Genomic DNA, 533,611 nt, shown 5'->3' on the forward strand with positions numbered 1-533,611 from the left:
CCAGGGGATGTCCAGGGAATCTTCAGTCCCAGGGATTGAACCTGAGTCTCCTGCATTGCAGGCATGTTCTTTACCACTGGGCCATCAGGGCTCCCATTATTATTCCATATGTGGACTAATTTCTGACTAAAATAACTTGGAACTTTGATTTTTTCCTTTTCTATTTATTAGCTGTGCAGCCTTGGGCAAGTTACTTAACCCCTGTGTGCTGATTTGTTTACACTGGAAATAACTGTACCTACCTTAAGCACTAACGGCTAAGTCCCTTAAATAGGAAGGGATTCAGTAAGTTACTATTATCCCTTTTCTAATGGCAAGGTTTTGTTCATCAGCCATCCCTTGATTGGACTGTGAGTACTCTGAAGGCGGGGACTAACAGAGACACAACTGGGATGCTCAAGTAGTGCTTGTTGAATCCTGATCCAGGCTTTCTCACCTTCCTGCCTTTTCTCTTCTCTCATCCTGTCTACCTTTTCTCTGTCTATCCATCTAAAGCCTAACCCTACATGGGGAATAGCCATTCTTTACAACACTTTCTTTGTACCACTCCAATGGTGATTGTTAGAGTGTTTTGAGAACTAGATGAATATTCTGTTTTTGTTTTATTTTTTAACAGCACTTAGGACATAATAGGGGCTTTCCGGTGTCTCAGATGGTAAAGAATCTGCCTGCAGTGCAAGAGACCTGAGTTTGATTCCTGGGTTGGGAAGATCCCCTGGATAAGGAAATGGCAACCCACTCCAGTATTCTTGCCCAGAGAATTCCATCGTCAGAGGAGCCTGGAAGGCTACAGTCCATGGGGTTGCAAAGAGTCTTCTCCAGCACCACGGTCTGAAGGCATCGATTCTCTGGCATTCTGCCTTCTTTACAGTCCAGTTCTCACAACTGTATGTGACCACTGGGAAGACCATAGCCTTGACTATACGGGCCTTTGTCGTCAGAGTAATGTCTCTGCTTTTCAAAACACTAAGTTTGTCATCCCTTTCCTGCTAAGAAGCAATGATTTCATGACTTCAGTCACTGTCCGCAGTGATTTTGGAGCCCAAGAACAGGAAATCTGTCACTGCTTCCACCTTTCCCCCTTCTATCTGCCATGCAGTTATGGGGCTGGATGTCATGATCTTAGTTTTTTAAAATATTTAGTTTTAAGTCAGGTCTTTCACTCTCCTCCTTCATCCTCATCAAGAGGCTCTTTAGTTCCTCTTTGCTTTCTGCCATTAGAGTGGTATCATCTGCATATTTGAGGCTGTTGATGTTTCTCCCGCCTATCTTGATTCCAGCTTGTAATCATCCAGCCTGGCATTTCTCACGATGTGCTCAGTATACACATTAAACAAACAGGGTGACAGCAGACAGCCCTGTCGTACTCCCTTCTTGATCTTGAACTGATCAGTTGTTCCATACAAGGTTTTAACTGTTGCTTCTTGACCTGCATACAGGTTTCTCAGGAGACAGGTAAAATGGTCTGGTATTTCCATCTAAGAGCTTTCCACAGTTTTTCATGATCCACACAGTCAAAGGCTTTAGCATAGTCGATGAAACAGAGATAAGACGTTTTTCTGAAATTCCTTTGCTTTCTCTATAATCCATCGAATGTTGGCAATTTGATCCCTAGTTCCTCTTCCTTGGACATCTGGAAGTTCTTAGTTCGCATGATGCTGAAGCTTAGCATGCAAGATTTTAAGCATGACCTTACTAGCATGGGAAATGAGTGCAACTGTCCCATCTTCAGCACATTCTTTGGTACTCTTCTTGGGAGTTAGGATGAGGATTGACCTTTTCCAGTCTTGTGGCCACTGCTGGGTCTTCCAGATTTGGTGACATAATGAATGCAAAACTTTGATGGCATCATCTTTTAGGGATTTGAATATTTCTGCTAGAATTTCATCGAATCCACTAGCTTTATTAAGAGCAGAGTTTCTTAAGGCCCACTTGACTTTGTTCTCCAGAATGTCTGGTTCTGGGTGACTAACCACAACATCATAGTAATCTAGTTCATTAAGATCTTTTTTATACAGTTCTTCCATGTATTCTGTCCATCTCTTCTTGATCTCTTTAGCATCTACTAGGTCTCTACCATTTTTATCCTTTATTCTGCACATCTTGGGCAGAATGCTCCCTTAATGTTTCCAGTTTTCCTGAAGAGATCTCTAGTCTTTTCCCTTTTGTTGTTTTCTTCTATTGAAAAGCACTGTTCATTGAATATTCACTGGAATTTTTACTGATGCTGAAGCTGATGCTCCAGTACTTGGTCATCTGATGCAAACAGATAACTCACTGGAAACGCCCCTGATTCTGGGAAAGATTGAGGGCAGTAGAAGAAGGCATTAGAGAATGAGATGGCTAGATGGCATCACCGATGCAATGAACATGAACTTGGACAAACTCCAGAAGATGGTGAGAGACAGGGAGGCCTGGCGTGCTGCAGTCCACGGGGTCTCAGAGTTGGACATGACTGAGTGAATGAACAAGAACAACAGGACACAATAACCGCTCAGTAAAACTTAACTATTGACGGAAGAAATTTTCACATACCGAGGTATGGGCATGCCAACTGAGCGATTAACTTTCACTACTTTCACTTATGCCAACTAGAACAACAGGTCTTGTACTCCATCAAACATGCATTGTTCAGTTCAGTTCAGTTCAGTTCAGTCGCTCAGTCGTGTCTGACTCTCCGCGACCCCATGAATCAGTACATCTGCTTTAATTACTGAAGAAAGGCTGCACTATCCAGAAGTAAAAAACGTCCCCTTTGCAGATAGAGATAAACGCCTCCCTTTCTGGGATATCAATTCTACTACTCCTTCAATGATAAGGCTTCTTTCCTAGGTGCCAGAGCCACACTGATTTGCTGTGTACAAGCTAATCTGTCTTTTCTCTCTTTTTTTGAACTCTGAGAGAATGTATTCCTACCAGGTTTGATGTTCTTTATTCTGAAAAGATACAAAACTGCTGAAAACCATGTTTTTCCGGATCAACTCCTCAGAGCTACTGAGAGGTTGACGAAGGTCCTCAGTTCTGCTCAAATAAAACTCTCTTCTATTCTTAATACAGATTGGTTATTGATTATTTCCTTTGACACTATTATAATCACGTCATAGGTTTTTCTGCAGTTTTCTTAAAGAGTCAGTCACGACTGAGAGACTGAACTGAACTGAACTGAAGCTCCTATAGAGCAGAATTATGCAGGGCATTTTCAGTTTCATTTCTCAGTGTCTGCCAAAGCACACTGGCAAAGGCTGAGCTGGGAAGAAGCATCCTACCAAGGGCCCTTGGGATGGGGTTCCGTAAACCTCTGACAGATGATGGTTATGAACGCGTGCAACGCAAGACATGGAGAGATTGGACTGAAGGCCCAATCTCCCAAATTCTCTTTCACTATTCAAGATAAAACCAACTCTCCAGCATCGGATGCAGGCATCCAAGGACCTTTTGGGACCTCTCGAGGCGGCTCAGACGGTTAAAAAAAAAAAGTCTGCCCGTAATGCGGGAGACCTGGGTTCGATCCCTGGGTTGGGAAGATCCCCTGGAGGAGGCATGGCAACCCACTCTAGTATTCTTGCCTGGAGAATCTCCATGGACAGAGGAGCTTGACGGGCTACTGTCCATCAGGTCGCAAAGAGTCGGACACGACTGAGCGACTAGGCACAGCACAGGGACACAAAACCTGGGGAGGCGGGCTCAGGCGGAACCTTCGTCCTCAGCTCCAAGTTTCCCAGGACTCCACTTCTACCGATACACTCTCAAATACACGGCCTCCTTCCCCGCCCCAGAAGGCCCAACCCGAGAATGGGTTCCGGTATTTTCAAGGAAACGGCTAACGGACACCTCAACGATTGAGGACAGTTTCTCCAAGCAGCGTTAGTCCAGCGCGGTCCCATAAGTCCCCCCACAGTTCTACGGCCCAGAGCGGAACTGACCGGAATCCGGAACCCAGGGCGCGCGCTCCGCGTGCAGGCAGCCCTGCGCTCGCCCCGCCCCCGCCAGCGCCCCGCCCCGCCCCGCCCCGCCCCCAAGCGCGTGTCGGCCGCCCCCCGCCGCCCTTGTTCCGGGACCCCTGGCCGTGCTGCTCCCGGACCCCCGCGCCGCGGGAGCCATCTGGGCTAGGCCGAACTCCCTGTTAGCCTGGGGAAGCCGGAAGAGACCGGGCAGCGGGGGAGAGCAGCAGACGGTGGCGGGGCCCTCCCTGCACGCCCAGGGAGAGCAGGGGTATAGAGGGAGCGAGGCTGAGTTAAGCGAGGGAGCGCGGGTTAGGGGAGCTTGGGTGCGACTAGAGCTCGGGACCGTGGGCCACCCGGTCCGAAGAAGACAGGCGGACTCATGGCCTCGTCACTCCTGCCCTCGGGGGCCACCACGGGCGACAGTGGCGGAGAGCTGAGCTCGGGGGACGACTCCGGGGATGTGGAATCCCTCCAGAGCCCGGAGATCGAGGCATCCAGGAGCCTGGCAGAGCTGTTTGAAAAGGCTGCAGCGCACCTCCAAGGCCTGGTGCAAGTGGCCAGCAGGGAGCAGCTCTTGTACTTGTATGCCAGGTACAAGCAGGTAAAGTAGCAGGGAAGGGCTGGGTGCGGGAGCGCGACCGTAAGCCTTCTCTTTCCTCCAAAAACAGATGGTGAAAGTGCTTGTTTGGTTAATGGTCAGGTGTAATGAAGTTTGTATGTGTTTTTCTTTATTATTTTTTTTAATCGTCTAAGGATTAGCTTCATTCTGGACAGGGAAAGGACCTGTCTGCTATCCTAGGAGCGATATTTAGCTGACACTGAGTGACAGTTTTTCTGGGTCTTTCCCGACTTGGTTAGTGACCTTGCCCTTATGCCCTTCATCAGTTTCAGAACACTTACAAAATGAGTAAACAGTCAGAACCAGAACTAGCTTGTAGCTCCTGACTCTAAGGCTTTGAAATTACCTGGAGGTATTGGAAATACAATAATGTCGTATGAGACACCTTTTATTTATCCTAAGAGAGTAATTGGGTTGGAAAAATTATTGCTTTATCATAATCAACAATACTTGTTTAGCATATTTTATAGCAAAACACTTGGGTGTTATGCCTGTGAGGGATTCAGAGAAGCAAAAATATCATGATACTTGCCATCAAGAGATTTACAAAAGTTACCTGAGGAGTTTAGATTTAAACATGTGAAAATTGCCGACAAGAGTTAAAAGTTGAGGAAGACTCCAGCTTTGGAACACTGGAAGCAATGGAGTTCTGAATAGTAGCCCATTTTATGCCTCTTGTTATCTATTTCCCCTTATATTCTTTAAAAAGAAATAGTTGTGGGGGTCCCTCTGTATCATAAACTGAATATACTGACTTGAGATGAAGATTCTTTTGAAGATCGATGAATATCAGTTAAAGTGACCTGAGAGATATAGTTGTAGGGACAAATGGTATAAATTATAGTGTTCAATGAAAACTGCCCCTGAATTGGCCTCAGAATTTTTTCTCTTGCAAAAGTTCTGGGTATCTATTTTCTCTTTGGTCATTAGTCCTGTCCTAATAACATTACAATGAGACTTTCAATTATTTAACAAGAATTTATTGAGCATTGTGTTTGGACCAGTAACATGGCTGACTGATGATTCTCTGGGCAGGATAAGAGTAATTTTCTCCACATTTCCCAGAAACATTGTTTTCCTCTCTGTGACATATCTTTATTGATATTAGCATCAGCATTGTTAATTATCTGATACCAAGTCGTCAGTGAACGATCATCACCTGCCAGCTGGTAACCATTCTGTCTCAGGTGTACTTCATCCAGATAGTCTGGAAGAGATGTACATGCCTCACCCTCTTGACATTGGAGTGTTTAGAGAGATTCTGTCTGAAAATAAAATTCCTCATTATGAGAGAATAATTACTAAAGAATTGGAGAATAAGATTATGCTTACTTAGGCAAGTTAGGACATACAGTGTTCATCAGTCTCTTCAAAATATTTTGTTTCTATCAGAATTTATTTTGTTTCTATCAATTCTGCGGTGGTATTAAAAATAGCAGTCTTTGATAGAATAACAGAGTTGAGAGTTCAATATAGTTCCTGCATGGTGGATCAAAATTTTTCGTACAATAATTACATTTCTCATAAAATCGACTTTTCTCATAAAATAATTTAACTTTCTATTCCAGATAGCACTCTTATTTTGTCAGAGGAAAAGGCTAAAAATAAACTGAGCTGTGAACCTTGTTTTCTCAGGCAGAGACCTAAACTTACCTAACATAATAGTTCTCTTAGTCTCAGATAAGCCAATGGCTCTACTAGCATCTTTTAGTGGTTTCAAAAAGATCACAGCAGTTAACATTCACCAGCCTGCACTGTGTCAACAAAAGGTAACTGACTGACACCTGTGAAAACCTGAGGACAATGAAAATTTCAAACTCCTATTGAGGAGCCTTCACCACCAGCACAAGTGGAGATACTCAACACATCTTCCTACTTTAACCTGGGTAGACTTGACTCACTGGCATTTACCATTGGCAGCCTTGGTTGAAACAGTCTGTTTCAGGGGCCCTGAAAATATCATGTATATATCAGAGAGAACAGAGTTTAGGTGATGCTCTGTTAAAGTGCTACATTTTATAACTCTGTTTCATAGCTTAGGATTCATTATCTAATGATTTGAAAAGTGTTACTAATGATGTCCTAGAATCCTGTAGTTTTATTTATCCAGTCTTTTCTGGATCCAGAACTGTTCTTTGAATTTGGGAATACAAACGCTTCTGTGTCAGCTGCTGAACTTTTATTTTCACCTCAGATAATGGGCTGGAGATGGGTGATCTAGGGCTGATAGGGTGCTCTGTCTGCTTCATGTAATCATCCAGGGGCTCAGTCTTTTTCTGTCTTGTAGTTTAGCCATTCTCAAACTGACCCCCCTTTACTGACCTCCCTGAGAATCCCTCAGACTTCAGAGAATATAAAGTCAAAACTATTTTCATAATAATACTAAGACACTACAGGCATACCTCAGAGATTTGAGGGTTTGGTTCTAGACCACTGCAATGAAGCAAATATCACAATAAAGTGAGTCACCTGAATTTTTTGGTTTCCCAATGCACATGAAAGTTGAAGTGTTCATCGCTGTCGTGTCTGACTCTTTGAGACCCCATGGACTGTAGCCCACAAGGCTCCTCTGTCCATGGAATTCTCCAGGCAAGAATGCTGGAGTGGGTTGCCATTTCCTTCTCCAGTATAAAGGTTATGTCTACACTATACTGTAGTCTATTAAGTGTGCAGTAGCATTATGTCTAAAAAAATGTGCATCCCTCAGTTAAAAAATACTTTATTGCTAAAAAGTGCTAACCATCGTCTGAGCCTTCAATGACTTGTAATCTTCTTGCTAGTGGAGGGTTTGATATAGTGGGAGAATTAGCAAAATGTGACCTAGAGACATGAAGTGAGCTAATGCTATTGGGAAAATGGTGCCAATAAACTTGCTTGATACAGGGTATGCACAGACCTTCACTTTGTGAAAAATGCGGTGTCTGCAAAGCACAATAAAGCAAAGTGCGATAAAACGAAGTATGTTTGTATTTGCTTTTTTTCTGTGCTGTCATGGTGGATAAAACTGCTGATGTGTTAGCATGAATCAAGGCAGTGGCAGCAGTAATATTTTTTAACTTTTTTTTTTTTTTTTTTACCACTGTGTACTCTGAATTTAAGTTGGATCATAAAGAAAGCCAAGCACAGAAGAACTGATGCTTTTGAACTGTGGTGTTGGAGGAGACTCTTGAGAGTCCTTTGGACTGCAAGGAGATCCAACCAGTCCATCCTAAAGGAAATCAGTCCTGGGTGTTCATTGGAAGGACTGATGCTAAAGCTGAAACTCCAATACTTTGGCCACCTGATGCGAAGAGCTGACTCATTTGAAAAGACCCTGATTTTGGGAAAGTTTGAGGGAAGGAGGAGAAGGGGACAACAGAGGATGAGATGGTTAGATGGCATCACCGACTCAATGGACATGAGTATGGGTAAACTCCAGGAGTTGGTGATGGACCCAAAGGCTTGGCGTGCTGCAGTTCATGGGGTTGCAAAGAGTCGGACACGATTGAGTGACTGAACTGAACTGAACTGACTGACTGAATTTAAAAAGAAAAAGGCCAGTTTCACTTTAAAATGCCTTTGATAAAGCAGTAAAAATTACGATTTTATTTAATTTTAACTCTTGAATACAAGTCTTTTTAATGTTCTGTGTGATGAAATAGGGGTACACACAAAATATGTCTCCTGCATACTGAATTATTGTTGGCTGTTTTGAAGAAAAACGCCTGTGTAAATTTTGAGTTGCAAGTTGAGCTACCCACTTTTCTCAACATGCATCAGTTCAGTTCAGTTGCTCAGTCGTGTCCGACTCTCCGCGACCCCATGAATCACAGCACGCCAGGCCTCCCTGTCCATCACCAACTCCCGGAGTACACTCAAACTCATGTCCACAGAGTCGGTGATGCCATCCAGCCATCTCATTCTCCGTCGTCCCCTTCTCCTCCCGCCCCCAACCTTTCCCAGCATCAGAGTCTTTTCCAGTGAGTCAACTCGTCGCATGAGGTGGCCAAAGTATTGCAGTTTCAGCTTTAGCATCAGTCCCTCCAATGAACATCCAGGATTGATCTCCTTTAGAATGGACTGGTTGGATCTCCTTGCAGTATAAGGGACTCTCAAGAGTCTTCTCCAACACCACAGTTCAAAAGCATCGATTCTTCGGCGATCAGCCTTCTTCACAGTCCAACTCTCACATCCATACATGACCATGGGAAAAACCATTGCCTTGACTAGACGGACCTTTGTTGGCAAAGTAATGTCTCTGCTTTTTAATATACTATCTAGGTTGGTCATAACTTTCCTTCCAAAGAGCAAGCGTCTTTTAATTTCATGGCTGCAATCAGCATCTGCAGTGATTTTGGAGCCCAAAAAAACAAAGTCTGACTGTTTCCACTGTTTTTCCATCTATTTCCCATGAAGTGATGGGGCCAGATGCCATTGGGGCCAGAAGTGATGGGGCCAGATCTTTGTTTTCTGAATGTTGAGCTTCAAACCAACCTTTTCACTCTCCTCTTTCACTTTCATCAAGAGGCTTTTGAGTTCCTCTTCACTTTCTGCCATAAGGGTAGTGTCATCTGCATATCTGAGGTTATTGATATTTCTCCCAGCAATCTTGATTCCAGCTTGTGCTTCTTCCAGCCCAACGTTCCTCATGATGTACTCTGCATATAAGTTAAATAAGCAAGGTGACAATATACAACCTTGACGTACACCTTTTCCTATTTGGAACCAGTCTGTTGTCAACATGCATACTTTTTACTTAATACAGCAACTTACAGATAAATATGCTTATTCAAGCTTGAGTATTTGGCATACAGTTTCTTGAAAATGAGAGAAGTCAGACTGTCACTTAAAGGAAAACAACTGCTGGTATTTGTGGCCAGTGACAACACTTGAGCCTTCAAGTGAAAATTAGGTTTGGAAAATCTGTATCTGCCACCTGATCTTGACAGGTTCCTAATACTGAAAAATGTTTTTGATAGATTAGTGCTGACTTTAGTGATTGTGAACTTTTACTGTTGTGTGTGTAATGAAATAGGTCAACATTTGGAAGATCTGCATAACTCAGTGAAGTATTTTCAGATGTTGCAGGGAATGAAGTTGCAAATTATGTGTGGATAGAAGATGCATTCAAAGTATGTGAGTCAGACCAATGGATTTTAATGTAACAGTATAAAAATTTTGTTTATATGGCTTCAGATTCCACATTGTGAAAGAAAGAAAAGAAAGTGAAGTTGCTCAGTCATGTCTGATCCTTTGTGACCCCATAGACTGTAGCCTGCCAGTCCCCTCCATCCATGGGATTTTCCAGGCAAGAATACTGGAGTGGGTTGCCATTCCCTTCTCTAGGGGTTCTTCGAGACCCAGGGATGGAACCCAGGTCTCCCGCATTGCAGGCAGATGCTTTACCATCTGAGCCACCAGGGAAGAATCTTTAAGAAGCCATCCTTGAAGAAACTGCCACTTGTTGAGATTTGGTGTGATATCAAAGAAGAATATCTACAGTTATCTCAAAATGCTACTAAAATACTTCTGTCCTTTCTAATAATGTATCTGTGTGAAGTTGTTTTCTTCATTCAAAACAGTGTATCACAATAGACTGAATGCAGAAGTAGAATACACCTGCCTTCTATTAAGGCAGATAGTAAAGAGATTTACAAAATGTAAAACTGTGTCACTTTTCTCACTAAATATTTTTTGCCTTAAAATATATAGTCATTTTTCATAAACTTTTGTTATTTATGTTAACATGTAACAAGTTTATTATTTTTAAAATTAATTAATTCACATTTTAAAATATCTTTTCATTTCTAATCTGCTAAATATTGATCAGTATAATCCACACAAACAAAAACTCTTTGGGGGGCTCAGTCTCTGAGAGTGTAAAGGGATTACAAGACCAAAAAGTTTTAGCACTGCTGCAATAAGATCTTTCCATGATCACTTCTAGCCTGGGCAGAGGGAAAGGGAAGAACAAGTCCCTCTTTCTTTTTAAGAAAAATATTTATATCACTTTTACACACATCCAATTCCCTGGACCGCTATTTTTATGACGCCTAATAGTTTATCTCATTTCATATTTCTAACAATCCTGTAGTTCAAGTGATTTTAGAGATGCCAGAATGGAAGCCTGGATTCTATGTAGCATACAAAACAGAGTGATGTCTAGGAGAGGAGTATTGGACTTTGGTGTCAGTCCTGGAGTCAAGTCTTGACTCCTGATTCAAGATTTATAAATGTATGAGCAGTGACAATCCTCCTCAGCTTCTCTGTACTAGTTTATAGAATGAGTATGTAACGACAAGCCTAACAGGATTGTTGTGTGGCTCCTTTGACTTATGTGAAGATTTTGGTTTATGGTGATTGTCTAAGAAATACAGCTCTTGCTCTTTCATCCTTTCTTCTCCCTGTCCCTTCCTCACTGGACTGCCCCTGTGTCACTGTACACTTTAATAATGGCCAGAGAGCCATGCGATTAATTACTAAGCAAATAATAGAGATGATAGTTATTAGGAAATCAGAGCTGAATGAGATAATTGTAGACTGAAAGGGTTCCTTAGAATCTGAACCTTGAGTGGTACTGAAAGGAGTGTAGCATTTTGAAAAGTGGAGGGAAGAAGGTGAGGGCTTTTCAGTTGAGGGAAATAACGTGAGAAAAATAGAATAAAAATGAAAATTCTTAAGGCAGTTGAGTAGACCAGTCGGGTTAATGAGTAGACCATCAGTTTGATTTTAGCAAAATGCGTATGTTAGGAGTATTAGGAGGTAGTGGGAAGGTCCCAGAGAAGTAGGTAGGGTTCAGATTGTGGTATTTAGCTTTAGGGAGATAGTGGGTAGCTATTTTGTTGAACACATGCCTAATGTGTATACATTCCATATGCAACAAACTTTTTTTTTTTAATTGCCTTCAATTAGACACGATGTTATGTGCAATTAGTGGGTTAAGAATAGTTTCTTAGAGACTTTATTCTTATAGAAAGATGAGACTACACAAACCTCGCTAACACAAGGGAAATGTGAAAAGTGCCATCGCAGAGAGGGAGAAAGTGTTGTGAGAGTTCATCAGAAAGGGAGGTTACTTGTGGCAGGGGAATCAAGGTGTGCAGTAAATTCTAACTTGTGTGAATTTCATTTATGCGTATTCATAATGCAAATAATCACTGTGTAGTTTAACTGCAGGTGTTTGAGGATTAAAAATAAGTATTGACCAGGAACAAGAGAAGATTATTGTGGAATAGATAGAATTTATGGAATTTGTCGTTGAGAACCTTGACATTTTTTCATGGCTTTTAGCATCTAAATTTATACTGACTAGTTTCGTAAACTTGAAAATAGTGTGTTTTATTCTGGAGTTTGAGAGAGAGAAAATGCTGATGGTGTTGAGAATCAGCATAAACAGACTGTATGATGAATTCTGATAAACTGTACTTTAAAGCTTGTTTATTGCATATTTAAAAATTCTTCTACATTATAAATGGTAGCATGATTACAAGATCTATAATTTGTTTTATATATATACATAATTTGTCTAATTTAGGAATGTAACTGTTTATCATTCATTTTTTAAATGTGTTATACTGTTAGTTAACAGTTGTTTTATGCAATAAGCCAAAGCAGCCTCTATTTAAAGTTTATTTTTTTGGTTTGCTTTTGCAAAGAATGTTACATTTTATTATTTTATATAGTTGTAGATATTTTCTAACCTATAGTTACAAAGTATACATAATAGATTTAAAAATTAAAAGTTTCTCAGGCAGTTTTTTGAAAAATAAATTCTTAATTTTATCTCTGCCCACCCTCTTCATTTAGGTCAAAGTTGGAAATTGCAATACACCTAAACCAAGCTTCTTTGACTTTGAAGGAAAGCAAAAATGGTAAGAAATTGTTGGGATCTCATGTGGTTGTTATAAAGGGTTTAGGTGTTCAGGAATTAGAAAGTAGTAAGCAGATTAAAGAATTATTTTTATATTAATCTCTTTCTGCTGTAGGCAGTGCTAATGACAGGCAGTTGGGAGAGAGATTAAAAGAAGCTGATTTTAGATAAGTCTCCTAAAGGATTCTTATGCTGTGATGTTGGTATATAAGTAGTTCACAACTGATATACATTCCTCACGTATGAATCACTTCTTAGAGAGTGACCAGTAGAGCTGTTGCTTGAAATTTTCCTTCCTTATCATACAGCCCCTAATGGCTCACCACTTCTCTCTGGAGGGATCTGGGAAGAAGGTCAGGAGGATGGCAAGGGAGCAGAGCAGGGTAAATCCCTGTATTTTACTCTGTTTTCCCCTCCCCAATTTCTTCTCCTCATCGCTAATGCTCTTCTGTTCCTTGCCTGCCGTGGTAAAGAAGTACTTCTAATAACCTCTTGAGCAGAGGGGGAAAGAAAAATAGATACTGAGCCTACTTCTTTCCTGAATACATAGAAAGATTATGCCCTCCTAGAATTTTTTTTTTTAATTCAGAGATTACATCCTGTCATATGAGGCCTTATATCCTCCTACCTTGTTTAAGTGAAAAGAGATAAATCATATACAATAGGGAAACTTACAGAAGAAAGGACTTTGGAGCATCCGCCCGAAATTAAAAGTAGAGAGGGAAGGGTTTAAAAAGAAAAGGTGAAATATGGTTGCAGAGAAAAGAAGCACTAAAACTGGATTCTCACCTTCTTTCCAGAGCAGTGCTGTTCAAAATGTGGTTCCCTGAACAAGTTACCTGAACTGTTCCTGAACTGTTCCCTGTCTGGGAACTGTTTGTCACCCAGCTGTGAGGAGATACACAGCTTGAACCTGAAATGCAAATCAGTAATGTCATTAAGCAAAATTATTTAGTTCAGCTGACTTCTTTTGTGTAGAACATTCTCAGTGAAGGAAGCTGTGCTTTGATTTTCTTTCTGGCTCAAGCTTCCTATGCTGTTGATAACAAATAGTTCTCTGACTGGCATCTTATTACTGTTATAAGACTACGTGATGTATATTTTGTGTTTTTAAATTTATGAATTATAACTTCACCATTACTTTCTCCCCTGTGTTTTCCTATTTTTTTCATTGTTTTTAGTAGTTTTTAAAAGTTTAGACTTTACGATTATAATTATTCAGGCAAGAATCATCAATAGATGCAAAAACCATTAGATGAAAAACAACTCGGGAACAGTATTCACACAATCTGAGTTCACACAACAAGAGTTTACTTATTAATTACAAGGAGAAAACCTGGAGATACTGCTTGTACTACATCCTGACTCTTATCACTAATGATGGGACAAACTCCTGTCATGTGCCCCCTGATGTGATGAATTGTAAATGACATTTCACCTATATGTTGTGCTTGCCAAATATTTCACCTGATTCTAATCATGATTAATCATTTTTGGCAAGAAAACTCTCTGGGTGAGGAAACAATCAGACAAATGCAAATTGAAAGATATTTTATAAAACACCTGGTTTGAACTGTTAAAAAAAATCAGTATCATGGAAGACAAAAATACTTGAAACTCAGTGTTATGTGTGAGTCTTGATTGGCTCCCCGTCTGGAAAAAGAAAGCTATAAAGAACCTTTTGGGGAAATCTAAATACGGTTCATATACATTTATTTAATAGTATTAAATAATGAAATTTCTTTACTTTGAAGAATGTATATTTGGGGTAAAGTGTTAGGATGTATACAAGTAAATTTCAAGAGATTAAAAATAAATTTAGGAAACCCCAGAAAGACGGGTAATGGAAAAACTCTGAGACTGACTTATCTTTTACAGTGGATCAGTGACTATACCTCCCAGCTGGAGGCAGAAAGAATTGGCAGGGAAAAGCCAAGAAGGAGGCCAGGTCTAGCAGCTGGCAGAAAAGAAGAGAAGGAAAGTGCAGAAGGGGGCTTAGGACTGAAGTATTGCTCTTGGTTATTAAACTGCAGGAGGTCCCTGCCTTCTCATTCATTAGTACTCTTTTCTCTGTCTTTGCTGCCCCCTCACTTGTGAAGTCCCTGCCCAAGGCCTCGGGCTCTGCTACTGGCATGTTAGAGATGAGATAACAGCAGGAGGGGAAGGTGTATTTCTCACACCTTAAAATAAGAGCTTGAAGCATTTCCCACAGAGTATTGTTTTATGTGATGCATAGTGAACACATTATTGAAATGCCATAAACACAGTTAACTCATTAGGTGGGAACTATTCCTGTTGTCTGTAGACCATGTGTTCTCAGCAGGGGTGAAATTTGGGTTTGAGGGAGTTTTAAAATCTTAGATATTACAATAGTTTATGTCTTCTTATATTCAACAAATATGCAATATATATTTTAAAATTTCATGGGAAGGGTGATTAGGGGTAAAATGTGTCTAAAAGGGCTCCTTAGGTGGGCTGATAAGATCTGTATTGCTATGGACCAATGTAAAGGCAAAAATAGAAGGCTGTGCATCTATGGCTTATTACATCTTGTGACCATTAAAACGTGTGCCTTTTTCTTAATAATAACAAGAAATATACTGTTTGTGTTTCTTACATAATTAATGATAGGCCATTTTGGATATTACTACAGGGAAGCATGGAAAGCACTTGGTGATTCAAGCCCCAGCCAAGCAATGCAGGAATATATTGCTGTAGTTAAAAAATTAGATCCAAGTTGGAATCCTCAGGTAAGACTTAATGATTATAAATAACACTTTCCAAAAAAAATCATCTTTCTCTCAAATAAATGTTAAAACTAAGCTGTAGGCTTAAGTAATATCCTTTGAGTTTTATTTTCTCAAATAGAAATATTATAAAGTTATTGTAATATTTATCTATCTAAAAATACTATTGCTTATATGTTCATATAGCCAGCTATTGATACTGAGAACTCTGAATTGTGGAGAATTTTTAAAAGCATAATTGTAAATCATGCAAAATCTCAGTTCATTTTAGAATTTGAAAGAGTTTAACTTGCTATCATATTATTACCTTGAGAAATGGTAGGATTCTCTTCTTTTTTTTTCTTTTTTGTAAGCACCTTCTGTGCAAGTGCAAAATGCTTATTGATAGAGGTAAAATATGAATGATATACTTTCTGCTATTATGTAGTTTAAAGTACATGATAAGGCTTCCCTGATAGCTCAGCTGGTAAAGAATCTGCCTGCAATACAGGGGACCTGGGTTTGATCCCTGGGTTGGGAAGTCCCCTGGAGAAGGAAACAGCTATCCACTCCAGCATTCTGGCCTGGAGAATTCCATGAACTGTATAGGCCATGGGGTCGCAAAGAGTTGGACATGACTGAGCGACTTTCACTTTTACAAGGTATATTATAGAAGATAAAACATATGAAAAATAGAGTAATAGTATAAAATAATGAGGTGAGTCGGAGAAGGCAATGGCAAGCCACTCCAGTACTCTTGCCTAGAAAATCGCATGGACAGGGGAGCCTGGTGGGCTGCAGTCCATGGGGTCGCTACTAGTCGGACACGACTGAGCGACTTCACTTTCACTTTTCACTTTCACACATTGGAGAAGGAAATGGCAACCCACTCCAGTGTTCTTGCCTGGAGAATCCCAGGGACGGGGGAGCCTGGTTGGCTGCCGTCTATGGGGTCACACAGAGTCGGACACGACTGAAGTGACTTAGCAGCAGCAGTAGCAATGAGGTGAGTGCTAAGGTATCCAGTGGAAGAAGAGATTACTTTGGACTTTGGGGGAACTTGTTTCATTGTTACATATTTATTACTAGTATGAAGGATGGAATCAGTGATGGAATCTTAAAATGTCAGAGTTATAAGGAAACTTAAAGATGTAAATGTTATGACATATAAAATTATATCTTAATTATGAGTACAAAGTGGGAAAGATAGCCAGCTTAGGATATCTCTAATGATATGACTGCTATAAAACATCATTTGTGTACAGATATATACCATAAAAGTTGTGAAAGGACTTAAAAATCTGAAATTCAGTGGTAAGAACAAGTGCCTCTCTGAACTGAACTCAGCCTGAATTCAGATGGCACAAATATTTAAACAAAGAAAAACAAGACTTGAATTTGCGTGCCTTTAAGTGAGTCTTTACTCTTCAGGTCTAGCCACTGTGGTCTCAGTTCTTCCCTATTGACTTACACTTGACTGTTTCTGATTGCCTGGCTTTATGTAGGCATTTGAGTTTACAACTTTTGATAAATGACAGAATTTATGGCTTCTTATCTTCAATGCCTTAATTAGTAAGTAAAATTCCATTAACTATGACTATTACAAATGCTTGCACAGTCCATGTAGTTAAGTAGTTCTTCCTTATGGAAACCCAACTGGCCATTAAGGATGTTTTAAAAAATATCTGTAGCTTACCTATTTAATTTATGAAACTTGAGTAAACTAAACAGAACCAAAGATACATACTTTTCAAGTAAAAATGATTCTTTAATACATGATTCTAAAAATATGTTAACATCATAATCTAGTTGTAAAGAGAAATTTTATTTTTCATTGACATTTTAATTTTTAGTTTAAACACTCTGAGCTGGTACCTTTGACTCATAGCTTTTCCCCCCACATTTTTCTGATTGGTATGGGGCCAGACCCTAATCTCAATCTCAAGAGATTTGATATTTAGTTCATTATGTTTTAGGTTAAAAGAATCATTTTCTTTTGATATTTGCTTCTAAAGATGATGAAATAATAACAACTCTCAGGCTAAATGTTTTCTTTGCATATATTGCCCTTTGAAATCTTAAGAATTTTAAGACTTAGAAAGTGTTATTGTCTGCATTTTAAAAAAGAGGAAATTCAGGCAAGAGAGGCTTAGCAACTTGCCGAGATTAGGCAGCTAATAAATGATATTGCTGGGATCTGGACCTGTGCCTGTGTAAGCCCAGGTCCCCACTCTTATCCACTCTGCTCATTGTCCCATAGCTGTCATTATGTGTATTAGAAAAAAGCATGTGGGGAGGGTGTGATGGGGCAGTGGATGAATTGGGAGATTGGGATTGACATACAGCACTACTTTGTATGTAATTAAGGGGACCCTACTTTATAGCACAGGGAACTCTACTTGGTGCTCTGTGGTAATCTAAATGGGAAGAAAATCCCCAAAAGAGGGGATATATGCAGGGCTGATTCACTTTGCTGTACAGCAGAAACTGACATACTAGTATAAAGCAACTGTACTCCAATTAAAAAAAACAAACAAACCCTAAACCTTATGAGAGATCCTGAGCTAGAACCACCTTGCTAAACTTCTTATGTAGGCATTTGAGTTTATAACTTTTGATAAGTGGCAGAATTTATCATTTCTTACCTTCAATACCTTATTCATCGACTCCCATATTGATCATGTTTTTTTGTGTGTGTCTATGGTGAGAACACTTGAAATCTACTCTCTAAGCAAATTTCATGTATAGAATACATTGTTATTAATGAGTGTGTTTATTGGTAACTAATAATAGCACCTTATACTGTCTTGATATAACTTTTTTAAAGTTTGAAGAGTAGCACAGGAACTCTTGCATGGCGTTTGTCTAGTCATGCCAGTTGTTTCCATTTGTTTTATCATTTTCTGTCTACACGTGCATACATATAAGTAAGTTTCCTCTGAATTATTTTATTATTTTTGAACCATTTAAGAGAAGTTATAGACATCATGTCCCTTTACTGCTTAATACTTCAATACATTACTATACTACAATTATCAAAATTGGTCTTTTTTTTTTGGTGTTAGGAGTTCCTATAAGGCATGCATATGTGTGTGTGTATGTAGATATATGTTAAGATAAAAATTATAAATGTATATTTAAGGTGTACAACATGATTTATGTGTGTATACTTAGTGAAATGATTACTATAGCTGAACTAATTAATATATCATATCTCATAGTCACCTTTTCTCTCTCTGCATATGAGAAGAGCACCTGATATTTACTCTCTTAGCATACTTCCAATATTCAGTACAGTATTATTAACTGTTGTCATTATGCCTGTAGTAGACTTATTCATCCTACAGAATTGCAACTTTGTACCCTTTGACCAGTATCTCCCCATTTTCCCTAGCCACTGGTAAACACCATTCTATTTTCTGTGTCTATGAATTTGACTTTTTCATTTTTTTAGATTCTACGTATAAGTGAGATCATATAATATTTGTCTTTCTCTGTCTGGCTTATTTTACTTAGCATGATGCCCTCCCAGTTCATCTGTATGGTCATAAATGGCAGGATTTCCTTTTTTTCTCATGGCTAAATAATGTTCTATTGTTTGTGTGTATAGATACACACAACACATCTTGTTTATACATTCACCCATATATGGATACTCAGGTCTTTCCATATATTGGCTATTGTGAATAATGCTCAATAAACAATGAGAGGGCAGATGTCTGAGGTTCTGATTTCATTTCCTTTAGATGTATACCCAGAGGTGAGATTGCTGGATCATATGAGAGTTCTATTTTTAATTTTTTGAAGAACCCACAATGTTTCCATCATGGCTATACCAATTTACATTCCTACTGACAAATAACAATGATTCTCTTTTCTCAAAATCAGGAATTTTAACATTCATTCATTATTATTGTCAAATTTATAGTCCATATTCCAGTTTCTCATTTATCTAAAGTATCTTTCATAGTTATTTAAAAAATTCTGATCAGTCGTCCAATCTAGGATCATGCATTGCATCTAGTTGACATGTCTCTTTAGTCTCCTTTAATCTGAAGTGGTTTCTCAGCCTTTCTTTCTTGACTGTCATGTTTTTGAAGAGTATAGGCCAGTTAGTTTGTAGAGTGGCTCTCAATTTGCGTTTGTCTGATGTTTCCTCGTAATTAGATTTGGATCTTTACATTTTTGGAAGGAATACCACAGAATTGTGTTCTTCTCTATGCATTATACCAGAAGATACATGATGTCTGGTGTCCGTCAGATTTCTCTACTGTAACATTTCTTCCTGCCCCCTTTGAAATTAATGAGTAATTTGTGGGGTGATACTCTGTGTAAATATCCTTTTCCTAATCAGATTTCACCCACTAGTTTTAATATCCATTAACGGTATTCTAACTCCATCATTCCTTCTGCATTTATTATTTGGCATTCCACTGTGAGGATGGACTTTCCCTTCTCCCCTATTTATTTATTTACTCATTTCCAAAAACTGTGAAAGGATTCTACCCTACTTACAAGCTAATAAGATAGCCCATTACTGTTTCTTAGATACTGGCAGAGTTACAAGACTCCTGGGTCTGAGCCAAAGACTTTATTATTCATGGCATGGCAAACAACATGAGCTTTGTTGGATTTGCTCCACATTCTTGTGTCCCCTAAATCCCACAGGGATGACACAGGTGGGCCTAGATGGATTCCTGCGTACACAGTGGGCTGTGCCACAGGGAAGGAGCACTGAGTTTTGGGGATTCATCACTTTCATAGCAGGTAGAAACAAGCCTGTTGTTTTTCAGGGGTGTGGAAGAAATTACCTCATCCCTGAGGGTGGCTTACTGTACATACAACCCTGAGAAAAGGCCAAGATAGAAGTAATCAGAGCCTGGCATACTGAACATGAATGTGCAGGGCTGCTCAGGGCCCCTGGCTGGTTGCCTCACCCATTATAGTCAAGAATATACTCATAGATTTGTATTTTTTCAATAGTAATATCAACTACCATTGTTGTTTGGCCACTGAAAGCCATTCAAGATGGCTCCCATGTCCTTTTGGTATGTCCCCATCATTCTTTGAACACTTCTTTCTGGCATGTTTCAGGCTGTGTTAGTCTCCTAGGGTTGCCATAGCAAAGTGCCACAAACTAGTAGTTTGTAGTTTAAAACAGCAGAAATTCTCTTACAGTACAGGAGGCCTGAAATTATGTTGTTAGCAGAGCCATGCTCTCTGCGAAAGCTTCAGGGAAGAGTCCTTCCTTGCCTCTACCGGTATTTCTCTCAGAGAGTCCTTAGTTTGTGGCAGGATAGCTCCAGTTTCTGTCTCTGTTCACATGGCCTTTTCCCCCTGTGTCTCTATCTAGATTGCCCTTTCTCTTATTTAGACAACCAGTCATTGAATTTAGGGCTCGCCTTAAACCTCATCTTAACTTTTCCCCCTAGCTTTGTTGAGATGTAATTGACATATAACATTCTATAAATTTAAAGTATACACTACACACACGTGTTGATTTGACACATATGTATTGCAAAATGAGTACCACCATAGCTAACACCTCCACCATGTCACATAATTAATGTTTATATTTTGTGGTGAGAACATTGAAGATCTTCTCCTTTAGTAACTTTCAAGTATGTAATACAGTGTTATTAACTATAATCACCATGCTGTACATTAGATCCCCAGAACTTACTCATCTTATAACTTGAAGTTTGTACCTTTGACCAACATTTTCCCCATTTCTCCCCCACCTCCCAGGCCCTTGGTAAAAACCATTCTACTCTTTGTGACCCCATAAATCACAGCATGCCAGGCCTCCCTGTTCATCACCAACTCCCAGAGTTCACTCAAACTCATGTCCATCGAGTTGGTGATGCCATCCAGCCACCTCATTCTCTGTCGTCCCCTTCACCTCCCGCCCCCAATCCCTCCCAGCATCAGAGTCTTTTTCCAGTGAGTCAACTCGTCGCATGAGGTGGCCAAAGTATTGGAGTTTCAGCTTTAGCATCAGTCCTTCCAGTGAACACCCAGGATTGATCTCCTTTAGAATGGACTGGTTGGATCTCCTTGCAGTCCAAGGGACTCTCAAGAGTCTTCTCCAGCACCACAGTTCAAAAGCATCAATTCTTTGGCGATCAGCTTTCTTCACAGTCCAACTCTCACATCCATACATGACCACTGGAGAAACCATAGCCTTGACTAGACGGACCTTTGTTGGCAAAGTAATGTCTCTGCTTTTTAATATGCTATCTAGGTTGGTCATAACTTTCCTTCCAAGGAGTAAGTGTCTTTTAATTTCATGGCTGCAATCAGCATCCACAGTGATTTTGGAGCCCAAAAAAATAAAGTCTGATCACAATAAACTGTGGAAAATTCTGAAAGAGATGGGAATACCAGACCACCTGACCTACCTCTTGAGAAACCTGTATGCAGGTCAGGAAGCAACAGTTAGAACTGGACATGGAACAACAGACTGGTTCCAAATAGGAAAAGGAGTACGTTAATTTATATGCAGAGTACATCATGAGGAACACTGGGCTGGAAGAAGCACAAGCAGGAATCAAGATTGCCGGGAGAAATATCAATAACCTCAGATATGCAGATGACACCACCCTTATGGCAGAAAGTGAAGAGGAACTCAAAAGCCTCTTGATGAAAGTGAAAGAGGAGAGTGAAAAGGTTGGCTTGAAGCTCAACATTGAGAAAACAAAGATCTCTCTGTAGCTCTAACTTATTAAAAGACCATTCTCCTGTATTTTGCATATATAATTAAAATTTTACTCGAATCTGTTGTAGATTACTGTTTCATATTGAGCTATTTATGAAAGGACTTTTGTCCTTTTTTGTACATCTGTTAAGATATTATTGATAGTATTCATTCATTCAGCTCATTTATTGCACACTTCTGCTGTGCATGTTATAGGTCTCAGTGCTGGAGATAACAGTGAACAAGAGAGACCCATCCTTGCTCTTGGAGAGCTTACAGTTTGGCAGGCATAAGTAATAGAATAAATATAGTGTATGAGAAGGTGATTAACATTACGGAGAGAAAGCAGGAGAAGAATAGGGTGTACACGAGGTGGGGTTACAATTTTAAATGAGCTGATCAAGAAAGGCTCACTGAAGAGATGACACTGAGCAGAGACGTGAAAGAGTGAACCATGCAGGTATCTAGGGAAGAGCATTCTATCTGGAGGGACAGCCAGCGCAAATCCCTAAGGTAGGAGTGTGCCTGGTGTGCTCTAGAAATTATTAGGAGGACTGAATAGGTTTCAGGGAAGGGGGTGCAGGGCAGAGAAATAGGAAATGAGGTAGCGTGGGGCACATGTGATAATCTACTCTAAGGATTAAGGCTTTTACTCAAGTGATAAGGGATATACACTTAGAATATAAACTTGTGAAAATATATCAGTATTCTGTATTGTCCAGTAAATAATATTTTAATGAAAGTAATACAGGCATATGGAAATAAAAATTCAAACAGTATGAAAGGGTATTAAAATGAAACTTTATATATGAAGTTCCTTGTCCCACACATGATATACTCCTGTCATTTCCTATTAGAAATGACAGAACTTGTGGCTGTTTCTGTAATTCTGCATTGCTTCCTCCAAAGCACTAAATGCTAAGTTTCTTCTTTTAAAAAAGTGTTCTTTGTAACTATAATGTTTATTTGTCTGACAGACAGATGAAAGTTTATCTGGATAGTTCCTGCAGTTTCATTCCTCTTTGCCCATGTACCTGTTTCTCTTCACACCTAGTAAAGCTTCTTGTGACCACCAGAGGGAGCAAAAGTTCCTGATAAACAAGGCAATTTTGTTCTCAGGAATTTCTAAGGCTTTCTGTGTGTTTCAGTAGTATTGTTAAAACCTTGCTTCTCATTGGCCATCTAGTCTTTTGCTTTTTTAAGAGAAACTCCTTAGAAACTTTCATGTTTACTTGGGATATTACTAGTTTCTTTATTTTTGTTCATTATAACTTGTCTGATGACTCTTAGGTTAGCATTCATTGCATTATATTTGTGTATTGCTTATGAAGATAAGTAATATAGATGGGAGAACTGAGCTGTCTAGTACCCATCTGCTGCTGCTGCTAAGTCACTTCAGTCGTGTCCGACTCTGTGCAACCCTATAGATGTCAGCCCACCAGGCTCCTCCATCCCTGGGATTCTCCAGGCAAGAACACTGGAGTGGGCTGCCATTTCCTTCTCCAATGCATGAAAGTGAAAAGTGAAAGTGAAGTCTCTCAGTCGTGTCCGACCCTCAGTGACCCCATGGACTACAGCCTTCCAGGCTCCTCCATCCATGGGATTTTCCAGGCAAGAGTACTGGAGTGGGGTGCCTTCTCCGAGTACCCATCTAGGCTTTTGCAAAATGGCTACTATTCATCTGTGGTTTTTACAGCATCATTGACTTATCTTTTACCTATAAAAATTCACTGACTATCAGAATAGATAATGGAACTTGAAGAAACAACAGAGGAGCCAGAACAGGGTCCTGTCCTAACAGTCCTCTTTCTGTGCCTGGAAGAGGGCATGACACCCCACTCCACTATTCTTGCCTGGAGAATCCCATGGACAGAGGAGCCTGGTGGGCTACAGTCCATGGAGTCACAAAGAATCAGATACATCTGAGCGACTTAGCACAGCACAACAGTAGTGCCAAGGAGATTGAAATGTACATCAGTTCAGTTCAGTCGCTCAGTCGTGTTCGACTCTTTGCAACCCCATGAATCACAGCACTCCAGGCCTCCCTGTCCATCACCAACTCCCGGAGTTCACTCAAACTCATGTCCATAGAGTCGGTGATGCCATCCAGCCATCTCATTCTCTGTTGTCCCCTTCTCCTCCTACCCCCAATCCCTCCCAGCATCAGAGTCTTTTCCAGTGAGTCAACTCGTCGCATGAGGTGGCCAAAGTGATGCTTTTGAACTGTGGTGTTGGAGAAGACTCTTGAGAGTCCCTTGGACTGCAAGGAGATCCAACCAGTCCATTCTAAAGGAAATCAGTCCTGGGTGTTCATTGGAAGGACTGAAATATACATACATGAGGAAAATAAAATTTTAACTAAGATTTGAATGTGAGGGACTTCCTGGGAGTTTAGTGAATAAGACACTGTGCTTCTACTGAAAGGAGCACAGGTTTAATCCCTGGTCAGGGAACTAAGATCCCACATGCTTCAAAGTAGCCTAAATAAGTAAATAAATTGAGTGTTTTAAAGGCCACTTTTAAGCCAATAGGAATATCATAAAGCATAAAGTCTGCATGATTAAATGTTGTTTTGCCCAAGACTATATTGCTGTTTCTCCCTACTATCCTTGCAGTTTTAACTCTAGGCTGTGTTGATTCTAAATTCATTTTTTAGCCTTGATCTTTTCTGTGATCCTGATCAGAGTTCAGGGTTTTTACAGCAGGATAACAAAAACTATTTTTTTAAAAGTGAATAGCCAGCAGAGTCCAGGCCATTAACATAAATGAATGAAGTGGTTGGAATTTATACATAGTCGTGAGAATTGTAGTTTACAGGGGGTGAAAGTGAAGTTGCTCAGTCGTGTCTGACTCTCTGCGACCCCATGAAGCCTACCAGGCTTCTCCATCCATGGGATTTTCCAGGCAAGAGTACCAGCTGCTGCTGCTGCTAAGTCACTTCAGTCGTGTCCGACTCTGTGTGACCCCATAGACGGAAGCCCACCAGGCTCCCCCATCCCTGGGATTCTCTAGGCAAGAACAGTGGAGTGGGTTGCCATTTCCTTCTCCAGGGGATCTTCTGACCCAGGGCTAGAACCCGGGTTTCCTGCATTGCGGGCAGAGGCTTTACCCTCTGAGCCACCAGGGAAGCCCTTACAGGGGGAGTGCAAGCCTATATGAGCTAGGGAAATGGACCTTTGCTCCAGCCGGTTATTGCTGTAAGCGCCAGTAGTGCCAGACCAGATATAAAATCTTGGCGTTAGTGTGATATCTCTTGATTTTTGAATGAGGCTTTAAAACAGAAGTTAAAGTTGGCTAGGCAGTTACACTACAATGCGAGCGAAATTAAAAACACATCTGCAGGTGCAGTCAGTCTTAAGAGTTCTACTTTTTGACTTTGTTTTAGGTTCATGTATCAATACTTGCTGAGTATTTCTATTTTATTGTTGCAGGGGCATTTCTACATGTTATCCTTATTTTAAATCTGATCCCACTCATCTCTGTCCTCTATATTGCTTCCAGAATGGCTCATCTGAAATATATATCTGACCATGTTTTCCCAGTTTAAAAGTGATTCCCTTTTACTCATAGCCTAAATTAGTATGACATACAAACTCCACCACAATTTGATTCATATTTACACTTCAATCCCACCTCCTACCCCTCCTCAACCTTTAGTTAAAATTCCAGCACTATCAGACTTAAAGTATTGTTTCAGCAACCTGACTGTGCACCAGAGTCCCTTGCAGGGAGCTTTAAAATAGAGATGCATAATCTTTACTCCAGGTTTACTTAAAATTGACTGCCAGGATCCTGACCTCTCTGCTTTAGTTTCGTTTTAACGGCTCACGAGTCACTTTGGAGCAATCTGGGGTTGTTGGTATCTACTGCCCTACATCTTGCTGGTTTACATCTTCTCATTTTAGTTTTTTTTTTTTTTTTATCCTTCTATTTGGAGAGCTGTCTCTGTTTACTATTAATTTGTGCTCATCCTTGAAGACTAGGTTCAGGGTATTTTCACCTTCAGGAATCTTTTCCCTGTTCCTTGAACCAAACAGAAATAGACAAAGTGACTGCTCTCTGTGCTCCTCTGCTTTCATTGTTCTTACCATTTTGAATTGAAATTGTGTTTCTCTTCCTCTGTACTTTTCCAGAAATAAGATTATGTCTTATTAATATTTATAATTCCCTGTACCAGCTCAGTATGTGAAAGAGAAGATGACCAGTGACTGCTGGATTGGAGTGGTCTGGCAGTTGTGTTGTATGTAGAACAGGGGAGGGGCTGAAGAAGAATTTCAGTCCTTATAGCTAAAGTTTGCATAGGTTACTTGTGTGTGCTATACCTGCTGTGTTATTTCTGCTGCGTGTAGCTTTCCCAGTTATTATAGTACCAAGTTAATGGAAAATCAGGTTAAGACCTTGTGTAAGTTGAATTCTGAATTCAGTATCTTTATTCCTTTTTTATATGTGTTGTGTCCGTGTTTTCTTAGATTTGCTTTGTCCAGACTAATTTGGGTGAGATTAATTGGGTTAAATACTGTGTTCCTTATGCAAGAACATGAAAGCTAATGCCATATTTAACTGCAGATTGAGATTTGGGTGAGTCAGAAGGAGAGAAGTTGAAGAACATTTGACACAGACATTTCTCTAGAATAAATCTGAGTTTTTAAAAAAGCGTGGAAGAATTTTGCTTCAGTAACAAAGCAAAATCCATTGACTGGATTAAATTGTGATTTAGGTACACTGAATTGTTTTTCAGATCAGTGGACTGCAGAGGGCAGTGTTCTACAGGTTAAAGTGACTGATTTTCTGTGAAACATTTTACTGTATTATGCTTACTTTGTGTTTTTGTCTCTTTTATAGACACAAATTACAACTGCAAGGTTAGAAATTAAGAATTTCTATCTGTATGTAATAAATCAAAATATAATGTTTTAATGAAAGAATAAAATAGTTTAAATAAAGGACATATTTTATAATCTAAAAATGTTGATGCCTTGGAATAACGAGAACTAACAATGGGAAAAAGATTTTGTTCTGTTCAATTCATATAAATGAAAAAAATAAGCAACATAAATTTTATTTGGTAATTAAATTTATTAGACAATTTGGAGAAATTAGTATCCTGTGTAACTAAAATTTTCTTTCACTAAAGAATGCTCAAGACTTTATTTGTGCCGCAGAACAGGATATATTTCTTTGTAAATAAAGCAGTTACACATTTGAGTAGACTAACTGGATTATGATATTAAAGCTATAGCATGCATGCTTGCTCAGTTGTGTCTGACTCTTTGCGACTCTATGGACTCTAGCCCGCCCACCAGGCTCCTCTGTCCGTGGGATTCTCCAAGCAAGAGTACTGGAGTGGGTGGCCTTGCCCTCTTCCAGGGATCTTCCCCACCCAGTGACCAAACCCGTGTCTCCAATGTCTCCTGCATTGTTAGGCAGATTCTTAACCACTTTGCCACCTGGGAAGCCAAACAAAGCCATAGGCAGAAGAAATAACCCAGCAGTAGGTCTTGTGGAATGAATTGTTATTTCAGGTTTACTTTGATAAAAAAAACAATTTAAAAATATTAATTCAGAGTTAGTAATTGAAACTGCATTTTGTCTCGTTTCAAAATTATAAGGAGATAATTTTTTTCTACTGAAAAACCATTTGTTCTAATAGTAGAATTCTATTATAACATGTTTTGTTATTGGGAACAAATGTTAAATATATTGATATTTTGGGTCAAATTTGTTAGCCTCCATGAACTGCTAATTTCTGATACAGAAAAAGCATGTTGTGTTAGTAAAAATAAAATGGTTTACCTTACTGACTTCATAAAGGGTTGCACAATATTTAGGAACTATTGAATGTTTAATGCTTGTATGTGTTTGTGTGTGTTTGCCAGTTGAGTCCAGTGGCTCCTACTTGTGGTTAAAAAACATGTTTGGTTAGCTTTCAGTTCTGCTCGGTTGCTCATTTGTGTCCAACTCTTTGCAACCTGTGAACTGCAGGACGCCAGGCTTCCTGTCCATCACCAACTCCCAGAGCTTGCTCAAACTCATATCCATCAAGTCAGTGATGTCATCCAACCAACTCATCCTCTGTTGACCGCTTCTCCTCCTACCTTCAATCTTTCCCAGCATAAGGGTCTTTTCTAATGAGTCCTTTCTTCACATCAGGTGGCCAAAGTATTGGAGCTTCAGTATCCGTCCTTTCAATGCTTAACTTTAGAGGAGAATTAACAAACAGATACTCATCTGGCACACTATTTTAACATTCATTCCATACATTTACTTGTCTCTGAGTTTTTTAGTGTTTTTCCTGTTTATATTTGCTGATTGAGGAAAGGGAGCAGTATGAATCCCTGTGCACGTACGTGTATGTATGTAAAAAGTTTAACAAATCGTTCCTTATTGAAAATACAGTTTGGTGGCATAATTTTTTAAATTATTATTTATTTAGTTATGACCGTGCTGGATCCTTATTGCTGTGTGCAGGCTTCTTCCAGTTGCAGTTGCTTCTCTTGTTGCAGAGCTGACACTCCAGTGTGTGGTCTCAGTAGTGCACAGACTTTGTTGCCCCATGGCATGTGAGATCTTTGTGGATCAGGGGTCAAACCTGTTTCCCCTGCATTGGCAAGCAGGTTCTTAACCACTGAGCCACAAGGGAATTCCCTAGTGGTATAACTTAAAAGAAACTTTAAAGAAAATCATGTAAAATTACTTTGGGATAGATAAACTGCTAGGGTTTCATTGATATTGGTGGGGTAGGGTTGCCCTGGAACCAGATTCTGATTTTAGTATATGATGGGTGTTAGTTTTGATATTTCTTCTGGTAGCGTGTAGTCATAATAAATAAGTGTAGTCATATCACAGTTTTCCAGTTTCTTCTTAGGTCGAATATTTTATTTCCCCACCTGGGAAGCCATGAAAAAAATTTTAGTGAAACTCTTAGTAATCTATAATTTTAATTGAAGTTAAAGGGGAATATACTTAGGAAAGATAAGTCAATTTTCTTATTTAAATGTCCCACTTTTTTTAGCATGTAATTACATTTTAACGTAGCATTTTTCATCCTCTAGCAGTCATGACACTGGCTCATTTTAAAGGTAGGACCTGAAAATCTGTTAGTAGGATTTGAAATCCAGTGAAGGAAGATAGATTTTTATTCACTGTTTACTTAAGGGGAAAAAAAAACTGCTTGTACAATTTAGTATATCTCCTTTTTGAAAGTTTTTAAAATTCTTAACATTTTACGATATTAAAATTTAGTATTATAAACCTAAAGTGGACAAGTTTTGAGATTGATTTCCCTTCCTGTCTCTGCACATTTGGCTCTGTGAGAAAGCTTTATATATTGAGAGAGTGAATGTTTTAAATATCTAATATATTTGTACTATAGTTGACTGAATGACTTTTATTACTATTTTAATTTTAAAAATTTTTATAGTTTATGGGTCATTTCTCTTGTATATGTATTATTCTGTGGAATTAGTCTGTATTTTTGTTCATTACCCTAGGATTGTACTAGATTTCTCTATTTCCAAGTCTTTGTTTTCTTTTCAGATCTATTTGTGTTGTAAAACTAGGGATGTCTGTGTTAATTTGTCCTTTGAGATTTGGTTCAGCTAAGATTTATTGAGCTTTTTCAGGCTGCATTACTTAGCATAAACTAATGCTGTAATCCTGCTGAAATCTTATAATAATAATGATTAATTATATGTCATATTCTGAAATTTTTAAAGAATTGATGTACTTTGGAATGTGATTTTCCCAGTAAACTCATGATGCCAAATCACTTAGATTGTACCTCTTTCCTGTAGCATTTCTGCTGACTATTGTAAAAATCATGAAATCATGCAATTCAGTTACTATGTCATTAGGCTATGACTTAAAAAAAAATTAGAAGAGTTTATGATTTTTTTGCAACTATTGCTGATATATATATTATATACTTCTGTGTCTGTGGTATCTTCCAAGGAAATTTACATTGGGGACATTTCCTTTTTGACCAATAGCTAACCTCCTTTGGCTTTATCTAGAGTTTCTGCCTAACAGGTGCTTCAACTGAGTCTTCCTAAGTCATGATGCTGTTATCTTATGATAATTTCAATCATTCTTGCCTGTCAGTAAAATGTGTAGCAATTTTTCATAGTCTAGTTTTTTGCCACATGTCACCTAATCATATAAATCAACTCTGAGTAATGAAGTAATGGAGGAGTTAACATATTTGGTACCCAGATGACCCCAGAAGGGTTTGACACTGTAGTTGGAACTCCTCTGATTAGGCCCTGCCAGGTATATATATTGTTGTTGTTTAGTCGCTAAGTTGTGTCCAACTCTTTGTGACCCCAGGTACTGTGGCCTGCTAGGTCTGTCCATGGGATTTCCCAGGCAAGAATATTGGAGTGGGTTGCCATTTTCCTTCTCCAGGGGATCTTCCCAACCCAGGGATTGAACTTGCACCTCCTGCATTGAAGCAAATTCTTCTTTCAGCCACGTGGGAAACCATGTGTATATAAAAGTTCCTAAAATTTCAGAAATATCAGAATAACATCAGAAATAATATCATTAAATGCATACTGTGTGCTGTTCTTAGTCGCTCAGTCATGTCCGACTCTTTGCAATCCCATGGACCGTAGCCCACCAGTCTCCTCTGTCCTTGGGGATTCTTTAAGCAAGAATATTGAAGTGGGTTGCCATGCCCTCCTCCAGAGGATCTTCCCAACCCAGGGATCAAACCCAGGTCTCCCACATTGCAGGCGGATTCTTTACCATCTGAGTCACCTGGGGAGCCCATGAATACTGGAGTGGGAAGCCTATATCTTCTCCAGGGCATCTTCCCGACCCAGGAATCGAATCGTGGTCTCTGCATTGCAGGTGAATTCTTTACCAGCTGAGCTACTAGGGAAGCGCATTAAATGCTTAACTTTAGTAACTAGAGATGTAAATATTGTCTAGTGCTTACAACTGTGTATGTGTCTCTGTGTGTATGCATCGTGAGAGAGGTTTTTGAGAAAACAGATCAGTGTAAACCTGCTGAGACCAAGAACTATGCATCTTGAATAGTTTGTTGTATGAACCACACTTGATTTTTGTTTGATCATTTTTATGTTAGATAAAATCTGCAGTCTTTTGATTGCCTTATGCCTTCTGGAAGAGTGAAGTGTCCATTTTACCTTCTAAGATAACAGATTGAAGGCAAGAGGAGAAGGGGACAACAGAGGATAAGACGGTTGGATGGCATCACCGACTCAATGAACATGAGTTTGAGCAAGCTCTGAGAGTTGGTGATGGACAGGGAAGCTTGGCATGCTGCAGTCCATGGGGTCACAAAGAGTCAGACACAACTGAGCAACTAAACTGAAGATGACAGATTAGCTTTTAATTATTTGTATCATTTAGGAACAAGAAAATCCAGTTGCAAAACAAATAGGACAATTCTTAAATTAAAAATTTCCATTAGAGTTATTTTCACAGGTTAATTCAAAAACTGCTGAAATTTTGGAAAACTTAGAATGTACTTCTTTTCAAATAACACTATTACGAAATGAGTTTATTGTAACAAAAAATTAACAGTTAGTATTTTTACCAATCGCCACGATGATATTTAAGTGTTACTTCGATCTTGTATGTTACAAAGTCAGTTCGACTTAACTTTATGTATTCTTTTCAAAAAATTTTATTTCTTCACTTATTTTTGGCAGTACTTTGTGTTTGTTGTTGCACATGGGCTTTCTCTAGTTGTGTCCAGCAGAGGGGCGGGGATGCTAGTACTTCTGTTGTGGTATGCAGCTTTCTCACGGCAATGGCTTCTCTGATTGTGGAGCATGGGTGCACGCTCACGGGCTTCAGGAGTTGTGGTGCGCGGGCTTGGTTGCTCTGTGGCACGTGCGATCTTCCCAGATCAGTGATCGAACCTGTGTCCCCTGCATGAGCAGGCAGATTCTTATCCACTGCACCACCAGGAGAGTCTTAAATGTATTTTATAGGGAGCACAAGCAAAATGGTCTCTTAATGCCAAGATAATAAGTTGTGGATGTAGTATTTGTTTGTATGAAAATGTTAAAAGGTGTTGATGTCTTTACTAGGCCCTGTAAAAAATTTCTGTATACTGGAGTTTCTCATCAGCTGTGTAAATATAGAATCATGGGAGGCTTGAGATCTTTAGGTATTTGAAATGCTGTAATACATACACTAGTTTAAGTGTGTGCTGTTTTACAGATAGCTCTCATTTCATGCACAGTCCTGTATTTAAATAACTCAAATCATTGCTATTCTAAGCAGTGCTTTTGCAGTCAAACATCTGAAAGGTGATTGACTTTTTTTCCCATAGCTCCATAATTTATAAGAAAACATGAAATGAAAAGACTAGACCAAGATGATTTTGGTGCATGGTTATAATCTTAAAATCAGTACTGAGAATAAAGACTAAGTCTGTTCAGAATAGACTGGTTAACTAACTGATCAAGTTAAATTTCACATAGTAATTCCTTTTCATTGTTTAGTTCATGTGTTTTGCATTTAATTTGCAGGTGCAGGGGTGTTTTTGATTTTATGTCTTTTGAGAAATTTATGATCTGGTGCTTTATTTATGACATCGTAGTCTCAGCTTCGGCAATTGATTGAAATACAATATAGGGAAATTTAGTATGTAGTTTTTAAAAGCTTAAATTGGGAAAATGAACCAACAGTGCTAAAGCAGAGTTGTCTTGGAGCAAAGTAAGAAGGAATGGCTGGTTAATTTCTTTATACTTCTGTTGGTCTTTTATTGTTACAATCTTATTCACAATATTTGACATGATTTGCTTTTGGAGATTTGTAGTATATTTTCACATTTTAAAGTTGTGAAGGACAATTATAATTCATTGAGACTATATATGTATAATGGAAAAGAGTTTGTAAACTGTAGAGTGTAATGCAAATAAATTATTTTTATTGTTATACCAACTATATATTTAACAGAGGCAAGAATTTTATTAATATGCTAACAAAAAATGGGATGCAGTGTTAGTGTTGCTGGGAATATTAGTGAAGACATAGCACATGGTAACTTATGTTGAATAAATAACGAGGTTGAAATTATAGAAGAATTATTCAGAGGGAAAAGTTAATACATTTCCCCTTTGTGGCTGTGCCATAGCATGCCTCGAATTAGATAGGAATGATTTAATTAAGTCTAAGTCATATTCCTGTAATTTAGAGTTGGAAAATAGTTTTTCTCTACACATACTGAATCTGTCAGCTTCATGAATTAGATTTTGTTAGCCGAGTTGAAAATACATTGATTTAAAAAAATATAAAGACCTGCGTTTAAAGCACTATCTGAATACCACATTGTTTTCAGCCTAACTATAGAGTAACTCTCTTCTAGAGGCAGTATAGTTTTATTCATATTACACTGCACGTGAAGTAAGTCTTCCAGCTGTTGGACACAATTTTTAATTTGAGACCAAATATATTGCTAACTGTAGCTTTAGAGTCAATAGCTACTGTACGTTTGTTGGTCATCCAATTTTTAAAGTATCGCAAAGATGAAAAGGGTGAGAGAGGCGGGTGATGGATTGACCCTTGGGTACGATGCAGAAATTGAATCAAAAAACCAATCAGGGTAATTCTTAAAAGGAAAAAAAGCATAAGAGGAAAAAAGACATGTCAGAAATTTGGGTCTGAATTTCTTGGTGCCTGTCTTTGTATGAAAAAAGGTTTCACGTTGAAGGTGGTTATATTATGGTCAAAACTGACAGTGCTAAAAGAAAATCTGAATTGGATATTGGCAATGAAGCTTGACTGGCTTAGAGACAGAGATGATGGCAGGCCAGAGTCATTGTTCTGACTGGCATTCTGGCCAGAGCTTGCTGCTGCTGCTGGTGCTAAGTCAAGCTCCAGTCGTGTCCAACCCTGTGCAACCCCATAGACGGCAGCCCACCAGGCTCCCCTGTCCTTGGGATTCTCCAGGCAAGAACACTGGAGTGGGTTGCCATTTCCTTCTCCAATGCACGAAAGTGAAAATGAAAGTGAAGTCGCTCAGTCATGTCCAACTCCTAGTGACCCCATGGACTACAGCCTACCAGGCTCCTCTGTCCCTGGGATTTTCCAGACAGGAGTACTGGAGTGGGGTGCCATTGCCTTCTCTGGGCCAGAGCTTGAGGAAACATGAAAACTGGATGGAAATATATAACTTGTTTTAACATGCCGAAGTTTCCCTGACCAAGTGAAAAGTAATTATGGAAACTGGGATAAGGAAGTTGTCAGGTTCTTGCTTGGTCCTTTTTTGTTATTTAAGTGGTCAAAATAACCAGCAAATATTTTTATGTACTGTATGTAAGCTTATAGCCTTAAGTATCTGATTCATAGGTAACCCGAAGTAGTTTTAGGAAATAGGGCAGAGCTGAGAGTAACAGAATTCAGTAGTTTAATTATAGACTCCTAATGGAAGGGTGAGAAATTACACTTAAAATGTATAAAGACAGGCCATCCCCAGAAGGAATATGAATGCCAATCAATAGTGAAAGATGCTCTGTCTCACTAATAATCAAGAAATGTAAGTAAACTAAAGCAGCGTATACTACTTTTCATCTGAGAGATTGAATTAGAAGGCTTGTTGGCAGAGCATAAGGAAGTCAGCACAGGCATGCCTGTTTAGTGGAGCATGGGTTGGCAGCCATCTCCTAGGAGATGACTTCTTCACCTCCTAAGCCACCTGCCCACTTAGGTTTTGCTGTGAGGCTCAGCTGCAGCAGAACCTCCTACCCGACGAGAGTCTTGGAAACTGATTCCTTCTAGGCTCAGGGCGTGTGGCAGAAGCTCTGTCCCCAGCAGCTGCTTACGGGGGTTAGGTAGCAGGACCAGAAACTCAGGGGGCAGACTTTGACCAGGGAAAGGCAAGAGCTGGGAAGAAACTGGCAGTTCAATTGCCTTTCCTTTCTTTGTTTCCCATTCTGAGACATAATGGTCCATTTAGCTTAACTGGAAGACAGTCTGTGTGACCATGGTCAGTGACACCAGCTTGGTAACAGTATCACCTTTTATTTGCTTTTCCTCATTACCCGCCTCACCTGTCTTTCCCTCTTGTTCTTCAGGTGCTAGGATTTTATATCTCAAGAATTGCCTAGCTTAAAAGCTTTGTCTCAGCTTTATACTCTTCCTTAGGAAATCAGGCTTGAGAAGCTAACAGTTTCAATTCTGAAACTCTACTCCACAAAAATATCTGCAAGTTCTGGAAGACTTGTGCATATGGATATACACTGCAGTGTTGTTTGCTTTACTAAGAAGTTGGAAATAATCTTAATGGTCATCAATAGGGAAATGGCTTAATGATGACATAGAATACTGTCTAGCAATAAAAAGAATGATATGGAAAGTTTTCCATGATATATTGTGTGAGATAGAGGGCAGATCAGTATGTTTAGTTTGATCTCATTTTGGTAAATTAAGCCACCAAACAAATCAAATATATGGGCATAGGTACAATATTGAAAGAAATGATATTGAATTGGGAATGTTGTTGAAATTAGGAGAGGAATTTTTACATTTCACCTTATACATTTTTATAAAACTGAATTTTTCTACATTGAATATGCAATAAAACAGTGGGAAAATTGTGCTATTAATATTTAACTCATATAGACAATGGAATAATTATTAAACATGGAGAACAAATATGTTTAGGAGATAGAAAGCATATCAGAGTGCTTGCTTTATCCAGTATTAAGCTTGGGGGACCATGAAGAAAGTAACTTTTTAACTTTGTTTATTATATATGTCTGTGTGCGTGTATAGATAAATAGATATGCTTGATATAAGCTGGGGGATTCAAAGTGCTTTATATATATTATTTCAGTTCAGTTCAGTTCAGTTCAGTCGCTCAGTCGTGTCCGACTCTCCGCGACCCCATGAATCACAGCACGCCAGGCCTCCCTGTCCATCACCAACTCCCGGAGTACACTCAAACTCATGTCCACAGAGTCGGTGATGCCATCCAGCCATCTCATTCTCCGTCGTCCCCTTCTCCTCCCGCCCCCAACCTTTCCCAGCATCAGAGTCTTTTCCAGTGAGTCAACTCGTCGCATGAGGTGGCCAAAGTATTGGAGTTTCAGCTTTAGCATCAGTCCCTCCAATGAACATCCAGGATTGATCTCCTCTAGAATGGACTGGTTGGATCTCCTTGCAGTATAAGGGACTCTCAAGAGTCTTCTCCAACACCACAGTTCAAAAGCATCGATTCTTCGGCGATCAGCTTTCTTCACAGTCCAACTCTCACATCCATACATGACCACGGGAAAAACCATTGCCTTGACTAGACGGACCTTGGTCGGCAAAGTAATGTCTCTGCTTTTTAATATACTATCAAGGTTGGTCATAACTTTCCTTCCAAGGAGCAAGCGTCTTTTAATTTCATGGCTGCAATCAGCATCTGCAGTGATTTTGGAGCCCAAAAAAACAAAGTCTGACACTGTTTCCACTGTTTTTCCATCTATTTCCCATGAAGTGATGGGACCAGATGCCATGATCTTTGTTTTCTGAATGTTGAGCTTCAAGCCAACCTTTTCACTCTCCTCTTTCACTTTCATCAAGAGGCTTTTGAGTTCCTCTTCACTTTCTGCCATAAGGGTAGTGTCATCTGGTCCCAATAGCTCTATCAAGTAGGTGGTTTTATTTCCTGTTTTACAGATTAGGGACCCACAGCATAGAAAATTTTAAATAACACAAAAATAAAACTTTGTTTGGTGTCATATAGATTTAACAGTGGCAATCAGCAAATTAAACCTATTCTGCCTAACTCCTGAGGTTCTAATCACTGCCTGAGGTTGTAACCGCACTGTTTCTAATTCAGTCCTATAGCATTAGTTATCACAACCTGTACATGATCTGACTGTAAACTTCTTACATACTACTTAACATAGATAACCATGTCTTTGATGGGTGGGAACAGGTTTTTTAAAAACTCAAAGTGAAAATTACTTTTTTTTTCTTAATTTATAGAAACTTGCAGGAAACACAGAATAGTTTTTAGGTGAAAATAAGGACTGTCTTAAAAATAACCATTGTTAACATTTCAGTGTCTCATTTGAAAATTTTCTACATGTGTTCACTTACACGTATAGTTAGAATTTTAAAAAAGTTTTCTTCCAAATGGGATTATAATACTCATATGTTTTTTAAAAAATCTGCTTTACATGCCACTTATAGTTATCTTTCCATATGTGTATGTATAAATTTCTAATGACTGCATAGTATGCTGTTGCATGGGTAAATCCCATTTGATTTATCAAGCCAATATTCTATGTTCAGATATTCAACTTTTTTTTTCTTTTTATTATTATTTTTAAATTGAAATATAGTTAATTTACAAATGATTCAATACTTTTTAGATTATACTTCATTTAAACTTATTATAAAATATTGTCTGTATTGCTTGTGCTATACAGTATATTCTTATAGTTTATTTTATACATAGCAGTTTATACCTCTTAATCACCTGCCTCTATGTTGTCCCTCTCCAATTCTTTTTCACTTCTGGTAACCACTAATTTGTTTTCTTTATTTGTCAGATTGTTTCTATTTTGTTATATTCATTCATTTGTTTTATTTTATTTTATTTAGATTCCACATGTAAGTGATAACATGCAATGTTTGTCTGACTTATTTCATTAAGCATAATAGCCTCCAGGTCAATCCATACTGTTGCAAATGGCAAATTTTCATTTTTTAGAAAAGACTCTGATGCTGGGAGGGATTGGGGATAGGAGGAGATGGGGACGACAGAGAATGAGATGGCAGGATGGCATCACCGACTCTGTGGACATGAGTTTGAGTGAACTCCGGGAGTTGGTGATGGACAGGGAGGCCTGGTGTGCTGTGGTTCATGGGGTCACAAAGAGTCAGACACGACTAAGCGACTAAACTGAACTGAACTGAATATTCCTATATATTTATATTACCACATCGTCTTTATCCATTTGTCTGTTGATGGACACTAAGGTTACTTCCATATCTTGGATGTTGTAAAAAAGCTACTGTGGACATTGGGATGCTTGTATCTTTTTGAATTAGTGTTTTCATTTTTTTCTGATATATTCCCAAGAGTGAAACTGTTGTGTCATATGGTAATTCTATTTTTACTTCTTTGAAGAACCTCCATACTCTTTCTCATAGTGGCTACAACAATTTACTTTCCTACCAACAGTGTATTAGGGTTCCCTGTTCTCTACATCCTCATCAGTTCAGTTCATTTCAGTCGCTCAGTCATGTCCAACTCTTTGTGACTCCATGAACCACAGCACGCCAGGCCTCCTTGTCCAACACCATATACATGTCCATTGAGTTGGTGATGCCATCCAACCATCTCATCCTCTGTCATCCCCTTCTCCTCCTGCCCTCAATCTTTCCCAGCATCAGGGTCTTTTCCAATGAGTCAGCTCTTCCCATCAGGTGGCCAAGGTATTGGAGCTTCAGCATCAGTCCTTCCAATGAACACACAGGACTGATCTCCTTTAGGATAGACTGGTTTGAACCCCCTGCAGACCAAGGGACTCTCAAGAGTCTTCTCCAACACCACAGTTCAAAAGCATCAATTCTTCAGCACTCAGCTTTCTTTATAGTCCAACTCTCACATCCACACATAACTACTGGAAAAACCATAACCTTGACTAGACAGAATTTTGTTGGCAAAGTAATGTCTCTGCCTTTTAATATGCTGTCTAGGTTGGTCATAACTTTCCTTCCAGAGAGTAACAGTCTTTTAATTTCATGGCTGCAGTCACCATCTGCAGTGATTTTGGAGCCCAGAAAAATAGTCAGCCATTGTTTCCACTGTTTCCCCATGTATTTCCCATGAAGTGATGGGACCGGATGCCATGATCTTAGTTTTCTGAATGTTGAGCTTTAAGCCAACTTTTTCACTCTTTCACTTTCATCATGAGGCTTTTTAGTTTTTCTTCAATTTCTGCCATAAGGGTGTGTCATCTGCATATCTGAGGTTATTGATATTTCTCCCGGCAATCTTGATTCCAGCTTGTGCTTCCTCCAGCTCAGCATTTCTCACGATGTACTCTGCAGAGAAGTTAAATAAGCAGGGTGACAATATACAACCTTGACACACTCCTTTTCCTATTTGGAACCAGTCTGTTGTTCCATGTCCAGTTCTAACTGTTGCTTCCTGACCTGCATACAGGTTTCTCAAGAGGTAGCTCAGGTCATCTGGTATTTCCATCTCTTTCAGAATGTTCCACAGTTTATTGTGATCCACACAGTCAAAGGCTTTGGCATAGTCAATGAAGCAGAAATAGATGTTTCTCTGGAACTCTCTTGCTTTTTCCATGATCCAGTGGATGTTGGCAATTTGATCTCTGGTTCCTCTACTTTTTCTAAAACCTGCTTGTACATCTGGAACTTCACGTTTCACATATTGCTGAAGCCTGGCTTGGAGAATTTTGAGCATGACTTTACTAGCATGTGAGATGAGTGCAATTGTGCAGTAGTATGAGCATTCTTCGGCATTGCCTTTCTTTGGGATAGGAATGAAAACTGACCTTTTCCAGTCTTGTGGCCACTACTGAGTTTTCCAAATTTGCTGACATATTGAGTGCAGCACTTTCACAGCATCATCTTTTAGGATTTGAAATACCTCAACTGGAATTCCATCATCTCCTCTAGCTTTGTACGTAGTGATGCTTCCTTGAGTTAGACAGGGCTGTGGTCCATGTGATCAGATCAACTAGTTTTCTGTGATTATGATTTCAATGTGACTGCCCTCTGATGCCCCCTCGCAATACCTACTGTCTTATTTGGGTTTCTCTTACCTTTGTAGTGGAATATCTCTTCACAGCTGCTCCAGCAAAATGCAGCTGCTGTACCTTACCTTGGACGTGGGGTAGCTCCTCTCGGCCACGCTTCTGCGTGTGGTCGGTTGCACCGAGCCGGCGTCTCTCGCGTAGTTGATCTGATCACATGGACCACAGCCCTGTCTAACTCAATGAAACTAAGCCATGCCATGTGGGGCTACCCAAGGCGGACGGGTCATGGTGGAGAGGTCTGACAGAATGTGGTCCACTGGAGAAGGGAATGGCAAACCACTGCAGTATACTTGCCTTGAGAACCCCATGAATTGTATCAATAGGCAAAATACTAGGATACTGAATGAGGAATTCCCCAGGTTGGTAGGTGCCCAGTATGCTACTGGAGATCAGTGGAGAAATAACTCCAGAAAGAATGAAAGGATGGAGCCAAAGCAAAACAAATACCCAGTTGTGGATGTGACTGGTGATAGAAGCAAGGTCTGACCCTGTAAAGAGCAATATTGCATAGGAACCTGGAATGTTAGATCCATGAATCAAGGCAAATTAGAAGTGGTCAAACAGGAGATGGCAAGAGTGAACATAGACATTCTAGGAATCAGTGAACTAAATGGACTGGAATGGGTGAATTTAACTCAGATGACCATTATATCTACTACTGTGGGCAGGAATCCCTTAGAAGAAATGGAGTAGCCATCATGGTCAACAAAAGAGTCCGAAATGCAGTACTTGGATGCAATCTTAAAAACGACAGAATGATTTCTGTTCGTTTCCAAGGAAAACCATTCAATATTACAGTAGTCCAAGCCTGTGCCCCAACCAGTAATGCTGAAGAAGCCGAAGTTGAACAGTTCTATGAAGACCTACAAGACCTTTTAGAACTAACACCCAAAAAAGATGTCCTTTTTATTATAGGGGACTGAAAGTCAAGAAACTCCTGGAGTAACAGGCAAATTGGACCTTGGAGCACGAAATGAAGCAGGCCAAAAGCTAGTAGAGTTTTGCCAAGAGAACGCACTGGTCATAGCAAACACCCTCTTCCAACAACACAAGAGAAGACCCTACACATGGACATCACCAGATGGTCAACACCGAAATCAGATTGATTATATTCTTTGCAGCCAAAGATGGAGAAGCTCTATACAGTTAGCAAAAACAAGACCAGGAGCTGACTGTGGCTCAGATCATGAACTCCTTATTGCCAAATTCAGACTTAAATTGAAGAAAGTAGGGCAAACCACTAGACCATTCAGATATGACCTCAGTCAAATCCCTTATGATTATACAGTGGAAGTAAGAAATAGATTTAAGGGACCAGATCTGATAGCTAGAGTGCCTGATGAACTATGGATAGAGGTTCGTGACATTGTACATGAGACAGGGACCAAGACCATCCCCATGGAAAAGAAATGCAAAAAAGCAAAATGGCCATCTGAGGAGGCCTTACAAATAGCTGTGAAAAGAGAGAAGTGAAAAGCAAAGGAGAAAAGGAAAGATATAAGCATCTGAATGCAGAGTTCCAAAGAATAGCAAGGAGAGATAAGAAAGCCTTCCTCAGCCATCACTGCAAAGAAATAGAGGAAAACCACAGAATAGGAAAAAAAGAGATCTCTTCAAGCTATCAAGGGAACATTTCATGCAAAGATGAGCTCGATAAAGGACAGAAATGGTATGGACCTAACAGAAGCAGAAGATATTAAGAAGAGGTGGCAAGAATACACAGAAGAACTGTACAAAAAAGATCTTCAAGACAAAGATAATCACAATGGCGTGATCACTCACCTAGAGCCAGACATCTTGGAATGTGAAGTCCAGTGGGCCTTAGAGAGCATCACTACGAGCAAAGCTAGTGGAGGTGATAGAATTCCAGTTGAGGTATTTCAAATCCTGAAAGATGATGCTGTGAAAGTGCTGCACTCAATATGCCAGTAAATTTGGAAAACTCAGCAGTGGCCACAGGACTGGAAAAGGTCAGTCTTCATTCCAATCCCAAAAAAAGGCAATGCCAAAGAATGCTCAAACTACCACACAATTGCACTCATCTCACACGCTAGTAAAGTCATGCTCAAAATTCTCCAAGCCAGGCTTCAGCAATATGTGAACCATGAACTTCCAGATGTTCAAGCAGGTTTTAGAAAAGGCAGAGGCACCAGAGATCAAATTGCCAGCATCCACTGGATCATGGAGAAAGCAAGAGAGTTCCAGAAGAGCATCTATTTCTGCTTCATTGACTATGCCAAAGCCTTTGACTGTGTGGATCACAATAAACTGTGGAACATTCTGAAAGAGATGGAAATACCAGATGACCTGAGCTACCTCTTGAGAAACCTGTATGCAGGTCAGGGAGCAACAGTTAGAACTGGACACAGAACAACAGACTGGTTCCAAATAGGAAAAGGAGTATGTCAAGGTTGTATATTGTCACCCTGCTTATTTAACTTCTATGCAGAGTACATCATGAGGAACACTGGGCTGGAAGAAGCACAAGCTGGAATCAAGATTGCCGGGAGAAATATCAATAACCTCAGATGTGCAGATAACACCACCCTTATGGCAGAAAGTGAAGAGGAACTCAAAGGCCTCTTGATGAAAGTGAAAGAGGAGAGTGAAAAGGTTGGCTTGAAACTCAACATTCAGAAAACGAAGATCATGGTATCTGGTCCCATCACTTCATGGGAAATAGATGGGGAAATAGTGGACACAGTGTCAGACTTTATTTTTTGGGCTCGAAAATCACTGCAGATGGTGACTGCAGCCATGAAATGAAAAGACGCTTACTCCTTGGAAGGAAAGTTATGACCAACCTAGATAGCATATTAAAAAGCAGAGACATTACTTTGCCAACAAAGGTCCGTCTAGTCAAGACTATGGTTTTTCCCGTGGTCATGTATGGATGTGAGAGTTGGACTGTGAAGAAAGCTGAGTGCTTAAGAATTGATGCTTTTGAACTGTGGTTTGGAGAAGACTCTTGAGAGTCCTTTGGACTGCAGGGAGATCCAACCAGTCCATCCTAAAGGAGATCAGTCCTGAGTGTTCACTGGAAAGACTGCTGCTGAAGCTGAAACTCCAATACTTTGGCCACCTGATGGGAAGAGCTGACTCATTGGAAAAGACCCTGATACTGGGAAAGATTGAGGGCAGGAGGAGAAGGGGATGACAGAGGATGAGATGGTTGAATGGCATCACCGACTCAATGAACATGGGTTTGGGTAGACTCCAGGAGTTGGTGATGGACAGGGAGGCCTGGCTTGCTGTGATTAATGGGGTCGCAAAGAGTTGGACCGGAGAAGGCAATGGCAAGCCACTCCAGTACTCTTGCCTAGAAAATCCCATGGATGGAGGAGCTTGGTAGGCTGCAGTCTGTGGGGTTGCTAAGGGTCAGACGCGACTGACTGACCTCACTTTCACTTTTCACTTTCACACATTGGAGAAGGAAATGGCAACCCACTCCAGTGTTCTTGCCTGGAGAATCCCAGAGACGGGGGAGCCTGGTGGGCTTCCATCTATGGGGTCACACAGAGTCGGACACGACTGAAGTGACTTAGCAGCAGCAGCAAAGAGTCGGACACAACTGAGCGACTGAACTGAACTTGCATGAAATGTTCCCTTGGTATCTCTAATTTTCTTGAAGAGATCTCTAGTCTTTCCCATTCTATTGTTTTCCTCTATTTCTCTGCTGATCGCTTAGGAAGGCTTTCTTATCTCTCCTTGCTATTCTTTGGAACTCTGCATTCAGATGTGTATATCTCTGCTTTTCTCCTTTGCTTTTTGCTTCTCTTCTTCTCACAGCTATTTGTAAGGCCTCCTCAGACAGCCATTTTGCTTTTTTGCATTTCTTTTTCTTGGGGATGGTCATGATCCCTGTCTCCTGTACAGTGTCATGAACCTCCGTCTATAGTTCATCAGGCACTCTATCAGACCTAGTCCCTTAAATCTATTTCTCACTTCCACTGTATAATTATAAGGGATTTGATTTAGGTCATACCTTAACGGTCTAGTGGTTTTCCCCACTTTCTTCAATGTAAGTCTATATTTGGCAATAAGGAGTTCATAATCTGAGCCACTATCAGCTCCTGGTCTTGTTTTTGCTGACTGTATAGAGCTTCTCCATCTTTGGCTGCAAGAATATAATCAATCTGATTTTGGTATTGACCATCTGGTGATGTCCATGTGTAGAGTCTTCTCTTGTGTTGTTGGAAGAGGGTGTTTGCTATTACCAGTGCGTTCTCTTGGCAAAACTCTGCTAGCCTTTGCCCTGCTTCATTTTGTACTCCAAGGCCAAATGTGCCTATTAGTCCAGGTATCTCTTGACTCCCCACTTTAGCAGTCCTCTAGATGAAATGGACAGTTTTTTTTGGTGTTAATTCTAGAAGGTCATGTAGGTCTTCATAGAACCGTTCAATTTCAGCTTCTTCAGCATTAGTGATTGGGACATAGACTTGGATTACTGTGATACTGAATGGTTTGTCTTGGAAATGAACAGAGGTCATTCTGTCATTTTTGAGATTGCACCCAAATACTCATTTTGGACTCTTTTGTTGACTATGAGGGCCACTCCATTTCTTCTAAGGGATTCTTGCCCACAACAGTAGATATAATGGTCATTTGAATTATCAGCCATTCCAGTCAATTTTAGTTCACTGATTCCTAAAATGTCGGTGTTCACTCTTGCCATCTCCTGTTTGAGCACTTCCAATTTACCTTGATTCATGGACCTAACATTCCAGGTTCCTATGAAATATTGTTCTTTACAGCATCGGACTTTACTTCCATTGCCAGTCACATCCACAGCTGGACATTGTTTTTTTCTTTGGCTCAGCCTCTTCATTCTTTCTGGACCTGTTTCACCACTCTTCTCCAGTAGCATATTGGACACCTACTGACCTGGGGAGTTCATCTTTCAGTGTCATATCTTTTCACCTTTTTATACTGTTTGTGGAGTTCTCAAGGCAAGAATATTGAAGTGGTTTGCCATTCCCTTCTCCAGTGGACCACGTTTCGTCAGAACTCTCCACCGTGACCTGTCCATCTTGTTTGGCCCTACATGACATGGCTCATCGTTTCATTGAGTTAGACAAGGCTGTGATTCATGTAGGATCTTTTGTAGTTCCGTATAAATGTTAGGATTATTTGTTCTAGTTATTTGAAAAACATCATAGGTATTTTGATAGGAATCCTATTAGATCTGGAGATTGCTTTGGGCAGTATGGATATTTTAATAATATTCTTCCAATTCATGAACATGGTGTATCTTTCCATTTCTTTGTATCATCTTCAGTTTCCTTCATCTTTGCTTTATAGTTTTCCATCTATAGGTCTTTCATCTCCTTGGTTAAGTTTATTTCTAGGTATTTTATTCTTTTTAATGCCATTTTTTACTCTTACAGATAATGCTGCAATAAACATTTTTCTACTTATATTTTTACACACTTATGTAATCATTTCTTCATAATGAATTCCTAGAGATCAGTAGCCAAGCTTTTTAGTTTCAGATTTTTATTGGTGATTTAGACTCATCAAGCAATGCACTGTTTGTCTAAGAGGAAATAATACTGTCTTGTGTTTTAGTCACTTATGACTTTTCATTTTGGTTAATAATTATTAATAAATGGGACCTAATTAAATTTAAAAGTTTTGCACAGCAAAGGAAACCATAAACAAAAATATAGCCCATGGAATGGGAGAAAATATTTGCAGACAATGTGACTGACAAAGGATTAATCTCTGAAATAGACAGACATCTCATGCAGTTCAATATCAAAGATATGAACAACCCAATCAAAAAATGGACAGAAGATCTAAATAGACATTTCCAAGAAAGACATACAGATAGCCAAAAGCACATGAGAAGATGCTCAATGTCATTAGTTATTAGGGAAATACAAGTCAAAACCTCATTCTAGTCAGAACGGCCATCAGAAAGTCTACAGACAGTATAATGCTGGAGAAGGTAGGGAGGAAAATGAACCTACCTACAGTATTAGTGGAAATGTAAATTGGTACAGCCACTATGAAAAATAGTATGGAGGGTCCTTAAAAACCTAAAAATGGAGCTACCATATGATCCTGTAATCCCACTCCTGGGCATGTATCTGGAGGAAACCATAACTGGAAAGGATACATGCAACCCAATAGAGATTGACAGAGGAATGGATAAAGAAGATGTGCAGATACACAATGGAAGATTCAGTTCAGTTCAGTCGCTCAGTCGTGTCCGACTCTCCGCGACCCCATGAATCACAGCACGCCAGGCCTCCCTATCCATCACCAACTCCCGGAGTACACTCAAACTCATGTCCACAGAGTCAGTGATGCCATCCAGCCATCTCATTCTCCGTCGTCCCCTTCTCCTCCCGCCCCCAACCTTTCCCAGCATCAGAGTCTTTTCCAGTGAGTCAACTCGTCGCATGAGGTGGCCAAAGTATTGCAGTTTCAGCTTTAGCATCAGTCCCTCCAATGAACATCCAGGATTGATCTCCTCTAGAATGGACTGGTTGGATCTCCTTGCAGTATAAGGGACTCTAAAGAGTCTTCTCCAGCATCACAGTTCAAAAGCATCGATTCTTCGGCGATCAGCCTTCTTCACAGTCCAACTCTCACATCCATACATGACCACGGGAAAAACCATAGCCTTGACTAGACGGACCTTGGTTGGCAAAGTAATGTCTCTGCTTTTTAATATACTATCAAGGTTGGTCATTGGTCATAACTTTCCTTCCAAGGAGCAAGCGTCTTTTAATTTCATGGCTGCAATCAGCATCTGCAGTGATTTTGGAGCCCAAAAAAACAAAGTCTGACACTGTTTCCACTGTTTTTCCATCTATTTCCCATGAAGTGATGGGACCAGATGCCATGATCTTTGTTTTCTGAATGTTGAGCTTCAAGCCAACCTTTTCACTCTCCTCTTTCACTTTCATCAAGAGGCTTTTGAGTTCCTCTTCACTTTCTGCCATAAGGGTAGTGTCATCTGCATATCTGAGGTTATTGATATTTCTCCCAGCAATCTTGATTCCAGCTTGTGCTTCTTCCAGCCCAGCGTTCCTCATGATGTACTCTGCATATAAGTTAAATAAGCAAGGTGACAATATACAACCTTGACGTACACCTTTTCCTTTTACTCAGGTATAAAAATGAAAATTTGCTAGCAACACAAATGGACCTAGAGATTAACATAGTAAGTGAAGTTAAGTCAGATGGAAAAAGACAAATATCATATGATATCGCTTATATGTGGAATCTAAAAAAGAAATGATAGAAATGAATTTATTTACAAACTAGAAACAGACTCACAGACTTAGAAAGCAAACATACGGTTAACAAAGAAGAAAGGTGTGTGGGGGAAGAAAGGATAAATTAGGAGGTTGGGATTAACATATATACACTACTATGTATAAAAATAGATAATCGACAAAGACCTACTGTGTAGCACAAAGAACTCTACTCAATATTCTGTAATAAGCTAATAGAAAAGGAATCTGAAAAAAATAGATATATGTTAACTGAAGCACTTTGCTGTGCACTTGAAACTAACACAACATTGTAAATCAGAATACTCCAAAATAAAAAAAAATTAAGGACAAAAGGAAGAGAAAAAAAATTATTGAATATTCTCAGGGGCTATTATTGAGCACCCACTGTGAACATAGTACCATCTTACTAAGTGTTATTTTTAGAATTTTTCTCTGGAGCTACAGAGAAATCTGGGACTATAAATTGTGAGCCAGAGTTGCTTCATAGTAAAGGATGGAAACAGGGCTTCCCTGGTGGCTCAGATGGTAAAGAATCTGCCTGCTGTGTGGGAGACCTGGGTTCGATCCCTGAGTTGGGAAGAACCCCGGGAAGAGGGCATGGGAACCCACTCTAGTATTCTTGCCTGGAGAATCTCCATGGACAGAGGAGCCTGGTGGCTGCAATCTATGAGGTCGGAAAAGAGTCAAACACGACTGAGCGACTAAGCACAGCACACAGCAAACAGCACAAAGGATGGAAACAATATAGGAGCATAGTATTCCATAGGATTTGGAAGATAAAGAATGAAATATAACTTTAAAAAATTAGATTGTGCTTTTCCTTATGTGGTATTTGTTTATATTGTAAGTGACTTAATACTTTTTTCTTCCCTCATCTAAACTTTACGCTCCAAGAGGTCAAGAGAACATTATCTGTCTTGGTCACCATTGTACTCCCAGTTAGGAGGCAACTTAACTATAAATTGAATTAATGAATAGATGAGAAATAATATTTATACAGTGAAGTATGATAGCTATTTCTGAGGTTGTTTGTAGAACCACAGCTATTGAGTCTTTTGGAAATATGACATTGCTAAAACTAATGTTTTAAAGCTATGTAGATGAAACCAACATTCTCAGTTCATTTAATTAAACCATACCATTTTATATGTCCATACCATTTTATAAAGTAAGATAGTCAACCACCACATTCTGTTTCCACATTATGAACCCTAATTATAAGCTCAGAGTCAGATCTATACTGGGAGGTGGCAGACCAATAAATCAGTATTACAAATGATATGCCCCAAAGGAGTCTTTACCAGTTACTTTAGCCAACTTACAAATGAATAGCTTAACACCACAAGTTGTTAGACAGGATCCAGAGTAAAGAATAGGCTTTCCTGGTGGCCCAGATGGTAAAGAATCCCCCTGCAATGCAGGAGACCTGGGTTTGATCCCTGGGTCAGGAAGATCTCCCTGGAGAAGGGAGTGGCTACCCACTCCAGTATTCTTGCCTACAGAATCCCATGGACAGAGGAGCCTGGTGGGTTACAGTCCATGGGATTGCAGAGAGCTGGACACAACTGAGGGACTAACACTTTCACACTTTCAGAGTAAAGAATACCTATAAAATAGATGGCAAGTTTCTTGGTATTTGAGGGTTGTTACTTCTTTTATGTTGATTGTTATCCTAAGTTAGCATTGCTAATCTTTGAATAGGTGTTTCAAATTTCACTTTTCAGTAGTAAAAGCTAAATAGTCTTGGTTATAACTATGAAAAAATAGGAAAAAAAATTACAAGCAGCAAGTTTTCTGAACCATTTAGAAAGTATTTCTTAAGCTTTTATATATTTTTAAGCTATTTATATTAAAGGATATTTAGAATAATTAGTTTGATCTACTTGATATTTTTTGTTATTTTACAAAATATGGTCTCTCATCTTTGAAAATGGTTAAATGTAAAGACTTGGTTTAAACTTGTATATTGATCATTGTTTCACTATTATTTTTTTCTTACTCATTATGTTAATAGTTATTCTTTAATGTTCTTCCCAATTATGAGATTCTCTAATTCAGAATATGTTTGGGTAATATATAAAATATTCCTATAATTTGTATTATATTACTATATGGCTCAGGTGGTAAAGCATCTACCTGCAGTACGGGAGACCTGGGTTCAATCCCTGGGTTGGGAAGATCTCCTGGAGAAGGAAATGGCACCCCACTCCAGTACTCTTGCCTGGAAAATCCCATGGTTGGAGGAGCCTGGTAGGCTGCAGTCCATGGGGTTGCAAAGAGTCGGACACGACTGAGCGACTTCACTTTTCACTTTCACTTTCACTATACTGTAGCTACTCGGTTACAAAAAGATTTAATAATATACTAATTTGTTCATTTACTTAACCATTCAGTCAGATTCCCTGGCCATAGTGCTGAATTCGGGGATAAGAAGCAAGTAAGGGATAATCCTTTTTCTCAGAGAGATCAAAATCTAGTGAAGGAAAAAAAAAAATTAACTGATCATTGTGGTAGAGTTTGAAGAATACTAGTAACATTATGCAGAGAAGGAAATGGCAGCCCACGCCAGTACTCTTGCCTGGAAAATCCCATGGACGGAGGAGCCTGGTAGGCTACAGTCCATGGGGTCGCTAGGAGTCGGACATGACTGAGCGACTTCACTTTCATTTTTCATTTTCATGCATTGGAGAAGGAAATGCAACCCACTCCAGTGTTCTTGCCTGGAGAATCCCAGGGACAGAGGAGCCTGGTGGGCTGCCGTCTGTGGGGTTGCACAGAGTATGAACTGAACTGAACTGATGTAGGTCTAATATCCATAAAGAAAACTTACATTGTTTTTCAAACTCTGAATGCAGCAAGTTAATAACATTCTAAGCAGAGACATTACTTTGCCAACCAAGGTCCGTCTAGTCAAGGCAATGGTTTTTCCCGTGGTCATGTATGGATGTGAGAGTTGGACTGTGAAGAAGGCTGATCGCCGAAGAATCGATGCTTTTGAACTGTGGTGTTGGAGAAGACTATTGAGAGTCCCTTATACTGCAAGGAGATCCAACCAGTCCATTCTAGAGGAGATCAATCCTGGATGTTCATTGGAGGGACTGATGCTAAAGCTGAAACTGCAATACTTTGGCCACCTCATGCGACGAGTTGACTCACTGGAAAAGACTCTGATGCTGGGAAAGGTTGGGGGCGGGAGGAGAAGGGGACGACGGAGAATGAGATGGCTGGATGGCATCACCGACTCTGTGGACATGAGTTTGAGTGTACTCCGGGAGTTGGTGATGGACAGGGAGGCCTGGCGTGCTGTGATTCATGGGGTCGCGGAGAGTCGGACACGACTGAGCGACTGAACTGAACTGAACTGAACTGAATCTACACTCTTATAATAACAGTATAAATTAAAGTACGTGCTAAAATATTTAAAATGTTATTTTTTTCAATTGATTTTTATTATACTTATCAAGGTATAAAAATAGAAACAATATGTCCAGGATTTTTCTTTTTTAAACTTGTAATTTCAGTTGTGTTATGTCTGTTTCACCATTTTCTGAAGGATTCTGTCATAAACCGTTGGTGTTTAATACAGTCCACAGCTTCAAATCTGTTGTAAGATAGATCTTATTTACCAGATTCTGTCAGAACTCGTATTAGCCAGGATGAAATGTCAGAAGGGACAGCTATCACTCTAGTCTGTAAGAAAACAATTGTCAGCAAATTCAGGGAAAGGGAACAAACACCTAATTAGGTGAAGATATGCTGTGATTCATGGGGTCGCGGAGAGTCGGACACGACTGAGCGACTGAACTGAACTGATTCTGGAGAAGTTGACAGTTTAGGCTACCAGTTTTCTTACTGTTGAGTATTGACAATACTGGACAAAATTCTTTTAGATAAATGGGTTTTTCTCTTTTTAAAGGTTATAAAACTAACTTAGACATTATTTGATATATTCAGGAAGTATATCCTTCCTTTTGATGGTTTTGGAAGTGACAAAACAGACCCAGATTAGTCTGTGAGTTAATGATAACTTAAAAAAATAACTGTATGAGTTTCCTTTGTTATTATGATGTTTTGGCCAGTGTAGTTTAAAAATCACTCTTAATGCTTATCATCTGTATTTAAAGATATCATCTATGAAAGCTTATTTTAAATCACAAAATATTATGAGTAATTTGAAAATAAATGACTCCAAATTTATTAATTGCTATGGGGATTACAGGGCTTCCCTGGTGGCTTAGCAGTCAAGAATCCTCCTGCCAATGCAGGAGACACAGGTTTGATACCTGGGTTGGGAAGATCCCCTGGAGAAGGAAACAGCAAAGCATTCCAGGATTCTTGCCTGGGAAATCCCATGGACCGAAGGAACCTGGTAGGGTAGCAAAGAGTCAGACACAACTTAGCAACTACACAGCAGTAACAGCAAATGGAAATTACAACCTCATTGCAGAGAAACTATTTTCAAATCACATGTGTAGTAAATATTTTTATAAAAATATGGTCATAACTAGTCTCAGAAAATCCCTCTTGAATATACTGTATTTACATTTCAATTTTATGTTGTTGGTTTGTTGCTTCAAAATTGAATATAATTAGAATAAATAACATGCTAATAGCTTCATTTTACATTTTGAATCAAAGTTTACTAAATGAAACCTATACCCCCAAAACAGCATCTTGAGTAACCACGTGCAATTCACCAGGTTTAAATATTTGTGTGTGTTTGATTTTTCCTTTTGTAAAATTTATAAGAGTTGTATAAATACAGCTAGATACATAACAATCCTTTCTTTTGCAAATACCCCTCATTTCATAGAATTCTCAATAAGAGGAGTTTATGAATTAAATAAAAATTGACTTAAGTTTTTTCCTCTTCCCCTTGGAACTTGAGGATCTTGGCACTGCACATATCTTACCAGATGGTGTGCCAAACCTCTCTTACTCTGTGTGTTATAGTTAAACTAAAATGAATGTGTGAGAACACTTTTTAACATGTACTAACAGCTATTAGGGAGATCCCTAACAGAGCTTTCTATTGGGAATAGAATAGTCACAAAGGACCAGTCTTCTCATTTCCCTGTTGTCATCAGGCTTTCATTAGCTGTGAGTTCTAGCTCATTTGAGCTGGATCTCCTTAGCTAAACTAGGATTGAACATTTCAGTCTCTGGCTTTATAAATGATTTCCCTATTATCCAAGAATACTCTTAAAAACTGTATAGATAAAACTGGGGGAAATGTTAGGAAATAGAACAGTAAATTATAGTTATGGAGAAAGTGCAAAAAGTTAAGATTATTGACCATCATTCAAAATTAGAAGTATTAAGGTGCTCTGTAGCCGAATTATTAAAATATTAGAAATTTCTCTTGAATAACTGTAATATCTTAAGCTCTTTGTTATACTACTAGATTGCCTAATGAACTTTCACTCTCGGTGTATTAATGTTACAAATAATTTTTTAATTTTATAGTATGAATTACTTTTAGTGGTTATACTACAGAGATTCTGAAAACTATAATTACTTTTACTAGAGTGTTTGAAGCTATATGTTTTAAAATTTGGTACCTTCTAAATGTGATTGTATTACATATGAAGAACAATTTTATACATGTGTTTAAAACATTTTAAAACATGTTTCTCTTTATAATGAAGGGTAACAGGAAAAGGAGAAAAACTAATTTTATTCCAAACTTCTTAGAAACTATTAGCCCAAATAACTCGTTCTTAATTCTTACTAATCCTCTGTAACTTGTATGTCTATCCCCAACTTCTCCAGGTTTATCTCTGACTTTACCCACTATAAACTTGACTTCCATCTCACATGCCTCCTCATTGTCCCTCAAATATAGTGAAGTTATTATGCCTTTCTTTCCTTATTGCTGTTCTTAACATGCCTGCTTTTAACCATTTCTACCTCGTTTTTTTTTTTCAATCCTGACCAATTCCTATTTATTTCATGAAGTTCAGTCCTTATCTCCCTCTTTCTATAAATTTATCACATTTATGGTTTCTAGTGTACATTTTAATATTTGATCTTATTTGGTGTATATTGTTTCTTACCTTTTGTGTGGCAACAGAGCCTAAATCCTTAGTAATACTGTTTTGATAGCAGTTAATTAATATACCTTTCAGTGATAAGAGAGTAAGTACTTAAAAGTAGTTACTGTGTTGAGTTGAACTGAAGAAAGTTGGAGATATTTATTAACAAATTATGCCTCAGATTATGACATGTGTGCTTTTTGAAGGTGGTTCTAACAATTGGGTGTATTTTTTCATTGTGTTTTTGAAAACATTTCAGTTGTGGAGTCATGCTTATTCATTGAAGGGTTATTTTGAACCATGCGGCAGGAAAGATGTATTAAACTAGCATGTTAGTAGACTTTTATGAAATAATACCTTCATGTATGTCTGTGTCCTTATATTTTATTGTTTGAAAGCTCTCTTTTGTTCCTTCAATTAATTTTGCCTACCTCAAAAGAAGGCATTCATTCTGATTCATCTTAACTTCTCCCTCTCTTTAAATGCTTATAATTTTTCCCTGACCACTGATTTTGGGTTTCCTTAGCACTGATCTGATTATCGAGGTCTTTTGAGCAATAATAGACTGACAGGCAAAGCAGGTGTAATTTTTTTGCTAGTCTTAGTAGGCCAGTGAGCTCTGATCTTTCTACTAAGACAAGGTGAGATGGTATGAGTCTCCTTTCTTAGGAGACTTCTGGGAAATGGTAGGCCCCTGTCAAAGAGATATAGTCTACTAGGCTGGGTTAGGACTGCCAGAGTAAGCAGGATTCACCATGTATAGGACCATACAGCATGTGGTGGGTGTGATCCCTCTTTTCTTGCTAAGGGAATCTTTCTTTCATCTTTATCAGGTGGTTGGGCCCCTGAATGTTTAGTTTTACTGCCAGGGTAAATTTCTATCCCAACCTTTGGGCCTGTGGCTCTCTTGCCCTGAACCATCTAGCTTTAGGTGTACTATAATTTCTTCCAGATTTACTTTAGTTTTTTTCAGTTATGTTAAATGGAGGGAGAAGGAATCAAGGGTGTGTGTTTAGTCTACCAGTTTCCTAATACTGTTCTTAGGATAAGTTTGATATTTTTGCTGTCTCTCTGATGTTTCCAGAGTTTCCAGATTTTAAGGTTCTCTGTTTGATATAGTTTCCAATACGGAGTAAGCTTTTGTTATCATGTGATGTTATGAAAAATTTTATTTGGACTCTTGCTGAAGATCAACATTTAGTCATATCCATTGTGTGAGTCTTTCTAATATTCTTCATATTTAGTTGAAAGGTATGATTGGAAATGAGGCTTCCCTGGTGGTTCAGTGGTAAAGAATCTGCCTGGAGACGCGGATTCAATCCCTGGGTTGTGAAGATCCCGTGGAGAAGGAAATGGCAACCCACTCCAGTATTCTTGCCTGGGAAATCCCATGGACAGAGGAGCCTGGTGGGCTACAGTTCATGTGGTCAAAAAGAGTCAGACATGACTTGGTGACTAAACAACAACAACATAGGTGGAAATATCTTTTAGAATTACTTATTAGTTGTTCCTATATCATTCTTATCAGAAGAATGTTGTGCATGCCTATTGTGACTATAACCAGTGTGCTCACTATTCCCCTGCTTTCTTAGGGTGGAATTCCTGGATCAGATGCATCCAAGGTAAAGTTTACCATGTCTTCTCTTCAAGCTGACTCTCCATAGTAACAGAAAATACCAGAGCAATTATTGCATACGCATTAATGGTCTTCTAATCTCCAACCCTGCATGTAATTGCTGCTGTCAAATACAATTACTGTCTGCCCAGGTTTCTTTCCCTGCGGGCAGTCAGGTCGTGACTTGATGTAGAGTTAGAAAATGTGAAGAGTTTCTGAAACAGTTTGAAGGTTTTGCTTATATCTCCTTTGAAAATTTTAAACTATAAAATTACATTACCTTTTTATATTTTAGAAGACTGACCCGAGTAATTCTTGATGGTAATCAAGACAAAAGAATAATAAAAAGATTTGAAGTTTCATTGATTGTAATTATATTTCCAAACAATTAATTATGAATACATTTCCTTTATGCATTGGCACCATATTGGCCACAGTTCAGGAAATATAACCCTAAATTGGTGTTACCTTTATTGAGAGTATGTGTACCAGTTAAATCTAGAATTACTTTGATTTTTGTGATTGTAGTAATAGGTTGAAATCGTAATCTAGTGGTTTTAGATTGGAGATTGCCTGTTAGATATATAGTAACACCTCTTTGATTTCAGATCTGGGCATGAACTATTCTACATGGGTGAATTTTTCAGCTAACCAAATGTATTCTTTAAAGTAGCTAACCTTTAAACATTTTTAGGTAAAACTCTTTCTAATAAATCATGTTTCCTAGCCTCTTTAAACATAATGTACTCAACATTTTATCATTTTCCTCACCTCCCAAGATTATCATTATATTTAATCATTGTGATAATTAATGTGACGAATTTAGAGGTTGATTAGGGTATACAGTGTTTATGTCTTCTTACTATCTTGAAACTTTGTGCTCTCTTGGGTGCCTTTTTTTAAAAAGTTGACATACACCATAATTCATATATTATACAGTTCATCTATTTGAAGTGTTCAATGGTTTTTAGCATGTTTATGAAGCTGTAAAACCATTACCATGATCAATTTTAGAACATTTTCATCACCTCAGAAAGAAACTCTATACCCTTTAGCTACCAGTCTCAATTTCCTGATTTCCTTTGGCCCTAAGCAACCAGTAATCTACTTTATGTCCCTATAGATTTGCCTGTTCTGGACATTTCAAATAAATGGAAGCATATTATATGCGGTCTTTTGTGACTGGCTTTTTTCATTTAGTTTAGCACGGAAGACCAAAGATTCTTCCAAGTTGTAGCATGTATTAGCACTTCATTCCTTTTTTATGGCCAAATAATACTCAATTGTATGGATATACCACATTTTGTTTATCTTTTCATTTGTTGATGGACATCTGGGTTGTTTCTGCTTTTTGGCTATTGTGAATAAGGCTGCAAAGAACATTTGTGTGCAAGTTTTTGTGTGGACATATGCCTTCATTTCTCATGGGTATGAGGAATTGCCAGGCTTTTTTCCAAAGTGACTACAACATTTTGTATTCCCATCAGCAGTTTATGAGGGTTCTGGTTTCCTCTATATCCTTGTCAACACTTACCATTTTCTGTCTTTTTGATTACAGGCATCCTAATAAGTGTGAAGTTGTATCCCATTGTGGTTTTGATTTGCATTTCCCTGATGACTTATAATGTTGAGTGTCCTTTCATGTGCTTTTTGGCCATTTGTATATTGTCTTTTTTATTATCATATTTATCTTTCTTCTCTTATTTAAGAGCTGTAATCTTAGAAAGAATGTTAGTGGTTGTCTAGGCTAATTTTCTGTCTCCAAGTTATTCTAACACACAGTCTTTTAGATTCTTGGGCTTCCCTGTTAGCTAAATTGGTAAAGAATCTGCCTGCAGTGCAGGAGATCCCAGTTCAATTCCTGGGTCATGAAGATCCCCTGGAGAAGGGAAAGGCTACCCACTCCAGTATGCTTGGGCTTCCCTTGTGATTCAGCTGGTAAAGAATCTGCCTGCAGTGTGGGAGACCTGGGTTCGATCTCTAGGTTGGGAAGATCCCCTGGGGAAGGGAAAGGCTACCCACTCCAGTATTCTGGCCTGGAGAATTTAATGGACAATACAGGCCATGGGGTCGCAGAGAGTCGGACAAGACTGAGTGACTTTCACTTTCAGAAGACTACTAGTGATGGAAATATACTATTTGTAAAGAAGTTGGCCCAATTTTTTTTTTTTTAACAACTCTAATTATTAGAAGCTCCTTTCTGTATTGGGCCAAAATCTGTTTTTTGTTGTTGTTACTGTTATTGCTGTTTTCTAATCTGTTCTATTTTTGCTTTCTAGCCCTACATGTAATAAGTCCAAATCTTCACTACATAAGAGCCCTTCATTATTTTAAGACAATTTTCAAGGCTCCTCTTTGTTAGGCTAGATATTACTAATTTCTAAATTTGTTCTTCACTCCCATCACCATCAAGTTGCACCACAATCCCAGTCATTTCTTGTGTGAGCGAGTTTTAGTTTCTAATAACTTCCTTTTCAGTCTGGCTTTAGAATTGAACAGACTGTTTCTATATGACTTCTATAGAATAGAACTTTTCTCTTATTTGAATACTTGTCTTTTATGGATTTAACTTAAAATTATTTAAACATTTTTGGCAGCCACATTACAATGTAAATTTTGTAACTTTCAGGAAACTAAAATCCCAAATCTTTTTTTTCCCACACATTCTGTTAGGTAATATCTATTCTGTACTAAGTTTATTACCTTATGTGTACTTATATTCCATTTATTTGATTTATCATATTATTCCAACATTAAGATACTCTTTGGGTCATGAATGTGTCATCTAGGTTTGATGATCCTGTCATCAGGAAATTTGATTAGCATTCTTTTTTGTACCTTGAGTCAACTACTGATGAAGGGGTATATAATATGATAGAGTCAGAGACTGACTTTGCTGCTTTGGAGAGTATTGATCCATTTATATATGCCTTTTGGTTAGGATACTCAATAATAATGAAAATAATTATTAGCATAAATGCTGGAGAGATTGTGGAGAAAAGGAAACTCTCCTGTACTATTGATGGGAATGTAAATTGGTATGAATGTAAATTGGTGCAGCTACTATGGAAAATAGTATGGAAGTTCCTTAAAAAAATGAAAATAGAATTACCATATGATCCAGCAATACCTAGCTGGATCCTAGGCATATATCCAGAAAAGATGAAAACTCTTAATTTGAAAAGATATATTTGATCTTTAATTTGAAAAGTATTCATTACAGAACTATTTAAAATAGTCAAGACATGGAAGCAACCTAAATGTCCCTTGACAGAGGAATGGATAAAGAAGATATGGTAAATATATACAATGGAATACTACTCGTTCATGAAAAAGAATAAAATAATGCCATTTGTGCATCATAGATGGACCTAGTGATTATCATTCCAAGTTAAGTAAATCAGACAGAAAAAGATATGATGTCACTTATATATGGAATCTAAAAAAATTAATACAAATGAATTTATTTACAAAACAGAAGTAGACTCATAGAAAACAAGCCTTTCATTTCCAAAGAGGAGAGAAGGGGAGGGATAAATTTGGAGTATGAGATTATCAGATACACATTACCATGTATAAAATAGATAAACAACAAGGATTTACTGTGTAGCACAGGAAACTATATTCAGTATCTTATAATAACATATAATGGAGGAGAATCTGAAAAAATACATATGTAGATAACTGAAGCACTTTGCCATACACCTGAAACTAACACAGTGCTGTAAATTTTGTTTATTTAATTGAAGTAAGCTTAAGACAGGAAAAAAATTATTAGCTGTATTTCCTGAGCTTTTACTATGAGCCATGCACTATGCTAAGTGCTTTAGATACATTATTCTATTTAGTCCTCACTGCAACCCTAGGAGAAGGCAATGGCAAGCCACTCCAGTACTATTGCCTAGAAAGTCCCATGGATGGAGGAGCCTGGTGGGCTTCCGTCTATGGGGTCACACAGAGTCGGACACGACTGAAGTGACTTAGCAGCAGCAGCAACCTTATAAAGAAGACACTATTATTATCTGCATTTTCTAGACAAGAAAACTGAAGCTTAGGGAAATTAATAATCCATCCTGAAGTTACACAGCTAATAGTAGGATTTGAATAGCCTGTCATTCTAAAATTTACACTTAGCTAAAATTCACTCTCGTGAATATCTACCTTATTTGACTTCTTCTCAACCATTTATTCATGCATTCAACAAATAAGTGCCTTTTATGGTAGCTCCATTGGTAAAGAATCTGCCTGCAATGCAAGAGACCTGGGTTCAATCCCTAGGTCAGGAAGATCCTCTGGAAAAGGAAATGGCAACACATTCCCTTTCTTGCCTGGGAAATCCCATGGACAGAGGAGCCGGACAGGCTACAGTCCATGGGGTCGCAAAAAAGTCAAAACTTAGCAACTAAACAACAACCTGACAGGCACTATTCTAAGTTCCTAGAATGTATCAGCGAGCAAAAATAGACAAACACCTTTGCTCTTGTGGAGGTTAACTTCTACCACAGGGAGACAAGGATAGGCATACAGGATGAAGAGGAGATTGGGTTACAGTTTTAAATAGGGTAGTAGAAGTTTTGTGTATTGCGAAAGGAGGCATTTAGACTTTAAATTGGTAAAGGAGTGAATTGCTTTGTGTTTTTGTTCTTTTCCACTATGGTTTTTTATAGGGTACTGAATATAGTTCTCTGTGCTGTACAGTAGGACATTGTTGTTTGTCCATTCTCTGTATAGTTTGCTTCTGCTAAATCCTAAACTCTCAATCCAGTCCTCCCCCACTCCCTCCTCTTGGCAACCACACATTTGTTCTCTGTATCTGTGAGTCTGTTGTTAATGTATTTTTAAGAATTTTTTTCACCTATGTTAAATGAGAGCAGTTATCTTGTATTTTCCTTGTTTGTAGCACTCTTGCCAGGCTTAAGTGTCAAAGTTATTCTGGTTTTATAAAAAGAAATGGAAAGTGTTCTCTCTTTTTCTGATTTCCCGAAAAGTTTGTGTAATACGACTAGCATTATTTCTTATTTGAACGATTGAAAGAATGTAATAGTGAAGCTATCTGAGGTTTTCTTTGCAGTAAGATTTTTGATTAAAGATTCAATTTCTTTATTAGATACAGAACTATTCAGATGTTCTATCTCTTACTCAGCTTTGGTAAATTGTACTCATTTTATGAGAAATTGGTCTATTTTTTCCAAATAATTTATTTGGCTAAAGTTGTTCATAAGATTTACATGTTAATTTTTGATTCTTTAAGATATGTACTAATGTCCCTTTTTCATTCCTAACGTTGGTCTTTTGTCTTTTATCTTTTTTCATCATTCTTGCTAAAATTTTTCTAATCCTCTAAAAAAAACCTAGTGTTGGGCTTTATTAATTTTTCTCCATGAACATCTGTTTTCTATTACATTGACTTTTCCCCTTATTTTTATATTTCTTTAGATTTTCTTTAAATTTAATTTTCATTCTTTTTGTAGCTTCTTGAAATGGGAACTTATATTACTATGTCCCTTGGGAATTAAAAAATAATCACTCAAGAAGAAACTTATTAAGGATAAATATCCAGAAATATTCTTAACTTTTAGTGGATTCTTTGGCTTTACATTTGAGGGAAAAAAAAGAGGAATTTGTTCATGTTTTATCAAGCAGCATGTTGATGAATGAAAAGAAAGGCTCAAAATAAAAATTTCCTTGGCCTATATACCACTACTCTTCTTATTTAAGTAGAAGCTAAAAACAGGCAGACAGTTTATCTCTGGACTGCAATACATGGAGCATAGAAAAATAAAGAAGAGTTTCCTCAGAGAGTATATTTTAGATCCCCTATAATAATCACAAAGTATCTTAAGTAACAGTCTCTGACCCAAAATATATTGCAAAATAACATCAAGGAGGAATGAATAGGAATTTTTTCTTCCGGTTATCTGAGTTGTTCACTCCTTTACCATTTATAGAGGCCATATTCACTAAACTTGTCTTGCCTTATCAGTCTCTCTACCTCTCCTTCATGAAATCATCCATCTTATTAAGATGGTTGAATGGAGGCAAAAGTAATAGAAAAGAGAATGAAATGGAAATTCATTTAGTTTAGCCATACTAATCTATTCATTTGTATATTTCCATTCATACTTTCTGTCAAAAATCATTCAGGGTTATTGGAATTCTGGGAAGATGGCAGCCCATGTAGCATGGTTTCTGAATTTTCCCTAATCCTTAGAAGAATAACTAGGATAGCATAACCAAAAGCTCTTGGGTAACAAAACTAGTTGGTCAGAGACACTAGGGACAGACTATCAGTAGTTCCCTGATAGCTCAGCTGGTAAAGAATCCACCTGCAATGCAGGAGACCCCGGTTTGATTCCTGGGTTGGAAAGATCCCCTGGAGAAGGGATAGGCTACCCACTCCAGTATTCTTGGGCTTCCCTTGTGGCTCAGCTGGTAAAGAATCCACCTGCAATGCAGGAGACCTGGGTTCGATCCCTGGGTTGAGAAGATTCCCTGGGGAAGGGAAAGGCTACCCACTCCAGTATTCTGGCCTGGAGAATTTATTGGACTGTAGATAGAATTCATGGGGTTGCAGAGTTGGACACGACTGAACAACTTTCACTTTCTTCTTCTCTAAACAGCTCTAAGATTTGTGTAGCATTGGCATCTCTGTAGGAGGAAGCAGAAGGAAACACTAGTGAGTCTGTCTGACCTGAGAATGGCAGAAGCCTAAAATTGCCCCTAGGTGAAGAGTATAGGGGTTCATGGTAAGGTTCTCTAAGCTGGCTGGAGCTCGTGAGTTCCAGAATGAACCAGCCAAAATTCTCTTTCCAGTACAAAACCTCACACTGAGAGAAATCTGCAGAAAATTTGATCAAAGTCAAGCAGGACAAGGACAATGAAGACAAAAGGAAAGAGAAACCAGATAAGAGTGGAAGAGGGGACCAGAACCAAGTGATCTTGAAAGTATCCTAGGGCCAGATTTTTAATTCATGAAAATAACAGAAAAGGGAGTTATATACCCAAAATGCTATCCTGATTCACATTTCTGTCTAAAAATTCAAGAACATTAATTTCATGTAAAGATGAGTAACAGGAAGGATTATGGTTGAAACTTATACAAAATTACTATAATTTAGAATTTTATTTTTATCTTATGATATCCAGAAGCTATATTAATGTTTAAAATAATAAAATCATGCTAGTATTTTTATAGGTCTTGATAGGATTGCAATATTGCTTTCCAAAAGATTAATATCGTTTTACAAGAGCATTAGGGCCATTAACTTAGTACCTGTTTCACTACAATTTTACCAATTTTGATAATTTTGTTATCCCAAGGGAATTAGCTTAAAATCTTTTGCTCATTGTTAAGTTAATGTGCATTTTTATAAAATGATTATGAATGCTGAATTTTTTTTCAAGTAGTGATATGACATTACTAATATTTATGTGTATGTATGTAAATAAACTCCTGAACACCTGTGTTATTTCAAATACTAATTGTTGTCTGTGTATAACGGTGGTCTGTACATCCATTGAATCTTAATGTTTTTTAACCTATGACATCATAATAAAGAAAGTTATAATTTCTCTATAGTATGATAAATGCTCTATTCAGAGTAATTTTCCAAAGAACATTTAAATTTAAATCGTGACCATTGTTACATTTCTAGAAAGTTATAATATCCTGAAGGTAATTTTTTTCATCATTGTAAGAGTCATTATTTTCTGAATTGCTAAGACAGGAAACAGCCAATTATAGTACACCATCAATTTTAAAACCTATCCATAATTTTATATGTATTTATAATTTTAAGAGAAGCTAAGATGAAAAAACCTAGATTTATGGAGTTTATCTTTCTTGAGGAATTTTAAAGTATTACTGTTATGAAAAACAACCAGCAGTATTTTCATGGTGAAGTTTTTTTTAAGATGCTCTTAATGACAGGTAATAGCTAAGGTGAGATTAATATTCTTACTTTTGTATGTGAAAATGAATAACTTCCTGTTTCAGGGAAAAAATTACAGTGACTGCCTTAAAAGGATTATTAGGAAAGTGTTCTTTCTAAGGGCTTATAACTATCTTTTTGGTCTACTTGATTAAATTGCATGTAGTATACATAATAAATCAGCCTCAGTGTTAAAGAGTTGCATGTTTATTTAAATTTTAAAGTTTCCTTTTGAACTGAGAAAGTATTTAAGAATCTTTTAAATATACACTTGAGATAGAATGAAGTTGTAATTCAGAATATTTGGTAAGAGTTTCTAAAGTAGCTTAGAGAGGGAGTATAGTGTAATAGAAAGAGCATAGTCTTTGGATACCACAAGATCTTGGTTTGGAACTCAGTTCTACACTTACTATAGGCATTGGGTATTTCACCTCTCTTCAGTTTTCTGATCTGTAAATGGAGATATATTTTATCAAATTTAAAGCAGTCATTTATTGAGTTTTTAATTATAAATTATGGTTATGTTTTAAAATGGATGGTGTACTATAATTAGCTGTATTTTCTGTCTTAGCATTACAGAAAATGGTGGTTCTTATAATGATGTCTTAGATTAAATGAGGTCAGTAAAAATATCAGTTTTCTAGATTGTTTTGAAGTTGGAATTAGATAACATATGAAAGCGTGAAGCGCATGGAAGATACTCCTTAAGTCCTAGTTTCCTTTTTCCTTTTTCTTCACGACAGGGTTACTGCTTGGTTTGTTTGGGGATTTGTTGGTTTACAAGGAGAATCAGAATTTTAAAGCTCTTAGATAAAGATTTATGGTTCCATGTTGTTTGTCACCACATCAAAATATCTTATATCTGTGTTGCTGGGACATTTTCACTTTGGGGAAATGGCCATTTTGTGACTAATAATGATTATATCAGTTAACACTTATGTAGTGTCTGCTTTGTGCTGGACACTGTTCTGTTTTACACATATATTTTAAATCTTGAAAACACCCAAATGAGATAGATACTATTACTTTTATTTTTATAAATGAGGAAACTGTGGTAGAGAGATTAATACTCAAATTCCTATAGCTGGACTCATAAGCAAACTGATAGAAATGGAAACCAAGAAAGGTAGCATGTGGAATCAGGAGACCCCCTTCTTGTACAAATCAGCCGGATAATTTTTGAAACAGTTATTTTTCAGATAGCAAAGAGTTTCACAGGGTTTTAAATCTTTACCCAGCAACTGACTAAGGTAGAATCTGAACAAGTGATAAAGATTCGGCCTACAACTTATCCTTTCCCCTTTGAGTGAAGGAGCGTTTCAGTGTCTCAAATAATATAGTCTGAGGCAATAGAAGAATTGGCAAATTTTATCCTATTGGCTGCCAAATTGGAGTCTCTTTCTTTAACTGCTGATGCAACATAAAAATAACTTAATGGATTTTGAGTAGAGAGAAATGGAATAAACTTCTTAAGCCTCTATGAGAAGCATTTCATTGGAGTGGAAATTAAGAGGGTAAAGTAGCCAGAGTTTAGCCCATCTTATAGATGAAGTGGATGGAGAAGAAAACTAATGCTTCTTTGGCAGCTTTATTCTGAATTCAATCTGATAATGGCAGATTATTTTTAAAATATTATTTTTGCCTAAAATATAATTTTCCACCCCACCCTCCAAAAATTGTCACCAGCATTCTATGTGCTTTGTGCAGTTGCATCAGAAAAAAGAATTAATCCCAGGAATAAACATATTTAGAATGCACTATAGTCAAATTTATAGAATCAGTTTTTCCCCTAAAGATTTTAATTAAAATTATATTATGCTTTATGTACAAAGGTAATTATTATACCTTTGTTTATCAATGAAAAAGTGAAAATATCTAAATAGACAGTTGTCAGATAATGGTTAAGTAAATTATGGTACATTACTTCATGGAATATTATGCTTTTTTTAAAAAATATTTTAGGGACTTCTGCTCTTGGGCATGGTGGTGTAATAGGGACGAGATTTACCTTTTTGTCTAAAACAGGAAGAAAACAAGACACAGTAGTCGAAATAATGATTTTCAGACATTGCACTGAAAGTAGCGAAACTTAGGAGAGAAAGTAAGGCCTACAATTTCCTCACCTTATTGTTTGGGAGCAGTTTCATTGCAGGGAGGGGGGATCCAGAAGAGATTGGCCACCTTGCAAACTTGAGCAGGAATGAATATACAAGGCCAAAAACTAGAGAAGATGTTCTCACATGGAAAGGGAGAGTTCCAGAGATCTACAGAGCAGTCACTCTGGCTGAATACTAATCTGTGTATGTGTGAGAGGAAACTAACAGGCTGGAGAGTGAAGTACAAGAAAGCAGCAAGCTGAACAATTCCTGGAGTTGACATACAACTGAGACTATTCTGTTTCTTATTGGTCAGAGTAGAAAGAAAATGTAATATATGGGGCATATGATAGAGGTCTCTGAAAGATTTCATTTCAGTGCTGGGGCTAAATTAAGCTCTAGATTAAAGGCTGCTCTTCCCTTGCCTTAACGAAGCTTAAAAATGAGCCTTGAAAGGATCAAATTGATTCCATGTAACTGAATTAATGCCCACACAAAGTCTAACAGAATTTAAAGGAACACAACAGAATCTAGCAAACAAGAGTGAAGAATTTACAGTACCTATCTTATAGGAAAAGTCTTTCGAGCATGCAAAAGTAGAAAGAAAATATCCATAAGAAGGAGAAAAGCCTGTCAGTGAAAGCAGACACAGAAAAGATAGAGATGAAAAACAGCCATTATAAATATATTCTATATATTCAAGAAAATAGAGGAAACATGAACACAATGGAGAGAGATATGGAAGATACAAAAAGACCCAAATGAATTTTCTAGAGATGGGGATTAATATTTGAATGAAAATCACATTGGAAAGACTTAATAGCCAATTAGACATTGCATAAGAACAGATCAGTGAACATGAAGATGCAGCAAATGAAACATAAAAATGAAGAACAGAGCGTAAAAAGACTGAACAAATATAATTGGAATTCCATAAAGAAGAGAAAGAGTGAGAGAAGACAGAAAAAAAATGTAATAAGTAATGGTTGAAAATTTTAAACATTTGACGAAATCATAAACCAGAGCGTTTTAGCCTTCCTGACATTTGGGGCCAAGTAATTCTTTGCTATGGAGGGCTCAGCAATTCTGCTCCTATGTATGAACCCAAAAGAATTGAAAACGGATATTGAAATAGTTGTACACAAATGTTCATAGCACCATAATAGCCAAAAGGTACAAGTAATCCAAATGTCCATCAACTGATAAATGGATATAGAATATATACCTATACATTAGAGTATTACTCAGCCATAGAAAGGAATAAAATAAATAGAGGTGGTGTTATACAACATGGTGAATGTATTATACTAAATGCCACTGCTGCTGCTGCTGCTAAGTCACTTCAGTCGCGTCCGACTCTGTGTGACCCCACAGACGGAAGCCCACCAGGCTCCCCCATCCCTGGGATTCTCCAGGCAAGAACACTGGAGTGGGTTGCCATTTCCCTCTCCAATGTGTGAAAGTGAAAGTGAAGTCGCTCAGTCGTGTCCGACCCTTAGCGACCCCACGGACTGCAGCCTACCAGGCTCCTCCATCCATGGGATTTTCTAGGCAAGAGTACTGGGGTGGCTTGCCACTACATTGTATATATTTTAAAGATTGCATTTATTTTTGGCCACACTGGGTCCTTGTTGTTTTGTGTGGGCTTTCTCTCGTTGCATCAAGTAGGGGCTACCCTTAGTTGAGGTACATGGGCTTCACATTGTGGCGGCTTCTCGTTGCTCTCTAGTTGCTGAGCACAGGCTCTAGGCGCATGGGCTTCAGGAGTTGAGGCTCAGTAGTTGTGATGAACGGGTTTAGCTCTCCTGTGTCGTGTGGAATCTTCCCGGACCAGGGATTGAACCCATGTCCCCTGCATTGGCAGGCGGATTGTTATCCACTGTACCACCAGGGAAGTCCTCAATTGTATATTTTTAAATGGCTTATTTTATGTTTCGTGAATCTCATGTCAATACAAAAAAGAAGAAAAAATAAAGACTTTTGAGACAAACAAAAGCAGAGATAATTCATTGCTGATTGACATGCACTACACTAAAGGAACTTCCTCAGGCAAAAGGAAAAGCATATCAGAAACTTTTTTCATTTTAAAATTTCTTCAGAAGATAATTGAACTTCCAGTTTCAGCTTTGACATTTGAAGAGCTTGGAAATCATCTCTCCTGTCTTCAACAACAACAAAAATATGACCAAACTGCAAATCATGGACTTTGTTAGATTCATCTGAGATTTTAGCTCGCAGGGCAAAGTTCCACTCTCCAAATGTTGACAGGTGAATACATAGAATCACACGAGACCTACTTGTTAGGAACAAAAGCTGTTTGAACCATAAATTGGTATGAACCCTTAAATGGTAATTGATGAATTGCTGCAGGCTGAGTGTGGACTAGCTCAAAAGCTAAAAACTTCCAGGGCCTCAGGCTTAGGAGGTGCTAGCCCGCCCCCCTCCAGTTTATGTGGGTTTTTGACCCCCAGGGCCCACCACATTCTTTTGGTGAAGATTGGAGAACAATCTTGTGTTTTCACACAGAGGAGAATATAGTTAACACTGTTGAACTTTATACATAAAAATGGTTTAAAAGGTAACTTGTTTATTTTTATGTTTTGCAAAAACTAGAATTGTTTTAAGAAATGGGCTATCAAACCATGAAAAGACATGAAAGAACTTAAAATGCATATTGCCAGGTGAAAGAAAAGATTACATACTATATGATTGCAACTATATGATGTTCTAGAAAAGGTAAAACTATGAGGACAGTAAAAAGATCAGTAACTGCCAAGGCTTCAGAGGGGGAGAGGGATGAATAACTGGAGCATAGGAATTTTATGGCAGTGAAACTATTCTGAATGATATTGTAATGTAGATGCATGTCATTAGACATTTGCCAAACCCATACACAATAAAGAGTGAGCTCTAATGTAAACTATGGATTTTAACTAATGAAGTGAAAGTCGCTCAGTCGTGTCGACTCTTTGTGACCCCATGGACTATATACAATCCATGGAATTCTCCAGGCCAGAATACTGGAGTGAGTTGTCATTTCCTTCTCCAGGGGATCTTCCCAACCCAGGGATCAAACCCAGGTCTCCCGCACTGCAGGCAAATTCATTACCAGCTGAGCACAAGGGGAAGCCCCTTATTATTTTAACTTTTTATTTAACTAATTTTTTTATTTTAACTGATAACAATGTATTAAAATTGACCCATCTTTCATAACAGATGTACTACACTAATGTAAGATGTTAATAGTAGGGGAAAATTGGGGGAGAGAGGTATATGGGAAACCTCTGTACCTGCTGCTTATTTTTCTTTAAACCTAAAACTACTCTAAAAAATAAAGGCTATTAACTATGTAAAAAAGAAATATACTGATCTTTTTCCAGTACCATATAATCCCTAATTACTAGTATGTATTTTCACAGCAAATAATTGCCAAGCAAACCACAGGTATCTATTGTAATTTGCCTCATTAAGAGTTTCAGTGAATGACACAGATAAAAACTGTGATTGTATTGTGAGCAACTGTGTGTTTTTGCTTCTAGTCTTGCCCCCTAAAATACATTAATTACCTCTAGCAAAGGACATAAACACCTAAGTTCTCTAACATTTTAAGCATACCTTCACCATAGGGGCTTTGTAATAGCTGTTCCCTATTCCTGGAACAGTTTCCCCTAGATAACTGCAGGACTCACTTGTTTATTTCCTTTATGTCTTTATTGAAATGACTTTCTCAGTGAGGCCTTCCCAGACCATCTTATTTAAAATTCTAACTATCTTCCCCACACTAATTTTTTTTCTATAGCACTCATCACTTTTTTAGAAAACTTTTAAATTTTGTGTCTCACTCAGACATGATTTTGGTGTGTTTATTTTGTACCCTACAACTTTTCCGGATTCATTTATTACAACTAGCAGATTTTGGGGGGAGGGAGTATATGTTTAAGGTTTTCTGTATGTAAGATCATGAAAGAAATGGAAATACCAGACCACCTGAGGGGCCTCTTGAGAAACTTGTATGCAGATCAGGAAGCAACAGTTAGAACTGGACATGGAACAACAGACTGGTTCCAAATAGGAAAAGGAGTACGTCAAGGCTGTATATTGTCACCCTGCTTATTTAACTAATATGTAGAGTACATCATGAGAAATGCTGGGCTGGAGGAAGCCCAAGCTGGAATCAAGATTGCTGGGAGAAATATCAATAACCTCAGATATACAGGTGACACCACCCTTATGGCAGAAAGTGAAGAGGAACTAAAGAGCCTCTTAATGAGAGTGAAAATGTTGGCTTAAAGTTCAACATTCAGAAAACTAAGACCATGGCATCCGGTCCCATCACTTCACGGTAAATAGATGTGGAAACAGTGGCTGACTTTATTTTTCTGGGCTCCTAAATCACTGCAGATGGTGATTGCAGCCTTGAAATTAAAAGACACTTACTCCCTGGAAGGAAAGTTATGACCACCCTAGGTAGCATATTGAAAAGCAGAGACATTCCTTTGCCAACAAAGGTCCATCTAGTCAAGGCTATGGTTTTTCCAGTAGTCATGTATCGATGTGAGAGTTGGACTATAAAGAAAGCTGAGTGCCGAAGAATTGATGCTTTTGAACTGTGGTGTTGGAGAAGACTCTTGCGAGTCCCTTGGACTGCAGGGAGATCCAACCAGTCCATCCTAAAGGAGATCAGTCCTGGGTGTTCATTGGAGGGACTGATGCTGAAGCTGAAACTCCAATCCTTAGGCCACCTCATGCGAAGAGCTGACTCACTGGAAAAGACCCTGCTGCTGGGAAAGATTGAGGGAAGAAGGGGACGACAGTGGATGAGATGGTTGGATGGCATCACCGACTCGACGGACATGGGTTTGGGTGAACTCTGGGAGTTGGTGATGGACAGGGAGGCCTGGTGTGCTGCGGTTCATGGGGTCACAAAGAGTCAGACACGGCTGAGCGACTGAACTGAACAGTGTCTTTTACAGAACAAACATGTTAAATTATACTCTATACTTAGTTCTGTCTCTTTTTCCTTTGGTATCCAATTTTTTCATTTCTGATTCTGTTATTCATTTAGCAAGCATTTAAGTATGTTTCAACTTCATTCTTCTAATGGAGTATGTATTTAGAATATAATTGGATTAAATAAATTCTCCCTTTGGATTATTCTGTTTTAGTATAAGGGAAAACATTCTCCATCCTGAAAATTCTTTGCAGCATTTATTCTCCAAAAATGATCCTCAGAGAAGACAGGGAACTGGAATTTGCTTTGTGCTTCTTTTTTTTTTTGCCAGCATCAGGCTATTGTACTCTATATACTTTATTATTTAATCATGATGGTAGTTGTTGTTTATGATACTATACTTTTGTTTCTGTCCTAAGTTGATAACTGACACTTTCATCTCAACAGTTTCCACCATTTCTTAAAACTTTAGTTCCCTTAATGATGTTAAGAACTGACAGAATACACTGCCTTGAGGAGCTTTTTCTCAGTGCTGTGATTCACAGACCAAGAAAAACAGACACATAAAAAGTAACAGCAATGAAGCAAAACCCCTTCTTTAAAGTAACGGGCGAAAAAACATGTATAGGGTCACTGTCTGTATTTTTCAGAGGCAAAACAAAAGTATGTAATTTTAACTCTAAGATGATACTTTTGTTCAGATTTTTAATTTTTGTTAGGTGTCCTGCCTAAAAACTATAACTATTGCGAGAGACGTGGGCTTTTGAACAGGTTGTAGTTTGATCTTTAAGACAATAATATTACAACATCCAAGTTCACTGCTTCCACATACGTGTTTTCAGTTCAGTCGCTCAGTCGTGTCCGACTCTTTGCGACCCCATGAACCGCAGCACGCCAGGCCTCCCTGTCCATCACCAACTCCCGGAGTCACACAAACTCATGTCCATCGAGTCGGTGATACCGTCTAACCATCTCATCCTCTGTCGCCCCCTTCTCCTCCTTCCCTCAGTCTTTCCCAGAATCAGGGTCTTTTTCCAGTGAGTCAGCTCTTCGCATGAGGTGGCCAAAGGATTGGAGTTTCAGCTTTAGCATCAGTCCTTCCAATGAATATTCAGGACTGATCTCCTTTAGGATGGACTGGTTGGATCTCCTTGCAGTCCAAGGGACTCTCAAGTCTTTTCCAACACCACAGTTCAAAAACATCAATTCTTCTGCGCTCAGCTTTTTTTGTATATGTTTTGGAAGAATCTTATTTTTAAGTTTATCTTAACTCTCTGCTTTTTGAGAACACAGAGTAACAGAGCCTACTAAAACTTGATTTTGGAAAATGTTTCCGTATGTTTACTTTTTTTTTTTTTTAGATCTCAACCTCCGCTCTCCCTTCTTGCCACCTAAAAATATTTTATTTTTTATGGTTAAATTTTAACTTTTATTCCAGCTTAGTTTCTTATTTGGGAACTTTCTTTTTGTTAATTTAGATATGATTTTCCTGATCACATTCAGGTCTGGTATTTATATTTCATATTTGTTTCCATTTTCCACACTGAATGCCTGTGTTTTTTATAGTGGAAATAGCTAACGTAATCAGCTAGGGGAATGGCTTTTAGATGGCTCCAGAAGGCCGTAGTGGAATAACCTTAGCTTGCTAGAGAGTATTCGTTCTGCTGGTGTGATAACCTAAGCATCCTCTTGCCTTTCTGATGCCATCCTAAAATTGTTATTTAGGGACTTGGAGAAATGGTGGATCATCACATACTTAGTGTTCCTTAGCAGAGTATTATTTTGTAAGGCTGTAAATGTACACGGCTTTAATTCATGTGTCTTTTTTCCACCTCTCTTCCCCTTCTCCCCGCTACAGTCACCAGAGAAGAAAGGAAAAGAAGCAAATACAGGTTTTGGTGGGCCAGTTGTTAGTTCTCTCTATCACGAAGAAATCATCAGGTAAGTTCTCTTCTTGTCTTCAATAATAGGAGTATATACATATATGTGTATGTGTTCATTTAATCCTTAAAACTTTCATCTGAAGAACTTTTTCTTAACATGAAACTGATTTGGTGATATCTCTGGAAGGATAATAAATGGCAGGAAATAAATTTTTATGTGTATACTTTTCAAAATCTGTGTCTGAATCAGTGTCAAATAATAACCTTTCTCCCACATAAGTAGCTCATAGGGCAAGGTTTTGTGTCTCAAATCTAAAGCTATGGATTTTGGTTGTTGTTTTTATTAGTTTTCCTCAAACTATCATTATTTCTTTTGAATACTTTAATTTTTGTAGTTTATTTACTCCAGTTTTAAGTTAATCATTTTGGAGTGTAAAATGGCACACTGTGGAGGACAGTAGGGAGGTTCCTCAGAAAATTAAACAAAGAATTATCATATGATCCAGCAATTGTTTCTGGTTCTGTAGCCACAAGGATTGAAACTGAATTTCAGAGATATATTTGCATGCCCATGTTCATAGCAGCACTGTTCACAATAGCAAAAGGTAGAAGGCACCTAATTGTCCATTGATGATGAATGGATACACAAAATGTGGTATTACATATAAGGGCATATTACTCAGCCTTAAAGAGGAAGGAAAATCTGACACATGCTAGAACATGGATGAACCTTAAGGTCACTGTGCTAAGTGAAATAAGCCAGTCACAAAAGGATAAATACTGTATGATTCCACTATATGACGTATCAAGAGCGGTCAAATTCATAGAATCATGGTTGTCAGGAGCTGGAGGGTGTCAAAAATGTGGAGTTGTTTATTAAATGGGTGTAGAGTTTTAGTTTTACAAGATAAAAAACTTCTGGACACTGGTTGCACAACCATGTGAATACACTTAACACTACTAAGCTGTGCACTTAGAGACGGTAAAGATGATAAATTTATGCTATGTATTTTTTAACAAAATTTAAACGTTTTTAAAGGTCATTTTGTATTATTTAACAAAGGTTTCGACTTTTATACATTATGTATAAATTTCTTGGACAATCATTTTCTTTATTTTTGTGTGTGCTTATTTATTTTTTTTTCTTTTTTTTTTTTTATTGGAGGCTAATTATTTTACAATATTATATTGGTTGGTTTTGCCGTACATTGACATGAATCCACCCCGGGTGTACATGAGTTCCCCTTCCCTGAACCCCCCTCCCACTTCCCTCCTCCCCTTATCCTCCCTCTGGGTCATCCCCACATACCAGCCCCGAGCATCCTGTAACATGCATCGACCCTGAACTGGTGATTCGTTTTACATATGATAATATACATGTTTCAATGCCATTCTCCCAAATCATCCCACCCTCACCCTCTCCCACAGAGTCCCAAAGACTGTTCTATACATCTGTGTCTCTTTTGCTGTCTCATATACAGGGTTATCATTTGCATCTTTCTATATTCCATATATATGCATTAGTATACTGTATTGGTGTTTTTCTTTCTGGCTTACTTCACTCTGTGTAATAGGCTCCAGTTTCATCCACCTCATTAGAACTGATTCAAATGCATTCTTTTTAATGGCTGAGTAATACTCCATTGTGTATATGTACCACAGCTTTCTTATCCATTCGTCTGCAGATGGACATCTAGGTTGCTTCCATGTCCTGGCTATTATAAACAGTGCTGCAATGAACATTGGAGTACATGTGTCTCTTTCAATTCTGGTTTCCTTGGTGTGTATGCCCAGGAGTGCGATTGCTGGATCATATGGCAGTTCTGTTTCTCATTTTCTTTAAACACTGTGTAAATCAGGAAAAAAATTTGGTCCTGCCTTAAAGCAGGTGACACATTCTTCTAAGATTGTTGCTTTACAAGCAAAAACACGAAATTGGAACTTCTGATGCTCTTACCCTTTCTGCATTATCTGAACTTTACTTTTCTTACTTATTAGCATGAAATAAATGAGCTGTAATTTTCATGTGGAAATTGAATTTTTCTAAATTGAAAGGAAATATCTATCTTCAGAGAATGAAGAGGAAGTTGTACCAAAATTGTATGTTTCACTCTTTGAAAAGAGTTGTTGACATTATTTACCACATAAAGAAGTAATGATAAGAATTTCCAGGTAGCATTCTAGAAGGAAAGCTATTGATACCCCTATGAATCAAAAACTTTAAATGCTCATAGTTCTGGTTAATGACCAGATTCAAAACTAGGCGTCCTGTCTTGAATGTATTTGCATAACAAGCACATTGTTTTTACTTAGACTAAATGTTTGTTTGGGATGAGATAGTGGAAGCCTGATGGAGATTTGAGGGGGATAAAGATAGCCTTTTAAGAAAGCTACTGACCTGGAGTACATTTTGCCACCATGATTCTTTTGAGGTACTGTGAGGACACTGAGAAGCCTTTACAATTTTGAGGAAGCACAGTTGAAGAAAACATTTTCAGAGTTTAATTCCTTCTTTTCCTTTACCCTTATAGATTCAGAACATATTTTGGGGGTTCTTAGTTTGTATATTATGTACTTAGAGCTTCTGAAAAAATGGCATATTAGAACCTTAACCCTACTAGTCAAATTTATTAAATGTTCAGATTAAGTCAGTAAATCCTTAAGAGTCATTTTCTAGGAGGGATGGTTAGTCATGCTTTCTCTGTGTGAGCATAGTCTTGTTCACACCTTTGTTGTAGCATTTATGACATTATGCAGCATTGGATTATACTTTTAAAACATTTATCCTTTCTGCTGGACTTTTAGTCTTCGGAGAGCACACATAGCATTTTATCCATCTGGGTATTCTCAGTAACTGGGGAAGTTCCAAGAACTTAGTAGGTACAGAGTAGAAGTGTCCAGTGCTTGGGAAGTATCCACAGCTACTTCCCCCGCAGAGCTGAGAGTTTGGTGACTGTACTCACACCCATCATAAAGTGCAGAGCTGCTGGTTTGGTTTCCTGTGACATGCCCATCCTCACCTCTTCTTCTAAAGAAATGTACAGGCCACTTTCCTAGCTAGATAATAAAATGGATATTGTTTCTAAACTTTGTTTTTTTTTTAAATCACTATATTTAACTTTCTAATAATATCAATCACTTATCTATAAATAGTGATTTTTATTTTGTATACGGATTTCCTTAAGGGCTCATTTTTCAAAATGACACATTGAATACAGTTTCTTTTGGAATATATAGTGACATGACTGATCACAGTAGCTCTGCAGAACAGAAAGCAAATCAAATGTACTCCAATTGATGTGAGAGTAGATATGTGGGTAATTAGAATATTCCTAAGATACAGTTAAAATGAGCTGGAAAAGTTAACCTACCTGCCTATCCTCTACCTAATTCCTACAGAAGTGACTCTTAGGTTTAAGTCAGTGTTTAGAATTTTGATCATGAGAAGCAATGATAAAATAATGTAGCTTTATTTTCAAAAGGTAGAAATTTTAATTCAACTCGGCACACATCTATTATGAGTCTAAATGAGACAAAACATTGTGGGTATTTGTGCTGCTTCTTCATTTTTGAATAGTTTATTTTTGGCATCTATATGTGAGTATGTTTAATAAACCTTATTGATTAATTGAGTGAAATATGAACCTCTGTTATTGGCAAAACTTTTAGTCTGGCCTTATTTCATTGTTATCTAAGTATTAGTCTTTTTATGATAGGATTTAAATCTTTGTATTCTGGAACATATTGTTAAGATACGAAACAGTAAGGAATATGAGTGTGAGAGAGCCATTGAAAGCCTTCCTTTTAATTATAAACAGTAATTTTGTTACTACTACAGCAGATCAGAAATCACAGCAACTAGTCATATTCTTATTTTAGAGAATTTATCCTGTAATGTAACAGAATTCCAGTATAACAAAGTAGATTATGATAAAAACTACTATATACTAAAACATCGGGTTACTCCATTAAAGGACTAGAGTAGTCCCTATCGTTTCTTCAGTATAAGAATGCAGTTGCTTTCTTTGATTTCTTTCATCAGTGTTTTATAGTTTTCTATATGTAGGTCTTTTGTTTCTTTAGGTAGACTTATTCCTAAGTGTCTTATTCTTTTCGTGACAATGGTGAATGGAATTGTTTCCTTGATTTTCTTTCTGTTTTCTCATTGTTAGTGTATAGGAATGTAAGGGATTTCTGTGTATTAATTTTATATCCTGTAACTTTATTCATTGATTAGCTCTAGTAATTTTCTGGTAGTGTCGTCAGGGTTTTCTATGTAGAGGATCATGTCTTCTGCAAACAGTGAGGGTTTTACTTCTTTTCTAATCTGGATTCCATATCTTTCTTTTTCTTCTCTGATTGCTGTGGCTAAAACTTCCAAAACTATGTTGAATAGTAGTGGTGAGAGTGGGCACCCTCGTCTTGTTCCTGACTTTAGGGGTTATGCTTTCAATTTTTCACCATTGAGGATAATGTTTGCTGTGGGTTTATCATATATGGCTTTTATTATGTTGAGGTATGTTCCTTCTATGCCTGCTTTCTGGAGGGTTTTTATCATAAATGGATGTTGAATTTTGTCAAAGGCTTTCTCTGCATCCATTTAGGTAATCATATTATTTTTATCTTTCAATTTGTTAATGTGGTGTATCACACTGATTGATTTGTGGATATTGAAGAATCCTTGCATCCCTGGGATAAAGCCCACTTGGTCATGATGTATGATCTTTTTAATATGTTGTTGGATTCTGTTTGCTAGAATTTTGTTGAGGATTTTTGCATCTATGTTCACTAGTGATAAGGGCCTGTAGTTTTCTTTTTTTATGGCATCTTTGTCTTCCACTGTTGGTGGGAATGCAAACTAGTACAGTCACTATGGAGAGCAGTGTGGAGATTCCTTAAAAATTTGGAAACAGAACTGCCATACGACCCAGCAATCCCACTGCTGGGCATACACATCAAGGAAACCAGAATTGAAAGAGACATGTGTACCCCAATGTTCATCACAGCACTGTTTACAAAGGCTAGGCCATGGAAGCAACCTGGATGTCTATCAGCAGACGAATGGATAAGAAAGCTGTGGTACATATACACAATGGAATATTACTCAGCTATTAAAAAGAACACCTTTGAATCAGTTCTGAGGCGGTTGAAACTGGAGCCTATTATACAGAATGAAGTAAGCCAGAAAGAAAAACACCAATACAGTATATTAACGCATATGTATGGAATTTAGAAAGATGGTAACAATGACCCTATATGTGAGACAGCAAAAGAGATACAGACATAAAGAACAGACTTTTGGACTCTGTGGAGAAGGTGAGGGTGGGATGATTTGAGAGAATAGCACTGAAACATGTATATTACCATATTGAAGTAGATCACCAGTCCAAGTTTGATGCATGAAACAGGGCACTCAGAGCCCGTGCACAGAAACAACCCTGAGGGATGGGAGGGGGAGTAGGTAGGAGACGGGTTCAGGATGAAGGACACATGTACACCCATGGCTGATTCATGTCAATGTATGGCAGAAACCACCACAATATTGTGAAGTAACTAGCCTCTAATTAAAATAGAAAAAAAAAGAATGCAGTTGCAACAGTGAAAATAGGCTACTTGTTGAAGTTTATGGAGTCAAATTTTGCTTGTACTTTGGTGAAATTTATTATCTGGTGTTTCATTTTTCTAAGAGAAAATTGTTCTTTAATTGAGATTAATTGGTTTCTTGGCAGAATTATGTTCAACTGAGGTAAAAGTGACAGGAGGAGCCCTTTTATAGTTTTAGAAACATCAAATGATAAACTTGGATGAAAGGAAAAGCTTTCTTCTATAGAACCATTGTTTTTTTTTCTTTAGAACCACTGTTTTTTTAAAAGAACATAAAAATGTATTTTGAATGTGTTTTTGAGTACTTTAATATATAAACTTCTAATTTTTTCCCACATTTTTGAAGATTAGGAAAATTATTACCTAATGATCCCATTTACTAAGGCTTGGGCTCCAATGTTGTGGCAGTTTCCTGACTAAAATTCATTGTAGGTGATAAGTTAAGAGCCCATTTTAGTTTTATTGTAAATGTTTCTGAGCCAAGGGCCACTGGGGCCAGTTCTGAGCTTGTTCCCTGCCTGTTTTGGTTCTGACCTTTATTTCCACTCTGTCACAGAAAGTGACAATATAATGTCATAGGTACAGATCTCTGTGTTAATATTCCACAGCCCTGAAACCAATTTCTCATTCTGAAGCTAGTTCATTGTTCTATAGTATACTGGAGGGGATATAAGGTGAGGCTAATTAAGTACAAAAAATTATGGAACCAAATTGCTGGAATTCAAATGCTGGTTCCATCGCTTTTTAGCTCTGTGACCGTGGGCAAGTTATTTATCTCTAAAATGGGGATGATTATACTCCCTTTCTCATATGGCATTTTTGTGGAGTATATGAATCCTAGAAGAGCATGTGGCACAAAATAGGTTACTTTGTAACTATTAGTTTTATTAGTATTGTTATGAACAGAGTCCCCCCAGGAGAGATCCTGGGCACAGGACTGATGGCAGGAGCCAAAAACACATGTCAGGACCTAACTATGGAGTTAGGTACAGGTTGTTTGCTTTTGCAGAGGAAAACGACAAACCAGAAGGGAGAGATCTGTGTTTGGAACTATAGAAACAAGAGAGTAACAGGTCTTGTGACTCACGGTTACTCTAGTCTTGAGATCAGCTGTGTTTCATTTAAACTGCAGACTGACAGAAAAAGCTCTAAGTGTAAGGCTTTGCAAAGAGTGTAATGCTTCTGCAGTGCATATACTGACTCACTAACAAGTAATCACTTTCAGTGACTTGTATAATTGAGAGGGTTTTACCTAGACGTTGGCACATAAAGTGAGAAATTAGGGCATGATTTAAAAATACAACAAATGAAACATGTACAATATCCAACCCACCCTGCAATAAGATTTGATCTTCCTTGTTATATTCTGTAGTTTGATGCTACATAATCTGTCAGAATTTTATTAATCCCACTTACACAGACAGCCATCTGGACCTTCGCTAAGTAAGACCAGACCAGTATACAACTAAAATGATTGATGGGCTCTGAAATTGATTAGTTGTTCTGTGAGACAAATGAACTGTTTTGGCAGAAAATACCAGAGGTCACTGCAGTGGTCAGACACAAAAGCCTGTAGAATTATAAAGAGATGCTTTCATCATTGACTTATAAAGTTAAAATTTTTAAACTATAATAGATTCTGAAAATATTTTAGAAATAGTTTGTCATTAGTTGCTCTCTAGACCTGATTCTAAAGTGGTAGACTGTAAGTATATATATATATATATATATATATATATATATTTTTAACTAGAATAAAGGTGCAAATGCTTTCATTTTGTGTTTCTGGTGAAAATATGAACTGGAATAAAACTAATGTAAAAGCCAGTCACTTATTCATAAATTGTACTCTAAAATTTTCCTGAAAGAGATGTGATTGGAGAAAAAGCTACAGCATATATGGTTTTATTATAAGTGATTTGTAAAACCAAACAGTATGAAATTCCATGTAGTTATTTATTCAAAGCTTCACATTGTTATCAGCTTTTAACAAATCTGTTTAAGACTGTGAAGCATCCAGAGTGTGCATTGCACATATTTTGTACTTAAAAAGTTGAATATTTGAATTTTTATGCTTTCAGTAGGCTACGTCACTCTGGGTTAATACTGTCCCACTGATATCACTGCTGTTAGCACCAAAAAGATTCTCCTGGTAGTTAGTAGAGAAACTCTTCCCTATTTCACTGTGTTGCCTAGGATCAACATTGTGTTAACACTTTGGTGATAGGTGATAAATTGGATGACATATGTCTTGTTACATTCTGCTTATTCTTTGAAGACTACACAAGTGTGTATAGGCAAGTGGGCAACTCTCCCTTGAGAATGTGATTGCTCAGAATGAACTTGAGTTATGGATTTATTCAGCCTGTAAAACCTCAGCTGGCATAAATAATTGAGAAAGCAAAGGTTTGTCTGTGGTGCATACCTCAGGGACTCATGGCTCCCTTCCTCCTCTCTACCTCCCTTTCTTATGAAAATGAACCCAGTTGCACTCCTAGATAATAACACACCAAGCAATTAAAAGCCATGGGTGGCTGGAGAGAGGAGAAAAGGTTTAGTTAATGAGCTTTTCCTCTTCCAGTGCCCATGAGAGCCTCAGGAATGACAAGGCGATTAAAGCGAAGAGATAATTATAGATTATGTGAAAATGGGTCCCTTGGGACGAGCAGGTCTTGACATAAACAGTAACTGTTGTAAGAGTCTCCTGGCTCTCATATTCACCCTTTTCTTACATGCTGTATTTAGCTCCTGTGTGCTCAGTGTCATGATGCCAACCAAGCATATAGGCAAGTCCACCTGTTTGCAGATCAACAGCCCTTTCTGAACAAGAGGTCATTCATCAACTAAAACCATCATCTTCTCTTCCTCTCCGCCTCTCTTTCTTTTTCCTTCCCCTCATCCTTTCCCCCACTTTGTTCTTTTGCTGTCTCTCCCTTCTCCTAATCTTCTTCTCTCTTTCTTATATCCTTATCCATATGTAGTACCTTTGAAATGCTAGGCACTTAGTCTTAAGTCCAACAAAGTTTAGTGTGTGCGTGTTTTTGTGCATGCTCACAAGTATAAAGACACATTAGTTATGAATGTGCTATGTCTATTATAATAAAAGCTAGTCATATGTATTATAGATGATATAAATAAATGTTTTCTTCTGTTAAATGCATTACAGATATATTAAAGAAAGATATCTTTAAAGTGTTAGCAAAGATGTCAGTTTTGTGTGATAGACAAAGTCATCTTCTCATTGAATTGTTATCAGCTGTTCTCTCAATGCTGAAAGCAAGCAATTTTGGTTCATTTCGTTGCTTTGCAATTTATGAAGTCTTTGCTAATTGCATTGTATATATTAATAAATGCTGGTGTTTATTGAAGTTTGAATTCTGTATAAAAAAGACATTATTACATGATTTACATGGTTCTACTTTTTAATTTTTACCTAATACAAAATTTTATATATTCATTAGATAAATATTTTTAACAGTATATCATGTAAAGTATGCCATTCCTAGGCCTAGACATTGGTCTACCCTATCTCTTTCTCATCTTCTAACACATCAGAAATTCTGTTTCTTCATATGCAAAATAATTCAAATTCATGTGCCTCTCATTATCGCCGCTATCACACCTTTTGTATTAACATCACTATCCTACATCTCTTGGCCAGGACACTACAGAATGATTTCAAACTGGATTCCTCACTTCCCTTGCTGTCTCCTCCAGATTTATACATCAGATCTCCAATCACTTTCCTGCTTAAAACCCTTTAATGATTTCCCGTAACACTTGGGATAGAACTTTAAAGTCCTTAACCTGTCTTGCAGGGCCCCTCCTCATCTCATCTAATGCCCGTTTTCCCCTTCCCAGTTGCTCACTTTGCTCCAACCAGTTGGCCCATTTTATTTCCTTGAAGGTTCAATTAATATTTGTTGGGTGAATTGATTGAGAGTATTATATGAGAGTATAAAAAATGATTCCACCTTACAACATATGCTAAAATCTTAAGCTAGTAATAATGTCAGCTAACATATTTTGATCACTTATTGTATGTTAGTAACCATACCGCATGTGTTTTATATATATATTATTCCACTTAATCTTTAGAATGATCCTATGTCATGTAGGTATTGTAAATATCCCTGTTTTACAGATGAGGAAACTGAGGCTCAAAGAGGTTAGGTTACTTGCCCAAGGTCACAGGGTTAGTAATTCTGCTCTTAAGTGCTACACTGTATTGCCTTTGAGATGTTTGAGGAATCATTGTAATCTCCAATTACTGAAATTGAATTTGATAGTTGTTATTATATTAATATAGTGAGTATCTTCAGTTTACATTTTTTAATTAAATTTCTTTTCCATTTAGTGTTTTTAAAAATGTGCTTCACTGGTATAATTAGAGGCTGTAGTCTTTCATTTATCAATATACTGATGATGATGTTTCCCTTAGATTAATTGTTTTTATTGATTTTAGACTTACCTTAATGGTTGAGAATGTAACTCATCTCTGTAGCCAAGAGATTCTATAGATTTTTCTGATGTGGGCACTGGTTTTAGAGGGATTGATCAGAACTGAACTACATTTTTCTTATGGACACTTAAAGTATCAGAAATTTTCAATCAACTTTTTTAGAGTTAAGCAGATTTTAACAGGTGAAAATGCAATTTTAGTAACTAGTTTTTTTAAAAAAATATAATTTATACCTAAATAACCTTTCCAGTATAACAAGTTATCTACAAGAAGTACCTGGGGCATTGATCTCTTCTTTGTTATTGTTTGCTTGAAAAAATATGAGAAAAATATGTTAAAAATGTAAGTTGTTTCATTTGAAGGGACTCTTATTTATTTTATTTGAGACTTTTAATAATTTTCTGGTCCTAGAACTAAATACACGGCATATATAACCCAGTCAGAAAATAGTTACTACTTGGTGCAATGCAGGAGACCCAGGTTCGATCCCTGTATCAGGAAGATTCCCTGGAGAAGGAAATGGCAACCCATTCCAGTATTCTTGCCTGGAAAACCCCATGAGCGGAGGAGCCTGACAGGCTACAGTGGTCGCAAAGAGTCGGACATGACTGAGCGACCTCACTTTCTTTCTTTTCCTTTTATTCTGTTCTTCAGGATCCTTTAGTCACTTAGCTAGTTTGTCAGTATATTCTTCAAACCTAGGTTGTAATGTCAGCTCTTCTGTGATGCCTTCTTTGCTCATCTTTGGTTGAGTGGCCCACTCCTTGCTTTGGGCCTCTATAGAATATTGGGTTGGAGCAATGATATTTGAAAAACCTCTGCTGACGTAGTTCCTAGGAGAATTTTGGAAGACTGTTCCCTTTTATATTTTTATGATACCTTCTAAAGTGTTTTTTAATAATTTTTTTTAGCTGTGCTAGGTCTTCATTGCTGCATGTGGGCTTTCTCTAGTTGCAGCGAGCCTATTGCCTACTGCCTATTTGCGGTGTGTGGGCTTCTCATTGTGGTAGCTTCTCTTGTTGAGGAGCCTGGGCTCTAGGGTATGTGGGCTTCAGCGATTGCGGCTTGAGGGTTCAGTAGTTGTGGCACACAAACTTATTGCCCTGTGGCATGTGGGATCTTAGTTCCTGGACCAAGGATTGAACCCATGTCCCCTGCATTGGCTGGCGGATTCTTAACTGCTATACCACCAGGCAAGTCCCAGCATCTAAAATTTTTATTTAAAAGTTTAAATAATTGCAAAGGGCATAATTTTTGACATTTTGTAAATAATGGAATTTTAAAATAAGCATTCTTTTAGATGCATCCAACAGAATCTAAATACTATAACAACAATCCATTTTTTAAATGTATTTAATTGGAATATAATTGCTTTACAAAGTTGTGTCGGTTTTTGCTGTATAACAGTGTGAATCAACTATAAGTGTACATATATCCCCTCTCTCTTGAGCCTCCTTCCCATCTGTCTCCCCCCTCAGGTTATCACAGAGCACCAGGCTGAGCTCCCTGTGCTATACAGCAGCTTCCCACTAGCTATTTTATACATGACAGTGTATATATGTCAGTGCTAACTCCCTTCTTGCCCGCTGTGTCCACATGTCCATTCTCTATGTCTGCATCTCTATTCCTGCACTGCAGATAGGTTTGTCAGTACCATTTTTCTAGAAAAAATGGTGATAATCCATTTTTTTAAAAACATGAGCATGCTACCATTGAGGAAAATTGGGAAAACAGTAACAGCTCCCTGTATTATTTCTTACAGCTACATGTGAATCTTCAGTTGTCTTGAAATAGAAAGTTTACTTAAAAATAAAATTCTGATCTTGATTTTAAAGTATATATGTAAGGTCTTCTTTGTGTTTTCATTCATTCAATAAATTTTAATTATCTATTGGAATACTGTTTTAAAATCTGATTGCCAGTTACTTGATAAATACAATGAGCTGAAATATTTACTGAATGTGTCTATTAAATAGTTAGATATCTGAGTTTATCCCATAAATGTGTTTTTTAATTCTATAAGGTCAATGAAAAGTAAATGGACTTTAGATGGCTCGCAATGAAACCTAACTATCTGAAATAGTCTTTTATGTAGAAAGTGGTGCAGATAGCATTTTTAGGCGTGAGCAAGAATCTCGTCTTCCTGTGACTAATGAAAGACAACCATACTTAAACATCATCCCTCTTGTCCATGAGTATGTGCCCTTACATTTCAAAAGAATGTCAAAGAAAGTGTGTGTGTGTGTGTGTGTGTGTGTGTGTGTGTTTTCATTCAGATAAATGTATTTCCTGTTAATTTTAGGAAATTTGGAGTAATCTCAAGAGAGTCTTGCTGTCTTGTGCTATGGATAATGTGGGACATTCTTGGGGGTATTCATGAAAATAACTCATACTCATCTGTAGAGGATGGATATGATAATTTTATCACATTCAGCAGAGAAAAGGAGAAAGATAACTGGTAAGCATCAAAAGAGAAGATAAAGTGAGAAGATGTAGAAGGGCACTAACATTTTTTAAGGCTCTGCTATATTTGGTTTGCACATGTCTTTTCATGTAAGTACAGAGGAAAATGTCCTGTGGAAGAATGCATTAACTGGGAAATACAGAGGAAACAGAATTAGATTTGTATATTGTACATAATCTTGTTGGGGGCAAGATACAAGATACACAAAGATGTTGCTGCTGACGTTTCTCCATTGTGACCGCTAGGTGGTGACATTGTATAAAGACAGCTTGGTTGCTGGCAGCTAGTCAAACATGCATGGCTTGGTGTTAGATAACTCTATTTAAAAACTAAGCCCAAGAGTATCACTTAATTTTTTAAATTATTAGTCACTCAGCTTTGTAACACATTCATGGTGATTTTATTGACTTTCCCATTTTATATTTAATTTACATTGTGTAGTCTACCCTGAAGTATTTTATAAGTACTTCTATGTACCTAACGTACTTAGTAATAATAAACTATGGTTGATAAGCAGGTATACAGATGAAAAAAATGCCCTTACCTACAAAAAATTCACATACCAAAACAAAATAATTGATATAAAGGATACATATTAAGAAACACTGAGAATATATTAAGCAATAGAAACATGTTAAATAAGTTTGTGTTTTATTTACTTTCTTACTGCTTATGGCATAGGTGTACATGCCCATTTAGGATTAAGGAAGAAGGGCCGCCCAGAAGGTCCTCTCATTTCTGAATAACCCTCCAGTATTACTGGGTAAGGGTAACCTATATCCCAAGGATCCTCCATACTTTCCTTTCTGTGCCCCACCACCAGCTCCCCATTATTTTCAATTCAAAACAGTTGGTGAGAAGTGTATTTTTTATTATAACTTAAAATGGCACAGTACTTTATCTCACAGTTGAAGTTGCTGCCTATTGAATTAGAGGGGTCTCTGTTACTGTACTGAAGGAAACTAGGCCCCTCGTATCCCCAGGTCAGAATGCTGAATGCACTTTTTTCCTAGAAAGTATTTTTTGTGATAGTTAAATATAGCTAAAATAGTATTATATGAAGCCTTAAGTTAAAAAATCAGACTTATCCTTGTAGGGGTTTTGATCTCAGACTTGTCTATTCCCCCCCTCACCCAGAGTAAATAAATGATCTAGAAAAGCATTTTCTCTTCTGCAAATGAACATTTTCAAGATAAAAAAACATGATTTTTTTTCCTGGAGACTTAGCTCATTTTCTCTAGCTTGAGGTGGACTGTTTCTCCACTGTATTCTGATCCGTTCCGTTCCATCACTCAGTCGTGTCCGACTCTTTGCGACCCCATGGACTGTAGCCTACCAGGCTTCTCCGTCCATGGGATTCTCCAGGCAAGAATACTGGAGTGGGTTACCGTTTCCTTCTCCAGGGGATCTTCCCAACCCAGGGATCGAACCCAGGTCTCCCGCATTGGAGGCAGACGCTTTAACCTCTGAGCCACCAGGGAAGATCCAGCTTCACATTATGTTAATAGTGTGTAGATTTGGGGAACTTCTCTGGAGGTCAGGCAGCTAAGACTCTGTACTCCCAATGCAGGGGGCCCAGGTTCCGTCTCTGGAGGGGAAACTAGATCCCACATGCTGCAGCGAAGAGTTGGCTTGCTGCAGCTGGAAGATCCTGCATGCCACAACTAAAGATCAGAGATCACACGTACTGCAGCTAAGACCCAGCGCAGCCAGATAAGTAAATGAAAACAGATACAGTTTTAAACTGTATGGATTTTAATCATGTCAGCTATACTGTACATATACTGAGCACAGAGTTTCTTGCTTATCCTTGTTATCTGTCATAAACAGAACCTTGCCCAGTGCCTTGCATATAGTAAGTTCTCAGTTAAATACATCAAGCACGTAAGGAAATCTTAGATGGTAAATGCCATGGGACTGTGGTATGAGTTAACTACCACTGACTGGGAAGTAACTTTTTATAGTGTGAAAGTTACTGGCTTTTAAGATAGGAGACCTTCTATGGTCAGACGCTTTAATTTCTGATAAATGGAAGCTATGGCCTTACATTTATCAAAAATACTCATTATAATTCTTGAAACTCAAAATCCATTCTTTTATGCCTGTTTGGAACATTAAGCCCACATGTTGGACAGTTTCATTATTAATATTCCAAATTACCAATCCTTTGAGGACCTCATTAAAACTACCCACCCGCCTGTTCCCCCTGCCAGCACATTCATAATTATGCATTTGCACACATAATTCTGTATACTGTTTTAGAGGACTCATAGACCTCATGTCAAGAACTTCTGCTTTAGATTCTGCAGTAGATTACAGCTTACTAGTTGAAGATGTGGCTTGATATAATAGAAAAGTAGAAAAATGGACTGTCTACAAAATCAGTTGATCTGAGTGACTTCTAGCTCTTACTCTACCTTTGATAAATGTGACGCTATTTGACAGGTCATATAATGTCTCCATACCTGTTTCTTTATCTGTGCAGTGACGCTGTCGGATAAGAGTAAGTGAATTAGTACACTGACATACTTAGAGGAGTACTGGATGTATAGTATGCTTCCAAGTCTTTATTTGTATTATCTCATGAAAGATTTCTGAATTTTGTGATGCTGTAATTATCTTTCCCTTATGAAAATTACTTTGGTGTGCATGTATGTGTGTGTGTTGTGTGTGTATTTCTGTATAATTTTTCAAAAACTTGGATAGCAACCACCTTATTTTGTTTTTCTCTAATAGAAGTAGTAAGTTTGTTCCAATCCTTTGCTACCTCTGTGCTGGCAATGGAAAATGACCTTCTTGCTGCACTGCTACAATTGAACGTTCTGAGTCAGAGGATATATGTTCCTGTCAGTGGATAAAAGCAACTGGGAAGAAAAAGAGCTTTGAGAAAATCTACTCAAGATGTTCCACTATGTAACTTGTTAAAGCAGATGAAGCTTTTCTCTATAATTATAGTTGCTAAGAACCTTAGTCTTTCAGAGATTGGGTGTATTGTGTTACTGAAAATCCACTGTTGTTCATGGAAAATTCTTTATAAGAACAGATTCCATTAATGTTTACAGCAAACAGATTGTATTAAAAATATGTAACTTTTCTGTGTTACCTATTAAGACAAAAACTTTTTTTTTTAACTCCAATTAGGGAAGAAGACAAAAACATATTTGATTACTGCAGGGAAAACAACATTGACCGTGTAACCAGAGTCATCAAAACAAAAAACATGGATGTGAACATGAAAGATGAAGAGGTATGAAACAAGTATATTGTCCTTTATCCAGTAACTATATTTCTAGAAAACTGTCAAAATCTTGGTCAATCCAATTATTTCAATGCAGGTCCACTGTTTAAAGGGATCCTATACTAAATTATTTTGTAAAATATACTACATATCGATTTGTTTTGTGAATAAAACTGTTCACATATTGAGCTTAAACTGTCCCTGAATTATAGTTGTTAAAAAAAAAAGAAGCAAAATTTTCTAATCACTTTGAATCATTTTTCTTTTTTTGAATCATTTTTCTCATTCTGTGATAATGCGGTAAAGATGATTGAAATGATCATCTTCAATCAAAGGTGGCAAGTGTTGGGAAGAAGACATGCAGTGATCGTAGATAATGTGTAGAGTAGATAATTGACTTCTGTATTAATTGAGAGCTCTCTGTACAGGTTAGCCTTTAATATTATCTCACTTTTAGGCAACATCTTTCCTGTAATATGTTTTCAAAGATATATGGAACTGAAAATGTAAGACTGTAATTCTACAGTAAAGGAGGACCAGTGATACTGGGCCCATCTCCCTCTCCTCACTCTCTTAACAAAAGTTATTATCACAGGTTTTAGTTTCAGTTTTCTTCTTGAATCTCTATTGTATCAATGTTTTTATTATTGTTACAAATTATAATTTTATTATTGTTACAAATTATAATATAATTATATAATATAGTCAATTATAATATGGTTATAATGTAACTATATTATTATGACTATATAAATATTGTTTGCTGAGCTATGGACTGTACTATATGTATTAGTCAACTTTTTGCTATAGCAAAAAAAGAAAAATTTCAGTAGCTAGCTGCATTTATTTATTCACGTTTCAAAAGGCTTGGAACCAGTTGAGACTCTGCTGGGTTCTACTAGCCTTGTCTGTGCTCAGTTCATCTTGATTTCACCTTTTCTCATTTGAGATCTAATCCCAATGGACAGAACCAGATCCCACAAATACATTTAAAGCTTTCCTTGACTGTAGCGTGTGTCATATCTCCCTGTTTTCCTTTGTCTAAAACAAGATGCAAGGCCAAGACCCAGGTCAGTACAATAGAAAGTCCGCTCTGATTACCGGGAAGCAAGGCAAAGGTAAAAGGTGAATGAATGAAGTATGTAACCATGAATAATGCAGTCTACATTCCATGGTACAACATTTTGATTTTCTTAAAGTTAATAGTGGCCTCTATATTTGCTTTTATACTTTTCTTGGTCTTCTGTGTTCCTATTAACTCTTCCCTCAAGTTGCCCAATAGAGGTCTTCTCATGCAGTCATTCCCATGTTTTTCCTTTTTTTTTCTTTAGGAGTATCCCTCTGGAACCTTCCTTCCTTCCTCCTCCTTCTTCATCTCTAGTCTGGACTGGTTGCTCTCTTAGCCTCTCACACAGATGTCATTCTAGCATTACGTTTTACCACTGGCCTCAGAATTCGCTTCCCCTTTCTTCTAGATTTTTCTGTTTTCTGGATCCTAGGTCTTCACCTTTTATTGTTTACTTCTGTTTTGTTGGAGTGTCTCCTCCTGTAGCTTCCTCTTTTATTTATTTCCTGGTTTGAAGGAGCTTTTTCTTCAGTAGTTTCCTGGGAAAGGTAAACATTTTGAGAACTTCCTTGTTGAAAATGTTTCTGTCAGAGCTCTTGACATATCCCACATGCTCAATAAAGATTTGATGAATTGTGAATTAATGAATGACAGAATGAATGAGTAAGCAGAAGCAGTGTAGTATGATGGTGACAAGCTGGACTACTTGGGTTCAAGGGCTAGTCCTGTCACTTCCTAGCTATATGATTCTGTCTCAGTTTCTTAATGTGTAAAATGAGAATAGTACCTGTGTCAGAAATGTCAGATTAAATGAGTTAACGTATATAAAGGACTTAAACAGTACCTGAAACACATACACCAAACAGTACCTCAAACAGATACACCAAGACATCAATAAATGTCTTAATTGTCTTTAGTGAATAATATGAATGAAGGATGATGATATAATGAAGAAATCACTTAATTCTTTTTCCTAAGACTTAAAGTTTTTTTTTAAGAGCAGAGCAGTTTTAGGTTTTATAATAAACTTGAGAGGAAGGTAGATATGGTACATTTTTTTTAAAACCAAGGATGCGCATTAATATATCATAATCACCCAAAGTCCATAGTTTACTTTAGGGCTCACTCTTGGTGCTGAACATCCTATGTGTCTGGGCAGATGTATGATGACATATTCATCATTACAGTATCGTACAGAGTATTTTCATGACCCTAAAAATCCTATGTCTTGTCTATTTGTACCTCCTGCTCCCCTGGCAACTGCTGATCTTTTCTTGTCTCCATAGTTTTGCCTTTTCCAAAATGCCATATAGTTGGAATCATATGATATGTAGTCTTTTCAGATTGGCTTCTTTCACTTAGTAATAATTTGAGTTTCCTCCATATCTTTTGATGGTTTGATAGCTGATTTTCTTTTTTGTTGTTCAGTCGCTCAGTCGTATCCAACTCTTTGTGGCCTCATGGACTGCAGCACTCCAGGCTCCCCTGTCTTTCACTGTCTCCTGAGTTTTCTGAAACTCATGTCCATTGAGTCGATGATGCCATTCAACCATCTCAACCTCTGTTGCCCCCTTCTCCTGCCCTCCATCTTTCCCAGCATCAGAGTCTTTTCTAATGAGTCGGCTCTTAGCATCAGGTAGCCAGAGTATTGGGGCTTTAGCTTCAGCATCAGTCCTTCCAATGAATATTCAGGGTTGATTTCCTTTAGGATTGACTGGTTTGATCTCCTTGCAGTCCAAGGGACTTTCAAGAATCTTCTCCAGCACCACAGTTTGAAAGCATCAGTTCTTTGGTGCTCAGCCTTCTCTATGGTCCAACTCTCACATCCATACGTGACTACTGCAGAGACCATAGCTTTGACTATATGGACCTTTGTCAGCAAAGTGAGGTCTCTGCTTTTTAATACACTGTCTAGGTTTGTCATACCTTTTCTTCCAAGAAGCAGGCATCCTTTAATATCATGGTTTCAGTCACTGTCCGCAGAGATTTTGGAACCCAAGAAAATAAAGTTTTTTACTGTTTCCATTTTTCCCCATCTGTTTGCCATGAGGTGGATGCCCTGATCTTCGTCTTTTGAATGTTGACTTTTATTATTATTACTATTTTTTACTTTTATTTGCATTTATTTTTTGCGGCATTTATTCCCGGGCCATAAGTTTTTGTTTCTTCAGTTTCTTCTGGGATATCTTTTTCTTCTGTGCAACCTCCTCTTCTGGTTTAGGAACAATTTGTTCTTTTTCAGTAAGGATCATCTCAGTGTGGCAGAGAGAGCTCATGTAGGGGTTGATCCGACCGTGAGCTCTGTAAGTCCTGTGCCGCATCTTGGGGGCTTTGTTCACTTGGATGTGCTCAATGACCAGAGAATCTACATCTAAGCCCTTAAGTTCAGCATTACTCTGTATGTTTGAGCATGTGTAGTAAAAATTCAGCACTCTTTTTGGGCCACCGACCCTGTGTGCAGCGCCACTGTTTGGCCTGTGCACACCTACTAACTCCACCATTGTAACAACAGAATAGCACCCATTGCTTTTTTAAAGTGACATCCTTCAGATACTTGGTGGCTTTTCGGATATGCATACCCTTTATGGCCTGGGCAGTTTCACGAGTGTTCTCAGGCCGCTTACTGGAAAAGCAAATGTTGAGTTTTAAACCAGTTTTTTCACTCTCCTCTTCCACCTTCATTAAGAGGCTCTTGAGTTCTTCACTTTCTGCTATTAGAGTGGTGTCATCTGCATATCCGAGGTTATTGGTATGTCTCCTGGTAGTCTTGATTCCAGCTTGAGCTTCTTCCAGCCTAGCATTTCGCATGATATAGTCTGCATATAAGTTAAATAAACAGCAAGACAATATATAATTTTGATGTACTTCTTTCTCAATTTTGAACCTGTTCGTTGTTCCATCTCCGGTTCTTGACCAGCATACAGGTTTCTCAGGAGGAAGGTAGGTAAATTAAGGTAGGTAATTCTCTTTAAGAATTTTCTACAGTGTGTTGTGATCCACACAATCAAAGGCTTTAGCGTAGTCAGTGAAGCAGAAGGAGACATTTTCTGGAATTCCCTTGCTTCTTCTATGATCCAGTGGTTGTTGACAATTTGACCTCTGGTTCCTCTGCCTTTTCTAAATCCAGCTTGTTTATCTGGAAGTTTTCAATTCATCTACTTTTGAAGCCTAGCTTGAAGGATTTTGAGCAAGACCTTGCTAGCATGTGAAATAAGTGCAATTGTGCAGCAGTCTGAACATTCTTTGTCATTGCCTTTCTTTGGGATTGGAGTGAAAACTGACCTTTTCCAGTCCTGTGGCCACTGCTGAGTTTTCCAAATTTGCTGACATATTGAATGCAGCACTTTCACAGCATCATCTTTTAGAATTTGAAATAGCTCGGCTGGAATTCCATCACCTCCACTAATTTTGTCTGTAGTAATGCTTCCTAAGGCCCACTTGACTTCACACTCCACTGGCTCTAGGTGAGTGATCACACCATCGTGATTATCTGGGTCATTAAGACCTTCTTTATATAGTTCTTCTGTGTATTCTTGCCACCTCTTCTTAATATTTTCTGCCTCTGTTAGGTCAATACCATTTCTGTCCTTTATTGTGCCCATCTTTGCATGAAATGTTCCCTTGGTATCTCCAATTTTCTTGAAGGGGTCTCTAGTCTTTCCCATTCTATTGTTTTCCTCTATTTCCGTATATTGTTCACTTAAGAAGGCTTTCTTATCTCTCCTTCTTTGGAACTCTGCATTCAGATGGGTGTTCTTTCCTTTTCTCCTTTGCCTTCAGCTTCTCTTCTTTTCTCAGCTATTTGTAAGACCTCCTCAGACAATCATTTTGCCTTTTTGCATTTCTTTTTCTTGGGGATGGTCTTGATCATCGCCTCCTATAAAATGTTACTAACCTCTGTCCATAGTTCTTCAGACACTCTTATCAGGTCTAATCCCTTGAATCTACTTGTCACTTCCACCATATAATCCTAAGGGATTTGATCTAGGTCATATCTGAATGGTGTAGCGGTTTTCCCTACTTTCTTCAGTTTAAGTCTGAATTTTGCAATAAAGAGTTGTGATCTAAGCCATAGTCAGCTTCCAGTCTTTTTTTCGCTGACTGTATAGAGCTTCTCCATCTTCAGTTCCAAAGAATATAATCAATCTGATTTCTGTATTGACATTTCCTTTTAGCATCAAAGAATATTCCATTGTCTAGATGTTCCACAATTTATTTATCCATTCACTTCCTGAAGGACTATCCTTGGCTGCCTCTGAGTTTTGGTAGTTATGAATAAATCTGCTATAAACATCCATGTGCAGACTTTGTGTGGACATAAATTTTCAGTACCTTTGGGTAAATAAGAAGAAGTATGAATTCTAGATCATATTGTAAGAGTATGTTTAGTTTTATAAGAAACCCATCAAATTTTCTTCCAAAATGTCTGTACCATCTTGTATTCCTACCATCCATGAATAAGGCTCTTTTGTTAGGTACATAGAGTTTAGAATTTTTACATCTTGGAGAACTGACCTCTTTATCATTATCTAATGCCGTTCTTTGTCACATATAACTTTCTTTACTTTGAAGTTTGCTTTGACTAAAATTAATATAGCTACCCTGCTTTCTTGTGTGGTAGCATGGTAGTTTCTCTCTGAACATTTACTTTATATTTGTTTGCAAATTTAAAGTAGGTTTTTTTTTTTAATAGCATATTGTTGGGTTGGGTTTTTGATCCATTCTGACAATCTGTCTTTTAATTGATACATGTAGGCCACTGACATTCAAAGTGATTGCTGATATAGTTGGATTAATATTTACCACATTGGTTACTGTTTTTGTCTTTCTCTCTTTTCTTGATATTTGTGAGTGAGCATTTAATATGATTCCATTTTCTTTCCCCTCTTAGCATATCAGTTATGCTTTTTCTAACCTTTTATAGTGGCTGCCCTAGAGTTTGCAATATACATTTATAACTAACCCAAGTCCACTTTTAAATAACATGATACCATTTCATGGGTAATGTGACTGCCTTATAAAACCAAAATATTCCTAATTCCTCCCTTCTGTCTCTTGTATCACTGTTGTCACTCATTTTACTTATATAAAAGCATACATAGGTATATGTACATGCATACAGTATATGCCTGTGTATATATTTGTACGCATGTAAGATATGATATATAAGCTTATATAATCAAATATACTGTTGCTACTATTTTGAACAAACTGTTAAATCAATTAAGAATAAGTTTTTATTGTATCTTCACTATTCCTTCTCTGATGCTCTTTCTTTATGTAGATCCAGTTTCTAACCTGCCTTGCTTCCATTCTCTCTAATAAATTCCTCTCAATATTTCTGGCAAGGCAGGTCTACTGGCAACAGATTTCTTCAATATTTGTTTGAGACGGTCTTTATTTCTCCTTCACTTTTGAAGGATGATTTCTCAGGATACAGAATTTTAGTTTAGCAGGGGTTTTTCCTCAACACCTTAAATGTCACTCCACTCTTGCTTGCATGGTTTCAGAAGAGGAGTCTGATGTAATTCTTATCTTTGTTTTCTCTATAAGCAATGTATTTTTTTCCTTTGGCTTCCTTCAGGATTTTTCTTTATCTTTGATTTTCTGTAATTTGAAAATGATATGCGTAGTTTTTGAAGTATTTATCTTGCTTGGTGTTCTCTGAGCTTCCTTGATCTGTGGCTTGACATCTGGCATTAGTTTGAAGAAGTTCAGTTATTGTTTCAGGTATTTCTTGTTTCCTTTCTCTGTTTCTTCTCCTTCTGGCATCCCAGCTGTGCACACGTTACATCTTTTGCATTTGTCCCACAGCCCTTGGATATTCTGTTCTGTTTTTTGTTATTGCTGTTTCCTGTCTTTGTTCTCTTTGCTTTTATGTTTTCAAGGATTCTATTAATATATCTTCTAGCTCAGAGATTCTTTCTTCAGCCATTTCTGGTATACCAATAAGCCTGTCACAGGCATTTTTAATTTCTGTTGCAATGGGTTTATTTTTTTAATCTCTAGCATTTCTTTATGGTTCTTTATTCAGATTTCTTCCACTTCTCTGCTTACATTGTCCATCTGTTCTTTTTCTTTTTTTAGATTTTTATCTATTTGGTTGCCTTGGGTCGTAATTGTGGCACACAGGATCTTCACTGCATTATTCAGGATCTTTTGTTGCAGTGCACGGGCTCTTTAATTGTGGCACAGGGGCTTAGTTGCTCCGCAGCAAGTGGTATCTTACTTTCCTGGCCAGAGATCGGGAAGCCACGTTCCCTGAATTGCAAGGTGATTCTTAACCGCCGGACCACTGGGGAAGTCCCTGTCTGCCTTTTCTTGCATGCTGCCAGCTTTCTATATTAGAGCCCTTAGCATATTAATCATTGCTGTTTTAAATTCTCCACCTGATAATTGCAACATCTCTGCCCTGTTTCATTCTGATGCTTATTCTGTCTCTTCAAATGGATTTTTTGCCTTGTGGTTTGCTGTGTAATTTTTATTGATAGCTGGATGTGATATACCAGATAAAAGGAGCTGCTATAAATAGGCCCTTAGTTATGTATTCGTGCGAAAAACTGACTTACTTGAAGAGACCCTGATGCTGGGAAAGATTGAAGATGGGAGGAGAAGGGGACGACAGAGGATGAGATGGTTGGATGGCATCACCAACTCAATGGACATGAGTTTGAGTAAGCTACAGGAATTGGTGATGGACAGGGAAGCCTGGCGTGTGCAGTCCACGGGGTCACAAAGAGTCAGACATGACTGAGCTACTGAACTGACTGAATGTGTTGGTGAGGGGTTGAGGAGAGAAAGTGTTCTGTGGTCCTACCATTAGGTCTCAGTTCTGTAGTGAGCCTGTGTCTCTGAACTCGGACTCTCACAAATGTTTCTCTCTCTTCTTTTTTTCATCCCTCTTTGAATGGGACAGAATGGCTGGAGTGGACTGGAGGTGGCTATTTCCCTTCCCCCAGGTCAGTTAGACTCTGATAATACCCCAACAGGTTAGGTGCTGGTTAACCTTTTCCTCTAAAGGCAGGCCTTTTCAGGGCATATTTCAGAATGGATCATTTCCCTTTCCCCTACCCTAAGCATGAGGGGATGTTTTTCTGACATTTATTGTCAGAGAACCTGGTCATGCTCCTGGAGGTAAATCTCACATTATTGGGGGTGTGTGTTTGGAGGAGTTGAGTAGATGCCTTTGGAGTTTTAACCCTCAGAGTTGTCTGCACTGAGCTTCTAGCAGTTGATCAATCATAGCCATGTTTTCTTACCTGGAACTGGTTCGCCGGGTGGTTTCCACTTGTAAGGCTGTGCTCCAGGCTGTCAGGTTCACCTGTCTCTCTCTAGTCTCAGGGGCAGTGGTTTCCCCTGTGTACTCCCGTCTCTTATGGATCCAAGAAGAATCGGTGATTTTTCGGTCTCTTCAGCTTTGTGTTTGTTGTTAAGGTGGAGTGGCAGCTTCCTATGTGGAACTAGAAACCAGAAGCCCACTTAACTTTTCAAGGTCACTTTTTCACGGGAAATGATTGTGTGTGTACTATATGATCCCTATTAGAATTCTCCATCTTTCAAATAATACTGTTTTATTCAGCATGGGTTACAGTTTACAGAATACTTTCCACCTTCACAACTCTGTAAGATACTGCCACTTTTTTTACCATGTTGTCTTCACAACAGCTCTGAAAGTTTATCCTTATTTTCCAGACAAGAACTGCTTCCGATATGTACATGTTACTTGTTCAAATACATACAACTGCTGAGTCTAAAAGAGTGAAATGTAGTTCTGAGAGAGAGTTCTTTTCACCGCTGGATTTAAGAAGGATAATCAGTTTCCAGTCAGCCCTGCTGGTGTTATGCTCTGACTTGCAACGATTTCTTTTATAAAATAGTTAATTCACACGTGGCCTCTGCAGAGATCGTGGGTCAGCAGTAATAGGATAAAATAAATGTCTGGAACACAAATGGGTTACACTGAACAGCGCCGTTTTCTGTGTGTGCAGTGAGAGAAAGCCTTGTCAAATGCCGTTCTTCTCTCATTTGGTGACTTTGATACAGTCCAGTTTCCCGGGTCTTCCAGTTTGTTACCCATGCAGCTACCTTTACCCCCAGCCTGCCAGAACATTGTGTCTCCATGAACAGATGAAGTGCTTACACATTCATAGACTGAGACACCCTGAATTCAGTTGGGTTCTCTCGTTGCTCCAAGCAGATTTCTGCCCTTTCAGCCATGACAACTCAGGCTGGGCTGTGAATACTGATGGCAAGCCCTTTTATTATTAATCAGGGATTTGTATGAATTAATTTAAGAACATGAGGGAAATGGAAGCTTAAAATTAGAATCAAACTTAACATTCTAAATGAAATAAAGGGTATTGCTTCATGACATTTAAAGCTCTAGCAAATGAAACAACTTTGTAAGCTTTGATGGTGCATTAAAAGTATATAATCTCAAAGTTAACTTTCTGGCTAAATACTTTTAACCTCTTTATCAGAAAAAAGACATTTCCCTACTATAATAAGTTGGGTAACAATTAAAATTTTGAAAGGACATCTAGTTCTTCTGGTGTTTGTCTATCTAATATTTGAACTTGAGATATTTCACTACTGATTGCCTAAGATTCTGTGGGATGGTGTATGACTTTATATAAAATGTCCACCCAGCAGATTCACCCCAATTTCAGTCTTTCCCTAAGACGATTAAAAATTACATTTATTGCACTTAAAATGTTCTGTGAGCACATAAAGAAATTTAATAATAGTCATATTCTGATAAGCTATATTGCACCACATATATTGAAATAAATATTATTATTATATTGCCTAAAATGCTTACATTTGAATCTATAGCTATCGTAGCACATGAACATGTATATAAAATGCTCTTTAAGTAAAATATTCCTATTTTATAATGAAATTATTTTATTATGTTTAAGTATAGTTCCTGGTGTGTGTCATTTAGTTGTAATTGCTGCTAATATAGTAATAGTAAGTTATACATTTCTAATTTGAGAAAATTATTCAATACATAGTGTTTCCTACTGATACGGTAATTAGAACATTGTTTATATTTTAGGTAAAAGAAAAAGTTTTGTAGTTATACTTACTTTTCAGGACACTATCTATATATCAGATGTTTCACGTTCCAAGTTTAGAATCATGGTGTTATGTGTACTCATTTTTTATTTATATCACAACTTTAATAAAGTTTTTAATGATTTGCAGAAATGTTTGAAAACTGCAGTACAGGTAATATGAAGAGAAATGTAGGAGCTTTTAAATTTTTTAAATGGTGCTTCAATTTTTATTTTTGAGTCATATTAATTTAACTCTTCACACATGCCACATATTTACAGGTTTTTCAAGAAAATAGCTGATTTAAATAATTTGTGAAGTATACTTGTTATGAACAGAATATTTCTTATCGATCACCAGGCACATTTTATGTCTGTACTGTTCTTATCATACTCATTGTTTCTTAGATCAGTGCCATATCAGCAGATGCTAAATACATGCTTATTAGTGTGTATTTTAAACTTTTATATTAACTTAAATTTGTTAAATGTAGTGATGTAATAATATTTGGACAAGTTAGATGACCTCATTCCAATGTATCTATCATCAGTCCCCTCCCAAAGCATTTATACAATTTATTAGTTTCCCATAGATTCTTATCAAATGCGCTCCCCAAATTCCTCTTTTATTGAGCTGCTTCTTTGGTTCTTTCCTTTCTGTTGTTTTGAAGGTATAATTTTATACCATTTTCCATATACTTATTGATTCTTTCAAATACTTTGAAGAAGGTCACCTTTCTCTTGACTGTTCCTTTCTTTACTTGCTTTGTTTTAAATTTGTGGCTCATGTCAGAATACAATTTACTTGCTTTTGGCTTGAGAAACTGATGCAAAATCTGGCAAAACCTGACATTATTAACCTAACAAAGAAGCAAAAGTCTAAGAGGCAGAGTCAGTGAACTGAGGATAAATTTATGCTTTTATTTAAGAAAGGAAGTAAAAGTGTATCCTCTTAAATAACTTTCTACACTTGAGTATATGTTATTTTGGTTGTGTAGTTGATTAACATTAATTTGAAGGAACTCTGTTTATTCACGCTAGTAACTGAGCATTCTAAACTGTTAAATTAAGCATAATTAATACAGGCAGCACCATTTAAAAATCATGCCTATATTAATACTTCTTCAGAACTTTTTCATCTTCCCCAACTGAAACTCTATACTCATTAAACACTAACTCCCTATTCCTCCCCTTCCCCCAGCTCCCTGGCAGCCACCATTTGACTTTCTGTCTTCATGAATTTGACCACTCTAGATACGTCATGTAAATGGAATCATACAGTATGTGCTATCTTGTGACTGGCTTATTTTACTTAACATAATGTCTTTAAGACTCATCCATGTTAAAACATGTCAAAATTTTCTTCCTCTTAAAAAAATGAATGATATTTGTATGCATATACTGTATTTTGTGTATCTAAATATCTGTGAACAGTTGGGTTGCTTTCATATTTTGGCTGTTGTGAATAATGCTGCTGTGAATGTGGGTGTGCAAATTTTTGTTTGATTTTTTTTTCCCAACAATTTATTATGAAAAATTGTACACATACCAGAAAGTTGAAAGAATTTTACAGTGGACATATGTATTCCTATCACTAGATTCTACCACTGATATTTTACTATGTATGTTTGCTTTATCAGTATTTAGCAATATCTTTATCCATCTGTCAACCTATCTTACTTTTTTGGATGTGTTTCAGAGTATTTTATAGACAATACATTTTCTTCTAAATGCTTCAGCATATATATCATTAACCAGAGATCAGTATTAGTCTGGTTTTTCTCTTAATGTAAAATATATATACAATGATAGCTCAGCTGGTAAAGAATCTGCCTGCAGTGCAGGAGACCCTGGTTTGATTCCTGGTTGGGAAGATCCATTGGAGAAGGGATAGGCTACCCACTCCAGTATTCTTGAGCTTCCCTTGTGGCTCAGCTGGTAAAAAATCCGCCTGCAATGCAGGATACCTGGGTTCAAGCCTGTTTCAGTCATTTGCAAAAGTTAATCTTTATATGGTATTCCCTGATGGCTCGGAGGGCAAAGAGCCTGTCTGCAATGTGGGAGACCTGAATTTGATCCTTGGGTCAGGAAGATACCCTGGAGAAGAAAATGGCAACTCACTTCAGTATTCTTGACTGGAAAATCCCATGGACAGAGAAGGAGCCTAGCGGGCTATAGCCCATAGGGTTGCAAAGAGTCAGACGTGACTGAGAGAGTTCATTTTCACTTTTTTCAATTAATATTGACAAATGCATGTACCCGTGTAACCAAAATTCCTATCAAGATATAGAACATTACTGTCACCCTAGAAAATTCCCTCATGTCTCTTCTCGGCTGGTTCTTTCTCCTCATCCCACAAAGGTAATCACTGTTTTCTAATTCTTCTACCATATGTTGGTTTTGCCTGTTCTAGAACTTTATAGGTGAAATCATAAAATGTACTTTATTTTGGTATAAGGCTTCTTTCATTTAACAAAATTAAATTTTGGGTCATTAATATTATTGTATAGATCAGTATTTCCCTTTGTTTTTATTGCTGAGTAATATTCCATCATATGACCATGAATATATCATGTATTTATCCGTTGTCTTATGATGACACCTGGCTACCTTATTATTATCACTGGATTACTTATTACTTTATACAGGATGAAGTAATATCTCCATTGCTTACTCCTTGACCCTTTAGTTACTAACATTATGACTTAGTAAATGCTTATAAAGGGATCTTTTAAAGTAGTGTATTTAAAGTCCTTCTGAATTCCCTGATAGCTCAGCAACACCATTTCTTTTTACCTTAGGTCCTAGCCAGTGAACAAAATATTCATTTACTTTAAATGTGTATTAACTTCCATGCTAGTCACATCTTGAGACTGTAAACTGCCTCCGGATACTACTGCTGTCTGAGTTTTTGAAAGAACACTGTTGGTTTACACTTGAGAGGTGGGTGGCAGTAGGAGGCTTTGTGTAGTTTCTGGTGGTGGCAGGTGGGTGAGTAGTCACTGTAGCCAGATGCTTTACCAGCAGCAGCAAACGTTAGAAGATAGGGAGAGGAGAGAGGAGACATACATTACAGGTTATTGGTAGCTGAAGTCAATCAGTTGTAAATTGAAACCCAGTTTTTTTTGGAGAGAGAAATTCAGGTTGACCTGTTTACAGTATTTCACTAAGTAATTAGCCTGTATTAGCCTATACAATGGCTTCCCTCAGTAAAGAATCAGACTGCCAGGCAGGAGACCCAGGATCAATTCCTGGGTCAGGAAGATCCCCTGGAGAAGCAACTGGCAACCCAATCCAGTATTCTTGCCTGGAGAATCCAATGGACAGGGGAGCCTGGCAGGCTACAGTCCATGGGGTCGCAAAAGCCGGACTTGACTTAGTGACTAAACCACCACCACCATCCTATACAATCTTTGATAGAATGGCAGCTCTTACAAATTTAAATATACCATCTTTGCCATGTTTTCATCTACTGCACATATGGTGTACACGCTTTGTATCTATTCTTAAAATACCATAAGAACGTCGATTCACTTTATAATACTATCTCTTTTCATTTAATTTGTGATATCCAGGAGAAAATGTAATTTTAAAAACTCTCTTCATGGTTTAAGGACAAGTAACCAAGGATATCAAAGGAGCATTTAAAATATTAAGACCCACTCTGTATTTTCCAGAAGGTATGAAAGTAATACTACTTAATAGGTTAGCTGCCACCTTGCACTTTGAAAGCACTGTAGTCATTCATCTGTCTGAGGTAAGACGGTATTTGCACCCTTGGTTAATAGATGGGAACTCTCTCCCCCCAACCCCATGTTTTACTGTGTTTGAATTCCAGAATATATCCAGAGCTTTCCGAACAGTGCTTATTGTCTTCTGGTGGTCTAACAAAAATTCCTTTTAATAATAGCTTCCCCCACTTATATCCTAACTACTTCTGGGATATTTTGTCAGAAGTTCAAAGCAAAGAAACAGTTATCAGTTTTAGTGGTAACAGTAAAAATAAATTTTAACTTGAAAATTTGTAAGAGGTTATATCATTCATAGATGATAAAATAATTACATATAAAAGTAGGTAAAATAGCTCATAAGTTTGTGTAAAATCTTTAAACAAATATGATGTATACCTAGTTGATGGTCTTCCTTCTGGAAAAGAAATTATGGAATCCAGTATCTCAATTTAATAAATTTAAAAATTGTACTATTTGGTCCATGTATATTTGTGGTTAACAAAAAGAAAAAATAGAACCACAGGTGTTTATTTACTGATTTAATCAGTAGGGGTTATGAGGATAGCATCTCTGCAAATTCCTGGTTATGTATTACTTGAGCCAATAATCTTAGAGTACGTTTACAGGACCTCTGTAATGTGAAGACGTAAAGAGTTATCACATTCAGATACCTGGTTAGGCTGGTATCCTGGTAAGTGCAGGAACTTTTGAAGGCAAAAATTCCAAAGCCTGATTTATTTTATGTATGCTTATTTACAAGTATGTTTAATCCTGCTCTTGTTTTTGAGCTTAATACCGCATAAAAATATTAATCATTAGGTGGTCTTAATGTAGCTCTCTTCAGCACTTCTGTAGAAAGTCATTGTCAGAGAATTCATTCTAATTCAAGGTTAATTAGTGTACCATTAAAATAATGCGTTACAAAAATTAATTACATCGCAGGTCAAAAAACCTGTTAAAAAGCAGAATGTAAATGTCTGAGAGCACATTGTCCTCCTTAAAACATTGCTATACGAGTGCCACCCTTCTGGAAAATATCTCCAATGTGAAAATCACTACTGAGGTCCAGTCATAGGTGTTTCCCTAAAGTAAATTTTTGGCACCACACATGGAAAATTTTAAATATAACTCCCCATTAACAGTAAAGTGTTGCTTGTGTGCTTCCTCACCGAAACAGCTAAGGATTTATATTTTGGCATTAATCAATGGAGCCCTATTGGGTCAAACCTAAGGAGAAGTCAGGAATCTTGTTGAGAAATAGAAATTATCTGTACGTCTTACAGTAAAAATACTAGATATATTATGTTTTCTTACTTAACTATTAGGTAGTTCTGGTAGGTGCCCTATGTAAGTCTATCACACATCATTTGTAATATATGGTGATTCTTGTTAATTCGATAGCGGTAAATTGTACCCTTAAAATTAGAACTAAAAATAATACAGACTTAGACATTTTACCTGATTATTTTAATGTAAAAGCTGTGAAACAGTTATATTGAATTATAAAATACTTTACACATTGGTATTTGTTCTGAGAATCAAATTAGAATATCTAATTATTCATATGGAGGGTTTTAAAATGAGTGCCCTAGTAACAGTAAATCAGTACACATTAGAGCTGGGGAACACTTAACACAGGCAACGTTGTTCTCTATCAACAATACATTTTTTATTTGGCTTTTAGAATTGTCTCCATTTTAAAAAATTATTACTGGGCTCTGAACTAATAATTAACTAAGTGGTTTTGCTGTTACAATAAAGTGTAACTGATTTGCCCACATTTAAAAATTTTCTGCTTCCCTTCTCGTTTGCATTTTGCATACAAAACAGATATTCACAGGTAAGTAAAAATAAATTGAGCAAATGCAAGAAAAAGGAAAGGACAATTTTTAAGGAAGAAGTTGTCTTACTTTGGGTTTTTGTTCTTGTTTGTTTTTTTCAAGAATAGCTCCTGGTTAATTAGTTGAACGAATAGGTATGTGAAGAGAGTCTGAAAGACGAAGAATGTAAGCTTTCTTCAAAGGTGCTTTTTACTTTTAAGTCCTCTTTGTCCTAGCTTATATCTGTTTAAATCTTTTCTAAAATGACATAAAGCAGGGATTTCAACTTAATGTGAAAAAACATTCCATTCTTTTAAAAATGACAACATCACTACCACCCTCAAAAAGTGGTATTAAGCCATAATCACTCATTTCTTCAGAAAAGTCCTTAGCTTTGGGGGTTTTGTTTATTCTTTGGACCAATTAGGCTCCTTTTGTTAACTAAGCCAAGATTTTCTGACAGTAGAGAAAAGAATTAACACATCGATAGTAACTGATTGTCTTTGGTAGACAGTAGTTAAAATTGCTTACTATGTAGTATGCTGTCTCCTAACAGTTAATTGTCTATTCTGTTTTACAGGTGGCTTTCATGGTCAACATTTGAAGTTAAACATTTGTACTAGTAGTACACTGTTTCAGGGTGTAAATTTGGGCTATGAAGGGGAAGTACTTATGATTATATTTTCTTACATTTTATGGAATAAACTTGAGTAAATTTAGATATATTACATTATGATCTCTACCTCGACCTCGATCTAAGTACCATTATTTTTAATTCATAAGAGTTGTTTCACTAAAAATAAACATAATAACTTAAAATTAATCTCTTTCATTTCATCAAAGTACTTTAAAAGTTATTGTGTAGTTCATACATTCAATAAATGTTACTGGTATTATTGTTGTTAGTATTAAGCTTATCCCCACTCTGTGGATAAAGAAACTGATCAGGCTGAAGAAAGTCACTGGGCTAGTATCTAACAGATCCCCAAAGTACAACTCAGGAATTCCTGTTGTTTTCGTTTACTGCTTTTCCCATAGAACATTTTATAGTAGTCATTCTGAGAATAGTTAACCTATATTTTTATTTATTTCTGTATCTTTCTTAAGACCTTATGTCTTTTATATGGCCCATAACTGGATTAACAAATTCATTTGTCTTTTTCTGTGTTTTAGGGCAGAACTCTACTCCACTGGGCTTGTGATCGAGGACATAAGGAACTAGTCACAGTCTTGCTACAATATAGAGCTGATATTAACTGTCAGGTAAGAGTGATGAGTAAATTCACCCATTCCAGTCCATCTTAGTTCGCTGATTCCTAGCATGTCGATGTTCGCTCTTGTCATCTGTTTGACCACTGAACTGAACTGAAGAGTGATGAAAAGGGAACATTTTTTAAAAATGAGGTAAAATCTATATAAAGTAAAATTTACCATATTAATGGTTTTAAAGTGTACAAGCTAGTGGCATTAATATATTTAACAACGTGCAGCCATCGCTACTATCTTGTCCTGACATTTTCATCACCCCAGAAGGATGAGGACAGTTTGTACCCATTAAGTTGTCACTCCCTATTTCCCTTCCATTCCAGATCTTAGCAACAACTAATCTTTCTGTTTCAATGGATTTGCCTATTCTGGATATTTCATATAAATGGGATCATAAAATATGTGGCCTGTTTCTGGCTTCTTTCACTTGGCATGTTTTCAGAGATTATCCATGTTGTAGCAGGTAACTGCACTTCTTTCCTTTTTATGACTAAGTAATATTCTGTTGTATGTATAGAACACATTTTATCCTTCATCAACTGATGAGTAATTGAGTTGTTTTCACCTTTTAGCAATCGTGAATAATTGCTGTGAACAATTCGCATACATGTTTTTGTTCAAAACTTGTTTTCAGTTCTATTGGTTCTGTGCCTAGGAAGAGAATTTCCTATACGGTAATTTGATGTTTAATTTTTTGAGGAAACTCCGAATTGTTTTCTACAGGAGCCACACAATTTTAGATTCCTACCAGCAGTGCAATGCATGTGTTTCAGTATTTCCACATCTTCACCAATACTCATTATTTTCTTGTTTAGTAGCCATTCTAGTCGGGTGTAGTGATCTCATCATAGTATGATTTGGATTTGCATTTCCCTAGTGAGTATTTTTTCATGTACTTGTTAACAGCTTGTCTATCTTCTTTGGAAAAATGTCTATTCAAGTGTTTTGCCCTTTTTTAAACTGAGAGGTTTTTTTATATTTAAGAAGTAAAGTTCTTATATTCTGGACCTTAAAGCATTATCAGGTGTATGATTTGCAAATATCTTCTCCCTTTCTGGGGGTTGTCTTCTCACTTTCTCGATACTGTCCTGTGGTGCACAGAAAGTTTTCAGTTTTGATGAAGTTCAGCATATCTGTTTTCTTTGGTTGGTTGTGCCTTTGGTGTCATACCTAAACAACAATTGCCAAATTCATGATTATTAAGATTTACCATGCACCCCTAGAAATTCTGTACACATAGCTAACTCCCCATTCCCCTGCCCCCCCATAACCCTAGCAACCACCATTCTACTCTCTCTCTCCATGAATTTGACTACTCTAGATACATCATATAAGTAGAATCATACACTATTTGTCCTTTTGTGACTGGCTTATTTCATTTAGCATAATGTCTTCAAGGTTCATCCGTGTTGTACCATGACAGAATTTTTTTCCTTTTTAAAACTCAATAATGTTGCATTGTATGTATATACCATATTTTGTTTATCCTAATATCCATCTACAGACATTCAGATTACTTTCACCTTCTGGCTATTGTGATTAATACCTCTGTGAATATGAGTAGCAAATATTTGTTTTGAGTCCTTGCTTTCACTTCTTTTGAGTATATACCCAGAAGTAGAATTGCTGGATCATATGGTAATTCTTTAATGTTTTGAGGATCACTAAACCGTTTCCACAGTGGCTGCACCATTTTACCTTCCCATCAGCAATGCACAGATATTCCAGTTTCTCCACATCCTTACCAACACTTGTTATTTTCTGTATTTTTGATATTAGCCATCCTGGTGGATATGAAGTGATATCTCATTATGGTTTTGATTTGCATTTTCCTAATGATTCATGATGCCATCCAGGGCGTGCTGTGATTCATGGGGTCGCAAAGAGTCGGACACAACTGAGCGCCTGAACTGAACTAGACTGAATGATTAATGATGTTGAACATTATTAATGTTGACCAGTTAATATTGGCCATACATTCATCTTTTTTGGAGAAATGTCTGTTCATGTGCTTTCACACCCTTTAATTGGGTTGTTTAGGGTTTTTTATTGTTAAGTTGTAAGGTATGTTAGTCACTCAGTCGTGTCTGACTCTTTGTGACCCCATGGACTGTAGCCTACCAGGCTCCTCTGTCCATGGCATTTCCCAGACAAGAACACAGTAGTAGGTTGCCATTTCCTTCTCCCGGGGATCTTTCTGACTCAGATATTCTGAATATCAGTCCCTTATCGTATACACAGTTTACAAATATTTTTTCTCATTCTGTGGGTGGTCTTTCACGCTTCTGATAATAGTGTCCTTTGATACACAGCAGCTTAAAATTTTGAGGAAGTTCACCTTATCTATTTTTCCTTTTGTTTTTGGTGTCGTATTCAAGAAATCATTGCCAAATGCCATGTCATGAAGTTTTTTCCCCATATTTTCTTTAAGAGCTTTATAATTTTAGCTCTGTTTTTGATCCTTTTTGAGTCAAAGGTAACTCCAGCTTCATTTTTTTTTGCATGTGCACATTCAGTTTTCCCAGTGCCATTCATAGGTTGAAAAGACTGTCGTTTCTTCACTGAATGGCCCTGACACCCTTGTCAAAAACCATGTGACCATGTATGCAAGAGTTTGGGATCTCTATTCTGTTCCATGTGTCTATATGTTTGTCTTTATGCCAGCACTTCACTGGTTTAATTACTATATCTTTGTGGTAAATTTTGAAATTAGGAAATGTGAGACTTCCAACTTGTTTTTCTTTTTCAAGACTTTTGGCTGTTCTGAGTCCTTTGTGTTTCCATGTGAATTTTAGGATGGATTTTTCTCTTTTCACAAAAATGTCATTGGGATTTGATAGAGGTGGCATTGAATCTGTAGATCAATTTGGGAGTACAGTTTTCCCCTGTTCTCTGAAAGTAAAGTGAACAATGAAACCTTGTGTAAGCCAAAATGATGTAAAGCGAAGAAGCAGTTACCTTAGGGCACATCTTGCTAATGCATGCACAAAATAAACTGAGATAAAGCACTGATGCTGGCGCAGTTAAAAGTTAAGGTGGCTTCGTGCTGAGATGCAGAGTGTAGTTGCTGGAGAAGGAGAAGGAACACTGCTCTGCAATGCCCAGCTGCAAAATAGAGACTTGGTGCTCATTTTGATTTTTGCCTTTTTTTTTGTAAAAGCAAAAGTCCTCTAGATTTTTGTGTTTTTTCTGGTTAGCAAAACCAGGTACTGAAGTAGGTTTTTAGTAAAGTGAAGTGGCATAAAGCAGACTTTTAAAAGCAGGGATATTCATATTGTCATTTTAACAGTGGTTAAGTCTTCCAGTCCATGGAAGGACTTTTCTTTATTTGTGTCTCTAATTTATTTCAAAACTATTTTATAATTTTCAGTGTACAGTTCTTTTGCCTCCTTGGTTTGGTTTATTCCTAAGTGTTTCATTCTTTTTTGACACTACTGTAAATGAAACTGTTTTCTAAATTTCACTTTCTGATTATTCATTGTTAGTGTTTAGAAATGCAACCGATTTTTGTGTGTTGATTTTTATATTCTGCACCTTTGCTGAATTTCCCTAATAGTTCTAACAGTTTTTTGTGGAAGCTTAAAGATTTTCTGCATATAAGATATGTTGTCTATGAACAGAGATACTTTTACTTCTTCCTTTCCAGTTTTGATGTTTTTTATTTCATTTTCTTGCCTAATTGCTCTAGGTCTTCTAGTACTATGTTGAATAAAATAGTGAAAGTGGGCATCCATGTCTTATTCAGAAGTTTGCTTTTTAATTTAGTATGTCAGATATAAAATGCTTTTCCTTTTCATAATATTTGTTGTCATGTACATCCATTCCACTTTAGCCCATGACCTTACCCTGAACTTTTAATCAAGTCTTAAATGTTTGGTTCTAACTAAACTATACTCTCCAGTTCACTCTAAATCTTATTTGATCTTATGGAAATCCCTAGTCCCTTGACTGATTACTTCTTCCATTTAGCTCATTTGTCCACTCTCATGCTATTATTATGTTCAACTTCATTCCCATTCCCTATTTTTCAGCTATGGTAACCATCTGGCAAAACTTTAATTCTGGTTAATCCAGTTGCCTGCCTTCTATACATCTACATTTTGGCTCTAGGCAAAGTTAGGAAAACAAAATCACACATCCCTGATATTATAAAAAAATTATGGTATCAGTCTTTAATTTTGGCTGGCATGTCTTAATGGTCTTTCTTATTCTCACATTTTCTCCTATTTCACAGACAAAATAGAAGAAATCTTTATCAACACTGTATCTCAGCCAGTAGTTGCACCAACGTATATTTCTTCTTGTCATCTCAGACAGTTGAAACTTGCAATATCTAACATTGAACTTGCAGTACATGTTCAGTTGTGTCTGACTCTTTGCAACGCTATGGACTGTAGCCCACCAAGCTCCTCTGTCCATAAAATTTTCCAGGCAAGAATACTGGATTGGATTGCCATTTCCTCCTTTAGGGGATCTTCCCGACCCAGTGATCAAACCCATGTCTTGCGCATCTCCTGCACTGGCAGGCATTCTTTACCACTAGCACCACCACTGAACTTCCTCAACTACCACTGCCATCCTCACCCAGTAACTGGCACCAACATCCACCCAGTGTTCTAGGATTCAGCTTTGATTTTTCTCTCATTTTCACATCCACTGAAGTCCTCTAGGTTCTCTCTCCTAGTGAAGTGAAAGTGAAGTCGCTCAGTCATGTCCGACTCTTTGTGACCCCATGGACACCAGGCTCCTCCGTCCATGGGATTTTCTAGGCAAGAGTACTGGAGTGGGTTGCCATTGCTTTCTCCAGGGAATCTTCCTGACCCAGGGATCAAACCCAGGTCTCCCACATTGTAGACAGACGCTTTACTGTCTAAGCCACCAGGGAAGTATGTCTCAAATCTACCCGCTTCTCTGTTTCATCATTGCCAGCACCCACCATATCCTTGCTTCTAATCTTGATGTCCTTAGATGTTATTTCCCACTTTTCATCTGGAGAGACTTTTTAAGATGGTAATTTGCAAATATTTCTCTTGTTTTCTTTTATTGTTCTAAAATTAAATCTAAATGTGATTTGTCCTGTGAAGCCCTTCATGATCTGGGATTTGCTTACCTCTACACACACTCAACACACTCCTAGCTTACGCACCATCCCTGCTACAATAAGTTTCACTGATTCTGTAGAACTTGACATGTTGCTCACCTGTTGGGCTTTTTAGATATTGTTTTCTCTCTTCTTCATTCTCCCTCCTAGGCCTAATTTTACATATCATTTCCTCCAGGAAGCCTTCCTTCACTCTGACCAGATAGACACCTCCACTGTCTCTTATCGCTCCCTGTTCTTAAGCTCATCAAAGAGCTACCACAATGCAGTCACCATATATTGTAATTCATTGTGTACATGTCTATATCCTCAACACCACCATATACAAGTACTAGAATATGGTTGTCTCCAGTACCCTGGATGTCTGACATACAGATGTTTCTCAGTAAATATTGAACAAAGTAATATCAGCTTATAAAGAAGCTGACAGAATGTTAGAAAAATAAATCATGAGAACCAGAGAAGGCCTAAGCATTTACCAGAACCTTTGGGTTTCCTTGTTATTTTATTAGAATAAATGTTTTTTTCCCATTAGACTTGTGTGCATTCTTCTCGGGCTAGTTCCCTAGCTTTGAGTCATAGATCAAAGTCATAACTTTAGGCCATATATATTTCACTTTTTTTCTTTATAACTTGTTTATGTACAAAGGGGAAAACTCAAAAAATGCGAACAACTAATTTTTAAAAAATTCTCCTTTGTTTCAGAACTTCTATGTATTAAGGAAAATTAGCTCTTTCTTTGTGATATTATATTTGTTAAAATGTTTCTTTTAATACTTGTTATCACTTCATGATTTCTGTGATCCATCTAGAATTAGGATTACATGTATGTAATAGGAATTTTATTTTTGTCCAGATGATTAGCCAGTTCCAATAATGTTTACTGAATAATCTTTTCTCTGCTGATTTAAAGTGTCTTCTTTTTATATTCTCACTTATCTATGAATTTCACATTTCGAGCTGTTCTTCTGTTGCTCTCTTTTTCTGCTCACATACTTGTGCTATACTGCTTTAAATATTGTAGCTTCAAAATATGTTTTAATACCTGGCAGGATAGATTACTTAATTACTTATTCAGAATATTTCCTGTCATTTTTGCTTGTCTGTTTCTCTGTGTGAGCTTTGAAATTGTCTTTCTAACCCTTGCTTCCCCCAGTCACCACCAAAACAAAACTTATTGGTGCATTCATGTCTTTAATTTTGTTTGGATTGTCAGGGGTAGTATTTTGGGTGGAAGTGTCCCCAGTTTAGGCTTAGGCTGAGGTTTTTGCATGTGGGTTTCTTGTATTCTATTTGTTTGAGTATTGTAAGACAAACAATATAAAAAACTGCCGTATGTGGTTTTATAGAATACTCTTTACCTAACACTAAACTTCAGTGCAAAGTAAAAGTTCCATGTAGCTTTTTAGGGTGAATAAGTTAGGACTATATACCTTTCCTTGCCCTCTTTGTCATTGTATGACCACTTTGTGTTGTTCCTACCCTTGGTTTTCCTTTGTTATTGACAATCCTAATCCATATGATCTAGCTTCAGTTAAGGGACTGCTTTTGGCTTTGTCAGCTTGGGTTGCTAACATGCTTCCAAATCAGAGAGCTTTTGGAGATTTGCTCTCAAAATAGCTTTCCCCTTGTAATTTCTTCTTTGGTTTTCTTATTGAAAACTCTTTTCAAATATAGACAATACAAACATAGTAAATGGAAGGAAATGTTCATCTCCCTCATGACTCAATCTTTCTTAAACAACATTATTATTGACTGGTCTATTGGTTGCCAAAAAAGAAAATCAATTTTATTAGAAGTATTTGCTTGGCTACAGATCTTGGTACTAACCCAGCAGAGACAGGCTGATGTTATCAAGTATCTGAAGACTAATTTTTACCATTAGCCTGAAACGGAGTAGTAATTAAAGATATGTCAATGTCTACTCTCTGTTTGCCTGTCATTTTTACCTTTCAGTATATCTCATATATACTTTTATTGTACTGTAGTTTCTACATTCTATGACTCTGATGGAATTGAATCTTTTAATTTTATTTCTGAGAAAGATCCTTTATAGATTTCATTTGTTATCTGGCAGTATTATGTACACAGTTTTGTCTTTTCCACTGCTTGGTATTGATTTTTAGTTCAGCTCTGGAAGTTGGGTTCATAACCACATTTGAGATTAGGATATGGGTTAAATACAAACACACGTACCCCTCAGACCTCTTGAGTAAATTTGATCTTTAAGTCCTGAAGAAAGATTAAAACTACTCTAAAAGCACATTTGAAAGTATCTGAATGCTAAAGATTTATTGCTAGACTTCTCCGACTTATTGTAAAGTAAAATGAAAGAAATAAGTGGGGTTGGGAGAGGAGGAGCACCTGTGGTGTTGAATGTCTGCACTCTGTACTGGGTATAAAGGCGAATGTTTTGAGTGTTACTGAAATGTTTGAGGAGTTTGTGGTGTATAAATTACATGAACTTACGATTTATATAATGGCATGGAGCAACATGCCCTCCCACAGAATACCTTGCTGACTGTGTATTAAAGAAAATTTTGAAAATATGAGATTCAACTAAATTTATTGTGGTGACCATTTTGTAGTATATACAAAAATTGAATCATACCTAAAAGTTATATATCAATTATATCTCAATTTAAAAAAGAATACTTGTGAAATTAAAGAATGAGTAAACCTGAAAAAAAGAAATTCTATATGCCTATGTAGTTTTATGAAATAATGGGAAATATATACATATATATATATATATATATAAAAGAATGGGGATAATGCCCATTCTAGATTTATCCAGGTATTGTAGGGCTTAAAATGATGAAGTAGCCCCACTACCTCAGGGCTATCCTCCTGGTTCTTGGCCAAGTCTGCTCTTTCCCAAGTTCACCAAGCATATTGCTGCTAACACAGCCCTTCTAAGGCTACTATTTTATGTCGCTGACCTACTTAAAACCCTCTAATGACTGCATTGCTTATAGGATAAATTCCAAACACTATAGATTTGAATTCAGGAGGGGAGGGTGAGGGGGCACAAAAGTATATAAATAAAACCATCTGTGATTCTATTAGCTGTGTGGGGGGGAGGGTTAAGATATAAAACAGCTTTTTAGTATTTACTGTGTACCAGGCATTTTATGTATAGTCAGGAAAAGGCAATGGCAAGCCACTCCAGTACTCTTGCCTAGAAAATCCCATCGATGGAGGAGCCCGGTAGGCTACAGTCCGTGGGGTCGCTAAGCACGACTGAGCGACTTCACTTTCACTTTTCACTTTCACACATTGGAGAAGGAAATGGCAACCCACTCCAGTGTTCTTGCCTGGAGAATCCCAGGGACGGGGGAGCCTGGTGGGCTTCCATCTATGGGGTCACACAGAGTCGGACACGACTGAAGTGACTTAGCAGCAGCAGCAGCAGCTCTATGACTTCTGTTTCTTTATCACTAAAATGCAGATAATAATACTCCTACATTATAGGATTGATGTGATGCTGCTGCTGCTGCTAAGTCACTTCAGTCGTGTCCGACTGTGTGACCCCATAGACAGCAGCCCACCAGGCTCCCCCGTCCCTGGGATTCTCCAGGCAAGAACACTGGAATGGGTTGTCATAGAGCTAGTAAGTGATAAAGTCTAGGCTTGAAAATGTCATTTTGGTTCTAAAGCCCAAGCCCTTATCCTCTCCTATGTAAATTTTGAGTGCATTTTCTTCTCATCTTTATTTGTTCTACTTATGTAATATGTGTGTGTTTGTATTTTTAAAGACATTTAGTACATTATTGCACATAAATATTTCTTCCATTCAGTGAATTGTCATTCTACTTGCTTGATAATATCCTTTGAAAACACAAAATTTTTAATTTTGATGAAGCCTAATTTATCTATTTTTTATTTTTGTTGTTTTTTTGGTGTTGTTTCTAAGAAACGATTGACTTGTTAGAGATCATAGTGATTAAGCCTTTTCCTTCTAATAGTTTTATAGTGTTATCTCTTACATTTAGGTCTTTGATTCATTTTGAATTAACTGTATATGATGTAAGAGAGGAGGCTGACTTCATTCTTTTACATATGGATATCCAGATGTTTCATTTGACACCAGAAGATAAGCCCCACAGATCAGAAGGTGTCCAGTGTGCTACTGAGGAAGAGTGTGGGGGGCAATTACTAATTGCTCCAGAAAGAATGAAGCAGTTGGGCCACAGTGGAAAAACACACAGTTGTGGATATGTCTGCTAATGAAAGTAAAGTCCTATGCTGTAAAGAAAAATATTGCATAGGAACCTGGAATGTTAGGTCCATGAATTAAGGTAAATTGGATGTGGTCAAGCAGAAGACGGCAAGGGTGAACATTGACATCTTAGGAATCAGTGAACTAAAATGGACGGGAATGGGTGAATTTAATTAAGATGACCATTATATTTACTTCTGTGGAAAAGAATCCTTTAGAAGAAATGGAGTAGCCCTCCATTCATAGTCAACAAGAGTCCAAAATGCAGTACGTGGGTGCAGTCTCAAAAGTGACAGAATGATCTTGGTTCATTTCCAAGGCAAACCATTTGACATCTCAGTAACCCAGGTCCATGCCCCAACCACTAATGTCAAAGAAGCTGAAGTTGATGAGTTCTATGAAGACCTGTAAGATCTCTAGAATGACACCACAAACAGATGTCCTTTTCATCATAGGAGATTGGAATGCATAATAGGAAGTCATGAGATACCTGGAGGAACAAGCAAGTTTGGCCTTGGAGTACCAAATGAAGCAGGGCAAGGCTAACAGAGTTTTGCCAAGAGAACACACTGGTCATAGTAAACACCCTCTTCCTACAACACAAAAGAGGACTCTACACATAGGCATCACCAGATGGTCAATACTGAAATCAGATTGATTCTATCTTTGCAGCTGAAGATGGAGAAGCTCTGTACAGTCAGCAAAAACAAGACCGAGAGGTGACTGTGGCTCAGATCATGAGCTCCTCATTTCGAAATTCAGGCTTAAATTGAAGAAAGTAGGGAAAAACCACTAGACCATTCAGATATGACCTAAATCAAATCCCTTGTAACTATACAGTGGCAGTCACGAATAGATTCAAGGAATTGGATCTGGTAGACATAGTATGTGAACAACTATGGATGGAGGTTCATAACATTGTATGGGAGGCAGTGACCAAAACCATCCCAAAGAAAAAGAAATGCAAGAAGGCAAAGTGGTCGTCTGAGGACACTACAAATAGCTGAGGAAAGAAGAGAGGGATAAACAAGGGAGAAAGGGAAAGATATACCCATCTGAGTGCAGGTTCCAGAGAACAGCAGGAGAGGTAAGGTCTTCTTCAATGAACAGTGCAAAGAATTAATAAACAGAATGAGGAGGACTAGAGATCTTCTTCTGCTAGGCTTTTCAGTAGACTGTACAAAACTGAGGAAAGAATCAGTGAACCCGAAGATGTGTTAGTGAAAACTTACAAAACTGACATGCACAAAGAAAAACGAATGAAAGAAAAAAAGAGCATTTCTGAGACCTTTTGGACAATTTTATAAGGTGTAACATACATATAAGTAGAATATCAGAAGAAGAGCGAATAGAGCAGAAAAAATATTGGAATGACTGGCAATTGTCCGAATTAGCGATACACACCAAATCACAAATCTAGGTTTGCTCAGCAAACACCGAACAGGACGAATACTATTATAAAGGGAGGAAAGTAAAAGGAGTTAAATGGAATAAGGTTTCTACATTTCATCCAAGTGGTAAAATGTCAGTAGGTAATAAGTAAATTAAGTAGTAAAATAAATAGGGAAAGGAGTACAGCAGGGCTGTCTGCTGTCACCCTGTTTGTTTAATCTGTACACTGAGCACATCATGAGAAATGCCAGACTGGATGAGTTACCAGCTGGAATCAAGATAGGCGGGAAAAACATCAACAACCTCAGATACGTGGATGATACCACTCTAATAGCAGAAAGCAAAGAGGAGGAACTAAAGAGCCTCTTGATGAGGGTGAAGGAGGAGAGTGAAAGACCTGACTTAAAACTAAATATTAAAAAAACTAAGATCATGGCATCTGGCCCCATTATTTCATGGCAAATAGAGGGGGTAACGGTGGAAGTAGTGACAGATTTCCCCTTCTTGGGCTCTAAAATCATTGCGGATGGTGACTGCAGGCATGAAATCAGATGTTTGCTTTTTGGCAGGAAAGCTATGACAAACCTAAACAGCGTGTTGAAAAGCAGAGATATTACTCTGCCAGCAAAGGTCCATGTAGTCAAGGCTATAGTCTTCCCAGTGGTCACGTACAATGGTGAGAGCTGGACTGTAAAGAAGGCAGAACGCCAAAGAATTGATGCCTTCGAACTGTGATGCTGGGGAAGACTCCTGAAAGTCCCTTAGACCGCAAGGAGACCAAACCAGTCAATCTTAAGGGAGATCAACCCTGAATATTCACTGAAAGGACTGATGCTGAAGCTGAAACTCCAGTATTTTGGTCATCTGATGCGAACAGCTGACTCACTGAACAAGTCCCTGATGCTGTGCAAGATTGAGGGCAGAAGGAGAAGAGGGCATCAATGGATGAGATAGTTGGATGCCACCACCATGAACTTGGGCAAACTTTAGGAGATGGTGAGGGACAGAGAGGCCTAACATGCTACAGTCCATGGGGTCACAAAGAGTTGGACACAACTGGGCAACTGAACAACAACAATAAGTAAATAATAATAGGTTATGCATACACACACACATACATATACAGATACACACACACTACATCCAAGTGGTAAGATGTCAACACCAGTAAATAGTAATAAGTTATACAAACACACACAGGAAAAATAATAGATTTTAAAAACTATAAAATAATAACAAACACTCTAATTGATACATTGGTTAATTTTTTTTAATGAGGCCTTCTGAACCCAGAGGCTTTAAATTATAGGCTCAATTTCTTTTAGTGATCCAAAACTGTTCACATTTTATATAGATGTCAGTTTTAATAAGTCACAGTTTTTCATGGAATTTGTCTATTTCATCTTAAGTTATAAAAGACTGACCTAAAATTATTCATAATATCCTCTTGCTATCATTATAGTATCTCTAGAGTGTATAGTGATCTCTTTTTAAAAATTTTCTGATACTGATATTTATTTTTTTACTGATTATTCTTGCTAAGGATTTATCAACTTTATTGATGATATCAAAGAATGAACTTTTAGCTTTGTTGATTGTCTCCATTTTATATTTGGTGTCTGTATTGATTTTTGCTCTTTAGTCTTTCCTTCTACTTTCTTTGGATCTAATATGCTCTTCTTTTTCTGGCTTCTTGACATGGAAGCTTAGATAATTTATTTCCAACTATTCTAATAGGTGTACTTAAAAGTATAAATTTCTCTTATGCGTTATTTTAAATGCATGTAGCAAGTTGTTATGTTCTATTCAAAATATTTCTTTAATTTACACTGCAGTTTCTTCAAATACAGTCACATTGGTGGTTAGGGCCTAAATATATGCATGGTGGGGGGTGGACTGGTTTATACAATTCAATCTATTAATATTATGTCTTTATATTTTAAGTGTGTTTGTTATAAATAGCATGTAGTTGGGTCCTGGTTTTTATCCAGTGTGATCATCTCTACCTTTTAATATTTAATTTATTTACATTTAATGTAATTACTGATATAGTTCTGTTTAATTTTACCATTTTTTTTTTTTTTGGTTTGTCTCACCTACTTTTTGTCTTTATATTTTTCCTTTCCCAGCTTCTTTTGTATTTGTCAAGTTTTTTTTATTATATCATTTTACCTTTTTTATGTATTTGTTATTCTTTAATAGATTCACTTTTAGTGGTCATGATAGAAATTACAAAACAGTCCCTTAACTTATTATAGTCTACCTTAAATTAATACTTTTGCCATGCCCTGAACACTGTGAAAAATCTTAAAATGGTTTAATTCTGTTTATTTTTTTCTAGCTTGTGTTGCTATAATTGTATTACATTATTCATGATATATTTTTGCTTCTCTGTGTTCTACATTCCTAACAAGATACTGTTTTTACATTAGTCAGTAATCTTTTATCATTATTCACATATCTACCCTTTCTAATGCTCCTTCACTTCTTGCGATTTCCTGATTCTATCTGGTATCATTTTTCTTTTGCCTGGAGAACTTTAATATTTCTTGCAGTATTGACTTCTAGTGATGAATCATCTCAGCTTCAGTTGTCTGAGAATGTCTTTTCCACTTATAGTTTAGAAAGGTAATTTTGCTTGATAGAGAATTCTGTGTTGGCCAGTTTATTTTTTCTGCCCTTTAGAGCTGTCATTCTATTATCTTCTAGCTCACATTTTGATTTGAGAAGTTGGCTGGAGTTCTTTTTGTTGTTCCTCTGAAGATAGTGTCTTTTTTTCTCTGACTGCATTTAAGATTTTTTCCTATATTTCATTTTCCAGCAGTGGTTAAGTGTTTTTGTTTGATTGATATTTTAAATTCTGCTTGGGGCTCTACATTGAGTTCTTAATTACAGATATTATAATTTTCCAGGTCTAGAATGACCATTTGATTAATTTCACTTTTTCCCTTTTTCTGTTGAAAATTTCCACCTTTTCTTCTGTTTTCTTTCACATATTTATAATGATTATTGTGAAGTTCATATCTTTAAATTTATATACCTGAATCATCTTTGAGGCTACAGCTTTTGGCTATTTTTTGTTTATGAATCACAATTTCCTACTTGTTCACATTTATAGATTTTAAATTGTTTCATTTTGAAACAATTTCAAATTTATACAAACAATAAGAGTATGTATGAATCTTAAACCTTGAACTCAGAGAGTATTTTGGTGGTTATGCCCTACCACCCCTGTGCAAACAAGGACATTCTACTTTGTTGTTGTTCATTTGCCAAGTTTTGTCCTACTCTTTGTGACGCCATGGACTGCAGCCTGCCAGGCCTCTCTGTCCCTCACCATCTCTCAGTTTGCCCAAGTTCATGTCCATTGAATCAGTGATGCCATCCAACTATCTCATCCTCTGTCGCCCTCTTCTCCTTCTGCTTTTAATCTTTCCCAGCATCAGGGTATTTTCAATGAGTCAGCTGTTCGCATCAGGTGACCAGAGTCCTGGGGCTTCAGCTTCAGCATCATTCCTTCCAGTGAGTATTCAGGGTTGATCTCCTTTAGGATTGACTGGTTTGATCTCCGTGCTGTCCAAGGGACTCTCAGGAATCTTCTCTAGCACCACAGTTTGAAAGCATCAATTCTTTGGTGCTCTGCTTCTTTATGGTCCAACTCTCACATCCGTACATAACTCCTGGAAGGACCAAGGCCTTGACTATATGGACCTTTGTTGGCAAAGTGATATCTTTGCTTTTTGATACACTGTCTGGATTTGTCATAGCTTTCCTTCCAAGAAGCAATCGTCTTTTAATTTCATGGCTGCAGTCACCATCTGCAGTGATTTTAGAGTCCAAGAAGAGGAAATCTGCCACTACTGCCAGCTTTTCCCCTTCTATTTGCCATGAAGTGATGGAGCCAGATGCCAGAATCTTTGTTTCTGTAATATTGAGTTTTAAGCCAGCTTTTTCCCTCTACTCTTTCACCTTCATCAAGAGACTCTTTAGTTCCTCTTTGCTTTCTGCCATTAGAGTGGTATTATCTGCATATCTGAGGTTGTTGATATTTCTCCTGGCAATCTTGATTCTGGCTTGTAACTCATCCCATCCAGCTAAGGAATCTTCAAACTATCGGACATTCTATTATGTACTCATAATTCAGCCATCACAATCAAGATATCACCATTGATATATTACAGCTATCTAATCTTTATACCAGATGGTCAATACCAAAATCAGGTTGATTATATTCTTTGCAACCAAAGATGGAGAAGCTCTATACAGTCAGCAAAAACAAGACTGGGAGCTGACTGTGGCTTAGATCATGAACTCCTTATTGCCAAATTCAGACTTATATTGAAGAAAGTAGGGAAAACCACTAGACCATTCAGGTATGACTTAAATCATACCTGAATTATACAATGGAATAATTATACAATTATTTCCTTACAATTATACAATGGAAGTGACAAATAGATTCAAGGGATTAGATCTAATAGAGTGCCTGAAGAACAGAGGACAGAGGTTCATGACATTCTAGAGGAGGCAGTGATCAAGACCATCCCCAAGAAAAAGAAATGCACAGAGGCAAAACAGTTGTCTGAGGAGGCCTTACAAACAGCTGTGAAAAGAGAAGCAAAAGGCAAGGGAGAAAAGAGAAGATATACCCTTTTGAATGCAGAGTTCCAAAGAATAGCAAGGAGAGATAAAAAAGCCTTCCTCGGTGATCAGTGCAAAGAAATAGAGGAAAACAGTAGAATGGGAAAGACTAGAGATCTCTTCAAGAAAATTAGAGATACCAAGGGAACATTTCATGCAAAGATGGGCACAATAAAGGACAGAAATGGTATGGACCTAACAGAAGCAGAAGATATTAAAAAGAGGTGGCAAGAATACACAGAAGAACTGTACAAAAAAGATCTTCATGATATGCAGATGATACCACCCTTATGGCAGAAAGCAAAGATGAACTAAAGAGCCTCTTGATGAAAGTGAAAGAGGAGAGTGAAAAAGTTGACTTAAAACTCAACATTCAGAAAAGTATGATCATGGCATCTGGTCCCTTCTCTTCAAAAATAGATGGGGAAACAGTGGAAACAGTGACAGATTTTATTTTGGGGGGGCTCCAAAATCACTGCAGATGGTGACTGCAGCCATGAAATTAAAAGATGCTTGCTCCTTGGAAGAAAAGTTATGACCAACCTAGACAGCATATTAAAAAGCAGAGACATTACTTTGCTTACAAAGGTCCATCTAGTTAAAGCTATGGCTTTTCCAGTAGTCATGTATGGATGTGAGAGTTGGACTATAAAGAAAGCTGAGCACTGAAGAATTGATGCTTTTGAACTGTGGTGTTGGAGAAGACTCTTGAGAGTCCTTTGGACAGCAAGGAGATCCAACTACTCCATACTAAAGGAAATCAGTCGTGAATATTCATTGGAAGGACTGAGGCTGAAGCTGAAACTCTAATTCTTTGGCCACCTGATGAGAAGAACTGACTCATTGGAAAAGACTCTGATGCTGGAGAGATTGAAGGCGGGAGGAGAAGGGGACGACAGAGAATGAGATGGTTAGATGGCATCACCAACTCAGTGGACATGAGTTTGGGTAAACTCCGGGAGTTGGTGATGGACAGGGAGGCCTGGCGTGCTGCAGTCCATGGGGTCACAAAGAGTCAGACACAACTGAGTGACTGAACTGAGCTGAATCTTCATGTCATTCAGGTGTGGCCAGTTGGCCCTAGAATATGTTTTATAACAAAGGGATTCAGTTTAGACTCACACATTGCATTTACTTATTATGTCTAAAATAGCCTGAAGAAACTAAGGATTTCCTTCAATCTACAACAGTTACACAGCGTCTCCTTGACATTTATGACTTTGATACCTTTAAAGATTACAGACCAATTATTTTACAAAATGTTTCTTTTCTGGAGTTTGTCTAATGTTTCCTCCTGATCACATTGTGCATCTTTATCAGGGATATCGTAAAAGTGATACTGCATTCTCATTGGAACGTGTATCCAGTGGCACATACTTGCAATTTGCTTCATTACTGATGTTGTTTATTTTGATCACTTAGTTAAGATCATTCCTGGCCAGATTATTCATAGTAAAATTATTTTTGTCCCTTTGTAATTCATTTCTGTTTTGTGGGACGATATTTGGGAATATTTGTCCTCATCAAAATTTCAGTTTATTTACACTCTTATTTACATCAGTTTGGATTCGTTTCTTCCTTGTTATAATGTAACAAGGTCCAACTCTTTGCAACCCCATGGGCTATACAGTCCATGAAATTCTTCAGGCCAGAATACTGGAGTGGGTAGCTTTTCCCTTTTCCAAGGGATCTTCCCAACCCAGGAATCAAACCAGGATGTCCTGCATTGCAGGCGTATTCTTTACCAACTGAGCTATCAGTGAAGCTGTTATAATGCAGTGTTATTTAATTTTATGCTCCTGTGGCATCACTGACTCAGTGGACATGAATTTTGAGCAGACTCGGGGAGATAGTGAAGGAAGGGGAACCTTGGTGTGCTGCAGTTCATGGGGGTCACAAAGAGTCGGACACAACTTAGCGAACAACAACAATAATAATGCTCAGATTATTACAGATTTGGCCAGTGGAAGCCATTTCAGTCTGACCTTTGTGTTCTATTGATATGTGTGCAGAATTCTTTGATAATTTTTTCACTCTCTGGTATAATAAGAACTCCCAGGTTCATCTTGAACTTCCCCTTTTTCCAAGCCTGGAAATAGCCATTTCTCCAGAGAGCTCTGGCTCAGCTCAATAGAGAATGGTATTTAGAAACCACAAACTGAGCATTAGACGTGCTCATTCCTGTTGGTTATCATTCTTCCCAGATTAGCTCATTATTATACACAGACATTTAAAAATCTGTATTCATTTTTCCTGTGTCTGTAGTTTACACCAGTACCTCTTCTTTTAGTTCTGTGCCACAAGATTCATTGTTTTCTCTTTCTATATTTGTAACTCTCTTGTCTGACAATGAGAACCCTGGCTTCCATTATCATATCTGCTTATTTGATCAAGCTCTCATTCTGCTGCCACCCCCTCTCCTGCATGGATACACTCCTCATATGGAAGCTCTGACAATTTGCTGAGACCACTTTTCTATAGGATGCCCTCCTCATTCCTCTTGGTCTCTGACACCCTGAGCCAGGTCACACTCCTATGTGAGTGCCTTCCTTACTCAGCTTAGGCTTCAACATCCATGTCAACCTTCTGTGGGAGTATCTTCTTCACTCTTCTTGGTCTCTGAAACTTTGTACTGCACTGTCTTCCTATGTGGACCTCCTCCTCGAGCTTTGACACCGCACACTAGGCTGCTGCCACTCCAGTTGGACACCCTTCTCATCCCAGTTGGGCTCTGGTTCACTTTGCTCTGGACAACTACTGCCCCCCCCGACTTGCCTCTTTCCACTCCACAAAGACACCTACCTCACTCACTCTTAACTTATGGCTTCAAAACTGAACTGTTCAAGAAAGGAAAAGGAAGAGCTGTATCTCATGTTTTATGCTATATTACACATTATGTATAAAGAATTATGGAGACTGAAGTTGGTGGTGTTTTCCTCGAGAGGTCACTCTTTAGCCTTTATCAGATATATAATTTGAGGGGCTGATCATGTCACATCAATGAGGAACTGAGCTTTGTTGGGACTGGGTAGCAGCTTTGGTTGGACTTAGTCCAGTTTTCCTGCATATTTGGGGGTGTTTCTTTACGGATTTTGCTTATGAGCCTATGAGCGTCTGCCTCCCTGTCTTGAAAGACTGGTCAAGATTCAGTCTGATGTTTTTCCCTCTTTGAGCTTTCTTTTCCCGCTTCCTACCTCCCACTGCTTCCAAATTTTGGCATAAGGTTCAGGCTGAGATCTTTTGTGTGAGGCAGGCCCCCTTCTTCAAGCAGGACTTTGTCTCAAATATTGCAAAACAGCAGATTCGTGTGTGCTTCTTTAGAAACTCTGGCTTCCCACACATTCCCTGAATTTAGAAAATAGATCATGTGGGAGAACAGCATTTTGTGTTTGGGACTTCTAAAATTTTTGAATTGTTGAGCCAGCCCCACACAACCTCCGAAAGCTTTGCTGATTTTATTTTCTCGGGTGTCATTATTTCATTTGAGGTAGGCTATGGCAACCCACTCCAGTGTTCTTGCCTGGAGAATCCCAGGGACGGGGGAGCCTGGTGGGCTTCCGTCTATGGGGTCACACAGAGTCGGACACGACTGAAGTGACTTAGCAGCAGCAGCAGCAGCAGCATCCTCAGCTCAGCCTATGCAGAGTATCAGTAAATGCCCCCAGGTAAGAAAGCAGCAGGAGAGAGCCTATTCTCCTCTAAATAGCTTTCTAATTTATTTTACTCAGTCTTTTTTGCTTCCATGACTCTCAAATAGCTCCAGAAATATAATTTTCTCAGTTTACCCAATTTCTTTCTCTTCTTTTGGCTTTTGGGTAGAGAAAGTTACTTTACTGTATCTTCTTCTATCCTCCCTGGAACTGGAAAATGGATTTTGGTTTTTGTACTTCTTTTTCACTTAATGTTATATAGTGACCATTTTTATGTGTCATTCAGTATTTGTCAAATGTTTTTTATTGTTTTTTAATAGTTCATCAAATAGAGGGCTTTATATCCCTGGCAACAGTAGAGCACATGATATATGCAAGAATATATGAAAAACCGTAAGATAAGTGTGATGCATCTTTGCAGAGCATTCATCTTCAAAAACTTGGGGAATATAAACAATTTAACTTAGACATAGCTCCAAACATCATTTGATACAGAAACAAACACAGGTATATAATTGTGGAATAGGATATAAAATGCACAGAAATTATTTAGATAAAATTGGACCTTAAGGAAATTTCATGTTTTCACTTCTTTCTTCCTTTTTTTAATATTTAAGTATGTAAATATCACGAATTATTTCTATTTTCTAATTTTAGGAGACATGTACTGATCTTCCCTTCTTTTGTCTGCTTTTAAAAAAAATTGTCCTGAGGAAATAGAGGAGGTTTGCCTTCTTTTTACTATCTTTTCTTTATTGTGTACATAGACACTATTACTACTTGCAGAGTTGAACAAAATAATGAGGGTGAGAGTTTTTTATTGTAGAAAAAAGTTACAAATAAGAAAAGGGTAAACTAAACTTTGTAGTGTTGAATTATAGTTGAAGGTATCAGTAAATATGTATTATTCAATATACTCACAGATTGATACAGAAACATAATGTATTATTTCATTCTTTTTAATGCTGACTGAACTGAACTGAATATTCCATTGTGTATATATACACATCACATCTTTATCTGTTAATGTATTTAGGTTGTTCCCATGTCTTCGCTATTGTAAACAGTATTGCTATGAACATTAGGCTGCATGTGTCTTTTCAGATTAGTTTTCTTTGGATATATGCCCAGGAGTGGGATTGTTGGATCATATGGTAGTTCTATTTTTAGTTTTTTAAGGAGCCTTCATATTGTTCTCCATAGTGGCTGTATCAATTTACATTCCCACCAGTAGTGTAAGAGGACTCCCTTTTCTCTACACCCTCTCTAGCATTTATTATTTGTAGACTTTTTGATGTTGGCCATTCTGACTGGTGTGAGGTGATACCTTATTGTAGTTTTGATTTGCATTTCTCTAATAATCAGACACGACTGAGCGACTGAACTGAATAATTGGTAATGCTGAACATCTTTTCATGTACCTGTTGGTCATCTGTATGCCTTTAAAGAAATGTCTCCTTAGATCTTCTGCCCATTTTTCCATTGGGTTGTTTGCTGTTCATTGTTGAGTTATATGAGCTGTTTATATATTTTGAAAATTAAGCCTTTGTTGGTTGTCATCATTTACAAATATTTTCTCCCATTCTGTATGTTGTCTTTTCATTTTTTTGTTTGTTTTTAATGATTTCCTTTGCTATGCAAAAGCTTGTAAGTTTGTGACCCCATGGACTGTAGCCCACCAGGCTTTTCTGTTCATGGACTTCTCCATGAACCTGGAATGGGTAGCCATTCCCTTCTCCAGGAGATCTTCCTGACCCAGGGATCAAACCCTGCAATCTCTTACATTACAGGCAGATTTTTTTACTTCTGAGTCCCCAAGGAAGCCCCATAAGTTTGATTCGTTCCCATTTCTTTTTCTTTTTATTGCTTCAGGAGACTGACCTTAGTAGACATTGTTACAATTTATGTCAGAGAATGTTCTGTCTATGCTCTCTTCTAGGAGTTTTAGGGTACCATGTCTTATAAGTCTTTAAGCCATCTGAGTTTTTGTGCATTGTGTGAAGATGTATTCTAACTTCATTGATTTACATTCAGCTGTCCCACTTGCCTAGCACCATTTGCTGAAGAGACTGTCTTCCTATCTTGTATTCTTGCCTCCTTTGTCAAAGATGAATTGAGTATAGATGTGTGGGTTAATTTCTGGGCTATCCATTCTATTCTGTTGATTCATATCATCTGTTTTTGTGCCAATACCACACTGTTTTGATTATTGTAGCTTTGTAGTATTATCTGAAGTCTGGGAGGGTTATGCCTCCTGGTTTGTTCTCTTTTCTCAAGATTGCTTTGGCAATTCTGAGTCTTTTATGGTTCCATATAAATCTCTGGATTGTTTCTTCTAGTTTTGTGAAAAAAATGTCATGGATAATTTGATAGGGATCTCATTAAATCTGTTGATTGCTTTGGGTAGTATTGCCATTTTAACAATATTAATTCTTCCGATCCAAGAGCATGGACTATCTTTCCATTTCTTTGAATCCTCTTTAATTTCCTTTATTAATGTCTTATTGTTCTCAGCATAGGTCTTTCATTTCCAGTACTTTCTTATCCATTCTCTTATAGGTAACCAGTCTCTCTTGTTTCTGGCTTATCTTTCCCATATCTCTTTTGCCCTAATAGGCAAGTAAATGACCATTTCCATTTATCCTCTTCTAATTTACATAAGAGATAACATTCTATAGATAATCTTTTGTACTTCATTTCTTTCATTTAATAGTAGGTCCTGAAAGTTACTCCATATAATTTCATAAAGATCTTTATCCTTTTTTCACAGCTGCATAATACTCTTTGTGTGGATATATCATAGTTTATTCAACCACTCTTCTGTGTATGAGCATTTAGATAATTTCCAGTATTTTGCACTTCTAATGCTATAACTAATAGCACTGTGCCTATGTATTTTCATGTTGTTGGACATGTACCTTCAGGATAGAGTCCTCTAGGTTGAATTACTGGGTCAAAAGATAAGTGCATAAAAGATTCTTTGCTCCTTGAAAGAAAAGCTATGACCAACCTAGACAGCACATTAAAAAGCAGAGACATTACTTTGCTGACAAAGGTCTGTCTAGTCAAAGCTATGGTTTTTCCATTAATCATGTATGGATGTGAGAGTTGGACTATAAAGAAAGCTGTTCATTTCATTCAGTCATGTCCAACTCTTTGCAATTCCATGAACTGCAGCACGCCAGGCCTCCCTGTCCATCAGAGAAAGCTGAGTGCCAAACAATTGATGCTTTTGAACTGTGATGTTAGAGAAGATTCTTGGGAGTCCCTTGGACTGCAAGGAGATCAAACCAGTCAATCCTGAATATTCATTGGAAGGACTGATGCTGAAGCTGAAACTCCAATATTTTGGCCACCTGATGTAAAGAACTGACTCATTTGAAAAGACCCTAATGCAGGGAAAGATTGAAGGCAAAAGGAGAAGGGGACAACAAAGGATGAGATGGTTGAATGGCATCGCCGACTTGATGGACATGAGTTTGAATAAGCTCTGGGAGTTGGTGATGGACAGGGAGGCCTGGTGTGCTTCTGTCCATGGGGTCACAAAGAGACACAACTGAGTGACTAAAGTGAACTGATAGTATTTTTAGGTATTGCCAAATTTCTCTCCAGAACAGTTGTATCAGATTGCATTCACACTAGCAATTTATGTGAGTGCCTTTTTCCTTACAGTCTTGTCATACTGTATTCTTCATATTTTTACATTTTTGCCATCTTATAGAGAATTGGTATCTCAGTGTTGTCAGTGTTGTTCTAGTTTGTGTATGTGAGTTGTTATGTCTTTTCATATGTTAGAGGGCCATTTTTATGTCTTGTGTGTGCATTGTCTATTCACATTTTTCTATCAGGTTTTTGACCTAGTATACCTCAATTTTTAAGAATTCTTTATATATTAGTGGTATCAGCCCTTTGTGACATATGTTGGCAGATATTTCCCCCCAGGTTTTTCAGTTGTCTTTTGGCTTTATCTTTTGTCATATAAAAATATTTATTTTAATATAGTTTAGATTTACCAGCTTTTCTTTTTATTGCCTCTGGATTTTAAGTCATGGTTAAAATTTTCTTATACCAAGATTAAAGCTTAATTCATCCATGTTTTCTTTTAGTACTTGTACGCTTTCATAGCCTACATTTGGATCCCTAAATGTATGGTATGGGAAATGGACCTAATTTTGTCTCCTTCCAAATGGCTTCCTAGTTGCCCCAGCATCATTTATTTAGAAGTCAATTCCCCAGTGATCTGAGATGCCAGCTTTGTCATATACTGAATTGCCATATATATTTGGGTCTAATTCTGGATTTTCTACTGTATTAAACTGGTCTATTTGTCTAAAAGAATCAATACAACAATATTTAATAACAAGGCTTCATAGTAGGTATTAAAGTCTGGAATGGCTCTTTCTCCCTCATAGTTTTTCTTTTTAAATGTTTTCCTGGCCATTCTTGCATGTTTGTTTTATATGAACTTTAATTTCAATTTGTGTTAACTCCGTAAAATAGCTTATTGGTATTTTATTGGGATTGCATTGAATTTATAAATTAGGGAGAATTGACATAATCATGTTGATTCATCCTATCCAAATACAGGGGATGTCTTTCCATTTGATCAAGTCTACTTTTGCATCTTTCAGGAGTATTTAATTTTTTTCCTCTTAGAAGTTTTGCCCATTTCTAGTTAAATCTATTCTTAAATATTTATCTTCTTTGTTGCTATAAACTGTTTACTGTTAGTATAATGTTTGAGACTTTTAGCCCTCTAATTTGTTTACTTTAATGCAGTTTCCATATCATTTATATGGCATTAAGTCATTATCTACATTTCAGCATTTCAACTGTAAGTAAAGGCATGAGAATGCTAAATTTTCCTGTTTTCCCTCACATGAGTTGGCCCTAATTAATGGGTCATTTGAAAAGTCTGGGCTAATGTGTTAAATTGCCTGTATGATTTGCTAGAGAATTGCTTTTTAATTCCACTTAAGAATATGCTTTAACTTAATGAAAGTCAGGTGTGAAAACAGAAGCTGTTTGTCAAAACACATTTGTTCTTTGATCTTCTTTTCCTGCTACATAGATCTTTATGAAAATAGCCTTAGTCGTGAAATTTTTCTTTAATCCTTGCACACATTGTAAACAGTCTAGGTCTCATACCAGTTTAACTTTCTTCCTAGATTGCTAATATATTTTGGGTGCTGAGGAAGAAATATTTACTGGTAGTTGAACTTAGAACTTTTCTTTGGGAAAATATAACGTTCTTCTCTAAAATGAATGACGTTTTATATAGTCTACAGAAACCAAGTGAACATGGATGTGATGGGGGAAGAAGAGGATGGAAATTAAACCCAGTAGCTATGCTTTTCAAATATATAATTGATTTATTTTTCATTACAAGAATCATTTTCATGTGTCCCTATTTCTTTCCTGCAATATTATTTGATAAGAACATTTCCATTCTTAAAGGCTTGATAGATCACTGATTTATAGTGTTATGGCATAACCTTCTATGGGCTTCCCAGGTGGCTCAGTGGTAAAGAATCAGTGTCAAGCAGAAGACGTGAGTTTTTATCCCTGGGTTGGGAAGATCCCCTGGAAAAGGAAATAGCAACCTACTCCAGTAACCTTGTCAGGGAAATCCCATGGACAGAGGAGCCCGGCAGGCTGCAGTCCATGGTGGTCACAAAGAGTGACCACTAAGTCCCTAATGACTTAGGGACTAAGCACACACACATAATGTTTTATACTCAGAATGTATCTTTCAAATATGCATGGAATTCTTGGCATTTAGAGGACAGAGTTTGTGCTTTAATTTTGCATTGCTTTTAATGTTGAAGTCACTATCAAACTTAGCATTCTAATTAAATCTTTTTTTATGTACTCGAGTCAGTGAAAACTCAAAATTTCAATAATCAATAAGTAAAAGCATTTTTACTTGTCAGAACATCAGTGGATAATGTATATCATTTTCAGCATTCTCTTTATACTTTCTAAAAATCTTATAATTTCAGTATCAAATACTAAATACAACGTTCCAAAATACAAACATTTTTATATAATACTTTTTACATTTTTAAATAATCTTTTATGTTTAGGGGGTAAGTCATTAGCAAATCCTGATCCCACTGATTACTGAAATCAACATGGTTTAGAATTCTTAGTGGCCAATATATAATCTGTACCACGTCTGCCTCCAATGCGGGAGACCCAGGTTCGATCCCTGGGTCGGGAAGATCCCCTGGAGAAGGAAATGGTAACCCACTCCAGTATCCTTGCCTGGAGAATCCCGTGGACGGAGAAGCCTGGTAGGCTACAGTCCACGGGGTCGCAAAGAGTCGGACACGACTGAGTGACTGAACAGAACAGAACAGAACAAGAGTAGCTATTGCCTTCTCAGTGGCATTCTGATTTGTCTGCTTTTAATGCACTAATTAGCAATAGAGAAACTCTAGCTAAAAACTAGTATTTTTCATAGATGATAGTATGTTTTTCCCTCCATGTTCTGAGATTATTCACTGTTTTAAGTTACATTTTTTTAAGTTACACTTTTGCAAACAGTTGCTTTGATGAGTTACTGTCTAAAGAAACTCTAGAATAACAGTAAAGTGCTACAATGAAAGTACTTTTCCCTATGCAAAGAACATGTTTAGAAAGCTGAAATAAAAGGGGGAATTCTGAAGGATGAAAAGAAAAGTAAATGAGGGAATCAAAGTCAGAGAAATTGATATTGGCAGATTCTGAATGATGTTCCTAGATGAGCAATCTTTCAAAATACTTCTTGTACATTGCTGCTATTCCTTTATTTATTATTAAAATAACATGATCCATGAGGAGCTTGGGGTGACTCTCGGCCTAGCTAATTCTAATTAATCCAGTCAGGGAGAGCAGTAGGGTAAGTGGAGCAGTCTATCGGATTGAAATTCATAACTTAATTGAGGTCAAAGTCCCGGTCTGGGAGAACAAAAGTCTTTTGCTAGGACCAGGCAGATCAATAGCAATAAATATCTGGCTTGGATACAAGTAGCTTATAGTGACAGATTATCTGACACTGGCCAGAGTTCTTCTTCTGTTAAGGGCAAAGTCTTGAGTGTGTCAGAGTTCTTTCTGGTCAGTCCATACCCATGACACTTAGAAAGAAGTAAATAATACTCTCAAGAACTCTTGCATGTCTTGTGGAAGCACTGCATGCAATAAAAGTGACCTTTATCTGTGGCCATCAAAGGACACTCTCTAATGATACTTTTTATTAATGAGTGAGGGGTTGCTATCAGATTGCCAATAAGATCCAAACAATTTGCAAAGTTGGTTAATTGTGAGAACTAATTTTCCATTAATAATTCAAAAGGAGTATATATTAATAGGATTTCTTTGGGGGAAGAACATAATGCAAGCCTGTGTTGTCTTAATTTGTACATAACTGTGAAGAGGCCATGCTACATTAAGGAGGTAGCATTAACTCTTAAATGTGATCATGGCATTGTGGTTGTGTAGGAATTTTCCTTGTTATTAGGTACACAGTAAATATTTAGGGATAAGATGTCATATTGTTTATAATTTAACTGCTTCAACAAAAAAGAAAAACATGGTAAAATGTTAAGGATTATTAAGTAGTGAGTCTGTACTTTTCTATATATGCAAATATTTTCATAATAAAAAGCAATAAAGAAGAACCATGTGCAATAAAACCATTAGGCTAGTGTGTTACTAGCAAAGGTTTCCCTCTGTCGCATTCTACTCATATTTTCAGTTTCTTCTTAGTTGTCAAAAGCTGGGCAATTTTATGCATTATATTATTGTTTAACCATAATAATAATTACTTAATTAGCACAGAACTTTGTCATTTCATTCATCATTTAATAACATTATTGCCACTCAGGCTCAGCTACTATCTTAACTGTGAAAAAGAGACTCCTCTAAGATCTGCAAGTGCTGGCCATGTGAGGTAGGGAGAACTTCATAGTATATATTCCATTTCTACTGACACTTTTTCTAGTCCAAATTATCATTCTTTCATGTGTATGTTATTGTGGCAACTTATTAACAGGACTTTATCCTACATAATTATGACAGATTAGTCTTCTTTAAATGTCATTATCTAAATGTTACTTCAGTATCTTATTCTATGATTAAAAAAAAAAAAGCTTCTAGTGGTCTCTCATCCGTGAATCAATTCTCAACTTTTATGGTTACTTTCAAAGTCCCACCTCTTTGACCAAACTGTTTTTCTAGTGCTCCTTATTTTATGAAGTTGATGAGCTCACTTTTATATCTCAGAGGTTTCCAAACCTGGGTCATCACAATCAACTATATAGCTGTTAAAAAATAAGCTTCAGCTCTAGAAATTATGGTTACTCTATAAGTAAGTCAGGGATAAGGGGCGTTGGGAAGATAATTTCAAAATTATGAATATCTGCACCTAATTCTGTAGTTCTAAACCCTTTATTCACCTGCCAGTTCTTTGGTGTTTCCTAATCTTAAGTAGGAGTTAGGATAAAAACAATCAGATTAAACTAATTCATTCCTGTGATGAGTTATTAACAACTGGTTAGAATTCCCAGATATAGCTGCATTTTTAAAGGAGGGATGCAAATTTATATATCATCTTACTGGCTGAGCGGTTGCTGTTTTTCAAATAGTTGTGCATCAGATATGTCTACATATTTGGTCTCTTTTTTCATTTACTAATCCCTGGTCAGGAAACTAGATGCCACATGCCCCAACTAAAAATCCCACGTGCTGCAACTAAGACTCGGCTCAGCCATATAAAATTTTCTTTTTTTAAAAAAAGCAAGCATGGTGGGAAAATTCCTAACTTAAGGTGAAATTAAAAAGGAATCTCAGTTCTCAAGAAAGCTACACATATAAGTAGAATATTCTCCAACAGTTTTATCGAACTAGTGTTACTATATTAACCATGTTTACCATACTGTCCACCTTGTGTTGTCTCTTCAGTTGGTTGTGAGTTCTGTGAGCTCAGGAATCAGTTTTCTGTTTCTTGAATGTTCCTAGTGGTCTCTTGCATAATGTTTGACATATAGCATACATTCAGTAAATATAAAATATTGAAAAATGATTGTCTCTTTGTAGATACACTGTCCCAGCCTGAAACACATATACATATTTGTGAGTGTGCACAGACACACACATGCAAAATCCCTTTTTTTAACCTTTTTTCATCACAGCATACCTTTTTTGGGAAGACCCTGACCTAGCCCCACCTCCTTCTCCTCCCACCACAACCTCCCTTTAGACCCTCCTCTTTTGCACTTGTGTAATAAACTTTTTTTTTTACATCTGTCATAGACTATATCATTTTAATTATAATTATCTCCATTCATAAGACTCTAGGCTCTCTGACAGTAGGAACTTTGATATTTTTCAGTTCCCAACTCCTAACATAGTACCTGACATGTCACTTAGTGTGTTTTTGATAAGCCAAGAATAAAAATTTAGGATAGAAATAACAATGCCTCAAAGAAACAATGTCTTCTAGAAATTTATGGAAAGAATGAAAAAGAAAAAATTAGGGAAAATTCATTTTAACAAGGTTATATGCATACTTCATGATTTTCTCAACAAATCTGGCAAATGTGCTTTGTTCTGTGAGAATCATCTGTGTGTGGCAGGCTTAAACAAATATGCTGTAACACATGTCAGATGGACATTCTTGAGCGGAAAAAAGAGTTTGTTCTAAAGATAAGTAAGATTTACTCTGAAGTGCAGGTTATGCATCATGAAACCACAGTGCCCATGTTGAAGTCACTTGTTGCTCTTGACAGTCTTGGCAGTGGACCAGTTCACTGAGCTGTTATCTTTTTCAGACTGTTCACTTTTTACAAATGCAATTTCTTATTTCAACTAACCTTTTAATACCGAGTGGGTTGAAAGAAATATAGACAATCTCTTAAAACTGTGGTAGAAGGTATGTATGACTGCAGTAGTAAGAAAAAAAGAGTTGAGGTGTAACATACTCATGTCTCTCTTTTGTTTTCCTCTTGCACAATGTAAGATTTACACCTACTTTGTACTTTTAAACCACGTCTTCCACCAGCCATGCAACTGGCTTCTGTAGAGATCAGTCCAAATGGTCCAGTTTACTTCCAGGATTCAACTCAAGGGCAGATCTTGCTAGGCCTAAATGGTGGCCAAGGGGCAAATGAATGGAAGGTGGGGGAATGGACTGAGCTTGGACATGGGAGCTGTGTCTGTGCTTACCTCTGTGAGGCCCTTTGTGATATAGGATGGAACCAGGGTGAGGTAGGGAAAGGGGTTCTGGAGATCTCTGCTTGTACTCTTGCCCTGGGCACAAAATATTAGGGAGAGGCCTACCTACCAGTTTAGTGGTTTTCAGAATGCTCTGTGAATCTCCCCAGAGTTACCTTAACTAGAAATTTCTTTCCCCACTTTAACTTTTACCTATTTTACCTTAATATTTTAAGATTAGGCTCCTGAAAAAAGGTTTTGCTATAAAAAAGAGTTCCCCTATAACAGATTATGAAGGCAGAGACTAAGTCTAGTCAGTTCTCACTATGTACCAAGGCTGTAGTATTATTTAAGTCCCTGGAGCTTTGGAGGCATTTTGTGAATATTTTTTAACTAATAAAACAAGTGTATGTAAGCAGAGATTTCTGGGTTAACAGAGAGAGAATAAAGTCGATAGAAAAGAAATCTGAAAATTGTGAACAAGGATAATTAAACCTGTATTTAAAGGCCAACTTTTAAAAAATTATTCTACAAAATAATTTTATACATTTTAGGTCATTTTATCCTTACAGGAGTCCTGTGTGGCATTCTCCCCATTTCGCTAAACTGAAAGCTCAGAGAGGTTATGTGAATAACTTAAGGGCACAAAGCTAGTAAGTAGGACAGCCAGAGTTCACACTTAGGTATTTTGACTGCAGGTTCATTCATGCTATTCCCCTGCATTAAGCTGCTGTCATACTCTTATCACAGTAACTCAGTGCTTTACAATTCATAGGCATCTGGTGCATTTTATGAGGATTATAAGTTCTGTGTGTCTTTAATATTTTCTTATTTATAATGAAATTCTTTTATGTAGACATCGTCTCATTCAACAGGTTTTCTCTTTCAGTGTTTTTTTTTTTTTCAGTGTGATTTTTAATTGTGTTTTCTATGCTCACAGGTCACGATTTTCTTTAATAAACTATTTTTTTCTGTCATTTTTTATATCAAATAGTCACTTCTTTTGCTGAGTTTGTATCTGATAATGAACAACTGGCCCATAGTACAGTGTGAATCAAGTTCAAATTACTTTGAGTTGAGAGAACACCCAGTGTCATCTTATTTTTACATCTAACTGAATTATAGAACACTGTCAAAGTGTTATGACCTGGTAGAGTAAATTGCTCCTTCTTAATGGTCCCCTGGCTACAATCTCTCTTGTTATTGCTATAAACCAGAAATTGTTGACATCTTATGCTATCATAAGCTTGAAAACAAAAAAACTGTTGTTTTTTTTTTATCCCCAGGTCATCTACTTAATGATAAAGGTTTCTGAACACCTCAGCTACTACCTCCATCTGAGTCTTAACCTTTTGTACACATGTTGATTGTGCCCTCAGATATGGATTAATTCTGTAACTTTTTAAAGTCAGGCAGCTTCATTGAACTCAAGAGATGGATCTGTCATTTGCCTTAAAAGAACTAGTTCAAATGTTGAAATAGTGACTTATTGATGATTTCTGAGATTTACTGATGATTTCTGAAATTATTTAAATGTATACGTTTTATAAAATGCATTTATTTTTCTTAAAAAATATTCTACATTTTATTCTATTACTTTTTTAGTTTCATTTTATATTACATTTAAATCCCTGATCCATTTGGAGTTTATCTTGACCTATATTTAGGACAGATTCTAATTTGTCACAACGTCATTTAAATCTCAAATGCCATTTCACATGTTTCCCACAATTTTAAATGCCACCTTCTATCATAACTTAAGTATTTTATACATTAGTACCCATTGTGGACTTATATTAAACTGTAATCATTGGCCTATATATATATAACACACTTTTTAAATCAGTGAGTCTTTATAGTATATTTTTATCATATTGTTGCCCAAGTCTCTCCTTATTGCTATCCTATTTTTCTTTATGAGCCTCACTTTTTTACTCTTTCCTTTTTTTAATTTTTATTTTATATTGGGGTATAGCTGATTAACAGTATTATGCTAGTTTCAGGTGTACAGCAAAATGATTCAGTTATACATATATATTTATGTATTCTTTTTCACATTGTTTTCCCATTTAAGTTATTACAGAATATTAAGCAGAGTTCCCTGTGCTGTATTCAGTTCAGTTCAGTCGCTCAGTCGTATCCGACTCTTTGCGACCCCATGAATCACAGCACACCGGGCCTCCCTGTCCATCACCAAATCCCGGAGTTCACTCAAACTCATGTCCATCAAGTCGGTGATGCCATCCAGCCATCTCATTCTCTGTCGTCCCCTTCTCCTCCTGCCCCCAATCCTTCCCAGCATCAGACTCTTTTCCAGTGAGTCAACTCGTCGCATGAGGTGGCCAAAGTATTGGAGTTTCGGCTTTAGCATCAGTCCTTTCAATGAACACCCAGGATTGATCTCCTTTAGAATGGACTGGTTGGATCTCCTTGCAGTCCAAGGGACTCTCAAGAGTCTTCTCCAGCACCACAGTTCAAAAGCATCAGTTCTTCGGCAATCAGCTTTCTTCACAGTCCAACTCTCACATCCACACACGTGCTGTATAATAGGTCCTTGTTAGGGTCTTTTTGGTGTATATTGCCTATCTCCCCTTCACTTCACTAGTTGTTCTTCTGGGGTTTTATCTTGTTCCTTCATCTGGGACATATTCTGCTGTCTCATTTTTGTCAAACTTTCTATGATTGTGGTCTGTGTTCCATGGGCTGCAGGGCTGTAGTTCTTTCTTGCTTCTGCTGTCTGCCTCTAGGTGGATGATACTGTCTGAGAGACTTGTGCAGGCCTCCTGGTGGAAGGGAATAGGTCTTGTCCCTCTGGTGGGCAGTGCTTTGTAAAGGAGTGTGTTCAGCAGGCAGCTGTGTGCTCAGGAAGCCTTTAAGCAGTCTATCTGCTGATGGCAGGGCTGTTTTCCTGCCCTGTTGGTTGTTTGGCCTAAGGCGTCCCAGCACTGGAGCCTGCAAGCTGTTGGGTAGGGTCAGGTCTTGGTAAGAAAACAGCAGCCCCCAAGAGCGCTCACACCAATGTGTAGTCCCCAAAATTCCACTGCCAGTGTCTTTGTCCCTGCAATGAGCCACTGCCATCCTCTGTCTCCACGGGAGATCCATAAATACCAGCAGGTAGGTCTGGCCCAGGCTTTTACGAGGGTACTGCTTTTTCCCCTTATGTATACCCTCCAAGAGTGAAACTTCTCTTTTCCCAGTCCTGTGGAATTCCTGCAGCAAACCCCACTTGGCTTCAAATCCAAATTCTTTAGGGGCTCTTCTTCCCATTGCCAGACCCCCAGGCTGGGGAACCTGATGTGGATTCACAACTTCACTCCAATGGGAGAACTGCTGTGGTATAATTATTTTCCAGTTTGTGAGTGACCCACAAACTGGATTTGGGATTTGATTTTATCTTGATTGTGCCCCTTCTACCATCTTGTTGTGGCTTCTTCTCTGTCTCTGGATGTAGAATATCTTTTCTGGTAGGTTCCAGCATTTTTTGGTCAATTGTTCAGCAGTTAGTTGTGATTTTGATGTTTTCATAAGAGTTGATCTCACATCTGCTCCACCATCTTGTCTCTGTCTGTATAAAATACATCTCACTGTACTTAATGTTGCTGAGTCTAAAATATTCTTCTAAATGTCATATTATGAGGATGAATTAAGGATGAAGGTATTACACAAATTAAAATTCTTCCAAGCGAGTCAACAGAATAAGGTCTGGAAATGGTAATCTTGCTATTTTAAAGATCAAACTGATACACTCATGTTGTTGTTCGGTCGCTAAGTTGTGTCTGACTCTTTGCAACCCCATGGACTGCAGCATGCCAGGCTTCCCTATCCTTCACCATCTCCCAGAGTTTGTTCAAACTCATGTCCATTGTATCGGTGATACCATCCAACCATCTCATCCTCTGTCGTCCCCTTCTCCTCCTGCCTTCAATCTTTCCCAGCATCAGGGTCTTTTCCGATGAGTCAGCTCTTCGCATCAGGTGGCCAAAGTATTGGAGCTTCAGCCTCAGTCTTTCCAATGAATATTCAGGGTTGATTTCCTGTAAGATTAACTGGTTTGATCTCATAGAGTGGTTAATAATGCCTAAAAGATGGGAATAAGAATTCAGGGGGAAAAGTGACTCTTTAAAGGAAAGGTGATTTTTCTATAAATTAAGTGCTATATAATATTTATAGGCTCATTCATATGCTCAGGTTTAGAGATTGATTATACACAAATATTATCTGCAGAAAATTTGAGTTATTGTGGACAGCTGGTGAACAATGAGACAGCAATGTAGTGTTGATCTTAAAAAAGCCAACGTAACAACACCACTGTAGTAACCAGAGCAAAATATTATATCCATAGAGGACTGTAGTTAATATAAAACGTAAAATTTAGACATTTATTTTTCACAAAGGATGTTGATGAATTTGAAGAATGTAGAGAAGAGTTTACAAAATCAACAGTTTGGAAATGAAATTTTTGTGGAAAGTCTCATAGTCACAAACTGGTATGGGTCATATGCAGCCCAAATATTTGTTTTTTTTTTTTGCACCTACAGTGTTACAACAGTTTATAATTAACTGCCAATTAATTTCACATAAAAGTGTAGCTATTAGGATTCTCTTGAAAAATCTGAAAATATAGTGCGTGCATGCTCAGTCATGTCTGACTTTTTGCGACCCTTTGGACGGTAGCCCTCCAGGCTTCTTTGTACATGGAATTTTGGTAATGCTGGGCAAGTTCCCATAGGTCAGCAATCAGCTGGAGCTAAGTAGCTGCTGCCGTCTGTTGACAGGCCTTGAGCTCTCTGACTCCCATCAGTCCGCTACTGCTTGTATGAATGGCAGGCGGGTTATCACTGTGCCACCTGGGAAGCCCCCACTATTGCTGCTGCTGCTGCTGACTCACTTCAGTCGTGTCCGACTCTGTGTGACCCCATAGACGGAAGCCCACCAGGCTCCCCCATCCCTGGGATTCTCCAGGCAAGAACACCGGAGTGGGTTGCCATTTCCTTCTCCAATGTGTGAAAGTGAAAAGTGAAAATGAAGTCGCTCAGTCGTGTCCGACCCTTAGTGACCCCATGGACTGCAGCCTACCAGGCTCCTCCATCCATGGGATTTTCTAGGCAATAGTACTGGAGTGGCTTGCCATTGCCTTCTCCGCCACTATTGCTACCCTGACCCAATTCAGTTCAGTTCAGTTCAGTTGCTCAGTCGTGTCCGACTCTCCGCGACCCCATGAATCACAGCACACCAGGCCTCCCTGTCCATCACCAGCTCCCGGAGCTCACTCAAACCCATGTCCACAGAGTCGGTGATGCCATCCAGCCATCTCATTCTCGGTCGTCCCCAATTAACCTCACTCTGTTTACTCCCTGAGGACGTTTGAGGGAGTCTATAACCTTGTGTTTAGAAAAACTAGATTTGAGTCAAGTTACCTAGATTCCAGTTTCTATTCTGCCACTGATTTTGTTACCTTGAATAAACCATAATTGTAAAATCGTAAAGTTAGAAAGGAAATTTTAGGATCATCTGGTTCAACTTCCCACCTACTGCAGTAATTTTCTCTGTTCAATTTCCAGAAAGTAGTTAAGCCAGCTAGCCTTGGTTTGAACATTTCTGTTCACTTCACAAAGTAGTCTATTCCATTTTGGAAAGTTTTCATTATTAGAAATTTCTCCTACAGCTTGAGTCTGAGCCTGCCTACATGTAGTTCTAAAACTGTACATTGTATAAGATACTTTTTCATTGTACGAAACAGTAGAACTATAATAACAGATGTGATGGGAAAAACAAGGTAGTATCTACCTTCATATTTCCTTTTATTTAAAAGTATAGTTTCTGTTTAAAATTTACTAGGTCATCACATGGGTGAATAATTTTATAGCAAAGTATGATCAGAGGTAAATATTATAATCGTAATGACTATAACCAGACCAGTTATAGAATTTAATTGTAGATTTAGTAAGCAGTCTTTTTGGTATCACTTTAAATATTTGCCATATCTTTAAGAAAAAAAGAAAGAAGACTTAAAGATATCTTATTGATATAATGGCATTTGTCAGTGTGTTCATACCTTTTAATTTTCCAGGACTTGCAGACTTAATCCCATGAGCTCACTTCTAATATTAGTAAAGGGTATGAGCTCTCTCTGTGGTTCAAGCTGCCACTTGAGGATTTCTCCTTCCTGTGGAGCTTTCTAATGGAATTCAAGGTTCTCTCTAAGGGTGAGCATTACGAAGTCTTCCCAGGCTGCTTGAGAGGAGGCAGTGCACCATAGGTTCAAGGACACAGGCTAAGTTTAATGTGCGCAAACATGCTTCTACTCTTGCTTCCTCTGATTGGCAAGGTTAACTCTGAGAGGCTGCAGCTTTTCAAAGTGATTTGATTAAGCCCACCACTTTATTCCTTTCACTTTCCCCCCTCCTCTGCAAGCACCAGACCACCACCTCCTTTGTCTTTGCAACCTTTGCTTTACCAGTTACCCTTTCTCTCTCATTTGCTGTGATTTTGTGTCAAATTTTGACATTTTGTGAAACAGAATAATGATTTCAGAAGTAAAATAACTTGCATCATTGAAAGTTTTGCCATAAAAGATTTTCACTTATGTTTTATAAAACTCCAAATCCTTTACCTTCCTTTGACTTACTTTATGATGTAATCAAATTGAAAGTCACTCAATCTTGTCTGACTCTTTGCAACCCCAGGGACTACACAGTCCATGGAATTCTCCAGGGCAGAATACTGGAGTGGGTAGCCTTTCCCTTCTCCAGGGGATCTTCCCAACCCAGGGATAGAACCTAGGTATAAAGAAAGATAGAATTATCACTTATCTTCGTTGTTTGCTTAGATTTACCATAGCCCTTTATCAAGAACTGATTTGTATGCACAGTGAGTTTCTTTCACAGCAGTTTTTTTTTAATAATCACAAAAATTTAAAACGATGTGCAAAATTAGGTAGAATAGTATAACAAACTTCTGTATACTCATCCAGTTTCAGCAATTGCCAATTCATGGCCAGTCTTTTAATGTATACTGCTACCCTACAACAGTGGTCTTTAATTTTTATAGGAAGAATATGAGGAAAGCTATAAACACCAGAAAGCAAGGGTATGGATATAGAATTTTCGCTAACAATTTTAATAGGTTCATACACTTGCTGGAGAAGGAAATGGCAACCCACTCCAGTACTCTTGCCTGGAAAATCCCATGGATGGAGGAGCCTGATAGGCTACAGTCCATGGGGTCGCAAAGGGTCGGACACCACTGAGCGACTTCACTCACTCACACTTGCTGAAGCCCTTAGATGTTCTGGGACTCTAAGAATCAAGAATTAAGAATTCCTGTATTCTAGCAAAGAAAACAAAACTAAATTTTCTCAACTTTGCTATTCACATGAATGTCAGGGTTTGGGATTAGCAAAAGTCTTCCTATGAAAGCAACAGTAAAGTTAAACCAATGACAGGATCTTTTAATTATTAAATATTCATTATAGAATCTTAATATATTCCTTTACTGTCATTTTCAGTCCTTCAGTTGCTTGTTTAGTTTGTCTTTTGATAATTGATGGTTCTTTTATGAATGTTGACAGACTTGGGAGATTTTCAGTGACAACTTTCAAGGCCTAACAACACAGAATTTCATCTAAAGCTTCTGAGTTATTCCTAACACCTAAAAAAAGAAAAGCTGTATATAAAGGATAGAATAAGTAATAAGAAAATACATTAAGTTGTTAGGAACTTAAGTAATAAGGCTGGAGTTTCCATTAAAGAAGATACTAGGTTTTAAGTACAAATTTTAATGAATAGTTAAAGCATATTTATCAAAAGTGTAGAAATGGCTGATTAGACTTGACAAAAGGGTAATTTTTCTTTTTCCCAGCCGACTTCACATTCTTCTTTCATCAGCTGATACTTCACTAAGCCTCCCTCTGAAGTAGCTGTAGTCATAGGGTAGATTTGAAACACGAACAGTTAGTGAAGTAAAGCCTGCAGGATTCCCCTACAGAACTACTTTGTTGTTGGACCCCATGCCATCTGACCCTGATGTGAGCTAAAATTATTGTTTAAAAGCAGGTAATAAAAGAGGAATACTTGACATAATTTAATTATTAATTGCTCTATTTTGAAATATTAGATATCTTTTCTCTTTGGCATGATTTCTCCTCTTTTTCTTCTTCATCTGGGGGTTAGGGAACAGAGTAAGCTGTGTGATTCTTACTTGAATATGGTTAACAATATTTCTAATAAAGTGAGATTCAGAAAGGAACCACTCTTAACTTATAGATTAAGTGGGGGAGGAGGAGGTATCACTTAAAGTCCTCCATTCTGGCATTCCCTCTATATTATGATTGGAAGTACTTTTAATATTTTGTTGAAGATGGAAAAAAATCAACCAAAAAAATCTCAGTGTTTAATGGTGATATCTAATCAGCAAATACACCAAAATAAACCTAAGGTCATAGAAGGTATATTTTATATATCATAAATTTCTATAAATGTGTAATCTAGGCTACATAAGTCAACTTGTCTTTATTAATTGGTGTTCCTGTAGTATTTTGAAGTTGTATAACGGGGTTTTACCCTGTTTCAGATTGGGAATACAGTCTTTGCACTGCAGTACCTCTTTCTGAAAGGTTACATACCTGATCTCTGTGTTCTCCTTGGGCTTTGTTCAAAGCCAGATTCTTCAAGAAATTTTTCAAGAAGCTCAATACAAAAATGTCACATATAGAAAGATTAACCATCATTTTAAATACATATTGTCATTTTACAAGTGTTCTAAAAATTTGTCTCAGATTATACAGATTCCATTATGGTTCTTTTTTGTTGCTGTTATTTGGACTGAAGTTGAGTTCTCTGCTGTTTGAGGTAGTGTCCTAACCTCTCAATAGAGAGAAGCCTAAAGCATGTCTAAGCACCTGTTTAAAAAGAATAAAGTTGCCTGTTGCCTATAACAAAAACTATCCCCACCTACAATTTATTAAACCTTGACATACTGCATTACTTAAGAGTTCTCAGAGAAAATTAAAACCCTTTTGACTGGGTTTTGCCATGCAGGGAAATTTTTAGTGACGTTTAAAAGGTTTCTCTTGTGTTCCTCTAATGGGATAAATAAAAAAGGCTTGTTTTAGCCCAGCAAATGGGGGGACAATCCAATTTCCTTGATTCCATCAAGACACTTTTAAAGCATTAGCCTGTGCAGTAAAAAAAATTCAACTGACCCCCTTTGTCTGATGGCTTTGAAAAGTATCCTGATGTGTAGGTATTTGCCCAACACAGCACACTTGGTTATTGCTCTTCCAACACATCCGTTGATGGAAAAATCTTATGTGAAGCTCCAATAAATGTCAGTTTATGTTACAGAACTATAAAAACAGTGCACCAGATCATAATGGTCTCTCTGATGGGCAGCTTTTCCCTAGAAGATGAGAAGAAATCCTGCCAAGTATGTTTAAATTTAAAAATTAAGGAAAAGATAAATTGTTTAATAATTTAGTAAACTTTGTAACGTGTAATTTGTTCACTGCTGTCCAAAAGATGGTGCTCATTTAGAGAATAAAGGTGGCCCTAGTGGTAAAGAATCCGCCTGCCAATCCAGGAGCTATGAGAGATGCGGGTTTGATCCCTGGGTTGGGAAAATCCCCTGGAGAAGGAAATGGCAACCCACTCCAGTATTCTTGCCTGGAGAACTCCATGGAAGGTGGAGCCTGGCAGACTACAGTCCATAGGATTGCAGAGTCAGACAAGACTGAAGTGACCCAGCACAGCACAGCATACTAGCATAGGGAAGTGGTCCTCAATGTTAGCTAGCATTTGAATCACCTGCACTTGTTAAAACAAATTCCTGGGCCCAACTCCCAGAGTTAATGGTTCAAGAGGTCTAGGGTGGGGCCTAATTTGCATTTTTAACAAGTTCCTAGGTCAAACTGATAACCACTGTCCCAGGGCCCACACTGGGAGGACCACTGACCTAGGGTATCTGTGAAAAGATACCTCTGGATCAGTGGTTCAAAATTTGAATCTAATCATTTAGCCTGAAAGTTATTAACATCTGAGAGCACTCTGATGTGTGAAAAATGTATTGATGAACATCAGTAGTCTTGAGTGGACAGGCACATATTTGACATTTGGTCTTCACTTTGGCAGTCTTTAAAACACATTCCCAAGGGATAGAAAACATAAGATGAAGCTTTCATTATAAGACAGTGCAGGACATTAAAGAAGTGTGGGAGTTCTATATGGTTGAATAAAACTAGAAACTAAACATAAGTTTTCTATGTTCCATTGCATAATAGTAGAATGAAGCTTTGTTGATAGTATCCTGATACTTCACTTTCTTTTTAACAAGACTTTCTGCCCATTTTATGTAAAAATTCATAGCACCTTCTATTTTTTTAAGTAAATTACATTTGATATCCTCATGCCTTGAAACTTGATCATTTTTGTGTAAGAAATATGGTGATTGTGTTATCCAGAATATTCCATTCTAGCTGTGTCAGCAGTATTTCCTTTGAAATACTTAGAATTGATCTAATAGCCAGCTTTTACTTGAGTGTCTGAAGAGTTAGATACTATTTATTTGTCCTTAAAGTGTACCTGTGAAGTAAATAGGAGACAAAAAAAAAATCACCTTTTTGACAAGAAGAATTATAGCAGAGAGATTTGCTGGTGTCCGAAAATCACAGACACAAAACTGGAAAGAAAGACTTAAGAACCTCAAATAAACACTTTCAAAGAAGACAGTCCAGCACTCAGCCTCATTTTCTCCTGGTGGAGGAATATGTATGAAAATGCATACATGTATATCTTTTCTTACAGTGGTATATAACATTGATTTCATGTCATTCAAGAAGCTATTGTTTGGATTTTTTTAATAGTTTCCTTTTAAAATTATGGAAATACCACATAGCAGAAGTAGAGGACCCCCCCCCAATCTATCTGACTTGTTTAATTCATTGCACTGTCACCTTAAAATATTTGTTGAATTTGTGGCTAACTTTGAAGCAAAACAAATGCTACTGTTTTTAAAGAGTTATCAGCTGCTTTGTGCTTCCTTTGGGAGTAAGGGTACTATCTACATTACTTAAAACGCAGTTTGAAAATAATTAAAGGTGACTTTGAAATTTCCCTGGGTTAAATGAATGGAATCAGGTAATCAGCACTTTTCCGGAGCCCTCCTGCATTTCCCTAGAGGCCTCTGAGCCTACGTCTCATGACTCCTTTCCAGACCAACTTTCTTTTTGTGTTTTGGTTTTTCTCCTCAATCAAGTGGAATGAGAATGCTCCACATGGCAACCGGTATTACTTTGCTGGCCTTTTCCTGTGATGAAGGGAGCAATGAAGATGGGGTCCAGAGGAGACCACACAGAGGGGGCAGTGCAGAAGTGGGAGCAGTTCATCTCTGCCACTCTGATATTCGACAGCTGGTCTCACATGGGCCTGGTGCCAGCAGTGTCTTTACAGGCTTTGTGGCAGAGATTATTTAAAGGAGATTAATCCTGCTAAACCCCTTATATTTTAATTATTTCTGTATGTATTTATAAAACCTGCAGTCTGCTTGTTTCAGGGCACAACTGTCCAAGCCCTTGTCTTTAACCTGGTTTCCACAATCAGACAAGTCTCTCTCTGTTGCCACAAAGGATACACCATTGATTTGATTTTCCTTGTTATTAAAACTGTTGGGGGTTTTTTTGTTGTTGTTCATTTGTTTTTTGGTTGATTTTGGTTTCTGTTTGATATTACTAACATTACTGTTTGAGAGGAAAGTTAATATGACTTATTTTAAAATATCTGCTAAAATGCTGTTTTTATATTACAGGATAGGAACTTAAAGTTGTAGACTTGTAGAATGTGAAAACCTCTAGGTATTACTCACAGTAGACCTTTCAGAGTATTATACTTTAAAGATGGGTTAGTGGACATGCCTACCAGGACATCTAGAACAAAGGTTTCTGCCACAAATTTATGCTCTTGAGGACTATCAAAATTTCCTTTGAATTTAAGCGAGTGAGTAGAGTGAAAGTCTCTCAGTCATGTCTGACTCTTTGCAACCCCATGGACTTTATATAGGTCCATGGAATTCTCCAAGCCAGAATACTGGAGTGGGTGGCCTTTCCCATCTCCAGGAGATCCTCCCGACCCAGGAATCGAACTGGGGTCTCCTGCATTACATGCGGATTCTTTACCAGCTGAGCTACCAGGGAAGCCCTTGAATTTAAGAGTTCACACCATATGAAAGAAAAATATTCATCATTAAAAAAAAAGCTTATGAACTATCCTTTGTGGCACAGGAGCATCATGTCTCTAGGCACCATTGAAATGCTTCTGTCTCTAATATGCAAGGACGCATTTCTGCTTCTTCATGCTCTCTATTGCCCCTTCTTTCCCATACTGAAGAAAGGGATTTCTTGGGAATCATCCTCCTGAAGATCTTTCACCTTCTAGGGAATCTCTAAAAGGGCCTGTCTTGATTTAGAATGTGTTCATGATATTTGTATTAGTATCTTCTAGCTACTTGTTTCAGATTGTTTTATTTTAGTGTAAAGATACAGTTTTTAGTTAGGCTGTTCTTTTTTCCCAATTGAATTTTTGGATGCTTAAATCAGTGAACATTCAACATGTTCATGGATGGAGGCAGGATCTTTATACAGATGACTTAGTAGCTAATGTTTTATCCAAATTCAATGATAACTGTTGCTCTTGCTCTAGAAGTGAAAATTAGACATTAAAATTGCAAAACTTATTTCTGTATAAATGGACTACGTAAAGTCCTAATTCTGTTATTTGGCTTAATAGATCACTTTGGATAAGTCATTTTAACTCTACTGAGCTTGAATTTCCTTATGTATAAAATGGAACTGTGAATACCTCCTAATACCTTACCTCAGACTGTTTCAAATATTAATAAAGTTGGTATATATGAAAGTGTTCTGTAAAATTAAGTGTAAATTCATTTAAAATAAATGTTAAATTTTTATTTTCTATTCTTTACCATCTGAGCCACCAGGGATGCCCAAAAAGAAAAGCTTGTCTGAAATACATGTAGAAAAATAAGATCTGTGGGAGTAGCATAAAGATCTTTTACACTGCACATATTTTATGAATGAGTCTTAATTGGTGTTAGTTGAGCTTTTTCCTTGTCTCTTTTCAAAACATGTATTCTCTTTCCTTTAATTGTTGTTTCTCAATAATAAGTATTATGGAAACATATTACCATACAGAATCAGATTGTAATGTTATAGTATAATACTTAGATAAACAATCTATTCTGTATAATATGTTCTCATATTTGAACTGATCTAAACTTCCTTTCGGAGAAGGCAATGGCAAGCCACTCCAGTACTCTTGCCTAGAAAATCGCATGGACGGAGGAGCCTGGTGGGCTGCAGTCCATGGGGTCGCTACTAGTTGGACACGACTGAGCTGCTTCACTTTCACTTTCACTTTCACACATTGGAGAAGGAAATGGCAACCCACTCCAGTGTTCTTGCCTGGAGAATCCCAGGGACGGGGGAGCCTGATGGGCTGCCGTCTATGGGGTCGCACAGAGTCAGACACGACTGACGCGACTTAGCAGCAAACTTCCTTTATGTACAGTGTTAATGTTTAAAACCATAACAATATTAAAAGTTACAGAAATCCTCAGTTAGGAATACTTATCTGACTTGAAGACAATTAGAATATGCTTCAAAGTTTCAAGTAGAATGGCATGCTAAGGAAAATGCTTGCAAAAGAGATGGGAGACCAGATAAATTATTAGGGAGGCTCTTATAGGGATTAGTGGATTAGAAGGTTCGGACCTGGATAAGGTCCGTTACTGTAGAGAAGGAAAGAATCAGATACTGTATAGAAGAATTCAATCAACTTCACTTGATGAAAGACAGTATAAGAGGTAAAAAAAAAGGGACAGAAGTTGACTACGACTCCAAAGCCACAGGCAAAAGAAAAGTTTACTGGTTTTTGACATGGCTGATTTTAGGGGGCTATCGTGAAATTCATTTTAAAATGTCCTAAAGAAGAGCCAAAAGAGAACATTTGTACATGCAGAGGTGTTTTTACATGAGTAATAACAGATTTTAAGAGAAGGCCGAATCTTAATTTTAATACCTTGATGCTGAAAAATATAAATATTAATATGAAGAGAAACCCATAAAATCCCAGTAGTGTTTAAGAGCATAAGCTTTGCAGCCAGAAACCTCAATTCTGGCTCCACACCTTATAAATCCTGTGACCTCAAAGTTCCTTAACATAACTAAGCTTCAGTTTCTTCATTTGTGAAATGAGATAATACCTACTTCATAAGGTTGTTGGGCAGATTACATAAGAGGACATATGTAAATTGCCTAGACAAGCTTTGCCACTACCATCATTGTTTTTTTACTAACAACTGACTAAAATCATCTTTCTTACTATATTGGCAGGCTATAGGCAGGAAGATAAACAAAATGAACTGTCATTAAATTTGTCCATGTTTTGCTACTCATACAAGACATGTATATATTTATTATAGAATTCTAATTCATAGATGACTTGAATTGTCTTTTGGTCTTATTTTTAAACCTATACCACTGAAACCTTTTTATTTGACTCTTAGTTGTACAACCATACATAAAAGTTATTCATATAGATGGAAGGTGGAGGTGTAGTAGGGGAATAAAATAAAGCTAACATTTATTGAGACTCTATTCCCCTTAATACAGTCATGCATTCCCTTCAATGAAATCAGTTGTTTATGTGAGAAAAACAGCTCAAAATAGTTTTATATTTGAATGTATGGATTTTGCTTCCTTTTCTCCAAGAGGCTGTGTCCTATTTTATTGGGTTCCCCTGAGGAAACAGCTTATATAGTATTTCTTTAGGAAATTGGAAAAGAATTTAGGCAGCAGGACTAATGTGGATAGTAAAAACTAAAATAAAAAAATCTTTCCATGTTTTTAAAGATTTAAAGATTAAAAGAGGATGAAAACACGTGGATGGTGATAAAAAACCACCACTTCATTATATTTATCGGCAAATAGTTCTGAAGAAATTACAGTATGAAAAACTGAAATTCTAGCCTTAGGGTAAATAGAGGGTTAAATCTCTGAGCTGTAGAAGCAGATTGTGTTTTCCTTTTGTGATCTGGGCTGACAAGACATCAGTATTCTATTCATCTGTTGGGAATTAGGCTGTTAATCCAATCAATGACTCTTGAGTGAGCTGTGGCCTACGTCCCCCACTGGGGAACAATCGGATCAAACTGCAGATTGTTTAAGAGCACAGTGCTGTCCTCATGTCAGGTGGAATTCTCAAACGCTCCCTGGTGAATTGGGATAGGGAACGCTGTCTTGACCCATTTATCCTACTCCTTAAATAACCAGGTATCTGCCTCATCCATAGGAAAGCATTAGCAATAGTGACAACAGGAGTGCAATAGAAATCCATTAACTTAAACTCACAAAAGTGTGGCTGAAAGGAAGGAATGCTTTCAAACACCCCACAAAATAGCTTATATAAAAGTTTTTTCACTTTATTCACATTTTTCCCTACTCCTCAAACCCGAAATCTTTTTTCTGTTGGGTTCTTGTGTTTCTTTTTTTTTTTTTTTTGGTTGTTGTTAACTATACTGTTAAAGATATCACTGAATTTTGTTAACCACCGTGAGCTCTTTCTGTGTATTTATACTGCCCTGCCTATATTTTTGTAAGTCATCTGGGTACAAATAAATTTTAATATAGATTATGGGAACACTAATTAAATAAAATTTTAATTTTAAAATATCTTTCTCTGAGGAATGCTAATTAAATAAAATTTTAATTTTAAAATATCTTGGTCTGAGCATACATAATTTTGACATCTTTTGCAGCATAGCAAGATTTGATTTCTAATTACTGATTTAATAGTCCATTAAGTACATTTGGAAATTATTATTGAACTGATGAGATAGATGTTCAGGGTCGCAGTTTTCGTCTGTGAAATGTTATCTCAAATTTTTCCTTTTAAACAGTAAGATGAAATGAGATATCATAAAGCAAAATATCCAAAATGCAAAGAGACGTTCTCAAAGAAGGTACTTACTACCTCAATCTTAGTGAAGACAGTCTTAAAGGATGATTTTATTGCTATCTAGCTACAGCTTCCCAGGTGGCTCAGTGGTAAAGACTGACTGCCAGTACAGGAGATTCAGGTTCAGTCCCTGAGTCAGGAAGATCCCCTGGAGGAGATGGCAACCCACTCCAGTATTGTTGCCTGGGAAATCCCGCAGACAGAGGAATCTGGTGGGATACAGTCCATAGCGTCACAGAGTTGGGCACAACTTAGTAACTAAACAACAACAATAACCTACATTACATAAGAGTGTTCTAAAAAGAATTTCCTAAATATGTCAAATTGATCCACTCACCCTAAGTTATTCAGCACACACCTTTCATATACCGAAGATTCTTCCTAAGCATTGGAATTCCCACCATGAACAAGACAGACAAGGTTCAAACTCTTTGAGAGAATACATTCTAGTGAGGAAAACATACCAAGAACAAGTATATAAATAAGACTACCAGATAAGCACTAAGGAATAAGGAGAAAGATGATTGGTTACTTTGAACATAGTGATCAAGTAAGACTTTACTGAGGGGACGTAATAGTTAAACAGAGACTTCAGTGGAGAGAAGGTGCTAGAAGTCATGCCCTAAATCCCTGAAATAGGAATGAGCTTAACATACCAAGAGCAGACTACTTATATGTACGCTATTCCCCAAACCAGAGGCTTTCAGGAGCAGCAAAGCATCTGAATCTCCCTAGGAACTTTGTAAAGATAAAGATATCCGGGACTCACCTTGTGGCTCAGTGGTAAAGAATCCACCTGCCAGTGGATCTGGGACATGGGTTTGATCCCTACTCCAGGAAGATTCCACATGCCTCGCAGCTTCTAAGCCTGTGCACGGCTACTGAGCCCACACTCCCTAGAGCCTGTGCTCCACAACAAGAGAAGCCCATGCACTGCAACTGGAAAGTAGCCGCTACTCACCACAACTAGAGAAAGCCCATGGATAGCAACAAAGTAGTGCTAGCCAAAAGTAAGAATAAAATTATTTTTAAAAATATATATCTGAGCCTCAAGCCCTAGACATGCTGGTTTAGCAGGACTGGATGGGATGAAACCTGTACATCCAGTACTGTGAATGGAATGGAAGACCTACTCTAGCCAGTGTTGATGGATTCCTACCTTGAACACTTCACACTCTTACCTGCGTCCATCTGTGAGCACATGCTTTTCCTTTGCCTGTAATGTTCACCCTTATCCTCTTACACAGAAGTCCACCTCACCCTTTCAAGTATTAGTACCATGTGCTTTTCAAGACCCTGTCTCAGTAGGAAACACAGCACAATTTTTGAAGTATTCTTACAAAAAAAAAAAGTTGAACCCAAATTTAATAAAACCTGTTAAAAAAAATACATGTGATAATGATGTAAATGACATCAGAAGATAGTAAGCTGGCAAATCTGGACTATGGGACATTCTGCTGAAAAACTGACTCAATGATAAGTCAGTGGCATTTTTTTTTAAAGTGAGACAACATGAAACTCATTCTCCAAAAAGAACAATGAGGAGCCAGAATGTAATCAGGTGCCATAGTGAGATTCTGAAAACGTTTTGGGAGAGGGCATGGGGGAGAAAATGGAGAGACTGGTATGAGCCATGTAGTCAAAGACATCCTCAAGAGGGAACTGTGGCCAGGCAGGCCTGGACAGTAAAAGCTCAGGTGCTATTTGATGGCCACCGAGGGAGAATAGTGACAGGTAGCAGAAAGAGCTCAATCTAGATATGTGTTGGTCGCGAGGAATAATTGGATAAAGTGGCTCCAGACCATGGATGCTTTGATGCTTAGATTAAGGACTATTGTGTGTGTGCACACCTGTGTGTGTGTGTGTTTAAAAGGAGTCACATAATGGATTATTTTAGAGTAATTAATCTAGTGATGGTGTACTACTACTAGGGAGAAGGAATAGAGAGGAATAGCAGTGAAGACACCATCCTGTTCATTCAGATAGGAATAGATAAAGGACTTGTGTTTGAGGAACAACAGCAGAAGGTATTAACTAATTTCCCAGGTACCAAAAGGAAAATGCCTATTTCATAGCATCCTCTGTGGGTGGGGAACTATTTTGTGAACCTACCAGACTATGAAAATGTTCATTGTGACACCAGTCTGAATGGCCATCATTAAAAAGTCTATAAATAACAAATGCTGGAGACGGTGTGGAGAAAAGGGAACCCTCTTACACTATTGGTGTGATTGTAAGTTGGTGCATCCACTATGGAAAGCAGTATAGAGAGTCCTCAGAAAGCTGAAGACAGAATTACCATATGACCCAGCAATTCCACTCCTGGGCATATATCTGGACAAAACTGTTAATTCAAAAAGATAGATGCACCCATATAATCATAGAAATATTGTTCACAATAGCCAAGACAGGGAAACAACCTAAATGTCTGTTAACGCATGAGCTGATAAAAATAAAATACAGATATACAATGGAATACCACTCAGCCATAAAAAGGAATGAAATAATGCCATTTGCAGCAACATGGATGCAACTAGAGATTATCATACTAAGTAAATCAGAAAGAGAAAGACCATATCACTTACACGTGGAATCTGAAATATGACAGAAGTGAACCTACCTACAAAGCTGAAACAGATTCACAGACATAGAGAACAGACTTGTGATCGTCAAGGGGTGGGTGAGGGAAGGATACACTGGGAGTTTGGGATTAGTGGATGCAAAGTCTTACTTACAGAATGGCTGGACAACAAGGTTCTTACTGTATCAGTTCAGTTCAGTTCAGTCGCTCAGTCGTGTCCAACTCTCTGCGACCCCATGAATCACAGCACGCCAGGCCTCCCTGTCCATCACCAACTCCCAGAGTTCACTCAAACTCATGTCCATAGTGTTGGCGATGCCATCCAGCCATCTCATTCTCTGTTGTCCCCTTCTCCTCCCCCCCCCAATCCCTCCCAACATTAGAGTCTTTTCCAGTGAGTCAACTCATCACATGAGGTGGCCAAAGTATTGGAGTTTCAGCTTTAGCTTACTGTATAGCACAGGGAAATAGATTCAGTGCCCTGGGGTAGCCATAATGGAAAAATATGAAAAATAATGTACCTATACATGTGCAACTTAGTCACTTTGCTCTGTAGCAGAAATTAACAACATTGTAAATCAACTATACTTCAATTAAAATTGTTTTCATAGTGAAAGTGAAAGGTGAATGAGTAAGAAAGAATCATTTCTTAGATGTCTCCACTATACATCTGATTATTTACATAGGAAGCTATTTAGAATCAAGCAGATTGAAGTATATTGAGTTTTACTGTATAGTATTATAGAAACAGTAAGCAAAACACCCTTCAGAAGAGCAAATGGTTTGGCTGTGTTCTCTCATGTACCTAACTTTAGATGCTTGACCAGCTTGGTAAACTAATTTTTTAAAATATATAGACTAAGCGGCAGCTCTTCAAAATATGCATACTTGAAAAAATGCAGACGTCAAGGAGAAGTAAAAAATGAATATGTCGTCCTGAAGACTAAGGTTATTAACTCTGTGTTATGTCAGTTTTGAGATTATAATTAATAGGAATTACACAAACATACTAGATATGAGACTACAGTTTAGGCTACCTGTTGTCTTTAACTTGCAAAAAGAAAAATTTTCACTACATTTCTTTTGTGCATTGTATTTATTTGTGTTGACTCCCCTTGCTCCATCTCAGTAGCATGGTACAGTTGAAAAGACATGGACTTTGATGCTGAAGAGCCTGGGACCTTGGCCAAGTTATATATAATCTCTCTGAGCCTCACTTTACCCAGCTTGAAAATGGGACTCCTAATGTTTATGTAAGGGGTTGTTGTGAGGATTAAAAGAAATGATGTTCATAAAACTTCAAGTACACAAAAGGTATTCAGCCAACATTTGTTCCTTTTTCTTTCCTTAATGTCTTGAACAATGTAGCACACTCCACAAAGTTAAACCTTCTAGATCAGTGTTGGTTTCAAATAGTTGGTTTCAAAATGCTGCTTTTTAGTTGAACTGTTTTTCTATGAATTTTTTTTTCTTAAATAGTTTCTATGCTTCATTGCCTCCTTCTTAAATCACTGTGCTATATATACCACAGGTCTTTATAGATGGTGAAGCACAGGGCCAGCTCTTCTTTCCCTCTTGAGATTGCTAAAATCTGCTGGTCGGCGTGCAGCCAGCCAGCCCTCGTAATGACCGGCTGTTCTCTGTGGTCTCTGTCTGCAACTTGTCACCTGTGTCACAGCTTCTAATTTCTGCTGGCTGCTACTGTTCTCTCTTCCAGTCACCATTAGGCTCTGCTGGCCCTCTTATACCATCTCTGCTCCCTAATCCTTGTTTCCGTCACTTTCTGTGTTTCTTCTGCCTCCTGTTGCATCTCATATTTCGTAGGTAAAGGCTGGCCTCTCATTGCTTTCTCAAGCCAGCTATAAGAATCCTTCTATACGGGAGTCAGCTGGTCACAACGTGTTTAGAATGGTCCTTGGAGAAGGAAATGGCAACCCACTCCAGTATTCATGCCTGGAAAATCCCATGGACCGAAGATTCTGGTGGGCTACGGTCCATGGGGTCGTAAAGAGTCAGACACGACTGAGCGACTTCACTTCACTATCAGCATCTTCCCCTGGGCTGTGGGCCCTATTCCAAGTACTTGAGAATGCCATAAACCAAGCCCCTGGATTAGTGAGGTATAACTATTATTTGATTTTTCTGCAAGTAGTTTATGTTTGTCTCATTTAACTTTTATCTGATGCTAAGTTTTGTGCTAGATTGAAGGGATAAAAGAAATAGGGGTCTATAAAGTTCAACTACGCCAGAGGTCCTTACTTTCAAAAAAGCAGGAAGACACAGGCGTATTCATAGATAATAGGAGGTAAAAGATGAGGGAGCGGTGAGGGAAAGAAGGTTTTGAGCAAGGGTTGTGAAGGCTCAAGGTCCAACTTCAAGTTATAAAGAAGAGTGGCTGCTTATGAATGGAATCTGAGTAGTGGGTGATAGCTTAGAGTCTGGCAAGAGTCAGACACAGGACCCGGTCAGAGCAAGGGGAAGCTTTCATGATTCCCTACCATTTAAAGATAATGGCAGGGCTTCTGTGGTGGTCCAGTGGTTAGGAATTCACCTGCTGATGCAAGAGACACAGATTCAGTCCCTGATCTGGGAAGATCCCACATCCATGGAGCAACTAAGCCTGTGCACCACAACCACTGAGCCTGTGCTCTAGAGCCCAGAGGCCACAACTGCACGTGCCCTAGAGAGTAGCCCCCGTTCATCGCAGCTCGAGAATGCCGGCACACAGCAATGAAGACCCAGAGCAGCCAATAAATAAATAAGAAATGAAATATAATTATTTAAAAAATAGCATCCTTATGAAAAAAATAAAGATAATGGTCAAGAATCACTTAGGTAATGGTACGTTTTTTCTTTTCATATTTAGGAGTCTGGGTCTTTAAGTTCCCTGTAATATTTTGTCATTATTTTGTGTTTCTTATGAATTTTTATTTCTTTAGAAACAGTATTGAGAGTATAGTGAAGGGGTTAATACATTTCTAGGGGTTTCCCTAGTGGCTCAGTGGTAAGGAATCTACCTGCCAATGCAGGAGATGCAAGTTTAGTCCCTGGGTCAGGAAGATCCCCTAGAGGAGGAAATGGCAACCCACTCCAGTATTCTGGCCTGGGAAATCCACGGACAGAGGCGCCTGGTGGGCTACAGTCCATGGGGTTGCAAAGAGTCAGACACGACTGAGCATGCACTGAGCTGTACATTTCTACGCTTTTATAGTTAGAATTTTTCTACATTTTAAGTTTATTATGTGAATTTTTTAATTCACCTGAGTATTTTTATTTTATCCTAATATATAATCCCTTACAAAGATTTTCAATGTATGACCAATGTTAATTTATTAGAATTGTTTTTGCTCCTGTTTATAACAACTCCATATTTATTAAATTTGAACATTTCTCTTAAGCTAAAACAGAAAGGAAAAGCATAAATAACTATGACAAACAACCCTCTTCTAGTGTGGTCATTTGAAATGAAACAACCAAAAAATTTAATCAACTTAAATTTAGAAAAATTAGCTGATATAAGTTGTAAACCAGATGAGTAAAAGCTTTCACTTATTCATTCTTGACATTCAATTCCATTTATTCTTTGTAATATATTTTAAAACAGAAATGTTTATAAAGACCAAGGTTTGGGTTCCTATATCCTATTTTGAGCTTACAAAGAAAAAACTGGAGTCATATTCATGCTTTAATATAAACTCCACTTTAACACACACAGAGGAATAACAGAGATAAAGATTTTGCAGATACAAGATGACGGTGTTTTTTTTAAACAACATAATCATAATAGTAAGAATATTTTAAAATATAGTAGATTTAAAATTATTAATAATGATTAAAATCTGAACAGGTTATATTTGAGTCATAATCATCAAGTTTGATCAAATATTTCTTGAGTGCTTATTATGTGCAAGGCATACAAAAGATGAATGAAAGAAGTTACATTTGGCCTCCTAAAGACTACAATTTGGCTAGAGAGTAATTATAAATAATTATCTTTTGTTTCACCAAATATCTATTCTTTAAACATGTCACAGTACTTAGACATATAAACAATTCAGAGTTGAGGGAAACTCACATCTTTGTAAAGCCTGCTCCTTTTCTCTAGTACTCTTGGAAGACAGAAAAGTTAATAGAATTAGAAGACAGACTGGTTGTCCTCTGTCTTTCCATTCCCCAGTTACCAATCAATTCTGTGATTGCAGTCATGGCTCTCATATTTATTCCCCTGCTCTAATTGATTTCTAGGTGGACATGCTCTAAGTTGAAAGATCAAAAATCCCAATATTTCACATTAAACACAAGAACACTTCAGCCCACCGCATCTGAACTCAAAAGCCTCAAATTAGTCATGGTGATCTGAGGAGCACAGCAAACAAGAAATGGATTGGGGTGGGGGGCAGTAGGCAGGTAACCCTATCATGCTGTACCTGTAAATAAACATTTATACCTAACCATAAGGTTTTTTTTTCCTATTTTATTTTATTTTTTAAAATTTTATTCTTCTTTAATTAATAAATGGTACAAAGCACAATGCCATAAACATTAACAGTTAAAATATCAGCAAATGAAAAAAATACTATAGAATACACAGTTGCAAAAAGCTACATTAAGTTATTTTACAACTGCCTCAAGCTGCAAAAAGAAAAAAAAAAAAAAACCCAGTGCCTTACCTAAGTTATCCCTCTCTCAAAATAATGCCATTTATATTATAAACCACGAACTCCCCATCAAAAGATGGGAACTGCTTTTGTTAATTCATGTGTGTGTATATATATATATATATGACTGTATCACTTTGCTATACACCTGAAACAAACACAACACTATAAATAAAATATAGTACAATATAAAATAAAAATAAGTAACAGATCTTTGGGGCTTTACACTGAGTTAGAGTTCCTATCAGAGGGATAACAGCACCACAGCCTCACTGCATCCTCATAAAGGAGGCACACGAATGACTGGGTTACAAGAGTTACACATATGACAGTTGCTCATATACCTAACCATCATTTTAATTGTTTGATCAGTTTTTATTGGTATAGCCAAGTAATAATCACTGAAAAATGTTTGTAAATATATAGATGGTATTCAAATTCAAAGAATACAAATCAACAGTAACTTTTTCTTATGGTAAAAGTGATAACAATGTATTATTGAAATTTTTACAAAATATTTACAAGTAATAAGTATAAAGAAAAAGGTTTCAGTCATATGCAATCTTACCCCTGATATAATCCCTTTTATCCCTTTGGATGCTTTCCTTCTCTTTGATCTATAGATAGATAATACATTTTAAAAACAAAAATGAGATCATACTGTATATAGTTTTATATCCTGCTTTATTTATTTGTCACGAATGTCTTCTCATAGGCATATCAGATATTCTTCAACACACTTTCTAGAATGTTTGCCTAATATTCTGTCCTACAAGTATATTATGCTGTAGCCATTTCTCTGTTTAGGTTGCTCTATTTTACAGTACATAAACTAAATTGTAAACTCCACTAAGGCATAGACTGTAACTGGTTTATTTATCATTGTGTCCCTGATAGGCTTTCAGAAATAGATGTTTAAATTAATTCTTCTACTCTTCCATGTCTGTACCTATGCAGCTACACACGACAGGAGAAACGTCCATACTATGTCCACTTCAGGTTTATAACTACTGATCTCAAGTGGGCCCTCACTGCTGCCCAGCAGCGCCTCTACATTTCCCTACATGTTAGCTCTTCTCTCTCTTAGATAACTCTTTCATATGTTCTCTTCTCTGCTCAGAATTCAAACACCTCCTTCCTCATCCTCATTCTTTCCTAATGACCTTCATTCCCATTAAACTGAAGTGAAATAAGGGTCAGTGAAATAAGGGTCAGTGAAAAAAGAACTTCCACAAGGTCTACCATCACATCTGTCTACCTGCCTGCATCTGTACCTACATAGCCTGCTTTCCCCCCATTAGTGTGTATGAACCGTCTGTGCACCCAAGGCCAGCCCCTCTGCTAATGCACTAGGTGCCATCCCACTCAAGCTCTTACTACGTATACCCTTTTTTGCATTATCAGTTTTCCTTTTCTTCTATATAGATTGCAGCAGATATAAACATACTGCGATCTATTTACCCCACTTAACTGCCCAACTCCTGCCCCATTTCATCCTTCTCCAGAATTCCATGAGAGTTGTTTATACTCTAATGTCTCCTCCCATGTTATTTCTTGAAGCCACTTGAATTGGGTGTTGACTCCTGTCATTCTTTCTGTTTTTCATTTCAGTTCTGCTATATCCAGTGACCACTCTTTGGTTCCTACCGTTCTTGACCTATCAGCGGCATTTGAATGACTTTTTCTTTAAATGCTTTATTCTCTTGTGCTCCAGGGCAGTGATTTTGGTTACCCCCTTACTGATCTTGGTAAGGTCCCTTTTGCTCAGTCTTTTTCAGTAGCTCTTTCTCTATCCCTTTTGCTTGCTCCTTTTCCTGTCCTCAGGCTTCCCTGATGGCTCAGTGGTAAAGAACCCATCTGCCAGTGCAGGAGACACAGGTTTGATCTCTGGGTCAGGAAGATCCCCTGGAGAAGGAAATGGCGACAAACTCCAGTATTCTTGCCAGGAAAAATCCCATGGACAGAGGAGTCTAGTGGGCTACAGTCCATGAAGTTGCAAGAGTCGGACACTGTTAGTGATGAAGTTATTTCCTACCCTCTTTGTCTTGAAATGCCCCAGAGCTCAATTGTCTGATCTCTTTTCTCTATACCCATTCCTTTGGTGATCTCATCCAGTCTCTGGCTTTATATATCTGCCCTTCAAATCTCAAATTTATATCTCCAGTGACAGATGGTTTCAAGGGATTGGATCTGATAGACAGCGTGCCTGAAGAACCAGCGATGGAAGTTCATAACACTGTATAGGAGGAGATGACCAAAACCATCCCCAAGAAAAAGAAATACAACAAGGCAAAATGGTTGTCTGAGGAGGCCTTACAAATAGCTGAGAAAAGAAGAGAAGCAAAAGGCAAAGGAGAAAAGAAAAGATATACCCATCTAAATGCAGAGTTCCAAAGAATAGCAAAGAGAGATAAGAAAGCCTTCTCAAGTGAACAATGCAAAGAAATAGAGGAAAACAATATAAAGGGAAGGACTAGAAATCTCAAGAAAATTAGATACCAAGGGAACATTTCACGCAAAGATGGGCACAATAGAGAACAGAAATGGTATGGACCTAACAGAAGCAAAAGATGCTAAGAAGAGGTGGCAAGAATACACAGAAGACCTGTATAAAAAAGGTCTTAATGACCTGGATAACCATGATGGTGTGTTCACTCACCTAGAGCCGGACATCCTGGAAAAAGCTAGTGGAGGTGATGGAATTCCAGATGAGCTAATTCAAATCCTAAAAGATGATGCTGTTAAAGTAATGCACTCAGTTTGCCAGCAAATTTGGAAAACTGAGCAGTGGCCACAGGACTGGAAAAGGTCAGTGTTCATTCCAGTCCCAAAGAAAGGCAATGCCAAAGAATGTCCAATGTACTGTACAATTGCGCTCATTTTACATGCTAGCAAAGCATGTAAAAATCCTTCAAGCTAGGCTTTAACAGTATGTGAACTGAGAACTTCCAGATGTACAAGCTGGATTTAGAAAAGGCAGAGAACCAGAGATCAAATTGCCAACATCCCCTGGATCATAAAAAAAACAAGAGAATTAAAAAAAAAATCTGCTTCATTGACTATGCTAAAGCCTTTGCCTGTGTGGATCACAACAAACTGTAGAAAATTCTTCAAGAGATGGGAATCCCAGGCCACCTGACCTGCCTCCTGAGAAATCAGTATGCAGGTCAAGAAACAACAGAACCAGACATGGAACAACGGACTGGTTCAAAATTGTGAAAGGAGTATGTCAAGGTTGTATATTGTCACCCTGTTTATTTAACTTATATGCACAGTACATCATGCAAAATGCTGGGCTGAATAAATCACAAGCTGGAATCCAGACTGCCAGGAGAAATATCAGTAACCTCAGATATGCAGATGACACCACCCTAATGGCAGAAAGCAAAGAGGAACGAAAGAGCCTCTTGATGAGGGTGAAAGAGAAGACTGAATAAGCTGGCTTAAAACAACGTTCAAAAAACTAAGATCATGGCATCTGGTCCCATCGCTTCATAGCAAATACATGGGGAAACAATGGAAACAGTAACAGACTTTATTTTCTTGGGCTCCAAAATCACTAAGGATGGTGACTGCAGCCATGAAATTAAAAGACTCTTACTCCTTGGAAGAAAAGCTATGACAAATCTAAACAGCATATTGAAAAGCAGAAGCTATCACTTTGCTGACAAAGGTCCGTCTAGTCAAAGCTTTGGTTTTTCCAGTGGTCACAGACGGATGTGGGAGGTGGACCATAAAGAAGGCTGAGTGCCAAAGAACCGATGCTTTCAAACTGAGGTGCTGGAAAAGTCTCTTGAGAGTCCCTTGGACATCAGGGAGATCAAACCAGTCAATCCTAAAGGAAATCAGTCCTGAATATTCATTGGAAGGACTGAGGCTGAAGCTCAGTTTGAGGTTGGATGGCTGGACAAGCTGTCACGTGAATTACTGTAGAACTCTAGGCTGACACTGCCCTGATGGCAGCTTCTGAATTGTTTCTGTCTGAAATCCTCCTGAATAAACAGATGCCAGGTGAATTCAATGATAGTCTTATCAGTCACAATGATTAGATGAGCCGAAGACCACCACCTTGTGGGCATAGTACATACATTATTGATCCTTTAGTTCCAGCTGCTCACTTATTCTGGGCCTACTTTACCCCAATCCCTCTTGCCAGCAATTTTAGTAATATGTCAGTGCAGTCATCTTATCTTCAGTTCCCAAAGCAAACTTGTTCTTGGGAACATCTGTATAGAAGTGAATCTGCTTGGCTGCCTTAAAAGAGATGAATAATCAGTGGTGGTTTAGTCGCTAAGTCGTGTCCAACTTGTGCAACCCACCACGAAATAGGGAAACATGATTAAGAAAATAACTGAAAGGAAAACAGTCAAGGGCAGCACTCATAGCTCAGCTGGTAAAGAATCTGCCTGCAATGCAAGAGACCCGGGTTCGATCCCTGGATCAGGAAGATCCCTTGGAGAAGGAAAAGGCAACCCACTCCAGTATTCTTGCCTGGGGAATTCCATAGACAGAGGAGCCTGATGGGCTCCAGTCCATGGGGTCACAGGGTCAGACATCACTGAGTGACTAACACTGACGTAAAACAAATGATTTTTTGTTCACGTATATGCCCAGACATTTACTTAATGCAAGACACTGAGGGACATCATTAGTTTATGACAACTGAATCATCAGGAAAAGATTAAATAATCTCCCATGTTCTCCATCTTGAGTGATAAGGGGAAGTAAGATACCTGAGAAAGTTTATAAGGGTGGTTTTCAGTGTTTGCATGTTCAAAGAGTAATGTGCCAATTATTTTTAAAATGTGCTGACAGGTTTTTCACTCTCTAAAAGGTGCTTTGTTATTATTTAGTTGCTCAGTTGTGTCCCACTCTTTGTGACACCATGGACCATAGCCCACCAAGCTCCTCTAGCCATGGGATTCTCCTAACAGGTGCTATTAATAGTTACATGAGGTGTTACTGTACCTACCTTTTTCTCCCCAAGAAAGAAAGGAATGTGCCTATAACCAACTGAAGACTTAACTCATGTATCAGAAAAATTCTTAGACAAATAATTATAAAATACGTTTGCCAACACCTAACATATGGTAAATTGTCAGATTAGTTTAATCATATTCTGTAATAAAGTCACAGATCTCACAGGTTAGGAGAGGCAAAACATTCCAAGCTTAGAAATAATATTGAAAATTACCCAAACTTATAATTACTAACTCATAATTTTTATCACTACTTCTAATTCCTCACAACCAATTTTCTTGAGTGCTTCCCTTATCATCTATTCACTTGAAATACTAACACAGAATTTTTATTTCAGATGTCAAATTACTGGATAAGAACTAAATCTCTCATTAGCCACATGGGGAAATGCATCCCCTCTATGCAGCTCTCTTATTACTCTCTTAATGATTCATTAAAGATACTGTGTACAGTATCTTTAGAACTAACATTGGTAGAAATGGTAGATCAAATCTGAATTAGAGTATCAGTATCACTGTGGTCACCAAAAAAAGAAATCCAGTGACACTCAGGAGAATTTTCTGCTCACACAGAACATCTTGGAAGCATGTTATTTCCATGACTTAAACGTCACATGCTATTAAAGTAATGCTCAAAATTCTCCAAGCCAGGATTCAACAGTACGTGAACCATGAACTTCCAGATGTTCAAGCTGGGTTTAGAAAAGGCAGAGGAACCAGAGATCAAATTGCCAACATCCACTGGCTCATTGAAAAAGCAAGAGAGTTCCAGAAAAACATCTACTTCTGCTTTATTGACTATGCCAAAGCCTTTGACTGTGTGGATCATGACAAACTAGAAAATTCTGAAAGAAATGGGAATACCAGAACACCTGACCTGCCTCTTGAGAAGTCTGTATACAGGTCAGGAAGCAACAGTTAGAACTGGACATGGAACAACAGACTGGTTCCAAATTGGGAAATGAGTATGTCAAAGCTATATATTATCACCTTGCTTATTTAACTTATATGCAGAAATGCTGAGCTGGATGAAGCACAAGCTGGAATCAAGATTGCCGGGAGAAATATCAATAACCTCAGATATGCAGATGACACCACCCTTATGGCAGAAAGTGAAGAAGAACTAAAGAGCCTTTTGATGAACATGAAAGAGGAGAGTGAAAAAGTTGGCTTAAAGCTCAACATTCAGAAAACAAAGATCATGGCATCTGGTCCCATCACTTCATGGGAAATAGATGGCGAAACAGTGGAAACAGTGTCAGACTTTATTTTTGGGGCTCCAAAATCACTGCAGATGATGATTGCAGCCATGAAATTAAAAGACGTTTACTCCTTGGAAGGAAAGTTATGACCAATCTAGACAGCATATTAAAAAGCAGAGACATTACTTTGTCAACAAAGGTCCGTCTAGTCAAGGCTATGGTTTTTCCAGTGGTCATGTATGGATGTGAGAGTTGGACTATAAAGAAAGCTGAGCGCCGAAGAATTGATGCTTTTGAACTGTGGTGTTGGAGAAGACTCTTGAGAGTCTCTGGACTGCAAGGAGATCCAACCAGTCCATCCTAAAGGAGATCAGTCCTGGGTGTTCATTGGAAGGACTGATGCTGAAGCTGAAACTCCAATTCTTTGGCCACGTAATGCAAAGAGCTGACTCATTGGGAAAGATCCTGATGCTGGGAAAGATTGAGGGCAGGAGGAGAAAGGGACGACAGAGGATGAGATGGTTGGATGGCATCACCGATGTGATGGACATGAGTTTGAGTGAACTCAGGGAGTTGGTGATGGACAGGGAGGCCTGGTGTGCTGCGGTTCATGGGGTCACAAAGAGTCAGACATGACTGAGTGACTGAACTGAACTGATACATGACACAATTAAGTAAGCATTTTAAAGTGTAAAGTCAGTGGTATTATGGAGAAGGCACTGACAACCCATTCCAGTACTCTTGCCTGGAAAATCCCGTGGACAGAGCAACCTAGTAGGCTGCAGTCCATGGGGGTCGCTAAGAGTCGGACACGACTGAGCAACTTCACTTTCACTTTTCACTTTCATGCATTGGAGAAGGAAATGGCAACCCACTCCAGTGTTCTTGCCTGGAGAATCTCAGGGACGGGGTAGCCTGGTGGGCTGCCGTCTGTGGGGTCCCGCAGAGTTGGACATGACTTATGCGACTTAGCAGCAGCAGTGGTATTAAGAACATTCATGTTGTTGTGCAACTGTCACTACTATCCATCTGCAGAATGTTTTCATCATCCCATACTGAAACTGTACCCATTAGACAATAACTCCTCATTCCTCTCTCTCTGCAACCCCTGGCAACCACTGTTCTGTTGCTGTCTCTCTGAATTTCACTACTCCTAAATAGTTGATACAACTGGAATAATACAATATTTATCTTTTTGTATCTGTCTTTATTCACTATACCACTTTCTTTTGACCAGGAAGAAAAAGGCTTTCTCTGTACACATGCTTCTATCTCCTTGCTTTATTTTGAAAATCCTAAGAGAAGACTCTAATTGGTTTGGCTTGAGGGACATACTTACTTCCAGATCAGGAGGATGATGGGTGCTATGATGTGCTCAGCTCAGGAGGTTGCATGACCACCCTAGAATCTTCCCCAATTCTCTATGTGTACATACGTTCTCAAAGAGCCCTTCCTTGTTCTTTTGATCTAAAATAGCATCTCACATCATCTAGACATTGTATTATGCTTTTTTTTTTTTGGAGCACTTATTACTGTCTATCGCAAAAAAGATTTATTTGCTTATTACTTCCCCTACCACTAGAATGTAAGAGTTATAACATGAGGGACCTTCTCTCTCTTGCTCACCTCTGTGCTCCCAGGACCTGGAACACTGCCTGGACCATAGTAGGTGCTCAATAAACATTTTAAATTAATTCATTAGTTGGAGATTGAGGTGGAGATATAGATTTAGTACTCATTGGTAAAAGTGATTAAAAGAAATTAATTATGCTTCTACCTCTCTTGTGAAGATCAGTTCAGTTCAGTCGCTCAGTCGTGTCTGACTCTTTGCGACCCCATGAATCACAGCACGCCAGGCCTCCCTGTCCATCACCAACTCCCGGAGTTCACTCAGACTCATGTCCATTGAGTCGGTGATGCCATCCAGCCACCTCATTCTCTGTCGTCCCCTTCTCCTCCCGTCCCCAATCCTTCCCAGCATCAGAGTCTTTTCCAGTGAGTCAACTCGTCGCATGAGGTGGCCAAAGTATTGGAGTTTCAGCTTTAGCATCAGTCCTTCCAATGAACACCCAGGACTAATCTCCTTTAGAATGGACTGGTTGGATCTCCTTGCAGTCCAAGGGACTCTCAAGAGTCTTCTCCAGCACCACAGTTCAAAAGCATCAATTCTTCGGCGCTCAGCTTTCAGCATTACATATTGAATGAAATTGAACTCTGCATATATATTTATACGAACATAGTAATTAAACAAGGAACTTATGCACAAATAGCAAGAAAGTTACATTTTCTAAAAATGGATAATTGTATAAAACATAACCTTGCATGATGGATGCATAGGTTAGAGTCCTGAGGCTGCAATAGATTAAACCCTTACTGAAATTGTTTTCTGTTGCCAAGCATTTAAACTATAAATGTGAATGTATAAACCCATCAGGTGTGTGTACACATATACAAACACACACAGACATCCATTTTTACTGGTTAACTTTGGAAACTAGCAAAGCAGATACAAGTTTAAAGCCATAGTGGGCAATGCAGTTCTTTCCAAATTGCCCTTGGCTGTAGCCAGGTAAATCCAGATACTCAGGAACACAACTTCACACTGTCATCCCACCCCTCGTTATCATCTCTTGGATCTTGTTTACTGTAGCTGCCTCAGCTCTCTTCCCCTGTTCCGTTCCGTTTCGTCGCTCAGTCGTGTCTGATTCTTTGTGACCCCGTGGACCGTAGCCTACCAGGCTTCTCCGTCCATGGGATTCTCGAGGCAAGAATACTGAAGTGGGTTACCGTTTCCTTCTCCAGAGGATCTTCCCGACCCAGGGATCGAACCCGGGTCTCCCGCATTGGAGGCAGATGCTTTAACCTCTGAGCCACCAGGGAAGCCCTCTCTTCCCCTACCTGTCATTAATCTCAAGGGCAGGGCAAGGCAAAGAGGAACTAGGAACAAAGTAGGGACTGAATTGAAAAATACAAGAAACAAGTAGGCAAAAATAATCTCTTGTTTTTCTGACTTCTTGCTGCTCCTGTCTATCTTTTACTACCCTTAGAGTTTATTATTATCCTTATGATATATCATGAGCATCTCAAACGTAAGCAGTGCTGCACCTCAGCTGAATCTACCCTACTCACAAGGTTCCTCAAAATTACATCTTTCACATCTCCTCCAACCTATCCACCCACGTTACCGCCAAATCCAGTGAGAACTCCAGTTCCTGGTAAGAAAATAGTTTAATCAAACTTTATTGCCTCACAGTTGTCTTCTACCCATCGGCTGTTATCCCTGCTGAACTTCTCTAGGTGTTAAGGAATTACTTTTTTCTAACTACCTATCTGAACCAGAAAATAAGCTCTCTGTGGCAGCTTTTTGCCTTTCTTCTTAGATTAAATAGAACCACACCCAAAACCTTCTGGGAACCAACCCCCATATTCAGTCTTTAGGAAATGGGAAAGGTAGATATGATTTGTCTAAGAGTAGTTGATTTAAATCATAATACCACTCTGTCTCATTTACAATAATGGTTAATCATTTATTCCAGGAGCTCAAGAATGGCCATGCACATACTAAATGCATATCAAATTCATCTAAATTCTACTTTTCACCTATCCATCATCCTGATTATGTGTTGCTTAGGTAACATGATCATCTGCCTTCAGCTTAAGAAATAGCATTGCTCAGATGGAAAGATACACCATGTTCTTAGATTGGAAGAATCGATTTAGTCAAAATGATTATACTACTCAAGGCAATGTACAGATTCAATGCAATCTGTATCAAATTATCAATGGCATTTTTCACAAAATTTTTAGAAAAAAAAAAATTTTTTTTAATTTGCATGGAAACACAAAAGGCCCAGAATAGCTGAAGCAGTTTTGAGAAAGGAAAATGGAACTGGAGGAATAAGGCTCCCTGACTTTATGCTACAAAGCTACAGTCATCAAAACAGTATAGAACTGGCACAAAAACAGAAATGTAGATCAATGGAACAGGATACAAAGTTCAGAAGTAAATCCGCACACCTATGGTCAGTCTGTGACAGAAGAGGCAAGACTATACAATGGCAAAAACACAGTCTTTTCAATAAATGATGCTGGGGAAACTGGAAAGCTACATGTAGAACAATTAGAATATTCTCTAAAACCGTACACAATAATAAATTCAAAATGGATTAAAGACCTAAATATAAGACTGGATACTATAAAACTCTTAGAAGAAAACATAGGAAGAACACTATTTGACATAAATCACAGCAATACCTTTAAAGGTCCACCTCCCAGAGTAATGAAAATAAAAAGCAAAAATAAACAAATGGGACCTAATTAAACTCTAAAGCTTCTGCACAGCAGAGGAAACCATAAAGGAAACAAAAAGACAACCCACAGGATGGGAGAAAATATCTGCAAACGAAGCAACTTACAAGGGATTAATCTCCAAAATATGCAAGCAGTTCATACAACTCAATATCAAAAACAAAATGAAAAACAACCAATCAAAAAATGGGCAAATGATCTAAATAGACATTTCCCTAAGAAAGACATATGGATGGCCAAAAACACATGAAGAAATACTGAACGTTGCTAATTATTAGAGAAAATCAAAACTAAAGAGGTATCACCTCATACAGGTCAGAATATGTGTGTGCTCAATTATGTCCAACTCTGTGACTCGATGGATTGTAACCCACCAGGCTCGTCTGTTCATAGGATTCTCCAGGCAGGAGTACTGGAGTGAGTTGCCTTTTCCTCCTCCAAGGAATCTTCCTGACCAGGTATTGAACCTGTGTCTCCTTTGTCTCCTGAATTGGCAGGCTGATTCTTTACCACTGAGCCACCTGGGAAGCCCACCGGCCAGAATGGCCATCATCAAAAACTCTACAAATAATAAATCCTGGCGAGGATGCAGAGGAAGAGAGAACATTCCTACACTGTTGGTGAGAATGTAAATTGATACAACTACTACTTGGAGAACGGAGCTTCCTAGGTGGCCCCGGTGGTAAAGAGTCTGCCTGCCAATGCAGGAAACACAAGAGACATGGGTTCAATCCCTGGGTCAAAAAGATCCCCTGGAGTAAGAAGTGGTGGACAGAGGAGCCTGGCAGGCTACAACCATGGTGCCCCTAAGTCAGACGCAACTGAGCACACAATATAGAGAAGAGCATGGAGGTTCCTTTCAATACTAAAAAGGGAGCAACCATATGATCTAGCAGTTCCACTCCTGACCATATATCCAGAGAGAACCACAATTCAAAAAGATGCATGCACCCCAATGTTTATTGCAGCACTACTCACAATAGCTAAGACATGGAAGCAAATTAAATGTCAACGACAGAGGAGTGAATAAAGACAAGGTGGTTATATGTACAGTGGAATATTACTGAGACATAAAAAAGAATGAAATAATGCCGTTTGCAGCAGCATGGATGGACCTAGACATTATCATACTAAATGAAGTCAGACAGAGACAAAAATCATATGATATCACTTATATGTAGAATCTAGAAATGTAAATATGTCAAAATCTAGAATCACTTATACAAATGAGTTTATTTATTACACAGAACAGATTCAGACTTTGAAAACAAACTTAACGGTTACCAAAGAGGAGAGATTGGAGGAGGGATCAATTAGGAATTTGGGGATTAACATATACATCCCACTATACAGAAAACAGATAATCAACAAGGACCTATTGTATGTACAGAGAACTGCTCAATGTTCTATAATAACCTATGGGAAAAGAATCTGAAAAATAGATATATGTATAACTGAATCACTTTGCTGTACAGCTGAAACTAACATTGTAAATCAACTGTACTCCAATGTAAAATAAAAATTAAAAAGAAATAGCATTGTGAAAAAGTACTCATCAATAATTAGTTTATATAGTTAAAATATTTTGATTTTAAAGGAATAAAAATTGAACTGAACAGTTGGATTTTCCTGAGTATATGTGGGAAATTTTGACTTAACAACTTGTAGAGACTTTATGTGCCTTGAAATCACATTTCTGTATATTTCTGTATTTGATATGATTAGGAATCTTTGTGTTATAAGCCTGGAATCTGACTCTTTGAAAATGGGTTAAAAAGCTACTAATTCTTACTATAAATCATAGACTTCTTAGATAGATTTTGGAAATGTACTTTAAAAAAAACATTATAATACTGGCCATGATAAATGGCCATTTTTCTGCCACTAATTGGGTAATCAAACTGTCACATTTTAAAGGATTCCCTTTGGTTTAATATCTGCAGATCTAGTCATCATGTCCCTCTGTGGCTGCTGCAGTGCACAAGTTACCATTCAACCTTCTCCTTTTCTCCGAGATGGAGAGTTTGGTCAGAGGTTACTGTGAGGCTCAAAGAACTGGCTTCTTTTCTTGTAGCTGGTAAACCTGTGGAACTTCATCCGATATTTGCTGTAGCTTATATATTTTCAAGGCAATGGCAAGCCACTCCAGTACTCTTGCCTAGAAAATCCCATGGACAGAGGAGCCTGGTGGGCTACAGTCCATGGGGTCGCTACTAGTCGGACAAGACTGAGTGACTTCACTTTCACTTTTCACTTTCACACATTGGAGAAGGAAATGGCAACCCACTCCAGGGTTCTTGCCTGGAGAATCCCAGGGATGGCAGAGCCTGGTGGGCTGCCGTCTATGGGGTCGCACAGAGTCGGACACGACTGAAGAGACTTAGCAGCATATATTTTCATACTTTTGCAATAACTTAGATTCTTTGTTTCTTTTATAGGATAATGAAGGTCAAACAGCTCTACATTATGGTAAGATGTTTTTTAAATTATTACTAATTATATTTGACTTTATTTGCTTATCTCAGCTTTGTCCAACACTACATAGCGCTTGGAAAAATGCCAACCACTAGGCGGAGCCTGGTGGGCTGCCGTCTATGGGGTCACACAGTCGGACATGACTGAAGTGACTTAGCAGCAGCAGCAGCAGAGCTACAATAACTTTATGTTTAAAAAATAGATTAGTAACCTCTAAGGAGATCAATCCTGGGTGTTCATTGGAGGGACTGATGCTAAAGCTGAAACTGCAATACTTAGGCCACCTCATGCGACGTGTTGACTCACTGGAAAAGAGTCTGATGCTGGGAAAGGTTGGGGGCGGGAGGAGAAGGGGACGACCGAGAATGAGATGGCTGGATGGCATCACCGACTCTGTGGACATGAGTTTGAGTGAACTCCGGGAGTTGGTGATGGACAGGGAGGCCTGGCGTGCTGTGATTCATGGGGTCGCGGAGAGTCGGACACGACTGAGCGACTGAACTGAACTGAAAGTTGATTATATGTTAAAATTCTTATGGACACATTCATAGTGAATTGAGCATTTCTACACAGTCAACAGAAATGAAGGTTCCTCCAATCCCCTTTTGAAACTTCATTATTTCATTCCTGTTATTATCAGTGACAACTAAGATTCTAACCGTTGTTACTTAGGAGCTAGAATCTCTCCTGTAAGAAATAATTTCTTGATGTGAGGAAAAATAGATTTGATTTTTTAATTTATTTCTTCTATTAACTGATTAGCCTTGTTAAGTAATTTTCACTTAAATAATCTGTAAAACAGAGGATAATCTGTAAAATGGGAGTAATATGGCTCTTAAGGAGCTACTGGTGAGAGGTAAGAGATACTAAAGTACTTTGGAAACTGTGAAGTACTTGAGAAAGTATTGTTACTTTTATCCTATTTGGATATGAACATAGTTGAATAAGGGCTTCCCAGGTGGGTCAGTGGGTAAAGAATCCTCCTGCAATGCAGGAAATGTGGGTTTGATCCCTGGGTCGGGAAGATCCTCTAGAGGAGGGCATGGGAATCCACTCCAGTATTCTTGCCTGGAGAATCTTATGGACAGAGAAGCCTGGCGGGCTACAGTCCATAGGGTCGCAAAGAGTTGGATATGACTGAAGGGACTGAGCGTGCATGCACACACACACACACACACACAGTTGAATAAAAGACAGCCATCAATATTTAAACTAGCATATATCAAGAACATCTCCCAGTCAATAAGAAACAATCAAATGGAAAAAATAGACCCCAAAAAACAGATAGTCAGCTCACAAATGAAAAGACCCAAATAACCAATAAACAAGGTGCTCACCCTCACCAGTAACTTCCAAGAACTATGAATAGTCTGAGATCATACACTACTTGAACTCTTACCAGTTAGCCTGATGCAGTTTTATGGATGCTGGCAAAAGACACAAAACTCATGGATCAGAGACAAAAGACTATGGTTCACAGCACAGTAAGCAGCATGAGCTTCATGTTTGTGTCATTTCCCCTTGAGTCCCTTGGGAGCTACAAAGAGAAGCCGCAGCAGATCTTAGACACATAGTGTCATGGCTTAGAAATCCTAAGCTTAGGGAACTCCAGTCTTTTATAATAAGCTGCCAGCAGACCTGCCCAAACTTTGCCCTGGAGAACACAAGTCTTTATCACACTGGACAATAAACAAACCTGCTTTTTATTCTAGAAGGAAGCAGTACCTCCGTTGACAAAGGTCATTCGCTATATTAACATCTTTTGAAAGACAGTCTAGCATAAAAGCTATCTTTACCTCTGGTCACGTGGTGCACAGAAACATGAGAATCCCTTGGAGAAATGTCTCCCAACAATAATTAGGGGATGCAGATTAAAACATTCAAATACAACTTCACACAACTGGCAACATGTAAATATGTGCACCAGGGCTTCCCCGGTGGCTCAGCAGTAAAGAACCCACCTGCAATGCAGGAGCCACAGGAGATGCAGGTTCGATCCATGGGTCGGGAAGATCCCCTGGAGGAGGGCATAGCAACCCACTCCAGTATTCTTGCCTGGAGAATCCCATGGACAGAGGAGCCTGATGGGCTATAATCCAAGGGGTCGCAAAGAGTCGGACACTACTGAAGCAACTTAGCATACACATAGCATACACGCAACATGTGCAAAGAATAGAACTAGGATGTGGAGGAACAAAAACTCTCATATACTGCTATTGGGGATGTCCAACCATTGCATCACTTTGGAGGTGAATTTGGCAAAAATCTAGTGAAATTGAAGGTATGGGTACACATACCCTGCTGCTAAGTCACGTCAGTTGTGTCCGACTCTGTGCGACCCTATAGACAGCAACCCACCAGGCTCCCCTGTCCCTGGGATTTTCCAGGCAGCAATACTGGAGTGGGTTGCCACTTCCTTCTCCAATGCGTGAAAGCGAAGTCGCTCAGTTGTGTCCGACTCTTAGCAAGCCCATGGACTGCAGCCTACCAGGCTCCTCCATCCATGAAATTTTCCAGGCAAGAGTACTGGAGTAGGTCTACAACCTGGCAATTTCACTTCTAGTATATTCCCTGGAAATACTCTCCAACATGTGTATAATGAAACATAATTAAGAATATATACTGCAGCATTACTTGTAATAGCCAAAAACTTGTATTATTAGCCTTTATATTCTTCTGTTTCTGTACTTAAAATAGTTAAGTTGCATATATATATATATTTATATATATATATATACACACACACACATATATGCATACGTGTACATTTTATGTTACCAAATACCTTTGAAAGGTGTGCCCATCACAGTATATAAGAAATTTCAAGGGTCCTTTCTATAAATAGCCCTCTGAAGTAGTTGTTTTTTCCAATTTATAAATGAGGAAATCAAAACTCAAAGAAGTTAGTAAACTTACCTAACAGAGCCAGAAATTCAAACCCATTATCTCTAAATTTACCAGGAAAGGAGAGAAAAACAAATGCCTTCCCCTCCCACTTTCCACAGTGCTCACATCTCTCACTCTGCAAACATGTTCGTGTAAGTCTGCCATATAGCTCCTCTAAAATCACCAAATGCTGGCTACTCTGAACACTGATTTTCAGTCTAAGAACAAACTTTTCTCAGCTTCCTTCTTACCTGTTTGAATCAGGCATTAAGTCAGGCACTCCAGCAGTGATTGTGAGGTCTTCACCAAAAAATTGGGGGCTGCGCCTTATTCCTGACACCTGGCTTCAAGAAGCAAACTGACTTTTGTTTCAAAATATGTGCCATAAGGTCCAGAGTATACCGCTCTGCTTAAAAAGACAACTCTGCCAAACGCAACCTCCTTTGAAAAGGAGGGAGTTCCACACACTAAAATTAAGTTCTTTTAAAAGTGTGTTGCATAAGCAGTGTAAGTGGATCCGTGGGGTTTCATTGGAACTGTTATGAACATGCTTGAGGTTCATCAGCTTTCAGTGAGCCATTCAAGGGCTGCATTAGGGCCTGGGGACCATGGTGACTGACAACTCAAAGTGCAGGTGTGACGGGACCACTCAGCTTCCTCGTGAAGTGAAACAGAACTGCTTAGAAAGCAAGATCTGCTTCTCAGGAGCAGAAGGAAGGAAACACTTCATCTAAGAAGAAAAAGATGCTGTATTCATTTTATCAGAGATTGATCCTAGTGTTAAATGCCCATATTGTTAGTGTTAGTCTCTCAGTCGTGTCCGACTCTGCAACCCAATGGACTGTAGCCTGCCAGGCTCCTCTGTCCATGGGATTCTCCAGGCAAGAATACTGGAGTGGATTGCCATTCCCTTCTCCAGAGGATCTTTCTGACCCAGGGATTGAACCCAGGTCTTCTGCATTGCAGGCAGATTCTTTACCATCTGAGCTACAGGGAATTCCCGTTAAATGCTCTGTTAATCTTCAACTGGAAACAAAACTGTCCTTGAAACAATATCCTAGTCCTTCTAAACTCCTCATATGTGGAAAATATGTTTTAGTTTCTCTCTTCTTAAACAAGTTTCATTGGATCAAAAATTTAGAGAGAGAGATTGAATCAGATGCAGGGAGCTCAAATCCAATGCTCCGTGACTACCTAGAGGGGTGTGATGGGGTGGGAGGGAGGCTCAGGAGGAAGGGGACATACATATACCTATAGCTGATTCATGTTGAAATAGGGCAGAAACCAACACAATACTGTCAAACAGTTGTCCTCTAATTTAAAATAATTAGCAAAAATCTTAAAAAAAAGTACTCTTTAGTTTACACATACACAAGTTTAGGAAATGTGTGGCATGTCTAAAAGAAAGCAAATTATTAGTTCTTATTTCCATCCCCTCAATCCTTCTTTCATTCAGTAGACATTTTTTTAGTGCCTTCTCTGTGGCACGTGTTGTGTATTCCTTTCATTTCTCCATCCAGAAACTGTAGAAACAGTTACCCCAGACTAAATATGCCCTTGAGAATGTAGATGAGTCATTCTGTCATCCATTAGGGGTAAATGCCTTTACCGATGTGGGAATGTGTCCATTTAATTTGATACGTGTAAACTTTTCTGAATAGTAACAGGGTTGACATTATTTGAAGGTCTTTCTGACTGGCTTCAAAATAAGCTATATTTTCTTTTTGTTCTGATACAAAAAAATTCTCTAATATATATTGTTAAGTGAAAGGAGTAAAGTGAAGAACAGTATATATACTGTGCTGCCACGAATATATCTGTACATATTTGCTAGTAAGATACACAAAAGTATGAAAGATACACAAAAGTGAATGTTGATTGCCTAAGGGAGGAAGTGTGGAACTCGAATACAAGCACAAAATAAAAGTTTTTTCCTATAAACCCTTTAATAACTTCTGTATTTATAACCATGTACATATATTACCTATTTGAAAATTAAATGATTTAAAATCTTAATTTTATATAGGCTCTATTAGTATTGTAAATACTACTTAACTTCTTAATTGTAATTGATTCATTCAGATATTGGAGAAGGCAATGACAACCTACTCCGGTGCTTTTGCCTGGAAAATCCCATGGACGGAGGAGCCTGGTAGGGTGCAGTCCATGGGGTCACTAAGAGTCAGACACGACTGAGTGCCTTCAGTTTCATTTTTCACTTTCATGCATTGAAAAAGGAAATGGCAACCCAATCCAGGGTTCTTGCCTGGAGAATCCCAGGGACGGGGGACCCTCGTGGGCTGCCGTCTATGGGGTCGCACAGAATCGGATATGACTGAAGCAACGTAGCAGCAGCAGCAGCATTCAGATATTTAATGAACATGAATTATTTGCTGGATAAATATACCAAACATGTTTTTTAAGCTAACAAATGTCCCCAGACATTGGGTGTCCTTCACCTCCCACCCTAATAAAGACCTGGTAACCATAGTGCTACTGTTTGAGTCAACACTGTATCTAATCTGGGGAAACTGTGGGCTTGGATTTCAGTGCCAGCAAACCCTGGAAATGATGCTTCATGAGGAATGGGAAGTTGGAACTGAGACCCTGAACATAAACGAAGACCCTCTATGGACTACATCCCCAATAGGAAAAAAAAATTAGCTTAGAAAAAATTGACCTACTAGTGTAAGAAAGGACAACAAGGTTATCTGCCACAGACCAGAATGTGGGTGAAAAAAAAAAGCCCCATTTCAAGCAAGTTTGGGGTTTAAATTTATATTGATTGTTTCAGAAATTCTCATATTGAGAAATTAACATAGTCAGTGCACTCAGCTGGTTACCCCTAAAGGGCCTGGTGGAAGCAAATGCTAAACTTCTCTCCCTTAACTAATGCAGCACAAAATTCCTACAGAAAGAAGTTCTGCTGAAAATGAGCTCACAATTCGAACTTACAGAATACACTTGAGTGAATGTCAGCAGACACAGTAAACCACAGGATCAGACTTTAAGGAATTTTAAGTAAAACTACTAGATAGAAATTATCAGAAAAAAATTTGTGTAAAATCAAGGATTCAAAAACACGAGAACAAGACACTCCAAAAAAAGAACAAGGGAATTTCAAAGAGAATCACATAGAATTTCAATAAATGAAAAGTTACAAAAATCTTACAATATGAATAGGTTAAAGTGCAGAATTAGCACAAATTAAAAAAAACAACAACTATGGTGAACTGAAAGGTAGTTCTAAAAGGCACTGCAGAAAGATAACAAAATGGAATTGCAGAAGAAACACCAAGTGTAAAATGATGAATCTCACAAACATACTGAGTTCAGGATGCCAGACGCAAAAGAAGTATGTACTATATGCTTCTATTTATATGAAGATCAAAAACAGGAAGAACTCATCTCAGCATTAGCACACAGGATATTGGTCACCTTGGGGAACTGGGTAGGTAGCATTTGAAAGGGTTGAACAGGGCAAGAGTGCTTCTGAGATTCTAATAATGATCTGACTCTTGATCTGTGTGCCAGTTAGTTACATGGATAAATTCATCTTAAGAAAGTTTTTGATTTTGGTACTCTTTTGCATGTATTTTATACTCAAAGTTTACACATACACACACAAATTCAAACCTTGACAGATAAGATGGTGATGTTACTGTTTTCATACATATAATCTCTTAATGTTTCCAACAGATGCCTTAGCTAGGCCCTGTTTTCCTATATTTGCAGATAAAAAACTGAAGTCCAGAGAGGTGAAGTGATCTTGACAGGGTAACATGTCTACTTCCAGTCTTTTCATAACTCCATAAATAATTACAGTCCTAGTATCCTTTTAAAGCACACATAATTTTTTTGGAAGATAATCTTTTATAGAAATAAATGAAAATCTTTTATCATTGGTCACCCTGATCAGTGGGTCAGGCTGTTTTTCAAGACTATACTTGTGAGTAAGCACACACATATATGTTCATTTATGTGCCTTTATATTCCTATTTCTGTTCACTAAGAGTTTAGATAATCATAAAAATTATTTATCCTTGAATTAGGAATCCTGCCCAAGATTGATCTAGTAAAATTATCTCTTTCTCTCATATTATTGTAGAAATAACAAGACTAATACCATATATGTTATAATCAAGATAATTAAACACGCAAATAGTATTAGAGGTTTTGGCATTACCAATATATAAAACTAAAATATTCTGACAACTCAGAAATATTTCATGAAATTAATACTTTAAAGGTGCAATTTAATTTTTAATTTAGATTTTTTTACTAGGTCACTAGATTTTGCCCAATTTTAAGACTGTCAAAACAGAGTTTTGCTTGTAATAATAATGTTGATACTTATAATTTATTAAGCACCTAACATATGCGAGGGAATCTTCTGGGCATACTTTATCCATTTAGTCACTTAATATTATTGAATTTTTTTTAATTTAATAGACATTTGTTGATTTTATTTTATTTTAGGACCCTTAACCTGTTCTTAGAACTTTCATAACACTCTAAGTATGGTTAAATCCAATGATTGCACACAATGTTGGGGATGTCTTGGGGACTTAGCTATTATTTTTTATGAATTACAGTTTGGCTTGACAGCTGTCCTTGTGTTGACAGCTCTTCTGATTATAGCAGTTGTCAAACTCCATCCTTAAGCAGGTTGTAAATCCTGCCTTCTTCCGATTAAAACTGGGTCAGAGCCAATGGCAGGTTAACTAGAGGCCAGTGTTCTACTACTGTATGTCCTTACTGGTTTGTTCGAAATGCATTTTGCATAGTGGCATACTAAACCTTCATTTGCCTGTGTTTTATTTTTGATGTTTTTGAACTTTCAGGTATCTGTCCTCCTGTTATTTTGCGATTAAACATGGTCTTTGCTGAAGAGTGTATTAGTTTAAGTGTGGTCTTCCTTGTAAATGGCCTGTTAGTCCTCTCCTCCTCCCCCTCCACTGGGAATACTAACATCATTGCATCTGTGTCTCCCAGGGGAAATCAAGGCTTTTCCTTGCACATGCAGTCATGTGATTTCAGAGTGGGCAGGCTTTGTATCCTCATGAGCCCTCGATCTTCCACGTAAAGCACCATCTGTTCTGTTCCTTGCACGTTGTTACAGGGCAGTGGGAGGAGGCATTAGAGTGAAAATAAATAAAATAAAAAAAGAAAGAAATTCATCATCAAAACCCTGAGGATTAATGGAGTCAGAAGGCTCACTGCTCTGAATGAAAATTCATCTTCACCTGTGCCAGTGTCAGGGCTGCCTCCATGGCACTTGACAAATAGAGGTTCCCAGGGTACCATAAATCCAGCAACTATTCTAATCCCTATAGACTAGCTCAAGCCTTTCCGAGATGAGCTTACAACTGTTTTTGTATTTTGCAGCACATTGTAGGCACTAGTATCCCCTCATTAATTTGGTAAAACGTTAGCACCCCTTCCTTCTCATCTTGTTCTCATCTTCTTTGTCTTTGTCCATTTTGAGAGGGTGAGCAGCTCACATGTTTCTGAAAGACGACTCTGCCTTGTGAATTGTGCTTCACTGAAGATGCCAAAGGCAGAGAAGTCAATTAACTAATGAATTTTGAGCAAATACTAATCCCCAATACTGTGTTAGGTGAAGAGGAGAAAATTAGAAAAGCATATAATCAAGTAGCTCACCATCTAATTGGGAGCACAGAGCATATAATTTCAAAAACTGTTGGGCACCTCTACGTGCAGGGGATTGTGTGCTAAATGTAAACATTATTGATGCCTATCAATAGTGACTCTCCAAGAGGTACTACAAGTGCCTTCCTCATTCCAGGGTAAGATTCACTTGTGTGTTTTCTTCTTGTCCTTTAAATCAATCTTTCTCCTTTTGTCCTTTATTTTTTTCTTCCTACTGCAACTTCCTAACTGCTTATGCTTTTGTACCAGTCTTTGCATAAACCCCAGGAATTTGTTAATAAAACTGCTTTCCTTGTGGGTAACTTATCCCTTACTCTGAAGTTACTCTTTTGTAACCCTTAAATTCCAAATTTAAATCTCACTTCATAGCTACAGTTGAGCTAAAATTTCATTTATATATGTTGGGTTAGAGGATTGTTATACAGACCAGTTTAGCCTTTTCTCAGCTAGTTAGCTGTAGTTCTCTGTATGTAAAACAGTTTTAAGCTCCATTTCTGGGTTGGTACTCATAACTTGTGTCATACTGCTGGAAAAGTCACATCATCATACAGGCTGTATGAAATTAATGCCCCTTTGCCTGACATAGCCAGCTTAGTGTCTTCAGCCATAGTCCACATCTACTGAGCCTTGATCTTATGCTTAGCAGTCTCAAGTGTTGGGTTAGATTTGAGCTCAAGTGTGATCTGACAGACTGTGGTAGTTATTACCCTGTATTACAGATTTATACACTGGGAAATTTATTCCTCTGATACTGCTTTAAAAGTTCCAATTTTAAAACCTAACCAAGTATTTCTCACAATGAGTTGAGAGTGATAGCTGCAGCAAAAAGGTTAAATGATTATTCCTTAAAATATAAATGTCATGTAGCTAGTTCTGTGCAGGATAAATATCCTCTTTCACAGCTCCCTGATATTAGGCAATGTGTCTTTAACTTTGTTTTATTTTCTAACAGACTGTCTTTCATTGGAATCTAACTTGGTATATACAGTGTTTCATGGTAAAACCTTTCAAAAATGTAAACTTTGAAAATGTTCACTTGGGGAGATAATTTTAAACTTTCAAAGGAATATTATAATCCTGAACACTTTATTGATAAATATATTCTGTCTCTGCCTTCCTCCCTGTCTGAGGCATATCCCCAAAGACAATATCAACCCATTAACACCTGAGCCAGGATTAGAATAGGCAAATTGGCCTTTCTGTACCTTTTTCTCCTGGACCTCCCAGGTTGCACAGTGGTAAAAAATCTGCCTGCCAGTGGTTCAGTCGCTGGGTCAGGAAATGGCATCCTGCTCTAGTATCCTTGCCTGGAAAATTCCATGGACAGAAGAGCCTGGCAGGCTACAATCCGTAGGGTCGCAAAGTTGGATATGATGTAGTACACAAACACATTTTTCTCATACTCTCTATTCATTTATTCAAATATTAATTTAATATTTGTAATTCTAGTAGTCATCTAAGAATTCCCACTAAAGGCAGAGAGATAGGGTTCCCAAGTGGTCTGACTTTAACTTAGAAAAATTTCTACCTTCCATTTCTGTTTCCTTGGAACCACCCCTGAGTCTGTGCTACTATGGATTAGAGTTTGGTACCTAAGTTTTCAGAATGGATAATACAAAGAATCACCAAAGCTCTCCCAGACTTAACACAACCTTGTTTCAGCTGTTGGCTCTGTGCCCACTTCACAGTTTATAACCAAGGAGCCCTGTGCTAGAAGCACCCACCAGGGGAGAGAAGACAGTCAAGGGAGCCATGCAAACTTCTTTATCTGAGTACCAACAAAGTGCAAAAGAAGAAATATCCCTAGTAAAGAATTTAAAACCAAACTCCCAGAAAGTTTTGCTTCCACTTAAGATAGAGAAAATAGCAACAGAATATTGTTTCCACACTAACAAAAAGAAAATGCTAAATAATCTTCAAAATTGTACTTTTTGAAAAAGTCATCAGATAGCAGAAGTTGCATGTCAGCAAAGTAAGCCAGATTCCAAAGAATGACAAGCCCCTGTAAGAACACCAACTGTTTTGCCTTTGATAGAACAACTGAGGAAGAGGCAGCCACCATAAATGCAGATAAGAAGAAAACAGATAAGATTAACAAATTCTAAAAGTGAGCTGGTATGACATTTTAGCATCAGACCCAAGAACACGTTTCACTTATGTACTCTTTCATTAACTGGGTGCTATTAGACAAATTGAGAACAGAGAGCTCTCTCCTCAGTGGTACACAGGAATGAAAGCCTGCCACTTCCATAGACCCTGATTTCCTATAAAGAAAAATCCTTAAGCCACTGGGGGATGAGCAGAAAGCTTCTGTTCTCTCCTCCTCCTGTGCCTAGGGAGATATCTACTGCCTTTGGAGGAGAAGTGAAAGTAAAACCTGTCTGCCCCTGGGGAAGGACAGGGAACCCCTGAGCTTAGGACCCTGCACTGGCACAAAGCAGAAGTCTCTTGCCCCTTGAGGGCAGGACAGGAAGTTCCCACTCAGGACATATTTCCTCTCACACAAGGCAGGGTTTGGCTGACATTTGGGGGAGCTGGGAGGATGCAGGAACGTTGAGAAATTTCCACCTCAGAGTAGCCCAAAAGCATGAAGAGCTCTATCCCACTCTCACCATGAGCCTCACTCTGAGAACTAAGCAGTAGCAGCCTTATTGATAGGGAAGGAGAAAGAATACAGATGGTAGATATGCAGCTGACTAGATATTTCAGACTACTGAAGGCTGAGGGTGGAGTGAGAATATTGAAAATACCCTCTGGCACCGAACTCTTACAACTAAGCATAAGGTAGCAACAGCCCACAGCTGGAGGAATTTAAAGCCTTTGACGCACTAAAGTTATCCATAGCAACAACAAAATCAAACCCAGTTCAATGACTGACTAGACTGACTCAACACCCATACTAACAGCATGACGAAAGAAAAAGTATACCCTTTTCTGGTTGTTAATAGTATTATTTACTTCAGCCTCCACTGTCCTCCTGCATACAATTTCTACATTCAAAAATTGTGAAGCGTAAAAAAGGCAAGGAAAAAACACCCCATTGTCATGCAATAAATGAGTAATTGATAGAACAAGTAGATAAAAATTCAGCCAAGGATATGAAAGACCCAAACCATGGTATCAACCAACTTGACCTAATTGACATCTATACAATGTTAACATCTAATAAACATTTTTCAATATAAATATGGAATATTTACTAAGATAGACCATACTCTAGGCCATAAAACAAACTTTTTAAAACTATAAAAGAAATCATACAAAGTTTGCTCTATGACCACCATGGAATTAAATTAGAAATCAACAGACACATATCTGGAAAATCCCTAATTGTGAGAAACTTAAACACAGTTGTAAATAATTCATAGGTCAAAGATGAAATTCCAAGAGAATTAAGAAAATATTTTTAACTGAGTGAAATTAAAAACACCCTATCAAAAGTTGTGAGATGCAGCTAAAGCAGTGCTTAGAGGGAAATTGAATGCTTTTATTTAAAAAAAGAAAGGTTTCAAATGAGTGATCTAAGATTCCACCTTAAAATTTTTTTAAAAAAAAGCAAATTAAGCTCAAAGTACTCAACATTCAGGAAATGAAGATCATAGCATCTGATCCCAGCACTTCATGGGAAATAGATGGGGAAACAGTGTCAAATTTTATTTTAGGGGGCTCCAAAATCATAGAAGATGGTAATTGCAGCTATGAAATTAAAAGATGCTTACTCTTTGGAAGGAAAGTTATGACCAACCTAGACAGCATATTAAAAAACAGAGACATTACTTTGCCAACAAAGGTCCATCTAGTCAAGACTATGGTTTTTCCAGTGGTCATGTATAGATGTAAGTTGGACTGTGAAGAAAGCTGAGCACCGAAGAATTGATGCTTTTGAACTGTGGTGCTGGAGAAGACTCTTGAGAGTCCCTTGGACTGCAAGGAGATCCAACCAGTCCATCCTAAAGGAGATATCAGTCCTGGGTGTTCATTGGAAGGACTGATGCTAAAGCTGAAACTCCAATACTTTGGCCACCTCATGCGAAGAGTTGACTCATTGGAAAAGACCCTGATGCTGGGAGGGATTGGGGGCAGGAGGAGAAGGGGACGACAGAGGATGAGATGGCTGGATGGCATCACCGATTCAATGGACATGAGTTTGGGTAAACTTTGGGAGTTGGTGATGGACAGGGAGGCCTGGTGTGCTGCAATTCATGGGGTCACAAAGAGTCGGACATGACTGAACTGAACATATAGTAATAAAATAAAGATCAAAGCAGAAATCACTGAAATAGAAAAATCAATGAAACCATTGAAAACCTTTGAAAAGGCCAATAATACTGATTGACCTCTAGCCAGACCAGTTTAGAAAAGGAAAAACAAATTACCAACTTCAGAAATGGAAGGGAGTCATCAACACAGATCCTGCAGATATTATGAAGCAAATAAGGGAACACTATTTGCAATTTTTACCAATAAATTAGATAACTTAGAGTAAATGGACAAATTTCCAGAAGAGACAGACTAACAAAATTCTCTCAAAAAGAAACTGAGAACCTACATAGCCCTATATCTATTGAAGAGATTGAATCTGCCACTGAAAACTTTCCCACAAAATCCCCAAGCCCTGATTGCTTCACTGTGAATTCTGCTAAATATTTAAGGAAGAAATAATACCAATTCTACACACAAACGCTTCCAGAAAATGGGAAGGGAACCCTGCCCAATGAATTCTATGAGGCCAACATTACCCTAATACTGAAACCAGAAAAAGACCCTACAGGAAAAGAAAACTATAGGCTCATATGTCTCATGAATATGATGCAAAAATCTTTTATTAAAGTGTTAGTAAATTGACCATAGCAATATACAGAAAGGATAAGTTATAACCAAATGTGTTTATCCCAGGAACATAAGGTTGGTTCAGAAGTTGAAAATCATTGTATTTCACCCTATCAGATAAATCAAAACCAAAACTAAAACATGATCATCTCCATACGTGTAGAAGAAGTCATTGAAAAACTGAACCTCCTTCATGATTTGGGGAGAAAAAAAAATGGAGTAAAATAGGAATAGAAGGGAACTTCTTCAACCTGAAGAAATCATTAGCTGATATCATCCTTAATGGTAAAATGCTGAATGCTTTCCTTCTGAGTGGGAACAAAGCAAAGATGTCCACTCTCTCCACTTTGATTCAACATTTGTACTGGAAGTTTTAGCCAGTGCCTTAAGGCCAAGTAAGGGTTCTAACACCCTTTACTGCCCTCCTAGAGAGAATTACTCCATTATCTTTATATTGAATATTTTTGCTGGTCTGTTTCTGGGCCCTCTATTCTGTTCCATTGACCCGTTTTTCTTTCCTTTTTTTTTTTGCCAGTACCACACTGCCTTAATTATTACAGCTTTATCATAAGTCTTAAAATGAGATAGTGTCTGTCCTCCAGCTTTCTTCTTCTACTTCAGTACTGTGTTGGCTCCTCTGGCTCTCTTGCCTCTCCATATAAACTGTACAGTTTGTTCATATCCACAACCTGACTTGCTGGGATATTGGTTGGGAAGAACTAACACCTTGATATTGACTCTTCCTATCCATGAACATAGAATATCTCTCCAATTATTTATTTTGTTGATTTTGAGATTTGTAGTTTTCCTCATATAAATCTTACACATATCATGTTAGAATTATACTCAAGTATTGCATTTTGGGGATACTAATGTAAATGGTATTATGTTTTTAATTTCAAATTCCACTTGTCCATTGCTGGTGTACAGAAAAGCAATTGACTTTTGTTCAGTTCAGTTCAGTTCAGTCGCTCAGTCGTGTCCGACTCTCCGCAACCCCATGAATCACAGCACGCCAGGCCTCCCTATCCATCACCAACTCCCTGAGTTCACTCAAACTCATGTCCACAGAGTCAGTGATACCATCCAGCCATCTCATTCTCGGTCATCCCCTTCTTCTCCCGCCCCCAACCTTTCCCAGCATCAGAGTCTCTTCCAGTGAGTCAACTCGTCGCATGAGGTGGCCAAAGTATTGGAGTTTCAGCTTTAGCATCAGTCCTTCCAATGAACACCCAGGATTGTATATCCTGCAATGTTGTTATAATTGCTTATTTGTCCCAAGAGGTTTTTTGTCAGTTCTTTTGGATTTTCTACAGTCATGTCATCTGCAAACAAAGATATTTTTAATTCTTTCTCCCCAATCTGTATATCTTCTATTTCCTTTTCATGTCTTATTGCATTACCTAGAACTTTCCAGTACAGTGTTCAAAAGGAGTGGTGAGGGAATATCCTTGCCTTATGCCCAATCTTAGTGTGAAAGCTTTTAGTTTCTCAACAGTAAGTATTTTAGCTATAGGTTTTTTGTAGATGTTCTTTATTTAGTTGAGGAAGTTCCTGAGAAGTGATGTCAGCAACATGGTGGAGTGAAAAGCTACCTTTCTCTCTCCCTGTCAATCTATAAACATTGATAGTTCAACAAAGGTGCCCCTGCTCAACACACCAGGATGCCAGAGAATTCCAAATATCTGCACATCTAAAGATCAGTGAAGTGGAATATAGGAGGCAGAACCGAGGAAACAGCAGAGGTGGTACCTGCAGTCCTGGCCTTCCCACCACAGCGGCTGAGCTCACAGCCCCAGAGAATCTGGTAGCAGCAGGGGCAGCAGTGCACATGACTGCAGCGCACGTGTAGCCACAGGTAGCTGGGCAACAGCAGGAGTCGGGCCTAGGACCCCCACCCCTCCAGCTGTTGATGCGCCCACAACTCTAGACAGCTGCCCCCCAACTGCAGTGGCAGAGCCCACTAACCTTACAATATTGGACACTGAGAGGTGCTCTCACAACCCCTGCATCCCACTTTCCCTAACTCTCCCCCTCCAGTGGCTAAGCCTGTGGCTCAAGGAGTCCCAGACACAAGGGAAGAGCCCACCATCCTGGTGCACCAGGTGGTGATCCCAGGAACAGTGGTAGAAGCAAGACACCAGTGATCCCAGAAACACAAGAACTAATAACAGGGGCAGGGGCCACAGCTAACAGGTAGTAGAAGGTAGGATGTGCTAACTCAAATTTAACAAAAGGCAGCTCAGGTGAAAGAAATTAAAAACTTATGCTATAGTGCCACCTATTGGAAAACAGAAAGCCTCTAACTTCTAACCTGTTGCTATAAATACTTCAGATTTGCTGGCAGAGGAACCAACTCATCCAGCACCATGAAGAACTGGAGTAACACTGTACCACAGAAAGAGACAGTTCACCAGAAACCAAGATTAAAGTCATGGAATACTGCAGTCTAACTGGTTCAGCTCAGTTCTTGCGCTCAGTCATGTCTGACTCTTTGCGACCCCATGAACAGCAGCAGGCCAGGCCTCCCTGTCCATCACCAACCCCCAGAGTCCACCCAAACCCATGTCCATTAAGTCAGTAATATCATCCAACTATCTTATCCTCTATCATCCCCTTCTCCTCCTGCCCTCAATTTTTCCCAGCATCAGGGTCTTTTCAGAGAAGTCAGTTCTTCACATCAGGTGGCCAAAGTATTGGAGTTTCAGCTTCAGCATCAGTCCTTCCAGTGAACACCCAGGACTGATCTCCTTTAGAATGGACTGGTTGGATCTCCTTGCAGTCCAAGGGACTCGCAAGAGTCTTCTCCAACACCACAGTTCAAAAGCATCAATTCTTCGGCACTCAGCTTTCTTTATAGTCCAACTCTCACATCCATACATGACCACTGAAAAAACCATAGCCTTGACTAGACAGACCTTTGTTGGCAAAGTAATGTCTCTGCTTTTTAACGTGTTGTCTAGGTTGGTCATAACTTTCCTTCCAAGGAGTAAGTGTCTTTTAATTTCATGGCTGCAGTTACCATCTGCAGTGATTTTGGAGCCCAGAAAAATAAAGTCAGCCACTGTTTCCACATCTGTTTGCCATGAAGTAATGGGACCAGATGCCATGATCTTAGTTTTCTGAATGCTGAGCTTTAAAACAACTTTTTCACTCTCCTCTTTCACTTTCATTAAGAGGCTTTTTAATTATTCTTCACTTTCTGCCATAAGGGTGGTGTCATCTGCATATCAGAGGTTATTGATATTTCTCCTGGCAATCTTGATTCCAGCTTGTGCTTCCTCCAGCCCAGCATTTCTCATGATGTACTCTGCATAGAAGTTAAATAAGCAGGGTGACAATATACAGCCTTGACATACTCCTTTTCCTATTTGGAACCAGTCTGTTGTTCCATGTCCAGTTCTAACTGTTGCTTCCTGACCTGCATACAGTTTTCTTTAGAGGCAGGTCAGGTGGCCTGGTATTCCCATCTCTTTCAGAATTTTCCACAGTTTATTGTGATCCACACAGTCAAAGGCTTTGGCATAGTCAATAAAGCAGAAGTGGATGTTTTTCTGGAACTCTTTTGCTTTTTTGATGATCCAGCAGTAGAGAATTCAAAATAGTGGTCATGAAGAAACTCAGCAAACAAAAAAATTCAGAAAAGTCAGTTCAGTGAGCTCAGAAATAAAATGAATGAACAGAAGGAATACTTTGTCAAAGAGATTTAAACTCTAAAAAAAAAAAAAAAACACCAAGTTTTGGAGCTGAAGAATTCAATAAATGAGATAAAGAATGTATTAGAAAGCATTGGAAACAGCAGATCACATAGAATAGAGAATTAAAGTGCTCAAAAATAGAAATCTAAAAATGTTATAAGTAGAAAAGGGAAATTCTGCAAGAGCTATCTCACTCTTTTAAGAGAAGCACCATTAGGATAATAGGTATCCCAGAAGTAAATAGAGGGAAAAGGGAGAAAAAAGTTTAAAGAAATAGTCAGGAACTTCTCAAGTTGAAGTTCCCCTCTATTTCCAGTTAACTGAGGTTGTTTTTTTTTTAGATCACAAATAAGTGTTGGACTTTGACAAGTTATTTTTCTGCATCTATTGATATGATCATGTGATTCTTATTTTTTGCCTATTGATATGATGGATTACATTAACTAACCTTCAAGTGTTGAACTAGCCTTGCCCACCTGCAACTAATCCCACTTGGTCATGGTGTATAATTCATTTTATACATTGTTCAGTTCAATCTGTTAATATATTGTTGAGGATTTTGCATTTATGTTCATGAGAGATACCAGTCTGTAGTTTCCCCTTCCCCTTTCTTATAATGTCTTTGTCAAGGTTTTGTTATTAGAGTAATAGTGGCCTTGTAGAATGGTTTAGGAAGTATTCTCTCTGCTTCTACCTTCTGAAACAGATTGCAGAGAACTGGTATAATTTTTTCCTTAAATGTTTAGTAGAATTCACCAGTGAACCCATATGAGCCTTGTAGTTTCTAGTATAAAAGGTTATTAATCATTTATTAAATTTCTTTAATAGGTAACAGGCCTATTCAGATTGTATACTTTTTCTTTAAATTGTCTCTTTCAAGGAATTCATCTAAGATGATCATATCCTGTAGGCAGTGAATTGTTTGTAGTATTCTTTTATTATCCTTTTTATGTCTATTGGACCTGTAGTGATGCTCCCTCTTTCATTTCTGATTTTGATAATTTGTGTCCTCTCTTTCTTATTTAACTTGACTAGAGGCACAATGCCAGAGAATGTTCAAACTACCGTACAGTTGTGTTTATTTCACATGCTAGCAAGGTAATGCTCAATCCTTCAAGCTAGGCTTCAACAGTACATTAACCTAGAACTTCGAGATATACTAGCTAGATTTAGAAAAGAGGAGCCAGAGATCAAATAGCCAACATCCACTGGATCATAGAAAAAGCAAGGAAATTAAAAAAAAATAAAATCTTCTTCATTGACTACGCTAAAGCCTTTGACTGTGTAGATCACAACAAGCTATGGAAAAGTCTTAAAGAGATGGGAATACCAGACCACCTGACCTGCCTAAGAAACCTGAATGCAATATAAGAAGCAACAGCTAGAACCTTACGTGGAATAATAGACTAGTTAAAAATTAAGAAAGTAGTATCTCAAGGCCATATATTGTCATCCTGCTTATTTAACTTATATGCAGAGTACATCATGCAAATTCTGGGGTGAATGAATCACAAACTGGAATCAAGATTGCTGGGAGAAATATCAATAATCTCAGGTATGCAGATGACCCCACTCCAATGGCAGAAAGCAAAGAGGAACTGAAGAGCCTCTCAATGAAGGTGAAAGAGGAAAGTGAAAAAGTTGGCTTAAAACTCAACATTCAAAAACTTGACGTTCAAAAAACTAAGATCATGGCATCTGGTTCCATCACTTAATGGCAAATAGATGGGGCAAAAGTGGAAACAGTGACAGATTTTATTTTCTCAGGCTTCAAAATCACTGTGACTGCAGTCATGTGTGGATAGTGAAGTCATGCAGTCAGGATAGTGACTGCAGCCATGAAATTAAAAGACACTTGCTCCTTGGAAGAAAGCTATGACAAACCTAAATGGCATATTAAGAAGCAGAGACATCACTTTGCCAACAAAGGTCCATATAGTCAAAGCTCTAGTTTTTCCAGTAGTAATGTATGGATGTGAAAGTTGGACCATAAAGAAGGCTGAGTGCTGAAGAATCGATGCTTTCCAATTGTGGTGCTGGAGAAGACTCGAGAGTCCCTTGAACAGCAAGGAGATCAAACCAGTCAATCCTAAAGGAAATCAACCCTGAATATTCACTGGAAGGACTGATGCTGAACCTAATGCGAAGAGCCAACTCACTGGAAAAGACCCTGATGCTGGGAAAGATGAAGGGCAAGAGGAGAAGCAGGCAGCAGAGGATGAGATGGTTAGATAGTATCACTGAGTCAATAGAGAAAAGTTTGAGCAAACTCTGGGAGATAGTGAAGGACAGGGAAGCCCCGGCATGCTGCAGTCCATGGGGCTGTGAAAAGTCAGACACAACTTAGTGACTGAACAATAACAAGAGGCATATTGCTTTTATTGGTCTTTTTCAAAGAACTATTTATTATTTGATTGTATTAATTTTCTCTATTGATTTGTTTTCAATTTCACTGACTTCTGGTATAATTCTTTTTTTTCTTTCTTATGCTTACTTTAGATTTAATTTGCTCTTGATTTTTCCAGTTTGCTAAGGTGGGAATTTAGATTACTGATTTTATATCTTTCTTCTTGTCCAATACCTGCATTCAATGCTGTAAATTTCCCACTAAGCATTGCTTTTGATGCATCCCTCATACTTTGATAAGTTGTGTTTTCATTTTCATGAGTTGAAAATATTTTTAATTTGATTTTTTCTTTGAACAGTATATTATTATTTACTACAAGTTTCACTATAAAAATATAGAAATTGAAGCAATGTGATATTGGTGTAAATAAGGTGTATAGGTCAATAAAACACGATAAATAACCTAGGAATAGACCAGCCTGCTGCTGCTACTGCTAAGTTGCTTCAGTCGTGTCCGACTCTGTGCGACCCCATAGACGGCAGTCCACCAGGTTCCTCTGTCCCTGGGATTCTCCAGGCAAGAACACTGGAGTGGGTTGCCATTCCCGTCTCCAATGCATGCATGCATGCTAAGTTGCTTCAGTTGTGTCCAACTCTGTGCAACCCTATGGACAGCAGCCCACCAGGCTCCTCTCTCCACAGGATTCTCTAGGGAAGAATACTGGAGTGGGTTGCCATTTTCTTCTCCAATAGACCAGCCTATACATGGGTAAATTGATTTGTGACAGAAGTGTCAGGGTAAGTCAGTGGAGGAAAGGATCGACTGTATAACAAATGGTGCTGTAATAGTTGGACGTACACATACATGCTGGGGTGAAAACAAGCCTCAACTGTTTCCTCATACCCTTCACAAAAATTACCTTGAAATGGATCAGAGACCAATACATAAGAGCTAAACTATAAAGGACTAGAAGAAAATGTGGAAGGACATCTTTGTGATCTTGAGATAGAGAAAGACTTCTTATATAGGACACAAAAAGCATAAAACTTAAAAGAAAAAAATTAATTGGACTTCACTCAAAATTAAAAATTCTTACTCTTCAAAAGATACTCTTAATAGAAGACAAGTCACAGAGTGGGAAAATATATTTATGAAACATTTGGGGAAAAACTTATATCCAATAATTTTAAAAGAATAATTCTAAATTTATAAAAAGAAACTCCAATTAATAAATGGATGGAAGATTTGAAGAGATAAATCACCAAAGATAGGTGATTGGCAAATAACCATATAAAAAGATGTTCATCATTAGGTTTTAGGGAAATGCAAATTAAAAACCACAATAAGAAGCCCTGACTATACTACATAGTATCTATACTGTAGGTACTATAAACCTGACTAGAATGGCTGAAAAGAATTTTAGTAATAGTAACAAGTGCTGACAAGGATACAGAGCAATTGGTTGGGAATACAAACTTTGGAAGTTTGTATTCAAGTTAGATAGTTATTTGCCATGTGACTCAGCAGTCCTACTCCTGATATTTACCCAAAAGATGTGAAAACATAAAAGATGCACACAAAGACATGTATCCAAGTGTTCACAGGATCTTTATTTGTAATGGCCAAAAACGACACAATCCACATGCCTACATATATTTATATAATGGAATACAGCAATAAAAAGGAAAGCACTACTTATACATGCAGCAACATGGGTGACTCTCCAGAGTCAGTGAAAGAAGCCAGACACAGAAAACTATATGCTCTACGATTTCTGAATTTCTGGAGACAGCAAAACCTAAAGACAGAAATCCAGTCAGTGGTTGCCAGGGCCTATGGGTGGGGTAAAAGGATTGACTGCATAGAGGCAGGAGGGGACTTTCAGGGGTTATGAACTGGTCTTCTGTCTCTATTGAATAGTAGCTACACAAGTAGACACACTGCCAGAATTTACCAAATTTTTATGAGGAATATTAACTTCAATAAAACAAAAAGATGGGGGATGGGGCAGGGAATCTTGCTCTGTATGTTAACTGGCACAATCCAAAACAGATGAATCTGGGAGGGACACGATAGCAGAGTGGAAGGACCTTGAGTTCACCTCTTCTCATGAGCACACAAAAATCACAACGGCTGAACAGCTATTGATAAGAGAGACTGGAACCTATCAAAAAAGATATTCTACACCCAAAGACAAATAAGAAACCCCAACAAAACTGTAGGAGGGGCATACTTGAAATAGAGTCAATTCCAATACCACCCAGGTGGGTGACCCACAAGCTGGAGAACAATTATTTCACAGAAATTCTCCCACAGGAGAGTTCTAAGCCTCATGTCAGACTCCCCAGCCTAGGGGTCCAGCATAAGGAGGAGGAGTTCCTAGAACACTTTGGCTTTGAAGGCCAGCAGGTTTGACTGCAGGAGCTCCACAGGACTGGGGAAACAGAGTCCACTTTTGTAGGGCACAACACAAGGTCTCACACACCAGGACCCAGGGCCAAAGCAGTGACATTGTAGGAGCCTAGGCCAGACCTATCTTGGTGGGTCTCCTGAGGAGGTAGGGGGCGGGAAGGGCAGGTATAGCTCACCCTGGGGATGTCGACACTGGTGGTAGTGGCAGAGATATTGGAGAATGTCATCTACATGAATGCTCATGGAAGGCAGACATCTTGCCTGGGTCATAAGCACCAAGGCCTCACTCCACCCAATAGCCTGTAGGCTCCAGTGCTGAGATATCTCAAGCCAAGCAGACAGGCTGCCTGAAGGTTTCTTGACCTCATAGCCATCTTTACACAGGTCCGCCCACCAGACCCAGCTCCACCCACCAGTGGGCAGGCACCAGAAACAAAACTATGATCCTGCAGCCTGCAGAACTGAGTCTGTAAACTCAGGTCAGAACCTACCCTGGGAACAGCTGGTCCCTGCCCTTGCATGATGAATGCACTGCTGGGACACTTCCCCAAGGTCAAGAAATGTAACCTACCACAGATAGAAAAGGAATATGTTCCAGACAAAGTGATAAGATAAAACCTCTCAAAAAAGAAAAAAAAAAACTAAGAATTGGAGTGGAAATAGAAAAATCTACCCAAGAAACAGTTCCAAGTGATGATCATAAAGATGATCCAAAAACTTGGGAAAAGAATGGATGCACAGATTGAGAAGTTACAAGAAGTTTTCAGCAAAGGGAAAATATAAAGAACAACCAAAGAGTTGATGAATACAATAACTGAAATGAAAAATACATTAGAAGCAATCAATAGCGGAATAAATGAGGCAGAAGAACAAATCAGTGAGCTGAAGACAATGGTAGAAATCATTGCTATAGACCAGAATGAAGAAAACAGAAATGAAGACAGTTTAAGAGACCTCTGGGACATCACACATAGTAACAGTCACACTACAGGGGCCCGAGAAGGAGCCTGACAGAATATTTCAAGAGGTAATCACTGAAAACTTACCTATGATGGGAAAGGAAACTCACCCAAGTCCAGGAAGCACAGAGGGCCCCATACAGGATTAACTCAAGAAGAAACAAGACATAAAGGCACACAGTAATCAAACTGACAAAAATTAAAGAGAAAATATTAAAAGCAACAAATAACACACAAGGGAACTCCCATAAGGCTAGCAGCAGATTTTTAAGCAGAAACTCTGCAGGCCAGAAGGGAGTGGGGTAACAAAGTGATGAAAGGGTCAAACCTACAACCAGGAATACTCTTCCCAGCAAGGCTCTTATCTAGATTTGATGGAGAAATCAAAGGCTTTACAGACAAGCAAAAGCTAAGAGAATTCAGCACCACCAGACTAGCTTTGCAACAAATGCTTAAGAAACTTCTCTAGGAGAAAAAGATCACAACTAGAAACAAAATTATGAAGGGGAAAGCTCACTAGTAAAGGCAAACTTAGTAAAGGTAGGAAATCATCTACACATAAACATGGTATCAAAACCAGCAATCTTGAGGACAGCACAAATGCAGGATGTTGGAAATGCATTTGAAATGGGAGACAAGCAACTTAAAACAATCTTTTTTATACACAGACTGCTATATTGAACTTCATGGTAACTGCAATCCACCAGACACACACACAAAACTCCAAACAATTCTGAAGTTGCTTATCAAATCACAAGAGAAAAGAGGAAAGGAAGGAAAACAGTCCTTCAGTACACCTAGCTAAGCACTTCTGCTTTTGAGCACTCATGCTTCCTTCTGCTCAGATCCTGAACAAGGTACTACACTAGCTACCCAACCCTCCAACCAATTGAGTCAGAATTCAAAGAACTTGGAGCAGCCCTGAGGTCCATAGGCTCACACGTGGGACACAGTCCTGCCTAATTTGGGGAATGGACACAGAACTGGAAATATTCAGATACTGTGCTTCACAACAGTATTTTGTACTATGAAAACATTATCTCTCTGTTTGATTACTTTGTCATAGTCCCTGGACAAACATTTGAAAATTACTAGACATATTACAGTGAGGCTAGTAATCAAAATGCATCTTTGTATTATTCTCTGGATGTATTTTTTTTTTCCAATGGTTAAAGCAGATGTACTATGTATATTTAATGAGCCACAAATAGGCTGATTTGGTTAACCTAAAGTTCAAATCAAATCATGTATAAGCCAGAATATCCCCATACCTCAGTATGTAGAAACTTCTTACATCATTTTCCCCTTTTAGCTGTAAATCTTTCCATATAAGGTATTGATAAGCATTATATTTTTCCAGCATTCCCAGAATGGCTCACTTACCTTCTCTCAGTCCATCCATGTCCCTCGGTGATAGGCCTCCTTTTTGTTTCTGTATTTGCCTAATTGTCCACATTGAGGTATGTTAATGAGGAAATGCTTTACCGGCCATAAGTTTTATCCTTTATACGCCACTGTCACACAAACATTGTACATATGCTTTAAGCAGTCAACGTGAAGCCAGCAGTGCTTCACATCATGAGTAGTTATACTCTGTAACAACTTCACTGGACAATTTTTTTCCATCCTGAACACTGGGGTCAAAAGTATGGTTAGAAGCAAAACAATAACTTTCCATTAGAAGTCACAGTTACCAAAATCAGATCAGTATTCCAGGAGAACTTTGTTTTCTTAACAGAAAAAACAAATTTAGTCTTGCATCAGTTTACTGTTAGTAATAACAAAATTCATTTACCCAGTTAAATTCAGTCTAATCTTAATCCTGATAGCATACAAAAGTCATTTCTCAAAGTTCCTTTTTCACAAACCTTTTATTATTTTCTGGATCCAAACAGATTTGTCCCTTTTTTCCCCAACAACCAGCTGTAGGACAAAATCATCATTTTTCCTTAACAGTATATCCAGTCTTTATATCTTCTCTTCACCAACAACATATCTCCTACTTGCTCTACACACTGAAATGCTTCCCTAATCATTCTTATGTATCACAATTTTTAACCCTTGAAAACCTTAACAAAACCAAGAACAAGTGATTGAAATATTATACCAGCATTTTCTGATTGACAAACTTGAGGACATATTTTATAACCTCTAAAGACATACATTTTTCATAGCACAATTTCCAAGCACTTTTAGTTTCCCTCTTGGTCTTGCAAGAAGGCAAAAGTAGATAAATTTAGGTTTGTTTGATTTGTAAACACTTACCTTTTTTAAACCAATTAAATAGAGCTCCTTTACACGTTAATCTCAGCAATATTATCCAAAAACACATCTTGAGACATACAGACATCCAGAGATCTCATTGTTTCATCTTTTTATATCTCACGAATTAGCCTTTGCAATTAAACTTATCAGTTTATGAATAACAGAACAGTCAAATTTATACAGTCGATTTTAAAAACCTGCTTTTTCTTTTTCCTCCTTCTCCCCCTCCCCACTTTGGCTTAAAGTTTTCTGATTAACCCAGGGCTGAAGTCCCAGACAAAGTGGGTTGTGTTTGTATTTCAAGGGCATGATGAGTTAACTTCAAGTTTTCTCCTAGGCATATTTTTATTTTCTCAGGATCAGAGTTCTGGGGGGAAAAAAATTCTATCAAGCTAGCTTTCTCTAACTGCATATACAAAAAGAACCAGGTTTTGGAATTTCAAAAGAGTTTCATTTTAACCAGTTTTTCCCAGAATCTAAAGAACACTATTGCCATACGTTAGTTTAAAAAACACCTTTAGTCATAGTTTCATAGCTTGAATTTTTCTTAATGAATTGAACCTGAATTTCTCATTTTACAAAAGACAAAGATACTAGTCACACAGATGGAATGCATATTCCCACACCAAAAAACAGATCTGTCACAAACCATCTCTGAGGGTGACTGGTACATAATCCCAAAAAAACACTTCCCCGACACAAATGGTCCTCAATGGTAGTTGGACATCAGAACCAATTGACAAAATGCCCAAATGACACTCAGTGCCCACATGCAGTCCTCAATAGTAGACAGATGTCAGAACCAGCTGGCAAGATGCCCAAATAGCACTTGGTGCCCACACACAGTTCTCAATGTCATGCACATATCAGAACCAAATGGCAATGCCCAAATAGCACTTCATACTCACAAATGGGAAGGTTGCCCAGCGCACACCAGTGGACTTATCCCATCTTGGAGCTCGTCACCTCATCCCCAGTGCATGTTTCCATTCCACCAAGGAAAAGTGTAGGCTGGTAGCTAGTGCCAACAGGGGAGAAACAGGGAGGATCCTCAAAACAAATGGTTTTGGCAGCTGCTAGGAATGTCCCCCAAATCCCCTTTTCGAAGCCAGCTAGTTACAAGCAGCAGGCTCATACGTTATCATAGCCATGGGAAACCCAGGAGAGCCAAGTGTCATCAAAGCACAAGAGCTGCAGTAGTCAGCCCTACATTGGGCGACAAAAAACTTACTGAAAGTGGGGGTCTCGCTGGTCACTCTCAAAAGCCTATAAAGTGACCAGATTGGTAGAAAGGAAAGTTTGCTTTGAGTTTGGATGCCAGCAACCTGGAGGGGATGGAGGGCAGACATCTGTCCGAAAGCTGACTCCCCACCACCCCTCCGCCACAATGAAATTAGGGGGCAAGAGCTTTTATAGACAGAGGGAGGGGGCTACAGGCAGAAACAGTACAGTCAGCTCTGACAGTCATCTTGAAATTGGTCATCGGTGGTCTAATCAGCATCATCTTGATTGTCTTTCAATACAGTTAACCTTCAGTTCCAGGGTTGTTTTGTCTCCATTTCTTTAAAGCCAGTTCCCAGAGTTGTGGGGGCTTACCAGGTGGTACTAGTGGTAAAGAACCAGCCTCCTACCAACACAGGAGATATAAGAGACACAGGTTCGATCCCTGGATTGGGAAGATCCCCTGGAGATGGCAAGCCACTCCAGTACTCTTGCCTGGAGAATCCCTTGGACAGAGGAACCTGGCAGGCTACAGTTCACAGGGTCGCAAAGAGTTGGACAGAACTGAAGGGACACACGCACACATGTCATGGCTACAATCTGGTCATCATGTAATTAACTTCTTCCACCTGGTGGGGGTTTCAGTATCTATAACAGAACTCACAGGATATGGCTCAGAATATTATCTATAGCCCTTGAGAAGGAACTGAAGGTCCCTGACTATTATTATTTGGTCTCCTTTGACAGTTTTCTTTTGTTTCCACATGTTCACATTTCTCTGATTAAAGATATTTTTTGACTAAAGTTTTCCACAGGTAAAAGGCAGGCAGAGGACAAGGTGTGGAGGGGCTGCAAGTGTCACAGGGTCCTGGCTCTGTTTCAATGAGAGATATTTGGATGGTCACCTACTGTGGGCCAGAATTACATTAAGCATCTAAACTTTATTGTTGAATTTGAGTGTTACTCACTCCAGTGTTCTTGCCTGGAGAATCCCAGGGACAGGGGAGCCTGGTGGGCTTCCGTCTATGGGGTCACACAGAGTCGGACACGACTGAAGCGACTTAGCAGCAGCAGCAGCATCCATCGTAGACCCTCATCAGATCATGGCCAATAACATGAACAAACATGCCTTTGGTATCTTGACATAGTTGAAAAGGGCTTGGTCAAAAGACACACTAAGAAACAACAAATGTGAGATGTACACAGATTCTGGGTTCCTAGAGAATCATGGATTATAGGTTATAGTTCACACTGTCATCAGGAAACTCACCCAACATAGGTTTGTAAAATTACATCAGTGGTGACATAAGGAAGTTGGAAAAAGTAGTGATTGGCAAGGTTGAGTCACAATTAGTCTCAGGTGGGAGCAATTCATCTGATTCTAACAAGGTCCCTTAGTATACTAAAAGGCACTGATCCTCAGACTATACTTTGCATGGCAAACTCAGACCTCCTTGACACCAATTTAAAAAGGAAAAAATAGAGTTGACTAACTTGGATCCAGTCCATTCTAAAGGAGATCAGTCCTGGGTGTTCATTGGAAGGACTGATGCTAAAGCGGAAACTCCAATACTTTGGCCACCTCATGCGAAGAGTTGACTCACTGGAAAAGACTCTGATGCTGGGAGGGATTGGGGGCTGGAGGAGAAGGGGACGACAGAGAATGACATGGCTGGATGGCATCACCGACTCAATGGACATGAGTTTGAGTGAACTCCGGGAGTTGGTGATGGACAGGGAGGCCTGGCGTGCTGTGATTCATGGGGTCACAAAGAGTCGGACACAACTGAACGACTGAACTGAACTGACTGAACTTGGATCTAAGCTATACATATAGTTGGCCTTAGAACCTGCCAACCAAGGTGCATGATCTTACCAGAAAAGTAATCATTTATAGAGGGAAAAGACCAAGCCAGCCCTGAGGCTCAGAACGTGAGGAAGATGGAGCCTGGGGTTGAGGGGTCTGGAAACACACGTGTGTCGTGTTAGTTGCTCAGTAGTGTCTGGCTCCTCGATAGAAATGAAAATAGAGAAAGAATGGGCAGCAGTCATAGAAATAGCAACAGCATTGTTCAACAGAATAAATAACCCTTGTTTGAAAAGCAGAGAAGGTAGCCTGGGTATTTGAAGTCAGTCCTGGGAATGCCAGACCCAGGACACTAGACTCAGGCACAGAAAAAGGCAAACTTCAAAGTCTTAACAACAAGCAACAGAAAGAAACCAGCGCAGGCAAACCAGCACTGTAAAACAAATGTCCAGAGGCAACCAGGTAGATTCCCAGAAGTAGGAAGTGAACTTACCTGTTTAATCTTCAGCTTCCAGAAGGAACTGAGCTAGCAAAATCAGTGTCCTAGTCTCAGAGGAAATAGCATGTCCGGCAAGGAATCCAAGAAGAGATGAGGCAGACAAAGTTATGTCTGCTGCCCGCATCAAATCTGCCGTAAAGTTACATCATACAGAACCAATGAGAGACCTGTATTCCTTCCTACACGTGTGAGTTAAGTGGCTCTAGCTGTGAAAATTGGCAAATAGCATGAGGGAGGAGGCACACTGGTAGAGCCCTGAGTCTGAAAGTGAGGTCCCAGATCTGCAGTATCAACATTACCAGGGAACCTGTTGCTGCTGCTGCTGCTAAGTCGCTTCAGTCGTGTCCGACTCTGTGCGACCCCAGAGACGGCAGCCCACCAGGCTCCCCCGTCCCTGGGATTCTTCAGGCAGGAACACTGGAGTGGGTTGCCATTTCCTTCTCCAATGCATGAAAGTGAAAGTGAAGTCAGTCAGTCGTGTCCAACTCTTAGCGACCCCACGGACTGCAGCCTTTCAGGCTCCTCCGTCCATGGGATTTTCCAGGCAAGAGTACTGGAGTGGGGTGCCGTTGCCTTCTCCAGGGAACCTGTTCAGTTCAGTTCAGTCGCTCAGTCATGTCTGACTCTCCACGACCCCATGAATCACAGCACGCCAGGCCTCCCTGTCCATCATCAACTCCCGGAGTTCACCCAAACTCAAGTCCACAGAGTCGGTGATGCCTGTTAGGAAATGTAAATTCTCGGTCCTGCTCCAAACCCACCAATCAGAAACTGTAGGGTGGTGCCTCCAGGTAAATCTGATACAAGCTCACTGCAGTAGTCTGTTGAAAGCATGGTGGAAAGATGAGGCCAAGTGTGGTAAAGGACAATCATTGTAAGTAGGTTTGCTAATGATGCTTTTAAAGAGCTAGTGAAGCATAAAGTCTGTTTACAGGAAGAAGAAAACCCAGTAAAGATAATGTAGAATAATAATAAAATATGTTCAGTGATTCACAACAACAAAAACCAAAGTGGATGAATCTAAAGTGTAGTAAAAAATACAGGTGAAAATTTAATAACTGGCATTAACAATCTTTGCCTCTAAAGCTTTTTATTTCCCAGACACATAAATGTGTCTATTGCTAAGGCACTGTCTCTTTCAAAAGTATATCTCTAGCATGGTAAGGGAAACCACCTTAGGTAGGTAACTCTTTGGCCAAGCAAGTCATGTAATATAAACATGTAACAGGGTATTCAGAAAAATTGCTAAAAGTCCTGATCCAGAAGCATGCCTCTTCAGAAAGTCACACCGTACAGTGAAAATGAAGGCTGTTGCTCAGTCAGTAGGCTGTGCCCGACTCTTTGCAGCCCCATGGACCGCAGGAGGCCAGGTCTCCCCGTCCTTCACTGTCTCCCAGTTTGTGCAGACTCATGTCCACTGAATCACTGATGGCATCCAACCGTGTCCTCCTCTGTCGCCCCCTTCTCCTTCCGCCCTCTGTCTTTTCCAGTATCACGGTCTTTCCCAAACTCCAAAAAATGGAGGTAGCAGTGTGTATGGCGTGGGTGGGTTGTTGGTTTCCTTTTTCATATTCAAGTTTTACCTTCTTGTCTGACCTTATCAATATAGACATCCCCCAACACCACATGTTTATCATGTCCCAAACCAATATCATTTCTCCCCCTCAATAATTCTCTGCTTCTGTTTCTCTCCAAAAACTGCTCCTCTTCCTTCGATTCCTTATTTTAGAGGTGTCAGCCGCATCTGTGTGTTCTCCCAGACTGGAAACATAGATGTCTTCTTGATTCTTCTAATTCTTTTGCCCGTTGTTCTTCTGGATTGATTTGTTCAAAGTTGGTTATTTTTTTTTTAAATATTAAGGACATTAGTTCTTGTCTGTGTTATATAGGTGAATGTTTCCCAGTTTATGGTTTATTTTTGTATATCAAATTTTCATGTGTGTGGTATAGCTGTTTTAAATTTTTATGTGTTCAAATTTATCAGTTTTAGGTTTCTATATAATCAAATTTATCAGTAATTTTCTTTATCTATCATGCATAGAAGTACTCAGATTGTTTCACTCAGTAAGCATTATGATGACAGGTCTTGGGCCTAAGAACTTTTCAGAAGTCTATAAAAATACTTGAAATCTGAAACAAAATATTTTTGCTCCAGAAAAAAAATGCAAAATATAAATAGTTAAATGTTTAACTAGGTATGTACATATATGACATTATATCAACCTCATTAATTATTAAATTTATCTTTCACAAACTTTTTTTTTGAAGTGCATCTGTATTTTGCCGTGTCCTACCTGAATTTCAGTGGCTCTCATATTCAGTACTTTCTTTATACTCCTGCCAACACTAGCTAATTTCAAGCGCCCTAAAGGACTACCGCAGTCTCCTTAACTGTTCTGTCTGCCGCAGATATTTAGGTTCTCCAGGTCTCTCCAGGATTATCATCCTAACTCAGAGCTGAGATTATGCTACCCCTCTCCTCGTAAGTGCCAAACTTCTCAGTGTGGCTTTCAAGGCTTTGCATAGCTTGACTTAAATCCAGACTCTGCTTTTGACTCTCTGTATTGCTTCTCTGGGCCAGCGGGCAGTTCCCCCGCATTCCCCGTCCTCTCCTTCCATTAATGTTGTTTTCGCGCTCTGCAATGCCTTTCCTTCTCAGTTTACCTGGAATTTTACTCCGTCCTCAAAGCTCAGCGTATATACCACCTACTTGTGTGTTTTTCCTGATCCTTCGACTTCCTTCTCCTCTCTTCCACCCACCTCACCTGTCACGTGCGTGTGTGTGTGTGTCCCTGCCTGCCACAGTGTTTGTTATATTCATCCCTCTAAATTCCTTAGAGCAGGAGTCTTACCTGTATCTTTGATAGAACTGGTATAGTATGTATTCAGTAAAACACTCCTTGAATCAAACCCCTTACCCTTCTTCCTCTCCCTTTGTTTAAAACCTTTTGTTGTTGCCATTGTGTAATATATCACACTACAGAATTGTATATAAAATAGATATGAAAATTTAAAAATGAAGCTTTAAAAAATTGTACCTACCACATAGTTTAAGAAAGTGAAAAAAAAAAAGTGAACACTGCTGATCTCTTTGAAACCCCATGTATGCCTATCCAGTTACATGCACTTCCCTCCAGGGCCCCCAGATCAACACTCAAATTTTATATCACTGTTTTTCCGTATAGTTTCATTACAGATTTGTGTCTCTGAACAATGGTATTTAGTTTTGTCTGCTTTTAAAATTTTAAGTAGAACCATACTGTATGTGTTCTTCTGACTTGCTTTTTTTCCTTCAACCTTAAGACCTGGAGATGAACTCATGTCATGTGAAACTATAGTTCATTAGTTTTCCTCGTTGTGTGGGGATTTCATTGTATATGTAAACATTATATATTTTTATTTTTACATGTTATTCTTAATGGGTATTTGGGTTGTTTACATTTAGGGTCTTTTACAGATAAGGCTACTGTATGTCCATTCTTGCAGGTATGTCCTGGAGAACATACACAAAGGTTTCTGAAGAGTATATAACTAGGAGGAGAAGGCAATGGCAAGCCACTCCAGTACTCTTGCCTAGAAAATCCCATGGACAGAGGAACCTGGTGGGCTACAGTCCATGGGGTTGCTACTAGTCGGGACACGACTGAGCGACTTCACTTTCACTTTTCACTTTCACACATTGGAGAAGGAAATGGCAACCCACTCCAGTGTTCTTGCCTGGAGAATCCCAGGGACGGGGAAGCCTGGTGGGCTGCCGTATATGGGGTCGCACAGAGTCGCACACGACTGAAGCAACTTAGCAGCAGCAGCAGCAGCAGCAGCAGAATTGCTGGGTCCAATGGTGGGCGTTTGTTTAGGTTTAACATGTCATACCAACTGGATGTCCAAAGTGAGGCATGGTGTATGCTCCCCACAGTCCAGAGGGGAGCTCCCCTTGCTCCAGGCCGCCTCCATGCTTGGTATTGTCTCAGTTTTTGGTTTTCAGCTATCTAGTTGGTATGAATGGAGAAGGCAATGGCAAGCTACTCCAGTACTCTTGCCTAGAAAATCCCATGGATGGAGGAGCCTGGTAGGCTGCAGTCCGTGGGGTCGCTAAGGGTCGGACACGACTGAGCGACTTCACTTTCACTTTTCACTTTCCACTTTCACACATTGGAGAAGGCAGTGGCAACCCACTCCAGTGTTCTTGCCTGGAGAATCCCAGGGACAGGGGAGCCTGGTGGGCTTCTGTCTATGGGGTCACACAGAGTCGGACACAACTGAAGTGACTTAGCAGCAGCAGCAGCAGTGGGTATGAAACCCCACTCCAGTACTCTTGCCTGGAAAATCCCATGGATGGAGGAGCCTGGTAGGCTACAGTCCATGGGGTTGCTAAGAGTCGGACACGACTGAGCGACTTCACTTTCACTTTTCACTTTCATGCATTGGAGAAGGAAATGGCAACCCACTCCAGTGTTCTTGCCTGGAGAATCCCAGGGAAGGGGGAGCCTGGTGGGCTGCCATCTATGGGGTTGCACAGAGTCGGACACGACTGAAGTGACTTAGCAGCAGCAGCAGCAGCAGTGGGTATGAAATTTTTTATTTCCACGATTACTAACGTGGTTGCTCATCTTTTCATATGTTTATTGCCACTTACATTTGATCCTGTGTGAAATGCCATTCCTGCCGTTAGCCTAGTTGTCTCGGTGCCATCTGATTTAATGGAGCTTTGTTTGCTCACTGATCTTCAATGCCAGCGTTGTCATAAATCAAGTTTCTCTCAGTTCAGTTCAGTTCCGTCGCTTAGTCGTGTCCGACTCTTTGCGACCCCATGAACCACAGCACGCCAGGCCTCCCTGTCCACCACCAACTCCACATGTGCACAAAATGGATGGCTCTCTTCTAGCCTTTTGGTCTGGGGGCAGTACTGTACCATCTTCATGATAAGTTTTGATGTCTGTGGGTCCTTTTCCTTTTCACACACCTTGTGTGATTGGTGCCTTTTACAGTGTTTTTTTTAGGCTTTTGACTTTGCTTACAAACATATCATATTTTGATCAAAGTAAAAGAAATACTTGAACTAGTTTTTGTTCCTTCCCTTCATTCCCATCCTAAAGAATAGAGTCTAAAAGCCTCACAATTTAAAAAAATGTCTTTGTCTGACTGTCGGCTTCTGGGCAAACACAGGGGTAAATTTGATTTTCTTAACACTAGCAAATCCACCGTCACAGCGCTGTTCCGTTCCAAGGCCTGATCACCCCCAGTCTGTCACATTGCTCATTTTTCAGGATTTCTTATTGCTCGGCACTTGCCTTTCCTGCTGAAGTCTAGTGGTATCTCTTTGTCTCACAGTAACCTGGTTTCCATATTTGTCGATTTTCCCCATCAGCTGCTGCCTGTGAGTTTTTGGACATTGTGGAGCTGCTGCTCCAGTCCGGGGCCGACCCCATGCTTCGAGACCAGGACGGCTGCCTGCCAGAGGAGGTGACAGGGTGCAAAGCAGTTACTCTGATGTTACAGCAGTACACGACAGGCAAGGCTTAATCAAAAGGCTGGAAAACTACAGTCGACAACAGCACAGGGCTCCAGTGGGGAAAGGAAGCTGCAGAAATGACACGTCTTTTGCTGCCCATCTTTGGTATATGTTGGCTAATAAAATCAGTTGTGTGGAACTGGAATTTTGAAGTCTCAGCAATTCATTCTGCTTGCATACATTCTGGCGAGTTCCGTTTTGGTGATGAACATGTGTACTGTGCATAATACAATCCAATTCCGCTGAGCATGCTCTGAAATTTATCACTGTTCTAGAGGCTGGGAGAGGAGGAGATGCGTCGTATTTCACAATATTAAACATGGCTGCTCTTTAAAAAAAAAAGACACAGAGAGAAGGGAAATAGACCCAGCAGCACTACACTTACAATTAGAGAAAGTTCCATGAAATCCCAATGTTAGCATGGAGCCCGGACATTTGCCTGGCATTTGGTACAGCTGGTCTGAATAAGTAGCTAAAGTGTCTATTCTTTTGTTAGACAGAATTGGGAAGCTAAAACAATCAGATTCACTGAAAACCTAAGAATCGTGGGCATTTTAGGATGGAAACACAGATTCTGAACAGTTCCCTGGTTAGGTCAGGATTCCTTAAACTCACCTTCACAAAACAGGGAGGAACCTCCCTCAAGCCCTTTTCATTGGCTATAATGTCCCTGTCGCATATGGCAGCAGTCTCTATAACTAGCTCAGGCCTCAACTGTTAGGCCTGTTGGGGTCTAACATGAAATAACCATAATGCTCCAGTACTTAGGTGTGATAGAAGTTATTTCTGGAGAGCTTCTATTTTTTATCAAAAATATAAACAACTATACCACAGGTTTTATTTAAAGGACAGACAAGTGTGCCACTGTTGAAACTGACTCCCCTTTAAGCCTCAAGAACTCCATCTGGGGAGTTCCTTAACATTTCTTATTATGTAAGGAAAGTATAGATAGTTGTCAGTGGAAGAGAAATAAAGAAACAAGTTGAGACGCAGAGATGACCATTTAAAATATCATTTTTCTAACATATCACTCCTAAGATAACAAGGAATAAACTTGCTTAGTGGCGCCCTCAGCAATGAACAAGAGTTGCATTAGCTCAACCAGCTCCCCCAGAGCAGAAATGAGGCATATTAAATAATGCTGCTTAGTTTGTGATTTTTCTGATCTCTAATTTTCTGAGATGTAAACCAAAACCATTCACCAAGATTATTCATTTTTAAAATGACTGCTTAATTATCTGGACGAGATATGCACCTTAGTACATCCTGAAATGTTACTGTAATTCTAGCAGAGCCTTCTCTTTGTTATCTCCTCTTTTCCCACAATCCCAGCTACATGGCAACCTCCTGTTCAGCTAACCTCATGTTCCACATTAATTGAATGTGTTTTAAGAAACATTATTCATTATTTACAGTAAAAGCGACCAAGACGTTACATACAGCTTTTAACTGATAGTACTTTGTGCATTTTTAGGACATTAGCAAATCAAAAAGTGTTCATTCATTTCCGATTTACAGAGTAGTTATCTGAGCAAGAAGCTATCAAGAAACTCCTTTTTTCATCTCTTGTTTGTAATTCAACCTTGATATTTTTTAGACAAGTGTTTAATAAGCTATTTTGCTACATCTAAAACTATATAGTTGTTTTTAAATAAAGAATGTAATTTGGCTTTTATTACTTTGATTTTAAAGGTTTCAAATTTGCACTGAAAGCTATCACTAAAAACAGTCATCAACTTAACATTTTCAAGTACATTCTAAAATCAGTTTCCAAAATCTCTATGCTTTTGTCACCAGTATCTAAATTTTCAAAAACCTTGCTGTCATATATAACAATCTATGGATCATCTCCCTGTGCCTTATTCAGGGGAAGATTTCATCCATAAATGTCAGAGAAAACTGGATCTTGATTTGTTTTCATTCCCCTTAAATTACTGAACAATTATTTATTGCATCACACGTCAGCTTTCACAGGTGGCTCAGGGTTTCCCTGGTGGTTCAGATGGTAAAGAGTCTGTCCGCAATGTGAGAGACCCGAGTTCGATCCCTGGGTTGGGAAGATCCCCTGGAGAAAGAAATGGCAACCCACTCCAGTATTCTTGCCTGGAAAATCCCTTGAACAGAGGAACCCTGTGGGATACAGTCCACGGAGTCGCAAAGAGTCGGACACAACTGAACAACTAACACACACACATCACATGTCAGCCAGATCATGACTTCCATTGCCAAAGCTGCAATGCTTACCATCAAAGAACACAAATTTACTGGACCAGAAAGCTGGTTAACTTCCTCAGCTATGTGGTGAACCACTTTTTCATATAGTTCATCAGGATAAAACTAGGACATACTTTATTTTAGTGCAAGTTTGGTTTTATTATGCAGATTTTTTTTCCTGGACAGATTAGTGATGTTCAAGCCAATTAGCATTTGAAAATATTCTAGAAAACCATTTTCTGAAGGTTCATTTCCTCTTTCTTTCTTGGCCATGCCAAGCAGCTTGTGGGATCTTAGTTCCCCTACCAGGAGTGGAACCCATGTCCTCAGCAGTGAAAGCATGGAATCCTAACCACTGTACTGCCAGGGAATTCCCTAAAGTTTCAATTCTAATCATGGTTCAACAAAAACTTCAAAGTAATTGTTCAGTCTCTTTTTTTCCTTAATGTTTACTGGGATTGGGATTTCATTTACCTTCATCCTTGGTTCGAGCTCTCTATTATTTTTAGTGTACATGGGTATTTTCTTAAGTTTTCATCTTATATTGGAGTATAGCTATTCAGTTCAGTTCAGTTGCTCAGTCGTGTCCGATTCTTTGCAACCCCATGAATCGCAGCACGCCAGGCCTCCCTGTCCATCACCAACTCCCTGAGTTCACTCAAACCCATGTCCATTGAGTCAGTGATGCCATCCAACCATCTCATTCTCTGTTGTCCCCTTCTCCTCCTGCCCCCAATCCCTCCCAGCATCAGGGTCTTTTCCAGTGAGTCAACTCTTCGCATGAGGTGGCCAAGGTATTGGAGTTTCAGCTTTAGCATCAGTCCTTCCAATGAACACCCAGGACTGATCTCCTTTAGAATGGACTGGTTGGATCTCCTTGCAGTCCAAGGGACTCTCAAGAGTCTTCTCCAGCACCACAGTTCAAAAGCATCAATTCTTCGGCACTCAGCTTTCTTCACAGTCCAACTCTCACATCCATACATGACCACTGGAAAAACCATAGCCTTGACTAGACGGAGCTATTAACAGTGTTGTAATAGTTTCAGGTGAACAGCAAAGGAACTTGGCCATACATATGCATGTATCCATTTGCCCCCAAATTCCCCTCCCACGTAGTCTGCCACATAACATTAAGCAGAGTTCCCTGTGCTATACAGTAGGTCCTTGTTGGTTATTTTAAATATAGCAGTGTTGTACATGAGTGTTTTAAAAATTGAGTCTCCACTGTGTTCCCAAACTGGAAACCAGTTGGCTTGGAGGCCTCATAAAGTGATGGGTAACTAGAGACATTTGTCAGTTATGAATAGTTACTTTTTGCTACTTTTCCACTAGCATTTTCTAGACTATTTACAGTTTGCCATTCTACTTTCACCTCACTCTCAATTCCACATTTATTCTGTTGACTTGTCCCCTAGCCACCTCTGTAGATGTGTGTCTAAACATAAAAGCATGCCCAGCCCCATTTTCCTATGTCCTTAATAAAGTGTCAGGGAATGTGTTGCTTTTTGTTCTTTTTCTTTTCTGAAGATATTGTGATCAGAACAATGTTAATAACTCTGTATTTAATATTTATTCAACACTGTCATTTACTTTGCCCTCAACCAACACACATAAGAGGCCCTGAATGCCATTACAGTAGTCTTGATACACAGTAGGGAAAAACAAGGAATGATGAGAGAATCACGTAAACAAACATTATAGAAGAGGCCAAAGAAAGCATGTGAATCACTGCTACCTTCAGAACTCCAGCTTGAGTCAACTAAACCAGTGTTCTTAACTCTTGCAGAGTTCCGGCTCATTCTTCCCCTAGAACACAGCGTTGTGCATGAAGTCTTGAGGTCTCCTAAAGCCCATCTCTGAACTCCATGGGGTCTGTGAATCCCATTTAGGACCCCTTCTTTTCTGTCTTCTTGTTACCATACTTCAAGAATGAGAAATCTTTTGTTGACTTGAACCAATTTTCATAGTTTTAAGTGCTTCTACTGGATGATGTATGGGGTCTTGCTGTGTCTTTTTTTATTATTAAAAAAAAATTTCACAATTTCAACAATATACCTAGACTACAGTTTTATCACTGATCACCACAGTTGGAAATTTTTAAAGAAGTCTGGGCCAAAAAGTTGGACCCTAAACTGTTTAACATCTGATTCTGCTGCAGGGTAGAAATGAGCCCATGTGTTCAATTCTGTGTGACTAATGATGGCTTTTTATATGCATTAGCTCTTTTGACTTTTCAGAATGCTTTCATGGGCATTATCTAATCTATCAGCCCTCCACAGTAACCCTGTAGAGTAGGTAGTGCAGGGGCTCTTAAGGCCACTTAAAGGAGGGTGAATCTGAGATGTTAATAGGTTACTTAAATTGCCCAAGATCACAGAGCAGTAGCAAAGCCATAGTTAGGACCAAAACTGCTGAGTCTCAGCCCTTTATTGGTCCACAAAATTCATGTGAAGTTTTAAAGCTCCTCCTCCATTCAATCCACAAACATTTCTTGAGAGCCTTCTAAATGACAGGCATTGTTCTAGGCCACTGTCATTCCCTTTTCCATTATAGTGGATATTTAAAAGTACTTATATGATGTTTTCTCAAAATACTGGCATTGGCAGGTGGGTTCTTTACCATTGCATCACCTTGGAAGCCCCACAAGAGATCTTAGAAGCTATCTTATTTTAGAGCTTCCCCAATGGCTTAAGCAGTAAAGAATCTGCCTGCAATGTAGGAGATGCGGGTTCAGTCCCTGATTGGGAAGATCCCCTGGAGGAGGAAATAGCAACCGACTCCAGTATCCTTGCCTGGAAAACACCATGGACAGAGGAGCCTGGCAGGCTGCAGTCCGTGCAGTTCCAGAGAGCTGGACATGACTGAGCACATGCATTCAAAGATATTGCATGGACTATCTTGAAAAGTCTCATAGAAATTCGCAGGTTGATAATAAAAAACTAAATCATTTAAACCTACTATGTTTCTAGTAAAGAGACAAGAAGTCAGTCAACTGGACACATACTGTTATCTCTGATGCTTCTTAGGTAGAAGGGTAACAACCAAAGTATTGTATCTAGAATCATTTCTATTATATCTTTTTAAAAACGTTTCAGCATTTTCTGGATGAAAGGTTGTCATAATCCAGTGAACCTTTCTATTAAATAGGTATTTCTGAGCTTCTTGCCAGGTTTAACTACTTGGCTATTGGTTATTGTTCCATGTACAATGTAGCATCTTTGAGGATTAAAAATGAACAAGGTGTGTTACTGGAGCAGAGCTGAGCCTGGGTTGCAGAAGGGTTAGTGCCCAGGCTAACATATGCTTCAGCTGAATATGAAGACTTTCAAATGTTTATTTAGCATTTAATGGCTGAAACATGAAGGCTTTCATCAAACTTCAGGTCCCTAAAAGAGCACCTTCATAACTAGATGTTTATCACAAACAGGTGTGTAACCCACAAGTCATGAAAATATTGAGTTTAAATATATTATTGAGTGAATTTTAAATCCTAATCCTTAAGGCATTTGGGGTCAAATGTTTTAATAGTAGTCATAATATTATAATTGATGAATTTTAAGATGCACATTTTTTTCACATTTTAATGTATCCAAAATTGTATATCTTTTATAAACAATGTCATAGTTGAATTGGCAGCATTTTTTCTTTAGTTCAGTCGCTTAGTCATGTCCGACTCTTTGCGACGCCATGAATCACAGCACGCCAGGCCTCCCTGTCCATCACCAACTCCCGGAGTTCACTCAAACTCATGTCCATCGAGTCAGTGATGCCATCCAGCCATCTCATTCTTTGTCGTCCCTTTCTCCTCCCGCCCCCAATCCTTCCCAGAATCAGAGTCTTTTCCAGTGAGTCAACTCATAAACTACTGTATCTTAAAGTCAATACATTTTAACATTAATGATGTAACAGTAATTACATCTTACCTTGTATAGGACTTTATACACAAGCATCTTAAATGAAACTCAGAATTGTAAAAGTAGAAATAATTGGTATTTTCTCTATTTTACAAATGAGGAAATTGAACTCAGAGTTGTTAGGGAAACTGATGTTATACACGTATGAACAGTGGAAATGCCCACCTTTATATAGGCTTTATTATATATCAAGCACTTCAATATACATGATCATATTTTTCCAGAATCAGGGTGGTTATTCAAACCTGTGATACCAAGTCCCAAGTTTTCCCTGTACCACATTATCAGGATAAGCTAAAGCAAAACCAAAAGTAACCACAGTCAGAGGCTGAGGATTTAAAAATCTTCTTCGTGGATTTTATGTATACATGTTGGACTTTCTCCCTGTAGCATAAAAAGACTTCAGTGCAGTCTTTTGTAATCATGTGATTTGAAAAATTATTATGATCATTACTGAAGCTTTACCTTGAGCATCTGTAATTATTTCAGAAACTATTCACAGTTCCTTCATCAGAGGGATTTAGGTCAAAGTGCGGTGATTATTAGAATGAAGGGAAAAAAAGCTTCTTTGTTATACTTATCATCTAACGTTTATTATGCATCAAGTATGATCAATTTTTCAAATATGCATTAATTGGCATTACACTAACGGATTGAATAGGAAAGGCTATTTAATCTCATCTTTATTCACTTACCCTTGAAATATTCTTGTCATGCTCCTACCTGAAAAGCAGAACTTAATGGCTTAATCCTTATATGGATCATCACAGTTATTGGGAGTTCATGGCTTTTTATTTATTACTATTTTTACTTTTATATGTAAATCATTCAAATTTTTCCGTGTTTTGTTATATCACTTCTCCTTTGCACAGTTATAAAATAAATGTCATTATTGTACATTTTTACTTTCTCCTCTCTTAGAAATTCATGAATTGGAGTCATTTCTGAGGGCAGTATGCCTTCCTCCAGCAACAGAAAGCTTCCTAGCCCTAAAAACCAGATTAAGATGGTCACAAGGTACAAGCTAGTTTACACTCAGAACAGATTTCTTCTCACTTTCTTCCTACATATCTTAGAAGGAATGAACATGAGTTCTTCCTGGAACACTGAAGTTAAAAACAGAAAGTGAAACCCAAGGAACTGCCCCCACCCCCATAACATGCAGCCGCCTCATGGTAGAACTCTAAGCCCTCAGTGTGGGTTTCTCTTGAAAAAAAGTGAAAGTGTTAAGTCACTCAGTCATGTCCGACTCTTTGTAATTCCATGGACTATAGCCCACCAGGCTCCTCCGTCCATGGAATTCTCCAGGCAAGAATACTGGAGTGGCTTGCCATTTCTTTCTGCAAGGGATCTTCCTGAGCCAGGGATTGAACCCAGGTCTCCCGCATTGCAGGCAGGCTTTTTACCAACTGAGCCACCAGGGAAGCAGAAAAAGACCATTTGAACCTAAGTTTACTAGATGCAGCGGCTGAGCCTCAGAGACTGTGAGGGCATTAAGGAATAGAGAGGTGCCTTTCCACGGCCGCCCTAGGCAGCAGCAGCAGCAAATTCATCATCCACACTGCAGCCAGGATTTATTTTTCCTCTCACTTGTGTAGCAATCCCGGTTTCCATTTTAATATTTAGAAGGTGAGTTCAGTTGATGGACACTTTGTGTAATAAAAAGCTCTTTTAAAGTACGTGCACCCGTACACACGCAGGATAAAAAGTGGCACTGTCGGTGGCCGTGGCTTTCATGGAGTACATTTGCAGAGCCCCAGGCTTACTCCTGGATATGTTTACAGCACTTTAGCTCTGTTTGTGAGTTTGGAAACCTTCCAAAAAAAGAAGAGAAAGACATATATTATTGTTTATAATCTGCTTTATTCCGCCAAACCTTGACTGAACAGACTTGTGGATTGCTGTTTAAATCCCTCAGTACCTTTAACTACCGATACAGAAAGTGGCTAATGCGCATTCTAAACGAAGCTTGGCATCCACTCCAGGAAATCACTTTAATTGAGAAGCATTAAATGTTAAAATGATTCTGAAAAAATAATAAAGCCAGCACACATATTGAGTATAAAAGTCCTGGCCCGTCCACCATATAGGTTCTTGGTTATCATATTCCTGTAGACTGGGGGAGCTGTAAGTGTGACAGGTGTCAAAAAGAGTGACGTTCAATTCCCTAGGTCACAGGCAGCCCCTATCAGCTGGCCAGGGAGCAGGCAACCTTCACCGTCTTTATTTAGAGATGAGGAGAGAGCTGTCAACTTTATAAATGTTTGTCCCAGGTGACTAAAATATGAGATTTAACCCCAAAGTCCTTGCCTGGGCTTTCCACTGCTGTGCTGAAGCCATCTGTTGAAACCTATTTACCATTTTAATGGCCTTTAAAAAAAAAAAACCTGCTTATTTCCAACTCCAAGTGTGTGCCAAGACCATTTTGGGGGGTTTATATTTTATCTTTCAGGAAGCAATTCCCAGCCTTTCCAAAACCCCCAAGCCCCTCTCAACCAACAGGAGATCCTGGTCCAGGGTTGGCATGCAAGTGAGAGAAACATAAATCTTAACAAACAAACAAAACAAAAAGAAAAAACTCTCAAAGGATACACACACACACATATTAACTGAGTCACTTTGCTATACAGCAGAGATTGGCACAACACTGTAAATCAACTATACTTCAGTTAAATAAATACATAGATGATGATAGACAGATGATAAACTCTCCCCCAACTCTAGAGAAAGCCTAAGCTATATCAGCCTTGAAAGTTCTGGCCATTTTAGCGATCTCCTAAACAACCTGAAGGATGAGTAAGTCACATGGAAACCTTTTCCTCCTAGGAGTCCCTTCTCTGGGAAGGGAAGACGTGCATTCTGTCAGGGACATCTGTGACTTGTTAGTTTAATTACAAAATAACCTACTACTTAATAACATACCTAAGTTCAGTTTTTGTGTTTTAACAGGGGAGATGGCCAAAGGAAGAATCACCAAAGGAAAGAATTCTAAAGGAAAATCCTGATGTCATATTAGACAAAAGTGAGAAAAGAAAATGCATGAAAAAATGACAAAAGGGAAAATGTTCCATGGAGAAGCCACGCCCGCTTTCTCTGACAGAATGCCTAGGGCAGCAGCTGACCATTTAGAAGACCTTAATAGTTTGGATGGGTTATTTTTATTACTTCTTTTAGAATTATAGTAATAAAAGTTCCCTCTTCCTAGTGATTTGGCCCCATTTTATACCCTCCCTCCTAACTCACAGTGTCTCCCTAGCAGAGACTGAGCTGACAGTGCTTATTTCCCTGAGGCAGTCATGACCCACACAAGCACCCAGACCCAGCTCCATGGCTCCCCACTCACTGCACAGCCTGCAGAGGAGGATATTCATCAGAGTTCCAAATGATGAAACTGAAATAGCCTTCTAGGAGACTTGGCACAGGGTGGCAACAATTTTCCACTTAGACTGTACAGGCCAATTTTTAAACTAGGTCTCAAATATCAAATCTAGGAAGAGACATTCAATTACATTGAGGATCACCTACCTTTCTTATGATTTTACTTCTAGTTTGGCAACTGGTTAAAATTTACAACATACTGACTTGCCTTTGATGGCTTTTTATCCTTTTCTGATTTTAGCTGAATAGCTCGGAAAGAGGTGGAAAACACTGACTGCTAAGTCTTTGATCTCCTGAGTTTGTGTCTTATTTCATTCTTTCTAGCCAGTGATTTCTTTTCATTATAATTCTTTCCTTTATTCTTCTTTAGACAACTGTCCTTTTGAAAGGCCACTGTCAGGAGAATCACGCTGCTCGGGAGCTGATCTGTAGGGACCAAACCAAAGGGAAAAAAAGGTAAAAAAAAGTTGGTGCTACCACTGTCTACAGAGGCTGAGAATACAAAGTGCTCCAGGATAACCAGTAGCTAAACAGGTGATGAATAATCTATCTCTGCCCATTCTTCTTAGCCAGACTCCATCTGTACTGTCTAACAACACTTTCTGCAATGATAGAAACATATCTGTGTGTCCAAATACAGTAACCACTAGACACTAAAAATAGCTATTGAGCACTTAAAATATGGCTGGTGTGAGGAACTAAACTTTTAATTTTATTTAATTGATTTAAACTGAAATAGCCAATAGTTACCATACAGTTCAGTGAACCTCTGTTTGGATCTTCTCTTCAAACAAACAAATCTAATCACTAATACAAAAATCACTAGTTTTTCCTGGATGGAACCCCAGCTCTAAAGAAATGTCATGACTTTAAACTTTTTTATTAAGCAATCTCTGTTGCTCTTTCCACTCCAGCAAAACTTAAGGTCCTGCACACTAATAAAGTCTGCTGCAGATTAAAGAGAAAAACACCTGAGTGGAGATTTTCCTAGAAAAGCTTGTCCAGGAGCTCTGATGAGCTCTATCCCTCTGTTCACCTCTCACCCAAATACAGGCATTTGCACATCCTTGGGGAGAAAACATATACATGTGAAGGACTTTAAAAACACGACAGGACAGCTCTTTTCTCTTCTCCCCCATCACTACATGCAGCTGAATTTGCTCCTTTCGTCTCCTCACAAGACTTTCAGGATCATGTGATTCCTGGCCAAGAAACAATAGCAGAATCACCCCATTTCCCCAACAGATTCGAATGAAAACTGGTAATAAAATCGGGTATAACTCCAAAAGAAGACACTGGAGAAGAACCAAGCTGGGCTATAAGGGCCTCACATATGAAGTGGCACACATTCATGCTGTGTCAAGGTCACCTGCATCCTCAACCAACCAAATCACAGTAGTGAGCATGTGACTGCTGTCTGAACAGCTTGACGGAGCTTGACTCCTAATGCTTCCTGTTTCCTCACTAGGGCCCTGTGTGGCTCAGTATTAAATGTGTGAAACCTTTTTTAAAAAATGCAACAGGACAAATGGTAACTAAAATGTATGGAGTCAGCTAGTTTTCTCTGCCCATTCCTTAAGCCTTGAAACAGGGGACTGGGCCCCAGAAAACTGAAAAAAGAAAAATTATTAGAAAAATCAGAGAACTTCCTCTACCCAACCCTTTATTGCATAGTACGGGTATTTGCAGTTTTAAGTAGCTCCACATTCAGAGGTGTACCTTGGGTTTCCTTTTGGCGATGAAAGGGATCTATGTCAGCACAGCTTTGTATTCTATTATGTCAAGAGAAAAACATTCCAGAAAGCCAAATGAAAAGCAAGACACACTGGCTTCTAAAGAATTTCCATATTTATTTGACATAGTTTTACCATACACATCTCATCATGCCAACACACAGGAGGCACATACAAACAAACGCACCAGCTTCTGTGTTCCAAAGTCACATGGCCATAAATAAGGATGGGTGGGTCCTTTTTTTTTTTTTCTTTTTCTTTTTTTCCCAGGAAATGAGACTCCATTTCTTTTTAACTGTACAAAATTTACACTGCGAAGGGTGAGGGCGACAATCCAGAGCTTAGGGGATCTGGGGCTTTGAGGTCTGAATGCAAGTTCAGAGCAGCTTCTGAGATGCTGCGGCCCTGAACCTGCGTGTTTGGCTAAACACAGTCCTCAAGTGGGGAACGTACAAATGGTTCTTGTCTCTAGGTGGGCAGCGGGTGAGCGTGGGGGGTCCGGCTCTGTCCACCTGTGCTCTGCCTCCCGAAGCGAAGGGATGCTTGGCGCACCTCCCAGACCTGCAGCTGACTCCTCACCAGAGCTCGCAGCTGAAACTGTGCTTTCCGTGTGGTCCTACCAAGCAGTGGGGATGGGGTGACTTTGCTGCACTCTCTCTTTTTGGCTCCAATCACCGTGTTACAGCAGTTGGAGCAACGACTGCAAAAGGGGCCCATCGACCAATCCAAGAAAGAGAGAGGCAGTGATGTGCTTTTTATTTAGCTTTCAGCATGCCCAGCGCCCTTCAGCAGCAGGCAATAAAACAAAACTCATTTCCGCTTAATTGAATTTTTCTTCATCTCACGGTTTCCAATTTTTAAAGTGCAATGTTTAAAAATGAGCCTCCTCGGTCCTTCCAGACCCTGCTGGCTGAGGAGGTACGGTCATTATTTCCATGGTTATAACCAAATGGTCAGAGGGAGGGGGCGAACGGGGGTGCGGGTGGCGGACAGTGGCCTGTCACACAGCACACAGCTGTTGCTAAGCTGAAGCCTTCAACCCCTCTGGCCAGGAGGCAGTTGTATCAGAATAACCAGCTCAAGCTTCAGAGACACTAACGTCTTTTGTTTGTCAGATTTCTTATCATTCTTGCAAAGTGAACTTCACTGCAAAGATCTAACGGCCCCAGGGATCTTTATCAGATTTTATATTTTATATTGGCCAAAAAAAAAAAAGACACCTTATTAAACGACACTCCCAAATGCTTTTCTTCTGTCTTAATTTTGTCCTTTTCCCCCGGTGTTTCATGGTATTAGTTTACATGAACAACGTTATCAATCTGGTAGTTGGTTTTCATTTTATAACTGTCAGATGGGGCAAGAAAGAAAAAGCACAAGGACAGAAAGGAGTTGGCTTCAGTGGGCACTGCCAGTCCTGAAGGACTGGAGTCCAGGCTTCCCCACAGCATGGTTTACCCAGTGGCCGGTTTAGCCCTTGCATTTGGGATTTCCTCCCTGGTCTTACTACTTTTCAGCAAATACAGATTCTTCCATAGCCTTGCAGATTCCATGTTTGCTTTTATCATTTACCACTGGAAATTTGGGTGTTGTTTCTTTTTTTTCATTTTATTAATTTGCTCCTGGATTCAGAAGCCTCCCACCCTCAGGACTATCAGCCAGCCACCACAGATAACAGTTGTTGGTTAATTGCTCTTCTAGAGCCAAAGACAGGTCCAAGTAGTGTAAGTGCTTCTAGAAGGTGTCATCTCACTTTTAAAATTCATCAGTGTCATTTCGCAAGGGGGAGAAAATCTCCCACATAGCATACCTCCATAACAGACTACTGAGAATAGAGGAGTGCCTGGACCATAGTCTCAGGACAGTTTCATTCTTCTCCATCCCTGAGCCTCAGAAGAGCCAAGGAACTGTCTTGGCCTATGGGCTTATGGGTGGCACTAGCCCCATAATGCTAACCCCACCTGCACAGAAAATCTGAGAAAATCACAGAAAATCCACTAAAAATCTGAGACCAATTGTGACTGCGTTTCTAGATGGCGGCACCAGTGACTGCTGCTTTCTGGTGAGGTGGCCCTGAGAACTTATACTCAGTTCCCATGGCTTTCTGATCAGGGCTTGCTCAAGAGCCCTCCCAGCTAGTCAACCCCACCAAACCAAAGGAGCTCCTCCCAACACAGTGTCACCTGAACTCCTCACTGGAGTGCATGAACGAGGGAGGCCTTCCAATCTCCTATGAATGAATAGAGAGTAAGCCTGATGAACCCACCTACAAAAATGAAGACTGGTCAATTTCATCTAGTCTCCAAAAGCAGGGTTACACAGAGGGGGATGCAACACCTCCCCCCATCTTAAAGAGCCTGCTCTCCCAGTACTGCACTCAGCGAAAATACAAAGGGTCTCTGAGATCCCATGAGATACTACTCCAAGTAATCAGGCTGAGACAGTGGTCTGAGTGGGGCAGTTTTTAACTGGTTTTAATCCAGCAGTCTTTCTCCAGTGTTTTATAAGCAGCCTGCTAAGAACAGTGTGCCTAAGAATCTGTCCTCCAAAAAGACAGTTGCATTTTCCTTTCCTTCACATGGCTTTTTATCTTGTATTTATGTCGCCATCCCCACCCCGAATATTCATATTACTGGGGAATTCCCAATAGCACATAGAATTGGCCAGGCTTAACACACTGTCATCCTGACACCTGGAATCACGGGCAGAGAGTCTACATTTGCAGACTCCCCAAGCAAAAAAATCATGACAATCAAGCACATCAAAAAATAAGGGTACATTACAAAACTGATCAGAGAAAAGATGGCCAGAAGGCTGATCCAGGAATTTACTATCTATTTTAAAGAAGCTTCACTGACCTTAGTTTAGTCCTGGAAAGGAGTTTATGAAAGATGCAGCATCCAGAAAGGAAGTGCTGATTTCTTCCTTTAGTCTGCCAACCATATGCCTAAACTTTTGTGGTCCTCAAAACCATTCCTGGAAGGAAGGTTCCCCAGGTGCTCTGACCCCATTACTTGCTGTGAAAGAAAGGCAATGCCTTCTTACCCTTTCCCACTCTGCTGATCTTGTTCAAGAGAATGGGAGGCCAGCAGAAGCAAACCACCATCTCCCAAGGGGACTGGAATCGATTCTACCTGGCTAAGTTCCACATGAACATGGAGAGCTTCTAGACGGACAGATGTGTTTTGTAAGGTGGGACTTTCAGCACCATCACAACGGCATTTCCTGTGGGAGCGCAGTCTGTTGCAGAGACAGCAGCTCATAAAGCAGGGGTAGGCCCTGCCCTTGTCCCAGGCTTGGTGATCTGCTATGCAAACCTGCAAGCTGAGAGTCTCTGCACTGCCAGTGGCCAGAGAGCTCTGCCTTTTTGAGCACAGGACTGGAGCACCACAGGGCATGGCATGAGCCCAGCCAACAACCCAGAGGGATGCAGCCCAAGGACCATTTGGAACCCTGTGGACAACTTAAGGGCTGCTCCCTAAATGATTCCTCCCAAATGAGATGGGCCAAGAAGCATGGCCAATACTTGGAAGAGGCCAAGACTGTCCTCCTACTGAGTCAGATAGTGTGGCAGAGAAAGCGCTCATTTTTAAAGGGCTGAGGACGGTTGGCTGCAGGTGGGGAGTGGGCTTACAATCTCATCTAAACCAACTCCCTCCAAACAGATCCAATATCATTTTGCCCTACCGGATGAGAACTCTGGGAGACTAGCATCTGCTGATTTGGCTAAACCAACTGCATGTTTGGAATCCAAACGTCTACAAATGTTTTCACTGATTGTCGTTCTGTTCTCTCCATATTTTAGCTTTGATCATTTTGGAACCCATAGCCTGTCTTGTGGAATAAATAATACAAGCAAATTAAAAAGGCACATTGTGCACCAGGGGGACTTGTCAGGCAGTCGCTGGGATGGTCCAGGGCCACTCGGCTCCAGCCTCAGAGTCACCTGCAATGAAAACCACTTCTTGCCATCAGGGATTCAGTGATTGGGATGGAATTTCATAAAAACCAAAACTGACAAAATTGTCTCTGGCATGTAGTTCTGGGTAGGGAAAAAGTCATATTTTTTCACAGCAAAAAAAATAAATAAATAAATAAGAGGAGGGAGCATGTTTTCAACATCAAACTGTGGTCATCAAAGTTTTCCCCTGATCTTTAATATGTGACTTTTTTTTAATTTTGAAAATTGGTGTTAAGTAAGAGTGGTCCAGAAATCACTTTTATCGATACTCAAGGGCCATGAGGCCTCCACCTTGGGAATCTTGGTTCTGGCGAGAGCAGTGGTTCGGGAGACACCTCATGAGACTCTCCAGTTGGAGCAGAGTTCCCCAAGGCTTAGGTGGCCTGACACAGTCACCTCATCAACCAAGCACTGAGCAGCCAAAACCTGTAAGCAGGACGGGAGCAGGGGAGGAGCTGACCAGCCGGCACCCTAGTGCTCTGGGCTCTGCGCCCCTGTGCTGTGTTCTGAGAGGCGGCTGCTCTCCCACCGCTTCCCAGGAAAGCCAGCCCCAGTGGGGTCCTACCGCAACCTCCCCGGAATCGGCAGAGGACTTCCATTGAAAATAATGGAAATTCACATTGGCGCACTTTCGATCCTTAAAAGGCAAGTGTCTTTCAATCCTTGAAGATATTCTCTCAAGCCAGAGGACAGGTAGGGTGGGGAGAAGTGTTTAAAAAGGAGGATGATCCATTTCATCGAGCCAGGAGGCCGGGCTAGTCGGAAAGTCAGGGTAGCCTACACTGCTTCCTGTGGAGATGTCAGAGGTGGGTCCCCCAGCCATGGCTCTCAGCGTCTGGCTTACTCCCTGCCCTGCGTGCGCAATGATGCCCAAGTTACTGTCCACCGTGTAATCCAGCCCATTGAGCAAAGGAGCGTGGGATGGCAGGGACGAGATGGAGGATGGAGACTGGGGGATTCCATAGGGGCTCCCATCCCTCAAGTCCTGATAGGATTGTCCTGTCCCGTCCATGGAGAAGCTCCCATTCATTAACTGTCCGCCTGAAACGTCCCCCACGTTGCCATAAATCCTATTGGTGTGGCCAAGTTCTGAGAGAATCTGATCCTCTGTGGACAAAAGAACGGAGATTTATTGTCAGCCGCCAGGACTCCAGTGCTCCCCTGTTCTTCACAACCTAGGAATATATATGACCAGGAAAGAAGCCCGAGCATGAACCAGACACCAACAGGTCAGCCTGGCATCCAGACACTGACCCACGTCAAGGGGAAAAACAGAACAAACACCTCCAGAGACCACAGGCCCAGGTCCCAGAAGGCCGGACAAATGTTTCGTGAGCTTGTTGGTCTCAGGTGGGCCATGTACGAAGATGGCTACCCTGACGGCTATGGACCACGAATGCCTGAGGTCTGCTGCGGCACACGCCATCCACAGCACAAACGGAAGAAACTGTGCTAACAAGATTTCATCTGAAAGCTTTCGGGCTGAAAAAAGTGCTTGATTCAGTTGTAGGGAAAGAAGCAGGGCCGTCAGGTCAAGGGAGCTGAGGACTCAAGACATGTATACACAAAAGCTTTCTGCTCTACCTGGGAAAGAGGCTCAGTATCAAAGGACTTGGTTTCTCTATGAACAAGTTCTTCACTGGGGACAATGCATTGGATTGATTAAGGCAAATGGACCTTCTTGTATCTTGAGGAATTTCATTAAGGGGATCTCGTGAAATCTTTGCCACCTGGAAGAATTCATCTCTCCAACAGGGGTGAACAATTTTAGTCTTAAGAAAAATAAGATTATACAGTTATGTGGAGAGACCAACAATACGTCAGCCTGGGGGCCCACCTGCACCCAACAGAAAGGAGCTACAAAACAAGACTTAACAACCCTGTATGTTCCAGATGTTGATTTCAGCAGCTTGGAGGAGACTGAGTGGCTTTCCACCCCTACGTCCCCACCCAAGAGGCCTGGAAGGTGAGCATAAGGCCCCTGAACATGCCCCGGGCCTCATGGGCAGACCTTTGGACTGACCTACGGTCCTCTCAGGAAATCATGGTCCACGCAGGCAGCTCTTGCCATCTGCTGCCCCACAGACTTCCCTTCTATTCCCACTGGGCCTGTGTGTCCATTCCTACCCAGGCCACCCCAGAGTGGACTTCAACACCCATCCCTTCTGACAACATGCCCTAGGCTGTCCCACATCCCATCCACAAAAATGAAAAGGGGGAGGAGAGTCATGCCCTTTAAAGAGGGCAGGAGATGAAGGCTCAGCTACACTGTAAAATGGCCATTAACTGGCGTTTTGCCTACACCTGTCATCCCAAGTGACCAGGGCCCTCTGTGGGAACCACAAGCTGCCTAAGAATGGTTATGTCTTCCAAGCATAAAAATGTGCTGAGCTCTCTCCAAATGTATCCACAGTCAGCTGTATTCACGGATTCCCACAAGACCACTGGGATATGGGCAAGGATACGGTTATACCCATTTAGAGATGGGTAAACTGAGGCTCAAGAAAAGTAAATCAATTTGACAGAGCCACAACTGGAAACCAGATTTCTGATTCTCCCAGCTCAGGCCTCTTCCCTTCTCCTGCCACAACAGAGGACCTTCCACATTTGAGGACTCGATACAAGAGAATGGCTATTTGCAAACAACCAAAGGATCCAAAACATGCAGCCATTTGCAATTCTGCTGACGCACAAAATTTGAATGTAGCACAGGCAGCAAAGCATATGCGCTGGGGACAAGATGAAGTGAGCGGTGGGGGAAGGGATTTCAGAATGAGGCCAGTCCCCACCTTACATGCACTCACAGTACTGACTCTCCAGGGCCAGCCAAGGGCTGTGATGCACATCCTCCCACCACCAGCAGAGGAGGGGCCTCACTCTAGGGGGTCACCGGAGGAAGGCCACCACCCCCATTGAGGGGAGAAATGCAGGAGAGGGGCTTGGGGCACAGACTGAGACACAGGGCCCTTGGCAGCTGTGTGGACTGTTGAGGGAGCCCCGGGCAGCGGGCAAGGAGGGGAGGCCTTCAGGCCCGCAGGCCTGGGAGCCCAGCTTCCTCGGGTCAGCAGCAGAGCTCTGCTTTCCTCTGCCCTGTCCGCTCTGGAAGGACCACAACCATTTCCCCCCACCCTTATCCCCAAGTCACAGGGTGGGGCCTGTGTTCAGGAGAGAGCTGGCAAGGCCTCCAGAGAGACCTCTCCTGCCTGTCGGGGGTCACTGTTTCCCAGGGGCCTCTCCTGGGGCCTCGGCCTCGCCCCTCCAGCCGCGCTCACCTCGGAAGCTCAGCTCGCTGTCACTAACCCCACAGTCCTCCGCAGAGCTCTCCTTCTCCTGCTTGCTGCCTCCCCGGCTCCTCTTGACGCTCTTGTAGAACTGGCCCCAGCGGTGCCGCCCCGCGTCCTTCTTCAGTCGTTTCTCCTTGGCCCTTCTGTTCTGAAACCAAACCTGCCACAAAGGGACACACTTTGGGGGTGTCTGCCACAAGCCCAAAGCCCCCAGGGTCCCGAGACCAGAGACAAAGGCTGAAGCCGCAGCAGATGGGTGAGGAACGGGTTGTGCCCATCGCTTCCCCTGGCCTGGGCCTCAGACATCTCTCTGGTTCAGCAGATTTCCTGGGGCCGTGGCCCTGAGCCCAGCGCCCCGAGGGGATCAGGAACCACACTGATGAGGTGCCATGGTTACCTGGAGCCGTCCTCCTGTGGACGGCGTGGATGTGGGGACGCACAGGACACCCTCTACCCCCATGCCAGGCCCGGCACCGGGTGGTGCCCGGCTTGAGATCCCCGGTCAGCAAAGAAGCCCCTGGAGGTCGGGGTGGCTGGAGCCTCACCTGTACAACCCTCATGTCCAGGCCTGTCTCCGAGGACAGCTGCTCCCTCACATGCCGGGCAGGCTTAGGGGAGTTCTTATAGGCATTCTTCAATGTCTCCAGCTGCTTCGCTGTGATTGTGGTCCGGGGCCGCTTAGCTCCAGCCTCTGAGTCATCTGCAACGAAAACCACTTCTTACTGTGTCCAGCCCAGCTGAAGCAGCTGGGTCTCATCCCTCCTTCCTCCTTTCCTCATGTAATCTTGCCCGCTATGGGCAAGAGGGAGGAAGAATGGGGAACGTCAGGGAGAGTATTCTTGACCCACATGGAGCCCACTCCTGCACTACAGGCTTTCCCAAGTCACTGAAAAGGTAGGACAATATGCTGTTCCCTCAGCTCCCTGCCTCTCCCCATCCCCTCCCAGCCCAGCCACACGGGGCTCTCATCAGACTGAAGGCATACTATTCTACATGTTTCCCTATCATGGCACACTCTGCTGGCCAACCTTATGACTTACTGCCAAGGTTGTGGAGGGGAAGGAGACAGAAGGAAGTCTTTGCCCTGGGCTGCCCCAGATACCTGTCCCACCTCCCATCAGAAGCCTCCATTCCCCCAGGTCCCACCCATGACCTCATTGCCTTTCCACAGACCTGGGCTCATAGCAAAGGTGACCTGTCCATTTACTATTCACCTAAGCAAGGTTCATAAATTATGGGTCAGAACCCAAAAGTGGGTTGTAAAGTCAATTTAGTTGATAAAAAACTAAAAGAGGAAATAAAATGGATGAGATGAGATGGGATGGGATGGATTTGGGTGGGACAGGATGGGGTAGGGTGGGACAGGATGGGGTAGGGTGGGGTGGGGTGGCCTGGGGTGGGATGGGTGGAATGGGATGAGGTGGGATGGGATGGGATGGGTGGAATGGGATGGGGTGGGATGGGATGGGATGGGGTGGGGTGGGATGGGTGGAATGGGATGGGGTGGGATGGATGAGGCAGATGAGGGCAAGTGTTGCTTCATGAAACTTGATCAGTGTCACAGAAGCAGCACTGAGTGTAAATGGTTTGTTCCTCTCCTAGCACTTAGGCTTATCCATTCTCTGCCTAGCAGCCCTGCCCAGAGTCGAGGAAGAGGGAATGGGCAGCTGCATCCAGCCCCCTGAGTTCTCTGTGCCCCTTCAACTGGTGCCTTTGAAGAGGGTCTGCTCCATGTCTATCTTCTTCCCTTTCTTCCCTTTCATCCAAGGAAGTCCTCTCTTAAAACAACAATAGCTGATGTTTATCAAGAGCTTTATGTGCCTATGATCCTCATGACCATTCTAAAAGGCTTTTCTCGGGGTCAGAAGACCTGGGTTCACCATTCTCACTGAGTCAGTGATGTGGGCAAGTCCCCTCACCCTTCAGAAGCCTGGGTGTGGGCAGCACAGAGTAGCAGTAAGTAGTCATGCAGCCCGGCTCACGCCACAAGCCGTGGTGCACACAGTGGAGGGGAGACAGGTCCCCAGTCCTCCCTCCCCTTGGGCTGTTTTCTTCCCCAGCAGAGCCACCGTCATCCTCAAAGCCCCACCACTCAAGTCCTTCTCTGGGGTCCTGAACCCAACGAGGAAGGATCCAGAGCCACTGAGGCAGACACTGAGGAAAAACTTCAAAACTCGTTGTTAGGAATCACTTCCTTCTTCTCTATTTATAGAGATAACAACATGACAGCACTTGATGTAAATACAAAATACTTCATTTTAAAAATATTCATATACTCTTCAGAGTTGCGGCCAATGGGGAGGAGGTGGTGCAGTGGATGGAAATCTGCCCGCCAACGCAGGGGACACAGGTTCAATCCCGGGTCTGGGAAGACTCTGCGTGATGAGGAGTTACTAAGCCCATGGGCCACAACTACTGAGCCTGCACCCTAGAGCCCGAGAGCCAAAACTCCTGAAGCCTGCGTGCCAAGAGCCCATGCCCCTAATGAGAGAAGTCACCACAGTGAGAAACCTGTGCACTGCGATGAAGAGTAGCCTCTGCTCGATGCACCTAGAGAAAGCCCATGTAAAGCCGTGAAGACCCAGTGCAGCCAAAAATAAAGATTTTTTTTTAAAAACCTAAAAAAAATCCATATACTCTTTACACACAAAATTTGAATTCATCAAGAATCACTTAATTTCAAAATAGGTTGCCCTAGTGAATTAGAAATTGTTCTCAGCATGGCCATTGGGCAGTGCCATTGGGACAAATCCCTGTTGTCCTGGGTTGGTGGCTCCTTGGTTCTGTACTGCTGGCTACATGCACAGAACTTTCTTCTTGTGATTACAGGGACTATTATGCTGTTATTTTAACATTCACTGTTATTATAATTTAAAATCTTTTTTATATCCTATAACAATGTCATCCAAGTATTCATTAAGTAGCAGTGGCAGTGCTCATGCTGAAAAATGTACCCAAAAATCAATAACTTTGGTGCGGAAGTTAAATGTGATAAAACGCTATGAGGAAGGCCAAGCGAGACCATGATACCCTAGGCTGTTAATTTAGGAGAGAGCATCTGGGAGGGACTGAGAGAGTGCTGAGAAAATAAAAAGTAGCATTAAGGCAAAGATACATTTCACTGGTTATGGATTTATGTGCTCCCAGAATACAGCCCACCCCAATTTTTCACATTAATTCCTATGGGAAAATTAGCCTTAAAATATGTTAGTTTTGAATTATGCAGGGTCTCCTAGCACTTGTCCCTGGCATAAAAGGCAACCTCATTATATTGAAAATGCAAATATTCAAGGAAATGTAACAAATGAACAAAATTATTCACACCAAGGTACAAATAGATGATACTCAACCCTTTGTGTGGCACAATGGAGGGAACCTAAGTCGGAAAGAGGGCTTAGATTAGCAAGGAGGGATCAAAACATAAAAAGAGAAAGCCCAATGTCCCACAGCAGACCAAGGCCCCTGCTGCACTAAGAATCACCCGGATTCCGTGGGATGGAGTGTTCTCAGCCTCGCAGACAGAGGCCAGAAAAACACACCAGAAACACTGTGTAACGCCCAGTTGCTGGCAAACTTAGAGCACGTCTTACTGTTTGTGTTTCTCTTCCATACTGGTCTCTCCCTCACGTGACATCCCATTCCACAAGCTGCAGCCTCTTTGAACCCCAGGACAGCCCTGTGTGGTAGATGCTCTGACCCCCCATGTGGAGCTGAGATGCCAAGGCTCAACCAGGTACACAATCGCCAGGGGACCCCCAAGTTAGTAGGTGACCCAGCAGAGATGCCCCCCAGCCTCTGAGGCCAGGTCCAGTGTCTTTCCACTGTCCTTCAGTGGTTCTGCATGGCACAAAGAATCCTGGATACAAGTGTGAGTTCCACTGGGTCATTCTTGCCTCCCCAGCTGGTCTCTCCTTTCTCTTGATCCATCCACGGCAGCAGCGGAGGACAGGCTGTGACTTCTCAGGGTCTAAATGAGGCCTTTGATGGCTAGCAGCAGCCACCGGCCTGGGGGGAGGCCTGCATTCTTAATGTCTCTGGTGAAGGGCATCAGAGTTCCGAAGACAGCTTGGGTTCTCTGAGTCCCTCTGCATTGACGGTTTATCCCTGACAAGATGCCCTAATCTTCTGTGACACTGTAATTGACTCCAAAGCAACAGCACCAAGTGAGTTTTAAGGAGCCAGAGCAGATTAATAAAGCAAGGAGCCTGGGAGGAGGCTTGCAGAGGCCCGGGAAAGAGGAGAAGAGATGGAAGGGCTGTCCATGCAGAAGGCCAGAGCTGGGGGAGGGGGGCAGAGTGGGGGGCGGGTGACAGAAGAGAGAGGTGCCATCCCTCCCACCTCTGCCAGAGCCAAGCTGAGCTCCAGCAGCCTCACCAAAAGGGCCTCCCCATCACCACCCTTGAACTGCATTTATTAAGCAAAAAACTAATTTGTCCATGTTTTGATCATAACTATATAATATATAGATGGGAACTCAGAAAAGACCTGGAAAGACATACACGAAATTGTTTTTGCTTTGTTTTTTTTTTCCATCAAGCCCAGAGCTGTCAACAAGAGCATTCCACAGAACACCCTGAGTTCATAAAAATTCTAGTCAAGGGCAAATGACCTTGAAGTTTCGTGAGTTTGTACATCTGAAATGCCCAAGGTGAGTTTGGCCAAATGCCAAAATCTGAGCCAGGCTGGAGAGTACAGCTGTGAGTGAGGAGCCTGAGGTGAGGTGGTAGGAGGTGGGAAATCAGACATGGTCTTTCTGAGGGGAGCCAGGGAATGGGAGTTCAAGAGCTCCCCAAGCCCTGAAAAGTCCCAGGAAAGACCCAGGGCTGCCCAAGAACATGACCTTAGGCGGCAGGAGCAGCTGTTGCCCAGGCCGCCCCTGTGAAGACAGGTTTTCTGGGGTGGCTGCTCAATGCTGGGGCCCAACATCAGCCTCAGTCTGTGCCATCAGCTTCTGTGCAGACCACTGACGTGGCCCGGAGGCGGCCGGGGAGGGTGGCCGGGTGCACAGGAGCAGATGGTCTAGATGGATGAGTCTCCATGAGTGAAGAGACTGGCTGAGCATCTGCTCCCACAGGAGGGCCTTTGGGAGACACAAGAGTCATCACCCCCAAGTCCCTGCCCTCAAGGAGCCTGCAGTCTGAGAGGAGAAACAGAGCACGTTTAACTGAAACACAAGCTGCCCTGTTCCAAGAGGGACTTAGGCCAATGCGAGGGCTCTTGCTGACTGAAGTCTTTGAGGTGTAGAGGTGCTGAGGTAAATGTGCACCCCAATATACAAAGCTAAGGGCAGAGCGGTCCCGGGGATCTGTCTCTTGCTTCAACAATGCTTGAAGGGAACAGACCCAAGGACGCCCCCTGCTCCAGCCTCTGACCATCCTCCAACCTTTTTACCAGTCGCGACCTTTGGAATCCGCCACTCAGCTGTCCGCAATCACCAGGACCAGCCAACACCGTTTTTTGAGCTTAGCTCTATTACCCATTACCCAGATGCATCAGAATTACTCCATCAAGAGGAGGCCGCCATTAACCGCCTGGTCAACATGCATCTGCAGGCCTCCCATACCTACCTCTCTCTGGGCTTCTATCTCAACCACAGCAATATGGCTCTGGAGGGTGTGGGCCACTTTTCCTGCAAGTTGGCCAAGGAGGAGCGCAAGGGTGTGGAGTGAGTCTTGAACATGCAAAACCAGCACAGCGGCCGCGCCCTCTTCCTGGACACGCAGGAGCCAGCTCGAGATGAGTGGGGTAAGACCCAGGATGCTATGGAAGCCGCCCTTCTCATAGAGAAGAACCCAAACCAGACCCTTTCAGATTTGCATGGCCTGGGTTCTCCCCTTGCAGACCCCTGCATCTGTGACTTCCTGGAGAACCACTTCCTAAGGGGAGGAGGTGAAACTCATCTAGAAGATGGGTGACCACCTGACCCACCTCCGCGGGCTGGCTGGTCCCTGGGCAGGGTTGGGAGAGTCTCTTCAAAAGGCTCACCCTCAAGCACAACTAGGAGTCTCTGGAGCACAGCGGCCTTTGAGGAGCCCCTCTAATGTCAGGGTTTCTGACTGAAGTCCCTCTCTGCAACCACTGGGCAGCTTGTTAACACCTTGGAGCCCTCTCTCAAGCCTTGGACCAAATGGAAACAATAAAGCTTTTTGCAGCAAAAAAAAAAACAACTAAGGAGCATGGAACTTCCCTGGAGGTCCAGTGGCTAAGTCCCAATACAGGGAGTCTTAGTGATGATGAGCACAAGGTCCCCAGCTACTCCTGAGCCAAAGTACTGCCTTGTCCCAAGACAAGCAGCAACCATAACTTGATTGATGCTTCAATGGGGAAGCCAATGCCAAGGACTGGGGGTGGGGGATGGGTGGGAGATCTCTCTCCCTTCAGGCATCTGGGAAGGCTCTAGGAGAGGCAGGATGCCTGCGGGGCTCCGAGGGGTGGGCAGCCTGGACTCTGGCAGGACAGAGGTTGGCCATGCAGGGCCTGGCTAATTACCGTTCTGCTTGGCTGTCTCATAGTCCTCCTTGCATACCAGACGCCCGTCCTCCATGAGGTAGAACTCGTCCCCCGTGGCCAGCTGCCGGTTACAGATGATGCAGGCGAAGCAGTGCAGGTGGTAGACGAAGTCCTGTGCCTTGCGGACCACCTGGGTCGGGGGGATGCCCTGCTGGCAGGCTGTGCATTTTGTGCCGAAGCGCCTGTCAGGGAACGAGAGTGGATTAGAGCACGGGGGTGGGGAGAGAGGTCTGGCTTCCCCCCACTTGTCATCAGCCCCTCGCCCACCCCACTATACTGGGGTGTCCGTGGGCCTCCACCTCTGGGCCACCCAGTTGTCCAGTTAACAGGTCATCGATTCACCCAGGGCCATAGGACTTTCCAAGTCCCACTGAGCAGACAATTTCACCCTCTGTTTCCTGGTCTCTTCAGCCTTATGGTGAAGCCTAAAGGACCAGTCCCACGGGCAATTGCGAGTGCCCATGTGCATAAAGCATCAGGCAGAACACCTCTTCATGTGCTTCCCACAGGAGGAGCCGTGTGGCCGGGACACCCCGCACGTCAGGATCCACACGGGAGCCCCAGAGAAATCGCACTTCGGCAGCGGAGCAGGGCCCTTGCGACGGTTCCTCTCTTCTTCCTCTCCCCTCCACCCTGCGCACGTCAAACCATCCTTACCAGCCTCCTCCCCGCTTCCACACACAGCTCCAGAGATGTGAGCCCAGGAATCTGCATTTCTACCCCGGACGCCATTCCGGGCAGGGAGTCTGCAGACCCGAGTTTAAAGGACGCTGCCTCAGGCCTCCCTCCGTCTGCACCTTTCTGAAACAGCACTGAGGTAAGAGGAAGGTGCCCACCACCAGCCTGGCCCAAGGTTGGGAAGGAAAGAGAAGTAGACCCATTGAACATATAGCCCAGTTGGGTCATTTAAGCCCCGTTCACCATTCTGGCCACACACATAGAGCCACGCCAGTGGTCCCAGAGGTCAGAGGGAAATTTGGGGCCAGTGTAGAGATGGCGATAAGGGAGGGAGGCGGTGGTGAGCCACTGCAGGTGAGCCTTCCCTGCTTCAAGAGGGAAGCAGGAGGGGCTGGGGAAGAAGGGGCAGAGTTTAAAACAGCAATCAACCTAATTATTCATGACATTTCACACAGCAGAACTTTATCTTCTTCAGGATGAAAGACTTCGCCTAATGGATCTGGGGAAGGTTTGATTTTAATGGTCCTTTTAACTAATGCTTATAGGCAGCCTGATTTCCCCTGAAAGGACAGTACATATTTCATCCACATTAATACCAAATAAATTAATTATGGTCATGGCTATCATGATGAATCCCAGATTAATGCAGAATGATGGGTCTCTTGTGCAGTAATGATACCTGCTGGGGGGCTGCAGGAGCCTGGAGCAGGCATGGCCAGCTGCGGCTTCAGCCCCTCCCAGGGACACGGTCACAGGGAAGTGGGGGTCTAGATGGATAACCCCCAAAGAGCCAGGAGTGTGGCCCCAAGGACTGCTCCACTGAGACAAGATACGAGGAGGGTGTCAGGGGCTGAGGTGTCTGGGTTGAAAGAACCCCAGACTTCTGAACTCCTGGAATGCCTCTGGGTTTTGTGAGGAGGGTGGCATGCATGGAGCAGGCCTCTTGCAAGCAGGGGTTCTCAGACTGGAGCTCAGGACAGGCTCCATCAGCCACCCCTAAATTGTTCAAAATTGTGCATCAGAAGGTAGGGTCTGGACTTCCAACCAATTTTTCAAAAGGTTTCAAAGCTTTCATCAGATTTCAAGTCCAGGACCCAGAAAAGTAGAGATCACATTTGTTGAATAAGTCAGTGAATAAAGAACCATGCTTTCAGAGATTGTGCATGGAAATGGCTAAGTCTGAGATTGGAGAACAAAGTCTACTATCAGTTCTAGGTGGTTCTGTTGCTCAGTACCTACCAGAGCACAGGTGAAAACAGGCTTCTTCCACAACTGCTGTCTAATCACGTCATTAGAGAGGAAGGCAGGCAGGCACCCAGCTCTACTGCGTGTGTGTGTGTGTGTGTGTATGTGTGTGTGTGTGTATGTATGTGTGTTTCAGGGACAAAGGAAAGCCTGCATACATGTTACTAGAGTGTATTCTCAAATTGCCTATAGTTTTTCTATCCAGTCCAAGGCAATGCACAAAGCAGGTGTTTGAAATGAAACAATGCCTTCATCCTGCTTACTGCAAACCCTCTCAAATAAACCACCAAAACCTGAGTGTTCAAATCCTTTGCTGCAAAGGATGGAGCAGAAGCAGCTCCAGAGAACTAGTTTTTTTCAAAAAGCAAGACTTGTGGCCGAATCGAGGGCAGCGACTAGACGAGGAGGAAGGCAGAGCAGAGACCTCAAAACAAAGCAGAGACTCCAAAACACAGTGGAGACCCCGCCATGCCCCTGCCCACAGGGAGGGCCACATCCTCTCCCCACTAAAAAGCAGGCAGTGGTTTTCAGTAACCAGAAGCCCAGTTGACACCAGAGCCCCAGAGACATGAAAGATAACAGGGGTATAAATTTAATCTACATACCGACAGTGATTCATGCATGAGGGTGGCAAGTGCACAAGAAAAATGAAAAATAAATGGACTTTCCCACCAGCGTTTTTTAGCAATTGAAGCAATTTTCCTGATTGTGGGATTTATACCGATGGTAAGTGGAAGTTGCTTCTCGTTACCTTTCTCCCCTGGAGCACAGCCAATGGGACCCTTTGTTGAGGGGACTGTGTGCACCCCAGGGCCCACAGGGCTCTCCCAGTATGGCCGAGGCCCGAGGGGCGTCCAAACACCATTCCTGGTCAGAGCCAGCGAGCCCAGAATCCGGTGCCATCATCCTGTGGGTTGCGGATGCGATTACGACACTGTCATGAGTTTCCAGATCTTAGACTAGCCAGGGCTGCAGGTGCCACAGCCAGGGCCTTGAAAGGCTATGCGGCTCGCTCTGCGGCAGGCAGTAATGAGATGGCCATGGTTAAAACTCCCTGGATGGAAACAAGGTAAAACTGTGAATTTGCCCTGAAGGATGACGGCGATGGGGGCAGAGCAGCACACTGGCCAAGGAAGAGGCCTCGAGGAACTTGCCAGTCAGCACCCGCTTCCTCCTATCACTGAGCCCCTACTGTGTGCAGGGCCCTGCCCACCCAGGTGCAAACGGCACTGGCCTCACTCATCAGAAGGACAACCTCTCTGGTGAGTGCAGCCCTGCCAGACCTCCATGGACAGCTGGTCTCCCCAGGGAAAGCAGTTGGAGCTGATCCAAATGACAAAGAAAATGCAAGGAAGAATTCTAACAGCTCACATGACTTTCCTCCACAGAGCAACATCACTGGAGATTCTCTTATCCCTGCCCAGTGAGAAGCTCTGAAGGAGTGGATGAATGCATGCTGGGAGGAATGAGTGTACCAACTGCGTCTTCAAGCTCGGGTCGGAGCAAGCAGGGGAGAATTAGCAGGTGACATAACTGACTCTTTGTGACCCCATGGACTGTATAGTCCACAGGCTCACTCCTCTGCCCATGGAATTCTCCAGGCAAGAATACTAGAGTGGGTGGCCATTCCCTTCTCCAGGGGATCTTCCTGACTCAGGAATCGAACCTGGGTCTCTTGTATTGCAGGAAGATTCTTTATCGTCTGAGCTACCAGGGAAGCCCATAACAGCTGCAGCTCCTGGCAAAAGCTTTTCAAAGAAGGGACTTGAATCCCCTGTAAAATGAGGCCTGAAGTTTATTAAAACATAAACGTTCCACCCCACGTTGCTGTCATCATCACACTCAGTCCACAAATGACTCCCGGCCTGAAAGCTAGGGACCCTGACAAATGAGAAACCGAGGCTCAGATTGGTGAGTGCTGGCCCCAGCTCACACAGGCACAGAGTAGAAAGACCAGGGTTTGAACTCGGTGCTGCTGACAGCACGGCTGGCACACAATGGGCATCAGAGAAGCCAGTCACGGCGCGCCTACTCTGAACTGGAACTGGGGCTCAGGGGCCCTGTCCCCCTCTGAGCCACTGGGGTTCCCGACACTGCAATGTGGGGGCTGCCCCAGGGGCCCTCCCCCGACGGTCAGGGTCACCCCAACACACCAACTGATCCTGTCGACACTGCCCTGCCCCTACAGGTCAGGCGTGAAGGGCCTGGGTTGCTGTCTATGGAAGTGCACTAGATGTCACGACTGACATTCAAGGGCTGCCCCTGACCCCAGCAAGCGGACGAAACCTGTGTCCTTGGTTTCACCCTTCCCTCCATGCTCAACCCGAGTTCCCTCGGCCCATTTGTCTGCCCACTCCCACCCCTCTCAACAGGCCTGGCTGGCCCACTCAGCGCAGGGTCTCCAGATACTGCAGAAAGGATGACAGGCAGACCTGGCAGGCGCCACATCTTCTAGAAACAGGAGCACGTAAACCCTACACCACAGGTGTTCCAGCACATTCCTCATTTTATGTTCTCACCTACGATCAGACCAAGGTACCATATTCCGGTCACCAATACGATTAAAACGCAGCTCCCAGTTACCAAGCACCTGCTGTGTGCCCCTGTGTCCATAACCTCACTTAAACCTCACCACCGCCCTCAGGGCACATCCCGCTACCTCCCTGGGTGTCATCGCCACCCCCAGCCCACCCCCTCCCTCCTGGGTGGATTTTGCTCCTGGCTTGCCCTCATGCTCACCATCCCTGTTGCCAGAATTCTCAGTGACACCGATGTCCCCACAGCAAGTCCCTCCTGACCCTGTCCACTGAATTCTTTGACCACTTCTCCTGAAGGTCATGGGCTTCCCAGGTGGCTCAGAGGTAAAGAATCCACCTGCCAATGCAGGAGACGCAGAAGATTCGGGCTCTATACCCAGGTCAGGAAGATCCCCTGGAGGAGGAAATGGCAACTCACTCCAGTATTCTTGCCTGGGAAATCCCATGGACAGAGGAGCCTGGTGGGCTACAGTCCATGGGGTCACAAAGAGTCAGACACGACAGTGACAGAGCAGGCGCACCTGAAGGTCACAGCCCCAGACACTCACTCCCGTGGTCCACCCCAGACAACGCCATCAGGAACCAGAGCACCTCCAGGTATAACGTCCCTGCCACTCAGTGCTCTCAGCAGCCTGACTCCCACAACCCTGCCACCCGGCCCATCCTCACTGCCCCTCACTCTCCTCAAGGCCTCACTCCCCCCCAGCCCAGCAAAGACTTCGTGGTCCATCTTAGGAGCCCCTCTCCTGCCCAGACCCTCAACTCCTCACCTTGCTCTCAACCCCCGACCTCCTCCACGCAGCACAGGCGTCAGAACGGGGCTGAGGGAAACATACCTCCTCACGGACTGGACGGGTCCAGACCTCAGGCGGGCCTGGGAGAGCAGGTGCCCCCTCTCGTCTATGAACCTTCCCACCCCATCACCTCTCTCCCGATCCCCTCATCCGCAGTCTCAGCTGCTGGCCCAGCTTCCTGTTTCCGGGACAAAAGAGGAGCTCTCAGCAAAGGCCTGCTAGGCACTCCCTGGCTCTGTCCGCCCGCCGGGTGCCCAGTCTCTCGCTCCCTGCCGCTGACCCATCTGTGCTCCCAGTCAAGGCTCTTGGCCCATCTGGGCGCAGAGTCCACCCCTTCCTAGTAAGATCACTCAGCAAGCAACTCGACCCCTTGCCACCCACATCATCAGTGTCCCCTGTCTGTCACAGGTACCCAGCAGCATACAGCACGCTGTTACTTCTGCCACTACAAGACAAAACAAAAAACTTCTCTTGACCCTACGCCTCCTTGCATCTCTACTCCCCTCAGAGCAGAATCCCTCAAAAAAGGGGTCTATACACAGTCTCTAATGCCCCTGTTCTCATTCTACCTTGAGTCCACTCCAGTTGCCATGTGCCAACCTGACTGGGCCACAAAGTTCCCACGTATTTGGTCAAACGTCTTCCTGTGTGTGTCTGGAAATGGTTTTGGACAGATTAACATTTCAGTCAGTCGACCAAGTAAAGCAGATTGCCTTTCCCACTGTGATGGGCCTCTTCCCATCAGGTGAAGGCCCAAAGAGACCACGAAGGCCTGTCCTCCCAAGAGTGAACTCCTCCCACTTGACTGCAGGACATTGGTCTTTTCCTGCCTTTAAACTTGAACTGAAATGCTGGCTCTTCCTGGGTCTCAAGCTTATTGACTTGTATATATCATCAACTTACACCATCAACTCTTCTGGGTCCTCCAGCCCACTGACTGCAGGTGTTGAGGCTTCTCAGACTCTGAAATCCTGAGCGACAATCCTCAAATTAAATCTCTTTACACACACACACACACACACACACAGCCTGTTGGTTGCATTTCTGTGGAAAACCCTAATACAACACTCCAGTCAGGTGGTCGCCCATGAACCAACCCCAGCTTCACTTAACCGGGTGGCCCCAACACTGCCGAATCCGCTGGTAAGGTCGCATCATCCCTCACCGTGCAACACATCAGCTGTCCCTCCTCCTTAGAACACATCACTCACTGGGCCTCGGGACTGGCTTTCCGGGTTCTGCTCCTTTCTCTGGCAGCTCCTGTTCCACCTCCCTCCACCTCTTCTTATCCATCCCACACCTCTGGGGATTCAACTTCCACCTCCAGCTGGGACCTCCTCCCAACTCCAGATGGTACATCCCACGGCCGCCCCCTCAGCATCTCAGCTTGGACACCAGACTCCTAATCTTCCCTCAGCATTTGCTCCTTCCCCATCTCAGAGAAAGGCAATTTCTCTCTTCCAGTTGCTCAGGCCCACAGCCTTGGACACCCTCGTGTGATCTGTCAGCAAATCTCATTGGCTCCACCCCAAATGACATCAGGGGCCACTCCCCCATTTGTAGGGGAAGAAATAAGTTCAGAGAGAGTAAGAAACATGCCAGAGACATCACAGCAATAGATGGTGGAGCTGGAATTGGAACCCAATCCTCTTCCTTTCTCTGGGCCGTTGGGAGGAGTCCAACCCAGGCCCATTCCAGCCCCCATGTGTGGGAGCCACCACAGAACGGTGCACCATCCCAAGAAAACAAAATATCACACAACTTAATTTTATGCTTTAATTGCTTGGTGGTGATTTACTGCCGGCCATATATTTTTTCCCCAGTTGACACTTTCCTCCATGTATTTCTTTTATCTATCACCACGCTTGACAGGTAAGTCACTGATATTTACTGTTACTGTATGTACCAATATTTCCAACATATATCACCACCACAGCCATGTCACAGCACACAGAGTCCTGCCCTAGAACAGTCAGCCTTCTCCAGATGTAGAAGGTGCCATATTTGGAGAAGGCTTGACACTGGAGAACATCAGAGCATTGGAGAAGGCACAGCTACGCCATATGCATATTCACACACAAACCTCCCAGGCCCACCAGAACTCCGCTCAGGCTCCACTTTTTATTTGCAGTTTCTAATATAATGTTTTTCTTTTCAACGAGCATTCAATATTACTTTGAGATGAATGCAACTGGAAAAGCTTTAGAATCAGTCACCTAGTCCAACCTCCTCATTTAACACAGAAGAAAATGGCCCGGAGAGAGTCAGAGATTTGCTCAAGATCACACAACCCAGTGAGTGGCAGAAAAAAAAATCTATAGCCCAACTCTCCCTTCCCCTAGTCATACATCCCTGCTTTCCCTGCTGGGGGCAGATTTGCTTCCCAAGAGGCAATGGGACATGTAGGATCTGACCCTCTTCTCCCAGAGTCCAGTCCATCTCTCTTAAATTTTTGTGAACATGCATGAAGCATTAGTATTCACCAGGGGAGTTTCTAGTGAGCTATCTCACCTGAACTCACAAGAGCCCTTATCATAGGCATTATTAGTCCCTTTCCACAGGTGGGACAGGCTGCCAACTGGCCCAACAACATTGCCCCTCCTTTCCACCCGCTTCCTCCAGGCACCTAATCAGCCCTCCTGATCCCAGGCTAATTCTTCTCTGCCAAGGTGGTAGCTGAGCTGTTACCAAATTACCCTGTGTAGAAGTGTCAACTGGGATGTTTGCTTAAAAGCAGAAAAGTCATCCCTGATTCCTGACTCTGGCCCCAGATTGCACACTTTTAATAAGCCCCTCATGAATGACCCTGGTATGGCTGTGGCATGGACCGTGCTTTGAGAAACCCTGTGTAATGGGTGCTCTAGGCCCTCTTGCAGCAGGTGCAGACTGCCTGTTGATTCTTGAGCCCTTCAGGCCTGAGGACTCATTCTCATGGAGGTGCAGCAGGCACTGGGATGGGAGAGGCACAGGGCCCCCTCCCAAGCCACTCTCACCCCATCCCGCAGCCAGCCACAAGGACCCACAATGCCCATCACGGGGTCTAAGTCTGGTCCGCGGCTCCTCCTCAGGTAGGGCTTCCAGGGGCACTGACAGACCCCAGGAGCCACAGCCACAAGCCAGGGACTGGCTCTCACTGGACGCTCACGTGATCTTGGCCAGAGAATCCGCAAACCACGTGGTGGAGCCAGGCGATGAACCCCTGAGCGCTGGGTTCAGGAGATTCAGGAGCCAGGGGGGTAAGGTGACCAAAGACGGGCCTGCAGCAGGAAGGCACGAGGGGAACAGAGGAACAGGAGAGCTGATTGGAAAGCTTCCAACGGTGCAGAGGCACGTAACCGGGGCTGAGAGAAGACAGAGGCGGTGGGAAGGGAAAGAGAGGGCCCCTTGGAGGTGGGACCCTGTGTCTGTCTCGGTACCTGAATGAAGGGGGGCGGGATGGAAAGGAGGGAGGGGTGGAGCCCCAGTGATTAAGAGAATGGGGCTTGCGACACCGGCTCATGTGCTGTAAGGTGCCCCCATCTCCCACTCCCATGTCACTCCAATCCCTCTTTGTCTGGGGACTATGTTTCCACAGCCCGGATGCTGTCCGACTCTCAGGCTGATCTGTAACTATTTGGTTCCAAATAGATTCCCCAGGGCACAAAGGTCTCCGGTGTGCAGCTGCCACAGGTGTCAGGAGGCCTCCAGGAGGCAAGCCTGGGCTCCCGGAGGGTGGGCGGGCGCAGCCGAGCAGGAGGGCTCCGGGGCGGGCGGACAGATAATCTGCGGGCTCATCACCGCCTGATATACGGCCTCAGGTCCCAGGGGGAGCTGCTCGGCTAAGTAATTGCTTCTGCCTTGATTACAGGCCTTTGCAAATGACAGTGGGCCTGGTCCCACCAGTGTGTTTGAATCTTACAAAGTCCACATGCACAGCTACTATCTGAACCATCTGATCGTTACCTTAAAAGGTTTAATTTGCTTAGCGAGGGGATTAGACTATAAACTATTCAGAAATGATGGAAAGTCACACGTCAAAGAGACCCTCCCCTTGTGAGTTCTTGAAGAACATTTTTTGAGAATGGCGTGTGTGTGTGCTGTGGTAGTTGTGTAGTCATCAAAAACAACAAGTGGTTTGGCAGGAACCTGGCCCCAGACTGGACCCACAACCAACCGCAGAACCAAAGTGTCCTCTTCCTGTGGCAGCAAGGTACCAGCTAGCTAGAGGCACCCATGCAAGCACAGGCTGGACCCTCCAGCCAGAGCTGGGAACTCCGCTTTGGGAAGTGAAGGCTGAGGGCTGCAGTCACCACCACAGAACTCTGGATCACACAGGGAGGGATGGCGTCCTGTGGAGAAAACCCATGGCATCTCCACCCACCACCCCCACACCAAGAGGCAGACAGTTGTTCCAGCCACCTGACCTGCCATTGCACTGGACAGGCCCCACTTCCCTCCCCGGGACCCCTGTCTGGCTCAAGGCTTTTGGTAGCCTCTCCCCCCAGAACCCTCTTCTCTTTTTCTCTCCTCCCTACATAGATATGCTGTCATGGTCTTAATAAGAATAGCCAGGGACTTCCCTGGTGGTCCACTGGTTAAGACCCCACCTTCCAATGCAGAGAGTATGGGTTCAATCCCTGGTCAGGGAGCTAAGATCCAAAATGCTTCATGGCCACAAAACCAGAACATAAACAACAGAGTCAATATTGCAATAAATCTAATAAAGAATTTTAAAATGGTCCACATCAAAAAATAAAAATAAAAGAGTAGTTACCAATAATGATGGATACTAAGTACTTCATTCTACTTCATTCTTGGAGTAAATTAGAAAAGTAGACATTTTTATTTTCATCTCTTTTTTCAAGATGAGAGTGAGGCTCCAAGAGGTCTAATGCCCCAAATTCATACTGAGCCTGGACTGAAACCCAATGCCTGCTCCCTCTCCAATGTCCAACTCAGAGCGCAGGCCTTACCCCATGTCCCCCAGGTTGCCCAATGTCCCACGGGCATCTGCCCAGCTGAGGGATGGAGGCCCTGGTTACAAGAGTGATTGGCCCAAGGTCACTAATGAAGCCAGCGAAACCACCCTGCGGCCGGGCCAAACGCAGAGCTTGCTGGAGCTGAGACAGGCTGTTCTGAACGGCAGGGATAAATCAGCAGCTCCCGGGCTCCCAAGGACGCCTCTTACCTGCCCTTGGCTGACAGCCCGTTACTGCCTAGAGATTGACTGGCTGGGGGAAGGGCACAGCTCCCCCACTGACAGCGGGCCAGAGGCCCTGCATCTCATTGGGTCCCCGCAGTGCCAGGCAGGGGAGGGCCTCAGGTGCAGGGAGATACCCCTAAAGGAGCATGAAGGTTTAGACAAGACCCCCCCTGGGGTGGCAGTCACCCCCGAACGTCTCCGACTCTTCCCCACGGCCCCGAACATCTCCGACTCTTCCCCACGGCCCCCTCTGGTAGGCAGGTCTGAGCACGGAGACCTGGAAGCCAGGATACAGCTTGAAGCTCCCCCACAAGACTGGAATGTTCTTAAGGGCTGTGGCTTACCTTAAAAATGTATGTGAATCTTGCCCTTCCTTTGATTCTATAGCTCTCTGTTTTCATATTATAATAATCACTGGTTCACTTCTCAAGTTTTTGTGTAAATCAGCACAGCATCTGTATGCATGGTTTATGCCTAGCACACTGTCGCGAGCCAGACTACCCTGGCCTCCATGTGAGGAGTTCTAGGCTTTTAAAATCATCTTAGTGGGAAGGTCGCAAAGCTGGAGGGGGCGGGGCACAGTCCAGCCCCGGGGGAGAACTCTGACAGCTAGTGCTTTGGGACCAGAAACCCAACACCCAGGGACTGTAGCACCTAGCAAGAAGAACCCAGCAGTGCTGGACACGGTTTCCACACCACCTTCTCCTCATTTCACAGCAACTCAGTGGGTTAGAACATCACCTCTTAACAGATAAGGGGATGAGGTTTTCAGGAAGGCCTGGTCACTTGTTTGCTGATGAACAGCTGGTTAAACACAGAACAGTAATTCAATCGAGCTCCATTTGGGTTCACCAAACCAGTCTGCTCATAAAATGACTCCCTTTTGCGAAACGCTCCTGTGTACTTGGGGCACTGGAGCTGAGAGACGTTAAGGAACTTGCCTAAGAACCTCCAGCACTTGAACCAGTTCCTGGAGCAGAAAACCTGTTTTCACCATGCTTCAAAGTAAGGGAGCTGCCAGGACCCAGACAGTGAAGAGAAGGGGACCCAGAAGCCCAAATCTCAGACCCCTGATATCCCCAGGCTCCAGCCCTTATGCAAGGAGCCAGGGACCCTCCAGACCTGGATGCAAAGTCCAGACAGGACCTGCTCAGCAAACACAACCCAAGGAGTTGTTGGCTTCCTGGCTTGCAATTTTGTAATAGTCTCAGAAGCACACTGCATTAGTCGACTCACCGCCTCTCCTCTCTGGCCTCGGAATTTTATTTCCTTTGGAGAAGGGAAGCCAAGGACCCAAGAGGCAAAACAACAAACAACAGCAAAAATCAGCCAATGTTCCTGAGCAGGACAGTGTTTAACAGCGCCCCCCACCCCCCCAAAAGCACAACCACCCCTGAGTACAGCCATCCAACAGCACGTCTGTCTCTGTCCGTGCACACGCCAACATCGCCCTCTGCTGCCAGGCACCAGTACTGCATGCTTCTCAGGCTGGAGGCTCGAGGAAGCCCATCTCCATCTCTCACCTCCACTTCTGGGGTAATCACGCCTCCAGCTCCTCACGATACTGTCTTGATTCACAAAACTTCACACAGAATAAAAGATGCCCCTGGAGTTATGCAAAGCAGTGGCCCTGCCCCTTGTTATAAGCAAAGAGATTTAAAGTATTGATCCTGAAACTTAGAAAAAAAGTGCTGATCAGGAAGGTCAATGAATCCTGCCCTCTGTCTCTGAGTCAGGCTTTGGGGCAGATATCATAAAAGAGTAGTACTTTTTCTTTTTTCTTTTTCTCTTTTACTTCAAGGTGCATAGAGAAGATGCCTCTGACCAGGCATCTTCCAAGTGCCACAGCCGCAAGCATTCTGAGGTCTGCTGGGAAGATTCGAGTGCATGGCACCTGCTGGGCTCTCTTGAGGCTGCCAGAGGTGACACCTGCAGCCTGGTGTGAGATGCGGGAAGGAACTGGGGTGCCCAGGATTGCCCTCCCTTCCTGACCTGTCTCCTGTTCTCTCTGCTCCCAGTGTCCCTCTGCATGTATGTCAGCTGAAAGCAGGTGCCTGGTGACCTTTAATGAGCTGCAATGAGGAGCAGAACCCCAGTTCTGCAGCCAGATCACTGTCTGAGCCCCAAGTGGGCAGCAGGTCCCAAGCCCTGAGGATGGGAGATGAAGCCGCTCTGACTGTAGACAATGCTCCCTAACTGTCCTCACCAAGGACTGTGACTTGCTAGACCAAACTGTGCTGCACCTGTGCCTTCCTGTACCAAACAGCCATGATCCCAAATGCTGGGTGAGTCCTGACTGCCTGTAAATCCAAGGGTCCTCCCTGGGGCTTTGTGTCTTATTGTCCCTCTGTGGGCAGTGGGGAGAATCACTTCCACTTTCCATTTCTCTCCACACAGCATCCCCAGCACAGAATTAATGACCTGTGGATTCAGCACTGAATGTGTGGCCAGCTCCCCTGAACAAGGGGCTCCAGCCCTGACAGTGGGCTACCTTACAAAGCAGAATGATCTCAGGAGAGGACAGTAACTATGGCTAAATAAGGGAGGCAGCCTGAGCCTCTTTGCAGAATGCCAAAGCTGGGTACAGAAGATACTGGTCCCCACAGCACACTGTAAATTCGCTGTGTAATCTACTCTTTGTTGCATCAAACCCAGCAACAGCCTATGTGTATGGGGAAGACAGAAAAATGAATGACTAATAAGCCTTTCCTCAGGCCAACAGGTGCACGAGGAACCAGCCAAGCAAGGCAGTTTGTGCTGAGTCATTGGCAGAGACAAGGGGTAAGATGGCCAGGCCTCCACCAGGCTCCCTCCAGCGAGGAGCTGGACTCACCGCCATAGAAGGATGGGGAGACCTTGAGAGGATGGACCTCATCCCCAGACAGTAAAATAGCCCGGACCAGGGTGTGGAGATGGGGAAACACTGAGCATGCCTGGGAAAGGACGCATCCTGCTGGGGGGCATCAGGGACCCAAGGAAAGCCGTGATCTAGGACTGGACAGGAGGCTGGGCACCGGGCAGAAGGCTCTGGTGACACAGTGTTTCTGCAATATTCTGTACGCAGAGGGGGGCCTGCCAAAGGAGCTGGGGATGGTGGGTCAGGACCTGAGCTGTGACGGAAGACGCTGGTCTGGCGGGGAGGTGTTGTGGGCAGCAGCCAGAGGAGGATGATTAGAGACCCTACTGATGAGTCTCCAAGGTCATGGAGGCAGGGATTGGGGCAACAGCCTGGGTGAGTAATTGTCATTGTTATTTCTGGTCTTGGGCTTATGGCTTGTAGGCTTGTGCTAATCCCTCTGTACCCCGCTCCCTGGCCCCTCCTGGGTCTAAAGCGATCCTCTTCCCTTATCACTACTTCTCCCAAAGCCAAAGCTACATGCCAGCTGCTGCCACCTCCTGTTCCCAAACCTGGAGCTAGCCAATCAAGGTCCAAACATCAGATAGGGCCCCAGGGCAATGCCAGTGCTCAAAAGGGCTTCTCTGGTTATGGAATTCTAGGTCTTTGATCCTGACAGGCCTGCACCCAACCAGAGTTCTGACCAAGGGATCCCTCAGCACCTCCCCTGTCCCCAGACAGGCAAGAAGGCAGTGTGGCCTCTTGCTCACCCTGGAGTTCACTGAGGATTTCCAAAGGTCCAGGGACAAATGGTAGGATGAGGCACTGGCCCTGGAAGCACGGACTGCTCACCAAAGCCCCAAGACCAGGCCCACCCACCTACTTCCTCCTGCCCTCTTCCCCACCCCCCAACACAAGGGATGACAACTGCCCTATCCGGGGCCCAAAGAGCTGCCATGGTACTTGACCAGGGCATCTCTGAGCGAGGAAGGTTGAGGCAAATTCTTGTTGCAGAGAAAAGCTGTGAGTGGAGGGGATGGTACCGCTTAAATGCCAGAACACAGGCAACAAGGTGAGCATCAGGGGTGGGCACAGTAAGAGGAAGATGGGGAGAGAGCAGGGAGCAGTACACAGAAAAGAGCCAGAGGCCCACCCCTCAACTGGGAGCCATAAGGATTTGTGGGGTGTGCCTGTGCGAGCCACCGCCCCACCCTCAGGGAGCTTGGGCATAGATGTGCAAACACGCGCGCACACACACACACACACACTTTCAAGGAGAGAGCAGAGTTTCTTTGACCGAAGTGTGATAGTAACAAGTCCTGCCTTCTGAGCACAAGCCATGGAGGCAGCCCCCGTGGTTATCAACACCATCTTTAAAGTGCTTTTCAACTCCTATTGGACTGACAAAATTGAAGAATCCTCAGAAATTCAAATTACTTATTCCCTGCAGTTAAACCTTGGGAAGGATTTGGGAGAAATCGAGTTCCCAAGGAATGGTGCTTCTCCCCATTTCTTCTCCCTGTCTCCAGAATATACATCCCCTGAAGGAGGCGCACCACCTCTCCGGGGCTTGCTCATTTTTGCCCAGGGTTTCCCAGTGTAGGGGAGTCACCTCGCAGCCCCACCACACTCGACACACCCCAAGGGCCACCCGCACTGGGTTCTGTGTCACTGACAGACACCCCTCACCTCCTGTCCTACCAGCCGGTCCATTTCATTCGAGGCACCAGCCTAAGTGCCTAGATAATAAATTCTGGAAGAGAAGTGCCAGACCAAATGCCACGGAAAATAAATTTTAGGAGATCCCCTCACTCTGACCTAAAGTTCCAGCAGGATTTTTCTTTCTGATGAACCCAATCCCTGAATGAAAAACCAAAGACAGTCTCAAGAGCTAGTTCTCATGTATCAGGCACTGTCCTAAGGAACTTACACATGCTGATTCATTCAAAACTAACAACAACCCTATTATCAACAGCCCCATTTTACAGATGAGCAAACTGAGTATGGAGAATTTAAATAACTTGCTCAAGAGCACATAGCTAATAAGGAAGTTCAAAACCAGACAGGGTCTGAGCTCTAAACCATCACACAAAACTGTCTCTTCATATTTCCACTGAAGTCGATGACACTGTGTGAGCCTGGCTCAACCCCTACCCAGGAGCAACTCTTCTCTGAGACCCTTGAAGCAGCCATGGAGATGCCTCTAGATCTAAATTTCAAAGGACCGCTCTGAAAGTCACAGGAATGATACAACCAAGTGCCCTGAGGCGCCAACTCACAAAGACAGAAAGAGGAACTCCTTTAAGGATTTGCAGGGATCCTTTGTCAGTCATCCTGGAGAAGTCTGGCTCCAGCCTCTGCCAGCTCCTCACCCCTACCCCTTGCAGAGCTCACGTGAGACTGAGACTCTGGGCATCAAGGAATGATGGGGCCGGTGATCAGAAGGGGGACCTCAATGAAGAACAGCCTCTTAGCATCAGGGTTCGCCCGTCCCACATAGGATGGACCCCTGCCCTCCCCACCCTGTCTTACCGCAAGCTTCCCCCTCACTGCAAGGGGGAGGCAGTTAGATTAGGGCAGGGAGAGCAAGTTGCACCCCACCACCCAGTTCTGACTTACTTGAAGAAGTCCTCCTTGCAGTAGACGCTGCCAGCCCTGGAGAAGCACCGGTCAGCCAGCTGCATCTGGCAATCCGCACACTTGAGACAGGAGCTGTGCCAGTGTCTGTCCAGGACCTTGAGGATAAACTTGTCCAAGATATGCTGGTTGCAGCCAGCACACTGGGGGATCTCTGTGGAGAGAGGTGAGAGAGGCCGTGTGAGCCTTCTGCACAGCACTGCTAACCGGACCAGGTGCTGTGTGGATGCCTTCTCATTCTGCCTGATCTGGGAAAGAACATAAACCAAACTCCCAGAGCTGCCACATAGAGTTGTACAGGTTGTACACTGTGCAAGGTGCCTGGTCAAAGGAGTAGGTTGGGACTGAAATCCAATCCATGTTTTGCTGGCCTGGCTTTGGGTGGCTTTGGCCCAAAGGGCCTGTTTCTGAGAGCACCACAAGGTTAGCAGCATCAGCTAACTCCACTTATGCCAGCTGGAATTCAGCAGCCAGTGGCCAGGAAGACCCAGTAACATTCACCTTTATTTCTATGACATTTTCACTGTGCTGTGCTTAGTCACTCAGTCATGTCTGACTCTTTGAGACCCCAAAGACCTCAGCCCACCAGGTTCCTCTGTCCATGGAATTCTCCAGGCAAGACTATGGAGTGGGTTGCATGCCCTCCTCCAGGGATCTTTCCAACCCAGGAATTGAACCCAGGTCTCCTGCATTGCAGGCAGATTCTCTACTATCTGAGCCACCAGGGAAGCCCATGACACTTTCACTACTGGGTAGAATCTGTGCTAAAAGCCTCTAAAGTTAGCACTGCCTAGGCATGAACTGAGAGGCCATCTGGCCTAAAAAGAAAATGATATGTAGGGGAGAGGGGTACTGACCAAGGTCCAAGCCTAAAGGTCCAAGAGGAGAAAGAATCTCAGTATTTTAAAGAACTACAAATGATACCATCAATATCCCCAACTAATAAGACTTCATGTAGTACTGCAGACAGGAAAACCAGAAACTGCTTTTCCAGACTCCCTTGCAGCTCAGGTTCCAAATGAGTCTGCCAATCAGATGCACTTAGGAGAGACCTGAATTCAGAACTGAGTAGAATGGAGGCACAGCCAAAAGGCAGGCCCCCATTATGCTCATGTGGGCAAAGGCCACAGGATTCTCTGGTTTTAATGTCCTAATCAATCATGGCAGAAGCAACAACATTCTGGGGACTGGGAGTTATTCCCAGAAGCTTGGTCCAGGGCTGGCTCCACTAAGCTGAAAGTCATCTAATACATACCTGGTAATTGACCACTTTCCATTTAAACAGTGAAAATGGACTCTGTTGTCCACAACTAAATCCTAACCACTGCCCCATCCTTTTCCTGAGTTGGGTGACTTCCTAGCCAAGGTCTATTTTTCTGCCATCCCATCTCTACCAAGGGATTGCTCAGGGGATTGATAATATTTTTGAGTCATTGAATTAGTTTCAAAATGTATAAAATGGTCAGGCTTTCACAGTTGGATGAACAAATAGTGTAACATCTCTAGCCATTTCCCTTGTCCTTTTCCTCAAAAAAAGGACTGTAACAAACGTTAAGAACAAAAGCATTAAAGTGAAAGCATTTGGCCTCCCATGGTAGTCTCATAATACAGCATGTCACAAGGCTGGTAAACCCTGGGGTTTCTCACCTCTATTATAGCGTTTTTTGCTACTTTTTACACACTGTCTTTCCCATTAAAAGGTGGAATCCTTAAGAGCAGGAGCAGTATTTCTTTCTCAGTTGCGTCTCCTCTGTGCCTAGCACAGTGCCTGGCACACAAGAGTACCTCCAAAGATATTTATCACCAAATAAATTACTGATCAAATCCTAAGTCAGCACAGACTGCCAGGCTGGGCTCCCTGTGCTATACAGCAACTTCTCACCAGTTATCCATATTACACCTGATAGTGTACATATGTTGATGTTACTTTCTCCATTCACCCCACTGTGTCCATAAGTCCATTCTCTATATCTGCTTTTTTAATAGGTTCATCAAAACCATTTTTCTAGATTCCATATATATGCATTAATACATGATATTTGTTTTTCTCTGACTTACTTCACTCTGTGTAACAGGCTCTAGGTTCATCCACTTCACTAAAATGGACTCAAATTCATTCTTTTTTATGGCTGAGTGATTCATGGGGTCGCGGAGAGTCGGACACGACTGAGCGACTGAACTGAACTGAACTGAACTGAATATTCCATAGTATATATGTATCACAGGGAGGGAGATTAAGGAAGGTATGTATGTATAATTATGGCTGGTTTGCATGGTTGTATGGCAGAAGCCAATACAACATTGTAAAAAATTTTAATATATATGCTTAAATTTACAAAAAGAAAAAATTCCTAAGAAGCTCACCTGGAGACAGTTCTTCACTAGTTCTTCCTGCACATCCCAAAATGTCAACAAAAGTAGTAAAACTAAATCTCTTGTGATTTTAAAGTGTTCACATAAGAGCATTAGCCTCAAAGCATTAAGGGGAAAAACTAAACACATCTAAACCTTTGTGAAGAGAAAGCTTTCTCAAGTATTAAGTCATTTATATCTAAAACATAGACAGGCTATCGAGACTTGTGATTTTAAAGTGTTCACATAAGAGCATTAGCCTCAAAGCATTAAGGGGAAAAACTAAACACATCTAAACCTATGTAAAGAGAAAGCTTTCTCAAGTATTAAGTCATTTATATCTAAAACATGGACAGGCTATGGAGACATTCACTAACCATCATTGTTAGCCCTGTACACACAGTGTTGATCTTGAACCCAACTGAACAGTCTGTTCCCTTCATGGCCTCGGCAGGCACCACCATTGCCTGAAGGTCAGACTCACTAGATGCCTTGCCCTTTGACCTGATTCTCAGGCCAAAATGAAAACTCCCTGATACATGTAGGCTTGGATACTCACTATCGGTCCCAGTTCAGATGGGATTTTCTTTTTATGTCAAAAGGTTTCCTCCTTGACAAAGAAACTGTTCAACCAGTAAGTATTTACCAAGAGTCCCAGCAAAGGGCTAAGCACATGACAGCTACAGGAATTTCCACTGAATAACAGTGGCAAGGTAGGACACACATTAAGACCATGGATTCTGGAGCCAGACTGCCTAATTTTGATTCTGCTTTCTAAGCTTTAACAAATCATTGGGTTGGTCAGAAAGTTCATTTGGATTTTTCCAAACCATCTTACAGAAAAACCCAAATGAACTTTTATGGCCAACCCAATACTCTGCCTCTGCCTCAGTTTCCTCACCTGTAAAATGGAGTGATGATGACAACTGGATCTGGTAGAAGTATTGTGAAGACAAATTAATCAATTCGTCTTCACAACACTTTTGGCTGGAGGCCACACAACAGGACTCAGTATGCAGGACAAGGACCTGGAATACAGTAGGTGTTCAGTAAAGGTTTCCATTATTAGGAGGAAAGATAACTGCGGCAACAAGGTATCTGCAGTGGTGCCACTGGGCTGATTAAGGAAACTTAGGGGCCCAAGTTCCTGAGCTTGATCTCATTGAACTCCCACCAAGGAGCCCCACACAGATGTCAAGACCCTCATGTGGCGCTTCCGAGAGGACCCACAGCACACAGCAGCTGTGCCATGGCTTTGGGGACTCATCGGGCAGCTCCAGGCAGGTTCCTGCTCAACCACACACTTGACTCTCCAGGGACCACCAGGGGCCACATCCCTGGAGCTGCCAGAGAAGGTTCCGAGGGCGGGGGCCTTACCAGTTGGGAGGTTGGGAAAGAAGAGGTGAAGCTATAGTGAGTAAGGGGTAAGTAACCTGGAGCTCTCTTGGTGTGACAAATCCAGCCTGGCAAAGGGATGGGGATAGGCAGGTAAATGGAGCCATTAAGAGGAAAAGGGTGTGGATCTCCCTTGCAGGCGCTCTGGTGGCAGCTGCTAAGCCTTACGGAAGGAGGAAGGAGCCGTGAAGGAAGTCTGCTCAGGCATCTTTATGCAAAGGATGGGAAGGACGCCCTAGGAGAGAAGCCCTCCAGCTCAGCGAAGAGGTGTGCCCGGATGCGGATGCGTGGTGCAGAGCCAAAGGAACCCATGCCCCACCCCGAGCCGCGGGTGCCTGGTCCGATCTGTGGGTCTTCGTGGATCATCAGCCCAGGGAAAAGACCAACTAGGGACATCTTTGTCCCAGGAGCCAGGCTGCAGGCCAGTGGAGGCAAATTAACCCCTGGAGAGACTGATGGGGGAATGCAGCGCAAACCTGCTCCCTCCCTATACCCTGCCCTGCGCCCGGGCCAGAGGGCCGCCCATTCCCACCTAATTGTTGTTTGGCCTCCAAGGAAAGATACGGCTATATTTCTCCTCCAGGCCACAAATGCATGGAGATGAGGGCGAGGATGCGTGCCCATAAAATTTATTTCAAGCAAGGTATCTACCGGGAGCCTTAATATGATGAGTATTCAAGGGAGAATACATTAAGGCTAATGTATGCGGGAAGGGCGGGCAGGGATGGGGGTTTAGAGGGTTGGAAGCCGAGACAACATCACGTTTAGAAACAACACTAAAAGCAGGCAGATAAGCCATTTCTCTCGACCTCCAGCCTGCAGGGAGTACTTCCAGAGGGGTCAGTCTGGGCTTCCCAAACTCGGGATTGGGGCCTTGGAACCCAACTGGCATTCTCAAGCTTGGCAAAAAAGGTAAAGGACATACTAAGGGTGCTTTTTAAGTTAAAAGAAAACAAAACCTTTCCCACTGTATTCCACTGCAGATTTTGAGAGACAGCATTAAAAAAAAAAAGATAATGCAGAAATGGTTTTAAGAGATCCACAGTATATCAATAATAAAGGTAAGACCAGGCAACAAGAACCTGTTATAAACTATGCCAGGCCCTGCACGGTAGGTTTCCTCAATCCACACACCTTGGTGAGGGAGTATTATTAGACCCAGTTTACAGATGAGGAAATTGAGTCTGGGAGAGGTCAAGCAAAGTGTTGGAGGTCCCCCAACGGGGGAACCAGGATTTGAACTAAGCCTGTCATGCAGTGGGCTCACCCAACCCCAGAGCTAGAGGGTCAGACATCATCTCACCCAGCTAGCTCTACCGTGTCATGTCACCTCCATCTCACATTATGGAGTAGAGATGGAGATGGAGGAATAGTCTGTAAGCTGCTCTGTGTTCAGTGACAAGGAGTTGATGAGCCACCAGCCTCTGGTGCTGCCTAACAATTGCGCAGACAAAAATGTCTGAGGGACAGATTTCCCTCCTTCGGACAGAGCACGCAGGTGTTTTAGGAGACAGACACCTAATGCCCAAGCAGGGCTGGGAGTGGGAACCCCTGTCTGGCTGATCCCCTTCCCCCAGCTGCAAGGTGCCAGCTTGCTGATGGCATCTGTCAAGTTCAGATTCATCCCCACCTGTGATGGGGGTGAGGCCCTGTGACCTCAGACCCCACACTTCAGGAGAGAGCACTCCAGGCAATTATTTAGATGCGTATAAAATGTTTATCTAGAAAATTTCAAAGAGCAACAACACAAATCTTTTTTTAACCTACAATAAACTGATTTTTTTTTCCATAATTTGAAGAGTCTGAACAGGACAGAGGTTATATAGGTCTCCTATAAGAAATAAAGTTGTAACCAAAATTTCCAAGGTGGAGAGGATTTCCAAGTCCCTAGTAAACTTGACTTATTCATGCAGTATTTGATATGGCAAGATTTTACCTTGAAAACTGGAGTTTAAGCAGACTTCTGCAGTCACTAAGACAGAATTTGATCTATAAACTCAGTTCCTGATCTGAGGACTCATTTCATTTAAAATGAAAATTTTTATCTTATCTGCAGGAAAGTGTTCTGTGGTGATGCTCTCTGCTGGGGCTCTGTAGAGGGTAAACCCAGGCATGAAAAGACAGCAACACTCCTGGAGCAGCCAAGGAATTTGTGGAGATGCTGGACCACATGGGGCAATATCCTCCCATCATGGGGCCGTCCACAAGAGTCCAGCAGAGAGACATGACCCAAGGCACAGACCTAAGTCTGCAGGGAGAACAGCTGCATATACACAATTACCCAAGCAGACACCCTCACACAGACAGATGTATATGCACATATGTGTATATACACATAGTCAGATGTACCCACATAGTCACACTTGCAGTATATACAAAGACATACTCAACACAGACACACTCACATATATACTCAGACACACAGAGAAACACACAATCACTAATGTTCATGAGCATACACACTCATACACAAAGGCACCCACACATACCACATTCACATGTTCTCAAACATTTAGCACACACACGTACACGTATTCATAGGTACACGCACATATGCACAGATACTGACACACAATCCTAAAGGCACACAAACACATGCACAGGAATATCTGGATATAACAGCTAAGGCATGGTGACTCTGGGGAAAAAAGCCAATTTTTCTGAAGTCAAGCTGTATCTACGGGAAGGAAACCATCTCTGGATGAGGGAGCTGTCCAACCCTGGAGAGGTGGGGAGAGTGGATAGTGAGTGAAATGGAAAACTAGGGGGAAGTAGAAAATTTTGCTCAAAGACCTTTTTGGAAAAGTACTTAGGGAATTTGAAATTTTTCAGTTCTGGTTAGAGTTCAGATCTTCAAATCTTTAGGTCTGCCAAATTGTTTACGATAAAACCCAGACCAGAGTCTGAGATGCTGATTCTACCATGTGTGTGATTTCAGACAAGTTGTTCAATCTCTTTGAGCCTCAATTTTCTTATCTGTAAAATGGAGATAATAACATTTTCTCAGGGTTGCTACGTGACTGCATCAGTTAATGAGTATAAAACACTTACTTCCATAACACCTTTGTCCGAACTCAGTGGTCAGCTTCCTTCTCCCTTCTCATAGCCAGTCACCAATAAGATGGATTTATACATTTAAAGTGTATCAAAATTATTTCATGCTTCATTATTTCCCAATATAATTTTCCCTACCCTCAGCACCAAAACACTCAAAACTCTCCTTCATCCCTCTTGTTCTAAAGCATCTGGAAAATGTACAACCCTTTCTAATCAACATAATCCCAGAGTATGAACAGCAGTTAATGCAACATTACAAGATTCAGTCTTTTTGGAATAAAGAAATCTGTCAGACTCTTTCCTCCATAGAATGAGAGCAAATTTGCCAGACCTTGGTCCCCCTCCTCATATGTGAATGCTGAGAGTAGGGTGTTTGGGACCACAAACTGCCTGACCTTTTGCTCTAATGTATCCAGGTAAGAGTAGATTGAGTTCAAATTAACATTTGAGGCTTCTCCTATTTTTCTAATGCCCAATGGTGAAGTGACTATTTCTTGTTTGGTAAAAAATAACTAAAAACCCTTTGCCTATAGCTGGAACCTACTTCTTCATCAAGGAAGCTTATAAGCTTTCATAAAAGCCACAACGTGATGTTCAGCCCTCAAATCACCTGAAGTGCCATAGGGGGGGCACATGGGGTTTATTTTTCAGAGTGGCCCATCAGACAATGGATTCTCTTTTAAATCCCCAAATTCCTCCATTTGTGGAGTTTCAGAAAGGTGGGAAGTGGAAGAGATCAAAGGTCTAATACGGTCTGCAGCAGATCAAATTGCCCACACCCCTCTGGTGAAGTATAGTAAGTACTGTGTATTTTTATTCCCCACTCACGTTTCTTCATTTCCAAGAAACTGCTCTCAAGGAACCTGGGGCCACCAAGAAACATTTCAGAGATCGTTTGTGTTTGTTTAATCGATTTTAATTCTTTGAAAAATTGTGCTTTCTATCTCTTTGGTCACAGAAGATCAACAAGGTGAGGAAAAACCATTTTTTTCCACTAAGGAAACTAAAATGAGAACCAAAACACTTGACAAGGATTTCTAAAGTGTATTTGAGAAAGTATCTTTCTGGGAAAATGATTTAGAATTTCAGATATTTCTGTTGGACCCATAATGCTGGTGAATACTTTAATACTTTAAAGACAGGTATTTTGTACTGGTTGGAATAATGTTTGTTTAACCACAGTCTCTGAACAGATTAGTATTCTGTAAAATTTGGACCTTTATGGGCCACTTTTGAATCCTGCAAGACATTGCTTTATCACTGCCTTTTGGACAATAAAATTCTTTTTGTTTCACAAACCATTTGACTTGACAGCCTTATGCCCCGGAAAAGGTTTTCCTTGCTTCTTTCTGGATAGGGAGGCGGTCCCTGGGACCTGCTTCCAGGGTTTCTTTCCTGTTTGGAGATCCCTCCAATGCTCTCTACTGTCTTGGCCATCCTCTCGGGAAACTCAGGAGCCCTCCAGCCTGTTAAGGGCAACTCCACCCCCAGAACAGGAACTGTGATCATGATCATGGTTTTTAAGTTTGCCCACACTATGAATTTTGTCAAGAACTTGCAAATCTGCAAGCTCATTTACTCTTCCTTGAGATCTTGAGAAAAGTGAACCTCTACATTTAAAAGGGTTTCCCTAAGGGTACACAATTGGGGAGCAAACCAGGGCTAGAATCTTCTTGTTCTCTGTGATAGATTCCGAGACTGATTGAAGACCAAGGCTTCCAACAATGCTCATCAAAGTCGCCTCTGTCTGGAGGGTTTCACCTCAAATCCTTTTGCTGGTAAGTAATTTTTGTTTTGAACTCTGTCTTAAATAATATTTGGCTACTGTATGTTTCCCAAAATACTTAATTTTCTTTTCTTTTCTTTTACTGACTACAAACTGAAAGGAGAAAAGCCAAATGGGGCTTTAAGGAAACACATATATAATTGAAATATTATGCAAATGTTTTTCTTGGAATTCCCCATTCCTTCCCAACATAGAAGAGGGAGAAAACAACACTTAATGGCAGACAATGTTGCTCTGTTACCTAAAGTTCTTTAAGAAAGAAAGAAGGAAGGAGGTTTTAAAAAGGCAGGTTGGGGAAATATTCTCAGGGGGGCTTATTCTGTTCATCTGGGAATGATTAATACTGAAGTGTTGCTAACATAAGGCCACAGGACATAGCAAGTATGGTATCAGGCCTGCCTAAATGCAAACCTAAGTTCTAGAATATCCAAGTCTAAGAATTATAACACAGGTACAGTTAAATTAATTAAAAGTTCTGTTATTCAATACATATTTCTTAAATAAAACTTTCCAATTCAAAGTCGCTGCCATCCCTACTGACAATAAAACCTTGTTTCCTGGTCCTAACTCCCCTTTTCAAATCACCTGATAAATGTGGCCAAAGGAACAGACGACTGAGACACGGGATGCAGCTTATGGGACAAATCATAACTAGACGTGTCTGTTTTCTCCCCTCTCCTGGCTCTTTCTTTTTTCCCTATTAAAGACAATTCACTTTTATTGAACAGTTTAGAGCTTACATATTTGTATGTTTCCTTATTCTATGGCAATAAGGAGTTCATGATTCTCAGCAAGAATACAGAAATGGTTTGCCAGACACGACTGAGCGACTGACTGAACTTAGAGCATCCTTATTTATATGTTCCCTTATTCTAAACCAAAGTATCTTGAAGAGACCAAGCATAATTTTCAAAAATGTTTTTATAAACTTCTCTTAATAACCTAGTAAGAATAATCTTAAACAGCACAGTAGAAGCACAAAATTCCAATATTGGTTCTTTAAAATTTAAGAATTAAAAGTTTATTGAACATTGTGTTATTATGTGATGACAGCATTGTCTATAATGATCTGGGCCAGCCACAAAAATATTGAGAGAAGTAAAAAACAAAACAAAACCTGGCATCACATTTAAGGTAAATTATATTCTCTAATATAATCCTATTTGCTTATGTACTTTAAAAATACAGCAACCTACACATCTTATCTAATTTCTAGTTTGTCTTAATAAATGACTAACAACTAGAAAAGAGTCAGAGAATCAGAAATGATCACACCTAACATTGTCTTCTCCCTCTGTTCTTCTCTAGAATCCTTTCCACCACGGGTCCTATTTGTTTCATTTGGTGGTTTGAGGTCCCTTTGGAAATCTCTTTGTTCTTCTGCTTAGCTCAAAAATAGTAACCTCTTCGATGGAAAATCAAATTCAAAAGTAGCCTTGAGACAATTTTGATGTTACCATTTAAGGCTGAATCTGGAGAACCATTTAATAGAAGGCATCCCATAGTAAATAAAATAAGAAATGTAGATATATATTTGCAGGTGTAGAATTATCTCCTAGGTTATACATTGACACAGAATTAGTCATCTTCAGTTGAGTATTGACTATTCTTAATAATTGCAAATAAAACCGAAAAATCACATTAAACGAATCCATGACAGCCTATGGAACTGCCACAGATATCTATTTCCATTCCATTCTTCATGTTTAATCATTGCTGAATCTCCACAATGGATTTTTCTGATGTCTCATTCTACGGCAATATTCCATATGTTTGGCAACTGCTCCCTCATAAGAAGAAACTTTCAATTAATTTGGCTGCAAGTTTTGTCTCTATTAAGCTGTTCCCAGAACCAATCCCTTAACCCCCAAACATTATAATTAAAGCCAATTATACTTTAAAGGCATTTGAGGGTGAGATACCACGGTAAAACATCTGTGACTAGACCCAGATCGGCAGGGGGAAGGGGAGTGGGGCTCAGAGAAAAGAAATCCGCCAAAAACCAACAGGAGTTACTAGCTGCCTCCCAAGACAATTTTTTCAACCCGCCACTAACCCAAAGTACATTTTCCAAGGAAGAATCCATTTCAATTTTGCCAGTTAAACCTGTCCTCCTACCCCCAGCTGCAGCGCCTCAAAGTGGCCCATTTGTGCTCCATTTTGATGGAGGTTCCTATAAAATTGAGACAAAAACGTAAAGACCTCATAGAAGGCATGTGAGTTTTTCTTCCTACCACAAACAACAGCAGCCCCGCTCCGGGACCACTTCTGTTCCAGACCCAGAAATTGCTCTTCCCTCCCAAGCCTCCTGGAAACTGCCTGAGAGATGGATAGATCTACCTCCCCACAGGCTGCTGGGTACTCAAGCCCTGATGAGACCCCGCTGGTCAGAAACCCTGTGCAAACCCATGCTCCTCCCGCAAGGATCTCACAAAAGAAGGAAGGAACGGACTGAGGAAGGAGGGGAGAAAGGAAAAAGAGAGACGGCCAAGGAAGACGGACACTCAAGCCACGACGACCTTTTCCTAAAAGTGGGAGACCCTGTTGGCTCACACCTGCGTCACGGGCATTGTTCACACTCGTTCCAGAAAGGCAGGAAAGGCAGAAAACCATTACAAAATGAACCCCCTGCACACACCATCCATCTCCAAACTCAGCCATCTATACAGTAAGGTATCTGGTGCGCCACAGCAAATGGCTGTTTCAGTCTGTCTCCAGCCCTGGGTTTCCCAAAGTGGGTAAGATTACTCCCTTTGGCTGGCTGCTCAGCAGCTAAACTGTTTCCAAGTCTCTATGCATTCCAAAGCTTCTCAGCCCCGATCCTGATCTATTTCCCTGATTGAAAGAAATGTCACAAGGTCCCTCCATCCAACTCCACCCACCTCCCCCCTCCACAACTCCTTAATTAGGAGAAGACTAGTTTCCCTGAGAAACCCACAAGATACCCACATACAGACTAAACCAAGAGGCTCAAAGGAGACCTCTCAACAATGTGATAGAAAGGTGACTGCCTGTTAACTAATTTCCCATCCCTGGATGACTGCAGGTGTGGCCGTCTCCCTCCCCTTCCACTGCAGCCCTCCCAGCACCTGGGTCTCCCTGGGTTCGGTCTGCTAATGCGGAGCTAAAGTAATCACTAATTGACTGGAGCACAGAGAGAAAGGACTCTAAAACCCGAGGCAAAAGGGAAGTGTTAGGACAATGGAAATATTTAGGACTTGAGGCTGTCTACACCTGGTCAGCGGGGTCATCAGGTCACTGTTCAAAATCCAAGACGCTCCCGTGGGCTGTGTTCTGTCTACTCAATGGAAAGCCATTGCTACGCCGGTTTCCCGCCTGCTTCGACCCCCCCACCCCACGCCACCATACCCCACCCCACCCCACCCGACCCCACCTCACCTCCAGGAGGACTGGATTTTGAAAAATCGACCCTGGTATTTGGTCGCGTCGGTTGACTCCTAGACGTCTTGAAGACTCACGCAGCTCTAATCCCCAGAGCGTTCAGCCTACATTCTTGCCTTAACCCCACTTTATTTTTGGCGTGTCGGGAGGGAGGTACACCTCGCTTTGGTATTCCTTCATTTAACTTCCTGCCGCTCCTGGTTTCATCTCGCCCGGGCTTTGCTAGTAACTCTTCTTCCTGACTAGTTTCATCCTTCAGATTCCTTTAAAAGACTTTCACCCTGCCTTCTAAAAAAAAAAAAAAAAAATCCCATCCTTGATGAAGCCAACCTCTGAGCCCCAAAGGGTGAATGAAGCCTGTGCTGAGTCCCAGCCGCGCCTTCCTCTGTAGGACAGTGGGAACCACCCGCGGCCCGCTCCATTTCCTTCCCGGGCGCACAGTATTACTAAGTCCCTCTCCAGGTCGAATTTAATTTACAACAGCCGTCCAGGTACAGACCTCGGCTCTCTTGAGCCTGCCACGTTTCAAGCGCTCCTCCAGGTCCGCTAAGCGCGGGGAGCAGGGCCAGGAGCCCAGAGAGGAACGCGGGAAGGGGGCGCGCGGCGCAGGGACCCGCCGGCTGCCTCCAGGTTCTGTGCTGGAGGATCCGCTCCCAAAATGTGAGAATCGCTTTCTAAGGGTTAAAAATTCACGGAAAAACTTGTGCCGCCCGCGTGGGGGGTGTGGTGAGGTGGCGTTAACATGTTTTCCCAAATTCTTGGTGCGAAATGGGTAGGCGGCAGAAGAGGGTTTATAGTTCCCGCGCTCCGTCCGCGCTCCCGGCGAGAAAAGTCTGCCCGGCTCCTAACAAGGAGCAAACTGGTTCCAGGCTTGGCCAATCCCAGTCTAATGGGGATAATAAACTAGGAGGAGGAAGGTGGGCTGGCAAGGTGGACGGAGGGAAAGGGCCAAGGCGCAGAAATGCCGAATGCGCCCCACTTTTGCCCCCTTCGCAGCTGCGCCCTCCACGTGGAGCGGGCGGACGCGGGGCAGGCGAAGCTGGCTCCCCGGGAAGGGCCGCCCTGTCCGCACCTGCCCCCCAGGCGAGCCCTCAAAAACGCAGGGCACGCGGCGGGCTCGCTCCGGACGGTGCGCCGCCCGCAGGTGAGAGGCAAACGCTTTTGGAAGCAATTCATCTTCGGTTCCCCCGGGCCACCCAGGCCGGCGCCTACCCTGGGGGCAGAGGCGCTCTGCCCCGGTGGCGGCGAGGTCACCCAGGTCGCGCTCCCAGACCCGAGGACGCCGCTCCCGCCTGGCCCCTCCTGGCTCTGCTTTTCCGCGAGGATGGATCGCGGCAAAGCGAGGGAAGCACTCGAGTTAGATCCTGCCTCCTCTTCTCAGCCCGGATTTCTCTTCTCCCCTGGACGCGGACATGGGGCCGCTCAGTGCAGACCTTCGCGCCTCGCTCGCCCCACTAGCCTGCTCTCTGTCTGGGTTAAATCGTTAATTCATCTCCCTGAGCGCCCCGAGACTGCGGCTTCCCAGTCGGGCTCCCCTCCGCCCTCTCCGATGTAGGCATGGGAACCGAGGAGGCCCGAGAAGCGAGCCCCTCGGGCGCCACGGCACCCCGCCGCCCCGAACGAGGCACGGCCGCGCTCACCCAGGTTTCTCCAAATTCTCTCTGGCCGGTGCGCAGCTCGGGCCGGACGGTGGGACAGGATCCTCGCGGAGGGAGGGCCCAAATCCCCAACCGGCGAGGCCCAAATCTGCCAGCGGGACCAACCAGTCTGACCTGTAAAAGTTGGCCCGCGCCGGACTATATTTTTATGACGCAGGGAAAGAGGTTTGCGGTGTTGGGGGCTGCTGTTTGAATACCTGCATCGGCATCTGATGAAATATCAATTTCTCTGTAATATATATATATATATATATATATATATATATTTTAACCTCCCTTGAAACCACGAAAAAGGCAGGAATGGGAAGAGCAAATCGCTGTTCCAGAGTTGAAGAGAACTCCCTGCCGGGAAAATGCGTTTACTCCACCCTTAAGACATAGCCTGCAAGAGTTTAAGGTTGGGGGCAAGGAGTCGGACCCGACCAGGACAGGGAGAATTCACCCCACGCAGGAGCACCCGGAAGGGAAGAAGGCCAGTGAGGCGTCCTGAGACGTCCTTTGCCCAGATCGTACCAAATACAAAACCAAACACTCTTGCCCACAGCTTCGGGGTTCACGAGAGTGGCAAGATAGATTTTCTTAGGACACAAGTAAGAGGTGGGTGACCTCCGCCCGGGGCCTGCTTCCCGTTCACCACCCCCAGTCTGGACCGGGCTAATCAGTCTTTCCTGCCGCGGGATCCGGCCAACATTCTCGGATGTCCGTTTTCCTTTCCTCGGTGCCCCGGGAGACTACTTGTGAGATGGGCCAAAACCGAAGGCAAGGGGCCGATAAAACGCCCCCCACCCCCGCCGTGTCCCTCGTTGTTCCTAAAAGTCTTGGCCAGCAAGAGGGGCCAGCAGGGCTGGAACCGCTGGATTCGGGGAGAAGTGAGGTTCGGAGGAGGCTAAGAAGTCACTGCACCCAGCGCTGCGCAGGGTCAGGCGCTGTGGGGACTCCGACCTTGGCAGCCCTGAGGGACCACCCAGACAAAGCCAGACTGTGCTGGGAACAAGAGAAACCAGCTACCCTAAACTGTGGGCCAAGTGGCTGGGACCCATCAGCTTAGGACAAGGTCCTTTACTGAACCCGTCCGCCGGCACCCACAAAGCAACGAACTCGCCCGGTGCTGGATGTGACCCTGAGGGTGTCGCCTCCTGCACATAGAGTATTCCCCACACCCAGAGCAAGGAGCCAGGGCTTGAGTTCCTTAGAAAACACTGACCTGAGGCGGGAGGGGGCGCTGCCCAGGCAACCAGTCCAAGCTTTAAGGGGGGAGGGGTGTTTTATGTCTCTACCCTAAGTTGCTCTTGGATTGCTCCCAGCCTCCTCCTTCCAGATTCTTCCAAGCTTCTTGCTCAGGCCTATGCCCCTCAAAGGGATGAAGAAAGCCAAGAAAGCCTGTGCCCAGCGCACCCTCATCGGGTGACCCAGGGGCTGTGGGAGCGAGGCCGGGACCTGCTCTGCAACCTCCAAGTGGTGAAGCAGGGGGACAGGGAGTGCCATAGACCAGGCCACCCAGGAGCAAGAAGTGTGTGTGTGTTGGGGGGAGGTTGGGGGGGTATGGGAGCGGATAGTGTGTAAGGAAGAGGGCCGCCAAGAGAGAGAAATGATTATATAACTTGGTAATGATTTCCTGAAGGGAATGCGCTAAACCATCCCCTCAAAGCAGAAGACCAAACTGGATTCCAACCACTGTAATGCCCTAGAGGCCAGGGCACCAGAGGCATTGAGGTGGGGGGACCTCTAGACCTGGGCTCCATCTGTGGTGGCTCAGGGTGAAGAAGCAGAAGGTGGCTGTGGTGGAGGGATGGGTAAGCCTTCCAGCTGGTGGGTTGGAGGGACCCAGGCTGTTGGAGAGCTTTTCTATTCTCTGCTCCCCATCCCCACGCCAGGTTTAAACACCCACATCCCAGGATTACCTCTCTCCCTCCCTGAGGCCCAAGGACATGTCCACTTCTACATGGAATTCTTAGGCTACTGGGTCCTACATCCCAAGAAAGAGAATGGTTGGGTATATATACCACAGGCCAGCCTCCCTCCTCCCCTCCACCCCCAGTTCCCAGCACCAGCAGCTTAATAGCCAGAAGCCAGATCTGCTGCAGTGGGTGAGGGAACAATCCACACACATCCCCAAAAGAAAAAAAAAAAAAAACTGATCCCAATCCCCAAGGGGATTGGTGCCCTCAATTTTGGCCAGTGCCACCTCTAACCCAGGCCACAGAACCAGGACAAGACAAAAGGAAGGACAGACCACCCCCTCCTGGTTCAGCCTTGCCTCGCTGGACCACCCTGGAATGAGAGTCCCCTTCTCTACCTCCTTAAGTTTTCCACACTTCAAACCCAGACGCTGAGCCCTGGCAAACTGTAGCTCTGAGGGTGAGTTCTAGGCATTTTAGGAAATCGAATTCCTGATGATGGAATCAAAGTTGTCTCTGAGAAAGAAAAACAAAAAGTGAGACCATCTGAGAGTGTGTGCGAGGCATCCAAAGAAAGGCTGTCAGAGCAAAACCCACTGTGTTATGTTGCAGTCCTAACACAGGCCACCTATGGACCACCGCTATTAAATCACAGCTGTACCCGGCCAAAGGACCCGAGAAACACACACCGTCGTCCACTCTCACACTCCCCTACCAAGTAGGTACCTCACTTGCACAGAGTGACAATCAGCTTAAGCCGGAGCACATTTGACACGGTTTGTGAGTGTGTGTGCGAGGGGGCTGACAACCCCCTCCCTCCCCGCCCTTGATGGATGAGGGGAGCAAGAAGTCAGTGAGCCCCCAACACCTTCTACAGACACATCTTAGCAGTAAACTCCCGAAGGCACAGCGCAGACTTAGAATTGTCAAAAATTGACCGAAAAAGACACAAAAGATAACTGTAGGATAGTCAAGGAACAACCTAAATAGATTTGCGTGAAGCTATCCTTTTCTAGTCTCTTCTCACAAACTTCTTAGGAAGTCGCGGAGTCGGGGCACACTCGCCAGCCTACCTTTGAGGTATTGCTGGGGCAGAAACCTTGTCATGGAGAGCCGGGGCGCAGGAGGGCGCGCTCGTGCACCCTAGTTCGTAGGTAGGTACCATCCGTGGATGAGCCGGCCCTTACTTAAACCTCAAGGATGTAGCTACCGCTCCACGGAAGAAGTCGCAGGCGGAAACCCCTCGGCGAGTAGCGGGAGGAAGCCCTTCTTTTCTCTACCATGCCCAGGGGCGTTCCGCGGAACCTGAGAGCCGGCGGGGCAGGGCTCGCGCGGCGCCCGCCACGCGCGCGCGACGCCACGGGACCTGCTCTGGCCTCTGCACAGATTTTCCACCGAAGACTCACCCTTCGCGAGTGAGGGACAGAAACAGATTCCCACCTGGAAAATCCCTGCGCGCGCGCACACACACGTACTCACACACATACCTGAAGATAAACAGGCTCTGAGCTCCGGCCACCTTCCTAATTTCGGGCGCAGGAAAGACAAGCGAGCGGGCGAGCAAAACGCCCTGACGCTCTAATCTCTTCCCTTCCGGTCCAAGCCATCCCGAAACCTGCCCTCTCGTGCGCCAAGGATGTACCCCGAGTTCAGAACTTCGTCCTGATGCTCCCCCTCCCTTCATTCCTCGGCTTGCTAGAATATGGCGAGTGGATTTCCTCACTGGGAGCTGGCAGTCCCCGGCGGCGCAGGCGGCGGGCGCTGCGGGCAGCAGTGGCTGGGGACGCACCAGGCGCGCACGCCCTGCGCGCGGGGACAGAGTGGGCCTGGGCTTCTGTGCCGCCAGCCCCGGGGGCGGGGGACGCGCTCTCCAACTTTCCGCCAGCTGGGGTGAAGTTGCAGTAGCGGTACTGCGAGCTTTGACTGCAGCCCTCCCCGCCCCCCCGGGGAGTGATTTGGGGGAACCACCCCAGGGCTCTAGCCTGGCTTGCAGCCTGTTCCCCTGGCGTCCCCAAACAGCACTCTCCCCAACGCTCCTAGAAAAGCCACGGGATGGGGATGCGGGTTTTGGTATCCCTCGGTTCGCCTCAAGCACCATCCCGGAGGCGTTCACTTTCGGCCCCCAAAGCCAAGGGCCAGGCCCTTCACATGCACTCTGCCCCTGCCCTGTGACCACCTCTGCGCCCCGGCCGTCGGCCCCTCACCCCGCCCGTCCCCTCCGGTCCAGGCTACGCGCAGCGTCCGGCCCGCCCCAAACCGGCCCAAGCTGCTGGCTGTCTGGCTACCAAATTAAATCAGCGAGAAAGGGGGGTGTCTTACGTTGCATCGGCACACCAAGCATCTCCGGGAGCCCCTTGACAGCCCCCTCCGCGGGGACAGCTGCGCTCTGCATCATCTCCGAGCGAGAGCCAGCGAGTCGCAGTCTACGGAGATCTCTCGCTCAAGCTGGATTCAGAAATTGGAAAATAATAATAATAAAAAAAACCCACCCAACCAGACCGCCGAAGTCACGGTGGAAGCGGACCCTCCGCTTCTCCAGCAGGATTCCACAGGCTGCCTGGCCCCCTCCCCCTGCCAGTCCCCGGTCTGTTTCAAATCCCTTTGATCTCCCTCTCCCGGGTTGGTGCACATCCCGGGTTGAGCCGATGTTGCTGCAGCTCTGGCTTTTTTTTTTCCCCTCCTCCCTCCCCCGCCCGCTTCCCTCCCCCTCCCCCTCCACCCTTGGCGTGCCGGCCGCCGGGGAGGCCGCGGTCACCCAGGCATTTTGATTCATTCACACTGCAGGAACGGGCGTGACGTCGCTTTCTGCAGGCAGGCCCGCCCTTCAGCCAAGCCCCCCACCGGGCAGCAAGTGGCGGACCCAGGCCGGAGTGGGGGTCCCAGCGCCCCGAGGGAGGCCTGCCGGGCAGGAGGGCGGGACCGCATGGAGCGGGGCGGGGCCTCACGGGCCTTCCCCCACCCGCTGCCCGCGGTGCGCGCTCGCGCCCCGGGTATAAATACTGCGGCTAGCTCGGCCGCGGCAGCAGGTGTCCCGGACGGCGGTGTCCGGGCCTTCGAGGGTTCCGTGGGTTCCGCCGGGGGTTCCCGGCCCCAGCGAGCGGCTCGTGTCCTCTCCGCTCGTCCGTTCGAACCAAAGGGCGGGCAGGCGCTTCGGAGGCCGGGCCGCTCGGCGGGGTCTTCCCGTCGCGCGCTCTCGGTCCCGGGCTTCTCCCGGCCTGATGATCGAGCGCGCTCCGTAACTAGATGACTCCATCCTCCTCGTCCTCGGCCTCCTCCTCTTCTCCTCCGGCCAACTCCTTTCCCGCCGGCGCTTCCCAGCCCTTGCTGTCTCTCCCTCGCGTCTGGCTGAGGCCGGGCCAGGGACAGCCCGTACTCAGCCCGGAGCGCGCGAGTCACGCAGCGGGCGGCGGCCGGTGGTGGAGGGCCGCCAGGGGCTGCGCGCGGAGGGAGCGGGGCGCGGGCCCCCGGGTGCGCGCCCCCGCACACCGCGGCCTGCGGCTCCCAGTGGACTCTTCGGTCCTCCTCCGCCCCGTCCCGGCCGCTCTGCCTGCGTCCGACCCGCTCGTGCCTTCGAGACCGCCCTGCCTCACCCGCTGCTACCGCGGGTGTTTTGAACAATTCCCCACCTCGTGCGTGAGGGGCGGCAGCGCGCACACCCACCGCCGGGGCTAACGAGCGAAGGCGCGCGTGTTGCTCATGGTATTTACAAGACGCACACAAACACCAGTTCTCCGGGCGAGGTCCTGGAGGAAATAAAACAGAAGGCCCATCGATGGGACGGGTCTCCGCCGAGTGCTTCATCAGATTCTCGACGCCGCCTGACTGCAGGCGGGAGAAGCCCATCCCCCTGCAATAGGACCCTCTCCGGATCCTAGGATCCTATCCTAGTAGGCGACTCTCCGGATCCAAGCCCTCGCAACACCGCCACCCTGAATTTCGTTCCGGAGACGTAGACAGATGTGTGATCCCAGCTTAGTGGGGTCTGGCTCGGGTGGAAAGGGGAACTGGGTGCTCTCCAACCATCCAGCCTTTTCTCCTGGCGTTGTTCACAAAGAGGGGATACCAGGACTGGTGAGGGACAAGTATGTCAGTGGGCGAGCATGGCATGGCTGTCAGCGCTTAGAATCTGTTTTCAATGAAGTCACAGTGACTTCTGTGTGTCCTGTTGCTGGGTTGGCATCGTCTCTTGCCCTGCCTACCCGCGAGGCAATTCCAGTGCCCAAGAAGTCAAGAACCAGGTGACATTTTCAGTGTTTACCAAAATGTTACGAAAACATTTTCTAGCAAACAATCACGGGGAAATGCCAGCCTCATTAAGAATCAAAGAAAAGCAAAACAAAACATCTTGTACATATACCTCTTTCTGTCTGTTCAGTGAAAAAGGGGGAGGAGGAATCGTAGAATTTACTGCTGTTGAAGGTGCGTGGAGACTGTTTCTCTCACAAACATTACTAATGTGTTTATAAGCTCTTAAATTCGTTTGAAAAGCAATTGGGCAATATGTATCAAGTCCATAAACTATTCATACTCCTTAGCTCATGTCATTCCACTTTTGAGTGTCTATTCTATGGAAATAATAAAATCTGAAAAAAGTTTCAGACAAGAAGATGCTTAAACAACCTAAATATTCAATAAAAGAAAAATGTTATACAATTATTGAAACTAATTATGAAACCTAGCAACATGGAAATGCTTGTGAAATACTAAAAGTTTTAAAAGCAGGATGCAATATTGTATGATTTTAAGTATGTAAAAATGTTAGTCAAAGATAAAAACAGTGGTAATCCCATTGTTGGCTAGGATATGGGGGGGATTAGAAAACAGTTTCCTGGTGGGTATGCAAAGAGGAACAATGTCTTCTGAGGGCATATTGGCAATATCTTTTATAGCCTAACAGTGTGATGGATTTGACTTCATCCATATAAAAGTTTGTCCACACAAAATAATCAGGAATAATATCTATAATGATATATGTTTATAACAGTTAAAGAGGATAACCTACGTATCCAACAATAGGGGATTATTAGAGTATATAAATGGAATATTATAGTCATTTGAAAATACAACAGGATATTTAATAATGTAGAAAAGTGTTCCAGATTTATTAGGAGGTGAGGGGAAAAGGACAATGTGAAGCAGTATGGACTTTAGGATAGTTTTTAAACAAGCATAGATAGAAATATATGCTAAAATACGAAAGTGGTTATCTGTACATTACAATTTATTTTCTTCTTTTTGCTCTTTTCAGTTTCCTCAATGAGCACATTATTTTATAAAGCAGAAAAAAAACTAATAGAAGTTGTTTTTCAAAAACTTTGGGGAAAAACTGGAAGAAAATATATCAGAATGCTATTCAGATGTGTATTATGGAAAAAAAGTATATTAGGGAGATGTGTTTTACGGAATTTTTTCTTTTCCAGATTTCCTGTAAAGTTGATATATGTTTTCAGTAATATTAGTGAAAGATAAAATATTTATATGCAGTGAAATGTGAAGTATATGTGTAATTACTTCTATGATTTAGTATTATATTTTTTAAATGCTCTCTGCAGCTCCTGCTCCCCTTGAATGAACCTGCCTGGGTTCTGCCCCCTTCTCACTGCATGTCATTAGCCTGTCACTGGATTTGGGGCAGCATTACTGTGGTGGGGACTCTCCTGTGCCCAGGGCTGGTTCAGGGGATGCCACTTTCAACTCTACCCAATGGCAGAAGAACCCTGGGAGACCCATTCTGCTGTCAGTTCTTGACTTGTGAGCAGCAGTTCTCCCAACATCCCTCTGTGTCCCCATAGGTACTCACAAAGCAGCTCCACCAATAAATACCCTTTTTGCATTCCTATACTTCTCTAGAGGTATTTGTTTCCTGGTATGAGCTGAATCCCGTTCCCAAGGTCTTCCACTAACACCTATATCTGCCAAGGTATTTCAGTTTCCTCCTGGGCCCTTACCTTTCCCATCTAATAATGAATCTCCAGTTTCATTATTAGATGAAAAAGCTTCCCTTAAGTGTATCTTTTAGTGCCTGCCACTACAGAAAGCAATAATAATAACATCAACATAATAACCTATGGTGGTAATAATAATAACAACAAATATTTACTGAAAGTGTAAAACTGTGCCCGGCACCAAGGTAAGAGCTTCTACCTGTGTAATTCAATCCATTAGTCACAACAATTTCATAAGTGGCATCGGAGGGTGAAAACACTGAGGATAATAGGCTAAGCTAATCTCCCCGCCCAACCCCCCACAGAATGGAAGAAGGACTAGTTCCCACAGAGAGCAGACAGTCTCTACTGGAATAGCCCAGGAAAACCATCAAGGTGTTTGGACTTAAACGTCTTGAGCTAACTCAGGGCTTTTCCCACCGAAGGCTGTCCACAGCTGGTAGGTGATGTCCCAGAAGCAATGGTCCTCAGAGCCTCCTCAGACCTGTGCCTTTTAGCTACACCCAGCAGGAGGGTGGGTACCAGCCACCACTCATGGCTGGTGGCCATGTGGCTTTCCCAGGTTTAAAGTTCTGTCAGGGCAGTTGGTCAATAGTCGGGAAGCGTATCCGGTACTTTCTGGACATTTATATATTACATTTCTGGGAACCAAACCCAACATGTCAGTAGATCCAATTCTGAGGGAAGACTCTCCAGAAACTCAATTTAAGAAAATGATTAAAGCTTGCATTTGTCTAGCACTTTACATTTTACAAAGTTTCTCCACATATTTTATCTCATTTGATCTTCATCATCATGCCAGGGCTTGGGTATGACTATCAGGAAACGGAGAAGTTAAGTGGTTTGCCTAAGGTCACACTGCTAATAAGTTACAGAGTCAACTGGAAATTAAATCCAGCCTTTGACTCCCAATCTGGTGCTCTTTCCACTGGGCATAGCAGACTTGTGTGTCTTCTAACCCCTGCATTTTAGGAACTTTACAGAGTGGGCGAGTTCACCCTCAGACGCCAGGAATCCTGAAGCCCCGTCTCTTTTCCCGCTGAGGGACAAATTCACTGCCTCTGCTCCTTGTCACCCCATCTCCAATCATCTCCTCCTTGTCCTTATTCCTCTCAAACCCTCTTTTATCATTTGCATTTCGAAACTGTTTCCTTAATTATTCTCCTGCTGTTGGAAACCTGCTCTCCCTGTCTCTGTGGCATCCTTTGATTTATCTCTGTCTGGATAACAGCTCCCCAATTCTCCCTGGGGAATTCAATTTTCATTCATTTTTCTGCTGGGCTAAATTGATATAGACCCTCTGCCCTGGTCCATATTACTCATCCCAGCAGAGAAAACCAGGGAGACCAACCCTTAGCCCAGCCCCTGGGGAGCCACTGTCTTGTTCAGGGAGCCACAAGGAGTTCTCCAATAAAAGGACAGGGGCCTTTGCTCTTCTCCATCTGTCCACCCAGTCCTCCCAGTCATTTGTCACAGGCCTCTTTTGTGAGCCCACCACTTTGTCATTTGTCTCTTTCTCTTCCCAGAATCTTCCAGGGATCTCTCCCCCCAGGGATGCTGATCAGTGTTGCTCATCTTAAACCTGCCCTGTGTCCTTGACACAGGAATTTAAGGGACATGGAAAAGAGATGGTCCTGTACTTGGACATCTAACTCTCAAAAATGAGATTATGAGTCAGTAAGTAGCTGAGAAACAGGATAAGTAAAGGGCACTGGGATCCTTAGAGGAAAAAGGAAATTGACAATAGCTAACACTCCTATCGGAGAAGGCAATGGCAAGCCACTCCAGTACTGTTGCCTAGAAAATCCCATGGATGGAGGAGCCTGCAGTCCGTGGGGTCGCTAAGGGTCGGACACGACTGAGCGACTTCACTTTCACACATTGGAGAAGGAAATGGCAACCCACTCCAGTGTTCTTGCCTGGAGAATCCCAGGGATGGGGGAGCCTGGTGGGCTTCCATCTATGGGGTCACACAGAGTCGGACACGACTGACGTGACTTAGCAGCAGCAGCAACGCTCCTATCACCAGCACTACTCTAAGTGTTCTGTATATGTTAACTCATTTAACCCTCACAAACCCACTGAGGCAGGAACTATTATTATCCCCATTTTACAGATGAGAAAACTGAGTCAGCACAGAGTGGTCAAGTGATGTGCCCAAGGTTGCACAGATAGTAAGCAGTGGGGCCAGGTTATGGTTGTCGGTAGTCTGTCTCTATTTCTGCCAGCACCATGAAGTAACTTTTATCTGAAGGCCCCTGGGCATAGCCTGGTGGTAGAACAGGATACATCATCGAGCAAGGCCAAGTCTTCTGAGATCCACTTGTGCAGCCATAATACCCCATGGCCTATGTGTATGGGGAGCAGGGGAATGAATTGAGGAATTTGGTTTCATTCTAATCTCAGAGTTTTTTTCTTTTTATTTCCTATAAAAAATCTAGGATATTTTAGATTATTTCTTAATTCATGCATTCACTAAATAGCCATTGAATGCCAGCTTCTTGCTGGGCCCTGGAAAACAATGACCCCGAGTGCCAAGTGCAAACAGATTACCTTGCTCCATGATTCTCAGCACACCTGTGGAATAGTGTCAGCTAAGTTCCCCAGGTGCATCTACCTTCCTTGTGCTGGAAGGGAGTCAGAGCCTGGGTTAGAAAACATTTGGGTCCTGGGCTCAAAATACCTGAATTCAAATCCCAACTGTGTACATCCTAACTCGGGTAACCTTTGGCAGGTCCCTTACTTTGCCTTCTCAGTGGATAAATAATGGCAGTACTCTCATCATAGATGGTCACCCGAAGCAACTAGGAAGCTGCATCATTATTGTGTCCCCTCTATAGTATTTTGCCTGTTTTACTTTTTCTTGTTTGGTGTTTATGGGAGAAACCAAGAGACAAGAAACTCTTTGGAATGCTTTCAAGTAAAGACTAGAACTTGGGAGCTCTTCTTTCCTGAAAATGTTAGTTGGGAGGGACGGACCCATGATCATGGGTTTTTGTTTTCTTTCCTCTTTGGAGGTGGAAACCTACTCTTACACAACAGTAGGTCACAAGCTGAGGTAAAGGTACCTAAATTACTCCTTGGGTGAAATTTTAACTATATTATGGTAAGTTGTCACTCCATTAAGGAAACAGGCAGCTTTTGTACCGAGCAAAGGGGGCAGGAAGGTACAGTTGGGTGGTGGCTGGGAGAAGAGATCCCTGAAAAGAGCCTCTGGTGCAATGGGTCAGACCATCAGGGCTCACCTGATACCTAGGGCAAGTTACTTAACCTTGCTAGCTTCCCTTCTCATCTGTAAAATGGGGAGATGACCCCTCTACATTGTAGGATGCTTGTTGGACTAAAGATAATGCATATAAATTCCAGAACCCAGTGCTCAACGCACAGAAGGCACTCAAGTGTCTTTGTGGTGGTTGTTAAGAAGGTGACCCACAGTTGTCAACAATAACTGGGCTGTGTTCCTTCTGCCTGCTTTCCCAAACAGCCTCTCCATGGCACACTGAGATACCCAATTCTGTATCTTCTCTTCGGAAGCTGATCTGCCCACACAACCTGTAATCCTGCTCTCTTGACCCTTGTTTTTACTGTTGACCTAATACCCAAGTTCATTTACAAAAAGAACTTGGACTCCAAAGGTTGCACACAGCTGATACCCTCTCTCCCTTCCCCATGTTCCTCTTCAGTCTCCAGGACCCAGAGGCATCCTGAATCTGAGAATGATCCAGTGACCCCCATCTCACAGTGCTTTGTGGTTGGTTAGGAACCTTTCCCGGAGAAGGCAATGGCAACCCACTCCAGTACTCTTGCCTGGAAAATCCCATGGACGGAGGAGCCTGGTAGGCTGCAGTCCATGGGGTCGCGAAGAGTCGGACACGACTGAGCAACTTCACTTTCACTTTCATGCATTGGAGAAGGAAATGGCAACCCACTCCAGTGTTCTTGCCTGGAGAATCCCAGGGACGGGGGAGCCTGGTGGGCTGCCGTCTATGGGGTCACACAGAGTCGGACACGACTGAAGCGACTTAGCAGCAGCAGCAGCAGCAGGAGCCTTTCCACACCTCTTCTCACTTAAGCGTCACAAGGAAGGTAGGGCCCATCATAATCTGACCACTTTACCAATGAGGAAACAGCGCAGAAAGATGGGGCTGCCTGCTCTACGTACCAGGGCCCAGTCCCAGAGCCTCTAACCTGATGCTCCGTTGTCTCAGCTTCCAGGGAGGAGGTTGTAAATGGGGAGCAGGAGGGGGAGGGGTGGAAGTCCTGCCTGGCTCCATTTGGAAATAGCTGCAGGTGTCAAGGCTAATCTATAAAACAACCCCGTCATCATCTTGGCGAAAGGTTTTTACTGGAGGAGCTTAACTCAGCAGTTTCCTCTCAGGAACTGACTTACAACCAAAAAATGTGAATGTGCTAGATGTGGGCAGAGGAGAAAGGTTGGGGTGGGGGTGGGGTTCGTGTGAGAAGTCGTGAGGCAGGGGGGTCAGACGCTGCCCACATGGAACCACGGGAACTTCAGTGTTGCTGCCTGCTACAGGGGGACCCCCTCTGAGCCTCCACGCGCTGCCTGGTATGTGGACGGTGCTTGTTCTTGCCTGGCGGTATTGTCGCAGAAGGGCTCCACTGTTAGCGCAGGGGCTGGCACACGGAAAGTCCCCCACAAATGCCAGTGGGGGTATATGAGGACAAAGAACACGGCGCCATTTACCTCTCTCACTGCCTGATCGTCTCTTCTTTTCACGGCCCAAGTTCACTGGGAAGGGGCCTGTGTTTTCATATGCCTCAGGGGAGGGAGCAAGACATACTGTGACTACGGCCACCTTTTGAAAAAATATTTGTTTTTTATTTGTCTGCTCAGGGTCTTCGTTGTGGAATGTGGGATCTAGTTCCCTGCACAGGGATCGAACCAGGGCCTCTGCTTAGGGAGCACGGAGTCTTAGCCACTGGACCACCAGGGGAAGGCCCACTGAAGCCATTTTTATGATCAAGGAAGAAATACTGAGAACTTTGAGGGGCAAAGGATTTCCCCCAGACCTCACCAAGGAGGCATTCCACAAAAGACATAAACCCTCGGTCTGCTCTACATCTGAGCTCTGTGGCTGTGAGAAGTTGAACTTTCCCAGCCTCTGTTTTTCTGTATTATTAACAGGGGTGATAATACTCAGATCATTCCCCCTAAGAAGGGGTTGAGATCCAATATGAAAAGCCCCTAAAGCAAATGCTCTATAAAATTCATTCTACCTGCAACCCACTCCAGCATTCTTGCCTGGAGAATCCCATGGATGGAGAAGCCTGGTGGGCTACAATCCACAGGGTCGCAAAGAGTCGGACACGACTGAGCAACTTCACTTCACTTCCCCTATACACCCAGGGTCCTTGGATTTACAATGAGCATCAATCACCTGGGCATTTTGTTTGAATACAGATTCTGATTCAGCAAGTCTGGGACAAGAGATTCTGCATTTCTAACAAGTTGCCAAGAGATGCCAGTGCTGCTGGCCCCAGGACCCCACGGTGTGTATGAGTGCTTTAGGGCAGTGCTGCCCAATACAGAAACCACTACCATATGTGGCTGCTGAAAGATGTGGCCAGCTGGAAACAAAACGTGCTGTAAATGTCAATTACATGTTGCATTTCTAAGACTGCATACCAAAAAGTGTAAAGTATCTCATTAAGATTTTAGAAACTTTTATTACATGTAGAAATGATGGGTTTCTTGGATGTGTGTTGTGTTCAGTTGCTCAGTCGTGTCTGACTCTGTGCAACTCCCTGGACTGCAGCTCACCAGGTTCCTCTGTCCATGGGAGTCTTCAGGCAAGAATACTGGAGTGGGTTGCCATTTCCTTCTCCACGGGATCTTCCCAAACCAGGGACTGAACTTGCCTCTCCTGCATTGCAGGCAGAATCTTTACCCATTAAGCCATCAGGGAAGCCCAGTCTTTTGGATATGTGGGGTTAAATAAAACCAAGTATTAATTTTACTTCTTTCTTCTATTAGCATCACTATCAGAAAACTCAAAATTACTCACGTAGCTGGCTTTTATATTGCTGTTGGCCAGCGCTGTTCCTGGACATTTTGACTTGCCTGTGACACACACTGACACACACACACACACACACACTGACACACACACACACACACTGACACACACACACACCTTTTTTCCCACCCAGCACAGTTTATGGCGCCAAATAAGGGTCTTATAAGCATTTGCTGGTGAATGAGCAGGGAGGATGCCCACAAGTGGAGCCCCATGGGAGCTGGCCCTGCCCTCTGGTGAGGTGACCCCAGCTGCAGGAGGGAGCCAGCGGGGCTGAGCAGGTGGCTGTGCCTGAAGAATGGCCATCTCCCCCTTGCAGTTGACCCTGACCTGCCCCCCATCCATTCTCCCTCATCCTCGGCCCCACCCTTTGCTCTTTTCAAGGCTTTGACGGCAAAGAAAAAGGAATTCTAGTGTTCCCTCCCCAGGGCTCGCCAGATAAAAAGGAGGGTCACAGGATTGCCTGAATCCAGGGATCCGTCTGTGCCCCCACAGTCTTCCTTGCCTGAAGCCACTTCAGCTAATCTTGGCGGTCCCACCCCTTTCCTCCCCCAAGGTTCTCTTCGTGGGCTTCACCCCGTCCCTGCTGGGAGGGGTAGATGGGGAGTAGAGGAAGGATGGGAGAAAGGCCCAAGACCCTGGGCACAGGCCAGGGAGGAACCTGCACCAACCTCCCTGAGCCCCTGTCCTCACCTGAGGGGCTCTTAGAGAAAGAGGTGGCCAGCAGCTGCTGTTATAAAGATGCTCACCTCATCCACTCTGAAATTAGCAGGACAACTCGGAGCCCAGATGCCCACATCTTCCAATAATTCCAGTGACCAGAGTCAGGTTTCAGAGCACTGCAGTCTGAGATCTGGGAGTCCAAGGAAAGTACAGGGAGAGGAAGAGGCTGTGGTGGGCCAGGAAGGTCCCCAGGGTGCTCGGGCGCCGGGCTCTGCCCCAAACCACGGGGCTCTGAGCGCATTTCTGCCCCCTCCACCGGGGCCAGCGCGCCTGGGTCACCTCCCACTTGAGCATTGTCCACACCCGCCTCCCGCTTCCCTCCACGCCTCTGACACTAAGAAGGACAAAGAGAATTCTCGAAGCACGTGAACTTACCAGAGGTCAGGGGAAGACTCTGCCTTCGTGGCGAGGATGGGAGCGTGGAGCGGCTATTTGCGCTGAGCGCTGAGCTCTAGAGGAAAGTCCGCGAGTGTCTGGGAGGGGAAGCAGCACCCCCGGCGAGGGTGGGAACTGGGGAGGGGCGTGGCAGGCGGGGTGCCGGCTGGTCCGAAGGAGGAGGCCCGACAGCCAGTCAGACCATCAGGACAGAGCCCAGCGGAGGCCCTTCTCCTCTTTTCTTCGAGAAAAGGTGCTCTGCTCCCCCTTGGAAGCTGGGGAAGTGAGGGTCTGTCTGGGGGAGGGGAACAGAGGGGCTGGAGACCGCCTCAGAGAAAATTAAATTGCACTTGAGGGCAAATTCTATTAGGGAATAGAGCCTGTCTCTCAGCAGCCTGCGTCCATTTAGGTGATTAGCTCGGCCCAGCACCTCCACCCCAGAGCCCGGGAGCTCTGTCCCTAGCCCCCGGGAGCCAGGCCGGTGGCCTCCGGGGGCCCAGCCGCCCCTGCTCCCCAGCTCACCCTGGGAGGATCCTTCCCTCGCTACTCACAGCCCCCAGGCTCTTTAAGTGGGTGCACCTGGCTGTTCTCCTAGAACACAGGCCAAAAACAAGGACAGGCAAGGCCAGGGAGGATAGAGCTGGGATTCAGATGGCTTTAGGCCTGGGGCGAGGCTGGGAGAGGTCAGAGGTCAGATGAAAACCAGTGGGTGGTCAGATGCCTAGAAGATGGGGAGGATCCAGATAGGAGAGGAAGGGAGAAGGGAAGGGGATCCGGGGAGTGAAAGGGCAGGAATAAAAGTGAGGAGATGGACAGGAGGCAGGGTTTGAACGGGCAGAATCTGGCACCAGGGAGGAGATACAGAGAAATACAAGTGACAGACACGCCCACTGATATATGATACATGATACATTCATGGGCTGCTGCTGCTGCTGCTAACTCACTTCAGTCGTGTCCGACTCTGTGTGACCCCTTAGACGGAAGCCCACCAGGCTCCCCCGTCCCTGGGATTCTCCAGGCAAGAACACTGGAGTGGGCTGCCATTTCCTTCTCCAATGTGTGAAAGTGAAAAGCAAAAGTGAAGTCGCTCAGTCGTGTCCGACCCTTAGCGACCCCATGGACTGCAGCCTACCAGGCTCCTCCATCCATAGGATTTTCTAGGCAAGAGTACTGGAGTGGCGTGCCATTGCCTTCTCCATTCATGGACTAGTAAATGGTAAAAATAAATTCAACTGTAAAATGGGCATAATGATAACGAGTACTCTCTGGGGCTGTTGTGCTGCCTAAATGCACATACTGAGTTCCACAAATGTTCGAGGTTATTATTAGCTATTGGTTGTACGTTAATACAGGTCACACTGTATCTGAGCTCTGGCAGAAAGGTCTAGATTGAAGCCCCTTGACTGAGGCCCACTTACCAGCTCCCTCCTTCCTAGCGCCAGTGGGATAGGGCCCTGACTCACAGGCCTGTCTCAACCAGCTTGACTGGTCTCTAGATCCTGCCATCCATGAGCCCTTTAAAGAGATGGTGCCTCCTCTCCTTCATACTGAAAGAGGTTTACTTGATTTCCTTCAGTTTCTGGCTGTAAAATCATTTCATTTGCTTAACGAAAGCACCTGAAATGTATCACGAGGAGAGCCAGTACACCATTTCCCGAACCAGGAGAAGCATCGGTGCACACGACATAGAGCTCTGAGAACACACAATGAACGGTGTGTCGTCCCTGACCTGTGGCCGGAATTAGTCTAGTGTATGTGACCCTCCTCTTGCAGACTCAGATATCTAAGGCTTCCCCAAGTGCCCTGGGGATACAGAATTTCAGCCCCAAGTGAGCTTGACTTTTACACCAAGGGCTAAACTATGTATTTATATTGCTGGGGTGGTTGTACTGGCCCAAGTAGCAAGAAATTTGTGTTCTGTGAGGGCAGCAGGAACGGGGGTGTTCAGAAAGGGAAGTGTGTGCTGTGTGGGGTACAGGATGTCCCCTGCTCAGGGCTGTGAGCAGGATAGTCACGCTGTTTGTTGCGGCAGGAAGAGAGAAGCCTAGCACTGCTCTGCCTGTGTCCTCCAGCCCAGGGTCTGTCTTGAAAGAGCTACTCTTGTCCAGTGATGGGCTCCAGTAAGCCCCACCAACCCCTACCTGCTGCTCAACCGTCAGGGCAAGGATTTAGCCCCTGAAGGTACCAGTGAGCCCTGTGAGCTGGCTGGTGTTGCAGATAGCCTGGCGTCCTCCCTGTGGCAGCTTCCCAGGCCCCCAGGGTCCAACCAGTGTGGACAAGACCCCTGCTGTCTGAGAACACCTTCCCCCAACCCTCCCCGCACCTGTTAGAATACCTGCTAACAGAGGGCAAGTCCTTCCGGGGGTTCCAGCGTCTTCATGACAACAACACCCCTGACAATACACACTCCTGCCCTTCCTTGTGTGCCCTGCCTTGTTCCAGCCACTCAGTCATGGCGATCCTCTTGGGTGGCTCTGAGAAGGCATTCGAGCACTGTGGATTCTCACTAGCTGGGCTCTCCAAAGGCGATCTCATTCACTAGCAGCCCCTGTGCCGGAGAGCTTGGGCCAGTTACTCAACCACAAGAAAACGGAGAGCTGAACACTTGCCTCTCACAATTACAAGTGAAAGCACTGTGCTCGGGATTTGGCCCTTAACAGGGCTTCCCAGGTGGTGCTAGTGGTAAAGAACCCGCCTACCAATGCAGGAGATGTAAGAGATGCAGGCTCAATCCCTGGGTTGGGAAGATCCCCTGGAGGAGGGCACGGCCACCCACTCCAGTATTCGTGCCTGGAGAACCCCAGCGACAGAGGAGCCTGGCGGGCTACCATCCATGGGGTCACAAAGACTTGGACATGATAATAAACGTTGTTTCGAAGTCCTCAGGCCCCTCGTAAAGAATCTGTCTTGTTTGCCACTATGCTTCCAGCTCCAAGTGTAGGACCCTGTATATTATGGGGTCTTTGGAAATGTATGTTACATAAAGGGATGAAGGAGCAACTGAGTTTGTAAGTAATCCACTGCTGCCGCCCGAGACCCGGAGGAACGCACCCTCCCGGCAGCAGCTGCTCCCGGGGTGGCCAGGGCGGCCCTGTCAGGCCTGGTTAGGCTGCCGGGCCTGTTATCAGTGTGGTCACCGGCTGGGGATTCGAGCTAACCCAGCTGTCAGGAACCCACTTACCTCTCACCCCTAATGGTCCCTGGCTCTTTATGTACTTCCTGCTCTCCCATGGCACTCTTTGGACTTTATTATGTGGACCACGTGGTCCCTGTGATGAGTTAAAGGAGGAGAAAGCCTGGGATAACAGCCCAGACCCCAAGACACAGGAAAAGCCACACGAGTCTCCCGCGTCAGCGCAGCTCGCTGGGACGAGGCTGGGGGGTTCCCGCCCACTGGTCCTCAGGGTGCTGCCCAAGATCCACGGTGCATGCTGCTTCTTCCCTTCTATCCAAGTCCTGGCCCCCCTTTCAGGCCACCTCAGGCATCACAGGACCAGATCCTCAGGCAGGAAGCAACTGAGGGGACTTCTAGCCCAATTGCCTGCCCTACAGAACTAAGTCTGTGGGCCCTGCAGGGCAGGCATCTGTGGGGTCTCTGTATGGACCCACCAGGTGTCACAGGCTCGCTTTTCAGAAGCAGCCAGGACCACTTCCAGGTATTTCTGCCCAGGATGATCCCTTCCCACCAAGTTTTGCTTTTCAATAGATTTAGTTGAAAGTGTAATTTTGCTAGTGTTTGTGTTACATATGCTTTGTAGTTAGAGCCTAAATTACTGTAAATAGTTACAAAATTACCATTTGAAGTGACTTGCTTTTTCACCATTTATTTAAACTACAGTGATGAGAGGTGATCTCCAAAATTCACAATTCAGTCTTGGCTTTCTCAAAGTGGGCTGTGATTTTTAACTGAATTTTAGATTGTTGACTATTTCCTAAAAAACACAAAAATGAATTGCTCTCAAAAATAAGCTGCCACTCGCTTCCCTGACTGTTCTAAACCCCGGTTTGCCTCCTCTCCCTACTCCCTCCTTCTCCCTTAAAAATGCCCTTTCACCTCTACAAAATCCAATTTGAGTTCTGTTCATGATGGACTCTTTTCCTGTTGCAAAATGTATTACTGATTAACATCTGTCCTTACCACTTAAAAGAAAAACTATGGCCGCCACCTATGTGACCACATCCTTAAAGTGCACACACACGATATCACATATGTGGAGTATACCTGTGCGGTTTGTATTCGTCAGAAAAGCTCATGTGCTCATGTGTCACACAGGTGATGCTGAATGAAGATCTCTAGTACCTGTGCCTTTGTGGCGTCTCTGCTCCTCAAACCTGGGCTGGGCCCGTGACTTACTTTAACCAACAGAACACAACAGATGTGACCCTGCACCAGTTCGGGGACTAAGCTTCACAAAGGCATGACACCTGGGGGCTTGGGACCCCTGTGTGTGTGAGCTCTGCTGGAGACACCGTGTGCCAAAACCTCACCAGGAAGTCTCTCAGTGGACAGATCTCACAGTGCTTCTGAGAACAAAATACTTTTTGGGCATCTCTGCTCTCCCTAGGGTGCTGAGTGCAGCCAGAGCAGAGAGAGCTGAATTGGCCTGGACAGAGAGGAGATGGGTGCTAGCAAAGTCAGGAAGCATTTTCCTTAGCAGTGCGAGTGGAGGCTGTGCTTTCATTCATCAACCATTTGCTGAGCAGCCAGGGTGACCAAAAAAGAGATACAGGGATGGAAAAAATTCAGCCCCTACCTCCCCAGAGTTGAAGTCTCGTGGAGGAGGCCGTGTCGTCAACACGTGTCTTCAGCAGAGAGATGGGAGCAACAAGAGAGGAAAAGATTTTACTGGCCTACAGTGGTCAGGGGATGAAGAGCCTGATTGCGGGGTATGTGTGTGTGTGTGAGGAGGGCCAGGAAGGCTTCTCAGAGGAGGTGTCATAGGATTCCAGATAGGAGCTTGGTAGGGAATGATTTCTGGTGGAGAGTGGAACACAGATGACAGCCCATGGAATGAGAGATCCTGTAACTTGGGGACCCATAAGTCTTGCTGTCCAGCCTGGGGTGGAGGTTGCCCATGAGGGTGGCCAGAGAGGTTGTGGGGGGGTATGGGCAAGGGTCAGAGCACAGCTGGGCAGCCACACCAAGGTCTTACATGTACTGGCTGAGGAGAACGTGGGCCTCAGGCCTGAACCTCTCACACCAGGGACATCTTGCTAAAAAATACCCGAGACTGTACTGTCTCCTGCTGAAACACCGCACCAGTCCCTGCTGTCTGCAGGATCAAGTCCGACTGACAGGCTGTTCCTTCAGACCTCTGCTTAGGCAACATCCCACCTACTCACTTTTGAGGCTCCCCCTCTTTCCCCCTACCCCTGCCCCCTCATGCTGACTTCTCTGTGAATCTCTGCTCCTCCTGAAGAGGAGGGGACTTCCCAGGGTTCCTGGGCACCTCTGCTATCCCAGGGCCGAGTTATAATGAAACCCTTTACAGTGAAATTATAATGGGCCTCAGCTTCTAGAATTCCAGCCCTTGAGGGCAGGGCACCGCATACCTATTAGCTATGAATGTCATTGCCCTTCAGGAGACACCCGCCGAAAGCTTTCTAGAAGAGGGTCGGATGTGTTTCGCAGTCTGCAGCATGTGTGGCCGTGGCCTGCTCTCACACATACACGGTATGGATTCAGTCTTTTCCACCACAGAAACAGGACAGCCGTGACAGGAAGGGTTGCTCAGGCCACAGGCTGCACATAGAGAGGAATTCTCCCAGGAAGAAGCAGAATTAGCCCCAGGCTCTCCCTGACGCCTGGAGGTGACAGCTTCCTTTAGGCGGGTAATCCACCATGAAGGCCGTGTTTCACACTTGCCACTCTGCAACCGGCCTGCGGGGAATTGCTCCTGGAGAGTGGAAATTGGAACTCGTCAGGGTAATTTGTCCATTTTACCACCCACGGTTCAGGCTACTGCCTGTGGTCTGACCTGTGGTTGGCCATGAATGAGACGGGCCTCAGAGAGAAGACTTTGACAACACGGAGTTTCCTGTCTTGGAGGAATGACCCTGAGTCGCTGTGAGAACCAGGCCCTGTCACTGCTGTTTCACAGCCAGAGGGAGCGGCCAGGCCTCCAGGGCAGTTCCAACACCCAGGGCCCGATGCTTCCAGCAGCCAGGGGTGTTGGCCACCTGGTTTTCCTTTGTTGCTTAGGTCTCTAGAGTCCACCCCCTTCCCAATCCCTAGTCTGCTGTGATCATTGGACTATGTCTGAACCCCTATGATGCGCCAAGCCCTGTCACATACACTTTTAGCCCTGTGCTACCTTCTTTACAGATGAAGAAACTCAGGCTCAGAGAAGCACTTGCCAAGGTTATGTGGCTGATGAGGAACAGCAGCAGGCTTTGAACCCAGGTCTCTTGACTCTAAAATATCCTTTTATCACAGTGGGCAACCTCCTCATGTGGCTCTGTGGTAAAGAACTCGCCTGCCAGTACAGGAGACAAGGGAGATGTGGGTTCAATTCCTGGTTCAGGAAGATGCCCTGGAGAAGGAAATGGCAACCCACTCCAGTATTCTTGCCTGGAGAACCCCATGGACAGAGGAACCTGGCGGGTTATAGTCCATGGGGTCACAAGAGTTGGATGTGTGTGTGCATGCGTGCTCAGTCCCTTCAGTTGTGTCCGACTCTTTGTGAACCTATGGACTGTGGCCCACCAGGCTCCTCTGTCCATGGGATTCTCCAGGTGAGAATACTGGAGTGGGTTGCCGTTTCCTTCTTCAGGGGATCTTCCCGACCCAAGGATAAAATCTAGGTTTCCTCACTGCAGGCAGATTCTTTACCGCTGAGCCACCAGGGAAGCCCAAGAGTTGGACAAAATTTAGCAACTGAGCACAGCACAACAGCTTTAATAATTTACTACAGTCTTGGTTTTCACTCATCCTAACATTGTTACACATCTTTAAGGCTCAAAGCACTGAGTGGCACTGAAAGGGGGATACAAAGGAAAAACATGCTTTGAGAGATGCAGATCCCAGGATACAGGCCCATTGATTCAGAAGACATCTGGCCGCCTGTGATGGGCCAGGCACTGTGTTAAGTCCTGGCGCTGCAGTGGAAGAGGGGAAGACTGCCTCTGTCCTCATGGAGCTCCGAGGGGAAGCGGGAGGAGGCCACAGCCAGGTGACCATGCTGCTGGTGGTAGGAGCTCTCATGGGGTGGGCACACCTGACTCAGGATTGAGGGGCTCAGAGGGCTTTCCTGATGGAGTGAGATCTCAACTGAGTCTAAAGTCAGATCACAACTCAAATGCCCACAGGGCAGGCATCTGAGGTCTGGAATACAGTAAGCTAGCTCCATTTTAAAATGGATATATGCTCTGCTGAGTATCAAATATATAGGAACATTCTTCACAGATAATGCTCTCTTCATTTTCCTTGAAAAGTGACTCGTGGAGTTAGAGAGATGGATGTGGAGAAGTACTGCCCTCTTCTAAATCAGCAGTGCAAATGTGATGATAGATGGTAACTGCCTCTTGGCCTCCAAACGGGCAGTGCAACAGGAAGAGGTGGGAACCACAGCTCTGGGAGACCCAGTTGTCCTGTGGGTACTGTCCCTGTGGGAGCAGGTCTTCTGATGGTGAACATGTAGGTAGGTTCCAGGTTTTGGTCAGTATCTCTGATTATTTCTTTAGGATACATGTTGAGCAGTTTAATTACTGAATCAAAGGGTATGAACATCTTTAAGATGGATTTTTTTTCAGAAATATTCTGCCAACATACATTATCCCCTTTCCAGTATCAGGTTTTATCGTTGCATGATGTGTAGAAAAGATACTACATTAATCTCTCACTTCTTTTATTATTGAAAAATTGTTTCATATATTTTTTGATCTTTGTGTTTCTTCTTTTATGAATTGACAGTTCATTTTCTTGGCCTGTTAAAAGTGTTTTCAACTGTACAAGTAATACATATTTATTTAATGCAAATAAGAAAATACAGATATATAAAAAGAGAAAAGAATACCGATGGCTCCACCACTGACTATTAACCACTAACTATTTTTTTGGTGTGTATATCCTAGGTCTACATCCAGTATCCATAAGCATATGTGTGTTTCTTTTTTAAAAAATCAGATCATACTATTGTTGCAACTTCATGTTTTCACTTACCAATATGGTGTGGAAATATATTCAGGTTAAAAAGTACACATTCAAATCATTTCTGTTGGCTGTGTTGTATTTCATTGTAATGATGTACCAGAATTTTATCAATTTCCTAACTTAGACTGTAGGTCTATGTTATTTTGGTATTATAAATATTCATTATATAGCAAATCTTAGTACGTATCCTCAATTACTTTCCCAGGATAAAGTAGAATTGTTGGATCAAAGGTTACATATTTTCTTAAATCTTGTAAAACTTATTACCAGTTACATTACATTAAAAATTACACATTTCCCAAAATTTGTATCCGTTTATAATACCACGAGCAGTGTATTGAGCAGTGTATTCAGAGCACCACAAGAGTGCTCTGAAGCAGATTGTATTAAGGTGACCTCAACAATCTCTTCCATCTCGTAGAGTTCAGAACTTTATCACTGCCCCATCAAAAGGTAGAACCTAGGACTCCTCTTCTTGAACCAGGGAAGGCCTTTGTAGCTGCATCCCAGGTAAGCCTTTAAATCTGCCCCAACCAACAATGAATGACAAAAGTAATGCTATTTGACTTTTGAGGCCAGCACAAAAAACTTCCATGCACTCCCACTTTATTCTCTTTGGATGGTTGCTCTTGGAGATCAGCTACTATGCTGTGAGAAAGCCCAAGAAGCCTGCGGAGAGTTCCACATGGAGAGGAACAGAGGCCTCCCACCCACTGTCTAGCTGACCTTCCGGGGGACAGCCAGCCTCAACTTGCCGGATAGACCACACTCAGATATACTGCATGGAGCAGAGATGAGCCCTTTTCAGCTGAACTCTGTTCAAGGTGCCGATTCATGATCAAAATGAATGACTGTTACTTTTTCAGACTGCTCAGCTTTGGAGTGGTTTGTTACACAGCAATAGATAACAGGCGAACCTCATTTCCTCCCAGTCTAGCTACCACTATCTTTTTTTTCCCCTTCCATTTTTGCCAACAGGATAGATAGAAGGGGCATCTCTCTTTTGGTTTTAATACTTTGGTTCATTATTTTTAATAGGTCTTTAATGCTTTTCTTATTTATGATAGATCTTGAAGAATCTTTAGTTCTATTTCTTTTCCTTGCTATATTTTCTTTTCAAAAATGTTTATTGCAAAAATTCAAATACAAACTTAGGGATTTAAGCCAGAGCCAGAGCTAGGGTGAGGCCATGGAAGCACCTGGGCACCAAATTTAAGGAGGCACTCACTCTCAGAGGCTGACCTGCCCTACTGGGACCGGACCCTGTAGATAAATGCCTCCTTAAATTTTGCACCCTATATACCTTCCTTGCTCACTCTAGTCCCAACCCTGTTTTAAGTGCACCCAACCTCACTTTCCAGATATAACTGAACTGATTATAGCTCGGGTGTATATTCTTCTAGACTTTTTCTAAACATTAAAATATCTATGTAACAATGTTATAAATTACATTATTAGTATATATGGATATATTACATTTAATTTATTCACGACATTTAAATTAAATTATATTTAATAATCATGTTGTTCAATATGTATATATATTAATGAAGATAGTAATAAAGAGTAATATTTATGTTTACAGAAATGTATCCTTGGACATCTTATGTCAATACTCACAAACTGATCTTTCTCCTGTTGCCATGCATCATAATAGACATATCTCTTTGTAATTCTTATTGCACATATTTCCCAGTTCTTTTCATATGTAGCTTGATTTTATTTTAAACTTTATTCTAAAAAATTGGTGTTATCAAGTAGATCAAATTCTCACCTATTTTTCCCATTGTTCTTATGCGAACAAAAACACTGTTCGGCTATATTTCCCTAGGTGTTAGTTTTTACATCACTGGAATTTACTTCAATGTAGGGTACAAAAATGGGGTCTCAGCTGAGTTTTCCTCAAATGATCAGTATTCTTAACATCATTTACTAAACTCTGTGACCATCGAAGTGCTGAGGTTTGAGCACGTGATGTGGACAGGGTAGAGCAGATTCAAGACAGACGAGATTCTGTTCCCCTCAAACCACAAGCTGTGATTCTGAGGTGGCAGAGGCTTCTAGAAAGACCCTGGGTGAGGGCAGGAGGCACCATCGCGATGGTGGAGGAAGGGGATTAATAGGCAGCCTTGGGGCCCACTTTCCTCCCAGAGTCCAGCCACCCCCAGGGAAGGGCCTTTTGCTGTCTCTGTGTAGAGACGAGCAAGTCTTGCCAAAGAAGCAGCTGGCAACTTGCCAGCCCTTCCAGGTGGCTCTCACCCTAGAATCGAAGCAGATGCTTGTGGAGTTGACCTCAACACGCCCAAGGCCAATGCCCGCATGATTGTCGCTCTTAGCTTTACCTCTCCTGTTGACAGAGGGCCCCTTACCTTCGTCTGGTGACTTCTAGACTTCTTCCTCCCTGTCTGGCACCCATGACTGGTACTGGCCAGGCCCCCTCCTCCCCATCCCAGCCCTGCATAGGCTCAGATGACACCTAGAGGGAAGGGGCAGAGAGGGTGAGCAGAGGGACTGAGCCCTGTGCACTCCAGGGACACTCTGGAGGCCATTGCACCCCACTCATAAGCAAGCTTTCCTCTAGGGCAGAGACCAAGGCTTGGGGAGGCGACATCGGCCTCTGCCATGAACAGCCTGTGCCAAGGCTACGGGGAGGAGCCAGGGGAGACGTGGGCCACCTCTCTGGGACCTCCACAGCCCAGGGGTAGCCTCTGAATGGAGCAGCCCCTCCGCCCCTGCCCGTAGAGTCCCTTCTTGGTTTTTCCTTCCTTCAGTTCTCAGAGAAGCCTCCCCACCCACCTCCCGTTCTCTATCCTGCAGAGCACTTACCACAATCTTTTTTTTTTCCCTCACCTGTCTGTTTTTTCCTCTAGAGCGCAAGCTCCATAACACCACGTCTCTCTCCTCTGTTTATCCCCAGCTTCTAGCCCAGTGCAGCATTGGAAAAAAATTCTCAAATGTCTTTTAAAGCTTTTTGCTTAGAATTTCTTGTATTTGTGATTCTCCTTTGTTAGAGTTGGCACGTTCTCTCTCTGCCTGCGATGTCCTTTTTCCTCCCTACTTTCCTTGGGAATACCCACTCATCTTTCAACACCCAGCACAGCCACCCCTCCTTTTGGAAATCGTTTCTGAAGTCAGTATGGAACATCCCAGGCAGAGGTGAGTTTGTCAGGCCCTGGAACGAGGCCCCTTTATTTTGCAGAGGTCCTCTGAGGACCTTCTCCTGCAGGGGAGCTCTCCTAAGGTGCAGAAAACAACTTGGAAGGACAGGCGGGCGGTGCTCAAATCACAGAAGCCCCGGCTTCCAGGCTGGCAGCCTGGGTGGGGGAGGGGACCAGCTGGTGGGCGAAGCCGGTTTATTGATGCTGATGCTGCTGAGAGCCCTGGGGAAATCAAGGTGAAAGGCAGCAGTCCTGCTCAGGAGGAGGCCCACCCCTGTGTATCAATCAGAGGGACTGGGACAGGGTGGAAAGCTGCTCGGGCCGTCTGCCAGGGGCCAAGGGGAGGACAGAGACCCACAACCACCACCAGGGCCCCCCGTGGCCCCAAGTAAGGCCCTATCCCCTGCCTCAGGCACCAGGGGTAGTCACGGAGTCAGCTTTTCCAGCCTAGTTCTAATTCTGAACGCCTGAGCTTGGTTTTAGAAAATATGGTCACTGGAGCTGTAAGGGCTGGCTGGTAGAAATCCTCTGCTCTTGGCATTGTGTCAGGTACCAGGTGGTGGAGGAACAGGCGTACTCAAGTGGTCTTGGCCCAGTGGTGGTGGGGGGGTCTCTTTCACCCTCTTGTAGGCCTGTCAGCCTCTCAACCAGGGCCCAGTGGGGCAGGGGAAGATAAGCAGAGACGGTCTGGGAGGATGGAGCAGGCAGGTGGATGACTAGAGCAGGGACACAGAGAGGGAACTCTAGGGAAGACGAGAGGCCCACAGAGAAGCTCCAAGCCACCATCCACTCGCGAGGTCAGGCAGCTAAAGAGGTGACCCAGGGCTATCAAAGCAGGGAAGAGCAGAGGGTCAACCCCTCCCCACCCGGCTGCCCTAGCAGAGGAGCAGAGGCACCCCACCTGCTCCGCCTGGTGCCGAGGCCATCCGAGCAGAGGAAGATGTCAAAGAGAAAACCCCAAATCGGATTGAGGCTCCTGCTCCCCCTTAATGAAGTTCATTATCAGTGGCTCTGATCCTTGTAAAACCCAGCAGGCCGGATTAGGGGCAGCCTCTCTAATCTGGCTGACTCCTCCCTGCTGAGCAGCCAGTCCAGGCCGGCTCTCACAAACAAGCCCTCTCTTCCTCCAGGGAGAGCGAAGATGTAGGCCACCTGGCTGAGGAGGGCCCGGCAGGTGCAAGCCAAGGTTCCTGAAGCAGGACTGAGAGCACCAGGCCAGGTGCTCCCTAGGAGGGTGGGGAGGAGGGGGAGGTGGCATTGAGGGGCTCCGGGCACAGAGAGCTCTGTGGGCAGCGGGGGGTGGCCTGTCCAGGAGTGAGGGGCTGTGACAAGGCCCCTTGATCCCCCGTGAGGTGACTGGATCCCAGATCAGGCTGGGTTTTGCATATTCTATCCAGACCTTGACGGGCTTCCCTGGGTGGCTCAGCAGTAAAGAATGTGTCTGCCAATGCAGGAGACACGGGTTCAATCCCTGGGGTCGGGAAGATCCCTGGAGGAGGAAATGGCAACCCACTCCAGTATTCTTGCCTGGAAAATCCCATGGACAGAGGAGACTGAAGGCTACAGTCCATGGGGTCACAAGAGTTGTACACGATTGAGCGAGTAAACAACAGCAGCAATCCAGACCTGGATGCCAGTAGCAAGTTAAAGAACACACCGGTGCTTGCCTTAACAAAATAATTTATTCCACAGCCCCCGCTAACAGTGGAGGGGAGTGGGAATCAAGCCTGTGGAGAGCGTCACCCTCCCCTCTGACCCTTTTAACCTCTACATGATGGGAGGTGACCCTCGAGAGGAACGGCACTCTCCTCACTTCGGCTCCCCCCACAGTCATAGATTAGCATCTATTTTGGAGACTAAAATCAAAAGACAGAAGACCCAGATCAGAGAGATGGGTTGAGCCCGATGCAGAAAGCACATTCAGAGCAAAGGCTTCACTGGCCCTCTCACAGCTAAGGCACTAGAGACCCAGACAGCCCTCTGTAAACCCCACACCCCAGCCCAGTACCGTCACACACCGGCTCCAGCCTGTGGTCCTCCTGTACCCAAGGTTTGGGAAGGGACCCAGCCAGAGGCTTTCCTCCCAAAGACCTCACCTGGGAGAACAACAGGACTTCCAGAAGCTTCCAGGGCCCCTTCCAAAGCCAAACCCCACCCGGGGGTCGGTGTGGGGGCGGGGGGGTCTGAGGGGCTGGAGGACGTGCAGGCACAGGGGGCCACAGGCAGTCCTTCCTTCTCTGGCGCAAAGGGCTCTTTGCAGCAGGATGGACGGAGTCCCGGGAAGCAGGGAAGGGGTCCACTCCAGTCCCGGGGCCCCTCCTCTGGAGAGGGGAAGCCTTGGACACTGCAGCCTCATTGGCCCCAGTTTAGGGCCAACACCAAGCGGGAAACACTGAAGCTTCGGGGAGAATGAGGCAGGGCTTCAAATAAGCTGAAAAAGAGGAATTTGGCTCTGAGAGGCCAGGGATGGAGCCTCCCGACCCCACTGCCCAAGGCTGCCCTTGCCTGTGCTGGCAGATGAACCCGTCCCTGTCTATGGACCATCCCTCTCCAGAAGCCCCTGGAAGGTTTCACCGCAGCAACTGGTTTTGCTGGGTGGACAAGGAGTAAGGGGACGGAGGCAGAGAGGGCTGGAAGAGCCCGTGGACGGCAGCTTCCTATCCTGCCCCCTTCCCGGGTTGGACAGTTCAGGTGGCAGGGAGGCTGGCATAGCCCTTCAGAGCCCTTATCCTGGCCCGGAAGTAGGTATACACGGCCAGCAGGCCCATGAAGGACAGGGAGTAGAGCCCCACGCAGAGGCTAATGTCCAGGTGGGAGAAGTTCCCGCCCAGCACCTGCAGCCACTGGCCCTGGCCCTGGCCGGCCCCAGCCTTGGGCTCCCCGTCAGGGATGCCCACCAGCTGCTGGGAGCTGCGGCCCACTCGGCCCAGCTCTGAAGGGCCTCCGGGGAGGTTCCTCTCAGCCAGGAACTCGGCCAACAACATGGCTCCTGTGTCTCTCCTGCTCAAGCGCTGCTCCGACTTATCCCTGTGAAGCTCCACTACGTGCTCAGGAGCTCCCGGGTCTGGCTCATCTGTGGCCGCACCGAGGCCAGCCTGCATCTTGGGGTGACTTGCCCCAAGTCCTGCCACTGGGATGGTGGCTCCAGGGGCCTTTATCCCTGAGCCCACCGGGATCTCAGCCTTCTCAGGGGCCAGGGTAAAATTTCTGGTTGCCAGCTCCAGCTCCACCTGTTTTGGGATGACTGCCATCCTCTGTGTACCCCTCCGGGGGCCCGGCCCAGCTGAAGGAAGGTCTAGGACGATGTTGCTTGGGGAGAAGTGGGTCTTCAAGAAGTTGAGGGTGTTGTCCAGGTCCCACACTGGCGCACCCCGGAGTTCATTGTGGCAGGCGGAACAGAGCTCGCGGGGCGGCCACTGCACCTTGGGGAACTGGGGGTCCTCGCTGGGGGCGCCTGGGGAGAGAAGCACACACACAGGCTGCCTGTGACACGCTGGACACCTGGAAACCCAGATCTCACCCTTCCATTCACGATGCCAGCTCCCTCATCTGCACAAAGCGGGCACCGCTGCCCCGGGAAAGGATGTGTATGCGAGAGGGCAGATAACAGGCCCAGCCAGGGCCTGGCCCGCAGCGGAGCCAACAGTACTGCCTGTCTGGACAAGGAGGTTCCTCCCCACCCCCGCCACTCCAGTTTCTCCTCCAGCCACTTCCCCGTGTTAACCCACGGTCTGTCACCTTCGCGGCTGGTTTGTACCCCTGGACCAGACATGGGAAAGGGCGAGAAGACGCAGAATGATCTGACTGGCAGGCTTTGGTAGGTCTATTAGCATTAACCCTCTGCATTTTCCTGAAAGTTCCCAAGTTTTAAGTGAGTAAAGATACATTCTTTTTGTAATGTTTTTAAAGCAAGAGTTCAAGGCACATGGTAGTTTCAAGGCTTCTCCTGCGCCCCCTGCAGCCCTCTGGGGTAGGTAGCGGGGAGTGGAATTCTGGGCTTCCTTGGTAGCTCAGCTGGTAAAGAATGCACCTGTGAAGCAGGAGAGCCTGGTTCGATTTCTGGGTCAGGAAGATCCCCTGGAGAAGGGATAGGCTACCTACTCCAGTATTCTTCGGCTTCCCTGGTGGCTCAGATGGTAAAGAATCTGCCCGCGATGCGGGAGACCTGGGTTTGATCCCTAGGTTAGGAAGATACCCTAGAGGAGGGTATGGCAACCCACTCTAGTATTCCTGCCTGGAAAATCCCCATGGACAGAGGAGTCTGGCAGACTACAGTACAGGGGGTTGCAAAGAGTCAGACACGACTGGGCGACTCAACACAGCACAGTGAAATTTCCTCCTCAGGTGGTCTCAAGGGCTGGGCGCGTGGATGGGGGAAAGGACACTCAGGAGAGAGACAGGAAGTTGCCCTTCCTGCCAGGCCGCTGGGACCCCAAGCAGGGCCAGCTCTGTGGGCAGAGCCCCAGACGGCCTGCCACCAGCCCCTTGCCCAGTGTCACCTTGGGAATGGCAATCAGCCCATCTCTCTTGGAGGAGGCACCTCTCCTAAAGGGTTTAATAGGGGGGAAGAAAGTGGTTGGGCAGAATGAAGCAGCAAGTGATGTAAAAATCAGAATGGTTATTTTTGGGAAGGGAGCAACATGGAGATTCCAAGAGTTCAGTGAGAAGTGATAGTGAGCAGACCTTGCAAAGTGAGCACTCCATTTGCACCTGCTCATTATTGTTACTGGCTGATCTGAAAGGGCAGGCCTAGAGAGAGTAAGGGCACTGACTTCCTGGCCCTCCAGCAGCAGCTGGGCCCCCAGGGAAGCCAGCAGCCTGAAGGTCACAGGAGGCTGGAGGCTCAGATGAGCTTTTGGTGGCAGGGGCGGGGCAGGGGCAGGGAGAGAAGGGGTGGGAGGAGAGATGGCACGTGTCTTCTTTTGAAGTCCACCAGGAGGCCCCAGGAGATGCAGACAAGGGCAGCCGCCTGCACCGCCACCTGCTCCACTGGCTCCTTTAACCTCGGCCTGCCCCAGGCCTTCTCCCCCGCCTCCCACCCCTGGGAGGTCTGTCCCAGCCAATCGCACTTCTTCTCTCCCCGCAGAGCAGCCCAGGCTTCCATCCACAGATGGCTGCTGGTCACCCCTGGAGTGTAATGCTTTTGTCTGTGGGACCCATCAGACTCCTTAACACGGGGGAATAGAAAACATTGTAAACAAGGGAAACGCAGAAGACAAGGCCTCCTCCTGTGAGAATCTGTCCTTGGCTTCCAGGAAGGTTTTTCTTCTCAAGCACGTTTTATCATTAGACCCCTCCCAGGGGGTGGAAAAATCCAGCTCTTTTCTCTTTATTGGTTTGAGAAAGGGGTCAATAGCCAGGAAGCAGCACAGGGAAGCCAGGAAAAGGGACCCCAGTGGGCCAGAGGGAGTGGCCATGGTGTTGGGCAGAGGGAGAGCAACAGCACTGAAGGCGCAGGATCTCAGGGTGCTGAAACCTCAGTCTCCTCATCTAGAAAACAGGTCTAGTGATGCCGGCATACATCAGCAGGGCTGGGAGAGCCTGTGAAGGGGCTCCAGGTGTTAAGCAGCACCGTGACACATGGAGTGTTACCTAGAGGGACAGTCAGGGTCCCGTCTGCTGCCTCTGGTCCAAGACTCCCAAGTTCCCCCACCTCACCCTCCCTCTGCAGGTGATTCTGGCCTTGGAGGTAGCCCGTCCTTACCTGCAAGGCGAGCGTTGACCTTGTTGTGGCTGGACCAGAACCAAAGGACGGCGCTGTTCAGACTCCCCACCCGGTGCATGGAGCCAGAGGCCATCTGCTCAAAGTGGCCAGCGCACTCTCGGCAGCCGAAGAAGAAGCGGACATAGCCCCGGATGGCTTGAAGGACCTCCTGGGCCTTGGCTACAGGGAAGAGGAGACGTTAGTCACCGGGGGCCCTGTGGGTTGCTTGGCCCTGCCGACCCCACCACCATCCCCATCACAGGCCCACCACGGCCTCCTCTGCATAGGGCACACACACTGGGCCCACCTGACGCGGGGACTGGTCTCTGCCTACTTCACCTTCCAGGGGGGGTCATGGCTCTGACTCCATCCCCCGCCAGACTCTTAAACCTCAGTCTCCCTTGTCTGCCTCTTATCCAGGCCCTCATCACTTACTGACACTTAGGATAAAGTCCAAACTCATCGTCAGGACACTCAGGCTCTTAGAGATGTGGCTGGAGAGATAGGCAGGGGCTGGAGCGCCTACAACCCGACCGACCTGTGGGTCCCTACCCTGCCCCTCCTGCTTCAGGCTTCCGGTCGTGACCGGCCCTCCATTGCGTCTCCTCCCTCGGGCACTACATACTAAGAGCGCATCCTGATCTGGCTCTGCACATCCCCTAATTTGTCTCCATCTCTCCTCAGCCCCCTCATGCCCTCCCACTGGGCTCTCTGGACTGGCAACATCCAGGCTCTGAGCCTCTTCCTGCTCCGACATGGGGTCCTCCCTGAAGGTACCACTGCTCCCCCAAACCCGCCCTTCTTGAACCCCTCTGTCTTCCACACTCCACACACCTCAGGGCTAGAGGCGGTGGAAGTCCCCTCCCTGCTGTTGGTTGTGTCAAGACTCTCTCCTTCCTGCAGTGAAACCCCCAGCCCTTTAAAAGCCTGTCTCCTAGCCCCACCCCTCCACCCACTGGGACCTCAGCACCCTGCTCACCACCACTCCCCAGGCCCTTGGTTTTAGCACCTTCGGTGTCCACACCTAGGTGTGCCTTGCCTCCCACTTCCGCAGTCCCCTCAGCTCCTGCGTCCACCCCCATCGCTCTTTTTGCCTGCCCTCGGGCTCTGTACCTCACCCCTCTCGCCTCCTCCAAGATTTCACTCCTGCCCATATTTTCATTTGCTATGGCATTATCCATTTCCTCCTTGTATGGGCTCCTTCCGACAGGAAACAAATAACTACAGTAAAGAAATTTCTCTCTGACTGGGGCCATACCCCAATCACTCCCCCAGCACCTCCAACTTCTCCCCAGCTCTTCTCTCTTCAGCCCAATCTACCCAGGCCTTTCTCTCCACTAAACCCCTGAAACAGCTCTTGCCAGCGAAGTCCTCCCTTTGTACCATCTCCCCCAGCACAGCAGCATCCACTCAGCTGGGTCCTCTTTCTTGAAACTCTTTATGTTGGGGACCTTCTTGAAATTGCAACGGCGGCTCTTTCTTAGTCTCCTTTGGTGGCCCCGGCTCTCCACCGAGCAGAGGTCTGGAAGCTGAATGCCCCAGAACTCAGGCCTATTTGCACTCTTCTCGGCTGGAGAAGGCAATGGCAACCCACTCCAGTACTCTTGCCTGGAAAATCCCATGGACGGAGGAGCCTGGTAGGCTGTAGTCCATGGAGTCACTAAGAGTAGGACACAACTGAGCGACTTCACTTTCACTTTTCACTTTCATGCATTGGAGAAGGAAAAGGCAACCCACTCCAGTGTTCTTGCCTGGAGAATCCCAAGGACAGCGGAGCCTGGTGGGCTGCCGTCTATGGGGTTGCACAGAGTCAGATACGACTAAAGCGACTTAGCAGCAGCAGCTGCCCACCCGCTAATGCACTCATCCAGTCCCCAGGTCTCAACTACCATCTATATGCTGACGGCCACAAGATTTGTGTTTCTGTCATGGACCTCGACCCAGAACTGCGGGCTTGACTGTCTGCATCCACATTCAGAGATTCCATAGATGCACACGGCTATGTGCCCTCTCCCCATCTACTGCCACCCCGAGCCTTCCCATTTCTCAGCTCATAGAACCATCATCCACCAGACGTTCAGGCCCAAGTCCAGGGTCTGACCAAAGCCCTTCATCCTGCACATTCTTTATCCCAGCCCTCATTGAGTCATATCAGTTCTGCCTTTAAAACACACCCAAATCTGCCCTTCTTAAACATGCTCACCTAACAACTCTAGCGAGAGCTGCCACCACCTCTCCTGGACAAGTTCCACAACGTCCTAATTGGCTGCCCTGCTTCCACCTTGCCCTGCTCTAGTCCACCCTCCACCCAGTCATCTCTCTAAAGCATCGATCGTGTGCATCCCTCCCCCACCAATGGTCTCTGGTAGATTCCCATAATGCAGGGACTGAAATGCAACTCCCTCCCTCCCTGGGACCTCCAAGTGCCCACCTCCTCTCCTGCAGCCCCCTCCTGGCCCCCTCTGGTGCTGCAAATACACCTGATTTGTTTCCTGCTCTTTCTAGTCCTTGACCTGTGTTACGGGCTGCACTGCATCCTCTAAAGTTTTCATGCTGTAGTCCTAACACCAGTCCTTCAGAATGTGACTGTATTTGGACACAGCATCTTTAAAAAGGTGATTAAGTGAGAATGAGGTCACTGGGGTGTATCCTATTGCAATATGACTGGTGTCCTTGTAAGAAGGGGACATTTGGATACAGCCAGGAACACCCACAGGGAGGACCATGTGATGACCCAGGGAGACGATGGCCATCTACAAAACCAAGCACAGGCCTCCGTGGAACCCACCCTGCCAACGCCTTCATCGTGGACTTCCAGCTTCCAGAACCGTGAGAAGGCACGTTTCTGTTGTTAAAGGCCCAGTGTGTAGCAGCTTGTTGTGGCGACCTGAGCAGACTCAGGCGGCCCAGGGGGGCTCCCGTCCCAGACATCCCACCACCGCTTCCCTCTGACCAACCAGGTCTCATACTGCGCCCCTCCTCAGAGAAGCCTCCCCCAGCCAGCCTGCCTGTCTGAACACCAACCCCTCCCCAGCCCCTCACCCCACCGTGGGCTCTGTCTTTCAAACAGACTCACCATCGCACCTGAAGTGATCTATCTGTGTGTTTACTGTCTGTCTCCTGCCGCTGGAATATTGTCCCCTCGAGGCAGGGATGTCTCGCTGCAAGCGCTGCTATACCCCACCCCTAGTGTGGGGCCTGGCTCTTCAGAGATGCTCTGTAAATTGTGGCTGACAGACCAGCTGGCCACAGCCCAGCCGCTCCTCCAGTTCCCTCTGTATCCGCACAGGCCACCTCCTTGGTCTGGGACTCCGATCCATCTTCCCCCTCACTGACCTCCAAGTGAAGCTGCCCTTCCCAACAGCGTGGAGCACTCCCTCGCTCCCCCACCCCCGCGCATCCTCCTCTCCCCGTTGCCCCTGGGCCCTGGCACACTGCCCGTCAGCCCTGTGCCCACCTGCCTCACAGTCCGCTGGGGGCAGGGCACGTCTCTCCCACCTTTGCGTCCTCTAGGCTGGGCCAGGGCCCGGCGTGAGCCTGGTCCCTCAGTGAACGGGGGCTGAACTGGGTGCCCACCCATTCAGTCGTTTCGTATGGCTGAGGGGCGGGGTGAGTGATGGAGAGCAGTTGCATGGTTTGGGGGCAAAACAGGGCAAAGGGGTCAAGGTTCCCCCAGCTTCCGCTAGAAAATGATTTTTTCAGGGGGAAATACAATAAAGTTGTTCAGAGTCCACAGTATCAGCTGCATAGGTTGCGAAGAAGACATAGATCTTTTCCTTATGGGAGTATAAAAGACAGAACCAGATCTCTTTCACGAAGACTAAAAATAAACCCAGCCTGTGGCTTCAAGAAAGCCAGGGAGCAGCCTCACACCCCTGAGTTCGTGAGGCACCACCCTGGGGGCCATGGGCAGGATGGAGTGGCTACACCAGGCCCTCCCGGCTCCGGGTCCACACCGATCATGTGTCACCAGCTGCAAACACGGACTCCCCGAAGTTCAGGCCTGCAGCAGGGCACCAGCAGAGGGTGGGATGGGGTGGGCTGAGGCACAGGGGGTGCCTGGGCCTCCACTCACCTGTTTCCTGAGAATGGTCTACACCTTCCTGAGCTGCCTGCACGGTCAAGAAGTGGAACAGGATCCACAGGGAGCAGGGAAAGCCCCGGAAATGCGGCTCACTCCCCTGGCAGCCCACCCAGTTCACCTTCTCCGCGATCACAGTGCCCTAGGGGACACACAGGATCGTGAGTGCACATATGGAGAAGAAACAGGAGCTGCGTGGGGGGTGGGGAGGGCGGCTTGCTGGAGACTCCAGGTCTGCATGCAGCCCTGACACCAACAGTCCCTTTCTCAGTCTATCACCTCGAGGTGGGGGTTTCCTTTCCACTGGTGACACCCATGAAGCGAGCAGGAGGGCTGAGAGACCGTGACACAAACCAAGTCATGTCCCTACTCTAGCCTCAACCTCCCCCTCTGGAGAATAAGCGGTTCATCTCTAAGGGTCCTTCAGGCTTGGCCTCCCCCCCACACGTCTGTGAGGTTCTGCACCTCTGCTGGCTGACGTGCCCACCTGTGCAAACAGCGGTGACAGCAGGAGCCCAGAAAGCGCCCCTGGAGAGAAGCCGTGCTGAGGAGCCTGGCAGGCAAGAGGGCTGTGGTTAAAAGCTCTCCCACCAGGGGCATCTCACAACCAGCTCTAAAGCCCAGCTTAACTACTTACTGGCTGTGTGACCTTAGACACACACAGAGTTACTTGACCTCTGCTTCTTCATCTGCCCAATGGGAATAGTATCTGCCTTCCACTAGTGTTTTGAGGATTAAGTGAGGTCTGGAGAGAGAAAGCTGAACAGATGGTGGGTCACTCGTGACCAACACAAGGACCCAACCAAGATCATGGCCTCCTTCCTAAATGTGGATTGGTGAGGAGGTCAGAGGGGAGAAGGTGGACCCCTTCTGCTCCCATAGATATAGAACATGGAGGACAGCTTCTTTGCCTCCCAGACTCACCTCCTTCCTGCTGTCCAGCGCATTTTTAAAGAAACCATAGGGAATTTTCTTTCTCTGCTGCTTCTTGAGCCAGTCGTTCATGGAGTGCAGGAAGTTCTGGACTAAGGGCCGGCCACGGAAGTACTATGGAGGTGATAAGTGGAGAGTGAGAAGCAATTTCCTGGGAGTTCCCCTGGGGAGGGCAGTGGGGGCGGGCTGAAGGGGGTTGAGGTATGTTCTGGAATGTTCCAGAAGCACCAGGAAAACATCTTAAGACCCAAATGTGAGAGGAAAAAAAACACCCAAATGTGGGCTCCTCACTCACTACCTTTGCCCTGGGACACCTGGGAAGGTGAGGCGGAGGGCTGGGCAGAGGCGCTCAGTGGGGCTGGGCCCTCAAGGCCTCCCCCACTCCAGGCTGCAGGCTGGGGCTCTGAGCCCTGACCACAAGCCCACTGGGAGGAAGGCCGAGCACCTGTGTCACTGCCCAGGGCAGCTGGGACCCCTGGGCCACACGGGCCTCTGTTCAGGTAATCTGATAGAGCAGCTGATTAGCGAACTGACCAGCTGGGCTGGGCTGGCAAACGGCCTTTCATTTGTATTCCACAGGCTGCCAGTGGCGACCAGGCAGCGCAGGGGCCAGAGTGGAGATCCAAATCTTGATGGGAACTCCCCATAGTCTCCGAGGAGCAGGAAAAGCTACTCTGAAGATAAGTCAACTCAAATCTGATTAGTATCAGCACTTTAAAACCACAAGGGCTCCAGGGAGGAGGATGGATGTGTTGTGTGTGTGTGTGTGTGTGTGTCTGCACACGCATGAGCACACGCACGAGCATACCCGGGGTGGGGGAAGGAGAGAGGGGGCTGCAGTAGCAGAGCAGGTCAGAAAAATCATCAAGAAGGTCAGGAGGGCAAGACGGAGAAACTTGGGGGACAAGAGCACAGAGAAACACTTGTAGGAAGAAGGAAGCTGAAGACAGGAATGATCCCTAAACAGAAAAACCTGCCAAGGGATCCAGTCCTCTGAGGGAGTCATGGCGTGTTCTTATCAAACCTCCAGGCAGGACACTGTCCCCCAGCGGGAAAAGTGGCCAGAAAGAACCCTGTGCTTTGACAGGCTGCCTCTTGGTCAGCTCACAATGGCCTCTGGGCTCTCAACACAAATTTACAGCTTCAAGTCAGCGTTTGCTCACTGACCTTCACCCGCTGTCCTGATTAGGAAAGATGACGCCCTCTAAGGCCACGGTGTCAGGAGGAAGGATGAATTAAGGGGCTCTGGACCGCAGGGAGTCACCCTGTGCCGGAAGCAGGGAAACTCTGGTGACCACATGCCACCTAGCGGCCAGTCCTGCCAGCCGCTTCCGTGAGGGAGCAGGGAAATCCCTGCTGGGCCGCAGGGCAGACCCACAGCCGACAGGTCCCCAGGGCTGAGCAGACGGAGGGAGCTCTATGCCCTCCAGGCTTTCTTCGGTGCCCCAGGCACGCAGTGGGCAAGGGTGACAGTTAGCTTAGATATGCTTGTGATGCGACGATGCTAGAACCCACCCGTGGAGTTTTGTTCTGAGAAATACAGATAAGCTAAAACACAAAGGAGCACTCTTCAGAGTCGGACACCTTGTCAGAGGTCAAGAAATGGTGAGTGTATGTGTGTGCTCAGTCATGTCCGACTCTTTGCAACCCTATAGACTGTAGCCCACCAGGCTCCTCTGTCCATGGAATTTTCCAGGCAAGAATACTGGTAGTGGGTGGCCATTTCCTACTCCAAGGGAATCTTCCCAATGCAGAGACCTGAGTCTTTTGCGTCTCGTGCTTTGGCAGGTGGATTCTTTACCACTAGAACCACCTGGGAAGCCCCTCGAGGAATGGTTCAGTTCAATTCACTCCACTCAGTCGTGTCCGACTCTTCATGACTCCATGGACCACAGCACACCAGGCCTCCCTGTTCATTACCAACTCCCGGAGTCTACTCAAACTTATCTCCATTGAGTCGGTGATACCATCCAACCATCTCATCCTCTGTCACCACCCCCTTCTCCTCCTGCCCTCAATCCCTCCCAGCATCAGGGTCTTTTCCAATGAGTAGCTGCTCCTATTACTGCTATTCAGGAAGAAGCAACCACACAACAAGGGTAGGGCCAGAAGTCTCTCGAGTCTTGGGGGCTGCACTGCTTGGCTCAAACAGAGGCCTCCAAGCCTGTGCCCTCTGGCCCATGGCTCCTACCTCGAGTCTGCCTCTGCCCCAGGGCTAGCCCTCTCCTCTCTGAGGGGCATGTCTTCTGGCAGGGAGGACTGCACCCCAAACTCAGTTCCAGTACTGCTGAGGGCAGAAGCTCAATGGGCAGCACTTAAGCCTCTGCCTGGTTAGGACTTTCCTGGGTCGAGTTCTTTACCCTCACATGGGGGTGGGGGGCACAAACCAAAACCAGCTCTGAGTCCAGCTGAGAGACGCAAGCAGCACTCAGTTGACAGCCTCCCTGGGAGGAGTCCTTCAGAGAGGACTGGGCTGTGGGGTTGAGGGGTCCCTACCAGCTTCCTGGCTGCCCCTCCTCACGTGTCGAGCAGGAAGACAGTCTACAGAACTACTCCAGGATTCCTCCCCTCTGATTCTCTGGGCCAGCCAACCCGGACCTCAGCCACCTGAGGACCAGGCGGCTCACAGGACCGGTGGGGAAAGGCTCTATTATCAGAAGGGGCTGAAGAACAGGGGCCCGGTCTGCGTGGAGGGGCCAAAGGCTGTCTCGGCTTAGATTGGAACAGCAAACAGCATGGTGACGAGCACTCACCACCTCACAGGGTCCTCAGTGTAACCACACCTGCCCATCACTAAGCCAAGTGGACCAGAAGGCCAGGACTGGTGAGGCGGGACGAGGGGCTAGGCAGGAGGCAATTCCCGAGGGAGAGGTGCAGACCACCCCCAGAGGGAGCCCCAGCTGCCCCTGACCTGCGCCAGAAGGAGGGGCTCAGACCTGCCCCCAGGGTGAGGGCGGCTGAGTCAGCAGTCAGCCTCTGAAGGGGACGGAGCCCGCATCTGACTCAGCATCCTGGGCAGCCAGAGCCTTGGGATTTAAGTAGGGCAGCGCTGGCAGGGGGCCTGGAGCCACAGAGAAGGGTGCGGGGAGGGAGGAGGCGGCAGGTACAGAGAGAGGAGGCAGCAGAGAAAGGGCCCAGCTCTAAACCTGGAGAGGGTGTGTGTGTGTGTGTGTGTAAGGAGCATGGCAGAGAAAGGGCGTGTGTGTGTGTGTGCACGCACACGTAAGGAGCATGGCAGAGAAAGGGCCCAGCTCTAAACCTGGAGAGGGTGTGTGTGTGTGTGTAAGGAGCATGGCAGAGAAAGGGTGTGTGTGTGTGTGTGTGTGTGTGTGCGCCCGCGCGTAAGGAGCATGGCAGAGAAAGGGCGTGTGTGTGTGTGTGTGTGTGTGTGTGTGTGTGTGTGTGTGTGTGTGTAAGGAGCATGGCAGAGAAAGGGCCCAGCTCTAAACCCGGAGGTGTGAGTGTATATATGAGGGTGTTTGTGTGTGCGAGTCACTCAGTCGTATCCAAGTCTTTGCAACTCCATGGACTGTAGCCCACCGGACTCCTCTGTCCATGGGATTTCTCCAGGCAAGAATACTGGAGTGGGTTTCCATTTCCTTCTCCAGGGGATCCTCCCAACCCAGGGGTCAAACCCTGGTCTCTTGCATTGGCAGGAGGATTCTTTACCATCTGAGCCATCAGGGAAGCCAGCTTAGATTATCTGTGCTGTGCTTAGCTGCTCAGTCATGTCCAATTCTTTGCGACCCTATGGACTATAGCCTGCCAGGCTCCTCTGTCCATGGGATTCTCCAGGCAAGAATACTGGAGTGGGTTGTCATTTCCTTCTCCAGGGGACTGAACCTGGAACCTCAGTTCAAACCCTGGCTATGACACCTCCTGCCAGGAGGCCTAAGGCAGGTCACTTGGGTAACCTGCACCTCCAAAGGGGGGTAGTACTTGCTACCCTGAAGCGAGACCAAGAGGAGTAAATGCCTGACACACATCAGGTCCTCCGTAAGCAGGAGTTGCACTTACATGGCTATGTACATGGAGTAGCCATGCTGGCAGGAAACTACAGAGGAATGAGGAAGGCATGGCTAAGGCCAGTGAGCTACCTCTGACTCTGAGTCTGAGAGGGGAAAGAAAAGACTCAGAGAAGCCTTCATTCCTTAACTGTGGGGTCCACGGCTTCTCCTTTCCCACTGATCACGACAAGGAGTGAGAGGTCACACTCCAGGCTCGGCCTGAGGTGGAGGACTCAGGCAGGCAGACACGTGCAAATGGGAATATCCCCTGGGCATCCAGTCCCATGTCCCACCCACCTCCCTGAACAGGGGAAGGGGGTTGTCCCGTGTGGCTGGGGGGCGTGCGACTGGGACCACAGGGCAGCAGCCCATGGTGGACTGCGATGGCTGGTGGGTGCAAAGATCTGAACCCAACCACGAGCTCCAGAGGAAGGGGCCGGGCTGATTCCTCCAGGCAGGCACAGCACCGGCCTGCAGGGATGCACATGGGTCCCGTGTGGAGCTGCTGAATGAGGGGCCCCAGGGCCCCGCTCACCTGGGCCAGCACTGCCATGAACTTTTTCAGGGCCACCAGGCGCTGCCCCTCCAGGATGGAGAACTTGCCCACTTCTATCCGGAGGATGTAGTGCAGTGCAGATTCCAGGTCAGCCATGTAGATCTTGGAGCTGAGGACCCAGAGGGAGCCAGAGAGAGAAAGGGGTGATAACCGTGGGGCAGGGGTGGAGGAGGAGCATCCAGGGCCAGAGGGAGAGAGGAGGCACTCCCGATGGTCACAGAGTCCTGCACGCTCATGTTTGGCTCTGCCAGTAACTAGCTGTGTGACCCTGGGTGGATTACTTAACGTCTCTGAGCACCCACTCCTCATCTGTAAGATGGGGATAGTAACAACTTGCTCACAGGCAGGTTGCTGAGAGGATTAAACAAAAGCACAAACACAAAACCCTCGGTAGCTCCTGGCATAGAGTGGGGTCTTCCCTCTGCAGGCCCACAGCCCCACCCCTCCTAGCACTCACAAAAGACCACGAGGAGAAGGTTGAGCTTCATGCTCTGATCTGAACAAAGACTCCGAGGGACAGTCGAGTTGACCCACAGGGGCACCCACACAACAAGGCTCTGGGGAAGCCGAGCCCTCAGAAAGACCATGGGTTTGGCTGCCTGCCAAGGCTGAGAATGGGGTTTTGGAAATGGGGAAGTGGGGTTTCCAGTTATTCTGATTGCTGCTCTTGCAGGTGCCAGACCGTGGGCATCATCTTACACCTCTTGGGCTGACCCCAGCCCTGGGAGAAGGGTTGCAGGCTCCTTGCTGGCTGCTCCACCCCATGCCCATCACTGCTCTTGTGGGATCTGGGCCCAGGGCCCTGAAGGACGGCTTCTTCTTTACCCTCGCCTCCTGACCCCTGGGTTCTGGTCTCGTTCTACGGTGGGGTAGCCCTGGGACTTTGGGCAACTCAGCCCACCTCTCTGGCCGGAGTGATCTCACGGGTAAAATGAACTTCTGTCCACCTGCTTCCCGAGGCGGTGGGGGGTCGGCAAGGTCAGCTGACAGGTGGGCCTGTGGCCACCTGCGCTTTACCCTCCTGCCCAAGTCCCCTCTCTCTGCTCCCTTTCTGAGTCCTGGAGTCTCAGTTTCCTTCTCCGTTCCTGTGTTCTGCCTCAAGGAGTGGCCCCCGACTAAAGGAGTTAATGGACAGAAGTACCAGCCGAGCCCAGCACACATGGCTAGAAGTGCCAGCCATCACAGCAATCCGAATGATCAGAAGAATTACAATTTGAATAATTCCAGTAATCACTCTCACTTGCTCTTTCCTTCTCACCTGATTTACTAAAAACCTCTCCATTAGCACTTTCCATCCTTAGAGTCCCTCATGCTGGAATGCAAAATTCTTCCTGGAATCTGATGACCCAACTCCCTGTTCTCTTGTGCAGCCCCCTGCTGGAGACCACCCTTCGGACTCAGCTCTGAGACTCCTGCTCAGCCATTTCCAAGTGGTACCCTCCTGGGGGCCAGAGAAAGAGTCCATGGCCCTGTCTCCCTACCCAAGGCAGAAATTCTACTCCCAGGGCAGGGCTGAAGAGGCTGAGAGAGAAGAACAGTTTCCTCGTGTTTATAGCTGTGCACAAAGATACTGACTACCCTTAAGAAAAGTAGTGAGCTCCTTGACCTCAGAGGCATTCAAGTGAGGTCAGGTGCCTTCCTAGAAGGGATGCTGTGAAGGGACTGTAATCTCTGGGCAGGGACCACACCTGCCCTGCATAATTGGTATTCCTGGTGCCTAGCACATAGCAGGTACTCAAAAATCTGTGTTGGAGAAATAATTGCTTGGGTGGGAAGTTGTTTTGGAGGCTGCAGATCATCCTCCCAAGCTGATTCTACTTGGTCTTGAATAGAGTTAAGCTTAAGGAATGTGGGCATCAGAAAGTATGCATTCCATTGTGAAGAACGCAGTCATCAGATGTTGCTGCCCCAACAGGAAGACTCTCCAGTGCATGGCCAGCAGCCCAGGTCCCCCTAAGGCTAAGGCCAGCCCTCTGGAGTCAGGCTTGTGACAAGGAAGAGCATGTGGAAGGAAGGGGTGGGCCGGGGGGCTGTGATCCAAGGAGAGGGTGGGGAGGGGAAGGAATGAGGCGAGCCCTTACCGATCTGCAACTTTCCACACGGTGGGAGCTACTGCGCTGGTGGTGGCTGGCGCAGCTGTGGTCTGGACAGCCCCCCTGGTGCTCCCAGAAAACTTACGCAGGTAAGTGGTGTAGAAAGATCTGGATTCTGTAAGCCTGTGAGAGAAGGGAATCACCAGAGAGAGGTAGTGAGCTCAGAGGAGTGAAACCCCAGAGCTAACTCATGACAAGAGAGAAGGCTGGTGGCTCCCCTGACGAAAACGTTTATCAAGAAATATTTGAACTTGGTTTGATCTTATCCTCAGTGAGGTCAAAAGCGAGGCACCCCCACTTCACATTAACCTTTCTATTCACTGGCCATGCTGTGCTAAGTCTGCTTAACACCAGTCTGAAATCAAAATCCCACCTGGGAAAGAGGCTGGGCCTGTGAATTCCTCGACCTGCCCCAGAGAGGTGAGGGGGGCAGGGGACAGGGCACTTTCAGGAACAGGTGGGTCTTCTGGGGAGAGTATGACTTCTGGCCACAGACTGGACGGTGGGTATGATGATCCTCCCCAGAGACCAAAGATACACAATGGCGTGTGTGGCCTCAAGGAGGTCCACAAGCTGGCTCCAAGGTACCAGAGGTGACATCACGCCCCAAGGAGGTCAACGGAAGTTTGATACCTGACTTTGAAAAAAAATCACAGCCACAACCCCCGAAAACCACTAAAATTCTCAAGTCTCTTCCAATCCTTTTGATTTCCCTCTCTCTTCTCATAAAGAGGAGTCCTCAGGAGTGGGCAACACCTCCTGGTCAGGGCCACTGCAGGGAAGGACGTGAAGCCCAGCGGTATGATGAGACACCCCGGGGGAGCCGGCATCAAGAAACATTGCTTTCCATTCCACTGTCCCAGCCCGATGTTGATCAATGAGCAGATGGCTCGAAGCAGCATCGTCACAAACCATTTTCCCCTTCACCAACTCCAAGAGAGGAAACAATGCCTTCGCTCCCACCAGGACTGGCACGTCCTGTCCCTCCCTGTCCCCGCCACCGTCCTGCCTCCTCCCCAGCCGCGCTCCTGCCAAGCCCTGGCACCGTGCTGCCGGGTGACCGGGAGGACCAGGGGCCACACTGCCCGGCCCCAGAGCGGGATGGCACTGATGGTCCCGAGAAGCGGCTTACTGGACGTCTCGGGCCGGCCTCGGTCTCCCTGGCCCTCGGGCTCCTGCCTTCAGGGCCGGGCGGACATCAATCATCTGCCCAGGGAGGGCACCGAGGCACCATCTGGCACCATTTAATGGGCCATTTAGCAGCGGGAGCCTGACAGAGGGGCTGCGGCTGGCCTGATTGTTTTCTCTTGGCATTTTGGAACTGGCTATTGTCTGGCTCCTAATGAACTTTTCTGCAATTAAAAAACCAAAGGGAGGGAGGGTCAGGCATAGCTGAGTGCTTGCCAGGCCCGCAGCCTGCCAAGGAGTCTGTCTGAGAAGAGAGAAGGGTGAGGAATAGGGCCAGGGCTGCGGTGGGGTTGGTGCAGAAGCACTGGCGCTGGCTGGGTGCTAAGTGTGCCAGAGACCTGGGCCTGGACTGCTGAGCTGGGGTACGGAGGTGTGTGTGCAGCATCCTGGGCCCTGACTTCAGGCTGTAGATCCCCCCACCCTGCCGTAGGCAGACATCTGCTCCTCCTGCAGAGGGTGCTCCCTGCTTGCCCAGGGACTCCTCAGGAAACTTGCAAGACAAAGAACTCATCAGCCCCTGTGAAAGGCTGGTGGCCTCTCCAGGCAGGAAGAAAGGAGAAACAGGGGGACGGATGGGGGAGAAGGTGGAGAGACACTCACGCGGGGACCCGGGAGAAGGAGCCGTTCCGAGACAGCAGATAGCAAGACGGGAAGTTGGTAACACCAAACTTGTTCACCACGTCATGCTCTGTGTTCAGGACCCTGCGCACTGCTATGCCCTGGCGCTGCGACAGGTCCAGTGTTACCTGCAGAGACAGGGGGACATTGGGGTGGGGCAGCCACTGGGCAGAGTGAGCCCTGGGCATGCACCTGGGTGACAGCTGTGCTCCAGCAGACTCTCAACCTTTCCAAGAGGAGGCTTTCATGATGAGTGACAGCCACCAACCACATCCAACCCACAGCAAGGCATGCAAACACTGCCTCCTTGGAACCGTGCAGGCCACACGTCTTGAATCTTTGAGGACAGTCCCGATTTAGTGTAATTTTCTTTGCAATGAATTGAAAAAGGCATAATAAAATGTGGTTTCATTTTTATATTCGTAAGACTTCTATCTATGTCCCAAATCAGAAAAGTACTTAGACACAATGATTTTATTTTTAGAAAGAGTTAAGAAGGAGAAGAACCCGCATGCCCATTCAGGAGATGTAAGAGACGTAGGTTAGATCCCTGGGTTGGAAAGATCTCCCGGAGGAGGAAATGGCAACCCACTCCAGTATTCATGCCTGGAGAATCCCATGGAGAAGCCTATGGTCCACAGGGTCACAGAGAGTTGGACATGACTGAATCAACTTATCATTAGCATTAAGAAGGAGAAATATAATATTAGGTAGTATTTATTACTGAGAATGTATTATGTTTTATATATAGATTGCTTCATTTAATCTTCAAAAATAACATTCACTATGAAATAGGAACAATTACAGGGAGACTAAGCCAGGTGGAACAGAATACCATGGCTGCTTGGGTTTAAATCCTGGCCCGATCAGCCTAAATCTCTCCCAGACTCCATTTCCTTACTTGCAAAATTGTAATAATACCCACCTCCAAGGGCTGTTAAGAAGACTGAATAGATTAATTTTACAAGAATGCTTCTAATAATGACTAGTAAATAGTATGTACATAAGTATCTTTTTAAAAAATCAAACTCCTATTGTACAGTAGAGGCAAAAGCTGAAGCTCAGCAGTGAAATCGCATGATCAGATCACACCGCTAACAAGTGCCTGAGCTGGGCTATAAATCCCAAGTCAACCTGCCTCCAGAGCCAGGGCTCTTGGCCAGTGTGTCCATCTGCCTCTCAAACCACCCATCCCTGAGCGCGTTTGCGTGAACATGGGACCCCTGCCCCTGGTTATTAGAGGGATTGAGGGAGTATAGTGGGGAGAGCTATTCCAATGAACAATCAATCATCTCCACAGGCATGACCCCAGGTGTGGAAGGGGACCCCAGAAGGGCCAGGCATCCTTCAGTAAAGCTCCCTGCTCCTCCCACCTCCATGCTTCCCGTCTCAAGGCTGAGAGGTCTGGAGACAGCTCAGAGGGCTCTACTGTGCTTGGTGAGTTTCAGGAGAAGAGCCACCAGAACAAACAGTGGTGTTTAATTTCATCCCCTCTCTCCTTATCTCCTAGCACTGCCTTGGAACATCTCCCAGGCACTGGCCTGTCCCACCTCAGGACCTGGAATAAGCCCAGGGGCCTGAGAAGTTCACGATGCAGCCACAGAACAGCGGGCTGCACACAGCAGGCTGGGATGGATCTTTATAAAGTGCATACCCTTTGCCAGTTACTCATCTGGGTTCTTCCCCTATGCTGTCTCACTTGCTGTTCCCAACCACTCTCTGACAAAAGGTAATTATCACCACTTCAAAGACAGGGAAATGAGATCAGAAAAGTTGACTAACACGATCACAACCATATCACATAAGTCAGGGGTCCCCACCCTCCAGTCTGCAGACTGGTGCCTCCTGTCAGATCAGCAGTTGCATTAGATTAGAAATAAAGTATACAACAAATGAAATGTGTTTGAATCATCCTGAAACCATCACCTCCCTTCAGTTTGTGGAAGAACTGTTTTCCACAAAACCAGTCCCTGGTTCCAAAAAGGTTGAGGACCACTGATCATAAATGTTGGAGTGGAGATTCCAACCAGCCTGATTTTGTTATCTGCTTCACCTGGGAAGGGACCCCATATCCTCAAGAGGGACTAGAGGCTCTCTGAGGTTCCCTCCCCCCAATTTCTTACTCTACTTCTTTGGGGGTGGGGTAGCATAGGAACAACATGAGCTCTGGAGGCAGACAGACCTGGTTTGAAGTCCTGCTGTATCAACTTGCTCAGTTCAGTTCAGTTCAGTTCATTTGCTGGCTGTGTGATTTTCGGCCTGTTATTTGACCATCTTTGCTAATTAGAAAAATTAGCAACTATGTGTGGCAGCAATCTAGCAACGCTTAATAAACAGCAGATGTTATCAATTTCATTTTCACGCCTACGTGTGTGCTCAGTCGTGTCCAACTCCTTGTGATCCCATGGACTGTAGCCCTCGAGGCTCCTCAGTTCATAGGATTTCTCAGGCAAAAATACTGGAGTGGGTTGCCACTTTCTCCTCCAGGAGATCTTTTGGACCCCGGGATCGAACTCTGGTCTCCTAAATCTCCAGCATTGGCAGGAGGATTCTTTATCAGTGAGCCATCTGGGAAGCCCTCCGTTTCCAAGAGGAAGATCAAAACAGACAAAAAGGCTTTAAACGGAAAGGTCCAGCTCCTACACTTCCCCGTTTCCGCCAGCAGGGGGAAGGCCAGTGTTGGGCTAAGAAGTGCACAGGATCAGCCCTGCTCTTGAACTCACTGGGCCCTCTCCCCCAGTGTCTGTTCAGGAGATGAGGAACCCTGCGGGCAGCTCACCTCTCTACCCAGGTAGGAGCCTTCCTTTTCAAAGATCAGGGCCAGGTACTCTTCATTGTTTCTTGCAAAGAATCCAGTAATCTCCTCCAGCCTGCAAGAGACACCGCTGGCAGTCACTCTTTCTATGGTGAGAATAAAGCAAAACTGCTGGTGACAGCCGTCTTGGCAGACACAGTACTGTGGAGACAGCCACACACATCTGTTGTTTTCACACAAGGCTTCGCGGAAGTTTCCATACCAGCCTGCCAGCAGGAGTAAACCAAACATTGATTCTCAAAAGATTCTCTCTCTGTTACCTAATCCTAAACTAATGGCTGGTTCATTTCACCAAGCTATTTGGGCTGTTTTTTCAGAGTCAGGAGTGAGTATGGGCAGTCTAGGGAGGAGACCTGGGGAGGCGAGCTTTGAGACCAGTTATTTCTATGCTCTGGCCCAAGGTACGGCCCAGACTTAGAACTGCAGCTTTTATTGGTCCCCTAAGAGACTGGTGTTTATTAGCTATCAGACACAAGTCTTAGTCTGTGCCAAGTCACTACCAACTGGGTGATTTGCTTTTTCCTCTCCTATAGAAGGCATAAAAGAGGAATTAAAAAATCAGAAAGTCCTGGGTGCAAGAGATCTTAGAAGCCATCTAATCTTAAGATTTTTAACCTCCTCATTTTAAAACAAGGAAACTAGGGTCCCAGGGCAAAGGTGGAAATTAATAAGTCAAATTTTATTACTCCCCTCAAAATCAAAGAATTAAGATATAAATTGTTTTAAAAATGCAGAATTTCAACAGAAAACAATTACATAATACAAAAATGATCTGTGTCCTCATTTCAATAAAAAAGTAGAACCTCATTAGACACGTAACAGGACACAATGGCCTCTACTTTTATCCCCAAACTGATGATCTGTTTCCATTCTCTGGATCCAGTGACACAACAGTTGGTTACCTCCAAACTGAAGGTGCAACTTGGGGCCAATGGATTCCAGCCCAGTGACGGTAAAAACGACATGCCAGAGAGGTGGGGGCCAGAGTGTACCCCAGTGGGTGGATGGATACTGACAGCCAATGAGGTGGTAGCAGGTGTCCCCCAGGCTGGCAGAAGAGCAGGCCCTGCAGGCTGCTGTCCACACAGCCCGCCCCCACCCCATTCATTCCCTCTCACACTTCTGGAGGAGGCAGCCCACCTTCCATCACCGTCTCTGCCTCCTCCCTAAAGCTCTTTAGAAGGATCTCTTTTAGAGAGGCTGGCAGGTTTACCCTGAGATCCCACTGGGCCGAAAAGGCACCATGAGGGAAGTATGGGTGTGAGAAAGAGAGACATAGAGACGCAGTCATTGAGAAATGCCAGGAGTGAGGAGCAGGGCACAGGCTGGCCTGGGCGGTTCCTGCAGAGATGGGGCCTGCTTATGGAACCCCCAAACCGCATCAAGACTATTCAGTCCAGGGTCTCCGGCAGGCTCTCTGGGAGGATGAAGAACTGGGAAAGAGGATAAAAGAGTCATTGTGACTTGGATTCAACAGCCACTGACACTTGGAAACACAATCTCTCAGCAGGGCCTCAGCTTTCAAGATACCAGCACACACTCTTAGGCTGCCCTAAGCCCCAGTGTCTGCCTCCCGAAGCCCTCTCAGCCCCTGGAAGCTTCACTGTGTCCCACAGCTGGGCACCTCCAGCAGTCCTGGCTGGCACTTGCATCTGTTCCTTTTTGGCCCCTCAGGTGGGCTGTCTCCTATCTGGAGTTCTCATCCAGAAGGGCAGGACCTCGTGTTTTCAATCTCCCTGTCTTCCTCATGGGGGAGTTAGGGCCAGACACTGTGCACCCTGTTATCCTGATTTCCTAGAACAGAGGCAATCCTGGGAGGCTGCCTGAATCCCAGCCACCGGATGCTCTGCAGCACGGGGGTGGGGTGGCGGGGTGGGGTGGGGGTGCACAGTCAGCTCCCCCTCCCCCAGGCACAGCCACGGCTCAGGAAAGGGGCACCTTCATCCGATACAGCTTTGTGCCTCTCAGTTCCCCATCCCATTTCCTCTAAACGGCAACTGGTCTCCCTTTTTCCTCCCCATGCCCACCCTCTCAGGGACCCTCCCTGTGTCAGACTGAGTGACATCCTGTCTCATTCCTCCAAGGTTCCTGAGCACAGGTTGCGAGACGCAGAGCAGGCGTGACCCGGAGAACCCCGGCCCATCCTTTCCTCCCCAGCTGGTGGCGTGGGCCCTCTCACCCCCGTCAGCCCCAGGAAGTCAGGGCTTCTCCAGCAAAGCCCTCTGCCAGCTGCTCCCAGCGGCTCCGGGCTCCAGCCCACTGCACAGGTGTCCACAGTATGGGCAACAGGAGGGCCCAAGCCTCTGCCTGGCCCTGCTGTCCCCTCCGCCCTCTCACTGCCAGGCCTGCCATCCTGCCACCCCGGCCCCAACTACCTGGCAGGCTCCAGCGGGGGACAGGCCGGGGGCCACGTGTCACTGTGGGACTCCAGGGCATCGATGAGCCTCTCCCGAAGCGTCTGCACATCAGCTCCGGCCACTGAAAATGACGATGGGAGAGGGGAGTGAGGAAGGGGGCGGGGGAGGAGGAGAAGGGTGCAAATCCCAGCTTCCCTCACGGAAGAAAGGGCCCAGCGCACGAGCGAGACGAAGCATGTGTCAGTCCTCCTCCACATGAGGCAGGTGGGGGTCATCCCCCGGCCCTAAGCACGGCAGAGGGACCCATCCCTCCCTCAGGGCAGGAGAGAGAGCCCCAAGAGCCCTCCACACGCTGTCTGACTGCCCCCTGGGTGCCCATCCCACTTTGACACAAGGGCTATTCTGGGAATACCTGACCCCGCTTCCCAGGGAGGGCCCAAATGGAAGGGCTTCTTCAACCTCATTTTCCCGGAGGTATCCTCCAGGCTGGCTGGGGAGGGCACATTCAGGAGGACACCCCTCTGGCTTTCACTGGGGCCCTCCTCCCCCTGCAGACCTTGCTGGGCTCTCTCTCCCCCTGCAGTAGAAGCCCGGGCGAAGGAGGGAGAGGAAGATGCGGACAGTGCCAACGGGACCCGGAGCCAGGACACCCACCTGAGAGCGTGGTTCCTGAGCCGGTCCTGGAGAAGGCCTTAAAGAACTGGAAGCAAACACACAGGCAGGAGTCAGTGGAGCTCTGAGTACCACAGCCACAGCAGCTGGGTATGCGTTGGAGGCCCAGTTGTTTACTAAAAGGGGCGGCTGTGGGGAAATGACTTAACTTTTGTTAGCCTCCGTTTCTTGGTCTGTAAAATGATAGGAGGAGGTGTCTGCTCTTGGAGAGGACCCAGGTTCCTCTCCCCAGTGTCCTGCGCCCAACCCCTGCCCCCATGACCCTGGAGCACCCGGGGAAGCTGTGGCTCAGACACTTGACTGGAGGCGGCCTGTTTCTACATAGCCCGGGGACCCAGAATGTAGGACTAGAAAATGATGGAAGCCCATCTGAAAAAATAAAGTGAAGTCACTTCACACCCCCACCCCCACCTTGGAAAATGTCAGCGGCCCTTGGAGGCCATCTATCCTGGCTCCTTGTCTTGGAAAAGGGGCAGGGAGGCTGGCCTCTCTGGCCCCCAAGGACTCTCGGCCTGGCTCGGCAGACACTCCAGAAGGGAGGTGTCTCCAGTTTGATCCTACTGAAGGGTAGGCTTGACCCCTGAGGAAACAAGCCTTGTTACACATGGGCTAAGCTAACTCCCTCCCCGTTCACATGACACCCAGGGTCAGCCTGTCACCCCCTTGGGAGAGAGGACAGAGGACGGCATCTCAGAACCCGGGCTCCCGTCTAAGTGTTAGAGAGCAGCCAGAATCCTGGCCTGGGCTTTCCTGGGCTCAGGAGGGAACGGAGTTCGGTCATCCTGACAGGTGGCTACTTAACTGCCTGAGAAAGAGCCTGCAGGCACGGGAGAGGTCTCTGCCTGAGGTCCCTAACCTCAGGACTACTTGTAGCCATCTTGGGCCTCTGTCTCCAAGAGCACAGCCGTTCGGCCTTATCCAAGCTGGTGGCTGAGTGCAGGCCCTCGGGTCTACCAGGCCTGGGTTCAAGGCCTGGTTCTGCTACGCTCTTGCTGTGCGACCCTGGGCAATCTGTTCACCTCTCTGAACCTTCTCATCTTTAAGATGAGGATGACACTGTCGACCTTGGAGAACTGTGACAATTCAATGACAACTAACGTGCTTAGCATGGTACCCGTACCCGGTACAGACAGCAAGAAATCAACACATGTTAACATCATCACCCCCTTTCTTTGTTCCTTTTAAATACTAGGAAACACCAAGCAGCTGGACCTGTCTGTTCTAGCCATTTGTAGGTAGAAAACTAAAATGTGGAGGCCACCTGCCCGCCTCTCCTCCGTGAACAACAAAGATGCGGAGAAGTCACCCACCCCTCCGCACCTGCAATCTGCTCCTGCTGACCTCACCTGGGCCCTGTTTTATCCTCTCTCTGCTGCTGCTGCTGCTGCTGCTGCTAAGTCACTTCAGTTGTGTCCGACTCTGCGTGACCCCATAGACGGAAGCCCACCAGGCTCCCCCGTCCCTGGGATTCTCCAGGCAAGAACACTGGAGTGGGTTGCCATTTCCTTCTCCAATGTGTGAAAGTGAAAAGTGAAAGTGAAGTTGCTCAGTCGTGTCCGACCCTTAGCGACCCCACGGACTGCAGCCTACCAGGCTCCTCCATCCATGGGATTTTCTAGGCAACAGTACTGGAGTGGCTTGCCATTGCCTTCTCCGATCCTCTCTCTACTTACAGCATTAATATAAACTTCTATTCTGGGTGAAAACCATTCACTGACACATGCCACTTGTATTCCTAATAGTGTTCTTTGTAGATACTGAATGTACTTCGAGTTAAGAAAACTATATGCCATCCTTATACCTGTAAAAATGAGCACACTCTTCCAGGCTTATGACATGAGATCAAGTAGAGAGGGCATATTATAGGCTGATTTTGTTTCTCAGAAACAAAAGACGCACCTACTGGGGGTTTGGTTTGCTCACAAATAATATCCCAGAGGTTGGCCTCTACAGCTGCAGTTACTCAGAGTGATGTGGTCCTTGTACAGACAGGACAGACTTCACCTTGATTCCATAGGCGTAAAAACATGACTGACGCCATGATGCCTTAAGCCGTGTGACTTTTCCATGGCGACAGTTGCTACTGTCCGTTACTGAACAGTAGTGTGGTGACTCTTCTTCAACCATCAGGTCTCCAAGATCTCAGCAGGGGCCTTATGAAAAGGGGGCTGGCATGACCTCCATCAAATGGGAGCCCCCTACACCCAAGCTGAGACTTCTGAAGGCCGCAGCCGTGGGCAATGGGAAGTCAGATAGGGGCCTGAGTTAGGGGCTTGCGGGAACTCCAAGAGCTCCCCTCACACAGCCATCCCTTCTGTCCCAGTCACCTTCCAGAACAATGTCACCACCAGAGTGCTATTTCCCACACCTCACACTCTAGAGGAACTTTTTCCTATCGATCATTCTCTCTTTCACTTTCCCCTAAGCCTACAAATAGACTCAAATTTATTTTTTAAAACAAGTTAAAAAAAAAAGAGAAGGAACAGGAAGGGATGAAGGATGGGAACAGAGGCCTCTCCAGTTGTGGCATCTCCCACTTTCTTGCACCGCCAAATTTCTCAAAACGGTGTGTTCTTCTTTCCCATGAAGCCGGCCGTGGCTCGGGCCCCCACGACTCAGCTGCGAGGGCTCCAGGAAAGTTCGGCTGAGCTTCTCTTTGGCCCTCCAGTGACCTTCCAGCCCTTCCTACTCTCTCCGCAGTATCTGACGCCGCCACTGCCTGCTTCTGCTCCCCTCAGCCAGGGTTTCTTAGGCCATGTCTTCCTGACACTCTGCTCCTCCACCTCAAGTCGTCACCCTCCCTTGGTTTGCCTGACACCACCCAGGCCTTCGTGGTCATCCTCATGGCCTTCCCCTCGCCCCCGTCTCAGCCTCGTCCTGGGCTCCTCCCCTGAGCCCGTGGCCCTTGCCCCCTCCTGCCCCAGTTTCTCCTCCCGCCACGCGTCAGACTGTGGCACTCTCCTGTTTAAAAAGCCCAGGGCTCAATCTCTGCTTCTGAACGAATGAGCGAATAAACGGGTGAACGGACAGGCACACCCATTATCTGTCTCCCTGGCTGATGTCACCTACTTTGTCCAAACACTTTGTGACCTGAGCCCCGTCTCAGATCCTCGCCTGTCTTAACTTCTCTTTCTTCCAGATGTCACGGCACCCCTCCCTCAATACACACACACTCTTGGAGACTGAGTCACCCCTCCCCCAGCCTGTTTCTCCACCCAGGTTCCTTATCTCACCCAGCTCCTCCCTGCCACCCAGCCCAGGACCTCCCTCTCCCCCAAGCCCTGTGTTCTGTGAATCTGACCTTTGTGATACCTCTTCTGCAGTCCTCGAGACCAGACGCCTTGTCTAAAGTAGGGCCTGCCACCTACTTCCGGGACCACTACAACTGTCTCTACCTGTGCCCCCGACTCATGCCCTAGAAACGGTAATATGCTCCATCTTTTCACTCTCCAGCCATCATCCTCACTGCCACTTTGCATGGATTTCTAAAGGACAATTCTGGTCTGATCACGTCACTCCTCCTAAAGAGCCCTTCCATCACACCCTACGGCCAAGGAATAAAGTCCGAACTCACAGCATTCGAGGCCTTCCGGAATCTGCCTCCACCCACACTTACCTCCCACTGCCCCCCATTTCTTTCTTACATTTCAGCTATGATGAACTTGAACCTGAACTTTCCACCCATCCGCCTCCCAACTGGAAGGGCAGGACGACAGCTTCTTCACCTCTGCAAGCCCCACAGTGCCTGGCACAGTGTCAAGGACATGGAAACACTCAAAGGACATTTGTTCAGTTGAACAGAGAACCTCTGCCCTTTGATCAGCTTGGAAGCTCATGTAAAAATCACATTAAAATCGAGTCAGGGCACATTTTCGTCCTCTTATTAATATGCATCCTTATAAAGTCAGCTGTTGGAGGCGTGTGCTGTACCCAAGGGAAACCACCACCTTCCTTGGAAACAGGCCATTAAGATGCCAGCAGTGAGTTTTCTTTCCTCCAGGAGCAGTCAGCACCCAGTTCCTTTCCTCTCAACACTTTGCCCAGGAGTTTCTGCCTTCCCCAACCATGGGGATCTCCCCAAAGGCAGGTGACCGGATGACCTTGGGCAGGTCTTTGCCAACCTATCCAGGAACAGTTGCCTTCCCAGGGGGCAAATAAGGCTAAGCAAGAAGTACACTTGCCAGTGGCAACCATCAGTGGCATTGAGCCCAAGCCTTTGAAACAAGTTTTAAGGAAAATGATCTCCAAATATCTTACAGTGAGCCTGTAAGATATGCACAAGCTTAACGGTTCCTACCCTGTGGACTGTCCATGGAGGAGATGCCTGGGAGAGCGTGAGTGACTGCCAAGAGCAAACCCATCTCCTTTTCCAGAGAGGCTGGAGACATCTTTCTGAGCCCTGTCTCCCCCTCTGTGACATCTCACCATCTAAGGAGAGACACAAAATAACAGCCCAGACTGCAACTCCTACTCCAGCCTTGAATTCCAGGAGGGCCATCCCTGGGTTCCCTCCTTCCGGGGGCCCTGCCTCAGGGCCCACATGAGCCTCTGCTCCAGCCAGATCAGCCTTCTCGACTCACCACGTGGGTCTGCCCACAGCCTCTGCCCTCACATCCTCCCCTGCCCACGCTCCTCCTCCTTCCCAGCTGAACCCCATCTGTCCTCCACACCCTGCGGAAGTCCCCCTCTGCTGGGTGCTCCTCCCACAAGAAGGCCTCTCTGACGTGGGAGGGAGAGTTCAGTGAGCCCAAACTCCCCCTGCGTTCATCACGGACACGTCGCTCCCTGCCTGGCAACTAGTTGGGCGCTCCAGTGCCCTGTGGACAGCACTCTCCTGTCTGGCCGGCCTCGCTTATCTTTCTGGCTGTGGCTTACAGGTCCGGCCTCTCTGCAATGCTGAGCATGGGGCTATATCTGCAGAAAACACTCACTCCACAGCTGCTGACAGATGGACTGTCTCAAATGCAGCATCACGGAGGGGCTACCACGAGCCCATGGGCAACTGGAAGGAAGACCACTAAGATTCATGGAACTCTGGTGAACACCGCAGTGCCTTGGCACGCTTACATGTAAGACCTCAATTCACACATGGCAATGATCTATTAGGGAGATATTACCATCCCATTTTTCAGAAGAGGAAACTGAGGCCGGCGGCTAGGGCATTGTTAAGCAACTTTCCGAGTCGCAGTAAGCAGTAAGCAGGGGAGCCAAGATTTGAACTTGTGTCAATGATCTCCTCAGAATCTTGAAAAGGGAAGACTTCTGTCTGCTCCCATGCAAGGCTGCTGCTTCCTGTAATCTTGATCCCAGCCGGGCCCTTGGCTGCACTGTTCCATTACCCACTGAGGGGCACTCCTGTGACTCATGGCAAAGCCTCCCTGACCCCGGGTTCCAGCCTCTAGGTCCCCAAGCACAAGCCAGAACCTGCTTCCAGCTATCCTCTCCTTCCCTCACCTCTGCTCTCTTCCAGCTGGGCACAAGCTCCCGTCTGATGGGGCCCTGACGAGCTGGTCCACCCTGCAGGGCCAGCTGTTCACTAAACAGGATGGGCTGGTGGAAGCTGTTTGTTCAGGGTGACAAGGGGCAGGAGGCAGAGGAAAGGGACAATGACACATGGCACTGGGGGTGGCCAGACTCCTGTGTGGGCCTATCCCCTTTACACCAGCAACACTCTCTCTTCAGCCTGTTCATCTTCTTAGAGCTTTCAGCCTTCATGGGTGGGGGCGAGGACAGGTTCCAGTCCCCAGGGGACCAGGGCTGTCTCTCTGGCCGGCTGACAGCCAGGGCCACCTCTGGGCTCTGCACTGCTTTCCAGGGAGTACAGCCATGCTGCTCACAGTCACACTGGGCTCTGAGTAGCCCAGAAATTCTGTAGATTTGGAATCTGAGTAGTGTTTCCCAAACACTAGAAGCAATCTAGCGGTAAGCTATAAAATCAACTTAAGGAATCACAGCCAGTATTTCTTTTTTTAATAAACAGAATAGAAAATATCAGTGTGTACTGCACTAAGAACATTGTTTTATGAAACAACTGATTTTAGGAATAACAGATCCAAACCGACTTCTGGATCTCCTTGTAAATATTGCTGGCCATGGTACGAAGATTTGAAAGCCATTGCTTAGGGCCTTAGAGCTGAGATGCACCAGTAGCTAGAACTACACGCCCTGGCCCAGAGCCCTGAGGACAGGGCACCGAGTGCCTCTCCCTGCCGGACCTGGACTGCAGGCTGCCTGGGAGAGGCTGAGAGGTCACCACACTGGTCTCTGGAGTTCTGAAGAAATGAACAGGTGACTCCCAGCCCAGCCCCGCCTGGCCAGGCCTGGCACTGCCCGTGTGGAGGCAGGGAGAGGTCAGGAAGCCCAGCTCAGGGGCCCTCCCAGCACCCCTCCCACAGCCAGCTGGGCGGCTGGGGAGATGATGAATCACTTGAGGCACCTGGGCTGCGTGTGCTGCGTGACTCGGGTAGGCGCCGAGAAGCTCTGGATCTCCTCGAGTAGCTGGGCCGCCTCCTTCACACCCACTGAGCCCCAGACTCTCCCAGACAGAAACAGAATGTCCCAGGGGCCAGGACCCACAGAACCCCCGAGAAGGTCCCGACCTGGCCATAGGCCCATCACCAACCCTCTTCCTGGGGGTTGGGAGCTGGCTGGACCCCTGTACAGAACCCTCAGTGGGACGAAAACTCTGGCCTGTGAACAGGGACTCCTGCCGTCACTCTAACTCTTTCCCTCAGCTTCCCACGAGGGGTTGCTTGTCCTGACTCATCAGAAAGAACAGAAGGCTCCATGGTGCCCCTGGACAATAATTTTGAATATTTCAAGTTACATATCTTGGGGCTGGGGATAGGGCAGCAGCCCCATCATGGGAGATGGGTAAAAGAGATGGTTGACAGAAAATGTCTCTGCTGCCACCTCTAAATGATAATGGCAGCAGCTGCTGGCTCAAGACACCTCCCAGGCCAGTGGAATGGGGGCTTAGGGCCCTCACCCTAAGTGGTAAACAGGAGTGAGGGAGGGAGCTCTCTTGGGCCATGGAAACCCTGAACCCAGCAGGAGGTCACTGGCCATGAGAACAGGGCCGTCTCATGGACTCAGAGCTGGAAATGGCTAGAGGAGAATGTGGACTCAGAACTGGACGTGGCTGGAGGAGCCCAGGGTCTTATTTTCTAGAGGAATTCTCTGGGTGTCCTCAGGCTCAGATATGGTTCACAGTTCCACCTGGCAACTGAAGCCCCTGAACTCAGGGATCTCTTGTTTTGGGGACAATGCTTGGCTTTTCAGTCTTCAAAGGCATTTCCTGCTTAATCCTAGTGGAAGCAGAGGAAACTGCTTTTCTAGATGCCATTCTGGTGTGGGGTGGGGGGCGCAGGCTAATTATCTATGGCTGGAGAGAGAGACGAGGATGTGGATTCTTTAATTTGGAGGAGAACTAATTGGATTACAGCCGGACCTGAGCCCTGAGGAGGGCACACAGCCTTGCTGCTCTGGGCTTCCCAGGGCCTCCAACGTGAGAGCCTTGGAAGGCGTCCAGATGCTAACTAAGTGGTTGATGCCCTGCGGGGGGCAAGGTCTCATCAGAGCACTCATGCCGCCTGCAGCCAGAGCCGGGTGACAGGCTGTCATGTGTCGAGTGTGATGACTCCTGTGATGGAGTCGTCAGCCTATCCCTGCAGCCTGAGCCTAAGGCTCTCCAGACAGGTCACTTCCGAGCCACTCAGGTTCAAGGCACTGGCCTGAGGAGGATGAGGCCTGCCAGTTTCTCCGGGGTCCTTTTTGGGGAGACCATGAGGTCCCCTGAGTCTGATCCTGCCCCTAGTTGTGTCAGAGCCTAAACCCTGGTTTTACATGGTTGAGATCAGCCCTCTAAGACTGGGAGGGCGGGGGGAGGAGTTGATTGGAAAGAAGCTTCCGGGAGCTCTCACCAACCTAGGGGATGATCACTTTTTACAGCAAGATTCTGTGGATCCCAATGCGACAACACACAGCCCCTTCTCCCTTTTTATACAGGGGAGAAGGTCACACACCAAGTGAGCCTCTTTCTTTTCTGCCTCCCAGTTCACATGCCTTTCTGCCTCTAGAGAAGGTGTCTCATCAAAGCACAGGACTCCAGGGTCTGGGATCTAAGCAGGTCAGGCCCAGAAGCCTAGGAGGACCCCCACGGAGCTCAGCTGGGCAGATGCCAGGGAAGCACGGGGCAGCTGGCAAAGTGCTCCAATGACACTGCCACCCCAAGGCCCACATTGCCCCCTCCCGGTCACACACCCTCACGGTCGGGAAACCAGGGATGTTGAAGTCTCTGCAAACTGCACTGTTGGTCTCCTCAGCACAGTCCAGGGCAGCGAGATTCAGCGCCGGCCTCCAATCTGAAATGACAAAAAAAAAAAAACCTGGGTTAAGTACACCCCATGCCCACGGCACCTGTCCCAGAAGCTCTAAGGAGAATGGTTGCCCCTTCTTCAAAAAAGGGCCTCTGAGATAGCTGGGTTATTCTGCATCTAGCCTGTGCTTAGGCACAGTTACCTAAGCACCAGCAGCCTACTCAGGACGGCAATCTGTGTTTCTCCATTATTCTGGGGGAGGGGAGGGACACAGGGGCTGAAGGAAGGTGTGAGACCAGCCTGGCCCTCCTGGGGAAAAGCCTCTGGGATGTCGCCTCAGTCCCTGCTGGCCTCTAGAGAGGGTCAGCTCCAGAAGGGTGAAGAGCACGCCTCCGGAGTTCTGAATTCCCCAGTGGACCCTTGGCGAAGTCTTCTGTGGCCAAAGGTGCTGGCTGTCAGCCCCACTTGGGTGGGTGGGACACAGGGCGGTGACGACCAGCTACCCAGCCAGAGATGAAGGCAGAAGTCTAGAGGAGGTGGGGGAAGACACCTGGGATCTAGAGCCACTGGGAAAGAAGCCCTGAGGCCAGGTCTGGAAGGAGTCGAGCAGCTCCCCAGGCCAGTTGCTTGGGCATCCTGCTCCTTTGTCAGGCCCCAGGCCATGAGTCTCCCTCTGCTGGAACTTACTGGCAGAGAGAACAACGGCACCGATCTGGGCCTCAGCCCAGGATCTGGGAAACAGAAAACAAACTCATCAACCAGGCAGGCCTCGTGAGCTCCAGCTCCAGGTCAGGTGCCCCGGGAGTACCCACCAAAGTGCCACGTTACAGTGAGGCTTCTCCTCCCTGGCGGGAAGCTGCACAGACCGTGAGGTGGCAATGGAAGGGTGGTGCCACGCTGAGTGACACAGGGCCCTGGAGGAGTGTGGCCACAGAGGAGACCAGCCCTGGGGACCACGCAGGGGCCCTGCAGGAAAGGTGGGAGTTAAGGGGAGCCTTGACAGTCATCGAGTTGCCAGGGAACCAGGGAACAGGGTGGGCAGACGAGGAGCAGGGAGAGGGTGGACTATGAGGGCGTGTACACAGAGCAGGAGGGATGCAGAGGCAGCGCTGCTGGGAGGCAGGCAGGGACCAGCATGGGCGTGCAGGTAGGGGCTCTGGGCTGACTCCCACAGCACCCTGCAGCATAGGCATTTCTGAGCATTTGAGGGAAGGAGCAAGCCTGCCCAGGGATTCAGGGAGCCCACATCATCACAGGGCCCTTTGCCTCCCATCTGGAGCACAGGATAGGGTGGTGGGGCAGGTTGACACAGGGAACCCACCCAGAACCCACTAATGACAGAAGACTCACATCCAAATAACATCCTCAAGACCCAGGACCTCTTACCTTGCCCCAGAACTGTCCCTTATGACGTCTGAAAAACCATCGGATCTCCCAAGAACTTTTTATGCCCAGAGGAGAAGGGTCACGCTCACTTCCATGATAGAAGAGACAGGATACCACTGCATACCCTGACCCAGCCCTCAAAGGAAAGGCTCTGAAGGTTCAGAACAGCCAAGCTGGTCCTTCTAGGGGAGACACAAGGGAGGGGGTCTGGGACTGTGAGGCAGGCCAGAGGCAATGCCCACTTCCTCCCTACCCCCTCTCCCCATCTGCTGTCTGGCTGGCAGTCTCCTCTTGGCACTGAATCCTGGTGGAAGGGAGAGGTGAGGATGGGGGAGTAGGACATGAATGGAAGTGTTCTGCAGAGACACGTGAGCCCCAGCCTGTGATGCCATTTCCCCAACATCCCCCGATCTCATCAAACCCCATTTAAGGAGCTCCTTGCTCCCCTGGCACAAAAGGGCAATGTTTTGAGCTATAAACACCTGCCAGCCCGAATCGCTTGTGTCCTTTGGTCTTACATTTAGCTGTCAGGGGGGCCTGCACAAACGGGGCTGTGGTCAGTGATCAGGGTCTGCTCCGTGCTAGGCTCGGGACAGCAGCCCTCCTGCTCTCCCTGCCACTCTGCTCTCCCCACCCCCAAGGTGGGCACCACGTGGGAGGGACAGAGTCAGGCAGTCCAGCCATGCGGAACCGCTAATCCCAACCAGCTTCCGTGTCTTGTCCACCCTCCCTCACAAGTCTCCTCCTGCCCACTCCCTAGTCTAGTCTCCTTTCCCCGCTCCTGAGTTCTTTATCTCTAACCTCACCTCTAGCCACCCTCCCAGTAAGCCAGTGCAGCAGGGTTTCTTTTCCAGATGAAATGTCTCATTTCCCTCCTGGCCAAGGTTCTACTATGCTCTATCACTGGCTTAGCTGGTTTCCAGTGATCTTTCCTATCTGAAGACCTATGTCACTCTCTATTCAATATTCTTTGGTGGCTCCCATTGCCTCTAGAAGAAAACCTATAGGCATAAGGTCTTTTCTGGTCTGGTCCCGCCCCACCCAGCATCCCCTTACCACTTTCCCAAATCATACCCCAGGAACTCTGAGGGTTTTATTCTTTCTTAAAAGCACAATGCTCACCCAGGCTACTCCACGGCCACCTTTACCCTTCCAACAAACTTCCAGTTGTCCGGTACAACTCAGTTGGAACAGGATTTTCCCCCAGAAAGTCATCTTCCAAGCCCAAGAGGCCCAGGACCCTGTTCTCATTTCCACCACACAGTTCTAAGCCTGTCCATCCCGCAGCCTGTCCATCTTTGCATCCTCCTTGCTAAGCTTCCACATTACCTTGAACTCAATAGGTTCTCAGTGACTATCAACTGAATTACACAACTGACCCCAGTCCAAGCGCTGCTTCAAAGAATCCACCTGCGCAGGACTCGAGTTTGATCCCTGGGTGGGGAAGATCCCCTGGAGGAGGGCATAGCAACCCACTCCAGTATTCTTGCCTGGAGAATCCCAGGGACAGAGAAGCCTGGCAGGCTACAGTCCGTGGGGTTGAAAAGAGTCAGACATGACTGAGCAACTTAGCACGCAAGGGCCACTCCAGGGCTAGAACATCTCCCAGCCGCATTCTATCCTCGGGTTCAGGTAAGGAGTGAGGTTAATGCCCGTCACCTGCAGAGGCAGGAGAAGCAAACTGCCCAGGGATGGGGTCGTGCCCTGGATCACAGGCAGAGCACCCTAGAGCTCCTTTCTATGGCGCCTCTCCCGCCCAAGGGGGGCCCAGCAAAGTGTAAGATGTACAGGTCACCCCGTAGAGTCATCTACCACATTCCAGGCTCAGCTTCTTCAGCTCTGTATCTAGGGCTCTGGTCATTTAGTTTGGGGAGACCCCCAGGAAGGATCCAGCTGTTCACAAGACAGTCAGCAAGTCAATTAGATCTAAGGGCGGAAAAGAGGCAATTTTAAGTCCTTCCAATAGTGAGGGCCTGGGGCCAGGGGTCTCACAGGGCCACTTGGCAGGGTGACCAAGGACAGCAGGCCTCAGCTGCTCCTCTCCTCTCAGAGACTACAGGCTGCCCTCCCTCAGGCCAAGGTGGCTGCTCACTGGGGAATGAGGACTCAAAGCTAGTGTTCCATGAGCGCCCATGGCACGCTCCAGATTCTCTTGCCCCACCACCGCCTCGGGCACCATTTCCCCTTGGTCTCCAAATGAGGACAGGGACCAAGAGGCCTCCAAGGGGCCCAAAGCCTACCAGACCCAAAACCCACTTTCGTCCCTCTACCTCACCAGGGTCAAGACGCTCCCTTTGTATTTCTGCTGTTTGCTCTGATCTCAAAGGGCTTCCCTGGTGGCTCAGCAGGTAAAGAATCTGCCTGCAATGCCGGAGACCTGGGTTCGATCCCTGGGTTGGGAAGATCCCCTGGAGAAGGGAAAGACTACCCACTCCAGTATCCTGGCCTGGAGAATTCCATGGATTCAGTCCGTGGGGTCGCAAAGAATCCGACACAACTGAGCGAATTTCACTTCACTTCTGATACAACCTTCCCCATGAGACAGAGAATGGTTAGTTAAAACAGTTTCCTCTTCTAGCTACATACCATTCTCTGCAACACACAAGGGTTGGTCAATATCACAGACTCAGCCCTTACTCAGATGATGAAATCAGGCATGTTAGGTTATTGTATGCCTTATTTATGTAGTTTAATATGCACAACTCCACTATGAAAAAGTAAGAAGGTATTTAGCTCTAGACCTGCTTTCTTAGACTGTAAAATAGAAATCAGATAACTGTGTCCAAGGCATACAACTAATCAGTGGTGAATATGGGATCTGAACCCAGGATTTGAGCCTCTCTGCTGGTCTCGAGAGGGCCCGGGACACAACAGAGAGCTGCTCTGTTCAGCCAGGAAACTCAGAGGGGATGGGGTAGGGAGGGTGTTAGTAATGAGGAAGGCTGAGGTCAGGGGGTGGTGGCGATGCCCGGGAGTTCTCAGCTCCTGGCTCCTGGAAGTCTGCGACTCTTCTCTTTATGCCTTGATTCCCTCTACCTCCAGGAAATGGAAACCCAGTGCCTCTTCTTACCAGCCCCAGCCCGAGGGGGAGAGGGAGGCTGGGGCCAGTCAGGTGCTGGGAGAGTCCAGGCTGAGGAATGTTTCTCAGGAATATCAATGTCAATACCTTAATGAGCCATAACGACCTACACAGATCTGGTTTGACACTAGTCACCGCAGGTCTGACAATTCATCATTCCAGTAACAACACTAGGAATAAAGAGGGCCTTATCTGGGTAACCGCTGGTAAAGCTAAGCCACATTTAAAGGAAGTGCCCTGCTGTCAAAAAGGAACACAATTGGGCGGGGGAGGCTTTCTAAGGTGTTGGGTGACTTAATACCGAATACTGCAGACCTAACACCGAATAATCAGCAGCCTCAGCCCAGCCCTCCTCTCGGGGGAGAAAAAACTTCCCTGTACAATTACTGCCCTGGCAAAGTAATCTCTCCACTGACAAGCCAGTAAGTGACCAAATGGAGGGGATGGGAGGGGAGGTTTTGGGTAGGCAGGGGACAGCTATAGGTCTTGGGGTAGTGGGAGAGGGAACACCTTGTGGTGAGGTGGGTGGGGTGCACCCCTTCTGGAGTCACGGGCAGCGTCCCCGCCCCTACTCACAAGGCCGGGAAGGGCCCTGGACCCAGAGTCACATGGCCTGCTCACGGCTGTCACAGGCCGAGCACTGTCACCTTGAGCACTCCACGTCTCCTCTCTGGGTCTGTTTCCTCACAGGTCAGAGAGGGCCAAGACGAAGTTCTCTCAAGTCCTTTCCAGCTCTGATAACCACTCCTGCCAAGGAGAATGGCTGTGACGCCTCGGAGGGTGACGCAGCCTGGACCTCTCTTCAGGCAGAGGCCAGACCTGCCCCAGCCACAGGAGCCAGTCAGGTGGAGAGGTCAGAACGAGAGCCCACCTGATTCTCCGGGGAGTCCCCCCGACTCAGGGAGCTGCAGCCGGGCCTAGGCTGTTCCCACCACGTCCCTTCCCCCTTGGTGCCAGCTTCTGGACCATGAGATCGTGACAGGACCAAAAGGCCTTCCCCGCCCCTACACCTGGCTGACACCCTGGGTCTGAGTCAAGCGGAGCCACGGCAGCAGCAGCAGGCCTGCTCCCACGGCCTCATGGGGGATCCCATGAGGCTCGTGTCCCCGGTCTGCACGGGTATTCAGTGAGCGGCTGCCCTGGGCCAGGCTCCATGCCAGGAGCGCAAGGGTGCCAGCAGGCTGGAAGGGCCACGCCTGGGAGAGAAAGGGGGGACCAACCCCGCTCGCTGTCACTCAGCACCCACGTCTCACACACCTCAGCTCCTCGCTCTTCACCTGCAGTACCCGTCCTCCGCCCCCCGCCTCACCACCTGGCCTGGCTCTGAAAAGTCAGGAGGAGCTGGCTGCAAGAACCTCCTCCAGCGCAGACACAGAGAACAGACTGATGGACCCGGGGCTGGGTGGCGGGGCGGGGAGGAGGAGCGGCTGGGACTAATGGAGAGAACAGCATGGAAACATACACACGACCATATGGAAAACAGACAGCCAGTGGGAATTCGCTGTATGACTCAGGAAGCGCAAACTGGGGCTCTGTGACAACACAGAGGGGTGGGATGAAGTGGGAAGTGGGAGGGAGAGGTTCAAGAGGGAGGGGACGTCTATATATACCTAGGACTGATTCATGCTGATGTATGGCAGAAACCAACACAATATTTTAAAGCAATTATCCTTCAATTAAAAACAAATACATTAAAAAAAGAAAGAAAGAACCTCCTCCAGCAGCTGCGTAATCTTGGGCAAGTTACTTAACTGTTTTGTTTTAAACAGGGCTATCTGTTGCTCAGATGTTTTCTCACAAAGATTGTATAAAGGCCTGTAATGGCCTATAAAGGCCCTTAGCACAGTGCCTGGCAGAAGACAAGTGTGTAATAAATTACTGTTTAGATAAAGGCCTCTGTGACTTTGCCCTTCCCTGAATTCCCGCAACAAGAAATGGCTAAGCCATGCTCCTTTGACCCTTTTCAAATATAGCTTCTTAGGGGTGCCAATTTCCCTGCTGGGTGATTTACCCAATAGTAATGTAAACAATGCTTTGTACACAGAAGTCACTCAACAAATATTTGCTGATTGATTAGCCAGTAAAGACGCCTGAAGGTCTAAAAGGAACACAATTTCCCAAATGTATGGTGAGGTAACAAGAGCTGCTCTGGAATAGAAAGGGATGACCTGGGTCCTTAGAAACAGGTGCTTTGCCCCAGGGTAACAACTGCCCCAGAGAACCTAGCCCACAGGTTACTGAAGAAATAAGCCCCGGCCAGTTAGATTAAATGCCTGAGGCCAACTAGGCAGGAGTGCACAATTTTCTCCCCCTCTTCCACCCCGCCCATGGCCTTCCACAGTCTCACTGCTCCTGCCCAACACATTCATACCAAAGGCAGAGGGCAGGGGCCACAGGCCCCTGGGCCCAAGGTGGTGGGAGAGCGGCCCTCTGCTGGTCCACAACCAAACTTTCTCAAGGAACCTCAGAACACAGAGGTGTTGAAGGGCCTCACCAGGAAACACTTCCTTGGACTGGAGCGGAGGCATCCTTTATCACTGCAACACAACACCAGATTCGACAAGTCGGTTCCTCCGACCTGATCCTGCTTAGGGAGCTGACACCTCCATGGCTTATGGGAGACTCCAGGTTTTCACCTAAATCTCCCACCTCTCATGGACTGTGGTTCATCTCCACAGACACCATTTTCCTTTCTAAGGGTAAGTTTTGACTTGTTTTTTTAGGGAAAGACTCTTACTTCCTACAGTGGGGAGACGACCCTCATCCAGGAGCAGAACTGTTGGATATACAATTCACTGGAAATCTCTAGGTTGCAAGAGAATGAACTCATGAGTCAGCTGGAAGGTAATCTTTCTGTCCATCACTCTCAAGATCTAAGAATCTTCTAGGTGGAGTCCATCTGTAGCCACTAAGGACCTCTTATGGCCTCAAAGTGGAAACTGACCTAGGAGTTTTTATGATGTTCAGGCCCACAGTGTCCCCTGAACACCTAACACGTGTTCAGATTCCACGTTCAACATTCTATCTGCCTCCTGCCTTGACCAGATGTGTAGATATCACTGACATAGTATGAAGAACTGCTGCGAAAAGGCACATTTAGGTGACAGAACTGTGGAGGCATGCAGACAAGTGTCTACATGTAATGTGGAGGGAAACTGGTTTGTTGGTTTTGTTTTAAAATAATTTTCCAAGACCATATGGCTAGCAGATGATATCTCTTTCCATCTGGCCACTTCAGGAACCACAGTGCAAGCTGCTCCAGGGAAGAGGGGGCCTGAGTGTGAAAACCAACATCTACAAATGTGCTGCTGTGTGTTAGTCACTCAGTCATGTCCAACTCTGTGTGACTCTATAGTCCGTAGCCCCCCAGGCTCCTCTGTCCATGGGATTCTCCAGGCAGGAATACTGCCCTCCTCCAGGGGATCTTCCTGACACAGGGATCGAACTTGTGTCTCATATATCTCCAGCATACAAAGGCGGGTTCTAGCTCCACCAAATGCACTGCTCTGCCGCAAACAGTTAAGTTTATCAAAAAATACCAACAGCACAGCAGGGGCACAACAACTCCAGTTGTTTTCTCTCCAGGAAGAGGCCTTTTCCCTAAGACAACCGCAGTCCTCATTCAGTGACCACTGAAGGCCAGGAGCCCTGCTAAGGCCCTAGCACCATAAGCAGGAAATAGCTCCATTCAGAGCAGCATATCAGTAATACACCACTACCACCTACCAGCCCCGCCCAAATACCCACCACCCGGGCTAGACAGATGGATGACCCCGCAGGGATCCTGACTTTCAGAAAGGAAACTGAGACACTCTACATCAAGGGCTTACTCAGGAAGCTGACATTCATTGTAGTAAGCACTAGACAAATATAAATTACTATGGTTGCCATATTTATTCAGCTTCAAAACTTAAGTTTTTAAAAACATTAACATGTCTGTAATGGAGGATGCCTTTAAATCTCTGTCCATCTATTAGTGATCCTCTTATCCCTCTACCTCTCAGGCTGATAGTAAAAGAATGGCAATTGACGGTCTCTTTAGAATGAAGAAAACATGGTATTAGTGGCCAGGCCAATGAATGGTAAAATGGAGTAAGGGCCAAAGACACACCAAGAGGCTGCCCTCAATCAGGCCTCTGGGCTCCTGAGGTTAAAGCAGAAGGAGGGGGAGACAGGGAAGGAGGGCCCAGAAACTAAAGCAGGAGGCAGAAGGTCAGGAGAGGCCTGGAAACAGGAAACAGGGGAACTCTGCCTCAAAGATAAAGCTGAGAAAGGAGTCTACGTACCAGCTGGGTCTGCTAGCCAAGGGGTGGGGCAAGGAAGGAGGGAGTGGGGACGAGAGGGCGGTCGAATGAGTACTGATCCCATCGCAGCTGGGGAACTCGGTAGGAGGGGTGCTGCTGCCACAAGGCTGAACTACAGGAAGCCGAGTAAGGTGTCAGCGAGGAGGAACAAAGGCGACCACGTCGCAGGCATGGGGCCGTAAGCCGGCAGAGGACTGACATGGAAAGCAGGGCAGGTCTGAGGACCCAGACCGCGGGAAGAGGGAGAGAAATTCGGGACGTTGGCCAAGGGGAAAAAGAAAGGGAAGGGCGGGAGCTAAAGATGGAGCTGAGGGCTGAGAAACTGAGCGCGGGGGTGAGCGGGGGAGAGTGGGAGGGGCAGAAAGAAAGACGGGCGGAGGTGATGGGCAGGGGGAAGCGGGCAATGCCGAACGGGGCTCCCCAAGGCAGGTGGCGAGCATCCGCCCGGATGGGGCGAGGGGAGCGAGCCTCCTCCCCACCCAACCCCAGCACCCAGTTTCTCACCTTTAACGTCGTTGGCCAGTGCCTTCCACGTCGGGGCGAAGGCGATGCAGTGGCCGCACCAGGAGGCGAAGAACTCCACCGCCCAGGCGCTGCGGGAGCCCAGCACCGTGCGGCGCACCGTGTCCGCCCGCAGCAGCGTCAGCGGGTCGGAGGACGAGTAGAGCGCCGAGCGCGGGGCCGCGCCCGCGCCACGCACCGCCAGCAGCAGCGACAGCAGCAGCAGCGGCCGCGACGGCGGCGGCCCGGAGCCGCGGCCGCGCCACCCCATCCTCGGCCGCCGCGCCGAGGCCCGCGCTGCGCACAAGTTTTCGGAAGACTCGGGGCTCAGCGGCTCTGCCGCGGCACCTCCTGCCTCCGTCGGGAGGCGGAGCCCGGAGGCCGCGCCCACCACGGTCCGGCCCCGCCCCTGGCCCCGCCCCGTGGTCCCGCCCGCCGGCCCGAGAGCGGCGGAGGCCGAAGCCCGGCGCTGGTCTCCACGCCCTGCTGCAGCGCCTCTCTTCGCCGTCCGCCGGGACCTCGGAGGTACTTGGGTGCTCGCCTCCGCCTGGAAAAGGCAGGGAGCGCGGCCCAGGCCCCCGAGCCCCGCCCGCCAAATGATAGGTGTGGAACATCCGCTGGGGCGGAGTCCCGGGCGACAGTCTCTCTGGGAGACCCGGGAAAGTCGTTTGGCTTCTCATGGGCCCCGAATCCAACGGAAAAGGAATCCGTTCGAATGGATTGGACCGATGGACATTGTTCCCAGAAAGTGCTGGGGATCCCACCAAGCGACGAGAAGTTGTGACTTAGAAGCATGTGGGAGAGAGGGAGGGGTGGAAAGACAGTCTCTTGAGTGCGTTTCCAGTGACCCCACGGGGATCAGATGTGTCCACACCACCCGAGGCCGGTGACCCTCCAAGGAAAACATTATTTGAGGGCTTCCTGGTTATGAATTAGAAGCCCCCTCCCATCATAGACTGGACTGGATTGGTGTGGCCCATTGGGTGGTGTCAGAGTTTGCTCAGCATGCAGTTCTGGCCACCCTGAAGTTGTTAGGACGATTCCTGAGATAGGGCCTCCCAGTAGCCCAGATCCCCCACATCTAACCCTCCAGTGTGCTCACAGATCTCCATATTCACTTATATATCCCTCTCAGGAGTAACCCAATAACTAATCTTGTGTGCCTGTGTATTGAGGTGTTAATGATTAATTTCCCCTGCTCTTCCTTTTATAGCTCCAATGCTGAGTTATCTTCAGGGGAGCAGGTGTTCCTCAGAGTGTTGTCACAAATGATCTTTTTCCTCTGTGCCTTCTGGGTTAGCCCACCTCACTTGTAAGTCTTCTGAGACTAGGTTTGTTATTCATTCAACATTTATCGAGTAGTTTCTTTGTGTGAGGTGCTGCTGTAGGTACTAAGGTAGTACATAAATCCAAGACTTTACAGTCATGGAACCTACATAGACAAGGATAGAGACACAAATGTAGATCCTGTGTTGACAAAGGCTCTGAAGAAATGTACAATGAAGTAAGAATAAAGTGACAGAGGAAGTGGTATTTTATTTTAGACAGGGAGGTCAGGGGTAGACCCATCCCTGATATTTACAGGGCCAGGGCAAATAGTGCAAATGGAGATAAACATATCGTGTGTGTGCTCAGTCTTTAAGTTGCGTCCAGCTCTTTGCGACCCCCATGGACTGCAGCCCTCCAGGCTCCTCTGTCCATGGGATTTCCCAGGCAAGAATACTGGAGTGGGTAGTCATTTCCTTCTGCAGGGGATCTTCCCAACTCAGGGATCGAACTCATGTCTCCTACATTGATGCAGGTGAATTCTTTACCACTGAGCACCTGGGAAGCTCCACACATATGTATACCTAATTTAAAATCATAAGCCAGTCTAAACTTAAGTAAAACTCCTGTCCTTTCATCTTGATAATTACACAGACACAAAAATCTGGAAGGCCAAACTTAAGTTTAGGATTCTCAGACTCCCCCTAAGATGTGCACTGGAATGGGACTTCTTGGGTGGTAACCGGTCCCTGGCCCTCAACCTGCCTCCCATTCTTTGCACCACAGCTCTGTCCCACACTTCACAGGATCTTGTGCCTGCACCTATAACATCTCTGTCTGCACATCTGAGCTCCATCCATACCTTTAGCAAATAGCCCCTCCTTGTTTCCTCAAGAGAATAGACCTTGAGGAAAAGGCTGATGTAGTCTCTAGAAGTTGGCCTGGTGCTCTTGGAATAGGGAGTTCTAGGGTCTCAGGTACTCCCGGTATGATCTTAGAAGACATGAGGCACAGGAGCTTTGGGTGGGCACATCCCCTTGAACCATGGGCTTCTAACTCTGTGGAAAGGGGCATGGCTAGAAGAGGGCTGGAGAGCTCAGAAGACAAGGTAGGGGTTCCTCTTGCCTACAGTCTGAAGGCAGTTCTATTCAGGTAATATTTGATCCAAAGACCCAAATGGAGAATGGGAGGGAAACTTGTGTCAATGTGGGAGAAAAGCATTCCAGGCAGATATCTGGAGGTTGGGGCTTTTGCTCCCTTCATGCATTCATATTCTCTGTGCCAAAGTCTTGAACTGCATAGATAGTCCCCTAGCAACCTGGGATTCCCAGGAGTGGATGCACTCCAGTGGTGAGATCAGGTGCTGATAAAAGTCAAGTGCCTTCACTCTGTTGTTAAACAGTGTTGTAGTTATCTTCCCCAGGGAATTCCCTGGAATTAAGGGGACAATGTTGGCTGAATGTGAAGAGTACCTGGGAAGAACAGCCCATTTAAGTACACAAAGACTTGTTTGTCCACTTATCTATTTCAGATCATATCAGAAATGGAAAAGAATACAAATGATAAGAGTGGAATAAAGTTTCTTGGCAATTTCTTCTTCGAAGAAATTAGCATTGAGACTTATAAAATCTGAAACGTCAGTATCTCAGAACAGTCATACAGGGGTTCTCAACTTTAAGTCTCAGAAGTCTGTTTAAACAGAATCTTAAAAGGAGTCTTAAGATCAAAGCAAGCTGAAAGGTACAACCTACAGCAGAAACCACTTTCTGTGGTCCATGGGGGCTTCTTGGGAACCCTAGGGATCCCCTTTACCACCATGTGAAAACCACTGGTCTAGAATTGAAAACAGAAAACATAAGTTTACAACTTCCCAGCTTGCTCTTCCAGGAGCTTCCTGGGATGAAAAAGTGGAAGAGAAGAAAATCTACTTGGGGATAGGGCATGGAGGGGGACGGCGTGCCAAGGAAAGCGTTGAAAGTGGGAGCATTTGGGAATTCCTAGCCAGGTTCCCCAGAGAAGGCAATGGCAAGCCACTCCAGTACTCTTGCCTAGAAAATCGCATGGACGGAGGAGCCTGGTGGGCTGCAGTCCATGGGGTCGCTACTAGTCGGACACGACTGAGGTGACTTGGCAGCAGCAGCAGCAGCCAGGTTCCCTGTTCCCCTTCCTGCATACACATGGTGGAAAAGTGAGGCAAGATAAATCGGACGCGAGAATAAAAGTAGGCTAATAGTTTGCACCTGGTCTGCTGAGCGCTTATAGACACTACTCATTTAACCCTCACCCCATCCTTACGAGGTTGAGAGTATTATTATATTATCTGATTTTTACCGATAAAAGACTAAGGTCAAAGGAGCCCTGTTGATTTTGCCACTTGTGAATCATTTGAATTTTATGTGTGAATAAAAGAGAGGTAATTTGGGAGTCTGCCCACTAAAAATAAGATAGACAGTAACAGGAATGCAGCTTCTACACCAATACAGATGATGATGGTAAGCAACAGAATAGTGTTTGGTAAAACATGTCATCCAGTGGCAGAGCACTAGATGACTTTCTACTTACTCACTAGCACTGAGGATCAGAGAGGGTGTGAGCCGCTGGAAGGCAAGGGCCCAGCAGCAGGGAAGAATCGTGGCTTTGTCCCTTCAGAACTTGCCTCTTGGTCTTCCAGGTGAACCTCTCCATGCCTGGGCTCAATTGGAATACCCGTTGTGAAAGTTGAAAGAGAGGTCATGAGAGTCTATTATCAGTTAGATATGGCAGGAAAGAAAAGGCACATTCAGAAGGATGGCTGAGGGGGTTGCTAATGGATGGACTGGTTCAGAGGTGTATGTGGGTGGAAGGAACTGACAAGACGTGTAAGGTCCCTAGTGACTAATGACAGAAGTCCTTCTTGCACTCCTCCAGAGTAGGGAACTATGGGAGGGAACTCCGCGAGGAAGACTGGTGGAAGCTGGAGTCCAGGAAGAGAGGCCTCCCAATAGGAGCCGTGACCACAAAATGCTGCTGCTGCCAGGGACACAGAGCCAGGAGGAAAGCAGGGGGGTGCCAGGAAAGTCTCACTTCCATCTCTTTCTCCCCCAGTCCTCTGCTATCTTGTCATCACCTCCCATTGGCCAAACCCAATCAAAACCAGAAGTGAGGATGTCCTGATTATAGTCCATCAAAATGGGCTTCTGAGACAAAAGGCTGGTTAGAGGAAGGTAGAGGATGAGGAATACTGTACCTAAACTTGGGCACTTCAAGGCCTTAGAAATGAGAGTGGGAAACACAGAAATACCTGACCGTCCTTCTGTGAGTCTCCTGGGTGGGAACAGGGAACTGGGGGTCTAGCTACCCACTGGAGAGAGAGCCAGCATACAAGGGCTTAGGCAATCCCTTCCCAACTGCTTGTTCTTTCCTGTTCACACTTAGCCCAATGGTCTTATCCTTGATCTGTCGAGGAGACTGAGGCCCAGAAAGGTGAAGACACTTGCACAAGGTCTCACAGCAAAGTAATGGCAGAGTCCATTTTCGTCAGGTTTTCCAACGTAGCTATCAAAATATTAAGATGAGGACCTCTGTGGAAAGGATAAGTGGGGCAGAACCCCATGCTCAGGTAGAGCTTCCCTGGTCCCCAGGTCATTTGGCAATTCAAAGGGAATAGTCCCCCCCCACACACATACATTTCTAATCCCCTGCTTTCTCCTTCCTTCCACCCTCATTCCACAAGGACAAGCGGATTATCTCAAGTGAAATGAAGATACAAGGCTGTAGTCTTCAGGCCCTTTTGTTAGGGCTCTCTGGCCAATATCAAGAGGCAAGCCTTTTAGGAACCTGCAAGTCATCAAATGAGGCCTGAAGTCAAAAGCATCAAGGCCGCATTGCTGAGTCGCTGGGGTGGAGGTTGTCCAGTCTTCCCCTTAGGAGACTTCTGGGGACCTTGCCAGCTTTGTGATACTGTGAAATTGGTTTGGGAGAACGTTAGGCTTCTAGAATAGATGTCTGCGCACTTACTGAGCGCTTCCTATGGGTTGAGCACTGTTAGGTAAAGGGGCTTGGGGTGGGCGTATAGGGGGCTGTCAGTGAGTGATACCCCTGTGTCCCGTCTCAAGTAAGGAACAAGCTTAGGGAACAAATGGAGACTCAAACACCTCCACTTTCTCACAGACCAAATTGATTGGAGAATGTGGCTTAGACGCACTTTCAAGAAGTGTTCCTAATTAAACATGACTCCAGCTCTTGACAGGGGCTGAGCCTGTCTGGTAAGCTGGCTGAATGGAGGAAAAGACTTAGGTGGGCACCTCCTGGCACATAGGCTGCCAGGTGCCAGAGAAGGAGATTCCAGAGAGACTGAGCCATACGGTGGAGTTCCTTTCCCAAAACTTACCAGTTAGGTCACCCATCCTTCCTCTCAGTGAAGCAAGCGAGGACCAGAAGGAAGCTGGCCATGTCCTGCTACAGCTTGCTCTCTTTCAGGGACGAAATGTACAGAAATTCCACTTATTAACCCTGAATGTTTTACATGTTTTATCTCACTTAATCTTCAGTTTTCTCCTATAATATTGTGATCTCCATGTTACAGACATGGTCTCTGAGACAGAGAGAACTAAATAACTTGCCCAAGGTCACACAGCTATACAAGGACAGAATTGGATTTCAACATCAGATTTCTTCATGGATTAATCAATTTGTTTTGCTACATTTAATTTTTTTTAACTTTTTAAACAATGCCTTCTGTGTGGAGTCAGACTCATAGCCAGGAAGCAAGGGATCCTGGCTGAATTGCTGAAACCTTTTGCCACATCTTCAGAGTTACAATAAAGCCATTTCAAGACAGCTCATGCAGTAATATAGATCTGCAAGTCTTGAAGGAAGCTTGCGGAAGACTTCTGTAATCTTGTCTGTTTTATACAGTTACTACCTCATATTATTTGTTTGCTGGCTATCAGCCCTCAGAATTTTAGTCAAGCCTTTGAAAATTCCAGCCTCTCTTAGCAGAGATAGATAAATATTTAGTCCAGAATCATGAGCTAGAGCCAGTTTGGTGGGGGTAGCTACAGTTTGGGGCGGGTAGATAACTTCAAAGGGATGCCAAAACTCAGAGGAACAGGATCTGCACCTCTTGGTCAGTTGAAGGGGCTGCCTGAGATTCTGGGATTTGTCTGAATAAATGAACACCTTAGGAGGACTTGGTTATACTCAAAAAAATCCTAAACTGAATCAGCTGAAGCAGGGAAGGGGACTCAGTTCAGTTCAGTCGCTCAGTCATGTCTGACTCTTTGCCACCCCATGGACTGCAGCATGCCAGGCTTCCCTGTCCATCACCAACCCTGGAGCTTATTCAAACTCATGTCCATCGAGTCGATGATGCCATCCAACCATCTCATCCTCTGTCATCCCCTTCTCCTCCTGCCTTCAATCTTTCCCAGCATCAGGGTCTTTTCCAATGACTCAGTTCTTTGTATCAGGTGGCCAAAGTATTGGAGCTTTAGCTTCAGCATCAGTCCTTCCAATGAATATTCAGGACTGATTTCCTTTAGGATTGAATGCTGGAGTGGGTATCCTAAACTGAATCAGCTGAAGCAGGGAAGGGGACTCAGTCGCCTCAAAGAACTAAATCAAGGGTAGGACAAAGCCATGCCTACACTCTGAGACACCATGACACCATCTTGCTCTGCATTTCTGTCTCTCTACATTGGCTTTATTCTCTCAGCTGGGCTGCTTCTGAAAGTCCAGAATTCTGGTTGTATGCTTTCAGCTTTGAGGATCGGAAGGGGAAAAAAAAAATACAATAGAACTTCTCTCCTGATCCTAGTTTGAAAAATACTGGAGAAAACTCTGGTCAGGCTTGGATTGTTTGTTTATCCCCAGATCAGACCAGGGAGGTCACATCACTATTGCGGTGAGCGCTGTAACTGGCAACCCCAACCATAACTACATGTTTGGAGTAAGAAAGGATCGTTTTTCTAAAGAAAAAGGAGTACTGTTATCAGGGGAAGAGGGTAAATGAGGCGGCACAGACTAAAGCAGGCTGTGACCAGAGCCTGGAGGCAGAGGTGAACAAATCCAGTGGGAGAATGTGAAAGAGCCTAGCACAGTATCCAGGACAGCAGGGCTCAACTAATACTTTTTTTCTTTGTTTGTTTTTTAAAGTAGAAGCAAAGGGACTCCTCTGATGGTCCGGAGGTTAAGAATCCGCCTTGCAATGCAGGGGACTCCAGTTTGATCCCCGGTCAGGGAACCAAGATTCCACATGCCCTGGAGCAAGTAAGCCTGCATGCCACAACTAAGAGCCAACGCAGCCAAATAAATATTTTTAAAAATAGCAGCTAAGTCTGGGTATACCAGGAGGTCACAAGACCTACGTAGCTGTGTCATGAATACATCAGAGATTTTCAGATATCCCGATAAATTTGATTTAAGCCATTTAGTCCAAAAAGAGGGAGCGCATATGCAGAGAAGAAAGGCTATCTTGCAGGAATTTGCCTAGTCCACAGCAGGCACTGTTAGTGCTTTTTGCATGAATTGCCCAGATGAAATACTGAGTGTTTTAATGTTCCCAGATGACCACGTCAGTGTCCAGATGTTGCGCTCTGATTTTACGATGGCCTTGCTTATCAGCAGACACCCTGAAGGACTTCGCAAGGCTCCACCTCTCCTTCCTTATGGGACCCACTTGCGCTGCGCTACGGTCCACAGTTCAGCCACGCCCCCTCCAGCCCTGGTTTCCACTCCCCACCCAGCCCCTTGAGAGGATGCTTCTGTTGGATAGATGGGCTTTCTGTGTGCCCAGACACCACCATCGCATCTCCTGGGGTGCCATGCTCTGCAGTTTGGTGGTCGGCTGCCTCATTTGCAGCTGGGAATTGTATCCTCTAGTCCAGGAGGGGAGTTTGAATGTAGTGTCTACTTCTCTACTTTCATAAAAATATAAAATGCCCTGTCCACCACTTGATGAGCCTGAAATTTCCTAGTTGACCTTCATGGTCTCCTCTTCTCAACTTTGCCTTATCATCGAAAATAAAAGTTCCCTAACTTCCTGCTCTTTCTGGAAACATTGTATTATTAATCTTGTCTTGAAAGTAATCACACTTGTGATTTAACCATTCACTAACTGTGGGGTGTGTCTTTGCATGTCCTGGTTTATGCTCAGATGTTGGTCAGAAAAGATAATCTTTTATCTTTGTGGAAGCAATGAATCAGTTTTAAAGGGTACACCAACATTTTCTGGGGCTTCCCTGATAGCTCAGTTGGTAAAGAATCCGCCTGCCAATGCAGAAGACATGGAGACACAGGTTCGATCCCTGCATCAGGAAGATCCCCTGGAGTAGGAAATGGCAACCCACTCCAGTATAACTGCCTGGAAAACTCCACAGACAGAGATGCCTGGCAGGCTGTAGTCCGCAGGATCACAAAAAGTCAGACTTGACTTAGCGACTGAACAACAACAAAAGCCCTTCTCCAGACAATCTATACAACATGTTCTAATCCAACAGACAGCTTTTGCGGGGAAGCTGAGTTGGAAAGCTTATTGCCACTCTGGGGTCCCTCTGGGAAGCAGACATTCAGCAAGGAGCAAGGCAGGACCCACCAGGTGACGGCTGCAGACGATACGGCTGGAGGAGCGCCCCAAGGAGAGAGAACCCCCCCACAACAGATTTCCCTTCCCTTTGAGGCCTGAGTTTCTCAGCCCTCCTGGAACCCGGTGGAGGTGGAAGGGACTGCTCAGCTATGAAAGGGAGTGATAGCACACAGAGGCTATGGCTAGACGAGCACCCTCCCAGACACTCCTCTCCAGCCTTCAGGGATCTCCCCCTGCCGTGGCCAGGAATCATAAGATGGACACCACCCATGATGAAGAGCACATTTCACACCCAGACAGGCCCGGACAGTCCGTGAAGCACTTCGCCACGTGCCGTCTCCTTTGATGGAAGTCGGCGTCGTCAAGCCTGATGACAATAACGCAGAACTGAGGCTCAGGCAGGTTAAGAAAGGCGCTCTAAGGGTGTATGTCTAGTAAGAAACATACTGCAGAGCCCAACCTTGACCTGACAGACCACCCACAGTCCCAGCAGCAGGGGGAGAAGAAAGAGAAAGCAAAGACCACTTCCTTCCTGGAGTGATGCTATTCCCCTTCCATAATCAGATGACTTCCTCTAGTCCAAGACAAGCCATTTGCTATCATTTTGTCTTTCCGCAAACCTCCAACACACCTCTCTCCCCATAGCCTCCCGTGAGGATTTCAGGCATGTGGATGACAGAACAAGCCCTCGGACGGGAGCTCCTCCTCCTTCCACCAAACTGCAAACCCCTTACACCTGTGCTCATTGCTTAGTCTCCCTTCCAGCTCCTTCCTCTCATCACCTCCAACCCCTCCGCTTGTGGCTCAGTAATTTTGCCCCTGATCCTCTCCTCCTGCCCCCCCCCCCCCACCTAACTCTTTCTTGGTACTAAATCGATTCCTTCAGCAAACAAACATGCTCTCTATATCTTCCTAAAACTGAGAAAACAAGGGCCTTCCCTGGTGGTCCAGTGGTTAAGAATCTGCACTTCCACTGCAAGGAGCAGGGATTTGATTTCTGGTAAGGGAAGTAAGATCCCACGTGTTGTGCAGAGCAGCCAGAAAAAAAAAGAAAAGAAAAAGTAAAACTGACAAAACAAAGCTCCTAGGTGAACGTACATCTTCCCCCCAGATCTGATCCCATTTCCTTCCTTCTCTTCACAACCAAACTTTACAACAGGGTTGAGTGTGTTCACCGCTTCCACTTCCTCACCCCGCCCTTTCCTCCTCAGCCCATCCTGGCCTGGTTCCTGACGCTGCACATCAAGATCAACCACAAGCTCCTGCATCACCTGGCCCACCTCCCACCTCCTTCCTCTCACTTGCATCCTTGACACAGCAGATGGCCCCCTCTTTCTTGAAACCCTTTCTTCTTTTTGCTTTTGGTTTAAACCACACGAATCCCTTTTCTATTGCTACAGTAGCAAATTATCTTACTTAGTGGTTTAAAACAACGGTCGTTGGTCATCTTATGGTTCCATAGGTCAGAAGTCCAACACTGGCTAACATCTAATTGCTGGCTGCTCTGTGTTCCCTTCCAGAAGTTCTAGGGGGAGAATCTGTGTCCTTGCACATTCAGATTGTTGGCAGAATTCAGTCCCTCAGTTGTAGGACTGAGGTCCTACATCTCTGCTGTCAGCTGAGGACTATTTCCCAGCTCCTGGAGGTAACCTCATTCCTTGGCTCCTCCATCTTTAGAGCCTGCAGTGGTGGGATAAACCCCTCTCATATTTCAAGTCACTTCTGCCTCTTCCAATATCATCTATCTCTGACCCCATCTCTACCTTCCTTTATTTTTAAAGACTCTGTTGGTAAGATTGGGCCTACCCAGATAATCCAGGCTAAGCTCTCCATCTCAAAGTCTTTAACCTTCATTGCATCTGCAAAGTTCCTTTTGCCATGCCAGGTAATGTATTCCTAGGCAGGTAATGTATTCCCAGGCAGGTAATGTATTCCCAGGCTTCGTGGATTAGGTGTGGACATCCTTGGGGTCCATTATTAGGCTCTCCTACCTCACCTACCTCTCCTACCTCACCAGTACCAGATACCCCCAGCTTCAGCTTCTACACTTTTTCCACAAGCAAGCCCAACACTCTTGTGCCTTTAAAACATCATCTGCAAAACAATGCTCCTAAATTTTTATTTTCAGCTGTAAATTTATTCTTGAATTCAAGATTCATCTATATGACTCACATTTCCACTTGAGTATGTGACTGTCGTCTCAAACCTAGCATATCCAAACTGAAACTCTGGGTTTTCCTTTATAAACTCTGTTCCCTACACCCCCCTGCCCCAGCACCAGCTTCAGCCAAGTCAGTAATGGTATCACCTAGCCCCTTGCTCCTGGAGAAGGAAATGGCAACCCACTCCAGTGTTCTTGCCTGGAGAATCCCAGGGACGGGGGAGCCTGGTGGGCTTCCGTCTATGGGGTCATACAGAGTCGGACACGACTGAAGTGACTTAGCAGCAGCAGCAGCCCCTTGCTCAGGGCCCAGCGCTGACACAGACATCTGAGAAATGCTTAGACATGTGCATTTCTGTTTTTAACTCACCTTTGTCATCGAGTCAATTAGCCATGTTTATTGACTTGTCTGTCACTCACATCCCCCCACCCCCACTATCCCCAGGCCGCCACTGCCTTTCACCTGGACCACTACAGTCACCTCCCAGTTGGTGTCCAGCTTTCTGTCTTACCCTTAACACAGTCTCGACCCTGCAAACAGACCGAGTTTTAAAAATACGACCTAGTGTGGGGGGAGGGAGGAGGGAAGCTCCAGAGGGAGGAGATATATATGTATCTGGGCTTCCCACGTGGGGCTAGTGGTAAAGAACCCACCTGCCAATGTAGGAAACATAATGAGACACCAGTTAGATCCCCGAGTCGGGAAGATCCCCTGGAGGAAGGCAGGGCCACTCATGCCAGTGTTCTTGCCTGGGAAATCCCATAGAGGAGCCTGACGGGCTGCAGTCCATGGGGTCACAAAGAGTTGGACACAACTGAAGTGACTTAGGATATATGTGTGTGTGTGTGTGTGTGTGTATGACTGATTCGCATTGATATATGGCAGAGACTACTACATTGTAAAGCAATTATCCTCCAAAAAAATTATGGCCAGGCCAAGTCATGTTCCTACTTAAGATTGTTTAAACTCTTCTGAACATAGTTAAAATGAAATCTGTTGTGAGAGCCTGGCTACTCCAACAGTGGTCCACGGACCAGTGGCATTGGCCTTACCTGGGATCATGTCAGGAATGCAGAATCTCAGGCCCCACCTCAGACTTTCTGAATCTGAACTTTGACAAGATCCCAGATGGCGTGTAGGCATGTTATATTTTGAGAAGGGCATGATCTGGTCCCTATCTACCTTGCTGACTTCTGTTGCCTATCACTCTTCCCTTTGTGAACTACTTTTAAGCCACATACGTCTTCTCTCTGCTTCTCACATTGTATCAGACACGCTGTGACCTCAGGTGCTTGCTCTGGCCATTTTTCTCCGGACATCTTTTCCTGATTGTTCACATAGCTGGTCCCTCCTCATTGTGCAGGTCTCTGCTTAACACCACCTCCTCCGAGAAGCCTTCTATAAACGTTCTGTAGAAAGTAGTTCCCCTTCCCCTCACTAGTTGTCACTCTCCACTCAGCCTACTTGATTGCTTTCACTCCTCTTAATCTCTATCGGTGATGGCCATGTTTATTTCCTTGCTTTCCTGTTAAATAGCTTCCTCTCTCCCTCTCCCCTGTCCCAGGAAGGTGAGACTAATGGAGGCACAGACCCTAGTCTGTCTTGTACACTCTGGTTACCTGGGGCTGGGAAAGTGCCCGCCCAAGACATGGTTTCAGAATGAATTAGCAGCCGGTGCTGTGTCCCTCCCTTTCCCTCTCCCTTCTGTTCCTCTGTTCTATTATGTGTTCTGGCCTGAGGACAAGTCAGGCTTCCAGAGTGCCTGACTCTTGGAATTCTCCGGGTCTCCAGGAAGAGCTCCCATCACCAGTTAAGAAATGAGTTTTCTGGGGAGCACTCAATCTGTTAACAACTTTGAGGATGCCTGACTAAGTCCAAATAATAATTACACTAAACTGATGGCACTTACATAACCTTGCTGTTTGCCATGCATTGTTTTAAACCCTTTACTGATACTGATAAGCTCACTTATTCTTCAGTTATTCCTTATTACAATGATTTCCTTTTTTTAAAAAAATGTGGAGAACAAGGAACAGAGTGATTACTGTGTTCAGCGTTTCACAGTAAGGAAGTGGCAACAACAACCTCCTTAGGCTCAGACTGAAGTGCCCTCTGCCCTGGGCCTCATGGTTTAGGAGGCCCTCTCTGGAGGGGTCTCTTCCCACAAGGTGGAGAGTCCACGGGACAAGGAGAAAGCTCCCAGTCCCCTGCCCCCCAGACCACGCTGTCACTGTGACTGTGGCTTCCCCTTCACTGAGAATGATTGCACCACACACTCAGACCCACACACAGATGTAGCCACGCATGTTGTTTTGTTGTTGAAGAGAAGTCACTCAGTAGTGTCTGACTCTGCCATCCCATGGACTGAAGACTGCCAGACCCATCCATCCATGGGATTTCCCAGGCGAGAATACTGGAATGGGTTGCCATTTCCTTCTCCAGGGGAACTTCCTGGACGCAGGGATTGAACCCAGATTTCCCACATTGCAGGCAGACTCTTCACTGTCTGAGCCACCAGGGAATCCCCCCTGCATGTTGTTTTAGATTAGGTAATTTTAGTGGCTAAATATAGATCTACATTTAACAAGAGTTTAATGTTCTTATTGAGAAATGAAGGTTGCCTCTCCTCTCATTGTGAAAACCATCTTAGGCAAGATGTTCCTGAGGGTGGAGTTGAGAACACCAGGGATTTCTAAAGAGCAGGAGGCTGAAGCTGACATTCCTTCCTTTGTCTTGTTTGTGCAGATGTGGGGTCTGAGTTCCGAGACAGGAATCTGATCTCTGTGGTCCTAACCCAGGCTTGGCGACTCTCTAAAGGACTTGGTCAAAGTACTGGCTGTGGCCCCAAGAGGATTTCTCTCTTCTCTGCACAACCATGGAAGTCAGGCCTCAGCAGGCTGTTTTTACCCACATTCAGGACCTGAGCCCTAACACTAGAAGGCATCTGTTGCTAGATGTAATATATGGCTTTTGATCTGATTAAATGGATTCAAATCTGGCTCCATCACTTGCTAGCTGAATCTTATTGGGTAAGTTAATTACTTTCCCTATGCCCAATCATAGTATCTATTAAATAGGCCTGTTAATAGTATCTGTTTCATAGGATGATTTGCCGATTAAGTGAATTAATATACATTGAAACACTTAGATGAAAAGCATTTAGAAGGACTTCTAAATACTCTGTCATATGACTTATATTACTAACCACCCAAGGGGGGCAGGAAATTGTGCCATTGCGTTACATTTTTTATAACCTCTGGGTGATCGTAATGCTGACCTGAGCATAGGTGTGTGATGAGGTCATGAGCCCAGGCTGTGGGGGCTTTGCAGCCTGTGCTGAGGGGTTTGTTTCTGTTCTAAACAAATGGGGAGGTATTTAAAGATTTTACCTCTTCTGTTATCAGTCCTGAATATTTATTGGAAGGACTGATGCTGAAACTCCAATACTTTGGCCACCTGATGTGAAGAACTGACTCATTTGAAAAGACCCTGATGCTGGGAAAGATTGAGGGCATGAGGAGAAGGGGACGACAGAGGATGAGATGGTTGGATGGCATCACCAACTCAATGGATATGAGTTTGTGTAAACTCTGGGAGTTGGTGATGGACAGGGAGTTCTGGCGTGCTGCAGTCCATGGGGTTGCAGAGTCGGGCATGACTGAGTGACTGAACTGAACTGAACTGAACTCTTCTGTGGACAGTTCTTGGGGGGTTTTCTAGGATATGAGGACATGAGGCCTGAGGTTGCCCTCCCAGAATTACGTGGAAGAAGATGGAACCTCTCCTGAGCCCCCAGGAAGATGCTCCAATCGGAGGGACAATGACCAAAAATCCACACAGAAAGAGGCTTGGCTTTGGGAGCCAGAGAAACCCAGGTGAGTCTAGGTTGTGTCACTCATAAACTGTGTTTTGGGGCAAGGTTGTTAAACTTTTAAACCTCAGTTTCCTCACCTGTACAATGGGGCCTACCTCATAAAGTTGTTGGGAGGACCAAATCCACTGATGTTTGCAAAGAGCCCAGCACCTGGGTAGCGAGTACTCACTGAATTATCCTGTGAATTGTCACGGCCTTCGTTGGAGGGCCTGCTAATGTGGAGGTCGTGAGGGGCAGTGTTGTGCAGGAGAGAGACCGAACAGAGGCAGGAGCAGTCCAGGCTTGAGAGGACGCTGGGGCCTCCACATGAGGTGCAGTGTCCTTCTGGACCTCGGCCGCTTTCTGCACTCACCAAACCTGCTGCTAATTAACGATGCGACCTCTGGGACCAGGAAAGGGCAGGGCGCATGCCTGTGGGGAGAAGAAACGGGTGTTAGGCTCTGTGAAAAGTTATAGTCTCCACTGTAAATTAGTAAGGAAGCTTTCTGGTGTATTCTTCCATTTACGAGACTTATTCTGACTTCTCTAGAGTACCTGGACGTCTCTGGGAGAACTGACACCTTCCTGTCTCTAAGCCTCTCAAGTTGGGGAACAGACCCCTGGTCGTGGTGAAGAGTTTAATACCCCTCCGTGAGTCTTCTCGACAGAGGCCAGTGGACCCTCCCCGGAGGCCTCCCTCCATTCAGATGTTCATAGCTGTCGGCACAGTTGTCCCCCTGTGGTTGCTGAATAACTGGTAAGTGGAATCACGCACTAACTAAAGTTAAACATGGCCGTCATGTGGTCTCAGCCTGTCTCCCTGAGCCTATCCTCCCCACATGCACCCTGCTCCTGTAAGACAGCTCACCTGTCTGTGCTCACATTTTCCCTCTGCCTGAAGCTCCCTCTCAGACCTCTCTTTGTCAAGCCCAAAGCTCAGGACTCACTCCCTTCCGAAAGGTTTATTTGATACCACAGGCCACAGTCATCTTCCCCACCTCTGAATAACCTGAATTAACAAGAGCATCCTCGCCCAGCCTTCCGCGTCTCTGTCAAAGGCACACCAGTGACGTCGGGCCAAAGCCTCTCTTTCCATCAGCGCCCCGTTCAGTCAGCAGCAGCCCGGGGCCTCCCTTCTGAAAGGCACTCCCTCTCTCCCCAGTCTCCCTTTACAGCTCACTCTCTAGTCTCTGTCACCATATTCCCCTGCAACAGCTTCTTCGTTCATTGTTCAGCGGCCAGAGGGAGATTTTCGAAGTACAGACTTGACCATGTCACTCCCCTGGTTACGGCTCTCCCGGGTGACATACTGGGAGAACATATCCCAGCCCCGCGCCACAGCCAGTGAGGCCCCAGCTCAGCATCTTCCACCCTCCCTTGCTCACAGGGCTGCAGCCACACCCGTCTATTCTCTATTCTTCATTCGCAGCTGAGAGCCTTTGCACTGGCTGTTCCCTCCGCCTGGAATGCTCTTCCCTCAGATCGTCTCATCATCCAGGTCTCAGCTCGAGTGTTAGCTTCTCAGAAAGGCCTCCCCTGACCTTTCTGTAGAGAGTAGTTCCTGCCCTGCCCCCTCTTTACTTCACCTGTTCGTGAGTCTTCATAGATCTTACCACTCCCCTCACTACACTTCCTCCAGACCCCCATCCCCCACCCTGCTGTGGGATCTCAGTTCCCCAACCAGGGATCAAACCCACACGCTCCCTTGCAGTGGAAGTGTGAAATCTTCACCACTGGGCCGCCAGGGAAGTCCCAAGACATTGCTTGTTTTATTGTCTGTCTCCTCCTGCCAGAATGTAATCAAGTAGAACAGGGACCTAGATTTCTTAATTTTTGTGGGGATTGACAGCGCATAGAACAAAGCCAGAAAATAGTGGACGCATGGAATGGATGGATGGATGATGAACTTGGCCCTGGATGGCTGTTACCTTTACTTAGTAACACACATGTGTTTTGCCTCCACACCCGGATCATAAATCATGCAAGGGAAATTTGAAGACCTTCCGGCTAATGAATGAGATCAAGAATAATGGTTTTGTCTCTAGTGCATTTAAAGCTGGAGAACTTGCTCCATTTTGTGGCTATTTGGTATGTGGTTGTTCCCAGCAGTGAAGAGATGGATGAGCGCCCAAGGCCCTTCTGGTCATAATAGAGCACACGGAAGGGTGTTGGCATGATGACACGACTGGTCAGCAAGCGCGCCTCAGTTACACCTTTATTTAGTCACAAACTCATAACTTTGCCAAGAAAGTCAGCAGCTTGGGATATATACATTCGCAGACACTGCTGGTTGTGAAATGAATAGTCACATCCCCATTCTTCTTCCTTACCTATGGGACCTACCCTCAGAAGCTGAAAATTCTGGATACTTGCCGAGTTTCACAATTTGAGGAGGACACTATGGCCAGTGACACATCAGGGGAAGTTGGCTGGGACTTACAGGAATAATTGAAAATATTTTTTAAGTTAAAAATGTTGAACTTTGAAAGGGGGGAGGGATAAATTAGGAGTTTGGGATTAGCAGATACCAACCACTATTTATAAAACAGATAACAAGCACAGGGAACTGTATTCAATATCATAATAACATACAATGGAAAAGAATATGAAAAAAAGAATATACATATGTGGATATATCAGAATCACTTTGCTGGACACCAGAAACTAGCACAACATTGTAAATCAATGCCACTTCAATAAAATAAATTATTTTTTAACTTTGAACTTCTTTTGCTCACATAAACACATATTTCTTTTTGACTTGTATGAATAGCTTCTCAATTCTTTTTTTCTCACCAAAACATTTAACAAAAATTGCAGTAGCAGAGGAAATAATAAGAGACATGAGAGGAAACGGGAATCAGGGCAGGATTGATGCCTAGGCTCCACAAACGCATATTCATTCTCCAATATCATTTTAAATGAATTCCCCCTTGCAATTTCTGGGAATAACTCCACCCTCTGGGTAAAAGAGAGAATGAAGTATATAGAATCCCTTCCTTCTCTTCTCCCTTTGGATGATGTGTGAGAACAAGGTACTTGGAGCTGCTCTGGACATCCGGCCATCACGAGCAAGGGATCAAAGAGAATGAAGTTGACACAAAGCTCTGACATTGCACAGTCATTGACAGATCCCAGAACTGTCTACTTCTAGATTCCTTGTTGTGTGAGAGGTCCAAGACCCTCTTGTTGATCTACTTTTAGCCAAGTATTCTGTTCCTTGAAGTCAAATGACTATTAGCTGTGAGAGTTCTCAGCAAAATTTATTTTTCATATTGGTTATTTCACACATTGAGGTCCTTAGCTCTTTTTATAAGCAAAGATGTAGAAACCAAAATGGTCTTGTTTCCAATCACTGGCCCTTCACTGAAGAGCAAAACTGTTAATTGGTTCATCTTCTTCACCAGAAAGGTACAGTTTCTCCCGGCTTCTATTCTGGGTCTCCCAGAGTGATGAAAATAGTGTATGCAGGCTTCTTAAGACAAACTTTCACGTTATGTACATTTTGAGCAATTGTTCTTTGAAGTAAGTAGAATTAACAAGATACTGGTCTAAAGACCAGAAGCAGCAATGGTCAATATTGCAGCTCCCAAGGAATTCTTGAATAAATGCCTTTTCTACCCGCTTTCTCTTACTGAAGAAACTCAACCTTGAGACTCAGAGTAGGAATTTGGAGTTTTAAAATTCCACTTAGCTCATCTAATTGTTTAAATCAATTTTCTCAAAATAGTAGTAATAACACTGACAGACCAGTTAGGGAAGTTATTTAGATGATTATTACTTTTCAAAATATTTTGACTGTGCTTAAAATGGGTCATCACACATGCCTCTTTGTATTGTGGAAACTCAGAATCCTGGAATGTGTTTGGAGCTGAAAGAGTGGTTTTGGGTTTCCTGATGTGCATTCTTAAGACAAATTGCATAAAATGTATTTTTCAACAATATCCTTGTTCAAACAAAAACACACAAAAATTTGATATCTACTTACAGACGATGCCAGTGTCACGAAAACAAAATAAATTGTAAGAGTTATAGAGCCAAGGGAAATGTGGGCCTTCTAAAAGTAGTTCTACTCAAGTTGACACATTGAGGCCACCAGTTAATGACACAACAGGACAGATCACTTCCCTACAATCGAACGCACATCTTTAATCTTTTTTTAATATGCAAAAGAACTAAAATATTTTTAATTGTGTTAAATGCACCATTTCAAGTACACATCAACATTTTTTAATGACCTTGAATCTAATTCTTAGTTGAAATGAAAAATATTTAGGTTGAAAAGCTGTGACCTAAAGTTAACTTTTGCAGATAGTACTTTTGGAATAGTGTTGAAGTTATAAGAGGAAAAGGGGTATAATTCTATCTAAATGTGGTTAGAGAAGTAGATGAAGAGAAGCTGAATATGGTCTTTTTGGTGTGGCTTTATTTTGGGGCAGAGGGAGTATTAATTTTTATTATCAAGGTGATTCTTGTAGGGACTTCCCTGATGGTCCAGTGATTAAGACTCTGTGCTCCCAATGCAGGGGGCCCGGGTTCTATCCCTGTTTGGGGAACTAGATCCCACATGCTGTAACAAAAACCCAGTGCAGTCCCCCAGAAAGTGATAGTTGTGCATGGCGAAAAAAAAGAAAAAAATTTTATTATTAAACACAGATACACAGAGGCATTCAATCTCATTTCTCTAGTTCGCATCATCCAGAGGCACCCACTGTTCATCATTTCATTTCAGATTTTTGCTCTGGTCTTTACCTTGGTGTTCTTATACTTTAGCTATTGAATGTCTGTATTCCTCAGGGTTCTCCAGAGAAACAGAACCAATGGAATGTATGTGTGGAGAGAGAGAGACAGAGAAAAGAGGGAGGAACTGTAGGGATTGGCAGGTACAAAATCAGCAAAGCAGGCCAGCAGGCTGAGGTAAGAGCTGATGTTGCAGCTTGAAGCCAAAGGCTGTCTGGGGTCCGAATTCCCTCTTCCCTGTGGGACCTCAGTCTTTTTTCCTCCTCCTCTTAAATCCTTTGCCTGAATGGACAAGGCCCACCACATTATGAAGAGTAATCAATTTTATTGAAAATCTACTGATTTAAATGTTAATGTCATCTAATACATAGAGACATCTAGACTGATGTTTGATCAAATATCTGGATACTTTGGCCTTGCCAAGTTGACACATGAAATTAACCATCAGATTTGCTAGTAAGGTAGATGCATATTTAGTTCTCTGATACCACCCTTCCCTTCCTCATCTTCTCAATATAATGATCTCACAATATTCAATTTTTACATTATTTTAATTATAAACCTCGTTTCTAGTTGAGCCAAGCAGAATGTTATGATTGCTCCCTCTTTGTTCAGCACTGTTTTTCCTCATTTTTTCATTACTCATTCTTTGAACCTATTACTAAGTCTTTTCTCACCTTCCAGCAGCCTACCAATTTAAAGTTTCACATGATTAAAACATCAGGTTATTTCCTACTCTCTTCTCCGCCCTCCCTTCCACCCGGAGACCTTCCTTTTCAAGCGGTCCGTCACCCTGCTCCAGTCTGAACTGACTGTTCCTTAGGTGTGCGAGATAGTCGTCATCCTGGAAATGCCTTTTCCAAGTCACCTGGGGAGTTTCCCTCACAGTCTTCCTGAAATAGAGCCCTTGTTTCTGGATCCCAAGTCTTTACCTTTCATGGTTTATGAGAAAAGGATGCTTGATAAGTAAGGACTTAGCATTTCTGAAAGTGTCCATATTCTGCCTTAACACTTGATTCATTGTTTGGCCAAGTGTAGACTTTTGGATGAAAATAATTTCCATTCAGTTTTTGAAAATTCTGCTGTATATTTCTCAAGGTCTCCAATGTTTCTTCTCAGGAGAATGATGATATTTTTATTCCTAATCCTTTACATGCAATCTTTTATTTTTCTCTGCAGAAACTTTATGAATAGTTTCTTTACCTACAGAGTCCTGATAGTTCACAATGACACAACTTACTGGGGGTCTATTTATTGTGCTGGACACCCACTGAACCATTTTCAATGAGAAACTCATATATTTAATTTCCAGAATTTTTTCTTATGTCATTTCCTCTTGTTTTCTCTGTTCTTGTTAGAGGTCCAGTTAATTAGGTGTTAGATTTCCTGGATTCGTTCACTGATTTTATCTTTCTTTCCTATTTTTATCTACCTTTCTGTTTTATCTTCTAGAGGGACTTCCTTAATTCTATCCTCTAACTTTCTATTGAATTTAAAATTATGGCTACAATACTTTTACTTTTCAAGAGCAGTATCTTGTTGTCTGACTCTACTCTTTCAGAGCATCTCATTCCTGTTTTATGATACTATAAATCTGCTATCTCAGGATTTTAATTTCAGTTTTTGTTCCTTGTGATGTTTTCTTTTGTGCCACTCATTGTTTCACCAGAATTCCCCCCTGCCCCACCGCCTTTTTTTCCCTTTTTGGGTAGATCTGTTTCACATAGGTGGTTTCCCAGGTGGTGCTATTGGTAAAGAACCTGCCTGCCAGTGCAGGAGATATACGACATGTGGGTTTGATCCCTGGGTCAGGAAGATCCCCTGGAGGAGGGCATGGCAACCCACTCCAGAATTCTTGCCTGGAGAATCCCATGGGCAGAAGAGCCTGGAGGGCTACAGTCCATTGGGTCGCAGAGTCGGACACGACTGAAGTGACTTAGCACACACATTTCACATAGGAGGCTTCCCCCGAATGCCTGGAGATGGCTGACTGTTCACACATGGGTAATGTGCTAAAAGTGTGATGAGTAACTCAGTATGCGTGGGTGGGGCTTTTTGACTGGTCAACTTTACTGGAAGGAGATCAGGTGGCAATCCAACTTTTCCTCTGAAGGAATCTTCAAATGTTAGTACCTACAGGTCTTTTCTCCAATGCTATTCTGTTTTTCCAGAGGAGGGTCCTGCTGTCTTCTTACTTGGGCAGGGGTTTCTGAACAAACTTGATTGGATCTTTCCATTCAGTCTTCAACAACTGCAACAAAGCCATCAAAAAACCCAGCTTACTGAATGGCATCCCCACTTAAGTAAAGCCATTTGAACACTAAGCACTGCACTCCAACATACAGTGGGTGACATTGAACTTGGACAGGGTAGAGGACCAGGCAATTGCCTGATTAGCTTGCACCCGCCAAATCCCAATGCCAGGACCGAAAAGCCTTGGCCTACTGCCATCAGAAAAATTTTTCTTTTTAGGGTTAGGGTTCTTTTTCTCCTGCTGGAACACACTTCCTGGGGGTGATGTGATCGGGGCCACAGTGGGATCACCAGGAGGGTCTCCCAGTTCAAATGTGGGGGCAATGCTACCATCAAGTGCCTCTCTCCCGGGAACCCTACACAGAACACGGGGCACTAGTTTCCCCTGGTTGTACTGGAACCTCTGACTCAAGCGGGTGATATTACTGGGCATGTCAAGTCCATTCAGGATGACTCCCCGCCCCAGGATGGACTATTGGGCTCAAGCAACAAGGGGTGGTGGGTCCACAGAAGTAGCCAATGAGAGTGTCTTCAGCTTTGGGTGTTTCCTGGAGTGGGAGCGAGGTGGGAACTTGAACCTGTCTTCTTACTTCTAAGAATCCTCTGTGGTGCTTGCAGGACACTCTGATAAGAATCAGCACAGCGGTCGGGAGAGGAGGCCAACTCAGAAATGCTGGGCTTCTCGTCCCAGAACAAGGCCCCTCTTGTCCCACACTCCCATTTTAATGGCTTGGCTGGCACACAGTGACTTGGACTTTCCTTCAGATCAACAAGAATCATAACCCACACTAGCCAAGGTGGTGATGCACACCTGAATGGCTCTCATTCCGCTGGGAGAAGGGGGTGGTGCTGGTATTAACACGACTGCCAGCGCCTCTTGCTGTGGGCATATTGACAAGGTGGGGAGGCAGAAGCGCCTGGCTTGGGCTGGATGGTTACCATTTGCGCACCCCTGGTCCCTCCGGACTCCACTTTTGAGTCCAGGCACCGGTGGTTCCTAGTTGAGGACCATCCCCCAGGGAGGCCTGCTTGATCATCCTCCTGGGTCTGGTTCTTCTGGTGACTCTGGTGATGCGCCGTCTCAGGGTGACAGGGAGGCTCTGCAAGCATGCTGTATCCATGCGGAGGTTCAGGGGGCCCATCACCCAGCTCCGCCAACACATTTGGGGCCAACGATGGTCCTACCAGATTCGGTGCGGCTTCATCTGCTCTGTTGGCGTCTGGGCAGCAGGGGCTGGGTGGACTGTCAGGAAAGGCAGTCATGTACAGCTTCTTGCCTTCTGCACGGTCACGTAAGAATGGGCCTGGAACACATCCTTACCGAGAGTTAAGTCCTCACAGTCTGTGCCGGGCTCATCACCCTTCCCTGCTTCAGACTCAGCCTGTACTCCGGGTTCTGCTTCCGTGCCAGCGTCAGTGGCCCTCAGTTCAGGCATGCCCCTAGCTTGCTGTATCTCAGACCCCACAGGAGGTGACAGGGTCCTTCCATGCAACTCCAAGAGGGGTGTGTGCCATCACTTCGTCCCCTCAGGCTTCGGATGGACCCACTGGCCACGGGGGACAAAGCACTGCAAGTGACTGGATCCTGGGTGCTTTCTCGCCTGTCTGTAAGGCAAAGTGGTACCACTTGAGCTTGTGGTGCCATTGTCTGTTCTCAGTGACCTTACTTGCTGGCATTTTCCATGGGTAGCACTAGTCTGCCTTTTAGTTTTGGCCCTACAGGTGGCCCCACAGCTTTGGCCACCCAGTGAAACAATAATGCCATGCTTCACACCTTTCTCTGTGGCAGCCGCTCTCCAGTTTCTGAGCTTTTCTGGGATTTCGTGGCGCACTGGCTTGCTCCTCCAGCACTCACCTCTACAGGCACTCATCACTGTAGGTCCCACCAGTGCTGGTCTCACCTTCTACTTAGCTCTGCTATGTTAATTGCCTTCCTCCCATCTACTATCTTTGCATGTTTTCATTAAAGGAAACAGGCATTTGGTCTTTATTCCAAGGTTCAAGCGGTCATTACTCCTGTGACTTTACCAACAAACACAGTATCTGGCACAAAGTGGGCACTCAAAAGAATTTCTTAGAACTTGCTGCAATATGGGATCTTTTTCTGAGAACTTCTTGAATGTTCATGGTTGTGTAGGAGTTAAAAGGTCAGCCATCAGGAGGCTACCAGACGAATTCAGGTGAGATGATGGTGGTGACTTCTAACTCGTTGGACCAGAGATCATTCATAATCCTGAACACCATCCATTTCCACCTTTGCAATACTTTTATTCTTCTGTACGTCTAGCCCCATTCTTCTCCAAGTTTGTATGAAGTGAAGTTGCTCAGTCGTGTCCGACTCTGCGACTCCACTGACTGTAGCCCACCAGGCTCCTCCATCTATGGAATTTTCTAGGCAAGAGTACTGGAGTGGGTTGCCATTTCCTTCTCCAGGGGATCTTCCCGACCCAGGGATCGAACCCGGGTCTCCCACATTGCGGGCAGACGCTTTACCGTCTGAGCCACCAGGATATATCCAAGTTTGTATATCTAGAAATAAATTATAGCCACATCACATCATCAGATAGTTGTTCTTCTTTGTTGTCCACTTAATTGTGACTTTCCACAGGTGGTGTATTTTATAAGGGTGATCAGAATTCAAGTCACTTGGGAGAAAAGACATTTGCTGTGAATTACAGGGAAGAAGCCCACTGATACAGAACACAGTGTTGTAATTTATCAGGGAACTCTCCTGACTCACTCCCTTACTCTGTTGGGTCCTTTCATTGCTGCGAAGTCACTTCAGTCGTGTCCGACTCTGTGCGACCCCATGGATGGCAGCCCACCAGGCTCCGCCATCCCTGGGATTCTCCAGGCAAGAACACTGGAGTGGGTTGCCATTTCCTTCTCCAAGGGTCCTTTCATTACATACTCTCAAAACAGCACATGCTTACTTTTGCAGGACTTACCACATTTGTCATGCATTGTTTTTGAAATTATTTTTTGATGTCTGTCTTTCGTCCTCCAAGGTCAGGGATCATGTCTGTCATCTTCGTTATCTCCCCTGCACTGGGCACAGTGCTCAGAACATGAAGGTGTGCGCAGTGACTGCTGAAGCTGCTCAGATGGTGTGGAAGTGGCATTTGTGTAAAGAGCGCTTCCATGCAGCCTGCCCTACTCTTTCGCTCAAGCATCAGCACTCTGCTGTCCAGTAAGAGATCAGAAGTGAATTTTATGCCGATTAGCTTTCGAAACTTGGCTCAAAAGGCAAAAAAAGAAATGAACGCCTGACATGAAATTAATTTACAAATCAGTTTATTTACAGATTTCTCTCTTTTCTTAAAGTACATTTCAGTTAACAAATCTATTTACACAGGTGTACATGGGAATTCATCCCAGTTATTTTACAGATCATACTTACAAACCACACCCTAAGTCTTCTGTGCAAAGTTGCACTGGATGTGACTATTGGCTGAAAATGGCCTGATGACCAGGCTATTTACAAATACACAGTAAACGGGTTTGTTTTTTCATGTCTGCACAATACAGTACACACAGGGAGGCTGGGCCTCCCAGGGAACGCTTTGCAATGTGTTTACCAAGAAGGCTTTGCAAAGTTTGGAAGGAAAAGCTATTAAACACAGGTTAATTAAAATGACAGTACCTCTTTTACATCAGTTTACATTTTTTCTTCACATTTTTATAATACAAAGATATCTTATTGAATTGTTGCACAACCAGTTTAAGATGATTTGTAAACATGTAAATTTCTACAATTTGCATTAAACATTGTAGTTTCTATCATTTGCTCTTTGAATTAATGTTTTATTCACTAGTATTCTTAAGGTAGTAAAAGAAGATGTAAGTTTGAACTTCTTGCAGAAAAGTTATAAGTCTCTAACGCTGTGCGAGTACACACTTTATTCAAGTATTGCAAAAAGCTAAGGCCACTTTTTTTCAAGACAAGAAAGTGAACAAAATTGTTTTTATCAATAGGCCACAACACTCTTATGAGCAATGAAATCTCTTTTGAAAGATAATTTCTCAGAGACCTGTAGTCACAGAAGGAATTTTCCTTTCTTTTATGTAAAAGAAAAACAAATTACCTTCCTTATTAACTACTTTTGAGCTCTTCCCATTTTTCCCTAGAGTAAAAATTCCTGTTTAGACCTGAAGAGGGAATCTATACCCTGTACTTATTTAACCCAGAGTGAAGTACCCTGGATAGCACAAATTATTTTGGACTCAGAAATAAATCTGAAGCCTATAGGTTGGTTTACTAAATTCTGATAGTGCTATTATTCTAAAAGATATTACTGCTGATGCAAAGATCTTTTTCTTAGAGGAATTATGAAGAGTGAAAGAGGATGGGAGAGTGGGGAGAAGGAACAAAGATTACAAAGAGGGAGTATTTAGATTCTTGGTTAAGAGGCAGAGCTTGATTAAAAAGATCCCAATATGGAATGAGTGGCTGGGTATCCATGTTTATTATTCCTAATGCTAACAATGAACCCCTTTTCAATTGTATTCAAATAGTTACAACAGTAAGAAATCTGCTGATTATAGTTTCCCTTGTTTCCTGCTACCAAACTATGGATAATCATTTCTGGCAAAGAGTAAGACCGATTCATTCCTGCCTCTCATTGGAAACCCAGGATTCTCAAGACAGTAATAAGAGCTGGAGTATGTTGGGACTGCTGACTGCCACATTCTTGGCAGCATTCTTACCAGGGAACTTTGAGTCCAGGATGTTGATTCCATGGACTTATATCATTTATTTTTTTTCCTTTTTTTGGAATCACAAAGTCATACAGACTAAAGATAAAACTTTATTAAAAATTGATTTAGGTCCAAATAATGAAGATGTAGAAAAACAACCTATATTCCTATTATATTATTTTCATATTCGCTTATAAAAAATTTACAGCAGCTGTAAAGTTTCAGTATCATAAGGACAATGTAATCCTACAAACAGTCAAAGAATGTGGACAAGATGTTTTTTCGTGTTTCAAACAACACAACTGAAAAGAAACGGTTTTGCTTTTCTTGGCTACATGAAAATAATATCTCCACACTACTGGTTAATAACCCCAAGAAACCCTAGCTTCTCTTAATCAACTTGCTCATTATGGCTACAAGACTAGAGTTCAACATCAAAAGCCTAGAAGAAATGCTGGCAACGTCAATCTGAGCATTTCCCGAGACCCTATCACAACAGTTCAGTGCTTTCCTTATTTGTCAAGAGCTATCATACCAGTCCTTGTGCAAAATGCAAATATTCCAATGATTATTTCAGAAAGTTTCTCATAATAACAAGATGAAACCAAAGAGAATGGAAGTGTGCATAGTGAAACATTTGAGACGCAAAGGCAAGTCTGGAGGAAAGATGCAGAAATGAACGAATGTGCACACTAAAAGATTATACCATCTTTGGGGTTTTCCTAACATATTTTGAAGGTATAACATTCCAGGGTATTTTAACTATGAATCCAGTGGATGTCTTCTATCATGCTTCTAATCAGGACCTTCAATATTAAGGCATTGACATTCACGCCTAAGATTATCCACATTCTTCTAGATTGCTTGAAGAAGGATAGGACTGATTAAAAGAAACCAGTCAAGAAGGCAGGGTGCTGAGGCCCCAGGAGAGCATCACACATGCTCTAAGGTAGCAGCTGGAGTCTATATATATATTTTTTCAGATACAGGTAATAGTTGTGAGAAGCAATGCTGCAAGAGAGGCAGAATTTGAATTTTAGAGTGTCTTCAAATCATCTTATCCCATTCCTGCTACTTCAGATGATCTTAGAAAAGTTCACTTCTTTACATGTAATTTAACTGCCTTCTTGGACAGGTGTATGGGTTTGTTAAAACCATAGGCTTCCTGTGCAAAGACTACAAACCATAGAAGTTTCAAGACGGAAGTTTAACTATTACAAGAAGAATCTTGCACTTCTGAATAGGGACATACATTTTCAACTTAATAATTTATCTTAAAATAAATTAAAAAAATGTTCTATAGCGCAAAACAAGCACACAAACAATAGACAGTTATCTTTTTGTCTTTGGTGCACACACTCATTTCCTAAATCATTCAAGTAATAGCGTCTCTGACTTCTTGGGGAGAAATGGGAGCTGAAAGTTTGAAGGCCAAAAATGAATTATTTCCACTTCTGCCATGCCTGGATGCCTGAGATGGTCCTGAGGATCTGTGATTCTGGGAGCAGCTGGTAGAGGTTCAGAAGAAGTAAGAAAAGTGCAGGGGTCGACAAGGGGTAGAAGAACCAGCCCTGCACCAGTCCTGCAAGCCCAGTCTTCAGTGAGGGCACTTCTCTGTTTTCATGCCCACAGAGAAAAACTAAGCATAATGCAACAGTTTAAAATTCTTTAGATGGTGCTCAGAAAGCAAGGCTACCACTGATTCCTGTTAACTTGACAGTCCACTTGGTGCTCCTCAACTGCAATAATGGAAGAAAATCATCTTCAAAAGGAAATGAAATGAACTCCACAATGGAAAATAGGCACACATTATCCAACTTGCCTATCTGAAAGCAGTTCAGGGTTTAATACTGTTTATAGAGACTATAATGTCCATTTCTGACTTTCATGGTATAAACCAGGATTACATTTCAAAAACGGTATGATGCACATCTATATACCTCTCTTGCCTGACTTCAGACTCAAGGAAGTGATACCCTGGTCTAAGCTAAGAGGTAAGTCTGGTGTTTCCAGCCCTCATCTGAGACCAGTAGGAATGCTAACAAGAGGTGTAGGATTATACTGTGTGTCAACATCACGAGTGCAACCCTGACCACCAAAACCAACCAATTAATCCAGTGGACAGTCTCTAAAGGCAAAGGCTGTAATACCAGATAGATCACACTGTCCCATGAACTCCAAACCAGTAGTCTTTAAGAACAGGTACAAGGTCCAGAAGCACTCTTGCTATGATGGAGATGGGGTGTGTATCACGAGGCAGAAAGGCCCAGGACTCATATTAGCACTCAGTGTTCGATTTATTTGCAAGATGTCACACAAGTAGCATTCTCCCCTGTTTTTCACTGATTTGATTCAGAACATCAATAGTATCTCTGATCAAGGTCTCAAAGATCCCATCAGCTAGCTGCATCTTCACGCACAACTCATCCTCATCATAGTTCACCCACTGGGCCTCCTCCTCGTGAAGCTCCTGTACCTAGAATTTAGGAAACAGAAAGGTTAGAACATCACTGTCACATAAAAGTTAGGAGATTAATGATATTTGCTGACTTTGTAAACCCATGCATGGGAATATAACCCAAGAAGATAAGTCAGAGAAAAATGGTAATTTATATGATGTTAACAGCTGCAAAAATTTGAAAAAACTCAATTGTCAAATAAAAATTTATTCCAAATCTGTCGATCTTGACAATATTCCAGTATTTTATAGATATTAAGAATTGCAAGTATGTTGTCTCTGTCAACACAGGAGAATGCCTAGAGGAATTTTAGGGGGAGAGAAGCATGCAAATTTTTAGATACATGGATTTACAATTATAAAACGCATATATAAAAAGATAATATTGGACATGATTCTGGAGTATATAAATAAATGAGCAAAATTTCATATTTATGGAGTATTTTTTCCCTTGGTCATGCCACGTGGCTTTGTGGGATCTCAGTTCCCCAGAACTGACAGTGGCAAATACTAAGCACTGGACCCCCAAGGAATTCCTCCCCCTCCTCCTTTTGGTATTAGAATATTCTTGAAATGTGCTATTGCTCAAGTTTATTTTAAAAGTTACTGTTATATTTTATAAAAAATGCTCTCTTTGCATTTTAGGATTTGGGGATTCCTAAGGTAAACAAAGGTCGATCTAGTCAAGGCTATGGTTTTTCCTGTGGTCATGTATGGATGTGAGAGTTGGACTGTGAAGAAAGCTGATCGCCGAAGAATTGATGCTTTTGAACAGTGGTGTTGGAGAAGACTCTTGAGAGTCCCTTGGACTGCAAGCAGATCCAACCAGTCCATTCTAAAGGAGATCAATCCTGGGTGTTCATTGGAAGGACTGATGCTAAAGCTGAAACTCCAGTACTTTGGCCACCTCATGTGACGAGCTGATTCACTGGAAAAGACTCTGATGCTGGGAAGGATTGGGGGCAGGAGAAGGGGACGACAGAGAATGAGATGGCTGGATGGCATCACCGACTCAATGGACATGAGTTTGAGTGAACTCCGGGAGTTGGTGATGGACAGGGAGGCCTGGCGTGCTGTGATTCATGGGGTCGCAAAGAGTTGGACACGACTGAGCGACTGAACTGAAGGTAAACTAAAAGGAATCAAATCAGAACAAACTGCCCAAGATGCTTTGCTTGTTGACAATAAACGTTTAAAAACTACTTATAAAAGAAACAGGTTAGACTTAATAGATGTAATGATATTGTGAGTGGGATGGAGGCCAGGTAGAGGAAGTAGACTGTCAACCCTGAGCCAGTCATGAATCTGGCATAGTTAACTGCAGTGTCAAGAGTCTCAAACCAAAGTCTTCCTCATTCTATTGTTTTCCTCTATTTCTTTGCATTGATCACTTAGGAAGGCTTTCTTATCTCTACAGTATAAAGCTGACCAAATTATTAACCATTGTCTTCTCCTGCTGTTTTGAATTACAATACCCAAATATCACTTATAAACAAAATTTGAGTATGTAAAAAAAAAAGAAAAAAAAAAAACAACACCCAAACCCTGTATAGGAAAACTAGCTGGCAAGACTATCAATTCCAGCAAAAATGGCAGCACAAGATAATGCAAAAAAGTTCTTGCATAATAAAAAATGTTTGTAATTCATAAAGAAATCATAAGAAAGGAGGGAGATTGTAAGTATTAGAATAAATAGGGATTTAAAAGAGTGGCAAGTGTTGCAACTACTTAGGGGAGGAATTGAGACAAGAAAGAAAAAGAATAAAGTCAAAGATACGTCTAAACAAGTACCTGAGGGAACAGGAAGAACTAGGGAAAGGCAATATTCTAAGAGACAATAGCTGAGAATTCTCCAGAATTGAATAAAGATAATGAATTTACAGATTCAATAAGCACAGGGAATCCAAAGTAGGAAGAATAAAAATAAATCCATGACTAGCCACTCCAGTACTCTTGCCTAGAAAATCCCATGGATGGAGGAGCCTGGTAGGCTGTAGTCCGTGGGCTCGCTAAGGGTCGGACACGACTAAGCAACTTCACTTTCACTTTTCACTTTCACACATTGGAGAAGGAAATGGCAACCCACTCCAGTGTTCTTGCCTGGAGAATCCCAGGGACGGGGGAGCCTGGTGGGCTTCCGTCTATGGGGTCACACAGAGTCGGACACGACTGAAGTGACTTAGCAGCAGCAGCAGCAGCAGACACATCCAGAGAAATTGCCAAACAAATATACAAACACATGCAATCTTAAATAGAAAACAAAAAGAAAAGACAAATTCCCCCATAAAGGTCTGTCAGCATATTCCTCAAGATCAACAGCAGGGGTCAGATTATAATGAAATAATATCTTCAAATTGCTGAAGTAAAAAGAGCTACGAGCCTAGAATTCAATCCTCAGGTAAACTATAATTCAAGAGTAAGAGCTGAAATAAAGATGTATAGACAAAGACTACAAAGGTGAAAACTGAACTCAGAATGAAAGAGATGCAGAAACAATGGTTCCTCTATTAATTTCTGTTCTTTTCTGTACTTCCAATATATTTATTAAACATATGAAAGATATGGAATAGTCATTAAACCAGTAAAAAAAATAACCTCATTAATAATAAAATTGTTAAAAGAAAAATGAACTCTTTTTTTTTTTTAACAAAGATCAAAACATTAGCCAGTATTGGCAAAGGTAAAAAGATGCACCACTCCTGTATCACGCTGGTGAGTATGTATAATTGGTACAACCTTTCTGGAAAACAATCTGACAAACACACACAAAAGCTTTAACATTCTGCATATACTTTTAATCAGCAACTCTATTTCTAAGAATTTACTGTGTAAATTATTGGAAATAGTTACAAAGATATACCACATTGCAAGATACTTATTACAACAGTTATTATTTCAAAGAATAAAAAAAATGATTAACTGATTAAATAAATTATGATACATAATTCCACAATGGACTATTTCCACAGAAATTAAAATGGAAATTTATTTTTAAAATGATATACACTTAATAACAGGAAAATCTACATTTAATTAAGTGAAAACAATCTGAATATGAAAGAAACTATGATCCCAATCATTAAAAAATATTCTTTGTATAAAAAGAAACTCAAGGCTATTATGTCAAAATAATTAAGAGTTATCTACATGGTAAGATTATCATGACTATTTTCTTTTGATTAATTAGTACTTTACATTTTGAAAATAAGCAGGATTATTTATAATAAATAAAAACTTATTTGAAATTTCTATTTTTGAGACCCTTTTCTTTTGAATTGACAGCAAAATTTCTGTTTTACATGTTATGAAAATTGTTTTAAATGGCAGTTCCTCTAATATGCACAAAAATTAGAATCTCCAAATGCTAAATTGGCTAAATACAGTAGTGGGAATGGTGACCATGACCAGTTTATTTAGCGTTTCTTGCTGATAATGAACTCAAGTTGCTAACAGTTATCATTTCACTAACCATGAAAAATGAACTCATAAAAAAAGTTACATAGGCCCAGGCAGTTCAGCTTACTCTCCAGCCACACAGACTTTTCAGTTCCATACTCCTTCCCATTTCACGTCTTTGTACATGTAGTCTCCTCTCCCTGAACTGCTCTTCTCTCTACACAAAACTCAGTTCAGTTCAGTCGCTCAGTCGCGTCTGACTCTCCGCGACCCCATACACACACAAAACTCAGGTTGTGCTTATTCATCTTTAAGATCTCAGCTCAACTGTCACTTCCTCAGGGAAGCCTTTCCTGTCAATGCTTTTACAATAGCTCCCTATTCTTCTATAATTACATATTTGTGTAAATTATATTATATACAATGGCTAGCTTCCACCAACAAACTGTAAATCCACGAAGGCAGGGACTATGTCTGTCTTGCTTACTACTATAACACTGGTCCTTAATCAGCACAATTCTTGGCTAAATGCATTCACAGAGATGATTTATAGGGAATATGACCAATTCAACTGATAGCAGGGCAAATGAATGTCTCTTGGTGTGCTTTTTCCTTTAATTTCTAAAGAGGTGGAAGAAGTAACATCGTGGTAATTACTAACTCAAATCTAAACCACTGCAGAAATATGACAGCAAGTTCACCTTGAGAGGCAAAGATCTATGAATTGGTTAAAGTCCTGCTCTTATTTGTTAGGCAAGTCACTTAATATCTTTGAATTTCATTTGTAAAACAGAGTAACATTAGTCCATCCTACCTCATATAAATTATTGTGAGGATCAAGTAAGATATGAGAAAGAATATTTAACAAATGTTTATCTAGTAAAGTTATTACTGAGTAAATGAAGCAATGGAAGTACATATTTGGGAAAAATTGATAAACTTAAGCATTACATTTTTTTTCGTGGTATGAATATAAATATAGAAAAAATATAAAGTCCAGAGTGAAAATGCTTGGAGATAAACCTGAATCAACTAACACTTGAGTTTCCTAAGGTTTGTTACTACTTAACATCTTAACATTCTTTTAGGGAAGAAAGAATGAAAAAAAAAAAAAAAAGAAAGAATGAAAGACTTTTTTCTCCTTCCTTTTTTTTTTGTTACAGTTTGATAAGTACTTTTCTAATGCTAGAAAATATACTGCAAAATGGAATAAATCCTATCCAGTTAAATTTCTGGATAGTAATAGTGATGATGAAATGATAACAGCTACTGTTTGTTGAGTTCTGTACAAGTTACTGTTCTATATATACACATAAATACTCATTTAATTCTCTTAATAATTGTATCAGGTAGGTACTATTATTATCATCTTCATTTTGCAGATAGAGAAATGAGGCATGAAGAGATTAGATAATTTGTCCAAGATTACACAAGTAAAGTGCCAAAACAGGGATTTAAATTCTGGTGGTCTGGCCCTAGTCTATACTGGTCTCTTTAAATTCAGAACCTAAGTTTGTTTCCAAACATTTTATCTCTCAAGTTCTCCACACCTACAAGATACTATTAAGTTAAATATTCATCTACTGAATTTAAAAGAAAGCAATTTTCAAAACTGATGGGCAGAAAGACATGCAGCTAATGAAGACTTTAAGACTTTACTATTATAGACTTGGGCTTTCCAGATGACTCAGAGGTAAAGAATCCTCCTGCCAATGCAGGAGACATGGGTTCAATCCCTGGGTCAGGAAGATCCCCTGGAGGAGGAAATGGCAACCCACTCCAGTATCCTTGCTTGGAAAATCCCATGGACAGAGGAGCTTGGCAGGCTACAGTTCACAGAGTCGCAAAGAGTTAGACAGAACTGAGCATATGAGCACATCATAGACTTAAGATCAATTATATTTCCTTTCCTTTTAGAATCTAACTACATTCTGATTTTGGAAAAGATGGTCAAATAAAAACAGTTCAGTTATAGACACTGACCAGGATATGATCCACTCGGTCTCTTTTCTTTCTTCCAAATTTCATCATTTTCTGCCAATCCGTTTTGTGGTTTGGCTCCTTTTTAAGACTGAATAGCTTGAGTACTTCAGTTGCTATGAAGCTCTGTGAAAATAAGAGGAATGCATGAAGCACAAACTTTTTGAGATTTAGTACTTATAAAGCAGTAAACAGATTTTTGCTAAGAATACAATGTTTATTAAAAAAAAGATCACATTAATGCAAACTTCTTTCACTTATGGTTCCACTTAGCAATTTGAAGAGAAAAGCATTCCTAAATGCTCAGACTTTATTCACTTAAAGAATTTTTGTTTCTACACAACACAGAAAAAAAAAAAAGTAAAACCCACTGATGAATTTGCAAAAACAAAAATCACTTTAGAGTCCCCTCTACCCAAGAACTACCATGAGTTTACTTCAAGCTGGCAAAACTACAAAAGAAAGTATAAAGTAAATCTCTGAATAAGGCTTTGGTTAGGATAGCTTATTTTGAAGCAACAAGATTCAAGTATGTTAAATTAAAAAAATACTAATCAACACTTCAGTTTGAGAGGCATGGTAATTTTACTAACAGTATTTGAACTATCACCCTTTAAAAAAGCTTTACAAAAATGCTTTAACAATATTTTTGTTGCTTTTTTTTTTTTTAATTCTGCCTTATAGAAGGTATTCTTCAATGACCTGAGGATACAGACATACAAGATACTCATTTGTGATGCTGCTATTGCTGTTTAGTTGCTAAGTTGTGTCTGACTCCTTATCATCCCAAGGATGGTAGCCCGCCAGGCTCCTCTGTCCATGGGATTTCCCAGGCAAGGATACTGAAGTAGGTTGCCATTTCCTTCTCCAGAGGATCTTCCCGACCCAGGGATTGAACCTGGGTTCTCCTGCACTGCAGGCAAATTCTTTACCACTGAGTCAGCTGGGAAACCTCACTATAGCAATAGTAAAATTGGTAGGAAGCATCACTGTGTGTTATAATGATGTACATGGTCTGATGAATGCCGGTATACATTATCTTATTTCAACATGTTTGTTCTTTGTTAGCAATAAAATAATATTACTTTCTATGGTTGTTCTATTAAAAAAACAATGTCTCTCACACTCACATTCACACACACACACACACACATTCAAGGATATATCAACTGCTGGGGCTGAAAGGATGGAGTGCACCGGGGCTTTGAAAAAGCCTCCCAGGTGGTTCTGATAATTCATTTCTCAAAGTCGAATACTATTTTAAAAGATTTGTTTTTTTAATCCATTAAGTCAATCTTTGAACTTCTTTTTCTCATGCTTTAAGTTAGGCAAAGGTCAGCAAACATTTTCTGTAAAAGACCAAACTGTAATTATTTCAGGTTTTGTGGGCCATATGGTCCCTACTGCAGCTACTCAACTTTGCTTTTGGTAGCAGGAAAGCAGGCGTGGATAAGATGCAAATAACTAGGTGTGGTTATGGCAACTTTATTTTTAAAAACATGTGGTGGCCTGGATTTGGCCTGTAGGCCACAGTTTGCCTACCTCTGATGTAAGCATACATCTCATAGATATCTGTTAGTATTCTGTCAGTATGAGTACTTTTAAAAGCTTTCTATAGTTAACAGTATTGTATTATATACTTCAAAGTTGCTAACAGAGATCTTAAAAGTTCTCATCACAAGCAAAACAAATTTGTAACTACGTGTGGTGATGGATAACCAGACATATTGTGGTGCTCTTTTTACAGTATATACAAAGATAAAATCAGTGCATTAAATACCTGAAACTAATATAATGTTATGTGTCAATTATATTTCAGGAAAAAAAAGACCAAATTGTTTAGACAGTGCCTCCTTTCATGTTATATTCCAGATTAATGTGTATGCTCCTTTAATGTATTTTAATCATCCAGATATACAACTGAATAATGTAAGACAATACATAAGTAAAATAAGTAACTGGAGGCAGACTCTCTGGGGAAAAAATAGTTTCTATGATCAAATAAGTTTGGGAGACATAACTCTAAAGCCTTGCTACTCAAAATAATCCTAGAGTCAGCAACAGCAGCATCACTTGAGAGCTTGCAGAAATGCAGAATTTCTGGTCCTACTCCAGATCTACTCAGTAAGAAATCTGCATTTTTACCAAAATCCCCAGGTGACTCAGATGCACATTAAAGTTTGAGAGGCACTGCAATGGGAATATAACCTTTGCTATAGTTCAAGAACAGGTGAACAAGCAGAAAGATTTTCACCTATGTGATTTTAAAGTTGGTTTGCTGAGAGTCCCTGTAGCTTCAGGGCACTTAATCTTTTCAGGGGCTTCTTAGACAACAAGCAATATTTTTTATATATCACACTATCCTACATATTTCAAAACCACATAACCAATCTGAAACCTCCAAAATCAAAGATGGAAAGGTTATATCATTTATGGGTCTAGGGTTGGCATATTTGATATATGTCTTCTGATACTTTTAGAGTATTGTACCTATCTCTAAATCATTAAGAACTCACCTAAAGCTCATACGAATTCCAATAATTTATCTCCCTGAGTATTTGCTAATTTCTTAAAAATATTATAAAATATATGTATATGAAATTACTGTTAAGTTTTATTTTGCAAAAAGTGAGGGTTCAGGATTCCCTGTCACCCTCATTGTTCTTTTGCTCACAGACTGAATGAACAAATATTTACTGAATACCTACTATGGAACAGGTCTTGAGGGCAGAAGAGTGAATAATACAAAAGAGTACCTGCTTTAATGACATTTATAGACCTGTACAAAAAGAAGATCAAATAAAAAAAGGAGATACTTTGTAGTTTCCAGTTTACCTTGATTTCATCAAGGTTATTTGGATTTTTCACTCGTCGGAAATAATTGGAGTTGATTCTACATGGCTTCATCCAGACAGGTTGATTCAAGTTGGGATCCTCAGCAAATATTTCCTCAAAAATCTCTTTTGTTAAATCAAAAACCGCCTTGATAGAGAAAAAGAAACAAAATGAAATGGCTAAGAATCCAAATTTCAGACAACAGCAAGAAGTTTAAAAATTAGAATTATCCTTCCCTGTTACATACCTGCTTGTACACCCTTTTACTAGTACTTTCTATATCTAGACCCTTACTGGCACAGCCAAGCAGTTTTGCAGGAATACTGATGCTGTGAAGATCATGACCTAATTCTTTCCATTTCCAAAGTTCTTCTGCTGCATCATGCACAAGAATTTCTACTTCCTCTGCAGTATGTGGAACTGCCAGTAATGTTTCACATGGCTTTTCTGGAGCTCTTTTAGGTTCTGCCATTAAAGGTACAATTGTTTCTTCTGCCTTGTTTTTCTGGATCTTGTGAGAAGAGCTCAAACCAAAGTCTTCATCAAACCAGTCTTGATCATCTCCTAACACGCTCAGGAACTCCCGGCTGATCTCAAGTTCAGCAAGTCTCTTAGCAAGCTCTTCCTGCCCACTGGCACCAAATACTGGACTTTCCTACAGAAATGGAACCATTCAAACAGATCACCATTTAGTAACCTCAGGTTACTTAACAAGTTCGGCCTTTTTTTCTTTTTTTAAGACAAACTACATATATTACTTGTATATTTGCTACTTCTCCATAAACAAGCAAAATAAAAACAATATAATGGCTACTGATGAACAATTTAAGAAAAAATTATCCTGTTTCCTGTAATCCTATTTATATAAGCCTTATTATTCAGTTTTTACAAAATGTGTATTGATTAGTTTTCTCCTTTCTGTATCACCATTACTCTGTTTCTGAAGAAAAGTTTTACTTCTGGGATATGGAAATGAGATAAAACTTCTCACCTTTGGTGATCATCTGGTTCAAGTTACTCAAAATTATTACTGTTGTTCAGCTGTCCATGGGCACCCTGAACAAGCTGATGGCCTGAGTATATGTCACAGTGGATACATTTCAGTTTTACCAGAGTCAACATCACAGCTGGCAGCTTCTGCAAGGCAGCTATGACTGAGTAGATATGTGAACAACTTCATAGGCAAGACAAAACGGGGTTGAGAAACAATGGAAATCGCCATGGAATAAATTTGTTCAGTGAATCTGGAAGGGAATCTATAATCTGTGGACAGTATACAGGGGTTTTCAACCCAGCATAAACCTGCCTGTGTTTGTGACAACTCCATAGTGACCACTCATGACACAACAGAGGACAATTATACTTCAGACAGAAAAACAGCCACATGGCCTTTAAAAACTAGTACAGTGATCTGCATTTAATAAACAACACACCACCAAAATACCTATTAGGAGTTACAGAATTAAAATGTACCACAAAGGCAAGGTTAATTGCCTTCTTTTTTCTAAACAGAATACTTACAGGTCTCGGACACATATCTGGTGAGGAAATCTCCTCTTTCTCCTCTTCCAACTCAGACTCTAAGAAGCGACCCGGAACGCCTGGCGACTGTTCCTCAAGGCTTTGGGATAGGCCTTGGGGTGGTACTTTCTTTTGATCCTGAACAAGAAGCTCCTGATTGCTAAGCTGGATTTTTTCATTCCTAGCTTTTTTGATTTGTTGTAGTTGATTGACTGTGTCCTTGACAACGACTTGGAGCAAACTGTCTGTCAGTAAGCTGACTGTTTCTAGCTGTTCCTTTGACTTTTTTTCCTCACTTACAGATGACCTCAGCTGGGCTTCCAATTGGTTCTTCTCTCTTGCCAACAGGTCCAGAAGTGGCGTAGAAAGCTTTTCTGAAACTTCGGGATGTAAGTTCTCTTCCTTTTCAGTCAACTGTTGTTGCTTCTTTAATTCTTCAGAAAAGGTATTATCTAAAGTATCGTCTTCTGCAACAGAAGAAACCTTTTCTGAGGCATCAGAAACAAGGTCTCTGTTTTCCGCTGAAGACATCAGTGAGTCCACTGAGTTCTGCTGGTGAATATGGGCTTCGAGTACCCCAGAAATGTCCTGTATATTGTCTGTCTCTATTTTAAGGCTTCTATCAACTGAGGCTTCTGTGTCATGCACACTAGGTAGAGATTTCTCATAAAAATATTCAATTGTATCCTTTTCTCTGTCAGACTTGGGACCCTCTGTATCTTTTTGTTCTTGATCATAATATTGATATTGCTCATCTGAATAAGAGTCTTCATCTTCATTTATGTCTACATAATCATCAAAGTTTTCTGGAATGTGAGATATTTTTTGAGGAGGAGCAAAAATCCCATGCTTCTCTTTACACACAAAGTATACAATGCCATCATATGTTCCATTGTTATTTCCTTCAGGTTTATCCAACTCCACTCCAGCCCAAAACCCTTTGGCAAAACTTGTCACACCTTTGAACCGAAGAGTTCCTGGCTGAACATTGCCAATTAATACCCTATCGCCAATGTGGAAATCAAGTAATTCATCTGCGAGAGAAGCTGAAGCCAAGGAAGGGGATTCAGTAACTTCCCGTTCATGCTCTACATCACTGCGCTCCTTATTTTTCATAAGTTCAGTGGGGGACTTGAGTTCTAACAGCCTTTCAGAGTGGACACTGCTATGAATAGAAAGGCTTTTCTCACTGAGGCACTCACTGATTTCATCATCACTACCAAAGCTGGTGGCTCTACTTCTAGAGATGCTTGCTGCCTGTAACTTCTCTCTGCAAGACTGAGAGTCTTTCCTGAGTGACAACAAAGATGCCACCTCAAAGTTATCTTTGTACAATTCAGCTGAAATATCTTTCTTGAAAGATGATACTTCAAAATCTTCAGAATACGATATCTCTTTAGATGCAAGTAGACGTTGTGACCAAGATGAGTCCCTGCTCTTTATATTCTTTTGTACATGAGTCTCTTTTTCTGATGGGACGTTTGGACTATGACTGATATCTTCATTTGACTGTCCCTCTTTTGTTTCTTTTTTATGAAGATTTTCAATGGCTAATCTAACTAAGTCTTTCTGAACATTTATAGAATCTAAAGGAAGACCTTTTCTTGAAAGAATCTCAGATGAATCTCCCTGTTCCAGGTCTAGCTTCAGGAAGACATCAGCCTTCCTAGACTGCTTAGAGCAGGCGTCTTCGATTGCACTCTCCTCCGATTTTGCGTATTCTACTTCTTGTGTTTCTGATTTTTGAGTAGACTCTTCTTCAGCCTTGTCACCTGACACATCCAGAATTCTATGAGAGGCATTTAATTCTTTGAGAAGAGATAATGAAGGGACATTTTCTAGAGAATCTCCAGAGTCAGCTCTTGTCCTCCTTGATGATCTGAGAATTGGAGAAGTCTGAAAGTGTTCTTCTGTCCGACAGTCCAGTTCAGTCATTCTCTTTGCGTAGGCAGATGTAGATTTTTCTGATACTGATCTTTCAGAACCTGTCAATGCAGCATCTTAAAGGGGAAAGAGGAAAAAAATCACATCAAAATTATCTAATCACAACTTTCAATTTCTGAAACCAAAGTTTAAATAAAAACCAAATATTAGTGAGAAAAAGCTCTGGTCAGTAAATATGACCTGTTTTATAGGTTACCTTATGTAGTAAATTCTTCCTTTATGAATATACACTGTACCAACAAAGAACATTGAAAAATAACTTAAAAAGCTGCACTCAATATGCCAGCAAATTTGGAAAACTCAGCAGTGGCCATAGGACTGGAAAAGGTCAGTTTTCATTCCAATCCCAAAGAAAGGCAATGCCAAAGAATGCTCAAACTACCTCACAATTGCACTCATCTCACACGCTAGTCATCATACTCAAAATTCTCCAAGCCAGGCTTCAGCAATACGTGAACCATGAACTTCCAGCTGTTCAAGCACGTTTTAGAAAAGGCAGAGGAACCAGAGATCAAATTGCCAACATCCGCTGGATCATGGAAAAAGCAAGAGAGTTCCAGAAAAACATCTATTTCTGCTTCATTGACTATGCCAAAGCCTTTGACTCTGTGGATCACAATAAACTGTGGAAAATTTTGAAAGACATGGGAATACCAGACCACCTGACCTGCCTCTTGAGAAACCTATATGCAACAGTTAGAACTGGACATGTAACAACAGACTGGTTCCAAATAGGAAAAGGAGTACATCAAGGCTGTATATTGTCACCCTGCTTATTTAACTTATATGCAGAGTACATCATGAGAAATACTGGGCTGGAAGAAGCACAAGCTGGAATCAAGATTTCAGGGAGAAATATCAATAACCTCAGATATGCAAATGACACCACCCTTATGGCAGAAAGTGAAGAGGAACTAAAAAGCCTTCTTGATGAAAGTGAAAGAGTCTGAGAGTGAAAAAGTTGGCTTTAAGCTCAACATTTAGAAAACTAAGATCATAGCATCTGGTCCTATCACTTCATGGCAAATAGATAGGGAAACAGTGGAAACAGTGTCAGACTATTTTGGGGGGCTCCAAAATCACTGCAGACGGTGACTGCAGCCATGAAATTAAAAGACACTTACTCCTTGGAAGGAAAGTTATGACCAACCTAGATAGCATATTAAAAAGCAGAGACATTACTTTGCTAACCAAGGTCCATCTAGTCAAGGCTATGGTTTTTCCAGTGATCATGTATGGATGTGAGAGTTGGACTGTGAAGAAAGCTGAGCGCCGAAGAATTGACGCTTTTGAACTGTGGTGCTGGAGAAGACTCTTGAAAGTCCCTTGGACTGCAAGGAGATTAAACCAGTCCATCCTAAAGGAGATCAGTCCTGGGTGTTCATTGGAAGGACTGATGCTAAAGCTGAAACTCCAATACTTTGGCCAACTCATGTGAAAAGCTGACTCATTGGAAAAGACCCTCATGCTGGGAGAGATTGGGGGCAGGAGGAGAAGGGGACGACAGAGGATGAGATGGCTGGATGGCATCACTGACTCCATGGACATGGGTTTGGGTAAACTCCAGCAGTTGGTGATGGACAGGGAGGCCCAGCGTGCTGCGATTCACGGGGTCGCAAAGAGTTGGACACGACTGAGCGACTGAACTGAAAAATCTGAAGTTTGGCATAATTTTTTAAGTGTTGTCTTAAGTTAGAAAATTAAGAAAAATGAATCAGTTTATAGAGAAGTTGATTCTCAAATCATTCAAACACAGAATTGGATGAAGCATATTACATATATTCTTCAAATAGAAAAAGCAATAAAGGAGGGACAAATGTACTAGTATATATACTTCTAAAAGAATGAATTTTCCCAGGGACTTCAACTAACCTCTTGAATGTGTAAAAAAAAAAAACAAAAAACAACAAAAAACCCCACCTATTTCTGCAAATATAGCACTTTAAGAGCTAAACTGCTAAATAAGAAGAAAATAAGTAAGATTCAGAGACCCAACAAACCAAGAATTAAAAGTTTTGAATGCAAATCGCTACTGTGTCATTGTTGCCAGGTAGGCTTTTTCACACCTGTTTTAATTCCTCATTTAATTATACTTTATTTTCAATAGTTCTTATTTTTCTTTGGACTCAACTGAAAAAAATGTATATAACCACACACCTGAGAAATAGCGGAGGCCAACAATTTCACAAATCTTCAGATACAAAATCTGATTAAGGGAGAATTTTGAGATGCTGATGACACCCTAATAGCCATTTTAGATCAATGTCTTTATGATTCAGTTTTTATCAGTTATTGGGAGAATAAGGACTGATTCATATAACTTATGCATAACCCGTAAATCACTTTAAAATAGAAAAGTAACTTAAAATATTAAGTAATCTACCATCTTTAAGAAATTCATTTTTTAACCAAATAACTTAGAGGTAGAATTGCATAGGCATTTGTATAAATCTTTAACCCATGTAGATACAGTGTGATTATTTTTTCTAGTTACATACCAACATGCTCAGCAATAGACTCCAGGGATCCTCTGGATCGTTCTGAGTCTGTCAGTGATTTCCAATTCTTTGCTGTTTCAGATCTTAAGTAGAAAAATTAATAAACAGAAATAAATGTATTGTTGATACTATAATAACTGGTAACAAAAAGCAGTCAATTCTTAGACAACTACTTCTTTCTACTCCACAGGAAGTATTCCAACCTTTGCCACTTTCACCAAGCCTATTTCTGGCTTTCGTCACTCTCAATAGATGATCTTGCCTCTTTTAATGAGAAAAATAGAGGCCATCAGCATGAACCTTCTGATCGTCAACCTTTTTTACCTACAAATTTATCTATATTCACAGCCATCCCAATTGCCTTTCCTCCTGTCTGCAAGAAGAAAAAGGTGTATCTCTTACATTTGCTCAAATTTCTTTCTGCCCCAAATCCCATAATTTCCACAGTCTCCCTGATAGTATCCCTCAACTAACCATTCTTTTTCTACAATCATTAGTCCTTCAATCTGGTGATTTTTTTCCCCCTCAGCTTATATGTATACCTCAAGCTTAAAAAAAAAAAATTCTCCCCTATAATATTGGACTATAGCTGATTTACAATGTAGTGTTAGTATCAGTTGTATAGTAAAGTGATTCTGTTACACATACACATATAGTTACTCTTTTTCAAATTCTTTTTCCATGTAGGTTATTAGAGAATATTGAGCAAAGTTCCCCCCCCATTCTTTATTCCTTTATCTGATGCTACTCTACTGTTCTTTTATGCTTTAATTTGACATTTACCATCTTCATTTTCTTGCTTTCTTTTTATTTGCAAAGTCATATTATTTGCCTTCTACTCTTATTTCTTCTTACTCTCCTTAAAGGTTGCTATTTTATCATATCTAGTACTTGGCTCCCTTTTATTCTCTCTGAAAGCATATTTTCTTTGGGTGAAGAAGGTTCATCCAAATGTTGACATATTTATTGCCTCAACCGTGATCTGTATGTTGACCATCCCTATATATATATAACCCTAACATCTTTCCTGGATAATTCCACTTAGATGAACCATAGATTCCTTAAAATTAACATTTTAAAACCAAAATCTTAAGCCTCCCACTGAGGAACACCTGATTTTCCATTTAGGTTAGTGTTACTCTGACTCAGCCAACTACTACTTAAGAAAAATACGACAGTCATTCAGCTCTCCCATCGATAATTTTAGTCAAGTAAACTTCTTCAGTATTCCTAAAGTTCATCTCCTATTCTCTATTCTTATTACAGTGGATTATCTGAGGCCTGGCTTAGACTACTGTTATCCCTGCTTGGAAACTTATCCCTTTCCATCTTTCTTTCATACTGTAGTCAAAAAGATTTCTCTAAAGAAAAATATGATTCTATCATTCTCCAGTTAAAATCCTTAGTAGCGTGGTTAATAAAACTATAAAAACACTCAATCGAATGTAGAAATTAAAATAAAATTTACATATAATGTAACATAAAGGGAAAATATATACGTAACAAAACTACTAGAGAAGGCAATGGCAACCCACTCCAGTGTTCTCGCCTGGAGAATCCCAGGAACGGGGGAGCCTGGTGGGCTGCCGTCTATGGGGTCGCATAAAGTCAGACACGACTGAAGCAACTTAGCAGCAGCAGCAAGAAAAATACAAAATCTAACTATAAAAAAATCCAAGAAAGAAATATATCTAATTGTTGATGTCTGCTGTTTTGGGATAGTTATGTATGATATGATTTAAACTTGTTCCTTTTTACCACTTCCCTCAATATTTTAGTAGCAATAATAATAAAACTAATACATAATGCTAACTTTGTGTGTTAGTAAGTCTTTTAACCCTCATAACAAGTTTATTACTCAGGTGTTCTTATAGGGATATAAATCCTGATTAAAAAACTGAAGTACAGAGAGGTTAAATAACTTGCCCCTAATTAAATAGCTGGCTGGTGCTGGAGCCAGTATTTAAACCCAGGTAATACTGAATGCTAAATTAATTGTAATGAGCCTGTGTAACATTTCTAAGAAACAAAAACATACTAAAATATTGCCTTTCAAGGTTTCACATCTTCTAAGAAAGTGAATAAGAAAATACTAAAAATGCCTGAGTATAATATTATCACAATCTATTTTTTATTTTTCCAGTTTCTTCTCCTAACTCTGGCAATATCCTATCACATTCAGCTTCCATGATATGCCAAGTTCTTGATTGCTTTTAGTTACTCATCAGTGCCTTGCTTTCTGAAATACCGACTATTTCTCAGTTCCACTGACCTATATAAACCTCTGCTCATTGTTCAAAATTCATTTTAAATATTCCTACCTGATTTCCTTATATATCATATTATATATTCTAATGGTGCTACTCTGCATCTTCTATATTTGCATTCAATGATTGCATAATATTCTATCCCTAAAAAGAACCATCATTAACAGGGTTATTCACCCATTTCTGGATGTAAAGACTGCTTCCAGTGTTTACTTAATATAAAAGATGTTATGATAAACATGTTCATGCAAACAGATATTTTTGGTAGTTCGTATTTTTTCAAGCTAGATTTTCAGATGGGAAATTATTGAGTCAAAAGTTACAGACTGTTTATGACTTTTGAAACATTGCCAAATTGTTCTTCAAAACAACTATACCAACTTACAAAGCTGTAACAATAATGCTGGAGAGTATTATTTTCATTGCACCCACCAGATTTCAGAATACATTTTTACATCTGTGCCTTATTATAAATTTGATTTGTGATTATACCATAAACAACAAATTTACTTTCGTGACACTAAAACCATAAACCAGTATTTTCACGTCTACAATTTCACAGTTACTCAAAAGTTAGCATCAACTAAAAACCTTTCCTGATTTCTTTTGCAAATAACCAGGATATAGATTAGCTATCAAAAATTTCTACCTGTGCAGTGGAAGGGACTTGATCTTGGGTTTTTCAGAAGTTGAGGAGAGTGTTTTAATCTGAGGTTTGGCTGTTGGTGAGGTTTCCAAATCTCGGCTGAGCTCAGCTTCAGTTTTCTTAATGAATTCATCGTATGACTACGTTTAGAAAAATTAGAGGAGTCACTATACAGAATTTTTTAAAACTATCTTAAATTAGAAAACAATAAATTTAATGGTAAAATATTCAAACAGTAAAAAAGATGTTAATATAAAATTGTTACTCCCTGCATCAGTATTATTTCTCAGAATTCTAAAATCAGTTATTTGTATAGCCTTTTGAAATAGGCTACATATGATTCATGGGGTCGCGGAGAGTCGGACACGACTGAGCGACTGAACTGAACATATAAGCAAGACATATAATGTAACACTAATATCAATTAGGAAATGATACAATCTCAATTACAGAAGCATAATACTTATGAAGCAATAATTCAGGCCCTGCCATATTAAAAAAACTCTTTAGCTGATTATATAATTATTCTTTAAAGGATGTCCTAATATTTTCCTGATATTTTTAAGTTTGGCCATTGCACTGAGTTTCAATGGCAGTAAGCTTCTTAAGGGGTATGCACTTTAGGAATACAGATCCCAAGGAAAGAGAAGAGAGTGGTTGAGAGTATGATAGTACAGAATTGCAAAAATACTTCAGTTATTAGTCATTCTATAAATAAAGCTTCACTAATTTATATATTATACTATATACATATACTATAATTATAAAATTTAAATGAAGAACTTTTTATTGACTTTACTTAAATAATTTAATAAAATGTTGAATGAGATGGATCTTTATATTTTTCTCTAGATATTTTTCTGGTTGATATATCTATTATTGAACTTTTGGGGCAATGCTGTTCAATGTAATAGTATTTCATTTAGCTTTTAATTGCTCCTCATGACCTTTGGCCACCTGATGGGAAGAGCTGACTCACTGGAAAAGACCCTGATGTGGGAAAGATTGAGGGGAGGAGAAGGGGATGACAGAGGATGAGATAGTTGGATGGCATCACTGTTGCAATGGACATGGGTTTGGGTGGACTCCGGGAATTGGTGATGGACAGGGAGGCCTGGTGTGCTGCGGTTCATGGGGTTGCAAAGAGTCGGACACGACTGAGCGACTGAACTGAACATGACCTTCAGCAGTACTTTTAAATAGTGGGTCCCACTTAGACCAATTAAATCAAAATTTCTGGGAGTGAGCCTGGATATTGTATTTTTCAAAAAACCTTCTTGATTAATTCTAATGTATAGTCAGATTGAGCACTACAGACCTATAGGATGAAGTTCAAACTCATCAGTCTGATTTCTAAAGCCCTAAACTTGATCTTCATTTAAAAATTTTGTTTCTCACTGCTTTCCAGCATGAACTTCTCAGCATGGTCACTGAATCTTAATCACTTTTCTTCTAAACATATGTGCAAGTTACAATTCCTGTTCCCATCTCTGTATTGTATACTAATGTAAATGTCTTATCGTCTCCAGATCTGTTAGCAGGTTTATCTTCTATGTGGAAGATAGTGTAGTGTAATGGTAAGGGCAAAGAATTTGGAATTCAAGCTAAATTAAAATCCTAGCTTTAACACATGTGAGCTGTATATCTCTGGATATCATTAATTTCACTGAAACTCAGTTTCCTCATCTGTAAAACAGGGATGGTAATATCCACACGTTGATGCTTTGAGGATAAAGTGAAAAACACGTGTACAGTAATTAGCCAAATTTCCAGCACATAAAAAGGTGATTGAATATTTGATGATTAAATTAATAAACATATTAATAAAGGAGAATACATGTTTGGTGTTCCCACACAAGGACGATTAAAAGAACAGAAATTTTGCCCAAACATAACAAAGACCTTTTCAGCACTTAGAGCAACTGGAGTCCAACCAATGAAATCAACTGCCTTGAAAATCTGAAACTTGCTATTACTGAAAGTGACTGAGAAGAAACTGAATGATCTCAGGTGAGGCCTTGAGAAGGGATTCTTATGATAAACAGGAAGTTCAGACTGGTTCTGTAATAAATACGGTGTTTAGGAACACTAGGCTGACAGAACGTATGTAAGTTATAGGGAAGCAACCATAGGCAAGGACATGTAAGAAGCTATGACACTATACAGGGAAGAAGATATCAGGGTCCCAAACAGCTTGATGCCAGTAGGAATGGAATGGGACAAGCAAGATTTATGAAAAAAGAAACCAATGGGATCTGATAACTGAATGAAGAGGAAAAACAGAATGAGAAAGACATAAAAACCATAAAGTAATTAGCCTCCGATTAAACAAATTTAAAAAATATTCGGAGGAATTGTCAGTAAAACCTTCGGTGCCCACATGCTTCTAAAGCTAAAAACAAAACAAAACAAACAAACAAACCAAAAAAACCAGGTTTCCAGAGTTGGGTAGAATCAGGGAAGGTTGCTAGAGTTTGCAAGGAAACTCAAGTTTAGAGTTATTTTTAGGAGCTATTCAAATAGTACAAAAAATCATACTAATAAGCTGGGTGGCATGAAACACCGTTCTGCAAAAAAAAAAAAAAAAAAGGAAAGAAAAGAAAAGGCAGTTAACAATTCCAATAGCCAGGATTATTTATCTAATGGTTCTTTCCTTAAGAGGACCTGGATATCAAGCTCTCTTTCATAGGTCTAATCTTTCCTCTTTGGGGAAAAAACTCATTTTAATACTGTTACTATAATACCATTATAATATTTAACATTTTAATATTTAATGCTTCAAGCAAGAGTTTGTTCAGACACCTCAGTTTCTTTGTTTTTAAAGTTAGGTTAAAATGTGGCACAAAACTAATACTGAAAAATTTTAATCTACCACTTTATTAATGCTTAAAACATTTTCGGCTTCACGTTTACATTAGCCTTGAAATTAAACCCCTTTCTTCTTATGTCTAACCTCCAACTGTTTGATCAGACTGGCTTCTTGGGCTTTGAGTCTTTCCTTTTGCCTTTTTTTCTGTTCCTTCTTGAGTTGGTCCACAACTGATTTTCTTTTCCGCAGCTCATCCTTCAGGGCTCTGATTCTACCTTCAATGTCACTCTGGTCAGATGTAGTTTCTGAAAGAGATATAAAACCTTTTAATGTCATTTTAACAAAAATAAATTCAGTAACTATTAATAGAAAGCACCAATGTAAAGTTAATCTAACATTTAAACTTTGAGATTCAGAAAAAAATTATTAGTGATTTCCATCCTTTCTCCTAAGTCTCTGGGCAGGGGTTGGGGGTGTCTGTCTTCCTGTTTATTTTCACCTTCTAATTGTGCTATTTGAAACTGCAAATAAAGTTTGCAAATCTGAAGATACTGTCTTGATAAGTAGCTGGAAGTAAGAAAAACTTTTGGTTAGTGAAATTTGGACATTCTTTAAGGATTTATTTCCCGATAACAGGGCTTCCCTGGTGGCTCAGAGGTTAACGCGTCTGCCTCCAATGCGGGAGACCCAGGTTCAATCCCTGGGTCGGGAAGATCCCCTGGAGAAGGAAATGGTAACCCACTCCAGTATTCTTGCCTGGAGAATCCCATGGACGGAGAAGCCGGTGGGCTACAGTTCACGGGGTCGCAAAGAGTCGGACACGACTGAGTGACTGAACAGAACAGGATAGCCATACTTAACTGTACCTCCTCTTGGTTACTAATAGATAGTTTGATAGTTTTAAAGTCATATTAAAATCAAACTAGAATTTTACCATTTGAAATTGATTGTGAGTCATCAGCTAATGGCTTAATATTATAAAAATTATAAAGAAATATACTTTGCAATAACCTTTGGTAGCTCTTAAAATATTTAAAATAACTGAAATAAAGCTATGCTACTGCTACTAAGTCACTTCAGTCGTGTCCGACTCTGTGCGACCCCATAGATGGCAGCCTGCTGCCCCGTCCCTGGGATTCTCCAGGCAAGAACATTGGAGTGGGTTGCCATTTCCTTCTCCAATGTGCGAAAGTGAAAAGTGAAAGTGAAGTCGCTCAGTCATGTCTGATTCGTAGCGACCCCATGGACTGCAGCCTACCAGGCTCCTCCGTCCATGGGATTTTCTAGGCAAGAGTACTTGAGTGGCTTGCCATTGCCTTCTCTGGGAATAAAGCTATAGTTAAATCTTATTTCATTATAAGCATCACACAAATCTTATAAAAATAAGCATCATTAGGACTTCCCTGGTGGTAGAGTGGCTAAGACTTGTGCTTCCAGTGCAGGGGGCCCAGGTTCAATCCCTGGTCAGGGAATTAGATCCCATGTGCCATTCACATGTGGCAACTAAAGATCCAGCATGTCACAACTGAGACCCAGCACAGTCAAATAAATAATAATAATAAAATAAGCATCACTTAAAAACAGCTTATTTCACTACATATGGAAATTACATAGAAAAAAATGACATCTCCTTGAATCACACCATGGTGTCATTTCCACACACTAATGATGAGTGGGGCATTTAATAGTCTTTTAAGAGAAATACTATTATATACAACTCTGAAGACTTAGATGCACATTACAACATTACATCATAAGCAACCAGGTTTTTTTTTAAGCACTTCAGATTAAATTGCAAAGAACTAATCACAGAATTTATTTTGAAAAGATAAGTCCTTTTTTTGCAATGTGATCTAAATATCTAAATTAGAAATAATGACATCTAAGTTCCTGCTGCTTTAGTCTCCTGACTTAAGGTGTATTATGAAAATTATGCCCATCTTATACCAACAGTGCCATCAGACTGAGCCCTGAGTGAATAGCGAAACTCACTATTTATTGATCAACACTCATAAAATGAAGCAATAATAAAGGTCATTTTTAGCTCGGAATCTACTACTGGTTATTAGTAAGGTGTTTGTCACTTAACGATTTCTAGAACTGATGTGAAGATTAAATAAGATACATAAAGCATGCAGGACAGTACTTGGACTACTATAAAAAGCTCAATAAATGGTGGTAGTATTAGTACACATAAAACATTTTTATGTAGCCATATTTTATATAACATATTTTTTGGTTTAACCTAAAAAGGTGGTGGTGAGGAGACAGCAACTGAGTATCTTCCTCATGTTCTTTAATTTCTAAAGAAAATATTCATTTTATTTTTGGCTTAATTTATCCATTTTATTTTTTTCATTATATATATATATTATTGAAATACAGTTGACTTACAATGTTTCAGGTACACAGCAAGGTGATTCAGTTATACATATACACATATATTATTTTTTAGATTATTTTCCATTATAGGCTATTACAAGATATTGACTATAGCTCCCTGAGCTATACAGTAAATCTTTGTTGCTTGTTGCATATCTATTTTTTTAAAATTAGAAATCTAGCATTCTACTCATACAAAGTCAAACAAGTTGAGTCAAATGTCATACATTTTTTAGTTAGGCAATATTACTTAGTTCAGTTCAGTTCAGTTCAGTCACTCAGTCATGTCCAACTCTTTGCGACCCCATGAATCACAGCATGCCAGGCCTCCCTGTCCATCACCAACTCCCGGAGTTCACTCAAACTCATGTCCATCAAGTTGGTGATGCCATCCAGCCATCTCATTCTCTGTCGTCCCCGTCTCCTCTGGCCCCCAATCCCTCCCAGCATCAGAGTCTTTTCCAGTGAGTCAACTCGTCGCATGAGGTGGCCAAAGTATTGGAGTTTCAGCTTTAGCATCAGTCCTTCCAATGAACACCCAGGATTGATCTCCTTTATAAGTATACAAAAACTTTCCTACTATGCTTGATAAGGGCTTGAGAAAGAACATCACAAAAAAAGAGAAGATGGAGAAATTTGAAAACATAATCTAAGTGAAACGGGGGCACTGAATATGAAATAGAAAAAAAATCAAACTGGATGAAAGTAAAAGATCATCATATAAGTCCAGTTGTTTTTAAACATGGCTGCTCATTAGAAACATATCTGGAGCTTTGGGAAAAAAAGGCACATCTGGGCATTTGACTTTTCAAAACATTCCAAGATAATCTGATATGCATTTGGATTTTAAAAAGTGATTACAGGTTTTTCTATTAAATGGTAGTTTTGGTGATATAGAATTCTATTATTTTTCTGTTGAAACAATCATAATACAATGGTATTAAGAGACTAAAAGTTGCATAATCACAATAGTAAAAGATCTTTATCAGTTTTCACAATCAATAGCCAGACAAAAAATAAAAGATAATTACAACTGCAAGCCATAATGGGAATACGATTAACCTAATAATATAAAATAATTACGTACAATCTGGGGGGTTAAGTAGAGTGATGTGGTAAGTGGAAGTGCACACATCCACATGTTTTCATCTGCTCAGCCAGTCCATGTCTTGTGGTTGGTGCATTTAATCTATTTACACTTATGGTAATTATCAATATCCATGATCCTATTACCATTTTCTTAATTGTTTCAGATTCATTTTCTGTAGGTCTTTTCCTTCTCTTGTGTTTCTTGCTTAGAGAAATTCCTTTATCATTTGTTGTAAAGCTGGTTTGGTGGTGCTGAATTCTCTTACTTCTGCTTGTCTGGAAAGCTTTTTGATTTCTCCATTAAATCTGAATAAGAGTCTCGCTGGGTAAAGTATTCTTGGTTGCAGCTTCTTCCCTTTAATCTCTTTAAATATATCATGGCATTCCCTTCTGGCTTGTAGAGTTTCTATTGAGAAATCAGCTGATAGCCTGATGGGAGTTCCCCTGAATGTTATCTGTCGTTTTTCCCTTGTTGCTTTTAATATTTTATCTTGGTCTTTAATTTTTGTCAGTTTGATTACTATGTGTCTTGGCGTGTTCCTCCTTGGGTTTATCCTGCCTGGGACTTTCTGTGCTTCCTGGACTTGATTGACTAGTTCCTTTCCTATGTTAGGGAAGTTTTCAGCTATTATCTCTTGAAATACATTCTCAGGTCCTTTCCCTCTTATTCTGGGACCCCTCTAATGTGAATGTTGGTGTGTTTAATGTTGTCCAGAGTTTTCTTAGGCTGTCTTCATTTTTTTCATTCTTTTTTCAATATTGTTCTGCGGCAGTGACTTCCACCATTCTGTCCTCCCTCATTTATTTGTTCTTCTGCTTCAGTTATTCTGCTACGGATTCCTTCTAGTATATTATTCATCTCTGTTTATTCTTTAGTTCTTCTAGGTCTTTGGAAAACATTTCTCGCATCTTCTCCATTGCTTTCCCGAGATCCTGGATCATCTTCACTATCATTATTCTGAATTCTTTTTCTGGAAGGTTGCCTATTTCCACTTCACTTAGTTGTTTTTCTGGGGTTTTTTCTTGTCCCTTCATCTGGGACATAACTTTCTGCTTTTTCATCTTGACTGACTTTCAGTAATGTGAGCTTTGTTTTAGCTGCTGTGGGACTGTCGTTCTTGCTTCTTCTGTCTGCCCTCCAATACAGGAGGCTAAGAGGCTTATGTAAGCTTCCTGGTGGGAAGGACTGGCAGTGGGAAAATCTGGGCCTTGCTCATTTCAGTTCAGTTCAGTTCAGCCACTCAGTCGTGTTCGACTCTTTGCAATACCATGAATCGCAGCATGCCAGGCCTCCCTGTCCATCATCAACTTCTGGAGTCTACCCAAACCCATATCTATCAAGTCAATGATGCCATCCAGCCATCTCATCCTCTGTCGTCCCCTTCTCCTCCTGCCCCCAATCCCTCCCAGCATCAGAGTCTTTTCCAGTGAGTCAATTCTTCGCATGAGGTGGCCAAAGTTTTGGAGTTTCAGCTTTAGCATCAGTCCTTCCAATGAACACCCAGGACTGATCTCCTTTAGAATGGACTGGTTGGATCTCCTTGCAGTCCAAGGGACTCTCAAGAGTCTTCTCCAGCACCACAGTTCAAAAGCATCAATTCTTTAGCACTCAGCTTTCTTCACAGTCCAACTCTCACATCCATACATGACCACGGGAAAAACCATAGCCTTGACTAGACGGACCTTGGTTGGCAAAGTAATGTCTCTGCTTTTTAATATACTATCTAGGTTGGTGATAACTTTCCTTCCAAGGAGTAAGCGTCTTTTAATTTCATGGCTGCAGTCACCGTCTGCAGTGATTTTGGAGCCCCAAAAAATAAAATCTGACACTGTTTCCACTGTTTCCCCATCTATTTGCCATGAAGTGATGGGACCAGATGCCATGATCTTCGTTTTCTGAACGTTGAGCTTCAAGTCAACTTTTTCACTCTCTTTCACTTTCATCAAGAGGCTCTTTAGTTCTTCTTCACTTTCTGCCATAAGGGTGGTGTCATCTGCATATCTGAGCTTATTGATATTTCTCCCAGCAATCTTCATTCCAGCTTGTGCTTCTTCCAGCCCAGTGTTTCTCATGATTTACTCTGTATATAAGTCAAATAAGCAGGGTGACAGTGTACAGCCTTGATGTACTCCTTTTCCTATTTGGAACCAGTCTGTTGTTCCATGTCCAGTTCTAACTGTTGCTTCCTGACCTGCATATAGTTTTCTCAAGAGGCAGGTCAGGTGGTCTGGTATTCCCATCTCTTTCAGAATTTTCCACAGTTTATTGTGATCCACACAGTCAAAGGCTTTGGTTAGTCAATAAAGCAGAAATAGATGTTTCTCTAGAACTCTCTGGCCTTGCTCAGCAAAACTTTAATCCAGTTATCTGCTGATGGGTGGGGTTGCACTGGCAGTTGTTCGGCCTGAGGTGATCCAGCCCTGGGGTCTATGGGCGCTATGGCAGGGTTAATGGCGGCCTCCAAGAGGGCTTACACCAAGGGGGACCTTCCAGGACTGCTGCTGCCAGTGCCCCCTTCCCTGTGGTGAGCCCCTGCCAACCCATGACTCCACAGGAGACCCTCCAACACTAGCAAGTAGTTTTGGTTGAGTCTCCAATGGGGCGCCTGCACTTTTCCTCTGGGTCTTGGTGTATGCAAGATTCTGCTTGTGCATGCCAGGACTGGAGTCTCTGTTTCCCCTAGTCCTGTGAAATTCCTACAATCAAATCCCACTGGCCTTTGAGGTCAGATTCCCTGGGGATTCTCAGACCCTTTGTGGGATCCCCAGGCTGGGAAGCCTGATGTGGGGTTTAGAACCTTCACAACAGGGGAGAACTTCTTTGGTACTATTTGTCTCCAGTTTTTGGGTCACCCACCTGGCAGGTATGGGATTTGATTTTACTGTTATTGTGCCCTTCCTACCATCTCACCATGGCTTCTTTGTCTTTGGATGTGCAGTATCTTTTTATGGTGGGTTCTAGCATCCTCCTATCGATGGCTGTTGAACATGCAGTTTTGGTGTTCTCAGAGAAGGAGATGAGTGCACGTCCTCTCAATTGGTTCTAGAGTTAAAAGGCTCTGAATCTTACTGGTAAGCTTTAAAGTGTTTTAATTAACAATTCTGAACAATAATTGGGGATAGGATTAAAAGTTGAGCTGAAAATTATAACCTTTCTAAAATGAAATATAAACCCCATACCTTTGCATCTGCTAAAGCTGTGTATTCTTTTAGCTTGATAAACTTTATGTACTTCCAGAACTTGAGATTTTTTTACTTTGAAAAAATTTTATAGGAGACCACTATACTTCCACAGACTTTGTTTCAACTTTGCCTATAAAATGATTACTTTAAATGAATATATTTTAAAAATTGGATATGTAAGCAGTGATCTTTTTAAATAAAAATATTTATCAACTATGACTGTGAAGATTTAACAGAGATGATGAGAAACTTTAAATTCAGATGAAAGACTGTGAAATGTTCACATTTTTAAGTACGAAAGAAACCAAAGTTCTACAAGTGAAGGTTAATCAGAGATCAAATAAAAGTCTATGACAGTGAATGGGAATACATTTTCCACATGCCCAAATCTAAGTCTACTATATAGTGTTTATCATCAGTAATATCTAAAAGAACCTCTAGAAAAAATTTTTTTTATCCAAGCAACTCTCTAGATCACTGTATTGTCTTTATGGAATTCTCTCCTACAGGTTTTTTTTTTGGAAGAAAGGGGATAGGGGAAGTGACAGGAAAATGAGACTTCTGTTGGCTGAAATACATCAAGACAGAATAACCTGATGAACAGAATAACTTGATTAAAAATTAAGCTTCATTATTTGACACATGTTGATTGTATTAATTTGGCTCATAACAAACTCTCCATCATGTAACTAAGAAAGGTATTATATAACTCCACTGCATTAACATTTACCACTCCTATAAATACCACATATAATGAATGATGCTGTCATGAACAGGTAGATGGCATCTATAGCCTAGAAATCTCAAGAGATATGCTTCTAAAACAGTTCTCATTTGAATATCTTTTACCAATAAAATAATATCTTACAAATATTATTAATCCTTATTTTATAATTCATGCAAGGATGATTAAGATATTATTTCATTGCTATAGATAAGAAAGAATATTAGTGATGGGAAGGAAACTTGAAGAAAGTCACAAGTAAAAGAGAAATAATGAGAATCCATATTTCCAAATATCAAGTTTATGTCCAATGAAAGGTTATTCCACTGGCAGTAACTTTTCCCCAGATTACATGAAAGCAAATATATTTTAAAAAATTAATCACTTTCAATAGATCAATAAGATAGACAACATTCTTCAACTTCAATTACTGGCTTGATTCAGTAATTTCACTTCTAAGAATTTATTCCTACTGAAATCTTCATTGACTATGCCAAAGCCTTTGACTGTGTGGATCACAATATAACTGTGGAAAATTCTGAAAGAGATGGGAATACCAGACCACCTGACCTGCCTCTTGAGAAAACTATATGCAGGTCAGCAAGCAACAGTTAGAACTGGACATGGAACAACAGACTGGTTCCATATAGGAAAAGGAGTACGTCAAGGTTGTACATTGTCACCCTGCTTATTTAACTTATATGCAGAGTACATCATGAGGAACGCTGGGCTGGAAGAAGCACAAGCTGGAATCAAGATTGCTGGGAGAAATATCAATAACCTCAGATATGCAGATGACACCACCCTTATGGCAGAAAGTGAAGAGGAACTAAAAAGCCTCTTGATGAAAGTGAAAGAGGAGAGTGAATAGGTTGGCTTGAAGCTCAACATTCAGAAAATGAAGATCATAGCATCTGGTACCATCACTTCATGGGCAATAGATGGGGAAACAGTGGAAACAGTGTCAGACTTTATTTTTTTGGGCTCCAAAATCACTGCAGATGCTGATTGCAGCCAGGAAATTAAAAGACGCTTACTCCTTGGAAGGAAAGTTATGACCAACCTAGATAACATATTAAAAAGCAGAGACATTACTTTGCCAACCAAGGTCCGTCTAGTCAAGGCTATGGTTTTTCCTGTGGTCATGTACGGATGTGAGAGTTGGACTGTGAAGAAAGCTGATTGCCGAGGAATTGATGCTTTTGAACTGTGGTGCTGGAGAAGACTCTTGAAAGTCCCTTGGACTGCAAGGAGATCCAACCAGTCCATTCTAGAGGAGATCAATCCTGGGTGTTCATTGGAAGGACTGATGCTGAAGCTGAAACTCCAATACTTTGGCCACCTCATGCGACGAGTTGACTCACTGGAAAAGACTCTAATGCTGGGAGGGATTGGGGGTGGGAGGAGACGGGGACGACAGAGAATGAGATGGCTGGATGGCATCACCGAGTCGATGGACATGAGTTTGAGTGAACTCCGGGAGTTGGTGATGGACAGGGAGTCCTGGCGTGCTGTGATTCATGGGGTCGTAAAGAGTCGGATACGACTGAGCAACTGAACTGAACTGAAAGGTTATGGGAAAATAATGAATGCTCCCTACTGCCATGTGCAGTCTCTACTTTTCCTTCCTTGAGACTTATGGTATCCTGCTCTACCACCTCCTGTTTCTCCTCATAGGCATCATTAAATCATTCAAGAAACACAGTACCTACTATGTGCAATGCAAAGTACCTGCTAGGGTCTGGTTTCATAATTGTTAACAAAACATAAGACTCTCCTCTGCAGGAATATAAATTCTAGTAGAGGAGACCCGCTACTAGGTTGAATTAATGTGTTGATTAAATCAGTGTTTGATTAAATTTATGCGCTGTCTGGTATAACAAGTTAAAGTGCAGAGCACTATAGGAACACATAAGCAGCACCTGTCACACACAGAAAATTCAACAAATGTCTGATGAATAAATGACTACTAACGTCTAAGAACATAACACTTTATCATAGTTTGTGTAATGAGGAATATAAATTATCAAGGGAAAGCAAAGAATCATGTAATTCAATTTTGGCAAGGAAAAAACCTTTAGAAATGAAACAGAGAATAACATTTTACCAGTCACATAGATAGACAAAGTTTATTAAAGACTAATTCAAACATACTACAAAGAAAACGAACTCCTTCCTTGTTACTCTTACCTGACTGTGTCATAGATAATGACTCATCTGACCAACTATAACAATGTTGATGGGACTTGACGGGCAGACGACCATGTCCTCCAGTCCTATGAGTTCCTTTGCTAGACTCTTGCTTTGACACAGACATGGAGCTCTTGGGAGGTGACTGTTTAAACAGAAATCAAATAACTGTTCTGTGATACAATTATGAAATTCTATTTAAAATTTAAGATACTAACAAGATCATATTTACAAAGAGTTTTAAATAACTTCATGAAATAAAAAGTGAAAAAAAAAGTTTGAAATTACTCAAAAGATTTCAACTTTTTTAAGTATATGGAAAAAGTTATTAAAAAGCATACTTTTAAAGATGTTTATGATAAACTATGAGTGGCTACTGAACCAGTGATATTTACCCCTTTATTTAACTTTAAAAATACTAAATATGGGTGCACAGATATCTCTTCGACATAGTGATCTTACCTCCTTCTGATACATATCTACAAGTGGATTTGCTGGATCATTGGTAGTTCTTCATCAATAGATGAATGAATAAAGAAAATGTGACATCCACCACCTCCCCCCACACACAAATACTATTCAGTCATTAAAAAAAAAAAAGGAAATCCTGTCATTTGAGACAACATGATTTGAGGGCACCTTACTAAGTGAAGAAAGTCAGAGAGAGAAAGACAAATATTGTATGATTTCACTTATATGTGGAATCCAAAAAAATTCCAACTCATAGAAAAAGAGATCAGATTTGTGGTCACCAGAGGTGGGAGTAGGGGGTAGGGAACTGGCTGAAGCTGGTCAAAAGGTATCCGTTTCCAGTGATAAGATACGTAAGTACTGGGGATATAATGTACAACATGATGACTATACTTAACACTGCTGCATGGTATGTTTGAAAATTGCTAAAAGAGTAGACCCTAAAAGTTCTCATCACAAGGAAAAAAATGTTTTTGTAACCATACAAGATGATGGATATTTACTAAACTTATTGTAGAGATCATTTCACAATATGTGTATATCAAGTCATCATGCTGTACACTTTAAACTCATGCTGTACACTTTAAATTCACAGTGCTAAATGTCATTTATATGTCAATAAAACTGAAAAAATTTAATACTAAATAGGTACTATCTTTATGGAAGAAAAGAAGAAGACAGGAAAGGGGGAGGGAAGAAAATAAGAGCATCAGAAGACTGCCCACACTAGATTATTTATTACAAAGGGAGTAATTTCTACCCTGGTATCAAGAGGAAGTGAATAAGCCTGATGTGGTTTCTAACTATTACATCATCACTTCCTATCCCTGTGATGGTGGGCAAGTTACTCCGTCTGCTAAGCTTCAGAGTGGGGCTTAAAACATTATCTAAAGAATTGCTGTGAGAATAATCTACATAAGGCATTCATCACACTACCTGGCACTTGACAAATACCCAATAAATATTAGTTAGTTAGTTAGTTCAGTCGCTCAGTCGTGTCCGACTCTTTGCGACCCCATGAATCACAGCACGCCAGGCCTCCCTGTCCATCACCAATTCCCGGAGTTCACTCAAACTCATGTCCATCGAGTTGGTGATGCCATCCAGCCATCTCATTCTCTGTCATCCCCTTCTCCTCCCGCCCCCAATCCTTCCCAGCATCAGTCTTTTCCAGTGAGTCAACTTGTTGCATGAGGTGGCCAAAGTATTGGAGTTACTTTTTATTACAAAAGTGACTTTAAGACACACTGCTGCTGCTGCTGCTAGGTCGCTTCAGTCGTGTCCGACTCTATGCGACCCCATAGATGGCAGCCCACCAGGCTCCGCCATCACTAGCTTTGACTTTCTTATATGGTCCATTTTGAACTTTAGGTGGATTCTTTTTTTAAACACAAAGTGGCTTCTAGCAATGTTTTTGTTCACTTATAGTATTTAATATTATTATGCTAATCCTTCATACAAATTATAAAATTAAGCTTAGAAAAAGCTAAATTTCTAGCTTAAGTTTTTACCAGTTTTTTACTAAAGTATAGAATTAAGGGCAGTGTGAGAAACCTCTTCATTCTGAAGTGACTATTATTCTAATTTAGAATCCATATCCATTTCAGATCTGCCTTAAAGAGATGAAACAACTACTTTGATTAAGAAGTATAGAGCAGTCATTAACTAAATTATAGAAAAGACACACTGGTATGGTTTAAGGTCTTATTGTTTCTATTATGTGACAAATCTCAGACTTTAATAAGAACTTGCCCCACACATTATCTTTATTAAAGACTTTAGAAGTTCCTATCTCCATTTATTAAAAATTTCATAGCATATAATTTTATAAATGCCACTAAAGCTAAAATTCATATATTTATAAATTTTTAGAAGTCAATGAAAAGCTTTATTTCTACTCAAATGTCACGTACTATATGTTACAGGTATGGGTGATAGTCAATGCTTCCTTAATAGCAAGAATATAACAGTTAATAATATACCTTTCAGATAGGTTTTTTTTAAAGAACCTTTAAGATATAAATATATATTAACTTACATGCTTACTAGGCGAGGTAGAAGATTCCAGTTCTTGTGAAAAAACCATGTCTTCAGTAAGTATACTATGATCTGGACTCCCAGGATGCTCCTGAACTATGGATTCAGATGGTATATACTCAACGGCAGGGCTGCCCAATTCTTCTGGAATAGAGCTTTCACTGTGTAGATGAGAGTAGGAAGGTACTGGAGATTCTGTTTCACTCACTATTTCTAGAAGAGAAGGTGAAAACAAGAAAAAGTACACAATCATGGTCAAGGCAAATATTCATCTGTTAAACTTTACATTTGTTTTTAGCATGATTTCACTAGTTGCATTTAGATATATTTTTTAATCCCATCACTTAATGAATCACATTTACTGTAACATCCTTAAGTCTAAGAATTTTGGCTGATACAAACTGAGAGACATTATCTGCAACATATAGTCAGCAATGATAATGACAGACAACCTGAGTGTCTGTAAAGATGCAATTACAACTCATATATTTGTTTAGGAAAATGGAAACATATGGAAATCGGTCCAATAACTTTGGAAAGCAATTTGGGAGTATTTGGTAAAGATGAAAAAACACTTTATGATCTAGAGATTCTACTTCTAGGTATATGTCCTAGAGAAACCTTGTATACATGCAGCAGGAGACATACACATGGTTATCAGCAGTATAATAGTAAAAAACTAAGTAAAATGAATAAATTGTGGTATATTTATAAACTGAAATGCTACACAGCAATACAAATGAATGAACTGTATGCATCCATGGAGATATACTATGAATTTTACTCAGCACTTTTGGAACTTGCAGAACTGTCTTGCCTCTGGAATTTCCTGTCCACTGTGGCCTCGGCTCTAAGAAAACAAATACTTTTGACAGTAAATAGAAAATTCTTGACATTATACTTGTATAATCTTAAGAATGTACACTGTTTTCATTCTGTCATCATGGATATAATGCCCCACAAGGATTAAGTTATACTTTGGCTCAATACTGATAAAATTTGACATCAGTTACTATTATTATCACATGTGCTCAGTCGTGTCAGACTTCTTGCGACCCCTTGGGCTGTAGCCTGCCAGGCTCTTCTGTCCATGGGATTTCCCAGGCAAGAATACTGGAATGCGTTGCCATTTCCTTCTTCAGGAGATCTTCCTGACCTGGGGATTGAACCCGTATCTCCTACTGGCAGTCAAATTCTTTACCACCTGGGAAGCCCAACAAAAGAAATACCTATACCCCAAAGAATGTTTTACTTTAATAAACATTTACATAATTACATTTAATAAACTGTATATACCATATTTTGTTTATTTATCTGTTGATAGAAACTTGGGCTTTTCATCTTTTGGCTATTGTGAATAATGCTGCTATAAACATGGGTGTACAAATAGCTCTTTGAAAACTTGGTTTCAATTCTTTTTGGTATATATGTACCAGAAGTGGAATACAGTAATTCTATTTTTAATTTTTTGAGGCACTGATATACTATTTCCAAAATAGTTACAACTATTTTACATTCCCATCAATATTGCATATAGGTTCCAATTTCTCCAAATCCTTGTCAACATTTATTTTTTTTTGAGAATAGCTTTCCTAATAGATGTTAGTGTGTATTTCACTGTATCCCTGACTTTTGAAGAGTTATATTTCAATAGGAGTCTGCAACATTTTGACGCTTTTAAAGAAATATGGACTATAGCAGAAACACACCAAAACTTCGTAAAATGTTTCATCTGTAGGTGTTGTCCAATATGGTAGCCATCAGCCTCATGTTGCCACTTAAATAGCAATTAAGTTCAATTTCTCAGTTCTACCAGCTAAATTTCAAGTGCTCAATAGCCATTTAAAAAATCAGGCTTTGGAAAAAAGTCTCAAGAGTTCTTCCCTGAATAATATTTTATAATGTTTTATGAAAGAAAGATACATGGCTTAAACTCCTTAATGATGGACATCTGTCAGACTTCTTAGACACCAAGCTTACTTTTAATCCCTCATTGATGATTTCCTGCCACATGAGTTCCCTGTTACCCAAGACAGAAGCCAGAAAAGTCAATCTGCAGCTTCCCTGCTGGGCACTGGAACTTGGGCATTGAAACTAGGTGTCCCGGTAGAAGATCTCATTACAAAAGTGAATAACCTGAAAAAGAAGGCTCCAAGTGGACTCTACTTTAGGTGGCTTTTGGTAATGACAGTGGATTTTTCAGAGGTTGCAAAGTGATGCAGAAGCGGCATGAATGGGGAATGACTGACACAGTAGTTTTCTTTAGTGCTCTGGTGAGTAACTGCTAGATCAGTCTTCTCATCAAGCCAGTTCTCTGGTGTGGTTTTAGAACTTTTTCTAGAAGCTCGGTGTAGAGCTCGGAGAAGGCAATGGCAAGCCACTCCAGTACTATTGCCTAGAAAATCCCATGGATGGAGGAGCCTGGTAGGCTGCAGTCCGAGGGGTTGCTAAGGGTCAGACATGACTGAGCGATTTCACTTTCACTTTTCACTTTCACACATTGGAGAAGGAAATGGTAGCCCACTCCTGTGTTTTTGCCTGGAGAATCCCAGGGATGGGGGAGCCTGGTGGGCTGCCGTCTATGGGGTCACACAGAGTCGGACACGACTGAAGTGACTTAGCAGCAGCAGTGTAGAGCTGGCTCTCCAGTCAACTCAAAATTTTATTAACCACTACATGGTCTTCAGAAAATTACTTTTCTGCTTGGTCTTGTAAACTTCAGTTATTCCAACAATGTGCCCTAATGGGTACACACAACTCTTTTTCTTAATTTTTCTTGTACTTACGTCATTTAGCTCATTAACTACACCACTCCTAAGCAATATTTGGTGAGATTGAAATTGTCCTTGATTTATCACATTTACCCAATAACACTTTCCATGATCATATAGGCCAACAGTTCCTGACAGATGGAGGTTTGAATAACAACAACTAATCTTGATCTGCCCTCCAGACATAGTTGGAAATGTTTTCTACTTCTATTACAGCCGATGATGAAACCTGAGAAATTGAATCTGCTTACTAGGTCCTCTTAAATTTCCTTTCAAGATGGACAAGTCTAGCAGAATTTGAGGCTACAGAATGAGGATGTGGAAGCTGACACAGAAGTAAGCCTTTGCTGAAGAAATTAAATAAAAATTGTTAAGGATAAAAAGGAACACTACAGATGAACTATACTTACTACATCATTAGTTTTATATATTACTTGGTATGTATAGCTAAATAATATATCATTTAGTTCTGTTTGCTTTTAATTTTCTATAAAAGAAATCAAACTGATTGCAGTCTTCTGTGATTTGAGATTCTTATATGTTGACTTGTATACTGTAATTTTTTCATCTTTACTGAGCATGATACGATATGTAAGTATACCACAATTTATTAATCCATTTTCCTATTTAATATGGGTGCTTTCCTTTTTTGCCCCTGCTATCTCAAATACTGCTGTTATGAACAATGTCACATATATCTCCTAGTATAGATAAATACTTATAGATATCTATATGTATATCTCTATAATATCAGTATTTATAGATCACTTTATTTACATCAATTTATTATCTATGTAAAAGTTCTCTACCGCAGTGGTTCTAAGATTTTTTTTCATAATATTTCATATATCCTTACTATATATGACATAATGATATTTTCTATTCTATTTCAATTTTAAACAATGCTGACTATAATCCACTAAATAGATTTCATGAATCTCTAATGGGACAAACCAGAACTTGAAAAACAATGCTATAAGACAGCAGTTCCCAAAAACTTTGGTCTCAGGACAACTTTACACTCTGTAAAAGTACTGAAGACCCCCAAAAACTTTAGTTTATGTAGTTATAGACACAATTATATCTATCAGTATTTACCATAATAGAAATTAAAATCCATAAAATTTTTAATTTATTAAAAAACAAAGGCAATAAACCTTTATGTGTTAACATAAATTACATTTTCTAAAATTCAACACAGTACTTTTTTTGAAAAAATGAAGTTTAGTTGAAAGGAGAGAAACTTTTATTGACACAGTAAAATAAAATCTTTAATGGCTGGCTTAACAGAAGACAGGTGGATTCTGATATTTACTTCTGTATGCAATCTGTGGTTATATGTTGATTTGGCTGAAGCGTATGCAGAAAATCTGGCTTCACACAAATGACACATAATAAGAAAAGGGAAGAGTATTTTAACAGTATTTACAGGTAACTGGATATCCTTTTTTAATGCCACACCGAAAGTGGACAATTAGCAGTTTCTTAAATGTTAGCTGTAATGTGAAATCTTACACCATTATCAGTGACCTTTTCATAATCTGTTACATTAAAGTCCACAGTCTGATCTTTCACCTTAATAGGATCTTTTACCCATACATGATTTTTTAATCCTCACTGGTCATTTGGAAAACATTGGTTCACTGAGTTATTAGGAAGATCTTTTCAAATATTCGCACATTTTATCACATAATATGAAAAGATGACTGACTGATATCATCACTCATACCAGAAAAGTCTGGAAAGCAATCAAGCTCACAACAGGGGAAATAGCATTGCTAAAAGCCCTAATCTTTACTTGAAAGTTTTAATTTTATTGTTTTTCTTAAAAAAGTCAGAGCTGCTTCATTTATTTCTGAAAAATTGCTTATAAATACTCAAGACTGAATAACCACAGTTTGTTGGTCATTTAAGTAAATGGTACCACATGAAAAAAAATGGCTAGTTCAGCTTGCAAATCAAATAACTAGCTTTTCTTCAAGATAAACGTCAAGCTTTGGCAAACACAAATGATTTATGAATATTTTCTATTTGGTCACACACAATATTAAAAAGATATGTACGCAAAGTTGAGATTCAATAATTAATATTTAAATTAATTATACAAATATTTAAAATTACATAAAATGTAAGAATGGTATCTTTCTACTGTGAGTACAGGGTTGTGAACAGTACGACAACCACTACATGATTTGGCTCTACTGCCTTGATTCATATTAACGCATCAGCAATTTTACCCACCATTATCTTTATACTATCAGTGTAATGTTGACATGGTAAAAAGGGGCAAACAACATGTCAGTATTATTCAGGCCTTCTGAAAGGATCTCAGCGACCATGGACCATACTTTAGGATTTATACTTGGCAAAGGAATTGCTGAATTACAGGATATACGTACCTGGCTCTGTTATTTTTATTATTTTATTGATGATTTTTAATGCTTCACCTTTCAACCTGTTTTTCAAAGTAGGTTTAACAATTAACACTTATACCAGCAGTTCTTTGTTCCACCTACAAACCAACAGGTTTGATGGGTGTTTTCAATGAGGTGAATGATGGCTCCCCAAAAAATATGTCCATGTCTCAGTCCCCAAAACCTGTGAATACAATCTTATTTGGAAAAAAGGTCTGTAGATGTAATGAAATTAAGGATCTCATGATGAGATCATCTGGGATTATCTGGGTAGGCCCTAAATTCAATGACAAGTTTCCTTATGAGACAGAAGAGAAGACAGACATGGAGGAGAAGACTATGTGGGACTGAGTTAGAAGCAGACACAAGGAATGCCTGCAGCATACCACCAGAAGCTGGAAGACGTAAGAAATAACTGTGTCCTGGACCCTCCAGAGGAAGCACACAGGACTGCCAACACCCTGATTTTGTACTTCTGGCCTCCGGAAGTGAGCGAACAACAACAAAAAACCCCCACCAAATTTGTGGCAGTTTGTTAGGGCAGCCCTAGGAAATGAACATTGGCAGGCAATGGTATTTCTTTAAGGTTTTATGCTCTGATTCCTAATGAATTTGAACATCTTTTCATATGTTTACTGACTGTTTAGAGAGTTTCTTATTTGTGAACCATTTTCTTTTTTGCCTATTTTTTTAATGTGGTTGTCATTTATTATTGATTCATAGGAGTTGCTTATATATTTTTGATACTATTCCTTTGTCTGTTGTATGTACTGCAAATATTTTATTTTATGGTATATTAATAAATAATTTATTAAAGTCAAATTTATCTATCTTTCCTTTTATGATTTTTGTCTTATATAATGTGAAAGAAATCTTTCCATGCCCTTGATGTCATAAAGATATCCTTTTATATTGTCTTCTAAAAGTTTTACAGCTTAAATTTCACATTTACACTCTTCCCCACTAGAGATAGATCTTTTCATATTGTCAGGTAGGGACCCAACTTTATTTTCACTTCTCACAAAATTTATTGGAGATTCACTCCTTTTTTCACTAGTCTCCTGAGTTATCTGTGTCAGAAGTCAACTTTCATATACTCACAGGTCTTTTTCTGGGCTATTTGTTTAACAGTCTATTTGTCTATCCCTGATAACAAAAATCAGAAGCCTAGCAAGATTTCTTTGCAAAGTTTGACAGCTCCTTTTGAAATTTTTATGAAAAAGCAAAGGACTAAAACACAATGCAAGAACTTAGCAGTTTCAAGACTTTTAGAACTGCTAAGTTCTTGCATTGTGTTTTAGTCCTTTGCTTTTTCATATAAACTTTAAAAGGAGCTGTCAAACCTTGCAAAGAAATCCCGCTAGGCTTCTGATTTAAACTGTCCTGAATCTATCATTAAATTCATAGAGAATTAACATCTTTATGATACTGAATCTGTCGTGAATATGGAAAAGTTCTATTTATTTTGGTCTTCTCTAATATTTCCTAAGAAAATTCTAAACTTTTCTCTATAAAGATCTTGTATACTTTTTAAAATTTATAAATGCCATCTCTTTTAAAAATTAGATTTTTGTAACCAATTTCTGCTTATCTATAGACATGCAATTGAGTTTTATTTATGGATTGTACATCCAGTAACTTTCTATCCCTTATTAATTCTAATAACTGACATGTAAATGCTGGATTTTCTATGTACATAGCCTTCTCATCTGCAATAATGAGAGTTTTGCTTCTTCCTTTCATTCTACAGGTGAAAATAAGCAACTCTGATCTCCAAATTCAAAGGGAAAACTTTCTAAGTTTTATCATTAAAGTATGAAGTCTGTTGCGGGTTTGTTTTTTTGTTTTTGCTAATAAATATCCTATATTGGGTAAAGAAAGTTAACTTGTATTGCTAATTTGAGATTTGTTTTATTACAAATGTTTTGGATTTTACTGTTTTTTGATTCTTTGAGATACATGTACTTTTTCTCCTTTAATCTTTCACCACATTATCAATTTTAATATGTATTAAACCCTACTTGGTCCTAGAATAACCTATTTCCATTTCATGGAATTTATCCATTTGTTCTAAGTTTTCAAGTATATTAGCATAAAAGTACTTACAATATTCTCTTATCTTTCCAATTCTGAAGCATTTATGGTTGTATCACCTTTTTTACCCTTAATCATTCACATTTTTTAAGATAATGAAGCAAATCTTTATGTCAGGCTTTAGAATATAGTCTGGACAGTTAGTATTTATTACCTTTCTGTTCAGCTCTCTGGTCCTCCAGTTCTTTCTTAGGAGTTTTAGGTTTTATCAATTCTTTGTCCCAGGCAGCCAAAGCTTGTTTTTCCATTTGACGAATTTCTGCTTCCTCTGCATCTAAACGTCGCTTCCACTCTAATAGCTCTTCTGCATGTTGTCGCCGCTGCATTAGTTTTTGCTCTCGTTTTGTCAGAAACCTATGGTCACACCATGAAGAATAGTGAGAAAACAAATCTATAGGCAGAAATCACTTAAAGAGCTTTATTACTCATTATATTATCAACAAACTGTATAATAACAGGACATTCATAATATTCCTCTGAAAAAAGTTTTTGAGAGAACAGAAACTTTTTAAGTGATCTTATTCAGGAAATGAGAGAATTTATGTTCTACTTGAAGTTAACTATTTGGAAGATTAGCAAAGGAAAAACAGTGGTAAATTCAGAAAAAAATTTTTTCAGAATATTCAGCCAACCATGACTGATGGTACTTATATATTCATTCTTCATAGGCGATTCTTTTTTCATAACAGAAGGTATAAAGAATTTATTCTGAAGGCTCAGACCAAAAAACACACAAACTCAAAACAACAAAGACCAAAACAACAACAACAAAAACCCCCAAAATCCCAAGCAAGCAAGCAAACAAAAAACATATTCTTGTCCCTTTTTGACCTTTATTTCAAATTCAGTCTGGTTTTGCTTCAGGTATAGTGAAGCACTGCCTGGGAGATGCCATGTCAAGTGATAATCTATACCTGTTTTTCATGGAGAGAAACAATGAGCACCACAGTCAGATGCCTTACGCATAAAACATAACTGTTTACTTACTTGAGTAAAAAATAAGGATGCCCCAAATCCTCAAACTTCTCAATTTAACCCAATCTCTGAAGTTAGATAGCCTAACAGATCTTGGCTCCAAAGGGTTAGAGGATAGCATTGATTTAGGAAAAGTTATTTGAGAAGTTAAAAAGCTTCTATTAAGCTCTTCTCAAATGCAGATGCCACAGCTAAATAAAAGGTGGGCTGCTCATATTACAAGTGTTAGATCTGTTGTGGCAGCTAATCAACAAAAATGCATTCACATATCCAACACACACTTAATAAAAAGCACAAGAACTGTCACTCTACTTTCTGAACACTCAGCATGTCAAATAATTGTGGGAACAAAAAGGTAAAATCTATGGGACATTTGACAAGAGGCCCCTAGGCTGTTAGAAAAAAGAAAGAAAGAAAAAAAAACAATAAAAACAAGCAAAAAGAACAGAGCATGCTCTATCAAAGAGTGCACTGAAAAAGGTGCAGTTACCTGACCAACTGGTTGTAGATATACAGCTGGAATTTGGGATGAAGGTTGGGGAAACAGACACTGAGAGAGGCCCAGTGGTGAGACGTAAAGACAGAGAAGAAGTAGTGAACAGGAGAGCAGTGTCTACAAAATAAGGAGGAAGATTTTAAAACCAAGAGATCAAGAAGTAGAAAGAATGAGAAAGGGACAGCATAAGAGCCGAGTACAGGACTTTAAATATGCTTCCTGAACAACATTATAAGCCACTTGGTTAAAGCAAGTGTTTGTGTGACATATAAAACATTTGCTTTTATAGATCTTACCAATGATTTCTGAATATACATGCCTTTTTCTCAGATGTTACTTAACCATCATCTATACTTCCAGGTAAATTTACTTGTGAGTAAAGTAATGAGGAGTGTGAAGCTAAACAAGTTCTTTTCTCATAAGCTTTAACATCGAGTACAACAATTATGGCCATGAACCTAGCATATCAGCAATTCTATACATATATGTAATCTTAAACAAGTAATTTTTATATCTGTCTTATCATATATTTTAAACTTGAATTTAAATTTAAAAAGCACTACATTTGCCTTACTTAACTCACCATCATAATCGAGCTTGAAAATGGTAATATAGTTTAGAAAATCAATTTATAGTAAAGATATCTTGTTCATACCTACAACATAAAACTTACTGCTAACTGGACCTACTGGAGCTATCTTGCTTTATATTTAACAAAGGCCCATTTAAACAATAATACTGGACTATAATACCCATTCTATAAAATATTAGGAATATTAATTAAGAATAAACTAAGTAGGAATTCCCTGGGAATGCAGTGATTAGGATTCAGCACTTTCACTGCTTCACTGCGACGGCCCAGGTTCGATCCCTGGTCGGTGAACTAAGATCCTGCAAGCCACATGGTGTGGCTCCCCCACCCCAAAAAAGAGAGAATAAGCTAGTTCCAATAACTACTACCAGTAGTTTAAAAGAAAAAAAAATCATGCTGTGGACAGTTCAATCAATCATAAGGTTAAAAGTAGTAAGAAATGCCATATGTTAAGCTTATAAAAGTAGGAAAAAAGCACTAGTTTCTCTTTAAAAATTTTTAAATAGATCATTGTATATATGAAAAGAATACATAAGTCTAGTAATAGGTTTAAAAAGGTTAATTCTCTTTGACAGAGCATGCTCCTGCTCACATGCACACAGTAACTTGTAGATCAAGGCCAACACTTCTTGCCTTGGAAGAGCAAGGAATAATATATCAGTAAGTCACAGAAGTGAGAAAATCTAGGTATGAATCCAGTCACTCATCTGGAATTTAAAAAGTATGTAGAATCTTGACTACATGTATCTCTTTAGATAACTACATGTATAGATGATTTCAAGTCTGTTTCCCCACATACAACTTAATATTCACTTTCTCTCTCTCCCTTCCTTCTCGCTATTGTTCCTGGATTGCCTTGATTTTCTGCACTGAAGTGCAAGGAAAAATAATTTTACCAACTTTCAATAAGACACTGCACTCTTCCTTGCCCCTCTTTATGAATGTATAATAAGCTTATTTTGATGCCAATTATCAAAATATTATGCAAAAACAAATGTACTTCAAAAAAGATTCAAAAATTCTATTCATAATATTCAAATATCACCCACCCTCTTAAGTATATAACAGCTAAAAGCATGCATGACCTAGTAGAAAAAGTAGAATATGGGAACATGTGAAATAAACTGTAAAAAAAAAATATACACATTAAATGTTTTTGTCCAAATCAATATAGAGAATAATAACTTTCTCTCTTAGAACAAATACTAATCATTTACTTCTCATTTACAAAGATTAAAGCATATTCAAAAGCTCTAGGGTAGAAATGAACAACAAAAGAAATGATAAAAAAAGAAAGCAGTATAAGAGATAGTGTTGTAAGTTGGCATTTCTTCCCACAAACATGTTTCTTACTTTATATATATTCTAGAATTCAAGAGGGTCCTCCAAAAGTTGATTAAAATTGAGATAAAAGCTGTAACACTTCACACTAGAGCTAAAAATCCTTCAAGATGCTGCACAAGTAAGAAACAAAATTATGAATGATGGAGACACAAATGCCTACTCATAGAAAATGCTACTGATACACCTTATGGCTGTTGTCAAGGCGTTCCTCAACAAGGCCTCTGGTGGTTACAGAACACTGGATGAGGATAAGATATATGACAGATTTAATCTAGTATGGAAATAATGTTCCTATAATGCTTAAGCCTAAGAAATTCAAAAGAAATTCAAAATGTTAGACTCTAAACTTTAGCCATGCGCTACTGAACCTTAGTAATCAGCCACTGAGTACTTTCCCAGCTTCAACAAATACTACTTAGAAGGTCAATTTCTACTAAGACAACTTTAAGTTAAAAAAAAAAAAAGTCACAAAATTGAAAACAGATACGCTAACTTAATTTTCACTGTAGCTGGCTGAAGTCCACAGGGCAGGGTTCTAGTTTGAGCTCTGCCATTATGCTACCTGTGCGACCTAGGGCAAGGCACTCAATCTCTACTGGCATCAATTTCATCCTGTAGAACCAAGAGACTATAATAGATGACTTCCCTAAAATTTCCTAGTTTCAACATTTTATGATTCTTTCTTCATTTAAGTACCTTCTCACACTTTTTGAAAAATATATACCTCAACACATTGCTAGACCATGTGACATGAGAACCCTTTTTTCCCACTGAGCTAATATTGCATTGTATTCCAACAGATTCTAAAACTATGTTACAATTTGAAATAGCAGAATTATGATCTAAATTTTAAATAAAACTTTCAGTTCTAAAGTCATCTGATTCTTAAAAATATTAAACAAAATACAAAACCTAATATCTTAAATTATTTAAATTTTTTTTCTGGATCTAAACAATTCTTTAATTCTATATTGTTACAAGTAAAAATGAAACAGTGCTCTTAATTTTAAAATGAATCAATTCCTTCATTTCTAATGATATTCAAAAAAATAAATGAGCATATGGATAGTACTGACATAAAAGAAAACACAGTTTATCTTCCCTACAGCAAAATAAACTGAATTGTTTAATAATCTGCATATACTGTACTTAAATTAATGAAATAACACAGGTGCATTATCCCTAATCTAGGAAGTAAAGGATAAAAAGAGCATATTATTAGACTATCAGGATTTATTCATTCACTACACTTAATCTAGAACTTTCTCTAAGAAAACTGTATATCTAATTTAGGCACTGATATTTAATACATTGTTTAAAATTTTAATTAAAATGTCTTTTTTAATGAATAGTGCAAATCCAAAGCATTTAATTTTGAACACTCATCAAGAAAATCTCTGTGATATGTACTCTTTTCAGTAAAAATTTCTTGTTCTGAGTTTCCTTAGCATTAGACTTTTATATATTTCACTAAAGGAATCTGATATTTATTCTTTCTTCCACCTGGACAGTAAGATTTCGAGAGCAGGGTTTATGTCTGATTCATCTTCACGTCCCTCAGAACCTACTATATTCACACAATTCTCAGTAAATAATTGCTGAGAGAATAAGTATACAATTAATAAATAAAGAACAAGATGTTGTTAACAAATGAAAGGAAAAGTGCACTATGTCCTATTTTAACACTTAATGAGAAAGATAACATCATTCTTTCAGAATTTCATTTGCTCAGGAAATAATTTTCCTAAAACAGAATTGTCAACTTAACAGGAAGTCAACTGCATGGTTTTTCCCCATGAGTATCTGTTTCACAACTTTATACTGTGAATAATACCCCTCACAGCAGTAAACAAAACTCAGATTTCATTTACCAACAATTATAAAAAAAACTGAGGGCTAGACAATGTGGCTTTTGCAAACATACTGATATTTTCATTGTAACTAACTTCTTCCATAGTTTAAATTTCTTTTGCTTTTCACTATATTGAGAAATGGAAATTATTTCTAAAATGTCAACTTGTAAAATAGGTCAAGAAAAGTGACAGATTAGAAATTTTAACAAAGGCATTATTGTTTCAGGGAAACATTACTGAAGGAAATTTTTAACTGTAGCCAAGAATAGTTTCAACATTTCAGAAAAAATATTTATCACAGAATCAAAGTTCAAAGAGTTAACAATAAGCAGTTTATACATAATGAAAAAGTTCCTCCCAAAGTTAACTTATTGAGAAGTTTGACTATTTTCTGACAGGTATTTTATATTAATAAAATAGTAATCTCTTGGAAGACTGCCTTTTCCAATCTACAAAGCAAATAATAGTGCTTAGTAGCAAAGGCTTAAATGATTTTGTTATTAGTTATTTACTGTAGCAAATGACTACAAAATTAACTCATTTTATTTATTGAGCTGACATCCCAACATTGTTGAAAGAGATCAAACTCTAAAGCTTTGGTAATCTGAATAACATTAAAAAATTAGTTTTCACATTACAGTAGGGGTTTGAACTCCACAGGTCCACTTACATGTGGATTTTTTTTTCAATAAATATTGCAGTACTGCATGACTGTGGTTGGCTGAATCCGAAGATGTACAACTGCAGATACAGAGGAACCACATATATGGAGGAATTACAAATATTAAAAACCAGAGACATTACTTTGCCGACGTATAGTCAAAGCTATGGTCTTTCCAGCAGTCACATATGGATGTCAGAGTTGGACCATAAAGAGAGCTGAGTGCCGAAGAATTGCTGCTTTTAAAATGTGGTGTTGGAGAAGACTCTTGAGAGTCCCTTGGATTGAAAGGAGATCAAACCAGTCAATCTTAAAGGAAAGCAGTCTTGAATATTCATTGGAAGGACTGATGCTGAAGCTGAAACTCCAGTACTTTGGCAACTTGATGTGAACAGCTGACTCGCTGGGAAAGACTGAAGGCATGAGGAAAAGGGGATGACAGAGGAGGATGAGATGGTTGAATGGCATCACTGACATGATGGACGTGAGTCTGAGCAAGCTCCAGGTGGTGGTGACGGACAGGGAGGCCTGGCATGCTACAGTCCACTGGGTTACAAAGAGGTGTGAAACGACTGAGCGATTGAACTGATCATAGAAGTTATAGGTGAATTTTCAACCATGTGGATGGTCAACATTCCTAATACCTCTGTCCCTTACTGTTCAAGGATCAATTGTACATTGTTCTAGAGATTAAAAAAAAAATCACATAACAACCTCCCTTTTTAATGCATTGCTAGTTTTGAAAAATATACCTGTTCATCCTCAAATTTCAGCATCATTTTCCAAACATTAAAATTAATTTCTTTGCTGTCTTTACCCCATCCCTCCCATAAACACAAAAGTATTGTTTCAAACAATCAATCAAGAAGTCACTGAATGCTTCAAGGCCTATTCTCTTTGACAAATTTCTCAAAAAGTTATTGCAGTAATTGACAAAGGAAGGGAGAACAATGATGCAAAAAATTCTACGTGTTTAATATTTTGGGCTCTGAGAAAATGACAAAACTTAGAACAAAGTCAATATATTCAACTTTTAATTTGTTATTTTGGATTTTTAAAACTTTAATAAAATTGGAAATAAACACTACATAAACTAACTAATGTTACAAGCAGAATAAGCAGTTCCTTCCACAGATGTGATTAAAATTATTATAATGTTATTCATAGAGACCAGCAATGAAGATTTTACTGGTATAGACAAGCAAGAAATCAATGAAGAAATTTCCCGTGAAGCTATTTTCCCTCTAACATTTATGATCCAAAGGCATTTAAGAGACAGATAGGAAATGTTTAATCAGTTATGAAAATTTATGAGATAGATTATTCTGAATTAAAGATCTCTGGAGTATGCCCACACAGACTACTGGAAAGTTTGTCAGGAAAGGAGGAAATAATTCCTACTTGAATATGTCTTAATTGGTCAAGTCCATGGAAATCTTAGAAAAGGCATTCTTATAACATTTGCAAATATTTTAAAAATTTATGTTTATTTTTTAAACTTATTTTCATAATCAATTTAGGTATTTTTAAGTTTTGAAATGATAATTTTAAGTTACTGAAATGCAATTTCAATTCAGCAATGAAGTGCCATGGACAACACTGTACTTATAGTAAGTAAGATTTGACTTAGAACTGCTTGATTGTTCAGAACCTAAATCATAGGCTAATATTACATATAAACATAGAACATCATTAAATTTGGTGATGGGTAGTATACTGCCAAAGGATATCAATTTGAGTTTAATCTGTGGTTCAAACTGCTAACATAAAACAGCGATCAACAAAAATTTTAAAGGACCTCTCTTCCATATTTAAAGAAGGTAGAAAACAGTCTATAAGCAGCTACTTTGTAAGTGTATTTATAATTAAATGTACATGCAAAAAAGTAAACTGTCAGGTAAATATCATTGGTATGGTCAAAGCTGGCATATGACTGAGCTATATCCAAGTAGTAGTAGCTTTCTCCAAGAGTCTTTAAAAAATAATACTTAGAAATATTTTAGAAGAATGGTAGATAGCCAAATCATTCAACATCCCAGGAGAATTTCAGACTTTATGGGTTCAGCTGAGCAACTCAGAATCACTCACAAGTTTAAGAGTTCACTCTTTCACTTGAGTAAGCCTAAGAGTTGTCAGAGTCACAGGATAAGATCTCAAGCTATACCACTGAATTGTTTTCCCAAGTTAGTGGACATGTCCTCAGATTTCAGAGAAGATAAAAATTTCACACTTACTCATAACTTTTAATAAAAGCAAGGAGAAAACATTATCATGGGTATATCTGCAAATACTACTTTAGTTTTAAACTAAGAAACTTGGTTGTATGTAAAATAGAGAAAATTTGTTTTATAAATAAGGTCTACAGTTAATTGACTTCCAGGATGACTTAATCTACTAAAATGCAACTGAAGCCATAAAATATTATGTTGTATCAATCTAATCTAATGAAGTATATTAAAAATATTATTTGTTGCTACTACTTTCAGTATAAACAAGATATTTTAAAAATGAATTACTTTTCATCCATGCGGCTTCTCATTTTCTTCAGTTTCTGCATAATGCTGCTTGTTTCACTGCTGGAGATTGAAATAGGGGAAGGACTGCGGGTCTCCAAGTCAGTTGGAGCAGGACTAGCTGCTTTATTATCCTTTGTATCATCATCACTATGAGACTCCTGCAAACAAAAGGGGGTAAAGTGTTATACTGGAATTTAAGATCTCAAACTGATTTAAACACTGTCATCTCAAAATGAATTTATCTTCTAAACAGTATTTGTAAAATAGCTGAAATTAAGGTATTACTTAAAGGACAAAATTATAGCACACAAGTAAAATGTATATATATGTCCTAACACAGTCCCTAGATTTGTTGCTTAGGAGGAACAAAACCTGAATAGCAATGAGCATGCCTAGCACCAGACCTTGATTCCTAAGTAAGTATCCTCTTTGGAGAAACAGCTGAAACCAAGGCTGAGGCAGGAAAAGTAAAAAATGACGGAAACATCTTGTTTCAGAAAATATGAAAGTGCTCAAAGACTGATGAGTACATGTCAAAAGGAGACAGAAACCTGCTTGAAGAGGCTCCTAACAGCCCAACTTAAGAAAAAGTGAGCATCAAAATAATGATAGTAATAGATTTTAATGCTGAGTAAAATAGGAATCCGTGAGTCCATAGTGACATAAATAAAAAGAATAAACTTAACTCTGAAGAAGAACAGGAATTAATGTAGTCTCAAAATACCATCATGCAGAGTACTTATTAATCACAAAGGGAAAGAGGGTAACTATACAGAGAAATATGGTAGATGCCACCTTCACTGTACAGTTACCCTCTTTCCCTTTGTGACTGAGTCAACATCAACCCATTCCAGTATTCTTGTCTGGAAAATGCCATGGCCAAAGAAGCCTGGCAGGCTACAGTACATGGGGTCACAAAGAGTCGGAGCGACTGAACATGCCTGCACACACATCAGTAATGAGATATATCGAAATCAGGTGCCACCTGATTGAATGCAGAGAAGAACACAGCATCACATCTGTGATATTCCTGCCAAAGATGCATAAACTGAATCTAATTATGAAGGTGCATCAGACAAACCCAACTTGAGGACCATTCTACAAAGTATCTGGCATGTAATCTTCCAAAATGTGAAGGTCATGAGAATCAAGGAACTTTTCCAGACTGAAAGAGACTAAAGATATATGAAAACTAAAAACAATATGTGCTTCTGAACTTACCTTTTGAAATAAGGAACACTATTGTGACAACTGGAGAAACTTGAGTAGTGTTTCCAGATTAAATGGTAGTGATGCTGGGAAAGGTTAGGGGCGGGAGGAGAAGGGGACAACAGAGAATGAGATGGCTGGATGGCATCACTGACTCTGTGGACATGAGTTTGAGTGAACTCCGGGAGTTGGTGATGGACAGGGAGGCCTGGCGTGCTGTGATTCATGGGGTCGCAGAGAGTCGGACACGACTGAGCGACTGAACTGAACTGAATGTGTCAATATTAATTTGCTAGCAATATAACTCTCACTCAGAAAATCAGAGCTCTGCATGTGTTTGAAACTTTCTAAAAAATTGAGATTGTTTCAAACTTTAAAGTGTATTTAAAAAATCAAAGTAGTGAATATTTAAGTGTTATTTAACTATATTTCTATACAGTCTGAATCTTCCAACACTACACTGACACTTTACAATATTTCAGAATAAGTACAATTTTGTTTTTTTGTCTGATATCTCCTTAAGCCTTATATCATTACATAAGACATTAGACAGCTGAAAGAGATATCACATAAAGAACAAAAAAATTAATTCCTCCCATTAACTCTGAAGAATGTATTTGGATTGATTAGCAAAAAGCAAAGCTCTTTATCCCAACTAAGTTAATAAATGGAAAATATTTTGAAACTAATATATGACTTATGTGTCCCACTCAAAAGAATAAACCATGGGGAAAATAAAATTAGAATTCTCATTTTCTATAAAGGCATGTACATACAACTTTATCCTGGTGCCTTACTGTCATAATGTTGGGATGAACACACATCCATCATGTAAGAAGGCAGAGTTAGGTGTTAGTAAGCAACATGAGGCAGAAAACAAACAAGAATTTCATGTGGTTTACCAATTTATTCTCCCCTGCAGACTTCAACTTCTCCTGCAGTTTTATGGTGGTCTGTCGGATCCTTTCTATCTCCTCCTGCTGTTTAAGAATCAGTTGTCTTTCCTTCCGAGCTGCCTTATTGGCTTCTTGAAGACGTTTAATTTCTGCCTAAGGGTTAAAGATTTAGGAGAGGGTTTAAAATTTGGAGGAGACAAATTCAAACTAATATTTTAAAAAGAAAATCCAATCACCACATATACAAAACTACATATATAAAGAACTTCAAGATAAAATAACACTGAAAAAATTTTTGGTAGTCAAGGAGGAAAAATCTCTATCACTGTAAAATAATTTAACGTGATTTAATCCTTAATTTAAGTAATTATAACCACAACAGACTGATAACTTCATATCCCCTTTTAAAACTTAACATACCTTTCACATTTTTCCATAGTGCCTTTCAATCCTTACAGGTATTTGTTTAATAACTGTATATCATGTAAAGTAATTAATATAACCATTATTCTATTGTAAATGCCATCCCAAATAATGCTTTAATGCCTATAATTGTTTCATACCATGGGTTAGTTCTTTAGGAGAGATTCCAGAAAGTAGGACAAACAAGTCAAAGAGAATGAATCATTTTATGGTCCTTAGAACAGTTTTTAAAATTGCTTCCAGAAAAGAATTTTCTCCACATAAAATGCCAACAGAAAACACTTAAGACAACATTGCATCAAACATTCTCCACACAGGATATTATTTTCTGTTCCTGCTGCTGCTGCTAGGTCGCCTCAGTCATGTCTGACTCTGTGCGATCTCATAAGACGGCAGCCCACCAGGCTGCCCCATCCCTGGGATTCTCCAGGCAAGAACACTGGTGTGGGCTGCCATTTCCTTCTCCAATGCATGAAAGTGGAAAGTGAAAGAGAAGTTGCTCAGTCATGTCTGACTCTCAGCAACCCTGTGGACTGCAGCCTACCAGGCTCCTCCATCCATGGGATTTTCCAGGCAAGAACACAGGAGTGGGCTGCCACTGCCTTCTCCATTTCTGTTGCTAAGAGTGCGCAAAAGATGACACATTTCATCATTAATAGTCATTAAAATTTAACAATTATCCTTTTTTATAATAAATTTCTTGTAATCTGTTTTCTCATCAATAAAGTAAGCATAATAAAGATATGAATAACATTATAATTTCTTTAAATCATGTTTGAGAAATTTTGAAACTATCTGGAAATGCAGAAAAGTGCATAATAAACATCTAATTTCCAAAATCCAAAATTAACACCTGTTAATATTCTGTCATATTTCCTCTTAGTCTTAAATTTTATAAAAAACTAAAATATTAAAGATAACACCAGTCTGGCAAAGTAATGTATCTGCTTTTTAATATACTATCAAGGTTGGTCATAACTTTCCTTCCAAGGAGTAAGCGTCTTTTAATTTCATGGCTGCAATCAGCATCTGCAGTGATTTTGGAGCCCAAAAAAATAAAGTCTGACACTGTTTCCACTGTTTCCCCATCTATTGCCCATGAAGTGATGGGACCAGACGCCATGATCTTCGTTTTCTGAGTGTTGAGCTTCAAGCCAACCTTTTCACTCTCCTCTTTCACTTTCACCAAAAGGCCTTTGAGTTCCTCTTCACTTTCTGCCATAAGGATGGTGTCATTTGCATATCTGAGGTTATTGATATTTCTCCCGGCAATCTTGATTCCAGCTTGTGCTTCTTCAAGCTCAGCATTCCTCATGATGTACTCAGCATATAAGTTAAACAAGCAGGGTGACAATATACAACCTTGACATACTCCTTTTCCTATTTGGAACCAGTCTGTTGTTCCATGTCCAGTTCTAACTGTTGCTTCCTGACCTGCATCCAGGTTTCTCAAGAGGCAGGTCAGGTGGTCTGGGATTCCCATCTCTTTCAGAATTTTCCACAGTTTATTGTGATCCACACAGTCAAAGGCTTTGGCATAGTAAATGAAGCAGAAATAGATGTTTTTCTGGAACTCCCTTACTTTCTCCATGATCCAGCGGATGTTGGCAATTTGATCTCTGGTGCCTCTGCCTTTTCTAAAACCTGCTTGAACATTTGGAAGTTCACGATTCACATATTGCTGAAGCCTAGCTTGGAGAATTTTGAGCATGACTTTACTAGCGTGTGAGATGAGTGCAATTGTGCGGTAGTTTGAGCATTCTTTGTCATTGCCTTTCTTTGGGATTGGAATGAAGACTGACCTTTTCCAGTCCTGTGGCCATTGCTGAGTTTTCCAAATTTGCTGGCATATTGAGTGCAGCACTTTCACAGCATCATCTTTCAAGATTTGAAATAGCTCAATTGGAATTCCATCACCTCCACTAGCTTTGTTCGTAGTGATGCTCTCTAAGGCCCACTTGACTCCACATTTCAAGATGTCTGGTTCCAGGTGAGTGATCACACCATCGTGATTATCTTCGTCGTGAAGATCTTTTTTGTACAGTTCTTCTGTGTATTCAGGGAAACAGTGGAAACAGTGTCAGACTTTATTTTTCTGGGCTCCAAAATCACTTCGGATGCTGATTGCAGTCATGAAATTAAAAGACACTTGCTCCTTGGAAGGAAAGTTATGACCAGCCTAGATAGCATATTAAAAAGCAGAGACATTACTTTACCAACAAAGGTCCGTCTAGTCAAGGCTATGGTTTTTCCCGTGGTCATGTATGGATGTGAGAGTTGGACTGTGAAGAAAGCTGAGCGCCAAAGAATTGATGCTTTTGAACTGTGGTGCTGGAGAAGACTCTTAAGAGTCCCTTGGACTGCAAGGAGATCCAACCAGTCCATTCTAAAAGAGATCAATCCTGGATGTTCATTGGAAGGACTTATGCTAGAGCTGAAACTCCAATACTTTGGCCACCTCATGCGACGAGCTGACTCACTGGAAAAGAGTCTGATGCTAGGAGGGATTGGGGGTAGGAGGAGACGGGGACGGCAGAGAATGAGATGGCTGGATGGCATCACCGACTCGATGGACATGAGTTAGAGTGAACTCCGGGAGTTGGTGATGGACAGGGAGGCCTGGTGTGCTGTGGTTCATGGGGTTGCAGAGAGTCGGACACGACTAAGCGACTGAACTGAACTGAACTGATAGTTGATTTATAATACTGTATTAGTCTCAGTGTACAGCAAATGGATTCATATTTTCTTCAGATTATTTTCTATTATAGATTATTATAAGATATTGAATATAGTTCCCTATGCCATATAGTAATTCCATGTTGCTTATCTATTTTATGCTTAGTCGTTTGTATCTGTTAATCCCATACTCCTAATTTATCCTATCCCACCCTCCAGCATGGTTTGATTTAAAAAAAAAAAAACACCATGCACTGATTATTTGGAAAATGTTTTTTGTTTTTTTTTTTTTGGTTTTTCCCTTATTTTTTCACTCAGTTATGAAGATCTTCCAAATGTTCATATATTTCATTATACAATACCAAGAAAATCACAATTATTATCACTATGATCTTATAAGAAAAATTCTTTTAGTTTTAGGTGGTAGATAGAAGTTTTTACAATTGGCAACAAATCCTGTCAATTGTCTTCTTTGAAGTACAAGCACACTTTGTTCATTTTTGAGAAAATGACTGTCAAATACCCTATTCTGAATAAACATAGTTTGTCTCTGGATAACTCTTTCAGGTAAGGACAGTATTCCACAAAAAAATGTGGCTAGCTCAGCTTTCTGGAAAAGGAAAGGGCAACCCACTCCAGTGTTCTTGCCTGGAGAATCCCAGGGATGGGGGAGCCTGGTGGGCTTCTGTCTATGGGTCACACAGAGTCGGACACGACTGAAGTGACTTAGCAGCAGCAGCAGCTCAGCTTTCAGCTGAAACAACTGTACAAATGCTTTCCCATGAGCTAATCACCTTCCCCTAATATCCAGGAAAAGTGCACTGTAGGCTTCCCATTCCTGTCATGCAGAATACAAAAAGAAGTACTCAAACGCCAACATAATAAAAATAATTTCACTAGACTTAATCAAGACATTCTTTAGTGAAATTAGCTTTTTTTCGCTGCAAGTGTATGGCAATGGAAGATACAAAGACTACTAGTAGTTTGGTGCCACTGCCTTGATTTGTGCTAAATAAGGCCTCAGCAGTTTTACCCACCATTGATCTTGTACCATTTAGTGCAAATATCAATACACAAAAACGGCAAATTCACATCTCACTGTCCTCATGAAAACAATTTTGATCTCCCTATCCCATGAAAAAGGTCTAAGGGATTCCCAGAGCTCTACAAAGCACCTACTGAAAACTGCTACTAGCTTAGGCCCGAGTTTCTAAATCAATTAATGTATAATTTCACCCAATCCACGACTAGCAGAAAGAAAATAATTTTTTAATGGGTTCTAAGGGGGAAATGTTTGCATCTCTCATAAGTATAAGCCATAAGGTTGTAGCAGCAAACTGTTCACTTTAAAATGATTAACGGTATATTCATTTTTAAATGCTTATTTTATGTGTGTTGTTGTTGTTGTTTAGTCATAAGTCATGTCTGACTCTTTGTGACCCCACGGACTGTAGGCTGCCAGACACCTCTGCCCATGGAATTCTCCAGGCAAGAATACTGGAGTGGATAACTATTCCCTTCTCCAGAGGATCTTCCCGACTCAGGGATCAAACCTGGGTTTCCTGCATTGCAGGCAGATTCTTTACTATCTGGGCTTCCCTGATAGCCCAGTTGGTAAAGAATCCGCCTACTGTGTCCGACTCTCTGTGACCCTATGGATGTTAGCCTTCCAGCTTCTCCGTCCGTGGGATTCTCCAGGCAAAAATACTGGAGTGGACTGCCATTTCCTTCTCCAGGTATTGGACAGCAGAGATACAGAATGTTACCATTATTGAATGGGTTTTATATCTAGTGCACTCTTTTTCCTGCATTGTTATATTTTCTTGCAGAAATATGCTCTATTTCATCTATCACTGAAGAAATAAGTTGTTTCCACTTTCCCCTATACAGTGCAAAAGCTTCAAGGATATAGACCAAGACACAGAAATCCTGAGTCACTGATTATATGTGTCTTCAAATTAACTAGATACAATCAAACTACTCTGAAAGGGGTTACACCAGTTTCAGGATCTCTCACCAGCTACAGGGAACTTCAGGGACAAAAACTGGAGACCTAAGACAGTTAAATCTTAAACCTGTCTTAAAACTTCAGATTTAATGCTTCAAACGCAGTTCAGTTGCTCAGTCGTGTCCGACTCTTTGCGATCCCATGAATCGCAGCATGCCAGGCCTCCCTGTCCATCACCAACTCCCGGAGTTCACTCAAACTCATGTCCATCGAGCCGGTGATGCCATCCAGCCATCTCATTCTCTGTCGTCCCCTTCTCCTCCTGTCCCCAATCCCTCCCAGCATCAGAGTCTTTTCCAATGAGTAAATTCTTCACATGAGGTGGCCAAAGTACTGGAATTTCAGCTTTAGCATCAGTCCTTCCAATGAACACCCAGGACTGATCTCCTACAGAATGGACTGGTTGGATCTCCTTGCAGTCCAAGGGACTCTCAAGAGTCTTCTCCAGCACCACAGTTCAAAAGCATCAATTCTTCGGCGATCAGCTTTCTTCACAGTCCAACTCTCACATCCATACATGACCATGGGAAAAACCATAGCCTTGACTAGATGGACCTTGGTTGGCAAAGTAATGTCTCTGCTTTTTAATATGCTATCTAGGCTGGTCATAACTTTCCTTCCAAGGAGTAAGCGTCTTTTAATTTCATGGCTGCAATCACCATCTGCAGTGATTTTGGAGCCCAAAAAAATAAAGTCTGACACTGTTTCCCCATCTATTTCCCATGAAGTGATGGGACCAGATGCCATGATCTTCGTTTTCTGAATGTTGAGCTTTAAGCCAACTTTTTCACTGTCTTCTTTCACTTTCATTAAGAGGCTTTTTAGTTCCTCTTCACTTTCTGCCATAAGGGTGGTGTCGTCTGCATATATGAGGTTATTGATATTTCTCCCTGCAATCTTGATTCCAGCTTGTGCTTCTTCCAGCCCAGTATTTCTCATGATGTACTCTGCATATAAGTTAAATAAGCAGGGTGACAGTATACAGCCTTGATGTACTCCTTTTCCTATTTGGAACCAGTCTGTTGTTCCATGTCCAGTTCTAACTATTGCTTCCTGACCTGCATATAGGCTTCTCAAGAGGCAGGTCAGATGGTCTGGTATTCCCATCTCTTTCAAAATTTTCCACAGTTTATTGTGGTCCACACAGAAAAAGGCTTTGGCATAGTCAATAAAGCAGAAGTAGATGTTTTTCTGGAACTCTCTTGCTTTATCCATGATCCAGCAGATGTTGGCAATTTGATCTCTGGTTCCTCTGCCTTTTCTAAAACCTGCTTGAACATCTGGAAGTTCACGGTTCACGTATTGCTGAAGCCTGGCTTGGAGAATTTTGAGCATGACTTTACCAGCGTGTGAGATGAGTGCAATTGCGTGGTAGTTTGAACATTCTTTGGCATTGCCTTTCTTTCAGATTTGAATGAAAACTCAGTCTTCCCCTCAAAGTTATCTGCCAATTCTAAAGTAGCATAGACAAAAAGGCTAAGGAAATAAGCCAGAAACCTCTCAACAGCACAGCAGAAATCCTATAGTCTCTTGTGCTGGTAAAAAATAGTTAACCAGGTTTTCAGCTAAAATACCTGCAGGGTCACAACCTAGGCTCGATGAAAAGCAGGAGACTGAGGCTTACCAACACTGTAACCCAATACCAACCCAGCTTAGCCCTTGAGTGGAATAAAATGAACAGCTGACCACTCAAAATGCATAGCAGAGGAAAAAGCAAATACTAAGGGAAAATAACATCATTTGGAGCATTTACAGTTATTTATACACACTGTCCAGCATTGATTAAAAAAAATTACTGGCATGCAAAGAAAAAGGATCATATGATAATAAAAAAAATAATAGTTGACAACAGTAGCAGACACACAAATGTCCAAATGATGAAGTTGGAGATAAGGAAGTTAAAAAGGGGGGCTCCTCTAGTAGCTCAGTTGGTAAAGAATCCTCCTCCAATGCAGGAGATCCCGGTTCGATTCCTGGGTCAGGAAGATCTGCTGGAGAAGGGACAGGCTAACCACTCCAGTATTCTTGGGCTTCCCTGGTGGCTCAGGTGGTAAAGAATCCACCTGCAATGCGGGAGACCTGGGTTAGATCCCTGGGTTTGGAAGATTCCCTGTAGAAGGGAAAGGCTACCCACTCCAGTATTCTGGCCTGGAAAATTCCATGGACTGAATAGTCCATGGGGCCACAAAGAGTCAGACACAACTGAGCAACCTTCACTTTCACTTTTCTTTCAAGTTAAAAAAACTATGTATAATGTGTTCAAAAAATAATAGAAAAATACAGAAAAACATGAAAAGGTAGAAAATTTCAATAAGAATGAAAATCTATAAAAAAGAACAAAACAGATATTAGAGAACTAAAAATTATTCAAATTAAGAATTCGTTGGATAGATTTAACAGTATATATCACAGTGCAAAACCCTAAAGAGATAATTTTCAAAAACTGATGAAATGATACAGATAATAGATTTAAGAAGCTCAGCAAACTCTCATAGTATCAATATTAAAAGAAAAAAAAACTACACCTAGGAGCATCATAGTAAATCTATATAAAATCATTGTAAAATCAAAGACAAATTTTTTTTTTTATTTTTAGCCACACTGTGTGACTTGCAGGATTTTAGTTCCCCAACAAGGGGCTGAACCCAATCCCTGGCCGTGGAAGTGCCGAGTCCTAACCACTGGACTACCAGGGAATTCCCTAGACAAATTCTTAAAAATCTTAAAAGCAATCTCCCGAAGAATTAAAATTGTGTCTCCATGGGAACAAAGGAAAGCAGTAGACAATGGAAAATGAAATTATTAAAAATGTTGAGGGAAAATAATCCTATACCTAGTTAAAAATATCCTTCAAAAATGAAGGTAAGGTAGACAATGGAAAATGAAATTATTAAAAATGTTGAGGGAAAATAATCCTATACCTAGTTAAAAATATCCTTCTGGTCTAGTGGTTAAGACACCATGCTTCTGCTGCAGGGGGCATGGGTTCGATTCCTGGTCAAGGAAGTAACATCTTGCATGTCACAAAGCATGGCCAAAAAATATGGGAAGAAAAGAAAAAAGAAGGTAAAACAAGTATATCTTCAAACTAATGAAAGTAGAATTTTGTATCAGCAAGCATACAATAAAATAACAGATTCACCAAAATTAAAAACTGTGCCTCAAAGTATAGCATCAAGAAAGTGAAAACAAGCCCACGGAATGAGAAATTATTTGTAAATTGAGTTTCTTCCTGCCTTACAAAGAGAAAGCTACCGTAATATTGTAAAAAGTTATTTATTTCAACTAAGGGAGACTTTTAAGTTACTTTAAAACCTTTTATTTAGATTAAAAAAATAACTTCTTTTAAAAAAAAAGTTAAAAAGTTTTTCAACTTCATATGACCAGTGATGCTTCCTCGGGTGAACATTTTTTTTTGGCCATGCTGTGTGGCTTGTAGGATTTTAGTTCCCCAACCAGGGACCGAACCTGGACCACAGCAATAAAGGCACCAAATCCTAACCACTGGACCACCAAGGAATTCCCTCTATGGCTAAGTTAAACAAAAACAAACTATTAAGTAACATTCCAATATATAACTCAAATGATTAAGTTCATATACTATCCAACATAGCAGCTAGTACCTGGCAACAGGTCAATAAAGGGAAACTAGAATTTATTAAATACTTACCAGATAATGTGAAACACATTTTATATATGTTACCTCATTTAAGCCTCACAACCACCATATGAAGTATAATCTCACTTCAATAGATGGGAAGACTAAGTCTCAGAGAGTTACTTAAACTTGACCATGATTACACATTTGCAGCTGGCAAAGCTGGAATTCAAATAATACAACTAACATTTATTGAGCATTTACCTTTGTGCCAAGGTCTGTTCTAAATTTATTATATCTATTACTCATTTATTCCTCTCAACAACAAAGTATGTTATTACTATTATGATCAGTTTATAGAAAATGAAATGGAGGCACAGATAAGTAACTTTTCAATATTATAAAACTAATAATTGGTAGATCTGGGATTTTAATCTAAGCAATCTGAATTTAGGGCTTCCCTGATGGCTTAGTGGTAAAGAATCTGTCTGTCAATATGGGTCAATCCCTGGGTCGGGAAGATCCCCTGGAGAAGGAAACAGCAATCCATTGCAATATTTTAACCTGGGAAATCCAACTGACAGAGGAGTCTGGTGGGCTCCAGTCCAGGGGCTTGCAAAGAGTTGGACACAACTCAGTGACTAAACAACAACAAACAATCTGAATCTAGAGCCTGGATTCTTAACCATGACACTACATTGCCTCTCCAGGATTCAAATCCCAGGTCTTGCTAGGTCCACTAAGCCTAAATATTTATCAGTTTTTAATTCATGTATCTTAAAAGTCTATTTAGGGAAATAATGACTAAAAAGTTAATCCAATTAGACTCACAAATATAATTTTTAAAATACGCATATCAAAACACAATATTTACAATATTTTACACAGCAAATGAAAGCAGAAGGTTTGACTTAATATGGTATTCTGTTAGCAGTGAAGCACAATCCTAATTTAGAAGAAATACAGTGGGCCATAAAGGAGCTCTTGTAATTATAGTAGTAGGCATAAAGAGTGGTTAATACCAACTAAATCTCCTTCAATGAGATAATAAGAAAAAAAGATTAGGCAAAATAATAGATTTCACAGTCTGATTTGTCCCCTTTGTTTTTCCTAACATACCTTTTCTTGCTGCAACCTTAAGAGCAAACCACGCTGTTTCTTCCGGAGTGGGGGCATTTTATCATCTTCACCTTTATCTCGAAGATGTCTGCAATCATTCCCATTGAGACAAAATTAGTTTAAATTCATATTCTAATACCAAGAATTCTCAACCCCTTAAAGTTTTTAAACCATTTAACATTTTCAAATGTAGAAAACAGTTGCTTCATGCAGCAATTCCTATCCAAACCAATATTTTATTGGATATGTGATATAAGCAAATCTTAGACTATGTCCTTTAAAGATAGAATAGCTTTGCGAATCTATAACACAATAAAGTAATTAAGCATAAAATAACAATATAAGAGTCAGTTAAGTGATGAGAGAAATGCAAAGAGAATGTTATATGAGTAGGAGGTCTTGAAAGCAACATGATTCAACAATGACGGTTGTACTTCTAGCCTGAGAAACAGGGTTGATCAAATTAAATGAGGAAACAAAAACATCTTTAAAAACAAAGCATTTCATGAAAGGAGAAAATGAACAGTCAAAATTATGTTCATTGAAAGAACTTACTTTTTCTGATGCTCTAACCAGGCTAGTTCAGCTTTAGTTTTCTCCTTTAAGGCCTTTTCACGGAGACGCAGGAGTGAAGACTGGTGAGCTGCCCTCATTTCCTCTTCTTTCATATACTGTCGAACCATCTCCATAGTAAATTTAGAAAAGCTGTCTTGTCCTCCTGAGAATGGCATGCTCAGCTCCTGAGTCAGAGAGTTTAAGTCATCTTGATCACTCTCTATACCTTTTGGAACTTAATTAACCTCATTAAAAGAGGTATGCACTTATAAAAATGAATTATGTATATAGAAAGGCTGCCAACCATGTTAAACAACATTCTTCAAAAAAAAAAAGGCACATAAGAGAGAAAGTAACACTCAACTGCTAATTTATTCACTCAATAAAATTTTAACAAACAACTAGAGTAAGTCAGGCACTGTCCCAGGGATGTAAAGATGGTAAGAATTTGTCCGTTATCCAAAAGGCTTAAAATTTAATAAGAAGAATTATATAAATGCAACTTTTTAAAATGGAATAAAGTGTTTTAAGACTGAAGTGAATGAAAAAGCTAAAGACATAACTTTGGCTCACATCCTCAAAGGTCTTATGTATTATTTTGAGGAATATGTTTGTAAGCTACTTTATGAGGAAAGCAAAGCTAAATTCTATACCTTCCTCCCAAAAAAAAACCCCAAAATTGGTACCTTAGGAAAAATATTTTGGTAGCTGACAACTGAGTTCAAATACAAACGATACTTCATAACTTTGAGAGAGCATATGCATAACTATATATGAAGTATCTTCACAGGTAAACTGAAACACACCTTGGCAGAGGACAGTGTAGTCTTTTCTGGGGAAGTTTCTTCATCAGAGTCATCATGATGGCCTCTTTTCTTTTCCATGTTAAATCTGCGATGACTCTCAGAAGGTAGTAAAGATCGAAATGATTTTTCTTCTATTTCATCTTCTGTCATGGATTCATCAAATTTCAGGGAATATTCTGTTGCAACAGAAGTTGAATCTAAAAGAATATGGAGCAAGTATACGTTATAAAGTAAAGTTTCAGTAGATATTCAATTAGTAGCCCCCACTGCATCTTTACAGGACCATCTAACAAATTAAAGAACTGAACACTAGTTATTAATAGGCATGAATAATAAGGCATGGAAAATTCACTCACTTTACAAACAAGAAACAGAAAAAAACCTAAAATATCTAAGAATACTAGTACAAGAAATATGGCAAAAGTGTAATGTACTTCATATATAAAGAGCTCTTATAAATCAATCAGAAAACCAGTCGATGGGGTCGCAGAGTTGGACACAACTGAGAAACTGAACAACAAATACCCCTACAGAAAAATAAGAAATTGCCATGATGTGATGCTTCACAAAGGAAATATTAATGGCCAAAATTAAGTTTTTTAAAAAAGATTAACATGACTAGAAGTCAAAGAAATGCAAATGAAAAAATGTTTAGAAATTCATTAATCCCAAGCTTAATTAAAAACATAACAGCTCTTTTAGGTTGGTTCCTGTGTGCCTTTGACATTCCCCCTGCCCTTCTTTTTTTCACTTCATATTTCCCCTGTATAGTCCTAGAATCAGTCATTTCTCCAAAGAGCTCTGGTTTCTTTCATTGGAGAATATTTAGAAACCATAATGTTGGCATGGTTGTCCTTATAACTACTAGGACATTGTTGCTTCTCCACTCTCTCTCAGTGGACAGAGCTTCTCTCTTCACTCTCAGTGCAGACAGTCAAGTAACAATAAATACAGGTATATTAACCCGTCTACACACACACACACATTCCTGTATCCATCCACCCATCCAAACGTGAACTATACTGATGTTTCTGACTCTAACCCTGTATCTCAGGATTCATTCTAGTATTCCTTTCTTGTAAGTCTATAATTTCTATCTCCAACACTGAGAAATCTATTTCCCACAATTTAACATCCATTTATTTATCTATTCAACCCCAGCAGATATGTAAACAACTGTAAACTGTCCATCTGTGAAAAACAAATTTGCCAACTAGAATACAGTTTTTATACTATTCCTTTTGTATTTAAGCTTACAATTCCTACTGGAAAATACCATTTTCCAAACTTATCTGGGCCAGCTCCTTTTCCCTCCATGCCCACCCCTTCAGTGTGGTTATGCTATTTATTTGTACTGCAGTTAGGTTGATTTGTCACAGACTGCATTCCATCCTGGGACCTCCTCATTCCAACATCCTGGGTGGTGTGTGTGTGTGTCTTTAGTTTGCATATATTAAAGCTTACTCTTTGCAATGTACAGTTTTAGGGTTTTGACAAATGCACATCAGACAGTACATGCTGAACACACAATACCTTATTATGTAACAGCTGTTTCACACTAAAAGTTCTTCTGTGCATCTCTTTGTATTCTATCACTTTATCTTCCACCTGATACCTGGGAAATATTCATCTGTTTTCCACCCCTATGACATTTTCCAGAATGTCATATAAATGGAATCATACAATATATATGATTTGGGGGCTTTGGGGGCTTGCTAACTGCACTCAGTAAAATTCACTTAAAATTGATTTGTGTTGGTCCATGAATCAAATTGTTCCTTGCTGAACAGTATTCTACTGCATAGATTGAACAGTTTGTTTATCCATTCCCCTCATGAGACATCTTGATTACTTCCAGTTTTTTAGCAATTGTGAATAACGATGCCATGAACATTAACATATAGATTTTTGTGTGGACTTAGGCTTTCAGATCACTAGGTAAATACCTAGGCATATGACTGCTGGGTCATTATAAAATACTGTGAATATGTCATCCAGAGGTACCATGACATTTTACATTCTCACCAGTGATGAATTAAAGTTCCTGGTGCCCAGGATCCTTGCTACCAATTTGTTGTTATTTTGGATTTCAGTCATTCCAACAGGCAGGTTACAGTATCTCACTGAGATTTTAATTTTCATTTCCATATAAATATATGATATTGGAGACAATATGATATTGAAGACCTTTCCCATGTCTACATGCCATTTGTATGTTTTCTTCAATGAAGTATTTGTTTAGATCTCTGCATATTTTTTAACTGAGTTGCTGATGTTTCTGTTGAGTTTTAAGAGTCTTTTATATATTCTGGAGATAAGTCTATTATCCAATATGGGTTTTTGCACAAATATTTTTTAACAGTCTGTGATTTTTTTCATTATCTTAATAATCTCACATAGTAGAGTTTAAAAAATTTTAATAAAGTACATCTTGTCAATTTCTTCCTTCATGGATTGTACTTTTGGTGTTATATTTAAGAAATCATTGCCAAACCAAAGTGACCTTGATATTTTCTTGTTTTCTTCCTCATATTAGTTTTTCCAAGTTTTAATTTCTTTGGATCTTGGTTGCCCCATCAATTCTAGCCACCTTGATCTTCTATAGGCATGTTCACTGTTGGATAGCTCTAATGTCTCTTCCCACAGAATCCCAGAAGTCTGAAAGCTTTCCTTTTTCATCCTGTCTCTTGTCCTTTAATCCAAACTGGTTGTGTCTCTGCTCACATAATCCCATCTGTATTCCTGGCTTCAGCTGAACATGCTGAGGTGGCTGATTAAATCCACAGGTAATTTCTTTATGAAGTAACTGTCCACTCGTGCCTTAGTGTTCTCTCCAGAACTCACTTTCTCCTTTTTTTACAATATGCACAAATATGCAGAATTTTCCAGATCTTCAAATTCTGGTTCCTTTTTGCTTAATAATTCCTTCAATTTATTTCTTCTTTCACATTTTACTATAAGCAGTAAGAAGAAACTAGGCCAGGCCTTCAATGTTTTGCTTAGAATTCTCCTCAGCTAAATATCCAGGGTCATCACTTTCAATTTCCACTTTCTACAAAACGTGGTCCACTGGAGAAGGGAATGGCAAACCACTTCAGTATTTTTGCCTTGAGAACCCCATGAACAGTATGAAAAGGCAAATAGTATGACACTGAAAGATGAACTGCTCAGGTTGGTAGGTGTCCAATATGCTACTGGAGAAAAGTGGAGAAATAACTCCAGAAAGAATGAAGAGATGGAGCCAAAGCAACACCACCACCTAGTTGTGGATGTGACTGGTGATGGAAGTAAAGTCCAATGCTGTAAAGAGCAATACTGCATAGGAACCTGGAATGTTAGGTCCATGAATCAGGACAAATTAGAAGTGGTCAAACAGGAGATGGCAAGAGTGAACACTGACATTTTAGGAATCACTGAACTAAAATGAACTGGAATGGGTGAATTTAACTCAGATGGCCATTGTATCTACTACTGTGCACAAGAATCCCTTAGAAGAAATGGAGTAGCCATCATAGTCAACAAGAGTCCAAAATGCAGTACTTGGATGCAATCTCAAAAAGGACAGAATTATCTCTGCTCATTTCCAAGGCAAACCATCCAATACAACAGTAATCCAAGTCTATGCCCTAACCAGTAATGCTGAAGAAGCTGAAGCTGAATGATTCTATGAAGACCTACAAGACCTTCTAGAACTAACACCCAAAAAAGATGTTGTCTTCATCATAGGGGACTGGAATGCAAAAGTAGGAAGTCAAGAGCTACCTGGAGTAACAGGCAAATTTGGCCTTGGAGGACAAAACGAAGCAGGTCAAAGGCTAACAGAGTTTTGCCAAGAGAACGCACTGGTCACAGCAAACACCCTCTTCCAACAGCACAAGACAAAACTCGACACATGAGCATCACCAGATAGTCAATACCGAAAACAGACTGATTATATTCTTTGCAGCCAAACATGGAGAAAGTCTATACAGTCAGCAAAAACAAGACTGGGAGCTGACTGTGGCTCAGATCATGAACTCCTTATTGCCAAATTCAAATTTAAATTGAAGAAAGTAGGTAAAACCAACCGGAGAAGGCAATGGCAAGCCACTCCAGTACTCTTGCCTAGAAAATCCCATGGATGGAGGAGCCTGGTAGGCTGCAGTCTGTGGGGTCGCTAAGGGTCGGACACGACTGAGCGACTTCACTTTCACACATTGGAGAAGGAAATGGCAACCCCCTCCAGTGTTCTTGCCTGGAGAATCCCAGGGAAGGGGGAGCCCGGTGGGCTTCCGTCTATGGGGTCACACACAGTCGGACACGACTGAAGTGACTTAGCAGCAGCAGCAGGTAAAACCAATAGACCATTCAGGTATGACCTAAATCAAATCCCTTATGATTATACAGTGGAAGTGACAAATAGATTCAAGGGATTAGATCTGATAGAGTGCCTGAAGAACTATGGACAGAGGTTCATGATACTGTATAGGAGACAGGGATCAAGACCATCCAAAGAAGAAGAAATGCAAAAAGGCAAAATGGTTGTCTGAGGAGGCCTTACAAATAGCTGTGAAAAGAGATGTGAAAGGCAAAGGAGAAAAGGAAAGATATACCATTTGAATGCAGAGTTCCAAACAATAGCAAGGAGAGAAGAAAGCCTTCCTCGGCCATCAATGCAAAGAAATTGAGGAAAACAACAAAAAGGAAAAGACTAGAGATCTCTTCAAGAAAATTAGAGATACTAAGGGAACATATCATGCAAAGATGGGCACAATAGAAGACAGAAATGGTATGGACCTAACAGAAGCAGAAGAGGTGGCAAGAATATACAAAAGAACTATACAAAAAAGATCTTCATGACTCAGATAACCATGATGGTGTGATCACTCACCTACAGTCAGACAACCTGAAATGTGAAGTCAAGTGGGCCTTAGGAATCTTCACTAAGAGCAAAGCTAGTGGAGGTGATGGAATTCCAGTTGAGCTATTTCAAATCCTAAAAGATGATGCTGTGAAAGTGCTGCACTCAATATACCAGCAAATCTGGAAAACTCAGCAGTGGCCACAGGACTGGAAAAGGTCCATTTTCATTCCAATCCCAAAGAAAGCTGATGCCAAACAATGTTCAAACTACCGCACAATTGCACTCATCTCACACACTAACAAAGTAATGATCAAAATTCTCCAAGCCAGCCTTCAACAGTACGTGAACTGTGAACTTCCAGATGTTCAAGCTGGATTTAGAAAAGGCAGAGGAACCAGAGATCAAATTGCCAACATCCACTGGATCATCAAAAACCAACAGAGTTCCAGAAAAACATCTGCTTTATTGACTATGCCAAAGCCTTTGATTGTGTGGATCACTACAAACTGTGGAAAATCCTTAAAGAGATGGGAATACCAGACCACCTGACCTGCCTCCTGAGAAATCCGTATGGAGGTCAGGAAGCAACAGTTAGAACTGGACATGGAACAACAGACTGGTTCTAATTCAGGAAAGGAATACGTCAAGGCTGTATATTGTCACACTGCTTATTTAACTTATATGCAGAGTGCATCATTAGAAATGCTGGGTTAGATGAAGCACAAGTTGAAATCAAGATTGCTGGGAGAAATATCAATAACCTCAGATACGCAGATGACACCACCCTTATGTCAGAAAGCGAAGAACTAAGAGCATCTTGATGAAAGTGAAAGAGGAGAATGAAAAAGTTGGGTTAAAACTCAACATTCAGAAAACTAAGATCATGGCATCTGGTCCCATCACTTCATGGGAAATAGATGCGGAAACAGTGCAGACTTTATTTTTGGGGGCTCTAAAATCACTGCAGATGGTGATGGTGATTGCAGCCATGAAATTAAAAGATGCATGCTTCTTAGAAGAAAAGCTGTGACCAACCTAGGCAGCATAGTGAAAAGCAGACGTTACTTCACCAACAAAGGTCTGTCTAGTCAATGCTATGGTTCTTTCATTAGTCATGTATGGATGTGAGAGCTGGACAAAAAGAAAGCTGAGCGCCAAAGAATTGCTGCTTTTAAACTTTGGTGTTGGAGAAGACTCCTGAGAGTCCCTTGGACTGCAAGGAGATCAAACCTGTCAATCCTTAAGGAAATCATCCCTGAATATTCATTGGAAGGACAGATGCTGAAGCTGAAACTCCAATACTTTGGCCACCTGATGCGAAGAACTGACTCACTGGAAAAGACCCTGATGCTTGGAAAGATTGAAGGCAGGAGAAGGGGACGACGGAGGATGAGATGGTTGGATGGCAACACTGATTCAATGGACATGAGTTTGAGTAGGCTCTGGGGATTGGTGATGGACAGGGAGGCCTGGCATGCTGCAGTCCATGGGGTCGCAAAGAATCGGACACAACTGAGTGAACTGAACTGAACTTCCACAAACATTAGAACAAGTTCAATTAAATTCTTTGCCGCTTTATAACAAAGACTATCTTTCTTCCAATTTCCAATAATACGTTCCTTGTTGTTTAATCACTAAGTGGTGTCCAATTCTTCTGCAACCCCATGGACTGTAGCCTGCCAGGATCCTCTGTCCATGGGATTTCCCAGTCAAGAATACTGGCATGGGTTGACATTTACTTCTCCAAGGGATCTTCCTGACCCAGGAATCGAACCCATGCCTCTGACGTTGGCAGATGGGTTCTTTACCACTGAGTCATCAGGGAAGCCCAAGATGTTCCTTATTTCCACCTTTATCAGACTTCCTCAGAATCACCGTTAATACATATATATTCCTACCAATAACCTCTGCAGGGCAATGTAAGCTTTTGCATGAACCTCAAAACTGTTCTATCCTTTACTCATTATCCAGTTTCAAAGCCACTTTCACACTTAAAGTATAGCAGCACCTCACTTCTACCTGGGTACCCACCTGACAATGCAAGAGACATGCAAGAGACACTGGTTTTGATCCCTGGGTTGGGAAGATCCCCTGGAGGAGGAAATGGCAACCCATTCCAGTATTCTTGCCTGGAGAATCCCATGGACAGAGGAGCCCCTCAGGTTATGGTCCACAGGGTCGCAAAGAGCTGGACACAACTGAAGCGACTTAGCATTCACCCCTATTTTATACTCACTATAAAACTTACAAAAAAATATATTTAAAGGATGAATAAATTTAAATATTTTCTTCTTACTTTCCAAAGACTGTCGTGCCCATCTTGCTTTGAACAGTTTTAGACTATCAATCAAAAACACTGCTTAATGAAGTTATTTAAGAGCATATCTAAAAATGGAGGCAGTTAATTTGCTGACTTAATGTCTTAAAGGTGCTATTTGTTGCCAAATTTTATTTTCTTTGCTGTATTATTTACTATTCATGATTTGACAGGAGTACAGGTTTAGTTTATGATCCAGGAGGAGTTAGGTAATGAATTTATTCTAATTAATATATCTGATGGCATCATCACTTATAAGAAACTGTATCCTTACTATATTGTTTAAAATTTAAAGGTCTAATAATGTATTCTCCTTTTTATGGTCATGTTACATACCTACAATAGGATAAAAGTAATTTTTTTCAGTATTGAATATATATTTTTCCATTCACATGCACATTCTCCTAGATTTTGTTTGGCCTCCCTTTAGGATCATGACACACAATCACGTAAAATATTAGCAAGGTTACTGGCATGGTGCATTTGAAACAGTTTTACCTGAACACATTTAATATCAGACATGAAACCTGTCTGTAATATCACCATGTTCTACCTATATTAATTAGCTCAGTCACAAATATCTCAAAGGGTTCTAGAAGCCTCCCCACATAAGTAATTACACATATATGTGCAAACAAAGTTACCTTTTTCATCAGGAAGAGATGGTACACTATCACTTCGAAAAGAATCATCAGCAGCGGTCTGAACCTGTTCATCAATAGAACTCTCTATCTTTTCACCATGATGTTTCTTCTCATTTTCCTTAGAAGATGGAACTGAAGGACTTTCTTGACGGCTGCTACCACTACTACTCCTGTTTAGGCATATTATGGAAACAAACGAGAAAAAAAATTAAGGCAACAAAATATGGATATAATTTCAAAGTAACTTATTTGGCCAAGGAAATGTGCCTTATGATCAAGATTTGAAACAATGAAAGATATAAAACATAAAAATGCCACTTAGACGTAAGTCTGAGAAGAAACTATTTTAGAAAAGATGAGTAGCAGAAAAGAAGGTTTCACTTTTAAATAGTAATGATGGGGAACCACTATTCTCAGGCTCTCACTCCCTTTTTGCCTTTCATTTAAAAATCAATCAATCTACTGGGAAAAGGGGCTTCTACTTACTGTTTCCACTTCCTTACTTTATATCGACCTCATAATTTATTGCAGCCTGCCTCATTTCCCACCTGTTCTACTGGAACTGTTCTTGTAAACTCCACCTAAACTCTGTCACATCCAATAGATAATTTCTTTTTCTACATCAGGTAGTATGAATCTCTTATCTCCTTCCTTTAAAAGCTTGCTAACAAATGTAGTAAAATGTTAACACACTAGGGTAATCTGGAGGAAAGATATTTGGGAAACTTGTATTATTCTTGCAATGCTTTTGTAAGCTTGAAATTATAACAGAATTAAATGATAAAAGGGCTCTCTTTTCTTATATTCCCTGACTCTACTCCCAACTGCTTCTCTCCCTACCTCCCTAGCAAGTTTTCCTGTATTTCTTTCACTTCCTTTTAATTTTTCTATCTTTTCTTAAAATGACTGTGCTTCTTAGGGTTTTGGTTTCTTTCTCCTTTATGCTATATACTCTCCTTGGACAATCGTATGCATATCTATAATTTCTACTGCTACCATCTGGAGTAAGCCTTAAGTCTGTATCATTAGCTCTGCCCTTCTCCTAACTTTAAGCTTCAGGTTTCTAAATGCTTAGTGAACTTGTTTTAAAGTTTAGTATTTTCCTTCCTCCCTCTCTGCTTTCCTTATCTATCCACTAAATATAAATACATAGCCAACCATGAGCCAAGTTTTAAGGTCCCCTGAATAAGCTATTTCCCTCCTGTGACACGCCCTACCTTTCATCTGTGCTTAATGAATTCAAGACTCAGTTGAAGTAGCATTTCTGCAAACTGTTTGTAGACCCCTTCTCTACTCTCAAGGAGGGTTTGGTCACTTCTTTTCCTGTGTTTATACTGTGTGTGTGTGTGTGTGTGCAGATTTCTATGATGGTACTTATCAGAATATTACTTAATTATTTGTCTGACAGGCTCCCCCGTCCCTGGGATTCTCCAGGAAAGAACACTGGAGTGGGTTGCCATTTCCTTCTCCAATGCATGAAAGTGAAAAGTGAAGTCGCTCAATCGTGTCCGACTCTTAGCAATCCCAAGGACTGCAGCCTACCAGGCTCCTCTGTCCATGGGATTTTCCAGGCAAGAGTACTGGAGTGGGGTGCCGTGAATGGTGCTATTCATATGAAATATCCAAAATAGACAAAAATCCACAGAAAAGAAAGAGTAGATTAGTTGTTGCCAGAAGCTGGGAAAGAAGGGACATACGAGCTGACTGCTAATGGGTATAGGGTTTCATTGCGGGGGTGATGAAAATGAAGTCCTCAAAGAGCTCCAAGTTTAGTCTACAAGTAATAAGTAAAGGAGTAAGAATACAGAACCTGGCAATGGCTATAATAGTTACACTTGGATTGCTGTGGGTGAACACAGAAGGGATCTCTAAAGCAGATGAGGGGCTGATACTGATTCTTAAAGGGGAAGTAAAACTATAGTAAATAAAATGGAGTAGGGAGGGTCTAGAAAGAAGGGACAGCATATAATGGCACAGGAGACAAAGAGAGCAAGGCTCTTAGAGAAATGAAGTAGTTAGAACTAGTAAAATATGGTAAGAGGGGAAATGCCAAGTGACAGAGCTGGAGATGGACTAAAGGCTTAATAACAAAGGGACTTCCATGCTATACTAAGTGGCTCCGAGGAAACACTGACGTTTCAGAGAGGTAAATAACCAATCAGCTGCAAATTTTCGAACAATCACCCTGGTTGCCTTGTGGTTAATGAATAGATCAGGGAAAGGTTAAAGGACAGGGAAACCTATTAGGAGACCACTGCAGGAACTCAGGTGATGGTCTAAATTGTCAGTGAAGGTTAAATGAAAGTCACATAGTTCCAGACACAGAGTAAGTACTTAATAACTGTTGGTACTTACCCCCCATTAATTTTCATATTTTTCAGTCTCATGATTTAATATTTTAAATTGAGGTTTCAGTATACTTTGATAACATAGGTATCCTATCACTAAGAATGAAGGAAAGTAGCCTCTAAAACTTTTTAATCCAAGGACAGATCCATAACTGAAAATTACAGATGTTATCAAGTATCAATGACACAGTATTCAATCTTCTTTCATAATGATAAAAATTAGTACATACAGTAATGTAAAAAAATATGGATATCAGCAAAGCAGTGTACTCTCAAGCCAGATACATCATGGTTCAATTTCTTGATGTGCTTACTAACTATGTGATTGTAGGTAAGTTTCTTAATATCTCCATGATCCTTAGTTCCCTTACCTATAAAATGACAATAATATCTGTCTTGGAAGGTTGTTGTGAAGAATAAACGCAGGAAAAATCATTCTTACAGTACTTGTACAGTAGACTGTTAAGGAATGGTAGCTATATTATTACACTGAACAACTATTTCGTAAACTGGCTAAAAATCAGGGAAGCCAGAACAGAAGGGAAAACACTATTTCATTTAAAGAAATAAGATAAAAGAATTTTAAAAAAGCAATGTCTAAGCCATTTATCAGACTTTACTAAATCAAACTCTCTTCACCTTCTATCACGATTCTTGTATCTTGAAGACTCAGAATAACTATCATATGAAGGGGAAAATTTCTGATGCTTAGACTCAAGGGTTCCTTCTTTACTCTGAGAAAGTGAACCAGACTGACTTTTCCTACAAAGAAAAGAAAAACTGATTAAAACATTTAAAGTCTCAAATAAGAGAAATATTTTAGATACGGTTTAATATTAACATGAGATAAAGTCTTGAATACAAATTATGAAATATGGGTTACAAACTATTTGAGAAACGTATTTGCTCATAGAAAAGTATATAACACATTAAAGAATATTTATTATGAAAAATAAACACAAATCACCTCAAGTATCAATGAATGTGAATAGAATAATTATCTATGAACTAGAGACAGTCAAAGTTGATGTAAAAAAATATACACACAGACATGATGACATCACCCAGCACTGCCTAAAAAACTCTCTAATGACTTTTCACTGCTCCTAGAATAAACCGCAAAATCCAGAGGATCTGCAAAGTTCTACCACGATCTGACTCCTGCGTCATCTCCTACCTTTCTCCTTTTTGCCCTCTGCTTCCAGTCTCTTTTGTCTTCTTTCATTTTCTTTTCCACCTTTGCATGCACTGACCTGCCTATTCCTTATCTCCTTTATATCACTGATTCCTTTTCATCCACTAGCTCTCACCATTAGCTTTACTTCCTCAGGAAAATCTCTGACTTCCATGTTAGTCAAACTCCTTTGCTGTATATCTCAAAATCAAGTGTTCCTTTCTTTCATAATACTTATCTTAATTTGTAAGTGTTTACTCATCAAAAGGAACATTTGATTAATGTCTCTGTTCCCCACTAGACTATATTTTCAGTACCCACAACAGTGCTTGGGACATAACAGATGTTCATTACATATCTGCTGAGTGAACGGATATTAACCTATCTGTTTGAGCTCTTGTCCTTAGTTGTTTCACAAAGTCCGGGGCGTGCTGCCGCTGGTGATCGTATAGCGCTGCTAGGGGAGCTCCTGAAGCAGTGATGGCATCTGAGATATGAGTTCGAGTCAACTCCGCCATCTAAATATGAACAGACAGAAGGCAAAGAAGATGCAAAAAGGTAATGTCACAGAAGAACTGAGAGAGAGAAGAGTGTCTTGGAAATATCACTGTATTGAAAGCAACAAATTCTGCCATAATAGGTAACATATTGTGGGCAAGTCATTTAGATTCTTGAAGTTTCATGTCTTTATAAAATAAATAGAGGTAGGCCACAGGATTTCTAAGGTTTCACCTAACTATAACAATCTATGAATTACTAAGCAGAAAGTCTTTAAGTCTAAAACAGGCCACAGCAAACCCCCCCAAAAAAAAATTAAAAGCAGAAGATATTAAGAAAAGGTGGCAAGAATACACAGAAGAACTATACAAAAAAGATCTTAATGACCCAGATAACCACGATGGTGTGAATTCTCACCTAGAGCCAGATATCCTGAAGTCAAGTGGCCCTTAGGAAGCATCACTATGAACAAAGCTAGTGGAGGTGATGGAATTCCTGCTGGGCAATTTCATATCCTAACAGATGATGCTGTGAAAGTGCTACACTCAATATACCAGCACATCTGGAAAACTCAGCAGAGGCCATAAGACTGGAAAAGGTCAGTTTTCATTCCAATCCCAAAGTAAGCCAATACCAAAGAATGTTCAAACTACCCCTCAACTGCACTCATTTCACACACTAGCAAAGTAATGCTCATAATTCTCCAAGCTAGGCTTCAAAAGTACATGAACTGAAAACTTCCAGATGTTCAAGATGGATTTAGAGGAACCAGAGGAACCAGAGATTAAATTGCGAACATCCACTGGATCATCAAAACCCAACAGAGTTCCAAAAAACATCTACTTCTGCTTTATTGACTACACCAAAGCCTTTGACTGTGTGGATCACCACAAACTGTGGAAAGTCCTTAAAGAGATGGGAATACCAGACCACCTGACCTGACTCCTGAGAAATCGACATGCACATCAAGAAGCAACAGTTAGAACTGGACATGGAACAACAGACTGGTTCCAAATTGGGAAAGGAATACGTAAAGGCTGTATACTGTCACCTTGTTTATTTAACTTATGTAGAAAACATTATGCGAAACACTGGGATGAATGAAGCACAAGTTGAAATCAAGATCGCCAGGGGAAATATCAATAACCTCAGATACGCAGAAAGTGAAGAGGAACTAAAGAGCCTCTTGATGAAAGTGAAAGAGGAGAGTGAAAAAGTTGGCTTAAGACCAAACATTCAAGAAACTAAGATCATGACATCTGGTCCCATCAGTTCATGGCAAATAGATGGGGAAACAGTGGAAACTGTGAGAGACTTTATTTTTGGGGGCTCTAATATCACTTTTGTTGGTGACTGCAGTCATGAAATTAAAAGACGCTTGCTCCCTGGATGGAAAGCTATGACAAATCTAGACAGCATATTAAAAAGCAGATACATTATTTTGTAAACAAAGGTCTCTCTAGTCAAGGTTATGGTTTTTCCAGCGGTGATGTATGGATGTGAAAGTTGGACTATAAAGAAAGCTGAGCACCCAAGAATTGATGCTTTTGAACTGTGGTGTTGGAGAAGACTCTTGACAGTCCCTTGGACTGCAAGGAGATCCAACCAGTCCATCCTAAAGGAAATCAGTCCTGGGTGTTCATTGGAAGGACTGATGCTAAAGCTGAAACTCCAATACTTTGGCCACCTGATGCGAAGAGCTGACTCATTGGAAAAGACCCTGATGCTGGGAAAGATTGAGAGCAGGAGGAGAAGAGGACGACAGAGGATGAGATGGCTGGACGGCACCACCGACTAAGTGGACATGGGTCTAGGTGGACTCAGGGAGTTGGTGATGAACAGGGAGGCCTGGCGTGCTGCTGTTCATGGGGTCGCAAAGAGTCAGACACAACTGAGCGACTGAACTAATGCTGGGAAAGATTGAAGGCGGGAGGAGAAGGGGATGACAGAGGATGACATGGTTGAATGGCATCACCGACTCAATGGACATGAGTTTGAGCAAGCTCCGTAACTGGTAATGGACATAGAAGCCTGGCGTGCTATAGTCCATGGGGTCTCAACAAGTTGGACGTGACTGAGCAACTGAACTGACTAAAACCAAAAATTAAATCTTTCTTCAAGAAGCAAACTCAATTAGAATTTTCTAACCTCACCAATAATGTGAAGTACATTTTCCCTACTCTTAGCCATTATTGCCATATACGATTCATTTGGTGTTAATTCCATCATTGCTTTGACAAACTGAAGTGTTTTTAAAATCTTTGTTAATTGTAACCTAAAACTTCTTGAGAAAAGAGACTCTATACTTATTTGCACAACCCCATGTACTCAGCATAAAGCAGGTTCATGGCTTTTTAATAACAGAATCATCTCACAAACAGTCCTAAATAGTAACTGCTAAATAAACTGAAACTTTATAGTATAGATCATGATATCCTATACAGAGACAGCAGTAAAACTATTTCTGGCTTTATACTTGGTACAATTAAGGGGAAAAAAAAGACACTAATATCACTCCGGATAACAATGAAACATCTACATACAAAACAGATGTGGGGCTCCCTGGGACTGAGATTGGGGAGACTGAGATTGACTGCAAAGTTGCATGAGGGAACTTTTAAGAGTGCTGGATATTTCTTGATTATAGTGGTATTTATAGGGATAGAGAGATATGATAAAGAAATATACCTAGGACTTCCATGGGGCTCGGTGGTAAAGAATTTGCCTGCCAATGCAAGAGACATAGGTTCAATCCTTGGTCCAGGAAGATCCCACAGGCCATGGAGCAACTAAACCTGCGTGCCACAACTACTGTGCCTGTGTTCTACAGCCCAGGAGTCACAACTACTGAATCCATGTGCCACAACTAGTGAAGACTAAGCACCTGGAGCCTGTGCTTGGCAATAAGAGAAGCCATCGCAATGAGAAGCCCATGCACTGCAACTAGAGAATAGCTCCTGCCCACTACAACTAGAGAAAAGCCCACACAAAGCAACAAAGACCCAGCACAGTCATAAATAAATAAATAAGAAATATACATAGATGCCTATACCTACGTATTTGTCAAAAATCATAAAACTGTACACTTAAAAGGGATACATCTTATTGCAAATATATATATATTATCGTAAATATATATTAGTATAAATTACACAATCTTTTTAAAAAGATTCAGTTCAGTTCAGCTCAGTTCAGTCGCTCAGTCGTGTCCGACTCTCTGCGACCCCATGAACCACAGCACGCCAGGCCTCCCTGTCCATCACCAACTCCCGGAGTTCACCCAAACTCATGTCCATAGAGTCAGTGATGCCATCCAGCCATCTCATTCTCTGTCGTCCCCGTCTCCTCCTACCCCCAATACCCCCTAGTATCAGACTCTTTTCCAGTGAGTCAACTCGTCGTATGAGGTGGCCAAAGTATCAAAAGAACTCATATTTTTTCCCCTGAGTCAGGGGAAAAAATATGAGTTCTTTTGCATCTTTTGCCCCTGTATCATTCACCTGGACAACACATTACAATAAATGATGCCTCATTTCAATAGGGTATGGCCCTCGCTGAAAGTCACTTATTAAACGCACGCATTTGCTAGATGTTAGAGACCCATTACTGCTAAGACCAAAGGTACTCAGGCTGACTAAAAAGACCTAAAGGAAAAGTGCTGTCAGTGGCTCTTACCTCACAGATCTGGCGTGCTGCATTTGTGGTCAGGCGAGCAGTCTCTGTTTGCTGAGTGGCTATTTTACATGTTGCTTCCTGCAGGGCTTCAGTCATATCCCGTTGTGACTTAACCACCTGCTGTAATGATTCTGCATGGACCTGTTAATAAAAGTGGGGGGAAGATAACTTACTTTGTGTCTAATCTCATCCCATTCAAATTCGTTTTAACATAAAATCAGTTTCATGGATCAACTGCCTTGTGCGGGGGGGAAAAAACAAACTTTGACTACTATCTGGATTTCCTGTCTTAAAATTTAGAATTTAAAATCTGGAATCTTAAAATCACTGCTGAAGTTTAAGTCTTAACTCCACTGTTTACAAGTTGATGTGTCTGTAGACAAGTAACTACCATGTACTTCAGTTTCCATTCCTCTAAATTGAGGATAAATCTTGACTTGACTACTTAATTTCACAAGGCAGCTATTAGAGTTAAATGGCATAAAATTAACTTATGGGATAATGTACTAAAACATTATTATTTACATCTTTCCTTCTTCCTCCTATAAAATTAAAAGAAATCTAAAGTGATTTCAAGGATAGAAATTTGCAAAAGAAGCTACCTGAGCTGCTTTGCTTCGGGTTTCTTCTAATTGTCTCTGACATTCCAGAGCCTCTTGTTCAGCCTTCAACTTCAAAAGGGCCAAGTCTCTTTCATGGCGTTGTTGCTGTGCCTTCAGAAATAAAGAAATGATCAACTATTAATTCTAAGATATTAAACTATTTGAATGCAGAAATTATATTAAATGGAAAGCTGTTTTCCTAACACAAATCTTTTGAAGTAACCCATCAGAGCCTAAAGGAAAGAGAGTAGATAGCATAGACATCAACCATTTATTATTTATCTAAAGTATTTAGTGACCACCTACTGTGTGTCAAATAATATAATAGAAAAAAATTTCCAAGGCATACAGAACTAAGAACTGATATCAGAAAGCTGGTTTAAAACAAAAGTTATAGGCAGCTCTTTGGAGGACATTAAAACATCCTACATGTGAAACTAAAAATAATGCTTCATAAGTCACAATTTTATGACTCCTCTGACTTTGAAGAAGCAGCTTCATAAAAACACTGCCCCCGAAGATCTCCTTTCTAACTCTTTCTTACAATTATTCCATATGATGTTATCTATAAACATATATTATCATCTCTTCTAGAATGGAGCTAAATAATATAGGTTCTCTAAAGGTGGTAAGTTTATATATGAAGTCATACAATGCCCTGGCCATATGTGGAAACCCAGAGTTATAATAAATCACCAAAACAGTACATAGTATCAGTGGTTCAGATTTCAAGGAAAAGATGCATATGGGCCATTTCTAAATCTAGTGATTTTTAACAAAGTTGGAATTAGCTCCTCTCCACTGTCCACTAGTGAGCATTTCGAAGTGTCTGGAGAGCTTTTACTGTCATAATGAATGGACAGCACTGTTGTTATTTATTGGGAGGAGTGAAAGAAGGCTGAATAGTTCCACTCAAAAAAACTATCTACAGATGTTTTAAGATGAACTAGAAAATGAAATTGAAAAAAGAAAGATTTATCGTCAAAAAGACATAATATTTAAGAATAACTTTTAAAAAGTGCAACATCTCTACACTGAAAATTACAGTTGAGAGAAATTTCTAAAAAACCTAAACAAACAAAGAAAGATATTATGTTCATGAACTAGAAGATGCAATATTGTTAAGATGTGAATTCTTCCCAAACTGATCTACAGATTCAATGTCATTCAAATCAAAATTACACGAGGCTTTTAAAAAATTTTGGTAGAAACTGACAAACTGATTCTAGAAGTTAGAAAAAACAAAGAATAGTTGAAACCATCTTGGGAAAGAACAAAACTGATTTCAAGACCCACTGTGGGAGAGAGGGATAAATTTGGAGATTGGGATTAACATATACACACTACTACATATAAAACAGATAATTAAATAACTAATAAAGACCCACTGGATAGGGCAGGGAACTTGACTCAATAAACTGTAATGGCCTAAATGGGAAAAGAACCTAAAAAAGAGTGGATATCTGCATATGTATAACTGATTCACTTTGCTGTACACCTGAAACTAACAGAACATTGTAAATCAGCTATATTCCAATAAAAAAATTTTAACTGAAAAAAAAAAAGAAAGAAGAAAAAAGACTCACTCTGAAGTTATTGTAAAATAGTATGGTACTAGACAAATAGGTCAATGGAAAAGAACAGAATGCAAAAGTAGACCAACACATATATGATTACTTAATTGTTGATAAAGGTGTCAAGGTAATTTAAGAAAATGGTGCCAGTACAACCAAACATCTGAATGGGGGGGAAAGGATTAACTTTGACCCGTTTCTCACAATTCTTAATTAACTTGAAATAGCTCACACACTTAAATATAAAGGCCAAAACTATAAAGTTTTGGGGAAAAACATAAAAGAATATCTTTGTTAGAGTATCTTAATATCTTAGGGTAAGTAAAGATTTCTTGGAATACAAAGAGCACTACCCATAAAAGAAAAAAATTAAAAACTAGATTTCATCAAAATTAAAATCTTCAGATCTTCAAAAAACAGAGTTTAAAACAATGAAAAGGCAAGGCTAGGATGTGAATGAAAGTGAAAGTCACTCAGTCATGTCCAACTCTTTGCGACCCCATGGACTATACAGTCCATGGAATTCTCCAGGCCAGAATACTGGAGTGGGTTGCCTTTCCCTTCTCCAGGAGATCTTCCCAACCCAGGGATCAAACCCAGGTCTCCTGCATTGCAGGCATATTCTTTACCAGCTGAGCTACAAGGGAAGCCCAAGAATACTGGAGTGGGTAGCCTATCCCTTCTCCAGTGGATCTCTGTGACCCAGGAATCGAATCGGGATCTTCTGCACTGAAGGATTCTTTATCAACTGAGCTATCAGGGAAGACCCAAGTCTAGGATGGAAAGCAATATTTGAGATATATCTGAAAAGGATTTGTTCTATAATATATAAAGAACTCCTACAACTCAATAATTAAAAGACAAATATCCCAATTATGAAAGAGGCAAATGATTTGAGCACATATTCACAAAAGAAGATATAAGATTAATCATAAATATACCAAAAGATCAATTTCATCAGTCATAAAAGAAATGCAAATTAAAAACCACAATGAGATACTACCTCACCCTCACTAGAATGACTAGAATACATAATAACAGCAAAGAAACAATACAATTAGAACTCTCATATACTGCCATCAGAGTATAAGTGAAGTCGCTCAGTCGTGTCCCACTCTTTGCAACCCCATGGACTGTAGCCCACCAGGCTTCTCCGTCCACGTGATTCTCCAGGTAAGATTACTGGAGTGGGGTGCCATCAGGGTATAACATGTTACAATTATTTTGGAAAAAAGAATGGAATTTTCTCATAAATATATACTTAACCCAAGCAATTACACTCCTAGATATTTAAGCAAGGAAAGTAAAATTTTGTATTGTACACAGAGAATTGAAAAAAAAATTTCACGGCAGGAATATTTATGACAGCCAAAAGCTGGAAATAATACAAATGTACACCAACAAGAGAATGGAGAAATGAATTGTGATACAATCATCAGTGGAATGTTACTCAGCAAAAAAACCAAAACCACTATAGATGCAACAAAATGCAAAAAAAATGTTATGCTGCATAAAATAAGCTAAACACAACACATACAAAGTATACTTCCATTTTATGAAGTTCTAGAACTGGCAGAAATAAACTGTGGTGATATGAATCAGAATACTAATTGCCTCTGGGTGGTGAGATTAACTGAAAAGGGGCCTGGGTGAACCTTCCAGAGTGATAAAAGTGTAATACATTTTGATTAAAGTGGTTGTTACATGCTCAAAGTTCATCAAATTATACACTTAAAATCTGTGTATTTTATTATATGCAAATGTTACCTCAGTTTTTTTTTTTAAAGATATCAATAGTATCTCCACCAAGGAACACTAAGATTTTTGTTAGCTTCCTTAAGGAAAAGTCCTATTATCCTGGCACTACCAAACACTTAGGTCTCAGAAACTTTTCTGTACAAATAAAGTATTAAAAAACAAAACCAAAGTCATTTCTGACTTGTCACACAAAAGAGAAAATATTGAAAAATTTTGATAAGCCAAAAAAAGGTGGAAAATGAAGTATTTGAAAGAGAATGACTGTATTACTGTTCTGTTGCAAATACTGCATGTTTAATTATCTTTTTAGCATATGACAGTTTTTCTCAAGATTATTTATAGGTACTGTGTGACAAGACTATTTTTTCTACTTAGCAGTTTAAAGTTTTGTATTCTCTTTTTTAACTCATCATTAAGATCATTTTAAATAGCAAAGAAAAGAGAAAAAAAAACACAGAAAGCTAAAGAAAATTCCACAAATACCTTTATGATCTGAGCCAGAGACACGCTCTCCTGTTGAGCAAGTGAAACTCCTCGGACTCTCTCTACATCTGATAGCTGACGTACCGACTCCTCAATGGCACTCAAGTAACTCAGTTCTGCTGCCATCCGGTGCTGGAGGCCAGCAGGAGAAAAGCGCTTAGAGCCTGGAAGGCACATAACTGTCAGATATAAAAGTCCACGTGAAAGTACATCTGATTCCTAAAATTCATTTCTCATTTTAAGGTCCAGAAACAAGTCTGCTATCCTTTGTAGGAAAGACAGTGATGTTTTAGTACATAGTATTCTACCAGTTACTTCTTTTGAGTGTGTATGCATGTTAACGTAGGTATAAACCATGCCAGTGTACATAATACGTAATACATTTTTCGAGTGTCTTTTGACTGATGCTGGCAAGATGGGAAAAGTCACCACTACTGAATCTCTTGTGCCTTTCAATGTTTATTTTCTGGCACAATTTTTGTTTACTACTTCAAATAGTAATTGCATTCACTTGAAGTAACATTCCTCTATGGTTTAACTGAAATAAATTTTTAGAAATAAATTCACATCCAATTTTTAAAATTACAGCTGCATGGATCTACTTGCCTGGTGTTGACGCCATCTCTGTCGTCGTTCTGCTGGCAGCCAGGTTCACATCAGCAAAAGCTGCATTAGGCTTAAACCCTGTTGGAGTCACTACTATGGAGGATTTAGATCTTTCTAATGAAGTTCCTGGAAGGTCAAACTGCAACAGTTTCTGAGAACTTGGAGATATGGGAGAAGTTGGAGTTTTCTGAGATCTTCCCTTATCTGATGAGACACTACAAGTTTTGTTTCATAAAGACATTAGAGACAGGAAATCTACTTCAAAAACCATCTAAACAATAAGAACAACATGCAAAACTTATTAACATTAGCTTTAAAAAGCTGTGATTTATTCATTTAACAGAGTTGCTACACGGAATGAACGACTATGAGTACTCCTTTTATCGCTACATTTACAGAGGGGAACAAGCTGGGGACAAGCCCTGCTCAAAATAATATAGAAAAGGAGTCTTTTGATTCTGGGACTAAACTCCATCCTCCACAATGTAATTTACTATGAATCACTTATTGTAGTAGCAGGCAAAATCCTCTAGAATACTAAGATCTTATATAGCAATAAAATTACAAACGTATACAAAAAGCAAGGCAAAGCCTACTTCATAAAAATACCTTAAAATATGTCTTTTAAAGAGAATATCATTTCGTGTTAAAAAATTTTAAATGACAAAAACTACTTTTGTTATTATTTTTATTAACCAAAATTCACAGCAAAAAGTTTCATACTAACCATCTCTAAATACTTTATATATGTCCATTTGTTTCTGTCCACTTTTTAATGCTATAGTTCTTTCCTGAACTTTCTAAGAAGTAACCTCTCATAGCAGTTTTATTAAAACAACTCAAAGCATTTAATTCAACACAAGGCACAGGTCAAGTCCCTCTTTGATGAATTACGCTCATTTAAGGTACTGTTTCTGATAACAAGAAGCATGTTGCTTTGCACTAAAGATTTATTTACTGACTCAAATATCCCATAAAGCATGTTAGCAGTTAGCATATTTCAACATACTAAAGCAAGCTTACTTTTAGCTTTAATAAAACTATGACATGGTTTTCAAAGGTAAAAATTTCTCTTATACCAGCACTGAAATTTGAATAAAAGTAGTCTTCAGAGGCACTCACTAGCTTCCAGTAACCTTTAATTTTCTGAAGTTTAGAGAAATATTTTTTTTAACAGTCTGACAATTTACAGAACATAGAAAGAATTATTATTACTTCTGTCTCCTAATAGATTTCCCTGAAAGAATTTCAACACAATATTAAAACAAAGTACTCATAAGAGAGGGAAGAAGTTGGCTTATAGCTCAATGTTCAGAAAACAAAGATCATGGCATCCAGTCCCATCATTTCATGGAAAATAGATGATGAAACAGTGGAAACAGTGGTAGACTTTATTTTGGGGGGCTCCAAAGTCACTGCAGATGGTGACTGCAGCCATGAAATTAAAAGATGTTTGCTCCTTAGAAGAAAAGTTATGACCAACCTGGACAGCATATTAAAAAGCAGAGACATTACTTTGCCAACAAAGGTCCATCTAGTCAAGGCTATGGTTTTTCCAGTAGTCATGTATGGATGTGAGAGTTGGACTATAAAGAAAGCTGAACGCTGAAGAATCGATGTTTTTGAACTGTGGTGTTGGAGAAAACCCTTGAGAGTCCCTTGGACTGCAAGGAGATCCAACAAGTCCATCCTAAAGGAAATCAGTCCTGAATATTCATTGGAAGGACTGATGCTGAAGCTGAAACTCCAATACTTTGACCACCTGATGAGAAGAGCTGACTCATTGGAAAAGACCCGGATGCTGGGAAAGATTGAAGGTGGGAGGAGAAGGGACTGACAGAGGATTAGATGGTTGGATGACATCACTGACTCAATGGACATGAGCTGAGTAATCTCCGGGTGTTGGTGATGGACAGGGAGGCCTGGCGCGCTGCAGTCCATGGGATTGCAAAGAGTCTGATACGACTGAGCGACTGAACTGAACTGACTCATAAGATAAATTTCACCATATGGATTTACAAGACGAATTCATATTTGCTCTGCAGAGACTTATCTAGACTAGCTGTTTCCAATGATATTAATAAGTTTTCTAAAACATAAAAAAGAAACAAAGGAAAAGAATGTGGACACAGAAAGTGTCTAGAGCCAAATAAGACAATGTAAGTTAAATAATTTTTTAAAAAATCTGGATTCCTTTGTATCAATCCTTAAATTGTTTTATCCACTGTCAATCTCCATAGGTGAGGAAGGGGTCTAGACTATAATATGGGACATTTATCAACTTATTTGGCTCTGGAGTTTGTTTAACTTTGTAGATTTTGCCAGTTAAACCATCAGGTATCTCTTCAGTTCAGTTCAGTTCAGTTCAGTCGCTCAGTTGTGTCTGACTCTCCACGAAGGAAAGGTAAAGTTTTCTGAGTTCCAAAATCACTGACAAATTAAAATTCAACTTTAGACACAGGAATGATGGTATTAATAATATGGCACTATCTGCACCATGAAAGCACTAAAAATGACTGTCTGTATGTAACACTGTATTGGAAAAAGCACATAGTTTTAAAGTAAAAAAAAATAAATCAATGCCTTCTCAGAGCCTAAATTTCCAGAAGAACAAAACCAGTGTAGCAGATAAAAGTCATGGAGACAGAACAGGAATTGTACATGAAGCAATAGTTATTTGTAAGCAATAGGCTAAGTGCATAATATATGATATTACAATGTGCAAGTTACACAATCAATTTAAGAGTGAGATTTCAAAATCTAATTGTCTAATAAGTTGAGCATAAGCGAAAAGTTCAGAGGTACAAATAAACGATGATACCAAAAGGGTACTAGTGGTTATGTTTAAAGAGTGGAAGAATACAGCTGAGAAGAAAAAATGCATAAACAAAGGAAGTAAGATAGTCTTTGGTAGCCCAGTGATAACACTTCAAATAAAGTTAAGCTCTAAGTGTTGATCTGTGGGATAACTGTGAGCTCCAGGATACCCTAAGCAGAGGAGTTGCTTGGTCAAATGACTGAGTGAAGAAAACAACTGTGGAAATTGTGTTTGGAATAGAAAGGTGGATTGTGCTAGAGGCAAAGAATTCCTGTGGCAGTAGCTGTAATAGTTTAGGTGAGAAATGAGTATATGCTATAATATAAAGACTAGACTAGAGCTATGAACAAAACTATAAAAACTACATAAATTTATTAAGTGAATTCTCTGAGTATCAATGATATTGTAACTTCAATGAAATACAAATTACAGTATAAAATATGCATTACTTTACCTCAAAGAATGCCCAGAAAGTTCTTCCAAAGTGCTATCGGTATCAAGAGTCTGCTCATAATCTTTCACAGAAAGTTTGCTACTGGTCCCAGATTTCTTTCCTTGATGAGAGCCACGTTCTGAACCAGAGTGTACTTTTTCTTCATCAACAAGTGAGTTCTGAATATTTCCAGTGAGTGAATCTAGCCCTGTAAAGTAAATATCTTATAAAACTGATTCCCAGTATTAGAAGCTACTAAGAGATAACTAACACGTAGATTTCAATAAAATAACAAAGAGCACAAACCAGAATATCTTAAAATGGACTTTAAAGCAGTTCATTCTTCACTTCCATATAAGGAAAGTGACGTTTCTTCCATTAACATCTCCTGCTGCTGCTGCTAAGTCACTTCAGTCGTGTCCGACTCTGTGTGACCCCATAGACAGAAGCCCACCAGGCTCCCCCGTCCCTGGAATTCTCCCGGCAAGAACACTGGAGTGGGTTGCCATTTCCTTCTCCAATGTGTGAAAGTGAAAAGTGGAAGTGAACTCGCTCAGTCGTGTCCGACCCTTAGCGACCCCACGAACTGCAGCCTACCAGGCTCCTCCATCCATGGGATTTTCTAGGCAAGAGTACTGGAGTGGCTTGCCAGTGCCTTCTCCGTAACATCTCCTACTTGCTATTAAAAAATAAACTGTTTTTAAATAAAATGGTTAAGAAAAAAGACAAGCATATTAAACAAGAATGAAGTACTACTCTATCCCTATAACAAAGTAACCACCACCAAATTTTTTAAGGATAAAACTCAGAGGTGAGAGAAAAAGGTTATCAACTGCCAACTAAACTACATAATCCTTTTGAAAAACTCTATGGTAAGAACTACACAGTCAGAGTTATAAAACTGTTCATATTCTCTGAACAATTATTCTCTGACTCAAAATAATTTTACTTATATGGGTATCTTAAGGAGACTGCTGAAACAAAAGTTGTACATGACATTCAATGCGTAACTTTATAATTTAAAAAATTTCAACCTCCATTACCAGCAATAGAATTGTCTATATTACATAGATAATAGTAACTTGAATACAGAAACAGCTTTTTGTAATTATGAAGTGGGTACTGTATGCTTAATTTGCTGATGCGGTAACTAGAGATCTATGAAGCTAAATAACTTAAGGAATCATGGTTGATAGCAGAAATAGGACATAAACTCAGGCTTTATGATTCTAAGTCTAGGGCATTGTTCATCTTGATGATATGCTTCAATAGCAGCACAGAAAAATGCATGCTATGTTGAAAAAAAAAAGCACAAAAGAACTGTGTACACATTTTAATGGCAGCTAAATTTTTTTTAATCTGGTTTTTAACATGGTTAAAGATCAAAAGACAATGGAAAAGTAAGAAACAAATTATGCTGCACTCCCATGTTCATAGCAGCATTATTCACAATAGTCAAAAGGTAGAAGCAACTCAAATGTCCTTCAATAATGACTGCATAAACAAAACTGGTATATACATATAATGAAATATTATTCAGTCTTAAAAAAGGACATTCTGACACATGTTACAACATGCATGAACTTTGACAACATTATGCTAAGTAAAATAAGCCATTTGGTCACAAAAGAACACACACTGTATGATTCCATATCTATATGAAGTACCCAGACAGGCAAATTCATAGAAACACAATGGCAGAGGGGAGAATGAGAGCTATTATTTAGTGGGCATAGAGTTCTAGTTTGGAATAACGAAACAGCTGTGGAGATGAATGAAACGGTGATAGTTGCACACTGTGAATGTACCTAATGATACTGAACCAGACACTTAACCACAGAGACAGAAAATAGAATGGGGGCTGCCAGGGGCTAGAAAGGGAGGAATAGGGAATCACTGTTTAATAGGTACAGAGAGTTTCAGTACAGGAGGATGAAGCAGTTCTGGAGGTGGATAGCAGTGAAACTTGGTTGTAAACAGTGTGAATAAATTAAATGCCACTGTACGGTACACTTAAAAATGGTTAAAATGGCAAATTTTATGTTAGCTATGTTTGTCACACAAAAAATAAATTTTAAAATTAAGCTACATTATTCTGTAGTGATAGTAATAAAGTAACAATTTTTCATCAAAATTTGGTTTGAAAAGGAAAAATGAGAACAGCCTTACCATGTGAGAAATATTAAACCCAAGTACCAAAGACATGAAAATCAATGAGATGCCATTTTTCAATATCAGATTAGCAAATATTTTTGAAGTAATGAAACCTTGACTGTCATTCAGCACACACATGAAATACTACTCATCACCATTTTCATGGGAGTGCAAACTCATATATCCTTTGTTTTTTAACTTACTTATTAATTGGAAGAAAACTGCTTTACAACAGTATGACAGTTTCTGCCATACAACAATGTAAATCAGCTGTAGTTATACATATATCTTGAGCTTCCCTCCCCTCTGCACATCCTATTCCTTTAGATCATCACAGATCATCTGGCTGGGATCCCCGTGTTATACAGCAACTTCTCATCAGCTATCTATTTTACACATGGTATCCCAGGGACGGGGGAGCCTGGTGGGCTTCCGTCTATGGGGTCGCACGGAGTCGGACATGACTGGAGTGACTCAGCAGCAGCAGCAACAGCAGTGTATATATGTTGATGCTACTTTCTCCATTTGTCCCACTGTCCTTCCTCCACTGGGTCCACAAGTCTGTTCTCAGTATCTACATCTCCATTCCTTCCCTAAAAATAGGTTCATCAATATCACTTTTCTAGATACCATTTATGTGCAATAATATTTCATTCTCTTTCTGATTTACTTCACTCTGTAAATTCACCACCTAACTAGAACTGGCTCAAATTCATTCTTTTTTTTATGGCTGGGTATATTCCATTGTGTGTGTGTATATGTGTATGTGTGTGTGTATATGCCACATCTTTATCCATTCATCTGTCAATGGACATCTAGGTTACTTCCACATTCTAGCTATTGTAAATAGTGCTGCAATGAACTGGGATACATGTGTCTTTTTCATTTACTGTTTTCACACAGTATATGACCAGTAGTGGAATTGCTAGGTCATATGGTAGCTTTATTCCTAGTTTTTTAAGGAATCATATATCCTTTCTTAAAGACAACTCGAAAAATACATAAAAATAATTTTCCAGCCAAGCCCTTGATGGTGGAATTTCTCACAGCAATTTATCCTAGGAAGCTATGTGAAGATGTATACAATGAATTAAATATGCTAGTCAGTATATCATAATGGGGAGAAAAATACAAATAATCTAGAGGATTGTCCATTAATTAGAAAGGATTCTACAATCTAAAATCTATTTATGACCTGTAGGCTAGAAACAAGCTGTTAATACTGGTTATCTCTAACTTTACCATAATAAAGATGCACTCTTACAGAATAAAAACAGTTCATTCACTTAATATATTATTTTTGAAAATACACAATTTAAAAATTGTTCATTTCAAAAAACTAGAAATTGTAGACAATACAATGGTCTATGAAAGAAAGATCTAAACTCCATTTGAGGGACCTACATGCAAAGAAATCATTTGCCCCTAGTTCAAAAGATTTCCAAATGAAAGTATATTTATATGTTTTAAAGTTAAATTAAGATAATTTTTTTCTTAGGATTACCACTTTCATCTTTTCATCAACATTGAGGAAGTGAGTGAGCATGCACTCTTTTTCACCCCAGATGGAAGCATATGCAACAAAATGTATACATCTTAGAACTTTGGGATAAGATACTAAGTTTAAGTTGATGCTGTGGTAAGTATAATATATGGGTTTTCTTAAGGCATTGTGAGAAGGAATCAAGGAAACTGAAAACCACAAAAAATTACCTGTATTTCACCTAATCAAGTATTAGATTATAATTTTTTAAACTTATATTGAATCATATTGTTTATGCTCATAATTTCATATATCGTGATATCTTAAGTTGTACAATATAGTCAAACATAAACTTGATTTATGAGTTAGAAGTCAGAATCTAGGCTTTGCCAATAACTAGTTGGTAGCCTTAGGTGAGACACTAACATAATAAAGCATAAAAAATGCAAAATAAAAAAAACTGAGGGTGGGATGATTTGGGAGAATGGCATTGAAACATGTATATTATCATATGTGAAACGAATCACCAGTCCAGGTTCAAAGCATGATACAGGATGCTCAGGGCTGGTGCACGGGGATGACCCAGAGGGAGGATAAGGTGAGGAAGGAGGTGGGAGGGGGGTTCAAGAAGGGGAACACATGTACACCCGGGGCAGATTCATGTCAATGTATGGCAAAACCAACCAATATAATATTGTAAAGTAATTAGCCTCCAATAAAAAATAAAAAAAACTGAGCAAAATCATCATTTCCTGAAATGTATTTTGCTGAATTTGTATGTAACATGTTGATTGAAGAACTGATTCTGTGGTCAAATAAATTTGAAAAATATCACACTATAGCCTCATCCTAAATAATCCATATCAGCATATTAAAAGTATTGATAAGTCCTGTTAGAAAGAAGCCGGTTTCACACTAAAAGCATTTCCCAGGTTTGTGGAACCATGGGAGTTCTTTTGTTCTCAGAACACCTATGAAGCAGTCTATTCATTGAATCAGTATTTCACAAGAAAAGACAGGCTTTGAGAAGTGTTGATAAAATGATGTTTAATGTTCCAATCTGTTTTAAAGAACACTTCCAATGTGCAAGAGAGTTATACCTCTCCTAGCCAAAGAAAACACAAAAAAAGAAAACTACAGCAAAGTATCACTGATGAACACAGGTGCAAAAATCTTCAACACAATTTCAGCAAACAGAATTCAGCAACACGTCAAAAAGCTCATACACCATGATCAAGTTGGGTCTATTCCAGTGATTCTTCAAGGATTCTTCAATATACGCAAATCAATCAATGTGATACATCATATTAAATTGAAAGATAAAAACCATATGATAATCTCAATAGTGACAGAAAAAGCATTTGAAAAAATTCAGCACCCATTTATAATTAAAATCTTCAAAAAATGGGCTTAGAAGGAACCTACCTCAACATAGTAAAGGCTATATGTGATAAGCCTATAGCAAAAATTATTCTCAATGGTGAAAAACTGAAAGCATTCCCCCTAAGGTCAGGAACAAGATAAGGGTGCCCACTTTCACCATTATTATTCAACATAGTTTTGAAAGTCTTAGCTACAGCAATCAGAGAAGAAAAAGAAATAAAAGGAATCCAGATTGGAAAAGAAGTAAACCCTACATAGAAAACTCTAAAGATAGTATCAGAAAATTACTAGAGCTAATTAGTGAGGTTAAGAAAAGTTGCATAATACAAAATCAATATACAGAAATCACTTGCATTTCTATATACTAACAATTAAAAATCAGAAAGAGCAATTAAGGAATCAATCCCATTCATCACTGCAATAAAAAGAATTAAATATCTAGGAATAAACTTACCTAAGGAGACAAAAGAACTGTACACAGAAAACTGTAAGAAACTGATGAAAGAAATCAAAGATGACATAAACAGACGGGAGAGACATCCCACGTTCCTGGGTAGGAAAGTGAAAATGACTATACTACCAAACGCAACCTACAGATTCAATGCAATCCCTATCAAATCACCGATGGCATTTTTCACAGAACCAGAACAAAAAATTTCACAGCTCATATGCAAACACAAAAGACCCCAAATAGCCAAAGCAGTCTTGAGTAAGAATGGAGATGGAGGAATCAACCTTCCTGATTTCAGATTATACTACAAAGTTACAGTCATCAAGACAGTATGTATGGTACTGACACAAAAACAGAAATATAGACCAATGGAACAAGACAGAAAGCCCAGAAATAAACCCATGCACCTATGGGTACCTTATCTTTGACAAAGGAGGTAAGAATATACAATGGGGAAAGACAGCCTCATCAATAAATGGTGCTGGGAAAACTGGACAGCTACATGTAAAAGAATGAATTAGAACACTTTCTAACACCATACACAGAAATAAACTAAAAATTGATTAAAGACCTAAGTGTAAGACCAGAAACTATAAAATTCTTAGAGGAAAACATAGGCAGAACACTCTGTGACATAAATCAAAGCAAGATCCTGTATGACCCACCTCCTAGAGTAATGCAAATAAAAACCAAAGTAAACAAGTGGGACCTGATTAAACTTAACTTAAAAGCTATTGCACAGCAAAGGAAACTATAAGCAAGGTGAAAAGACAACCCTCAGAATGGGAGAAAATAATAGCAAATGAAACAACTGACAAAGGATTAATTTCCCAAATATACAACCAGCTCATACAACTCAATGCCCGAAAAACAACCCACCCAATCAAAAAGTAGGAAATAGACCTAAACAGACATTTCTTCAAAGAAGACATACAAATGGCTAACAAACACATGAAAAGATGCTCAACATCGCTCATTATTAGAGAAATGCAAATCAAAACCACAATGAGGTATCACCTCACACTGGTCAGAATGGTCCTCATCAAAAACTCTACAAATAATAAATGCTGGAGAGGGTATGGAGAAAAGAAACACTCTTCCACTGTTGGTAATAATATAAATTGATACAGACAATATGGAGATTCCTTAAAAAACTAGGAATAAAATCCCCATATAACCCAGCAATCCCACTCGTAGGCCTATACTCTGAGTAAATAAAAATTGAAAAAGACACATGTATCCTATTGTTCCCTGTAGCACTATTTACAATAACTAGAACATGGAAGCAACCTAGATGTCCATCAACAGATGAATAGATAAAGAAGTTGTAGTACATACACGCAATGGAATATTCAGTTCAGTTCAGTCGCTCATTCGTGTCCGACTCTCCGTGACTCCATGAATCACAGCACACCAGGCCTCCCTGTCCATCACCAACTCCCGGAATTCACTCAAACTCATGTCCACAGAGTCGGTGATGCCATCCAGCCATCTCATTCTCTGTCGTCCCCTTCTCCTCCCGCCCCCAACCTTTCCCAGCATCAGAGTCTTCAGCTATGAAAAAGGAATGCATTTGAGTCAGTTCTGATGAGGTGGATGAATCTAGAACCTATTATACCGAGTGAAGTGAGTCAGAAAGAGAAAGATAAATATCTATTCTAACACACAGACTGGTTCCATATAGGAAAAGGAGTACGTCAAGGTTGTATATTGTCACCCTGCTTATTTAACTTATATGCAGAGTACTTCATGAGGAACGCTGGGTTGGAAGAAGCACAAGCTGGAATCAAGATTGCCAGGAGAAATATCAATAATCTCAGATATGCAGATGACACCAACCTTATGGCAGAAAGTGAAGAGGAACTAAAGAGCCTCTTGATGAAAGTGAAAGAGGAGAGTGAAAAAGTTGGTTTGAAGCTCAACATTCAGAAAACGAAGATCATGGCATCTGGTCCCATCACTTCATGGGAAATAGATGGGAAAACAGTGGAAACAGTGTCAGACTTTATTTTTTGGGGCTCCAAAATCACTGCGGGTGCTGACTGCAGCCATGAAATTAAAAGACGCTTACTCCTTGGAAGGAAAGTTATGACCAACCTAGATAGCATATTAAAAAGCAGAGACATTACTTTGCCAACAAAGGTCCGTCTAGTCAAGACTATGGTTTTTCCAGTGATAATGTATGGATGTGAGAGTTGGACTGTGAAGAAAGCTGAGCGCTGAAGAATTGATGCTTTTGAACTGTGGTGCTGGCGAAGACTCTTGAGAGTCCCTTGGACTGCAAGAAGATCCAACCAGTCCATTCTAAAGGAGATCAATCCTGGGTGTTCATTGGAACGACAGATGCTAAAGCTAAAACTCCAATACTTTGGCCACCTCATGCGAAGAGCTGACTCGCTGGAAAAGACTCTGACGCTGGGAGGGATTGGGGGCGGGAGAAGGGGACGACAGAGAATGAGATGGCTGGATGGCATCACCGACTCCGTGGACATGAGTTTGAGTGAACTCTGGGAGTTGGTGATGGACAGGGAGGCCTGGCATGCTGTGATTCATGGGGTCGCAAAGAGTCGGACACGACTGAGAGACTGAACTGAACTGAACACACATATACAAAATCTAGAAAAATGTAACTGGAAGAATTTATTTACAGGGCAGCAATGGAGAAACAGACATAGAAAATAGACTTTTGGACATGGGGTGAGGGGAGGAGAGGGGAAGAAAGAATAACATGGAAAATTTACATTACCATATGTAAAACAGACAGACAACAGGAATTTGCTGTATGGCTCAGGAAACACAAACAAGGGCTCTGTATCAACCTAGAGTGGTGGGATGGGGAGGGAGATGGGAGGGAGGTTGAAAAGGGAGGGGATTATGTATACCTATGGCTGATTCATGCTGAGGTTTGACAGAAAACAACAAAATTCTGTAAAGCAATTATCCTTCAATAAAAAAATAAATTAAGAAGAAAAAGAAAAAAAATCACTCCAAGCAGTCTCACATTGCAAGTATAAAGTGGCACTAGCTTTCTGAAGAGCTATTCGGCAAAATATATCCAAATTTTAAGCATGTTATACTCATTGTCCATTATCTTCCTTCTAGGATTTTCTCTTAAAAGAACCAGATCAAAGTGTAAAGATGCATTTGTAAGGCTATTCAATGCCTTAGAGTGTTTATTATAGAAAATGCAGTAGTGTTTATTACAGAAAAGAAAGAAAAAAGAAAGAATCTAAATGTCCAGCAATGGGGAACTGGATAACAAATTACAATACATTCAAATAACAGAACACTAAGTAGCCATTGGGCTTCCCGGGTGGCACAGTGGTAAAGAATCTGTCTGCAAGGCAGGAGATGCGGGTTCGCTCTCTGTGTTTGGAAGATCCCCTAGAGAAAGAAATGGCAACCCACTCCAGTATTCTTGCTTGGGAAATCCCATGGACAGAGGAGCCTGGTGGGCTACAGTCCATGGGGTTGCAGAAAGATTCAGACTTAGTGACTAAACAACAAACAAGGAAGCCCTTACAAAGGGTTAACCATATTTACTAACAGCAAAAGGCTTTTGTAACCCATTGACAGGAGAAAAAAAAAACACATAAAATGTGATCTCATATATGTAACATTTTCTATTTACATATGCCTACAAATTGTCTAGAAGTATTCTTACTAAAAATGTTAACATTTCACATGCATTGGGGTATCTATTCTTAAAAAAACAAAAACTACAAAACAAGCGTTAGTATATGTGTGGAGAAACTAGAACCCTTGTACATTACTGGTGAGAATGTAAACTGTTATAGCTATAAATATAGAAATGACTTTTTATCCAGCAAGTCTACAATTGGGTATATACACAAAAGAACTAGAAGTAGGGACTCAAACAGTATTTGTACACCAATGATCATGTCCATATTACTCACAATAGCTAAAAGGATGAAACAACCAATATACCCACCAACTGATCAAAGAATATATGAAATGTGGTATATCCATATAATGGGATATTCAGTTCAGTTCAGTCGCTCAGTTCGTGTCCGACTTTTTGCGACCCCATGAATCACAGCACGCCAGGCCTCCCTGTCCATCACCAACTCCCGGAGTTCACCCAAACTCATGTCCATGGAGTCAGTGATGCCATTCAGTCATCTCATCCTCTGTCGTCCCCTTCTCCTCCCGCCCCCAATCCTTCCCAGCATCAGTCCTTCCAATGAACACCCAGGATCGATCTCCTTTAGAATGGACTGTTTGGAGCTCCTTTAAGGCTGAATAATATGTATGTGAGAGTTGGACTGTGAAGAAAGTTGAGCGCCAAAGAATTGATGCTTTTGAACTGTGGTGCTGGAGAAGACTCTTGAGAGTCCCTCGGACTGCAAGGAGATCCATACTTTGGCCACCTCATGCGACGAGTTGACTCACTGGAAAAGACTCTGATGCTGGGAAGGATTGGGGGAGGGAGGAGAAGGGGACAACAGAGGATGAGATGGCTGGATGGCATCACCGACTCCATGGACATGAGTTTGAGTGAACTCCAGGAGTTGGTGATGGACAGGGAGGCCTGGCGTGCTGTGATTCATGGGGTCGCAAAGAATCGGTCATGACTGAGCGACTGAACTGAACTGATTCATCCTTAAAAAGGGAGGACATTCTGATACATGCAACAATGTGGATGAAATCTGAAGATGCTGTACTAAATGAAAGAAGCCAGACATAAAAAGAATATTGGATGATGCCACTTATATGAAGTACCTAGAGTAGTCAAATTCAGCAACAGAAAGTAGAGCAGTGGTTAGCAGCAGCTCAGGGAAGGGAGGGAAGGGGAATTATTGTTTAACGGGTTCCAAGTTTCAGCATGGCAGGATGAAAATGTTACGGAGTTGGGTAATGATGATGGTTGTGGAACACAACGAACATGCTTATTAACAGTACTGAATTCAACACTTGAAAATGGTTAAAATGATAAGGTTTACTTTATGTATATTTTACCACAATAAAATAAAATAAAATCTAAAAAGACATTAACATTGGTTATCTCCAGGTGGAGGGAATACAGATGATTTTTCATTTTTAAAAAGTTTTCTATATTTATACATTCGTCCTCCCCAGTCCTTTTTTTTTTTAACTCGACAAGCAATTTTTTACCATTAGAAAAAATAATTGTGGAAAAAAAATCATTCCCTAGAGACCATCCTGTGAATCTAAGAGGCCTTTGCCTAATGACTGTTATCTTCTCATCACTAGGCCTACTGAGCAAATTATAGCCAGGAATAGAACTGAGGGAACTGAAAGGTATTCTCAATTAGTCAAGAATGCCAAAGGGCCAGCTACTGTGGCAAGTACAGAGATGTACACGTTATATATGTAGGCTTCAAAATTACCATAGAAAGCATTTATTATCATCTTCACTTTATAGATACGGAAATTTGACCATTATATTTAATGACACTCAGAAATATACAGGATACAACACTTTTAAAAAGTAGTTTCAAAATAATATTATTTCATTTCTGCTTTTTAAATTAAAATGCATGTGGAAGTATGCCTGGTTTTATGTATATATTGGAAAAACAGGCACCAAAAACATCAACAGTAGTTATCTCTGAGGAGAAGAATCAAAAGAGGTTCATAACTGTTTACAATTGTTTTTCTACAACTTTTAATTTTTTATCATTGTTAATGTATTCCTTTCATAGTAAGCAAAAGATTTATAATGCTATATATCAAAAGGTATTATTGTAATGATAAATAAGTATGAAAGTCAATTATACTATTATCATAAAGAAGTTATCTAACTTATGAAATCAAATCGTTAACTTTAGATCAGTCACAAAGTCACTGGTAAAGAGAAAAAGATCATCACATAGAATTCCACTTACATTCTATCTTTTCTTTTCTTCCTTTCTTCCCTTTTGAAGAAGAAGAAGAAGGAGACGATGCAGCAGACTGGGCCCCTGATGAGTGCTGGGAAGTAACATCCACAGAGGAGAGATCATAGGCAGACTTTCTGCTAGAATGATCCTCCTGAATGCCTAAACTGTGACTACCAATACTGTCAAAGAATAAGTAACAGTGGTTAAAGAACGAAATAAAAAGTTTCAGCTCACAGCTAAAACTATAGATATTTTAAAATCTATTTAGTCACAAAGAGAATATAACTATAATCAAAGATGCTTTCCACTTGTCTTGTCAGTACCAGAAGCCTGCATTATTCCCTATGGCTCAATTTATTACTGAGAAAAGTCTTAGGCAGTTTTTTACTGAAGTGAAACCAATAAAAACGGGTAATTCAGACACATAAGAGAAAAAAATTTAACGCTGGATACTGAAAAATGTGACCTCAATTTCTATTCAAATTTATAATTTATTATTTTCCTTCTAATAATCTTATAGGGAATAATAATTTAATATTTTCTACTTCAACTCAGAAATAAAATATAATAAGTCATATTGATTGGTGATATTAAATGTTACCACAATTAAATCCTTACACATCTTGATTAAAAAATAAGCCTTTTCTTTGAAGTTCAAAATTTAAAACTACATTTCTGCTATAATCTTAATAATACTTATTTTATTAATAACTAATTTTTCTGACTAATTTTTTTTACAGGATAATTACTTTACAATAATGTGATGGTTTTTGTCATCTATCAACATTAACAGGCATTAGAGATACATGTGTTCCCTCCCTCTTGAATCCCTCCTACTTTCCTCCCCATCCCACCCCTCTAGGTTGTCACAGAGCACTGGCTTTGGGTTCTCTGCATCATACACTGAACTCCCATTGGCTATTTATTCTACATATGGTATGTATACGTTTCAATGCTATTCTCTCAAATCATCCCACTCTCCCTTTCTCCCACTTTGTCCAAAAGATTGTTCTTTATGTCTGTGTGTCCTCTGCTGCCCTGAATGTAGGATCATCATTACTATCTTTCTAGATTTCATATATATGCGGATATAACTAATTTTTAAAAGATCATCCAATAATTTTATGTGCATTACAATTTGAAATGTGTGAAGAAAATTATACTGCATGAGAGTGATTACAGATTATTTTATATAGTAACAAAATTTAGAGAGGAAATTCTCTGGTGAAATCTGATTCACTTACTATATGACACTGTACAAGTAACAACCTTAGGACTTCAGTTTCCTCTCTCAAGTAAGAATAGTAACAAAAATATTTAGCATATCAGGCTATTAGAAGAATGAATTCATACAGGTAAAGCCCAATCAGTACCTTACACATTAAAGTGAAAGTGTTAGTTGTTCAGTCATGTCTGACTCTCTGCGACCCCATGGACTGTAGCCCGCCAGGCTCCTCTGACCATGGGATTCTCCATGCAAGAATACTGGAGTGGGTTGCCATTTCCTTCTCCAGGGGATCTTCCCCATCCAGGGGTCAAACCCAGGTCTCCCGCATTGCAGGCAGATTCTTTACTGACTGAGCCACCAGGGAAGTCCCTTGTACATTAACTGCTCAATAAATATTAACATTATAATATTGCTACTATTCAAAGATTTGCAAAGTTTTTGATGCTATTCCAATTATAAAAAAATTTACTGATTACTTAGGATCATGTGGTATTGGAGAAGACTCTTGAGAGTCCCTTGGACTGCAAGGAGATCCAACCGTTCATCCTAAAGGAAATCAGTCCTGAATATTCATTGGAAGGACTGAAGTTGAAGCTGAAACTCCAATCCTTTGGCCACATGATGTGAAGAACTGACTCATTTGAAAAGACCCTGATACTAGGAAAGATTGAAGGTGAGAGGAGAAGGAGATGACAGAGGATAAGGTGGTTGGATGGCATCACCGACTCAATGGACATGAATTTGAGTAAACTCTGGGAGTTGGTGATGGACAGGGAGGCCTGGCATGCTGCAGTCCATGGGGTCGCAAAGAGTCGGACATGACTGAGCGACTGAAATGAACTGAATAGGATCATGGAGCCAAGTGTTTAGCTAGTCATCTTCAATTTTATTACATAAAACCATTTCTTAATCATCTCACATTAACACACCATAGAATAATTTTCCCAATACCAACCTCAACCGGGGATTCACAGATTGATTTAACAATCTATATATTGTTTATTATGTGCCAGACTCTATTCCAAGTACTTTGTATTTCACTGAACATTCGTAACACTTTAACAGAGAAGAAAACTGAGGCACAGGGAAATTAAACAACATGCCCAAAGACAAACAACTAAACATTAGTAAAGTCAGTATTTAAACCCACATGGTCTGGATCCAGAGCCCATGCTCTTAATGACTACTATGCAATGCAGCTTCTACATGGATCTTTAAACAAGCAAAATTTGACTAATATCTAGACCTCAGTTCTCATCTGTACATTTGTCTCACTCTTCAGATTTTATTCCATACTGTTAACATAGTCTTACTTGGGTTCAAGAGCTGCCTTTTTTTCTGTCAAAGTTCCACTCCCTGCAGAGGAGACAAAATCATCTTCATAGGAAACGCTGCTTAAAGGGGTTGTGATGGCATTCAAAGGCCGTGATGCTGATGTTCCTCTTTCCAACCTGTCTTCAAATTCTGTCAAAAGTAGTAATTGAAATGTGTTTTAAAATAAAAATTTAAAAAACTACAAGCAAAACATTCCACAACCTGGGGATTAATGACATGGATTTAGGGATATTTTAGTTTGCTTCTGTTAGTTCTTCAAGTTATCTTTATATCTGATAATACATTTTTAACTTTTTATTAGGGAAATTTTCAAACATATATGATAGCAGAAAGTCATATAACGAAACTAATGCATCCATTATCCAGCTTTAACAAATACCAACACAAACTTCGTATTCCCTCCATCTGTAATTCTTCTCAAGCATTACTTTGAAACAATTAGCAGATAACATATCAACTCTAAATATTTCAGTATAATATCTTAATGAAAATCTAATGGATTTAAAAACAAATCTAATCTTCTTGTGAAAAAAAATTGAGGGGGTTGATTTACAAGCACTTTTCTTTAATCAAAAGAACTTCAATATTCAAAGAACTTGAAAATGACCACTTATAGAAAAAAGTGTTAAACAAAAGAGATAAATAGGCACATATAGGTCTGCACAAGTTCAAATGAAGTAGCTAACTACGAATTCTAGGAAAATGTAATGGGAAACCCAATTAAGCATAAGATGAAAAGATGAAATCAATTCATCTGTCAGATAAATCGTTCACTGCGTAGAATGGAAATGAAAAAAAAATTTCGGGCTCAGCCTCACTCACTCTCCAACCTGGGAATTCTAAGGTGATATTAGCGTAAGATGGGTAGAATCCACCTATGGTAGGAAGAACAAAGAAAGGAACTTGAAGGAATTGAGTCTGCCACACAAAAGGAAATGTTGCATTGCAGGATCTCAGGGATCACCAGGGCACCTTAAAAGTTTTTATTTTAGGACCCAAATATACAGCTACATTACTGTTCAAAGTCTGTTTTTAACATTCGTTTAGACAAACAATAACAGATTTGCTTCCATATTAGAAATGTTACTACAGTTGCCCCTCTCAATTCTTGACCATTATATTCCCAAAGATCTGTTTGTTATGAGTCACACACAATCACCCTTTTAAGAAATACACATATTTTCTATCTAAATATATAACTCTGGCCACAGTAACCTGAGTATACACTTGATACATACTAATCTTGAACATCACCTAAGAATTTCTCTAAATCAGACCAAAATTTCCATAACCATCAATCAACTATTGTTTCAATCACAACAGCTAAAAAATAAATTTTTAAAGATTAAATTACAATACTCTAGTTGAAGCTTGCAGATAATTGAGATTAATTTAGATAATGATATATCTCTACTATCCTTATAATGAATGATGAAAATCTTTAGTTAAGTATTATCTTGTACAGGAAATAATTTATCCTAAGATAACATACAAATATTACAAGCGTTACTATTTTTCTCACCTTTTCCATACAACTTATATGATTTTGTAAAAATATTAATGACACTATGTGGACTCCCCTTTGCCAGTTCTTCCCATGGTCCTTTGCTTTGTGTACCACCTATAGGCCCAAAGAGTGGTAAGAATTTTTCAGCTTCCTTCTGAAACTCTTTGATGGGTTCATAAGCATTTCTTTCTCCAGCACAAAATTCCTTTTCTTTCAAGATCTCTGTTAACTTCAAAGGGGACTGTTCATCTCGACGTCCTTCTTCTTCAGACAGACTCCCCTCACTAAGAAGAGGCCCTTCACTGACGGAATCTATGCTGGAACCAAGAGACATTTTGGCTTTGTCTTGAGAACAAACTTGCATATCAGAGCCACAAGAGTCAGTCTGCCTCTTACACAACTGTGCCAGCAGCCCTTCTGGTTTGGGTCCAGGAGATCTCATTCTGAGGTTTGATATGGCACTATGAGGTCTTATCATCTCAGGAAGCTTTTTAAATTCACTGAGATTGCCTACACCAGGAAGATCATCATCAAAAGTTGCATGAGATACACAGGTTCCCAGCATCTTTTGAATTCGAGCAGAGAAAACATCTTCTGCATCCTCTTTCACAGGTGGACTTATAGCCTTGGTCCAGTGTCCATCTTCTTGTGATGTTCGCTGCACATCATACTCAGTGTTCCATACTGACCCATAATTAATGTTAGCCCCAGCTAATTTTCTGGCTTCACTTTCAATCCTGCTGGACAAAGAAGCAGCTGTTGCTTTCAAGGCTTCAATACGATCCAGTTTACTTTTATATTGGCTAGCACTAGATTTTAACAAGGCATCTGGATGAGCAGTCGGTGAGGTCAGATATGGTTGAGGTGTAAAAGTTAATGGCCCCGAAGCCACAGTATGATTCTTCCTCGTTGGTAAAATGGATTCTAAATCCTTATGCAAAATTCCTACATGCTCTAGATTCAAGAGATGGGAAAGTAAATTTCCAGCTGTCCCAACAAGAGGTTGTGGCTGAGGATGGTGGACTCGTGGACTTAGTCTGTCAGGTTGCGTCCATGAAGGATCCATCAAGTCCTTTCTGGAAATGAAAGTTACAATATGTTAGTTAACACAGGACCTCATAACTAAGCCATCCTTTTCTTTTTTAAAGTTTTGCGTTTGCTGATTGTAAGAATAATGCATAGCCACTGCAAAAAAAAAAGATGCGGACAACCACAACAAAGGGTGAAACAGATAAAGATCACTCAGAGCTACCACTGAGAGAAAGGCTAACTCTACTTCATTCAGAATTACAGCTTTCCAAACCATTTTCTACATGTATGCTGTGTTTGCTGGTGTTAATTTCACAAAAATGAGATTTTATCACACATATTGTTTTGTAAACAGCTTTCTTCACTAGGACATTTTTTTAAAAAACTAAGTCATATTTTTAAAACTATTAATTAAAGAGAAGGCCTTATAACCCTTAGAACTCTATGGACAAAATTTCTTACAGCATTGGCTCTACCTTTCCCTTTAAAAATAATGTTTCATAAAAGAGAAATGCTTCAGATTATAGGCATAATATTACTCTAATCAACATATATTTAGTAAGCATCAAACAGGTTTTAACATTGTGCATTCTGAAGAAATGAGATGAATACAATCTAATTCTCAGAAAAACTGATAATCCCTCCACAGAGACTAGAAACAGAACAAAGATATCCTAGATGACATTATATAATTCACTTATGTTTCCAGACTATGGACACCTCCCTGTATATTAAGGAATACCATATACAAAGGTTAAAGGCTGGTATTAACTATTAAGAAGATCTTTAGGGGAGAAAAAAAAAATGAGGTTTTGTCCTTGGCCTTATCCATTATTTTTGGATGATGACATGAAGGTGTGCTTATTAAATTTGTAGATGACAGAAAGCTAGGAGGCCATGGTTAACCCAACAAATAATCAAATTATGATTCAAAGTTATTTAGACAGGCTGCAACCTCAGACCAATCAAATATGAATAAATATGAAGTCTTACTAATTAAGTTAAAAAAAAAAAAAACCATCTGGAAGAGAGTAACCAGGGAAAGGAAATGAAAAGCATGTCATGCACAGTTTGGTTGAAGGTTATGTTGTAGCAGTCTTTCATATTAAAGGACTGCTATGAAAGTGGACTACAGAAGACTAGTGAATGGATTCTATGCCACAGAATACAGACTATTACAAATGTGAGGTGTGAAATTATTAGTGCCCAAACTAAACTAGTAATGGAAATACAAAGCAAATAATAAATAAAAAGGTACTGCTGAGTAAAAATCCGAGATCTTTATATTCAAGTGTTTAGAATGCTAATTTTAATGGTAGAAGAACAGCCGCACACAAAAATGGAAATAAACTTGATCCAATTAAGACCTAATCCTTCAGTTTCAGAAGATCTAAAAGGGATGACAGACTAATAAATAACTAAACATGATGCCATTAAGTACTAATACGAAGATATAAAGTTCAATGAAATTCCCTGGTGGTTCAGATGGTAGAGTCTGCCTGCAATGTGTAGACCTGGGTTCAATCTCTGGGTCAGGAAGATCCTCTGGAGAAGGACATGGTAATCCACTCCAGTATTCTTGCCTGGAAAATCCCATGGATGGAGGAGCCTGGCAGGCTACAGCCCACAGGGTCACAAAGAGTTGGACATGACTGAGCGACTTCACTTATAATAAAAGTTCAATACGGTATACTTTCCTGGTGGCTCAACTGGTAAAGAATCTGCCTGCCATGTTGGAGATCTGGGTTCAATCCCTGGGTTGGGAAGATCCCCTGGAGAAGGGAACAGCTACCCACCCCAGTATTCTGGCCTGGAGAATTCCATGGATGGTATAGTCCATGGGGTCACAAAGAATCAGATACAACTGAGCAACTTTCACTTTCAATGCAGAATGATGGAACAAGAAGGGCAAGGAAAAGAAATGCTGTGCTTTTAAGCAAAAAGAAACTGAGAAACTCAGTGCACATGAGTCTGAGCAAACTCCAGGGGACAGTGAAAGACAGGGAAGCCTGGCATGCTACTACAGTCCATAGGGTCACAAAGAGTTGGACACAACGTAGCAACTGGACAACAACTGAGAGAACTCAAAAGAATTTACAAGGATTAAATGCAAAGTACTTAGATCAGTGTCTGAAATGTAACAAACAATAAATGTTAGCTATTTTAATCAAAATTATTATTCTCTTGGGGGGGTCCATGGGGGTCAGCAAGGGGTGAGAGGGTCATATGTACATTAACCCCACACTGGTGACTTGATTTTTATTTGTGCATTCCCAAAAAAAGAACTTCAAAATCTTTCTCTTCCAAAAATGATTATTTCAAAGTATAATTTATAATCATGTAGTCTGAAAATCACCTTAACTTTCATGGACAAATGGGTTTGTTTGTTTACTTTACTGCAAACAATACAGCCCAAGAAAAAAAAAAATCTTTTTTTCTTAATTTAAGGTAAAACAGTCCTCAGTCACCAATATGAATTCAAATCAAATCCCCTCTTAGTCCTTGTTCATTTGTTCATATGCGTATCTAAACACAGCTTTTGAGAGGTAAGATATATTGATGCAGGAGTTATATGAAGAAATTTTGAATGATAATAAATACAGAAACACCTTTTCAAAAATATTTAACAAGTTCCCCAAGAGGAACTGATATTTACACCAAATATTAAAGAACAGGGAAGAATTGAACAGCAAAATAGGGCATCCAGTAAGTACAAATGTATAACCATGCTTAAATGTCCATCAGAAGATATTAACCAATTTCTAGATAAACCTCTTGTTCTCAGAGAAGGTCAATGAACAAAATTCACTGGGCACAGACCACTATAATAAATATCACAGAAAGAAAGAACCTTAAGTATCTTTCATTCTCCCCTTTATACCTGGCAAGAGGCTGTGGAGGTTCTGACAGAGACATGTCACTACTGGAAGATGCACTTGGGGGACGTTCTTGCACTTTGTTCTCTTTGTCAGATTCTCCAGATGGCTGATACCCTGGTCTGGTCTGTAAGAAAAGGATATTTTTATCTGACTTCCATCATAAAGACACATTCAAGGAGCACATAAGATAAATATTAAGTCACTTCAACTTTACAAAGATCATGAAATGCAGGAGCTGCTTTCCTCTCAAATAAAACCAATTTAAATTAGTTTGTCTTAAAACCAGCCATTATGGTTAACAGCAAAAATTACACCTGAAATCCAACAAGGGCACCTACAATTCACTGTGTACTTTGGAGGAAATAATTTTCTAATTCTCTTTTTCACCTAATAAGTGGGAATACTAGCAGTACCTCCCCTTCTCAAGAGTTGTGAGGATTTACTGAAACTTAAGCCTGTAAAGCTTTTAAAACAGTTAAGTGGCACATGGTATAGACTCAAATATTATTCTTACTACCCTTAAAAACAAAACCAATACTCATAAAATTAGCATACTATAATAGAATATTCTCTAATTTCAGCGCAGATAACAAAACTAGGTTTTTCATTATTAACACTGTCTAACTTTGCTCAGTAATACAACAAAAACTAGGCAAGAATATAACTAACCAGAAATGAGACAGCTCAACAATCACTCTAGGAAACTAACTGAGCACTTATCTTCAATTGCATTTATCAAATTACTCTGCAGATAAACTTCATGAAAGGCCATCATTATTATAAATACTGTCTGAACATATGTCTGAATATTAGGAATGGTAATTTTAAAATATTACAGCAAGCAAGTTTTTCCTAACCATGAATTACCTCCCTTTATAATTCTGTCAGTACCATTACCTGTGTTTCCTGCATAATATGTTGATGAGTTGGCTCTTCAAGCAATGACTTTTCTAGAAGCAATTTGGAGTAAGTTTCTTGCAGTCGCCTAGTTGCTGATGGCTCAGAAGGAGGCACATTTTTCACTTTAGTAAAGGCTTCTTTCTGTTTCCGGTAGAGCTCCTGTAATCGTTTGTTCTTCTGCTCAGTGGCCTCCTTTTGGGCCTTCTTCTCCTCATTTTGCTTCCTCTTCCTTTCTTCCTGCTGTCTAACAATGTACTGTCGTACCTCATCTGAATCATAGTGACGCTTCTTAGAAATAACAGGGGGATCTTCATTAGCTGTTATTTTGTCAGGTTTTCTTTTTATTGGGCTATGACTTCTAGGAGCTTGTATGGATGCTGATGACTTCTGATTCTGTAACTCTCCTGTCTCTTGTCTTGCAGTCTGAGCTGCTGAATCCAATTGGAGGTCATCAAGAATTCCACGAATTTCAACAGGTAAAAAGTCCTTATTTAAGGCAGCATTTTCCTCCTGTTTATTATCTGGAAGAGATGGAGCTAATTTCTTTACATTATTTTCTGACCGAGCTCTACTTCTTGAACGTTCTGAGTTTCGTGGACGATATCTATGTGAAACATCCAATCTAGGGTCCGACTCTGCTCTTCCAATATGGCCCCCTGCAAAGTATGAAAATTCTATATTCATTTCTAAAAATTTACTGCATTAAGGAGAAAATTAGGAAATTTCACTTTAATTCAAATATCTTAAAAAGTCTTCTAAAGAACATTAGAAAAGAAAAACAGAACAATTCTGATACTCCATAGAAACTATACTTCCTCAGCAGTTTTTTAAAGTGCATCTTTTAATATTTCTGAAACAAGGACAATTTTGCTGTTCATGTGAATATTTAACTATTAACAGAGAATTATCAATATCAACTATTAATAGAGAGATACTAGTTCTCTCCCATATACATATTTAATGTTACTATTTATCTCTCTCCCCAAACCCTCAATCAGTTGTTAAAAAAATGATGTTAGGCTGCCACAACTCTCCAATGAATAACAGGAAAAACTTAAATATATAGAAAAACAATCATTTTATCAACTAAACGTTTGCTGATGTGGCTTAGTCTTAGACTGACAATGGTATGAGTTTATTTATAAGTCAGATAAAGAGCAAATACAAAATATGTATTAACTTCTCTATACCAAATAGCATTTCTTACTGAATCCATTTCAGAAACTCAAATTGAGGCAATTTTTTTCAATTGAAAAGGAAAACTGGCTTGTAGGTATTTATATTTCATTTTCTAAAATTAGTGTTCATGAAAAAGTAACTAGTTATTTCAAATGGCACTCAATGACATTTTAAAAGAAGAGTGGACTTGAGTGTCAAACTAAAGAGCTCTGGATCTAGATCAAATTTTGTCACCCACTGACTGTATATCCTTGAGAAAACTCACTTCTCTCTCAGGGCCTGTTTCCTAATCTGTCAAACAAACAAACAAAAAAATCCAACCTTGTGAATGTCTACTTCTACTTGTATCTATGGAGATAAGACAGATTGAACTTAATCCCCTAAAGGTCCCTAATAGTCTAATAGGATTTGATTATATGATGCCTTGCTATTTATTCATAATGACAGATAAATATAATTACTATAACATAAACAGAATTCTTAATAAGGATCAACATAACATCTATATATGGAAATTATCCATAGCCAAGCCCAATAGAACATGCCTTCTTTTTTAAGCTACATTCACAATTAAAAAGCAAAATTTTAAACAGTATTCTTAAGAGTATTTTCACCTCTCAAAGTACTTACACAAGCAACTTTTAATTGCTTTGCTCAACAATTTAAATGATTAAGTAGCTTAACTGACTAATTTAACTGCTCACCAGATTTAGTAGTTCTTTCTCTTCCACTTCTGTCACTTGATGCTGCTCTTCGCTCTTTCTGCTCTATTCTAGGTGCAGGACCAAGAATTTTCTTTACTAATTTTTGTCCATCTCGCCAAGAAGATGTACTAATCAGATGACTGCTACCTAAAAAAGAAAAGAAAGAAATATATACATATGTATAATTTAAAACTTAAATTTTAGCTGTAAGAAGTACCTCTTACTTAACCATACAAGTATTTGTAATTAATCTTTTGCTTATCTTATGCCAAAGTCAAAATATTTACAATCTAATTTTATTTTTAAATCAATTAATGTAGTCTGTTTAAATTTTTATTTACCCACACACCTCAAATACTAAGTGTAAAATGCTTTGAAAGTTAAGTACCAAATATTAATGAAACTTTAAGAACCAGGAAACCAAATTCAACAATTTTAACACAGAATAAAAATATGTCTTAACTATAAGTGTTTGGTTTACCAAAATTAGCACAGTACCTGACACAGTCAAATGTATGCCTGCTTAATGAGCAAATGACTTAAGCGAAGCATAGAAAAAAACCTTAAGGAAACATATAACAAAGAGTTAATAGTGACTACCTTTGAAGGGGATGGTTATTACAGAGAATTTAACATTATATTTTTTAGACATATAACACATTACTACACATTACTTTTTAATGAATAAAACAATGACACTCAGAAAGCAAATATCATCAATGCTTTAAATTGCCATTGTAGAAGTTCATAAAAATAAAAGTATATTTCAATAAATACAGCTGTTTACCAAGAGAAACAATTTTCATTTATTAGCTTCAGATGGTAAAAAAGTTAAAATTAGACCATTATTTCAAAACAGTGACTTAAAAAACAAAAAATACCATGAAAGACCATTTATAAAATAGAAACCATTTTTAAAAACCTGAAACAAATATGCAAAAGTGTTTAAATACAAAGCAATATAAAAAATGTAATGGAAATGAAAATAATGAAGTAATACTTTAAACCTAATTAAATTAGAAAAAATACTTTTACATTCATAGCCAAAGCTTGTAAAATTATAGTAAAAATCCCTTTTACTATGCTTGTTAAAATATCAATGTGTATAGTCTCCTTTTTAAAAAATAGTATTACAAGTCAAAGGGGTCATTTCCCTTGATCAAATAATCGAAGTAACAGAAATGTATCCAATAGAAAGAAAAAAAAATAAATGACAGTGTTCACTGTATTATTTTTATAATATCAGAAGTAACCTAAATATTGAATAGTAGATAAACTATGCTTCTATTAGGAGTACTGTGTGGCCATTTCCAATTACAATTTCTATAAAAATAGCAGATATGTTCTTGTCCTAAGATGCTAAGAGAAAAAGATAAAATCTTATAATACAATGACTACAATAATCTACTACTGATTTTAAAATTACTGTAAGGAAATACACAAAACTACTAGTCCTTTGTTTAAGTAAGAGCAGTGGTTTTTAATCTGTTTTTTTCTATTTTCCAAGCTTTCTGTGATACTACTTTATCACATCTATAATTTTTAAAAATATTTAGAATACCATTTAAAAGTTTAAATGAATGTAGCTTTAATGAAAACATCTATCATTAAAAACATGAATTATAAATGTGTACTATTTACTTTGGAAATGCTTTTGCACCTTGCTATTAACCTTAAAAAGTTTATCTAAAATATTTAAAAGGTTATAAGTCTATTGTTCAATCTATTTATAAGATATTTCATGTGCTTAAGCAAAATGGGAGAACAGGTTTCTCTTCAATTTCAGCTTAATTTTCTGAATCAAGAGCAAGCAATCATGAATATGCTGGGTAGTTGTAGTTATTTATAAATATTGGCTTCCAAATATGCTGGGTGGTTATTTCTAAATTCTGGCTTTCTGGAATAGTCCCATACAGTCATTGGTAGAAAAAGAGAATTTTACTATAAACTCTTAAAACAGCTTTAACTCAATTTAATGACTCTCTGTAGCAGTCACTGCCACAGTACACACATGGCAGAATTAGCCCACCACAAAACTGGATAAATACAATCCAAGATCAGTATTTACAAGTTATAGTGGTCCCAGTACTTCCTTTCAAACTATGCCACTCACAACAATATCACATGAAAAACACTGCTACATTTTTTTAATGTAAGAATTAGCTTCGTTTACACCCAGGTAATTCCTGTTCCTACAAAATTTTATTTTTTTATTGGTATACAGCCAGGGTCTTTCTTGAATGGCATCCACAATTAACAATGGATGTCACAAAGTAAGTTATTTGGCACTCTTCTGATTATTCTATGATCAGAAAAACAAGATCATGGCATCCGGTCCCATTACTTCATGGCAAATAGGTGGGGAAACAATGGAAACAGTGGCAGACTTTATTTTTTGGGGCTCCAAAATCATTGCAGATGGTGACTGCAGCCATGAAATTAAAAGACGCTCACTCATTGGAAGGAAAGTTATGACCAACCTAGATAGCATATTAAAAAGAAGAAACATTACTTTGCCAACAAAGGTCCATCTAGCCAAGGCTATGGTTTTTCCAGTAGTCATGTATGGATGTGAGAGTTGGACCATAAAGAAAGCTGAGCGCCGAAGAATTGATGCTTCTGAACTATGGTGTTGAAGAAGACTCTTGAGAGTCCCTTGGACTGCAAGGAGATCCAACTAGTCCATCCTAAAGGAGATCAGTCCTGGGTGTTCATTGGAAGGACTGATGCTGAAGCTGAAACTCCAATCCTTTGGCCACCTGATGTGAAGAGGTGACTCATTTGAAAAGACCCTGATGCTGGGAAAGGTTGAGGGCGAGAGGAGAAGGGGTCAACAGAGGATGAGATGGTTGGATGGCATCACCGAATCAATGGAAAAGAGTTTGAGTAAACCCCGGGAGTTGGTGATGGACAGGGAGGCCTGGCATGCTGCAGTCCATGGGGTCACAAAGAGTCAGACATGACTAAGCAACTGAACTAAACTGATTAGTCTATGATCAGATAAACAAGCACTTGGTCAGAAACCAGTGCCCCATCACTCTATTTTCATGTATTTATAGACTTTGTATGTTCCTTATCCAATTATTTGGGGGCTTCCCTGCGGCCTCAGACAGTGAAGAACCTGCCTCTAATGTGGGAGACTTGGGTTCAATCCCTGGGTCAGGAAGACCCCCCTGGAGAAGGGAATGGCAACCCACTCCAGTAATTCTTGCCTGAAGAATCCCATGGACAGAGGAGCCTGGTGGGCTACAGTCCACGGGCTGGCAGAGTCAGACATGACAGAGTGACTAACACTTTCCCTTTATTCAATATTCATTACACTTTATTATAACTACATATCTACTTTTTTCCTGACAAGGTTCTAAGTTCCAGGAGGGAAGGAGCTATGTGCATCTTGCTTACCACTATACTGCCTAAGCTTAGAATATCCCAGTGCCTTAAATAAAGCAAATATATTTGCATAATGAATGTCTGAGTTGTCTCCAAACTGAAAGTGACAAGTTTCCAACTTTCTCCACTCCCTTGACCCAAATTACTCAGTGACTTAAATATGACACACTAACAGCCATTTTCAATATAGCTAGAAATAATAATTAGTAGTAGAGAAATTACATCTAATAATTGAGTGTTTACAATGTGTCAGGTAATATATTGAGTACTTTTGGTATTAACTGTTTTAGTTCTCACAACCACCTATGAGAAAAGTAACTAGTGGTTTCCCATTTACAAACAGGGAAACCAAAGGACACCAAAATTAACTCAATTACCAAAGGAACAAAGTTAGACATGACAGAACCAGCGTATAAACTCAGGCAATCTATATTAAGCCTGAAATGTTAATCACGATAAAGCTAGGAAGTTCTCTTTTCCCCCATCTTGACTGATTCAGAGTCCGTCCAGTCCATTACTAGCACAGACTGCCAGACTTTTCTTGTCCAATATTTATTCACTCATGAGAATAAGCGAAGAAACTTAGCTACAGGCATAAGTCATCCCTCTGTATATAAAAGTTCACTATATAAAAATCATTACCTTTAATCTGGTTAATTTCTATTAAAAAATAATGACAGAAAAAACTGGGGGGGCACTGTTCAGTATCATGGTGAACACATTTCATGAGTATATACATATATGAAGCTTTATCAGACTATATATTCTAAATATGTCAATTAATCTCAAGAGAACACACATAAAATGATACATAAAATATACTGAATTTTTGTATGTGTCAAATAATAAGAACATTTATTTCTGAATAGATGGCATTTCACTAATATGCAGTTTTAAGATGGGCCTAATATTGAGAAAACCAACCTGTTTTGCATTCTGAACTTGATAACTGTGCTACCTTTTGGACTTTTCGTACTGGCTTGACCACTTTCTTCTCTTTACTTTTTTCAGCTGGTTTTTCTTTCATAGAATTATCATCTGAAAAACAGAAACATTTATAGCAAATATTATAATGAGTGGTATTGACCCACTCATCCTCCCCCCAGTATGAGAAATCTATATAGAATACATGGTTCAGGAAGGGAGAGAGAAACCTTCGCTATTTCTTTGACTCAAAAGCTGCAATGTCAAGTCATCTTACAGAAAGGTCTAGAGATCACAATTACTCTACTGTTAGGTCTCAATTCTTTTTTTTTTTTTCAGGAAACCCTTGAGACACTCACCTGGTTTTCACAAACTGAAAGAAGCTACAATAATGCTTTCCAAGCTAGATCACAGCATTTAGAGAATCTCAGAAGTAAGCACTTTCACAGATTCCTATTTCATTTAAAAATTTCCACTTAACTGAAATATTCATGAACTTCTCGAATAAAACTGTATAAAATACTCAATATTCCTAAATTAGGCCCTTTTATGATTAGGCTACTGAAATATGTCAAAGTATTTCACATATAAACTACTACTCACTAATTTTTAAATTCCAATCTGCAGAAATAAACTGACTATACACATAAATTTGAAAATTAATCTCAACCACAGATCTGGATAAATGTACTTTAAACAAATATAGAGCTCTGCATTCTGAGCAAAGAAGTAAGTGTGATTCAAAGGCCCTGAGGAAGGAGCATACTTAATGTCTAAGAAATAGCAAGGAAATCAATGTGAATGAAGTGAAGAAAGAGAAAAGCAGTCAGAGTTAGGGTCAAAAGACATAACTGAGGGCCAGATTACATAGGGCTTTATAGGTCACTGTGAGAACTTCAGGTTTTACTCAAGAATAGGATGAGCAATTGAGCAAAGGAGTGACATGACCTAAATGTTATTTTAACAGGCTTACTCTGATAGCTATGATGAAAACAGATTCATTAGAAGAGCAGAGGTAGGGTAACCAGTTAGAAGGCTGCTGCAGTAATCCAGTCAGGAGACTGATACTGGATGGCTTGAACCTAGGTGGTAGGTGAAGGTGATTATATTTTGGAGGTATTTCAGACAATTTAGAGAAACAAGGGGTCAAGGATGACCGAGGATTTGGGACCCGAATAATCAGAAGGATAAGATTTACTCTCCAGTGAGAGTCCCTTGGACTGCAAGAAGATCCAACCAGTCCATCCTAAAGGAGATCAGTCCTGGGTGTTCATTGGAAGGACTGATGCTGAAGCTGAAACTCCCAAGACTTCGGCCACCTGATGCAAAGAGCTGACTCATCTGAAAAGACCCTGATATTGGGAAAGATTGAAGGAAGGAGGAGAAGGGGACTACAGAGAATGAGATGGCTGGACGGCATCACCAACTCGATGGACATGAGTTTGGGTAAACCCCGGGAGTTGGTGATGGACAGGAAGGCCTGGCGTGCTGCGGTTCATGGGGTCGCAAAGAGTCAGACACGACTGAGCGACTGAACTGAACTGACTGACTGACTGAAGAAGGAGAGAATACCAGATGAATAAGTTTAAGGGGTGTACCATGACCTCTCTCCTTGCTATTCTTTGGAACTCTGCATTCAGATGCTTATATCTTTCCTTTTCTCCTTTGCTTTTCGCTTCTCTTCTTTTCACAGCTATTTGTAAGGCCTCCTCAGACAGCCATTTCGCTCTTTTGCATTTCTTTTCCATGGGGATGGTCTTGTTCCCTGTCTCCTGTACAATGTCACGAACCTCCATCCAGAGTTCATCAGGCACTCTATCAATCAGATCTAGTCCCTTAAATCTATTTCTCACTTCCACTGTATTTGAAGGGATTTGATTGAGGTCATATCTGAATGTTCTAGTGGTTTTCCCTACTTTCTTCAATTTCAGTCTGAACTTCGCAATAAGGAGTTCATGATCTGAGCCACAGTCAGCTCCTGGTCTTGTTTTTGCTAACTGTATACAGCTTCTCCATCTTTGGCTACAAAGAATATAATCAATCTGATTTCGGTGTTGACCATCTGGTGATGTCCATGTGTAGAGTCTTCTCTTGTGTTGTTGGAAGAGGGTGTTTGCTATGACCAGTGAATTCTCTTGACAAAACTCTATTAGCCTTTGCCCTGCTTCATTCCGTGCTCCAAGGCCAAATTTGCCAGTTACTCCAGGTGTTTCTTGACTTCCTACTTTTGCATTCCAGTCCCCTAGAATGAAAAGGACATCTTTTTTGGGTGTTAGTTCTAAAAGGTCTTGTAGGTCTTCATAGAACCGATTAACTTCAGCTTCTTCAGCATTACTGGTTGGGGCATAGGCCTGGATTACTGTAATATTGAATGGTTTGCCTTGGAAACGAACAGAAATCATCCTGTCATTTTTAAGATTGCATCCAAGTACTGCATTTCGGACTCTTTTGTTCACCATGATGGCTACTCCATTTCTTCTAAGAGATTCCTGCCCACAGTAGTAGATATAATGGTCATCTGAGTTAAATTCACCCATTCCAGTCCATTTTAGTTCACTGATTCCTAGAATGTCGACATTCACTCTTGCCATCTCCTGTTTGACCACTTCCAATTTGCCTTGATTCATGGACCTAACATTCCAGGTTCCTATGCAATATTGCTCTTTACAGCACCGGACCTTGCTTCTATCACTGGTCACATCCGTGATCAATGCAAAGAAATAGAGGAAAACAACAGAATAGGAAAAACAAGGGACCTCTTCAAGAAAATTAGAGATTCCAAGGGAACATTTCATGCAAAGATGGGCTCGATAAAGGACAGAAATGGTATGGACCTAACAGAAGCAGAAGATATTAAGAAGAGGTGGCAAGAATACACAGAAGAACTGTACAAAAAAGATCTTCCCGACCAAGATAGTCACGATAACGTGATCACTGACCTAGAGCCAGACATCTTGGAATGTGAAGTCAAGTGGGCCTTAGAAAGCATCACTACTAACAAAGCTAGTGGAGGTGATGGAATTCCAGTTGAGCTATTACAAGTCTTGAAAGATGATGCTGTGAAAGTGCTGCACTCAATATGCCAGCAGATTTGGAAAACTCAGCAGTGGCCACAGGACTGGAAGAGGTCAGTCTTCATTCCAATCCCAAAGAAAGGCAATGCCAAAGAATGCTCAAACTACCGGACAATTGCCCTCATCTCACACGCTAGCAAAGTCATGCTCAAAATTCTCCAAGCCAGGCTTCAGCAATATGTAAACCGTGAACTCCCAGATGTTCAAGCAGGTTTTAGAAAAGGCAGAGGCACCAGAGATCAAATTGCCAACATCCGCTGGATCATGGAGAAAGCAAGAGAGTTTCAGAAAAACATCTATTTCTGCTTCATTGACTATGCCAAAGCCTTTGACTGTGTGGATCACAATAAACTGTGGAACATTCTGAAAGAGATGGGCATACCAGACCACCTGACCTGCCTCTTGAGAAACCTGTATGCAGGTCAGGAAGCAACAGTTAGAACTGGACATGGAACAACAGACTGGTTCCAAATAGGAAAAGGTGTACGTCAAGGTTGTATATTGTCACCTTGCTTATTTAACTTATATGCAGAGTACATCATGAGGAACGCTGGGCTGGAAGAAGCACAAGCTGGAGTCAAGATTGCTGGGAGAAATATCAATAACCTCAGATATGCAGATGACACTACCCTTATGGCAGAAAGTGAAGAGGAACTCAAAAGCCTCTTGATGAAAGTGAAAGAGGAGAGTGAAAAGGTTGGTTTGAAGCTCAACATTCAGAAAACAAAGATCATGGCATCTGGTCCCATCACTTCATGGGAAATAGATGGAAAAACAGTGGAAACAGTGTCAGACTTTGTTTTTTTGGGCTCCAAAATCACTGCAGATGCTGATTGCAGCCATGAAATTAAAAGACGCTTGCTCCTTGGAAGGAAAGTTATGACCAACCTTGATAGTATATTAAAAAGCAGAGACATTACTTTGCCAACCAAGGTCCGTCTAGTCAAGGCAATGGTTTTTCCCGTGGTCATGTATGGTTGCGAGAGTTGGACTGTGAAGAAGGCTGATCGCCGAAGAATCGATGCTTTTGAACTGTGGTGTTGGAGAAGACTCTTGAGAGTCCCTTATACTGCAAGGAGATCCAACCAGTCCATTCTAAAGGAGATCAATCCTGGATGTTCATTGGAGGGACTGATGCTGAAGCTGAAACTGCAATACTTTGGCCACCTCATGCGACGAGTTGACTCACTGGAAAAGACTCTGATGCTGGGAAAGGTTGGGGGCGGGAGGAGAAGGGGACGACGGAGAATGAGATGGCTGGATGGCATCACCGACTCTGTGGACATGAGTTTGAGTGTACTCCGGGAGTTGGTGATGGACAGGGAGGCCTGGCGTGCTGTGATTCATGGGGTCGCGGAGAGTCGGACACGACTGAGCGACTGAACTGAACTGAACTGAACTGAACCATGACCTCATTTAGTTAGCTAGCTCCATTTTTGGATATATTAAGCTTAAGAAATTTATTATACATCCAGGGGGAGGTGCAGAGTTAGCAGCTGGATATGAATCTGAATTCAGAGAAGTTAGTCAGAGACATAAACCTGGGAATCATCAGCAGAGAATATTTAAAGTACTGAAACTCGATGAGCTTGCCTAGTTTGTATTTGGATAAACAAAAAATTTTAAAAATAAACGAAAAAGAAAGGGGTGGAAGAGAAAAGAAAAACAATGAGAAACACAGATCCAAACACAGGGACCAGGACACGCCAATGTTCAGAGATCAGATAGTTGATTAGGAAAAATAAAAGAACGAAAAAGAGCACGTAAACGTAGAAGGAAAACTAAGCACTTATGGTATCATAGATAAGATTCCAAGTGAAGAAATTCAAAGATGAAGTGATTAGTGATATCCAACGTTTCTGAGAGAAACTATTTTGGGGGTTCCAAAATCACTGCAGATGGTGACAGAAGCCATGAAATTAAAAGACACTGGCTCCTTGGAAGAAAAGCTATGACCCACCTAGACATCATATTAAAAGAGTAGAGACATTACTTTACCAACCAAGGTCCATCTAGTCAAAGCTATGGTTTTTCCAGTAGTCATGTATGGATGTGAGAGTTGGACCATAAAGATAGCTGAGCATGGAACAACTGATGCTTCTGAACTGTGGTGTTGGAGAAGACTCTGGAGAGTCCCTTGGACAGCAAGGAGATCCAACAAGTCCAACCGAAAAGAAATCATCCCTGAATATTCATTGGAAGGACTGATGCTGAAGCTGAAACTCCAATACTTTGGCCACCTGATGCAAAGAACTGACTCATTTGAAAAGATCCTGATGCTGGGAAAGATTGAAGGCACCAGAAGGGGACAACGGAGGATGAGATGGTTGGATGGCATCACTGACTCGATGGACAAGAGTTTGAGCAAGCTCCGGGAGCTGGTTATGGACAGGGAAGCCTGGCATGCTGCAGTCCATGGGGTCGCAAAGAGTTGGACACGACTGAGCGACTGAACTGAACTGAATGTTTCTGAGAGATCAAGTAGGATAATAAATGAGAATTACACACTGGATTTAGCAATGTGGAAGTCACTGATGACCTTGGTAACAGCAGTCCAGAGAGAAGTAGGAGCAAAAACCTAACAGAAAGGATTCAAGAGTAAAACGGAGGAGAAAAATTGGAGACTATGAAGATAAAGCGACTTTCTGAAGCTTCATTGTAAATTAAAGGAGAGAAACAAAGCAGAGTAGGGCCAAAAGAGGGGTTATTTTATGATGGCCCAGATAACAGCATGTTATCAAACACTATGTTGATGGGCATGACCTCATAGAGAGGGAAAACGTAATGATGGGAAAGAGAAAAGAGGGCTGTAGTAATGCCCTTAAATATACTAGAGCAAATGGAATTTAATACAGAAGTAGATGGGTTTTAAGATAGAAGCAGCAGGAGAGCTGACCCACCAAAACAAAAGAGAAGGCAGCCTATAATAGGCTGACCTCTTTAAGAGTTCTTTGGCATACATCATTCCACTAGTCTACTGATACTGTTCTATGAAGCATATTATCATTCCTATTTTACAAATGAGAAAACCAAGAAAGAGAGTTTATGTAACGCAGATAGTATGAAAAGCTAATTAAGTGGCAGAGCCAGAATTTGAATACTTGTAAACTAATTCCGAAATCTCACTCTTTAACTATTGCATTATATTTCCTTTTCATATGAGAAAAAATTTCTGAAGATATTGTCCCAAAAATAACAGTAGGAAAATTGGACTGGACACTTAATGCCATAATATTTATTAGCAGACTCTCTACTAGGGCTTACCAGAAAAATTTCAGGCTTCAGAGTCAGATTGAGTTGGTTTTAAACCTTGGCTTCAATTCTTAACTGCTCTATGCAACCATGGGAAAATTACTCCTTGAGCTTACACTTCCTCAACTGTAAAACATTCAGGAGACTAAGTAACCAGCAGCATCTTGCCCAAAATCATACAAGGTTTCAATATAGTAATATTATATGTATGATCTTCCTATTTTCCTCTTCCAGTCTTCCATAAGTTCCTATTTTCAATCCTCTAACACACATTATTCCCTTCTGATAATGTTCATTTTTCTTCCTGCCTTTTGCCCTCACATTTGTATCTTATCTGCTTCCAACCAAATTACTGACCATTTCAAAGATCTCAGAGGGCTAGTAAACTTCAACTAGACTCCTATGTTTCTTTCAAATCCGACAAGCCCACTCAGAACATCCCTTAGTTTAAAAATAGCCTAGTTTCTGTCTTTTCAGCTATATATGCTAATTTAACCCTGGAGCAAAGCCTAGAAGCTTAGAGTCTTGTGACTACTATCACTACTTAAGTATACCATGCATTTAGAAATGGAAAATAACTTTAGTTTGGTGACAATTTTATGTTTCAGTATTGCAGCTTGGGCAGTATGCATGATAAAACACTCAAACCTAGGAACACTCTACTCTCACCTGCAAAGTGAAGTGCTAAGTCACGATACAGTTCTCTACTCATGTTTTGAAACTCAGCCTCCTGCCACACTTTCCCATCAGGTGTTCGAATCTTGGTCTCTGAAGGATTGAAGCCTAATATATAACCAACAATACAAAACATCCTTATCAATACTGCATTCAAAGTTTTGTTATATTCTTAAGTGAAATAAATTAATATACTATAAAATTCACTCTTTTAAAGTGTATCACTCCCTGCTTTTTAGGATATTCAGATAGTTATACAACTATCACCACCATCTAATTCTAGAGCATTTCATCACCCTGAATAGTAACCCTGTACCCATTAGCAGTTACTCCCCACACCACTCCCTCTATTCCCTGCCAACTACTCAACTATTTTCTATCTTTATAGATTTGCCTATTCTGGACATTTCCATATAAATAGAATCCTACAATGTGTGGCCTTTTGTGTCTGGCTTCTTTCACTTAGGTTTTATTGTTGAATGCTACTCCGCTGTACAGATATATCAATGTTTGCTTATCCATTTACCAGCTGATGAACATCTGGGCTGTTTCTACTTTTTGGCTATTATGAATAATGTCATTTTAAACATATATGCACAAGGATGTGTTTAAATATACCTTTTTCAATTCCCTTGGGTAGTATATCTAGGAGTGGAATTGCTGGCTCATATGGTAACTCTTACGTTGAACTTGTTGAGGAACTGTCAAATGTTTTCTAAAGAAGCTGCACCATTTTACATTTCTACCAGCAACTTCTCCATATCCTCACTTGTTATTGTCTTTTTTTATTATAGTCACCCTCATAGGTACGAAATGGTATCTCATTGTGGTTTTGATCTGTGCATTCCTAATAATTAAATGTTGAACAGCTTTATAAGCTTTTAAAAGAGCAATGCATCATTAGCTACCACATAATGTGTTAACAAGTGCTGTCTGGAAAAGTAAGCTTCAGTTAGACAAAGCAATATACATTTGTTCAAAAAGACTAGAAATGGAGAAGCACCAAATTAAATGATAAAAGAATGTCAATCATAAAGTATGGATATCAGAGAAACAAACTACCTTTTCAAGTCTGAGGAGAAACAACAATAGTCACTCTTCTTTTCTTTGACGACAGGCATTAATCACTACCATCTGTCTGATTTTGCCTATGGCTAAACAAATGGACCAGCTTCTGTCTATACAGGCAAAATCAGACAACCAAAGTGTGGAAAACAGTTCCTTAAAACATACTTGTTCAATTTCTCAATAAATATTACACATGTGCTATTTCCTAGAAATTATCATTCTAATTTCCTACTTCAAATTTATCACTACTCCTTAAGAAATGTACTAAACTTAAAATGCTACTTTGCAAAAAAAAAAAAGTAATGAATATGGATGGTAACCAGAATAGAAAAAAGATCTGTATCTTCAAATGGGCTCAACTTACCAAAGAATTGCCATTAAATATTTTCTAAAAATTAAATCAATTTAATGGAGTCAAAAATTGGTAAAAGCACTTTAAAAGTGATAGATGAAATGTTACTGGTAAAATAATTACATGTCTAATAGAAAATAATCTATTCAGCTCTTAAGACAACAGCATAAGCTTAATTTTACCTGAAATTTGTACCACGGGGCACACACAACTATGCTTATAGCTATATAAACAAAAAGTTTATAGTGTTTAGTCTATTGCAAACTACAGTTTATAACAAGAAAGTGTGGCAATTCCATGTAAACCTATCTTCCTCCCAACATTTCTTACCCTCCTTCCATCTCTCTACATTCAGCCTTATCACTTTCTCTTCTCTTCAGGAAACATTTATCTCTATGGGAGCCTTTCTTTATATTTGCATCTTTACTTACAAGTTAACTTGAAGCAGCTTCCAGCATCTACATCAGTTTCTCTTTCTGTTTCCCAGTTTTTATTTCCATTCTCTTTGTGCACATTTTTTCTTACTAATTCAATTTATTGAATAGAATAAAAAATTTACTGTGCATTTGTGTCCAAGACACTGTACTAAGTTTTGAAATAAAATACAGATGATCAATATAGGCTTAATCTTCTTGGGCATTTAAACCAGAAAGAAAAAGATATGTAAACCACTAAGTATAAAACAAGAATGAACTACTGTGTTCACTACTTCAAGTTTTAAACATATACACACATAAATGTAATGTGTTTAAAATGAGTTTCATATACTAACAACCATATAAAAAGACAAAGAAAAATCTCTCTTTTCTCTCTCTCATTTGTGTAAGAGAAAATTATCTCTGGAATGATACATAAATTGTCAACACAAGTAACCTCCAGAAAGGTGACCAGGTGACTGGAGCACAAGAATGATACAGCTTTTCAATGTATCTTTTTCATCTTTTCAACTGCAAATCAAGTGAATTTATTAAGTATTTAAACAAATGAAATTAAAATGTCACTTTAGAATACAGTATATTAAGATACTTTTAATTTACACTGACAAAAAGTTAGCAGAAAAACAGTTCTTCACTGTTGGAAAAGATAAATCCACTGCTCAGGATACCATTGGAAACCATATTCTGTTATGATTTCTGAAATGAATACTATATTTCATTAGTTAACCTCATAAAAGTTATATTCATAATATATTTTAATATGGAAACTAAAGTATTAAAACTAGTAATAAAAAGAATACACAAAATCTAGTCACAACTCATACTTAAGATTTTCACTCTGATTCTTTAAGGTTGCTTTCTTTTCTTAATTTTTAGATTTTTACAAATTATTAAATAAAACACAGATTCAAATCAACCATTTTAACTCTGCCTTAGTGGAAAAACTTTTGAAACTGCAGACTTTGACTTCTAGAATGAACAAACTTTAAAGGTACAATCTGCATTTAATGGGTCTGATATAAATATAGCCAAAGTTTTGTATAATCACTATCTTAGAACCAGCAAGAACTTCTGAACCCATCATTTGCTAATTGCCCTGTCAGCAATGTGGACAATTTCGACATGGCACACAAACAACTAGAAGGATAAGAAAGAATTTTATTAAGGGCACTACCCACAATTTTATCATAAATTATCTAGAATAAAATGCTAATTATCTATCGTTAATTCATAATGAATATTACTAGCAAAACATATCACAAAAAACTGATAAACTGTTCAAACTGTAGACAGTTGAGTTTGTTCTGTTAAAATTAACAGAATAAACCAATCTTGATTTTGATCTTCATACATTTATAAATACTGAACTTGAAAAAATATCTGCAAAAGAAAGGCCAGAATGGTAGGAAATTTAAGACAAAAGTCTAACCTCATCAATGAATCAAAATTTTACATGGATGACCCTGACCCTGTGAAAATATTTTCAGGAACATAAAAATGCAAACTACTAAAACCACCATATATGAAAACCTGAGTTGGGCTGAAAGCAGAAATTCTCTCTGAAAAGTATCTTCTCAATGGAAATATGATTTACTGTTTTCTTAAACATGGAGAAAACCCCTGTCAAAATTCTAAGGTTAACAAAACAGTATCAAAATGTCAGTGCCAAGATATTCTGTAACCAAATATAACTAGCAGTGATTGAAGCATTTTTCAAACATTGTTTTTGAAAGAATTTCTAATAACAATAGAAATACAATGGCAGAGTAAGAGCAATATTCAGTTCTCTGAAATTTATACTAATTTTTATTTTCTCTTTTGTTCAACTTATTAAAGATTCATATGGTAGGTCTCAAACTAAAAGAACCTCTTGAAGGATCTGAATATGCATTTTTAGCATGCATTTTGAATTACTTTTTTTATGCATTTGATTTGAGAATCACCCCCTATTCTAAAGATGATCCTCTCTACTCCAATACATCCTAGGGAAACAGGGAGACAAGGAGGCAGGAAAAGAGAAGATGCAAACACTGATTACAAACCTTTATATGTTGGAGCTGGTGGTGCTGTTGCCACTTTCCTGACTTTTGCTGTCACTGAGCTATCAACATTAACAACCATTACTGGATGGTCAATATGACCCAGATTCTGGCCCTGGCCATTTGTTTCTTCTGAGTGTTCCCACTGTTTCCTAATCCGCTCCTTGAGTTTTTCCAGTTTGACATCATGCTGTCGCCGCTTTAGGATATCTAATCTTTGGGAATTACAAGTACTAGTAGAAGATGGAGAAGAGTCAGTTAACCGTAACACTTTTGGATCAACGTTATGGCCCATGGTACACACAGAAGACTTCAAAGTGTTCTCATTTCCTTTTGTTCTATTAGGTTTTTCTTCATCACTTCTCACAGCAGCTGCCACCTTAATCAAACATTCAGAATTTTGCAATGCATCAATTGTTGGTCGATCGTTTAAAAACCTAACAACTGTATCATCAACGGTAGAAGATTGGGAGCTCTCAAAATCACAGCAAAGTATATTCCGATCTTCTCGACTGCACATCAACCGGTTCCCACTTTCAGGCTTCTCTTCATTAACATCCACACAATATACATGCTTTGACTCTAAATGGCTGGGACTTATACTGGATGGTGTGCCATGGGCTTCCCTATTATTAAAAAATAATAAGCTTTAAATAAAGAATACAAAAACAAGTCATACAAACTGAATGGAAAACTCTAAGTAAACATTAGAGACCCCAAAACCTAGACACTATTAGGTTAGAAATAACAAGATAATGATTACTACTATTAAAATTCAATGCTCAATGCCTCCTGGGTATCAAAGGTTAGATTATGGTAAATAATCTAAATCATAATGTGTATAATGTGCATATTATTTTAGTATATGTGCTGCTGAAGCGAGCACTTAATGTGCACATTATAAAATTATGCAAAAGATGCATGCAGAGATTTCCTTAAGAACCCCAGAAAGCAGAATTACAATCTGACTTTGGATATTCACTTAACACTTACTACCAAAACGGACATTTTACTTCTCCATAAAATCTTAAGAACTAGGGGAAAAAGTTCTCAAATTCTGGCATTTCACATATATAACTTCTAAACAGTGTACAAAATTAACAGACTGGGAGTAGAAATAAAGAGGAAGTACAATAAACATTCACCTCCAAATAAATGTGGTTAGTAAAGTTAAATCTCTCTGAACTACAGACAACTTTTTTGGCAGCTTCAAATTATGTAAAGCATGTCTAGAAATTCCAGAGTAGGCAAAGAAGACTGGACACAGCCAAAGCACACATCACAAAGTCCATAGTCTCTACTCACAAAAACACTAACAAAAGTATTCCTTCAGAAACTATTTTGATTATACGTATCATTCTAGTAAGTTATATTTTAGAAACAGAAGCAGTTATTAAAAGGGAGATTAATGAAGACAAGCCTTAGCAGTAGGAAGAAGACATGAAAAACTACCCAAGAAAATTATAAAAACAGACATAACAATCATCTGGACCTCCAAATTCTGAAAGAGTAGACATTTGCCACATGTGGCAATTGAGCACTTCGACGTGCTTAAATCCAAACTGAGATGTGCTGTAATGTAAATTACGTACCAGACTTTGAAAAATTAAAAAATAAAGACCGTAAAACATCTTTGGGTGTGTGCATATGACTACTAAAAATATTTAAATTATATATGTGTGGTTCACTTTAATGATGTCATTGTATATTCTTGATCTAAATCTTTCAGTTTAGGCATAAAACTCTAAATATCACAAAAATTATTAAAGTCATGACTCTATTACAGCAAAATATGGTAATTTTGCAGCTATCATGAGTACACAAGTGTGTGTATTTTTCTAAGGAGACAGTCTATAGCTTTCATCAGATTCTCACTGGTGTCCATAACTCAAAAAAATTAGACCCTCCTCTAAGAGGCTGATTATTATATGAGACGGGGGCTGAGAACTGAGTTCTGCAGCTTCCACTAGAGATCAAGACTAAATTCACCTGTTTTCACTATCTTGACCAGACTGCAACAACTCACTGTCGAAATGATTAAGGTCTAAAATCAGCACATGCAGAGAATAAAACAGGAATCCCTGGGGGCTCAGCAGTAAAGAACACACCTGCCAATGCAGGAGATGTGGTTCTATGCCTGGGTCAGGAAGATGCCTGGGAGAAGGAAATGGCAACCTACTCCACTATTCTTGCCTGGGAAATCCCATAGACGGAGAAGCCTAGCAAGCTACAGTCCATGGGATTGCAAAGAGTCAGATACAACTTAGTGACTAAACAACAAGAGAATAAAATAAAGTATAAAATGGTAGGTTACCTACATGTCTTAATCGTAAGGGAAGGAAAATTAACCAAAAAAAGTAAAGTAGGGACTGCCCTCGTAGTCCAATGGCTAAGACTCTGCACTCTCAATGAAGGGGGCCAGGTTCCATCCCTGATCAGGGAACTAGATCCCACATGCTGCAACTAAAGATCTCAGCATGCCACAACTAAGACCCAGCAGAGCCAAATTAGATAGATCAAAATAAATGAACTTTTTTTTTTTAAAAAGTAATTTCATACAGTCTTTCACTCACTCACTCATTAAATATCTACTATGAATAAGGATGTTCACTATGCAATTCTTTCAACTTTTCTATAAATATGAAAATTATCATAATAAAATGCTGGAAAAAATATCTATAGAATACTTAAATGACAAGCAATAAGATAATGGTTTGGGAATGAGACAGATTTGTAGTTTTACATAAAGTAATGTAATGGGTACACATTTAATCAAAATATAATGCAGCATGAAAATGCTCCAACAGAGGAAGCACAGGTGGTACTAAGTCGCTTCAGTCTGGTCCAGCTCCTTATGACCCTATGAACTACAGCCTGCCAGGCTCCTCTATCCATAGGGTTCTCCAGGCAAGAATACTTTAGTGGGTTGCCATGCCCTCCTCCAGGGGATCTTCCTGACCCAGGGATCGAACCTGAGTCTCTTCTATCTCCTGCATTAGCAAGAAGGTTCTTTACCACTAGTGCCACCCGGGAAGCACAGAGGAAGGGTTGAATAAGCTAGGGAATGAAATGGGGTAGAAACAGATACAGCAGTGTTTCATACAGAAGGTGATAAAAGGTGAGTTTTAGATGATGAACGGAGATGGCCAGGTGAAGGGTGTTCTATTCACAGCTATCCTATGGGTATTTGTTTCTTTTCTTAAAATACACATAATTTACACAATTTTAAATGTGAGGTAGCATTATTTGCAGAAAGAATATTAGAATAGAAATATTAATTTAGTTTCAATTCTAATAGTGATTACGTTTCTAGGCATCTCCTTATTCTTTTAAATTTTCCCTTTCTCCTTTTTCTAAACTATGCACTTGTTTCCAGATTAAGTCTCTGGCCTTTTCTCTATTTATTTTTTTCCCTTTATCACTTCAATGCTACTGATAACTCCCATATATATTCACAGCACTGACTAAGTTGCTCATGTCCAACTCTTTGTGACCCTATGGACTGTAGCCCACCTGGTTCCTCTGTCCAGGGGATTCCCCAGGCAAAAGTACTGGAGTGGATTGCCATGCCCTCCTCCAGGGGATCTTCCCAACCCAGGGAACAAACCCACATCACCCGCAGCTCCTGCATTACAGGCAGATTCTTTACCGCTGAGCCACCAGGGAAGCATAATTCACCTTCATCACCCAAATTTTTTATCTCAAATATAAGATGTGAGAGTTGGACCATAAAGAAGGGTGAGCGCTAAAGAACTGATGCTTTTGAACTGTGGTGCTAGAGACTACTCTTTTGAGAGTCCCCTGGACAACAAGGAGATCAAACCAGTCAATCCTAAAGGAAATCAACCCTGAATATTCACTGGAAGGACTGATGCTGGATGCCACCTGATGTGAAGAACCAACTCATTGGAAAAGATCCTGATGCTGGGAAAGACTGAGGACAAGAGGAGAATGGGGCAACAGTGGGTGAGATTGTTGGAAGGCATCACTGAATCAATGGACATGAGGTTGAGCACACTTGGGGAGATAGTGAAGGACAGGGAAGCCTGCCATGATGCAGTTGATGAAGTCACAAAGAGTCAGACATGACTTAGCAACTGAACAATAGCTAGTATAAAAACTAAGTACTTCCAAGCATCATTGTTAAAAACTCCTTAATTTACTGATTGACACTTTAAAATACTAAAAAATGATTATAAATGAAACAAGGAACTATAAGTTTCAGTGTCTATTACTTAATACTATTTGCTATCCTAACAGCAAGAACATATTTCTATCAGTAGTTAAAATGGCCCTCAAATACAAAACTCTTTCATTTTATCTGCTGAATATCCTAAATTAGCTAACAAAAATGCAAAGCATTTTATACTATTCATATATTAAAATTCATTCATCAATCTTGAACATGTAACTAAATTGTTGAAAGGGAGCCACTGGCAACACAGTCAAACAATAAACCAGCTCACATTCTCAGAAGAAAGAAATTTTAGGAACTGATTAATGCCACACCCCTCCAACTCAAAAAAGAGAAGAAAACTAAACTATGTGAAGACCACTGTGTAGAACACCCAATCTGAGATATAAGGGAGAAGAAAGCCATACTTCCAGAAACTGAATAATTTGTTTGTAGGAAACATATTACAGTGGAGTGGTCTGGAGCAAATATTACTACTTCTCCCCAAATATTCACTCTGTAAAAGAATAGAAAATTAGCATTTCATGATATAAAAGATTCTGCTTTACCTTTTTGGAAAATGGAAAAGGTAATAACACTAGATTCAGAGTGTGATGAAAAACTGAGAAAATAAACTATAATATTAGTACAAATACTACAGGTTAACTCTACAGATAATTAAAAAAAAAAAAAAAAAGAAACCCACACTAACCTGTAAGAAACCAAAGGGTCACGAAACTCCACACGATTAACTTTTTTTACATTACTCTCCAGGGTGGTAGCTCTGAGAGGACTACGAGATTTCTCTTTTCGTGATTTAGAAAATTTGGAGGCTGGAGCATTAACCCAAGAATCATCCAGGTATCTACCATCTGAGGAAAAAGGGAATCTATGAAAACATATGAAATAAAATACAACTGTCTCTGAATGTGGATAGCATTTAAGAAAATAACTTAGGTATCATTGTTTCTGGACTCTCAAGCTGGATATCATGCAAGTAGATAAAAAAAATTCAGCTTATATTATTACAGTAACTCAACCTATAGAGAAAGACTGAATTCTAAGCAAACAATGCAAAGTAAAATTCTAAATAAAAAATTGCTTTTTGTCAAAGGCTCTTACTCCAAAAAAGACGCATCAGATAAAACCCAACAGACTCACAGATTATAAAAAAGAATCATAGTTTCAGTTAATCTGCAGGTTTATTCCACTAATTATGCAACCACAAAATTAAATATATGAAAGGTAACCAAAGAAAATATTGACAGTGTCAATTTATGATAGTATTTGTAAGACAAATATTCTAATTTTGATCATAAATCCCAATCAAAAAAACAAAAGTCTTAAGTCAACTAAATTTCAAACTAAAATACCTGTAAATTTTTTTTTTAAAAAGGACATATATAACCCTAAAGGTTCAAAATCAAATGCTCACTAACAAATGAAAACTCACTGCCAAAGGTGATTCTGTGGTGCTAAATTCCTGATCAAAAGATGGAGAAAACGTCATCTACAGTCACTGAATATGAGGCTGCTTCATAACTACTCAGTACCAAAGGAAAAAAAATGCTGATGAAGCATCTAGTCTCTGACAAAAGAACAAGGAAATACATGGGACTATATGGAGAAATTAAACTGAAACACCAAAAATTCATATTTAATATATTTGTATCTTTGGAAGTCACCTCATACATACCTTTTCTACTAATTTTTCTGGTAGCACTTGCAGAAGATTTCTTGGTATCCATGACAGAATCAAACACAGCTGTACTCGTAGGGGCTACTTCCAATTTGTTTTCAATGTGTCTCAGCTGAAGTTTAAACACCATCAAAACAAATAGGTTAATTCTATTCTAAATCATCTACCATCAATTTAATTACTTAAATTATATTGTCCAACAACTTTCTCCAAAGGAGAAAAAACTTTAGGAATGCTTTAACTAAAAACAATAGTTTTTCTATTATTTACTACTTAAGCAATTGGCCAATGCTGCCCAAATTTGGACACAAAAATAAAAATGTCTATAGAATACCAAGTTTTCTATTTGACCTGTTGATGTATTTTTTTAATTGTTGAGTTTTTTAAAAGCAGTAAATTTTCTGACATTGTATGTTGCATATCATTATGCTACATATTTTGTGCTTTTCTACATATTTTATGTGTTTTATATGCAAAAATGAGGAAAGAACAATTCCTCTAGACTAAAATTTAGGATTATTTAAATAGCCACAACTTTTTATCATTTTATATCCACAAAATAAGTTTCACAATAAGGACAAAGTTAATAAGATAAAATTCAGGTTTCTAAGCACTACAGTTAAGTTGACTTTTGATATAACTATCAATGATTTTAAAAATTATTTTCTCTTAAATGCTTACAGGAGAAAACATGAAGAAAACAGAAGAAGATAGAAAAAAAATTAATCAAAATTTCAAAATTCCACCACAAAGAGACAAAAACTTTGTGTAAAATTCTGATTTATCTTCTTTCAGATTTTTGCAGTGCAATGTACTCACAAAATTGGAATAATCCTTTATATATTAATAGTTCTACATCAGACTTTCCACCATTTATATTATGAACCATTGATCACCCCTAAAAATTATTTTTAAAAACCCAATAATTTTTTTTTAACTATTAACAATTCAGCTCTAAGTTAGTTTAGCTCTAAATTTAATTGGGGATAAAAACTATTCTTACATTATAAATGTACAATGCTCACGGAGAATATATGCTGACTGCTACATTCATGGACCCAAAATCTGACTCTGCATTATGACCAAATCTAGGTTATAGTACCTTTTCCAGATTGACTTTCAAATCAGTTCAAAAGATTATAGGACAGAAAGTATCAAATTTACACTGTTAAGAAATAGATGACTTGAATTCTGGTAGAATACAAAACAAATAAATAAGACAAATATATAAATATATATACATACATACACACACATATATAAGGTTGGTGCAAACATAATTACAGTTCAGACTGTGCCTTTTTTTAAATAATTTTATTTATTTATTTTTGTCTGTCCTGGGTCTTCATTGCTGTGTGGGCTTGAGTCTCTAGTTGCAGAGAGCGGGGGCTATTCTCTAGTTGTGGTGTGTCGGTTTCTCATTCCGGTGGCTTCTCTTGTTGGGAAGCACAGGTTCTAGAGCATAAGGGCTTCCAGAGTCGTGGTTTCCAGGCTCTCGAACTCAGCTGTTGTGCTCTGAAACATGTAGAATCTTTGTGGATCAGGGGTCAAACCTGTGTCTCCTGCATTGGCAAGTGAATTCTTTACCACTAACCCAACAGGGCAGCCCTCAGACTGTGAATTTTAAATCATTATAACTAGGCTCAAACACATCTTTATTAATCAAAATAGGAACCATTACAATCAACACATTTCTGCCAATGAGAAACTTATTTCTGTAGCATAAAAATTTATGTTTCAGGATTCAACAAACTCTTAAGAAGCGTTTTCTGCAATCTGCTGGTTGTGGAAGCATTTTCCCTGCAAAAAGTTGTTGGGATACTTGAAGAAGTAGTAGTTGGTTGGCAAGAGATCAGGTAAATATCTGGATGAGGCAAAACTTTGTAGCCCAATTTGTTCAACTTTTGAAGTGCTGGTTGTGCGACACGCAGTTGGGCGCTGTCATGGAGAAAAATTAGGCCCTTTCTGTTAACCAATACTGGCTGCAGGTGTTTCAATTTTGGGTGCATCTCATCGATTTTCTGAGCATACTTCTCAGAGGAAGTGGTTTCACTGGGATTCAGAGAGCTGCAGTAGATGAGATGGGCAGCAGACCACCACACAGTGGTGCAAGTCTTTTACTGGTGCAAGTCTGGCTTAGGGTGGTGCTTTGGAGCTGCTTCTCAGTGCGGGTTGTCGCTGGTTGTCATATAAAATCTACTTTTCGTAGCACAATCCAATTGAGAAATGGTTCACTGATGTTGTATAGCATAAGAGAAGACACTTCAAAATGACGATTTTTTTGACTTCTGGTCAGCTCACGAGGCATCCAGTTATAGAGCTTTTTCATTTTTCCAATTTGCTTCAAATGCTGCGCAACTGTAGAATGGTCAACACCGAGTTCTTCAGCAACTTCTCTCACAGTTATATAAGGATCAATTCGATGATGGCTCTCAATTAGTCGTGTTAATTTCTGAAGGCCGGCCACTAAGCTCTGTTATCTTCAAGCTTCTCCTCCTTTTCAGAACTTCTTGAACTACCACTACACTGTACATTTGTTAGCAGTTCTTGGTCCAAAAGCACTGTTGTTGTCAGTTCTCTCTATTGCTTCAAATGACCCATTTTGAACTCGAATAAGAAAATCACTCACATCTGCTTTTTATCTAACATAATTTTCATAGTCTAAAATAAATACAAAATAAGCAGCAAGTAATATAAGTCATTAGCAAAAAAAACATAAAGTGAGAAATGCGCGTTAAAGTGATGTATAAAATAACCACATTTAGAGTGTATTCCAATATCAAATGGCAAATTTAAATAATGCAAAAACCACAATTACTTTTGTACCAACCTAATATATATTAGAAGAGCAATTTGCCTAGAGAGCAAATGAAAAAGAAAAGGAAAAGGTCTCTCTTTAAAGAGCTATGTATCACTTGACAAATCTGGATTCCTAAACTCCAGACAAGACTGGACAGAATATAAATGAGAACGGTGGCCCATAATCATTCTTCTTCAGCAGTACTAAGAGAAAACAGCCTGTTACTGCCACAAAAAACCAGTAGGTGACTCACAGTTCACTCAAGGAAAAGCTGTCCCTTTCATTTCCGCTCTATGAGCTTCCTACATAGACATGGTCCTACCTTCTCTAATAAATTCTACGTTTTAAATCTTCATCTCAACATACCAACTAAGTAAATTTATTAAAGCAGAATAAATAACACAAAATAGTTTAATATTTTATATGCCATAGTGTTAATGTTTCTGATACTTAATGTCCTAATTACTGCTTTACTATCTAATAGTTGTCACTAAGTTTATTTTATAACATAGTATATAACTTTTCATATTGAAAAGTTTAACTATTTTCTCATAAAAAAGCACTATAAAAAGAATTTTAATGTACTCAATCATAACAGAAAATTTTAAACTAGAAGGAAATAAATGGAACTTATAATTACTTACAGCAGCCTTGGTCTGAGAAAGTGCATCCCATGGTGCGGTTATATCTGCTGGGCAACATTAATATTTACTGAATTAGGATCTCTGAAGTGGACCTTGAAATCTGCACTTTAATAAGCTCCCAAATGCACTCAAAAGTTTGAGAACCACTTTATTAGACAGAACTGTTCTCCAGCAAGTGCTTTATTACATTGAGCCAAAACATGATTCTTCTCCCATCCTGTAAAGCCTAGCTTCCCAATACATGGTTTAGAGCTGTATTAGGCACTGATCCCCCTAGGACACTGATCCCGTAGGACAACTAGACTAATACCCCCATCTACATCTCCAACAATAAGCAGTATCCTCAGTTTATCCCAATGAGCTGAACAAATACACAATTAAGTAACATACTGCATTTTGTATTATGATATGAAAAAATCAGAAAACTACTCCAGACTTCAACCTACTAGTAGAAACAAAGGTAATATCTATTCATTCTTTCAGACAATAGCCCTTCAAAGAGTATATATTCAAAGAGTCTATATATCTCCCCTGAGTCAGCCTTCTCTAGGATAAATATTTTCATCTCCTCTAAATGCTCCTCATGTGACATGATTTCCAGGTCCCTCACGAACCCAATTATCTTGCTCCAGATGTACTCATTTGTCAAAATCCCTCAAAAAAAACAAGTCCTAAATTAAAGTTACCCCCATGCATCACTAAAAACAAGAAGTTCAATGAGACTATAATTTTTTTATCTGTGCACTACAGGTCTGTAACTATATTGGGAGCTATATAGTATCATTTATTGACATTAAGTCAGAATTTATTGTACGATATTATATATAATTAATTTTACATATACTGATTCTTTTTTAAAAAGAATGTATTGCTTTGCAAGGCAGTTTACTATTGCGTGCCTCTGAAGGTAAAGTACATCGTATATTTAAAATGAAACTGAATTTTAAAAAGCATTTATCCATTTGTTATAAATCAAAGCATATGGGTATTTTCATTTACTGAATAGCCCAAAATCTTAGGCACAGGACCTAAACAAAGCATAAAGGTCAGTTTAAAAAAAAAACAAATCATACCTTGAATAGTATCCGTGCTTTGAGAGTTCCTTGGATTTGGTAAAGGCACCTCTTTTGATTTGCTGCTCCTCATTCTGCCAATTTACCTGCAATCACATCATCAGCATTCACTGAAAATCAACATTATAATATCAGTGAAGAAAATGCTCTATCCTGCCTTTTGTGAAAGTCAAAAAAGAATTTTGTCATCTCTAAAAGTTATCTTTATATTCTCTTAAGAGTTCTTGATAATTTAATAACTTTATTTTTGCTTGGAAAACTAAACCATTAAAAATTATATCATAACCACCTCACACAAACTAGGATAGCTACTATCAAACCAACCAACAAACCAAAGTGTTAATGAAGATGTGAAGAAACTGTAACTCTTGTGCACTGTTGTTGGAATGTAAAATGGTACAGCTGTCATGGAAAATAGCTCAGTAGTCCCTCAAAAATTTAAAGGAAAACTATCATATGGTCCAGCACAGAAGATTTGAAAGCAGGGTCTTGAAGAGATATTTGTTCACAGCGCTGCTCACAAAAGTCAAAAGATGAAAGCAACCAAAGTGTCCATAAACAAATGAAAAAATAAGTAAAATGTACTGTAGTGGCTCAGACGGTAAAAGCGTCTGCTTGCAGTGCGGGAGAACAGGGTTCGATCCCTGGGTGGGGAAGATCCCCTGGAGAAGGAAATGGCAACCCACTCCAGAACTCTTGCCTGGAATTTTTTCCATGGATGGAGGCGCTTCGTAGGCTACAGTCCATGGGGGTCACAAAGAGTCGGACACGACTGAGTGACTTCACTTTCACTTTCAGTATATACATAAAACATTATTCTTCAGTCTTAAAGAGGTGGGATATTTTGACATATGCTACAATAAATGAACCTTGAGAACATTATGCTACCTTAAGAACATTATGCTAAGTGAAATAATCCAATTACAAAGACAAATACTATATGATTCCACTTATATGAGATACCTAAAATAGTCCAAATCATAGGAACGGAAAGTAAAATAGCGGCTGTCAGGGGCTGGGGTAAGGGGAAAATAGGAAGCTATTGTCTAATTGGTACAGAGTTTCATTTTTGCAAGATGAAAGGAGTTCTAGAGATGGATGGTTACTATGACTGCATAATACTATTAGTGTACTTAGTGCCACTAAACTGAATCCTGGAAAATGGTTAATATGGTAAATTTTATGCTACATGTATCTCACCACAAAAAACAAATTGAAAAGGGGAAAAAATTATATAATGACTCAAAGAGAAAGATCATGATCTACTTATGCTAACTAAACAGCTTGATGACAAAATTCTGTTGTAAAAGTCACATAAAAACAGTTTGGAAAATGTAGAAGGGGAAAACTCATTTCTGCTCTCCAAACCTTAACACAATCATTAAGATCCCTTCTGTTCTTTTTACTTTTCTTTTTTTTTTTTTACTGTAATCACATAATTTCAATTTTGTGTCCTATTTAAATGCTAGACATCTGAAGTGGTTTTAGAATACATCCACAAATTCTTTGATACTCCTTTCTTCAAGAAGTGGAGCTTAATTTTCCTCTCACTGGATATAGGCTGGACTTAGTGGTTCACTTTTAACAAATCAAATGTGGTAGAAATGACGTGTGACTTTCAAAACTAAGTCACAAAAGGCACTGCCTGTTCTCTCTCAAGGATCCAGCTGCCATATCATAAGGACAGTCAAGCAACCCTATGAAGAGATCCATGTGGCAAAAAAAACTTAGGGTTCCTGCCTACAGCCATATGAATGAGCCATCCTGGAAGTAATACAACAAGAGATTATCAATACAATGATATGACTCATTTTCTCTATTATAAATAACACTGTAATGAAAATATCTGTATATATGAATGTTTGCTCATTTGGATTATTCAACAAGAACAGGGTCTACAAAGTGAGGAAAAACTGAACTAAAGAATATATAGAACATGCTACTCTAGAGATCCAATGTTGAACTGTTTTCCAATTTACAATAATATGAGCTGATCAGTTTCATTAATATATTTTAATATTAACTATGCTTTTTACTTTTGTTGATTATTAAGGAATTTTAATTATATTCCTTTTAGGGAAGAAAATGGCTTTTTTTAAACTTTTTATTTTGTATTGGGGTACAGCTGATTAACAATGTATTGATAGTTTTAGGTGAACAGCGAAGAGACTCAGCCATACATATGCATGTATCCATTCTCCCCCAAACTGCCCTCCCATCCAGGCAGCCACAAAGCATTGAGCAGAGTTCTATACAGTAGGTCCTTGTTGGTTATCCATTTTAAAGAAAGCAGTGTGTACATGTCCATCTGGGCTTCCCAGGTGGCGCTAGTAAAGAATCCATCTGCCAATGTAGGAGACATGAGAGACATGGGTTTGATCCCTGGGTCAGGAAGATCCCTGGAGGAGGGCATGGCAACACTCTTTGTAGAGAATCCCATGAACAGAGGAGCCTGGCAGGCAAAGAGTCAGACACAACTGAAGCAACTTAGCGCACACACACATACATGTCCATCCAAACTACCTCTCTCTCTCTTCTTTCCCTCATCCTTCCCCTGGGGAACCATAAGTTTGTCCTCGAAATCTGTGAGTCTGTTTCTGTTTTGTAAGTAAGCTCATTTGTACCAGAAAATGGTTTCTTTAGTTTGAATTTAGTAGACTGCTTGAAGGACTAAACACTCTGCCATAGATCTTAATTTTAGTTCTTCATTTGTGAACTATCTTTTCTTGTCCTTTGCCCACTAACCTACTAGGATTTTAAAGTTTTTCTTATTGATTTGCTGAGTTCTTACATTATAAATAGTATATTAAACCTTTGTCATATTTGATAAAAATAATTTTCTTCAATGTCTGTAAAGGCAGTTCAATATCGTAATTATTAAAGACTCTAATTTACCTAAAAAAGGAAAAGCCTACCTATTAAGTCCAAACATGAAAAACTAAAGGTATAATTAATTTTTAAGAGTGCTACTTTTACCTATAATAAACAATCCTGATTTATAAATTTCTTAAGAAAAAACTTCAAAAAGGTTCCAAAAACAAAAATTTTCTAAATCTAAGAAAAGTCAATCTAGGTGTTTAAAAATAGAATAGTAAAACTTTAAAAATCAATAAATATGCCAATAATTAAAATTATTCTAACCATAAAAACTTTAATCAGAGCTACCAACATAGTTAGAAAAATAAACTCACTTCACTGTCCTTCTCATAAAGATACTTTTGGTCTAGTTAAGTGTCAAATGATAACTAAATAAACATGTGGCTGCTGCTGCTGCTGCTAAGTCACTTCAGTCGTGTCCAACTCTGTGCCACCCCATAGACAGCAGCCCACCAGGCTCCCCCATCCCTGGGATTCTCCAGGCAAGAACACTAGAGTGGGTTGCCATTGCCTTCTCCAGTGCATGAAAGTGAAAAATGAAAGTGAAGTCGCTCAGTCATGTCCGACTCTTAGCAACCGCATGAACTGCAGCCTACCAGGCTCCTCTGTCCATGGGATTTTCCAGGCAAGCGTACTGGAGTGGGTTGCTGTTGCCTTCTCCGAAACAAACATGAACTATTCTATATTACTAAATAATCTGTCAATGACTAGACGAAAGTTTTCTTTGAGCAGACCTCACTTTAAAATAAATGCTAAAATATATAATAATGATCAATTTTCTAATGGGAAGCAGAAACAGATTAAATAATCAAAACCTGCATATACATCCAAAATCTCTATGCTTAAGAGCTAAGACCAATAAAGCCGAGACAGTGAAGATCAGCAAAAAGAAAAGAATCTGCTTCAGGGACATCCCTGGTGGTCCAGTGGTTAAGAATCAGCCTTCCAAGGCAGGGGATACAGGTTCGATCCCCAGTCAAGGAACTACTAAGATCCCACATGCTGCAGAGCAATTAAGCCTGTGCACCACAACTACAGATGCCCCCATGCTCTAGGGTCCAAACTCTATAGAGAAGCCTCTGCAGACAGCAACTGGAGAAAGTCTGTGTGTCACAACAAAGACTGCAGTCAAGAAAAAAAAAAAATCTTTCTGCTTCAAAATAACAGCCCTATTAATAATCATCTTCAAAAGCAATGACTAAATATAGAGTGTGACATTTATACAGAATTTCATCCTGCAAATACATTATAGTATATTCACCACCTAACAATGAGAATGAACTAATCACAACTACATACAACCAGATAGTTGAGCATCACAAACGTGTTCAGTGAAGAATGCCAGAAACTAGTGTACACACTGTATACAGTTTATAAAACATCAAACAGGCAAAATTAATCTACTCTGTTAGAACTGACGATGGTCATTATTTATGCTTTCTTTCTTTCTTTTTTGCCTTATGTATGCTTTTGGGAGGAGGGTGACAAGAACTGGAGCAAGGAAGAGCTTGAGGTACTAATAATACTGTTTACTGATTTGGCAAAATCAAATAAACAAAAAAGATCTTCACGACCAAGATAATCATGATGGTGTGATCACTCACCTAGAGCCAGACATCCTGAAATGTGAAGTCAAGTGGGCCTTAGGAAGCATCACTACAAACAAAGCTAGTAGAAGTAATGGAATTCCAGTCGAGCTCTTTCAAATCCTAAAAGATGATGCTGTAAAAGTGCTGCACTCAATATGCCAGTAAATTTGGAAAACGCAACAGTGGCCACAGGACTGGAAAAGGTCAGTTTTCATTCCAATCCCAAAGAAAGGCAACGCCAAAGAATGCTCAAACTACCACACAATTGCACTCATCTCACACGCTAGCAAAGTAATGCTCAAAATTCTCCAAGCCAAGCTTCAACAGTAAGTGAACTATGAACTTCCAGATGTTGAAGCTGGTTTGAGAAAAGGCAGAGGAACCAGAGATCAAATTGCCAACATCCATTGGATCATCGAAAAAGGCAAGAGAGTTCCAGAAAAAATATCTATTTCTGCTTTATTGACTAGGCCAAGGCCTTTGACTGTGTGGATCACAACAAACTGGAAAATTCTGAAAGAGATGGGAATACCAGACCACCTGACCTGCCTCCTCAGAAATCTGTATGCAGGTCAAGAAGCAACAGTTAGAACTGGCCAAGGAAAAACACACTGGTTCCAAATAGGAAAAGGAGTACATCAAGGCTGTATATTGTCACCCTGCTTATTTAACTTATATGCAGAGTACTTCATGAGGAACGCTGGGCTGGAAGAAGCACAAGCTGGAATCAAGATTGCCAGGAGAAATATCAATAACCTCAGATATACAGATGACACCAACCTTATGGAAGAAAGTGAAGAGGAACTAAAGAGCTTCTGGATCAAAGTGAAAGAGGAGAGTGAAAAAGTTGGCTTCAAACTCAACATTCATAAAACTAAGATCATGGCATCTGGTCCCATCACTTCATGGCAAATAGATGGGGAAACAGTGGAAACAGTGTCAGACTTTATTTTTGGGGGCTCCAAAATCACTGCAGATGGTGACTACGTCATGAAATAAAAAAACACTAACTCCTTGGAAGAAAAGCTATGACCAACCTAAACAGCATAATAAAAAGAAGAGACATTACTTTACCAACAAAGGTCTGTCTTGTCAAGGCTATGGTTTTTTCAGTAGTTATGTATGGATGTGAGAGTTAGACTGTAAAGAAAGCTGAACGCCAAAGAATTAATGCTTTTGAACTGTGGTGTTGGAGAAGACTCTTGAGAGTCCCCTGGACTGCAAGGAGATCCAACCAGTCCATCTTAAGGGAAATCGGTCCTGAGTGTTCACTGGAAGGACTGATGTTAAAGCTGAAACTCCAGTATTTTGGCCACCTGATGCGAAGAACTGACTCATTTGAAAAGACCCTGATGTGGGAAAGATTGAAGGCAGGAGAAGGGGACGACAGAGGATGAGATGGTTAGATGGCATCACTGACTTAATGGACACAGGGAGGCCTGGCATGCTGCGGTTCACGGGTTCGCAAAGAATCAGACACAACTGAGCGACTGAACTGAACTTAATGTTCACAATTCAGTGAGAGAGACATACATATAAACAAATAGAACAGAAAAAAACAAAAAGGAATCAAAGAAAGAGCTGCCAGTGAAAGGATATATAGGAAAGAGAGTGAAGTAGATCATTAGAAGTGACAAGCAACATGATCACAGAAGCAGAAGAGGTGGATGAAAAACTAGGATAAGAATTCCCTGGCAGGTCCAGAGATTAGGACTCCACATGCTCACTGTGAAGGGCCTGGTTTCGATCCCTGGTCAGGGAACTAAGATACCACAAGTTACGAGGCATGGCCAAAAAAAAAAAAAAATGAAAGCCAGGCTAGAAAACTACTCATAAGAAAGGAAGAGGAACACAATTAACCTACATCACTAAGCCAGTAAGCCAGTGGGGGAAAAAAAAAGAAATGGGAAACAAAGGAATGAAATTCATACACTATTGCATGAATTTTAAGTAGCCTATAAGAATATGTGGCAAAATAAACTACAAGGCACACACACAAAAAGTATAATTGACCTTGCTGATAGCAGGGCAAAGAAGAGGGCTACAGGTAACCATTTAATAAGTTAAACGTACAACACCATGGAAAAAATGGGAGTCATGATAAAAATACATCATCCATCATTAATGTACAATGAATCAGAAGACTGGAGCAAAAGACAATGTTATTGCTCGGGCTACAATCAAGTAAAGGCCTTATTACAATTAGGTCAAAAAACAGTACAAGAACTACGTATAAACTGTATTTGAGGCTCATTTGTTCACTCTCCAGACATGTACAAGGTAATGAGCAGTTAAACTGGAGAAATAAATCCCTGTAGCTCAGCTGGTAAAGAATCCACCTGCAATGCAGGAGACTCCAGTTCGATTCCCTGGGTTGGGAAGATCTGCTGGAGAAGGAATACCCACTCCAACATTCTTGGGCTTCCCTGGTGGCTCAGCTGGTAAAAAATCCGCCTGCAGTGCGGGAGACCTGGGTTAGGAAGATTCCCCTGGAGAAGGGAACGGCTAACCTGGAAAATTTCCATGGACTATACTCCATGGGGTCACAAAGAGTCGGACACCACTGAGTGACTCTCACTTCACTTAATAATACACTGTCATCAAGATTCACTGAACAGCAGAAACTACTCAGAAAAGGAAGACATTTCTCCTAGCTACTCGCCCAGAGCAAATATTAACTACTAGACCCATAGTTTCAACCTCATGAAAAATCTTAAGTGTTTTTTGGAGGGGAATGGTATGGTCCCAGCTAAATAGATACTTGGTGGGAATTACTAAAGGGGTATCACTAGAGGGCTTCCCAAGTGGAACAGTGGTAAAAAATTCACCTGCCAACGCAGGAGGGGTAGGAGACACAGGTTTGATCCCTGAGTTGGGAAGATCCCCTGGAGGAGGAAATGGCAACCCATTCTAATATTCTTCCCTGGAATAAAGACAGAGGGGCCTGGCGGGCTGCAGTCCATGGGGTCAGACACGACTTAGCAACTGAACATTCACACATCATTGCAAACTGTCAGGTTACAATTTGGCAAACACATCTGCCTTGTTGAGAATTCCATGTCTGGGACTTCCCTGGTGGCACAGTGAATGAGAATCTGCCTGCCAATGAGGGGGACACGGGTTTAATCCCTGGTCCAGGAGGATTCCATGTGCCACAGAGCAACTGGGCCCATACACCGTAACTGCTGAGCCTGAGGGCCGCAACTACCGAGCCTATATGCTGCAACTATTGAGATCTGTGTGCCCCAGAGTCTGTACTCCACAACTGGGGCGGGGGCAGTGGGTGAGCAATGGGTAGCCTGTGCTCACCACAGCTGGAGAGGGCCTATGCAGAGCAGCAAAGGTCTAGCACAGTCAAAAATAAATAAAAAATAATTACTTAATTAAAAAAAAAAAGAATTCCATGTCTATTAGCAATCAAATTTCCTGATTCTGGAAGTATCATGATGTTGTTGAGTGTATATCCTCAGCAGATATGAACCCTGATGTATACTGAAACCCAATAACAAAAATTCTACATTCCCAATCATTCCCACTATAAGTAAGATTCTGAGCAGCCAGGCAATGCCTTTCACCAAGTAGCTGCAGAGTTCCTGTCTCTTGAGCATACTTTCTCAAGCAGTTCTAGAGGAGATATCACCTGGATAGCATGTATATTATCATAAGTGACCAGTCCAGGTTCGACGCATACATTTTCCTCTGTTCATTTCTTTGCATTTGTGCTTTTTTAATAAAATTCTTTTTTAGAAATAAAAAAAAAAAAACACATTAAAAACAGATGCCAAGGCTCTACTCCCAAGAGATTCTGAATCAGTGGATCTGCTGCTGCTGCTAAGTCGCTTCAGTCGTGTCCGACTCTGTGCGACCCCATAGACGGCAGCCCATCAGGCTCCCCCGTCCCTGGGATTCTCCAGGCAAGAGAATCCACTGGAGTGGGGTGCCATTGCCTTCTCCACAGTGGATCTGAGAAGAAGTAAAAATCCTGTATTTTTAAAGGTCTACAGAAATCCCAATACATATGAGCTTTGAGAACTACAGTTCTAGAAATCATCTTCAATCTACTCTTTGAAGCCTGAAGCCCTTGTTTATCCCATAAAGATGAGCATCAGTGGAGAGAACTAATCCTATTCCCCAGCCACCTGACAGCATCTCTCTCCTGAAGTTTCAGAACACTTGACAGCAACAATTATTTTAAACCAGGAAGCAAAAATCACAGACCTCTAACACTACGGCAGAGGAACATGAGAGAATTTAGTAGGAAATAACCATAGCTAATATAGTCCGTATTTCTTCTGTGTGGGCCAATGGAGCACATTACTTTCCATACATAATTTCCAATCTCATGAGGCAACTATCCCTATACTCATTGTACTGATGAAGAAATCGTATCAGACAATGGAACTAGTCCAAGGTCATTCAGCTAATAAGAGACAGAACTGGAAATTAAATCTAGATCTCTCCCTCTCTCAAACCTCTGAAAGCCACTAATGGTCATTCATATAATGGCAGTCACTGGCATACAGATGGTAGCTTTGGGCAGAGGAAAGGCCACCAGGGAGAAAACACAGTCCTAGAGAAGAAAAGAACCCAAGGTCAGACTCTCCTGCACCTCAGGATTTGAAAGACAAGGACTGGCTAGCAAAGGAGACTGAGGAAGCAAGGTAGAGCGGAGGCAGAAAATCAGAGTACAGTGGACAGAAGCCAAAGGAAAAAGAGAACGTCAAGAGAGTGGTCAGATGAGATGAGTGCTGCCCAAAGGCCAAGCAGGCTGAGAGTTTATTAATCTGAAAATGCTCACTAGGTTTACAGATAAAGAGATCTCTGGTGATTTTACTGAGCTAAATGTGGAGAAATGGGGGTAGCAAGTTCACTGGAACTGCTTGGAGAGGGACTGAAAAGTCTTCTAAACACTGATAAAATAAGTATTCAACTCTTTTGAGAAGCCTGTAAAGGAAAAAGCAGCTGTAACGGAGGAGGGTGTTGTGTTGAGGGATTTTTGTGTTGAAATAAGATTTGATTGGGCTTCCCTGGTGGCTCAGAGGTTAAAGCGTCTGCCTGCAATGCGGGAGACTCGGGTTCAATCCCTGGGTTGGGAAGATCCCCTGGAGAAGGAAATGGCAACCCAATCCAGTATTCTTGCCTGGAGAATCCCATGGAGAGAGGAGCCTGGTAGGCTACAGTCCACAGGGTCACAAAGAGCTGGACACGACTGAGCGACTTCACTTTCACTTTCAAGATTTGATTAAGTATAAATGCTGATAAGAAGAATCTCAGAGAGAAGAGAAGGCTAGAGATACATATGAGAGAAAATATAATTGATGGTTACCAAGTTTCTTGAGAGAACATAAGAGTGAGGAAATGTTGAAACAGATGAAGTATTCTTACCGTCCCTTTCCTCTAAAAGTTACTTTTTCTATTTTTTTTTCCATTCTTCCTATTTATGAACTCTTAGCCTGCATAGTAAGAGGGAAAGATAAAATGTAAATGTAATTCCTTTAAATTTCTCAGCTCTGGTTGGTCTTCTCTGAGACTGTACTTACTTCTCTTATGAGGTCAATATTTTGGTGCTTCATGAAGTATGAACTCCTTGTTGGCCTTAGATTGATTGTTATCAAGCAAATAGTTTTTTAGTTGCAGTCTTATTTGATTTATAGGTTTTCCTGCTTTTTATTTATATCACTTTTAACTAGATTCTTTTTATACCATTTATCATAGCTTTTTTGAAACTGTGTTTCCATTTTCTACTGGCAAGTTAGTCTCACCCTGAGCTACTGTTTGGAAGTTAGCTGTCTGTTCCTTCCCCACCACTACTCCACTGCTTCTACAGCCCTCTCCTTTCCCATACACACACTCGCCATTTTTGAGTCCATTGTTTGGAGCTTTCATTTATATTTTGCTTGATGCATATACAGTAAACTGCCAAATACAGTTTCTTTTTTAGCTCTTGTGATATCTGACTTTAGTCTGAACAAAGCAGTATTGTTCATTTATGCTTTGACTTAAACAACTTCTCTGTAAGATGGAAGCTAAACTCACTGTAAAATTTACACTAAAACTCATCCATCAAATAAATAAAAAAAGTATTCTCAAGTTTTCTGAAAATTAAGTTTCAGTTCAGTTCAGTTCAGTCGCTCAGTGGTGTCCGACTCTCCGCGACCCCATGAATCATAGCACGCCAGGCCTCCCTGTCCATCACCAACTCCCGGAGTACACTCAAACTCATGTCCACAGAGTCGGTGATGCCATCCAGCCATCTCATTCTCTGTCGTCCCCTTCTCCTCCCGCCCCCAACCTTTCCCAGCATCAGAGTCTTTTCCAGTGAGTCAACTCGTCGCATGATGTGGCCAAAGTATTGGAGTTTCAGCTTTAGCATCAGTCCCTCCAATGAACATCCAGGATTGATCTCCTTTAGAATGGACTGGTTGGATCTCCTTGAAGTATAAGGGACTCTCAAGAGTCTTCTCCAACACCACAATTCAAAAACATCGATTCTTCAGCGATCAGCTTTCTTCACAGTCCAACTCTCACATCCATACATGACCACGGGAAAAACCATTGCCTTGACTAGACGGACCTTGGTTGGCAAAGTAATGTCTCTGCTTTTTAATATACTATCAAGGTTGGTCATAACTTTCCTTCCAAGGAGCAAGAGAAAGTGCAATATAGTGATACAGAACCTATGTTATTGATTTCTGAAACTATGGTCAGATCTTATCTATGATAGCCTAACCCATATAACCAACTGCTTATTTAGAAATCTCAAAGCACATCACACTCATCACCTCCAAAATCCAACTCATGATTATTCCCAAAAAACAAACGAGGTATTTCTTATCTCACTCCAGTTGCACAAGCAAGAAATACCCACAGAGGTCAATAATCATACTATATGACCTCTAAGACCCTCTGAATTTATAATCTATACCACCAGCTCTCAGAGTATGGTCCAGGCATTTCTGAGGGTCTATGAGACTGTTTTGAGGGTGTCTGCTAAACAATGCCACTTTCTAAATTTTTTTGTTTTGGAAAATATAGCTATTTTTTATTTTAAAATATTATGTATTAATATTCCCTTCTCCAGGGGATCTTCCCAACTCAGGGACTGAACCAGAGTCTCCTGCAATGCAGGCAGATTCTTTACCATCTGAGCCACCAGGGAAGCCCAATATGATATGAGTTTATGGCTTTTTAAATAAATAAATGTTTAAAATTTTAATACAATATATATCAGTAGATATAGTCCACATAAAAGCTCTTTGAATTTTCAATAACTCAACAGTATAACGTGTCTTCTTGACACCAAGGGGTATGAGAAACACTGATCTGTACCTATCACGAGTGTATGCATGCTAAGTTGCTTCAGTCATGTCTGACTCTTTGCGACCTATGGACTGAAGCCCACCAGGCTTCTCTGTCCAAGGGATTCTCTAGGCAGGAATACTGGAGGAGGTTGCCAGGCCCTCCTCCATGGGATCTTCCCAACCACCACTAGTGCTACTTGGGAAGCCCATATTTATCACCTGCATACACAAATAAGATATGACACTTTCAAACAGCCAATTCTCAAGTATCTTCCAGCAGCAAATTTTCCTTTCACATTTACTGACAGCGCTCTCAATCAGTCACATAGACTCATTCAGTTCAACATTTTACTGACCACCAACTATGTGCCAGGTACTGGGGTAAAAGATGAAAGATGTGACTTTGTTCCGGCTCTCCCAAGGAGTACTTTCCATAGCTTTGCTTCAGCTCTCTCATCTTTATCAGACCCTGTGTAACAACCATCTCTGCCTGAAAGGTTGAGAAAACCAACCCTGAATAATCATACTATCTAGTATCAAGACAAATTTAGTGGACAAATTTAGTCAGGACCAGGCTAGGAAAAGTGGAAAACATTCCAGCTCTAAATCAGACCTATACTATTCCTATACTGTAAATTCTCAGAGTAACCAATACTCCCCTAATATACAAAAGCAAATGATCTGAGAATTAGCCTCACCTCACGTATAATATACAAACCTCAACAACTACTTTTACAAATGAAGAATGACTGTCTATAACCCAGGAAACCCAAAAAAACTGTATTATTTGGTACCAGTTTGGCCTCTGGAATATGAGAGGCTGGATAAGGATTACAAAGAATGCAATGTCCTCCACTGATATGAAATGAAGAGCTAAACCAGAGCCTAACTAAAGGTACCCCTACTCTTTTATTTTTAAAACCCTAAAAATAGGAACCTATATTTTATTCCACCCACTATTTAGTTATCCATTCTGAATATTTACTCCTCTAAATTGATTTCAATGAATATATCCCTATAAAAGTGCCTTACGGTACAAGTCAGGATTCTTTTTTCCCCCTAAAGTATGAAATTGTCACTACAAAAGCTTCCCTGATACAGAAGATACCGTTAACACTGGTTAACTCTGTGGAGAAGGAGTGAGTGTCTGAGAAAGAAAGCAGATTTTCCAGTGGATATGCTTTTGAATTTTTTAAAGCAGCCTGGCCTCTGGAGTATAGAAGGCTGGCTAAGGATTGCATTTATCACCTTGTGAGGAAACAAGCAAGGAAAAATAATTTTCAGAAGTTTTCTTCAACATTCAATGATTTACTTAATTTAGAGGCTGTTAAGGAAACAAATACAACACTTTTTTATTTCATTGGAAGCCTCTGACTTCTTGACACTGTGAAGTCACCCCCATTTTGTGGATCTACAGCACTTTACCTTTCCTCTTACCTCCCAACCCCCACACTATTATTTACATATCTGTCTTTTACATGGGACTGTGGGGATGATGTTTTATTCCTCTTTATATCCCTAGTCCATGCACGGTACACAGCACATACTAGATGCCCCAGACCTCTCTGCTGAATGATGGCCCCATTGATAAGTATCAGAATCCAATTCGTAAATGCAAACAGGGCAAAAGAAAACAAAAACAAAAAAGCCCAAAGGTATTTCATATAATATGAAGAGGTTAACCACTGGAAAGCAAAAAATTTCTCTCGTGGTAATATATTAAAAAAATTAAGGATTATAAAATAATAGTTATACAGATATATTTTATATTTTAAAATAAGCCCCAAACTAAAATAAATTAAAATAAAATACTCTATTAATTTAGACATGAAAATCATGAATGAAATGAAGCCTGTTAACATAAAGGAAGCCAGTGCTATCATTACTCATACATGATCTTTAAATCTAGTTTTTAAAAGGGAGAGATGTCACAAGTCCACTTACAACAACAAAAAAGGTAACTGGTTATTTTTTTTAAAAGTCACTTAACCCCAAACTTATCAAAAATAAATCCAATTCTTCTGGTTGCAAAAATATCCTTCCATCTATAACAAGATCTCCTTTACATCATTATTTCTGTATAGAATTTAAATGTTTCGTCATTTCAACAAGTGAAGCATCTACACAGATTTTCAGAGATGTATCTACAGAAGTGTAGTCCAACTCCATTTACAACTAATTATAGAGAACAGAGCATATTAGAGTTGGAAGTCAGGGGTCACCAAGCCTCATGTTTTTCAAATATGCAGTAATGGAACCATTGGCAGATCAAAAAGAAATCAATTTGGTGGGCTGAAGCTTGAATTTTTTCTTGAAACCAAATAAAACTAAATTGAAATATCAGAGTGTATTGGATTTTTAAAGTGAAGCTTCCATTTCATTTTACATATATATATATCTATATATATATCTATGTATATTATGTTCCCATGGAAAATCTATTTTATACTGTGGGTGTCCCAGTCAAAGAGTTCATGAGGTTTCCAAGCTTTCTCAGTTCACAGAATCTAGTGTCTCAGTTATTTTTCACAGTGCCCATAGGCTAAAAAAAAACATATTTAATGGAAATAGTCCCATTTATTAGGCAGTTAGGTCCATACAACCTAATAAGTATTTATAGCCTAACAACTTAGTAGCGCTTGAAAAATATGTTATCAAATTAAAAGAAATATTTTAATTACTAAATAACCACAATTACCTATTAATGAGATGTGTACACCTAATAGATAATACATAATTTTTCAAACCTTGAAATCACTCAGGATACAGCAACTATGATACTGTTTCACACCGATTCCTGCACAGAACTTTCTTTTAATCACAACCACCACCAAAACCGAGCTTTCATTTATTTTTTAATTGAAGGATAATTGCTTTACAGAATTTTGTTGTTTTCTGTCGAACCTCAACATGAATCAGCCATAGGTATACATATATCCCCTCCCTATCCTACCCCTCTAGATTGATACAGAGCCCCTGCATGAGTTTCCTGAGCCATACAGCAAATTCTAGCTTTTTGAAGACACATTGTCTTCAAAAGACTACCAAAGGAAAGGAGCACAACCTCAAACACAGTATCTCAAACTAATAATTTGATCAGTGGTCTCACAGATGCCAAATATTCCAAAGATGATGTTGTGAAAGTGCTGCACTCAATATGTCAGCAAATTTGGAAAACTCAGCAGTGGCCACAGGACTGGAAAAGGTCAGTTTTCATTCCAATCCCAAAGAAAGGCAATGCCAAAGAATGTTCAAACTTACGCACAATTGCAATCATCTCACACGCTAGCAAAGTAATGCTCAAAATTCTCCAAGTCAAGCTTCAACAATATGTGAACCGTGAAATTCCAGATGTTCAAGCTGCATTTAGAAAAGGCAGAGGAACCAGAGATCAAATTGCAAACATCCACTGGATCATCGAAAAAGCAAAAGAGTTCCAGAAAAACATCTATTTCTGCTTTATTGACTATGCCAAAGCCTTTGACTGTATGGATCACAATAAACTGTGGAACATTCTTAAAAAGATGGGAACACCAGACCACCTGACCTGCCTCTTGAGAAATCTGTATTCAGGTCAAGAAGCAACAGTTAGAACTGGACATGGAACAACAGACTGGTTCCAAATTGGGAAAGGAGTACGTCAAGGCTGTACACTGTCACCCTGCTTATTTAACTTATATGTAGAGTACAGCATGAGAAACGCTGGGCTGGATGAAGCACAAGCTGGAATCAAGGTTGCTAGGAGAAATATCAATAACCTCAGATATGCAGATGACACCACCCTTATGGCAGAAAGTGAATACGAACTAAATAGCCTCTTGATGAAAGTGAAAGAGGAGAGTGAAAAGTTGGCTTAAAGCTCAACGTTCAGAAAACAAAGATCATGGCATCCGGTCCCATCACTTCATGGCAAATAGATGGAGAAACAGTGGAAACAGTGGCAGACTTTATTTTGGGGGGCTCCAAAATCACTGCAGATGGTGATTGCAGCCATGAAATTAAAAGACGCTTACTCCTTGGAAGAAAACTTATGACTAACCTAGACATCATATTAAAAAGCAGAGACATTACTTTGCCAACAAAGGTCTGTCTAGTATAGGTACGGTTTTTCCCGTGGTCATGTATGGATGTGAGAGTTAGACTGTAAAGAAAGTTAAGTGCCAAAGAATTGATGCTTCTGAACTGTAGTGTTGGAGAAGATTCTTGAGAGTCCCTTGGATTGCAAGGAGATCCAACAAGTCCATCCTAAAGGAAATCAGTCCTGAATGTTCATTGAAGGATTGAGGTTGAAGCTGAAACTCCAAAACTTTGGCCATCTGATGCGAAGAGCTGACTCACTGGAAAAGACCCTGATGCTGGGAAAGATTTAGGCAGGAGGAGAAGGGGACGACAGAGGATGAGATGGTTGAATGGCACTGCCAACTCAATGGACATAAATATGAGTTAACTCCAGGAGTTGGTGATGGACAGGGAGGCCTGGCGTGCTGCAGTCCATATGGATGCAAAGAGCCGGACATGACTAAGTAACTGAACTGAACCCACAGTTGTCAAGTGTAACTGTTTCCCTCAAGAATTTAGAAACATCCCACTGTGCCCATGAAAGTTTACTACAGTGCTCTCAGGTACCTCATGGCATCACGGCATGGCCTGGGGATCCAAGGTTTAAGAAACACTGATCCATTCTATGTGTTTACTTTGTAAATTAAGAAATAATATGTAAGGTCACAAGATGCGAAAAAAAAAATATACTCACTAGAAATTTTCACAGATTAATTATAACTTTCCATTAATAATAGTTTAAAATAGAATCTAATCATGTGATATTCTGTGAATGAACTCTGTAGCTCTGAAAAATTATATTCAAAAATACATTTATATGATTGTATAATAGAGAAAAATTCTGCCTCAATATTATTTTCAGAAAAACATTTCAAAAATGATAAAAAGTGGAACTTACAGTTAACAACACAAAAATGTCTAAAGGAAAAAAAAAAGAAAGTCATCTACTCTCCCAGCCATAAACATGGCTAATAGTTTAATGTCTATCCGTTACAGAGCCTTTCCTATGCACATACAAAATCAAAACAAAATCAAACTACATTTCTTTGCCTATGTTTTTGTTTTTACACTGAATCACATTCCACAGTTAGTGCAACTTTTTCACTCGATATTATATCATGAACATTCTTCCCTGTCAGAACATAACAGTAATTGCAAATACCTATGGAGGGCTTGCATGCGTGCATGCTAAATCACTTTAGTCATGTCTGACTCTCTACAACCCTATGGACTGTGGCCCACCAGGTTCCTCTGTTTATGGGGATTCTCCAGAAAATACTGGAGTGGGTTACCATGCCGCCCTCCTCCAGGGGATCTTCCAGACCCAGGGATTGAACCCATGCCTTTTATGTCTCCTGCATTGGCAGGCAGGTTCTTCGTGCTTACTTAGGGCTTAAACATTATCTCATTTAATTCTCACAACAGCTCTGGCAGGTGAGAACTACAATTATATCTACTTTACAGATGAGTTTAAGTAACCTGCTAATGGTCACAGCTAATAAATGGTTAGGATGTGATCCCAGAAAGTAGGCGGCATGCTCCTTGTGCTCAAAGAAACACTCAGTTATTTCTCATGAAGTAAGTATAGCTCTCCCTCAATCTGTTAACAAGTGCATCGTACGTCACAGCATAAATATGCTATAATTTTAACTATTCCCTTACCAATGGACATTTAGGATTTTTTTGTATTTATAAATGTTACAGACATCTATTTGTAATAATACTAAAATGAACATTCTTATAGATGTGTTCTTGTGCTTTTGTATTAAAATTTCTGTAAACTCCTAAAACAGAAATGACTCTACCAAATAACAGGTGCAGTTTTAATTTTAATAGGTAATGCCATATTTCCTTCCAGAAACAGCTGTACCACGTTACAGTCCCAATGACAGAGAAGAGGGCTGAGATTCATATTTAAGTTAAAAAATATTTTTGATTCATGAAAAGTGAGGCCTCTTTTGAGTTTTTAACTAATACAATTTCTTCTTATAGAGAAGAGATTGCTGGCTGATCACAATTATGCTCTGATTTGACAATTATCTTCACATTAAACAAATGTAGTAGAGTCTGCATAGTGGAGTCTTCGGTTATGAAATCAACTATGGGTGAGATATTTCCTCTATATGATCCTCTATTTACTTATGTATAAAACGTGGGAATTGGACTAGCTGGCCTTTAAGATTTAAAACTCCCAATGCTGTAATTAAGAAGTGACTTAAGGTTATTAAAGCCCGTAATTACAGTACTAGTGTAACAGGTCAGGGTCTTAAAGCTCCCATTTCCTTTAAATTACAATAACTATTGCCAGAACATCTAGGCAAATCATTAAAATAGTCAATAAAGTTTTCAGGATCTACCTGTGGCTTATTCTCAATATCTTTTTTTTTTTTATTTATTTTATTGGAGGCAAATTACCTTACATTAATATATTGGTTGGTTTTGCCATACACTGACACAAATCCGCCCCGGGTGTACATGTGTTCCCTTTCTTGAACCCCCCTCCCACCTCCCTTCAATATCTTTTAATCCCAGGCTATCATTCCCCTGCTACCTAGCAAAGCTGAATCTACCTGTGTAGTATCCTAAGAAGAGTCGATGTGTGCCTAGGAACCATGAACTAGCGTTTTACTTAGTTTATATACAACACCAACACCACTCTCTAGTCAGTTTATTCAGCCAATATTCACTATTTTTCTGTGTGCTAGGCACTGGATGCACAATAGCTGATAGACAATCTCTGCCATCATGGAACTTACAGACTAGATAAGAAAGGCAAATAACCCAAAGAAACCACTAGCAAATATGCAGTTATACTTGCTCACTAAACAAAAAAATATTAACACACAAAAAAAGACTATGCAATCTTTTGATAATTCAGGTTTGGGAGATTATTTTGTGACATTAGAAATTGATATGGGAAAAAAAGTCAATAAAGAAAATTACTTCACAACTTGGCAAAACTAGCAATCACAAGTACAGGTGGCAAGTTTTTAAATCATCGATTCTATAATAAAATCACCAAGATGTCAATACTTTTCAGTTATGCTGCTTGTGCTTAAATATTTGTTTCAACTAAACAAAAACATAAATTATCTGAAATACTAAAAATGACATAACTCTCAGTATCCAAACAAAATGAAAGATGACAAATTAACTACAATTTCTTAAGAAAATTGTTCTACCAAAAAGTACATATAGAAGTAAAGCAATTCACTACAATAATTCATGGCTTGTTACTAATTAACCTAATGCTACGAAAATACTAATGTTTTTAAAGAGCTGACAGTCATAAATATAAGGAACTTCTGACTTACCAAAAGGAAGAAAAAATAAACTTTTTTTAGATGTAAAAAGAAAACAAATTCCAGAAATATCTATATTAATATTCAATTTTAGGTGATACTAATCCTAGGGTGTTAACTAGATTTATGATCACTTCACAATATATACAAAGAGTGAATCATGTTATACACCTGAAACTAATATGTCAATTATACCTCAATGAAGTAAATAAAAATTTTAAAGCCTTTGATCATCTGTGGAAATAAGAGCATCATTCACATAAATAAATGAACTTTCTTGTTCATTTATTTATTCCCTGTCAATTTCCACAACTGCAAAATAAAGACATTTGTCAAGTCTACCTCATAAAGTTGCTATGAGGCCTAAATAAAATAATTTATGTGGAAGCACACCAAAAAATGATGTAAGTTATTTTAGCAGCAGCTTCTTTTTGCTCCAACAGTAACTTACAGCTATTTAACTAACAAAATTTATTAGATAGTGACTTCATCTTCCTTTCTTCAGTGAAAGTGTTTTAAAATAGACAAAAGACTAGCAATTAGAGCATCAGAAAAAAAATTCTAAACATCATAATTCATTGATTACCCAACAGGAGGCTGGTTGTTCAAGTATTAACACTCTTACATAACACTATACTCCAATATATCTTAGAGAATCAGAGAAATTCTTCTACATATGTACGAAAATTTTTACATATTATAACTAACCACCATTACAAACACATGCCCTGCTAGTCACTATGCAAATATACACATGTATTTAAACACACATACAGTGTATCCTAGTTTTGTGTTTATTTTTCTGATTATATCCTAAATTGAATGCAATGACAGTTCAACAGTTCAGATTTATTTTATTACACTGAACGTAGTTTGCCAATTTAGCACACCAAAACTAATTATTACATGCCCATGGGCTTAAGGCAACCTCTACCACAGGTCTAACAAACAATCCCCCAAAGTCACAATCTCACGTTATGATTAATAGCAGCACGTTGCCTTGTTTCAAAACAATATTTTAAACTACGAAAATGTTTATTGGAGAGTGGTTTATCATTGCTTCCACAAACCTTTTCCAGTTACTAGATCTGCCTAAAATAGCCATTCTTTTAAAACCCTTAAAAGACAGGACTGAAGGAGGTTCGTTAACATGGCAACATAACCATTAACGACTTTTCGAAACCCAAAACAAGGATCACCATCAAAACAAAACAATCAGGTGGAGTACAGACATGGCTACTGATCACTATTCCTGACAACGCATTTTTTTTTCCTATATGGAGGACTTGCTGCTACACCAAAACCACATCAAAATCTACACCTATGTGCAAACTTCCTATCCGAAAAGCCAGTCAAAATCCAACCCATATTTGTGACATTAGTTAAATGTCACTTAGCACGTTAGGCTACACTTAAAAGACGGCGGGGGAGAATACTGACAACTTACAAAGCGTACAAGCTTTTTAAATCTCCCCCTCCACCACTTGTGAATAAATGAATAGACTACATTCAGCAGCTGCCAGAGAAGCAGAAGATCAAAGTTTTCCCTATACTTGAGAACGTTTATTCCCACCAAAAAGGAACAGAAACTAGTCATCCTTGCCACTGTAGACAGTTCCCCGGAATTTCCCCAAATATGCCTGATCTCCAAATGAAGAAGGGACACTTCTCCTGAGACCAAAGGCAAGAGTGTATCTCACATCTTTTGCAGAAGACAGGAGGGGGCGGGAGGTGGGCGCAGGCACTGGCAAGTAAAGAAGGAAATCTCGTCCACGGCAGGCACCGGTGGGACCTGAAACCCAGGTCTCAGAATGGCCCTCCGAGCAAAGCTTCAGGACCCAGGGAGGTTCCTTCAGGGGGACGCCAGGCTGGGCCAGGGCTCCCTGAGCCCAGCCCCGCCTCTCTCGCCGCCGCCGCGGACCCGGGACCGCGGACAGAGGCAGCGGAGGCTCAGCGAGCATCCGCGGTCCTAGCCAGGTCCCCCAGCAGCTCACCTGAGAGTGTCGCCTCCGCGCTCGGCCCCTACGGTGCATCCCGCGGGGCCTGGCGGAGGGTGCAGGGACGCCGCCCCGACCGGCCCCAGGGCTGCCCGGCCTGGCCTCCCCGCTCCGGGGACGCACCGGCTGCCCGCCTCGCACCGGCTCCCGGGATCCGCCGGTCTGCAGAGAAGGAAGGAGGGGCAGAAAGGCTGCCTCCCCTCCCCCACAGCAAGCCACCCCCTGAGCTGCGGCTCTCTGCAGTTCTCTCTGGCGCAGGTCTGGCCCGGCTCCCCCGCCCGGGAGTCACTTCGGCAGCGGCGGCCCAGTCGCCATTACAGCCCAACAACTGACTCGGAGGAGGAGCGGCGCCGGCGGCAGTGGCTGTGGCGGCGGCGCGAGGCAGGGCGGGAGCAGTCAGGGTCCGGGCAAACCTCGCGAGAACTGCCCCGAGTCGGATCCAAAGGAATGCAACCTTCGGTTAGGGCCATGTTGAGTGTGGCCAAGAGGCGAATGTGAGATAAAACGAGGAGAGGAACCTCGAGGGCGCCATGTTTTGTGTGGCGAAGTTTGAGCCTTGCAGGACCTGGGAGGAGCCAAAGTAGATCCGCAGCGGAGACCTCCCCCCTGCCCGTTGGTCTCCCCCCCTACTCCCATCCCCCGCCCTCTTTCTTCAGAAGCTAATTGGGCCTCTGACTGCGGATTTCACCCTGGGTGGAAAGAAAAACCAAGCTGGGGTTGTGACAAGGATGAACTGGAAGTCTGAAAATCGCAGCTTCTCAGAGTTTACGATGTTTCACCAGTTGTCCAAATAAATCTGTACCCCAGTCAGTTTCAGAGTAATTGCGGCTCTGCGGCTGCCGCAGTTACCCACTGCTGTCACTGTGGCCGTTTTATTCGCGAGGGTTACAATTCTGTTCAGCGTGCGCTCTGTCTAGTGGCTTAAGACTCCAGAGCAAGTAAAATCGACTTTTCTCCCGTTAGGTGTTGGCATTGTTATAACTGTGCTTCAAGAGACCCTTTGATCACCATATAGTCTAACATTTTTATCCTCTCCCCAGACTCTGCATGGTGAATTCTATGATCTGTCAAGACTTAGCTTAAATGACAACTGTTGTGCAAATAATGCCACCTGCTAGGTGCTCATTGCACATAAGCTCTCCACCCATCACTTTCCTCCACCTTCTGAACTCGTATATCCAAAGGTTGTTTCCGTCTTTATCCTTTACCCCAACGGGTTCTAGCATAGTAACTGGAGCATTGTGGGTGTTCAATAAATACTTGTCGAGTGGATCTTAGTAAAAGCAGGAGGCAGTTAACTGTCCCCTCTATGTAGGGCCTATCAGTCAGTTCAGTTCAGTTCAGTCGCTCAGTCGTGTCCGACTCTTTGCGACCCCATGAATCACAGCATGCCAGGCCTCCCTGTCCATCACCAACACCGGGAGTTCACTCAAACTCATGTCCATCGAGTCGGTGATGCCATCCAGCCATCTCATTCTCTGCCGTCCCCGTCTCCTCCTACCCCCAATCCCTCCCAGCATCAGACTCTTTTCCAGTGGGTCAACTCGTCGCATGAGGTGGCCAAAGTATTGGAGTTTCAGCTTATAGCTGTGCCTAAATAGGAGGTAAATGAATGTACAAAATTCCTGCACATGTGTAAAATTTGTTCTGTCTCCAGGAAGCTGTGCTGGAGGGAAGAACAGGAAATGTGGGGATCCCAGTGGTGTAAGTGGTAGCAAGAAAAACAACAGAAGGAAAGAGTTCATTAGGTTTTCCCCAGCTTTTTTATATAAAACAAAGAGATAGATGCTTTTCATGCTATTTTCTGAATGTATTCAATGATCTTATTGAGTATTATACTTACTTAAAAAAAAAAAAACAGAAAATGAGTTCTGAAAAGCTATGTAATTTGCCCAATATTAAACCATTAATAAAGGGCAGATGTAGAATTTGAGGTCTCCTTAATCCAAAGACTATATTTTTTTCATCCCCATGCTATCCCCTGGGCAACAGAGAAAAACGCCAAAAATTCCTGTCACTCTGTGGGGAGCAACGTTACCCTCATTTCAGCCTATCCTCAATTTCCACCTCTTCCAACTTGTACTGATCTTTGGCCTCTCCCTCACCTTGAAAATACTGTAAGTAAATCAAAGTGAAGTCGCTCAGTTGTGTCCAACTCTTTGCGACCCCGTGGACTGCAGCCCACCAGGCTCCTCTGTCCATGGGATTCTCCAGGCGAGAACACTGGGGTGGGTTGCCATTTCCTCTTCCAGGGGATCATCCCGACCCAGGGATCAAACCTGGGTTTCCCACATTGCAGGCAGACACTTTACCCTCCGAGCCACCAGGGAAGCCCCATAAACAAATCAAGCTCTTTCCTTTTCAACATCTCCTAACTCCTATTGCTTATACCCTACAGATTGGCTCCTGAGTATATTAACTTTTATACTCTTTGCTCTTCATAGGAGTAACTAATCTCTTGAACAAGATTGGAAGCTTAATGAGGAAATATTAACCTCCGAGGAGTTTCCACAGTGCTAGGCACATAATAGGTATTTAATGCAGCTCCATTTTTTCTCCTACTTCTTAGTAGACACCAAGATCAAATTTTTCTGAACTTAACTTTGACTCTCAACTCTCTTGAAGAACTGGATCTTAGCCCTAAAACTTAGACTGAATCTCCAACTGTCTTACCCATCTCCACATAGATACAGATCAGTGCCTCCAACTCCCAAATTAATTTATTGTTTCCCCTCTTTTCAGTTCCACAAAGTCAGATCCTCCTCCTGCCCTGTATCTCTGTTAATGATCATTGCAAACATGCTTCTGAGAACTGAGAGAATCAAAAGTATTCAAATATTATGTATTCTTCTCTATGCCTTGTTCATACTCAAACAACTATTGTCTCTAAATACCAGTAATTCATCCTTTCTGTCCAGTTGCACCACTGCTCTTCTAATTCAGGCTCTCATTTCTATTGCCCAAATAATTTCAGCAGTCTTCCTAGAGTTCAGCTTGAGTGTTGCCCCTGCCTACCTGTGCCTGCCAAAATAAATAAAAATTCCTCACCTCAGTCATTAAGATCTTCTCAATATGACACAAGCCAAGCTTTCTATCTTCCTAAAGTAAGGCAGTATTAAAAAAAAAAAAAAAACAGGCAGGGGTGTGGTGTCAGGAAGATTTCAGTTCAAATCTTGGCTCTATCACTTGCCGTATGACCTCTAAAACCTTCATTTTATTGTCTGTGTATGCATGGTAGTCGCTTCAGTCATGTCTGACTCTTTGTGACCCCATGGACTGTAGGCCACCAGGCTTCTCTGTCCATGAAATTTTCAAAGCAAGAATACTAGAGTGGGTTGCCATTTCCTATTCCAGGGGATCTTCCTGACTTAGGGATCGAACCTGTGTCTCTGGTATCTCCTGCATTAGCAGGCGGATTCTTTACCACTGCCCCACCTGGGAAATCCTTAAAGATTAGAAATAACATTTGTCAAGAACCTGCACATAAAAGAGAGTAATAAACAGTGGTTATTATTACTTCCCTAACTGAATGTTATGTTCAAGTCAAATTGGATATCAGACATGGCCTGTTCATTCCTATTTATAGACTTTTGTCTATAACCTAGATCACATATCACTCTGGTTTGTGATTTCTTCCACATTCCTTAAGTACAAGCTCCAAAGCTATGTACTGCAGGAAAAACTCCATGACTGCTCATCTTTTGCAGTACTGAGCACACCCCTGAACTCCACAGTGCTGTGTACCTCCTTAGGGCTTATCTGCTATAGATAATTCTGCATTTAGCTTACACATCTCCATCACATTAGACTGTAAAGCCCTTTTTCTCCTTCATAGTTACTTATAAGCATAAACTTTGGAGAAGGAAATGGCAACCCACTCCAGTACTCTTGCCTGGAAAATCCCATGGACGGAGGAGCCTGGTAGGCTACAGTCCATGGGGTCTCGAAGAGCCCGACACAACTGAGCGACTTCACTTTCACTTTTCACTTTCATGCATTGGAGAAGGAAATGGCAACCCACTCCAGTGTTCTTGCCTGGAGAATCCCAGGGATGGAGGAGCCTGGTGGGCTGCTGTCTATGGGGTCGCACAGAGTCAGACATGACTGAAGCGACTTAGCAGCAGCAGCAGGCCTGGATTAAATCAAATAATTATGGTCAGATACTTAACCTGTTTGTGCTTCAATTCCCGCATCTGTCTAGTAGAGATTGCAATAGTTCCTGTGTATTAGTCACTCACAGGTTGCTTCATCCATGGGATTTTCCAGGTAAGAATACTGGGGTGGGTTGTCATTTACTTCTGCTGGGGATCTTCCTGACATAAGGTTTTGTATGGATTCCCTAGTGGCTCAGATGGTAAAGAATCTGCCTATAACGCAGGAGACCCAAGTTCGATCCCTGGGTTAGGAAGATGCCCTGGAGAAGGAAATGGGTTCGCAAAGAATTGGACATGACTGAACGACTAACAGTATCACTTTCAAAAGAAACAACACATGTAAGGGACATAGGACTTACCTGGTGGTACAGTGGAGAAGAATCCTCCTGCCAATGCAGGGGACACAGGTTCGTTCCCTGCTCTGGGAAGATTCTACATGCGGAGCAACTAAGCCTGTTCATCACAACTACTGAGCCTGAACTCTACAGCCCAAGAGCTGCAACTTCTGAGTCCACGTGCTGCAACTACTGAAGCCGGAGCACCCTAGAGCCTGTGCTGTGCAACAAGAGAAGTTACTGCAGGAGAAGCCCTTGAACTGCAATGAAGAGTAGCCCCCGCTCGCCACAACTAGAGAAAGCCTGCACACAGCAACGAAGACCCAGTGCAGCCAAAAATAAATAATAAATAAAGGACGTACTCTGTGTACAGTAGATGCTCAAAAACGTTAGCTATTTTTACTATTTTTTTATCAGGGGAATATGTGCCTGGCATGTACTAGGCACTCAGTGTTTGTTGAATTAAACTGAATGTTTGTTGGATTTAATTAAGTTTGAGGTGAATCACTACATGTGTTCTCTCCTGAGAATGTAAATTTTGACAACGATCTCTAGACATAACAAATTGAGAAACAGAGAGACACAGCTATGGTGGCGTCATTCACTGTTTGAGGTTAACTGAATGAAATTATGTGTCAGGACTGGCTAAAGACACTTCTATTGAAATGTCAAGCCTAGGTGTCACATCTGACCTGTAATCTTGTCCACACCTTTTCAATAATAAATTCAACCATTCAGACTGCAAATCTCCCTTCAATTCTAACAAACTGTGCAAATTTAAGGATGGGTTTTCTAGTTACTTGCTTTTTCTAGATTCAGTCTTTTGGCTTAGTCTTGAATATTTTAGAGTGCTTGGTGTTCTGATGTGCAGAATCATTTTAAAAAAACTAAAATTTATCAATAAGAAGTTTGACAAGAAAACATAGTCATTTATATTCATATATATAAATAGTTATGCATATGTGAGTATGTATATATGAGCCAAGGTAATAATGGTCAGAGAAGTCATTTGACACCAAATCCAGAGAGCAAAAGGAGAATAAGAATATCTATAAAAGGAGGTTGTAACCATATATGATTGTTGTTAACAGGATTAAATTGCAATTTTTAATTTTTTCATTTCTTTTTAATTGAAATATAATTGAAAAATAACATTATATTAGTTTCAGGTGTACAGCATAATGATTTGATGTTTGTATATATTGCAGAATGATACCACAATAAATCTAGTTAATATTCATCACCATACATAGTTCCAGAATTTTTTTCTTGTGATGAAAACTTTCAAGATTTATTCTCTTGACAATTTTCAAATTATGAAATACAGTATTATTAACTGCAGTCACCATGCGCTACATTACAACTGCATGATTCATTTATTTTATGACTGGAAGTTTTGTACCTTTCGATTGCCTTCACCCATTTCTTCCACCCCAACTTCCCCATCTCTGGCCTCCAACCAGAGATCTATATCTATGAGTTTAGTTTTTCTTTTCCTTTTGTTTTTATATTCCACTTCTAAGTAAGATCATGTGGTATTTATCTTTCTTGGTCTGACTTATTTCACTCAGCATAATGTCCTCGTCCATGTTGTCACAAGTGGCAGGATTTTGTTCTTTCAATGGCTGTTATTCTATTGTACATATATAGATAGATATAGATATATATCACATTTTCTTTATCATTCATCTGTTGATAAACTGTTTGTTTCCATACCTTGGCGATTATAAATAATACTGTGATGTACATGGGGGTACATATATCTATACAAGTTAAGTGATTTCATTTTCTTCAAATGAATATTGAGAAGTAGAATTGCTGGATCATATGGCAATTCTATTTTTAACTTTCTGAGTAACTTCCATATGATTTTCCATAGTAGTGGTTGCACTAAATTTACATTCTCATCATCAGTGTACAAGGGTTCCCTTTGCTCCACATCCTCATCAGCACTTGCTATCTCTTTTTGATAACAGCCATTCTAACAGGGGTGAGGTGCCATCTTACTGTGGTTTTGAGTTACATTTCCGTGATGATCAGTGATACATCATTTCATGTACTTGTTGGCCATCTGCATGTCTTCTTTGGAAAAATGTGAAGTTACTATTTTTGACTGAAGCCCTAAGGTAAACTGATAGCAACAACCAGAGTAAATTCCATGACGGGCCTCCAAGAAGCATATTTTCAAAGGAGTACTATGATTCCTCATATAACTTCACCAAAGAGCCTTCAACTTGGTCACTGATATGAAGGAATTCAGAGATTATAGATTCAGAGGCTTTGAGGGAGAGATTTTTGGGGAAAAAAACAGTCAGTGGGCTGCAGAGGTAGCTTCTTCCTTACCTCAGGCTAGTGAGAGAGGAGCTCTGAGGAGACAACATGGAGAGCCACATGTGCTCCAGAATTTGGACGCCAGAGTAGCCTGAGGCTGGAATCGGGCCTGAAAAAAGAACAACTGCTTCTGTGTCTGAGTATCTGACGCTACTTGTGAAATGAAGTTTTCCTTGCTCTGAAAGCGGAGTCAGAGATTAGTGAACCCTAGGAACCAGAGATGGGACCTGAAGTAGAAACCCATGTCATTAGTATTCCACTATTCAATTTAAGAACTGAATCGACTTAAGAAAAGGGGGGCGGATATACATTTGCTTACACACTCATAAACTATTTCGGAGAAGGCAATGGCAAGCCACTCCAGTACTCTTGCCTGGAAAATCCCATGGACGGAGGAGCCTGGTGGGCTGCAGTCCACGGGGTTGCTAAGAGTCGGACACCACTGAGCAACTTCATTTTCACTTTTCACTTTCATGCATTGGGGAAGGAAATGGCAACCCACTCCAGTGTTCTTGCCTGGAGAGTCCCAGGGCTGCCGTCTATGGGGTCGCACAGAGTCAGACACACTGAGGCGACTTAGCAGCAGCAGCATAAACTATTTACAGAGGTGCAGAGGAGAGTGCACCACTGTCAATGTGGAAGGAAACTAACGACAGGGAGCCAGAGGGAGACATGTCAGTTGCACTCCTTTATAGTTTTTTAATTTTGAACTTTTTTTAAAAGAAAATTTTCATGGTTTTATTGTATCAGGAGGCACTGAAATATCTGAACAAATCAATATCTGGGTAGTGAGGCAGCTGCTTTCTCCTTCACTTCTTTGGGTTACTAAAGCAACTTGTCAGTAAAAAATGTGAATGTACTAACCATTCAAAAAACAAATATCGGGTTGGCCAAAATGTTTGTTCAGGTTTTTCCATCTGATATTCTGGGGAAATTGAACAAAATTTTCAGCCAACCCAATATTTTAAAATAAAGAATAGTATTTTCCTTAAAAAAAAAAAAAAGTAAAGTGAAGGAATCCTTCCAAGAGGGCAGCCTGAAATCCAGAGAAAAAGAAGAGTATTTGTCCAGGAACTGTAGATGAGGGGATATTGGGAGTGTTCAGCTGAAGGGGACACAAGACACCCACCCAGGGAGTTGCAGCTATGGTGACCAGGCAGAGGAACCTTTAAAGAAGCCAGGGAAGTACTCCAAGAGAAAGGACTGGCTTTAAACATTTACCTTAGGACAGTACCAGTCAGGTGAGAATGTTCTCCTAAGCCTCACAGCTCCCTGCTGCCTCCTTGACTTCCTGCCTTCCTCCCCTGATTAAGCAGCAAACCTGAGGAAAGGGAGACAGTCCAGATAGAAAAAGAAAAGCACTTTACTCCCTCTGTGGAAGGAGACAGCACAAATGCAGGAAGCCCTAGATAGGAGGGAAGTAGAAGTCATACTTTTGAGTAAAGATAGAAATGTTGATTCATAAATTGGACTGGATGTTTTATTACTGAATTAACATTGTTTGCCAGCTTACATGATTTTACAAGACTTTCATTAACTAAAATTGATCAGAAAAGTCATGAGAACTTCCTGAGCTTTATCTAGGAGTAAGAGAAGGATTTCCCTCACAGAATAGGTTGAGAAGGCAAGAATGATGCTGCTTTTATTATTGCCCCCCTAAGTCTTGCTTATTGAGCAGTTACATGACCTTTACAATTGGAGATAGATCCTGAGAGAATTTGAGCCAGCAAAGAGTTAGAAAAGCAGAAAGTCTGTCATACGTGCATCAGTAATATTCCATAGGCAAGAGTGGAATGATTGACAGTGGGGAAAGAAAGAGAAGGAGGAGATTTAAAAAGCAATAGTGGAGGACTTCCCTGGTTGTCCAGTGGTTAAGAATTCGCCTTTCAACTCAGGTGGTGCAGTTAAGATCCCTGGTCAAGGGGCTAAGAGCCCACGTGCCTCACAACCAAAAAAAAAAAAAGAACCAAAACCCAAAACATAAAAATCAGAAGCAATATTGTAACAAATTCAATAATGACTTTTTAAAAATGGTCCACATCAAAAAATCAATAAATAAATAAAAACAAGAAAAAGCAATAGCTGACATAGTTCATCTTTAGAAAAAGGAACTAAATAAAAAAAAGAAAGATTAGTAGCAATAGTCCAGAAAAGTTCAGTGATTAAAAAAAAACAACTGAAAACCAATTTTTAAAAGTGGCAGCCATTTGCAACATTGATGGAACTTGAGGACATAACGCCAGGTGAGATAAATCAAACAGAGAAAGACAAATACTATATGTTCACAACAGATACAAGTATCAAATAGTAACATTGCTTACCTAAAACTAATGCAATGTTATATGTCAGTTATATCTCAATAAAAATAATTTTAAGATTCTTCTAAATGGCGAGATGCTCTACATCACTAGCAATTATGGAAAGACAAAATAAAACCACAATAAGAAACCATATGACATCACCAGATCAGCAAAAATTTAAAAAGATGATAATACCACATGCTGGCAAAGATGTGAAGCAATGGGGATTTCTATTCACTGCTGATAGCTGTGTAAATTGATTCAGTGATTGGAAGAATGGTTTGGAAATAGGCAGTAAAGTTGAAGATATCCCTATGAACCAGCAATTTCACTGAAAGTGGCCCACATTCTCAAACTTGCTGTTACTGAACCACAATAAGATAAAAAGCGTGTGAAAGTGAAAGTCACTCAGTGGTGTCCGATGCTTTGTGACCCCATGGACTGTAGCCTGCCAGGCTCCTCTGTCCATGGAATTCTCCAGACCAGAATAGTAGAGTGGGTTGCCATTTCCTTCTCCAGGGGACCTTCCTGACCCAGGAATTGAACTGGGGTCTCCTGCATTACGGGCAGATTCTTTACCAGTTGAGCTACCAGGGAAGCCCCAAAAGCTTGTGCAAGGATATGTCAACTGCATCACTAAGCACACTGCCTAGGTGAGCTGACCTTTTTTTTTTGGCAATAAAACTTTCTTGATGAAAGAAATGTTACATTGATTTATATTCTGATACAAGTTCCTTATGTCAAACTTGTGTTAACTTCTATAAGAAACCCAAGTGTATGCTGCTGCTGCTGCTGCTAAGTCACTTCAGTCATGTCCGACTCTGTGTGACCCCACAGACGGCAGCCGACCAGGCTCCGCCGTCCCTGGGATTCTCCAGGCAAGAACACTGGGGTGGGTTGCCATTTCCTTCTCCAATGTGTGAAAATGAAAAGTGAAAGTGAAGTTGCCCAGTCGTGTCCGACCCATAGCAACCCCACAGACTGCAGCCTACCAGGCTCCTCCATCCATGGGATTTTCTAGGCAAGAGTATTGTAATGGCTTGCCATTGCCTTCTCCAACCCAAGTGTACAGACAAGTACAAAAGATTTTATGAAAGCATTGTTTATAATCTCAAAAATGGGAAATAATAGGTCCATTAGTAGGAGAATGGGTAAGGAAGCTGGGGAATAGTCATACAATAAAATACTAAGCAGCAATAAAATTAAATTAAAGGATGAATCTCACAAATATAGGTTTTAAAAAGCAAATTGAAAAAGGGTATATACATAATTTGTTGTTGTTGTTTAATCAGTAAGTCATGCCCAACTCTTTTGTGACCCCATGGACTGTAGCCTGCCTGGCTCCTCTATCCATGGGATTTCCCAGACAAGAATACTGGAGTGAGTTGCCAGTTCCTTCTCCAGGGGATCTCTCCAACCCAGGGATTGTACTCGAATCTCCTGCATTGGCAGGCAGATTCTTTACCACTGAGTCACTGAGGAAGCCCTTATATACATAATACCACTCCCATAAAACTTAAGAACATGTGCAATTTTGGTATAGCTTTCTCAGGAATACACACAATAGTAGTGAAATATTTTTAAATATCAAGGAATGTATGTGCTTGTTCACTCAGTTGTGTTCAACTCTTTGCGACCCCATGGACTGTAGCTGCCAGGCTCCCCTATCCATGGGGATCCTCCAGGCAAGAATATTAGAGTGGGCTGTCATGCTCTTCTCCAGGGGATCTTCCCAACCCAGGGATTGAACCCAGGTCTCCTGCATTGCAGGTGAATTCTTTGTCGTCTGATCCACCAGGGAAGCCCAAATATCAAGGAATAAAAAATACCAAATTCAGAAATGTGATTACTTCTGAGGGAGCAGAAGAAGAATCAGTATGTGATGGGCTGAAAACAGGAAGCTTCAACTGTGTTGATAATGTTTTATTTCTCAAGCTGGGTGTGGATATATAGATGTGCTATTATTATTCTTTCGAACACTTTTATATTCAAAATATTAAATCAGTTCAGTTCAGTTCAGTTCAGTCGCGCAGTCGTGTCCGACTCTCCGCGACCCCATGAATCACAGCACTCCAGGCCTCCCTGTCCATCACCAACTCCCGGAGTTCACTCAAACTCATGTCCACAGAGTCGGTGATGCCATCCAGCCATCTCATTCTCTGTCGTCCCCTTCTCCTCCCACCCCCAACCTTTCCCAGCATCAGAGTCTTTTCCAGTGAGTCAACTCGTTGCATGAGGTGGCCAAAGTGTTGCAGTTTCAGCTTTAGCATCAGTCCTTCCAATGAACACCCAGGATCGTCTCCCTTAGAATGAACTGGTTGGATCTCCTTGCGGTACAAGGGACTCTCAAGAGTCTTCTCCAACACCACAGTTCAAAAGCATCAATTCTTCGGCGATCAGCTTTCTTCACAGTCCAACTCTCACATCCATACATGACCTGGGAAAAACCATAGCCTTGACTAGACGGACCTTTGTTGGCAAAGTAATGTCTCTGCTTTTTAATATATTATCAAGGTTGGTCATAACTTTCCTTCCAAGGAGTAAGCGTCTTTTAATTTCAACAGACTGGTTCCAAATAGGTAAAGGAGTGCGTCAAGGCTGTATATTGTCACCTTGCTTATTTAACTTATATGCAGAGTACATCATGAGGAACGCTGGGCTGGAAGAAGCACAAGCTGGAATCAAGATTGCTGGGAGAAATATCAATAACCTCAGATATGCAGATGACACTACCCTTATGGCAGAAAGTGAAGAGGAACTCAAAAGCCTCTTGATGAAAGTGAAAGAGGAGAGTGAAAAGGTTGGCTTGAAGCTCAACATTCAGAAAACAAAGATCATGGCATCTGGTCCCATCACTTCATGGGAAATAGATGGAAAAACAGTGGAAACAGTGTCATACTTTATTTTTGGGGGCTCCAAAATCACTGCAGATGCTGATTGCAGCCATGAAATTAAAATATTAAATAGTACATGTTAAAAATAAAAATAAGCAATTTAAAAATCCTCATGGGGAATGTGAGGAAGAACAGCACAAAAATGTAATTTCACTCAGTAGAAATGGTGTCTTACAAAATTGGGGCTCAAGAAGCTCTTCAACTTTTCAACACTGGACAGAAAAGCACAGTCATTCTTTTCATCAGAGTTTAAGCCAAGAAAAGAATTTATGTCCAAGAAAAAGCAACAGTAACTTCATTGGGGGTAAATTAGTAACAGTTCAAGTAAAAAAATGGGGCTTCCTAGGTGGCACAGTGGTTAAAAAAATCTGCCTGCCAATGCAGAAGATGCAGGAGATGAGGGTTCAGTCCCTGGGAGAGGAAGATCTCCTGGAGAAGGAAATGGCATATTTTATTTATATATGGAGAGAGAGATTTATTTTAAGAGATTGGTTCACATAGCCATGGAGCCTGGCAAGTCCAATATCTGAGAGTAGGCTGATAGGCTGGAAACCCAGGGAAAAATTCAGTTCATTTTATCATTCATTTTTATTTTACATTTGTTTTAGGTGAGAGTGACCCTAAAATTTATAATGTGCGGTCAGGTTTAGAGCCAATAAGAATGCAGCAGGGTCACAGCCCCCACCACCACCACCTCTTTTGGATGGGGATAATAAGCTCCGTAGTTGTTAGATCTTATGAATCAGTTTATTGAGGGGCAGCAGTTTTACAACAACTCATACAAAACTATTTTAATATTTAAACAACTAAACTAGTGCAGACTAGTTAGACATCAGCTGAGAATTAGGTATAATACTTTATGGTAGTGTTTTCAGTGGGCTTTGGCCCATTTGTTTAATGATCCCAACGGCCCTAGAAGAAATACATGGCAAGAATTTGCCTTTGGTAAGAATCCACTGGGTCACCTCGGCAGAATCCCTTTTTCACTGGACAAAAGGGTAGGCATAAGTCTATGCATTGTGTTTCTCATGGTGGATGCCACTCAGTCCTGAGACCTTGACTCAGCTCAGAGGAACTGCCCTGGGATTTTGAGATTCTGTGAAAGGGCACACAATGAGGCCTATTGCTGATTGGAAATACATCATGTAAGAATATGTCTTTGAGTTCTCTGAGAATTCAGCCATTCAAGTCACAAAATACACCAATAAGGCAGCAGTGTTGTCTATCTCAGTGAAAAAAGGACGTAGGATTTGAGCTTAGCCATGGCTCAGGATACTCACTCTTCTTAAATGTCGACTTCACTTTCCCTTTTCACTTTCACACATTGGAGAAGGAAATGGCAACCCACTCCAGTGTTCTTGCCTGGAGAATCCCAGGGACGGGGGAGCCTGATGGGCTGCCGTCTATGGGGTCACACAGAGTCGGACACGACTGAAGTGACTTAGCAGCAGCAAAATGAAAACAGAGACCTTCACTTAATTTACTTACAACCTCTTGTTGAGTAAATGTTAAAATATTATTTCTGTCTTATTGCTAAGGAAAGATTTAACCCTGCCTGGGAAAATGAGACATCACGCTTCAGAAAGAAATGAGAGGTTTCCAATGTATGCTGCAGCTAAATGAGTGTAGCAGCAAAAAACCCAAATAGGCTCAGATTTACTTTTGGATGGTCTGGAAATTTACTTTTGAACTTTAAAAAATATCTTAATGGGAATTCCCTGACTGTTCAGTGGATAAGGCTCAGTGTTTTCACTGTGCGGATCTGGATTCATTCCCTGGTTGGGGAACCAAGATCCCACAAGCCACACAGTGCAGACCAAAAAAAGGATCTTACTATCCCCATTCCAAATAATCTATAGATACAATTTAACATTGATTTTGCACAAACCAGTTGCTGAGAATAAAAGCCTTATGATAAAATTCCTCAGGGTTTACAAGGACTTGAAATTTTAAATAGCAGGGCATTGTTGATTGTCTGATTCCAATCTTTCTACTCACACAGACTTGCCCTATGATTCTAAAACAAGGAATTTAACCTGGATGGACCTAGTGTTAGCAGGGATTTTGGCTTTAGGGTCTATTTCTACTTTTGTGATATAGGATATGACTTGAAGATGTGATGAAATTGTAGAGCAGTGAAATCTGTGGTAGGACCTACACTTTCTCCCATCCTGTTTTTGAGTTATTGGTTCACAGTGGTTGGGAAAGGTAGCTAGGATTAAGGAAGTACATCCTGTAGTGTGTAAAGTTGACGTGAGAAGAACAAACACGCCCTTCACAGAGGGCCTGCCCTTCTTTGCAATCACAAAAAAATGCAGACCTGTTTAACATAGTGCTATGCATTTAGTTCTAACAGTTAATAAAAACTCATTGGATGGATGGATGGATGAATTCATTCCTTTAGTGAAGCAGATGAGGAGAACAAAGCCTTTTTTAAGTATCTTCTTGTTCAGATCAAAGTAGCTTTGGGAGACTGAATTATCTGGAAAATTGCTTCAAACGCACATTTCACTTTTGATGACTAATCCTTCTCTTAAGATGAATATTGAAGTACTCTTGGCATAGCGCCAGGCAATGGGGTTAGAGAGTTTCTTCCTTCCTCACTTTCTGGTAAGGTCAAAAGTAAACCAGGATTTAGCACACATCTGAAGCTGATAGTTTTTTTTTTTTTAATATACAGGATTAGAACCATAGATTCATTTATCGTGACAATTATGAGACACTGGAAACAATGGGTGTGTCTCAAAAATATTGTTTAATAAAAGCGTTGTTGGGTGTAAAAAAGCAACTTACTTGAACAGATGTCTGAACTCTGACTTTTATGTAAATAAAAAACAAAATGATTCCATACTTATTCTGTGGGTACATGTGTATATACAAATATGCAACAATATATAAAAATGAAAAACTCTGACATTGGGGAGGAGGTATGGATTAGGTGAGGTTGGCTTTTGATCATTTTATCTCTATGATTTACTTTTATCTTCTTAGTTTTCCTCAACAAGATTTATGAGTGAGACAACTAGTATGTTTAAATCTAAGTACTAAGTCTTTCTCATTTTCCCCAAACTAAATTGTATACTTGTTAAGAACAAAAGTACTTCTGAAACATGTGATTTTGAAATGTTTCTAAGCTTTAAAAATTGTATTTTCCTGTATCTAATCTCCATGAATCTTCAAAGGTTAGCCTCTATTTTGCTGAGTGCCTTCTTTTTAGTATTTTACCTACTGGCATTGCTTGTAAATAGCTTAGCTAACAGACATGGTAATCCCTTTACTATACAAAGGCAAGCCCTGTTTTCTAGAACACTCAGAGAGTAGACCATCTCTGTTAAGAGAATCTCTTGGTTTCATAGCTGGTTTATGAACTAATTATACAAATGAAATGTGCAATGAAACATCTGATAGCAAGACAGGTGCAATCAAAAAACAAAACCGAAGACGGTAAGTCTGAATGAGGTTGTATGTAACCAAACCAGGTTAAGTTTTGCAAGGGATAAACCATCCTATTTACAGACAGTGGAAAATTTTAAGCTCTTGACAGGACATTTTCTGTGGCCATTCCAAAAATAGAAAAAGGCAGCTGGGAAGAAGACCCACAGGTTTTAATGAGGTTTATCAGCCACTAAAAACACTCCTGGAATCCCAGGATCGAGTGCTCCCCACCTGTTGAACAAGAAATGAGAACATGTGAGCATTTGGTTACAAATCCTAGAGCATGAACAGAAGGCCCACAAAATATTATAAGAGGGAAAAAGCTGCTGGAATTGTCTGAGAGAAAAAATGACAGACAGAAATGAGAGTGACAGTGAATAGGTAGCTGCTTTGGGAAACATAAATGATTGCATATATCAAGCATGAATTGAAAAATTTGTGTCAAGCAAACATATATACTGATCTAACTTGATGGACATGAGTTTGAGTGAACTCTGGGAGTTGGTGATGGACAGGGAGGCCTGGTGTGCTGTGATTCATGGGGTCGCAAAGAGTCAGACACAACTGAGCGACTGAACTAAACTGAACTGAACATGTGTTGACAATTATTTTACACATATAAGTGGTTACAGTGTAACCATACAACTATTACATATTTATTTTATATAACTAATATATGTACTTACATAGTATATACTATATAAGTAACTCTTGCATAACCTCCAATAACCTGTTATTCACACACTGTCTTGTGTAATTCTCATGAAAACCTGAGGAGCATTTGTGTCATAGAGATGAGCAAAGGTGAAGTGGGGTGCTCTCAGACACAAGTTGGAGAGTGCTAGAGATGGCACTGGAAACTCCCTCTTCTAGATCCAGAATGTATTCCTGTTCTACTACACAGTATGGCTGTTCAAAGCAGTTAGATGCTCTTTGGAAAGAACACTGGGATATGGATTTCTGTGCTTTGGCTGAATAAAAAGGGTATGAGTGACTAAGTGAAAATCAGCTCTATTTGCTGGGTTCATGATCCCTCTCTTTCTTGCCACTCTTTGGTGACCTATTATTTTTTTTTCAAATTGAAGTATAGTTTCAGCCACCTTTGGACCAGCACACACAGGTAATAACGGAAGTGTGTATCCCTGCGTGTTCATATGCAGCACCCTGCCCTTGACAGCCTGTCAGTAACTTTCATCCTGAGTTAAGGCCAAAATGAAGGAGAAGTTTATTAGTTTTCCATTTTGCAATGTAGTGAGAGTTTGCATGCAGTTAATACTATAAAGCTTTATTTTTGTCCTGTGAACAGCTTACTTTTAGCACAAGTATTTGATAGTAGTAGAATATAAGTAATTTATATTTGTGATTCTTGTCCGAAGTAGCAATGTCAGTATTACACACTGAAAGTTTTGTGTTCGTGAGGCAGACTATAAAAGATCTACGGGAGCTTGGAGATTAAGACGAGATAAAGAGTGAATAACATTCCTGAGAAAGGACAACAACAAAAACCACCCCTCTCCCCCTAATATGTTCCCATAGAGATTATAGAATTTTCAGGGGCAATTCTGAGGTGAGTAGGGTTAGGAAGTATGGAATAATTCCTAGATCTTTCCTGTTCATGCTCTTCATCACCAAAAATAATGTATGACACACACACATAATTATTAGGTCTTTGGATATTAACTGACACAATTTCATTATGGGTCTGTATTAGATACCCAAAAAAGGGTTCTACTAAGTAACCTTAACTTAATGTGGATACTCTTGAACCTGGGAGAATTTGTTTTTAAATCACCTCTCAAATAACTTCTACAAAAAGCAACCATGACCGACAACCAAAGCATCTTCACTGACTTGTTTACAGAAGATAAAAGTACATTTAATACAAATTTACACCAATAAATGTCTTTTGGTATCTGGAAAGCTGACCTAATGATATGAACAGAAAAGTAGATTAGATTCCTGAAATAAATTCCTGGTTCCATCACCAACTCCTTGTGTATGCTTAAGCAAGTTATTTAATCTCCTAGTATCTTAGTTTCTCCTCCTATAAAATGGGGATAATAATATTTGCTATTAGATAATGTCAGCAAAGCACTTGAAGAACTCAGATGAAAGGCGCCAGAAGTATTTTGTTATCTGAGGCATGACCTCATACTGTCTGAAGAAATGAACTTCAACAGATTGCTGATTAGCCCAGCACCTTACTTCCAAGCTTTTCCTGTTCAATTGCTTTTCAGCTTCATTCATTTCTTTTTATACTCGTTATGCATTTTAACTTCATTGTGCTGTTTGTGTTGTTTTGAGGAGAGTTGATGCCTTGAGGAAACCATGATTTAAAGTGTTTTATGTTCGGTGTGTTCACTTATGTAAACTCATATGCTTACATTTAAGATTTGAAACAAATCAAAAAGTACTTGAACAACTTTCTAATTAGAGGAGACAACTATAGTTATGAGAGTTATATGAGCTTTATTTATCTCTCTTATTTGCATTATTTGCATTTTATTTCATAATGAAAGGGAATTTTTAGCACAGTTATATATAGTCCTTCCTGTATACTCTGTGAAAGATTTAAGGCAGATGTTGAGATGGCTGTAAATTTTGATGTGTGTGTACCTTTTCTAGAGAAACAAGATAACATGCTGTAAGGGCAAAAGATTAGCCACTTAGAACTAAATCTGAGCTAAACCTATAGTCCAACCAGCAAACACATATCGATCTCAGGAAAAATGGCAAGAATAAAGGGGCTCCTTCAGGAATAACCCACGTGACTCAAAGAGCAGACTTGCTGATTCAGTAACAATAAAAACTTAGAGGTGAAGATAGAGATAGGAAGTTGGCTGAATTTCCTGAACATGAAAGTATTTCATTCCCTCTGAGTCTGTCAACATGCTTATTCAAGGCTAATAAAAATGTGTCAGAGAAGCAAACCTTTGGTCTTTGGAATCCACCACTTAACAGAAAATCTAATCCTTTGGGACAGTTTCCAAAGGGAAAGATTTTACTGGAATTTGCCCAGTAAATTTGGGGTGTTGTATTTCAAGCGGCAAGTATGACACCACTCAAACCCAGCTTGAATCATCTGTTGAACAATGGATAGATTATGCACTACAAGAGATAAAGACTCTTTCAGAGGTGACATCAAGCAAAATACTTTGGACTTTACAATATTTTCAGAAGTCATAACCTTTGCCAAATTTATAGAATCAGCATTGACAGAGATTTAGTTCAACTTACGTGTAGTTCAGGTTTTCCAGGTGGCTCACTGGGTAAAGAATCCATCTGCAGTGCAGGAGACACAGTAGACGCAGGCTCGATCCCTGGGTTGGGAGGATCCCCTGGAGGAAGGCATGGAAACCCACTACAGTATTCTTCCCTAGAAAGTCCCATGGACAGGGGAACCTGGCAGACTGCAGTCCATAGGGCCACAAAGAGTCAAACGCGACTGAACACGTGCACCTCTAGTTCAAGCTACATTAAGATTTTGGAAATCAGAAGCACAGTAGGCCTTAGTTTAGAAAAGTATTCTTCCTAATTGAGTTTCAAAAAAATTTTTTAAACCAGGTTTTATGTCTGTCCTGCTGCTGCTGCTATGTTGCTTCAGTCGTGTCTGACTCTGTGCAATCCCATAGAGGGCAGCCCACCAGGCTCCCCCGTCCCTGGGATTCTCCAGGCAAGAACACTGGAGTGGGTTGCCATTTCCTTCTCCAATTCAGGAAAGTGAAAAGTGAAAGTGAAGTTGCTCAGTTGTGTCCGACTCTTAGCGACCCCATGGATTGCAGCGTACCAGGCTCCTCTGCCCATGGGATTTTCCAGGCAAGAGAACTAGAGTGGGTTGTGGTTGCCTTCTCTGCTTATGTCTGTAGAGAGGTACAAATTTCATCAGATTGTGAAGTAATCTTACAGGTCATGCATTATGTTTTTCCTAACTTATATCCACTATATGTTATGGTTTGTAAGACATAGTTTAATAGGTATTATGATGGGATAGAATGTAGCATGGTGGTTAAAAATGTAGACTCTGGAGTCAGATGATCTGCATCAAATTTTATCTCTGCTGCTGCTGCTGCTAAGTCACTTCAGTCGTGTCCGACTCTGTGCGACCCCATAGACTGCAACCCACCAGGCTGCCCCGTCCCTTGGATTCTCCGGGCAAGAACACTGGAGTGGGTTGCCATTTCCTTCTCCAATGTGTGAAAGCGAAAAGTGAAAGTGAAGTCGCTCAGTCGTGTCCGACCCCCAGAGACCGCACGGACTGCAGCCTACCAGGCTCCTCCATCCATGGGATTTTCTAGGCAAGAGTACTGGAGTGGCTTGCCATTGCCTTCTCCGAATTTTATCTCTACTGGTTACTAACAATATAGCTTTGTATCTTTGTTTTCTCATCTATAACAGTGAGATAGTAGTACTATTTACTTCAAAGGATTATGAAAATTAAATGAGATACTATCAGTTCAGTTCAGTCACTCAGTCGTGTCCGACTCTTAGTGACCCCATGAATCACAGCACGCCAGGCCTCCCTGTCCATCACCAGCTCCCGGAGTTCACTCAAACTCATGTCCATTGAGTCGGTGATGCCATCCAGCCATCTCATTCTCTGTCGTCCCCGTCTCCTCCCGCCCCCAATCCCTCCCAGCATCAGAGTCTTTTCCAGTGAGTCAACTCGTCACATGAGGTGGCCAAAGTATTGGAGTTTCAGCTTCAGCATCAGTCCTTCCAATGAACACACAAGATTAATCTCCTTTAGAATGGACTGGTTGGATCTCCTTGCAGTCCAAGGGACTCTCAAGAGTCTTCTCCAGCACCACAGTTCAAAAGCATCAATTCTTCGGTGATCAGCTTTCTTCACAGTCCAACTCTCACATCCATACATGACCACGGGAAAAACCATAGCCTTGACTAGACGGACCTTGGTTGGCAAAGTAATGTCTCTGCTTTTTAATATGCTATCTAGAGATAATATAGGGTGGGCCAAAAAGTTCCTTCAGTTTTAAAGTAAAAGATTTTTCATTTCATCAAGAACTATATAGAACAATGTGTTGACCATTTTGTTCCACTACCTTCTGCCATTTTTCAGGAACTTTACAATTCCATTTCCAGATGCCTTTTACGGTTTTCCAGGGAATTGAAATTTTTTCCATCAAGAGAATTTTGTAAAGAAAAAAAAAAAAGAAATCCAAAGGTGAGACATCTGGTGAACACGTGGATGAATCATTATTTCCCAGCCAAGCTATAACCATTTTTGCCTGGTTGTCAAAGAAACATGCGGTCTTGCGTTATCCTGATCAAAGATTATGTGTTTTCTGTTGACTAATTCCAGCTGATTTTCATGGAATGCTGCTTTCAGTTGGCCTAATTTAGAGCAGCACTATTGGAATTAATTGTTTAGTTTTCTGGAAGGAACTCATAGTAGAGGACTCCTTTGCAATCCTACCACACACACATCACCACCTTCTTTGGATAAAGGGTGGCCTTTGGTGTAGTTGTGGGTGGCTCATTTTGCTTGCCCCATGATTTCTTCCATTCCACATTGTTGTACAATAGCCCCTTTTCAATGACTGTCACAACTTGTTTTTAAAAACTGAACATTTTTGTTATGTTTACGTAGAGAATCAAATGCAGGAATATGGTCAAGAAGGTTGTTTTTTCTGCTTAACTTACGTGGAACCCAAACATAAAAGTGATTAACATAACCAAGCTAGCGCAAATGATTTTCAAGGCTTGATTTGGATATTTTGAATATGTCAGCTTCCACCTGAGTGGTATAATATTGATTGCTCTCAATGTCTAGATTTGATTGTTATCAACTTCAACTGGTCTTCCTGACCACGCAGCATTCTCCAGCATAAAACTCTGCAAACCACTTTTGATATGTTCGATGTGGCACAGCACCTTCTCCATAACGCTGCACAAATCTTTTTTTTTTTTTGCATTTCAGTTCCATTTTCACCTTTCTTGAAATAATAAAACATAATATGCTGAAAATGTCGCTTTTTTCCTTCTATCTTCAATATTAAAATGGCTACATAAAAAATCGCCAACTTAGTTTTTTTTTTTAATGACAATTGTTACAATGCAATCTAACAAAATTCCTTTGAATGAAGTTAAAGATAACTGTTACTAATGCCAGCTTATGGAAAAAGCTGAATGAAGTTTTTTGCCAACCCAATATATTTACAGTGTCAATCATGATGTATGCTGCTGCTAAGTCATGTCAGTCGTGTCCAACTCTGTGTGACCCCATAGACAGCAGCCCACCAGGTTCCTGTCCCCGGGATTCTCCAGGCAAGAATAATGGAGTGGGTTGCCGTTTCCTTCTCCAATGCATGAAAGTGAAAAGTGAAAGTGAAGTCGCTCAGTCCTGTCCAACTCTTCGCGACCCCATGGACTGTAGCCTATCAGGCTTCTCCATCCATGGGATTTCCCAGGCAAGAGTACTGGATTGGGTTGCCATTGCCTTCTCCAATCATGGTGTATGGCACATACTTAATGCTCAGTAAACATTAGCTATTATTTGCTCCATTTATGGACTACACTAAGCTTAGAGCATGACACAGGAGGGGGTGTCTCTGAGAAGCAGACTATGAAACAAAACTTAGTATGCTGCGTGTTTACCAGGGAATGTGCTGGGTATGAATGAACACCTGTGGAAGGATGGGGAAGGAAGCAGGATGTCACACTATGATACAGTGCTATAGCCTCAGCCAAGCTCATGGGGGAGCTCTGGATGCAAATGCCCAGTCCAAACTCCATTGTCTTGGGCTGAGAAAGCTCAGTCTATATATATTTTGTCAATCAGCCATGGGATGTGCACCCCCTCCCACTCCCCTGGCATAACCTTGGGTAAAGTGACTGCAGCTGAAGCAATCTATGAAGTGGCTGACTGTGAAGTTGTCCATTGGCCACACTCCCAGCATTTGACACAAAATTTTTTCCTTGTAAGGGGGCCTTGGTGGCACATCTCTGTGTTTAACACAGGGTGGTCTATGTAGCACTTGGAAAATAATCTCAATAAACTACAGTTACTTGAGTAATAGTAAGGTCTTTAAGGATTCGAGGACACTGAAGCTGAATAAGCCATGGAAATATGAAAGAGCTATCAATAATACGTGTGAGATGGAAAGCTTTCTCCTTCTTCATAATCTCCCAGATTTTTGGGGAGGGTGAATTCTGGTAACTGGAAGCCCTTTGTTTAATGAACATTGCAATGGATTGGGGTTTGTGATGGAGCGGTAAGCTGGAAAGAAGCCCACATACTCTATGTAATAAGGATCACATAGGAGGTGGAAATAGAAACCAGCCACAGTGGATGCCACACAGAGGGGAAGAGGAGAATCCTTAGTAAGAATTTAGGTGAATGAAAGTGGCTAACGTTGTACCCGTTGATGTGCTCAGCACTTTCTAAGTGCTTTCCATGTATAACTGATTTAATCCTCACAATACCATTGAGTAGTTATATTCAGTTCAGTTCAGTTCAGTAGCTCAGTTGTGTCCGACTCTCTGCGACCCCATAAATCACAGCACGCCAGGCCTCCCTGTCCATCACCAACTCCCAGAGTTCACTCAAACTCATGTCCACAGAGTCGGTGATGCCATCCAGCCATCTCATTCTCGGTCGTCCCCTTCTCCTCCCACCCCCAACCTTTTTAGAGATGAGGAAACTGAGGCACGGAGAAGTAATTTGCCAGTGTCACTCATTGAAAAAAGTATGGAAGTGGCATTGTAGGGTCTGTGCTCTTAATCATCCTTTTCCAAGAGTTTCTGTGAAATTACCAATTTTTTTTTTTTTTTTTGTCTGTCACACTGCATGTCTTGCTGGATCTTAGCTCCCCAACCAGAAATTGAACCTGGGCCACCCTCCGCTTCATCCTGCAGTGAAAGCCTAGTCACTGGACTGCCAAGGAATTCCCAAATGACCAATGCTATTAAAGCAAATGGACTCTTCCTTAGGAATTTCAAGAAGTGCTGTCTGATATCAAAGGCTGAGGGCAGGCAAAAACAAAGGCTCTGTGGTATGCAGGGACAGCTAACAACTCAGTTGCATGTAGGTATTTCGAAAATGATGAACTGTGAGTCAACACTTCAGGTTTCCAGTTAAAAAAGCATGATGTCAACGTATGCCAATGTGAGTCAACAGGTAGGACTGTGTGATTGTCTCACTCTACTCAGAATTCTTTAGATCCTTGGTGTGTGCAATATTGGATTCCATGAAGTTGAGCAAGAAGGCAAGAAAGAAAATGGCTTAAAGGAAAATCACAACTAAGAATCTACAAAGTTGGCAAACAATTCAATATCAAAGACCCAACCCAGTCAAAAAATGAACAGAAGACCTAAATAGACATTTCTCCAAAGAAGACATATAGATGGCCAATGGGCACATGAAAAGATGCTCAACATCACAAATTGTTAGAGAAATGTAAATAAAAACTACAATGAGGTATCACCTTGCACCTGTCAGCATGGCCATCATCAAAAAGTCTCAAATAATAAATGCTGGAGAGGATGGAGAAGAAAGGCAACCCTCCTACACTGT

The 533,611-nt window shown here is 41.3% G+C and overlaps 4 protein-coding genes and 1 long non-coding RNA gene across 11 annotated transcripts; 2 read left to right on the forward strand and 3 right to left on the reverse strand.

The window, feature by feature from the left end:
- The first annotated feature begins 3,816 nt into the window (after nt 1-3,816).
- Nucleotides 3,817-203,756, forward strand: ACBD6 (acyl-CoA binding domain containing 6). 4 transcript variants are annotated; one of them, XM_088845295.1, is made up of 10 exons: nt 3,817-4,545; nt 12,349-12,413; nt 15,066-15,162; nt 54,481-54,510; nt 71,340-71,422; nt 87,036-87,141; nt 103,982-104,071; nt 169,466-169,496; nt 200,517-200,581; nt 203,468-203,606. In XM_088845295.1, exons 1-9 carry the CDS (start codon nt 4,324-4,326, stop codon nt 200,558-200,560), a joined length of 768 nt encoding a protein of 255 aa, XP_088701421.1. In that variant the 5' UTR covers nt 3,817-4,323; the 3' UTR covers nt 200,561-200,581; nt 203,468-203,606. The 4 variants fall into 4 exon arrangements, 3 of the variants coding, with proteins under 3 accessions (XP_088701421.1, XP_088701420.1, XP_055275130.1); XR_016039600.1 differs by having other exon boundaries at nt 3,819-4,545; nt 200,509-200,581; nt 203,468-203,485; XM_088845294.1 differs by lacking the exon at nt 200,517-200,581 and having other exon boundaries at nt 3,831-4,545; nt 203,468-203,756.
- A 15,712-nt stretch (nt 203,757-219,468) lies between these two features.
- LHX4 (LIM homeobox 4) lies at nt 219,469-262,490 on the reverse strand. Its single transcript, XM_055418800.2, has 6 exons — nt 262,379-262,490; nt 244,494-244,665; nt 228,582-228,784; nt 222,638-222,792; nt 222,081-222,252; nt 219,469-219,915 (listed from the first exon to the last, which is right to left on the reverse strand). The coding sequence occupies exons 1-6, from the start codon at nt 262,452-262,454 to the stop codon at nt 219,521-219,523; spliced, it is 1,173 nt and encodes a 390-aa protein (XP_055274775.1). The 5' UTR covers nt 262,455-262,490; the 3' UTR covers nt 219,469-219,520.
- A 23,623-nt stretch (nt 262,491-286,113) lies between these two features.
- Nucleotides 286,114-327,412, reverse strand: QSOX1 (quiescin sulfhydryl oxidase 1). Its single transcript, XM_055419158.2, has 13 exons — nt 327,066-327,412; nt 317,737-317,837; nt 309,457-309,502; nt 308,821-308,923; nt 306,410-306,500; nt 303,613-303,758; nt 301,813-301,947; nt 299,711-299,840; nt 295,160-295,282; nt 294,230-294,377; nt 290,155-290,334; nt 287,681-287,904; nt 286,114-286,881 (listed from the first exon to the last, which is right to left on the reverse strand). The coding sequence occupies exons 1-13, from the start codon at nt 327,331-327,333 to the stop codon at nt 286,873-286,875; spliced, it is 1,704 nt and encodes a 567-aa protein (XP_055275133.2). The 5' UTR covers nt 327,334-327,412; the 3' UTR covers nt 286,114-286,872.
- Nucleotides 327,413-340,771: 13,359 nt separating this feature from the next.
- LOC148775104 (uncharacterized) lies at nt 340,772-356,840 on the forward strand. Its single transcript, XR_016039601.1, has 4 exons — nt 340,772-341,083; nt 341,756-341,929; nt 342,458-342,664; nt 356,702-356,840. It is a non-coding gene; the product is annotated as an uncharacterized LOC148775104 (long non-coding RNA).
- Nucleotides 352,178-509,764, reverse strand: CEP350 (centrosomal protein 350). Of its 4 annotated transcripts, none has more exons than XM_055419161.2 (39): nt 509,627-509,764; nt 488,505-488,590; nt 487,432-487,475; nt 483,985-484,099; nt 483,001-483,160; nt 478,118-478,740; nt 474,213-474,326; nt 467,218-467,331; nt 462,904-463,050; nt 461,018-461,676; nt 460,123-460,244; nt 456,228-457,288; nt 454,684-454,834; nt 452,149-452,321; nt 440,829-441,015; nt 437,557-437,771; nt 436,951-437,114; nt 433,136-433,246; nt 432,534-432,674; nt 428,742-428,878; nt 427,826-427,948; nt 424,839-425,008; nt 417,035-417,231; nt 416,229-416,413; nt 415,674-415,761; nt 405,856-406,002; nt 403,745-403,902; nt 396,773-396,895; nt 395,462-395,661; nt 388,030-388,241; nt 385,521-385,665; nt 376,097-376,257; nt 373,147-373,283; nt 370,231-370,313; nt 365,789-367,788; nt 364,515-364,922; nt 364,268-364,414; nt 361,436-361,558; nt 352,178-356,074 (listed from the first exon to the last, which is right to left on the reverse strand). In XM_055419161.2, exons 2-39 carry the CDS (start codon nt 488,575-488,577, stop codon nt 355,910-355,912), a joined length of 9,483 nt encoding a protein of 3,160 aa, XP_055275136.2. In that variant the 5' UTR covers nt 488,578-488,590; nt 509,627-509,764; the 3' UTR covers nt 352,178-355,909. The 4 variants fall into 4 exon arrangements, with proteins under 4 accessions (XP_055275136.2, XP_055275134.2, XP_055275137.2 ...); XM_055419159.2 differs by having other exon boundaries at nt 487,432-487,478; XM_055419162.2 differs by lacking the exon at nt 474,213-474,326 and having other exon boundaries at nt 487,432-487,478.
- Between the last annotated feature and the right edge of the window lie 23,847 nt (nt 509,765-533,611).

Source organism: Moschus berezovskii, chromosome 17 (assembly GCF_049115385.1).
Source record: "Moschus berezovskii isolate FMDL1 chromosome 17, NW_MosBer_1.0, whole genome shotgun sequence".
NCBI lineage: Eukaryota > Metazoa > Chordata > Mammalia > Artiodactyla > Moschidae > Moschus > Moschus berezovskii.

Bases quoted from the DNA above. Each gene is read 5' to 3' on its own strand.
- LHX4 (XM_055418800.2), bottom strand. From the start codon at position 262,454: ATGATGCAGAGCGCAGCTGTCCCCGCGGAGGGGGCTGTCAAGGGGCTC. The intron at 228,785-244,493 runs GTAAGTCAGAAC...GTTCCCTGACAG, and splicing joins TGCAAGGAGGACTTCTTCAA to GCGCTTCGGCACAAAATGCA. The intron at 222,253-222,637 runs GTGAGGCTCCAG...CCTTTGTGGCAG, and splicing joins TGGACATGAGGGTTGTACAG to GTTTGGTTTCAGAACAGAAG.
- QSOX1 (XM_055419158.2), bottom strand. From the start codon at position 327,333: ATGGGGTGGCGCGGCCGCGGCTCCGGGCCGCCGCCGTCGCGGCCGCTG. The intron at 303,759-306,409 runs GTGAGCTGCCCG...CTGTCTCTGCAG, and splicing joins GCTCCTACCTGGGTAGAGAG to GTAACACTGGACCTGTCGCA. The intron at 287,905-290,154 runs GTAAGGACGGGC...TTCTCTCCCCAG, and splicing joins GGTCAACGCTCGCCTTGCAG to GCGCCCCCAGCGAGGACCCC.
- ACBD6 (XM_088845294.1), top strand. From the start codon at position 4,324: ATGGCCTCGTCACTCCTGCCCTCGGGGGCCACCACGGGCGACAGTGGC. The intron at 12,414-15,065 runs GTAAGAAATTGT...ATATTACTACAG, and splicing joins TTTGAAGGAAAGCAAAAATG to GGAAGCATGGAAAGCACTTG. The intron at 71,423-87,035 runs GTAAGTTCTCTT...AACTCCAATTAG, and splicing joins TATCACGAAGAAATCATCAG to GGAAGAAGACAAAAACATAT.
- CEP350 (XM_055419159.2), bottom strand. From the start codon at position 488,577: ATGAGGAGCAGCAAATCAAAAGAGGTGCCTTTACCAAATCCAAGGAAC. The intron at 437,772-440,828 runs GTAAAGTAATGC...CAAAACTTGTAG, and splicing joins CTTTCTGGGCATTCTTTGAG to TGTCTCATCAGATAAGGGAA. The intron at 427,949-428,741 runs GTTAATATCCGT...TTTTCTTTGTAG, and splicing joins ACAAGAGCTCAAACAGATAG to GAAAAGTCAGTCTGGTTCAC.